The sequence below is a fragment of the Lemur catta genome, chromosome 18, assembly GCF_020740605.2.
Source record: "Lemur catta isolate mLemCat1 chromosome 18, mLemCat1.pri, whole genome shotgun sequence".
In the NCBI taxonomy this organism is placed as follows: Eukaryota; Metazoa; Chordata; class Mammalia; order Primates; family Lemuridae; genus Lemur; species Lemur catta.
In genome coordinates this window covers 24,074,701-24,617,448 of record NC_059145.1, presented here as the reverse complement: position 1 = coordinate 24,617,448, position 542,748 = coordinate 24,074,701, and the positions used below count along the sequence as shown (strand labels likewise).

Here is a 542,748-nt window from a genome sequence, read left to right as displayed (position 1 = left end):
TCCTCCCTCCCTCTCTCACCCTTCCTGCCTCCCATTCCTGCCCTCTTAGGTACTCCACTACCACCACCAATTGAAGGACAGGTATTTTACTCAAAACTAATGAGGTAGAGAGAAAAATTGTTAAAATGTGTCTCCTGTCAACCAAGGTGGAGACATATTCTTCACCGTGCTAGGTAAGTCACCAAACATTCTAGTCCTTACCTCCAAATACTTCCATCCTCTGCTCATTGTTACCAACATGTATCTTATCATAAATACTGCTTTGAAACAGATTAATTGATCTAGCATGCTCTGCTCTCTGAGTCAACCCCATTAGAAACACACACACACACACACACACGCACACACACACACACACAAATGTTATCTCTCTTGTCTTTGAATTCAGGTAGTGCTGTGTTTATTTTAATGCGTGGGGCTTTCATTACTATAGTCCTTTGTGTACATGTCTTTTATCCTTTGCCAGACTGGTAGTTTCTCCAGGCAAGTTCCATGTTTTGGTCATCTCTTGTTATCAACTTTAGTGTTTGCATAGAGTAAATGCTTGGTAAATCATTTATTTATTTTATTTTAATTAATTAATTTATTTTTGGAGACAGGGTCTTGCTCTGTCACCCAGTCTGGAGTAAAGTGGTGTCATCATAGCTCACTGCCACCTCAAACCCCTAGGTTCAAGCAATCCTCCTGCCTCAGCCTCCTAAATAGCTGGGAGTACAGGTGCACACCACCACGCCCAGCTAATTTTTCTAGAGACAGGGTCTTGCTATGTTGCTCAGGCTTGTCTCAAACTCCTGGCCTCAACTGATCCCTCCTGCCTTGGCCTCCCAAAGTGCTATGATTACAGATGTGAGCCATTGCGCCCGGCCTCAGTAAATCATTTTGACAGATTACTTTGCTTTGCATTATATTGAAAAGTCCTTGGTTGGTCTAAGTGCAGTCGTGTTTACAACTAATAGATCACAGCCAGTTACAGATTCCTTTGTTCCTTCTTCACTTCCACTGTTTCACTTGACCACCCTTTAAGTAAAAAAAGAAAAGGTAAAAAAAAAAAAAAAAGAAAGAAAAGTCCTTGGGATGAAAACCAGTGCCTAGATAATTATTGTGAATATTGCCTTAGGTTGTACACAACACTATCAAGAATGGACTATAGTTTGTATCCAATTGAGTACATATCAAATAATTATCTCTCTAACATATAAGTATTGTTAGAAATTAATTTCTTTTATAATTAGAAAAAAAATTAGTGATAAGAACCAAAGAAAAACACATGGCCCAGGGTGTCTATACACTTAAGTAGCTCTTATTTCAAAGATTTTTAAATCCTTTTGTCAGCCAAGATATTTAAACACTTTCTAATATTTAATTGTGTAAAATAATCATGGTTTTAGATTTGGACTTCTAAGTAATTTTTCTCTTTTATGAACTTTCTAGAGTTCATTTTTGACATAAAATTCAATTTTGAATAATAACATTTAAAATCGACCCCAAGGTAAAAGTTGCAGGACAACATAAAAAATGAAGTCACTTTTAGTGTGTTTCCCATTGGCAAATTACTGTGTTTTTTCTGCCACCAGGCTTCATCTAATGATGTGACCTTTACCATGCTAATAGACAGCAAACAAAAATCTGCCAAATTGTGATAAAATATAGGTATTAAGTAAAAAATAAATTAAGCCACAAAGACTTATAAAGGTCAAATGCATGGAAAGAATTAAGTTGAAACAGTGATTTGTGTTTGACACATGTTGTACCAGGTTTTTCCCAAGGTTATTTTTAACTCTTAATGCATAATAACTGTATTAGAACATGTAATTTTTTAAAAAAAGTAACAGTATAGTAGTGTTGACCAATGTTTGTTTGGGCTCAAATGTTGGTTTATTCAACAGCTCTTTATTGTGCACCTAATATGTGCCAGGCAATGGAGATATATGAGTGAAGACCTCAGTAATGGCCACTGATCTCTTACAACTTAGCATTTAATAGGAGATACAGATAAACCTTCAAGTACTTCACACACCAACATCAGGCTGTGAAAGGGGAAATGCAGACGGAAGTTGTACTAACCACCCAGACCACTAAGTTGAGCCCTGAAGATAAGATGGAGCTCACTAGGCATAAGCGTGGGGAGAGTGTTGCATATGTAAAGTACATAGAAGGTACTTAGGTACAGAGGAGAAAGAACTGTGTGTGTTCTGAAATGGAAGAAAGTTCGTTATGGTGGGAAAGTTAAGTTAGAGAGAGTAGAGGACTATAAATTGGTGGTTCTTAATCAGGGGAGATTTTGGCCTTCCGGGGGCATTTGTCAATGCCTGGAGACATTTTTGGTTGTTACAGCTGGTGGAGGGGCATGCTACTGGCCTCTAGTGGATAAAGGCCACTGTAGCCGCCAAATATCCTACAATGCACAGGACAACACCCACAACAAAGAATTATCCAGTTCCCAATGTCAACAGTGCTTAGGCTGAGAAACCCTGTTATAGATAAACCTGTAGACTTAAACTGAGGTTAGAGCACAAAGCTCATGAAGAAATTTAGGATTTATTCTGGGAGTTCTGGGGCACCGCTGAAGGATTTTAAGCACATGTTTGTCACTCTGAGAACCACTCTATTATTATGGCTGAAACTAGGTATTTAAAAATCTATACTAAGTCTCACTTACATGATCTGATAATTGTGCTTACTATGAATTACATCTCTCTGTCTTACAAAGGTGAAAGAGGATCATTGTGGAACGCTTGCTAAAAGTTTAAAAACAAAAAGAAAAGATGACTTAATTCTTTGGTCCTTGGCAGTCACAATATAATTTTTAAAAATTTTACTAGACTCTCTCCTGCCACACAGAGTCAAGCATGAGGGTCTAAGTCATGAGTTTCAAGCACTTCTGGAGATCAATAGAAAATATACTGGGCCAAGATACAGTTTCAACTGGAAATAAAAAAGCTTGTACATGCAGAGCAAAGAGTTTCTTAATTTTTTAAAAAAATTTTTGAGTTTAATGTAGACTCTTTTGAATATCTGATGACATTTATGGCCTCTTTTATTTTAGAACTAGACACTTATACCTTCAAATGTTTAATTTCAAGGGTCAGACCCAATGGAGATGTAGTGGTTTCTCACTTGATACTGATGTTCCCAGAAATATCTAATGGTTGGATTTATAGCAACAAATATTTGCCAAAGAAAATATACCATAATTTAGAATCATCCAGAGAAGGTCTAGCATTTTTAATCAATGAGGAACTCTTTCCAAAAATGCTCACTATCATTTGTGTCTTCTTGTAAAATGTAAGTAATATTGCATCACAGTAAAAAAGGTCTACGGAAATGAGCAATTTTTTATGATCCATAATGAAGACAATATGTTGCTCTGGTTACAATAACCTTTGTGATAAACAATTCTGTAAACCATGTGCTTTCTGCTGATTGCTTTCCATTTAATCATTACTTTCCTCTAAAAATAGTGATTGAGTATAGGCTCAGTGTCTTGTAAATAGGAAGCTTGAATTTCTTTGTGCCTTAATTCATCATAGTTTTATTTCTTCTACCATCAAGTACCAAGCTTTCAATTCCTTTCACCCTCTTTCACTACAGATGTTCCAATTATCTTAGTCATGACAGAACTGCCCCCAAACAACCACACTATCTTACACACACACACACACACACACACACACACACACACACACACACACACCTCTCTTCAGTTCTTTGGAGAAAATAATGCATGCGTATTTAAAGGTTCCTATCTCTTTTGGTGACATCACCATAAACCAAAGCACTTTCTACTTCTTGATTGGCAAATGTGCTCCATCATTTTTCTCACGTTCTAGTTTTGTTCAGAGAATCTGCGTGTTGGCTTTATCGCCAGTTCTTGCTGTGATGTCTAGTAATCTGAACCAATTCAACCAGATTCCATTATAACAATTTAAGTGTCCCATGATATTCTTTATATTGGGATTTTATGTACTCTATAAATATTAGGCAGATGTTAACATCTAGTCAGAATCAAAATATCAGCTGGGGCTGCAGTTCTTACCTGGGCCTCAGGGTCCTCTTACCAGCTCAGTGGTTGTCTGCAGAACTCATTTCTCTCAAGCTTTTCATATGACCACTCCACCTTCGGGCCAGAAACGGAAGGTTAGAGCCCTCCCATGCTTCCTGTCTCTCTGACTTGACATTCTGCCACATTTCTCGGACTCCAACTGGAGAGTTTGCTCTCTGCTTTTAAGGGCTCATGTGACTAGATTAAGTCCACCTGCATAACCCAGGATCTTCTATTTTAGGTCTGCAACCTTAATTACTTCTGTAAATTCCCTTTGCCTTGTAACAATATACTCACAGGTTCCAAGGATTAGAGTGTGGGCATCTTTGGGGGGCGGCAGGCATTCTTCCCACCACAGAGACCTACAGGTAAAGTGGCATGGACGTTCAGAGAGAGAGAGAGAGAAAGAGAGAGAGAGAAAGAGAAGGATCAGGTATAATTAGAACTATCTGGAAGAACTATCTAATTAGAACTATTAGAGGTGGGACCATTTTAGCTGGGCCTTGAGGTATAGACAGAATTTTGATTGGTGTAGATGGATATTTTGGATGAAGAGAATGAAGTGTTTCGAGTTTAGAAGAAATGGTGAGTTGTCAGATTTGCGGTAGGAAGGATGAAAAAGTAGGTTGGAGACAAGGAGTAGAGGAATTTCAATTATCAGTCAACAGTTCACTCTTACTAACCTATGCCTTAAAGACATTAAATAAAAATAAATATTAGAATTAAAAATTAAACAGAAACATTCTTTAACTGCTACAAGTGAATTCTGAGACAAGTCAGTTTGCAATAGTTGGATAAATTTGTCAGCAGGAAGTATAATGTTACTGGTTTGCTGTGGGTTGTAGGAAAGGTATGAAAATTGATGAAGCCAAATACAGAACTGGTACCCCTGAGCAATTCCTGCATAAGGACTTCCCACTAATATTTGGCATTTTCTATGATGTGAGGCCTCAGATTTTATAGATGTTTACGATTAGACATCATTACAAAATCCTGTTTCTACCACAAATGTGAATGACTTGCAAGTTATCCCTTTTCCCCCTTCATTCATGAAAATGATCAAGTATATTATGATTTGAAAATCTAGAGATTAAAAAATACAAAAGGTATTATAGAATAAAAAATCCTGTTTGCAGTAGCAAATGAAAAGATAAAAGGAAATAAACCTAAGAAATAGGCAACACTTACATGAAAAAAACCTTTAAAAACTATCAATGAATATAAAAAAGATTTGAACTAATGGAAAAATATCAATTCTTCCTATATTATTTTAAAATTTAATATGATATCAATAAAATACCAAGTTTTCTTTTTTAAAATTGGACAAACTAAATATAAAATCCATGTGGAAAAATAAACAAGAATATCCAAAAACTAAAAATTCTAAAAAAGAAAAGCTAAGCAGGGGGACTAGCCCTATCACATAGTAAATTATACCCTAATGTTTCAATATTTTAAACACTCTGACAGCAGCTCAAGGCTAGCCAGAGAAACCAATGGAGCAGGACAATTCAAAAAGAGACCCAAATGCATGCCAAATTATAATAAAGCCATGTTAGGTCCGTGGAAAAAAATACATGTTAGTGAATAAATGTTACTGGGACTACTGGTTGGCTACCTAGAAAAAAACTGTATCTATACCTCATACTGATCTACAGGATAAGCTCCAAGTAGATAAAAAATATCAACGTATTAATAAAAATTGAACTCATGAAAGCACTAGAATGAATAAGAAAATTCCTTTATGATCCTGGAATATCAGAAACTGTAAGAGAAAAGGTATATTTGATAACATTAAAAATGTATTCATGGAGAAAAGCAACATAAACAAAGTCAAAATATGCTATTAATAATAATTGAAAAAAGACTTGCAGCAATATGTGAAATAGCAAAAAGATTGGAAATAATTTAAATGCCATCTGTAGGGACCAGTTAATAAATCATGTTTGAGCCATACAATGGAAGACTATGCTGCTTTAAAAAAGAATAAGGAAGATCTGCATGCATTTATACAGAAAGAACACAAGTTATATTATGAAGTGAAAAAAAGCAAAGTGCAAAACATTGCTTTAGTATGTTAACTTACATATAAAAGGAGGAAATTAAGGACATATATTTAATATTTGCTTGTATATGGATGAGGAAACTTTGGTACATAAGAATCCAATAATAGTGCTTATCTGGAGGTTGGGAAAGTGGTTGGAGATGGTCACAGGTGAGAGTAAGATTTTTCTCTCAATCCCTTTTTATAGTATTTTATATTACTGATTTGCAAATTTAAATTAAAAAAATCTAGTAATATCTTGCTTTTTCTAGGCAGCCCTAATTCATTCTATTAATTCTTGTTTTAAGTTATCATAAGGGAGTGAGAAAGGATGGCCTTGTTAAAAAATCAGCTAACAGAGAAAGATAAATTATCAAACAGAAAGTAAGAGGAATAAACTCATAGCACAACTGCCCTTTTGTTTTGTTTGGTTAAACACCTGGGACTCAACTCATTGTCTTTATGTTAACCACCTGCCGTATCTCTAAGAGAGCCCTCAGCAAACAGCAGGGGTGTGAGCTCCCTGCTCCAGCTCTCACCAGACCACACTGAAAGGACCCTGATAAGCCGGCCTCCCAGAGAAGAGAAAAACAAACAAACAAAAAACAAAAAAGCAGATGCAGCAGCTTCACAGTCATTTTTTTCTATCAATTGGCAGCAATCACTTTTTTAATTTCTTTCTGCATCCCTAATAAAAACCCTCAATTCCCTACCCTCACTGCTAACACTCTTTCTTTTAGTGTCATGCCCTTCTCACGCTTTGAGAAGTAAAATAAACTTTCTTTCTTTAAAACTATTCTAATCTTTGTGTCAAGAAATCTCTCTCTATCTACATATGAATTTACATCCTAACAGAGTGTGTACCATCCACAGAGAATTTCACGGCTCTCATAGCCACTTCTGAATAGTCAGTCACATCCTCGTAGTTCTCTGAATCCATCCACTGGGGGTTAAAATAAAACTCCAGGGATCTGGTGAGCCAGGGTATGGGTTTTGGGGCCAGGAACGGAGCAAGTCAATCCGTGACTAGGATGCAGAGTTAGCAAATATAAGGCACATACTGCCCAAACATTGGCCAGGAACCCCACTCTGAATTTCTTTCCCTCTTTCTCTGGCCTCAGTGACTCTACCCTGACTCCTTGCCTCTCCAAAGCCCTATGAGCTCCAACATGTGTAGAGTCAAAGGAGAGAAGTATGGAGAAAACTGGACAGAGAGGTAGAAAATTGCCATTTTCAGGTGCTACGTACATGAGTGGTATTTTTGGTTAACGAGATGTTTTGGAAAAACTGCCTAATATTTCTGTTTAAACCCATTGTTATCTTATGTTTAGGTGTGTCTTTCTTTCAGAAGTTAAATTCTGGGAAAAGAGACCTGGATCCTTTCAAATAGGGCAAGTTTTGACTCTGAACACCAATTATGTGCATACAGAGGGCAGATGACAGAAGGAGCAGGCAGGCTTAGAATAAACAAAATTCCATTCCAATTAAACAAGAAAACTTGGATGTACCTCAAGCAAGCTAAAATTACTGTGATGCCTGTTGATGTTTTAACTTCTCTTCTTCTATTGGATAGGAAGCATATAAAAAAGCAGAAGAATAAGGCCAGTAACTTGAGAAACCAAATAAAATATTTCTTTTTTTGAAAAAATAATTTTTAATATAAAGAGGCTGGCTGAAATGGAGATGAGATTACAATATGAATGGCCTAGGAAGAACAAAGTCTACAGTGATTTTGATAACTGACCATAGTGGATAACATTTTAATTCCTTAAATAAACCTAGAAAAACTGGGGAAAAAATCAGATTGAAAGAGACTCACTCAAGCTTTGAAAGGAAACCCAAAGTTAAAATAAACAAGGAACATTAAGTGCTGAAGATGAGTTTTAAAGAACACTCAGTTTTACCTAGTATCTGCTCTAAGTTTTTCTCAAAAATTGTGCATCTTAAGGAGAGTATTTCTTCATATTTCTGCTTTTTTGTTTAATAGAGAATACCACTTTAGAGAAAGACTGAGAAAATTTTGCTAAATACTGTGACTGACTTAATCATGACTGTAGGAAGGCTAGCTATTCAGATCTTGAAGTAATAATTTAGATATCACTATGAATAGGATGATAGCATCTGCTCCAAAATAGGGTATTCAAATCATGGTCAGAGTATCAGGAGAAATTTAGAGGCCACTGAAGTGCTAGCATAAACGTGCAAATCTGCAAAATAACCTTGGTCAATATCATACTGTTTTACATATGTTGCTTAGAGGACAACACGGAAATTGGCTCTTCAGACAGGTGCAATTTTCAAAACTAGAATTGGATCTTAGGTCTTCAGAGCCTAAAAAAACAAGAAAAGCAAACAGAACTTAAGGATAATGGTGAAGTATATTTAATGCTTACTTGTGCAACTTAAAAGCTGGTGATTTTTTCTTTGTATAATATCATATTAGCACAGTAATTTTCAAAAGTTTTAAAAAATGGTGGAATTCACTTTTCCAATATTATCTTCTACAGAATGTACATACATACAGCACACAAAAATAGAATTTTATTGGTTTTAAGCTATTTTATACGTTCACATTTATAATAGTTTTCACTTATTTATAAAACCAGAGAAAATGGACTGTTGTGACAAATTGATAATTTGAAAGCAAGAGTTACTATCACAGTAGTTATGACAGTTGCAGTCTTTTGTCAGTTTCAACACTCAACTAATTTTTGTATTTTTGTTTTGTTTGCAAAACAGGGAGAAAATCTTAATTCATTAAGTAGGCATAAATAGCAGCTTTCTAACCTACTCAATTTGCATTCTTAGGGTACTGGACAATTAAAAATTGATCCTGAAATACTACAAAGGACGATAGATTGCTTTTCTACATTTACTCATCATCGTTTCCAACTATTGTCCACATAATTGAGCAGTGTTCAAAGTTCAGAGAAGTTGATGAAAAGATATAATCAAGTTTTTGGTAGAAAATACTTTTAAAATTTATCTTGTAACATAATGTGATATTTTGGTGGCCTTGTTTTAAAAAATCTTTTGTATACCTCAATGCTTGTCTCTATCATATACTCACTTAAAGTTTCAAAATAGTAAAATGGATTTTGTTTTGCATGTTAAGTCCAAAAATTGGTTTCATTACTTAGGATAGTATGATTGAAACCTGAATAGACTAATGAATCTTATTCACGTTGTAAAAATTATTGGCAAGATACAAAAGCTGATGAAAAATGTATAATCTAATATAATGGAAGTCTGTACTCCTCAATAATAAAAAAGTGTGCATATATATTTTAAGAAATTAATATTTTATTTATAAGAGATTCAACTATATGGAAAGAGATGTTAAAGCAAACATTATCTTGAAATTTGTACCTAAATGATGTCATCTGACAGCACAAGATCAGGCATTAATATGCTCTCTAATGTGTTAAGATTTGACAGTTAACATTTTTGAGCAAGTGGTTTTGTGTGTGTTACAATTTAAATCATATCTAAAAATGTGTGAAGTAATGTTTGAATTAAACAAATGTGGGACTCCTGAAGCACATTTTGAAATATCTTTTAAGATATCTCAATAGTAGAGTCAGAGTTTTGGGACTTAGGGTTGCAAACAATTAGTACAAGCCTAAAATCCTGAGCTTTCATGTTGATGTATAAATCCCATAAAGCTCTTAATCACTCCTAGAGCAAGCTTTCATCTAATTCTCCCGAGAGAGTTATCAAAGCAATTCTTGGAGTTGAATTAGGGCATGTGGGAGCTCTTCAGAGGATAGGTTCCATATACTTCTAATAAATCAATATGAATCCCAAGCTTGTCTAACTAGAGTTTATCACTTTTCTAAAGTAGAATAACAGGAAGGAGAATAAACTAAGATACGAATACCATCATGATTGTATTAAGTTTATTTCTTCAGAATGCTGTGCCATGACATTATGTCTTCATACTATGATTAAAAAGAGGCTGAATTTCTTTTCTACAAAATGTAAAGTTAAACTTTCTATAAGTTAATAACAGAACATTTTATAAGACTGTCTCACAGTAAATTTTTCTGGTTTGGCCTTTCAATAATTTTACCCTTTGTCTATATTGACTAAAGGTTTTTTATTTAAGATATCATGAACAGTAATAACTATTGATGAAGATACAATACCTTAACTTTTCTCAGTAGGCTGGTAGCCTAGGCAGAAGCATAAAAAATATTAACACATGTATTCTTTACATTACTGACGACTTAGGCAAATTACCAGGCTCTATATTTATACCCTAATTACAACTTTCACTTTCTGTGTCAATTTCATGAAATGAAATCTATTAAAAATACATGGTCTTCATATCTTAGTTTATTCTCCTTCCTGTTATTCTACTTTAGAAAAGTGAGAAACTCTAGTTAGTTAGCAACTCTTTTCCAAAAGTAGGCAATGTAAAACTAGTCAGTTTCTTCTAAAGCATTCATGTTATTTTCTCACATTTTCATCATTATGATAATTTTCCAAGCAATCTGTGAAAGCTAATATCACAACTCTGACTTCCCTTAATTATGGGCTTGTTGTGAGAGCTGTATTTGCATTCTCCCATCTTCTTCCTGTTTTGACCTCCCCTTACTATGTTAATCTGTGAAAGTACTGAGTGGCATAAATCATTTTCAAAAAAAATTTTACTTCATTGTGGTAAAAATACTTAATATGAGATCTATCATTTTAACAAAATTTTAAGTGTACAATAGTGGTTGACCATAGGTACAATGTTGTATTCTTTTTGCCTCTGTGTTGTAATGGGCAAGCGGGGGGGGGGGGGGGGTGGGGCCTGGTGGGTAGTGTTGTGGGAAGGGAAAAAGGATGTCAGAAGAGGGTGGTTCACAGGACTCACTAGCTGAGGTGCAAGGGTAATATACTGCAGTATTAGAGTTGAACACATTTAAAGATTTTGCTGGACTGCCAGATTTGGTCAGTCAACCTTAGCCTTCTTGCTTAGATAAATTTTAGCTGGATTGAAAAAGCTTATGAAATATTTATTAAGTAAACCCATCCACATACCCAGGACATGGGCAAAAGCCATGTTAGCAGATTCCTGGTACTGTAAAAACCCCATTTTTCACCAATACTCAATTAAAAGTCTCTGCCATATAACTAATTCTTGCTTAGTGCTTTCCTAGTAAAGGATTAGAAGAGGGTCCATTAATCCAAATGGGAAAAATTGAAATAATTATTCTTGTTTTTGGAATGTATATATATACAGATACTTGAATGTGACCTTCATTCTAGAAATTCACACCGCTTAAAAAATAATAAAGCCATATTAAACTGAATTAAATAGTAGTCAAATTATGATTATCTGATTGACGAGACAACAAATGTATCTGTTTCCCATTGTTTCTTTGCTGGCCAGTTCTTCCAGCTCCCCATTGATTGACACAAAGCAACAGCCTTGAAAGAATTGATTTCTTTCTTCCTGTTTACTAATTCCCATATTGTCCATCCTATAGGAGAAATAAAGTACTTTGCCATATCTTCCAGCTTCCAGGAAAAAAAAAAAAACTCTATCTGGATTAGAAAGCCCTAAGATAAGTGGGGCAGGTGATATTGTCAAAAAAATTAGGAAGGCATGACTCAGGATGGTTAATCTATCCAGACATAAGGTGCATGGGTGGTGCCTCATTTATTGCATCTTTGACTGGAAATATAGAGATCTGATGATTTTATCCATTCTTTCCCCCTCATTTTGCTGCACACAACATACAAAAAATTATTCAGGTGGATCAAAGACCTAAATGTGAAAAGCAAAAGCTTATAAACATTTTTTTTAGAAGTTAGGGGAATATTCTTATGGTATGAAAGCAAAAATGAACAGATTATAAAAGATTGATAAATTTGACACAAAGTTAAAAACTTGTATATAAAAAAGACACTATAAACCAAGTTAAAAGACAATGACACAAGAGGGAGAAGATATTTGCAAGATTTTAACAGAAAAAAACATTGCTCCAGAACCTATAAATAACTCCTACAAATCAAACAGAACAACTAAAAAAGAGAAAAGGATATGAATAGTTAATTCATAGATGAGAAACCCCAAATAAACATATTCAAAGATGCTCAACCTCATTAGAAGTTTGGGGAATGCAAAGTAAAACAACAATGACATTTCATACTCCAAAATTTTAAAGTCTATTAATACCAGGTGTGATCGTGTGGAGAAAGAGGGAATTTTTATAAACTTCTGATAGAAGTATGAACTGGTACAACCATTTGGGAAAGCAATTTAGTGATACTTAGTAAAGCTGAAGAGAAATCTATCCATTTTCATGTGTATACCTTAACTTTTGTACATACACATAAGGAGACACTATAAAGATATTCATTACAGCAATGGCAACAACTAGGAAAATGGACACATAAGTGATAAAATTCTATATGGCAGCTACAATGAATAAATATATGCCTGATACATATCAAAATATTATGCTGGGTGAAGAGCAAGTTTCAAAATGTCTATAATACAACTTACATAAAAATATTTAAATACAGGCCGGTGACAGTGGCTTATACTTGTAATCCTAGCACTTTGGGAGGCCGAGGCAGGAGGATCACTTGAGGCCAGGAAATCAAGTTTAGCCTGGGCAAACATAGCAAGACCTTGTTTCTAAAAAAATACAAACATTAGCCAGGCATGGTGGAGCACACCTGTAGTCCTAGCTACTTGGAAGGCTGAGACAGGTGGATTGCTTGAGCCCAGGAGTTTGACGTTGCAGTGAACTATGATGATACCACTCACTGCACTGTAGCCTGGGAAACAGAATAAGACCCTGTCTCCCCCCTAAAAAAAATAAATACGGTTAATGTAGTAAATATACACAAATATGAACAGAAAAGATAGAAACTATAATCAGGATAGAGGCTGCCTTTGGTGAGAGCAGCATGGAGGGGACTAGGAAAAGGGGAAATAAAATAGGGGCTTTCACATGTCTGTAATATTTTATTTCTTTAAAAACAGTTGCTGAAGCAAGCATGACAAAACTTAACATCTATCAATACTGAGCGATGAATATATATTATTCTCTACACTTTTCTGCTTGTTTAAATCATTTCCTAACTACACAATAAAATGATAGTTGTATATCTTAAAAATAAATCAATAATAGAAGTTCAAAACTAAAAATTCAGGCTACTTAAAATTTTTTAAATTATTTCCCAAAATAACAATGATAAAACAAGATATTTTAAAAAATTTTAAAGCTGATTTTTAAAATAAAAAAATCCCTAAGCATTAAATAGCAGGACTTATGGAATGTGGCCAGTATGTTCTTTAGATAAAAACTGAAGGTCTTTAATGCATTTATTTCAAGAGTTAATTCAGAACAACTACTATAAACCCTGCGGCAAGTAGCTGAAGGAAATAATGAGGATGATTATAGAAATTAGTGATTTCAAAACCAGGTCTTTATAAAAAAAAAGAAAAGACAAATTTCTGGAAAATTTAAGAAAATAAGGAAAAAACCAAATAAGTGATATTAGAAAGAAAAAATACATAATTACAGAGCAATAACAGAGAAGTAAAAATGAAAAGAGAATACTATGCATGCTGGAGATGTGGTGTGTGAACAAATTGGAAAACATATTAAAAGAAATAAAATATATATACTAATAAAATCTTGACTCCAGAGGAAATAGGAAACCCAAGTAAAAGATAACCAACGGAAAAATTAAGAAAGTTATCAAAGGCTCTTTCCACAAACAGCAGCTAACAATAGAATTAACCAATATATTAAAATAATTCATCATATGGTATCAGTATGTGTAACTTATCCTATCAGTAGAGCAAAGGAGAAAAGTCATAATACTTCCCGATAGTTCTTTAATTAGCATTTTGATGTGATTTAATGCTCATTACCTATTTAAATAACTCTTTAAGACTAATACTGAAACAAGTTATCCTTAATAAAACAACAAATTTCTATCTCAAGCTAATATCCAATATCATACATAAGGATGAAATACTAGAAGCACTCATGTTAAACTAGAAATAAAATCAGAATTCCATATCTAGCATTGTTCTTGAAATTCTGGAAAGGACAAAAAGCAGAAAAAAGTTGTATATATGTAGTAAAATAAAACAAATATTTATTTGCAGGTAGTATATTATTATTATTTATTATTTTATTATCATTTATTTTATTATTATTTACTATTCACAGGTGTTTTTTTATTTAAAAAACCAATAGAGTCAATTGAAAGTCTATTTGAATTAATAAGAGTATAATAGAGATTGGATATATACACATACACATGTATATATTCTAGTAGCTTTTCAACACATCAGAAAATATAATTTAAAAAGCAAAAAGGGAAATCTCACACACACATGCATCTATTCTCTGTCTATCCCATAAACAATAAGAACAAAAATACTACCTTGGGATAAACCTCAATGACAATATTAATAAAATATATGGGAAAAATACCCTGCTTATTTAAAAAAATCAACATGTATACACTAAAAGAAAGTGCACATCACTTATCATTTTATATAAGAGAAATAAATATTAGAAAGGTATTCACCATTCTCAAATTAATATATTAATCCAATAATTTTTTTCCATTGACAAAGTGATTCTAAAATTAGTCAGAAGATTAAACAGATGAGCATCCAGCACAATATCTAGCTCATGGTACACACTCAGTGTCTGTTAAATAGAAGCATTTACAGAGAAAAAACTAAACTAGAAAAGGGAGTCATCAACAAAACTGAAAGATCAAGAAAAAGAGTGAATAACTTGGTAATTATGATCTCAATATTGGGTTTCAGAGGGGGGACTCCATATATGATTTATTTCTTCCCCACAATATTGAAACAATTGAGAAATCTGTCAAATGAGTGAGGCAAATGGGTAATGGCCAAGATATTGCCATCATCACTGATAAAACTGATGTTGAGGAATGTGAGTGCCAAGATGCAGGCTACTGGCTTTCCTAACCTGGTAGCCCAGTATCAGCAAAGTTGTCCACCTAGCCTCAGTCACAGCTGGATCTGGCTGAGAACAATTGAGAACACATTCTCTCTGGTCACATTTGCTCTGAAGAAGAGAGAGAAAGGGATTGGGCTTAATATCCATCAGCCACAGAACAGAACAGAAAATTCACTTGTGGTTGTTTCATAGTTAGAATACTATTTATCATTGAAAAACAATGAATCACAGCCACACTCATCAAAGATAAACCTCAAAGACAGAATAGTAGCAAAGAAGTAACTCACAGAAGATGCCACCCTTCAATTTATATAAAGCTCAAAATAGACAAAGCTACATGATACACACTCTCTCTCTCTATATATATATATAGAAAGGAAACCTTTTAAGCAAGGGAATGATTATCACAAATGGCAGGAGAGTGGTCATCTCTGGGGGCCGGGTGGGATGGTAACAACAGTCACATACAGGGTCCTTCTAAGGCACTTATTTATGTTAAACTTCTTGCGTGAACAGTAGATATGTATTTTATATATTCTTTTGTATGAATGATATATTTCAAAATTGAAAAAAACAGAAATAGTATGTCAAATAAGAACTAGAAAACCATTCCCCCTACAATACCTACATCTTCATTTTCCTGAACATAGCACCATAATTCAACCTTTAGCTGCCTTGCTTGTAAAGCATCAGTTAACCTCTCTCCACTTTTTGCCACATATTTAAAAAAATTTATTTTAAAATAACTTTAGATTCACAGGAAGTTGCAAAGATAGTACAAAGGAGTTTGTGTATCCTTCACCCAGTTTCCCCCAGTGGTTATATCTTATACAATTACTGTACACTATCAAACCAGTAATTTGACATTGGTGCAATGCGTGTATAGTTTTATGTCATTTTATCACAGGGGTACATTTGAATGACCATACTGTAATCAATGTTCAGAACAATCTCATCACTGCAAAGATATCCCTCATGCTACCCTTGTAAGGTCATGCCCAGCCCCTGCTGCCCATCATCCCTAACACCTGGCAATCATAAGTCTGTTTTCCACATCTATTAATATAATTGTCATTTTGAGAAAGTTATGTAAAGAGAATCATACAGTATGAGTTTAGCTTTAGTTATTCAGCATAATGTCTTTGAGATTCATGTACATTGTTGAATGTCTCAATAACTCATTCCTTCTTATTACTGAGTGGTATTCCATGGTATAGACGTACCGTAGTTTAACTGTTCACCTATTAAAGGACATTTTGGTGGCTCCCAGTTTGGGGCTTTTACAAATAAAGTTGCTATGAACAATCAGATACAGGTTTTTGGGTAGACATAAGTTTTTATTTTTCTAGGATAAATGCCCAGGAGGGCAATTGCTGAATCATATGGTAAATGTATGTTTAGTTTTTAAAGAAATACCAGTTTTCCAGAGTGACTGTACCATTTTACATTTCCATCAGCAATACATGAGATACATTTTCTCTGCATCCTCATCGGTGTTTGTATTGTTAACTGTTTTTAAAATTTTAACTGTTTAGTATGTAGTGAGCTCTCATTATGGTCTTAATTTGCATTTTTCAATTGGCTAGTTGTATTCATTTCCTGTCATTGTTATAACAAATTACCACAAATGTAGTGGCTTAAAACAATACAAGTTCATTCTCTTACAGTTCTGAAGATCAGAAGTCTAAAATGAGTCTGCAAAGCTGTGTTCCTTCTAGAGGCTCTAGTGGAGAAGGTTTCCTTGCTTTTTCCAACTTCTAGAGGCTGCCTGCATTTCCTGACTCATGGCCCCTTCTTCCATCTCAAAGCTATCGTCATAGCTTCTCCTCTCTTCTCTAGCCTCCTGCCTCTCTGCTAAAAGGAACCTTGTGATTATGTTGGGTCCGCCTGGATAATCTAGGGCAATCCTCTTATCTCAAGATCCTTAACAACTTAATCACATCTGCAAAGTTCCTTTTGAATGTAAGGTAACATATTCATAGCTTCTGGGGACTAGGAAGGTAGACATTTTTTAGGGGACCACTATTCTGTCAACCACAGCTAATGATGTTGAGCATCCTCTCATGGGTTTATCTGCCATCCTGATATCCTCTTCAGTGATGTCTTTTGTTGTTTTCTAATTGGACTGTTTATTTGCTAGTTTGTTTCTACTGTTGAGTTACGAGAGTTCTTTATATATTCCAGATATAAGGCCTAGTCAGATATGTGATTTGCAAATATTTTGTGAGTCTGTAGCTTGTCTTTCCATTTTCTTCACAGAGTCTTTCAGAGAACAAATGTTTTAAACAATTTTGATGAAGTCCAATTTATTGATTGTTTTCCTTTATGAATTTCATTTTTACTATTGGGTCCAAGAAGTCTTTGTCCAGCCCTAGATTATGAAGATTTTCTCCTAATTTTAAAAACTTTTATAGTTTACATTTTAGTCCTTAGTCCATGATCCATCTAGATTTATTTTTTGTGTAGGGTGTAAAGTCTAGATTATAGTTCATTTGCTTAGATTTTCTATTTCTTTGATGACACTTTCTATTATTTCATCTGTTTCAAATGTATTTGTAATTGCTGAAGAACATTTTTATGATGGCTGCATTAATATCCTTGTCTGGTAATTCTAACATCTGTGTCATCTTGGTGTTGGCATATGTTGACTGTCTTTTCCAGTTCAAGTTGGGGTCTGTTTGGACCTTTGTGTAATGAGTGACTTTTGATTGAAGCCAGTGTGTCATTCCTTAGGTCCAAGGTCTCTAGCCATCTGCCTTTTCCTCTCCATTTTTCAGACTCTTCCTATCTGTTTTATACATAAGTGTCCAGAATGTTAGATGTGCTGAGCAGGAGGAATAGGGAAAAATATGTCTACTCTACCTGTCTGGGAGTGAAAGTCTGCATAAATTACTTGTAATGGCATTTTGGTTATTGAGCACAATTACACCACAATATTTGAATGTAAAAATTTTTTCTTTTTTTTCATTAGGTCTTATTGCCAGTGTTTTGGTGAATATACTTTGTTTCATGCCAGTAGTTATTGCAGGTGTCTGCATCAGTGGACTGAGATTTATAATTTCAATATTTACCTCCAAAATCATGGGATGCATATCTGCATTGAAGGAGTTTTAAATATTAATTAGATTTTTAAATACACAACTTCTAATATCTTCCCTAGACAGTCCTAAGAGTTTTAAAAGGCAATTGACTTAGTAAAAGCTAATTATTTCTGCACTTTGTATGAATGTCATATAATTCTACATCTCTAACCAGAGCCATCACATCTGGTTGTGCAGATTGTACATTGCACAACTCCTGGGTGTGAGGTGCTATTCACATGTTTTCTATTATACATGGGATACAGGAAAGGAGAAATTATGATACTACTTGGCTTCTAATCCACTGTCATCCTTTATGATCTTTATAAATCTTTAGTGTTCTTACTTGCTTTAGTAGAGCAGAGTAACTTGTTCAAAGTTATCCAGCACTCCTTAGGTGCAAAGTTAATTGGATTCTAAATCTTCTAACGTCTCTCCTCCTTCCATATATAAACACATTACTTAAAAAGTACCACTGGGAGCACAGGACTCTGAAATGCTGCAGGGATATAGATAAAAAGTCGAGGGAGGGGATTTATAGCTGAGAGCAAGGTGATGTTTCTATCTAGGGTTAACTTCCATTTCATGTTCTAGATTTGAGACTTATGTGCTTTTGGCCTTGGTAAGGAGCAAATAGTTCCTGGACTTATTTCTAGACTCTCCATGCAGCCCATGGGCTGTAGATTCACTGTGGGAAGTGATAGCTCTGTACTCTGTGCTCCTGCCCTGGGTAAGGGGGAATGGGGGTCTGCAGAGGACCCACTGAGGAGAAGAGAATGGAACAGGAGCTAGTAGTACCAGGGAGGGCTGGATGTTTTTCCCAGAGAAGGGGACATAGGTGGACAGTATGAAACTATGGGAAATATGTAAGTAAATATAGCACCTTGATTTTTAAGAATTAACATTCATTGAAAACTCAGAAACAACAGTGAACGGTCAACTAGAAAAAAATCAGTGTCAACAAATTCTTAAATAACTAATTTTATAATGTAAAATATCAATTTGGGGGTACTATCTCTAAATAGTCTTACAAGAATTAAGTATTTACCAGAAGTTAAGAAACATTCATTTATACAAAGTATAACACATTAGTTTTAATTACTCATTAAAACAAGGAGGCCCCAAAGTTTACAAACAACATCCATTTGTAAATAATTAAAAATAAAGAGACTATTTCTTAAGTAGTTTTCATAAATCATATCTTCCTGCCACTTGCTTGACTTATGAAATTTTACATGATCTCAAACTCAAATTCTACACTGACTCGGGATTGTAAAATGTGTCCTCAACTGCTTTAGCCCTTTAATAAGGATGTTGTCAGCGTAAAATAAGGTAGGCATTTGGAAATTGCTTTGGAAAAAAATACGTAAGTTCTTAACATGGTTAGCAGTTTATGTTGTTAATTTTAAATATTCTTAAGACTGAACCTTTAACATGCACTGTGAAGCCCTGCAGAACATGGACCCCCTTATCCACCCTGCCAGCATCAACTCCAGGGCTCTCTCGGACCTTGCTCCACTACCCTGGCAGGGGGCCTGCCTGGCTGGAGCTTGTTATGGCCATTTATATGCGAACTCATTTCTCTCTTAGAGAGGCAACAGTTATGTGCAGAAGGTATGAACAATTCCAAGAATTCAAGAATTAGCCTCAGTGATGTTCTTTTTTGAGAATGATTTCAAAATACTTAAACAAGAAGGTCATCTGTTAATGGCAATGCAATGATAGGAAGTCACTGGTGACTCTGGCCTTTTTTGCTTCCCTTTAACTGGTTGATATAATAGCTATGGCTGGAAGGGGAGCTTTATTATCTTTGGCAGGTTTCTCTTTCTTTGTTGGCTAGCAGGGATTCTTTAAGTCTTCCACAACCTAAAGGCAAAGATGGTAAGGTTAATCCTGTGCACAATAGAGTACGTGAAGCCAAACAGTACTAGCTGAACACATGGCTTCTTTAGTACTAGTATTAATAATTGCTTAGACTTTTTAAGCATAGGACTTTACTAAATTTCCTGATTGGAGATACAAAGACCACTCTGAGTTTGCTCATTCTGTATTATTATGCTACAATTGCCACAACAAATACTACACACTAGGTGGCTTAAAAAACAGAAATTTATTTTTTCACAATTCTGGAAGCTAGAAGTCCAATACCAAGGTGTTGGCGTCATTGGTTTCTTCTGAACCTCTCTTCTTGGCTTGAAGATGGCCATCTTCTTCTTATGTCTCTTATGTCTTCACATTCATTCTTCACATTCATTCACACACATGTCATTCTTCTGTGTGTGTCTGTGTCCTAATCTTTTATTATAAGGACCAGTCATGTTGAATTAGGGCCCACTCTAATGACCTCATTTAACTTATTAATAGTTACCTCTTTAAAGAGGCTGTCTCCATTAACAGTCACATTCTGAAGTACTGGGGGTTAGCACTTCAAACTATGAATTTTAAGGAGACACAATTTGCCACACAACACCTTCCAATTCTATTTCTGATAGGTTGGTTAGTCCATTGGAATGGACCATTCCTAGCAACTTCTCATAGCACTGGTGCCTTTGTGGATACAGCTTCCAGACTTTGCACTGGAATACTGGCAAAGGCTAAAGCAGATTCAGTCTTTAATTCCATATGATAACAGTGTGGTAATTCTGTATATAGGAGCCACATAGATAAGACTGAATTTTTTAGAACCTATACTTATTCAGTAAAGTATTGTGTTTTTGTTGCAATAGCTTTATTAAGATATGATTCATATACCATATAAAATTCACCAGTTAAAGTGTGTAATTCAGTGCTTTTTAGTATATTCACAGAGTTGTACAACAACAAATCTAATTCCAGGACATTTTTATCACCCCCCCAAACCCACATCCATTAGCAGTCACTCCCCTTTTCCCCTCTCCCCTGCCCCTGTAACCACTAATCTACTTTCTGTCCCTCTTGGCTTGCCTATACTGGACATTTCATATAAATGGGATCATACAATATTTGTCCTTTTGTGACTGCCTTCTTTCACTTAGCATAATGTTTTCAAGGTTCATCCATGTTGTAGCATGTCATCAGTGCTTTATGTCTTTTTATTGCCAAATAAGATTCTATTGCCTGGACACATGACATTTTGTTTGGATATATCATATTTTGTTTATCCATTCATCAGATGGAGGATGTTTGCATTGTTTCCACTTTTTGGCTATTATCGATACTGCTGCTATGAATATTTATATACAAGTTTTTGTGTAGACATGTGTTTTCAATTATGTTGAGCATAAACTGAAGAGTTGAATTACAGGTTTTAATGTAACTCTATGTTTAACATTTTAAGAAACTGTAAAACTGTTTTTCAGAGTGACTGAATTTTACAATCCCTCTAGCAATGTGTGAGGGTCCCAATTTCTCCAAATTCTTGTCAACACTTGTTATAGTCCATCTTCTTTTTATTTTAGACATCCTAGTGAGTCTGAGAGCATACATTGTATTATTTCTATTCTCTTAAAATCGTTAAGGTATGATTTTATGGCAGAGAATGTGGTCTATCTTGGTGAATGTGCCATGTAAGCTTGAGAAGAATGTGTAATCTGCTGTTATTGAATGAAGTAGTCTACAGATGTCAATTGTATCCAGTCTATTGATGGTGTTTTTGAGTTCAACTATGTCCTTACAGATTTTCTGCCTGCTGAATGTGTCCATTTCTGACAGACAGGTGTTGAAGTCTCCAAGTATGATAGTGGATTCCTCTGTATCTCCTTACAGTTCTATCAGTTTTTATCATATTAATGACACTCTGTTGTTAGGCCTTGATAACTTTTCTTGCTTTGAAATCTTGCCTGAAATTAGTTTAGCTACTTTCTTTTCACTAATGTTAGCATGGCATATCTTTTTCCATCCCTTTAGTTTTAATCTATTTGTGTCTTTATATAAAGTGGGTTTCCTATAGACAACATATAATTGGATCTTGTTTTTTGATCCACTCTGACAATATGTCTTAACTGGTATATTTGTACCATTGATGTCTAAAGTAATTATTGATTTAATTGGATTAATATCTACCATATTTTTTATTGTTTTTTATTCATTGCCCTTGTCCTTTGTTTTTATTTTTGTCTTCTACTCTGTTTTCTTCCTTTTGTGGTTTTAATTGAGCATTTTGTATGATTTCATATTTTCTCTTTTCTTAATATATCAATTACACTTCTTTTTTTTTTTTAGTCTTTCTGGTGGTTGCCTTAGAGTTGCAATATACATTTATAACTAATCCAAGTCCATTTTCAGGTCACACTATACCACTTCATGGGGAGTACAAGTACTTTATAATAAAAAAGTATGCCTAATTCCTCCCTCTCATCCGTTGTATCACTGCTGTCATTCATTTTGCTTACACATAAACTATAATAATTGACTTCATTGTTGCTATCATTATTTTGGACAAATTGTTATCTGTTAGATCCATCGAGAATAAGAAAAATAAAAGCTTTATTTAACTTTCACTTGTTTCTTCTCTAATGTTCTTCATTTCTTTATGACCTGTATCATTTTCCTCTTTGCTGAAGAACTTCTTTTAACATTTCTCGCAAGGCAGGTCCACTGGCCTATTGTTTTTCAAGACTACAGCAGAACTGGAGAGATAGGAATGGGAATAGGGAGAGATAAAAGCCATGAAGTTTGCAGTTCTTACTGAGATTTAGCCATTTTTCTTGCATAAATGCACACATGGCTGAAGAATTATTGTAAGCCTTTGATTAATATCCAGAGTTCTGAAAAAGTTGATTGTCATGATTTTTTTTTTTGCCAGTGTTCTCATCATTTTTATGGAGAAATAGATTTTTGGAAGTCCTTACTCTACCATTCCAGAAGTGCTTTTTCTGTATTGTGTTAATAGTATCTGTTTTGGTGTGACTGATTCACTACCATTTGAAACTCTCCCAGTCATGGTGAGAACTACTTGCTATATAAGCACTGATAAGAATGATCTTGCTGGGAATGTTTTGCTATCCTTACTTGATACTCTGTTTCTCCTCATGTCTCTTTTCTTAAATATAGCTACAGGTAGAGAATAAATAAAAGATGTGTCAGGATACAAGAGCATGAATGCTAAATCAGTTAACCAGAAACTTCCAAGGATGAAACTGATCAGCCCTTTGGGTCTAAAAAATAGAAAAGATTCAATTGTTATCACTTTCAGGTGGATATAGATTTTTTTTTTTCAAAAAAAAAACCATTTAAAGTAAAAATACTATGTTACTTTTGAAAATAGAAGTCATTGCAAAATCACATGTGCTAGAGTGAAGGTAAAGCAATTGTTTTTGCTTCTTTCTTATTTTAAAACAATCCATAGTTATGCATATTGTTTCTTAAAATAAGATGTAAACATAAGATTTTGACATTAGGTTGATGCTCGCTTAATAATATAATTAAAACAAAAATTTTTTAGGACCAGGCTAGACTTACAGTAATTAATTATATTAAAAGTAGAAATAATAATTTAGCAATGTTTTAATAGAAAGATGATTATTGGATAGTTATTTCTTGTGATTTGAGATAGCCAATTTTGCCATAAAGCTTGCAGATTATGGATGTTTTATATCAGATTAGGCACCATGGTTCTATTACATAAGATACTTCCTATTTATAAGTTAGGAGCAAAGGGAGGTGATATAATTAAGTGTCTAAATTAATTCTATACAACAACTAAATTCAAATCATAGCAATTTAAAATGCCATTATCCTGACAAGGATGAGCCAAAGTTTATCATTACTCTCTTTATATTTAAAAATAAAAGTATTTGCAGAGCAAATTAATTGAATAAGTAAATTCTCAGGAATAAACAATAAAAGGTAAGCGCTTAGACATTATTAACATATTAAATTATTATTAATTATCCATTAAAGCATATCAGAAAGATTCCTCATTTAGAAATACTTTAATAATGTGTATCTAGATATGCATTTTTGGTCATTTATCTATTCATTAATATTTATTTCATGTCAAACTGTGTGCTAGATGCTGACAAATGTAACAATGAAAAGACAAACATGGCCCTCATGGAACATGGTAGAAGATCCAGCTCTAACCATGAATCCATCCTTCCAGAAGTTGACAGAAATGAAGTGGATGCAAGTTGACATGAGTGATATAAAGGAACCAAAGGGGCTGAGATATAAGAAAAGAACAGGGGAGAAGCTCCTACTACAAATAGTGCAGTCACAGGGGACCCCTCTGACAGGGAGTCCTAAAGGATGAGACATTCTAGGTGACTTCAGGGAACCACGTTAAGCAAGGGAACAGCATGAACAAAAGTCCTGAAGCTAGAAAGAACTTTGAGTATTCATGAGTGAAAAAAGTCAATGATACATAGTAAGAAATTGGGGGTAGAAGGGAGTAGAAGGGTGGGTGTCATGAAATGAAGTTGGGGAAAAAGGCAGGGTCCAGATCAAGCAAGGACTCCATAGGTCATACTAGGTATGAAGTTCAGCGGTTTCCCCTCAAGGATACAGTGCCTATATCTATTCAACAAATAAAGCAGGAATATTTGGGGTTAGATGGTGGAGTAGAAAATCATTAGAAGCTGGTTCCTTTGAAAATAAAACAAATACATTGCTTCAAAAAATTATCTCTGTCAAGGAAGCAAACAAATTTACAACCTTTCTTTCTGTTCTGTGATACTGTAAATTAATTTAGGAAACTGCCAGAGCTTTAACTATACCAGAAACATTTACAGGTATCTATGATAGCTCGAAGGACTTCCAAGTTGTACCCTCATGCCCTGAAACATAATGGATTGTTTTAAGTAAAACTATCAAAACAATGAGGTAAGACAGTTTTAGGATGAAAATCAAGGAAGATTTCAATAATGACAGCTAATATTTATTGAGTACTTACTATATGTCAAGCACTATTATCAGTGCTTTATATGAACTAATTTATTTAATCTCCATAAGTATTATTATCTTTTCAACATGTGGAAACTAAGGCAGAAAGAACTTAAGTAACTTGCTGGTGGCCATGTAGCTGGAAAGTTGTAGAACTGGGATCTGAAGCCAGATAATCTGACCTCAGAAGCATGTTGTGTCCACTACACCTTACTACCTAATCTTGGGGTAATTCTCTATACTCTAAGGTTTGGTTTAGCCATGATATGTGCCTGGAAGCTCAATCATCAGCTTATGAAGAGGAGGCTCAGCTGCCTATATGATAAAAGGCTGATTTTATTTTTTCAGTTAGGTAGAGTCACTCTTATGAAGAGGATAAAAATAAAGACTTTGGTTGGAAAACCAAGTTAACATTAAATGACTGCCTGATACATATACAGAATCTGAGCCAGAAATGTGTCTGTGAGGGAGGGGGTTGCTTAGGTCATCCAATCTCAGAACACAGTCTGTCCCCCATTCCACATCCCGAAATAATTTGAGATGACTCATAAAGGAGGTGGCCATGGAATTATAAGCTTGGAAACCAGGACCTTACTAAGTGTGCTAAGGAAAAGATGGAATGGTATTTGACATGAGCACATTTTTTATCATATTTCTAAAATTTTGATTTTTTTAATTGTGTTGATTAAAAACATATTCCTGCATTTGCAGTCTAAAACTAATCCAGAAATATGTGAATTTTAAAGGAATGCTTTCTTTGCAGAATAATATTTCTGGATATTCCCAGTACATATCAAAACTTTATATCTTAGAAATTTCATAACGTTATTTTCACATATCTTTTAAAAATTAAATGTTAATTTGTAGAGCAGTATATCCTATCAATGAATTTTATAATTCAATGTACATATTTAAAATATAATCCTCTAAAAGAAAATATTCATTTCCCATAACTTTTTTGCATGATATGCCAGTGATCTTCCACTAGAAAGAACATGAAATCACAATATGTGAAGAACCAAAAGAAGTCTTTTTAAAAAAGATATGTAGAAATCTCACGTTTTTGCTTGAAATAACATTTTCTACTTGCTAAACTTAAACTTTGTTTTGTAACTTATGGGAGTGAATATAGATTGATATGGATCTCACAGCTATGTGTATATTTGTCCCAGCATAGTTGAATTATATTCTGGAATTTTCTTCTGTTTATGATGGCCTATAATAACAGAGTGATTAAAAAAGAGAGAAAAGAAGGAGAACTTGAAATGAATGCTGAAAGAACACAAAAAGACACAACCAGAAATCCAAAGCATAAATCTAAATGGTTAAGAAAGATGGTAAAAGCAAGCTATTATTGAAAAAAACTTGAATGTATTTTAATTACTTCATTTTATGCATATAATGATGTTAACAGAAAATTAAAATTAATTAGCTTCTGAACACTTTAAAAGCTGAGAAATCTTCAGAATACTCCAAAATTTTGCCACAGTTATTTCATAGTTAAATATGACTATCCTATTAATTATTCCTACAAATGTATTTACATATTCAAAGTATTGATATTTGCATGAGAATGATGACATTTTAGAAGTACTTGAGATATAATGATACAGGAAAGGCACCATGGATTAAGTATTTCATAGCTTTCCATTTTTAGGTATCAAAGTATCACATCATAAATATGATATTATCAGAACTATATTGAATTGAGAAATATGATAAAAGCACATTATCTGTGTTCGGAGTAATAGTAAAACTACATGAAGCAAAAAAAAATTCACTGGATCTTTATGTGAGCCAACAGGTAGCCCTGACACATCAGAGTTGCCTTGGAATTGAAACCATATTATTATAGCTGAATTATAGTCCCAACGGGTAAGCCTAATGCTCTAAAACATTCACTGTGAAATATTTTAGATTCTAGACATTTTCAGTTAGTAGAAAATCCTTGAATCTGTGCTAATTTTGACTTTGTTTTCCAATGTTCTACATGATCTATAATTTTAAGTAGACTTTATTTTCCATTCCAAGTTATAGCATAGTCTGATACCTTTTCAAATACATAGTTGGTTAGAAATGTTTATTATATGAAATACATGGATACTTTCTTATTAGATATGCTATTTTATACATAATCAATATTAATAAAATAATGCTTTTAAAAACTTGTGTATTGTTCCACAAATATCTAATTTATTCTATGACATGTGAACACAACTTTTCAACCTAAAACCAACTTAAAGTTGTTCTTTCGAACATAAACTTCCAGAGACAATTTTGTTAATTTTATACTGTCAGCTAAATGTCAAGCATATTTGTGGCTAGACATACAAAGGTTCTAGTTAACTTTATTCCTTATAACCATTATCTTCATTGTTTTTCAAACTTACATCACATAATCGATTTTCCAAAAGAAGTCTAGTTTTTTGGTAGTACTTTGCATTTTGTTCCTCCATTTGTTACTTCAAAGAGAGTTAAGAATCTGTTATAATGATATTAGGCCTTAAAACATCAGCATATACTGATTTCAGTAAATACTGTGAGGTCTGTCATTTTAAGAGCTTGATTTGTAAGTAAACACAGTAAATATTTCTGTATGCACAAAGCATAAAACTCCATAAAAATTTCAAATTTAAGTCCTTTGTTGCATCACACATGATTCACTCATTCCCACAGAAATGCTTCAATTACAAGTAAGTAAAAAGTGTTCAATTAATAAAGGGTGCTCAAAGGATACTCAAAGTATTAAAGAAATAAGGATATGAAAATATGTTGGGGACCCTCCACTGGAGAGAACACAAAACCACAAATACATGAAAAAAGATCAAAAGTAGTCTTTTAGGAAATGTTAATAAGAGTTGATGGAAGATAAAAGTAATATATTTGGAACACTCTAGGCTAAACAGCATTAACATGGCCCTTCACTGCAGGACTAACCAGAACCTGCAATACGTACACTGTTAATTATCAGGAAGATACATAGGCAGAGTTTCTGAAACAGCTTTGACAATGAAAATTTTTTGTTTGATTTTGGTGGTGCACCTCACAGAGGACCTATGGTAAATGCTTTGGGAAATGCTGTAGTAAATGTTTATGTCACCAACTCATTATAGAATACATTTATTGAGGTTTCATTTAAATCTAGAGTCAAGTGACAGTATATGATTTTCCACTCTCCATTAATAGTCATTTATCTTTGCAGTTTACTTTGGATGAAAGAAATTTCACCTATTTTCAAAAATATAAGACCCTGAGCTAATAAACAAAAGATACTAATTTCAACTTTTAAAGTCTAATTAAAAGCTCCAAGAACATATATCAGGGCAGCAGAGAGTCCAGAAATAAACCTATGCAGTTACGTTCCATTACTTTTTGACCAAATTACAAAAACATTTCAATGGATTTCACCAAAATAAAAACTTCTACCCTGGGAGAGATGATAAAAAAGTGCAAAGGCAAGCCACAGACTGAGACGGAATATTTGCAAATCATGTATCTAATAAAGGATTTACATCTAGAATATAGAAAGAACTTTCAAAACTCAACAATAGGAAAGAAAACAAACAACCCAATTAAAAAAATGAGCAAAATATTTAATGATTCAATGATTGCCATATCATTGAAGATATGGCAAAGAAGCACATAAAAAGCTGCTTAATATCATTAAGTATTAGGGCAATGCAAATTAAAACTGCAATGAGATACCACTACATGTCTATTGGAATGGCTAAAATAATAAACAAAGAACAGCACCAAAAGCAACAACAACAAAACTGGCACCACCAAGTGCTGGCCAGGATGCAGGGCAATTAGAACTCTCATATGCCGCTGGGAATGTAAAATAGTACAGTCACTTTGCAAAACAGGTTGAGAGTTTCTTAAAAAGCTAAAGGTCCACTTATAGAACTAGTAAGTTCACTTCTAGCTATTTACTTGGGAGAAATAAAAACATGTTTATGCAAAAAACCTATTTATAAAAGCTTATAGCAGTTCCATTCATAATCATAAAAAATCAGAAACAACCCAAATGTCTTCCACAGGTGAATGAATAATCTGAGGTACATTCATATAGCGGAATACTACTCAGCAATGAAAAAGAGAAATATTGATACAAATAATTTGGATACATCTCAAATGCATTAGACTATGTGGAAGAAACCAGACTCAAAGAGTACATGATTTCATTTATATGACATTCTGAAAAAGGCAAAACTATAAGGATGGAATGGTTACTAGGGGTTAAGGATCAGGAAGCTTGACTGTGGCAGTCGTTATATGAATTGATGCATTTGTCAAAACTCAAAGAACCAGACTCCAAAAGGAGTGAATTTTACTGTGTGTCAATTTAACAGTAAGTTTTAAAAACCCACCAACAATAAAAGGGTGGAGTGGAAGGAGGCCATTTAACCACCTGTACAGAAAACTGTTTGGCACAAAGGACAAGGAGTAAATCTTAGCTGCAGTGACATCACTCAGCAATGAAAAAGAGAAATATTGATACAAATAATTTGGATACATCTCAAATGCATTAGACTATGTGGAAGAAACCAGACTCAAAGAGTACATGATTTCATTTATATGACATTCTAAAAAAGGCAAAACTATAAGGATGGAATGGTTACTAGGGGTTAAGGATCAGGAAGCTTGACTGTGGCAGTCGTTATATGAATTGATGCATTTGTCAAAACTCAAAGAACCAGACTCCAAAAGGAGTGAATTTTACTGTGTGTCAATTTAACAGTAAGTTTTAAAAACCCACCAACAATAAAAGGGTGGAGTGGAAGGAGGCCATTTAACCACCTGTACAGAAAACTGTTTGGCACAAAGGACAAGGAGTAAATCTTAGCTGCAGTGACATCACAAGTAGGGTGACCATATAATTTATCATCCAAACTGAATACTTCATAATGAAAGAAAAATCTATGATTATTTAGAATGAGACAACAACCTAGGACTGTCCCAGGCACAGTGGGATGTATGGTCACCTTAATCTTAAGTTGATTAAGTTAGAAAGTTAGAAGTTAGAAAAAAACATCAAGCAAAGAAACCACTCACTTCAGTAGAAAAGTACTTTATGTGACGACATTCAAGAGTGGTTGTGACAATCTACAATGGATTTGGAACATCATGCACAATAAAGATTTTGGAGTCTGGAGTCATACAGAGAGATTGAATTGTGGAAACTTCTCCAATATTTTAATGCAGCAAACATGCTAAAACTGTATCACCTTTGGTCACTTCCTTATATTGATTAATATAATCCTTATAAAGAGATTGGATTTGGACAATATTGAGGAAGAAGTGGAGACAGCTTGGGTAATCCTGCATCCAAAGCTAGTCTGTACTAGAAAGAAGCCCCAGGAAGGAGTTTAGAGGAGCAGCAATTGGCAAAGAAAATTGATGACCAACTGCTTGGAATTGGTATAAAGTCAACAGTGCATAGTCTGTGCTCAGGACAGGGGAGTGAGCCAGTTACTAACTGACAGGACACGTCTTGTTTTCCTGAAGCTGTAAAATGAGATGTGTTGAGATACAGAATTAGTCAAATGGACATCTAATATAAAACAGGAGTGAACTCAGGAAGAATAGAAAATTTCAGTTGGTTTTGTCATTCAACATATCACTCAAAGAATCATTACATTATGTGTAAGGCATTCTAGATACTGAAGACACAGTAGTGAACAGAACAGATAAAAGCCCCAGCCCATGCAGGTTTCTTCAAGTAGGGAAAAGAAACAATGAAGAAGAAGGAGAGTGTGTGTCTGTGTGTGTTCAGTAAGTTAGATTGTGATAAAAGCTAAAAATGAAGCAAGAAAGTGGATAAGAAACATTGCATGTAGCTCAAATTTTAGGTAGAGAAACCTAGAAATGCTTCCCCAAGGAAATGAGAGTGGGGTGAAGACTGGAGGAGGGAGGGAGCTAGCTGCATGACTGGCTAGAGGAAGGACCTTCCTGGCTGAGGGCACCACAAGTGCAAAGGCCCTGAAATGGGACCATGGCTGACAAGTTCCATGACTGGCAATGAGGCCCGTGGTGCTGGAGCAGTTAACAAAGGGGAGAGCAGTGGGCAATTTGGTCAAAGAGATAACAGAGTGTAGATCATGTAGGGTGCCTGGATCATGGACATCTTTGGAGGGTTCAGAGCAGAAGAGTGACATGATCATGGTGTCTTAAAGGATCACGGTGGCTGCCTTGTTGAACATATTTTGTAGCTGGACAGTAGAGAAGCAGATGGATGAATTAGGAGATGGTCGCACCAATCCAGGTGAGTGCCAAAGAGGGTTCAGATGAGGGGGGTAGCAGTAGAAGTGATGGGAACTGGTATGACTCTGGGTATATTTTGAAGGCATAGCTGATGGGATTTGCTATGAACTTGATGTGGGGTGCAAGAAAAAGAAGCCAAGTATCACACCATTGTTTTGGACCTAAGCAAATAGAAGAAAGGAATTTCCATTAATTGAATAGAGGTAAGATACAGGAGGAGTGGGCTTTGGGAAGAAAGTAAGAAGCATGGTTTTGGACCATTAGCCACCCACGTGGTGATGTCAGGAGGCAGAATATACATGGCTCTAAGGCAGAGAACCCGAGATTGAGATGTGAGAGTCGTCAGAATACAGGTGGCATTTAAAGTCATGAAAATGGGTGCAGTCACAAAGAAAGAGAGTGTAGATGGAAAGGAAGAGATCCAAGGTTTAGGTTCTGGAAGACTCCCCCTTTACAGGTCTGGGAGATGAAGAGGGACCAGTGAGCCCCTAAGAAAAGAGCAAACAGATTGAGAGCCAAGGGCGTTTGCCACACATTGTTCATGCCTCTGTGCACTGGTAAGGAGCGGGGTCCCTATGATCTCACCCCTGCAAAAAATATCCCCACTCTGGAAGAGCAGGTAAGGGTGGCTGCTAATGAATAAAATGATGACAGTAGCTCACCTTTCTGGGGTGCTTACATGTGCCAGGAACTCAGCTAAGAAAACACAGGAAGTTAGAACTATTTTATCTTCATATTACACATGAGAAATGTATAGATCCAAGGGACTAAATAAACTGCTTGGGGTCACACTGCTAGCATGTGGTGGAACTTGGGTTAAAATGCAGGCAATTTGCTTTCTGAGCCAGAGGAAGCCGACAATTAATTGATACCCAAAATAACACTGATAAAGATCATGTCTTTAGTGTCAGTATGACTTGGATTCTGCCATTCACTCATTAATTCTTTGGACTTTGTGCATGTTGCTCACCCTTTAGAACTTTAACCTCCTCATCTGTAAAAGACATCGACTCTCTCTTGCATTGCTATGCATCATCTAACAAATAGAATCTCATTATTCCTGAGTGTGATCCTTGATTTCTCCGTCCCTCACAACACAGCCCATCCAATTGATCCAACCTTCTGATTGTGGCTTGAATACGTCTCTTTCTTTCTATCCCCACACCGGTTCAGGCCAGTATAATCTCTTATCTGAATTTCTTTCCTGCTAACTGATTTCTCTCTTTCTCTCTCTCCCTCTCTCATAGGTCTGTACACCAGCCAGAGTGATCTTTCCAAAATGCAAACCAGATCGGGTTACCTACAGTAGTTGAAACTGTTCAGTGACTCCCTGTCACCCTCAGGATAAAGCAGTTTGGAGGTCGCTTCTTTAAGCTTTTCTGACCCAGGCTATGTTAGGCTCCTCTTCCACAGGCTCCCTCTGTACTTCCGGCAAGATAGCACACTGGGAGAGGGATTGATGCTGTTTACAAGCCTGGGCCCCTTTGCTTCCTTAGCATACCCTCCAGAAGAATGTAAATCTCTGTGAAGGCAGGACCACACTCCAATGAATCCTCAGTGTCTAGGACAGAGCATGACACAGAGCAAATGTTTCTGTAAGAATGATGCATAGCGTTGCTGATCAAATGACACACGGCATTGCTGGATGAAGGACAGTATTGCTGAAAGCATAAATAAATGAATGAGAAGGAGTACGCGAAGGCAGAAAGTATTCACTCGAATTTAATCTACAAAAGGCAGAAGTCTCATTGTTTTAGGATGAAAAACTAGAGATGCTTCTAAACCAATGTCAAAATTGCAACTGGTGAAGCGTAAGACAGAATAAAGGCAGAAGGGGCTGTAGTATTGAATCAGTAAATATTACATGAAAGACTTTTGGTTCTAAGCCTAGGCCAGAAACTGGAGATATGTAGGCATCATATACCTGGATTGCTTGCTTGTTTTGTTATGGATTGCTAAGCTTAAAAGGTAGTATAATGAGGTAGGTGTGATCCTTGGTCAAAAGATAGGCAGTAAAGTACCGGGTCAAGATACAAGCAGCTTAGCATCTCCTACCACTCTCTCTTCACACAAGCATATGGGCTACATGTCCTTGAGAGACATCTAAAATTACTCCCATAGTTGAATGCAAGGAGAAAGAGTAAGAAAGACACCAAACCAGTGAACCTTAGAGATCTTTTGGAAGTATCAATTGTGATGACATACAACTGGAAATGAATGACATGCTCTGCTTCCTAAAGCTGACAGAGATTGCTCTGTGTGTGTATCCAAGCACATCCTCTTGGATGCTGTATTTAAGAAATTCTATAATTTTCTGGCCCAAACTGTATGTTTCTAATTTTTCTTCCTGAGGTTTACTTTATGGCCGGGTAACTTTTGGAGGTTTCCTCAAAGCCTGGTCCAAGTACCAGCAGCACTGGCATTATCCAGGAATCCACTAGACATACAGAATCTGCGTTGTAACAAGACCCTTAAGTGATTCATATGCATGCAACAATCTGGAAAGCTTGATTTTAGGGGACTGTCAGGGAAGAGCAAGACATCAGTGGTTCTCAAAGTATAGTCTCTGGACCAGAACCATCAGGATCACCTGGGATCCTTCCTATAAGCACCAATGCAATAACTACATAAATGCTATTTCGTAAATCTCATTACAATTTTGTAGCCATATCTCAGAACAACTGAGTCAGAAGCTCTGGGGTGGAGTACTGTGTGTTTTAACAAGTGGTGCTGATGCTCACTAACGTTTGAAAACCACTGATTTAGGTAGATTGTAAGATTCCACCAAGGGGCTTTGGGCTTGGAGTGTAATGACCATCACAGCAGTCAGGAGATGAGGATGCTGGATCTATTGCCAGCTGCAATTAATTAGCTGTGTTACTAATTAACTGGATTTAGTTTCCTTAGCTTCACAAAGAAAAGGATATAAGTTCCTTGGAGTAAAAGTTCTCCAAGTGTGATCTGTGGGGGTCCAAATGGTATATTGAGGGCCCTGTAAACAGTTTAGTTATTTAAGAAATAAAAATAAAAGCACAAATCATAAAAATAATAAGCAAAAATATATCGTGCTTAAATATAGTTGGTGATTTTGAAATATAGGATATGATTATTACACAATTATTATTAAACTTCATTGCACATGTGTTACAAAGTCTGGACTACAGAAGGCCAATCAGTTCATCTCAGCTAACTTTTAGTTAACAGGGTGCAGATCATTTCATTAATGTGTTTTCACATCATTTACTTGTTACCATTAACATTTGTTAATTTCCCATTTTTATTTGTTGCAATTATACTATGTTATACTCACAATATATAAAAATGGTTCAATGGCTCATGAGTGGTTTATTGATGCTTTAAAGCACCAATGCAATGATTACATAAATGCTATGTTAGAATTACCTTGTGGATGTAATAAATAGTGCTTTGAGGTGAATGTAGGATTTGAACCTAATTATGTAGGGACAAGCAAATCTTCAATAAGAGGATTTTGCTCAGGCATTTGAAAGAGTGTAATATGAAGTAAAGAGATAATCTAAGTATTTTCTCTTAGCCTTCACTATGTTGTCTGTTACAAAACTTTGAGAGTACACCTTCATATTTATTTGTTGCTTCCCTCATTGACAAAACACGGTAAACACCATACTCTATCCAGAAGCTTGCAAATACAACATTAATGACATATATCTGAGTAGAAACGAGAAAAAACTCTGGGCAGATTCCTTGGTAACAGCATTGGACAATCGCATAATCCCAGTAATGTGCAATATGGAAGAGCAGCTACTCATACTTGTGCATAGCCAAGCTGGATAAACCTTTGTGCACACATACCTTGTGCATATATGATGGAGGAATGCTCAATGACTTTTATTCCGCTTTCCACCTGTCACCCACGCCACATAAACAGATACTTTTCATTTAACCAGTGCTTACTTTGTTTGCCAGAGGTAGACTGGAAAAGGCACCCTGTGGTCAGTGCTGATGGCACAGCAGCAATGTAAGAGCCAGAAGAAGCATTGCTCTGGGAACAAAGGACTTATCTCCAGCGTGCCAGCTATTCACTGCATCATTCACGGGGAAGAGGTGACATTCACCCATGTGCTTCCAGATATTGATTCTGCATTGATGGCTATGGTGACAATTGTGAATGTGATAAAATCATGGCTACTGAGTGAATGCATGTTCAGTGGGGGAAGAGATGCACAAGTTGAAGACTATTTTCCACATTATATCATTCTGGTTATCCATGGCAAAAAGCTTATGTGAATTTTTTAAAGCTAGATTTATTGAAGTATAATTTACCTAATATCACATAACTGCCACTGCAAGCATGAGACAGAAAATTGTATCACCCACAAAACTTCCTTGTGTCCTTTCAAATTCAACTCCTTCTCTTCCTCCCTGACAGTCACTGATCTCTTTTCAATCCTAATTTTACTTTTTCCATAATGTCATAAAGTATGGACTTTTGGGGTTTGGCTTCTTTGCAATTATTTATGAATTTTGGGATGAGGAATGAGATAAAACAATATTTTTAAAAGGCAGTAGATTTTTATTTCTTTGATGTCGTGTGGCACACTCAAGAGGAGAATATCAGAAATATATTTATATTTTCAAAATCTAAATTTATCATTGCACAGCCAACACACTACGATTTATGGAGATCAAACTGGGGAGCAGATACTTTGATTGACAAGAGTCTGACTCGCTCTCCCAAATTAGTTGTTTTTTCAGTTTTCTGAGAAAATAAATCAATGATCTTATTGGTCATTAAACAGACACACACACAAATGCCACAACAGAGTATGATGAATGTTTTCCAGTGCTCCAAACAACCAAAGAGTGCATTAATAATCTGTTAGCTATCATCTTTCACATTACTTATTCGATCTTACAGCTTTTGAATGTGTTACAGTACAGCTGATAATACACTGTAAATGTTCTTCAGTGAAATCTTGTACATAATTTTTTGGTCCATCCATGTTCAATTAGAATATCTAAAGCTGTTGGAGCCCAGAATCACTTGCCACAAATTTTACTGCAAGTTTCAGATTCATATTTTATCCATAGTTTATATAACTCATCAGTTTTCCTTTCATTTATATTCATAGCATCATGATCACTTTTATTGTGCTGTGTGGCACAAACATTTTTGAAGAATTAAGGCCCACAGAGTCTTTCAAAGAAACCAAGGATTGCTTTATTGTTGGAAGCTGCTTTCCTCTTTTTGTGTTTTCTATGGACCTAAAGAAAAGGAAAATCTCAGTTGAGATTTTCTAGAAAGTGCATGACTACCGGCGGATTCAGTGAGTTGCTATGAGAAATTGAATATGCAAATCACTTTACATGCACATTTATGTAGGAAAAAACACCTGCACATCTGGATCCCCAGCCGTCCCTGTTTACTAATATGCGTGTAACCCAGAACTGCCCATAGCCGGGTAATAAGAATTTTAAATGTACTTGGCTTATTTTCAAGTAAATCTCTAGGTCTTCAGTACAGCAATTAAATGTGCCAGGTTAGATGCTCATTTCATGTTAAATCAACTTCCCACTCTGTGAATGAAGTTCCACTTTTATATTCAATAGGTAATTTTGTCTTTACTTTGGGAAACAAAACGACTCCAGTTAACAGCAAACAATGGGTTTTACAATGTAAAGAAAACCATCTGGTAAACTAGAGTGTTTTACAGAATGATTTAAAAAAAATGGTAGGGAAAGATGGCTCCTGCCAAGCAACAGCTGAAAGACCAAATGTAACTGAAAAATATCAGTGCCAGGTGGCCCCTGATGAATATCTCCTTTTTGATCGGGTACTTACAAAACTCAGACTGTACATATATCATTTCACTTGGGCATCTACAAAGCCCTGGAGGTAAGTAGCCAAACTAGGTTATTTATTTATTTATTTTTTGAAGGGGAGAACTGAGACTCAGAACCCCAGTGACCTATTCAAGACCCTCCAAACAGATGGAAATACAGGTGAGCAGTAGAATTCAGCATAATTCCCTTCCCTTGCTCAGGCCTCGACCACCATGCCATTGCCATTCTTTCCGCTTTGGTAGTGGTCATTCTTGGGTCTGTGGATCATTTATTCTATCCTCACTAGAAACAAACGCTTTATACCCTATGGCCTTTTAATTTAAATAACATCATTTATGTTTCAGTTTTTTTTTCCAAACAGGTATCCGGGGAGAGAATCTCTAGGAATTAATTATCTACCACACCAGACTCTGAAAAGTATGAAGTTCAAACTGGTTGATGTTACTTGCAGAAAAGAGTTGCCAAATAAAAGTCTAAAAAATATTTAACAGCTAATTCTGATACATCTTATTCCAAACTAAGTCTGACATGTCTTATGACAGTTCACCTAAAAGCACAGTTATTGTGGGTATTTTGTTTTAAAAATTATTCTTTTTTGCAACCCAGTGATAAAAATAACAGCTTCTGACCCTTTATAATCTATCATGAAAAACTTGTGTTAATTATAAGATATTACCAATGGAACTTGGTTTAAATGCATGTGCATTTGTGGGTTTATGTAAGTTCTTTTCATATGTGAAGCATTATGTAATTTCATTTGCTTAATTTATAATCTTCACAACAATTTAATGAGATAAGTAGTATTATTTTTATTTTACATATAAGGGAAGTGGAACCTTTAAAAAGTTAAAGAAGGTGAACGATTCATTGAACTTTACACAGATTTTACCTGCTTTTTCCAACCTTGCCAATGAAAATGTGCCTTCCCTTGGCCCCTCTTCCATACATTTCACCTTCTATTTACTTAAATATACTTTTTGTTTTTCTGAACTCAAGCTAGTATTTATGATATGGGGAAGGCAAATTAGTGAAGAAAGACAGTCGATATTTAACCCAAAAAATAAGCAACCTAGTTAAAGAATATGAAAGAGACGACAAGATCAATAAAATGTTCTAATGGGTTGGCTCTAATTTGCCAGTCTTTACTTTCCTAATTTTGTTTTACATTACCTATGACTTTTGGAGTCATTGTCTTTGCACCACTTCAGCCATCCATTTATAACCACACCGTTATCTTTGTCAGTGAAATTTTTCTTCTTCTGACACTACATATAGACATTCTGCTCTCAGATCACCACCTTCTTTTCTTTCAGTTCTCTCTGTTCATCCCCAAAAGTCAGCTCTTTGCCCAATCCGAGACCTACAATCCTTTCTGGTTCTCCTCCAAGGTTCCTCTATCTTAATTTCTTTCACTTTTTGCTGTTCAGCTTAGAATTTCTCTCTCTTCAATCACTGTCTTGCAAGTATTCTGAACTCCCTTGATCTCTCAATCTTCTCATACACTTGACTGGTCAAAACTCCATCTACATTTGGACAAGTTGCAGAGTTCCCCTTTTCCCTACCCAGACTCCTGAGAAGGGCTCAGTACAACTGTGCAAACTGAGAATAATATACATTTGTGGTCACTGACCTCAAGTGTCTTGTTCATTTTTCTCTAATAATACTATTTTCAGTCGTATTCAGTTTCATGCTTATTTTCCACAGCACTTGAGTCAAACATTCTCCACTTTTGTGAAGCCCTCACTTCCTTATCTCATCATCATCTTCACAGAAAAAACAGAAGCAATGAGAGGAAAATTGCCTCAACTTCCTTCCACCAAATTCAAGTACTTTTCCTTCCTGCATTATACTGTGTTGGCTGGGGTTCCCTTAATACCAAAGCCTGAGACAATACTGAGATGCTAATGCGTTATAGGAAGGTACAATCCCAAGGCAGTGTGAGTCAGAGCAGGGTGGTGTGATGGTTTGAATGGTGGTGTCCCCTCCAAAATTCATGCTGAAACTTAATCCCCAATGCAACATTATTAACCCTCATGAAATCAAGGGGCCAACCTCGTAAGCAGATCTTTGTCAAGATAGGCAGTGTCAGTGCTGCTATGGTAATTCTTCTGCACTGTGCTGGTCCCTTAAGTTTGCATAGCACCTTATACTTCTCCTACAAACCCACTGTGCAACTGCCTGTCTCCCCCAGGCTATAAGCTATGTGAGAAAAGAAGAAACTATTTATGTTTTGTTCAATATTGTGTCTCCTGTCCCTGGCATACAGCTTGGCATAAAGGAGATGCTTAATAAGTATTTGTTACATGAAGACAAAGGGTTAATATTGTGAGACTATATACAACTCCTAAAATGATAAAGATAAATGGGCAATGACATAAAGAAATTAATATTCACTAATAAACAACTATATCTAATTTTGAAAACTGAGAGTTTTTTTTCATGTATCAAAGTGACAAAAGTTTAAAAAAAGTTAATACACAAAGATTGTGGATAAATGGTAACTGTTAAACATTACTGACAAGAATATGTAAGCTATATAAATGAGCAATTAGTAATGTGCATCACGAGTTTTAAAATCTTCATAACCATGTCTCAGAAAATTCTACTTATAGGAATTTATCATATGAAACCAATTAAGAGATTAAAAAGGCAATATACAAAGATCTTAATTGCAGCATTATTTATAATGGCAAATACTTGCAAACACTATAAATGTCCAATGATAGGGAAAGGTGAAATAAATTATGGGATAAAAAGACAATGAGATATTAAGAAGTCAACTAGAGATTGCTTTCAATAAATACTTTATGACATGGAAAAACAGTATAATAAGTGAAAAACTTAGGATATTAAATAGCATATTTTAATCCAAATTCTGTTTACATATGTGCATTTACATATACAAATATGTATTCTTTAAAAATACAATGAAGTTGGGAAATATATATGCTATAATATTAATATTAATTACTTTTGAAGAGTTTTATCATGAAGGTCAGTGTTCTTTTTCTCTTTTTATGTGCTTTCTAAAATGGGTGTATTCTGTAATTAGGATACACATTCATATAAATGAACACATATTTCCTAATTTGTTTCATTATTTGATCATTGAACAATGACTGCGGCTGGGAGAAGGACCTCAAATTAGACATATATGAAGCACAGGAATGAAAATAAATTTTACTTGTCATCATAAGAGTATTAATTCTCACCAGAGACATTTGAGGAACTCATTAAGTCTTAGCTAGTCCTTATTCAGTAGTACTCACCATTATCAATATTTTATTTAAAGATATTCTTCTGCAAGTGTAATTGTCTCATCTTAGTAATTAAATACTTTTACCATCTCTGTTTTTTGCTTCCTTTCCTTATGATCTTAGAACCCAACGATTTATGTCTATTTCTGAAGCCTAGTAAATCAAAGCATTCCCAAAATATTTTATATTGCCTTTGAAATTTTGATTTTACTACCTTTTGTATGATAAGTTTTAAAGTATTTGCTTTCAAAATGTGAGTGAAACGTGCAATTATCAAAGGTTAATTAAATTTCTTCAATCTGGAAATATTAATATTCTGAATATTTACATAGGATTAAAGGATTTGGACACAGACACACACACACACACAGACACACACACACACACACACACACACACACACACACACGACAGAGACAAAGACAGATTCGTAACTTCTAGTTCCAAAACCCTAATTAATAAGGCTATGTAATTTGATGACAAATGATTTATTAAACAGAATCTTTCCTGACAAGTTGTATGCTCTGCAACATCTGTCATTTTCCTATCTGATTATGTTTGCATCTCATTCAAACCATTATAGACAATGGAAGTTTTGATTAGTCATGTTGGGATGCTAATTATCTCTAAAACCAAGCTTCCTCTCTACCTTGGTTTGGGTTTCTCCTAAAGTAAACCCCGAGCCAAAGACTTGGGTGTAAGTAACTTATTTGGGAGGTAATCTCAGGAGACATGTTGAGGGAAGGGGAGTGAGACAGGGAAAGGGGGAATGTCTGAGACAGGTAGGTGTTCACGATCAGGCTGCTTCTAGAGCTCGTTCTTGCTGCAGACCATCTGAAATGTTCCACTAAGGACAAGGAAGCTGGGGTATGAATCCCATTTACCCACTAACACTGCTCTGTCATTGTTTGAAGGTCATCCCAGGGACATGAACTTTCAGGCATTTCCACCTATGCCCACGAGCAGGCCACATGTGCCACCAGGTGGAGAGAGGCAGATGATGTCCTGTGGGTGGGAGCTGCCTGCAGGAGACCTTTGGGTGTGGAGGAAGGCCCTGACTACCCCGTCTGTGTGGAATGCCATGTGCTCAGGGAAAAGAAGGAATGCTTTGGCTTGTTTTCTTTTGCAGAGTCTCTAGTTCTCACTCCAGCCTTAGCACTTAGGAGCCCGGTGACGTTGAGCTGTTAAAAAACCTCCCTGAATGTGTTTTCTCATCTGGACTAGGGTTTTGTCAGAACAAGTATCTGAAACTTAGAAACAGGCAAAAGAATTACTAGATGTTCCTTCAGTGCAGCACGGGGCCTGATTTTCTATTGAAAAGGCTATTTTACAACTCATTAGGGGCAGAGGTTAATTTGTAGATTTTGTCCTATAGAGATGCAAATAATTTCTGTCTGGGAAGACAGAGTACCCCAAAGGTGACAGTTATGGCTCTCTTGGATATTATCCCATTTTGTATCCAACCCAGAAATCTTATTCTATCATTGCCTATAAACTTTTGGCTTTTAAATGTTCTTTGGACTAGTTTTAATATCTCAGTGGCTCTTTCATTAATGAATGAATTGAATAAAATATGTGGCATGTATTCATTTTATATTTACCTGAGAGTCATGATTTTTGTCTTTTTGAACATTATACTTTCACAGTTTTATAATCTTGTTTTACCTGTGAAACTGTCCCGTCTAGGCTTCCACAGACCCACCATATGTAAAATGGATGAGTGCTTAGGGGGTGGCCCACAGATGTGCCCACCTCCAAGCCTCTTGGGCGGTGCCGAGGAAACTCTTTGGCTCTTTGGAATTGAGCACTGAAACTGCTCTTCTAAAAATACAATCCTTAAATCTCTTCTGGCTCTTTCTTTGCTTCCAAACCTCTTCTTTTGCAGAAGAGACAATTATGGAAACAGACCAAGACCACAGAAGTGAGACTTAAACAGAGATTCTTAGTTGGAGCTTGCTATACAAGGGAGTCAGCCACCATCACCTGTGTTGCACAGAGACTCGGGTAGGCAGGGGAGGGCAAAGCTGTACAGTGAAGAAAGCTTGTGTGTGCCCATATTGGAGCCTGTCGGCACAGGGAAGGTGAAGGTGGGCTGGCTAGTGGCTGGGCATCCTATGTGATTGGGTTGCGAAGCATGTTTTGCTTTCTCTGTGTGGCTTTACGTTGGAAGTGGGGAAGGGGGACAAAGTTAGAGAATCTGTCAGTTGTCAAATAATGAGTGTTTGGGGCCAATGGCTGTAGAAATTGTGCTTTGGCTTCCTGGACCGGTTGCAGCAAACAGTGGATCAGAGTTCTCTTTGTATATATAGTCTGGCCATTGTCCATTTTTATATTTGGTCTCCCCTAATGAAGGTTTCAATCTGTTGAGTTCCACATTCAGTGGCTAAGGTAAGACTCCATATCACCTGTGAATTCTAGCCTTAGCTTAACTGCAAAGAGCTCAAGTTCCTTTGGTTAGGAAATGAAACAAGTCCCTGAGGCCTAGACCAGTATGACCTGCAAAGAGCAAAAACTAGGAGGCCAGAGCAAAAGAAATGGACAGGGCAGCTTGTGAGTGCATGTGAGAGATCCTAGGGCCTCCACAGGTTAACTGAGACTTCAAAAGGGGCAGCGAGGGCTGAGGACTGAAAGGTGGCTTGAAGGTGACAAAAGTCTTAGTGTTTATGGGACATCTGAAACCGCAGGTATGATGGTTATCATCTTGACTCGATCAAGGAATAACTAGAGAGCTACTAAAGCATTATTTCTGAGTATGTCTGAGGATGTTTGCTGAGGAGATTGACATGTGAGTGGTGGACTGAGTGGGGAAGATCTTCTCTCAATGTGGGTGGGCACCACCCAATCAGCTGGGGGCCTGGATAGAACAACAAAAGGCAGAGGAAAGATATTCCCTTTCTCTCAGTGGACTCTCTTTGCCCTTCTGCCTTCTGCCATGGGATGACGCAGCAAGAAGGCCCTAGCCAAGTGAAGATTCCTCGACCTTGGACTTCTCAGCCTCCAGGACTACAAGAAATAAATCTCTGATCTTTATAAATTACCCAGTCTCAGGTATTCTGTTATAGTAGCACAAAATGGACTAAGGCACCAGGCTAATGAAACCCATGGGAATGAAAGTTCATCTACATTTATACATGGATACCTCACATTAGGGCTGCCATACGTTCTTTTCTCAGGAACCTGCAAACAGCCCTGCAGATCAGGGCTGAGTTTCCTCCCTTATCTGAGAGCAGCATTACAAAGAGAATAAAAGTAACTTATCGCCACGTGGATGGATCGAAAGACTCTTTGATCAGTCATTCCACTCATGTAAGCCTATCCCTAAACCAGGGATTGTAATGAAAGTAATTTAACATACATCTATAATTAATTTGTTACACTTTTCTTGCTGCTAGCAAATCATACTATTTTAGAAAAGTTCATGGAATTAATCTCCCAGAAGAGAGATGAAATGGAAAGACTTCAGAAATAAATGGTTTTGTTTACTCCCAAACATGTGAGTTTTAAGAGTCAATTTTAGCTATAGGTCAGGGTTAATTTAGTGTTTCAAATTTGTCTTTTAGCAAGCTGTATAAAGTCGAAGATCTCCTTCTTCCCATCAGATACACAAGATATCTGCAGCATAAAAATCATTTTCCGTCTCAAGTGGTTCCTATATCTGTTAAAGGCAGTAGATAAGTTTTTTAAGTGGGAAGATAATATAAAGGTAAGTGATGTTAGAAAAAAAAGACTTTACATTTATTCACTCAACTTTACCTCGAGAACAAAGATAATATTGTGTATTCCCAGTATAGGTTATCACTTAATGTTTTGTAAGTGGTTTAGATGACAAAAGCAGAGGCTCCTTAAGTTAAGAAGTGACTAAAATCTGGCCAGACTGCTAAGTAAGGTGACTAGTTAATCCTGGTTTGCCCCAGACTTTCCGAGTTTTAACACTGAAAATTCTGTGTTCCTAGAAACTCTCGCAGTCCTAGACAAACTGGGACCATTGGTTAGCCTACCTAAGATTTCAGAAGATTTGAGTTTAAACGGATTCAATTTTGAGAAGTGATGAATGGAATTAAGTAAGGACAAGTCCTAGGCTGTGTCCTGAAGAGTGGAAAATAGTTATCCAAAATACAACAAGAAAAAATGGACTGGAGAGACATAGGAATCAGAGATCACAAAAAGTGAGTGTCTGATTCCCAGAGTTGGAGATTTGAAGAAATCAGCTCAATAGGACTGTCAATTTCTTGTTATACAAATCTCACCTTCAGAGAGGAATGAATTGTTTGCAAACATTTCGAATTTGTAATTCAGGATGGGTGATGTCAATATATTAACCAATACGTGGGGAGTTGTGTCAGAAAATATTTAGCCTTAAACTGAACATTTAGATATTATCACATTGAAAAGTATCCAGAAATGCATTGTAAATTTCAATAACCACAGCAGACTCTTTCCAGAGAGGCTTGAGTTTATTTTGCACATGGTTTTGTGACAATTTATGTATCTCGGCTCCAGAACGGAGTCTTTCTCCAATTTGAAGAAGCATTTAGGGCCATTTAAAATCATTCAGCTATGAACTAAATTGGACCAAGAATGTCTGTCCAATTAGGAACAACTTCCAACACATTCTTTTCCTTTCCAGTCATCAAAACAATATTTTTAAAGTCTCAATAGATCATGTGCATGTCCTAGTGTACTCATTGTTTCATCATCCAAATTAATTCAATTGTGAGATACCTCTATTTCCGTAACTTTGGCTTTTTCAAATTAGGTTGGCATGATAGCTGCCTTTGAATGGCCCTAACATTGATGAGTTTATATAAGGTCAAAGAGGTACACAGGTGCAAAAATAGGACAATTTCCACAAAAGAGCCAGATTCCAAAGCTGTGCTTCTACTTAATATTCGATCTTTAGCCAACATTTTTTTTTCTAACATGCAGGCATTATTTTTATGGGCATAGTGTTGATAATGAACATTTTTAGTAAGAATGTAGTTTTATTTAAATATACATCAAGGATATAGAAATTAATGAACCCATGGTACTCAACAAAATTTTAACTTCAAATTTCTCTCCTAGAAATAAGCCACAGTCAGCAAATGTTATACTACACAGAATTAATCCTAAAGGTGTATGCCATTTGTATGTGTCTGCATGCTGTTATTTGGGGGACTCTGAGAACACTTTCCTCCTTTTTGCTGATAACTATGTCTGCATCTGAACTTCCACTGTGTGCTTTGGGGGACAGGAGGAGAGACTCTTAAAATCCACTCTTTCTTTCCAAATGTAAATAGATGTGGGAGGATTTTTACTTGAAGCAATTTTCAATAAGGTATGGACAACTTATTAGTGTTGTTCTTCTCTCCGAGAGAGACTGAGGGGAAAAGGGAAAAACCCCCATTAAAGGAGGGAGGAAAGGTGATCAAAGTGCCAACTTCACAATTCTGTTCAGGGTCTGAACTAACCAGGCAAACCCAAACTAGCATAGGCATTAGATATTTTCATGAGGCAAGTCATCCAAGTAAGATGACAACAATGCTATTGCTGGAACTATAATAGCAGTAAATATTTACTGAGCACTAATTATGTACTAGAAAATACACTGCTTCATTTATGAAATCTTACAACTCTCCACAATAAATTTTACTATTATCCCATTCAAAAGGTGAGGAAACAGAGGTTTAGAGCAATAAATAACTTACTCTATCACATATAAGAAAAACGTGGCAAAACTAGGGAATGATTTGGTGCTCCCAATGAACAATTCTATGACTCCGGGGAAAGCCAAGGCCTCCCCTCCCCAGGGGCTGTGTATCCTTTCTGGGAGCACAAGTTGACCAGCTGGGGTGTTCAGCTCAAAGGCTCCCATTTCAAAGGCTCACATGTAACAGGAGTTAATTTGTCTTTGAATCAGAACACAGCTCACCTGGGGGCTGAGGGAGGGGGGAGCTCCTGGGATGGACAGCTCTCTGCTCCTCTAAAACATTCCAAACTACTCATACAGCCCGTGATTCAATCCAGAGCTCATAGGATCTGCTCTGCCTCTGGCCCTCTTCCAAGAAGCTGTTATTTCCTGGTTCTGCAGATCTGGCCTCATTTGGAAACAGGCAGCAGAGTTCCCTGGAATGGCCACTTTTGGGCAGAGCCTTCAGAACAGAGCGTTGGCGCCTCTCACAGACACTCACACACGTGAGCCCCCTGTTTTCATTTGGATGGTGCTTTCCCAGGAAGAGTAAAATGAAGTTGAAGCAATTTTTTAAAACAGCTTAGACAAAAACTTCAGATGAACGACCCTGATGTCTTACAGTGTTCTCATTAGCCAAGAACTGTAATTGTCCAACTCTTGACTCTTCCTTACCTCGACAAAAATTTTTTAATTGTGTCCACAGAGAGACAGTTTATACCATTGGGAACAACTGTAAACAACTCAGCAGCAATATGGCTCTGAAAAGAAATGTCAGTGCCCAAATCCGGAAGCAAAACTGTTGGAGGACGGAACAGAAACATCCTGGGTTTCAAGGGGCCCTAGTCATATGTGCATACTTGATTTCTCTGAAGGAGAATTTCTATTACCAGATGCAAGCTGTAAGCAGAAAATTCCTACCTTTCTTTTAATCTAAGCACTCCATCATTTGCGAGCAATATCCATCCAGAGATTCTTGCAGGGTCGGATGGAAAAGGAGTGAAGAGCTACAAGGCTTAATTCAAGGTCTACACTCCTCCTTCTGAATGAACCCAATACTTTTTCTCACAAGTGTGCTGTGAAGACTAACTAATGAATGATCATAAACCACCCAGACGACTTGGAGTGCAGCACAAGTGATGGATCCTACTTTTTCCTCTGTGGCTTTCCTTTCATTTTATACAGAGCACAGAGAGTCTGGGTGTTATGTCTGTGCTCTGTTATGTGATCCCTGCGGCTTTTTTCCAGTAACAAATGCCCCTCTTCTGCTAATACTCACATTGAGCCGCACATGGTCGTGTTCTGTAGAGACAGCTTTTATAGATGAGGTTACTGCGTGTGATTCTACCTTCTGTGGTAATGACCTTGTAGCTTTTGAATATGTGAAGAACAATCTAATGAGAAGTGGGCCTCCCAAATGTATTTCCATTCCATAGAAACAGCCGTTAAGCACAAGGAAAATCCATAACAGTTTTGAATGAGGTGTCTGTCACCATCAGAATCAAGGCTGAGGTTTCTCCAGAATCCATTTGGAGGGAAAGAGAATACTGCTTGGGGCTAACTATCTTGTTAAACAAGAGTCTCAAAACATCATATAAACATAAATTTACTTTTGTGTAGGGAAGTACAGAGATCAAAAAATGAGTCACAGAAGCCATTTTCTGGGGACCCAGGTAAAAACCATCTGTGCAACCTCAGGGTTACAACCTTCATGGTGGAAGAGAAGGTGATAGGATCCTTTTCCTGAAAGGCTTATTATTAACAGGAGTCCCAAAGAATGGAGAAAGCAGTTGTTTGTTTCAGCTTTCAGATGGTCATTTTAAATTGTATAGAGACCACAGATGAAATGATGACCCTGGAGTATTTCCTTTTGGGTCACCTCCTCTATGCTATGAAACTCACCCTGGTTCTCTAATAGCTATGGGGATTTCATTTAAATCTATACCATCACTTCCAGTTTCAGCTTGGGAGTCAATACTCTTCTTCTTACAACAAGTAAAATATGGACAAACTGAAAAGCAACAAATTTTCTTGGATGCATTGGAGTTACCAAAGTTGCAAAACAACCCATCACCTTATAATCTGGAGAGACAGGGCTGTCCAGAGAGTCATAGCTGGGATTTGCTTATCTGGAACAGAAGCTGCTGTAGCCATAAACAGGTAGGAACATTTAAATGGAAAGTCTGATAAATTGCTGAAGGCTGGGTGTTTACTGGTGTACAAGTGAGAAACTCCTGGGAGCTGCCTCTTAGTGGAGGCCCTCCATACCTTCATATGTTCATGGCTTTTATATCTAGGAACCTCTGCCAGGTTCTCAAGTTCCAAGAAAGATATCCTTGTGACTCTGGAAGGAGTAGGAGAAGGGTAATCATTGTGAAACATGCCCAGAGGCTTCTATATAATAGTCTACTCACCAGAGGAGAAGAAGGAGAAACATTTGTGAAAGTCAAGGGCCCACCAAAACACTGAGATTTAACTGGAAGATTACAGAATACGCTCCCTTACCCATACCATATTACCACACTAACAGGGCTCTGGTATAGTAACAGTGGATTATGGTTAAGTAGCAAGACACAGACTCTCTCTGAGAAGGAGTACTTGGGCAAGCCCAAAGTCATGAAGAGAGACCCAGACAAAAACATTAGAGGAATTTGAAGCCTCTGTCTTCTATAGATACAGCACAGTTTAATTCCTGGTCAGATTAACATAAATCTTCACACTACAGGACTATTTAATTCAGTTCCTATTACCCAATGCATGTTCAGCTCTCAACAAAAAATTACAAGGCATTCCAAAATGCAAAACAAATAAAAAACAAACCAAAAAACTGTGAAGTCTGGAGAGACAAAGGGAGTATCAGAACTAGACTTAGATGTTGAAATTATCAAACAGGAAACTGAAAATAACTAAGATAAAAATGTTAAGGGCTCTAATGGAAAAGCAGACAACATGCATGCAAAAGCATATGGGAAATATAAGAAGAGAGATGGAAACTCTAAGAAAGAATGAAGAATGCCAAACACGGGGTGAAGAAAGAATCAGTTGGCATTAAAGATATTTCAGTAGAAACTTCCCAAACTGCAAATGCAAAGAGGGAAAAAAATTTTTTTTGAAAAAACAAGCAAAATAGACGATCCAAGAACTGTGGGGCAATTGCAGAAGGTATAACATATGTATCATTAGAAAACCAGGAGGAAAATAAAGAGACAATGGAGATGAGGAAATATTTGAAGTAATAATGGCTGAGAACTTTTCAAAATTAATGACAAATACAAAACTAAATATCCAGGAAGCTTGGAGGACACCAGGCAGTATAAAGACAAAAAACAAACAAACAACCCCCTAACAAGACCACAATTTGACATATTATATTCAAACTAAAGAAAGTTAAAGAAAAAATCTTGAAAGAAGCCAAAGGGGAACAAAAACCTTGCCTACGAGGAACAAGGATAAAAATTACAGTGGACTGCTTATCAGAAACCATGAAAACAAGAGGAGAGTGAAGTAAAATACTTAGAATATATTAAGTATGTTAATACTTCACAGAATATTGGTGTCTCCCCCAAATTCATATTTTGGAGCCCTAACCCCTAGTTATGGCTGTATTTGGAGATAGGGCCCCTAAGGGAGCAATTAAAGTTAAATGAGGTCATAAGGGTGGGACCCTGATCTGGTAGGATTGGTGTCCTTGTAGAGACACCAGAGAGCTCACACCGTCTCTCCATGTGAGGACATAGTGCGGTCGTCATCTGCAATCCAGGAAGAAGACCCTCAGCAGAAACCAAGTCAGCTGGGACCTTGATCATGGACTTCCAGCCTCCACAACTATGAGAAAATAAATTTCGGTTGTTGAAGCCACCAAGCCTACGGTATTTTGTTATGGCAGCCGGAGCAGACTAATACAGCATTGAAAGAAAAAACACCAAGCTGGGCTCAGTCCCAGCGACTAGGGAGGCTGAGGCAGGAGGATGGCTTGAGCCCAGGAGTGTGAATCCAGCCTGGGCAATATAAAGAAACCTCATCTCTTAAAAAAAAAAAAAAATCTAGAACCCAATGAAACTATGCATCAAAAATGAAGGAGATCTCATCAGATGAATAAAAACTGAGGGAATTCACCAGCAGTCCTGCCCTGCAAGCAATGTTAAGAGAAGTTCTTCAGAGAAAAGAAAAATGATGTATGTCAGAAACTTGGAACTACATAAAGAAAAGCACTGAAGAAGAAATTAATGAAGGCAAAATATTATTTTAAATCAATCTAAAAGATAACTGTGTTTAAGGTAATACTAGTAATAAGGTAGCTGGGCCCCTTGAGATTTTAATACCCTGGGATCTTTTAATGACTGAAATAATATAAAAGTTGACTAGGTCCTTGTTTGCTTGCACATGTTAACCACTCGCTTCCTGCCCAGCACCCCTTGTTCTCACAGTAATTATTCACTGCTGAGGTACTGTTTCTTTGTCAAGCAGGAGAAGACAACTCCATGGTCACGAGGAAGATCTATGAGTTTGTTGTGCAGTAGGAACGAATGCCCTTGAGAAAGTTGCAACTAGCTGCTGATGTCCAGAAGTCTGGTTACAGCAGATCCTTCTCAAGCCCACATGGAGCATTTACCAAGATAACCCACATTCTGGAGCATAAAACATCCCTTAACAAATTGAAAAGAATAGAATTCATACAAAATATGTCCCCAGACCATAGAGAATTAAACTAGAAATCAGTAACAGAAAGATATCTGAAAAATCTTCAAATCTCTGAAAATTAAACAACACACTTTTAAATAAACCATAGGTCAAAGAAGAGGTCCCAGGAGAAATTTAAAAAATACTTTGAACTAAATCAAACTGAAAATGCAACTTATGAAAATGTGTGGGATACAGAGAAAGCAGTTCTTAAAGGGAAATGTATGCCATTAAATGTATATATTAGAAAATAAGGAGACTCAAAATTCTATAACCTAAAGTTCTGCTATCAAAAACTAGACAAAGAAGTGCAATTTGAACCTAAGGCAAGCAGAAGAAATAATAAAAATTGGAGCAAAAATCAATGAAAGTGAAAACACCAAACAATAGAGAAATCAATGAAATAAAAAACCAGTTCTTTGCAAAGTTCAATAAAATTGATAAACTTTCAGCCAAGCTAACCACGAAAAGAGAGAGAGAGAGAGAGAGAGAGAGAGAGAGAAAAGACACAAATTACAACATCAGAGATGAAAGAAAGTTCATCACTATTGATCCATTGGACGTTTATAGTACAATAAAAGAATACTATGAATAGATAGCTTTATGCCCACAAATGTGGTAACTTAGATTAAACAGGCCATTTTCTTGAAAGACACAAACTTTCAAAATGCACATGGATAAAAAGATAACCAGCATAGCCCAATGTCTATTAAGTAACTTGAATCAATAATTAATAGTCTTTTTAAAAAAAGCCTTCTAAAAAAAGATGGGTTCATGGTGATTTTTACTAAACATTTAAGGTAGAAATTATACCAATTCTCCACAGTCTCCTAGAAAACAGAAGTAGAGCAAACACTTCTGAAATATTCTATGAGTCTAGTATTACCCTAATACCAAAACATTATAAGAAAAGAAAACTACAGATGAATATCTCTCATGAATAAAAATGCAAAAATCCTCAAGAAAATTCTACCAAATTAAATACAATGCAATAAAATTATAATTACCATCAAGTTGGATTTATTCCCAGTATGCAAAGCTAGTTCAACATTTAAAAATTACTGTAACCCACTATACCAACAGGTTAAAGAAGAAAGATCATATGGTCATATCACTGGACACTGAAAAAGTATTTGACAACATCAAACACTGACCCATAAAAAAACTACCAGCAAACTAGGAATGGAGAGGAAGTTCCTCAATTTAATCAAGAACAAAAAAGCTACAGTGAACATAATACCTAATGGTGAGAGATGGGACACTTTTCCCTTAAGATTGACAACAAGGCAAGGATGTCCTCTCAAACCTATTCAGCATCATACTGGAAGTCCTAGATAGTTCAATGACACACGAAAAAGAAGTAAAATGTACACCGATTGGAAAAGAAGAAATAAAATTATCTTTATTTATATGTGATATGATGATCTATGTAGAAAAACTGAAAGAATCAACAAAAAACTAACATATCTAATAAGTAAGTATAGCAAAGTTACAGGATAGAAGGTCAAGATGCAAAGTCAATTGTTATTTTATATGCCAGCAATGAATAACTGAAATTTTTAAAAAATTAAATTTGAAATAAAAAAATACTATTTACAGTTCACACACACACAAAAGACATATGTATAAATTTAACCACATATGTATAGGATATGTATGCAAAATACTATAAAATTCTGGTGAAAGAAATCAAAGAAGATATAAATAAATAAATGTTCCATGTTCCTGGATTGGAAGACTCAATATTATTAAGACGGCAATTCTTCCCAATTTGATCTATAGATTCAACATAATTTTAATCAAAATTCCAGAAGGAAATTTTATAGATATTAACAAAATGATTATAAAATTTACATACGAAAAAAAGACCTAGAATAGCCATAACAATAGTGAAGAAGAAGAAGATCATTGGAGGAATCACAATACCTGACTTCAAGACTTACTATAAAGCTACAGAAATCAAGGTAACATACTATTGGCAAAAGAACAGACACATAAATCAATGAAACAGAAAAAGACTTACACAAATATAGTCTACTGCTCTTTGACAAAGGTAATTCAATGCAGAAAATAGTCTTTTCAACAATTGGTGTGGGAACAACTGGATGTCTCTATATAAAAAAATGAACACAGACATAGACACAGATCTTACACATTTCCCAAAAGTTATCTCAAAATGTATCATAGACATAAATGTAAAAGGCAAAACTATAAATCTTCTAGAAGAAAACATGAAAGAAAATCTACATGTCCTTGGGTTCAGTAGTCAGTCTTTAGATACAACACCAAAAGAATAATATGTGGGGAAAAAAATTATTGGTGGATTTTATTAAAATTAAAAACCTCTGCTATGCAGGAGACACCATTAAGAGAATGTAAAGACAAACTACAGACTTGACAATATTTACAAAATACTTATTTAACAAAGAACTTGTCTCTACAATGTACAAGAACTCTTAAAACTCAGCAATAACAAAACCAACAAGCCAATGAAATAATGGACAAAAGATCTAAACAGACTCCTCACCAAGAAAGATATAAAGATGGCAAATAAATCTCTGAAAAGATTCTAAACGTTATTTGTCATTAGGGAAGTGCAACCTGAAACAACAATGACAAACCACTATGTGCCTATTAGGACAACTAAAATACAAAAAACTGACATCAACTGCCGGCAAGGATGCAGACCAAGAGGAGTCTCGTTCATTGCTGCAGTGATTGCAAAATGGTATAGTCACTTTGCAAGGGTTTTACAGTTCCTTACAAAGCGAAAATAGGCTTACTATATGTTCCAAGACTTATGCTCCTAGGTATTTACCGAACTAATATGAAAACACTTGTCTACACAAAAACCAGCATGTGAATGTTTATAGCGGCTTTATTTAAAACCCCCATAAAATGAATGCAACCAAGGTGTCCTCCAGTAGGTGAATATATAAACAAACTATGAAACATCCAGGCAATGGAATACTATTCAGTAAAAATGAATGAGCTATCAAGCCACTAGACATAGGCTTGAAGAGAATTGTGCATGGAATGAAATTTGGGCTATCCACTACGGCAGCTACTAACCACGTGTGGTCATTTGAACGCCTGAAATATGGCTCCTGTGATTGCGGAACTGAGTTTCTAATTTATTTAATTTACAATAATTTAAATTTAAATATCAACGTATGTCTAGTGGCTGCTACATCAGGCATTCCAGCTTTAAAACATTAAATTCCACTCCTCACCCCCTGCAATTCTCTATACCCCCAGGTGTAGTGGCCTTTTCTTTCTCTCTGTTCTTTATTATAAGGATGAATTTAGCCTTTCCATCTTAGTTTTCATTTGATGGTAAAGGAGCTCAGGAAATTTCACCCCAAAATATGATTCCTTGGTATAAAGAGTATTTTGAATTAAAGGCCCTTAGAGATCAACAGGCCTTGGAAGGGGCTTTTCCTCTTTCTTCATAAAAAATTAGACCCATCAAAAAGAACAATTGACTTCCCTTTCCCTCCTTGTTATCTCAATATATATAGGAAAGTAGATCACAAATGTAACCAGACCTGGCTCAAATCATTTTAAATATAAATACCTGTCTCTCAGGTTAATTTAATTTCCAAAGAGAATCATTTACAAATCAACCTGTTTCCCCCATCCATTCATTCTCCCAAGTATCTATTCATCCTCACTAGTAACCACTTATTGCCCCTAAACAGAATTACCTATGTTCCTCATCCCTGCCTCCCCTCTAAAATGAGGGTATATAAATTTCTGGACTCTACTGGAATATTGAGTAATCCCCGTGCACATGGAATCAATATTTCTCTTATTAATCTGCCTTATTGTGAGTTGATCTTTCAGTGAACCTTCTGGGGCAAAGGGAAAGTTTCCCCTCACCTCCACAATGGTCTGTCATGGTTGAAGGTGATGATTTGGGAATATGGAAAATGGGTCTAAGTAGAGAAGTCTACTGAACAAAGACAGTACCCTCTCTTTTACAGAGTGCCAGACACTGTTCTAAGCATTCTGCGTGGATTCCTTCATTTAATTCTCATAAAAATTCTTGATCTAAGGATCATTATTATGATTTCTACTTATAGATGTGGCACCTGATGCACTGAGTGGCTGGCAAGGTTCACACAGCTAGAAAATGATGGAACCAGGCCAGGTGACATTGTAAACCACTGTGCTATAGTGCCTCCTACGATTACCCAAATTTGTATGGCCAAAGGGCTTGAAATGGCCTTAATTACTTCCATCCAATGCTTGAGAGTTGGAAGCAGCAGCTTCTGGAATTTAGGCATCATGAATGATTAGTGGCTTTGTTCAAATAAGCTCATCAGTCCCCTGCTTTACCTCAGGGTTCCCAGAGGTAAGGTGCAGCAAAGAGCTGATATGGGCTGAGAAAGAGATGACACTTCAGCTGCCTCAAACATTTGCATTAATCACCTCATTCTCTAGGTCAAATATCATCAGTGGTTTCCCAGTAGTCTCTGCATCAAATGCAAACACTTCAGCCTAGAATCTGTATCTAATGTACCTTAGTGACCTAATCATTAACTCCTTGATGTTTATACCCTTTGCTTTATGCGGTCTCTACTGCCCATTGGTCTCTGAGCTCTTCTTGCATCAGTCTTGACTTCCTAATTTGTGACTGAGGCATCTTTCCCAGTGTAGTAGGCTGTCTAGCTCTTCATTCATCCTTCCCAATCGTTCCTCTCCTGTGAAGCCTGCGTAGAATACACCAATCCAGCAACAGGAGGCCAAGTGATCGTCTCTTTTTCATTCCACTGCCACTGCCCTGGCTTATGTCCTCATTACCTAAACCACTGTGGTCTCCTAACTGCTCCTTCCTGACACTCTACCTCCAAATGCTTCCTATAGCTGCTGGCTTGGTCTTCCTAGCACAGCTCAGCAGCCCAGACTCTTAATCATTTACTTATAACTTTCAGCCTTCCCCTACTACACGGTAATAATAAATGTTTTCTACCGCTCTAAGTCCCTGGCCTTCTTGTATTTCCCCAAGCATTCTTGGTGCATTTCCACCGATGACCTTTGCACACACTGGCCCCTCTGCCTGGGATGCTCACGTGGCTGGCTTCACACAGCAGTCAGGACTGTGCTCAAGTTTCACTGTCTCAGAGACACCTTCCATGACCAGCCTAGCTAACCTAGCTCCACCTTTATTCTCTTTTCCTTCACTCTGCTTTATTTTTCTTTGAAGGATTATCATTATTTAATATTATACAGCAGGTCCCAAAATAATGTCATTTTGTTCAATGTTTCGTTATAATGTCGATGAGAAAACAAAATTGATTCTTGGCTGGGTCCCCTGTCTGGTAGAGTTGGCACATTCTCCCCATGTCTGTGGGGGTTTTCTCTGGGTATTCCGGTTTCTTCCCACATCCCAGAGCTGTGCAGCTGTGTGTGTTAGGTGACCTAGCATGTCCTCATGGTCTCACTGTGAGGGACAGTGTGTTGTGTGTGTGTGTGTGTGTGTGTGTGTGTGTGTGTGAGTGTGCCCTGTGACTGGCTGGCATCCTGTCTTGGGGGAGGGGGTTCCCGCTACGCACTCTGAGCTGCCAGGATAGGTTCTGGCCACCCGTGACCCTGAACTGGAAGAACTGGGTAAATCATTATCTTACTTGTTTTGACTGATCTTTCTTAAATGTAAGTATAGCTCACATTTATTTCAATGTTTAATATTATAAGTGTTTTGGGTCTTTATTTCAAAGTTTGGTGATGTTTTTATGACCAGAAATATGCCATAAGAGCTTAACTCTTGTTTATATCAATTAGCATGAGCTAAAAGTAGTTTTGTTATATATATGTATTTTTTTGTTATATATTGTTTTACTTAAAATCGTCATTTCCAAGAACCAATCAATGACATTAAGTGAGGAATTACTGTATATCTATTTTTTGTTTGGAGTTTTTGTTTGGCTCCTTACCAGAATGTATTAATAAATCTGTGAGGGCCCATATGTTGTCTGTTTTATTCACTGCTGTCCTCAGCATCTAGAACCATGCCTAGGCACTCATAGGCACCCAATAGATAGTTGTTAAATGAATGAGAAAATGTAAAACAAAGACAAAACATCATGTGGACAAAGAAGATTGATAAAAATGCTGTATTCTATATCCATTTCTCAAAGATTCATAACACTGAGTAGCATTTTAAAGGTTCTGAGCAGTGATGTAGTAAACAAATTGGATTTTAAAATTTCTTAAATTTATATCAGCACAGAATCCCTTCTCAAAAGGGCCCCTTTGAGTAGATTTATATTGGGATGGTCACCTGACCTGCAATAATTCTACCCCACCTTCTTCTGATGCAGACACTGTATATCCCGGCCCAGGGCTAGGCCCACGCTGAACCAGTCACAGTGGCACATGATTTGTCTAACTGGTGGGCACATGAACCCTGCCAGGCCAACAGGGGACATCCTTGAAAATTAAATGATGAAACTGGAAGACAGACTTCGCTTGCCTCTCAGGCTGTGGATCTAAGGTGGTAACTTTTAAGGGACTGATCTATACTCTTTACCACATGGAGAAAGTCTGTTGATGGCATAAGAGAAGCCAACATTCAGGGAGAGACTTAAGATGAGAGATGGAGAGAAAGAAAGGAAGAAAAAGCAAATAATTGAGAATAATAGGGAGAAATACTAATCATATGGCATTTAATTCTCTAAATCCAGTCATTCTTGAAGCCATATCCACCCCTGACCTGACCCTTGGTTACATAAGAACCAACCACGAACCAACCAAGAGCAAATGGTGCCCTTGTCTCTGAATGATATACATGTTTTATAAACATAGATCTACTCCTTCTACTCCTAGATGAAATCTACATAGATTCTTAGCTTCCAACAAGAGCAAGGTACTCAGACACAGTGTGATATTGTGCAAAAGACAAGACAAGCACGTACGAGTTTTGTAGTACCCAATTCCAAGGGATGAGGTAGGTGCTGTTCACAGAGGTCTTTGGAGGCTTTTTAGTCTGGCAAACCTGATTGCCTGAGTTCTACACACCTCTGTTTCTGCATCAAGGGGAAATTATGTTCCACCCAGGAAAGCAAGACACTTGCCTAATACTTCTGTATGTCCTCCCACAGTGTCTCAACGAGAGAAGGGGCTCCCTTCATGTTTGTGGAATGAATGAAACTTAGGCTAGTCCTGTTCCTTATGAACGTGGTTATAGTCAAGGTTGACTTAAGGAATTCTTAATAAAATTTATTTTCAGCCCATTACTTCATGAATGCTGTCCTTGTAGATTCATATATATTCAGTGGTTGCTTTTGAGAAATCTAAAAATACCATCCCTTGGCATTTGCCCTAGAACAGTGTGCTGCCTTGACGCAGCCGTAACAGTCACACCATATGGGAGGAAGCCTGGGTACTTTCAAACAGACTCCTCTTTTAGGATCAAGTCTGCTGCTGTCGCTGGGGCTTGCAGCCTCCTGAACCTCTTTATTTTGGTACGGCATTCCAGGGTTATTATCTCATTTGCAGAGAGATTTTTAAATAGCGTGTAGTTTGGGCTTTTCACCACTAGAGTTCAACCTTGCCCTTACCTAGATGATTTCATAAACGGAAAAATAAATAAATAAAATAAAACCGCATCCCCTCAAACAAAACACAAAGAAAATTCCCAGAGTACTTTCTCTAATTCAAATCCTGACCTTTCGCTACCAAGAGCTGACTTTATTCATGTGCCTTTTCTTTCTGACATCCTTAAGATTTCCTGGTTGATACTGTCATCAAGTATAACATTCTTGAATGCCCTTGCTTAGTTACAAGTAATTTGTCAGTGCTTGATGAATAATTTCCTCTTAGATTCAATGTGTTTATTTCTAAGTACAATCTTTAGCTGAAATTACCTGGCTGATTTATGGGAGAGCCACGCTGCTGGTCGGTGGAAATTGGGGACTCGCAGCAGGGCAGTCAGAGCTACAATAAACATAACTGCTGCTCTGGGTCTCAAAAGTTGATCATTCATTTTTTAAGAAGTTTTTTATAATGTAGATTTCTTCATGAGCCAATGATTTCCAAATTCAAAAATTTGGAGCTACTCCTTCTTTCCCTTCTTTTATATCCATTGTTTTCAGATATATTTCTCACGAGACCAAGATCAAGACAAGGGCATATATCCCAAACCTTGCTCCCTGTAGAAGTAGTGCCTCCGAAACTTCTCACACATGCCTGGAATATCTCAACCGAATGATTTTAGAAAGTGCGGTACTATGGGATATAGGTGTGCATATGTCATCATTTAGCCTCTTAAGACCTTGGCTTTTTGAAGTATCTCTTACATGTTGCAGACAACACGTGAAGGATATGTTGGAATGAATTCATCTTTGCCATAGGTAGAGGTCTTCTCAGAGGTTTGACCCAGGTAGAAAAGAGAGAAAACCACACTGAGTTACATAATATTGATTGTCGGACAAAATGCTAAGACAAAAATCTGAAAACCCCAGATCATAATTCAGATTTTGTTTTACTAATAACCCAGCTTCATTTTACAAATTAAGATATACGTAAGTATGAAGTATGTTTTTTCATTATTTATTTTTTAGGATTGGGAAATAGCTTCAGTGGAAAGAAAAAGAACATTGACTAGAGAGGTACCAAAGACACAATTTTGTCACAATTTTGCTACTGGTCAAGCTATAACTCTGAGGACCACTAAAAATGATGCTGTGTCAAATTAGGAATTCACAATAATTAGGGATACATAATACTAGCTAGTATTTACTGAGTATTTACTATGTGCTTGGCACTTTAGGTGGTTTATTTCATGTCATCTTCCTAAGAGCCTCGAGTCAGAGATGCCCCTTAGTCCAATTTTACAGATAAATAAACTTTAATAGATATAAGCAATTTGACTAAGGCCATCAGCTAGTAAGTAGTTGGAGCTAGGAGTCAAATGCAAGTACCCACTTAAACACTGTATTCAATAAGGGTTCCACATTCATATGATTTGAACCCTTTGAAGGCACAGATAAAAAGTACAGTAACAACTCTGACAGAAGGAGTGGTCATCTCTAGGTAGAACAGCAAGAGACTTGAAAGAGAAGATCAGCAGGAATTAGGTGATGAAACAAGTAACAATAACATTATTTTCAACTGGGGTTTTGCAAGAGACACAGATATTTTGTTTAAATGGCTGAAGTATATAGGCTCCACCATCTCTAATAGCAGAAAGCATGGAATTAACCTGTGATGTGGTAAGAACTTCTCTCAATCACATTGGCTAAAATTTCACCAATTATTTTAAAAACAGAATCTTAAAATTGATCTTCAAGGCTTGCTATGTAGAATTTTGCAGTTCTGACAAATAATTATGCTCAGGGTGGATTTATGATGAATTATCTAGGGTTTAGGTAGTATCACCTAAGCTTTTTGTTATCATTTTTATATTCTGGGTTAATGAATCCTGCCTCTCACCAAATACTATTGCAAGTACTTACCACGATCAGTCATGCATTCATTCACTCACTTGCCAAATATTTATTAAGCATCTACTACATTCCAGGCACTGTACTAGGAAGAAAACAAAACAAAAAACACATAAATATTTTTTTTTACATTCTATATTCCAGTAGAGGAGATAGAAAATCAACAGACAAATGAATAAAACATATAGTATGTGGAATGGTGATATGTGTTATATGGACAAAAGTACAGCTGGGTAGAGAGATAATCAATGCCGTCTGTTTTGTTTGCTTGTCTTACAATTTTAAACATATGGTCATGGAAGGATACCAGCGGTGATATTAATAGTAATAGTAGTTCTTATTATTGAGTCTTGGTAAGCTTAGTAGCAGCTGACATTTATTGAGTGCTTACTATGTACCAGGCCTCTTTAATTTGTTTGTCATTTAATCCTCATAAGCACTCTACTTCATAGGTAAGAGAGAAAAAAACCAGAAAAATCATAAACTTGTCCAAATCACATAAATAATAAAATAAAGATGTAGACACTCTGAGTCAGAGCCCAGGCTCTTAACCCCACTAACATGCTTCTCTTTTGGTATCCCTGCTATGTACTGTAATTGTCTACATAAGAGACAACAGTGAGTGAACCATGCTAACCTAATTTTCTAGTCCTGGTTTACTTCATCCATGGTAATGTAAAGATTAGCTGCTTATTTTCCATAATAACTTCTCAAATACACTTGTTACACGGAATAGATTAAGTTAGTTGGAATTGTGGTTTATTTATATGTTTAGAATATGTACCTCCTCTATATTAAAGTATCTATAGCACCTGACAAAATTTAGTGCAAAATAGACTGGTTATCTATAAAAAGTATAAATTATAAATAGAGGAATTTTGGAAGGATGTGCATGGAAAGACAAAATAAATCAATTAGTGGTAAAAACAGAATAAAGATAATATAAACTTATTACTACTATCAGAAACTGAGTTCGCCTATACATTTCTTAACAGCTAAGACAGAGCAAAAACCATGCTTAGTTACATACTATTCATTCATATTTTGGACCGAAGAAGGCAGAAAAGTTTCCTTGAGAGAAACTTTGTTACAACTGAATCCTTTCAAAAGGTTCATTGGCTAACAGTGAAGAATATTTTCAACCTTGCAGGAAGCACAGATTCCTGCAAGAATAATTTTTCCCAATCTTCTATAATAAATGGAAGCATGAATGAAGTTGACATTTCTGAGGAAAGAGCTGAAATGATATAATCCAGGTATTCTGTGCTCTGCATAACTCATTTAACAGTGGGGCAAAGAATGGGAAAATGGATAGTAAACATTTCCATAGATTCATCCTCAAAATATTCATCATAGCAAGCAAACCTTTGGCAGATGCTATATCAAAATCAATTCCACGACTGGTAAAAATCAAAGTAAGACTAATGAAAATAACAACAGCTGCTACAAAATGACAGCAGCAGCTAATGACTGTTGCATGCTTTTCAGGAGCCAAGATCTGTGTCGAAAATTTTACAAGCATTATTTCATTTACGGTTTTTAAGGTTATCCATGACATTCTAAGTTTAGCACTGTTATATTTCCATTTTAAGGATGAGAAAGCTGAGGCTCAGAGAAGTTAGAAAAGTTTACCAAAGTTGCCCAGCTTGTAAATGGCAGAGCCTAGATTCAAACATGGTCCGACTTGTTTCAAAGCTTGTGTTTTTATCTACTACGTTTTGATTATTGTAATGCCTTTAGTATATTTATTTCACATTTTTATTGGGACAATTGCAACAAGCTATAGCCACAAGACCCAAGGAGACATAAACATTAGGATCAGAATGCACAGGGAGAAAAAGATGTGTTCTCAGCTTCCTAGACAAAAATAATAAGAGTAAGAAGAAGAACTATAAAAATTACATGAAGTCAGCTCTATTGTTTATCACGATAGACAAAAGAAATGAGGAACAACTGTGGGCACTGTCATAGGCCAGATCAGGATCCTCCTTCAAATCCCAAGATAATGAGAAACAGCTGTGACTCATTGCTTAGTGACGTTTCAGAACCAAGGACAGCGGCACACATCCCTCCCACTAGAGGGCAGGGTGGTCATTTCATTGCGATCATTTACAAGCTGAGCCTGATCCTCCCATGGGCAGAAAGCCAGCTCAATTTCCGTAGCTTCAGAATGGGCAGCCAGGGGGCCAAGAGTCCATATTTGCCCTAGTTAAGAACTTTGGACCTCTTTAAGGATTTGTATAAGTACACAGTAGACACCTCAGGTTTTGCACTTGTTAACCACAGTGTTAAGAGCTAGAAAAAGTGCAAAATATCAAGTTTAGAAGAGCTTTTGGAAAATGCCAGCTTGAAACTGCTTCTCCTAGACCCTGTACTAATGTTGGTTGATTTCACATTTACCTATGTACTGACAGCAATAAAAGGCATTGCTAGGGCATTTTTGGAACTACCTTATTTAGGCTATTGAAAGTGAAGTTCTGGGAGGACAGGATAACAAAAATGGTTAAAAACATGGGCTTTGGAAACAGACAGACCTGGATTTAAACTTGATTCCACCATTTTTTCACAATGTGATTTTGAGTAGATGATAACTTCTCTGCACCTCAATTTTGTCAACTATAAAAGAGGAATAATAACAATATGTATCTCACAGGATTGTTATGATGACTAAATGAATCTCTGAAGCACTTGGCTTGAAGCCTAGCACACAATGTTCAATGACTACTATGATTGATGATGATGATTCTGCTATGTGAAGAAAAGGAGAGAAATAACTCAATGTATGTCAATTTATGCTACTCCAAATAGTTTATGCATCTCAAACAAACACAAGAAGTATATATTAAATAGCCATTTGCTGGTTCATTTGTTCACTCATTCATCCATTGAACATTTATTAAGCATCTATAATGTGCCAGGCAAAGGGAATTCAAAGGTAGTCATTAGGACAGCTCACAAATATTCTGGCACATGGTAAGGATTGCTTTAGCCAATGAAACAGAGTGGTGGAATGCATCATTGCCACATAGGGGGTTCACAAGCTGCTTTGCCATACTTTCCTTCTCTCCCCCAAAACAAAGCACAATGTTTCAGATAGCATCTGCTCTGCCAGTCCAGGTTTCTGAATAAGAATGATGACAATGTGCAGGAAAGACCCCAGCTGACTCTTGGTGAACACAATGTGTACAAGAAATCAACCCTTTTATTTATTTTTTTAAAAACTCATTTAGATGTAGGGTTATTTACTACCTCAGGACAACTTGGCCTATTGTAAATAATATAAGGCTCTCAAAGCAACTTAAAATGGTGGGATCCAGGCAGGGAAGCAAGCAGGTAAACAACCATTGAAACTGGAGTGCCAATGCCACAGGAAATATAAGAGTGAAGTGTTGTGGGGCAGAAGCTGAAGCAATAACTTCGCAACATAGTGTAAGGGTGAGTTTCACAAAGAAAGAGACATTTTACTGAACTTGAAAGGGTACATATGAACCCATCTGGTAGAGAAATACCTGAGGAGAGTGTCATGTGGAACTCCACTCCAAGCAGAGGAAGGCACCATACGAGGGAGACTCAGCAAAGCCACAGAATCCAGGAAATGTATAAGGCTTGGAGGCAGCAGATGTTTTATGACAGTAGTCCCCAACATTTCTGGCACTAGGGACCAGTTTCATGGAAGACAATTTTTCTGCTGTGGAGGGAATGGAGGTGCAGTGCTCAGGCAGTGATGTGTGGTCTGGTTCCTCACAGGCTACAGACCGGTCAGGGGCTTGGAGATGCAGGTTTATAATCCTAGGCTGTAATGAACACTGAGAAATTGGCAAGGTGGGTGAGATTACATTCTATTAACCCAGTGACAGTATCAGTCTTACTAGCATGCCAACTTAGATGATATATTGGGTACCATTTTGCCTGAACTCTACTTTTGACCAATAGCTACAGATAAGAGACAGTAAAAGCGCACATAATTTGATCAAAACAATGTTGGACTGGAAATCAGAACCTCTGGCTGCTAATACTGGCTTTACCAACCATGAGAGGAGTCCTGGACACATCATTTGTTTTCTGTAGGCTTTTATTACCTCATTGATAAAATGAGTTGAAAAGGCCTAGATCATTTTTGGTTTCTTCCAACTCTAAGACTGTGTTTCTAAAGCACATTTGAAAACTTCAGTTTCCATCTCTGAGAAAAATCAAGCTATTAGCATGATTATAAATGGACTGCATCATAATCTGTAGCAGATCCTGTTGGGGGTGGGGACCAATGTCTCCTTGGGCATTACCCCTTTATGCACTCTTAAATTCCAGTGGTCTGAGGGATTGCTCTGGTGGCCAGAGCCTTCTCTGCCCCACTGGATAGTTTGGGAATCCAGGGAATTACTGTCTCTTGGAAGCAGCCATCAACAGTGACAGTTGCCCAAGTTCACCTCTGTATAGGTAGGATAATTCTGAAGCTGGAGACCCTCAGAACTCCCCAACAGGGTTAAGTTTCCATTACTCACAGCGATAACTGGTTTGATAATGTACATTTTATTGGCTGCCTCCCCTTTCCTGGGGCACTCCCTCACTCATCTACTGGGGTTTTCTGGATTCATTTTCCAAATAAATCATCTACATTTGAATCCTTGTCTCAAAACCTACTTGAAGGGAACCCCAAGACATATGCTAACACGTAGGTGAATGCACACCTACATATTTCTGTCAATTATTTTTGTAATTTGTATAAATTTATACCTCACACTTGGGTGCAAGTAAAAACACATTTTCAATTAATTAAATCTGGCTCAATTAATTAAACCTTCATCAATATTCAGGTGTCTTGTTCCTTCTATTAGCTCAGGTTATTGATACAACTTAGAAACTTGGAGAAGGGCCTCTGGAGGTGGGCTCAGTCCACCATGGTGGTCACCTAAATGCTCATTGTCCAGACCCTCATAATGATTCAAAGGCAAGCAACTCCACTCCCTCCATGCCAAACTGAGGCACAGAGATTTCTGCAGTTGCTCACAAATGTGAAATTTGTTGGGCAGCCTCTGCCATGGATGTGCACCCACACTGAGGCCTGCGTTAGTGCGTTTTGTGTTGCTATAAAGGGAAGACCTGAGGCTGGGTAATTTATAAAGAAAAGAGGTTGATTTGGCTCACAGTTCTGCAGGCTGTACAAGCATGGCACCAGTATCTGCTTCTGGTGAGGGCTTTAGGGAGCTTCCAGTCAAGGTGAAAGGCAAAGGGGAAGCAGGTGTGTCACTCATGTGAACTAATAGAGCAGCTATTCATGTGAACTAATAGAGCAAGAACCCACTAATTACCATGGGAAGGGCGCCAGGCCATTCATGAAGGATCTGCCCCCATGACCCAAACACCTACCACTAGGGCCCACCTCCAACACTGGGGATCAGATTTCAACATGAGATTTGGAGGGGTCAAACATCCAAACCTTATCAAGACCCCACTGCCTCCTGGGCACTTTGGAAACCCATTATTTCTTTCTTCTATGGGAAGCCTGTTTTGGTTCAGGACAGTCAACCTTATTCCCTTCAAATTCTAGTGTTGGTATCTATCTTCTCTGACTTTGAAGGAATTCAGCCTACTCTGAAACACCAAAACTAAATCCTTCATGCCTGAATGTGTGAGTTTGTGGTGTGTGTGTGTGTGTGTTTGTGTGTGTGTGTGTGTGAGAGAGAGAGAGAGAGAGAGTCAGAGAGAAACAGGACAGAGAGAGACAACGAGAAAGGATAACTTAATTCCCTGAAAACCCAACAATGGCCTCTCTTTCCTGAAGAAGGGAAATACAATAGTATTTCCCTGATAGTCTGTAGTCCCCCAAAAGACAAGAAACTGATTAGCGTTGGGATGTGTGTGGCTGTTATAGCTGTTAAAATAACTCATTCTGTTACCTTGTAAAAGTCTGAAGAATTTCATATATCTAGGAGCCGGTAGGAACAGAGAAAAAGGAAAAGAAGCATTATTCCCTCTTAGGATAGAAAAGGAGCCTTTTAAATATTACTTTTGCATAACACGAGCTCAAATCTTCAAGAAGTTGCACTCCCTTAGGTGTTTAAATTGCTAGTAGGTTGTCTTTTTCTTTGCATAATAATCTTGGCAGAGGTAACCACTGATACAGAGAGAGGTAAAATTGGTCAGGTGCGTTTAGGAGCTAGGCCATTCTCTACTTTAGCAGATAGAAGTAGGATTTGGGGCTAACCCTAGTAACCCTAATATGGCCATTTTAATAAACACACTGGATACCAATTCTCTTCAGATGGATGAAAAGAAGTTCTTTTAGGGGGGAAAAAGAGTTCTAATACAGGAATATTTCATTTTCAACCAGGCAACCTTTTTCTCCATGTGCTGTAATACATAGCTTCCATGCAAACTCAAATGTTAAATATCTGGAAAAGGGTGAATTTGTACTCCTGAACAAGGAGAGTCAGTTCTGTCAGTGACAGCAGGCTGCTACTAACATCAATCACAAATTTGATCTCTACTCTATTTATTAATTTCTAGCTGATCTGTACCCACATTCTCTCCTATCTACCCCTGGCCCACCACCTCCCTAATGCTTTCCAACAAGTAACTAGTGACATCACCAGCGCTCAACTCCAATATTACCACCAAATAAAAAATAAAAACAAAACCCTTAAGCAACATATTCAGCTAAGGATGGAACAGGAAATAAGTGCGTAACCAAAATAGTTTTCATTGAAAGGATAAGGTCATAAGTGATTTACTTACTGGTAAGGTGATTCATGCAAGGCTGTTGAGTTACTTACGAACACAATCTGATCCTAGTTGTTATGGCAACATAGAAGAAAAAAAGTGGAAAGAGTTCACAATTACATTTTTCTTGAAATGATCCAAAATATTAACTGTAAGTATGTGAATTCTGTAGGAAACCTTACTTAAACTTTTTTTTTTTTTTTCTCAGAGCTGCTGCTGGGTTGCAAGAGATGTCTGCCTGCAGCTGTTTGGGCATTATAATCCCCTCTGAGAGGAGAGCAGAAAAGCGAGGAAGATTTGAAGAAAAATAGAAGTCTTGCTTTGCCCTCCGGACATCTCCTTTTCACTCCCCCTCTATTAATATGCAAGGCGTGAAACATTAAATGTCACATCCATGTCAGACTCTAATGCCACTGCACTGTGGAATCAAAGTGTAGAATTCTTTTGCCAATGTGACTGGGGCTAAAAAAAAAATCCCATTAACCAGAATAAAAGGTCAAAAACATAATTCTTAGTTTTCCTTCAAATTTTCTATCAAAATGAGGACAAATTGGGGAAAAAAATCCCAGGCTTTTTGAGACATCGTTTTCTCAGTTTTCTAGTAGAAAACAGTGCCCTGAATAAAAAGGTCATGAAAAACCACCAAACACTCCTTTATCATATGTGAATAAAAACCTATAGCTTCATTGAAGAAAGGTAACCCATAAAACCTTTTGGGAAAAGAGGCCCCTGTTTCATCTTCCTTTAAAATGGTTTTTTATTGCTCTTATTTTTCAGAGAGATCTGACATTTTTCTCACAATCATGCACTTAAATATGGTACTAAGAGCATAATAAAGTGAGTCATTAATTATTATTTCCATCCCCAGGAAACCAGAACTTACTCTCTCTATGATGGGCCATCAGTGTCGATAATTCTGGAACTCTCCTGCCCATCACTCTCAAATCTCTATCTCTTGTATTGGTGAGAATTTGATTGACTTCAGTGACTGAGAGTTTATGTGAGAATTTGAACAAGGAGAATTTTCCCAGTGGCTTGCCAAAAACTGTCTTGAACAGCCAGCACTTCTGTGTGCACGCTGCTAAGGTGGGATTAGTATATATATGTCCAACTACTTCTCAGCAGATACAACTTCTCAGAATCACCCAAGTAACATTTCTATCCCAACATGATGACTATACAGGCTTTGGGGGAAGTATGTAAGTAGCACCAGAGTTATAGGATGCTGCTCTGTGCTAGTGGGATATGTAAACACAGTTGTTCCTGATTTTTTTGTAGGAGACGGGTATTTGGGATTAGCTTTTCTCAGTCTGCTACTCCATAATTCATCCAGTTCACCCTCTTTTCCCTTCTAATGTGGAAAAAAATTACTATTCAAATTTTATACCAGTGGTTTCCATCTTTCTGTGTGTGCAGTACATTTTCAAACACAAACATTTGAGCAGCACCCCTGAAGTCAGCAATAATTGTAACCTAAAGCTCATTACAGTAGGACAATATTTTGTGGCTTCTGTAAATGTACCTACAATGTTTCCTTGTTCTGTTGGTCAGCCTCAGTCTTTGTCTTTTTAAGTAAAACTGTTTATTGCTCTGATTGATTCAAGAATTAGGTGCTGGGAGTGCAGGAATGAATAAACAGACATGGTTGCCGTCCTCATGAAATTTATGTCATGGAGATGGAGACAGAAGCGAAGCAGATAATTACAAAAACTCTTTGGCTGCATTGTGATCAGTTTAAAGGGGAGGCAGACAAAACAAGTGACAAACAAATTTAAATACTATTACAAATCAACATTTTCTCTTGCTTCTTCTCTTTCTCCTCTAAAAAGCTTGGGGAAAAGTGATCAGTATATTCTGTTCACATTACCAATCAACAACTGTTAAGTACCCTGACAGCACCAGATGTCGACTCTAAAATGAACGGCATCTGGTCTCGTACATGAGAAACAGCACATGCAAGTGCAGGCCTGAGCTCTTAAACGTGCCCTGAGACATCTTGGAGGATCTCAGGGAATTTTTGGACAGTACTAGCAACTGGTGCTCCACCAGCCTGAGCCTTCTGGGAATCTCCTGTGGCTTCAAAATGCTCCCAGAGATACTGTTTTCTCTCATAGCCTTTGTCAAGAGCAGGTTATTCACCAAAGCCAGCCCTGTGCCCTTGTGACAACTGCACGCTGCTAATTTTCTTGGTAAGGGAAAAAGCAGAGATAACATTTGAAGCCCCTATGATTCCAAGATTTGTGGACTTCAGGGGGAAGAAAAAGCAGCTTTTAAGAGCCAGGATAAAAGCAATGGACTGAGATTCAGGAGATGCATGTTCTTGTCCTGGCTCCATCACTAAAAGTTTGCTCTGAAATGGTGGGCAGCCCATTTTACCTCTCCGGCCCTCACACAGGTGAATCAGCCGGTTAGGTCACCTCTAAGAAAGACAGGTTAATGAAGTGACTAACAAAACACTCTCAAGAGGCAGATTTGGATTTGCATCATTTCTCTCCCAGTTTTCTAGATGAGTAACTTAGGAGGGTTACTTGGCCCCTCTAAACCTCGGTTTCCTCATCTGTAAAATGCAGATGATGACAGTACTTACTTCACAGGGTTGTTTTAAGGATTAAAAATTAAATAAGGCAAATAAAGTGCTTATCACAGTGCCTAGCTAAGTGCATAGTGTTAGCTATTATTTTTGGTTTTTTTTTTTTTAGAAAATTTATATAATTGCTTTGCTTAGTACATAAATTAAGGTAAACGAGTTTCATATAACTTTTCATGAAATAGGTAACCATATAATGACACTGTAAAATTCCACTTGCCATTTCTTTTTATCAGTTTATACTCTTGAGATGTGTGAATAAATATATGCATGGGTGGATAAGGACATTTATTTATTCAAAAGTATTTATAAAGTACTTGATATGGAAATAATACTCTGCTAGTGCTATTGATGTGGAGACACAAGTCCAATATAATTTTCACTCCTTGTAACATAATTGGGAGTGGGTAAGATAAACACAAAATAAGAATCTAAAGAAATAATCAAATGCCAAGTTAGAGAAAAATGGCAAGGACTACTGGATACATACAAAAACACATCTCACAATTAATTTTCTGGCTTTGGAAGAGAATAAATCAGATTAAATTTGGACTTTGTCTAAAAAGATTAACCACAGAAGTATTGAAAGGGGCCTCTATTAGATAGCCTGGCTCATGAAATAGTCCTCTGATCTATAATTAAAGAAAAACTCCTGTGTGTATAAAAAGTGTAAGCCTTTCTTTGTTCAGGATATTGAAGCATGAAATGATAGAAAATGAAATATTATAACTCATTATAAATTACAATATATGTCACCATTTATAAAATCTATAGTTTAGGGATTCTGTCAAATAAGATTAATCTGTTTGTAGTATCATCACTTAATTAGTAAAAACAAACGTTTCCAAGATGTGTATTGGTCTTTTTTATGCAGCAGAGATGTTTGCTATTGTTTGAAAATGTTAAAATGGTGTTATGTCCTCCTCAATCAGTGGCCTTGGCTATGAAATTCAATTGATTTTATGACTTTTGTCTAGCCTCTTTGTAATTTTAATGATAAAAAGGATTCATTTCTACCATTAATTGCAGCTAGGTTTGGAGAATGTGGTGATTACATTCTCCTCAAACATGGCTCAGGGATGTCAATCAATCAAGCCAATGGATATTAAAAAAGGCTAGTGTCAGCCTGTGCATCACCCCATTCTCCAAACCTAATGGGCATCTTAATTCTGATACACCTTCCCACAGGCTCCCAGTGGGCAATTCCCTGGACCACAGCCTCAGTGGATCGTCAGCTCTGATAAGCCTGATTTTTCCAGGAAGTGTGGTGGTCATATTTGTTTCAGATTCCATCTTATTACAAAATTTCCTCTGCCATCCCGTGAAGGTGTGACTGTATCACTTGAAGGAGTAAACCTGTTAATAACCCCCACCTCACCCCCCTAAAAAAACCCCACAAATAATTTTCTTTAAAATATCACAACTACAAATTATTGTTCAGAACAGAGTTTCTCTTTTAATTTATTCACATCATCTTTCAGTTTAGCCTTCTCTACGATAACTACATAGTTGATACCCATGTACAGTGGAAAAGGCAGGAGCTGAGCTTTGGCTGCTGCTGTTCTTAAAGAGCGACTACTGACCAAAGCCTAATTAATTGTCAGTTGTTCACTAATCACTACAACTTGTTTTCACTTAGTACGTTCCAGGCACTGTTCTATGTCCTTTACGTGGATTATGTTATTTAAACCTCCCAGGGATCCATGAGGCTCAAAGAGGTAAGGACTTGCCCACGGGAACCCAGTTAGGAACTGAAAGAAGTGGGATAAAAAGCCCAGAAATTCTGGCACTGAGGCCCATGCTCTTAATCACCATGGTGCAAGTTTGCTAACTTACAGTTCTACAAATAGACAAACACTGCATGGTCATCTTACATTGAAATAATTTTCCTAACTATTGCATAGTTTATGGAACAGTGAAGCAGTGGTTAAGGGAACAGACTCTAGGGTCAGACTGCCCAGCTTTTAATTATTACTCTACTACTCTGAGCTGTATGGCCTTGGGCAAGTTACTTAACCTCTCTGAACTCAGTTTGCTCCTGTTCCAAAATGGGAAAAATAATAGAATCTTCTTCCAAGTGTGTTTGTGAAGATTAACCCAATAAAGCAGGCCCACTTAGTACAATGCCATGTGCTTAAAACTTAGTACATATCACTATTATTATTATAGAATAATTATTAAATATTATTATTTAATAAAATAAGGATGCAACACTCAGTTGTCTAAGGAGACATCAAGACATCTAATAATTAAGAACTTGCTGGATGAACGGAGCGAAGAAGAAACAGGAGAGAGGGCAGTTTGCTGCACAGAAAAAAAGAAAAAGGCAAAGTGCTTAGAAACAGGTGCTAGAGGCAGCAGTTTCAGCCAAACCCATCACACAGCTTCCAGCCCCATGGAATTATGATGTTTTCCCTTTCCTATTCAGGATTCACATCTGGATATAAAGTTCAAATGCAGACTTTGTCAGAATGAGGGTGCACACGAGTGGCTCCCACGGATATCTTGGCTGCTGTTCATCGTGCTTGGGTTTATGTCTCTTGTTTTCTCCTGAATTATTTATCCTGAGCATCTGTGTTACATTATCTTTACGTAATGTCACAACGGAAATGGGAGAACGGATGCTCCTTTCTCGTTTGCCCACTGACAGCGAATGTGCCCTGCAGCTTCCAGGTGTCTTTCCTGCCTTTCCTCACTCACTTATCCAGCTACCTCCCTGCCAAGTGAGGCACACCCTTTCTCCCTGGGGGCTGAGTGAAGCCAGCCTCCAGTCTGCTTGGAGATGACAGATGGCCCCGACTCCACTTAAAGATAAGACCAATTGATCTTTTCCAAGATCTCCACAGCTCAGCAACCCTGATTGCCTAAGCAACCTCTGCAGCTGACTGAATTTTGTTTTTCAGTCATCAAAATAAGAATGTCCTCTGCACATGGACTGGAATCCCATGGCCCAGACCAAACTGGAAACTTCCCAGACACCATGACTATTTGGCAAACTATTTCAGAGGGTCCCATCTAAAGTTTCTACAATGAATCTAAAAGCAGTAATAATAACAATTCAACAACACTGGTATTTATTAGGCATTTAATATGTGCTAGGAACTAAGTCATATACTTTATGTTAACTCATTCAAATCTTACCACAACCCTACGAGATAAATATCCCCAGTTTAAACAGATGGAAGAAAATTAAATTCATAGAAACTAAATGACTTGTCCAAGTTCAACATTGATTAGGCACCAGAGCTAAGATTCAACCTTGACTCTCAGTCCACGCTCTTTGCTACTACTTTTTGATTAGTGTTTGTATGAGATGTCTTTTGTCATCCTTTTAGTTCCAACCCATCTATGTCTTTATATTCAATATGGTTTTTTGTAAGCATCATATAGTAGTCTCACATTTTATCCAGTTGACAATCTCTCAATTTTAATTAGAATGATTAGACCATTTACATTTAATGTGATTATCAATAAGTTTGAGTTTAAATCTACCATCTATTTATTTCCTAATTGTCTGATCTGTTCTTTGTTCATATTTTATTATTTTCTTGCCTTTTCTTGGATTGACTATTATTTATTAGTTTATTTTATCTTAACTATTGGTTCATTAGCTCTTTCTCTTTATTTTTTTAGTGGTTGCTCTGGAATTCATAATACTTATCACAGTTTATCTTCAAATGATATTGTATCACCTCATGTATTAGAGCAGAAAACTTTCATCCCTCCCCCTTGTTGAACTGTTATTATTATATATTTTACGCCTATGTAGTCTATAAACCCATAATATGCTATTAGTTTTGCCTTGAATAGTCAAATATCATGTGAAGACTGTTAAAATGAGAAAAGTATCTTTTATGTTTACCAACATATTTACCATTTTTGATGCCTTTCATTTATTTGTGCAGTACACATTCCACCTGGTATCATTTTCTTTCTGCTTGATGAAAGACTTAAATGTTGTCATAAAAGTCATGGGGTTCCATGGTCTGCCTGTGGCTGCTGCTATGAAGAAATTGAGTCCCAGTGTCAGCATCAGGGGTCATCGTTGTGTTGTCCACCACAAGTGAGGTGGAGCATGTTGCAGTAGGCAGCTGAGCCACAGATGGAGAGATGCTCATGCACATCCATAAGCTGGGAACCTTGGCCAAAACCTGGATTGGGTGCCAACTAGGAGGTCCCTGTAGGAAGCCCAAGCATGCACTTCTTGAGTCTCTTCACCCTTGAGCAGTCCCTGGCTGAGAATGAGCTCAGACTGCAGTAACATTTCCAGAGTCTCTTCCTACTCTACCTACATCTTAATGCCTTTTAGAAGCAGGTGACTATAAAGTGGAGGACTCCATTGTCCACGTGGGTCTTTTCATCAGTGAGGGACCCAAAAAATGGGGATGTGACTTCTATGCAGGGGCTGCTTATCAGTCCTCCAAGGACAAGGAACGAGTTCAGCCTTAGCAAATAGGTTCAGTGGTGATCATTTTGCATGGAAGGCAGAGTCTGTAGGCAGGCACTGCCATGGCCCAGCTCTAAGAGCCAGTGATGATTATAACGGCTAATGATAATGATAAATAACACTAATTGAGGATTTCGTAAGGGCCGAGGATTATTCTAAAATATTTATAGGCACTGATTCATTTAATCCTGATAAAAACCCTGAAAGAAGCTACTATTATTTATCATTATTTCCATTTCTGGGGCACAGAGTATTTAAATACCTTGCACAAGGTCAAATGATTACTAAGTGGCAAAATGGGAATTTTAACCATAGAAGTTTGGCTTTAGAATCCACAAATCTTAAACACTATGCTGGAATGCTTCTAAGCAAAATGGAGCTTCCCACTTTGCCCAAAGCTGCCCCACTTTCTTCTTCACAGTCTCTAATATCTTAGGTTTCTTTGCTTATTGACTTCAAAGAAGCAATAGTTCGCTTGGTTCCACAGATCTGAATCGATCTCATTCATTCAGAAGAGGAAGCCCACTAAGTCTCAATGCTTCATGGTCTCAGTTTTGGGTTCTCCATGTTGGCCAAGACTTTTCAGACCTCTCATTCCCTGAGGGTATGTAGAGGTGTATAGGGGGTACATATGGGGTTCATGTTTCTTGTGTTTCCCCTGCAGGTAGGTCACAGGTCTGCAGAGTGAAAATTCTGGCCTTGCTAGGCCTCCAGAGCTGCAGCAGCTGAGCCCTATAGGGGACTTAGCTCTCAAAATAAGTGATACTTTCACCATAAGACTCATTACAACACGCACAATTTATATACTTGAGTTTCTGTAGAAAATATTAATATAAGCCATAAAAAACATGGCCCTTATGAAGTCAGGGGCCCAGTGATTTTCATTGGCATGGCATTGTTTTGGAGGAGAGGCCTGGGGTATCATTTGTAAAGAGGAGGTATTTCTGCCATAGTAGCTTGGTGGTCCTGGAGGTTCTGGAACCATGAAGTGCAGAAGCATAAACTGAAGTGTCTGGGATGCTGGTACTTTCAGGAAAATAGGATACAGATCCCATTCCTAAAGATATGAAGCTTGCAGCTGAAAATCATCTGGAGCTGCCTTTGGAGAAGTCTTAGGAGTTGGATCATGAAGACTAGGGCCAGGACTCACTTCTGGACAGAGCATGGAATGTCCTACATGAAAAGAATAAAGGGATTGGGGATCCCATTTACTTTTAATTGCTGAAGGTCTTGTCTCTTCTTAGGGACTGCCTGAAACTTAACTCAGTGGTATCCCAATTCAAATCTTACCAGTCAGCATTCTGCCTGTAATGTCAGATGCCAAAGTGATCCTCAAGGTGGCTGGGCTGGCTCATGGGCAAGGAGAAAGGGGATGCCATTGGAAGGCTGTTAGTCTGGGCAATTTTGCTCCTTGACAGATAGTATCTTTGTCCCAGAATCTCTGTCTTAGGAACTAGAGCAAATCCTGGAAATACCCAACCACTCAGTGTTACCATATACTGTATTAGGATTCTATCAAATTTTCCAGCAAAGAGAAGAAATAGCACCTACAAATAACTAGCTATCTGAATCAGGGTATGAGTGTCAACACTTATCAATAACAAACTACCCTGCTATCTTTGATTCTTACACCTTTCTGAGGTGGTGGGAAAGGAGGAGAAATATATGTAATGATATTTATTCTGCCATGCTTAGCTCCACATGACTATTTGCAGACCTCACTTTTGTCTATTGAGGTGCTGTGATTCTGATATAATCCCTCCTGTTATGACAATGAGATTTTTTATGATACATGATGCAGGATTTGAATAATCACAATTGGCAACCAAGATCATTAAGAGAAACCAGGAGGGTTGCTGGTCTTGCACAAAGAGGCCCTCAGCCCTGGGACTCTTTCTTTAGAGGCCTCATATATAAAAATACTGAAAAAATAAACTTATTGAAGAATATGTAGACCTTCTGTCACTTGGGATCCAGCCACACCATTGCAGCATGATCCATAACTTTATAATCATTCCCTCTTGGGGCTGATCTCATTCAGGCACAGGAAAAGGCATTTTCACATCTCCTATGTACTCAAACAAAAGGTGATTGCTACTAAATATCATAAAGACGTGTGGGTTGTGCTGCTCCTGACATAGGTGATAGACGCTGCTATAGAATGTAGGGAGTTTTTGAGAGCTGGAAGAGCTTAGTGAGGTAATAATACAGATTAACTTGTACAAACCCTTCTTTTAGATTATAAGAATGCATAAAGAAATATCATTTTCCACATATGCTCAATATCCATTTTCTTGATACTCTTGGTTTTCCAATTTATGCTTCTGGAGATATCTGCAAATTAGCATGGCGTTTGCAGCAACTGCATGCATATGGCAGCTGAGGAATATTTTGCAATATTAAATTGTCCATATTACTCCTGAATGTGTATGTCAGTCTACTCTAGACGTATCATGCATGAACTGTGTCACTGACGCTTTATATTGGCAACTAGGAGGACACTGGAAGCCTGGCATTGCAAATAGTATTATTTCTGTGAAAGTATACAAGATCACTTAATTATAAAAAATAAGACTTTAGTTTATCAAAATAATGTTTTGAGTTATAATTCATTTTAATAAATTTAAAATTTTAATAAATATTTCTAGATAATTAAGAAACATACCTTTTTTGAAGACACTTAACAATGACTTTAAGTTTAATTTTTACTATTTAATTTGCATTTCTGATGACATATTGAGTACTATTAATTTCATTTTTTAGTCCTTTGGATTAGTTTTATCAATAGGATACAAAATAAGTGAAAATTATGATTATAGCAATTAATTAGTAATTTTTCTAAAATGAAGGCCAAAAAAGAATATTTGTAATAAATATGTAATCATAAGAATTATGTCCTTATTTTATTTCTCATCCACACATCACTATCTTAATAACAGAACACACAGAATAGGACTTGATAATAAATTCAGTTCTCTTAGGTGTTTGTCAAACCATCAGTCATATGAGAAAGATATCTTTACACATATTTTTGATTTTGTATAATGAAGATATGTTTGCTAAGGTAGGAGGATGATAGAATTAGTTTTATTTAATAGTTTGCTAGATTAATTTATAACTTTTAAATATTTAGAGCTATTGTATGTGGTCTTCAATTTATGCTCTTGCCCCAAGCCCCACAAATATCAGGGTCATAACTGAGGGAAACAAGAAGTCTTTCCAAAGTCACAAATTGTGACATGTGTCTCTTGAGAAGTGACCGTAACCACCCTCCAAAGGGACTATTTACAGTACTGCCTCCTATTAATAGACCCACACTTAGCAAAAACTTTTACTGAACATCAACAGTTCCATTTTTATAGCTAAAAAGTTGTGGACATTGATTTACTCTTTAATTAACCTTGACAAACTTAAAGAATTTGGGGGTTTGGTGAACTTAGAACTCATTTCTGCACATACCACCAATGAATCCAGTTCACACATCTGTCACTGATCTTGCAAGGCCTTGGGAGCTTGCTATGTTGCTGTCTTTCCCAGACCAAACTGGGTCTCTGTCCCTTTTCAGAACACACTTCCTTCCTAATTTTCTACCATAGACCTTTCTCTACCCTTAGCCTCCTCTATAACATCAAAATTCTCTTGTTCTGTTTTCCATTTCTCCTGGGCTTGCTCTCTGCCTGGCATTAAGGTTTCCTCATGTCATGAGTGAGCTCATTAAAACTCTTGCCCTGGAGAGGAGCAAGGTCAGAGCAGCAGGGAGGGATAGAAGCTCCTCTTAGAGCAGAAATATGGTAGTTAACTCCAGATTCAGGGAAGTAAGTACCCTGAGGCAAGAAGAGAATGTTCCATGTATCAACTTCTTTTGCTGCAAGATGAGGATTGAGGGGAGAGGTGTGGAGAATCCCATAGGTGTACTTCCTTAAGATAAGTTACTGGAGTTGCTGTAATAAAGCAGTTTGTAATTACATAAGTGGCAGGATTATATATTGATTTGTGTCTCTTTTTGCTGGGGTTTTCCCTCCACCTAGCCCAAGTAAGTAGCCAGAACCTATATTCCTTGCATTGGACAATTTTGCATGGCCCAGTCCTGCAAGAAGATGATTCTTTCTTTTATGAAAACTTGAGCTCATGGAAAATACGACATTAGGTATTTCTAGGAAGGTATCTATATTTGAGGATGGCAAGAAAAGAAAGAGAAGGATTTCTATTATTGCTGTTGTTGTTGTTGTTTTACTCCTAGACTAGGAAGTAGATGGAAGTAAGGAGACTTCATGAGCACCGGGGACTCTGCCCTGCCCTATGACTGTTTCTTACAGAAAGACCCAAAGCATTAAGGCCATGACTATCACATATATTTAAGAAAACGGGGATTCTCTAGCTCTGGGATTTTTATTCTTGTCTGTGTCCCCAAAACATAACAACATAGTTGTTGATTTTCAGCAACCTTGTGGGTGTAGACGACGAGCACATCTGGGCAAAAAAAACCTGATGCCTTGGCACAAGATGAAGGTGCAGGCAGGTCTAGTAATGACTGGGACTGAATTTCCTGCTAGTCCAGTAGAATGAGAGCTCATGGTTGGATGTAAGTTTTTTTCTAAACTCTTTAACTTTGGAATAAGTTTAGATTTACAGAAAAATTGCCACAATAGTACAGACGGTCTCAATTTCCCTATTGCTACCATCTTCCATTACCATGGGACATTTGTCACAACTAAGTAACTGACACTGGTATATTACCATTAACTAAATTCCAGACTTTATTTGGAATTCACCCACTTTTTTCACTGATGTCCTCTTTCCATTCCAGGATCCAATCCAGGGCACAACGGTGCATTCAGTTGTCATGTCTCCCCAACTTTTTGGGTCTGTGGTGGCTTCTCAGGCTTTCCTTGTTTTTCATGACCTTGACAGCTTTGATGAGTAGTGACCAGGTATTTGTAAAAAGTTCCCCAATGTAGGTTTGTCTGATGTTTTTCTTATGATTAGACTAGGAACATGGATTTTTGATATGAATACTATAATAGAGGTAAAAGTCTGAAAAAGGGCAATGAAATGTTTTATGAATTGTCTTTATAAAAACCTCCACCCTTTTTGGGAATTAAACCTGCATTCCTGCCCAAAGCCAGTAGTCAAAGGGGCAGAAAAACAGAATTGTCCAGACAAGGGTCATGAGATTGTCATCACCAGATAAGGTTGACCAAAATCACTAGTTATATTTAAACAACAACAGCCTGAAGCCATGACATATGACACTTGTCATGCAGACCCAAGCCCAACCACAGAAAACCTCCCTTTTAAAAACCCCTGTATTTCTGCTTAAAGACAGGATGATGGTCTTTTAAGATGCTAGACTACTACCTTCCTCATTTGCCAGCAAATTAGTAAACTTCTCTTTCCTGTTCCTTAAACCACTTGTCCTCATTCTTCATTCTCACTGATTTGGCCTTGGGGACAAGTACTGAATTTTTGGTAACAATATCACAGAAGTGCAGTGCTATTCTCATTTGCATCATATCAGGGGGTAAAATTCTTTTTTTTAATAAAGAAAATGTACAATTCTAACACATTAGAATTTGTAGATTAAGATTCACAGTTGCTATGTATATATTCATATACAAAAGGAGTTTAGATTGCTGCCACCTAAGAGAATCACTAATCATTACAACAGAAGAAGAATTTAACAGCTCTTGCATTTCTTCTAGATTGGTAAACATTTCCATCAAGTCTCCTGAAGGAGCTTGGGTTTTGAATTAAAGGCCCCTAGGGATCAATAGGCCTTTGGAAGGAGCTTTCCCTCTGCATAACCAGACGGGACCTACCAAAAGAACAATGGACTTCCCATCCTTTCCTTGTTGTCTCAGTATAAGAAGGTCAAGAATGCAACCAGATCTGGCTCAATCATTTTAAACATAATACCTGTCTCTCAGGTTAATTTATAAGTCAATCTGTTTACCCCATGCATTCATCTTCCCTAGCAACCATTTCGTGCCCCTAAACAGAATTACCTATATTCCTCATCTCCCCTTCCTCTCTAAAAGGAGTGTATATGAATTTCTGGACCCCCTGGGGATATTGGGCAATTACTCTGTGATTCTCCCCATGCACATAGTAAATAAACCTCTTTCTCTTATTAATCTATTTTATTGTGAGTTGATCTTTCAGTGAACTTTTGGGGAAAAAGGGAAGTTCCCCCTTATCCCCACACTCCTAATAGACCTTATGTCTTCCTTCTCACTGTGATCCTGGGACCATTTAGATAAGGATTTCTTAAGTATTTGAGGAATCTTGTTGAAATCTGGTCAAAATCAACTTCCATTCTTTCTATACTTTTCATGGTTCTTTTGGTCAAATAAAATCAGTTCTGTTTGAATCTTCAAGAATTTTTTTTTTTTTTTTTTTTTTTTTTTTGAGACAGAGTCTCACTCTGTTGCCCAGGCTAGAGTGCCGTGGCGTCAGCCTAGCTCACAGCAACCTCACACTCCTGGGCTCAAGCAATCCTCCTGCCTCAGCCTCCCAAGTAGCTGGGACTACAGGCATGTGCCACCATGCCCGGCTCATTTTTTCTCTATATATTTTTAGCTGTCCATATAATTTCTTTCTATTTTTAGTAGAGACGGGGTCTCACTCTTGCTCAGGCTGGTCTTGAACTCTGACCTCGAGCGATCCGCCCTCCTCGGCCTCCCAGAGTGCTAGGATTACAGGCATGAGCCACCTTGCCTGGCCAGAAAAATTTTTTTTTAAGTACATAAACCTGGAACATAACTACGTACCAGGGGCTCAAACCAGCATTCTCTCATTGTGGTTTCTAGGATACAGAAAATCGTTTATAACATATCTAGACTAGGTTTTAATAGTGTAGAATAAATTTAGAATTCATAAGAGGCACAAGAAGGACAATTACCAAGGTTATTAAAAAACAATTATTCCTTACCTCATTTTCACCACAACTTTCAGCCCTCAGCATCATCCAGGTCACCATGTAGGCATTAATCAAAATGTTTCCTCTAGCCTTGCTGGAAATTCTGACCCATGGATAATGATTGGTGGTCCCATCCCAGGGACTGGATGACTGTCCCCTGGAGAAGCTGAACATCTGACCGGGCCAGAGTGCATTCGCAAGGCTGAGCAACGCTCCAGCACCAGGTGCACATCTGTTCCATCAGGATGACCCCTCCTTTCTTTGTCATAGTCACTCAGTCTTATAAAAGAGTCCCTGGATATTGACATACTTCTCCTTTTTTGGCTGTATAGAAATCTAGAGACTTTACATAACAGGTGTTGTCTTTATTATTATTATCTTAAACAGAAATTTTCTGCTGGCCAGCAAATGCTAAGACTAATGGATTTTCAACAGATGTGCTTTGGTGTGTAATGATGGAGTTATTAGAGTAAAAGAGAAAATTCAAGAGGTTGCAGGTCTGCATAGCTCAGTGCTGTCCCGCAGAGCAATGATCCAGTACTCTACTGGTCAGTTTGGGAGCAAGGGTATCATCTTTTATTTTTCTCAACCAAATAAGAACTCAAACACCAACCTACCCTTTCCTCCATTGGAGGTAGGGGGAATCTCTGTTTACTTCCCAGTGGAGTCTCTGCTGTAAATATCTTTTCCATTGGTTATGTTTTCATGCACAACGAATAGTTTGATAATATTTTAAAGGAGAAAAAAATAAGTCATGTGTGCAATGGTTAAAACATGCAATGGATGTCAAAATTCCAGTTTTATTGCAGTCAGGTCCATGTGAGTCAGGCCCTGGGCAGAGCTATGGAGAGAACAAATCTTTAGAATAGGAAGGAGATAGCTATACCAGTGAATCAACCCTTAACTGTAGGCTGATTATAGATAATGAATCAGCCCCTCATTTCCACAAATGCAAACCCTATGCTAAATAAGTTTGACTTATACTAATTGGCCTGCCAAGTACAATTTAGGTTGAACTATTAACACAAAGATAAAATAAAAATGCATGTTTTGGGGCTGGGCACGGTGTCTCATACCTGTAACCCTAGCACTTTGGGAGGCAGAGGCGGTAGGATCACTTTAGCCCAGGAGTTTGAGGTTGCAGTAAGCTCTGATGACACCACTGTACTCTAGCCTGGGTGAAAGAGCAAGATTGTGTCTCAAAAAAACAAAAACAAAAACAAAAACGAAAACAAAAACAAAAACGCATGCTTTGTTTTCTAAAGAAGTGAAGTAACTGTCTGGTCCATGCTCAGGCACAAGTTATAGTTGTCCATGACAGCACTTTCATTAACATGGATCAATGGAACTAGAATGTGACACCGATGCAGCATCAGCAGTGCAGTAAAAATATCCCCTGAAAGACAAAATCCCAATCTGGTAGGATCATTGTTTTTCTTCTCACTAACTTTGCCACTGAGAAGGTTTTCAGGACTATTCCCTGCAAGCTAAGGAAATAGGAAGGTTATCAAGATCAAAGTCAGTTCTCCCAAATTTCTCTTTTTTGTTAAGTATTACTGATATGTTTAAGAAAAGCAAAATGGCAAGCTGATCAGAGAAATACTATAAAGTGGACTGATTATGGAAGTAAAATGTCTGCTTTTAATTGAAAGGATGTAGGTAATTTTTACAAAATACTCATGAGGGGCCAATTTCTATGCTGAAGTGCTTTACATGCATTAGATTTTAATCCTTTCAGCAATCAATAAGGGACACACTATGTTACCCTCATTTGAGAGACAAAGAAACCAAGGTGTAGAAAAATAGAATCATTTGCCCAAAGTCACAGTTAGTAAGTGGTGTAGTCAGAATTCAAACTACTGGCGCTAGCACGGAAGTGCTTTTAGGTAAACTTAGATTGAAATAATTGGTAGAAAAGCAAATCAATCATGAAATAATTAGGTGTTACAAAGTTGGGTCATAATATATCCTGCCAGCACTGGGTAGTAATAGAATTGTCTTGGTTTATTTGACTTTAGCTATGTGTTGAAACCAATCATTCTGCTTAATGCTACTTGTAAATTTGGTCCTTCTTGCAATAAGAAGTTAACTTTCAGATCAACTGTTCTAGGCACACAGGCCCAACTTTGGTTATAGAAATACCAGGCCAACAACTTTAGGAGCCATTGGAACTACAGTGAAGATTGGACAAAAAGAGAAATGATCTGTGTGAGAAGGATTTGGGGAAATTTGTATTGTTCTTCCTTTCACTATCTTCTTTGGAATCTATTAATTCTTCCCTCCTCCCTAGAATCATGCTTTCTTTGCCTCTTCTCAGGCTGGTCCAGGTACAACACTTTCGACTTCTACCTGCAGGGCACAAGGCTTTTCTGAAATGCCTCAATTGCCACCCATTTCTCCCTCTCTCCCCTGCTGCTTCCACTGTTCAACGAGAACATATTAATAATATCAGTCTTATTCAATCTCTTTACACCATAGAGCATTCAATTAGAAAATCCCCAAACCAAATATAGAGCTTTAATTGTTACCAATTTAAGTGGGAGCAAATAGAGCAGTTTGCTTGGGACCAAAAGATTGTGTACAGTGACAAAGGACACTTTGAATACTGCCGTAGCCATGGAGTTCACCACTCAGATATCCTTTCTCTTGGAGAAGAGCTAAGAAGAGTGTAGCTGGCTGAAAGCCTCTAGGTGCTACACCTTCAGACCCACCATGACATTCATACCAAGATCATATCTCCCCAGAGCTACTCTAGAACACGGCAGGGGTTCTAGATCTGGGCCATTTCTGCCTGCTGCAGAACATGGGCATGCCTGGTGTTCTAATGGCCAATATTTGCCCAGGGACCAACAATCATGTAGCTGAGACTTTGTCAGAGCTGTACTGTAGTTGAAGGCTTTTCCTACCCAATACCCCTTCCTCTCCTACCTCTTTTCAAAGGGGTCAGACCTGCATTGCAGTCTGAAGTTTCCCTTTCCCAACTCCTATTCTTTTTCTCCTTCATCCTTCACAGGCATTTCCCCAATAAACCTCTTGCATGTCTACTTCTTCTTGGCACCTGCCTCTAAGAGGAACTGAACAGAAAGAAACAAACACCAACTCCTCATATTTATGCACATCACATATATTTGGCCCATTTACAAGCTGTACTCTGCAATAATTTTGAGTGTCGTACATCTATACGTGTATGATTCCCCAATTTAATATCTCATGTTTCAATCTCACATTGAAATCTGAATGCCTATATCCAACTAACTGACATCTTCATTTGATATATCCAAATTTAATATCCTGTGTCCAAACACAATTTTCCTTACTTGCTCTGCTTCAGCCATACTGGCCTCCCTGATGTTTCACAAAATACCAGAAACGTTTCTAACCTGGGGGTTTTGCATTTGCTCTTCTCACTGCCTGGAGCACACTCTCCCCAGATATTCACATGGCTTGCTTCTTCCCTTTAATCAAATCTCTGCTCCAGTGCCACCTCCTCCAAGAAGCCCTCCCTAACTTTAGTTTGCCCCCAAGAAACTACACCTACAAGAGCACCTCTCATTACACAGCTCTCCCTTTGCCTACCCTGTTCTGTTTACTTCATAGTACTTACCATTAACTGAGATTTTGTTTAAAAAGAAAGGGCAAAAATTTAAAAATACAAAAAGGAACAGAAAAGAAAAACTAAACTGTGTTCTTAATTTATCATACTGACTTGCCTAATTCATTTAATTTAGAGTATTAGCAGATTGTTTGAATACATGATCTGTTTGCACCAACTAAAAGTTAAGTACTTAGGAAAGTTAGGAAATATTGCTTGTGTACATGTTGTCACAAAAAAGGTGAGAACAGCGATGCTGCCAGGTTGGATATCTTAAGTGTACCTGACTATTTTCTGAAATTACATGATGGGCATCGCTGATAAAATCCAAAAATGCTGGACCAAAATCAAAGCAAATTCTTATTTAAAAATCCTCAGTACAAACAAGATTGGAATTTATTTTTCAAAGTATCATAAATCACATCAGTAAGCCTTTGGAGAGAGAAATGGACTTTCTCATGCCCCTGACATTGTACTCACAACCCACACAATAGAAATATTGTATAAGGCCTAAAAATGTGCACATGCTTTAATCCATTAATTCTACTTGTGGGTCTCTATTCCACTGAAATATCTGCTTAAGTAGGCAAAGATAGAAGCACATGAATATTCACTTCATCATTGCTTTCAAACATCAAAAAAATTGGAAACAAATGTCCACCAATAGAAAACTGGCTAAATATATTATGGTACATAAATTGAATTCTCTCCAGTTTAAAATTATGTAGATCTACACTTCCTAACATGGAAAGATGTTTGTGATTTACTACATGAAAAAATGGATATTAAAAATTTGTGTGCAGTAAATCCTTCTATTGAAAACATGTATATGTGTGTGCATACATATGTGCTTACAGACACATAATTAACTACATACAAACACAGAAAAAAGTTTGAAAAGACATTGCTTTGAATGTTAATAGATGTCTGAATGTGTACATTGTGGGTGTTTTAAATTTTTTTCTTTGCATTTTCCTGTAACTTATAGATAATTTAAAATAAGAAACACACATCAATTTTGGGAACAAAAAAAAGATGAAAATATACATAAAGTTCATGGTACAGAATTACAGATTACAGGAGCTGATGGGAGTTTAGAATTCATTAAATGTTATCTAGTTCAAGAGACGCTTCCATTTTACCGAAGAGGAAACTAAGACCCAGAAGGGAAATTAAATTATCCAGGACTCAGATTTATGTCTCTCTCTCCAGTCATTCTCCCACTTTCACACCCCAGCAGGTGCTCAATTAATGCAGAGATTGATGTAATTGGTTGGTATTGATGTGGAGGAGTCTGGGGGTGATCTCATTCCACTGTTGAACTGTGATAGAAAATTTCACAGTGGGAACAGACATAGTTCAATTTTTCCCTCTGCACCAATTATGCAAGTCTCTGATTTACATCGATCAGGACATCTCCTTGGATAGCAAAGGAGCTTTTAGAAGTAGCTCATGTAAGATTTCCTCTAACTGGGAATGTATGTAATTACCTCTACACTGATTGGCCAACTTTTAATGTTCATTGACAGAAACATTTGCCCCACAAAACACATTTCATTTAGATTCCCTGAATTATTTTACATAAAGTCCACCCTGATAGAGAGACCAGAGCTGAAGTTGATAATAAAAATGTTCTCAATCTTATTGTTGCTATTCTCCCCCATAAGTTTGCAGTGTAAAATAATTTACTGTTGAGAAATAATGTTGATAATGAGAAATATGAAAATTATTTTCTAATGGGGCAAAAATTCACAGATTCCAGTTGCATGTTTAACATTGGGCTTTTGAAACTGATTTTGTGATATCTTGATGATGGAGTAGCCAAAAAAAGGGAGTAAAACAGTCTGTGGGAGTTTCAGGATTGTCAAAAGAAGATTAAATTTTTCAGTCTGAGATGGAGCAGAATTCTTGCACTTTTGCCCAATTTCTCAGCTCAGTGATTCACCCAGAAATGACCATAAGCTATGGTAACCATCAGTAGAATCTTCTGGTATCTTGCCTTGATCAAGAGCTGAAAGTCATACAACCTTGTGCATCTTTATCAAAGAATCAGTAAAAACACAAAAATACCTGCCATTTGCCACAACTTCAGTGGTGCTGGACATCAACAGAGTTGTTTGCACATAATAGGGAAAAAATAATGACTGTGGGAGAGAAATAACTCTCTACCATCATCTTTCTTGTCAACAGCTTACTGCCTGTAAAACTATTATTCAGAGAGAGAAAGTTTTGTATTTATTAGGTAAATCAGAGCCAACCCAGGAGGCATTGGACAGGAGACATTTAATTTCCTCCTCAGTAGGACATCTTATTCAATAGATGGTGGCTTAGCTGATCCTTTATCCACTGCCTTCTGCAGAGAAGTGGTGTGAACTGTAAATTGATTGCACTAAGTAACCAGAGCACTGAACTTTGTTGTCCTAGGTTTGTTTTTCTTTTCCTTTTCCTTTTGTCAAGCTTCTATAGAATGAGTTATCTCCTCAGCAGTGTGACTCACATGTTCTGTCCTTTGCCTTTCAGGACATTATCCACTTTGCACAACATATTCCAGTGCAAGAATTTTGGACTAAAACTATGGTTCAAATGTCTTTGCTCGGTGAGGATAATTTAAAAATTTTCAGTACATTTAATTCTCTTGAAAATAGGTGGCAATGATCAATGTAAGTACACTGACACACATGCATGACAAAGCTGCATGTGAAGTACAGCTTACTTGTTATATGCCAATCTAATCTTTTATATCAGTATCATTATGTAATATGGCATAAAGAGTCCTGGGATGGAATATAAAAGACCTGGGCTGTATTTTTGGCTTTGACTCTGGATAGTTCTGTGAGTTTGACAAGTCATTGTATTAATTTTTTTAAACTTAATTTTATTTTCAGAGAATGGTGTGACTGTTGTTGGGGCTTAGAAAATTATACCCCAAAGTAGGGTGATTTGGTATGCTGATCACTTTGTTTTTTATAATTTTTATTTTATTTTTAATTATTATGGGTACATGACAGTGTATATATTTATAGGGTACATGTGATGTTTTGATACAGGCATACAATGTGAATTAATCAAATCAGGGTAATTGGGGTATCCATCACCTCAGGCATTTATTGTTTGTGTTAGGGACATTCCATTCCACTCTTTTAGTTATTTTAAAGTACACCCTGACTTATTGTTGATTATAGTCACTTTGTTGTGCTATCAAATATTGTTCATTCTTTCCAACTAACTATATTTTTACACCCATTACTCCACTTTATTCCTCCTTCCTGACTACCCTTCCCAGCTTCTGGTAACAATCATTCTACTCTCTGTCTCCATGTTATAAATTGTTTTTAATATTTAGCTCCCATATATAAATGAGAAGATGTGATATTTGTCTTTCTGTGGTTGGCTTATTTCACTTAACATAATGTTCTTCAGTTGTATCCATGTTGTTGCAAAGGATTTCATTCTTTTTGTGGCTTTATAATACTCTACTGTGTATATGCACCGTGATTTCTTTATCCATTCATCCATTGATGGACATCTAGGTTGATTCCAAATCTTGGCTATTGTGAATATGCTGCAATAAACATGGCAATACAGATACCTTTTCAATATATTGAATTCCCCTCCTTTGGATGTATACCGAGCAGTGGGATTGTTGGGTCATGTGGTAGTTCTATCTTTAGTTTTTTGAGAAATCTCCATACTGTTCTCCATACTGGTTGCACAAATTTACATTCCCACCAATGGTGTATGAGGGTTCCCCTTTCTCCACATCCTCACCAGCATTCATTATTGTCTATATTTTTGATAAGAGCCATTTTAACTGGGGTGAGATAATATGTCATTGTAGTTTTGATTTGCATTTCTCTGATGACCAATGATGTGGAGCATTTTTTTATATACCTATTGGCCATTTATATGTCTTCTTTTGTGAAATGTCCATTCAGATCTTTTGCCCATTTTTTAACTGGATTATGTGACTTTTTTCTATTCAGTTGTTGGAGCTCCTTATATATTCTATAATAGTTATTAACCACTTGTCAGATGGGTAGTTTGCAAATATTTTCTCCCATTCTGTGGGCTGTCTCTTCACTTTGTTGACTGTGTTCTTTGCTGTGCAGAAGCTTTTTAGCTTGACGTGATCTCATTTGTTCGATTTTGCTTTGGTTGGCTGTGCTTTGGGGGTATTACTCATGAAGTTCTTGCCCAGATCAATGTCCAGAAACATTTCCCCAATGTTTTCTTTTAGTAGTTTCATAGTTTCAGGTCTTATATTTAAGTCTTTAATCCATTTTGATTTGATTTTTATATACAGCAAGGGATAAGGGTTTAGTTTCATTCTTCTGCATATGGATATCCAATTTTCCCTGCCAAACACTTTGAACAAAGAAAATTAAAAGACCGTAGAAATTGCCTCAGAATCAAGGTTTCTATGACTTTTCCTTGTTTTTCCCCCTAAGTGTAGGGAGAGGCTCTCTCTGAAGTTCTATTATCTGACTGAGGGAAGTTTTTTCAAAAGAAATGCTATGGTCTTGGATCCCCTCCCTGGAATCTACATTAACTAGAGAAGATTAACTCATAGCAGAAGAGGAAACTAAAAGTCTTCATATCCAGGACACCATGTTTGGATAGACTTTTCACTTGTTCTTTCAACTATTCTAAGGGCTGTTAATAAGAGACTATCTGCATAAGACAACCTGTGTTCACAGTACAGTTCCAACCCTCACCTTCCCGTAACTTGTTGCCACCTCCCCCAGAGCCCAGAGGAACTTTGTTTCAGACTATTGTCTGCTCTTTGTGCCCATCCATTTCCCCTATAAATCATTTACTCTTTCTCTAATCCCTTTCCCCTTTGAAAAAGGTATCTAAACTTCAATCATATGGCCCTTCCTTGAGTCTCATATTTTGTATGGCTCCCGCATACATGTGCATGTTAATAAATTTGTATGATTTTTCTCCCATTAATCTGTTTGCTGTCAGTTTATTTCAACAAACTAAATTATCCAGAGGAAAAGTTTAAACTTCCCTTCACTATTAAGGCAAATTATAATAAATATGACTAAGGTAGATTGTCTGCCTGCCTTCCCTCCCTCCTGCCCCCTCCTTCCTTCTTTCCATACAAAAGACTATACATTTTTATTTTATACAACTTACACAAACTTGATGACTTTGGAGAATCAAACCATAATCAATGCCATAAACATATCTATCACATTCAAAAGTCTCCTCCTACCTTCTTTATTTAAAAAATTCTTTTTTTGTGATGAAAATATAACATAGATCTATCTACCCTCTTACCAAATTTTTAAGTATGTAGTAAAGCATTGTAACCATATTCACTGTGCTGTGCGATTGATCTCCAGGACTTATTCATCTTGCATAACTAAAACTTTGTACCCTTTGACCATCATCTCCCTATTTCTCCCACCTGCTAATCCCTGGCAACCATTATTCTACCTTATGCTTTTATGAGTTTGACAATTTTATATTCCTCATATAAGTGGGATCACATAGTATTTGTCCTTCTGTGACTGGCTTATTTCACTTAGCATGATGTCCTCCAGGTTCATCTATGTTGTCACAAATGACAGGATTTCCTTCTTTTTTGAAGGCTGAGTACTTGTATTAGTTTTCTATTGATCATAAAAAATTACTACAAACCTAAGTGCTTAACAACACAAATTTTGGTCATAACTCCAGTAGGCTCAACTAGTTTCTCTGCTCCAGATTCCACAAGGCTGAAATCCAGGTATTAGCCATCCAGGGATCATATCTGAAATCCTTAGGGGAAGATCTGTTTCCAACCTCATTCATTGCTTGCAGGTGAGTACAGAATTTGGTTCTAGGCAGTGGTAGGACTGGGATCCTCATTTCCTTCCTGGCAGCTAGGCATGGGTTGGTTATTTTTAGCTTCTAGAGGCAACCTACATTCTTTTGAATTGTGGTTCCCTTCATCTCAAAGCCACCAACAGTGGGCCAGTCTCTTTCAGGCTTCAGATCTCCCCTGCCTGTTCTGCTGCTACATCTCTCTGCCTCTAGCCATAGACATTTTTCTGATTTTAAGCATTCAAGTGATTAGATTGGGCCCACCCAGACAATACAGGATAATCTCCCCATATCAATGTCTAACTTTAATCATATCTGTAAAGTCCATTTTACCATATAAGGCAACCTATTTGCAGGTTCTGGGGATTAGAGGGTGACATCTTTGGGGACCATTAGTGTGTCTATCACACTTACCTTCTCTGGGCTGCCTCAGTTTTTTCACCTCTACAAGAGGCAGGTTGGATGAAATCAATGTTTCTCGAGGTGTGTGAAAGCATCCCTCCAGAGGACCACAACCTAAGTTTAGGTGAATTCTATATCTGGACCTGACACTAAATAACACTGAGTTACATGTTGAGATTGTTATTCCCATGTCAGTTGCTTTCAAGTCTTCATATTAAGGCAGAGAAAAAGTCTGTTTGGTGATAGTATTTCTTTTACTCTGCTCTTTTTGCTTATTTCCTTTCTCATTGGAGTGAGGGTTGGGAAGAGAAAGAGAAAAAGGAGAGAGAATGGGGCACAGGCCCTAAGTTTGGGAGCCAGCCAGTTAAATTTAATAATGTAATTTTGTTTTTATTGTATTTGTTTAAATTGCTATCTTCTGTTTACCACAAATTGATATTACTTTTCCATTTATGTCATTCATATAAATTTTAATTTTAAAATTAATAATGTAAAAAATAAAATGAGTCAGTTTGAAGAAAAATATCAAGAAAGTAACAATTCAGCAGATATATAAACCCAATACTATAAAGGTGGTACAAAAATGATGAAAAATTGGGACATTCTGCACTAGACAACCTCTTACTTCTCTCTGAACTCCAAAAAAGTTAATTTAACCAATAGGGAAATTGTCCAAAGCTTGGAAAAGTACTTCAAAAAGGAGCTTATCCAAATGGCCAATGAACATATGAAAAGATGCTTACTTTTATTAATAATCAGGAAAATGTAAATTAAAGCCATAATGAAATATCATTACACACTCACCAGGCTGACAAAAAATTAAAAGGTATGACAGCACCAAATGTGGCAAGAATGTAATTCAATGGGAATTCCCATTTACTGCTGTGGGAGTATAAAGTGGTCCTCTGGGGAAGAAATGTGAATGACTCTGAAAAGGACCAAAAAGATTACCATGTGCCCTGTCTAGTGCACTCTTCCAGGTTGTCACTGCCTTTCATTGTCTTTGAGCTATTTTGCAGCTCTGTAAATTTTAGAAAACTGATAGTAATGTAAATTACTCTTGCCCATGGAAATGCAAATTGTATCCAGTGGAATGGAATTATTGCCCAACATATATTGACCAGTTTTGCATCTATTTGTAAATTCTTTTCACCATTTTTTCAGCCTATATATTTGTCTTTGGATTCTTTACCTCCCCCAAAGCCTCCTATGCTAATATCATCACTTGAGGGTTAGGATTTCAACATATGAATTGGGGTGGGGGCACAAACATTCAGAACATAGCACTTAGAAATTCCATTCATATATACATATCCCATAAAACTCTTTGACACATGTATCAATAACAGAAGACATATATAAGAATATGCAAAGAAATATTATTTGCAAAAGCCAAAAATAACTAGAAAAACCCAAATGTTTTTCAACAGAATAAATTAATAAATTATGATATATTCATATGATGGAATACTATGCAATAAAAATGAATGAACTATGTACAACATGGATGGGTAAAAAGATGATATTTAATGATAAACCAATTCAGACACAAAATAATATGTATTTATAATTCTATTTATATAAGCTTCAAAAAAAGAGGTAAAGCTAAACTGTAGTGTTAGGGATGCATGCTTATGTGGTAAAACTATAAAAAAAGGCAAGGTAATGAGTGCCACAAAAGTTAGGATAGTAGATACTTCTGGTAGTGGGGTCTGGCAGATGTTGGGTACCAGCTACATTCTATTTTGTAAGCTAGATAATAGAAACATGGGTGTTTCCTTTATTATTACTCTTTTAAATGTACATGTATGTTTCATATTTTCACATATATAAACATATTTTACCCTCCCCCCAAAAATTTATGTCAATGAATCTATTATTCTGGGACCTTAGGATAAGTAAACTGTTAACTGATATGTTAGAACAAGTAACGTCAGAGACTATCCTTTGAACCCCAAAGTTGATATTGATAATTATTCCTTCATGGATGATGCACAGGGTCTAAACACAAGTTCTGCCCCCAAATGGCCAGCAGTACAGAAGGTCTCATAAACACCATTATTCCTATCTTCTCTTTTATATTAAATTGTTGGAAGAACGACAGAGTCAGAGTCACAGGAAGCCCCAGGGGCAAGTGCCAATTCTGGAGAAGGATGAAAGCCCCTCTGCAAGTTCTTGTACCAATAAAGAAGGGGAAAAAATCAAGGACATGATAAAGAAAAAGTGAAGAGAAACTTTGGGCTTAAATTTGTTTTGTGGCCCAGATTTTGAACATATTCTACTGTTTCAGATAATTAACTTATTCTATGGCAGTAAATGATATACTATTATACATTGAATTTTCCTTAACAATGTATTCTCTTCACTCTACCTTTTTACTTTTCAATTCCCATTGGTTTTGGATATTGTTTATTGGAATATCAATAGATTGAGATCTTAGATATGAATACATTTTGCAACCTGTAAATTATGATACAAGGGTTACAACATAGTGGTACCATGAATGTACCTGTTTAAATTTATCAACCCTCCTTTGGGTAGTTGCATGAAGGAATGGTTGTGGCTAGCGAAATTCAGGCAAACTTAGATTTAAAAAAAATCAAAATTACAAAATATCCTGAGATATACCTGTAGGGAAAAGATAAAGGGGGACATTTTTGCCACTAACACCCAAAAGCTAATTACATTGTTCTGGATGTTAACATTAAATCATGTAGAGCAAATCTCTAGATCTGTTTCAGCCCAACAGTGGACAGAAACTACAAATTTCCTATAATCTAGAATTTCCATTATTTCTTTAGCTTAAACTGTGCTAGGAAAATTAATAATTCAACAATCCACAGGATAAATGAATAGCTCCACTTAAAAAACCACAAAGTGGGATGTCAGTGTAATGAGATTATATCCGGAACAAAGAACTATCTCTCTGTAAATGACCGTTTATCATCCCTATAAAATTAGTCTCCTATAGGAATGAACACCAAATTCTAAAACAGATTGTTCAGGATAATTTCTTAATTAGGGTGCCTAGAAATCTTAAACCACCATGACAATAAGCTTCACTTTGCCTTAGAGAACTGCTAATATTTATTCAAAGAGATCTTTGTTTAGCTGTGTCACCTCCTACTACGATTACTATACTGAACCCATGACTGATAGGGCTGCTGCTATGAAATGTCACAGTTCTTGTTTATTGGCCACTTACAATATTCCAAGCTTTATATGTGTAGGCTTGAACCAAGCAGATGAGACATTTACAGCTACATCACCTCTTAGAGTTAGTTGCTAACAGTTGCATGTGAGTTGAAAATTCAATACATGCAACATTATCCTTGAAATATTCTTTAAATAACCCATTTAATATAGGTAGTATTTTTTTCCACTGAACCATCTTTTAATAAGTCAACAAAGCCAGTTTTTCCCTGCAGCTTTAGAACTGGTCACTCTTTGGTTATATGAGGTAGTAAGATAATTTTATGCACCATATACACAAGTTGAATGTAAATATGATGTGGTCTCTATTTTTTAAAACATACAGTACTGTTTTATATGTAGTGAAATAAGTCCAACCCTTTCTCTTTACACTACATTCTCTCTGTAAAATATAATTCTTATTAGGCATCAATTAATTTATGTTTTAGGGAATTTGTTAAGCTTACATGTATGTATTTAAAAGTGAAGAGCACTCACACCCCTATCATGCAAGGGCTGGAGTGGCTGACTTGATAGCTTACTTGATGACTCCAGTCAAGATCTCAGGCATTAATTTAGATGGCTGGAGACTTGGGGATTTAAACTAGTGATTAATGAGTCTTTAAACGACTGGCTGCTTATGTGTAACTCCCAAGCTCAGTATTATCTTATTTATTTTTAAACACACCTCAACCGAACAGTAAATCTTGCACAGAAGGCTTTGTAAAGAGAGAAATCACACTCATGGAACACTTAGGATATTGATTACCCATTTCTATCCCAATGTTCTCATAATAATTATTTAGTGATGTTTTAAAAGGTACAAGATCGTGCATGCTTTGCAGACAATGACTGGATACATTTCAGTCCACGAAAAAACCTCCAAGTTTTGTTTTCCTCAAGACTAACAGGAAAGAAAAGGCTTAAATTCTGGCTATAAAATAAATACAAAGTAATGTTCTCTGTTCTTGCCATATTGTTAGTCTTGCTTGTGCTTCTTTGTCTTAGTCTTAGTTTTGACCAAAGGCTTTCTTTGAACCACCACATCTTTGAAGTATTCTCCTATTTAGTAATACTTAGAGCAACTAAGATTTATGGCATAATTTTAACTTTTCAAACACTTCTACAAGAGTACCCATTTTACCCTCTCTGCAGTCAGATATGATTTTCCTTATTTTATTGATGTAAAACATGATTAGACAGAGATCTCATGGCATATTTAAGGTTCTACAGCTGTCCAGCACCTGTCAAGAACCAGGACCCAAATCCAGCTCCTAATTCTGTGCTCCTTCAGCCATGCTAAGCCCTGGTACTAACTGGTTGAAAAGTTCATCTCTGAGTTTCTAGAGTTGTCAAAAAAAATCTCAAAAGATATTCCATACTCATCCAATAGCCTACTGGACATCTCTATTTGGTGAATAAACATCTTACTTTTTTATTATTGTTCATTATAGCTTCTAAAATACAGGCTTACTGAGGTATAACTGACTTACTGCACACCTTTAAAGTGTTCAAGGTGATGAATCTTAGCCTGTGTAAACATTCATGAAACCAACAGCATAATTAAGATAATGAACATATCCATAACTCCACAAAGTTTCCTTGTGGACTGTTGCAATTCATCTTACATACCCTGAACAGAAATTTTTATTTTAAACTCTAAACATGTTCCTGGCTTAGGAATCCCTATTGTAACAGATAGGACTGCCATCCCTCCTGTTACTAAACCTAGTGCTCTGCTCCTCCATACATGCTGTCTATCAGCAAGATCCAGATACTCTGAATCCACACACTTCTCTTCACCTCTCTGGCCACCTCCCTAGTTCAGGTCACCTGGTCTCTGATGTAGCTGCATAACCAGTCTGCATGTAGCCCCTCTTGCTGGACATAAAACACAGTCTTGATGTAGTAGCTAAATTGATCTGTTAAATATGCAAATCCAGTGAAGTCACTCCCTTGCCTTAAAGCCTCCCAATGGCTTTCCACTGCCCTTAGAGTACAACGCACACTCCTCACCATGCCTTACAGGGTCAGCTGTAATCAGCGGCTACCAACCTCTTTGATGCCATCCCCTTCCATTCTACTACTTCCTCCACTCTTCCACTCGCTACACTCCAACATCTCTGGCTTTCTTTCACTTTCCAGAACAAGAAAAGCATATTCCTGCCATCATGGCTTTGCATCTGCACTTGTCTCTGCCTGGAACACTCATTCTCCAGTTCAACGTGGCTGGCTCCTTGTCATTCTCCTCTCAGCTCAAATGTCATCTCTTTGGAAAGAGCTTCTAAGACCTCACCATCTCTACTCCCCCTCTCCAAGTTATTCCACTGTTCTACTTTTTCATGGCACTTCTAGTGTTTGAAATTATTTATTTATATTTCTAGAGGGTTATTATCTGGTTTCTTCCACTGGAATGTAATCTTGAGAACTTTTGTTCACTCTATTCTTCCATACCAGCTTTCCATGTATCATCTCATTTCATCTTCGTAACACCTCTATAAGAAGGGACCATTATCACATCACTGTTCTGTTTTTGTTTTTTTTTTTTTTCAGACAGAGTCTCGCCTGTTGCCTGGCTAGAGTGAGTGCCGTGGCGTCAGCCTAGCTCACAGCAACCTCAAACTCCTGGGCTTAAGCGATCCTACTGCCTCAGCCTCCCAAGTAGCTGGGACTACAGGCATGCGTCACTATGCCCAGCTAATTTTTTTCTATATATATTTTTAGTTGGCCAGAGAATTTCTATTTTTTAGTAGAGACAGGGTCTCACTATTGCTCAGGCTGGTCTTGAACTCCTGACCTGGAGCTATCCACCCGCCTTGGCCTCCCAGAGGGCTAGGATTACAGGCATGAGCCACCGCGCCTGGCGCACATCACTGTTTTAAGTCAAGGAAACTCAGGCTCAGAGAGTGTAATTAATTTGCTCAAGATCATATGGCTAAGAAATAGTGAATCCAAGTAGCCTTACTTTAACCTCTCTGCATGCTGCCCAAACAAATGAATTTATCTACTCACTCTTGTATTAAAGAATACTCATGACACCTGGGTTAAAATCCTAACTGGGTAGCTCTAAATAAGTGATGAACTTAACCTCTCTAATTTGGCTTCCTCATCTGAAAAATAGAGGTAATACAGAACATAACTCAGGCAATAATCATGAAGTTAAATTAATGCAAGTCAGTGCTTCTCAAAGGGTGGTCTCTGGACCAGCAGTATCAGCATCACCTGGGAAGTTGTAAAATAAATAAATGCAAAGTTTTAGCCCTACTGTATAGCCACTGAATCAGAAACTCTAGGGGTGGGGCCCAGAAACCTGTATTTTAATCCATCCTCTGTACGCTAAACTTGGAGAATCACTGGTAGGTAAACCTTTCAGTGTCTGGCATAGAATAAGTGAAAAAAACAAAGGCTACACAGCCAGGTAAATAGTCCAACAATGTTCTCCCTGGGGACATTACTGACATGTTAACAGGACATTTTATTATCATATAGGACTATTCCTCACATTTCAACATGTTTAGCATTCTTGGGCCCTATATACTAAGTACCAGTTGCAACTCCTCCAAATTTTGTGACAGAAAAAACATACCTTCCATGCATATCCAAAAACCACCTGTTGGGGGCAGGAGACTTAGTACTGTTCCCAGTTAAGAACCATAGTTCACTAATAAGAATGTTCTCCAGCAGGTTTTCTTGTTCAGGTTACAAATGGACTTCCGTAAAAAGGAGATGTGGGTATGAACTGGAAGAAATCTGAGTGGAAATGTAACACTAATATCTTGGATCTCCTGAATTTACCTATAAGAAGGGTCATTTTAACAGGCTCTGTAGGGAATGCAGAGATGAGTCAGAAATGGTTTTGCAGTAGAATTGGAGGAATTGAAGTAACTGGAAAAACAATTATATCGTATGGAATAGTGAATGTCTCTAAGAGATACCAACTAATATTGGAGTTCTGAAAGAGTGATGCTGAACAGTATTGAACAGGGAAGTAGGACAGACTGCTTGATGAAGGCAGTATTTGAGATCATACATAAATGCCTTTGGCTAAAATAATTGGTATTTCCTCAGTTTGAGTGGAAGTGAGTAATGATACTGTGTCCATTTTATGGATAAGAGTAGCACATATGTATGTGGATGAAGTGAGGGATACAAAGAGATGAAATAATTATGAGCAAAAGAAACCCTTACGGAACAGTCCAGTATTGCCCAATACAAACCAATGGACAAAGGTTCTGAAAATGCTAGCAGCATCCTAACATTCCTGTTGTTTTGAGCAAATCCTTATTGACAGAGATCTCCAGGACTGCTTAACAATCAGTGAGAAGTTCCTATAGCTGATAAACGAATGCTGCCTCTCTCATCAGGGATGGCGACATTCTCATAGAATTTTAGAAGTGCTGATAGACAAGTCAAATTATTTTCAACTTTGAAAATTCTCATGCTTCCCCTGGTTCTGGTATCACTGCAGAAATCCTGGAGAAAGAGGTGGGGATGTGAGGAATGAACTTACTCTGCCATGATCTTTGGGATGCATTGGGATCTACTTCAGGCTGGCTTGGCAAACATCTTGAATGCCAACTATAACCGATTTTTAATGGCTGTAGAGCATAGTGAGTCCACAGTTAACAAGAGAGAATGCCATAATTAATTAGTAATATCTACCTTGAAAAGTGTTAACTTATGATAGGTAATAGTTTCTATGTAGTGGTAAAATGTTTCTTATACTGTTCTGGAGGGGATATAATTTGGTCAACAGTATAACTGAATCTGTAGTATATTGGGGGCACTTGATATTGGAATTTTGCTGAAATAGTTACTTCTATTTAGATTCACAGATCTCCAAAACAGTCTTGATTACCCCTTTTCACGTCATTCTGAATCAGGCTGGAAGTAATAAGTTATACCTTACTTATTAGTTCATTCATTTGTTCATTCATTCAGCCAGTCAGCCGCTGTCCTGGTTATCTATTGCTGTGTAACCATCACTCCAAAACTTGGTGGATTGAAACAACAATTATTTCATGATCTCTTCTAGTTTCTGTGGGTCAGGAATTTTGGAAGGGCTCAGCTGGGTGGTGCCAGCTCAGGGGCTCTCATGTGGCTTCAAGTCAGATGGGGGCTGACAGAGTGTGGGGCTAAAACAGCGGGGGCTGGGTGGGCATCTCACCCTCTTCATGTAGTTCCAGGGCTTCTCTACATGGGTTCATTTGGACTCCAAAGGCAAGATGTACCACCTTTTATGACCCAGCCTCTGAAGTTACACAGTGTAGGTTGAGCATTCCTAATCTGGAAATATGAAATTTAAAATGCTCCAAAATCTGAAACTTTTTGAGAGCCATCCTGCCACCACAAGTGGAAAATTCCACACCTGACCTCTTGTGACAAGTCACAGTCAAAACACAAAAGCACAACATGCCGTCTTCCCAAGCAAAGAAAGACCCTCCAAACGTCCTTCATCTACAATATACCTTTTCTGCACACACCCAGATTCCTCCATGCAAGCAGCCACAGATTGTCTACATGGGTGGCTTAGATAGTGACACTTTTGCTTTCTGATGGTTCAATATACACAAACTTTGTTTCATACACAGAAGTACTAAAAATAGTGTATAAACATACCTTTAGGCTATATGTATAAGGAGCATATGGAACATAAGTCAATTTCATGTTTAGACTCAGGCCTCATCCCTAAGATATCTCATTATGTATACGAAAATATTCCAAAATTGACAAAAATATGAAATCTGAAACACTCTAGTCCCAAGCCTTTTGGATAAGAAATACTCAGCCTGTATCACTTCTACCACGTACTACTGGTTACAAGCTAGTCAAAAGTCCACCGACCCAGTTTAAAGGGGTAAGAATTGGTCTCCACCTCTTTATGGGGATGTAACCAGGTTTTAGAAAAACATATGGGATCAGAGATATTGCTGCTATCTTGGAAAATGTGATCATCCACAGTCACAAATACAGGGTGTCCCAAAAGTCACCATACATAGGGAAAACTTTTGGGACACCCTGTATTTATTGAGAACCTACTACTTGCCAGGCTACATACACACTGGGAATACAGTGAAGAGGAGAAACAAAGTCCTTGCTTCTATGGGACGTATATTCTACTAGGATGAATGAAGAGGCAAACAATAAGTAAATAAGTAAGATAATGTTGGGTTGTGATTTTATGAAGAATATTAAACAAAGTAGATTAACTGGGGTTTGGGGAGCTTCTTTAGATAAAGGTAAGCAGAGAACTTAATAATGAGAAGAAAACAGCCACTTGGAGATCAGTGGGGAACAGAGTTCTAGGTGGATGGAAAAGCAAATGCATAGCATACCAGGTAAGAATGAGGTTGGCATGTTTGAGAAACAGCAAAAGGCCTGGTAGCAGAAGCACAATGAGCAAGGAGGAAGGTGGCATGAGAGGTAGTCTGAGGAGCAGGCTGGGGACAGACTATGGAGAGTTTTGGGGCTAAGATAAGAAGCATGGATTTTGCTTCAGCCCTCCTGAAAGTTCCACAAGGGGAGGCACTTACTCTGTTCATTCACTATTAGAACTCTGCCTGACACATACCTGGCACTCATCTGAGCTCTGATGAATACAGGATGAATGAATGAACACTAAACCTTATGTCACTGCCTGTCCACATCCCAAGGTAAGCTCCACATGGTGAGGACATGTTCCACGGTGACACAGTGGCTGAGATCTTACTGTAAATCTTTAGCTTAAGACCGGCTGGGCTACTAAACTGCATCTATTATCACCTAAATGAAGACACATAATAGGGAGCTAATTATAATGTGTCTTGCCCTGCTCTTGAATAATTAAATGTTTTATTGTGATGTTACAATTTGAATTTATTATCCTTTGCTGGGGAACAAAATTAAACATAATGAGGGCTGTTAGTTTCCTCTCAGTTCTGCCTGTATCCTGTACCTTATATCATTTTTACCACTTTGATTAATGGGTTTAATTTACTTTGACTAGGATACGTAGGAATCAGTAGAGGGGGGAAGGTGAGACTGTTAAAATCCTTTTAATTAGACTAATAATGCCAAATCTGCATGTGTTAACAAGGGTACACTATTAATTAGCTTTTGTAGGTGGTTTCTGGAAAGGTAGCAGAGTAGCTTTGAAATATCCTTTGTGATACCAAGAGATCTATTAAGTTGACAGGCAGAGCATGACATTACATATTCCCTCAAATGAAGAGACTTTAATCTCTCAAAGTGTAAAGAATCTCACCGGATAGATGGACATGTCCCCAACTTTTGTGGGACATCTTTTGTTTTCCTCTCCAGGTTCACTCTTGCCTCTGCCTAGCCCTGCTGTCTGCCCTGGTCCTGACGTTCAGGAACCGCATGGACAGGGCTTCCCTGCGATCTGCCTGCTGGTTGGATATGGCCAAGGAAAGCCCCAGCAGGAGATGGGGGTATCTACTCTTTGGTTTTCCCCCTTTGAGATCACCAGATATATCTCTGAAGCTGGCTATGTCCCTTGACCCAAGGCCATTGCTCCTCAAGACAAGTTTCTCTACAAAACTCTTTCCCTCTGAGTCCTGCTAACACCTCCCTATCTTTGTCCCCTTCAGGCCAAGGGGACAAAGCTCCCTCTCCATGACTTGGCTCATGTCCTTGCACACCCTCCTGTGGCTCTCCCACTCTCTGTCTGCACTTTTGTAATAGTTTCTTTGAAAACAAACCTTTCTTGAAACAGCCTTCTTTGAGTTTGCTGTTTCCTGTTGGGACCCTGATGGATCACCCCTTGCTAATGCCAACATTTGAGTTAGTTTATTACATTTTAATTCTGTATGAGTTTCATTAAGATTAACTGCATAATTTGAATAGGTTTCCATGTTCTGTTTCTGAGATGAGACTGGATTGTATTTAAAGAGATGCATTTTCATATGTAAGCTGTCTCTACCACCAATATTTGTTTTAATAAGAAATCAAGAATATTTTTGGCAAAAGCTAAAACACAGCCAGGCACAGTGGCTCATGCCTATAATCCCAGCACTTTGGGGGGCTGCGGTGGGAAAATCACTTGAGGCCAGGAGTTTGAGATCAGCCTGGGCAACACAGCAATACCCTGTCTCTAAAAATTTTTTAAAAATTAGCTGGGTATGGTGTGGTGGCTCACACCTGTGGTCCCAGCTACTTGGGAGGCTGAGGTGGGAGGCTCCCTTGAGCCCAGGAGTTTGAAGCTACGGTGAGCTATAACCATACCACTGCACTCCAGCCTGGGTTTCTTTATTTTTGTTTTTTACAATTTCAGTAGGTTTAGGGATACAAGTGTTTTTTGGGTACATGGATGAATTGTGTAGTCGTGATGTCTGGGCTTTTAGTGTACCCATCACCTGAATAGTGTACATTGTACCCAATAGGTAACTTTTCTTCCCTCATCCCCTTTCCACCCTCTCCTTCTGAGTCTCCAATGTCCATTGTACCACTCTGTGTACCCCTGCGTACCGGTAGCTTAGCTCCTCTTATAACTGAGAACATGTGGTATTTGTTTTTCCACTCCTGAGATACGTTACTTAGGATAATGGACTCGAGTCCCATCCAAGTTACTGCAAAAGACATTATTAATATTTCATTCCTCTTTATGGATGAGTAGTACTCCATAGTGTATATATACCACATTTTCTTTATTCACTGATTAGTTGATGGACACTTAGGTTGACTTCATATCTTTGCAATTGTGAATTGTGCTGTGATAAACATAAAAATGCAAGTATCTTTTTGATATTATGACTTCCTTCCTCTTGGGTAGATACCCAATAATGGGATTGCTGGATCGAATGGTAGATCTATTTTTAGTTCTTTGAGAAATCTCCATACTGGTTTCCATAAAGGTTGTACTAATTTATATTGCCATCAACAGCATATAAGTGTTTCCTTTTCACTGCATCTAGACCAACATCTATTGTTTTTTTACTTTTGATATGACTGTTCTGACAGGGGTAAGGTGGTATTCCACTGCGGTTTTAATTTGCATTTCCTTGATGATTAGTGATGTTGAGAATTTTCGATGTGTTTGTTGGCCATTTGTCTATCTTCTTTTGAAAAATGTCTCATCATGTCTTTCGCCCATTTTAATGGGATTATTTGTGTTTTCTTCTTGCATATTAGTTTGAGTTTCTTGTAGATTCTGGATATTAGTCTTTTGTCAAATGTATTGTTTGTGAATAATTTTTCCCATTCTGTAGGTTGTCTATTTACTCTGTTGCTTATTTCTTTTGCTGTGCAAAAGGTTTTTAGATTAAAACACATTTATTTTTGTCAAAAAATCATTTTTTTTTTAAATAAAAATTTTCTAAATTATATTAAATAAATATCTCATTCAATCAACAAATTTACTCTCGGGTCATTTTTAAAATACCACATCAGGAATTCACTACAGAGGAGTGAATAGGCTTGAATGTTTATGTGAAGGAGACATTAGAAATTTATATTAATATAAAAATACATGTGCTCTATGTATATGTACATAAAAAGTACTTCATCATCTTCAAAGCTCCAATTATTTGAGTATAATCATGTGCTGAAGCTTCTCAGCAGTAATTTCTGAAAGTTAGTCACTATTTTCTTTTTCAGTTTGCCAGAGTGAGGCTGGCACCTGGATCTCTATGGGGAGAGTCACTGGGCCTTAGTCTCCTTCTCCTGCCTCCCACTTCCATTCCCACACACCTTCTCCTACCCCTAGGAGGTTTCAATATGTCCTGAGTATCTCAGCTGGGGGGAGATGGAGCCTGCTAGCCTACCCTGTATCCACTCTGCAATGGGACTGGCTGCATAATTAGTTTCGGCCACTGAGATATGAGCAGTTGCTGCAGAGGGTTCCTGGAAAATGTGCTTTTGAAATGTACCCTTTCCCCTTGCCTCCCTACTTTCCACCTGGAAATTGGATGCAATAATTGGAGCTCCAGGAAGCATTTCACAATCATGGCCTTGAGAATGGATGTTATATCCTAAAATAGATGGGGCAGAAAAAATAGCTGGATGCTAATGGTGTCATGAACCTACAGCAGTGGCCCCAGATAACCTACCACTGGTCTTTATGCATGGGAGGGAAAAATAAACATCTTTTCTATTTAACCCACTGTGACCTGTCACTTAATGAAATCTCTAAATGATGCCCAGAGTAAACTACTGTGGGTACCATTTGTGCCACCCTCATGAGGACATTGGTTTATTTTATGATTAAGGAAAATTTCTGAAATGTAGGCTTAGGACAGGTTCCACACCTAAAATCTGAAATGGGATTAGGATGTAGACACAACCTTGGTTTTCTACCTTAGCTTTTGTCCAACCAGACTTGAAATTCATCAGTTCCCAGCAGAATCCCCTAAGAATTTCTGTGCCAAACCCCTTCTCCAGATTCTTGATGAAATTCTTTACCCTAATGGTTCTTTCACACAATTTTTCATTTTTTCAGTAGTCTTATTAAATATGACATCATATGTTAAATTATTTATAGATATTATTTTTAATGACTTGATGAGATTTACATTCTTCCCTGTTAGATTGTGAATCCAGGAGGCCAGGGACTGTGTGCTTTGTTTCCCATGTACCTAGTACAGTGGCCTCAACAGATGTACATTGAGACAGTAAATGAATAAAGAGGAGATAAATTAACAAATAAACCAAAATTAGTTGGAACATAAAGACTTTAAAAATGTTGAAGTAATAATAGAATTTAATTTTGACTAAGAAGGGAAGTGATGAAAACGGAGTGTGCAGAACAGGCTACTAACTGGACCCTGTGTGTGTGTGTGTGTGTGTGTGTGTGTGTGTGTCTGTGTGTGTGAAGCAGAGGGGGCAGGAGTTTTTAGACCAAGAGACAAAGTCTGTGAGCTCTATTCTCTCTTGTTCCTGAAGCCAAACTGTGACAAAGACTCCAAGCCAGGAGGAATGGCCTCAACCACCCAAGACAATCTCGAAATTCGGTCAAGAGTAGTTAGGCACATCAATAATGAAAATACACACAAAAATTCCTTTAATCAACAAATAATTCTAGTCAGCATGCAATGAAAGTGGGGAAAACTGGGGAACAATAAATCATTTCACTACTATTCCCTCTACCGTGGACCCTCATCTCCCCTCTGCTGGGATTTTCAAGCTCCCTTCCTCAAGCATTTCCCAAAGCAAGGGCCAAAACACATCTGGAGAGTGTCTCCTAGGTTTGACAGTTGTGCTTTTAAGCATTTTTGCCCTTCCGGTTTCTTGCTCCACTAGCTCTCTTATGAGAAGCATTGTGTAATCCATCTGACCCCGAGCCAAGGACACAGGTCCGCAGAGGCCTTGGCTAATGTGGGAACAAAGCTTTCAGCTTTGTGGGGCTCAGTCTGCTGAGCTAAGCAGCTTCCTAGGTCTGTTAGAGGGTTGGCGTTACTTGTGTGCAGTTGTTCTATTATATTCTTTTCCTACGAGTCGGATGAGCCTTTGTAGGTTAAGCAGTTATTTGTACTTCCCCAGTTCCACATGGACTTTTATAACTTATCACCAAAATGTGTTTCACATTGAACAGAGATTTACAAGGCTCTATATAGTGATGATTGGTTTCCTCTTGCCTGGAAGTCTGAACCACTCTGATTCATGTGAATCTGCTTTGCTATCAGGTAATGAAATAAAACGTACAACTGATCAGATTTTTTTCTTGAAGGAGCAACTTTGCCCATATCCATTCTTTTGGAGGGTGCCAGGCAGTGAGCAGGTCGGCTACTGACACCGTCAGGTAGACGGCAACGTGTGGAGGGCACTGAGTTAAAATCAAGAACAACGGTGTTCCGGGGCTTACTCTCATCACCCACTTTCACGAAGATGAGCTAGTGCTCAAGCAACTCCTCTTTGGAGAAACGTTTCCTGAGCTCTCTCCTCCCTGCCCTCCCCCTAGTCTGGGTTTGATACATTTCCCCTCTGTTCCTGTAGTACCCTGAACTTTATCAAGTACTTGGAACAAGGTCAAAGAGCACCCACACAAGAAAGTAAAGATGTAAAGCACCTAGATGTACTAAAAAATGTATTTCTCATCATTTCCAGCTTCAAGTATCATGTTTCATGTCAATACAATCCCACTGAGGTAGCTATCTTTTTGGTATTTAAGCCTCTCTGGATTCTCCTCTCTAGGCTCTTGCAGGTCAGGCAAGGCACCATCCCAACATGGAGGGAAGGCTGTCCAAATGCTTCCGGTTCCTGTGCTATCCTTGTTTCTCACTAGCCTCTAGGGAGATAGCCCTTGCTCCACGGGTCCCTGGCCATCCTATACTGGCATCTGGGGAGGTATGGCTGGCCCTGCCTGTTCTTTGGGATGGGGTGCTGGCTCTCACTGCTGAAGTCCATGGTCTCCCTCCCCCAGTCTTCACCTGATGTTATTAAACTCAGCAAAGGTGACTGGAATTTTATGTGACACCTGTGAACATGGTAATGAATTTAAATACTCTTTTCTTCTGATACAGAAATGCTTTTAACATTCAAAAGAAGATGGTTCCTTATATGCTTTGCCTTTTCAATAACCGTCAAGATTTCACAGCTGCAGATTCTGTGTCTGCATAGCAACAGATTCAATCTGCTTATACCCTGTGAATTATGAATTTACTCATGACCAACTAAGTGGTGTTGTCTCAAAAGTTTGACCATTTAGATTCATTAAATGCTGTACTTGGAAGGAACAAGACTGGTAACTGCGTTTCAATGAGGTGTTTAAAATACTTAAACGTATTATAATAATATTTATTAGTAAACATAAGACTATATTCTGCTCTAGGTATAGGTAGGTATTATTGTTGTTGTTTTTAAATAGGTTAGGACTTCAAAAGAAAAGCATGAAGAACTTTAAGGACTGTTTTTAATCAACTTATTTTACAAAGAAAAATAGATTTCATTTACATAATCAACCATTCATATTTAATTATATATTTCTACATTATGAAGAAAATATTTACCCTGAGGCAGGGGAAATATTAATAGAATCCCAACTTAGTACATATTGAATGCTGCATCCTGGACTACTGCACAAAGATTGACATATGCATTGGAATTATTCATGTCGCTTGTATACTTTGGGGGATGAACACCTTGAAGACAAACTTGGAATTTCAGTAAGTCAAATCCTGATTATTATTTTTTGCAGTAATTGAAGGCAGAGGGGTGAATAATCTAAACCAGCAGATAATCTAAAATAACTTAAATTTAACTGTAGAATATGTTATATATCTACCCCCTTCAGGTTTATATAATTATGTTTTACCTAATTCATATTTAAATTGACTTGAATACTTATTAGTGAGGGGCAAGCTAAATTATCAGGCAAAAATGAGTTTGGAACAAAATACAACAGGCAAAGTAGATTCAAAATCAAGACATAATTTCCTTTTCTGTTACTTTTTAACTTCTAGGCAGCCTAATAAAGAACCACATTTGTCACATTGCTCTCAGAGAATGTCTTTTTCTTTTTTCAGATGAAAGCAACTCATAGATGTTAAAAAATTCACAAAATGCAGCCAAATATGAGCTTTTACTTCACCAGTCCATATCCACAATTAGTCCATCAATTTGTCCCATATTCTAATCAGACTTGGTAATTTGAACTTGCCCCAAATGACCTATAGCTTCCCAACTTTGTGTTATATGGTTTTCTTTGCCAGACACACTTTCTCTGTCTTTGCCGCATGATCCGAGTCAGGAGGGTGTGGTAGAAATGGCTTCTGGGGTTTGGAGCTCAATAAGGATGATGACAGATGAATAAATAAGTAATTCACAAAAAATATAACCCTTCAATAATTGCCAATAATAACTGTACCCCGCTCTGGGACAGTCATTGTGTGCATGCTTTACACGCGTTACAGCCTAACCCATGCATTACTTTGCATTGTGTTGAGGTTTGGAAACTGTCAGAAATATTTAAGGCCCTGCAGAGGAAACACAAACTGAGCTCATGTCTCAAATACCAGAAAGTACTCTACAGTCTTATGTTTTGGGAAATCAAAGACTCAGAGCAAGGCAGGAAAAAAGAGAAATAATAATTTTAAGAAAAAGAACTAGGCAAATCATTTACCTTAAGTGAATAAATAAGGTGCAATTTATAAGCTATCACTATCTCCTACTTTAGCCTTGTTTTATGACTTCACGAGAGCACTAAAGCATCTTACACAAACCTTGGAGTCAACACAAGCCTTGAGATTAAGGGTTGCACACTTCAGATGAATTAAGCCCAGCTCTGTGGTACAATTGACAATCAAGTCCTTATTTCTATATTTTAAATATCGGAAAACACAACAGATAGGATCTGGAACTTATAGGAAAAGACAGCACATAGTCACACTGAATTTTACTAGAGATCACTGCAACTTGTTCTAACTTTGAACCACCACAGTGTTCTGATAAATCTTCTACCATGAAATTTCTTTCTGCTTTATAGGGTATACTTTGTGTGCTTGTTTTAATCTCTCTGCTAAACCCTAAGCAATCTAAAGTAAGGGATGTGGGGTTTTTCCCCCTTGAAAAAAATAATGCCACAGCATTTAGCCCAGTACCCCCCACATGACTGAATTTCAGAACTATTTCTTGAATTGATTTTACCTGCAGATTATACAGACCTGAACACCCTTAACAGTCATTGAAAAAGTTTCTTTCCCCTCCCATTTAAGAAATGGTATAACCTAATGCTCAACAGCAAACTGCCTGGATTCAAATCCTGGCTCTGTCACATTCTAGCTATTTAACCTTAGATGAGTCTTTCTGTGTCTCTGTTCCCTTGTTAGTAAAATAGCAGTAATAATAGACTTCTTAAGTACACTGACATATGTAAAAGGCCTCAAAAAGTACATTATATACATATATATAGCAAACACTTTAGAAATAGTCATTATTATTATCCTGATTTAAATGTCTACAAAAATTACTTTGATTTGAGGTTCCAAAGGAACACAAGATAATTAAAAAATATGCATGCCTCACAAAGGATATTTGTTTGCAAGAGACAACAAATTTATACATTTTCCTCTTCCCTTTCCCAATGGTAAAATATATGGACCCATCATGGAAATGTAATTCTCCTACTCTCTTTGAAGAGAGTACTAGAATACTCCTGCCTGTTCTCCCAAAATACTCATGCAAATTAAATGAAAAGGACTTATGGAAAAAGAGACAGAGTATATAGTGCCTCTCAAGATGGCTATCTGATTTTTTGTTGGCCTTCTGTTCTGATTTCACTTCAGTTTTACGAGCTCCAGGTTGGTATATAGTCAGGGATAGAAAACAAATCTAGTGGGTAATGTTACTTCATCAGAGAGCAGAAAATCATAACAATTTAATACAGCATCAGCCTGGCTGATTAACAGTCTAGAAACAAATATTTTTCTTTTAGTGCTGATTAGGCATAAGATATTAGCTTTACTTTGAAAAGCCCAAGAATAGCAGGTATTCCACAAACCAGTCAATACTGACTTTCTTCATCAGAGATTTCTCCCTTCCCTATCCTTCTCTCTCCTCTTCCATCATCTTACCAGACACCTTAACACCTGTGAGGAGATTATGTGTGAGCAGAAAAGGGAGCCAGTCTTTCTGTGTTGTAGGATTAATGAGGTATCCAAAGGGGCCCATCCCATCCTTTTCTCTCATTCCTTCTCAAATAAAGGCCATATCTAGTTTAAATACTTCATTTACCATAAAAGTTACTTACTGGAGCTTTTTAACACACTTTGTTCAATCTTTAGCAGATCAAGCAGAACAAAAAAGTAAGGATATAGAAGAGTTGAGAAATATAGATAATTTTGGTTTCATAGCTATGCATTAAAATTTATTCCCTAGAGAGAGACTCTACTTTTTACTAAGTCACAAGGAGCATACCAACGACATTGTCAAATCAGAAATTGTACAGGTTTGTCAGATCAGCAGAGAGGAAAGTAGGTATTAATAATAGGGTCAGGCAGGCTAACTTTTGGGAGGGTCTACTCATGTAGGGATGGGGAGAAGTCCCTCAAAACAGCCAGGAGAAGTGCGAGTGGGCATGCGGTGGGACATGCCAATTGTCCACTTTGTGCAGGAGGACACCTCTGAAACGGCACCATCATTTGATTACCTTTGTCTTATAGACAAAAACTAATGTTTCGATTGCATAGTTCCTGTTGTTTTCTCTAGCAACTTTTCATTGTAGTCTTTACAAATGTTGTATCAATACACTACTTTAAAATTATTAAAATGTGACAGAGGCATAAATGGAGTTCTTGGCCCACCACACTTCCATTCCCAGCCATGCATCTGGATCACGACTAAGAACTCTGACTGAGGAGGAAGAGGGTGTGACATAGCTAAGAACTGAGCTAGAAGGCCAATGGAAATCAAATTTTCCTGACCCGAGCTACTTGGCTATAAAGGCAACACAAACATTCTAAGCATTGGAAATATGACTTAAACCTCATCTTGCTTTCAATGCAGTAGGGAAAAGAGAAAGAGAGAAAGAGAGAGAGAGAGAGAGAGAAAATAGTCCAACTCAACAACAGTTATAGAAACGGTATTGGTCCAGGGAGGGAGCACTGATTAGTGGGACATGGGAGTAGGGGAAAAGGTTATGGGTGATACAGGGAAGAGGCAACTGATTAGCTGGTCCAAGATGACAGTGGCGAGCAAGACCATCCTGACCGAGGGAATAGCCTTAGCTAAGTCTTGAAAAGAAAAAAGAACAGGGTCTGTAGACGATCTCAGGAACCCCAAAGACCTTCAAAGTAAGTACTCCAATGACTAGTAACAGTATATGCTTATTCTAGCTTCCTTGACACTCAGAAGGAAACAACTAGAACCTCTTCTCTTAACACATCTAGTTAAGCCAATCTACTTCTAAAATGATTTCCAAGCCCAAGGGTAGAAACACCACAAATTTACTAAAACTCTTCAAATTCACTTAGGAGAGAGAACATCTCATTTCCCTTCTGCTTACCCACAGCATTCCTAGTCATATCCTTTTTATTTCATAAAAAGAAACATCTTATGATTATTAAAGTAATACATATTTATTGGAAAAATACAGAAAAACATAAAAAACCCAATAAAGTCAGTCATAACCCCAGTACCCAAAGGTAACCACAGTGAATACTGTATTAATATTACAGGTGGAATTATAGGTATATCTATTGACAATACATTGGTATGTATTGTCCAGTGTTTTTTCCCATACATAGTTCATGTATATATTAAAATTTAAATTATTAACAAAGTTAGACATACACACTTAAGAACCTGCTATGTTTCCCTATCATGAATTTTCTTCTGCAGTATCACTGATACTGCATAGTATTCTGTAGTATGGATATTCTATTTTTAATTTCCTGTTCTTGAACATTTTAGATTGTTTCCAACTTTCACTGCCTTGAATCCTTTTTTGACTAATTAGAATTTCTCTGGCCTTTGTCTCAGACACAAACCGCTCAGGGTCTATTCATGGAGGGCTGATTGGGTCCCTTCTTTTGGAGAATAAATTAGTCTACACAACTGAACTTACTGAAGGTAAATATGGAGCTGGGCAATTTTTGCTGTGTTGCAAGCAGGGACTGTGAACAAAGAGTGTCTATGTGGCATCATACTATCCATTGGCTAACATGTTTTAGGGCGGCAATACCTCTCTCTACCCCATTGCTCTCCCTTTTCCCTACATACAAGAAAGTACAGGATCTCTGACTGGGCAAGGTGCCCCTTTCATCTGGTTTTTATTATGTCATAGCAGTGGACTTTCCAAATTGCAAATGCCTGTGACTCTTTCCCCAGGAGTCAGACAACCAATGTTCTGTGGGAAAATTAAAGGGAAAAAATTCAGGTAATGAGAGGAGCAAGATAAAGTAATACTTTGCTATAATAATCCTTTAGTAGCTGAGGTCCAAAATGCTGTATTGAATGAAATAACATGATTAGAGTTAAATAAATAATGACAGCTAAGAGAGAAATTGGCCACAGAGATATTATTTCAGCCTATTAAGAAAAGAGATGAGATGCTGCTCAATGGAAAAAGGCCCTTATATTAAGAGTGTCAAAATAAAGGAAGGAGAAAAGAAATAGATGAAATCTGAAGAGCATGCTAGAAAAGGGGGATGGATAATTTTAAACAAAACATGGGATTAGAAATGAATGAGAGGAGGTACAATTGTGTAAGCAGTTCTGGGTTTCTTGATTTACACCAGGGGTCTGCAACCTTTTCTCTGAAGGTAAGTATTTTAAGTTCTGCAGCTCAGGGTGTCTCTCACTGTACTACTCAACCCTGCCATTGCAATGTGAAAGCAGCCATAGGCACCTAACAAATGTGTGTGACTGTGTTCCAATAAAACTTTATTTATAAAATCCAGTGGCAAGTGGGATATGCCCCACCGGTTGTATTTTTCTGATCCTTGGTTTAGGTTATCAAAATGGTGTGGCAGTTTGGTAACCATCAGTTCATTTCTCTCCCTTTTTTTTTTTTTCTTCAAGACAGAGTCACTCTGTTGCCCGGGCTAGAGTGCCATGGCGTCAGCCTAGCTCACAGCAACCTCAAACTCCTGGGCTCAAGTGATCCTCCTGCCTCAGCCTCCCGGGTAGCTGGGACTACAAGCATGTGCCACTATGCCCGGCTAATTTTTTCTGTATATATTTTTAGTTGTCCAGCTAATTTCTTCCTATTTTTAGTAGCGACGGGGTCTCGCTCTTGCTCAGGCTGGTCTCGAACTCCTGAGCTCAAAAGATCCACCTGCCTCGGCCTCCCAGAGTGCTAGGATTACAGGCGTGAGCCACCTCGCCTGGCCCAGTTCATTTCTCTATAAGATGGAACTCATACTTTGCTGGTTTGAGTTGTTGTCAAGATTTAATAACAAGTGTGAAAGGTCCCAACACAGTGCTTAGCATAAGGTCCGCACTCAAATGTTAACTTACCCACCATCCTTCAAGTAAGTGATCACACTCCACGAGCAAGCACTTCTTGCCTCAGTTAATTATGCGTACCAATCAAAGAGAGAAAAACAGGTAGTAAAGAAAGACAGAATTAGATGGAAGATTGTTATTGATTTTGGTTTTGGTTTTGTGATATACACAATGTAGGACAAATTGTTAAAAAGCATTATCTTGCATACTGAAGAAACAGAGCAAAGTACAACTGCAAAAACAAATTAACTCAAGCTGCCATAAAGTAATTTCCATGACAATAAGCTCATTGTCCTTCTTGTCTTCCATCGAGCTTTTTAAACTTTAAAAAATATCCTTACTTTAAAGAAATAAAAAAAAATTTTTAGGCCCAGGCACGGTGGCTCATCCCTATAATCCCAGTGCTTTGGGAGGCCAAGGTGGGAGGGTCACTTGAGGCCAGGAGTTCAAGACCAGCCTGGGCAGCATAGTGAGACTCCATCTCTACAAAAAAATTAAAAATCAGCCAGGCATGTTGGCATGCACCTATAGTCCTAGCTACCTGGGAGGCTGAGGCAGGAGGATCACTTGAGCCCAGGAGTTTGAGGCTGCAGTGAGCTATGATGGAGCCACTGCACTCCAGTCTGGGCAACAGAGTGAGATTCTGTCTCTTAAAAAAAAAAAATCATTTTAAGTAGAAGCAAAAGTTTCCTAGTATAGGTGAAATGTACTTCACCAAACTTGTAAAATAGGCTATTTAACATTATTAATTTCAATCAAATGGCATCTCAATTTTGACTGGAAGTAGAATCACTCTGGTTTTCATTCTCAACAGCCTCAGAGTAGTACCACTGCAGGTTCTCTGAAGCACTTCTAAATGAGGTAATTTTATTTTATACAGGGTTTCTTGTAAAAATTATTGTCTTTCTGTACATCTAATTAAAATAAAGATGTAATAAAGAATTTACTTTTTTAATTAGGTTATAGATCTTAAAGCAATTATTATGTCATTAATAATTCCTTAACAGACTTTCTTGCACAAGATGAATAAAAAGATTTTTAAGCTGTGAAAAATCAATACACATTACTCATTTACATTAACGAAGCTACACAAAGTAATCTGAGTCTTCATTAAATTATTTCTCCTGTGAACCAGCAGAGTTTGGAGAGTCATTAGCTATTTATAACGTAGTAGAACTTCACTTACAAGGGAGAAATCTTATCCATGACTAGGCACTTAGATTAGTGTCATTTACAAGAAGAGCCAAATAATATCAATATGTTAGTGAGTGAAAATAGACTGATATAATCCATAAGAACTAAATGATGAAAGACATCATTGTGGTGTTGTAATATGAATGGTTCAGCATTCTGCCTGAAAATTAAATGTCTTAACATTTTTTTTCTAAAGTTGTAATGAAGGTCCCTGTTCCCCATACACATGTGGGCTTTCATGCAATCTAGCATCTAGGAGACACCAAGATCAGTGAGCTTAAAATGCAATCATGAGGGCATCTCAAATAGTGTTTTCAGAGTTTGGTATTTTTTATACTTTCATCTAATGTTATTACAGGATGATCTGCAAAAGCAAACCAAACCAAAACTCAAGATGATTTTTTTTTCCATTTCGTCAGAAGAGGAAAGGCTATGTTGGTAGAAAAAGCCATTAAGAGGAAAAAAATATTTTACAATATAAATTTTAGTCACATTGTCCCTAATTAATAATTTGGAGGCCGATTTGGACCCCTACACATGAAAGCAAAAGGCCTAAGGCCACACATTATTCATTTCCCCTGGGGAAGAATTGTATAAGGGATTGAATGAACCAATCCATAACTTCAACAGTGGCTTTGGGTCCTTGTTAGCACACGAATTGTTTCTTAAGCCCATCAAGGTGACAAATCATGGGAAGAAGTATGATCACAAGTTCGTTTTGGGTCAACTGGTAAAGCCCTCAGTTAGCATGGCTGTGTTTTGATGAATGGTAAGTAACAATAATGAAATTAAGACCATTAGGAATGACAGCAATAACCAAACCAGTTTCTGAACATAGGGTGAAAAAGCTGTTCCTAGGGCCTTGTGAGAAATTTGCTCCAGGAGCCTTATAAGAATTTGGAGAGAATTGCTCACCAATTTTTTCAGGAAAAAAAATTACTGAATTGCAGTGATTGTTTTTGTAGTTCCTTATCTTACTCACAACTTGGTCAGGAAGAACTCTATTTGGGTGGAAGGGAGTGAATGGCTTTGCATCAGGACCCCCTGGAAGACTGTGCATGTGTTTGGAGGACACGTTGGTATCACACATAGTGCTGTAGGGAAGCAAATGTGGACATGGGACACCCAGAGGTATCTTCCTCAATTATCAGTAGTTTTCTGCTTGAAAACTGGAAACAGAAGAAATGCAAGAAGCAAAGTTCATGACATTTTTAATTTTCTTCTATTATCTCTAAAATATCAGATGAAATAAATTCTAATTTATAATCCTGTTTGTCATAGGTAGAATGGGCTATAATACTGGTGAAATTTAGAGATCATAAAATACCTTAGTCCTACCTACCAGGAAATACAAAGGCATAGATATCAACAAAAGCATTGCTTATTACACATAGGGAGGGTGACAGAGACTGCTAATTATCTTCCTACTACCCACATTATTGTTCTTCCAAGGGAAAAGATCCATGTATTCTAGATGAGTTCATAGCTGGGTGTGGCCTGGTGTGTAACTTCTGTCCAATAATATGCATAGGGAAATTTCATGGGGCATCACTCTGGAATCTTCCATAAAAGCAGCCAGAGCATGACCTTTTCCCCCTTCTTGCCTGTTGCCCTTACTTCTTGCTTCTGGAATATGGATGAGGTGGCTTGGCTGAAGCCACCATCTTGAGCCATGCATTGGTTGACCTTGATAATGGAAGCTTAGTCTGCTCAGGCTGCTACAACAAAATGCCATAGACTGGGTGGCTTATAAACAACAAACATTTATTTCTTACAGTTCTGGAGGCCAAGAAGTTCAAGATTAAGATGCTAGCAAATCTGGTATCTGGTGGGGGCCTCTTCCTCATTGATGGTGCCTTCTTGCTGCATCCTCACCTGCTGGAAGGAGCAAATGACCTCCTTTGGGCCTAATTTATAAGGGCACTAATCCCATTCCTGAGGGCTCCACTCTCATGACATAATCGCCTCATGAAAGACCCTATCTCCCAACATCATCACCCCTAGAGTTAGGATTTCAACATATTAATTTGGGGTGACACCAGACCATAGCAGAGGCCATGCATGCAGAGCGTCAAGATAAAAAGAGCTTGGCCCATGAGAACTTCACAGAGCAAGCGCAGAGGTTCTAGGGAGTGCTCACTACATGTTCACAGTAGGCTGTGGCAAGAAAACATTTGCATTTGGATTCTGTAAAAATCATGATAACATGGTCTGTACAATCAGGGATATATTTTCACTTGTGATACAATCTTGAATCTGTAGCCAAATTTCCCCACTTCTTTCTTTACAGCTTCTGAGTTTTGATCACTAAGGTGTTCTTTTCAAGTTTTATTGAAAAAATTATCCATATTTTCCCTCAGAACTGTTTGGTTTTCTTTTTTAATATTTAGATTTTTTTTATCCATCTGGAATGAATAGTATTAGAGTTGTTCATGTAATAGAGTATGTGCATAATTTACGCTAAAGTTAATTTCAAAGATCCTCAAGTAAGCATTTTTTCAGTACTCTCCCCTCCCCTGTGACTATTACAGCCAATTTTCCTCTTCTCAGAAGCACATATTTCACAGAGGAAACACAAATAATCAATAAACCTATGGAACTCCTCATTAGCAATGCTAATGAAACTGTTTTGCTTATTTAATTAGTCAAAATTTTAAAAAAACCAAGTTGACATGAGTATGGTGAGTCAGAAACTCTTTTATCCTAGTGATGTCAGCGTGAATTACTTCTTTCTGGAAAGCAATTTGGCTATATCTTACAAGAACCTAATAAAAGTTCATGTTCCCTGATCCAGTAATTTCACTTTAGGAAATCTACCCTATGAAATTAGTTCAGTATTTTAACAAAGAAGTTCAATGATGTTCATTTCAGAATTATTTTTGGTAGTGACATACTATTTTTAAAAAGTCTAAACATCTTTCAATAGAAAAATTGATTAAATTTTGGCATATTTATCACTGGGATATTACACAGCTATTATAATGAAGTTTTTGAACAATTTTTAATGAAACGGAGCAGTGGTTACAATATAATGACAAGCAAAGCAGCACATATGCTTTAAGTAGACACAGAAGAATGACTTCAAGGAAATCTCCTGTATTATCATTACCTCCCTGGGACGTGGGATTGTGGTTCATTTTTATTTTCTGCCTTATATTTTTCCTGCATTTTCAATTTTTCCACAGTTGCAATGGATTTTTATTATAGTTATAAAGAAAAATTAGAAACATAAATATGATTTTGAGTTCTAGACTGAACAAAACCAGAAGTAGTATTATTTACAAAAATTGACTTAACTAAGATTTTAACTCTTTGGATTTGTTACACGTAACATTATCACTGTTTTGCTGCCAAATCCAGCATTTTCACTCTCATTAATAACTTGATGGATATGAAATGAGTTATAAACCAATGACAAAAAACCCATTACTGCCTAATAGACATAAAACAACATTAACAAAGAAATGCTTCTATTCATACACTGATAATCTTGATGGTCAAACTGCCTGGAAAATGAAGTTCCTATAATTTAAATGTACCAAATCAGGAAACCTTAACAGAAACCTAGCCACTTTGTCATCTGGCAACATGGACTCTCGGTTGGTGACATGCTAAGTGATTACTAAAGCTTATTGAACAAAGACTGGTTTTACCTAAAGGGATTTGAAAGTTCAGAAACTCAAGAACACAGCAATATTGACATCTGGAATAAACTGGATTGATGGTCTCAGTAAACAGTGGCACAACCTTGGATAGAATAACATTTACTTGATAGGGGAGTGAAGTACAGAATAAAATGCTTTATTCTGATTCATTCCAGATTTCTCTTTGCTACAGAAGCCTAGAAAATTTATTTAAAATGACTCTAAAACTGCCTAAAGATTTATCTACAAAAGTGTTTCCTGTAGCAATATTTATGTTGACGAAAAGAGGAGAAAATTTAAGGTCTAACAATTGAGTTTTTTACAAAAATTATGTTTCTATATAACAAAATCTACGCCATCATTGAAAAAGGTGTTGTCACAGAATATTTAATGAAATAGGAAAATGTCAGCAACAATTGAATAAAAATGTGGTTATCAAATTGAAATCCATATACATACACACATTCATATGTGTGTATATATATATGTATATATATATATATATGCAAAAACCACAATTTTGTAACCAAACATTATTTCTAGGTAATACTGCCATAATTAATTTTTGTTTTCTTCCTTATTTTCTTTAGTTTCTAGATTTTTGTGACAAAAAAGAGGACCTAAAAGTCTTCCCAACCTCCTCACCTGTGACCTCATTAAATAAATTATATTAAAAATAAAGACATATTTGTTTAAATATGTATTTAAGGCATTGTAACTGAAGTTAAATCTCAATAATTCTGAAATACTTATTTACACAAGTGGGAAAAAAATGCTATTTTAAAACTACCAGTATTTTTTCTGTTAGTGGTAGTATGTTGCTCTTCCATAGAAGGCCAGAGAAAATCAGCCCTTCTTCAGTGGGACTTTTTATTATGCAAAGGCAAAACCTTGCTGAAGTGGCCAGGAGTTGAACTGAGATTAGAAGGAGTTAAATTGTATGATATTGAAAATGTTTGTCTGCGTTCTGTGCTGAATTGTCCTTTTGTGGTCTTGTTTAGCTGAGAGGTGAGCTTGGAACGTAGGGGAGTGGGAGGAGGAGTGACAGTTTGTCCCTCTTCCTACTGGACTAGACCAGGGGTGATAGGGTAGTGATCTCAGAGGCTTCAGGACACCCAGATTCCACATATGCTGAACATAGTCAAGGACATTATCAGTGGGAGAGATGATCAGAAACTGTATGTATATCCTCTGCTTTTCAGTTTCCAAGAACTTCCAATCTACTTTGAAATATGAGACACATAATGGCTACAAACAAGATGGGATATGTTCCTTGTCAGAGATTATTAATGAGCTAAGGTTGCAGAGGCCAATGTTATAGAAATCACCTGGAGGATTAATGCTCGCTTAGATATACAAGGCAGAACAAAAACATGTTGGCATCTCTCTTTCCTTATCTGCTGACAATATCTCCCATATCAGTTAGGAATGCATTTATTTAATAGCTTCCAGTAATAGCAAACTCAACTAAGAGGGGCTCAAGCAGTACAGACATGTATTATGCCATGGAACAGCTAGGCAGCCCCTGGCACTGGTTCAGCTATTCAATGATGTCTTCGCAGACTCGCTCTGCAACCTAGAGCATGCTGGGTTTTGGGTTTGCTGCCTCATGTTTGCAAAGTGGCTGCCAGATCCTGGCATTTGCATTCAAAAGCAGAATGAAAAGGAAGAGAGACAAGTGCAGTTGCCTTTTTTAGTAAGAAAGCTAACACTTTCCCAGAACTACCATCCTTTACCATCAGCAATTTGCACATGGCCACCCCTGATTGAAATAGTGGCTGGGAAAGTATTTCGTCTTTTCCAGTCTTTAAGGGAGGTGGGTCAGGAATAGTGGGGGAAAGATCGACTCTTGGTAGCCAAATAGGGTCTCTCCCTCTTCTCCTTATGGCTTAGACATTTACACGACAACGTTTCTATTATTTCTAGTTATTCCTTCAGTTACTCCCCATAATTGTTATGGAACATTTCTATTTTTTTTATTACATCTGATAGTTCCAGGTGTATAAACACATAAAATTTTGTAACTTGGAATATTTAAACACAATGACAAACTGACTGATGGTTTTGTAAACCAGAAAAGTACAAAAGGGCAGACAAAGCCCCTGGATAAGAAAACATCAAAAACACTTCTTTCTGCCATGATGGGGAGATTGTGGGACAGGGTATTGCCTGATTGTCACAGTGTGGCCAGTATTATCTTTTTTCTGCTTCTCTTGTTTTATTTACCTCAGGACACTGAGCTTCTAGAGAGATGAGTCCTTTTGCTGGAAACAAAGAATACCCAAGAAGTAGTCTATATCAGCGTTTCTCAATAATGTTTTCTAATAATTGTTCACCTCAGGGAGCCTTTTTAGATATTTTTTTACTAATTGCCTCCCATATAAAATTTTAATGGACAGATACACAGTCAGCCCTCCAGATCCATGGGTTCTGCAACCATGGATTCGATCAATCATGGATCAAAAATATTTGAATACAAAAATTGTGCCTGTACTGAACATGTTTAGACTTTTTTTCTTATCATCATCCCCTATACAGTACAGGAACTATTTATGTAGCATTTACATTGTGTTAAGTATTATAAGTAATCTAGAGATGATTTAAAGTATATGGGAGGATGTGCATAGGTTATATGCAACTACTATACCATTTTATATCAGAGATTTGAGTATCCACAAATTTAGGTATCTGCAGGGGGCCTAGAACCAATCCCCCATGGACACCAAGGGACGACTCTACTGTATCTATGTTTATGCATTGAATGTATAACTTGTCCTTTACATGTAAAATGAGTATGATTCCCCTGCCCCCACACCCAAACCAAATTTTGCTCCCTTGGGAATAATATTGGCCCCATTGAGAATGCCTGGTCTGTATCCTGAATACTTCTTCTTAAGGATGGATGAATGGAGGGTGTTAAGGAAAACATCTGGAGCAACCCTTGAAGAATGAAAAGAACTTTATATACAGAGATAGAAGGAAAAGCATTAGATGTTTTGGGAATGCAGGAATAAAATAGAGGTAGGAGATTGTTAGGAATGTATCATGGGATGAAGAAGGGAGCAATTTAGGTGCAGGTTTAGCTGAGTAATAAAGAGAAACAGTCCTCAAACGTGGTATTTCTCAGATTGTACACTCAGGGATCTCAATGCTGGGCTCAAGAGTATGAACTGTAATAAATGGGAAATTAATCAAAGGGAAGTAAAATCACCAGATAATTGTGGTTTGGTTGATAATTTCAAATTTCACTGGTTCCCTCACCTTCATTTTTACTTCTCAAAACAGCTGCTTTCAAGTTATAATAAAAGAGTCTACCTAAATGATATTTACCTGTTCAGATAAGAATCCTTCTAAATTCCCATTGCACAAGAACAGTCCAACTCTCACAGGTAAACAATAACTAGATAGCTACAGAAGCAGCACTTGAAGACCTAATAGCATAGTAAAAAATGACTGAGTCAGGGAAAAACTGTATGAATTATCAAATGGTAACCTCTCCCCTGAGCTTCTTACTGCAAGGAAAACATCTAGAAGCTTAGGCACGAATAAAAGTTGCTTTATGTTTTACTTTTTCTTCCAAAGTGGTCATAATTAATTTTGTTGACACAAATACACAAGATGTTAAAGGCGAATGGCACCATGTTGGTGAGGAGACAAACCTGTTCTTACCTGATACACAGGAGAAATCACACAGATCATTCACCCGTGTGAAAGCAATCTCTCTAATGCCGCCAAGGTCAGGTAGACCTCTGGTTAGAAACAAACTGAAAAACTACTGCATGAATGCAGATACACACATTAGGGTCCCATTATGTATCTAATTTAACCAACATTTCTGATAAAATTAATAAAAATGAATGTGAAACTCATAAAGACCTCTTTCATTTGCCCTCTCCTGCATTACTTAACCATCCTTAGAACAACTCCCACTTTGAGACACACACACACACATACAGAGGACAGAATAGTTTTAAGAGGAGTACATTTAAAATGAAAGTTAGATCTGTCAATGAATTAATACAGATACATAAATTCCTTTTGTCTTTGCCGTATGAAGTCAATAAAGAAAAGCAGATTTTTCCTACCAAATTTATTGACTCTTTTACTGTGATGAAAAAATTTAGAGATTATACCATGGAATTAGTTGATCTTTCTTCTTAAGTCTGAGAAAGAAATCTAAGGACTGTGCCCTGCAAAGCTCAGAAGCACCCAGCTTCTCCTTTCTGAATAGACAGGGAGGAATCATTAAATGAGATATAGTGTCTTTTTACCCCATGATCAGAACATAAGACTTGCAAATAGGGACATAGGTCAGAATTTCTTAAGTTTAAAAGGGGATTCCCTAAATTCAGTTTAGTACCTTGCTTATCTAAGATGTTACCATTATAGAGGAAATGATGAAAGGTGTAGGGGAGCCTCTGTAATATCCTCACAACTTTTTCTGTAGACCTAAAATTATTCCAAAATAAAAAATGTATTTAAAGAAAGATTTCTCTCTGGTTTGCCAGTCTTAGAGAATACCTTTAGTATTTCCTGGACAGAAACATGTTTTCTGATCACCCTAACACATCAGGGATTATTTTGCTCTTTTTGTATAGAGAAGGATTTGGACTTAGAATTGGAGTCTTTGAATTTGGATTCATTGTAAGCTATGAAATCTTGTGCAAGCCATTTAACCTTTTAGTAGCTCTGCTTCTCCACTTTATACCCTCCAGGACAGGGACCCTATCTCGCTCATCTCTGTAGTCTTCAGTAACATTTTTGTGGGGGGAATATGGAACGAGTGAAAGCTTCAGGGTCAAACTTAGTTTAAGATTCCAGTTCTTCTACTGACCATGTATGTTATTATGGGGCAAAATGTTTAACATTTTTGAGTTTCAGTTTCTTCATCTATAAAATAAACTTTTGAGATGATTAAATGAGATGATACAGGTAGAGCACCCAACAGTGCCTGACATAAGCTGGAAGATTAGCATACTTCCTCTATAGAACAGTACCTTTCACAGGGAATTTCATTTATTTTTAATCTGGGAACACTTTTTTAGTGCTCATTGTGTGCAAGATCTTGTTCTAAATGTTTGTTCAAGTAGTAACTCATTTTATTACCTTAACACGCTTATGATGTTGGTATTATCTCATTTTGCAGATGGGGAAATGGAAGGTATAAAGAAGTTAAATTTGCCAAGATCAAACAGCTGCTAAGCAGAAAGTCTAGGGATTGGCACCCACACAGTACTGACCCAGGGTTTGTAGTCCCAAAATGCTAAGCTATAATAGGTCATAGTCTACCAAAGAGTTGCACAGGATCAGACATCACACTGTGCCTGCCTTGTTTACCATAGGCTGCCAAGTGCCCAGCACACAGTAGGTACTCTCATACATGCATAGTAGCCCTTCTATAGACATGTGTTTATTCAAGTATCTGCCAACCTATTTCCCTGTATCTTCAGCATTGCAGAAGGGAACTAGCATTTGCCACGGGCCTCCTATGTTTAAGTTTTTGAAATGTTAAACTTTCATTCAAGTCTGAAAAACATCGTATAAGGGGCATGAGAATACAGTCATGTGCTTCACAACAGTATTTTGGTCAACTACAGACCAAGTATATGACTGTGGTCCCATGAGATTATAATGGAGCTGAAATATTCCTATCACCTAGTGACATCATAGCTGCCATAAAGTTGTAGCACAATGCATTACTCACTTGTTTGTGATGATGCTGGCATAAACAAACCTACTGTGCTGCAGTTGTATCAAAGTCTAGCACATACAACTATGTACAGTACATAATACTTGATAATGATAATAAATTATTATGCTACTAGTTTATGTATTTACTATACTATATTTTTATCATGATTTTAGTGTGTGCTCCTTCTACTTATTAAAAAAAATGTTAACTATAAAACAGCCTCAGGCAGGTCCTTCAGGAGGTTTTCCAGAAGAAGGTGGTGTTATCACAGGAGATGACAGCTCGACGCATGCTATTGCCCCTGAAGACTTTCCAGTGGGACAAGATGTGGAGATGGAAGACAGTGATATTGATGATCTTGACCCTGTGTAGGCCTAGGCTAATGTGTTTGTTTCTTAGTTTTTAACAAAAAAGTTTAAAAAGTAAAAAAGAAAATTTGAATAGAAAAATCTTATAAAATAAGGATATAAAGAAAGAAAATAGTTTTGTACAGTTATACAATGTGTTTGTGCTTTAAGCTAAATGCTTTTGTAAGGGTCAAAAGTTTAAAAAGATTAAAAAGTTTATAAAGTAAAAAAGTTATAGTAAGCTAAGGTTAATTTATTATTGAAGAAAGAAAAATTTTTAAAGAAATTTAGTGTAGCCTAAGTGTCCAGTGTTTATAAAACCTACAGGAGTGCACAGTAATGTCCTAGGTCTTCACATTCACTCACCACTCACTCACTGACTCACCCAGAGCAACTTCCAGTCCTGCAAGCTCCACTCATGCTAAGTGTCCATTTTTTATCTTTTATATCATATTTTTACTGTACCTTTTCTATGTTTAGATATATTTAGATACACAAATACCAGTGAATTACAATTGCTATAGTGTTTAGTAACATGCTATGCAGGTGTGTAGCCTAGGAGCAACAGGCTATACCACACAGTCTAGCTGAGCAGGAGATTATGCCACCTAGGTTTACATAAGCACACTCTATTATGTTTGTACTATGACAAAAATCATCTAACAACACATTTCTCAGAACATATTCCTGTCGTTAAGTGACACATGACTGTATTTCCTTTGCCCTCCTGGAGAAATAGGATTACACAAAGAGAGTAAATAGCTTCCCCAAGTCATGTAACTAATCAGAAGTGCAGCCAGGATCAGATCCCCAGCATTCCTGCTCCTAAAGCCCAGGTTTTTTCCAGAATGCCTGGCAGCCTCCCAAATGAGATCATTACTGGGAATGTCATAAAAACCTTCTGTCATAGAAGTGGCTCTTCCCTTCACTTGATCCAGATCTCTGCCTAAAAGTCATCTCAGAGACTTTCTTGGACCTCCAGCATAAACTGCTACATTTGCTTGCTGTCCCTTTACTCTGATTTATTCTTTTCTTCACGGCATTCATCATTATTTGATGTCACATTATATGTGTTTATTTACTGTCTGTTCTCCACCTAATTGGTAAGTTCTATGAAGACAGAAAATGTGTCTGTCTTGGAGGCCATTTTATCCCAGAGTCTATAAAAGTACCACATACAAGGTAGGTATTAAAAAAAATATATTGCCAAATAAATAAGTAGACATGGAGGAGATTCCAGTAATAATCTAGTATTATTATCTTTATTATGATTAGCAGTATCTCCCTTCATTAGTTAGGTCAGGGACAGAGCTTTATTTGATAAGATAAAACTGATACTAAAATTGAGTAGACAATGTTGGTTTCAAGCAGATCAAAGCACAAAGTCTAAGCAACACCATTAACGACTAAGAAATTAAACACCTGGGATAAGGATGTCCTCCAAGCAAAGTGAACAGACAGCACCATTGAGTTACCAAACAGAGGCCCAGTTTTCAATCCTTCTAAATCTTCATGAGCTTAGAAAGACCCCTCTGCTGCCGGTCACAAAGTGCCTTAATTTGCCTCTCATTTTTCCATCAGGAAACAATTGGCCTTGATTTATTTTTTACCACTTTATTTATATATCTCCTGCAAGACTGAAGCATTGATTTTCCTAAGAGATAATGTTAATAGGATCAATAAACCACCATGAACATGTATCAAAGCATCATTTCTTCACCCTAACCTGGTTGAAGGCAGGAGGCACTGCCTGCAGACAGCCTCTGCTGAAATCCGCCCAGCTCTGGTGATTTGGAAGGCGGTATGAAGGCACCTTTGCTTATAAATTATGAATGAGCTCAAGCACTCTGATGAGCCAGATAATGTGCCAAATACAGCACCACTGAGGACTCTGGGGAGTCTGGAAACCTGAAGTCATATTTGAAAGCTACCTTTAAATACAGTCTACACTAGGGCCAGAATATCTGAGAGCAGCAGTGGGGGCAAAGGCCATGCAAAAGATTAGATCCTTTGTTGGAATTCTATTATAAGGAATCGGGGATAAGTTGCAATAAGCCAGGTGGTCTCATCTTTCATCTACTCTTGGAAGCTTCAAGTTACAGTGTACCGGACACAGGCAACGAAAGGGAGCCTGGGATCCTACTGCTTAATGGCAAGGCTAAGTGAGTTTTGCAGACAGGTTTTGCGAGCCACACAAATGTGGTCTCATTTCCTCCTGCCTCTAACCTCCAATGCCACCCAGGCAAGCAGGCCTGCCTGCTGGAAACATCCTTCCCACGTCTAATACCTATGGGGTCTCTCTACAGCTATAACAAAGCACCGAGGCTTTAACTCTCCAGGGGAAGGTGCTTAGCAGAATCACGTTAGAATTCTCCTTGAAAGCACATGTGCTAGAAAAATGATTTTCCTCCCACCTAAGCTGGTAATCACTCAGACTCTCACCTCTGGTTCCAACTCTAGAAGCTCAGCAGAATCAGCTGAAGAAATTTTGAACACTAGAGTCCTCCTGTCCCATTTCAGACTTACTGATAAAGAGGTTGGGGATAGTGGGTGGTAATTAGGGAATAAGAATCTATATTTTTTAAATACTCCCAAGGAATTTTGATAGGATCCTTTAGCTAACATACATTTGAGAACCATTTCTCCAAAATGCCAGTGGTTCTCAATCATGACCACACATTATCTGAATTATCTGCAAAGACTTTAAACGATACTGATGCCTGTGTCCCACTGTAGACCAGGGTCTCTGAGTTGTGGGGGTCTATCTCTGGTCTCTGTCAATAGATGGCCTCACACCCTCCCCTCCCCATAAGAATGTCTTTGGACATTGCCAAATGGACCCTGGGAAACAAACTTGCCTGCCCTTCCTCCCCCTGGTGGTGGTATCTAGTCATTTTATTATATGTCTTCAAGCTCATTTTAATGTTCAGTCCTTACTTCATCTCCATTACACCCATCCATGCCCTTCTTTTCTCTGGTCACTTTGGATAAGATGGGTAACTTCAATATACACAGGTATAGTATGTTCAGGAAGATTCCAAGTCCACATGTCAAGGTAGAGTCCAGCCAGCTGGCCTGTTCATATTATATTACTTGTTCATGGCCCAAACTTGCCCTTGCACTGACTTAAAGAAATAGATCACAAAACAGAATGGACAACTAACAATAAATTACTAATTAAGGTAATAATTTTTTTAAAAGCAAAGTACAAGAAGCAAGCACATATTTTTTTCTCTAAGACACAGGCAGACTGGATTCACTCATTCACTATCCCATCCATGAGTGTCTACAACGTGCCAGGCAGTAAGCAATACAGACAGGATGGTTGCCAGTATACACTGTATATTCTAGAAGGGGAGGGACAAATGCCATGCAAGCTTACACATCAAATAAGATAATTTCAGATGGTCATAACTGCCATTAAAGGGACAAAAGAAGTGATGTCAGGTAGAGAATATGGGGCATCAGTGGGCTACTACTGGTACTGTCACTCACTGCTGCTAACATGAAAATTGGTTCAGTCTTCTAGGAAAGTAATCTGTTTATTTTATCTGACCATTTAACAAATGTGGGACATCTCTAAAAATACACCCCATCAATACCACTTGCTGGGACAGTACACCATGGAAATCACCAAAACACAGTAAAATATCCCAATACAGTAAAAACTTTACAATATTTTACAAAACTATGCCCAAGGCTGACTGAATTGTCAACAAAAGGAGACAGATAAATTGTGATATATCAACTAAAATGTGAAGAATGTCTAAGATATAATGTTTAAAAGTTACATAATGTGTAGAATGCTTAAGATATAATCTAAAGAAAAATAAACAGGTTACAAATTTCTCTACACACGGATATGTAGGACTTGATATGTAAGAAAACTGAGAGAAAATTCAATAAAACAATAACAATGATTGTGCAGCAGATGCCTTTTAATGAAGATTTTTTTTCTTTTTTCTTTTCCAAGTTCTCTGATTAACTTTTTAGACAAATTATTAAAATAATGCTTCAGACTTTTGATCATGCCATTTGCTTGAATTTTCACCTATGCAATCCAAATCACTGCCTATTTTGAGGCTCAGCTCAAATGCTACATCCCAGCAGCCTTACTTGACTGCCCTGGCCCCAGTCGTCATTTATCGCTTTCTGCCCACTGCTCCCAAAACATTTTGTCCTCTGATATGGATTGAATTGTGTCCCCCAAAATTCATATGTTGAAGCCCTAACTCCCAGTGCCTCAGAAAGTCACCGTATTTGGAAACAGGGCCTTTAAAGAGGTGATTAAGTTAAAATGAGGCCCTTCAGATGGGGCCTAATCCAGTCTGATTGGTGTCCTCATAAGAGGAGGAAATTTGGACACATGCAGAGACACCAGGGATGTGCACAAACACAGAGGAAGGACCATGTGAAGACACAGGGAGACGTGGCTGTCTGAGAGCCAAGGAGAGAGGCCTCAGGAGAAACCAAACCTGCCAACACCTTGACGTTGAACTTCCAGCCTTCAAAACTGTGAGAAAATACATTTCTGTTGTTTAAGCCACCCAGTCTATGGTATTTTGTTATGGCAGCCTTAATAAACTAGTACACTCTCTTTTTGTTGGTCTCATAGAATTACAGTTAGCAGTATACTTATTCTTCTGTCCCAGTAGCTAATTTGCCTATCGAGCATGGGGCCCTGCTCTAGTTACCTTTGTGTCTAACTCCAGTGTCTATTACAGTTCCCTACACATAGTAGCCATTCGATAAATGTTGGCCAAGGTGAATTTTCTGATTTTTTTCCCCCTTAACCAATCGACGGACATGGTATCTACAGAATTTTAAACAAGCTGAAAAACAAATTGAGAGAAAAGTCAGTTCAAAGGCAGAATTGATACCTTTAAAAAATAAAAAAACAAGAAAAAATCAGTTGGTAGAGATTTTTCTATAAATATTTGCATAATCAGAAGTTATTTTTACTCCAAAAATAAGTACATGATATGCTTCAAAAACTGCAGAGCTGATTATAATCTTTGTATTGCATTTCAGCAGTATCAATCTCTTTCTAATGTCTATATAAACACCATAGATGCACTGCATTTTCAAAGGAATAATTTGACAAAAAATCTGCTATAATTTCCACACATTGAAAACTTGCTTTTGAATATGTTCTAACTTCTGACATAAACCTTTGTATATTATGTACACTGTCATATATTCCAAGTGTGTATGTAACTCAATTCAAATAATGATGTCTTTCATCTTAAAATTTCAAAACATTCTAGAACCTTGCATTTCAGACTTTAGTCTATGAATCAGAAGCTTTGGCGTCACCTGAGAGTTTGTTAAAAATGCAGAATTCCAGGCCCCACCCTTACCTACTGAATCATAATTTGCTTTTTAATGAGATCTCCAGATGATTGTTATGATTCTTAAAATTTGAGGAACACAGCGCTAGAATATGGGTTCTCAGGATTAAATGACTTACATCTTTCAATTATTTCTATTTGTCTCAAGAGAGGAAAAGATTGGAATTTTCCAAAGTTTGAACCAGTGCTATTGTAAAATTCTTTATGGTCTTTGTTTTTAGGCAAATGAAGAATAATGACAACCAGCTAAGATCATTTTGAATTTAGAAGTGTCTCTATTTTAGTTTTTCTGAACCCATCTTTAACTTGGAGACAGTGTCCTAGATAGGGGGATGGATGATGTAAAGAAATCTAGTGTCTGTTAAATAAATCACAAAATCAATAAAGAAATAGGTGAAGGTACAAATAAAGAACTCTTCAGAATCTTTCTGAAATGACTTAAAGCCAACCTAAAATATTACAGTTCAATTTTAGAACAAAAAGAAAATTTTAGAGTCAGGGGTAAAAATGAAGGTGATTGCTAGATCTACTTTTCTTTAACCTAAGATTAGTCAGATGCCTTTAAAAAAAGGTTTTGTACTCTATTAGTACTTGTAAATAAATATTCAAATGGATATGAACAAACAACTCCATGATACATAAAGACAAAATACTGACTCTTCCTTTTTCCCCACCTCCAGGCACTGACTTTACAGAAGAATTCAGTTGTATTTATGGCTCATGAACAAACATAATGGTAAAAATCCTTTGTGATATAAAAACATTTCTTCCCAGGGGCTCAAACTGCATTCTAGACATTATCTCATTAATTGCTTCCTTAAATCTTTCTCATTGATTTTTATATTTTTTGAGCCAGTAAGTTCACTATTTTTTGCATATGAAGGAAAGAGTTCACTTCAATTAGAATTTGAGATCTTAAGCATCTTTTAAAATGGTGATGTTATATCTCAACCGACAAGGAGTTACTGGAGTGGCTTCAAAAAAAACAAAGTGACCGAACAGTTATTTATTTATGTATGAACTAACCAAAAGTTCTGAGGATGTCTTGGGAAGATTGTATCAGGAATGTAAATATACTTGACTAATGTACCTTGGCTGTATCAACCAGCAAAGATATGTCTGGAGATTAGAGATGTGCAAATGTCTCATTTTTGAAAGGCAAAACAAAATGCTAGCATACATTATTAAATAAGCCTTCTGACAAATAATGCAGTGATCACTAGGGACCAGTAGGTATTTGCCAAGAATAAGGTCATTCCAAACCAACCACATTCCTGATTTTGACAGAACTACTAAACTGATCAAAGAAGGGGAATGCATAGATTCCATTACATTCAACTAATAATGATAGCTGTTCTGCTTTGAGCACTTCCCCCGTGTGCCAGAAACTGTGGGGAGTGCTTTACAGACATCCAATTTAATCCTTTAAAACTGCGATCCCCAACCCCCTGGCCTGTTAGGAACCGGGCTGCGCATCACTGCCTGGGCTCCACTTCTCCCCCACAACTCCCCTAGTCGGTGAAAAAATTGTCTTCCGTGAAACTTAGGAACCTGGGGACACACAGCAGGAGGTGAGTGGCAGAGAAGCAAGCAAAGCTTCATTTGCATTTACAGCTGCTTCCCATGGCTCACATCACCCTCAAGCTATATGCCCCAGCCCCCTTCCATGGAAAAATTGTCTTCCATAAAACCAGACCTTGGTGCCAAAAAGGTTGGGGACCGCTGCTTATGAGGAAGTATTATTACTGCTAATACGAGGAAAAGCAACTAGTCCAAGATCACGAGGCTGTTCCCAAAGATAACCTTTCTACAGGGTGCTCTTTTCAACAACCATGATTTGCTTGTGAAACTGTACGGTCACTCGATCACTCCTTCTGAGCAATCTAAACTTTGTCCATAATTACTCTGATAGTATTTCTGTATCATAACACCTACTTATTTGTCTAGCTCCCTCTCCATACTGGGAGCCTTTCTTCCACTTGATTTCCTTTGCCTAGCCTAGGGCTTGCCCCCAGAAAGTGTTCAAACTGTGGTTGTTAAGCGACCTCCTGAGGCAGGCCACCCGAGGCCAACATCTGGGCAGGAACAGGGGAGTAGGACAAGGCTCACTAGATTCTAGGGCTCTCAACTCCCCATTTAGGAGGCACATTATATACAGTCCTTGAGCTATCTGGCTCTGTGAGTCTACACATGTTATTCTTTTTTTTTGTCTTTCTCTATTTTCCCCAGACTTCCATGATGATAATCTGTGTTACTTGTTAAAAATGAGTATTCTTGGGCGCCACTTCAGACCCAATACATTTCAAACTGCATTAGAAGGGCCTGGGAAGTTGTTTTTGGTAAGAGGAAGCAAAAATGGGGGGGGGGGGTTTACCTTCTTTTCATATTTTTGACTATCTTTTAAAGTAGTATGTTTCATATGTTACAATTTGATTATATAGTCGTTGAAAGAAGAAGGTGGTTGGAGAGATGGTCCAGTAGGTGATTAAGGGTGTGATGTTTGAAATTCCCTAGGTGAATTCCACTGTAAGTGATGCCCCTTCATAGCTTTTGATCTTGGGCAAGTTTCTAAATTTTGTGGGGCCTGTTTCTTTAATTTACAACCCTACTTCATAGGGTTATTTTGAGCATTAAATAAGTTAGATCATGTAAAACACATTGAACGTTCCTGTGTATAAGGAGTGTTATGTGTCAGCTGTTATTAGTATCTTTAGATACAGATATGGAGAGATTTCCAAAAAAATTGTTAACTGCAAAGAAGTAAATTGAAGAATAATATGTATGTATGGTCATTTTTATGAAATAAAACTATATGGGGGAGGAGGCTGTGGGGAGTCAGAAATGGGTGAAGGAAGGTTTCATGTTTTTTTCTATATGCTTCTTTCTACATTATTTCAACTTTTACAATGATTATATATTCTCTCTCTCTCTCTCTCTCTAGATATATATATATATATATATATATATATACACACACATAATTAAAACATCAAATTAATGTTGAGGGAAAAGCAGACAGGTAGCTCTGATAATATGCCACCTCCCCACCCCACAACTAAAAACCAATGAGATAATATATGCAAAGGGCCCAGAGCACCATCTGCCAGGCTAGCGTTACCCAACAAATATATGTGCCCTGGCCTTCTCCTGATCTTCAAAGGCACAACACACACAAACACCAAACTTGGTCCCATTTCTCAGCTTGGTCACTGGGTAGTTCTGATTTTAGTCTTTTGATAGGAGAACATCAAATCTATGTGTTTTTTCATATTCTGATGACTGACACTTATCAATGCTAGGAAGGAGGAACTTTCGCTCCTGAATTTTCTCACTGACTCAGGCAAGAAGGATCCAATGCTATTTCTTCATTTACTAATGGAAACTAAAAAGATTGTCAACATGTATTGGCCATTTTTGAGCAGCTGTTCTCCTGGGAGTTCACGGCAATCATACAAGTCATGTTCTCCTGCAGGCAGTATACAGTCAAGATTTGTAGAAGCCATATAATAAAAATAAATGAGTAATCATAGCGAGCATTCAAGTACTCAGTATGTGCCATGCATATAGGACATGGCGGGCCCTATTATCAATCACCTCCATTTTGTAGACTGAGTCTGAGACATTAAGTAACCACCCTTGGTTATGCAGCTTGGACTGCAAGGCAGTCTGAGTCTAGGACTTAAGCTCATGTCCATTATAGTACAATGCTTCTATAAGCACGAGGCATTTACTGTTGTTGCTAATTAATATAAACAATGGCTCTCATTTACAAAGCACTGCAATTTACAAAGTGTTTTCACACACCTGTATTAGTTCTTTTAATTCAACAGCCTCCTAAAGTGACTAGGCGATTACTGTTGCATCCTTTTCTTTTTTCAGATGAGGAAATGAAGACTGAAAGGTTGTTTGAGGTCACACAGTTAAGTGACAGGGCCATGACTTGGACCCTTCTTTTTTTTTTTATTTAGTCATTTGAATCCAGTGATAATTTTTTTGACCATCAAGTTATGGCTCTGGTTTTGGGAAGGGTCGACATATAATTTTTTTAAATGAGGAGGTTTTCAAAAATGAGAATGCTGCTGAATATTTTAATGGCCAAATAAATAGCATAAAAATTCTAAAAACATTCTGTTTGCAAGAAAAGATATTAAGAGATTTAGACAAAGCAAGAAGATAATCAAAATGAGCAGCCACAATGAGATACCACCTTACATCCATTAGGATGGCTACTATAAAAAAATAAAAACACAGAAAATAAGTATTCACAAGGATGTGGAGAAATTGGAACCCTTGTGCACTGTTGATAGGAATGTAAAATGGCTCAGCTGCTATGAAAAACAATATGGTGGTTCCTCAAAAAATGAAAAATAGAATTACCATATAAGTCAGCAAGTCCACTTCTGGGTATATATCCAAAAGAATTGAAAACAGTATCTCTAAGAGATATTTGTACATCCATGTTCATAGCAACATTTTTCGGAATAACCTCAAAATGGGAAGTAACCCATATGCCCTTAGATGGATGAATAGATACAGAAAATGTTTTACACACAAACAATGGAATATTACTCGGCCTTAACAAGAAAGGATTCTGACATGTGCTACAACATGAATGAACCTTGAGGATATTATGCTAAGTGAAATAATCTAGTCACAAAAGGACAAGTACCATGTGCTTCCACTTATATGAGGTACCCGGAGTAGTCAAATTCACAGAGACAGAAAGTAGAATGGTGGTTACCAGGGGCTGGGGCAGGGAGGAGGAGGTAAATATTTAATGGGTACAGAGTTTCTGTTTTTCAAGATGAAATGGTTCTGGAGATGGGTTGCACAAAAGTGTGACTATACTTAATATTACTAAACTGTATACTTAAAAGTAGTTAATATGATAAATTTCATATTGTATGTATTTTTGCCACAATTAAGAAAAAAAGAGTAAAGGGCACACAAATGAAAACCACAGGCTAGAAAAATCTAAAAAGTAGTTCTCATTGGTCTCTATGGAGGTTAATGTAATATAATGGAAGAATAAACAGACAAAGGGTAATAGTTCAGTTTTCTCTATCACTTACTTGCTATGAGAACATCTTTTTTGATATTACTGAGGTTCAACTTTCTCATCTATAAAAGAAATTAATAATATTTATGTTTGTCCACCTCATAGGCTGTCATGAGATGCAAACAGCTGGAAGTGCGTGTAAATTTTTAAATTTCCTCTGAGTTGGCTTTAATCACTTTCATTACTTTTATTACAATCTGTGTACAAGTTCCTTAGAAATAGATTTTAGCTCACGTGGCTCTCTCAGATCCATGCATTCAGCTGCCTCTACTTGGATGTCTAAGGGGATCACAGTCATATTAAAATATGAAATGTTTAGAACTGAACTCATTATTTTCCCCTCACCACCCTTTCTCTTCGGAGGATCCTTATTTTGTTGAATGGCACTATCCCCTACAGAGTTGAATTTCTTCTTTCACTCCCGCATGATGTCCATGTCTAAGGAAAGGCAAAATCTTGCTATTTTCTCACTCACCTATTTCCTCTGTTTGAAACACTCTTTTTGGGAGTCTTTTCCTAGCCAACTCCTATTCACCCTGCAGGGCTCAGCTTATACTCCACCTCCACCCTCTCCAGGAAGCCTTCTTCCATATCCCCAAACCCTTACCAGGTATGCCTCCAACATACCCCTGTTTATCACTCCAGACCTCCCCCATCACAGCACTTACCACAATGTGGGGTAATTTCATATTTGTCAGAATTCCTCATTAGCCTAACAGCCCAGGGGGAAGATATAAACTATGCCCATTTCACCACTCTGTCACCTAAGCCTTCTCTGTTGGCCTATGATGGACCAGGCATTGGAGAATGAGCTGTGAACACAATGGACACGATCCCTTTCCTCATGAAGCCTGCTGTCGAGATGGGGAGACAGAAAATAAAGAGTTCAGCAAAAATTTTTGAGATAGTTAAATGCAATGGTGATCACCAGCAGGGTCTAGATTCAATATTGGTGGGAGGAGATCTACTTTGGCTGGACACTCAGCAAGGATCTCTCTGTAAAGATGTCATTTAAAGCACAACCTGGTAGCTGAGACGGGACTGGCCATGCCTTGGGCAGACAGAAGAGTGTCCAGACAGAAGGAAGAGTTTATGTGAAGATCTCAGGAAAGAACTTGAGGAGTTTAGAGAACTGAAGGGAACCCAGTGTGACTACTGTGCAGGAGGAGAACATGAGCCTGATAAGGCAGGATAATTAGGCATGGGCCATGCACCTTGAACTTGAGCTACAGAACAATGGAAATATTTGAAGGGTTTTAAGCAAGGAACCGAAATGATTTTTAACTTTTTATTATAAAAAGATCACTCTCACCAAAACCATACTCCGAAAAATTAGCAATTAGAGGAAATATCCAAGCATTTATCTTGCTTTTCCAGAATGAACTTTATTTCAGAGTAACCAAATAGCTCAGCTTGATGAAAAAAAGTTGTTTACAGAAGAATTTCAATTATGAAATATAGATGAAGTGGTGGAATGGTAAAAACACCATTTTATAACCCCCAAATGAAATAACTCATTCAGATAACAAACATCAATGGACAAAACTACTAGATGAAAGGTTGAATGGGACTTTTCCCATGCAGGGACAGTAAGGAAGCCACTTCCTCAACTCACCAATCAACCTCAGTAACAGGGATTTTGAGGTAGTATGAAGTATGCAGACTACCTATGAAGTATTTTTGCGAAAAAACTGAATTTTAAATTATTCAAATCTTGAGAGTTAAATTCCAGTTTACAGGGACTATAGAAGGTAGAGGAAGAAGTCACACACCACTATGTGAAAGCAAATAGACAAATTCAGAAAACCACATTGCTTCTAGAACATTCTATAGTACAACTGACCCAGCTTCTTCAATAAGTCAATAATATAGGAAAATAAAAAAGAGACTACTTAACATTTAGAGACCTAAGAAATGCAACAACACAAAGTAATTTTCAGACCTTGTTTGGCTCTTGATTCAAACAAACCAACAGTAAAAAGACATTTCTAAAATAAGTGGGAAAATATCAATGGGGACCACAGAATTGTTAATTATGTAGGAGGGATAATGACATCATAATTATGTGAAAAAAATCTACATTTTTTAGATATGCATAATGAAATATGTAAATGTGAAATGATGATGTCTGGGGTTTGCATTAAAATACTCCAAAGGTTGGAGGCAGGTACATGAAGCAAGGATGTCAAAATCTTGATAATATCGGAATTTAAAAAGATCACCTAGCATGTCTGAGGAGAATGAGTTAGAAGGGTACCAGAATATAGGTAGATAAACCCCAGTGGTTTACATGTGGCCCAGACTGAGAGGAACAGCACGCAGTAGGTACTTAGTGAAGATTTTGTAAAATAAAGGAATGACAGTGATACAAGTTTTATACACACACATCTTTTTAAAACAAATGTAAGAAAGTGGAATGTGTTCTTTGTAAAAACTACAGTAACTTCAAAATGATGGTTAACAGGAAAGGGCTACTAGACTCAAGAAAGGATGTACAGTAGTCCCCCCTTATCCTTGGGAGATATGTCCCAAGATCCCCAATGGATGACTGAATCTGCTGACAGAACTGAACCCTATATGTACAGCCATGCACAGCAATGACTCCAGGTCAAGGACAGACTACATAAATGACTGTGGTCCCATAGGATAATGGAACTGGGAAATTGCTATGGCTTACTGATGCCCTAGTCATTGCAAAGTTGTAGCACAATTTTTTAAATAAATTTATCATAGCCCAAGTGTACAGTGTTTATACAGTCTACAGTAGTGCACAGTAATGTCCTAGGCCTTCACATTCACTCACTACTCACCGACTCACCCAGAGCAACTTCCAGTCCTGCAAGCTCCATTCATAGTAAGTGTCCTATACAAGTGTATCACTTTTTATCTTTTATGCTGTATTTTTACTGTACCGTTCTATGTTTAGATATGTTTGGATGCACAAATACTTACTATTGTGTTACAGTTGCCTACAGGGTTCAGTACAGTAACATGCTGTACGGGTTTGTAGCCTAGGATCAATAGGCTATACTACAGCCTATGTGTGTAGTGGGCTATACCACCTGGGGTGTGTGGGTACACTCTGTGATATACACACAATAACAAAATTGCCCAATGATGCGTTTCTCAGAACGTAGCCTGCCGTTAGGTGATGCATGGACTATGTTTTTTCTATCTGACTCATGGGCCAGTAGCATCTATAGCATGGATCTGCTGGACAAAGGGATGATTCACATCCTGGTGGAACAGAGCACTTGGCACAAGATTTCATCATGCTACTCAGAATGGCACCCAGTTTAAAACTTATAAATTATTTGTTTCTGGAATTTCCCATTTAATATTTTTGGATGGAAGATGACCACAGGTAACAAAACTGCAGAAAGTAAAACCACAGATAAGGGAGGACTATTGTTGTCCAGAACTCTTCAGGTCATACTTTGCCAAAAGAATTCTTCCCTTATTAGCTTGCCAAAGTACCTATAATTCAAACATTAAGGGAAGTTGGATCTTTTGATAACATTGCTATTGCTGAGAGTCCTTGGTTTACAATGACTGCAGTGACTGCTGTCTCAAATTATTAAACATGGGAAAAGCCTGCCATTTAAGTAAGTATGTCAGCCCTTCTTTTGCACAATTTCCCAAGCGAGGCATTGTCACTGGGATTCACAAGAGTAAAGCCGTTTCAGTGCACGTGGATGTGGATGTGTATCTAAGGCTCTTACCCAAAGCTTCAACATGATTTTCTTAAGAATCTATTATTTGGCTAGAATTAAGATTTATCATTCTGGGTTTGTCCTTTGTCCTCTTCACTCAGGGAAGAATTCAACTGAGTATTTTCAGCCTCCTTTGGTCAAATCCTTGTTTAATAGTAACCACATTTTGAACTAAACCCAACCACCATGGCTAGACTGGAGGCCTGGAAAGCCACTGCCTCCCCTTCCCGGCAGGACTCATTGACATGAAAACAAACTTGGGCACTCTCCCAGATGTTGGGTTTGAAATTTTTACTTTATCGAATTGTTCATTCTGGGAAAGATCTCCCTCCTTGAAGCTAGCTATATTAAAAAGCCAGATAGAGAGCAAGTGGTAGAATTAGAAAAATATCCTTTTACAACCCCCAAATGAGGAAACAAATTCAATAACAATCATCATTGGACAAAACTACCAGATGACAGATACTGGATAACAGTACTAGATAACCAAGGGTTAGGTTGCAAAACTCTTTGAGGGTAAGGTGATCTGAGGCCTGGAGAAAAGCAGGTATACAAGTGGTGGGAGGCAATTGTTCAGGGGGCAATGAGGCCCCAGGAAGTGAGTGGGGGCAGAATGGCCATCTGAGTCTTACAGATTTTGAAGATGAAAGATGAATATTTATGTTCAATGACGTTGGCTATGAACACTCTGTCCTGGCAATGCCACACCTCAGAAATTCATTCCCACCAAATAAGGGTGGAGACAGCCCAAATATCCAACAACAGGGAATGTTCCTTAAAAAGACATTAGACCCATACGATGGATCACATCGCAACAATTAAAAATAAGATATGTGACTATATTTACTGACTTTAAATGGTTTCCGGTATATATTTAAGTGAAAAAAGTAGGTTAAACAGCAGTGTGCATACTAAAATTCTATTTTTGTAAAAAAGGCCTACTTTCATAGGGAAAATTCTGAAAAAAATTACATTAAAAGGCAATAGATATTATCAGGGGGTGGTATTTTTTGTGTTCTCTATTCTCCTTTGCCTATTCAATTTTCTAATTTTCTAAAATGTACTTATATACTTTAGAAAAGGAACACACGTGCATGTTGTGGCAAATCTACATATTTTAATAAAAAATAGTACATTGGAGGGGACAACAGAAAAGCCATGCTTTGGGGAAATAAAGGAAAAAGTCAGTTCCATATGTCAACTCTTTTTCTGAGGCATTGGGGCATACAGAGCAAGGTTTCCCAAACTGGTGCCCTATGAGACACTGTTCCATGGATGTTAAGACATGGATTTGGCACGGGAGGTGGAAAAGGAGTTTGTCTATGCTAAAATAATATTGGCAAAAGCGGAGGAAAATAGTCAAAATGGGTTTCTTTTTTTTTTTTGAGACAGAGTCTTGCTTTGTTGCCCGGGCTAGAGTGAGTGCCGTGGCATCAGCCTAGCTCACAGCAACCTCAAACTCCTGGGCTTAAGCAATCCTACTGCCTCAGCCTCCCGAGTAGTTGGGACTACAGGCATGTGCCACCATGCCCGGCTAATTTTTTCTATATATATATTTTAGTTGGCCAGCTAATTTCTTTCTATTTTTAGTAGAGACGGGGTCTTGCCCTTGCTCAGGCTGGTCTCGAACTCCTGAGCTCAAGCAATCCACCCGTCTCGGCCTCCCAGAGTGCTAGGATTGCAGGCGTGAGCCACTGCGCCCGGCCAAAATGGGTTTCTTCATTGCGGAATTTCTGTTACCCTCAATCTATTAATATTTACAGTAAGTTTCAAGGGGAAAAATACTTTTTGATTATGGAAGCCTTCTCTCTCCTTTTCTTACAACCATTAATGGCTCATTGGGACATAGTTTGGGAATCCTGACACAATGAAACGATGGCTGGGGCAGAAATAATGAGACTTGAGCTCTACTTTGGTGTTACCTAGTCATGTGAAGCAGCAATTTCAGCTTCAGCTTCTTCATTTGTAACTTTATATAATAATGGAAAGCAGATAACGTCAAGCACATAACAATGTCTGTTTGCATAAAACCTGTCCATTTCTGAAGCAACTTTTCTGCAGATACTATCTTAACAGATGGTTCAAATGAAATGTTCTTGAAGGTGCTTTGGAAATCTGAAGTGTACAATATAAGGTAAAAATAATGTTTAATAACAGTGACAACACTAGTGATATATTATCATCTCATCCAGAGTCAGAAAAATTTTTCTGTAAAAAGCAGGGTAATGAATAGTTCAGGATTCATGACCATGCCGTCTCTGTCACAGCTATTCAACTCTGTCATAGTGGCACAAAAACCCTGTGCACAATACACAAAGCAATCGGTGTGGCTGTGTTCCGCACAGGCTATTTTATTTATGAAAACAGTGGGTGTGATCTGGCCCAGGGATTATGGTTTGTCAAACCCAGATAATCCACCGAGGGGAGACAACAAGAACTTGTTTTTGACATGGGATTTATGGGATCTGCATACTTTTTATATTGAGAGCGAAAGAGAGAGATTTCTTAATCAAGTCTACTTCATTAACTGTGGAATAATAGTGCATCTGTTCTGCCATTCCCTTCAAAATAAGAAGAAAACAGGGAAGAAAAACACCCCAAATGGTGATGAGGAACAAGGGGACACATACACTAATTTAGGCCAAACAAAATCAAATTAAGGTTGTTTTTCTGATTAAAATTAGGAACATTTGAAAATTCATGCTAGTAATTTGGAGGAGGACAGCTCTAAATATGTTTATTTTTAACATCATTACTTATCATTTGTGAAGAGAAAGATACATAAAACTTGTTGTCTCAATTAATTAAAAGAAATAATCTCCTAGAAAGAAAAACATGTAGCATTTTAGTGAAGCTCTTTAGTCTGTGTTGACATACACTAATATTTTAACTGTTGGACTGAATTAACTGAATATTGGCTATTGAGCCAAATTAGTCAAAAAAGTGAAATCACTTAAACTTTTTTTAGTCTCAATATGTTACAGATTTTAACCATATAAAAACTTCAGTGCAGATTTATAGCTTTTAAACATATTATCTTCAAGTTCAAATTCTCTCTATCTCTACCATTGTTCTTCCTTAGGTTGTACTTAACTTTTGTGTTTGTGTGATAAAACCAATTGATACACTTGGTTGAAATTCCAAATTTTTATTGAGAGAAATGACATAACCATTTCATATTCATAATGTGTAAGTTTAAACATATGTGACAAAAGAACTGAGCTGCAGTACTCATTCTATTTCATTAATATGGATTGACTACCTCGTATCACTTAATTTTAAGGAGTTCACCATTCCTTTGGCTGTAGTTTAAAGCCTGACTAATTTCCAACTCAAATTCTCCTCCTAAGAGATCTTCATAAATGACCCCATCCCAAAGTGATTATTCCCTCTGATAAATTCCTAAAGCATTTACTCTTATCATGAGTCACTTATCACTTAACAAATATCACTGTAGGTTGTTAATGACAATGTCTCATCTCTAAACTCTTAGATGACAGGGACAATTCTTTAAAGTTGTATCCTCACAATCCAGCAAATTGCCTTCATTGTATAGCCATTCTCTCAATAATTATTTGATGGAAGGTACAGGCGGATGGATAAATGGACCATCTACCCTAACTAGACTGTAAGAGGCTTGCAGGGAAGGGAAGTCATGTGCATGACTGACAAACAAATACATAATGATTTATTTGAGTTTTACACTGTTAAAGGATAGTTCCATCTCATGATTTTAAATTCTAAAAATGAGTTTAAGACATTTACACAGAATCTCAATGAAATGAGAATTCCAAATGAACAGTCCAAGATTTAGAAAATCTATATGAAAAAAATCCCTCATATTATAGAACAAGAGTTTCTAAAATGATATTTAACCCAACACTCTTAGGTTATAGAGCACTAGCACATTTCCAATTGAAAATCATTAAAGATAAAGAAATCATACAAAGTTTTGTGAGTATATTTATTATACTTTTTTAAAAAGAAAGAATTCAAGTCTACAAATGAAACAAACTGGAAGAGGTAAGCACCTGTCCAGATAATTTAGGCAGGGAAAGTTGTTATTAAGGAGAAATTATGAGCAGTGATGGGAAATGGCACAGCAACATGAGCAAAGTGTGCCATGACCAACGGTTCATGCCAAACAATCATCACACTGTTCTCTACTTTGTTTTTCACCCTCATGAATGGCCCAAAAATTTACTTGTTGCCTGGATAAATCTGGTAGGAAAAAACAGTATTGGTAAACATAACATCATGGTATATGATTTTTCTTTTCCATCAGGAGTTGTTTTCTCAACCAGAAGAAATTAATTGAATTCCTAGGTTTTCATCTAATTTTACAACCGATCAGATAATTTTTAGCATTTTTCCAATTTCTTATTCCTTATCAAAAATGGGTTAAAGAATTAGAAAACAAGAAGTTTCACCCCCGTGCTGATATAACCGCCATTTACTGATTTTACATTTGGATGAACCTTTCAAAGAACCACACAATCACATCATGGTCTCCTATATGCCTCAGATGTTCCATATGACTATAAACCACCACATTCATTCAACTTTGCATCTTAGAGCATTCTCCTGTGCTGCACAAACTCATACATAAAGACAGTTCATTAAAACATTAGCACAAACGCAAGGTTTGCAATCTGATAGATAAGGTAGTCAAGATTAGCTTAAATCAGAGACACCTGTTTTGCTGTTCCGAAGCTGTATGATAAATAACCAAAACACATGCCCTGGTTTCTGGAAAAAAGTCAAAATTACAACATCCTGCAGAGATAATATAATCTAGGGTGGGAAGTTTATACGTGAGTCCACTGCCATTCTCTGTCAAGACAGAAAGGCAGTTTCTTAACAATTTTATCTTCCTTACACTAACTGAAATGCAGGGTGGCCCAGAAACAACTAGAAGTCATTTAATTTGTAAGCAGTTGGCAGCCTCTGCTTTGGTACATCTTTTGCCAACTTACTGTCCTTTCCCCCAAAGAATAAAAAGAAGAGAAAGATATAGCCCTAAGGAGAAAAACGCAGAGTTGGGGAAGGGCAGGCTGGCACAGTAATCATTAATAATTAAATAATTTAAGCACGCTCTCCAAAGCTGAGCATCTGACAGGCTGCCGTGCACCATCAGCACAGAAGCAGGTACGAGCCAAAGAAGACATTCCGGGAAGTTGACAGAGTCCCTCTGGGAAAATTCTGATCAAAGGAATGATTAAGGGGGACTTGCAAGGGTCAAACTGAAGTCCTTTGTTCTTTTTACTTTAAAAAACCACCCAATTCGGACATTTTTGTTGGAGTATACGTTAGCAATTAAATATGTATTTGCCTAACTGAGCAGAAATGGTAATTCTCTCTTAACCTTCTAAACTCAGCTTTCGGGTAGATTTAAATCATAGGATGTCAGTAAATACAAGTGTAAGTTCCACATACGTGTTATGAATGAGTGTGCCCACATTGCATGCCCTCCCCACCAGCTGGAACAGGCTTGGTATAGAGTATGTGCTCACATTGAGTAAATACGTTCATATGTGCACATGTAAATTCATACAGTACATTAATAAAGAAGCTGAAAGGAATATTGAATAAAAATAATTTGGTCTAATTCCCCACATTTTGCAGAATAGAAAATTAAATTGAGGGCCAGAGAAGCTAAATAATATGCACACACACATTTGTGCAACATCAAACACATGGATAGAAAAAAAGCAAAATTTGAAGTCAAGTTTTCTAACACCAAGCTTAGTGCTCTTTCACTGTTTTATACTTCACAGTGACAAGGATTTGAAAATGTCACCAAATGCTTAAATTCTCAAATTCTTTCCTCCACTGTGGTCAGCAGATTTTGGTTTCCTATCACATCCTAACTCTCAAAAATCAAGGTCAGATGATGAGGTCCTAAAGCTCTGAGGATTCAGAGCATAGATTCTTGAATCCCAAGTCCCAGCTCTTCCACTTTAACTGCCTGACCTTGTCTGAATCACTTAAACATCAGCACACTTCATGTCCTGGAAAAGTATTAGATTCTGTCATCATTAGCATCACTATCAGAGCACGCACGACAGCCATTCATTTGTGGATTTAGATTATGAGTTTTGTATTTTATTTGCTTCATTCATTCATTAAGCTTTTACTGTTTACCTAGCATGGGATGCAGTAGGAAAGGCACATGTGTATGCAAATACGGAATCAAAAATGATCATCAAAGGAGAGAAGACATTACAGACCAGGGAGGAGGGTTCAAGGAGGGAGTGTCCCTAATGGCCAGGGCTTGTAGCATGGAGGATTCATGGGAAGGCAACCAGATAGTAGAAATGGACGATGATTCAGGGCAGACAGGCACATTAAGGGTATAGAGCCTAAGAGCACCCCTATCCGGTGGTCATGGCGAATATAACAGACATATCCTGTCTTGTTGGGGAACTGTACCCTGTTCATACTGACCATGAGAGGTTTCAGGGGAGGATGCGATAAGGATTAAGGCTTGTAAAGTAGGAGGGGTCAGATGGTGCAGGATCTCATGTAGCATACCACTAAATTAGACTTTTTCTCTTTTTTAGTAGTCAATAAGAAGCCATTGGATGGATTCATCAGGAAGTAGCATGATTCCAGAAAGCTCATATGGCAGCTGCTTGGAAGTTCCAGTCTAGGAAGGAGTTAAGACAGGGACACATAGACAAATAAAAAAAAACAAAACCTCAGGCCAAGTATCTTGAGGCCAGGGCCCATGTCACATTCCACATACCAAATATCTGGCATAGAGTAGGTGCTCACTATGCAGTTTATTGAATAAATGAGCAGAACCCTATATTTGGAGTGACTCTCTAGAAGGAAGAGATTCCTTAATTATGTCACAGAGGCTGAAAACCTCAGTATCTCTTTTTAACCATAAATTAGATTTTTAATCACAAGGACCCCCATAACATTCGGAAATAATAAATTTTAAAAAAGAATAAATAAGTAAACATAAAAAAGAGGGTAAAACTGTGTTGACAGTTTAGGCGCATACTTTGATTAATTGTACTGCTTCTTGTTTGAGACAATTAACTTCACTTTTGATTTGAATAAAAAAATCATAAGGGAAAAAACAAGGGGCAACACAAAAACCAAAGGTATTTTTTTCTAATAAAGCATATAAACAATACTTCCTTACATATAGTGCATGGGAGGAGATAAAAAATTTCTTCCAGCAAGAAAGGAGGGAACTAATTTTACTTAGAAAAAAAAAAGACAGTCCTACAGCTAGCTCATGGACCGGTGGGTGATTTGGATGAATTTGAAGCTTAGCGCTCATGCTGATCAGAAGCTGAACAATCATCGCTCCTGTCAGTCTAGCCATCAAGATGGTCTAGGAGGTCTCACGCACCTGGCAGGCTGTCCCCACTGCTCCAGATCTGTCATCAGAGTGACCATGACCATGGCTCATTCGTCGCGCAGGGAATGGCGTGGGAACCTCTGGCTACTGGTTTTTAAGCCAAAGCCTAGCCAGTACCTGGAGGGAACTAAGTTCTCTAGTACCAATACAAATTACTCTTTCCTGAATGCTTACCATGTCCAAACACTGTGCTTAACATTTCACAGGCATTATCTCACTTAAGTCTCATACAAATGAGGCAACTGTGGCTCAGAGAAGTTAAGTAATTTGCTCAAGGTCACATAGCTCAGAAGTAGCAAAAAACTTGAATCCATGCCCAGCTATCCATCCTCTGAAGCCTATCCTCTTTAATTAGAATTATAGACTGGCCTTAGCAGATAATAATAACGTTCTTCATTTTGACAGCACTTAGAGAACCCTGAAGTAACCATGTGAGGTGGGCAAAGCATGGATTATGGTTACTCTTTGACAAGTTAGGGGACTTGCGCTAGACAATGTGGCATAGTTTTTACCAAAAGAAGGTCTAACAAAATAAATCATTTGTTTGGGTTCAACCTATAGTTATATTACATCCTGGCTATATGACCCTAACAAAATTGCTTAGCCTCTTCTGAGCCTCTCAGTTTCCTCACTTACAAAATGGAAATACTATAGTGCTTCCCTCATAGTGTGGCTGAGGGGGTTAAATGTGACAATGCTGAAAACCCCTATCACATGCTACTTACTCAGTACACATTAGATATTAGTAGAATTGTCCCCAATTAGCTGATACTAAGTACAGGGTGAAATAAATTATTTCACTTCAATTCTATGCAATCCGATTTATTTAAGCTACTGACTTTGGAGTACCCAGTGAGTAACAGTGTCCTGGGTACACATAGCCTGATTGCTAGTCCTGTGTGTTTCTCATTGCACTCTAATTTATCTATCACTAAAATCCAAAGTCTTGCACTGTGGTGAGCAGCTCATGACATTAACACATTAGGTATCTCCGAGTGGCATTTACTGCTTCCCAAATACACTTCTTCCTTTTTGCTGTTTCTCCCCACCACTGTCCTCTCTTTGAACAATGTTGGACTTTGCATCCTTTCACTTCTCTCATTTTTGGAATCTGTGCCTTAGGGAACCACTGGCATTCAGGAGTCCACAGGGCATTATATAGCTCTGCTCAAAGTCCCTAAAACAAGAAATTAGTGATCCTTCAAATTCTCATTTCAAGGAGTGTAGCATTTTGAAAGCTCCAAGATGAAAAAAAAAACTGTAAGATGGACATCCATGTGGGAACGGGAGTGGATGGCAAGTAATAAATGAATCAGGGCTGGAGAGTCTCCGGCCTGATAGCTAGGGATGGATCGCAACATTAAAAACCATCGTGGAGCTCCTCAGTGACCTGCCTCTAGCTAAAAGGCTTCCACTTGGGTGCTCTGGTTTGTGAAATTTTGTTTAAGACGCATAATTCATAAAGGTCACATGGCACCACCCTTGAATAACTTTTCACTCCCTACCTGCTCAGAGGATTAGCTGGACTGACTGAATGTCACATGATTACTCTTGAAATCTGGCAGTATCACCCTTTATGGCCTGGGAAGGATGACCAGCTACTCATCTCCTCACTCCTTGGCTGTCTCCATCACCTACCTGTAAAAGTATGCATTGCCTGGCAGATAAAGTTCTTTCCTCCCGGCACGTAGTTCCAAATAGAGTCTGAAACAATGACATCATCTCAGAATCAACCACCTTTTCATCCATCACTGTTATGTCAGGAAGCAGGAACTAACTTCCTCTGACTCCCTGTTTATGGCATAAAAAAGTGTAGGTGGGATTAAAAAGGTAGGGCATAAATTCCCAGCACTGCTCCGAAGTACTTCGGTTTGAGTTGACACAAGCAAGAAAACTATCTCCTTAGAATCCATGAGATTGCCCCAGATTATTTGTCATTCCAATGCCCGATGATGACATAATAGTCAATTTGGAGGTGATTTATGCTGCTCCTGGCAGGACTGATAAGGAGTGGTTGCACAATAGGAGTTCTTTCAGGGAGACATTGTTAGTGCTCTAACCTGCCCCAAATAGCCTTTTCTCAGCACACTTCAATGATTTTTTTTCTCTCAGCGTGACAATAACAGCCCCTTTAAAACAATCCATCAAACTAAGCTAGAAGACAACATAACTTTATGCCCTGACAAACTTTATGTTCTGGTTCAGCCAACAGCCTTTACTACTAACTGGCACCCTGACTGTGAGAGCTTTCCATCTGATTATTGTATTTCAAACTAGGAACAGACCCAGTCCTCACTTCCTGGTGAAACGTAAAAAGGAAGTGGTAACAATAAAAGCTAGTATTAGCTATGGTTTATAACCACTTACTACGACGTGTCTGTTCATTTAAGGACCTCAACACAGTGCCCATCTAGATTATTTCTTACAATAACCCTAAATGATAGATTCTCTTATCCCTGATTTACCTCATCTGTATGAGAAACAGAAATTATAATACAGTACCAGTGGCAGAAATAATAATACCAATTAAAATAATAACAATGGTTACCTTTTACTAAGTGTTTACTATGAGTGAGGCACTGTGAGAAGTCTCTGATTTTCACTATTTCTTTACCCCAACAACTCTATGACACAGGCATCGTTACTATCATCTTCATTTTTCAGAAAATGAATAGTTGGAGAGGTTAAGTGATTTGCTAAAGAGCACACAGCTAGTATGTTGCAGAAAGGACTTTCACGCAAGTCAGAGAGACCCCATCTATGAAAACTAGACATTTGCTTGCCTAGGGTGGCTCTCAGGAAAAACTCCTTACCAAACTGTGAGGGGCAGAACCCACACCACAGACTTCACACCACATGCAGATTTTAGTTACTCAAAAAGATGAAAGGTGCTGATATGCTTGCAATCCTTGGGCTACTTGTTTTGTTTAATTAAATCCATTAATATCCACCGAAATCTGAGAAATCCCACCATCAATGGGAGTGGGCTGGCAGTTTTAACACCTCCATGCACCTGAGTTAACAGTAGCTGACCTTTGCCAAAATGGCCCAGTTAGACAGGGTGGGGGTGGGTTCCCTGGCTGATCTGAACTGCGCTTCTCTATGCATAGTTGCCACTTATTGATGACGTACTAATTGGCAGCCAGGGAACTTAGGAACACTCTGTATACATTGTCTTATTTAATTCTTGGGACAGTCGTATGAAACAGATTACCTTTTTCCTTCCACCTTTACCTGTCTTTGGGGCACTTTACCTGTTTTTTTTAGGATTTTTTCACAGGCTATAGAGAAAACTCTGAAAATTACATTGCTTGTATGAGCTGAGCACATGGACCCTGTACTGCGCTCAGCCTGCCACATGGTCTGTGACTCTTGAAAGGAATTTACTAAGCATAGGCTGATACGGAGAGTAATCACATAAGAACCAACGTTTTCAGCAAGACACATCTTTTGGCGGGTGCTCAAACCAGCAGTTGTTTTTATTGAGTTAAATCACTTACAAAACAACTTAAAAACTGAATTTAGTCAGTTGTATTTGGGGGTATGTCCCCATTCTCAACCCTCCCAGAGATAGCCTGACCCATTTGCAGAATGCTGTGGGGACTTTGGGGTCCTTACTTCAGTCAGTAGAGCCTTCATACCATACTCATCCTCTTTTCTTTGATTTTTTTCACCTGTGCAGTGGGATTATTGTTATAGTCATTAGGTCAGATACTTTTTGAGTGCTTTCTCTGTGCCTCTTCTAAGTGCTTTACTTGCATTGCCTTTTATACTGTTCTAAGGGCTTTGCATTTACTGCCTTATTTAAATGCCACAACAATCTTATGAAGGATAATCTAAACCAGGATGGAATCCAACGTTTAGCCTGTTACCGCTGGGGTTCTCCAGCCACAGTGTGTATCAGAACCACCTGGAGGGCTGATGTCTCAGTCACTGTGCATTGACCCGACCCAAGGTCATGGCTGCGTATGTAATGATGGCAATAAACGTTAACAGTTTGCAACTAAAAACAACAGTTTATCAGAATCACAAAAATAAACATGAATTCAATTCAAAAGGCAGACAAGCTAGTATTTAAAGTTGTGGTTACCTAATGCACAAAAAATAGACCTAAATGAGTGCTTTTCTTACTCCATCTTACCAGTAAACTTTGGATGAAATACATATTCATGAATCTGTTGGTCTGGAATATTTCATACTGAACTAGCAAATCTGGCCTATGTCCAGTGGCCTCATATTCAGAGCAGGTTTATTTTTGCCTTGAGGAAGAAATATGATTTTTGACACTAAGCTTCACCACTAATAACTGGGATATTAACCTCATTCTACCGGGATATCTTTTCAACTGAGACAGGGCTAGTGACATAGCATGTGTGAATCATGGGCATTTATATGCATTTCTGTAAAGACCACCCTCTCACCTCATCTCACCTGCAGCCTCCAGAGCAGATTTCCAACCAGAATACTTCCCACTGCTGTGAATACTAATCACACTAACACGAGTCCCAACTCTCACGTATTGAGTGCTCACTCTGTGCCAGGCACTGTCTTGAGCTCTTTACGTCTCATCTATTCCTAACCATAACCATAACAAGGTAGTTATTGTGATGATCTATCCCCATTTCACAGATCATGAAATTGAGGCAGAGAGTTGACACACAGCTAATAAATATTGGAAACAGAATTTGATTCAGAGGCTGAAAGACTCTAAAACTCATGATTTTAACAACTTCACTGGCTCCTATCTGTGTTTTTACTGCCCTCTTGGTTACATCTTAATGAGAAATGGCACATAGTGGACTAACAACAACAACAATAGTTAACATTTATTGCACTCTTATTATATATGCCTCCTACCAATGTGCCAGGGAGTTTCTCAATTAATATTTCATCAATATTAATATCCCCATTTTATAGAGGGGGAATCTATGGTTTTCAGAGGTTAAACAGAAAGGGGTAGAGCTGTCACTCTAACCCAGATCTGCTTGAAGTAAAAAATAATCCATACTGGAAGTTTAACTCCCCAGGTCACCCAAAGTGGGGCAGCGTTCCTGCCCTCTCTATAGGAGAATTATTTTTGGAAATGGAACAGTGTTGGAGGTCTGATGTCAGGAAAAGGATAAAACGCACATTTTTGCCCTTTCCCTAGGTTAAAGCCTTTTAGAAATCCACCCCCCCGCCAGCTTTATGGCTCTAAAGAACATTGGTTAGTTGAGTGGCTTTGGTATGGTATTAATGAGTAGGGGCATTTTTGCATTGTAAATTACATGCAGAAACTTGCCCTTTTAGAATTAGGCAGTATTTTTCAAATGTCCAAATAGGCTATGCCCAAATGGGGTGACCCCAGGCCTCAGCCCTTTTCTTTGAGCTCCCCAAAGGCAGACACGTCAGTCAGTCGGTATTACCCAGCCCCCACCCACTGACACTGCTGATTACAGATGACATCTGACTCAAGGTGGACCAATCAAAACTCTCTTCCTGAAATTCTGAATTCACTGACAGAATAAAAAATAGAAAAATTTGAAGGTTATTATGTAACTATGTTTGTCTGTTTGAACAAACAGGTGGGGAAAACCAATTTACAGGAAGAGAAGAAGCAAATGTACAAAATGAAGTATTAATAAGAGAACGTGTAGTCCCAGGAAAGAAAGATGGCTATCCACTTCCTAGTTCCAATACCTCATTCTGCCTAAGGTGCATTTCTGGCCTTGAAAGACACCTCAGTGTACTTATGGTAAAGCCCCTCACCCCTCTTTTCAAAGACTTAATCTACTTTAAGTAGGTTTGTATTACTTAAAACTAAAAGAGCCTTGTCCAGGACACAATCTAAACAAATTCATGGGCAATTAGTTAGGATTTAAAGCAAGCAGAATTCCCCAAAATTTGCTCAAGAGAAAACAGTTTCATTGTTTTGTCTTCCATTTAAGGTGTTAAAACAATCTTTTTGAAATTGGATGTTGTTCTTTAAAGTAAAAAGGCGAATAAAGGTCCTGGGTTTGGGATCTTCAGAACTAGACCCTGAACAAAGGTTTGAGTGTAAATAATTTGCTTGGAAGGTGATTTCAGGGAGCACCAGTAAGGGAGGGAGAAAAGTGAAACATAGAAGAGAAGGAAGCCAATAAAGGATGTGTTACTGAACCAGTTCCCATCAACTGGGAACTTAATCCCTCTGGGGAACTCTGGGAGTCAGTGTAGACCACATGTCTCAAAGTCAGCCCACCCAAGGGGCTCAGAAGCTGGGGTATTTATATACCAACTCCCTTTAGAAACTGGCTGAGGGCCAGCAGGAGGGCAAATGCATTTACAACGTACTTCTTTGGTGGCCAGCTATGCTCTGACAGCCAGAGAAAACCCTCAGGGAAAGGAATGCAGGTACAGGGGATCGGAAGTCCTGGAGGTATGCAGTGAGGTGATAAAAGCAAAGTACATGAGTGGATCATGGAGAAAAATAATACAGATGGGAAAACCTTTAAAGTATATATCCAATAAGAAGTTTATTCTAGTCCACTTACTAGAAGTGAGTGATTAAGGATGACTGAAATTTGGTACAGTTTTCAGTATTTTGTTTCCCACCAATTCTTTGTTCTCAGGGAGTTCTTTTTCCATTAAGAAGCAGGACTGAATTGGTTTCCCTGATCATCACCTAAGTGCACATTTGGGAATAACACCAATTGGGTGTCGGACAGATGTGGGGGGTGGGGGGAGGGGATGGGTGTATACTTACATAATGAGTGCGATGTGCACTGTCTGGGGGATGGACACGCTTGAAGCTCTGACTCAGGGGTATGGGGGGGCATGGGCAATATACATAACCTGAACTTTTGCACCCCCATAATAAGCTGAAATAAAAAAAAAAGAAGCAGGACTGGACAAGAAATGTGGACTGTGGGGTCTTCTGGCCCATTTAAATGGGCCCTGATAAATACATTTTTGACTCACAGCTAGAGCTGGAGGAAATAACTCCTAGTATGCCCCCATGTTCACCAACTCTTTCAAGCATCATAGCTGGAGGAAAGGTGACCAACTGAAGAATCGCCCCCCACAGAGTGGTGAAGTATTTATTCAAAGGGGCCACAGACAAGGCTGCAAATCTTGATACGCTTTGTGCATGCACTGAGTAGTAGAGAGTTTATGAGGCTCATGGTAGGAGCTAGAGGTTGCCTAAGGAACAGCAATATTTCTTTCTAACTACCCCTTAAGGGAACATTGGAAGCAATCCTTTACTTGGAACTTCCAGAGGCTAAACAAGAAGAGGAGAAGTGGGCAGGGAAGGCTCTGAAATTATACTTGAGAAAGGAAGTATAGGGTGATGTGGATTTTGTCTGCTGTGCTGAGCTTAGGTCAGACTTAGGAAGGGCCATCAGTCAATGGGGATTGGGCCAACTGCAGGCAGTGATGCCACTATCTGTCAAATTCACTCCTGCTTTTCTCTGCTGGTCCCTGTCACTAACTTCTTTCAAACTCCAGTAAAGTCCCATCCCTTCAGCTCCCCTAGGCCTCCCCTCACCCCCTGACACCCCTCACTGACTTCTGGTCTCTGGTGGTTCTTTCTGTGTGTGTGCTCACCTAGTATCTGACCTGTGTGTATGTCTATTTGCTCTACTAGTTAACAGTTAGTTTGGGGTAGGAATGGAAGTAAGCATATGTGGAAGTATAGAGAATAAAACAATGCATTATTTTTCCCATATTTTTCACCATCTGTGGTTCAGTATTCCGCCATATAGCATGGTGGTCAATCATGGATCTGAAGTCAGAGCATCTGGATTTGAATCTCAGCTGTCTGCAATGCTTTAGAGCTTCATGGTCATCATCCATTGCATAACGTATTAATATCTAGGTCCCAGAGTCTGGCACACATAATGTTAAATATTTACTGAATGAATGAAGGAAGGAAGTGTAATACGATATCCTCTAAATGTTCAGAGTTCAAGGAGCAGGCCTAGCTCTCACATTTGGGGGGTTTGGGACAGAAGTGCAGATGTGGCTGCATCCTACATGGTGGGGGGTCTTGCATAAATATGCATGGATACTCCAGCCTATGAGTCCAAGCTCTGTTCTCATGCCCACAGAAGAGCAACCCTGCCCACCAGCTAGGCCTAGGGTTACGTGGTCTTGAAAAACAGACCCGGAGGAGAGGACCAAGCAGGGCCTGGCAGTGGGCTTATGGCTATTTGGGCAGAAAACCTGTAAATCCAGGTACCTAGAGGCAGCATGAGCACTGGATATGCACATACCTCTGCCCTGCAGATTCCTGTCCTAAGCAGAGGGTACAGCCAGAGGAGGGCCAAATAATGCCATCTAAACAGGTGCATTCACTTTATGAACAGTCATCAGGCTATACACTGATAATTTGTGCATGTTTCTGTACAGTGTTATAGTTTGGTAAAATTTAGATGAAAAGTAAATAGGTACAGAGATATAAAGCAAATTGTAAATGCTAATAATTGTTCAATCTAGGTAGTAAATGTAAGTGTATACCTGGTATTAGTCTCTCAATTTTTCTATGTGTTTAAAAATTGTAGTAATAAAAAGTTGGAAAAATTACAACAGTGCTAAATGCTCCAAAGGCAAGGTCTATGATGCAGTGAGGCCTTATAACAGGGGAATATGACTTAGGCAAAGAGGTAGAGTTGCTGCCAGGGCATTTGGAACCTTAGCGGTGAATAAGTAAAAAACTCTGACTCCAGGGTCTAAAGTCCTGTGGACTCACAGCTTCCCAAGTCAACTTATAGGATTTAGAAAAAGACATGGCTTCTGCCAAGTGGACCCATCTCCATGTCAGGGCACCTGGATTGGGAAGAAGACCTACTTTGAGGACTACCTACATCATCTTAAACAGAAGCCTTGCTGGGAAATAATTTGATAAGACATTAATTAAGTAAAGAGATGGGGAAGAAACTTTCCAGGCATCAGCATGTATCAAGGTCCTGTGGTGGGAATGAGCATGGTGAGCACAGGAAACTGAAAGAGGGTCACTGTAGCTTAGACACAGAGAACTTGGAAGGTCCTGGTGTGAGCTAAGGCTGGAGATGTAAGCAGGGATGAGAAGAGGATTTGTGGAATGGAAACACTTAAACTACCTGGTACTAGACAGACATGCTAAAAATGCTGGGCTCTGCCACTGGCTAACAATGGTCTGGGGCTTAACCTGTCTAAACTTCAGCATCCTCATCTGTAAAATAGAAATAATACTTACAGTAGAGGACTGAATGAGATTTGGCATGTAAATACATGGAGAATAATATTTAATAAGTTTACATTGCATGTATTATTATTCTGCTTGTGTATATGTGTGTGTGTGTGTGTATTTCTCTTTATCCGCTGCAGCATTTACCCATTCATCACGATCACTATTGTCACAGCAGTTAACACTTACAGGCCATAATATGAACCAGGCACTCATCTAAGTATTTTATATATATTAACTCATTTAATCCTCATAACCTTATAACATAGGTAGTATTAGTATGCCTATTTTACAGATGAAGAAACTGAGGCACGTTAAGTGATTTGGTCAGGATCATGCAGTCAGAAAGTGCCTATGCCAGGATTTGAACCTGGCAGTGGGCTCTAGATTCTGTGTGCTTAACCACTGTTCAGTGTTGCGTCCTTTACAGACAGGCAGGAGGGGACAATGTGTACCTTTAAAAGGCCAGGTACCCCACATTGTTCCTTCTGCATCACACCAGCTCAAAGATAGATGCCAGAGACAGGAAGCACCACCTTATTAACTTTATTGTGAACACTTTTTTCTATCTGCAGATCCCAAGGGCTAAGATCCTGCTTTGGATCTGTTTCTATCCATCCCAACAATTTACTGAACCTTGAAGCAAACCTGAGCTGGAAGAAAAATGATATCAGCTCTTTGGGATGGCAGCATCAATATTTAACTACAACTGTCACTGAGCATTAGAGTTGCAAAGCCTTGGGAAATGTTGATCAGTCACAGGCTCCTTGTATGACACAGGGCTGTGAAATTAGTCCAGAGTTTCAGAATGCGAAACAATCTTTCTTCGTTTTTATTTCTTTCCACCATGTTGAAGGAGCCATCCAATGACCGTGGCTGCTTGAACCCAGATGAAACAGAGCTGTTTTCATAATTCTGGACTATAGTCAAGGTCTGGTCAGAAGACAGAAACCTCACTGGCTAATTGAACAGGAAAACTGTAATATAGAGAATTGTAAACCAGTGGAAGGTGGCTAACTAATAAAAATGGTAAATGAGAATTCTAAGGGACCCAGACACTGCAGGAGCAAGAGCAACTACTCCCTGTACGCTGAGGAAGAGTGGGCAATCAGTAACAAGGGACAAAAGAGCCCCTTTCCCACAAGGCAAGGTTCAGACCTCCTTGAACAGGGTGTGGCTATCACAGAACATGCAGCTGCCAAAGAAACTTGCCAGAGAGCACAAACCTGCACTGATCTCTAGAAGTGGCCTGTGTTGTCAGCCTCAGGCAGGTGGAAGTTGCTTAAAAGCAGCCACATTGTTGAGACTGTGGCCTGTGGACTCCACTGGAGCTGGGCTCTGCAGGTCATTCGGCTCACACATTGGATAATAAATAATAAAAGACAGTTAGGTAGAACATGTGTACCAATTGCTTCATCTGGCACCATCGCATTTAAATCTTACAATTGTGTATGTGTGTGAGTGTGTATACAAATGATATTCTAGGAAGGTTCCCTGTAAATTCCATGAAACAAAGACTTTGTTTCATTCATTATTGTAACTCTAATGCTTAGGACAGTGCTCTGCACCCAAGACACACCCTGTAAATATTTATTGAATGAATGAATGAGTGAGTGAATGAGTCAGTAAACCCTGCTTGGCTTATCCTGTGGCATAGCCTGTACTCTATCACTGAGTAACTCAGGAGGCTACATCTATCCCAGTTTAAAAATCAATGGATGAAGTGCTGCTGATGGTGTAGAGCTGGGAACTTACAGCTTCAGAGGTCAGCCTGGCCCCTGATTTCCTTTGGTCAGATTTCAGTCCTCTCTAGCCTGGCCAGCAAAGTGCCTCCTAGAGCATGGCTCATGGACGCTCTTTCCCCAGCTACTTTCATGGCTGGCCCAAACTGAAACATCCCCAGAAAAGCCTCCCCTGACCACCTTACCTAAAGTGGCCTCCCAACTCCCCAAGTTATGGTGACTCTCAAACTTTGCTGCCCCTTACAGTCACTGTAGGCCTTTAAAAAATCTCAGTTAATCAGGACTGTAACACTAGTATAAGGCTACATATCCAGATATCTGAGACAGAACTGAGAGTCCAGAAATAAACTGTTACATTTAAAATCAGTTGATTTTAGGCAAAGATAGCAATGGAAGTCAATAGGGGAAAGGATATTCTTTTCAACAAACAGGGCTGGGACAATTGGATATTCACATGCAAAGTGATGAATGTAGATCACACCATACACAAACATTAGCTCAAATGGATCACAAACCTAAACATGAAAGTGCAACTACAGAACTTTTAGAAGAAAACATAGAAGCAAATCTTTGTGACCTTGGGATAAGCAGAGAGTTTTTATATATGATATCAAAAGCACAAACTATAAAAAATGAAGTTGACAAACTGAACCTAATTAAAATTAAGAGATTTTGTGCTTCAAAAGATATTGTTAAGAAAATGAAAAGACAAGCTACAAACTGTAAGGAAATATTTCAAAAGTATATATCTGATAAAAGACATATCCAGAACATATAAAGAATTCTTACAATTCAAAAAACAACTCAGTGGGTGAAAGATATGAATGGATGTTTCACTCAATAAAATATATGAATAGCTAGTAAGCACATGAAAAGATGCTCAACTCATTAGGCATTAGGGAAGTGCCAATAAAAACGAGACAACACTTCACACCCACAAGGATGGTGACAGTCATAGAGACAGACAATAATGAGTGTTGGTGGGACTGTGGAGAAACTCTTCATACATTGCTGATGGGAAGGTAAAAGAGCCACTTTGGAAAACAGTTTGGTAATTTCTTAAAAAGCTAAACAAGGAGCTATCATATGACCCAGAAAATCCACTCTTAAGTCTCTAACCAAAATATATAAAAATATATGCCCATGTAAAGACTTGTACATGAACAGTCAAAGCAACATCATTTACCAAAAGTGGAGACAATTCTGATGTCAGTCAACTGGTGACTGGATAGACAAAATATAGTATATCCATACAATAGAACCAATGAAGCAATACAGAAGAATGAAGCACTAATACATGCTACAACATGGGTAAGCCTCAAAAACATTATGCTAAGTGAAAAAAGCCAGGCAAGCAGACCACATATTGGATAATTTCATTTATATTAAATGTCTAGGAAAGACAAATCTATAGAGAAATAAAGCAGATTAGTGGTTGCCTAGGGCTGAAGGTGGGAATGGAGATTATTTGCAAATGAGTACAATACATGTTTTGCGGATAATGGAAAAAGTGTTTTAAAAACTAGATTGTGGTGATGTTAGCAAAACTATAGCTATACTAAAGATCATTTAATTATGCATATAAAAATATAGAAAATGGATTTTAAGATATATAAATTACACTAAATAAAGCAGTTTTAAAAAATTCCCAATACTCCGGCTCCTCCCACTTGAATTAAATTAAAATTGCTGGAGTGAGATCAGGCATCAGTCATTTTTAAAGTTCCTCAGGTTTTCCAATGTGCAGACCAAGTTGAGAACCAATGGTCTACTGACCAGCAGCTCAGCATCACCCCTGGGAGCTGGTTAGAAATGCAGAATCCCAGGTCCCAGCCCAGGCCTACTGAATCAGAATATGCATTTAAATAAGATACCCCTGCCAATTAAAGTTTGAGAATCACTGCACTGTTACATCATATTTATCACAATCTGTAATTATTCGTTTTTATGTATTTCTTTACTCCTTTGTTGTCTACCTCCAGGAGAGTGTGATACAACTGCACATAACACACAATGTGAATAGTGCTTCAATCAAAATTCTGAGAAGGCATGGTCCCTGAACACTGCTACTTCTTTATGCCTAGCAGAATTCCTGCCACAGAGCTGGTACTAAAGTGCACATTTATTGAATAAATAACTAATCATCAATCTCCACCCCATTCCCCTTTTCTAACTGTTGAACTTCTATAAATATTCAAGACCTAGGTAAAAACTACCCTTCACTGGGGACAGACACGGTGGATCATGCCTATAATCCTAGCACTCTGGGAGGCAAAGGAGGGCAGATCGTTTGAGCTCAGGAGTTCATGACCAGCCTGAGCAAGAGCGAGACCCCATCTCTACTAAAAACAAAAAATAGAAAGAAATTAGCTGGACAACTAAAAATATATAGAAGAAATTAGTCAGGCATTGTGGCACATGCCTGTAGCCCCAGCTACTCGGGAGGCTGAGGCAGTAGGATTGCTTGAGCCCAGGAGTTTGAGGTTGCTGTGAGATAGGCTGACCCCATGGCACTCTAGCCTGGGTGACAGAGGGAGACTCTGTCTCAAAAACAAAAAAAAATAGAAAGTCCCCTTCACTGGTTCCCAGGGCAGAGGCAGTTTCCTCGTCTGTGAACCCGCCAGTTCTCTGTTCACCCACCAGAACAGCACTGAGAGCACCAGGCCTCCTCCTGCTAACATTGAAAGGGCACCATTAACCAATGGAGCTCTGCCATCCAAAGGGCTAGAGGTTTTCTGCACAAATTAACCAGTTAGTGCACAGAAAGCATTCAACTAGGGATAACACTATCATAAGAGACCTGCTTAATATTATGGTGTGTCTACCTTATGGGGACACACAGGTAAACAAAAACCATCATGACCCCTGTCCTGTTTGGGCCTTATAATTCTCTGTGGGAATAGATATTAGCATATCTATTTCCCATAACAAAAATGTTGGACATCTTTGCATTTTCACAAATGTCAACCTTCTCCATTCTAATGTTCATCCACCAAGTTTTTCTGTAGTTTTCTTTGCTTTTTGTACTCTTCCTGGGGAGAACCAATGCTTCCTGATACTGCAAGGCCTGGGTGCAGGCCCCTAGACACACAATCTCACCATCTAATTTGCACAGCCTCCCTACTGCATGGAGGCTGACTCTTTTAGTTTGGATTCTCCCAAAGCAGACGCTGAGAGGGGAAATTCTAGTGTAAATAGTTTATTTGCAAAGTCCCAGAAAACACTCAGAGGGTCATAGGTAAGTGAGCCAGAAAAGAAACCATGCAAATAAAAAGCGTGTTGTCAAGTCAGATCCCACTGTGGAGCTCAACCTCAATGGAAAACTATAGGGAGACTGTGTAGAACAAGCTTCAACTAGTTGTCCCAATTGAGAGGCAAAGAAACCGGAGGATTTTCTGCTGGCTTCCTATCTGTTATCGGCTGAAGCCTGCTTCTTGAACCATTAACTCTCCAGCACTTTAGATTTGCTGAGTGATCCCTTAGCTGGGGAGGGGGGGTTAGGTGAGGAACAGAGAATTGCAGGTGTTTAAAATAAGTGGCCGCCCATAGGCTGCAAGCCAAAGGAACATTCTCTGAGAAGTTCAGGGAATATGGTGTGTGTGTGTGTGTGTGTGTGTGTGTGTATGTGTGTGCAGAAATGACAGATATTTTATCTGAATGGACAGGGGATAACACTTAGTGGCTCAGTGAGGCTGACCTAGGAGGACTGACGTATTCTAGTCCAGAAAGTTTCTGGTGAATCACAGAAAAACTGCTTTGCTTCCAAGAGGCCAAATCAGTAGCTGGCAGCATGGAGAAAAAGCAAATTGAATTAAATGGAAATGACATTTCATTTACCTTGCCATCCATGCTGATAGCCACCTACAGTCCCTCTGAAAAAACATCCAGTGACCACCGGCCCAGACCTTTGCGCTTAGGCTAATGTTGCAACTTTGTAGATATAACCCCAGACCTTTTTGGGGGTATATGCTTGTAGATGCATAGTGTTTGGGGAAGGGAGAGGTAAAAAGGCACTTTGGGGACCCACTGGGAGTCCAGGACCCAGCCCACAGATAGGCAGTTACTAAGCAGAGCCAAAAGACTGAAGTCAGCCAAGCTGTCCGCTCATTTCAATGTGGCAGCCTTCCCAGTTAAGGTCTTTGGTGGCAAATCAAATATTCTATTACATTATTTTCCAATTTCAGGCATTTCCCTGGCTGGGCTCTCAAGTGGTATATTTTCCAAAGTTCCAAAACATTGTCCTGCTCACCATCTGCCTTGATGGGCTGACATATTGGACACTGACTCTGGGACCAAAACGTGTGGCCCAAGGACACCATCCTGCCACTGGCTTATGGGGCCTGAGGGATGACGGAAACACAGGGGTCTCAACCCAGCTGAACCACACACATGGATCCATGCAAATGGCTTCTCCAGCATCGCTGGTATTTATTCAGCATTTGCTAGGTGAATGTAGATTAGATTCACCTAAAAAAAAATTTCACTGTCTCCCATTCTCTGATGAGTAATATGACAATTTGGCCTTTTCCAATATGGTTATGCAGCATCTGTAAGATAGCAAAGGCACTTACGCGCAGCATTTTAGTACCAATTCGACCTGATTAGGTGTGTTGTCAATGATTGGACCTCAAATCCTAAGCAGGTGGCTTGTGTTTTGCTGTCTCTGCCTCCCCAGCTCTCTTGTGAATCGTCTAAATTTTAGGGACCTGCATGTGAGAATAATTCATGTTCTTTAAAGGGAGCAAAGAGGAAGGGGCACAGCTGGAGCCAGAACTCTGCAGCTCTCTCAGGAGCTAGCCTGGAATAGCTAAAAAGGATTTGAGCCAAATATTCCACACCCATTAGGCAATGTCATGAAAAGTGATTAGCGTTTAGCACAACCATGGCAACCTTTACATTTGAACAAGCCCCTGATCCCAGCTCCCTGTAAACTTGCTCAATTCCAGCTCTTCTCCACACTGATGTCACTAATTGGTGACAACTCGTTTCCATGAGTTCCCCATCCCCCATTTCCTGCAACCCCTTGATTTGATCCTGGAGGGATGCATCTGTGTATGCAGCTGGAGGGAGCCTACGTAATCGGGAAGGGAGCGGGCAATGAGTGGAATGAAGATGTTGCCTTGACTATTCATCTTGGGGAGATAGAACTCTGAGGACACTTAGTGCCCTATGGACCCGGGAATGTTGTGATTGAGGCAGGCTCCTTCTGCTGGATTGACTGGGTTGAAGGAAGTGCTTGTGAGTTGGATGACATCAGGGACTAGTGCTGTTTTTACTCTGGAGAACAAGGCATGGTTATTCATGAATCAAGACATCTCAGAGTGATAAGCCTAGAAAGCTCATCTGGTCCACTCTCCTCGACATAGAGCCACTTCTGCCACTCCCATGACAGGTGGTTGGCTACTGCCTCTGCCTAAGCCAAGGGTGGACGCTCAGCTGCCTTCAGGGGCAAGGAAGGCAAGATCAACGAGTGGAATGGAGCTCAGTTTAAAACAACAGTGAGCAGGGGGGTCTGATGGAAACCAGAAAGCAAATGCTCTAGCCGTGCAGCTCCAGTCAATTGCTGAAATGCAGAATAGGGCTGTGTGTGTGTGTGTGTGTGTGTGTGTGTGTGTGTGAGAGAGAGAGAGAGAGAGAGAGAGAGAAAGAGAGAGCAATCATCCCAATTAAAAATTTTTTTAAACACCAAAATTTAAGAAAACACTGAATGGGCAAACAATACCCACCCATATGTAAGTGACGGTTACAGGCTACCAGTTTGCAGCCCTGGCTCATGCAGATAACAGGGAGCATACCTCACAAAGCCACTCCTTGCAGGTAGCAGCTTTTTTCATACATTCATCTCTTCTCAAGTGTCTTGCAACTATTGCTCCCATTCTTTTTTTTTTCACTCATTCGATACATTTTTATTAAGCACCTACTGTGCTCTAGGCCTTCTTCTCAACCAAGGGTTACAAGGAATCCCAGAGAATAAGACAAACTTTCTCATGGAGAGTTCATTTTACCTATTATAGGATAACTCCTCTGTCCTTACCCCAAAGTCTAATCTTTCTAGATTAAACAGACCCATTCTTTCCAACCTTTCCTAAAAAGTCAGGGTTTCTCTTTTTATTTCCAGTTTGTTGATATCCTTCTTAAAATGTTGTAAAACAAGTATAAACTACTAGTTATGGGGCCCCATTCTGACTGTGCTTCAATTCGTAAATTTTGTTAAATAATTTGCTGAACATATGTAAGTGCATTGCCGTTGGATATATTTACCATAATTCTGTGGTTTATCTGGGATTGGTGTGGACACATATCTTCATTTCTAAGAATCCCAAGATACAAAGTACTCCACGGACATCTCCGCACCCAGCAACTACAATTTGTTTTCATATTCTTTGAAACTTAATGGCACACAGTACATGCATAGCCAAGCTTATTTGCTCTTCTTGTGCCCGTATTTCCAAAGGTCACAGATTTCATGCTGAAGTGCTACGTGATATAAGCAGTTCCAGGAGCACTTGAGGAAAATAACATTAATTGCCTGCAACTCTAATTGGCTTTATGACAGTACCCAGGCCAGTGGCTGGGAAAAGACACCCCAGAACAGCTGTCAAATACACAACCTGGCAGAAAGGCATCAAATGCCAAGAGCCCTTCCTGCACAGAACTGACATCCGAGAGGCCCACACAGACCCAGCGATCAGAAAAATCTCCCTCCATGTAATGATTTTTCAAATCCACTTAATTTAAAATGGCTTCCATGGAGCCTGCAAAACATGCCATGTTTCAGCTCTGGCTGGCAGTAAGCCGCACTTGGAATACCAAACCCCAAAACTACTAGTCATCAGGTGAGTGTTTAGGAATGTATACCATGATTAGGCCACAATTACATTATTTATTCAGCCTTTGCTAGCCGTGTATTTTTGTAATTAGAGATGATTTGGGGAGGACCAAATGGAAATCAACAACCTGAATCTGCCAAGAATAACAAGCTCTAGCAATTACACGTGTATCTTCAAATGATTGTCCTGGTTCTCTCCTACCTGAACAGTCATAAGTAATTGGGCATGAGCTCTGTCTCTTATCCTAGTATTTTACCTCTTGATTATATGTGATAAAAAAAAAAGCATAGGCCTGTAAGAATTATAAATATTGATGGTCACTTATTACTGCTCAGGGTTTGTGCAGCTCAAAGAAAACCAGGTTGAGAACTGGGAGATTAGGGTCTGTTCCTGAATTCTACTGCTTAATATTGACCAAGTAATTGAACCATCAAAATGATTTGCAGGAAGATTCAAATGCTTATACAGAAGTGAGTTGAAAAATATGAACCACTATGCAAAAGTATTGAAATACTATCATTATGGTAGTTCTATTTCCCAAAAACCCCTACTCTAAGATCTTAACAAATAGTTACAACCTGTCTCCCATCATGTTCTTTTCTTTATTTTTTCTTTCTTTCTTTCTTCTTCTTCTTCTTCTTTTTTTTTTTTTTGCTGGAACTACAGATTCAGTTATCCAAAGCCACTTCTACTTCTGTTTCAATTTTTACCCTCTGTCCTATAGGTTGCTAACTATAGACCAATGGGCTAGACTGAGCACACAGAGATGTTTTATTTGACTTGCAATGTTTTGTTTTTGTTTTTTAAATCGCCTTCCTTGCCCACATTTTATATATATTTCATGCTGATATTTCCATGTGATATTTTCATATCAAAATCTAGCTTTCCTAGTTCTCTTTAAAAAAAACAGCATGAACTGGCAGTACTGGTTTGCATTCTCCATGGCTGCAATTGCTGCTGGAGCTGAGAGCAGCTGCCCAAAGGGTATGTCCTCGGCAACCGCCCCACCCCAGCTGGAAGGATGGAAGCAGGAGTACTAAAAAGAAGCCAGGAGACTGAATAACCTACATACTGGACATTAAGAAATAAGAAGAGAGATATCAAACAGTTGCTATGAGAAACAGTAAAGTGGTTAAAAGTATAAGCAAAATACTAAAGCAGTATCAAACCATAGCTCCAGCCCTTACTAGCTTAGGAGAGTCATATAAGCTCTCTGGGCCTCAGTTTCCTCATCTGGAATATGGGAACAATAATAGTTATTTTTAGAATTCATTTAGGTAACTGATTTTTAAGCACCCACTATGTACCACAGATTCTTCTAGGCACTAGTGATGCAGCAATAATCCAAACAAAGTCTGCACTCATGTGGTTTACATAAAATGAGTGAATCTATATTAAGCACGTAGAACAATGTCTGACACATAATAAACACTCAGTACATGTTAGCTATTATGTTGTTATCATTCCTAATATACTGTCTACTCAAAAGTGATTACTTAAATCAGGAATGGGAAATCTATTTAAACTTGCATTTTATTTCCTAATAGTAGCTACCAGAAAAACAGTGTTAAGAATGATTCTGAGGTTTGTCCAGGCTTAGCAGAAAAGAGCACAGTGACTGATTATTATTGTCTACCTGGGCTTAAATTATGTGCATCAAAATTTCCCTGAAGGTTTTGCCATTGTGGTTTAAAGGTTTCTATAATTCTGTAAAGTAATCATTATTTCTGCCTTTCTTGTCCATGTTCTCAGTCTTTTTAAGTCTTCTTGTTCGGGGACAGACAAAATCGTCATATTGAGATGTTTTTCCTGTTAGCATATAGTTCAGGAAGGCAAAGTCAAGTTCTGCTGTTGCAGATGTGCTGAGGACACACAAAGCTCCAAGGGCTACTAGCCTGTGATTAGGGAGGGTTTCAGGATATCTGTTCCAATAACCAGCTGTAAAGATGACCCTCTCAGAGCTACAAACCCAACTTAAGGGGACTGAAATGCCTGACCAATGAGGATACGTTTGTCCTCAATAAAATATCTGAAACAAAGAATGAAAGAAAAGAAAAACATTCCAACAAATCACACCACGAAACCCAAGAGTTGGCCCCTGGCAGGCCTGGAGGCTGGAGCTCTTTGTGGCAGTATCTCTGCCCGCATCACTTCCCCACCTTCATTCCCCCACATGTCTTCTGTTCTCAGCACTTCAGGACCAGGCAAGGGTAGAAAGACAATGCAAATTTCCTCCTTCACAGACAAACCCAAATGTTCGCCCTCAGGGGCAAAAATGAAATGAAACCTTTCCCGACAATATTAAATGTAAACCTACTGTACTCCCTTGAAGCTTGCACCTGCCGGTTGAGCCCAAGGCTTCATTCCATCTTCCATCAGAATCACATGTGGCAGCAAGGCTCACAGGATAAAGAATTCACAGCCACAGGCTGCTAATAGGAGAGGTTGCTGGGTAATGAAAGGCAGGAAGCAAGTTCTGGCCTCCAGTTTAAAGGTGAACAGGCACGGTGACATCTTGTTATTACGCAGACACCGACAATAATGTTGGAGGGCAGCTCTGCACAGTGCCGCTACTGTGGTCTTCTGTGCCGGCACACCTCCCCCCGGGGATGCTGGGTGTTTGCAGAATGATTCTTGCCTGCCTGCTCATCTACACATTCTATTATATTTCCAGAAGATCCATACAGTTCCTGTCCAGATAAAGCAAAACCTGTGTTATCCCATGGTAGGTGGACTTTCTGAGAAAGCAGGGCATCACTGCCTGCTAGATTTGAGCCTCTTAACGATAGCTAATGACAACAAAAAGTACCTTCCCCAGTTGTCAGTACAGACCTAGAGGATCAGCTATATCACCTACTGGCAAACTTAAGTGGAAATGTGGCTTTTTGGTCTGTTAATTCCATAGACAACGTTGGTGTCCTGATTATGGAATGACCTTTGAACCCAAAAGATCTGGATTCTTTAACCTCTCTGTGCCTTCCTTTTCTCATCCTTGAAATAATTGTGTCTATCCCACAATTCTGTTGTGAGGGTTAAATTAGATAATATATATAAACATATATATATTAAGATATATAAATACATAAATAGTGCCTGGCATTATTTAATGCCCATGATTAGTACCCAAGCAATGTCAGCTAATATGAAAGAAGCCCATGGTGGCCCCACTCCACCCTTCTCTATTCTGTTCCTCGCCCTGAGGTTAGCCAGCATGGACAACGTCAATGTGCTTCCTTGCCTCTTCTGACTTCCGGTATGAGATCAGGGACATTATTTCCTTTGAGCAGCATCCCTCAACAACATGGACATGGAGCGGCCCTTTTCACCTAGCCTCTGTGTCTTCAAGTCCCCATAAATGCTCCTTCCCTTTGCTCCTCCAGGTCAATGGATGTTAACTGCTCCCCCCTGTTAATAACCTTGGGGAACCGGAATATTCCTTTGGTTTTCCGACACTGTGCCCACACCTTTGTCCTCTGTTTCTGGGACTCTGACTAATGCACCAAACAAACATCAGGAAAGTGAATTCAACTACAAGCAAGGCAGGAAAGTTTCTGAAAATATACATTATGCTCTGTTTTGGCTCACATACGGGACTTGAAAAAACAAGGGATATTTTTCTGTAGGCCCAGTGCACAAAGGTTATAAGGCTTTGTGTGCTAAATCTGGGCTTTCTTGCTTTAGGAGTTCATTCAGCCTGAGTTTTGTATTTCAGGAATGAAAGCAGCTGTTACCAGCAGACTTAGAAATACCGGCTTTATTTGGGAGTAGATGCTCAGGGAGGTAGGCTGGGTGCTGGAAGTCATCTGGTTTTGAGAAGTCACCTCCCTACAATATTAAATGAGAAGAAGACTTCATGTAAAGTAGCTTTGGATGTCAAAGGGCTAAAATATCAGGCCCTAGGGATTTCTGAACCTTGTCAGAATTCGTACTCCAAGCCTATTGCAGAAGGATCTGAGCCACCCTCTTTGAATGCACACATGGGCTTGGACAATGAATCCTACAGCAGTGACCATGATATGCTGACAACTAGAGGCCTTTCTAGTTAATATTGTAGGGACCTTGTAAGCCCCCCAGGATTTCTCTGTAATCCCAAGGGAGAGTAGCAGCACCCCGTGCCCCTGCCAAGCCATGAATGGCCTCCTTCACCCCAGTGATTCTGATTTGGTGTGACTCAAGTTGGACCCCTAAATTGCATTTTTAGTATGCACTCCAGCAATGCTGATGTGAGTCGTCCTTTGATCACAGTGAGGCAGATACTATAATTACTCCCATTTTACAAAGGAGAAACTAGAGCCTCTGAGAGCCTAAGTTCCTCCAGCTCAAGGTTTTGGGGGTGGGAGGCAGGCCAGTATTGGTTGATTAGAGTAAAACTGAACAAATTTATCATTTTTGTGTGTAAAGCACAATTTATACCTCATTAAAAACACAATTCTTTTTGTATTGTAGGGAATCCTGCCAAAATTCAAATGTTTGCAAAATTTCAAGAACCTAGTAGTCGTCTTCTACTTCTTCCTTTGCAATCAAATATGCTAGAACACTGTAGCTACTGAAAACCTTGTCCTAAATGTTTATTAGGTAAGACTGGTCTGGGGCACTTAATCTATGAAGGTGCAGGGCAAAACCAAGAAATGTTTCCCATCATACTATTAGGCACCAAGCTTGGAAAATCAAGTAAAACAATCAACTCGGCTGCTTACAAAGTCAGCAAAAAATGTTTACATAATTAATCTTCATCATGGCAGTTCAGTCACAACATTAGTGTCAAATATACCCAAGAAAATAAATGTAAATTGTAGGTGCAAATCAATTTACTTTATGCATTCAGCAGCAATTCCACTTGCCTCCACATACACCCTTAATGGCTATTTGAGGCTTATAAATAGTTACTGGTCTTCAGAAAGATGCAAGTTTGCAAACTGTGATGTGATCTGAGATAAAAACGAGGACGACAAAATAGCAATATGGAAATACCCATAGGCATTAGGAGATGCCTGAAGAAGTACCAGGAGCAAATGTTTCAGCATTTCCTGGGAAGAGCGGAAGTGCCAGCTTCATGGCTCCTTTTCTCTTTTTACTCTTTCTGTTGCTAACAGTCTCCTAGCCATTAACCCCTAGAATTGTTGGAAGGGAGAATTTTGGAGGGACTCCCAGGCCAGACTTGCTTCCATTCCAAACTGCTTGGAAATGGATTCCCTTTCTCCTCTGAAATGTGTCCCCAAGTATCCCAGGGATTTCCTTTCTGGTACCCAGGAGAAAAAAAGAAACATTTAAACAGTGAATGGAAATGCAAAGACCTGAGAGTCAGGCGAAATGTCTCAGAATGTTGTAAGTAGGAAAGTGCCCTCTGCAACAACCTACATAATGTAGATATCTTTTCCCCTGAACTCACTCTTCAATTCTCTTTGTCTTTTTGACTGCTCTCCAAATAGATGAAAGTATCAGGGTCTCTCTACTCTGCAAAATGGTTATCTAAATTTTGGTCACTGTTTCCTTTGAATCTTTCGTAAAAGTCACAGGTACTGATTGGGTTCAGTCTTCCCATCCTCCCTTGTTCACATCTGAACATAATTTTCATTTTCATCACAATGCCAATATTTAAGTGTAATTATTATAGCAACAGTCCCACTAAATAAAATATTTGGGGGAGGAGGGACCTCATTAACTGAGTGCTAAAGAAGAGAAGAAAATCTTTAATATTTCAATACTCGTTGAAAATTTTTCTCTAAATGTCTTTCGTCTTTCCTTCCCTCCTTCTTTTCACTCTCATTTCTACTATTTCTAGAGACAACAAAAAGCATGTAAGTATCAGTACACAAATATCCAAATTTATATAAAGAGAAATTAATATAAAGGCATTCATGGCTGCAAAGATGATGAGAACTGCATCAAGTTTCAGATATGTGCAATTATGATGATGATGTGGCACCAAGTTTAGCTCTGAGAGCCCTTGCAGGCAAAGAAAAAGGAGAAATAGATCCTATTTTTAATCAAAAGAAGCAAAGTAGTTCACAAGGAAAGACAAACGTTTTTGGTGGGGAGAGGGGGTAAAGGGAGAGGAACACTGAATTCTAGGAAGTGATCTAAAGGAAAGGAAGATGTGACTTCATTTATCGAGTTGGACCAATCTGGTGTCACATAATTGGACCACTGTGATATGGGCAGAAGGAAGTATTCTCTTCTCTCTTCCTGCCCACACCTCCATACGGGCATTTTACTTGATTTTGCCAACTTTTTTTTGGGGGGGGGAGCGCGGGGGACAGAGTCTCACTCTGTTGCCTGGGCTAGAGTGCCGTGGCATCAGCCTAGCTCACAGCAACCTCAAACTCCTGGGCTCAAGCAATCCTCCTGCCTCAGCTTTCCGAGTAGCTGGGACTACAGGCATGTACCACCATGCCCAGCTAATTTTTTCTATACATATTTTCAGTTGTCCATATAATTTCTTTCTATTTTTAGTAGAGACGAGGGTCTCAGTCTTGCTTAGGCTGGTCACAAACTCCTGAGCTCAAATGATCCACCCGCCTCGGCCTCCCAGAGTGCTAGGATTACAGGTGTGAGCCACCGCACCCAGCCTGATTTTGCCAATTTTTTTGAACAGAAATCTAACCTTTGACAGATTGTCTTATGTTATAAAAATGGTCAAAGGCAAATTGGTAGAATTATGGCCCTACTCTCACCCTCCATCATTTCCACCTTTAAACAAAAAGTGTTATACAAACATCTTGGCTGGTTTGACATAGTACCCCTAAAACCACCCCCTAAAAAATGATCCCAAGATCACCTAGCTATTCCAACATTAATCAGAGACCCAAAGATGAGTCAACAATGATAGCACCATACCAGTCTAAGGAGCTACAGGACCAAAGTTTGAATTTTCTAGGTAACTTTAAGTGCCTGAAGCTTGATTTTTCTGAATGTCAGATTCTGCATGGCTAAAGGAGATCATAAATTATGCTAAAATAAGAACCAATCAGTGCTTTTTAACTCAAATCTAAATTTCAATATTCATATTCATTCTCATAACTATCAAACTGTCATAGAAATTCAGTATTTCAACATCTAGAATGATCTCTTGCATGTGAAAGAAGTATAATGATCCTTGGTCAGATTACATGTGCTGATTTTTAGTTTATGACCTGGTAAATGTATTTATATCCCATGTAAGTGTCCTTCATTCTTCTGCAATACTAGCCAGGAGCTTTATAACTCAGAAGGTCCCTGTTTCATTTGCTTTTCTCACACTTCATCCACTCTAATGCCTTTAATTTCCAATGTTTGTATACAATCCAGTTTATTTACAGTAGGTTTAGCTATACATCTTGCGAAAGGCAGACCTTCTCAGCTATTCTAAATGGACAGTTTTCACATTTTAACTTGTAATCACAAGAAAACCATATATATTAAATAGAAAAGGTACAATAGCTGATGTCAAAAGATCCATGTTTGATTCCTGGCTCTCTCCTTCACTGTGCATGTGAAACCACTCCAAATTTCTTAGTCTTTCTTCCTAATCTGTAATATGGGCATGACAACAATAACACATACCTCTTAAGATCCACTTGCAGATTAAGTATGAGTATATGAGAAAATTTGTCAACTGTAAAATTATATTCACTATTTATTATTATTAGGCCAAAGTTGTTCTCTGAAGATGAACACAGAAAGCCACAATAATAATAGGAAACATTATGGAATGCTTACTACGTAATAGGTATTTTAAGCACTTTAAATATTTGAACTTATTTGAACCTCACAGCAACCCTAAGGCAATATTATTGTTATTATTCTCATTTTTCAGATGAGAAGCCTGCAGCATGGAAAGGAAAATAAACTTGTCCAAGGTCACACAGCCAGTTAATGGCAAAACTAAGATTTAATCCCAAGTGTTAGTGCACAGGCTCTTATCACTATATTGAATGTCCTCAGCACACAGCTACAGTAAGTATTAGGGTTATCAATAAATGTGACACACCCACAAAAAGGATTCCATCATCAGGTAAGTGTAAGAGACACTAAATTCAACAAAGCTAAATAGGGTTCTTGACTGCAGGACTTCTCAGATCCTTTAGCAAATGAGCCATGGTGGGATGCAAATCCCAAGAGCAAATGAACCAAACCTGTTTCCTCATGAGCCTTTCAAGGGACTAGTGTTTCATGGAACACATTCTGGCAATAAGGTATGACAAATAAATAGCAATGACATATCATTTGAGAGCTTGCAAAATAATCCTTTGAGGTATGGAGACAAATATAAAAGTATACACTAACTCTGTTTACATATGATCTCCATTTGAGACACTACCTACTGCATTAGATGGGTTACTCAAAGTAAAAAAGTTGTAAGCCTTGCACTTCTCTTTTTAAAATACATGTATAAAGAATGCTTTTGTCTTAAAGAAACTCTAAGAAACATATTTTTTTTTCCTAGGATGATTCTCTGAGGCTGACATTTGGAGAAGAAATATGTACAAGGAGAAACTGAGCCTTCGCACACCTTGCTGCTGTGAGGTACTATAGATCATGCTAGGGCAGGACTGAGAGAGCCCCAGGGAACCAGTCGTCTACAAGTGATTAACGACAGCAAGATGACCCATTGACTCTTCCCAGGCAATTTTCTACCTGGGCATCTGGACTTGCCTCCAGGACATACAGAGAGAGGGGAAGGAGTCTGGTTCCAAATCACTCAATGTCTATGATTACCTTAATAGAGACCTCAAGGTAAATGAATCCCTGCTTACTGAATGCCTTACTTTCTTTTCCTAATGCCGATGTGGCATCACTCTCACTCCTCCTCCTAAAACACACACTCTTCTCCCAGTCCGGGAGGAATCACAGTCCAGCTGTTACTAGCTTGACACAGAGACTAAAGTAGCTTAAAGATATGAATCTGGGCAGCATCACTGGGCATTACCAAAGGAAAAGGTTGTGGTGAATAACATATCTGATCCGCTTTTTAGAAACTGTCTGAGGCCTTATAGACCACATTGGATGTGGCCCACTGAACCATCAGTACCAGTCTGGTACCATCACCCAACTCCATCTCATAATATGTGTCTACCCTTTGTAACCAGGGGATATTCACTACTAACTTAGGATATTACTACTGGAGTGAGCCCAGAGTTCTGAAGGTCTTCAGTTCATATGAAATGGATGGTGAGAACATCCCTATATGCATTTGGCCACATGATATCATTCCCCTGAATGATGCAAGTCATGTAAAAGCAGATTTTGCTCTTGTTATCCTTATTTCTTCCTTCAAGCTTCTCAGCAATCCACGTGTTTCTTGCCTTGGAATTAACCTCACTCCACTCTACTGCTCATTGCCTCTCATAATCATAATAATTATAATTAACAGTAAAGGTATAGATGGAGTCCAAACTTTCAAAAAAAAACCTAAAAACAAAAACTTCCTATTTGGAATCAAAACTGATTAGAAACCTGTTTCTCCCTGCATGGTCTCTCCTCATATGAATGCAGATTGGCACCCCTGGGTGGAATCAATGAATCATTTCCTTCCAGTACCTTATAAGAGATAAATGGCATCTGTAATATAATGCTTGTGCCTCAATGCTATTGGTTTATAGTGTTTCTACAACCTTTACTCAGTCTCATGGTACTTTGCCTGAGTAAACCCAATGGTTTCTTGCCCCTGTTGATAAATCTGTTGGGCACATCACTTCACAGGTTGAAATAAAAACTGATTCCAATGTTGAAACAAAATCTTTAATCTTATCGAAGGATTACAAATGCAGCATGGAGAGGAAGAGAATTAGATTGGAACTGACATTTTTGGTTAACTCCAGTCAGTTGGTCCTCTGGGGAGTAGATGCTAAGACTGAGTTAGCAGTGCAGAAGGTTTATTGGAAAGTAACATTTGTGAAAGGAAAAGGGAGCAAGTAGAATTGGGTAAGGAGAGCCTTCAGACCATACACAGATCTGGTGGCCCCATAGGGTGCTCCAGAGCACAGACTGCCCTTTAGGGGAGTCCTTCAGTGGGCAGAAAATGTTAAGCCCTTGTATCATTGTGTTCTTCAGTTACTGACCAGTGCTACCGCAGAAAGAGCATGACCTTGACTCAAAAGCTAGGGTTGCCTAGAAGGAGATAATAGCTGAAGGCTCTCAGTTAACCACACATCTTGCAGCTGACCAAGGACACTTTTCTTAAAAGGAGATCTGAATGCACATTTGCCAGGATTCCCAGCCTGCCTTTTGTTCCTTCCTCATGGAGCAGATATGCAATTTGAGTTATACCAAAATATCCTCTAATTACACACTCAACATTGGAACCCTCATCAATGTAAACTGCTATAAATACGAGCAAAGATACACACTAGACCAAGAGCACATTAAATATGGCCACAAAAGGCATTAGTGGTCTCTTACACTTACGAATAGAATCTTTCAGAACTGAAATTAGAGGGGCTTTCTGGATATAGCCTGTGGATTCAGACAACATATTAATTCATTTTCAATCAATAATGCCTTAGGGTAAATTAACTGAGAAGATAACTGTCACCTTGCAAAACCAAGATCAGGAAATGGGATACATGGCAGATAAGTTATATTGATGAAGAAAAGAGGTACCAGACAGAAATTGACAAACACAGTCAGAATGAGAAATTTTTATCACATCTCTTTTAGTCACTCATAAATCAAGCAGATAAAATGATTAAAAATATATAAAATATTTGAACATAATTAAAAGTTTCATCTATCTTGATTCTTTAGTTAGATACTAGCCTTACAGAAACAACCTTCAAATGTGAAGACTTATAAAGAACTAGAAATGTAGACATCTGGGAGTTTACCTTTCTCTACTCTCTCTGGTTTATAGAAACACATCTGTTTTGTCCTCACAGGCCTGCTGCAGCCACAGCACACATGTACCTTGTGGTCCACACACCAGACCCTCTTGTTATCTCCATGCCCCATACATGTGCATCCACACCAGTGCTACCCGTCCTTGGACAGCTGTGCCTGCATCATGGCTGTCATGTGCCTAGGCCAGTGCTACAGCCAACTAGACTCACAAGACACAGCTCACTTGGTATTTGTGGAATGGACACTTGCATGTCTGATTACTCATGAAGTGTGCCAAGCATCTATGGCATGTCTACGTGTGATTTTCCTGAAGCCTGGAGTTACTAGGGTCTGACCCAAGTGAACTAATCACTGAGCTTGTAAACAAACTTTAAGGACTTTCCAGCACCCATCTGTCCACTGGCCTAATTTTCTACTCATCAGAACTTATAATCTCTCTCTCCTTAGGGGCCTAAGGGGCTGACTTACATTTTTCAGTCACACATTACTACATTTCATGACAGAAATTTTATATTCTAAGAGTGCTTCAAATTTGGACATTTTCAAAGATGTCTCCTAGGAATGTTGGTGAGTTTCATTTTTTAAAAAGTTTAATATTATGAATCTACATAGAATGTTGCATCTCATATGAAGAATATAACTTTTTAAATGTCCATGAATCATTTATAAAAATGGAGCACATACTAGGTTACAAAGCATAAAAAAATAAAAATTTTAAAAACCACAAAGAATTCATATTCCGCAGACCACATGCTCTTAACAGTTAAAGTAGATATCAATGAAAAATATTTAACTAAAAAATTCCCCAAAACATTTAGTCAGTGTCCCAACAGGAAACAGATGGTTTATTCAAATCAGCATAATCCAAGGAGGGTTAAATGAATGGGCTACTTAAAAAATGTGTGCAGACTTCAAGGAATGGTGCAGTTCTCCAGGGTGAATAAGAGCAGAGCGGTGACTACTCCTAGCCCTGAAGAGGCAAGATGCAGAAAAAATAACCAGAGCTTAGAAGAAAGAAGAGATGTAAGAAGCCCACCCTGAAAAGAGAAGTGATCTTAGGTGGGTACAGCCATCTTGAGGCCCCAAAGAGGCAGCAATGTTCACTCTATTCCTAGTACATTTGCAGCCACTTCAACAACTAAGCCATAATACACTGTGAAAACACCAGCTTTTCAGCAGTCTGGAAAGCATTACATCTCTTCATTGTCTTTTCAACAATGCAAAGGTGACCTTAACTATTCTCTCTCTGTCTTTTCAGCAGAGAGGTCCTGCCTTTGGGGAAGGGAGTTTGCCTCGAGGTTGAGGGGAAACGCTTGGCTTTGGATTCTTCCCACTGGGATTGGCCAATCCAAACTATGGGATGAATAATTTGCATTTTTACCTTAGAAAAAATCTCTTCCAGGCCTTTACTATAGTACTGCTAAAACTCAAGCTACACTATCAAACTATCACCATCATTTTCAAACCTTAGAATACACCCAGGTTTGATTGAACCCTAACTTTTATGCCAATAGTTACCTATATATGCCACTTAGATGCCTATATTAGCCTTCCACCAGGAACACAGACGTGGCTTTAAAATCACAGTAAACTTCTGTAACCAGTCATCTCCAAACATTCTTACACCACTGCTTCCATTCCATGTGGACATCAATTACACCCAGCAACTACAGAGGCAGCCCCCCATAATTCCTGGAGTGTGGCGGCTTGGAACTCTCAGTGCTAATTCATTTTGCATTAGTGTTTAGCAGCAAAAAAATCTTGACTCCTGGCACTGAGAAGTAAATTATTCTTGGAGTACTATACTTAGAGGCTTTGAGTTTAATTACCTTATAATTTCCAGGTCATGTTATTACCATGAAGTTACATGATTTTGCAAATTTATTTACAGCCTATAAAAAGAAAATGACTTTGGAAATGAATGTTGCTAAATTGGTCCCTTGTAAATAGTTATTTTGTTGTTTAAGAAAGAATAAAAAAAGCTTTCCTGCCAGAAAACGTGGGCTGCTGCAATGCCTATTCTCTTAAAAGTCAAGAATCAGAATCTTGAGTTAAAGATGCGAGGCCCCTTCTAGAGGAGCGAGGGGTGGGTTTTCAGATAGTCAGGCAAGCGAGCAGCATTTAGAAAGAAAAGCATTAAGACAAAGGGATCATATGCAAGAAGAGTGGCCATATCAAGGCCAAGAGTTCTGTAAAAGTCTGAAATACTGGTAATATTTAGGATCCAAGGGCAGGAGTTTATAAATAATTGTTAAGTTTTGTTCAATGGAAATTTACAAAAGTATGGGATGACCTGAATATTGCACTTGGTACACATATTTTTTGTCCACAGTATATTTATATAACATAAGGAAATAAAGTAAGGTGCTATTGGTCTCTAGGGGGAGTCAAGACTGTTTCCTTCTTTTCTCACCCCTAACCTGATTCTTAATTTTCTAGGATAAGTGGCAAGTAATGTAGCCTCCATGAAGAGTAAAGTTGCTGAAATTTAAGGATGTTGATGGGCAGGACTTTCAGAGGGGATAAAGGTCATGTCACATGTGAGCATGGCCTCTCTTCTATTTCTTTCTTGCTCCTCCAAGAGATGGTAAGAGCCTAGGGCTGTTCCAGCAGGACCTGACATCTCTCTGTCTCTCCTGAGATGCTCTTTTTCCTTCCTGCAGGGTAGCTTGGGAAGGGAACCCAGGCCAGCTTGTTTTAGTTCCATCAGCCCTTTGTTGGTAAACATTGCACATCCCTTAGATTGAACCAGTTTTATATTTGGGCATTGTGGGAGGTAAATGGACAGTCAGAGTCACCTACCCAATCTACTTTACCTGAGGCTGATTTGCCCTAACTGGCTTTGGAGAAAAGAAACTTCAATTGGGTCAAGCTATCTTACAAGAACCCTGCGTTGACATTTAGGTTCAATCACAGCACCACCTAGGCACCCTGTCACCCATTACTATTCCCAGACACATATTTCTCACAAGGACCTCGTGCGGAAAACAGGTGACTGGGCCAGCAGGATCCGTATGTTCCTTGGCCATGGGAACAATACCTAACACCTCAAACTTATCCTGAAGTCCAGCAGCCACTCAGTGAGGGGCCAGTGTATAGGTGGAAGGTCAATTCCTATGAAAATATGGGTTAGTTTTCTTTTAACCTGTATTCTCTCTCTGGGGACCACTTCCCTCTTCCTTTGCCTCCAAACACTGGCCCTTCCCTTCTCTCCAGCGACTCCTCCAGCAGCAGGTACACTACTCCTTACTCCACCTACCAGCCACTCCACCTATTTCCTCCTTATAACTCCCACCTTCCAGCCTCTGCACCACAGCTAACCATCCTACAAATGTCCCTCCTCCCAAGCAACAGCAGTGGAGAATTCAAATAGAACATGTTACTGCCCATCTGAGAGCTAAAAAAAGAAGGATGTGTTAATCTACAAATAAAATGAGTTCACCATCAACCAACAATCAACCATTCTCTGATGGAAATGACTCAAAGGGATTTCCAGGTCACAAACCCTGGCATTTTCAATGACCTTTTAAGAAGGAAAACCCTACTTTTAAAATGACATGATGTGTTTTTAAAAAAAAAAGTTTGTAAATGTTTTTCTTCAAATGACATGAAGGGATCCAAATGTTGCCAAATAATAATTCAAAATAAATAAGTATTTTGTACATATTGCTCTATTTACTTTTTGTCTGCATCCTAGAAACTGTAAGTAATCAGTACACATATTAAATGCTGGAACCAAAAAGGCATGATAAATTTAGCAGCTTCATGTTTTATTAAAGTTAAACCAGCTGGTGGAGATTTGGTAACTGAAGCTATATCCCAACTCACTAAAAAGTCTGTACCAATGCAGAGCACTGCAAACAAAAGCTATCATGTGAAATTTAGGCTATGGACAACAAACAGTTCTCTACCTTGTGCTACCCTTTGGGCTAGAATTTTATTTCAGGGGCTAAGTTTTACATGTGGTTGCCTACAGATTTTGTAATCTCTGCACTTGCAAAAACAAATTTCTAATAAAAATAACATGATGTTCTGCTAAAGAAAAATGTAAATTCACTGAATCTCTAATTTTGTAGTAGCTGTTGTCACTAAGGACCTCAGCTCTGGAGGCCAAAGACTAATCTGGATATAGAGTGATGGGAATGGTGATGAGACAGTGTCCCTCAGGGACTGAGGAGGTAGCACCCCCACAAGCAAGAAAAGCTGTCATGATAGTGAATATGGTCTCTTACCTCAAGGTGAGCCCCTTTTAAGAGAGTATAATATTATTATTATTACATTATATAAATTTATTATGTTCGTATAAGGTACTATGGCACTACAGAGAAGCAACTAACTTAGTTGGATGGCAGACATGGGATGACGTTTATGGTTAACAAAAGCCCTCACAGAGGAGGCTGAGTCTTGAAATATGGATTGAAGATTTCCAGATGAAGAGCAGGGACATGTACATCATGTACAGTGGTCCCCAACCTTTATGGCACCAGGGACCGGTTTCATGAAAGACGATTTTTCCACAGACCAGGGGCCGGGTACAGAACGGTGGTGGAGAGGAAGGCGGGTGGGGAGGCAGCGCTCAGGCTGTGATACATGGCCCTGTTTTCCTAAACAGGGGGATGGGGACCACAGAAAACAAGATTGGAGAGGGTATATACAGATGTTAGGGTGCTCTATTCGAAGTCTATAAGCTGTCCCTGTTCATGATCCCTTCTGGAGAGGTTGTCCTACTCTCAGCCTCTGGAAGGGTCAACATTTTCACTTTGTACTCACTATCTGCTAAGCTATTACTGATTGGATCAAGAATTAATAACTGGCCCAGGAGTTTTATGGCTTCATGTCTTATGTTTTAGTCTTTAATCCATTTTGAATTGATTTTCATCTTTGGCATAAGAGAGGAGTCCAAGTTCTTTCTTTTCTTTTCTTTTCTTTTCTTTTCTTTTCTTTTCTTTTCTTTTCTTTTCTTTTCTTTTCTTTTCTTTCTCTCTCTCTCCCTTCCTTCCTTCCTTCCTTACTTCCTTCCTTCCCCTCCCTTCCTTCCTTTTCTTTCTTCTTTCCTTCCTTCCCTCCTTCCCTCCTTCCTTCCTTCCTTCCTTCCCCTCCCTTCCTTCCTTTTCTTTCTTCTTTCCTTCCTTCCCTCCTTCCTTCCTTCCTTCCTTCCTTCCTTCCTTCCTTCCTTCCTTCCTTCCTTCCTTCCTTCCTTTCTTCCTTCCTTCCTCCCTTCCTTTGAATATACAGTTTTCCCAACACCCTTTATTGAGGAGTCTATCCTTTTCTCATTGTATATTTTTGGCACCTTTGTTGAAAATTAGTTGACTGTAAATACATGTGGGCTTTCTATTCTTGTTTATTGGTCTATGTGCCTCTGTTTTCATGCCAATACCATACTGTTTTAATTACTTAACTTTATATTAATAGTATAGTTTGAAATCAGGAAGTGTGATGCCTCCAGCTTTGTTCTTCTTGCTCAAGATTGCTTTAGCTATTGGAGTCGTTTATATAGCTTCTTATGAATTTTAGGATTGTTTCTCTATTTCTGTGAAAAATGCCATTGGAATTTGACACCAAAAGCACAGGTAACAGAAGCAAAAATAAACAAGTGGAACTACATCAAACTAAAAAGTTTCTGCGCAGCCAAGGAAACAATCAAGAAAATGAAAAGGCAGCCTATGAAATGGGAGAAATAATTTGTAAACCACATGTCTGATGAGGGGTTAATATCCAGAACACATAAGGAACTAATACAACTCAACAGAAAATAATAATAATCTGATTGAAAAATGGAAAAAGGACCTGAATAGACATTTTTCCAAAGAAGACGCACAAATGGCCAACAGGTATAGGAAAAGATACTCAACATCACTAATCATAAAGTAAATGCAAGTCAAAACTACAGGGAGATATCACCTCATACCTGTTATGATGGCTACTACCAAAGAGTCAAAAGATAACAAGTGTCGGTGAGGGTGTGGAGAAAAGGGAACCCATGTACACTGTTAGTGGGAATGTAAATTGATATAGTCAATTTACCTCAGGCCGGTGTGGTGGCTTGTCGAGGTGCAGTGGCTCACACCTGTAATCCTAGCATTCTGGGAGGCCGAGGTGGAAGGATCACTTGAGGTCAGGAGTTTGAGACCAGCCTGAGCAAGAGCGAGATCCCATCTCTACAAAAAATAGAAAAAATTATTTGAGAATGGTGGCGCATGACTGTAGTCCCAGCTACTGGGGAGGCTGAGGCAGGAGAATCACTTGAGCTGGGGAGTTTCAGGTTGCTGTCAGCTATGATGACACCACTGCACTCTAGCCCAGAGTGAGATTCTGTCTCAAAAAAAAAATTTACCTTGAAAAATTAAAAATAAAACTACCACGTGATCTAGCAATCTCAGTTCTAGGTATGATATATATGCAAAGGAAACAGAATCACTATTTCAAAGAGATATCTGCACTTTCAGGTTCATTGCAGCATTATTCACTGTAGCCAGGATATGGGATCAACCTAAGTGTTGGCAGGTGATTGGTTAAAGAAAATGTGAGATACACATGTATGTACGTGTGTGTATTATTATTAGCAATAACATAGATGAAGCGGTAGAGCATTATGTTAAATGAAATAAGCCAGACACAGAAAGACAAATACTGCATGATCTCACTTATATGTGGAACCTAAAACAAAGCTGAACTCATAGTAACAGAGAGTAGAGTGGTTACCAGGGGCTGAGAGGTGGGGGAAAGGGGAGATATTGGTCAAAGGGTACAAACATCCAATGTAGAGAATGGTGACTACACTTAATAATAATTGTATACCTGGAATTTGCTAAGAGAGTAGATCTCAAGTGTTTTCACCCTCCCCTCCACACACAAACAAAGTAACTGTGAGGTGATGCATACATTAATTAACTTAATTGTAGTAATCATTTCACAATGTAGACATATATCAAAACATCACATTTTATACTCTAAATAGACAAAATTCTTTTTAATTGTCAATTATACCTCAATAAAGCTGGGGCGGGGTGGGGGGGGCGGGGAACTACCACCAAATCTAAGAAGCATGTAGCTTGTAAGAAGAAAGGTTCATTTTTCACACATGCCGCCTATCACCTTGGGACTTTGCTCCAAGTCTTCTTACTCTAGGAAAGAGGCTGATAGAGGAGCCACCATGCTGAACACTGTCCCAGACTGTGGCAGAGGAAAGAGCTCCAGAAAGTCTTGCACTAGCAATTTGATGCTCCAGTCCGGAAGCCACCACTCAAAACTCATTGGCCAGAAATAGTCACACAGCCCTACCTGACCAACACAAAGGAGAGCACACCAGAAATATCTGACAAACAGCACTAAAGACTGAAACAGATTTCTGAGAATATTTTGTTGTATCCACACTGGAACCATTTGGAATAAAGTTCTATTACTAAGAATTTAAAAAAGCCTGGCTGGGCGCAGTGGCTCACACCTATAATCCTAGCACTCTGGGAGGCCGAGGCAGGAGGATTGCTTGAGCTCAGGAGTTCAAGACCAGCCTGAGCAAGAGCGAGACCCCGTCTCTACTAAAAATAGAAAAATTGGCCAGACATCGTGGCTCATACCTTTAGTCCCAGCTACTCAGGAGGCTGAGGCAGGAGGATCACTTGAGCCCAAAAGTTTGAGGTTGCAGTGAGCTATGATAATGCCACTGCACTTTACCCAGGGCGACAGAGCAAGACTCTGTCTAAAAAAAAAAAAAAAAGAATTTTTAAAAAGCCTGAAATGTAGGGAGATTGTAGGAGAGGGGCTATAAAAATTAGTCTGGAGTCAGATGATGAAGGATCTTGTCTCTGTTGCTAAAAAATTTTGTAGTTTTTTCTATGTTCAATGGAAAGTCTTAACAAACTCTAGTCAATAGGAAAAAGGACCACTATAGGTTTTAACTGAGGAGTTACATGATTAGATCAGTACTTTAAAAATAACACTCTAGCTACCACATGGAAATATAGATTGGAAGATTTATTGGATGAATGTGTCAAAATGGGAGGCCAATTAGGAAGCTATTGCAGTGGACAAGGCATGAGTATATGTGGATTTGAAATAAAACAGTGTCTGTGGAAATAAGCAAGACAAGAGAGATTAGGGAAAAAAGGCATAAGAAGTAGAATTTATAGGACTTGTTGCCAAGGAAAGTGGGAGGCAATAAGGAGTGAGGAAGCCTGAGATTTACAGCTTGGACAACTAAGTGGGTGTTAACACTAATAATTTCATTAAGAAGGTAGAAGAGAAAATAGTTCATAGGCCCCATCCATTGTGGATAGTCTCTGAAAATTCTGAGATTAACTTTTGATCTAATAACCTGCCTACATTCCTCTTTCCTTGAGCTTTTCTTTTTGGACCAGTAAGGAATAAACTTCAAATCCTCTTTTCTGTTCAAATTGTGATCCTCCAGGAATTTAAGTGCCAAGTAGATACCATTTCTAGATTTCCATACTACAAGCTACCATTCTGAAATGCATTGTGGCACATGGCACAGTCTATATCTGATTTATTTCTTCAACCCATACTGACCACTAGGCCCTCAGTGGTTTGTAATGAAATTGGGCATGTGAAAATGGAAGTTTAGTTTGCTACAGTTTAGCTCAGATTTTCACTCTGTAAGAAACTGGAGATGGAATTTACTGTTCAATAGTCATTAATTAAGTTAATACATATGGAAATGTAGATTTTTTTTCTTTAACAGATTGTACATGGTTCTTTTGGTATATGCTAAAAATGCAGGTTATACAATGAAAATCAGAGTCACAAATTATGAGAGACAACAGATCTCAGGCGCCTGTGCAGAGATTGATGGAAATCCATTCGTGTCCCATTATTGAGGCAATTTTCACAGTGCACTGAACTATGTACAACTACTGAGGGTCAAAACATAGAACCTATCCTTTAATGTCATTGAACATACAGGTATTATGATTTAATATCAATAAACCATATATTGTATACATTCTTCTGTGTTTTCAGACTCTGTGGCCCTTGTTTGAAACCTACAATAATTGAGCTGTCACTCAGATGTCATTTCCCTTTAATGTTTGTGCTGATCTCTTGCCTGATGGTTCTCAGATCCATTGCAATGCTCTGGTCACAGGAAGTGAAATGCTGAAAACTACAACTCCCATGCTCCTTTGTGAACTGGCTTCTAACTAGGTTCAGCCAATGGAAGGTGATTTTGAAAGAGTGGTGGGCAGGAAAAAAGGAACAGGCAGGATATCTCTGCTCCTCTCTTTCTCTTTCTGGCAGCATCATGTCAGTGACTGCATCTCTTGCGTGTTTTTGGTTCCTGCTGGATACAAACTTCCTCTGGGCTCCTCACTCCCTCTGGGCAACTTCTCCTTTAGTCCCAGCTCCCATTGTGTAGCTGGGCCTCCAGGATTCCAGCTTTCACCTGGCGGCCCAAGCCACATGGCCCCTGGGCCAGCTCCTCCTCCCAGGCTCTAGCTCCCTCCAGGCATCCCTGACTTCTGGGCTCTGATAATGTGTCTCCTTTTTTGGTCCCTCCAGTCCTAGCAGTAACACCACCTTCTCACAGTTGTTAAATTCTGAGTTGGCTTCCCTTTCCCTGTTTACTCTCAGCTCTTCCAATGCTCTGCAACTAGAGCCCTGTATTAAACTCTCTCTGCCGTACTACCTGGAAAAGGTTCTCTATATAGTCCAGAAAGACGGACCATAGCACACAATATGGCTTCAAGGGGACACCTAGATTTATGAGGTTCAGTCAGTGGCACAGGCACAAAGGGACAAGATTCTAAAGTCAGAAGTGTGACTTTAGAGGGGAAGAAAGTGTGACTCTAAGAGGATCTTAGGCTAAATGGATATCTCAGGAGAAAGATGAGGCACGGCATTGAATGGGCTCTTTTATCTCTTCCTGCCCTATCCCTTCCTCCAGATTTTGATATTCTCAGCATGCACAGTCTCAAGCAAAAATGGACAACGCATTAACAATCCTATTCTCCATGTCCTCACATTAAACATGCCCTAAGAGAAAACTTGGCTGCTTCCTCTGAAAATAAGATTGAAAAAAGAGAGAGACTTTAATAGATTGATAAATTATTGAGAGCTAAATCAGTGTGTAAACAGCATCTTTTAAAAGCAATCTTTTGATGCTTTTCATAGGACTGAAAAATGAGCTTATCTAACCTCAGTTAAGTTGCCTGATTCCAGCATATGTTGGATTTTTTTTCAGACAGAAGAGAACGCCTTTTGCTAAATTCAAAGGACTTGGAAAACCCAGGCAACGAGAAGGCAGAACATGAACAGAAGCAATAGAGTCTAGAAGTTAACCTTGTAGGCTCATGAGTCCAACAGGGCTGGGTTTGAATCCCAGCTCTTCCACCTACTAGCTTTGTGACTTTGCTATGTGACTTTACCTAAATCTCTGTGCCTCAGTTTTCTGACCTGTAAAATAGGGCTAATAGCACCTACTTCTGTGGAGAGTTGTGAGGACTGAAAGAGACCTTTTGTAAAGTGTTAGAGTACTGGGCCCTGTTCTCAGCAAGCTCTAACAAAGTAAATAGCTAAAGCAATTTTGTTTTGTTTCAGTGACTCTTAACAACTAGAATGAGTAAGAATCACTGGAGGAGTTCGTTAAAAATGTAGGATGTTGGGTTCCACCCCCTGAAATTCTGATTCAAAAGGTCTTGCGAAGGGATACCAAATGAGTCCCAGCCCACCCTCACTCCCAAAGAGAAGAGGGTGGACAGTCATGTGCAGTTCCATTAAACTGGTATTTCTCAGCAAACCCCATAATAACTGTCATTTGGCTGAATGTGAGGGTAACAGGGTGTGTTTTGACATCAGATAAGGGTTATTACCAATTTCTCAAAAACTGGAAAGACCCACTCAGGACCCCATAATACCTGTTAGATGTCTCAACATGTCTCAGGATGTGAGGTTGTGGCAGTCATTAAGGCTGTTCACTGATATGTCTGGCCTCTTCCTTTAGGTACATGATAGGATTGTACTTCTTTGCCAGTTTCAAGTTTGATATGGTCTTGTGACTTGATATGGCCCATAAACAAGTATCATTTCTGGACCAAAAATTTAGTAGCCCGTAGGCCACCCTCACATTCCCATTTACCTTGCCATAGCAACCAGCAATGTTCCAGATGGTCCAGCCTCTATCAGCCTGCGTCACTGAGGATACCCTTGATGGACATGAAGTGTCATGGAGGTTTTGAAACTCTGAGGCTTTTGGATTGCCACTGCAGCATAATCTAGTCTAGGCTGACAAATACAAAGGGGTGGGTGGAAGCCACCGCACCTAAAAAGAAATTCCCAAACATAACCCAGCCAGTTCAGTAGAGTGAATACACAATAAACAAGAAGATTATCACAAACCTGCCTCATCTTAGACGACCTGAGAATAACTGAGAACAGGGAATACATCACATTTGGCTAGAGAAGATAAGGAAAAATCTCAATGACTACTTTTATTAGCAGTGGTCCAGTTTTCCATCTACTTGCAGAAGAACGGTGCCATGTGGTACCATACTGTGGATACTCTAGTGGTCATGGAGTGCAGCCAGTGGTAGAGGTACTCCCATGTTTGGAAACTCATTATCATTACGTAAATATGAATAATAAAAACTATTTACTTTCCTTGTTGAAGGGTTTGGTGTTTTGTTTTGTTTGCTTCAGCTGGCAATATTTGGTAAAGTTGTAGAATCTGGAGATTTCTAAATTTTAGTAATTTGGAAAGGCCCTCTTAGTAAAGCAACAACACCTAAGAGAATGAAAATACAAGCCACAGACTGGAAGAAAATATTTTCAGAACATGTATCTGATTAAAGGACTTGTATCTATAACATACAAAGAACCCATAAAACTCAACAATAAGAAAACAAACAACTAAATTAAAAAATGGGCAAAAGATCTGAACAGATACCTCACCAAATAAGATATACAGACGGCAAATAAGCATAGGAAAGATGATCAACGTTACATGTCATTAGGGAACCGCAAGTGCACAATTAAAGCAGCTCTATTCATAATTGCCAAGAACTGGAGATAACCAGGATGTTCATCACAAGTGAACAGATAAACAAACTGTGGTACATGCATGCAGTGGAATAGCATCCAGTGGCAAAAAGATATGAGCTTTCAAGTCACAGAAAGACATAGAGGGACCTTAAATTCATGTTGCTAAGTATCATGGTTAATTTTATGTGTCAATGTGGCTAGATCATATTTGGTCAAGCATTATTCTAGATGTTTCTGTAAGGATATTTTTTAGATGAGATTATCACTTACATCAGCAGACTTTGAGTAATGTGGATTACCCTTTACAATGTGAGTGGGTTTTATCCAATTAGTTGAAGGGCTTAATAGAAGAAGACTGAGGTCCCCTGGAAGAAGAGGAAATCTTCCAGAAGACTGCCTTTGAACTTGAACTGCAGCATCTACTCTTCCCTGGATCTCCAGCCTGCCAACTTACCCTGCAGATTATACTGTATGGTTTCAACCATATGACATTCTGGAAAAGGCAAAAGTATAGGGACAGTGAAAATATAAACGGTTGCCAGGGGCTCAGGCAGTTGGATGGGGGCAGTAATGAACAGGTAAAACACAGGAGAGTTCTAGGACAGTGAAACTGTTCTATATGATACTGTAATGGTGGATACATGACACTATGCATTTGTTAAAATCCACAGAATGTACAACACAGAACGTTAATACAAACTATGGATCATATTTAATAATAATTTATCAATATTGGTTCATATTTTCCCACATCTAAGCTGGAGATAATAAAATGAGAATCAGAGAATTACCATGAAAATTAAAGGAGAAAATGTGTGAAAAGTTCTAGGTATCGTGACTGGCTCAAAAAATGTCATAGAGGGATCACATAGATGCCTAGAGAAAGAGGAGGAGGAGGAAGAGAAAAAAGATAAGGAAGAAATAAATGACTGATTTGAAGGTATATGAGGGCTTCAGAATATTACAGATTTTTCATATTCAATTACTATCATTATTACCTTCAGCAACCTAAGACTCCAGATTCAAGTACAATCCTACAGGTTAGGAAAAAATGATAGAAAAAAAGTAGAATCTTTAAATAATAATTTCAAATTATGTATGAATCATATTGAAACTCTTTCTTTAAATAGCAGAGAGGGAAAAATCCATTTAAGCCTCTGGTAAAAAGAAAAAAAAAAGAAATCTCCGAACATTTTCCAGAATAAAACTATAATTTCGAAGGAAAAGTTGATATTTTGTCTCAGTTTTCACTTTCACCTTCATTTTAAATAGCTTGGAAGAAGAGTTAAAATCTAATCAGGACATCAGAGTTTGGGTGTTTTTAAAAGAATTAAGATTTTGGCACAATTTTTCTTGATTCTTTTATAACTTATTTTCCTCCCTGATGTGAAAGATATGCCAAATAGAAGCTGAGGAGCCAGATAGCACGCCCCAGTTTCCACAGCAAAGGCTGAAAAACTTTAATTGTCTTAAATGAAGAGGCCTTTGCCCTGGATTTGCAGGAGAACCTCTATTTTAAGCGGCTTCCCTTATTATTCTGTTTTAGGGACTCTATTTTTCAAAGTCCTGATTTTGCCTGGATGCCAAACTGTAGGAAGTCATATGATGTGGGGCTGAATCTACTGCATCAGGTCTAGAATTTAAAATGCTGGAGAAGACTTAGCATTTTAATAGAGAAGACTTAGAGACACATTACCTCATTTGACTGGGGATAGAACTGTGGATAATTTGCCTCAAGCTTCAAAGCGAGTGCACGATAAACCAGGATTTGTACCCAGCTCTGTGTGACTTCAGAGATTACACTTTCAGCTACACTTTTCATCTCCGGGCTCTTGAGCCCCAACACCCAAGTGGTTCTGTCTTTGGGATGAATCCCATTCTAAAAGTACAGTTCAGTGGGCAAAGTTAACCTAAAGGAATCCCATCCTTTGCCCAAATCTACCAAGAATACTAAAGAATACCAAACACACTGTCCAATGCATGAAATCCTCATTCCTCACCTACCCTCACAGCCAACAACTGCCCAACTGTACTCCCAACACAACCTTCACCCCAGGCCAAAGTGCTTTCCCTTCTTCTTCCCAGTCACCATGGTCAAGTGGATCAGTTTACTACCTCAGGCCTAAATCCTTTACCCTTCTCTCCCTTCTTTACTCTTCACTTTCCACTCTCACCCTACCCTCCCAGCCCCATTCTCCTATCTCTGCAACCCCAAAGCCCAAAGAATCTGTTTTAGGAAATCAGAGCTTACCTAGGCAAAAACTATCTCAGAACTTTTTATTTTGAGCAAATGTGGGGAGGAGAGAAGAGTTAACTTCCTCAAATTATAAATGCTAATATTTTGCCTTTCTTCACACTTGTGAGATCTCCCAAGTCAGGTCCTAAATCTCACTTATTTCTGAATCTCTCATATATGGTTTCTGGTTACTATCCTAGATTACATTGCAAGGGGCAACTCTATTTCTAACATGATGTATTCAGGCTCTGTGGTGAGGCTTTGTACCCTCAGAAGTCTAAGTTTCTAACATTACACATTGGGGCACTCATTAAATTTTTACCAGCCATTAGGGTATATTATATTTTCCAAAAATGGCTGCAATAATATATATATATGTATATATACCACCCCACATGCTCTTCTTACAGTGTGACATTAACACTCCTCCATCAGGTAGTAGGGTTGGTGCTCTCTCCCCTTGAACCTGGGCATACTTTGGCTGTACCAATAGAATACAGTGGACATGGCAGCGATTTCCAAGGCTAAGACATAAAAGGAATCACAACTTCCACCCTTCTTTTGGATGGCTTACACTGGGGAAGCCAGCTGCCACGCACTGAGAACACTGAAGCAGTCCAGCGGAGAAGAACTGGAGCCCCCAACCAACAGCCAGCATCATATTGCCAGGCATGTAAGTGAGCCATCCAAAAAGTGGATCCTTTTGCCCCAGTCAAGGCTTCAGATGACCAGGCGACTGTAGCCCTGGCCAACATGGGACTGCAGCTGCACAGGAGACTCAGGCAAGAACTGACCAATAGAAACTGGAAATGATAATATGTCGATCTTGCTGCTTTAAGTCACTCAACTGTGGGCTGATTACATGCAGCAATAAGTAAATAAAGCAGCCATTACAACCTAATCTTAAATTTATCCCAGTGTTATATTAAGTTAATCCAGGCTAATTTTAATGTATCTTTTGGGGAAAGAAAAGTTTCAAAAAGGTCAAGGCCAGAAGGACAGGGGGGTGAGGCAGGCGGTGAGGTTCTCTTATTGACCCAAAGAAACAGGGGGCACTAGGACCAGAGAAAAAATGACCCCAAAAGATGAGTGAATTCAGAAAATATACTGCTTTTACTTCACAGCCTTCTCTAAGAGGCCTTAAATTGATATAGTTGCTGTGACCAAATCCTAATTCTCTGGCAAGGAAGAACATTTGATCACATAGCGAGAATTTAAATCTTTCTCTGTAGAGCTTGAGACACTCTCTGACTTTTCTTCTGTGTTGAAAGAAAAATTCATCCACCAGGTATGAGCAAATGGGGGCTTCTGGAAGCCTCCTGTTAAAGAATTCTGAGAGCCCAACAATAAAATCTGATGGTGACTTCAAGGTCAGGGAGGCACTTACATTTATTTTGGGGGAGGACACAGGCTGGGCTGGGAACCATCAAGAGATGTAACAGTCACTGAAAAAGGACCATACATACTGCCCAGAAGGATCAGACAGGCTATGAGAGAATGTACGACTTTCCAAATAAGTTATTTGTTCAGCAGGAAGAATAAAAGATGCCCTATATTTGTGGAGACTCAACCTTCCTCCCTTTTCCTGAGGACTCATCTGTCCTTTCATTGGCTCAGGTTTTTACTCAGTACTGCTGAGAATGTCTCATTGAACAGGAAAGGGGGCCTGCTAGCCTGCTAGATACCACTGGAAGGAAAGAATTGGCACTGGAAATTAATTTTCTGACACTCTTTCATGTGAAACTAGGTAACTCCCCACCTTTGACCAGAAAACTGCAAACGGGAGAAGACTCATTTTGACATAATGTTTCTGAACCAGTTTGGCTCCTTTTATCTGCAAGGAATAAAGGATCACCCAGTTTCCCTCAAGCCACAGGGGTTATTATAAGAATAAATAGGGAAATAAGAAAGACAGAATAATAGCTATAACTTTGCTTCTTGACACACAGATAACAATACACATCATACTCCTTAGTTCTTCTAAATCAAATCAAATCTAGTATTACCATCCCCCACTACCACATTGGTAGGAAATCTAATCTGAGTCATTTTGGAGAAAAGGATGAATAAGAGCCCTGGAACCTGTGAGCTTGAGAAAGAGATCCAGATGTTCATGGTCCATTGTGGGTAGCAGCTTGGATGTTCATCAACTAAATTCCCCAAGTTCATTCATAGATGCTCATGGCATCTACTCCCTTTAGGATTTGGCACCCAGGGCCCAGCATATAGTCCTCACACTCTAGACGTGCACAGGCCATGGCCATAATAAGTCTGCTTCTCCTAGGAGCTACACGAAGGGATATACTCCTTCCCTTCTAATCCCCGTGAAGAGGAGCCTCACTTTTGCTCATCCCTGCTCCTGCTCTCAACCCTAGTGGCATACCAAGGACGTCTGATGAGAGAACTCAGTTCCAGAAACAGGTGCCTTTTCTATAGAAAATGTGAAAACAATGATAAAACCCTCAAGCCTGTTTTCTATTATCACCCTGCAGGCAATTTAAAAATATTCATCCCTGCCCGAGGGCAGACCGTTTCACTTCTCATCCTTGGTAGGGCCACTGCCTTTTGAACAATCAAGGCTTATGTCTTTATGAGCCTAGGGTTGTTTAAAAAAATAAATAAAAGAAAGAAACTCTCTTAACTCTCTCCTGCCACAATAAAATTTTCAAACTTTTGTATTAATACATGAAGAGTCTTATAACCTTCATGTCATGGGAAGCCCAGGAACTATAACACATCTGGCTTCATGAGAATAACAAGATGAGTGGTCCCAGTTAATCCTCCTTACTCTTGTTGCATGGAGCTTTCCCCCTGGGCTGCCCACCTCAGACCCCGTAAGTGGCGAGGTAGGATCATAAAAGGCACTAGCGTCGACACATGTGGAAGGAACCTTATTTAAGTGGGCTGTGGGTATGGCAGATACAGTGAGATTTAGCCTATCCAACAGAACTTTAATTTGTTTGATGCCTTTCCAGGTGGGCAGGGCAGGGGAAAGGGATGGGGCATGCTGAGGTGGCACACTGCACGGGCTTTCTGAAATGCCCACACGTGGCTCAGGCAGTTGAATAGCACCATGTGAAGTCAGGATCCAGGGCCAAATACCTGCTACTGCCTCAGTAGGAAACTTCTTTCTGCCTCAAATTCCCTCCCTGGAAAGGAGGATTAATACCATTAAGACAAGCCCTCAGAGGATGTCTGAAGAGGTAACAAAAAGAAATAAGTGACTTTTGGGATAGAGAATAGTTATCTATTTCATAGCTTAAGGTACATTAGAGTTTATTTCATAGCTATTATTGGATTAAGGTGCCATTTAGTAAGGAGGAAAAAATGAATTTAAAGCAGTGAACCAGCATCATCAGTACCAACTGGGAACTTGTTAGAAACAACCTTTGTTGCTGTAACCAAACGAGAATTTAGAGCTGTTTATCACTGCAGCACATGCAGACTATGCTAACTGATACAACTCTTGATACAAATTAAGACTTGTGACATGGATCAAAACTAGTGTTTCAATGAAGAACAGTTATAGCTCTAGATGTATACATAAGAAAAGAAGAAAGTCTGAAAAATTAATGAGCTAAGCAACTAGTTAAAAAATTAGAAAAAGAACAACCACATAAACTCAAGGGAAGTAGAAGGAATTTTTTTAAAAAAGTGAAATAATAAAAAACAAAGGTAGAGCAGAGATGATTCAGGAAGCCAAAAATCAGTTCTTTGAAAAGACTAGTAAAGTCAACAAATCTCTAGTGAGGTTGAGCCACAGACAAACAGAGAAGGCACAAATCTGGGGGGAAAAGGTCACTTGAGATAGAAAAGAGCTATATTGATTAGGATAATGAAAACCAGGTGCTTTAAAAACAACCCAAATCTCAGTGGCCTAAAAACGTTCCTGTCACAACCCAGTGGAGGTCAGTTAGCTCTACTTGTTGATATTCCTCCAAATGTTGACACAGATTGCAGGACTGTCCCCAGTGTTAAGAGTAGACAACTGCCACAAGCAGCAGTCAGGACCAGGATTTGAACTGGACTTTCAGAATTCTAGCCAACTAGCTTTTCAGGCTTGTTCTTATCATTTAATTACTCTGGAAATAAGGTGACCCCACATTTTATGTGCTTGAAATTTTTGGACCACATGTATTAGTTATGATGGGCCTGTGTTATATTAGTGAAAAAAAGTAAGTCACAGAACTAGTTACAATATGCTACCATTTTAGAGAGTTTAAAAACAAAATGAAATCACATATTGTTTAGAAATGTATACAAATGGGGTAATGCTATTTTGTAAAAAGTAGGAAAATAATAAGCACAAAATTTAAGAGTAGTTAACTGGGGATATATACAGGTGAATTCAATGGTATTAATACTGTTCTCGTTCTGGAGTTGGGTAGTGCATTTTCGGTATTCATTTTGTTATTGTATTTTATGCCTCACTTGTGATACATATTCTGCATATACTAAGTATTCCCTCAAAGTATTCCAGTTTCCACTTGAATTTTTGATCTTAGCTTTTCAAGTTTTCAGCTTTTCCACCTATGAAGTGGGGATCGTAGTAGTAGGAGAGTGTAATAGTAAATATAGTCCCCCCTTATCCACAGTTTCACCTTCCATCGTTTCAGTTACTGATGGCCAACTGCAATCTGGAAATATTAACTGGAAAATTTCAGAAATAAACAAATCATAAGTTTGGAATTGCACACTGTTCCAAGTATTGTCATAGTTGTTCAATTTTATTGTTAGTTATGCTGTTAGTTTCTTACTGTGCCTAATTTATAAATTAAACTTTATCGTAGGTATGTACGTGTAGAAAAATATATAGTATATACAGGCTTTGGTACTGTCCATGGTTTCAGGCATCCACTGGGGGTCTTGGGATGCATCCTCTACAGGTAAGGGGGACGACTGCATTTTGAGACCTCAGTGCAAAAGGTTTCCATCCATTTCCAGTTCCTCAGCTTCTCCAAAAAGAGGCAGGCTGGGAACAGAGGAGAAAGGGCATGATGTTATTGTGTTCCTGCTGTAATACGGCTGTCTACTTAATGATCTTATGATCGTCACACAGAATAGGCTTTCCACCCTTTGGGACCATTTGGTAGAAGTCTGACACCCTGGGCTTTGTCACATGTGACAGTTTATTAAATGAGTTTCTCATATTAACATAGAGCTCTGAGACAAGAGGGTAAAAAGGAAAGAAACAGAAAGAAGACAGAAGAGAGTTAGGAACTACGCTGAGGAGAGTGAGACTAACTGACTGGCTTTAATGACTCTATTTCTCTCCTATGAGCTCCAGGGGCCTGGTAAGTAGCTGAAGCACTGTTCACTGTCTAATTCTCCTTGCCCACCCAAGCACTGGTACTTCTCCTAAGTGACAAGACAGGCCCTCCATAGTAATGACCTCCAGTCATTAACTTGTGCCCAAAGACCTGTCTTGCCACTCCCCAAAATACACTTCTGGGGCCCCAGAGAAAGAAATCATTTTTTTAATATTAATATACAAAAACAGGAAAACAACCCCAGTGCATATTTTCTGGCTAATTCTAGCCAAGAGAGTTAATGAGCAATAGTAGTTTTAAGCTAGAGCAGTTGGGGCAATATTTATTTTTCTGAATCAGCCTAAGAAATGTAAAAGATAAAACAAAAGGCACTGCAGATTGGGGAAAATCAACAAGCAGCCAGAGAGGCTGAGTGGAGCTTTTCAAAGAAGCTGTAAAATGTACTCAAACACATAAGAGGAAAATTAAAGATCAAAAGGAAATTATCATATTCAAGCAGTTCCGCAGTACACTGCCTCACCTCTCCTGGACTTTGAGGGGAAAGCAGTCAGTGGTAAGAATTAAGGAAGGCTGCACTTGTTTTTTTAATAAATATTGCATGATATGTCATCTGCTTCCGAGAGGAGCCATAACACGCCACAGCCACTGCATACTTAGCAGTTGTGGAATGACAAAAACTGGGCTAATTATGCTAAGATCATACAAATTTAGAAGCGAAGGCAGTGGAAGCTGACAGGCTATGTCAAGGGCTATGAATTTGGGTTATACACAGAACTCCAGGAGTTAGCACTGTCAGCTTGTTATGCACCAGGCACACCGGCAGGCCTTACTCACAGGGGCACCCTTGCTGAGAGTTCTAAAAATCACTTTTTGGCAAGAACATCACTTCAGAGGCTTTCAGAAACGAGTGGACCAAAGCCAGAAGAGACTGAATCTCGCCTATCTCCATCTCAGAGAGACCTTAAGGCTCAGGCTGCAAATAACACTGCCTGTTTCGACCTCTTTGAGTGAGAGCAATTTCTTAATCTCTCTGAGGTTCTGTTTCCTTATTCATTAATTCCCAAAATATTTACTGAGCACTTCCTAAGTGTCAGGCACTGGCATTAGGCCCTGGGGACATAGCTATGAACAAAACAGACATGTGTGCCATCAAGGACTTCTCATTCTAGAGGGAAAGGCAGACAACAAACAAGTGAAATATGTAATACTGTGAGCAATGATGCATGCTAAGGAGAAGGGCAAGTGAGGGAAGACGGATTGGAAGTGCTGGAGCTGGGTGTTTGGGGGCTGGTGTTTTTTAGGAAGGGTGGCCAGGAAAGACCTCACTGAGAACATCTAAGACAAGACCAAAGGCAGTGAGGGGAGGGGCTCTGAGGATACCTGGGGGCCGAGAATCTCAGGCAGGCGAGCAGCAAGCACCAAGGCTCTGTGCCTGGTGTGTTAGAGAAGCAGCCAGGCTGCAAGAAGCGTGGAGAAGAGTCAAGGGGGGTGAGGTCAACAGGAGATGACAGCAGGGGGGCCGAGAGGAGGCAGCAGATCATGTCCATCCTTGTAGGTCACTCTAAGGATGTAACTTACTGTGTTAAGACAGGCAACCATCAGAGAGCAATAGAGCAGAGGGGACCCATCACCCGACAATCTTCCAACAGCATTACGCTGGTTGCTATTTTGAGAATCGGCCATAATAGTTCAAAGTCAGAAGCCCGGAGACCTGTTAGGAGGTTCCTACAATAATCCAAATGAGAGATGATGGTGGCTTGAACTAGCGGCTAGCAGTAGGAGCTCAGATGGGAGAGGTCTCAGATGGCAGAGGCAGGGCTGGCAGGATTTTTTTCATGGATGTTGAAAGTCAGACTAAGAGAGGATTCAAGGGTGATTCCAAGATTTTTGGTTTGAGGAGTTGAAAGAACAGAGTTAATACTTTCTGAGAAGGGTTGTCTTAGTCTGTTTTGTGAGGCTACAACAAGATATCTGAGACTGGGTCATGTATGAAGAACAGAAATTTATTTCTCACAGTTCTGGAGACTGGGAAGTTCAAGGTCAAGGAGTCCACATCTGGCAAGGGCCTTTTTGCTGTGTCTTCTTATGGCAGAAGGTGGAAGAGAGAGAGAGAGAGAGAGAGAGAGAGAGAGAGAGAGAGAGAGAGAGAGAGAGAGAGAGAGAGAGAGAGAAAGGGGGCTGGAATAGTCTCCTCACTCCTGTTAAGCCACTCCAAGATAACAGCATTAATCTTTTCATGAGGGCTCTAATCACCTCTTAAAAGCCTCACCTCTCGGCTGGGTGCGGTGGCTCACGCCTGTAATCCTACCACTCTGGGAGGCCGAGGTGGGTGGATCGCTCGAGGTCAGGGGTTCGAGACCAGCCTGAGCAATAGTGAGACCCCCATCTCTACTAAAAAATAGAAATTATCTGGCCAACTAAAAATATATATAGAAAAAAATTAGCCGGGCATGGTGGTGCATGCCTGTAGTCCCAGCTACTCGAGAGACTGAGGCAGTAGGATTGCTTAAGCTCAGGAGTTTGAGGTTGTTGTGAGCTAGGCTGACACCACAGCACTCACTCTAGCCCGGGCAACAGAGCGAGACTAAAAACAGTCTCACCTCTCAACACAGTTGCTTTGGGAATTAAGTTTCCAGCACCAAGAACTTTGGGAACATATTCAAGCCATAGCAAGGGTATAACTAGAAAAGGAACACGTTTAAGGAGGAAAATATGAGGAGCTTGGCTTAGACCAAGGTCTGATGCCTGAACATGCTCAGATGTTGAGTGGGCAGTGGGTATGTGGGCACAAATTTCAGGGAGTGGTCTGGGCTCAATATGTTAAGTTGGAAGTCACTGGCATCCAGCTGGCATCTAAAGTCATGATGCCCGATGATATCTACATGGAAAAGAGTAGAGAACAACCCAAAACTGAGACCCAGTGCATTTCAATGCTTCTTCAAAATGGCAAATGATTCTGCAAAACAGAAATAATAATATTATTACCTAATTGAGTTGTGAGGCTTCAGGAGCAAATACATGTAAAAAGCACTAAGTTCACACATCCTAGCAAATAGTATAAATACTAAGGAAATTTAATCTAAACCAAACTATCCTGTTGGAGACTATAATAATTCCATCAACCAGAAACAGAAAATAAGGCTCAGAGGGGTTTAGGAGCTTCCTGCCTAATGTTACGCAGCTGAGGAATTTGGGAGATGATATTTGAACCTGGTTTTTCTAACTCAAAATCAAATATTTTGTCTTCATTTGCCACATGTTTTCTTGCTGATGAACAAGTCACATGCCTGTGTTCAAGGAGCTTACACGTTAATAGTGGGAGAGACAGGCAAGGGTGTATGAATTTAAAAAGATTGAAGGGACAGTCCAAAATGGGAGGGATTCCTAGACCCTATGTCCTGGGAGCCCTGGCTGTGGGGACCTTTGGTCTCCTCTTCATGTCAAGGCTGTGGGAAGTGGCCCGGTCAATGCTGCCTTCTTGGTGAGGACCTCATGGTCATTCACGGAGAAAGAGTTAAGAGGAAGAGATTTCTTCCCTAGCACTTAGGCCAACTGGAATACTGGCTTTGGCATTATTCATAGTAGGAGCTTGGAATTCGAGATCTGCTTGATGTGACCACAAACAGCTTCTTCTTAAACAACGTGCCTGGCCTGTCAAGCCTCCTTCACTGGAAAGCCTTCCCCTTTTTGAACAGAGTTTCTTGGCACCCTGGTGGAGAAATGCCTGCAGACAAAAGCTTTTCCTTTTGCTCTAGGGACAGTGTTAGTCTGGCTTTGTGTGAGCAAAGTTGGTGAAAGCAAATCATGATTAAATGACACATTTCCAAGGTCTTAAAGCTTCCTTGGTCAAAACTAGAACCACACAGCAATGCTAATTTTGGGTCTGTGCCAGTATTTCATATGGTATTGATGTCATCTACAGAAGGCTTTCACATCCTCCTCCTTTCATTTGTAAGACAGTGCAGTATGGTAGAGGTTGTAGGGCTAGTATTCATTATTAGTATCCTCATTTTATTGTAGAGAAAACTGAAGCTCAAAAAGGTTCTGTGACTTGCTTATGGCCTCATAGTTAGGAGATGATTGAGCAAGAATTTCAGATTCCACATCACGAGCACTTACTCTAGTGACAAGCAATTGCCTACGGTTTGGCATTTGCTGTCATTGCATTGCAAGGCAGTAATCAAATCTCTGATTCCACTCTCCCAGGACACAGTCTGCATATTACAGTGACCTGCAATCTCTCATGGTTAAGACAACTTTTAAGAAGGGCTTTAAATTATTTCTCCAATAACCTTCCTGGGTGGGATTTATAAGGGACTCATATGATCCTGATATTTTCTCCACAGAAAAAATAATAATAACAATAATTTTAAAATTCTACTATTTCAGAAATGCTGGTTTTCAGTGACCACAGACATTCTCCAACACCCAGAAACATTTATCTACATGATCTTACAGTATCTTTCTCAAAAGGATTGATCAACTCATGGATTTTTTTTTCCCACCAGATTGAATCAGCTGTTGCTTTGGCATTATTAAACGCCTACACATTTAGTTTCTACATCTGTAAGCCACCCCAGATAAAAGCTGTCAAATGCCAGCAGTCACCCACATGCTATTCAAAACCCCGAATCCACACTGGTCCCACACTTTCGTGACTGCCTCCCTCACTCCCCATGTAAACATTCATTGTTTTCTAAATGTCCTTGTTATACCAGCCAAAAATAAGTATCCATTCATAGCAACCCACTCAGATAAAGTTTTCCCTTCAATTTTGCTTCCAAATGTTCAAAGGGGGGAATGGATATCACAGAATTGGGGCCCAGAGACTGGTTTTTATAAGACCTATTGGATTCCTTTTTCTGCATCCAGATAATTGGCTAAAGAAGAAATATAAACATTGCCTTAACTAAAAACCAAGGCAGGAATACTGAAGATATCCCAAGTACAATTTGTTCTTTGGACAAAAAACCTGTCTGGGCTCTGTGGAAGTTGATTTTTTTTTGGTAGAACTTGATGGAGGATTTGCATTATGGAGTTAATTCCCGTATCCTGCTGGTTACTCTGTGCTTTACTATACTTTAAGGACAGGAGGGAAAACCAGCACTCCCTCAATTAGTTCTTTCCTGGCAATACTCTACCACAGTACGAATGGGCCAAAGAGTGGCTTTGAGTTGAAAAAGTTGGAGCTCTACAAAGACACAACAGAGTTATTTGGCATCTGCCAACTAACCTCCAAGCCTTGGAAACATCCATCTAATGAGACATGGAAATAACATGGCACTTGGGATGCTCTTGGACTTGCTGGTGAATACTCTTCCTGTCTGTTTGCCGCGGAAAAGGGAAGACATTAAAATTACCTCCATGGGCCCTTTTGTCTACAGAAAAGTGGATTTAGGGGAGCAAGGAAGACTAGTGTTCCCTCTGCCTGCCTAACTCCCACCACACCAGCAAGTCAAGCACTCCTGATGCCCAGCACCCAGACACTACAGTCACCTACCACTGTTCCTATTTGTCCCTGTTCTTTAGCCTGCCTCTCCCCTTCCTTTCCTATGGTCTTGGGCAAACTTAGCAGCTTAACATTATCCATTAACATTATCACTTTATGTTTAAGAAGATTATTTATGGAATGGGAAAACCTTCATAACAAACCATGAGTGAAAATAGGTTTTAAAAGAGTAGATAATGCATGATCCCAATTTTATATTGGAAAAGACAAAGTATCTAGAAGAATATCAAAACATTAACAGTGGTCTTCTTAGACATCAAGTTATCAGGAGTGATTTTAATATGCTTCTTTTTTGCTTAACTCTCTAAATTTTATAAAAGAAACATTTGCTACTTAAAAGTTACACATTATCAAGTCATTGCAATACATTTAAAAAACATTGGTTGCCTACCTATTGTGTGGGGGACCTTGCAGTACATGCTAAAATAATATGAAAGGAAAGAGGGTTCCTTGTCAGCAAAGAACTTACAGTCTAGTTAGTTGTCCAGAAGACAAACAGTATAGAGGTAACCAAAATATTATGAAAGATGTTTTATTTTTTAAAATATTTAACTTAGAGAGCTTTTGGACACACAGAAAAATAGAGTAGACAGTACAGAGATTTCCTCATATATTCTACACCCAGTTTCATCTATGAACATCTTATATTAATATAGTGCATTTGCCACATTTAATGAACTAATATCGATATGCTACTCTTAACTAAATCCCATACTTAACTCAGGTTTTCTTAGGTTTTCCCCAGTGTGCTCTTTCTGTTCCAGTTCCCACCCAGCACACCACATTACATTTCATTGTCATGTCTCCTAAGGCTCCTCTACGTTATGACAGTTTCTCAGAATTCCCTTGTATTTGATAACCTTGATAGTTTTAAGGAGTATTGGTGAGGTATTTTGCAGAGTGTCCCTCCACTGGGATTTGTCTGATGTTTTTCTCATGATTAGACTGGAGTTAAGGTTTTTTAAGAGGGAGACCACAGAGGTAAAGTGCCCCTTTCATCATATCATATCAAGGGTACAAGCTATCAACATGACTTACCACTGATGTTAACCTGGGTCACCTGGCTGAGTCATTGTTTGTCAGTTTTCTCCAATGTAAACTTTCTATGTCCCTCCTGTCCACACTCTAAATGCTTTTTGGAAGAAAATCACTATGTGTAGCTCACACTTAAGAGTAGTACTACTTGAGGGCAAAGTATGTACATAAATTATTAAGTATCAGGGGAGATTTCTCTTCTCCCCATTTATTTCTCTATTCAATTATTTATGTAATCTAGTATGGACTCATGGATATTTATTTTATGCTGTGGGTTATCATACAATGACATTTTATTTATTTTCTTGTCCAAATTTTCACTGGGAGCCTTTTCAGTGTGCCTTTGTCATGACCCCAATGTTGTGGTGGGTGTTTTGTTTGTTCCTTTGTTTTTTAAGCACTTCCTTACTTTCTGGCAGTAACAAGATGCTCTCTAGGCTTATTCTGTATATCTCCTGACCCAGTTCTAAAATTAGTCATTTCTCCATGGATCTCTGGTTCCTGCTGTTGGAGAATGATATTAGAAACCAAAATTTGGACTCTAGGTGTGCTCATTGTTACTGAAGTATCCTTGCTTCTAGGCTGTCCCAGCTAACAAAACAAGGAGGTATATTAATATGTGAATATACTAACCCATGTATACACATGCATTTATAAGTATTTCTGCATGTAACTCTCTGTATCTATACTAGGCTAAACATGGGTTCATACTGCTGCCTCTGAGTCTAACTGATGACCACATGGATCAGTCTAGCCTCTTTCCCTGGCTTATTTGTAACTCCCTACTCCAATAGTGAGAAACCAACAAAACCAGAATCTGTGGAAATAGGGTCAAGGCATCACCATGCTTCAAAAGCTCGCAGCTATTCTAATATGCTGCTGGAATTGAGAGCCACTGACCTGTTCAAATTATGCTAGCCCTCATTCCCAATTCCACAGATGCTAGTGCCTGGTCTGTAAAAGGTGTTCAAAAATATTTGTTGCTTGAATGTAGTTAAGATTGAGGTTTGAGGATGATGCGGACATGCTATGGGTGTGGAAGGAAAGGAAGAAGTGAATTTGAGGGTTAGGGGCAAGTGATGCTGCCAGAAAAATAAGAAAGAATAAAAAAATGGACAAAAGAGGATGGATGAAGCCTCTGTCTTCATGCACATGAACAAAATGTATGTAAAGGCCTCTGCTCAATGTTTTCCCATCTATACAGAAGCAAGAAGAGAAAATACAGGCTAAAATGCTAGCAAGTATGCTTAGCTATAAGCAATAATTTCTTCACTGTAAAGATGTAAAAATAGAGAGCAGGCTGTGAAACACTAGCCCCTGTGAATCTATTAAAAACTCCTGCAGACATTGCTGCTGAATTAGGTCAGCTAAGAAATGCAATTCAGAAAGGGAGTTAGAACTTTTAAGAGAATGTTTTTCAGTCTTTCTTCTGCCAGGAAATAATTACTTCCCCACTGGATCAAGCCCCCTGCTATGGTTTGAATGTGTCTCCAAAGTTCATGTGTTGGAAACTTAATCCCCAGTGCAATAGTTTGGGGAGGTGGGGCCTAATAGAGGTGACTAGGTCATGAAGGACTCTGTCCTTATGAATGGACTAATGCTGTTATAGTGGGAGTGGGTTAGTTATTGTGGCAAAGGGTTCCTGATAAAAGGAACCTTTCTGTGTTGCTCCTTTGTGCTCTCTTGCCCATCCACCTTCTGCCATGGGATAATGCAGCAAGGCCTTCCCCAGATTCAGCCCTCTCAACCTTGGACTTCCCACCCTCTAGAATTGTAAGAAACAAATCTCTGTTCTTTCAAATTACCTAGTCTGTGGTATTCTGTTGTAGCAACACAAAACAAACTAATCCAGCAGTGTGATCACTCACTATGGGTTGCATTTGGAGAGAAGATGGGCAGGTGACACCAAATCCCCACCAAGCCTCACCCTTTTCTCTCCCAGTCATCATGCACATGCCTGTGAGCCTCACAGTCTCACCTATTCTCCCAGGAGAACTCATTAGTGCACTGCCTAATGCGGGACGGGCTCATTGGGACATCTGCCTCGATGGCAGTGTCCAGTATCACTCTTCCTTCTCCTCTCCAGCCACACTGATCTTCTATCACTTCTCCAAATACTTTATGCTCTTGTTCACCATCAGGCTTTGGCACAAGCAAAGCCCCTCCTTCACCTAGTTAACTTCTTTCCAATCTTTCCATCTCAGCCCAAACATCACTTCCTTAGGGAAGCCCTCCTTGACTGCATTGCCTAAGTCAGGCTCCTTTGTCAAATGGCCTCACAGAACCATGTTCCTATCCTGCAGAGCATGTATCTTGGCCTATAGATATACAATTGCTAGTTTTAGTCTTTGATTAGTATCTGTCTTCTCTCCCAGACTGTAACAGTTTCTCTACCAGGCTGTAAGGGGATTGTTACAGTTATTTATTGCTATGTAACAAATCACCCCAAAATTTAATGGCTAAAAACAACCACCATAATTTTGCTCATGGATCTAAAATTTGGCCAGGAGTTGGTGGGGAAAGCTCATCTCTGTTCCACATGGCATCAGTTTTGCTGGAGCGGGAGGATGCGCTCTGAGATGGCTGACCCACACGGCTGCTGGGTGGCCCTGGCTATCATTTCATTGGCACGTGGTGGCCTCTCCACTGGATTTTAATAGCAGCTGCCATGAGTCCCACAGCCACAAGGAAATCTAAGAGACAGGAAGTAGAGGTTGCAATGCAAGTTTCTTAAGGCTAGAAACTTAAGACTAGAAACTGACACAGCACCATTTCTGCCATATTCTATTGGTCTACAGCCACAAAGCTCAGACTCAAGAAGAGGAGACATAGATTACCCTCCCCCTCAATGGGAGGAGTGTAAAAGGATTTGGGGGCTATAGTTTAAAGATCCACAAGCATGATTTTTGTCTAAGTTCCTTTCTCACTGTTCCCTGAGTATCTAGCATAAAGTCTGGAACAGAAGAAATATCAGGTTGAATGAGGAAATACATGAGCGCTGCTCTTTGTCTGTGTACCAGGCAGCCTGTGCTTGGCCGCAGTATTTCTGAGCTGATCCCAGCTGACTGTCTGAACTTTGCCTATAAGCCAACCAGTTATGCCAAACCTATACTCGGATTCCTCATACCAGAGGAAGTGAATTTATTCGAGCCCACTCCTCGATTCCTGACTCTCTCTGTTACAGTTGGGAGGGAGGATGGCAAACAAGTCCCTCTCACAATTAACAAAAATGGCAATTACAGACACTTGCCTGAAAACACAGTGTACACTTTAAATTAGTTACACATGACTAAGGCAAGTAATACCCACCTACGGTTGACATTCAACACTACCCACGGCAGAGCTTGCAGCCGCTGATCTAAAACCACTGGGGAAATTTGCTCTGCATAGAGCTTGCTTGGGAAGAATCTATTCAGTTATGAATCCTGAAAGCACCTCATTCATTCATTCTTTCCAACCCAGGCTTCTCCTTCACTCATGGGCCTGACTATAAGTGGAAACCCTTACTAAGCACCTACTATGTGTCAGGCAGAATTTAAAATGCTTTCTATGTGTTGATTCATTTAATCCTCACAATAAACCATGAGACGGTCTCTGTTATTATCATATCCATGTGGCTTGTGGCACATAGACAGGACGACCCCATTATTCCCACCCCTGGTATTCATGCCTTTGTGCGATCCCCTCCCCTCCAGTGTGGGTAAAATTGTGACTGCCTCTAACCAATGTTGTACAATGAAGGGGACAAGATGTGTGTGATTGCACTGTGGGTGCTTGTATGCTAAAGTCTCTCTCTCCATGGTTGGCTTTGAAGAAATGACCTGCCATGAGTCCCACAGCCACAAGGAAATAAATTCTGCCAACAACCTGACTGACCTTGGAAGTGGACTCTGCACAGTCGAGCCTCCAGGTGACAACCCAGCCATGGCTCACACCTTGACTGCAGACTTGCAGAGGCCCCTGCTAGGCTGCACCCAGACTCCTGGCCCACAGAAACTGTTATAGCATAAATGTGGGTTGTTCTAGGCCACTAAGTTTCTGGTACTTTGTTATGCAGTGGTAACTAACACCCATTTTATAGGGGAGGATGCGTGAGGATATTAAGCCTATTGCCCATGGGGCTTCCTGGGATTTAAAGTGGTCCTTCCACTAATAATAAAAGCTACCACCCTTTGAGTCCTAACAACACTCCAGGTGTGCCAGGTGATGCACCCACATCATTTCCTTGAAGTCTCACAAAAACTTTGTGCAATAGGCACTACTGTAATATGATCTTATGTTATAGCTGAGTAAACTGTGGTCACAAATGTTAGTTTGCCCAAACTTACAGCTATTTAGTGCTAAAACTGGGATGTTGACTCCAGAGTTCATATTTACTCTTAACTTTGTGTTTTGTTGCTTCCTGCCACAATGCAAAGTAACCAGGGGTGTGTCCTGATAAAATGGGGAGGCTCAGGTGTCCAACCTATGCTGGGGTTCCCAGAAATGAAGGTGGGCAAAGAAACTGAACATGCAGCTGAAAATTGTCTCTGTCTCTCAAATTGCAGAACCTAGAGCTATGATAGTCCTTAATGATGAAGCCGCAGCGATCTGAGCCAAGTGTCCTCCTGAGAGCTCTGGGAGGGGGCTTCAAAGACTGTGAGTGAGGCAAGAACATGGAGATAGCATCCTCATCAGGATGAGCACGTGTGTGGCTGCTAGGTCTGAGAAAGAGGGAGTACATTAGGCCTTTTGTAAGCTCAGCTGCCTCCCCCCAGCCCACAGGTACAGCCTTATGGTGTAACTCTAGAGAAATTCTGCAGGTAAACTAGACATGCCTGGGGAACCTAATCTCTCATCCCGAAGCACCCTGTCAATCGCAGAGCTATGAAATAGACAGTGTAACATTGGAACACAGTCCAGTACACTCAGGCTTGCTAGGATGACCGTAGGCTAGCTCTAGGGCAGAACATGCCAGCATCCTATGGGCTAGCCACACCAAAAATGTTGCAGGAAAGCTGTGGGGAGAGTGCCAGGTCGAAATGGGGACCAGGGGCTGCCATGGCTCAATTTAGCCTGACCTAGATTCTGTCTGTTCTAACATTGTCACAAGCTCTGTGCCCAAAGATGATCAAGACACAGTCTCTGCCCTCAAGAAACTCACATTCAAACAGAACACATGGAGGTCATCAAACCACCAGAAAATTGGTTGATAAAAGCTAGAGCAGAGGTCACACAAAATGGGACAGGAGAGACTGAGTCCCAACAGCAAGGCTGGGGAAGGCTTCATGGAAGGTGGCATTCAGCATGATTCTGGAAAAAACAGTTAAGTACCAAATAGGCAGAAGTAAAGGGAAAGCTTATTCTAGAAAGAAGCAGTATTGTATTCAAGGCTATAGAGGTGAGAGACACAAAGAGTATGCATAGAGCAGCAGGAAATAAGTTTGACTAACTGTGAGAGGCCAGGTAAACTAACTAATGGGTCATAAAAGAAGAAAATAGGCTAGGCCCAGATTCTCTAGAATTTTAAATGCAAAAAAAAAAAAAAAGACATTTGATCATTATTTTATAGTATAGGGAGCTCTTTTAAAAATCTTGAAAAGGAAAGAATTTAAATTTGCCTGACATTTAGAGAAACATTGTCTCCCTTGTATAATTCACTCCTAGATGAAAAAGACCATTGTTTCTTGGAGAATTCTAAGGCACAATGATCACACGCGAGTTCACATAAGATAAAGACTCCTGTGGTAAAATAAGCAGCATCAGGAATGTGTATATTCCGCGAAGATCTGCAAGGCGAGTGAGGATACCAAAGGAGCTGGGAAAAAACCTATTTAACTCTCTCATCCAGTGTTTTTCCAACTATTTAATTACAGATTTTTTGCTATGAATAAACACATCTTGATATCTCTTGAAACTTTAGGACATATCATTACAGGGGATACATGCTCTATGTTCTCCAATTACCACGCTAAAGAGCTTTCTTAAAGGCACTACCCAAGTTCTTACTACTTCTTGCAAAAGAGAACAGGAAATGATTTCTCTTCTGTGTTCCATGAGTGTGTTTGGCTAAAAGAGATGAACTGAGGATGACTCTACCAAAGTGCACTTTTATCTAAGAAAATACTTTACTGAGTCAGTCTTTTCTGCCACAAAGAACAGAAAACTTGCAGGTTTCACTGCTGTCCCAGCTATTTGAAGGTTCCCAAATGGACTTGTCACAAAACAAGGATCAGAGCATTCCACATTAATTACCAGTGTCCACTAGAAGGCCTGGGAGAGGCTGTGCAGGCAAATAGCTGGGGCCAGAACAGACCGGCAAAAACACAGGGCTTAATATAAATCAGACCCAAACTGCCAAGGGGTCTTCACTGTGATCAGGAGCATGATTTACCCATAAAATGATTCATAGCTGCTTCTTCCATATAAACATTTTTGTGCCTCATGGAATGATTCTTTACCATCTATTCTGGGCAACAGATCCAAAGATATAGCACAGAAAGGGAGCATAATTTGGCTATAAAAATGTTGTAATAAGTGATTTTATATAACTGAAATGCCAGTTCCTTTACTACATCCTCCCACTCATTTTACAACCAGTTAATATTTTTCTGAACTTTTGTGTTGTATTCCACTCATCCGCCTCTGCAATCTTTTTTGCCTATTTTTCTGCCAGAGCCACAAGAATAAAGCTGTCAGATGGTCTGTGAAGCCATTTTTCTTGTCTGGTAAATTGTCTACAGGCAACCATAGCCTCCTACCTGCTCCACTATATAAGAAAAGAAGCCTATCTTAACAAAACAGAATTTAAATATTCTTTCAATGCATGTTACCTATAGGAATCTAGGATGATATAAGTGAAAATATATTGCACTGACATTTTTTTTACCTCGTTCCAATGGGATGGGGGTGGATGTTTCTATTAAGCAGCCTTCGCATTGACATGCTTAGAGAGATGTTATATAGCTCTCCAACAGGAATATCTCAAGGTATTTGAACTGCAATAATAAATGTAGCTACTCCTAGGGGAAGAAGGATACAGCAAGAAAGTGCCCCAGAAGAAGAACATTAAGAATTGAAGTGAGCTAATGGTATACGGTGGTTAGGCTTTGAATGTGATGAGGATTTATGGTTTCAATTAGTGCTGGAGAGCAATTTTAGAAAGTTATTAGCAAGCGACTGGCATTCTCAAAGATGGCTCATTTGTGTATTGCTCAAGATTAGCTGGGTCTTTTAGTTGTTTACAAACACACATGGTGGCTCGTACTGAATGTGCAGAAGTGACTGCAATATTATATATTCAGAGCTCTTTAGCAGAGATGAAGGCTGGTGATTTGGTTTCTTAGTACTCCGGTGTGGGCAAAGCAAAACTCAATTTTGCAACATTTTCTCCAGTTAAAAAGAAAAGGTAAGTTTCCCCACCTGTTCTAAACTCCGATACACTATTTCAAGCGAAAAGCTTCCACATTCAGCACGTTCTCTCATATTTAAAATTCTTAAATGCCTCAAATACTCCATCTTGTGCTACCTAGAATACAAATTAATTTTAAAAATCTCCCCATTGTACTGTTTTGCACCGAAACCCATAAGTCTTTGTGTTGGATTGTGCATATTTTTTCTCTTTTAAAGCCTTTGGGGCGTTATTCATACAATGCAAAAATTCTCAAATAGATTAGAATCCAGGTTGAGACATCTGCAAACCAAACAAAAAGTGCCCAGTCCCAGTCATGGGAAGCTGTGCCTGGTTTTCTTCACATCAAAAGCCATGGACGATATTAGATCACCACGAGCCAGCAGACCTTGACCTCAGCCTCCCACTGAGCACTGAGACAGTTTCCCCAATACCTCCATATGGGAAATACAAGGAAACACTTCCCACACACAGTGACATTAGGATTCCTCACAGGATAACAAGCCCTTGGTCTAGGCTCCATGAGCTCACAATAGGAGAATAGCTACTGTTTTTCATGAGCCTGGTCTATGTGGCTATTGAAGGTATGGTTCTTCGATCTCAAAATTCAAGTGCTTAAGAAATATCCATTTCTTTATTTTCTCCATTTATTTTTATCCTAACGACGAATATTTCCTTATTTGAAAAACACACATTTTAGGAAATCAGGGCGGAGCAAGATGGCCAAATAGAAACCCCCAGCCATCATCTCTCCACACAAACACCTAATTCAACAACTATCCACGAAATCAAACACTCTCAGGAGAGACCAAAAATCAGGTGAGCGATCATTCTACCTGTTTTTAATATTATGTCAAGCAAAGAGGCACTGAAGAGAGCAGAAAGCCAGTTTTCATGGCTTACACCACCCCTCCCCCAGCCCCCAGCAGCACCCCACCAGCAGGAAGAGTGAAGCGATTGTGGGACTTTGCATTGAAACCAGGGCAGCCCTGGCACAGGGGAACATGGCTCAGGGCAGAACTCTGCCAGTGCCCATGGAGGGAGCATTGTGACCAGCTCGGCCAGAGGCAAATCCTCTGTCCTGAAGCCCCAGTTCCCGCTAGCCCCACCACGGGCTGACAAAAAGCAGCCTGGGGCCCGGACTAAATTCATACTGCAGTTGGGCCACAGGCTGCAGTCCTTGGGCAATTCCTGTGGCTGTGCTGGCTCCTGGACTTGGGGTGCACATGATCCACCAGTGGGACACCAGCCACTGCGGCCAAGCCAATGCTTGTGTCACTCCTCCCCCAACTACAGGCAGTGAGGCTCAGGCAGAGTCTTCTTCCACTTGAGGAAACGAAAGGGAAGAGCTCAGAGGACTGTTTTGCAACATGGGCACAAGCTCAGCCACAGTAAAATAAGTACCAAGCAGATGTCTGAGGCCCCTGAGTCCAGATCTTAGTTCCTGGACCACATTTCTGGACTCACCCTGGGCCAGAAGAAAACAATGCTGCCCTGAAGGGAAGGACTCAGTCCTGGCAGGATTCACCAGGTGCTGAGTAAGTAGCCCTTGGGCTTTGAATAAACATCAGAGGTAGCCAGGCAGCAGTCACCACTGGCTTTGGGTGAGACTGGGCTGGCTTCAATGTGTCCTGGCACTGGTGGCCACAAGGGAGAGCCCACGTCATTCCTCCTCTAACTACAGCAGCCAAGCACAGAGAGCGAGGGAATAGAGTGAGAGACGTTGCCTGGTCATCTAGGGAATTCTCTTGTATCTTACCCAAGGTCACCATGGTGGTACCACCAGGAGTCTGCAAGAGTCACAGCATCAATGGGTTTGGGGCATCTCCAGTGCTGATATGGCTGCAGTGACCAAAGACTTTGACCACAACACTCAATTCCCTTTGAGTATCTAGAAAACCTTCTCAAGAAGGGCAGGTTCAAATAAACCCAGACGGTGAAGATTTAAATAACTCTTCAATGCCTAGACATCGACAAATATCCATAAGTATCAAGAACATCCAGGAAGACATGACCTTGTAACAGATTATGGACTGAAAGAAAAATGGCAAAGAGATTTTCTGTCTCCTTAAAACTTTCCCCACTCTTTTGGGAACCACAGCCTGTCCTGCATCCCTGAGGCAGGTTAAGTCTTTCATAAGAACTCCCAGGTGGCTCCAGCCCCCAAGGTGGGCCTCTGGTGGGAGTTCACAGCCTTTGTTTGTGGCTGAAATGGGAGGATTAAATTAGTTAACCACAGTAATTGCCTAAAGCTGAGAACCCTCCCTTTAAAAGCTCTGTATTTCTGCCTACGTTTGGGAAATTTGGGATTTTGAGATGAGAAGGTCTACCATATTTCCTCCTTTGCTGGCAAAATAGACTCACTCTTGCCTTCCTCCCCAAACCGCTTGTCTTTGTTATTCAGCCTTGTGGACAAGTAGTCAAGCTTTCAGTAACAACCTCACCAAACAAACTAAGTAAGGCACCAGTGACCAATCCCAGAGCGATGGAGATAGATAACCTTTCAGACAAAGAATTCAGAATAGCCATCCTGAAGCTCAATGAACTTCAAGACAACACAGAGAAGGAATTCAGAAGCCTACTGAGAAATTTAACAAAGAGATTGAAATAATAATAAAAAAATCAAGCAGAAGTTCTAGAGCTAGCATTCTATGATTGAGCTAGGGAAGATACTAAAAAAATACCACTCCCAAGTCAGAGGTGTTAACAATAGAAAATATGAATCGTATATGCATTTGTATGACTACTATATATATGCCCATACATGTATATACATATACTCATACAAACACAGATATATATGTATATCTAAGTGTGTGTGTATACATATATACATGTATGGACATATACATATTAGTCATACAAACACAAATAAATATATGTACACACACAAAAAATATCCATCCAAAGGTAAATAACAAATAATAGCTTGACATGGTTAATTCAATTCCACACTTCAGAGATCTGTTAACCAAGGGGAAAGGGATCTGGGGTTTTGATCCACCAACTCCAGTCAGCCACTGATAGAAAGCTACCCTTGGAGCATTAATTCTCTGGCACTTGTAGCCTGTCCCATGATTATGCCAGCTGAATGCGCCACCAGGCCAGAGAAAGCCCTTAGGCAGAGAGACACAGTAACTGACAGATGAAAACCTTTGCATCTACTAGCATGGAAATGGGGAGTGCTTAGGGGCTGTGAGCAGGCCAACACTGTCAGTGTCTACAGCAGGAGCCAGCTGCTCAGGCTGTCTGCCCAGATTCAAGTCCAGTGGATGAAAGAAGACCCTCCCTTTCTAATAATTCTAATAGGTCTGACCAAAGTTCTGCAATGTAAATCTTATAGCTTCTGGTAGGCTCAAGTGCAATCCTGTGGTTGATCAAGCCCAGGCCATGGGGCACCAGCCAAACAACATGAATAATTTATTGTATATTTCAAAATAGCTAGAAGAGAAGAACTGTACTGTTCCCAACACAAAGAAAAGTTAAAAGTTGAGGTGATGGACATCCTAATTACCCCGATTTGATCATTGTGGATTGTACACATGTATCAAAATATAACCTATACCCTAAAAATATGTACAACTATGACATATCAACAAAAAATACAAAAAAGAGAAGAAATTTAACCAGAGGGAAGGGTGATTCCTCTTAGAAACTCACATATTGGTATGTCAGGAGTAGGGAAGAACAAATACAAGGCAGAAAAGATAAACCCAAGAAAATGTGACTCACTGATGTTACAAATACTGAAATACAAATACAGGCTTCTCCTTGCCACTCAGCCATGAGTGTGAAGTCTCCTGGAACACATGACTGTCCCTGAATCTCCCAAATGCCAGTGATGGGGATCACAATTTTATCCAGCCCTCTGCCTGACACAGCTTCTTTTTGTTTTCACTGTAGTGGTTGGGAAACCTTAGAGAAAAGAAATTCAGGTAAAAGGGGTCAAGAAATAAACCACAGAGGCAAACATCAGCCTAGTTATTCCTTTATACCACAGAAGAGTGGAGGGGTTATAGGAAATAATCGAGTTAGTGAATGGGCAGCTTAGGACAGTCTGTACAGAAGACCATCTACTCTATATCTTGTAATATAAAGGCCAAAGCAATTACAGTCTTGATCTCCCTAAGGAAATAAAGATAGGACTTAGCGAGAGACTTAGAACCAATGACTGTCAGCATTGAAGATCTTGGTTATATTAATTATATGTTAACCAATATAATAATATAATATTTTATCAGTTCCATGTCTGATCAATCACAGAATGGACTATTTTATCTCATTTAAAGCAGTGGTCCCCAACCTTTTTGGCACCAGAGACTGGTTTCATGGAAGATAATTTTTCCAAGGATGTGGGGGTGGGGTGGAGGCGGAGCTCAGGTGGTGCAAGCGATCAGAGCGGCTATAAATACAGATGAAGCTTCATTCACTTGTCCCCCACTCACCTCCTGCTGTGCAGCCCCCTGGTTCCTAAGTTTCATGGAAGACAAGGGGCTAGGGACAGAGCTCTGCAGCCTGGTCCCTAACAGGCCATGGACCAATACCAGTAGGTGGCCCAGGGGTTGGGGACCACAGATTTAAAGTTCTTTGTAAGAAATATATAACTGTACAATCCAAACTGTATGCTTGCATCTTAAAGAAAAATTATATTCTTGTCCACACCCCGAAAGAATCTCCCTTCCTAAGAGTTCTGACAAAAGTATTGACCCTCAGAGGCTCTGATTGGAACAAATGTCTACTTCAGAGCCAACCACAGTGGCCAGGGTCTAGTGCTCCGGTGCAAGTGAAGAGCTGTAACCACCAGGTCACTTAGAGAAACTTCTTTCAGGTCAGAAATGTTAGTAAGAACTTTTACTAGTATTTCTAGGCTTCCTTTGGTCTATGCTTGCCTAGTTTTTCTTATATATGGGGTGTAAGGTAAGAATGCTACTGGACCTAAAAAAAAAACAAACTTGCATTTGTCATTACACATATCAGTGTTTGATAAATGATAATTTCTGATGGAGGTAGCACTGCTAATTTATGAGGTCCTGTGTTGCCCTGTGATACATGTAGAGGAATACCACTCACATGCAGTTGCTAAGGATTTTTCATACGAGCACACTGCATTCAAGGGTGCTATAATATGTGGGATCTGCAAAGAAGCTCAACAAAGCTGAAATCGACTTTGTGTATTTTGAATTTTAATACGCAGGAACAGCAGGCTGTCTACCCATACAAATTGGCTTTAAAAACCAAGCAGTTAATCTTAAGGCAAATAATCTGTTATTTTAATAATTAATTCAACCCTTAAAAAAAGATGGTTAGAAGCCAGTTACCAAGAGGTTTAAAAAATAGTTATTTTATTGGATTTAACTTTAAATGGAAGTTTAATGTTTAGAAGTAGACAAGTGAGGATATAAATGTTTTAATAATAGATTTAGATTATTTTGATAATGAATTCAAAAGACCATTAATGATAAGTTTAGAGCAATTGGTGAAATAATCAAGGTCAAAAGAAGATTCACAACAGTAGATATAGAGGAGTTTTAGAGAAAATGAGGAAAGAATAGCATGAAAAGGAAAGGTGGTCAAGATACAACAATTAAGGCCAGGTCAAGATACAACAATTAAGGTCACACCGGTAATCCCAACACTTTGGGAGGCTGAGGCAGGAGGATCCCTTGTGGCCAGGAGTTTAAGACCAGCCTGGGCAACAACAAAGTGAGACCCTGTCTCTAAAAAAAGAGAAAAAAGATACAATTATTTTCCTTGGTTTTGTGTCAAAGTTAAGTTTTTTTCTATTTTTATTATGATTAGAGTGTTATAAAGCATGTCAAAAAGATTTAACAAAATTTCACAATGAACTTTTAATGAGAGAAACATTTTTTTTTAAAGTTTAAAATAGCATAGGTAGAGAATATCAGTACCCGAGGGAAGGAATTAGATAGAGATTCACAAAGTCTGAGTTCTAGATTCAGTTCAGCCATTATCTTGACAACTATGGACACAAGTACTACCTCAACCTATCCCAGTTTGTTTTGAAAATGAAGGTGATGAACTTGATAATGCTAAATATCCCTTTGAGCCTTAAATTCTGTGATTCTATACAATACTGTTTTTTAAAAGTTAGTGTGTTGGAATTTCAACAGAAATCCTAAATCAGAGATCAGTGGCAATTGTGAATATTGAAATGTATTCATATGAGAAATAACATCAAGTTGGAAACATAATTGAACATTCTCTCAAGCTCATTTTATATTCTCCAACAGCCTGCATAGTGAGTGAAGTTATTGAATAAAAATTAAAAGGCAATGACAAACATTTTTAAGAGTCACATTTATTTCCTTTAACAAATGTGTGTTTGAAGGCAAGAAAATAGCATTTCAACTCTGCTTTCTTTCATCCTTTTTCATTCGTCTAAAATCTATTGAATTTTCCTTTGCCTTTTTAGCGAAGCTAAAACAAACAAAATCACGTCTAATTTACATACAAGCATCTTTTCATAAGACTCTTTGCCTATGCAAAAGGTTTCTTCCCTGTTGGTTAGCAGTTCAGGGATTAGTATTTATGTATTTGTCAACTCCAGGTGCTAAACAGATTCAGGCACAAAGTGCTTTATCAAAGGACCTGAATTCCATAAAAATAATCTCTGCCTTTCTTTTATATTCCCATTTTCCTAGATGTAAAGAAATCTGGGACTAAATTCAAAATGTTTCAACTCAATATTATATTAAGTAGAAGGAAGTTATTAAAGATTAGAAATTGATGTTTAAATTTCTGGTTTGTTCAAATAAATAGAGGTGCTATTCATGAGCTGGAGAATGTTAGAAAAGGATCAGATCTGGGAGCAAAGATAATAAGTTCAGCACTGGAGTTGCCTTGGAGAAGGCAAAATGGAGATGTCCCAGGAGGCATAAAATGTACAAGTCTAGAGCTCAGTCAAGAGGTCTGGGCTGGAGTCATCAATTTGGGAGCCATTGGCATGTCCTTCTAGTTAATTAAAACAATGGGCCTGTGGAAAAGAGTCTCTGAGAAGAAAGTACCATGAGACAGACACCTCTCAGCCTTCACCTCAGTATACCCTGCAACAATCTTATGGGTGAATATCATTAACTTCATTTTACAAATGAAGAAATTAAGGCTCAGAGAGAAGAAGGCAAGAGCTTTTTCCATGGTGAAATATTCCTTTTTTCCTCCATCCTCTACTTTATCTTAGGTCAAAATAATGAAATGTGGCTCTTCCCATCCCAGTTCCATTCCCATCAGAACAAACAGTCACTGGTGGAAATCAGTGGAGGAGATGTTGACTGTGGTTTCTCACAGAAGACCTGTGTGATTTCTAGCATGGAGGATGCATGCTTACAGATAATGAGAAGAGATCAAATTGAAGACAAGAAAAGCTACAAGCCATCTTCCTTGAGCCATCAGCTAGCTGCACAGTGAGAAAAGTGATATTTGTATTATTATTTCTCATCCTTATTTGAGTCTTGCCAGCCCAAGAGTTTAATTTTCTTGCAATCCCTTTTCTATTATTATCTTTCCATTTTCATTAGGTGTCTGTCGCTGGACTTCTCTGTGGTCAGAATTCCAATATCTCATGTAATTTTCATTGCCCGCTTGGACTTCGGCATTACCCCACCATCCTGGGCTTCTCCTTATTGACCTGTCCAGCTCTTTTCTTCCTGTCATGTCAACCTTGACACTGGAAGGCTAGAAGGCTGGAAGGCTGGAAGCCAGTCACAGACACACACACAGCTCTTCCTGGAAACACAGGGCTGAGGTTGGAGTCTGCTGGGGCTGGGGAGGGAGGAGCTATGCAAGTCAGATAACTGCACAGCAAACACCGTAATAACTTTCAGTTTGTGCTAACAAATGCTTCCACACTTCCAAGACCTAGGCAGTCCCCATGGAAACGGAGCTTTGCTGTTGCAGTTATATCAGAATTCTCTTCAGTAAATAATCAGTGATAACATATACTTTCCTTCCTCATTGTCTTTGTCACAATGGAGACTCCTCAACTGATAAGAGAGAACAAAAGAAGAGGGTTGCTATTGACTCCTGGATGATAGGTGATCTAAAAGCCCCCACCAAGGGAGAGAAGCAGCAATGGGAGTTTAAGCAATGAAAGTTTTTTTAAAAAAACAGATAACAATGAATAAGCACATTTCTCTGCAGGCTGGTTAATAACTTGCTGAAGAGGCTACAGTCCTGGTTAGCTCATTGGCATCAATGAATACTTACTATGCTCCAAATATCAAGGCTTTATACTAGGCCCTGGCGAGGCTGGTCTAAGTTCTATAGGTCCTGGAGCTTATGCAATGGGGAGAGGGAAAGGGAGAATCTTTCAGACAATAATACAAAATCTTGAATACAGAATTAGGTATAGGGCTTTAGAAGGGTCCCAAGCAAAATGAGGGGTCCTCAAGTTTCAGCCTCATTGGCTTCTTGGTAAACACACCTCTGATCCTAGAGTAATGAATCATGATACACACAATAACAATGATAACAGTGGCAGTAGCAGCTACGGTATGCTGGATACCTAGTCCTGTGCTAAACACTTTACATGCATTATTTCATTAAATCCTCATAACAACCCCATGAATTAGATACCAATTTTGCAGATAAGGAAATCAAGGCTCAGTAAGCTTGCCAAAGGACACAGAATGGTGGAAGTGGATTCCAAATCAGAGATTCTTGCTTCAAGAACCAAGCTCTTAACCACCAAGGTACAAAGTTCTCAAGAAGTTCTCAACAGTATTGTGGCAACATTAAGGGAAATACCTGAGCCAGTCTTGGAAAGTGCAGGAAAAAATTTCTTTCTGGAAGAGACAATACTTAAAGCAGCATTTTTAAATCTCAGCAAAATCCCCCAGCTGAGAATTAATGACTTAAAGAACAAGTAAGGAAGTGGCAGGGGTAGGAGGGGGAGTCCCTCTAGAAAGAGGTCACAGCAAGAACAAAGGCAGAGTAGTGGGAAACAGCCTGACAGATGCGGTCGGTACCTATCAGGTAGGGAAGGGCAGGAATTTGATGCTGCTTGAGGCTACAGGGCAAGTCCAGGGATATGTTGGTGGAGGGAAGGGGCCATAATACAGAGGTCATCATATGCCATGCTAAACAGAGTTTTAGCCTATCAGAGGGGATGGCATGTATAAAACTATCATGACACCTGGTACTGACATAATCAGAGGTACATTTTTCAATAGTCACTCTGATTCCTTTGTGAATAATGTATATGATGAGGACAAGTCCAGTTAACTTTGCCCTTTTCTATTTCAGACATAGGTTATGCCTTCTGTGATCTCTAGATATGACCCAAAAGTCCCAGAGAAATGATTGTATGGATGGTTTAGTGACAACTTACTTTTGTCTCTGGAAGACAGAAATCTCAGTACAACTCCACCAGGAGATGGGATGGCAATGCCATCTTCAGACATATGTGTTGGGGAGGCCTTTCCTGCTAATCAACTGCATTGGTTTACAAGGGAAACAGAGTCCAGAGCAGAAAAAGGCAGCCACTCTCTTCAGCTATACTTAAAATAGAGAAGAGAAAATAAAAAATAAAAAATGTGTCCATGAGCATCAACCACTTGGCTTATTTCTAGATCAAACAATATGAATGATAAGGGGAGCATTTTGATAGCATGGCAGACATTGCTCATTGCCTACCTAGCATCTATTCTCCCCTTTTTCCTTACTAACAGCATCCTGATTTTGTGCAGGCAATGTTCCCAGCTAAAATTACTTATTCTCCAGAGTCCTAGGCAGTTAGAGGTGGCCCAGTAACCCAGGAAAATAAGATGTATGCAGTTGTTATTGGGTGGGGCTTTTAAGAAGGTTTCCAAAAAAGGAACACAGGGAGCAGGCTCAATTTGCACGACCATTTGGGCTTTTGAACCTCCTGCCTACATAAAAGATCTGAAGCTAAAAATGAAACAACTGTCTTGTTACCATGAAGTGACTATCATGAAGATGAAGGTCTTCACTCCAAAAGGTGGAGAGAAAAGGTGGAAAGAAGTGGAGAGAAGAATTGGATCCTTGATGCATCAGTGATGGCCTCTCTCCAGATGTCTCAATTGTTTTATGCAGTTGAGTTGCTGCATAAAGTTGATGCAGCTCAAGCAATTCCAGGAAGGAATCCTGGATAACCAGGAGAATCCTGGTGATATTTCTGGTGCTACAAGAAAAAAAAATAATAATCCTAAAATAATCCTAACACCAAAGAAGAAATCATCAGAACCTTATTTTTCATGCCAATATCTACTCTGGTTGGTTCAACCATTGAAACTGGTCAGGCAGGGTTTTTTGAGTGGTGCAGATAAAAGTGTATTATTATCCATCTAGAATTCATTGGAAATAAAGCAGCATAAAGATAAAAACATTTTTTTTTAAAACCTTGGTCCAATGTTTACCAGAAGGAGCAGTAAAAATAAACAAAAGCAGAGACTTCAGAATTAAAACATAAACAACCCAACTCTGATTCCTGAAACATACATCAGAGGATGTCTATAAAACCATTTACCCTCATCCGACTCAAATGGCTACTGAACTCTAAAATTTGCAGCATATGTTGGGAAGATATCATACTTCTAAACACTGATCTGTTGACATATCAGTAGCATTTTCCTTTGTAAGTTATATTATTTTCTATCCCAATTCTAAAGTAGGCACTTCCTCCCCAACCCCTGCCCTCTAAAGGCTCTTTTGTCACAAACTGCCATAATTCACCAATCAGGCAAGCAAATTTCAATTCATAAAAGAAAACCATGGGTGACCTACTCAGTCCCATGGTTTCATTTCCATAACAAAGACCAATATGCAAGCCATTTTCAAAGTCTGGAGCAGCTATGAAAAACTGTGGCTGAATAGTCTATTTTCTGGTTAGGATTCATATCAAACATCACCCCTTCCACAAGGAGTTTTCACTAGGGAACAGAATGTTCTGGAAAGAACTGAACTCTATGTTTGAAGTGGGGGTGCAAGAACTTTTTTTATTATAAAACATAAAACCTAAGTAGTGACTTTGAATCATTTGTATTTATTCTCCATGGGTAATAGAAACCTCATTGTTTCCCAATGTTTGTGTAACTAAACTTTATCAGCTGGAGCTTATCTTTAATTCAGAAGTCTGAGCTGTCCATCAAGCAATACCTGGTGAAAAGAAATCTGGAAGGTTATTGACATGTCCTCCTGAATATGTGAATTGAATGAATTATTCTTAGTTGGTGAGAAACACTAAAGCAGCATGTGTATGTGTGCATGTGTATGGGCACATGTGGAAAACGGTATAAGGAAGTAAAATAATTTTCCTAGTATGGATGTTCAAAATATTGTTAATATGAAGAAGTATTAATTACCATTCTTTACTAAATAGCACAGAGAATCCATAATTGGAGGGATAGTTGTAAGTAGAATGTAATCAAAATATTGGGGGTGTATGCATAATGGGCTAGGGTAGTACAAGTTAACTGGATATGAATGTATTAAAAATGCTAAGACTCTCAAGGGAATACACGTTTTAAATGCATACAGTTTTTCTGTTTTTTTTTTTCTTCTTTTACTTTGGTGAGATATTTACAATATTTACATGAAATAGAATTGTGGCATATATTTCATAAAATATTCAGTTTTTAAAATTTCTTTTTAAAAAGATTTTCCATCACTTTCCTTATAGTTACACATTGTCCCTCTCCAAAATTCTCTTTTCACTGTCTCCCACTGGGAAATTCTACAATTTCTCTAATACTTCATAGATGACCATTGGTCTTATAATACAAAAATTATACTGCTCTTGATTTGATCCTAAGCCAGGTAAAATGTTGTTTTGAATTCAAACCTTTGCTAAACCTCAGAGTACAAAAAAGTCTCAATTCATAAAGGTTTATGATACTCCATGTCAATAAACCTAAGTCAAACGGAAACAAACAGTAAGAAATACTTTCATAGCCAGCAATCTAGATACTATAATGTGGGCTGCAGGTATAGTATGATCATGGCTCTGGCTCTTTTATAGGGGCAAGAGTGTGGTTCTTGCCTTAGCTTTTGTCTAGAAAAGATTTGTTCTTAGGTAAATTCCCTTTTGTCTGCAATTTGGCTATCGGTATCAACTGGAGCAAGCCAAGAGAGTGAAATTAACCCCAAGCCTAAAGGCCTTCCTGTTGTTGGATTGGTTGGGAGACATGTCTGTGCTTGGGTTTCTGGACCGATCATAGGAGAAAGGATGGACTGACATGACTGGACTTGGTACTGGGGATAGAAATGGCTTCTGGGGCATCACATGATGTTTTAGGGAGATGTGTTGGACTGAGCCCTAAATAAAGGAGGAAGGAAGAAAAGGCTGCAAAGAGGTAATCAACAAAGTCTACTGCAGTCCACCTCATGGAGATCATAGAACCAGCCCAAATGTGAAACAGATGAAAGACAGGGATTTACTTGGTGGAGTGTTGCTAAGAGAGGCCCAAATTTGTAAATTGTAACAGACGATTGGACAGGAAACTACAGTAAAAGAAGAATCATACAATATTTAGCTCTATGAGAAGTCATTACTGATTGGGAAAGAAACTCGAATGTGAGTAGGATGGTGATTTCTTGTGTCAAGTAGAACTCAGGATGTTCAAATTTCTTCAGGAAACCATAAATTCCTGTAGCTGAGAATGTGCTTGAAACTTATTAGATTCAGCCTCTACCTAAGGTAGGCAGAGAGGAAAATGTTTAAATTTGTGATTTCCAGTCTCCTATATAGATCTTGCCATACTTTCATGGGGTATTTCATGAATTTAATTCTTAGCAGCAAAATTCCCAAGTCAAAGAATGAATGTTTCCATTTAAACATTTGATAACTTGCCAAAATATGCTTTGAAATGTCATACCAACATACCCTATTCCCAACAGTATTTGAATGCACATTCTTCACATTTTTGCCAGCATTAGAGAATATCAAATCTTAAATTCCTACTAATCTGATAGGTAAAAATAAAAATAATAAAGTAATATTTTGAGAAAAGTTTCTTTTATATGAACAAGGATGAATATCTTTTTATATTTTGTTAACTCTTTTGATTTGCATTTTTTTAATTATTGTTACAGTGGTGATTTATCATATGCTTACTGGCCATTTGCACTGGAATTCGGTATGTTTTAGAATACTCATTTGTAAGAATTCAGAAATTAATATTATGGGACATCTTAATGAAGGATCATTTTCAGGGTGCCAAATAGTTTTGTGACCTAGTTTGTAATTTATCAGTTTTACTTGATCCAAGGATACTGAAGATGCCAAGCATGTATCTTAGATGATTTGCCCTAAATACCAGCCTTTTGGTAAGCAGAGTGATTAGACAAATTGGGATGCTTTTTATAGGATGAGATCTTTATTTGCTGATAGTCTATATCAATGGTGGTGGGACTACTCATATGTTAGGGATGACAGTCTTTGAGTGTTAAGAAACTTTTTTTTTTTGGTCTGGAAGACCTCTTGCATCTCTCTTTGAAAGCGGCAACAGGAGCAGTGTTGGATTAGACAGCCATCAGGCTAACATCATAAATTTTATACATAAGATCAGCTAATAGAGGGGGCTTTTCTATTTCCCTTTCTCCTGCCTTTCTGCACGACCCCATATCCAAAGGGTCCGTTCATCCTGTTCTCCCCCTCACTCACTAAGCCCCAGGCTCACAGTCTGCTGGGAATACCTTTAACAGCCAAACTCTCTCCTGCCCCAGAGCCTTTGCATTTGCTATTTCACCTTCAAGTCTTCTTTTAGGGCTTTGAGCAAGGCTGGCTCTTATTTTCCGTCAAGTCTGTTGGAAGGTCATCTCCTCAGAGGTGGCCCCAGCTATCTTTTATCACAAGATTCTGTTTGTTTCTTCCTTGGTACTTATAATTATTTAAATGTACACTTTTATAAAATGTAAAATGGAATATTAAAAAAGTAATTATTTTGCTTATTTGTTTATGTATGTATTTTATAATTTATCCTACTAGAAAATAAGCTCCATGAGAAGTAGGATCTTGATTATTTAGCTTGCATTAAATTTACAAAATATCTCTGTTTTGTGCTTGGGCAATGGAAACAATTCCAGGCCTCTGTAGGAATCAAGTGATGAAAATACACTTCCCTGGGCTCTTGTCGGATGGATTACAAAGTTAAGGCTTCTTTCCATGATGTTATTGAACAAAAAAATATCTGCAATTTTTCAAACCCCCACACCTCCTCTCCTCAAAAAAAAAAAAAAAAATCCTGTAATTATATGCACTATTGAGACTATGTTTCAGGTTAAAAGTATATTTGCTATCAATTTAGCTTGTGTTGCAGTAACACTTTTAACCAGAGCTATAATTATGCTCAGGGTATGAAAAGTTTCATCAGTTTATACTGACACTTGATTGCTCAGTTCATCATTACTAAATGTCTATAAAAATGAACTTGAAGCTGGAAGCATATCTTCCACACACTCTCCTGTTTAATTACATTTACGGAGAGAGGCAATTGGTCACATATATTATCCATGGCTTGGAAGTTGCCATTTAACGATATTTGTCCAAGAAATAGCACTAGCAAAAGGAAAGAAAAATCTACCACTTTGCTCTCATTAAGTATGGATATATATGAATATAAGTGAATACTTACATATAAAAGATATATTTATTTACATTTGTTTTATATACATACAAATGTATATATTCATACCAAATTAATGTGTAATATATATTTATATCATTTATATTTATATAAAATACATACCTTTATACATTAAACAATTTGCCTGATTCACTAAAAGCAAGAAGTCCAAAGTAGCAACAGTGCAGGTATAATATAACAAGACATCATTCTTCACAAATTACACAGTCACTACATTATAAATACTCCTTTTTATTTGTTATCTCACAGGTGCTTGCCATGTTTATGTTGAATGGATTTTTTATAATTCACAAGAAAAGGAAGTGTGCATCCTTCAAGAGACAATTCTAATTGGAATCTTAATCTATTTTTGTATTCCCTCTTCTTGTGTGGCCAATTTCTTAACATCCTCAGATATTACACTTAATAAAGTAAACCACATTTCTCCTCTAAGGTTGAAAAGGTGCTTGCCATTTAGAAAAGGTCAAGAAATATCCTTTCCTGAAAAGTATTCTTACTGTCTAATAATTATTCAATCATGACTCATTTGCTTTATGCCTGCCATCTGAGGAGCTCTTATGACAGAACATTTTAGTTTCTATAATAGCCCTATTCTATAATAGCCCTACTGACTAATACCAGAGTCGGAGAGAAGTGATGAAAGTGTCCATGGTTTAACACATTTCTGCCCAGAGCAAGTCTTTGGAATTCTAACAAAGGTTTCTAAAAGTTAGACTTCAAGATCATTTCATATATCAGTAATAACCAGACACAACCCACAGAGCTTCCTCCAAAGTGCCTCTATTAGATTGGATTAGATATGTAGGCTTATCCGTGTTGGAGTGGAGGAAGGCTGAGGAAACTAACAGTGAACATCCTTAATAATCTCTTGGCCACACATCCTAGAAGCATGTGGAGGCTAAGGGTAACAAAATAGCAAATAGAAGAAAACGTTTAAAAATCACCCCAAGATATGCAACCATACCCAGCAGCCGAATTTGATCAACTCCACTGACAAGGGCTAGGGCGTTTGTCCACGGCCGTCAGTTACTCAGGATTACCTGCCCTGCGCAGAGAGAACTGGAGGACCAGCCTTTCCATTGCCTGACCCCATAATCTCATCATTTGCCTCTAAGCCTTTTGGGTGGAAAAATTTGGGGCTCCAAGAAAACCTTCCAGGGATCCCATGTTTTTCAAAGGGACTGTTGCAATGTTGATAAGCACAAAGAAGCAATACTGCCCACTCTTATCTCAGGGGAAACAAGGTGAGCGGGAAGCACCTATCGGACAACAGGGAACCTGTCTGCTGTTTCTTGCCAAGTACAAAACACACTCTCCCAAATGTTCAAAAATAACTCTTCAAAATTCTCGTTTCTTTTAAACCCATTTTATTCATTTTTACTGAGTGCCAAAACATGTCCTCATTTGCACAGTACTAAGTACTTAGCTCAGTTGTGAAATAACACCCAATGACATGGACCAGAAGTTAAACTAGAAATTTCACAGGACTATAAAGTATTGAAAACTGCATCCTCTTCCCAACATCCCACTCTGCAGCTATTCTAAAGTGTGGTGTTTCAGTATATTCTGATGGAATGTGCTGAATTTCATTCATATTAATTTGACCCCTAACATGAATATGAGCATAGGTGAAATATGTGAATGTATTGAAAGAGAGGAATAAGACATAGAAATTCCCCAACATTCCCTCCAATCTATGTGATTATTTTCTTGCAGCTGGCACTGCAGTCAAGAAAGTCCTTTTGTTTGTTTACTGAAACATAAATCTGCCAGAAGAACCTAACTCTAAATTACTGTTGCATTTCTGATGGAAAGCTGCCACATAATTTAAATTCTAACAGCTCAACAGCTTCTCATATTTCTTATTTGTAACTTGCCGCCACACAGACGAAGTGCATTGTACTATCATTTTAATAAATAGTTTTTCAGTGAAGGCCATTTTTCTTTGTGTACAAATTCCATCTGTTTATTTTTTCTTTCCCTTTACTGACATACCCTGAGATTCAATAAAGGGCTTTGAAAAGTCATTTTATTTCAAAGGTAGCCATCATGTTTCAACAGCCAATAAACCAAATGACCAAATAAAATGATGTGCTCAAACCGCCAAAGAGGAGGTGAGTGAGTGACAATTCTGGTTTGTCACTTTGTCTGAAGGGAAAGGATATTGTTGATTTCTCTTGTTCAGCCACTTACTTGTGAGTAAACATTATTTTTTAGAAAATCAGTTTTCTTGGGTTTTCTCATCAACGAAGTATTTTCCCCATAACAGCAGATAATTACCTAGTATATTTGGGAAAATGGAGTCCATCTTCACAATAGAGATGGTACTTAGATACAGACTGAGTACAATTGGATTCACCGTCCAGGCTGTGAAGAAATGGATATCATGCGACTTTTAATCTTGTATGAAACAAAAAGATTAAACTGTCAATATTACGATGAACTGCCGTGACGAGCCCTATGATAGAACTGTACTCTCAGAGCTGCTTCTAATAATATGTATGCAAGGAATAGATTTTTCCTGATAATGCATGTAATTAGAGTACAGAACAAAATGTTCTGTTCAAATTCATGACATGCCCAACTAATAAAGGAAGAGAGGATAAGGCCCTTGCTATTTATTTGCATGAAAAAGCTTCAATATAGGATATACTTTAGAGAAATTAGTTTTTAATCTAGGTGACTAGATGAGACTTTGACCCTGAACTGTTTTTTGAGTTAACCTGTGAGAATTTATGCAGAAATAAGACTGTGATGCTTACAAACCAGACAGGCATTGCTTTTTTCATTAATTCCTGAATGTCTTATACAGTCAAGAGAAGCAGAAAATTGGTCCTTTTAAAAGCCCACCTTATGAGAATTTGCTTTTATGAAACATAATCAGCAAAAGCAGATAGGAATCTTAGCAGTAATGTATTCTTTTTAAATGTAGACATTCAAGAAGTTAGATACATTGATTCAGCAGTGATGGTTCTCCACCGACCTGTACCAAACAGAAATCTATGGTTGTACATTGTTATGAATATATCCGGGAGGCCTCTTGCTACCATCGTACGTGCTCTTCAGGTGAATTGTGGACTACACAATGGGCACTTGAAAGAAAGCTTTACATCAACTTTCATGTTTATGATAAAGCTCAGTGTCACATTCACTGGATTTATGTAAGAAATTGCTGTTAAGAGATTGTCTCCTCATTTTTAAAAACAATGGCTGATATCAACATTATCATGTAATAACAGTAATCCATGCTTATGATGCAAAAGAAAATAGCTGAAAGCATGAGATAAAAGGCAAAGGTCTCATGTATGTTTCATCACCACTTGCCACACTAATAATTAAGGTAGCTGTCACACTCCTCATGCAGATATGAAATATAAAGGTAGTCTGGGACACGTCAGTAAAAGGCACCAAGATCCACTTGGATGCTTAAACCAGAAAGAGAGGAGTGATCTCTGCTTCTTCCTTTTACCTTTCCTCCCACTTCCAAGCCATCAACAACTTCTGTCAATTTTTCTTTCCAATGTATATCACAAATTTGTCACTTTTTTGTTAGCTCCAGCTTGGTTTAGACTATCATCTCTGATTGCCTAGTCTCCTAAAAAGTTTTTTTTATTTTTAATCTCTCCATTCTTGGCCTCCTCTAATCCATCTTCCACCAAGCACAAGAATAATCAGATTATATTGATCTAGCTTAAAATCTTCAATGGCTTCCCCTTGCATTTAGAATAAATCCACAGACTCAAACCCTCCAAGATCTGGCATTTGCTTCTCTGCCTAATGACTTCCCAAGGAGCCAACACCACCATACCCATATTCCTTGGCCATCCTCAATTTCTGTCCTACTTGCAGGCCTGCTGTTCCATCTACCTGAACCACTCTTCATCCTCTTCTTTCCTCATCTCTCAGCTAAAATAGCCTCTCTTCTTGATCGCAGCAACTAGAGTAGATACTCATGAGTTTCCTTTGTTGTACTTACCAAAATCTGCAATTATTTTTTGTACTGACCCTTTTCTTTGTCCTTCTCCCTATGGCAAGGTCAGCATTCCAAAGCCAGGGATGATGTCTGTCTTGATTGCTATCAAATCCACTTAACTAAATGTCTTCCATCAATGTTTGCTGAATTAATATATGAACATACTCCAACACCATTTTCGTAGATAGAGACAGCAAAAATGCAGAGATGAAGATAAATTCCAGGCGGAGAAACTGCCTGTCCTTGATTTCCTTTCATGTTCCAGAAACACAGGTTTTCTTTCCTCCCCATCCTAACATAAATGTGCAATTATATCTAATTTTCACAAGCGGAAAGTGAAGGGAATATATACTCTCACATACTGCAATCATAAAGCTTGCTCAAAGTGTCTATATTTTTTTATTTGTGAGTTAGCAAGTGAGCCAGATTTTTCTTTAGAAGTAAGATAAACCCTTTTGGAAGCTTTGCTATCTCTTTTGGGCCACTTAAGTAACAGAGATATTAGAGCTGTTAATGTATCCCCGAGTGTCGCATTTATTGCTAAAGAACATGACTCTGGTTATATCCACTTGTGTGCATTCACTGTACCAAACAAGTATAGCAGGCTTATAAAAAGTTAAAAAGTTCTTGGCTGATGTTAGTGAAATCTCTTATAAATCAAAGTACAGTGAGAGAGCTAAAGCAACTATTTTATAATAATATATAAGGAAAAAAATTTCATGGACATATGTATGTTTTAAGCAGACAAAATATTTTCCAATGTTTTTCTATTTTAAGCTTAAGTACTATTTTCTCATTATTATTCATTGCCCAAAGAAAATTCAGAAAGTAAAATATAGTTAACAGAAAACTATTGTACTTATTAAATTGACATAATTGCCAAAGGTATAAATTTTATTCCATACAATTTAAAACTTAAAAACTTAGTAAACATGAACTAATAAGGGATACAGTGAAATTTCATATAAATTTTATGTAAAAATAGTTTATTTTAAAGAAACATATTTAACTCCAATGGTTATGAGTACAGTCTTTTCTGTAATTAGGAATAACTTAATGACAGTTTTTATAAACATAGCTGGACTATATATGATAATATTCATTCCCATAAACCAGGGACAGGCACTTTCAAACGTAATTCATCCAGTCAAATACATCATCTATCCAGTTAAGGTTAGGCACTGGGGAGATTCTGACCTCACCAAGCAGAAGAGATCATCCCTCCCTTAACAAACATTGCTCATTCCACACTGAAGGGATTCTGATCACCCAGATGCACAATAGTCCAACCAGTTGAGTATAGACGCATTAATAGGGCTTCTATGGTTTACCCACTGGTGTGAGTCCCTGGCTCAGTGGTCATGATTATGCAGCACACATGTGAGGTCCATGAACTTGTGAGTCCATATATGTATCTGTAGATGCACACATTTTACTATGACTAATGTGCCGGGCGTAACGTAGTAATCCTGAGAAATTTTGGGCTCTTATAGCAAAAGTGGGGAGGGAATCAGTAAGTCTATGTTTCCAGAATCAGAAAGATCCTTACAGGTTGCGCCTCCAAAGGAAAGAGGCATGAAAGTCATGCAGCACAGGCAGAAAAAAACACCACAGATACAAACAGGTGAGGGAGAGAGACAGAAAGCCACAGGACTATACAATCAGGAGAAGCCCTTCTGCAGAGGAGTTAGAAAGGCACCGTCCTTTAAATGTTAGAGGGAAAAAAACTCTCTACTTAAAAAAGCTAATCTACATTTGATGCTAGAGTTCTTCTGGGGAAGTAGCAAATCTATGTCATGAGGAATTGACTCCCCTAGCACATCCCAGAGTAAGACAAGCATGGCAGATACTTAAAGGAGAAGATTAAAACTTCCAGTCAAAGGTTTTCAGCAGCTTCTAAGAAAAGAGGAAAAGTGAAATATAAGAGCCTCATTGTAAGTACATATATACACATACATATACACAAACACACACACCCATGCAAACACATGCCTACTGTCTTGGTCTGTTCAGGCTGCTAGAAGAAAATATCGCAGACTGGGTGGCCCATAAACAACAGAAATTTATTTCTTACACTTCTGGAGGCTGGGAAGTCCAAGATTAAGGCATTGACAGATTCAGTGTCTGGTGAGGTCCCCCTTCCTAGATAGCTGTTTTTTTGCTGTAACCTCACATGGCAAAAAGAGGTGAGAGGTCTCTCTGAGGTCTCTTTTATACGGGCACTAATGCCATTCATGATCGTAATCCAAAAGGACCCACCTTCTAACACCATACCTCGGGAATTAGAATTTCAACATACAAATTGGAGCAGGGACATGAACATTCAGACCACAGCGCACCCACACACTCCCACATACCCACAAACATGCAAATATACACACAAATACGCACACATATATGCATATACATGTGCATAAAAATTCACATGAATGCACATACAAAAATCTGCACACTTGCATACCTCCACACATTCACAAGACACATGTACACATACCTGGACATATGCACGCATGCAACAATGCTCATTCACACTTTATTTACTTTTTACTAAACTGCAGATACTCATTATTGGAGTGAGAGTTCAGTCATTTTTATTCAGTCATTTTATTACTTTTATAGAAGTCTGCATTCAAGAACCTCTGTAGGAATTGTTTCAGATCAGTGGTAACAAAATAGATGTCCCACAAGTTGGGTGCAGTCCATAGACTCATTTATTTGGCTCGCAAACTATTTAAGACACTTTGAATTGGTTGCCAACATTTATACATTGGGAAGTTTTAAATAAAAATGCAGACTTCCATCTTCTTTTGAAAAAGTAAAAGATATGACAACACTGGACTCACAGTCCTGTAATGCTAACAACTGACTGGAGCTGGGGGTTGTCAAGATCCCCCAGTGTTCAACTCCTTTAGTCTATGGTTTCTTAAATATTAATGTGCATGTGTATCATCTGGGGAATGTTGTTAAAATGCAGGTCCTAATTCAGCAGGTCCAAGATGAGGCCTGAGAGGCTGCATTTCTAACAACTCTCAAATGCTGCCCTGCTTCCACTTTACGGACGGCACTTTGAGGTTCTAGTCAACCACAATCCCACTTTATATAGAATTGCCGGATTTTGCCAAGATAAATACTAATGCCCAGTTAAATTTGAATTTCAAGAATACTGAATTTTTAAAAAAATTTAGTATGTTTCATGCAGTATTTAAGATATATTTATATTAAAAAATTTGTTGTTCCTCTGAAATTCAAATTTGACAGGGCATCCTGTATTTTATCTGGAAACCCTATCTCTATACCTAATCTGTCCTCAAATCTCAATCCACTTCACTGGCCCCTGTGGGGATTTGAATTTTGCAGATGCTCAGACAGGGATCCAGGCACATGTGATTGATGGGGGGGGGGGGGCTCTCAGGATAAAGGGAGCCAGGGAGTGGGGCAGAACAGGGCAGGGAACAGGAGCCAAACAAGGATGTGAGCTCAGCTGGAACTTAACTTCAGCTGGATCCCAAAATGAGCTCTAAAGCACAAACTGCATCACATAGTTGGTCCCACTTTGAAGCAAAAGGGTTGGCCTTTTGTTCTCTGTGTTAGGCATTGGCTGTGGGCAGCCCCAGGGCTGGCAATAACCTTCTAGGTGGGAATAACCTTCTTTGGTGAGAATTCTCTGACGAAAAAGGTAAATGTCAGCTACTAGCAACAACACTCATAGCAGCTGGGAGATGAGTGAACCTCCCTAGAAAAGGAGATCTTGGCATCAAAAACATCCACTGTGGATATTCTGGTTATAGGGAACCATTTGGACTACATACTCCATCCCCTCATATGCAAAATTCATTCATTGTTTTGATGGCTCCCAAAGGCAGCATTGTTTATTGAACTCGGTCTTTGAAAGACTTTTTTTCTGTCTAGAGGCATTACACACCACAAGCAGCCACAGTACTACCCTATATTGTACATCTCTTAATAATTTACACATGACCTTTATCTATGATTCAATCCAATTAAATCCAGCAAGTAGTTACTGAGCACTTACGATGTGCAAATCATGATAACATATCGCTTGATCTTTTCAAGCACTTTGTGGGCATAAGCAGGCGAGGTATCCTCAGCTTCATGCTTAACAGATTATGGAACACAAGGTATACCAAATGCAACTCCTTTAAATAGAGTTGAGAGCTGCAGAGAGGTTAATTTACTTTCCCAAAGTCACAAAGGTGAAATGCAAATAAAGCAGAACTGAAAAACAGGTTTTCTCATGCTTTCTCTGTTTTTGAGTAAGTATTCAAACCAAAGTATTCCTAAATGGGCATTTATAAATAATAAACATGCCTAGTCCTACAAGGATAAAGAAGAAATTCATCCAGCAAACTTTCTTTAAAACTTTCTATTTTGAAATAATTATAGAGTCACAGGAATTTGCGAAGATAGTATAGGGAGGCCTCATCACCCGGTTTCCTCGATGGTTACATCTTACATAATTATATTAATAGTGTAACATCAAAACAAGGATATGGACACTGGTAAAATGTGTGTGTATAGTTCTATGCCATTTTATCACATGTAGATTTGTGTAACCACTGTTACAATCAAGATTCAGAGCTATTCCATCACCACAAAGAGCTCCCTTATGCCACCCCCTTATTCACATTTAGTCACATCTCACACCATCCCTAACATCTGGCAAATGCTAATCTGCTTTCTGTCTTTATAATTTTGTCATTTCCTTAATCTTTATAAATGGAATCATACAATACGTGGACTATCAAGAAGAGCCTTTATCACTCAGTGTAATGTCCTTGAGTTCTATCCAAGGTGTTACATGTATCATAAGATAAATAATAATATATAATAAATAAAATAATAACATAATAAATAATAAATAAAAGAATAATAATTAATTCTTTTTTATTGCTGAGTAGCATACTATGATATGGATGTACAACACTTTATTTAAACAGTCACCTACTGGTGGCTATCTTGCTTGTTTCATGGATTTTATCTATTGTTTTCAATTTTATTAATTTCTGGCTTATATTTATTATTTTCTTTCTTCTGCTTGCTTTGATTTTAATTTACCCTTATTTTTTCTACTTTCCTAAGATGGGAGAATATTGATTTTAGGCTTTTCATCTTTTCTAATTCCATGAATTCATTAGAAATATGTTGTTTAGTTTCCAAGTGTTTGGAGATTTTCCCATTTTTCTATTATTCACTTCTAGTTTGAGAACACACTTGTATGATTTCAATTATTTTAAATGTGTTGAGGGAAGTTTTAAGGCCCAAATAATGGACAACATTGGTATATATTCTGTGAGTCTTTAACAGAATGTGTATTCTGCTATAGTTGAGTGCAGTGTTCCATATGTATTGATTAGGTCCTGTTGGTCGATGGTATTGATGATATATCCTTGCTGATTTTCTGTACAGTTGTTCAATCAGTTGTTGAGATATGAGTGTTGAAGTCTCCAAATATAATTATGGGTTTAGTTATTTCTTCTTTGAGTTCTATCAGTTTTTGCTTCACATATTTTGTGGCTATGTTATTTGGTGCATACACATTTAGGAGCCCTATGTCTTCTTGGTGGACTAACATTTTTATTATAAATAATGTCCTTCTCAGTCCCTGGTCATTTTCTTTGGTTCAAAGTTTATTTTATCTGATAGTAATATAATCACTCCTGGTTTATTCTTTTTTCTTTCTTTCTAAAAAATAACAGCTTCACTGGTATATAATTCACATGCCATAAAATTCATCCTGTTAAGCTGTACAATTAAGTGGTTTTTAGTGTAATCATGGAGTTATACAACGGTCATCACTAATTTTAGGATATTGTCATTATCAGAAAGAAACCCCATAACCATCCGGTCACTCCCCATTCCTCCCTCTACCTAGCCTCTGGCAATTACTAACCTACCTTTGGTCTCTATGGATTTAGCTATTCTGGGCATTTCATATAAATGGAATTATATACAACACATGGCCTTTAATGACTGACTTCTTTCACTTAGCATAATGTGTTCAAGCTTCACCATGTTGTAGCATATGTCAATACATCATTGACATATGGCTGAATAATATTCCATCGTATGTATATACCACATTTTACTTATCTATGCATCAGTTGTTGGATATTTGGGTTGTTTGTATCTTTTGGCTATTATGAATAATACTACTATGAACATTAATGTACAAGTTTTTGTTTACATATGTTTTCATTTCTCTTGGGTCTATACCTAGAATTGTAACTGCTGAATCATATGGTAACTATATTTGTCTTTTTGAAGAAATGCCAAACTGTTTCCTAAAGTGGCTTCACCATTTTACAATGTCACTAACAATGTATGAAACTTCTCATTTTCCACATCCTCATCAATGCTAGTTATTGTCTGTCTTTTTGATTTAGCTATCTTAGTAGATGGCTAAATGGTATCTCATTGTGGATTTGCTTTACATTTTTGAATGACTAATGATAGTGAATATCTTTTAATGTGTTTATTGGCCAATGGAATATTTTCTTTGAAAAAATGTTTATTAAACCCTTTTGCTCATTTTTTAAGTTGGATTATTTGTTGAGTTGTGAGAGTACTTTATGTATTCTGAATAAAATCCCTTACACATACAGGATTTGTGAGTATTTCTCCCGTTCTGTGGACCTTGTTTTCACTTTCTCAATAGTGTCCTTGGAAGCACAAAAGTTTTAAATTCTGATGAAGTCCAATATATCTATTTTTTGTTGTTGTTGCTTTTATATTTGCATTGGTATCATACTTAAACAACCACTGCCCAACTCAAGGTCATAAAAATTTACTCCTATGTTGTCTTCTAAGAGTTTCATAGTTTTAGCTCTTTCATTTAGGACGATAATCCATTATGAGCTAATATTGTATATGGTGTAACTAATGTTTGCATGGAAATCTCCTCTCATTCTTTTACTTTCAGCCTATCTATATCATAACTTCAGTGAGTTTCTTGGAGACAGAATATAGTTAGATCATGTTTTGAATCCATTCTACCACTTTCTGTCTTTTAATGGGTATACTTATACCATTTATATTTAATGTAATTATTGGCACATTAGGGCATAAGTCTACCATTTTATGTTTTGTTTTCTGTTTTTTTCCTGTCTTTTTTCTCTGTTTTCTTTTGTCCTGCATTTCTATAGGTTACTTGAATATCTTTTAGAATTCCGTTTTGATTTATCTATAATGTTTTTTGAGTATATATCTTTATATGTATAACTCTTTTAGTGGTTTCTCTAGGTATATACATGTAACTTATCACAGTCTACTGGTGTCATTATTTTACTAGTTTGAATGAAGTACAAAAATCTTACCTCCTTTATATCTCATTATCTTTCCCCACTTAGAGTATAATTGCCTTAAATATGTCTATTCTCCATATACACTGAGATCCACATTATGTATTATTATAATTTTTGGTTCAATTGTCAAACACAATTTAAAAAATGCAAGAAGAGAAGGAAAGCCAATAATATTTTACTCTTTCCATTTTTCTCTCTTCCTTTCTTATGTACCAAGATTTCTTCTTTTATACTTTCCTTATTATTCAGAGAATTTCCTTTAGCCATTCTTTTATATTAGGTCTACTGGTAACAAATTCTCTTAGTTTGCCTTTAACTGAGAATCTCTTGATTTCTTATTCACATTTTTAAAGGATATTTTCACTGGTTATAGGATTCTGGGTTGACATTTCTTTCAGTACTTGAAAAACTGTTGTGTCATTTCCTCCTGGCATCTGTGATTTCTAATGAGAAATCTGCTGTCATTTGAATTTTTTTTCCTCCTATAGTTAACACATCATTTCTTTCTGACTGCTTTTAAGATTTTTTTCTTTGTCCTTTGCTTCCAGAAGTATGACTGTGATTGATGTGCTCTGGCAATGATTTCTTTGGGTTCAGCCTGTTCGGGACTTGCTCAGTTTCTTAAATCTGTATGTGTATATTTTTTGCCAAATTTGGGAAATTTTCAGCTATTATTTCTTTGAGTACTTTTCCCCATCATGTTTCACCTTTCATCCTGGACTCTAAGACTATAAATATTATCTTTTTTATTTTATTTTATTGTATTGTATTTTTTTGAGACAGGGTCTCTGTTACCTGGGCTACAGTGCAGTGGCGTCATCATAGCTCACTGCAACCTCAAACTCCTGGTCTCAGGTGATCCCCAGGCCTCAGCCTCACAAGTAGCTGGGACTACAGGCATGCGCCATCATGCCTGGATAAGTTTTCTACTTTTTGTAGAGATGGGGTCTCACTCTTGCTCAGGCTAAATCTTTTCTTAAGAAAAAAAAAGTTCCTATGTCTTTAAGTATTACTTTTTATATATATAGCTCTATCATATATGTATGTGTGTGTGTATATATATATATAATGCATGTATATATATAACATACATAATACATAATTTATTCATATAATATGTATACATGGTATATTAATTAAAATTTAAAAAATATAATCTAATATATGCATAGGACTTATTTTATATTTAAGTATATGTATAGTCTACTTTCTCTGTTGTTCAGACAAGGTATTCAACGTGATGAACAAAACAGATTCCCACATATCAACAGTAACACTGAACATTAACAGTCTTAATGCTCCACTTAAAAGATACAGAATGGATGAAAAATCAAAACCCAAGTATATACTATCTCCAAGAAACACACGTAACTCACAGGGACTCATATAGACTCAAGTTAAAGGAGTCAAAAATAATATTCCATGCAAATGGAATTCAAAAGCAAGCAGGTGTAGCCATTCTCTTACCAGATAAAATCAACTTTAAATCAACAGTGATAAAAAAGACAAAGATGTTCATTATATAATGATAAAGGAATCAATATAGCAAGAAGACATAATAATCCCAAATATATATGCCCCTAACACAAGAGCTCCCAGATTCATAAAGCAAATTCTACTAGATCTAAACAAAGAAATAAACAGCATCATAATCACCATGGACTTAACAACCCACTGACAAATCTGGACAGATCATTGAAGAAGAAAATCAACAAAGAAATATTTGACTTAAATGGGACTTTCGAAAAAATGGATCTAACACACATTCACAGAACATTCTACCCATAAACTACAGAATATACATTCTTCTCATCAACACGTGGGATGTTTTCCAGGATTGATCATATCTTAGGCCACAAAACAAGTCTCAGCAAATTCAGAAAAACTGAAATCATACTATGTATCTCCTCATACCACAGTGGAATAAAACTAGAAATCAATTCCAAGAGAAACTCTCAAATCCACACAAAGTCATGGAAATTCAATAACCTGCTGTTGAACAATCCTTGGGTCAATGATGAAATTAAAATGGAAATAAAACAATTCTTCAAAGTGAATGAGAAAGGGAACACAAGCTTTCAAAACCTATGGGATACAGAAAAAGCCATGCTAAGGTGAAAGTTCATTGCCTTAAATGCTTATATCTGTAAGACAGAAAGATCACAAATTAACACCCTAATGTCACATCTCAAGGAACTAGAAAATGAAGAACAAATAAAACCCAAAGCTAGCAGAAGAAAACAAATAACAAAACTCAGAGAAGAACTAAATGCAATGGAAACCCAAAAAACAATACAAAGGATCAATGAAACAAAAAGTTGGTTATTTGAAAAGATAAACAAAATCAATAGACCACTAGCAAGATTAACCAAAAATAGAAAAGACTCAAATAACCTCAATCAGAAATGAAAAAGGACACTTTACAACTGATACCACAGAAACACAAAGTATCATCCATGACTACTACAAAAACCTCTATACACACAAACTAGAAAATCTAGAGGAAATGGATAAATTCCTGGAAACACACAACCTCTCAAGGCTGAATTAGGAAGAAATAGAAATCATGAACAGACCAATGACAAGCAGTAAGATTGAGGCAATAATGAGAAACCTCCCCCCGAAAAATGATCTCAGACCAGATGGATTCACGTCCAAATCCTACCAGACCTGCAAAGAACTGGCATTCATCCTGTAGAAATTATTCCATAACATTGAGAAGGAAGGCATCCTCCCTAACTCATTCTATGAAGCCAATATCACTTTAATAACCAAAGTCAGGAAAGGACACAACAAACTACAGACCAATATCCCTTATCAACATAGATGCAAAATTCATCAACAAAATACTAGCAAACTGAATTCAACAGCACATCAAAAAGATCATTCACTATAATCTGGTGGGTTTCATCCCAAGGATGTAAAGATGGTTCAATATACACAAATCAACAAATACAATTCACCACATAAACAGAAGCAAAAACAAAGATCATATGATCATCTCAATAGATGGAAAAAAGCATTCAATAAAATCCAGCACCCTTTCATAATAAAAACCCTTAACAAACCAGGCATAGAAAGAAGATAATGCAAAATTATAAAATCTATAACATGACAAACCCACAGCCAATATCATATTGAATGGTGAAAAGTCAAAAGCCTTCCCTCTAAAAATTAGAACAAGACAAGGATACACACTGTCACTACTTCTATTATAGTAGTGGAAGTCCTAGCCAGAGAAATAAGTCAAGAGAAACAAATAAAGAGCATTCAATTAGGAAAGATGAAAATAAACTATCCTTGTTTGCCAACAATATGATCTTGAATCTAGAAAACCCTAAAGACTCCACAAAAAGTCTCCTAGAATTGAAATAAATTCAGCAAAGTCTCAGGTTACAAAATCAATATACACAAATATATATACTAATATCAATCAAGCTGAGAGTTAGATCAAGGACTCGATATCATTTACAATAGCTACAAAGAAAATAAAATACCTAGGAATATACTTAATGAAAGAGGTGAAAGATCTCCACAAGGAGAACTGATGAAAGAAGTCATAGATGATACAAGCAAATGGAAAAACATCCCACGCTCATGGTTGGTAGAATCAACTCCATAAAATGTGCAGACTATCCAAAGTGATTTATAGAGTCAATGCAATTCTCATCAAAATACCAATGTCTTATTTCACAGACTTAGAAAAAATAATCCTAAACTTCATTTGGTACCCAAAAAGAGCCCAGATAGCCACAGCAATCTTAAGCAAAAAGAACAAATCTGGAGGCATCATGTTACCTGACTTCAAGTTATACTACAAGACTATTGTAACCATAACAGCTGGATAAAAATAGAGATATAAACCAATGGAAAAGAATAGGAAACCCAGAAATAAAACCACATAGCTATGACCAGCTGATCTTCAACAAAGCAGACAAAAACATACACTGGGGAAAGGAAGCCCTATCCAATAAACGGTGCTGGGAAAATTGGATAGCCACATGCAGAAGAATGAAGCAGGACCGCTATCTCTTGGCATATATAAAAATTACTTCAAGATGGATTAGAGACTTAAACGTAGGGCATGAAATCATCAAAATTCTAGAAGAAAATGTAGGAAAAACTCTTCTAGACATAAGCCTAGGAAAAGAATTTATGACTAAAACCCTAAAGGCAAATATAGCAACAACAAACATAAATAAATGGGACTCAACTAAATTAAAAAGCTCTGCACAGCAAAGAAAACAATCAACAGAGTAAACAGGCAACCTAGGGTATGGGAGAAAATATTCACAATCTATATATCTGACAAAGGACTAATATCCAGAATCTATACAGAACTCAAACAAATCAGCAAGAAAAAAACGAACAACCCCATCAAAAAAATAGACGAAACACATAAACAGAATTGTTTCGAAAGAAGATAGACAAATGGACAACACATATATGAAAAAATGTTCAACATCACTAATCATCAAAGAAATGCAAATTAAAACCATAATGATATACTGTGTTACCCCTCTCAGAATGGCCATTATTAAAAAGTCAAAAAACAACAGATGCTGGCATGGATGCAGAGAAAAAGAAATGCTAATACACTGTTAGTGGAACTGTAAACTAGTACAACCTCTATGGAAAGAGTATGGAGATTCCTCAAAGAACTAAAAGTGGACCTACATTAGATCGAATAATCCCACTACTGGGTATCTACCCCAAGGAAAAGAAATTATTTTATCAGAAAGACACCTGAACTCAAATGTTTATCAGAGCACAATTCAAAATTGCAAAGATGTGGAATCAACCTAAATGCCTATCAATTCATGAATGGATAAAGAAAATGTGGTGTATATACATGCCACAGAGTATTACACAGCCATAAAAAGGAATGAAATAATGTCTTTTGCAGCAACTTGGATAGAACTGGATTCCATTATTGTAAGTGAAGTTCTGCAGGAATAGACAAATAAACACCACGTGTTCTCACTTATTAGAGCTAAACGATGGGTACACACAGGCACAGAGAGATATAAATGACATTGTAAACTAAGAAGTGGGGAGAATTGAAAGGGGGTGATGTGTAAAAACTTACCGATTGGGTACAATGAACACTGTTCTAGTGATGGACACACTGAAAGCCATGATTTCAGCATTATACAGTGTATTCATGTATAAACATTTGTACCCCTTTAATATTTTGAAATAAATAAAATTAATTAATTAATTAATGTGTTGTGGTTTTCTTTCTTTAAGTCTTGCATGACTTCCCCTTTCCTGGTCCTCTGGCCAGAGAGAGCAGACAATTTGCTCAGGAATGTTCTTATATCACCCGTTGGCATTTCTGGGTTGCTGACTTCTTTGTCTCCAGATATTGGATATCATATGAGGCAAACAGAAAACTCTGGGAACTCACCACCATGTCATTCCTGGTTCCAAGGTCCCTATCTGGCTTCTCTTCTTTTTTCCATCTTTTAGAGTCTTCCTATCTTCGTTTAACATATAATGTTCAGGGTTTTTAGCTGTACTTACTGGGAGAAATAGGCAAAAGTACATTTATTTTATCTTTCTAGAAGCAAAAGTTCCTGTCCAGCAAATTAAAAAAAAAAACAAACTGCTATTCAAATCCACATTGGCCAGATTTGAATATGATGTATAATTTTTGTATGATGTTAGTCGAATGTCCATTTCCCTTACTCTAAGTTTCTCTTTTGCCAGTGGTCAAAGTCATTTCACTAGTACAATGTAACAAGAAATGCTAATCTTCTTTGTGGAGATTCAAACCAAGCCCTTGCCTTGAGATTTCTGCCAAAATCAGAAGCCAATTAGAAACTTTTTAAAAGCCTTGTTTCTTGTTCTCAAACTCCTTCAAGCTTTTGCTTCATCTCTCAGTTTAGTCTTGAGTATTTTATTTGCCTATCTGTTATTTAGTGATTCTCAGACTGACAAAATTATGCTAATCTTTCACAAAATCTGCATGGCCAATATGACCGTATCCAATGATATTAAATATAAGCCACATACAACACAACACCCAATAAGAAGCACCACAAGTCTATGATTGGTGAGATGGTTTATCAATAGGTTCCAACAGGAAACAGAGTGCTTACTCAAGTTAGAATAAATAGAAGAGGGTTTATTTTACAGAAATTATTTATAAAAAATCTACAGACAACTACTTACAAAAGTGATATTGCAAGGAAGAGAGAGTACTTACAACACCTGGAAGGAGACAGTTACACAGAGAAGTCTGTTTAGAGAGCAGTTTTGAAAAGTTGGTGAAGAAGGTAGTATATGGCTGCTTTTGTATCCCTATTTTCTCACAATTTCAGCTGAGTAATTTGAGTGTATGCATTCCCCACCATTAGCACATTAATAATATTGTATCCCCCTAAAATAATGTGCAATTAGAAGATCCATTTTTATTTTCAGCTTCTTTTGGGCTCAAAAAAGTATGGAATCAACTTTGGAATCAGCATGGCTACATCTTTAGTATTCAAATGGTATTTTGTCTGCAATTACTATAAGACTTGAGATAAAGGAAGCATCTGAAACCTGGTGACCCATGACTGATATTAATGCCAATACTTTCCCATGGAATCCTATAGAGGTGGACACAGAGCAAAGAGAAAATAGGAAAAGAAGATGGACTCGTGATTACAAAGAAAGGCAACAGACTATAGAAACTCTGTCTTCTTAGAGGATGAACCAAAGCCAACATATTTCATGAGATAATGTGCTGCAAAGTGGAAAGCTGGGAGGGTGATGGGGAGAAACAACAGCCTGGAGCACTGATATTAAAGCAAATGAAACCTCTAGAAGGAGGATGAGAGTTGGGGGATGTCATTCAATCCCATCTGTCACCACTCTGACAATGGAGATGGAGCAGAGAAAAGAAGCAACCATTTAGAAGAGTTCTGAGCAATCTATTGAGAAAATGCACTTAACTACAGTCACGCTCCTCATAAAGATGGTCTGGTCAACGACAGACCTCCTATGCAATGGTGGTCTTATAAGAGTATGATACTGTATTTTTACTGTACCTTTTCTATGATCAGTTATGTTTAGGTATACAAATACTTACCATTGTGTTGCAATTGCCTACAGCATTCAGTCTAGTAACAAACCCATTGTACAGGTTTGTAGCCTCAGAACTGTAGGCCACACCATACGGCCTAGGTGTGTAGTAGGCTATACCATCTAGGTTTGTGTAAGAACACTCTATGTGTGCATACAATAATAAAATCACTGAATGATGCATTTCTCAGAAAATATCCCCATTTTTAAGCAATGCATTAGAATACTCAAAAGCACAGATGTTCCTCGACTTATGATGGAGTTATGTTTCAACAAACCCACCTTAAGTTGAAAATATCATAAGTTGAAAATGCTTTTAAATAAAGTTAACCTACTAAACATCATAGCTTAGCCTAGCCTACCTTAAATGAGCTCAGAACACTTCCTTTAGCCCACAGGTGGACAAAAGCATCTGGCAACACTCCACTGTAGAGTATTGGTCATATAAATAGCCCTCATATTCACATGGCTGACTGGGAGCTGTGCAAGAGAGTATTTTACTGCTTTCTACCGAATGCATATTGCTTTTGCACTATCATAAAGTCAAAAAATCATAAGTTGAGCCATAGTAAGTTGGGGACCATCTGTACTGATTTTGAGACAATCTTCTACTTTATTGAGGAGGATATAGAAACTATTAACATCTTTTAATAGATATGACACCATACGGTGGCATACCAAATTAGCTGTGCCAGTAATTAACTCAGGTTAAATTATTTCATTTCTAGCGCTAGATTTTCTCATTATAGTAATTGTTTTAAGTAAGGAAAGACAGATGGTACTTCACTCTTATTTTCATTTATTCTAGTTTTTGGTATTGTTTAATTTGCCACTTTATTATTGGATAAAGTATGCTGTTATATGTTTTTATGTTGAAAAATATACATATTTTTAATGAGACATGGCAGTGGAAACTTCTGAAAGTTTTATGAATTGCCATGAGTTTTTGTGATTCAACTGGTGGTAGAAGAGTCAGGAAAAAATGTTACACAAACCATTCTGGAGCTTTCCCTAACATTAAAACATAAAGAGAGTCCATGAGAGAGTTTTGATGCTAGGAGTTCTTTTTTTTCCTTTTCATCTTCCTCACTCATCTTCAGTGAGTACTTTATGGATTATTAAATTCAAATCAAAAGAACTAACTCACGAGCACTTCTTATTTATCTTATCCAAAATGTCATAGAACTCCTTATCTAAAAAGAGAAAACCTATCCACTTACCAAATGGGAATTTACATCAAGTGACAAACACCAAATGGTTTGGTGTTATACTTTCCTTCTTGAAGGGGTCCCAGATACTGCTATACTCAACATGAAGAATATTTGCTTAGAAAGATTTCTACTCACATAGACAATATCTGTCTCAGGGATAATAATAAAAATAATCTTTTGACATAGCAAGTTACGTTTGGTAAATGAATGAAAATGATACTTATTGGAAATAATTAAAATATTTAAAATATTTTCATCATTGCTCTTTGTCATATGAAATTGATCTATAACCCCAATGTTAATACAGATAGGTGATCCTAATCAGGGCTTCCCAACCAGTGTGCCCTGAATGGATTTAAAAGTATGCAGGGATGGTAATCTCTACATACTTTGGGGCTGCCTTTTGGGAGCCCTGAGACCACAAGGAGCCTCTGGTATCTTGTGCATATATTTTATGTATGTTTTGATGTGAAAATATCTGGAAAGCACTGGCCCTAGTTATTGACTATTACATAAAAAAATGAACTGTTATTATATATTGAAGTTTTGCCAGGATATTATAAAATCAAATCTCTTTATAAAAGTCCTCTTCATAATGACATCTTTCATTTGAAAGGAAAAATGTATCTACTGCTCAAAATTTGCTCCCAAGTTTGAAAATACACAGTCCATCTTCAGCTTAAGGGTGAAACTTCCTACTTGGGAGAATGGAATGAGGGTTTATAAATGATTCCTTAATATGACCAGGGTGGTCAGGATGTCTTCAATTTGGTGATACTCTAATTATTATGCAGACTAAGTCTACAGCCTACATACTAGGGAGGCTAGTTGGAAAAAATATGCCTGTGTTATATGGTGTTGTTATGCCATATGCTTTTTCACTTGAAAAATATTACCCATGACAAGCCATCTTCCAAGGGGAGAAGCTCTAAAGACAGCAGGAAACCCAGCCCGATGTCCACAGCATTTGACATTAGTACTTTTGATATGTTTTCTCATTCTCAGCAATGGCAAAATGGGGGGATATAAAAAAACAGCTTGTGAGGCTGGGCGCCGTGGCTCATGCCTGTAATTCTAGCACTCTGGGAGGCTGAAGCGGGAGGATCACTCAGGGTCAGGAGTTTGATACCAGCCTGAGCAAGAGCAAGATCCTGTCTCTACTAAAAAATAGAAAGAAATTAACCGGACAACTAAAAATATATAGAAAAAATGAGCCGGGTGTGGTGGTACATGCCTGTAGTCCCAGCTACTCAGGAGGCTGAGGCAGGAGGATTGCTTGAGCCCAGGAATTTGAGGTTGCTGTGAGCTAGGCTGACGCCACGGCACTCTAGCCCGGGCAACAAAGTGAGACTCTGTCTCAAAAAAAAAAAAAAAAAAAAACAGCTTGTGAAAACAGAAAACCAAAAGAGGTCTGAGATCTAAACCCCTCTTCAGAAAACTGTGATTTGGAGTGGTGAGCAAATTATAATTCCTAACAGAGTACTTGCTTGGATTGAGCTCTTTACTCAACGCTCCAGTTCCTCCTCAGGAGGGTGTTCAAAACTCTGTGCAATGTTTCTGAAAGACAGTGTGCTATACACCGTTCAGTTAGTCTCCCAGGTGGCCCTGTTTGCTCCACAGCGTAATCGTCCCCTGGTTTCCCTCCCATTTCATGTCTTTGGCACTTACTCTACATAGCTTTTCGCTAACTGCACTCTAAGAAGTCCTTATAGAAACAGGGGTTGAAGTGACTGATGAATTCATGTTTTCTTGTGGTACAACCTGTATTCCAGCAAAGTTTCATGTCCATGAAAAAAAATCACGTGCCATTAAGAAAACAATACTATCCATTTTAATTAATGAACTTTCTGTGAGTAATCAATAAGAAAGCCAGATGAGCCAGTGTTTACAAATTCATATTTTTAGCAGGGGTACTTGACTACTCCACAGATCTTGTCCTCTGCTGAAATGTTCCTTTAAAATATTTTGATTTATTATGGTTAAGTGTAAGCTGAGGTGGACTATTAATTGATTACAAATAAATTTGAATTAAACCCAGACATCAATAACAGTATTAGAAAAAAATGCATTGGATCGACACACTAGATAGAGAGTACCTCAGTTGTGAAATTTACCTTCTCTGAAAGCTGACACCAGGAATTAAAATAGGCAGTCCCTGGGTTGAATTTAGCCTACAAAACATTTTCTTTGGGTTGCATAGTATTTTAAAACAACTTAGCATTAGTGACCAACATTTGAAAAATCAGAATATTTTTGCACAAGATCAAGAATTTCCTTGGCTTCAATTTTTCAAAAAGTCACCTTTTGGCTTCCCTGAACCTGCAATCTTCAGGGATTCTCTATAGCTGCCCCTTTAAGCAGGTGTGAGCAATGTAGTGTGTCACATTTCCCACCCAGTCCAATTCACTCATTTATCCATTCATTCCATAAATATTTCCTGAGTAGCTACCATGTGCCAGAAAACATTGTGCTAGATTCTGCCCTTCTCAAACTTACAGGTTAAGGGGAAATGGACAGTCAACAATTCTACACAATTGCTAATTTAGAAGAGTGCTATAAAGCAGTAAAGGGTGCTAAGAAACCAGTTGATATGTGTCCTGAACTATTCAGGGAGTGGAGAAGGAAGGGTCAGAGAAAGTTTTCCTGCAGAAGCAGATCTCTGAGCTGGGATATTAAAGACTAGAAGTTAACTCTAAGAGAGTTAAGACCAGGAGAGGCACAGTGAGTTCTAGGACGAGGGAAGAGTAGAATGGGACTTGAAGGGACTATATAGATTGATTATTCAGTGACCTCAAAGAAATGCAGCATGTCCAGGCAAAGAACAAGGGGATGCCTGGCATGAATGAGGCCAGGGGTAGGTGTACGCAGGATCAGACCAGGAGTCCTGGGGGTCATGTTCAAATGATTGGTCTTTGTCTGTAAGAGCAGTGAGTAGACATTGAGGATTTTTTTCAGCAAGTTAAGTTATCAGGAGACAAACTGCACTTTAAAAATAGCATTCTGATTACTGGGTGAAAAAATATTTTTGGAGGCAGGAATGGAAGCAGTTGAGGATGATATGAACCAGAGTTGACCGTATATAAAATGGCTTAAAACACTGAAATGAATGTTACAAACTTTAAAGACACTGGACATTGCATAAGGCCATAAAGGGAGACCTTCCATTTGCTGCCTCGGACCTATTCTACCCTGCTGTGTGCCCAGAAGGCTGGCCCACAGGACTGCCTCCACAGGTTCACCTACCTGCTGCCTTCTGGTATGTTCAGCCAATTGGTGGCACCAACAGATCAGAGGGAGGCAGGAGTGAGGTCAGGGCATTTACTGAGCCAGTTCCCTCCCTGCTGAATCGCTAGATCATTAGTGGTTGCTTTCCTCTTCCAAAGAGCACAGCTCTTGTCAGACTACAGCACTCTCCAGTATCTGTAATCTTTACCACTCCTTGCTAAGGGCAGCAATGGTTTCTCTCTGTTGCTCACACAGGGTTTCATCACTCATTGTACATACCTAAGTAGTCCCTTCATTGAGCTCTCCTTGGTTACCCCCATTTGAGTGTACCATTTGTTTCCTGCCGAGATCCTTGCCCTTAGTCCGAATTATGACCATTAGTTGGAAACAAGTTCAGTTAGGTGCTTTTAAAAACTCCTAACCCTACTATTTTTAAAGGTAAAGAGGCAACATCAATGATAATAAAATCACACCGACAAACCCAAAAGAGAAGCATTAGAAGTATCATTCTACCCGCCATCTCTCTTAGAATGAGGTCAAGAAAACATCGAGAATAAATAAGCACATGGGAGAGACGCAGGAAGGAACGATGGAATAGATGCTATTTTGTCGTGGTCCCCTCATCAGGCCAGTTGCTGAGAGTACTGATGGCTTGAGTCCCAGCCGAGGTGCTCTCTAGGCCAAACCTTTAGTCAAAGAGAGTCAGCATGAAATGACTGTTGGATGAGGGTGTTTAAAGACCCACACAGGTCATCTCTGATTGAGGCCCTGGTGTGGGTGCAACATCCTCTCTCTGCCAGGCCTGCTGCTCTCACCCTTCACAGATGTTGATCCCAGGGACATTCCTCAATAAACTTCCCACATGCTAACCCCTATTTCAGAGTCTGCTTCCTAAGGAACTTAACTGAAGACAGGTATTATGATCTATTTTATTATAAAAATGTAAAAACATCAAAGGTCAGAATTTCAAATAGAGATATGATAATACCAGTCAGTGAGTTTTATAAAAGTCCATGCAGTGTTCATTCTCTTAATACAGATTTCCACATTAGAAACTTGATATGGCCAACTTGTCTTTTTTTAGGTAGGTGACTGACACACAAATCTGTGTTAAAAGTACAAGATTCTTGTGGTTTTGGAAAGTGGCACTATTTTAAGGCTGATTAAGAGGAACGACCTTTAGAGAAATGTGTCCCATGAAGATGTATCTATCACAGTAGGCTGTGAAAGGGGACAGACAAAGGTTTTGGTATGATATATATTTCCCCTAGGACATTCGTAAATTTAGCTACTGTTTACTCAGCCCTTAATATATGCCAGACCATGTGGTAAGTGCTCTCTGTGTATTATTTGGTGTAATCCACACAATAACCACTTAAGGGAGATGACTGTATCGTTCTACCACAAGTACACTAGAAAAGCATCAAGCCAATAGTAGAACAATGTAGGTTCAAATTGCTGAATCTCCCTGGGCATCAACTTCCTCAGCTGAAATGGGTATGAGAGCTACCTATCCATGTGTGGCAGGGACTAAATGAGATGCAAGAGGGTTGTGGGGATGCTTTGTAACCTAAGTTGTTATGCCAGTGTTGGGAACGATAATAAATGTAGTTTGTGTGTGAGTGAGTGAGTGAATGGGTACGTGTATTAGAGAGAGTGAGAGAGAGAGAGCTGGTATTCAACAGACTATCAAATTGGCACCCCCTTTTCTTCATTTTATCCATGAGCAACAGTGATATACAAATTAAATTTTCTCTTTCAAACTATTTAATTGACACAGACAAGATGGTCATACACCAAAAGGATGAAAACAGTGGAATATGGAGTCAGAAAAATGACAAAGTTGAAAGGCATTTTATCATACAAAACATGCCTTCTGCTGCCCCCTTTTCCTTTTTAAAACAGGATTGCCAATTACTATTATTCAAGTTAGGAGCTGATCACTTCTATGGAGTGAACTGGTCCCTCTGCTTTCTCACACTCAAGAATATGTTTGCTTGACAATACTCCACTCATCCTCTTTAAGAAGTTACCTGATCAGAAGTCTTTTAAGTCTCACCTGTTCACTTTAGAATGATAAAACACCAGTCCAAAGCCAAATGGAGTTGCTCAGCTGCATGTCATTATGATTGGTGGGGTTTGTGTCAGAATTTTGTAAGAACTACTATAAGTTTCATTTCTATCATCTGGAGTGCTGGTTCATTGGGAGACATTTATAACTAACGCTGTTGTTCATATACAAGCTATATAAGAAGAATGCAGCTCCGAAAGGGAAATATGCTGAAAGCCTACCCACATAAATTTGACTTAATATTACTAACTTGGGTGGATAGATCATCGTTCATAGGCCTGAGTGAGTAAAACCAGTGTCATGGAGCTTGAATTATAGGGAGAGGAGCACTGGTTTATCAGGCAGGCTTCAAATGCAAATGCAACTCAGAAATTTCCATAGGTTCTGTTCTGATATAAAAAGAGATGTTTTTGAGAGCCTTGGAGAAGGCACTGCAAGGAGTGGTGACCTGGTTGTAAAGTCTGCACTTCATATAATAGCAAGAATGACAAATTTTTAAGAACAATGTTTCAGGAACCTTGGGGAGCGTTTACAAGATTTGGCATAGTTAGTGCCATAGTTTTGTCTTTATCTAGACAGAAAAAAGGGAAAAACCTTCTAGTGATCTGGGAATGGCCTAAATCCTCACTCACCCATTCATTCACTTATTCAAAATATAGTCTTTGAGCAACCACTATATTCCAGCTTCTGTGCATAGACTGAATATGGAGAAAGAATAAAGCATTTTTTTTTTCTCAAAGTGCTCACAGACTTAGGAATCATGATGTTAAGAGAAGTGGGCTCTTTTTCTCTTTTCTGGACAATAAGGTAATTCTTCACTGTTTGTTGTACCTTTCTCCTGACAGTTACGATGGGAAAAAGGAAAGGAAATTAGAAAGGATAGAGAAAAGAGAGGGTGGGGAGAAGAAAGAGAAGGAAGAAAATAAAACAAGAAGGAAATCAAAGGCAATGTCATCATAGTTGCTTCAGGGGAGCCAAGGCTTGATCTTAAATTGAGGTACAGCTGCCCCAGAAGTAATCAGCTCAAAAAGACTCTTAAATTTTTGTTTCATCTACCCAAACTTCTAATCCTATCCCTTAGGACAAATTTAAAAAATGAATGACTACATGCAAGCCCTTCTGAAGCACTATTTTTTGAGGAAATCTATCTTAAGACAAGTGCCATTCAAAGTGTACCTAACGCTGGGTCAACACCCACTGGCCGCTGGCTAATTTATACAAACAGATATGGAACTGGTACCATGGCCCTCATACATGTGTCTATGTGACCAGGTCCAGCCTTCTCTAAAAATAGTTATAATTTTATTTTACTTTATTTCATTTATTATTCCACAGGATGCAGTGGACCAAGTCCTGAGCTGGCAAATAAAAAGAAAAAAAAAATGTCCCGTATCACAGCTCATTAGGGAAATTCAAATTAAAACCCCACTGAGATACCACACACATCTATTACAATTATTACAATTAAATTAAAAATTCTGAGAATACCAAGTGCTTTTGAGAATGCAGAGCAGCTGCAGCTCTCACATATTGTTAGTGGAAATGCAAAATGGTACAGCTACTTTGAAAATCAGACGGGGCAGTTTTTTATAAAGTTAAGCAGATATTTACCATATAACTCAACAATCCACTCAATTCAAATATCCTTCAGTTGATAAGTTGATAAAAAAAGAACTGTGGCACATCCATGCAATGAAATACCATCCAGCAATAAAAAGGAATGAACTTACATGCAACAATGTGGACTATCAAATGAATTATGCTAAGTGAAAGAAGACAGACTTAAGGGCTGTGTACTGTATGATTCCAATTATATGGTATTATCACAAAAGGCAAACAATAGGACAGAAAACAGATCAGTAGTTTTCTGTGGCTGGAGGTAGAAGGGAAGGGTTGATTACAAGGGGCAATGGGAAAACTTTTTGAATGTTGTAACTATTCTATTAATAACTGTTTTCTTAATAACTTAGGTTATTAAGTAGGGAATGTCCCAATTTCCTTAAGTACTAAGTTTGACAGTTGATACCTCTGACATTTCACTTTGACACTTCTTATTTTATTTTAATTGTGAAGGTAAATCCTCCATTTTTCAAATGCATGATTTGGCTTGTGATTATCTTTCAAATTTTTTTACAGTAATTTTTGTGAAACCACTGATAAGTCAAAAAGTCAAGTTATTTTCAAATATGCGTTCCATTGTGGAACCAATACAGCACAGACAGCTCAAAATATCAATGAAGTGTTTGAGAAGGATGTGGTTCCAATGATACTGTTAATTCTTTACTGCATTTATGTTTTAATTGAAAAATAAGAATTATATATATTTATCATATACAACATGATGTTCTGAAATATGAATACATTGTGAAATGGCTAAATTGTGCTAATTAACATGCAATTATCTCACATATAATTTTTTATTGAGTTGATTCTTTTTAGATAAATGTAGTATAGAAATTTAGTTTCTTCTAGAATTCTAATATAAAGTTCATTGTTAATCACAGCCAAAAAGCACACTCAGTGGGAGAGCAATAAATATCATTCTCATTGAATGGAAAGGAAAAAAAGAAATGAATATGTGAATATATTTTATTAAGTATCCAGTTGAGAAATTTAATAACAAATTGCCTTGATTTTCTTACCAGAGGTAATATTATAAAGAAAAAGTAAATTTAAAAGTAGGAAAAAATGTTCAGAACAACTGGTAAGGAAAGGGGAAATGGCATTAATTAGGAGTGAACAAAGATCTAAGCATGAAGAGTTTTTCAGAGATGCAGTACTAAAATCCTCTCTATAGAGTGGAAAGCCCAAAAGATGAAAAACCCTACATCTTATTCTTCCAGAAAGAATGGAATGAGTGTAATTGATATAACAATCCTCAAGATAGTGCACAGAAGTATTTTAGCAGGATTTGATATATAAATTAAAAGAAGACTTCAACCATATAGCCACGCTCATTCCAATTAAAGTGAACAAATTTCCTAAATTAGCTGAATAGAAAATTAAACTATATTACAAATCATTGAAAACTGGAACTCACATTTCTGTAATAGGTAATCTATACAGTTATAGGAATAATCACTCACATATAAAGGTTGATTTAAAATAGCATTCCTAGAAGAAAAAGTGAGTCTTTACGCTTGTAGAGAGTGAAAAGTGTAAAGTAGGAAGTAATGTCTTATAATCTCTTGATATTCAAATGTAGTAATTAAACTCACTTTAAAAACAAAGCAAATGCTGTTTTATTTGGGGAAAATATCCATCTTTTTCTTTCAGTATTATAAAAGCAGTATTTTTATTTTCAATTTCAAAACAAAAAAAAATAATAAATTTGTAGCTAAAAACTTTCCCATAATGAAAACTACAGTCTTAACTAGCAGTGACATTCTACTATTTAAAGAAAAAATAATACCAATTCCACTTAAGCTCTGCCAAGAAATACAGGAAAAGGAAATCTCTTTCAATTCATTTTATAACACCATTATTTCTTTGATACCAAATCAAAGACATTACAAAAAACAGATAATTCGAGATCAACATTCATCATGATCATAGATGTAAAAGTCCTTAACAAACATTCAGGAATTGAATCTAGAAATTTATAAAATGGATAATACATTATGCCCAGTAAGATTCATCATAGGAGGTAAGGTTGGCTTAATATTGAAAAATTATATTATAGACTAAAAAACAAAAATTATATAGTCATCTCAATGGGTGCAGAAAAAGCATTTGACAAAATTCAATATCTAGTTATGACAAAAATTCTCAGTAAATTAGAAACTGAAAAAAGCAGCTTTCTCAACTTGGTAAGTTTGATATCTACAAAATAAGCTACAGTTAATAATTATGCATATTGTATTTCCCTTAACAATTTATGGATGTCCTCTCTTACCACTTTTGTCTAATTTTGTATTGTATTTCATTGTCACTCACACAATAAGGCAAGAAAAGACTGGAAAAGAAAGTAAAATGTCCTTATTAATAGGTGATATAACTGTGGAAAACTCAAAGGAACCTATAAAAATGCTATAAGAACAAATAAATGAGAAACTTCTAGAAGAAAACATAAGAGGGAATCTTTGTAACTTTGGGTTAGGCAAAGATTTCCTAGGACACAAAAAGCATAAACCATAAAAAAATTTTTTGATAAGTTGGACATCACCAACATTTAAATATTAAAGGATAGTGTTATGAAAATGAAAGGAAAGTCACAGACTGGAAAAGATATTTGCAATAAATATATCTGATAAAATACCTTTATCTAGGGTATGTGAAAACTTTTATAATGCATTACTAAGAATAAGAAAAATACAGTTTAAAACATGTATAAAAGATTTAAACACTTGACCAAAGAAGATACATTAAGGTGAACAAAAAACATGAAATGATAGTCAACATCATTACTCATTAGGGAAACGCAAGGTAAAACTATAACTGGATACCATTACATCCACTAGGATGGTTAAATTAAAATAAATAACAATACCAAGTGTTGGCAAGGATATGGAACAACTGGAATCTTGTGTATTTACTAGTGGGAATGCAAAATGGTCCAGATACTTTGTAAAAACTGGCAGTGTCTCCTGAAGTTAAATATATACTTATCCTAGATCCCCTTGTGGGTACTTTCCTAAGAGAAATAAAAAAAAAATTTTTACACAAAGTCTTGCATGTGAATGGCCATATCAGATTTATTTATAATAGTAAAAAACTGATTGATCTCATGGAGACCTCAGGGAGACAGAGAGTACAATGACAGTTAACAAAGGCTGGGAAGGGTGAGGTGGCGGGAAATAAAGTGGGGATGGTTATTAGGTGCAAAAATATAGTTAGATATATAGTTAGAATGAACCATATGTGATAGCACAACAAAGTGACTATAATCAACAATAGGTTAGGGTATAATTTAAAATAACTAAAAGAGTAGAATCGAAATGTTCCTAACACAAAGAAATGATAAATGTCTGAGATGGTGGATACCCCAATTACCCTGATTTGATTAATTCACATTGTATGCCTGTATCAAAACATCACATGTACCCTATAAATATATACAACTATTATATACCCATAATAATTAAAAACAAAAAAGTTAAAATCAAGCAACTACAAAAATAAATAAATAAAAATTTTAAAAAGATTTCGAATCAACGACCTAACTTTCCCTTTTACAATGCTTGAAAAAGAGCAAATTAAATCTAAAGGAAGCAACAGGAAAGAAATAATAAAGATTAGAGTAGATATATAGAATAGAAAAGTAATAGAGAATATCAGTAAAATCAAAAGCTGGTTCTTTGAAAAGATGAACCAAATTAACAAATTTTTAGCTAGAGTGACCAAGGAAAAAAAGAGAGAAGATTCAAATTACTAGAATCAGAAATAAAAAAAGAAGATATTACCAACAAACTTATGGAAATAAAAATGATTATAAAGGAATTCTCATTTGTTGAAATTAGACAATTTTAGGTGAAATGGACAAATTTATACAAAGACACAAACTACCAAAACTGATTCAAGGAGGAATAGACCATTTTACTAGACCTGTAACAAGTGATGAGATTGAATTATTGATCAAAAGACTGCCCACAAAGAAAAGACTGGACCCAGATGATTTCTCTGCTGACTTCTACCAAACATTTAAAGAAGAATATCAATTCTTCACAAACTTTTCCAAAAAAATTGAAGAGGAAGGGACACATCCCAAATCACTTTATGAGACCAATATTATCACAGTACCAAAATCAGACCAAGACATCACAAGAAAACTATAGACCAATATCTGTTATAAATATGGAAGCAAAAATCTTTAAAAAATTACTAGTGAACTGTATTCAGCAACATATAAAAAGAATTATACACCACAACTAAATGGATTTATCCCAAAAATGAAAGGTTGGCTTAATACTGAAAATCAATTAATGTAATACCTCAGATCAGCAAATTTTTAAAAATTACATGATCATCTCAACAGTGCAGAAAAAGCATTTGACAAAACCCAACACTCTTTCATGATCAAAAAATAAACAAAGTCAATTAGGCAAGGAGGCACCTGGATTGGAAAGGAAGAAGTAAAACTAGCTCCATTTGCAGAAGACATAATCTTTTATGTAGAAAATCCTAAGGAATCCATTAAAAAACTATTAGAACTAATACATGAGTTCAGCAAGGTTGCAGGATACAAGATCAATATGTAAATATCAGTATATTTCTATTCAGTTGCAATGAACTAACTGAAAATAAAATTAAAAAAACAATTGGATTTACAATAGCATCAAAAAACCCATAGGTATAAAGTTAACAAAATCAGTGCAAAACTTATACTCTGAAAGATACAAAAAATTGTTGAAAGAAATTAAATAACATCAAAATAATTGGAAAAAAACATGTTCTCAGATGGGAAGACTTAACATTGTTAAGATCGCGATACTTCCCAAACTGATCAATAGATTTAACTCACTCCTCACAGAATTTCAGCTGATTCCTTTGTAGAAATTGCTTATTCTAAATTCATATGGAATTGAATGGAAAACAGAAAGGCAAAACAATCTTAAAAAAGAACAAAGTTGGAGGACTGAAATTTGCTGATTTCAATACTTTCTACAAAGCAACCATCATAAGGATACTGAGGCACTGGCACATATAGATGGGTGCAATAGAATTGAGAGTCCAGAAACAAAGCCTACATCTCTGGTCAACTGATTTTACTTAATACATAAGGAGGCCAGATCATTCAGTGTGGAAAGAATAGTATTTATAACAAAGAATGCCGAGACAACTGCGTAGTCTCACGCAAAAGAACAAAATTGGACCCTTACCTCAAACCTTGCTTACACAAAAAGTAACTCAAAATAGATCAAAGTCCTTAATGTAAGAGCTAAAACTAGAAATTTTTCAGAAGAAAACATCGGTAAAAATATTTATCACCTTGGATTCAGAAAACGATTTTTACAAGTGACACTAAAAGCATGAGCAAAAAAAAAAAAAAAAGATAAATTTACTTCATCAAAATTTAAAATGTGTGCTTCAAAGGACACCATCAAAAAAGTAAAAAAAACAAAACAAAACAAAACAAAAAAACCATAGAATGGGAGAAAAAAAATGAAAATTCTATATCTCATTTGTATCCAGGAACTTATATCTAATCTAATACAAGGGACTTGTATCTAGTATACATAAGAAACTCTTACTACTCAATATAAAAAGACAAATAACTCAATTTAAAAATGGGCAAAAATCTGAATGGACATTTCTGTAAGGAAGATAGGAATGGTTGAAAAGCACATGATAAATTGCTCAACATTGTTAGTCATCAGAAAAATGCAAATTGAAACCACAATGAGATAACAATTCACACTCACTAAAATGACTAAAAACAAAAAGTCAGATAAAAACTAGTGTTAGTGAGAATGTGGTGAAATCAGAACCCTCATACCTTGGAATGTAAAATGGTTTAGATGCTTTGGGAAACTGGCAGTTTCTCAAATAATTAAACATAGAGTTACCATATGACCCAGAAATTCCACTTCACCCAGGAGAAATAAAAACATATGTCCACACAAAAACTTGTACATAAATGTTCATGGTAATATATTCATAATAGTCCAAAGGTGGAAACAACCCAAATGTCCATAAACTGATAAAAGTATAAACCAATTATGATATATCCATATAATGAAATAATTCGGCCATATTAAATAGAAAGGAATGAACTGACACATGCTACAACATGAATGAACCTTGAAAACGTTATGTTAAGTGAAAGAAGCCAGGCACAAAAGACAACATATTATAGGCTTCTGTTCATATGAAATGTCTAGAACAGGGAAATCGATATAGACAGAAAGTACATTAGTGGTTGGTTAGGACTGTGGGGATGGTAAGGTAAGGGAGTGACATCTAAAGGGTATGAGGTTTATTTCTGAGGTGATGAAATATTCTAAAATTGACTGTGGTGATTGTTGCACATATCACTGAATACACTAAAAACCACTGAATTGTACACTTTATTTATCTATTTATCTATCTGCAGAGAGGAGGGTCTTGCTCTGTTGCCCAGGCTTGTCTCAATCTCCTGGCCTCAAGCAATCTTCCTGTATCGACCTCCCAAAGCACTGTGATTACAGACATGAGCCACTGCGCCTGGCCTGAATTGTATACTTTAAATGGTGAATTGTTTGGTATGTGAATTATAAAGCTGTTAAAATCTTATTAAAAGAGTACCTACTATATGTTTCCATTTATTTGAAATTCTAGAAAAGGCAATACTGTAGTGACAATAAGTAGATCAATCATCGCCAGGGCCCAGGAATGGGGACAGGACTGATTGCAAAGAGATCCAATGGAATTTTTGAGGTCATGGAATTATTCTATATCATGACTGTGACCGTGGTCCTGTTATTGTATATATTTGTCAAAATTCATCATTTGAACATTTAAAATTAAAGACTTTCAATGTATGTAAATTACATCTTAAGGCTAATTTTTAAAAGGTAATTTTTTTAAATACCACGTGATTTCAGATTTTGCTAGGTCATAAATCCTCTAGATGGAATACTAATGCCAAGTGATGGCACAAACATTTTGATAGCCTTGGTAAACACTAAATACTCTAGCTACTATAGCCAGTTTCTTTTAAAAAGCAATTTTACACACCATTGCAAAGTATTCCTTCATTAAGTGGTCAGAGATTGACACATTTAGTCATAAATGTGCCAAAAAATGCATATCTATTTTTGGGATAAAGACTCTTAGTTATATGATAGAATCTATGAAGTGGAAATTGTATCTGGATACAAGGCAGTTTTCTTCCCTAAATAATTCTTCAGCAAACACAGAGTTTTCTTGTATTCAAGTCTTTATATATTCTCTCATTACAGAGTGCTTTCTCAAACACTTTGTTCTGAACCTGACAAAACTGGTTCTTTTGAAAAAATAAAATAAAAAGAAATTTAACACAGATTTGGAGTTTTTCCTAGAGGAATGACTTCATTACAGTAAGATTGGATGTCACTGGAAACAAGCCTTTTAAACAGCAACTCAGAAAGTGATTACATTGTGGAGATCAGGAATATAAACCTACAGGACAAACGATGGACCTCATTTACTTGTATGCTCTAGCATAAGTAATATACCAAAAGCTGAATGTGATTGAATTTTAATAAGCTAACATTTAGGGTCCGTGTGTGACAATCCCAGCTGTTTATTGTTATTAGGTAAATGCAGAGTCATGCTTTCTGAGCCTAACTTACTGGTTCTCAATCTGCCCCAGGACAGAGACTCAACCGACCAGGGGATATGCCAGAACTAAACAGGAAGCTGCATCTGCTTTGGGTCTCTGACTTGGGACCAAGACATCTGCCTATCAGAATTGTGCCCAATCTCACTCTTAATGAATGTGTAATTTTCACCAGGGACACACTGAAAAGTCAAAAATAGCCCATTAGGCCAGGCACGGTGGCTCATGCCTGTAATCCTAGCACTCTGGGAGGTTGAGGGAGGCAGATTGAGCTCAGGAATTCATGACCAGCTTGAGTAAGAGCAAGAATCCATCTCTACTAAAAAGATAGAAAGAAATTAGCTGGACAACTAAAAATATATAGAAAAAATTAGCCAGGCATGGTGGTGCATGCCTGTAGTCCCAGCTACTCAGGAGGTTGAGGCAGTAGGATCACTTGAGCCCAGGAGTTTGGGGTTGCTGTGAGCTAGGCTGATGCCATGGCACTCTAGCCTGGGCAACAGAGTGGGACTCTGTCTCAAAAGGAAAGCAAAATAAAAATAAAAATAAACCAAGCCCATTAGCTTCCCAGAGAATGAATAACAAGAATAACAATGCACAATTTTAAAGGTGGTAGTTTCACACACTTAAAATGTTTCCACAATAGAGGCCAAACAGCATAATGTTTGATTGTGAAGCCAGACTGCATGCATTTGCATTTTGGATCTACCACTTCTAAATCATTAACCTTTCTGTGCCTCAGTTTCTTTTTTTGCAAAACAAGGATAATAACACTACCTAATATCTAGAGGGCTGGTGTATGGGTTAAACAAATTAGTAAATGTAAAGTGCTCAGAATAGTACCAGGCAGCATTTAAGTTTAATTTATCACTCAAGGTAGGATAGGCAGCTATCATTATTCCCATTTCACAGATGGGGAAACTGAGGCTTAGAAAGGGTGCATGAGTTACACAGCCAGTCAATGGCTAAGCCAGAACCAAACTCTCCATCTTCCGACTCTACTGTTCTACTCTATGTATCATGTATCCTTAAATTCATAATCAAGAAAGGGCTTGTCGCATTGAACTGTAAGAAAACCTACTATCAAAGACCCATTCACTTTCTCATTGTGACACCCCAGAAACTGCAAGAACTTGCTTAGGCCAATAGAGCAGTGCTTTTCAAAATGCTGGTACTAACCTATTAGTGGGCCAAATATTCAATTTATTAGGTTGCAACCAGCATTAGAAAAAAACTAAAACACAGAATAGGAAATACCAGAATGCATCAAACATTGTAAGGATAATTATTATTTTGTGAAATTTGCATTCAATCATTTATGTACTGTCCTAATATACACATATGCGTGAGGTGGACAGTATTACTTTCCACAGTTATTCCCGCCCCCACCACCTACCCTTCTTTGTTGAAGGGTTGGTCATCCTCCCTTGCTCGCTGACTTGCAGGCTCCTGTGACCGGGGTGTGCTTCCCCCACTGTACTGATGTTTGCCAGTGGCTGTGGGACTCACTAGAATCAATGGAACATAAGCACGAGCTATGCACCAAGCCAGAGCATTAGTTTTCAGAGTGACTCTATAGGGTGGCTCAGTGTTTTATTCTTTCCCTTTGCCACGAGCACATCTTCTGGTAGGGCTGCTGCCTTAGGCTGAATCCGGGAATGACAAGCTACTGGAGCAGAGTTGTAGCCTTTCTACAAACAGGAAGAGGGAGCTACAGCCCACCACAGAGCCACCCCTGATGCACAGCGTACATGGAATATACTGGGTACTTCTTTGTTTTGAAGCTGAGATTTTGAGTTGTTTGTTACTATCACATAACCTGGCCAAAGGCAACTAACAGATATGTATATATGTATTGGGTTAATGAGATAAATGTATTTCTTACAGAGGATGGTGGTCAAAAAAATTGAAAATCACTTGATGGAATGACTGTCTTAGGTCAGGCTGCTATAACAGAATACCATAGATTGAGTGACTTAAACAATAAACACTTATTTCTTAGAGTTGTGGAGACTGGAAGTCTGAGATCAGGGTGCCAGCATAGTTGGGTTCTTGGTGAAGGCCCTTTTCCTGGTTTACTGATGGTCATCTTCTCGTTGTAGCCTCACATGGTGAAGAGAGTAAGAGCTCCAGTCTCTTCACCCCTTATGAGGGCACTAATCCCATTTGTGAGGGCTTCACCCTCATGACCTAAATACCTCCTAAAGGTTCCCACTTCAAAAACCATCAGATTGGGAATATAACCTTCAACATTTAATTTTGGGGAGACATAAGCATTCAGTCCATAGAAATGACCATTTGGAAACTTGATTCTTTAAAATATTAGTTTAGCTCACTTGGCACCTTAGGTGTTTCTCCAGATTTACCATTGATTTATATTAGTCTGAAAATGCTTCACTTTATTTTTATATTTGTTTGTTTTTCATTGGGCAGACTTTGATTCATTCTACTCCTTAAGACTTAGACCAGTGTTTTTCACATTATGACATCTATAGATCAATTAACAGATTTTTCAGACATGCACATTGCCATACATAGTATTAATATATTAACATATAGTAAGAATGCAACATTTACTATTTAATGATAATAAAAATTACATGTCAATGAGAGAGATGGTTTTGTAATATGCTAATAACATAAGCTAATATCATAAACTAAGTAAGATACATACAGCCACTTGCATAGGTAACATTACCAGTAGAATAGGTGCCTTACTCACTCAGTTTATTATTTTTATATCCTTTATTTCCATAAACTGACATCTGGGCAAAATGTAGACCCAGATGCTGGAGAATTCCTCATTGAAGACCATGTCAGTTCATTATCTGGTAGTGAAGATATAATCATACCACATATCACACTCAAATGTTGGAACTTGAAAGATCACCGTAAATGGAATCCTAATCAGCTCTGGTTGTCTTCAGCTCTACAAAGTTGTTTTCCTTTTGCTATTGCAGATTTTGTAGGGGTGTTTAATCATTCCCAATACATTTCAATGATTTCCTTCATAGCTCAGTGGGAGGGGTTGGGGGAAACACACTAAGCATTTGAAATGAATTCAGATTTGCAAGGACTGAGGTGTCTGTACCACAATTTGTTCTTCTTAAGAAATCCTGATGTCTTATCTCCAACAATAAAAAAAAATAATGACAATGTTTCCTTGCAGTGATGGGTGCATGCATTCAAGACTCTGAATAAATCACTAAAATCTGCCACTTAAGCAAACCATCTAAAGTAATAGAAATAGTCTCTACTGGCGTCATCAGTGTAATAAAGAAAGGTGATTTTTAAATCCCGTCTCTCATCTTTACAGGTCATTTAAGCATCTTTTCCCTCAATAGCACTGTGGAGAAGTAGAATTTTGAAATTGCTACATATTCCTTTGCACAGTACTCTGTAAAGAGTTAAAATCAATAGCCATGACTTAATAATATTCATACCTTCTACTTTTCTTCAATACTAAATCAAGATCCGGAGACATACTGACTACTTTATTCTCTGCAAATAACAGTGTTGGATTGATAATCAGGCTGAAGCCCTCTAATTCAAAGTCCTTCATTGCAACATATGTAGCTGGTGTTCCTTTGCCACTGATTGCAACATACATTTCCTATTCCACCTGATAGCCTTCTAATGACCATCAAACAAAATATCTTTTCTGTAGAGTGGATGCTCAATGGTAAGCAAAATAAAGAGTCATTAAGCATTTCTCTGTTTTAGATACACCACACACGTTATCCAGTTGTGATGCAGGGCACCTGCCAACTCACACAATATGCTTTCTACTCCCCAGTGTCATGCCACTTGCATTATATAATGACCATCAGTGGTCACGTGATGAAGGAATTGTGTGGGAAGTTCACTCAGCTTCCTCTCCGAGTAAGTATCTCACTAACTCTGCCACTTTTGCCATGAGGATGGAACTCTGCACAATGCCTCTGTAGTTCTGTTCCCTTCTCTGCCCTTATCAACACAATTCAACTTTTTACTGGAAACTTTATTTTGCATGTCTTATTCTGAGAAAGCACAATTAGCTTACAAGTTAAAATTTGGAAAAGATAAAAATCATAAAATATCTTATGACATTATTTTATTAAGGAATTGATGATGCATTGAGTGTTGGGCTATCCATGGGTCCTATAAAACCCAACTTTCCAGTGTTCATCATTGTACTTTTTAGACATGTTTTGCTGTTTTGATGACTTGATCAGTCTCCTCGTATCTGTAACTTTGCTTGTCCCAGCAAACACAGATTCAGATTCTATGTTTACTCTTTATGCTTACAGTTTCATCTCAGGTTATGGTAAATAATAAAAAGTAAATAATTTTACTTTTTTCATCACTAATTTTAAACTTGAACCATTTCCAGCTATTTATTCATCTCAGTGAATTAGTGGAATAATACCACAGAATAACAGCAAAAAATGCACATTTAATAAACATAAACAGTAGCACAATGTCATAAAATTACTTTAGCTAAGATGAACCGTACTTAGCTATCTAGTTCAAAAAGTGTTAAAAATGGTTTTATGAGCATTTTGTGAGCACTATGAAACTCCACTACTGGTTGATTCCTGAATAACAGGGTCATTGACTAATGTTCTCATTTACCTTTCCAATTTCCTAATTCAGGCCTCCCTTAGAAAATCATCTTTCTTAGAAAGGGATGTTCATACAGCCCAATATTGTTATTAACACCACCATGTTATCATCATTATGCTGATTTGAAAAATTAATAAATACTAAGAAATACATTTTCCTCTATCAAAGGGCCAGTTTTACTCTTCTTTTTAATGTTTTCTGTGTTCAATCCAATCAATAACATTTTAAGGTTGTTCATGGTGGGAGGATCACTTGAGGTCAGGAGTTTGAGACCAGCCTGCACAAGAGTGAGTCCCTATCTCTACAAAAAATAGAAAAATTAGCTGGGCATGGTGCCACACACCTGTAGTCCCAGCTACTCGGGAGGCTGAGGCAGGAGGATCGTTTGAGCCCAGGAGTTTGAGGTTGCAGTGAGCTGTGATGATGATGCCACTGCACTCTACCAGGGTCACATAGTGAGACTGTCTCAGAAAAAAAAAATTACACAGGGACAAAAGATGTAAACTAAGATCACCCTAGTCACACTGAGTTACGTAGTCACCCCAACTCTTGCTGTCATTATTAGGCAGTAAGGGAAACGAAGAATAGAGGGAAATATGTATGTAATTTAGGTCTTCTTTGAAAATAGTTGCAATGTAGACAAATGTGGCCATAGCCATGTCTAATCTGGCAAAAATTCTCCCCATCTACTTGCCTGAAGCATTAAAGAGAAGGAACACTTGAGAAATAACTTTTCCTGGATCCAGGTTTCCACAATGTTGTTTTGGGTTCATTTAATTTACAAAGTTGAATTAGATTAATAATTCTCTTTCAAGATTCCTTATCAAATCTCTCACAGTGATTGTTCTACACTTTCACCTTTCATATTCCTAACCCTGCCCTTTCTAAGTGGAAAACTTCAATGTCTAATTGAATAACAACTTACATATCAATCTAAGCTTCTCGAGCTAACATTTTCTCTTCCTTAGGATCTCTCTAAAATATCACCTTCTCTCTCTTCATTTCTTCTGTCTCCAAAAAAAGACACATCTTTCCTTTAGGCCATGGCCCATCTCCCGCAGTGCCTTCTTATCATAGCCTCTAAAGTGTTCCTCTATCAGTTATTCACTCCCTTCTTACCTGCATCTTCAATATCTTCTTCCTGCTAAGATTCAGAAGTTCCGATCTGATGTTCTGGAATCATAAAAATTTAGTTTCTAATTCTGGGTTTTCAACTTACTCTCTCTGTGACCTTGGGAAAGCTGTTTAACATCTTTGAGCCTCTGTTTCTTCATGGGTAAAATGGTAATAGCAATACCTACCTCAAAGTGTAGCAGTGAGGATGAAATGAGATAATGCACATAAAATATCCTCAGGACTTCTGGGCAAGATGGCAGCACCCCAGATTTAAACATTGGTACATTTGCTCTAAGCAAATAACAAGGACAGGCAGAGTGTGAAAAGAGAAAAGCAATAATATATGTTGAGGCTCAAAAATAAGATCAATGTATCTTGAATCAAAAATGGAAGAGAAATAAAAAGTCAGGAAAGGAGCTTGAAGGGCAGGCCTGTTGGACTCTTTCTAAAATAGGTAGTGGCTACAAAGAGCTAGGCTTTTATGTGTTAATTAAGACCAAAGGAGGTGCACACAAGAGAGAGAGGCAGTTGGAGTCAGACTCACTCCTAGAAGACAGGAATAGGGTAGCTGGGGAAAAACATTCCCAGCCCATCAGTAGAATCATTCTTCTTTTTCACTGCAGATTGAAATACTCCCGTCTTAAGACATCTGTAAGTGCTGTGTTCATGATCCACAGTTTCTATTTCCTTTTCTGTACAGCTGCACTTTGTATTTAATGCACATTTTGCATTCCTGTGAAAAACTCAAAGTGATTTATACGATGATATCCCAGTGGAGAGGAAACTCAAAGTGGTATTATAAGGACTCAGTGTTTAGTTGCTGAATGTAGGCAACTGAAAGAGGGAGGAAGAGGAGAAAAACGGGAGGGTGGGGGGCGACAAGAAAAACAAAAAATTAAACTACTGAATTTTTGGGGGTGCTGCAAAATTCAACCCTGAAGAAATTTATTTTACAGAGGAGACTGATATTTAAACTAAATGTTTAGGATATTCAAAGACAAAAATAAAAGAATAAAATCCATTAACATAATAGATTATGACACATAGACTTGGGAGAGAAGAAATAATGATGAGTAAAAAAATTGATGAAATATGTCAGCAAACTTAATGAAGTACTATTTTAGGTATGTGTTAAACGATATTTGGTTTAGACAAAAACAACAAGATGGGGAAAGGAAGCAGTTTGGTTAATTAAATTGTGATAAGAGGGAGGATAGAAATGGTTGAAAATGTTAGATTTGTTTAAAACATTTATAGTTAAATAGGTATATGAAAAAAATTAAGGGTTGCCACTAAAAGTAAAGAGTACAACATATGCCTTCTGTATCTGTTTTCTACTGCTGTATAACAAATTATCATAAATTTAACTTCTTAAAAAAATGCATTATCTCAGCATTTCTGTGGGTCAAGAGTCTGGGCACAGGCTATCTGGGTCCTCTCTGTTCAGGGTCTCATAAGGCTACAAAGTGTCATCCAATGTGTGTTTTTCTCTACAGGCTCAACTAAGGAAAGATCCACTTCCAGTCTCCCTCAGGTTGCCGGCCAAACGCATGACCAGTGTCCCAGAATTCTTGCTGGTATTGGCAAGACACTGCTCTCAGCTCCTAGAGGGTTATTCTCAAGTTTTGCAGCATGGCTCCCTCCACAGGCAATTCACAAAATGACTGCTCCTGTAAGGCCAGCAGGAGAACCTCTCAGACTTCTTCTGATCACCAGAACTTCATTTCAAAGGCTCCCATAATTACATCAGGCCCAACCAGGATAACTTCCCCCATAATTAGTTTTACATCAATTGATTAGAGATCTTAATTGCATATTCAAAATTCCTGCACCTTGGCTACGTAGTGTAACCTAATCACCAGAGTGTCGTCACATCAGATTCACCAGTCTTGCCTATACTCCAGGAGAGAAGATTACACTAGAAGGTGGGAAATTATAGGGGCTACCTTAGAATTTTTCCTACCACAGTCTGCCCTCTGACCTCCAGTGAGTCACATCCTTTCCAATGCATCATCCATTGACCTCTCCCAGAGTTCCCACAAGTCTTACCCCATTATAGCATCAGCTTATGTGTCTATATAAATCTCGCTCTCTCTCTCTCTCTCTCTCTCTCTCTCAATATATATATATATATACACACACATATCTTTATCAACTAGAAAGGAGAAGCAAAAAAACAAAAAAGGAATGATAAACAGAAAACGCAAAATAAAATTGTAGAAATAATTACAAATAAACCAATGATCACAATAAATATAAAGAAATATTTACTTTTTAAAAGATACAGTTTTTTTAAATGGATAAAGCACACAGAAACCAGCTATATGTTTCTTAAAAAGGACAAACTAAAACAAAATGAAGAAAGATTAAGAAAGAAAATGAAAAAGTATGCCAGCAAAATGGTAATCCACAAATATCTAGGGTTCTAATATAACATCAGATAAAATAGAACCCAAGTCCAAACTATTACTGGAGTTGAACAAGAATACTAATAATGACAACACAAAGAATAACTTCCTAAAAAATATAATAATCATTAATTTATACACATCTAACAACATTACTTAATATATATGTCAAGACAAATTGAAACTGGGAACTTTTACCAGAACTGTATTAAAAATGGATGACCAAGCTAACAAAAACTTAATGAGGATAGATAAGATTTGAAAACAGAATGAATATGTTTGATTTAATAGCAACATATTGAAATTGGTATCTATCCATTGTTTTTAAATACAAAGGTGCCATTTACATTAATTAACTACATCACAAAGAAATGCCAACAAATTTCAAAGTTTCAATACCATAGTGACTATATTATTTGACTATAATAAAATTAAACTAGAAATCAAACATTAAAAAATAGCTAGAAGACCACATGTTCAGAACTTTAGAAAACTCACTCCTAAATAATTCATGAGCCAAAAGGAAAACTACCTTGAGAGAATTATAAAATATTTAGAACAAAACACCAAAGAAAAGACACCTTAATAAAACTAGTGAGATGTAGATAAAAAATATTTAGAGATAAGTTTACATGTATATATTCAATATCAGGAAAGAGTAAATATAAATTAGTTAAGTATTTAGATGAGAATCTAAACAAAGATTTTAGAAAAATAAACCCCCAAAAAATCAGAAGAAAAAATAATAAACATTATGAAGAAATAAAAATTGAAAACAAAAATACAAGAGAGGTCACAAACTGATTCTCAAGAAAACAGGCAAATTAGCAAGACTAATTTTTAAAAAAAGAAGGGATAAATAGCCAATAACAGTGACAAAAAGAAGACAGATACACCATAGATATTAAAAGTAATTAATCTGAGAATCAGGGTAATTCTATTCCTTCTTTTAGTGATTGAGGTAGGAACAGACCTATAACAATTCTTATGGATAGGACAATGAGACAAAAAGAGAAATTTTCTTCACTCGCAGAAAGAGTGACAAAACAAGGGACTGACTATTCCTGGTTTTGGATGCTGTTGCCTGAAGATGTGATGGTTGGTGCAATGGCAGCCATTTTGGATCACGAGGGCAAAAAACCAAGGGATCAGAGCAGTTAACAAGGACATTGCTGAGTCCCTGAAGAACCAACACAAGAACTGACCTATTTTCAGATTTCCTGTTATGTGGGATAATACATTCTTTATATTTAATCATCTCTTATAAGCATATTATACAACTGGAAGCCAAAAGCATTCTAGTGGACACAACGTTCTCTAACCAGTTTCTTATTTTAAAAATATGGATGCAACACAAAATTCACAGTGTTTCCTCCCAACTAGAATAGAATAATCTGAGTATCCTTCTCTTCTGGATGGCAAATGTGGTAAACGAGTCAGGAATGGAAAGAGGCTTTTATGGGATGACAACTATAGGACCTTCTGAACTGTTTGCCTCCTCTGATCAAGGTAATGAACAATGAGCAGGGTTTACAAGTGATATCACACAAGACATCCAAAGAGAAGGGACCAATGGTGCATTCCCCGCCCATTTAAGGAGCCAAGATTCTTGACAATCTGAACACGTTCCTTGATTATGCATTCCCTTCTTCCCCATGGCTCCTTAATGCCTTTATTAAACAAGTACATTTTTTTTTTCTTTTTTTGAGACAAAGTCTCATTCTGTTGCCCAGGCTAGAATGCCATGGCATCAGCCTAGTTCACAGTAACCTCAAACTCCTGGGCTCAAGCAATCCTACTGCCTCAGCTTCCCAAGTAGCTGGGACTATAGGCATGAGCCACCATGCCCAGCTAATTTTTTCTATATATATTTTTGTTGTCCAGCTAATTTCTTTCTATTTTTTAGTAGAGACAGGGTCTTGCTCTTGCTCAGGCTGGTTATGAACTCCTAAGTTCAAACAATCTGCCCACCTCGGCCTCCCAGAGTGCTAGGATTACAGATGTGAGCCACCACACCTGGCCTAAACAAGTACATTTCTTGCACACATTACCTACCTAGACAAAATCCTAAAATAGTATTAGGGCTTGAACAGGTATAAGCCATGCTCTTCCATTTTCCAATTACATTAGCAGGCAGCTGAACTCAAGTGTAAAAAATAATTTTGTGAGAATATTCATTAATTTTTAAAAGCAATTTTAGCAAAAGTATCCTAGCAAAATTAATCTTGAACATAAAAAAAAACACCAGTGGCATACTTATTCACATTTTGGTCAGTGACATGCTCTTAGAAACCAGTTAAATTCCCATTTGAGTTTTCTGTTTCTTGCCTTAAGTCCATACACCTTTCTTGTTCTCCATAACAGTAACTGAAATTGGAGTCAGATTCTTGTAAAGATTTTTTTCTTGCAATGTATGTATACACACAAGATTCTGGGATCCTTAAGGGCCTGTTACTCCTATTCATTGATGAAACACATTGTATTGCAGGTTCTTCTCCCACTGGAGGAGACTGCTTTGAAGACTGCACCTTTTTTTTTTTTTTCTGTCTCTCCCTCATTTGTTAGGAAAACAACTTCATGGTCCCCTCAGATTGCTGACATTTGTATAAGGCAGAGTGAAACAGGTGGGTTTTCTTATTTCCAGATAGAAACAGCAACTGCACACAAGATTTTGTTATAAAACAGAGAACAGAGTGAGTATAATAGAGCCTAGACCAGAAGTCAGGACTCTTGGGTCCGATTGTTCAGTCTTAGACTTGTTCTGAGATGCTGGGGGAAAAAAAATCATTCAAGTGTCTTTTGGCACCTTTCTGGGCTGCACCTATAAATGGTAATTATACTTTTCTATTATAGTGCTCTCTACCATCTATTGTGATATGTAACTATCTCAAAGGAGTAGTTGACAGCTTAGTTAATGCATGGAGTATAAATCACTTTGAGTTCCTCCCAGGAATGCAAAATGTACATTAAATACAGAGTCTAGTGGTATGGGAAGGGAAATAGAAACTGTGAATCATGAACAGAGCACTTAGAGATGTCTTAAGACGGGGGTGATGCGGAATACAACTGCAGCCAGTAGTTAAAAGAGGAAAATGATGCTACTGGTGGGATGGGTGGTTTTCTAAGGCAGGGCTCAGGAGATAGATGAGGCAGATTTCTACCCTAGACTTGAAAAGGGGCCATTGTGTGGGCCTTGGCAACTTTGGTACAGCCCACAGGGTCTAAAATGGTCTGGCCCCTGCCCACCTTTCTGTCAGTAGATGGATTAAATTAATGGCCATATCGTCATCCTTTCCTGTTGCCTTTTACCAACTCCTACCAAGCAACTCCTATCAAGACGTAGAATATATCTGGGGTATCTTGATTCTGAGTGTGGCCATGTGACTTGCTTTGGCCAATAGGATGTTAGTGGTTGTAATTGTAACACATGTCTAACAAGTGTTTGCATCTTTTTGGTTTTGCCTTTGCTCCTCTGTGACTGTGAGGAGAAAAAGCCCTGGCTAGGCTGCTGAAAGATGAGGTACGTAGTAGAACACAGCTACGTTGCCCAGGTGTCCCGGCCAAACCCAACCATCAGCCAGCTGGTTCACAGACATGTTCACCAACCAGACATGCTCACCACCAGCTGAACCAACAGGAAAAACTGTCCAGTTGAGCCCATTATAAATCACTGACTCTCAGACTCATGACCAAAATGAACGTTTGTTGTTTTAAGCCACTAAGTTTTGAGATGATTTGTTATACGGTACTCTTGTGGCAATCAATCCGATATACTCTCCAACACTTTCCCCCTGTTCTCTACACTCATGCCAGCAACATTAGACTTATCTACTTAGAGAATGTGCCATGTGTCCCAGGACAGGACCCCTGCATATGCTATTTTCTCTCTGCCTGGAACTGTCTCTCATGCTTTGTCCCTGACCCCCTCACCTTGGTCAGTTCCTTAGTTCAAATATGTTTATTTATCAGTTCTTAGCTCAAGAGTAGCTTCCTTAGGCAAGCCTTTCCTTCCGTTCCAGAGTAAATCCATTTTCTTTAAATATATTTTCATATATTCATGTTACTTTATATCCAAGCACTTTTTACTGATGTCTTTTAACTAATTATACTCTAATTTTTTTGTGATAGGTAAGTCTGTCTCCTCCCTTGAAGAGCAAGTTCCAAGAATTTAGAGGATGCAACTGTTATCTGGTTCTCCGTTGTTTCCTAATACAGTGAATTAGATGCACAGTACCTAATGCAGCGACTGGCACTCATTTTTATTGAATAAACATAGAAGTTGTAGCAGATGCATCTATCCTCCACCTTCTTTGTGTGATGACTTAACAATTTACACTTGTATCTTCTCTGGGGGCGTGCCCTTGAATGGCAGGAGCTGCCTTGTTCAGAAATACCTGGGAAATTACACAAGCTAACCCTTTCCTCTAGAGGAAGCCCACAGCCAATGACTGACTACCCAGCCTGCTTGCCTCTGAGAGAGATAACCTCTGTGGTATAATTTATGCTCTTGAGCTCCTCATGAGATCAGGTCTAGGCTAGACTTCTAAAACTCCCTTTCCCTGCATTAATCTATCACCTCATTCCCCTTTCGGTTCTCCTGAGAACTTGACCTCAGTAAATCACTTACATAAGAATACCAATTTCAGGTTCTACTCACAGCCAAATTCAACCAAAGACATGAGTTAAATTTGAGCATTTCTTGCTCAACCAAAAAAGAAAATAAGTAAGTTAGAACACTGTAATATTATGCATTGGGATAAATCTCTGGATAGAGGAAAATAAGGGCTCACTTTTCTCAAAGGGTCTAGAAATTCATAGATGTTTAATAATTTGGGGTTGGTTAAAGCCCCCATGGCTATTAATGCTAACTCTTTCAAATATAATGTTTTTATTGAGTGAATAAAATGTAGAAGCATATAGCAAAGTTTTATTCTTTCCTGGAAATGTTTGTTCCCATCATTGTACCACTATACAATAATACATTTCTCAAAAGCACTGTCCAAGTAGAGAGCACATTTGATATCTCACTATCAGGATTTTCATCTCACTTCTATTTGTGGGTTGCTGCTTTCAGAAGATAATTAAAGAAGAGGCCAGCCTCGGTGGCTCACACCTGTAATCCCAGCACGTTGGTAGGATAAGGCAAGAGGATCACTTGAGTCTAGGAGTTTGAGACCAGCTGGGGTGACATAGTGAGACCCCATCTCTACAAAAAAATAAGAAAAAATTAGCCAGGCATGGTGGTGCATACCTGCAGTCCCAGCTACTAGGGAGGCTGAGGTAAGGATTGCTTGGGCCCAGGAGTTCCAAGCTGCAATGAGCTATGATTGTGCCACTGTACTCCAGCCTGGGAGACAGAACAAGACCCCATCTCAAAATAAATAAGTAATTTTTTTTTTTAAAAAAAGAAGAGATGATGATGGCTAGAAAATTCCCATAATATAATGTTAAGAGAAAAATGATACAAAGCTACATATAGTGCAATCCAAACAGTAAAACGAATCTATCCATCTCTCTCTCTCTCTCTACTTACGACGCATTGAAAAATCAATGAAAGGACGCATACCAAGATGTGAACAGTAGTAGTAAAATTGTGAAAGATTTTTTTCCACATTTTTATAATTTCAAATTTTTAACAAAAAGCATGACTATAGTTTTTGAAAAAATGATTAAAAATGGGTAACTTGTAAAAAGATCATAGAGAACAATGGCCTTTTCTTCCCCTTAAATGAGCTCAGTTCAAAAGCCTGAGAAGGGAGACTTCTACTTATGGGAACATGGAGTAGATGATTTTCCTCTTTTCCCAATAAGTAAGCTAAAACTCCTAGATAATATATATCAAAGAAACATAAGATGATTCTGAAAGGAGAAGAAAAGAAGATCTAGGAACCTCAGGAAATAAAGAACCACACAGTAGTGAGTTCCATGAGTTTTCTTCTGCTTCATGTATCCCAGACTTGGAGCTGAAGAAACTGGCATCCCAGAAATGCCAGTAGACACAGACAAAGAAAACCTCAACAAATCCTCTCCTCTCCTTCTCTCCCCTCTTCCTCTCCTCCCCTCCCTCTCGCCAAAAGACCAGGAAGGGGCAACCTAGCAAGGCAGAAAACTTTTATACCATAACTGCTCTACTTCAACGAAACACAGGAGAAATAACCTATGACCCCACCTGTACCTAAGCCCACAAAGGCCACGTGGGGAACCCAGACTTCTACCCTCCCCTGCCTGTAAGGAGGCACCCAGCTCCTGTGCCTGGTATCAGAGGAGGCTGAGTAGGGAGCTGGGACTTCCAGTCCTGCTAGGCAGTAATAAAACCCCCCCCCCAACATGGCATCAGAGAACACTTGGGGAGCCTGGACTTCCACCTCCACTCAGCACTACGGAGGCATCCCTCCTACTGCTTCTGTCATGGTGTCAAAGGAGGCCTAGTGGAGAGTCAGGTTGTCCACCACCACCCAGTGGTAAAGAGGCCATAGCCCACTTGCCTGGTGCTAGTGGAGCCTATAAGGAGAGCAGGACCTGGGCATTCTTAACCCTCCCTGCTAGGTGGGATCCGTCAGTAGAGGTATAATGGGAAGTCAGAATGCCCACCCCACCCAGGAGCAATGAATAGTCTCCTCTCAGGTGTGAACGAAGGCCAAGTAAGGAAACCCGTCATCCACCCCACTTGGCAGCAGTGAGGTAGCACCTTCCTTCCTTCCTTCCCTGCTGGAGCAGTGTCAGAGGAAGGCAGCTCAAACAAGGTTTAAAATAAGACCCAGAGTCTCACAACATAGTATCCACAATGTCCAAGTTTCAGTGGAAAAACACTATTCCATCCAAGAACTGGGAAGTTCTCAAACTGAATAACAACAAAAAAGACAATCCATAGATGCCAACATGGAGATGCCAGAAACGGTGGAGTTATGGAGCAGATATTTTAAAGCGACCATCATAAAAATGCTGTCACTGAGCAATTATGAACACACTTGAAACGTAGGAAAAAAAATAGAAAATCTCAGCTAAGAAACAGAAGATGCAAAGAAGAACCAACTGGAAATTTTAGAATTGAAAAATACAGCAACTGAAATTTTATAAAAAAGTATCAGCTGAACAGCAAAATAAAGGGCAAAGAGAAAAGAATCTGTGAATGGAAGATAGAATAGTAGAAATGACCCAACCTAAACAACAGAGAAAATAGGCAAAAAAAAAACAAAAACAAAAAACGAACAGAACCTCAGGGAACTGTAGCATTTGTGTCACTGAACTCGTGGAGAGAGAGGAGAAAGAAGGTAGGGCTGAAAAAGTCCTTGCAGATATAATGGTTGAAAACTTACCAAATTTTGCAAAAGACATAAACCTACAGAATGAAGAAGCTGAACAGAACTCAAACTTTCCAAGAATAGATCTGAGAATGACTATGTGGGCTATGAGAGCCACCAGATCATAGCTGTGTTCAGGTTATAAAGTCGTTGTTTTCACCTATAAAAAGGACTCAGTGACTCCCATCTGTGTTGCTAACAAGAATAGCGTCAGGACGTAGTCAGTATCCGGGCCAAAGCAACTAGCTGTTACAACTTCAGCTAGCCCGGCAAGATTCACAATTAAGTATAGAAATGTTTAAGGTCCTCCATTGTTCAATATTTTTTGTATTTGGTATTTTATGCATTAGTCATATGTAAGAAATGTTTAGATTAATAGGTCAGTGTCTTGTTGCCAATCTAACATATATGACTGAACACTTGATATTAAGTTGAAATCTTACTCAGTATACAAACAATATCAGCATACTTAAGAGAATTTAAGAATGACTACTTTTAAGTTAAATTTATTAAATATATGAGAATTACTTAAGTGCTTGGCATGGCTTAGCAGAAAATTAAAAACACTTAAAAAGAAAATGGAATATATTAAATTTGTACAGGCAATTTGAATGTTTAAAGGAGTTTCGCTGAAAACATGAATCAAAGGCCCCTTAAAGGTGATTTGTCAAGATTGGATGACTGAGAATAAGAAGATCTATAAGTTTGGAAATTTGGCTTTAAAATTTACAACTTATTCACTTTGAACCCAATTTAAACCTCTGAAAAACCTTTTCAATACCTAAAATCTACCCTCAAAGAAACAAAATCCCTCACATTGACATACACATTCCATGAACACCTGGTATGGTCATCACCTATGGGAAATTCCTGTCAGGTTTTCCTAGTGTTTCATTTTCCATCCCTTCTCCAAGTCCTGTCAAGTTCTGATGCGTACTTGTAAGCACATCTGGGTTACTCATTCCTTAAGTAGAGGGTCTGTCTTTATCTGTTTTCTCCCTGCAGCTGCCATGTTGCCAGGGAAGAACAGATGTTTAGTAAACATTTGTTTGAATTAAGCTTAATTAGCTATGTTTTCCAAGCCCTACTTTAAAATGGTGTATCCTGGGACAGTGATCCTAAAGAGGTTCGGTTTTAAAGGGTGAAAATGACTCACGAGAACCTGAAACTCACCAGCTGTATTTATTTGCAACTTGAGCACTCTTAGGAAGACAATGTTGAGTAGAATTTGGTGCCTTCCAGCACTGTCACAGTTTGGGAAGAACTGTTGACTGCCTTGAACACACTTTTTTGTATACTCGGGAAGCAAAATTCTGCCACATTGCCTTGAACTAGGGATGTTTCCGAGGTGTCAGTTGTCCTTACATAAAGCCTCTTCCTAAACAGCAAACTTCACCCCCACTAAACACCTCCACACAGATCAACATACTGTTGGGCATTCATCACAGGAACACAATGTGGCCTACTTTTAAATACTAGAATTTTAGACACTGCACTTCAAAGTTTTAAGAGACTCAACATGAAAAGAATGATCAATAATTACAACTTATAGAGAAAGTAAGTTCTGTATATTGAACAAAATTGGGTGGTATATCCATGAAATACATACCCATTGAGAACCAGTAACTAATTATTCCAATTAAAGATCTAAAACTAAAATGAGCATCTATTGTGAGACACTAAAATGTAAAGTAAATGATATTTTTAAATGTTATTTAAGTAGACCAGCTTAAAAGCAAACTTACTTGGGTTTGCATACACCATATTTTTTTCTTAGAATTTATCATTTATCCTCCAAAATAGAATATTGAAAGAACAGTAAAACTTACATAAGTTTTCCCTATAATAGAACATTTTCAAATTAATTCAAGATCTTAAACAGAGGAATGTATAAATGAATTTATATCTTTTTAAGTTTAATACATTTATCTAATAAGCAAACTCTTCTCTAATAGCTTCACTTTATGTGGTGTTTTTTCTTTTGGTAATTTTCATTTTTGTTATACCAGTAACTCATATTTACCATAGGAAATTAGTAAACACAATTAAATCAAGGTTTCTCAGCCTGGGCACTATTGACATTTTGGGCAGAATCATTCTGTGTTGTGGAGGGCAATCTTTGTACTGCAGGATGTTTAGCAGCATCCTTAGCCTCTGACCTACAAGGAGTGATGAGCATTCCCCAGTTTTGACAAACAGAAATGTCTCTAGACATTACAAAATATCCCCAGGGGTAGTAAAATTGCATCCAATTGATAGCCAGTAAGTTAGATTATTTTCCTATCACATTTTTTATTTATATTCTTATTTTCAATTATATATGTATATATGTGTGTGTATATATAGATCTCTCACATGGATAAATTTTTTAAAATGATCATATTTATTGTTTTGTTACTGCTCTTTTGCAGCATATATTATGAACATTTTCACGTGTATGTTTACTTCTTCATTTTTAATGCCTACATAATATTCTGCCATTTGTATAGAATATAATTTATTCCATTCACTACTTTTAGATATTGAAGTTCCAAATTTTTGTGATAAAAGTGCACATTTGGTGGCATATGATATTCTTGGGAAATACTTTCTTTCCCTAAGAATTCTGCAGATTTGTTTCATTGTTTTTGGTATTAAAAGTGGCTGAGGAGAAGTATCAATCCAGTGTAATTGCTTCTCCCCTGCATTTTCTCATTTACATGTTCAGCCAGGACACCCAAAGGACTCTCTCTTTGTCCTTAAAAATTGAGAACCTCTGTTCTTTATATATCAATTTGTTGATATTTCCTGGAATGCAATGTTCCTTTTCAATCTTTAGGCACAATTCCACATTCATTTCAATAAATTTTTATTCTGCTGTATCTTTAAAATAACTTTCATTTCCGGTTGTTAGTTTTTTCTACTTCAAGAACACCAATTATTCTTATGTTGGATTGCCCTTGTTCTACATATTATTTCTCCTAATTCGTTTAATTTTATTTCTTCCTCTGCATTCATTATGAATCAATCATGCAATCCTTTATTTTATGTGTTTCCGTTTTTTTTTTCTTTCGGTATCTACATTTGAATAAACCCGTAACCCACATTTACTATGGTAAATTAGCAAATGCAGTTAAATTAGGGTTTCTCAACCTTGACACTACTGACGTTTTGGCTGGCACATTCTTCACTGGGTGTGGAGGCTCCCCTGTGATTGCAATATATATAGGATCCATTGCTCTTTGTGATTTATCACTTAGTTCTTGAATATTGTTTTTCTGGTTCTCAGTTGGTTTCCTTAGCTCCCTTTTCTCCTTCTTCTGGTTTTATGTCACTGTTTGATCACTTTTGTTTAGTGAATGAATTAATGGTCTTCACTAGCAGCAGTGGGGAACCTGTGGCCTCCTGATTTCAAGGTTGTTCTTTTTTAAACACCAATGGAGGCAAGAAAAGCTTAATCTTTCTCTGCTGCACCCCTTTTAATAAAAAGATTTGTTCTGTAAAATTTGGATTCAGTCAAAAGGTCACACTTAAGGACCTAGAAGGCCACATGTGGCCTTAAGGCTGCAGGTTACCCACCCCTGTGGATATTTAAATTTTTTTTTCCTTGAGTTATACGTTTTTTCCAAAAGGGATTATTTGTCTGTAGTGCGCTTTTCTTTTCTTTTCTTTTATCTTTAAGCCCATACCTCCTTTCCTTTACTATATAACCCAGACACTATGCTGTTCCTTTTTTTCTCACTCATTATGAACAAAAGCAGCTATCTACCTTCTCTTTGTTATGATATAATGTGTACAAATTCTCTGTGATCTCCTTATCTGAGATCAGTTGTCTACCTCTCTGAGGCCAGGGAAGTGCATATTCCAATCCTTTCCTGAGGCTGGCTGCCATTGATGGGGATGTGTGTGTGTGTGTGTGTGTGTGTGTGTGTGTGTGTGTGTGTGTGTGTGTGTGTGTGTGGGCAGGCGGACAGGGGTGGTGAGGAGAGAGTGTTGGATGGAAAGTGTTCAGCTGAGCCTGCCTGCAGTCTTGTTTCGAAGAGCTGCACATCCTCTCTCCTCTGTGATTTTGCTAAGCATTCTGGGCCGGAGTTGCCTCCACCTAGATGGAGGTGTATGTTGTCACCACCCATTAGCCCTGGATGGCAGTAAGGAGGGACACCCTCTGGCTTTCGGCAGAGCTTCCAGCCTTTGCTTCTGTCAAACATATCGGCCCAGGCATTGTCCTCTTGTTTCACCTGTCACTACCCAAAAGACATTTTCAAACCCCAAAGAATTGGTACTACGAACATTTTTAAGACTATTATTCTGTACCAAAAAACTGACCTCCAGAAAGGTTGTGCCAATTACATAGCAACTGCCAGATTAATGAAGAGCATCTGTCCTTGTATTCTGTCAACCTTGCTTATTAGTATTCTTAATTTTAATATAACTGGGTTTTTATAGAAAACAAAAGTATGAGAAAACATACTTTTTAAATGAATTTCAATGTATTCGAAATATTACAATTTGTTTTTGAAATTCAGGTACAATATTCCAAAAGCTTACAAATGGCAATGTGCCCACACAAACTGTGTAACATTTTAAACAATTAACGGAATTCAAAGGGTTCTCATTTAACTGAATGTTTAAGTTCCCTTGAAAGGAAGCAATTTTTAAAGAAACTATAAAAAATATACAATCATTTAAAAATACATTTAACAAAGAACAATTAACTTAAATGTTTCAAGATAGAGTCTTATAGTTAAAAAACAATAACTTTTTAAATAGAGGTCCACAATGCCTTTCAAAAATTGATAGATTTTTCATCAGAATCCAGGGAACAAAGCTATTATTCTTTCTATGAACATATAAAAAATTAGCACTAATTGGTAAGATTACCTACTTGTATCCATGAGATCATATAAATGAAGAGCTGGAAATAAAACCCAACCTATGCATTTATTAACACAATAATTCCCCCTTATCTGTGGGGGATATAAGACACCCAGTGAATGCTTGAAACTGCAGATAGTACCAAACCCTCTATATACTATGTTTTTTCCTATAAAGTAAGGGGGAGGGGGGAAATTTCTCCTTTATCCCAGAAGGTTCACTGAAAGAACAATTCACAAAAAGGCAGATAAATAAGAGAAAGAAGTTTATTTAGACGGAGAGAATCACAAAGTCATTACCCAATATCCCAATGGGGTCCAGAAATTTATATACCTTCCTTTTAGAGGGGACGGGGAGATGAGGAATATAGGTAATTCTGTTTAGGAGCAATAAATGGTTACTAGGGAGGATGAATAGATACTTGGGAGAATGAATGGATGGGGGAAAACAGATTGACTTGTAGATGACTCTCTTTGGAAATTAAATTAACCTGAGAGACAGGTATTACATTTAAAATGATTTGGGGCAGGTATGGTTGCATTTTTGATCTTATTTCCTGCAATACAGTGAGATAACAGGGAAGAGAAGGGAAGGCAATTGCTCTTTTTGATGGGTCTGTCTGGTTTTATGCAGATAGAAAGAAAGCCCCTTCCAAAGCCTGTTGAGCTTTAAGGGCCTTTAATTCAAAATACTCTCTATCCCAGGGAGTCATATTCTGGGGTGAAATTTCCTGAGTTCCTTCATTCCCCCTGTCTGGAACTTCCCTAGGAGTTTCACACATTAAAAGCTGAGTCAGCAGTCTTTAGTCAGCTTCCAATGTGTAATCCTTGAAGGCAGAGGCTTAAAAGAAGAAGTGTTTAAAAAGCACCCCTTTTCTGAGTGGGGGGCGGGGGGAGGAAAACAGGAAAAAAAGAGTTTTTAGATGAAAAGTGGGGTTTCTTGATCTGAGATCTTGGGAAAAAGTTGTTTACTTTCTGAAGACGTTTGCTTCAGGGGCCTGGAAACTGGTCCTGGAAATCCTTACTTTCAGGTCACCTGTAGGGGTGGTCCTCCAATTGTCTCGGTGTAGTGTGGCATGACTCATATGAATCCAAGAGTATTTTTCTTATATTTTGATGATGGTGTAGGTGGTTAACAGTACTTCATAAGAGCCTTCCCAGCGAAGTGATAGCACATGTCTTCTTCCAAAAACTTTTATGTACACACGATCTCTTGGTCAAAAAGGATGGCAAGGCTAGTCAGTTGGTGGAGGCCATGCTCTTTTAACCTGCTAATGATATGCTCCAAGCATAGCACCTGTATGTAGCTAGTAACGGTATCCAATGGTTCATTTAAATCTCCATAGTTTTCAGTCAGCCCAGGAATAGGAGGTTTAGAAGTGCCAGTAGGCATGGAATGACTGAACACTATTTCAAAATCGGTTACTCCATATCTCTTATTTGGAGTATTCTGGATTTTTATAAGGGCTAAAGGTAATGCTTCTGGCCATTTAAGTGCAGTGTCTTGACAGACTTGTCCCAAAGTCCTTTTTATGTCTGGATTATCATGTTCCACTTGCCCTGAGGATTGAGGATGATATGGTACATGCAATTTTAATAAGTACCCCAGAGCCTTTGCAAGCAAGGGATTGATTTCTGCTGTAAAATGAGTCCCTTGATCTGACTCAATCCATAAAGGAATACAAAATGAGGAACAATCTCACTTGCTGATTTCTTTACTACTGTTGTACTATCAGCACGCCTAGTTGGACAGCATTCAGTCCATCCACTAATCATGCAAACTGTAGCCCAACAGTGAGAAAAGCCTACAGCTGGAGCTAAATCTGTAAGATCAGCAAGGAGTGCCACAAGGGGCAGACTGGGCCTTTGGGGCTTCCTGAAGAGTGTTGGTTTCCTCCAGAGATTTGGTGAGATTTACAAATGCACTAGGAAATAATGTGGTCAGAGATTTTGTAGATCCCAGGACAGTTACCAACTATTTTTTTTTTTAGTTCCTTAATTATCCCCTGTTTGTGCATATGTCCCATCTGATGGGCGATAAGTGCAACCAAAAAGTTAAAAGAAAAGGGATCACAGGGAGTCCATCTGGCCCAATATATAATCTGTCTGATAATTGTTTAGCACACTTTAATATCCACTTATCTTTTTTGGATCGTGGGTCATTAGCCTGATGATTAATATCAGATAGGGATAAAGGCAGGGCAATAAATTGAGTGGAAAAAGGATAGGGAGGGCCATTTTGGGCACATATTTAGCAGTCCTGTCTGTTCTATCATTTTCTAGGGATACAATATCCATTTCCTTAGTGTGGGTTGGGCAATGAACAATAGCAATCTTAGAAGGAAGGTGAATAGCTTATAATAGGGCAGCAATTATAGGCCCATTGGCAATATGAATGTCAGCAGAAGTTAAGAAACCATGAGATTTCCAGACTGTGCCAACGGCATGGCAGACTCCAAAGGCATATTTGGAGTCTGTGTAAAGAGTGGCAGCTTTTCCTTTTGCCAATGTGCAAACTCTAGTGAGGGCTATGATGAAATTGACTCAAGGCATTTTAGGGTGAGTGTTTGATTGCCCTGAGATATTTTATGTCCAGTTGTCTGCACCCACTGGTGTTTAGACTTAGAGGCTTTATGGCCTCATTCAGCCAGAGTCTTTAAAAGAATGAGGGAGTCTAAGAGGGCCCCCTGTTTACAGAGCAAAACATCACCAATGCATTGAACAAGAGTGGATCCCTGGGTAAAAGTTATGGAGTCTGAATCAGCTTAGACACTTTGAGAGAATATTAAAAGAGACACAATACTGGAGATATTTCGGTCCATGTTAATTGTCTCCCCCCGAAGGTGAATGTAAAGAGAGATTGTGAATCAGAGTGCAGCAGAATCAAAAAGAAAGTTGAGCAGAGGTCAATTACTGTATTCTTAAAGTCACATGTACTAAGAGCCATTTGAGTTAGTTTCTTTCTATTTCTTGATAAAATATTTGATTTAAGCACTTATTTTTTAAGCTAATTAATTAGAGCTCTTTTATATATTTTGGTAGTGAAATATCACATATACATGATATATATAAACACACAGACATATAGACATACAAAGAGAAGCAGATCTTACAGCTCTTATAAAGAATTTTTATTTGCTGGCTCTTAAGTAGTATTATTTTATTCAGACTATTAATTATTTAATTATCTATTTTATTGTTTTAAACAATTATTAGCTAGGCAAAAATTTGCCTTTAGTTAAGATTTTGCCATTTTTGTAAGCATTTGCTACTTCCAGGGCCTAATACGTGTATAGGTAGGCATAGTAGAGCACTCAGTTCTTCAGAAATTAAGGATCCAATTTTCACCTTCAGTCTTGGCTTTGGCTCTCAGATCTCCATGATCAACTTAGGCAATGATTTTTCCTTACCCAAGCACACAAGAAAAAGGAAAAAAGGGATAGAACATGGAAATCACAGCAAATTCCCCAAAAGCTGGAGTTCACACCCCCTGTAGTATTGCCATTTACTGTTAGTTTCTGCCTGACCCAGTCAGACATCCGAGGCCTCTAACTGGATCTAAGCCTAATTAATTATCAGATCCAATCTGATCCTGGACCTTGTTTAGTTTCTGTCACAACTTCTGAACCCAGTTATCATAAAAAATTTTGCTCCAACAAACTCAGAGAGCTCAAAACATGAATCCATGGAACTCTGAAATATGAGCGAGAACTACAAGCCCCTGTTGTGGTGAGAGACCAATGGACACAATGGGTCCAGTGAGTCCAGTGGGTCACAGTGGGACCAATGGGTCCTCTCTTGGACTCTCCGTGCTCCTGGGGGTCTCTGGGAGCTCCACTTCAGACAAATTTAATTTAACAGAGTTTAATTGAGCAAAGAGTGATTCCCAAATTAGGCAGCTGAACCAGAACAGGTTCAAAGAGACTCCAAAGCTGTAGCGTAGTTGAAGAAGGCTCATGAACAGAAAAGAGAAAGTGACGTACGGAAAATGGAAGTGAGGTATAGAAACAGCCGGATTGGTTACGGCTCAGTGTTTGCCTTACTTACACACAATTGAACTGTTGGCCGCCTTTGATTGGCCAAAACTCTATGATCAGCAAAGAGGAAGGAGTAGGGAGGAAAGAAGATAAATGGAGCGGACTTTAGTGGGGACAAACAGCTGACATTTTTGCTCTTGAACTTTTTAACTAAAGTACTCTTTTAAGTGAAACCAACAAGCCTTAACCAAGGCTATAACTTAATCAAGGACACAAGAGGTGTCTCCAAAGAGGTGGAGAACAGTTTTTACGAGATCCGCAAAAGCCACAAAAACAGCTCAAAGAAAGGAAAGTCTCGATAAATGAGGTATAACCCCTATTTTTTTGTCCAACCATATTTTCTAAGGTCTCAGCTTTTCAGCTGACCATTTACACATAAATGTCTAAAAGCCCCATATGCCCCCACAGAATATAGGAAATCAAAGGCTGTGCGTGGAAGGGGAAAGAAGCAAATGGTAAAAGTTACACAAACATCAAACCAGAAGGGCTTTATTTCCTGCCCAGGAATCAACCCCAGGCCATGGAGGTGAAAGCCCAGAACTTTAACCATTAGGCCCCACGGAGAACAGCTCTTGCTGTTGTTCCTGCCGGGAAAATATACAGTGTCCCCCCCCCCCCCATTAGGTCAGATTTTGCTCTTTAACTTTGTCAAGAGAATTTTTAAGGCTAGCCACAACCGTATGTGTCTTTCTTTAAATCTAATTTTTCTGTCAATACAAATTAAGGCAATTGTTTAGACTAAGAGATCTGTAAACTTTATTTTTAATTTAAAGGATCCATCTTTTGGCCATCAATAATTGGAATTCTCAAATGGTATATTTATTCCAAAAGCCACTCAATCTAAGAAGCCCCTTCCCAGAAAGCCGGGGTGGTCATTTTCCGGGTTCAGAGTGTCCCTGGAGACGACGTGGAGACGGCTGTTCCCCTGAGTCTCCAACATCTACTCTCTGAGTGAGACCTGAGATAGGACGGGACCTTTTACGACAAAGAGTCCCCTAGAGCGTGACACACTGGGTACAAACAGTGCGCTGCCACGTCTGAGCCCCGACTTTGGTTCCGCCTGGCACGTTCCAAACAAACAAGGCCCCCCCCCCCCCCACGGCGGAGCCTGAGGAGAAAGTGCCGGCTCAGTCGCAAGACAAGCTCAGGGACTTGCAGCACGATGAGGGGGCGACCTCATACTTTTGTGGGGGCGGGGGTGGGGGTGGGGGCGGGGGGGCTGCGGCAAAGTTTGGCAGAGTTTGTCTGTAACCGACGCCGGCCGGGTCAGCGCCGCGCAATGGCCGGCGGGCCGGGCGGCTCCAACGGCAGAGGCCTGCGGGGCTCTAGGCCCCTGCTCCGGCCCGTGGTCACCCCCTTTATGACAAAACGACACCGAAAGACTGTGGCAGTAGAGACAACCACCACCAAAAAGGGTATTTCTGACAGAAGGATGGGACAATAGGAATATTTACACCACAAAGTATCAAAACATATACCAGAGTGGCCGAGAAGGGTCGCTTACAAGAACCTTTTCTCTCATTCCTCTCGAATTTGGAAAGGTCAGTGATCTTACCGTCCGCCGGAGTCCCCAGAGAGACCGGAAAGCGCCCTTCAGACTGGAGTCTGAAGTTAAGGCCTCTCGCCGCGTCGCCGGCCGCGCGTCCCGACTCTCCTCACGGGCGGAGCCGGCGCTAGGCCCGACGGCGACGGCCGGAGAGCGCGGGCGGCTCCCCCCGCCCCGACGGCTCGCTGAGAGGTCGACTCACGAAAAGGCAGATACATGAGAGTAACGGGTTTATTCACTGTGAGCACAAGGAGAATCACAGGGTGATTACCCAACGTCCCAGTGGGATCCAGATACTTTTATACAGGCTTTTTAGACGGGAGGGGCTGATATGAATATAGGGAACTCTGCTTAGGGGCGATAAATGGTTCCTAGGGAGGATGAACTGATACTTGGGAGAATGAATGGATGGGGGGAAACAGATTGACCTGTAGACGACTCTCTTTGGAAATTAAATTAAACTGAGAGATAGGTGTTATATTTAAAATGATTTGGGCCAGGTCTGGGTGCATCCTTGATTTTCTTTCCTGCAATATAGTGACATAACAGGGAAGAGAAGGGAAGGCAATCGTTATTTTTGATGGATCTGTCTGGTTTTGTGCAGATAGAGCCTCTTTCAAACCCTCTTGATCTTTAAGGGCCTTTAATTCAAGATAGTCTTTATACCAAGGAGTCACATTCTGGGGTGAAATTTCCTGAGCTCCTTCAAAAGTTTAATTTATAAACTAAGCAAGTAAGAGGTTAACAACATTAATACAATTGAACAATTATAACAATAAACTATAATAAAGGTTATGTGAACGTAGTCTCTCTCTTTCTCTCAACATGTTTTATCATACCATACTTACCTATTTCCTGACTGCAGTTGACCATGGGTGACTGAAACCACAGAAAGTGAAACAGCAAGTAAGGGGGAATCACTGTATATAATCCTTAATACAAGGCTATGGATTTAAAAACAGCTTTATTGAGACAGAATTCATATACCATAAAATTCACCTATTTAAAATGTATAATCCTGTGTTTTTTCGTATATTCACAGATGTGTGCAACTATCACCACTATCTAATTTCTAAACATTTTCATTATTCCAAAACGAAACCCCACATGCATTGGCAGTCACTTCCCATTCTCCCCTCCCCTCCTGTCCTAGTTTACTATATTCTGTCTCTACAGATTTGCTTGATGTAGACATTTCATATAATGGAATCGTACAGTGTGTGGCCTTTTGGACTGGATTCTTTTCATTTTGCATAATGCTTTCAAGGTTCATTCATGTTGTAGCATGTATCAGTACTGCCTTCCTTTTTATGGATGAACGCTATTTCATTGCATGGATAGACCATATTTTGTGTATCCATTCATCAGTTGATGGATAGTTGAGTTGTTCCCATCTTTTGGAAAAATTCCCTGCAAAAAGTATTTGATTTCAATCAAGTCTCATTTATCTAGTTTTTGTTTATTGCTTGTGGGATTTTTTTTTCCTGGTTATGATGTTGCTTTTTTTTTTTTTTTTTGCTCAGGACAAATAATTATGAGGATTTAGAGCATATGAATGCTCAATATTAAAGATGATTTAAAAAATAAAAACCTCCAAAAAAGAACCTTCAAATTTTCTAGTCTCTCCAAGTCATTGTCTGATCTCTGGGAACGGATGTCAAAATGACTACTATTCAAATATCAAAAAACAAAATATATCTAAAAAGACACTTGCTGTTTTTCATTCATTGTGTAGCCATTATTAAAGCATATAAGACAGATCTATCAACTAGTTTATTTCTCCACGGCAAATGTGGATCCATACAATAATAACTTTTAAAAATTTTGCCTGTAAGTGAAACTTACAAGAACAATGTATCCTGGTAAAAAATAAATAAAATAGTTTGGTCTGCTACACATTTGTATGTTGACAAGAAATTTAATGGTGGCAACTGAGCCTTGCTAAATGAGAAGAGTTTACACCAGTGTGTTTCCTTTAGCATTACACAGACACCACACTTTAACCTGTCAGACACCTGAGACACTTTTCTGGGCTTCTGGTTTGTATATAATTTTTATGCATTGAATACTGTCCTAACACAGAAATGGGTATCTGATGAAGTTGAATGGAACTGGAATACCCCTGGGACAACCCAGATTTTCTAATTTTAGAGATATGCCTAAGACACTAAGGTTGATGTCTTAGTAAAAGATGTCAATGGAAAAGAACCCAAACTCTGTAAAATAATCGAAAGAAGTTTATTCTGAGCCAAATCTGTGTGACCATGGCTCGGAGAGCCACTCCCATGAAGCCTTGAGCAAGTGGTCTTATTGTGTTCGGGTTACAGCTTGGTTTTATACATTTTAGGGAGACAGGAATTAACCGTAAAGTCATATGGAGGGTGTACATTGGTCTGGCCTGAAAAGGTAGGACTTCTCGAAGCAAGGTATTACAGGTTTTGGTGGTTTAAAGATTCTTTGATTTGTAATTGGTTAAGGAAATGAAGATTTGTCTAAAGGCTTGGAATAGTTTAAGACAATGAGGTCTGTTAATCAGAGACAAGCCACCAGACATATAAAAGACTCCAGGGATCTGTTAAGTAAACTGATGACCTGCAGGTGTGGTTTAACCTTTGTCTTACATGGCCTCGGGCCTATTAATGATTTTGTTATCTTTTTGCTACAGAAAATAACTCCAAAAGGGACAGGGCATAACTAGGCATGTCTTACCTCGCTTCTCCTCATGGCCACCAACTCAGCTTTAAGGTTTTTTTTTTGCTGGGGGGTTGAGAGGGTCCCCTTGGCCAAGAGAGGGTCCACTCAGTTGGCTGGGGCAAAGAGCTTAAGATTTTATTTTAGTTCACAAAGAAACATTGTTTGAGGAATAAAATTGACTAAAATGGGAAATATACACACAGACCTTAGAGATTACGAAACAGGATTTTATTTAAATTTGTATACAGATAAAAATGTACCAAAATTTAAACAAAAATCTAATTCAAAATTTTTCCCACCACAAAAATGGACACCATGATAAAAAGCCACATTCCACTTAAATACATTTTTCATTTTTTTACCACAAACTGGTAAATTCCAGGGAGTGGGGAGTGGGGCATACGGGAGAGGAGAGAAGATACTGATAGTCAATATAATTTGATCTTCAGTGTTGTCTCACCTTGAAATGACTTAATTACAGAGATTTCTATAAGAATCAGCATTCTTCACTTGTAACATTAAAATGGAAACTTCTATTCCAAAATCACAAATAAGGCTTCTGGCTTTTAGTGTGAGGTAAACAGCATATCTGATATTAAGGCAAATGGTAAAATACATATATGATATATTAATGCAGACCTTCCATTGTAAAACATATGCTGGAATTAGAAACTTGTAAAAACTGCTGCAGTGTGTAATAGCTATTTGCTTGACTGTCTTAGCTGTGCCTTTTTGGTAGTTAATATGTTAAATGTCATCTTATCTGAATTTTTTGTAGCCTGTGATTTGTTCTATTATATAGGATTAGATGTTCACCAAAATCTTTGTAAGTGAACCAGGGCCTGATTTCAAATTCTGTATATACACACATTATTTAGCCACATTGACTACTCCGAGGTCAGTAAAACACTGCATACTGAGCAGGCTTGCCATGATAGAAAAGTATGAGAACACAGGACATTATTTTTATATTTTTACTATAAGTAAAATCAGATTTAAGCTGTCTAGATATCTTATTCAAGAAAATACAGATTTAGGATTTTTCATACGGTGATTCTTGTTCTTGCCTTCCCCTTATTTTCCCCCCAATGAGATAACCATTTCTTTCAAAGTGATGAGAGAACCATCCCTTCTTATGGAGAAATGGACTTCTTTCCCCAACGGATCAGAATGAAGATGTCACTTCTTGGACACACTGGCCACAGCCTTCTTGGCTGCATCCTCCAGGTCGACAGCGGAAGTGATGGGCAGTCCGCTGTTGTTGAGTATGTTCTGAGCCTCTTGGACATTGGTTCCTAGAAAGGGGAATGATGAACAATCACTGAGTGTAACTGGAGGTAGTGACCTGTGATGGTTTTTTTTTTTTTTGTACAACCTGAAATCATGGGATGCCTTGGTCTCATCTGACACTAACACTATTTCATTATGACGTAGTTTCAGCCTTTTATGATCCAAATCTGGCTAGACAGATATACCCAGAAGACAAATTTATTTGCTTTCTTTTTACTTCAGTTATCTGCCATTATAAAGACACTGCCTATATTTTCTCTGGCAGTTAAAAAAAGTGGAAATGAGCTTCCTTTAAGATTATGCTCAAAGAAAGATTAACAAGCACCTGTTCGACTAGTTTGAAGGAGGAAAATCTTCTGGAGTTTTCCCTTCATGGAATAGTCTGAGTATAAAATGGAAAGAAAATGTCTTGTGGAAAAAATGAGCAAGAGAAAGGCATAGCAGGGCGTTGGGAAGGTATGGAGCACAGATGCTCCTCAATTTACCATGAGATTATGTCCTGACAAACCAACTCCAAGTTGAAAATATCCTAAGTCGAAAATCCATTTCGTATACCTAACCTGCTGAACCTACTGAACATGGCAGCTTAGCCTAGCCTACCTTAAATGTGCCCAGAACACTTACTTTAGCCTACAGCTGGGCCAAACCATCTAACACAAAGCTGATTTTATAATGAAGTGTTGACTATCTTGTGTAATTTACTGATGTTTTACTGAATTTGTATCAGCTTTCACAACATTGTAGAGTCGAAAAACCGTTAAGTTGAACCATTATAAACTGGGGACTGCCTGGACTGGAGTAATACATGAGGACACACAAGACTCAGTCTATAGCTTTTCACCAGGAAATGAATCAAATATAGGTGCTAATCAATGTTACTGACAGGAAAGATTATGGGATATTTCTCAAGCTGTAGTCCAACTAGAAAATATGAAAGCAAGGATGTGCAAGAGGGAAATAAACATTTTTTACTGATAGAAACTGACATGACTGCTGATAATCCACAGGTAAGTGGATTTAATGTGGTTTTGGCCCATACCAGAAGTCACCTGTCTTAAAGACCTCTTGGAAGGCAGGGTCTGAGCTGTGAGCTAATCTGAAGTTCTGAGGCTGTGCCCACCTATGCCCACAAATCCCCTGCTTTGGAGACTCTTGCAGCATCCAACATGTCCATTTCTCTTCCTCCTCGCTCTATATAATGAAAAGAGATGGGCCTTGAAAATGAGCAATGGAATCTCTGATGACAGCTCTTGGTTGTGCCTGGTGGACTTGGGAGTATTTGCCAGCCAAGTCACCTCATCCAAAAGTGTGCTTCAGTGACTATTTAACATATGAACTGTTTTTCTGCTTTTTAATAGTGAACAACCCTCTAGGAGACATGTGATAGAGTTTAAGCATCTAATCAACTATCTTATCTTGCATTATTTCCTGTGCTTTTAACTAGTTAGCAAGACAGAGCCTATTTATAAACAAAGACTTTGAAATATAGGCCTTGGAGAACCTGGCTTACCACAAAGAGCGCAAATAAAAAGAGGTGCTTGATCAGCATGGTTCCTATCAAAAGGCAACGGCTAGGTTGAATGGGAACAGTTGGATGGAAAAGAAGTTGTGGCATGGATTCTCCTGGGACTCTGGGTGCCCCAAGGCAGGGGTGGAGGGGACCCTTGGCACTGTGCCTCCGGCTCACTTCCTGCTGCTTTGCACAGGAAGCTGATGAAAGGCCTCTCCAGAAAGTGACAGTCTGAAAGGTCAGGAAGTTGCTACCTAAAATCCCCACTCTTGCATCCTGGCTCTGCCATATATTCCTTATATAGTTTTGAATAAATCATTGGACTCCTTTGTGCCTTAACTTCTTCTTCTTTTTTTACATTTACCATTTTCTCTGGGTACCCAGAGCTTCAACTTCTTTATGCCCATATATAACATCATCCTCATCTTTCCCAGAACTAAGACCCATTAAGTGCCTATGTACACCATATAAGTAACTTACATGGAGCATATGAAATCTTTACAAAAACCAGGTAACTTGGTCCTACTATCCCTAATTACAAATAAGCAACTGAGGCACAGAGGGGTTAAATAACTTTTCCAGGGTCACAGAGGTGATAAAACACACAGATAGGACTTGAACTATTTTCTGTAATTGCAATCTAAAGATATGTTCTAGGATATGCTGGTCTGCTTCCCTATTTGTAAAACGAGGATAGTGCAGCTGATGGCACAGGTTGCAATGAGAAGCAAATGAAGTGAGACGTGTAAACGCATTTTGTAAATGGCAAAGTGTCTGTGGCACACCAGGCTGGCTGTGCACCAGAGGTTCCTGCCCCTCGTCTTCAGGGGAGCGCTGCTGCTGGGAAATAGCAGCCCAGCCAGAAACCGCGTTTCCCAGGCCTCTTGCATCTATGGAATGTGAGAGGATGTGAATCATGGGCCCTAAGAATCTCCAACGTGACCCCTTTGCATTCTGCCTGTTTTTCCTGTCTGTCGTCTGGAATGTTGCCCGGCAGGGCAGACCTGGAAGGCACCCTTTGAAGATGGCAATGTCTCCTTCAGCCTGGACACCTGAGTAACTGTGTGGAGCAGAACATCCCACCCACTCCCACTCTCAGATCTGATGTGAATGAGAAAGAACTTTCTATACTGTTAAGTCCCTTACGTTTCAGCATTTCTGTTGTTTCAGGACCCACAATTATAATACTTTGAATAAGACATGACTTTGTAAATACTATGGAAGGCAGTTTCCTTCTAAAATGGCTCTCAAAGATCAATCGATCAATGCCACCTGCTGGTGTTCACAACTTACATAATCCTCCCCCCTTGAGTGTGGGCTGGACTCAGTGCCTTGCTTCCAATGAATAAGAACATGGCAAAAGTGATGGAATGTCACTTCTGATACTAGCTTACAAAAGCCTGTAGCTTCTGTCTGGCTACGATTCTTCCTTTGTTCACTCTGATGAGGCAAACTGCCATGCCACGAGCTGCCCAATGGAGAAACACACTTGGCAAGGAATTGAGGGCAGCCTCTGGCCAATAGCCAATGAGGAGCTGAGGCCATCAGTCTAACAACCCATGAGGAGCCACATCCTGCCAACATCCACGGGCGTGAGCTTGGAAGTGAACTCTTCCCCAGTCCCAGGCTGAGATATCTACAGCGCTGGCAGACATCTTCACTGGAGCCTTGTGGGATCCTGAGAGAGAGGACTGAGCTCTGCCACAGCCGGATTCCTGGCCACAGAAACTGTGAGATAATAAATGGTCCTTTGGTTAAGCTGCTAAATTTGGGGGTAGCTTGTTACACACTGTTAGATAACTAACACAGCCATAAAGATTTATCATTTTACTAATACAACCTTGGTGTGCATTTTGATTCATTTGGTAAGGTTTTAGCCAAGGTCCCAGAGGTTGAGAAGTAGGACAGGCGATCAGGCAGTGGCAGGTGTTAGTTACCAGGCTAAGGGATTCAGGCATTAATCTGCAGGCATGGCTTTCGTGGAGTAACGACAGAGCAGGAAGCAAAAGCTCTGACTAAAACAGAAGCAAATCAGTCTTTGGACCAGAAGGTGAATGAAAGTTAAAGTGTGTAAATTTTTATCCCCCTCAACCGAGACATGGATAAGTCTCTTTTCCCTCTTCCCTTTCTCTTTTGAGCACCTTCCAATCTCAACACACAGCTCCCAAGACCTCCAGACAGGTGTCAGAGTGGTGGCCTTGAGGTCTTCCTCCACCCCAGATCTGCTCTTTCTGGGGTCCAGTTTTATCATGGTTCCCACCTACTGGAGAACTGTTTATTCCATCTCACTTGAATTCCCTTCCATGCGTTTGGATGAAATGAACTCTTGATCTTTTTTTTGTATTCAGGTAACCTTTGCATTTCCTTGCAACCAAGTAGTCTAAATAATTCAGTTCCTTAATTAATATCCTCTTCGGCACCCAACTTAGTGCCAGTTTTCCCAAGAGGGGAAAAAGCTGGTGTGGAAATTCTTGAATGTCCAGATGTGCTGGGCCCTCCATGCAGAGCTCTGTTGGGCTGACCTCCCTCTCTGCTGGGCTGAAATCCATGTGTTCATGAGGCATCTTGTTTAAATGACGTTTCTTTGGGGATGCCTTCCACGTCACCACCTCCCAATGTCCCAAAGCGCTTGCAAAATGCGCTTTCAGAGTACTTGTACTTCCAGTATCTTAACACAGATTGTGCCCCATCGGGATGGCTTACTGACACTTCCCTCGTCCCCACTAAACACGCGCGTCACTTTGTCAGGCTTGCTCGCCAGGATATCTTACAATATCCCCGTCACTTAGCCATGTACTTGCTGACAGGCTGAGTGACTATGGACGCGTTCCCACACAGAAAGCGTGCTGGGTGAGGGGAAGTGTGGGTGGGTACTTTTTGAGTCACCTTGGTGTTCTTACACCCACAAGGTGTTTTTGTAGGGTTGCAATAGAAACTCCAGACTGCCCGTGGCACCGTAAGGAGTGACTTTTCTGAACCTTTCCCGAGCCCTCCAGGGGCGCTGGCAGTGGCCCCTTTCTCTAGGAGGGGCCTGGAACAGCGGGCTGTGCTCACTGCCCCTGGGTGAGCCCGCAGCTCCGGGTGTCCCAGCCAGTGAGGCCCCGCTGGAGGCTGACACCAGAGGGCAAGGCTGACACCGGAGGGCAAGGGCGGGAGAAAAAGAGGGAGGGGGGCAGTGCCCCAGAAAAACACGATCCTTCTCTCCGCCCACTGATCCTTCGGTGTTGTGTCAAAATGCCTAATTGCTTCATAATTCTAGGATCCACTAAAGTGAATTTTAATTATACTTGCAGTTACATTTTAATTACAGCCTTAATTATTAAGCATCTTCCAGGCATGCTCAGAATCAAGCAGTTTTTGAAGAGGATTCTCATATTCAAATATAAACTCAGGCATAGGACTGTGATGAGAAATGGGGTCACATGTAGAGGCACTGTGACCAGATGGAAACCTGTCACACTGGGGGTGAGGGGAGGAGAGAGAGGGAGAGGAGAGGAGAAGAGAGAGAGGGAGAGAGATCAGAGACACATGGAGAGTCATGGGGAATGACCCAGAGAGGGACAGACATATGAAAAGATACAGACAGGGCAAACAGAGACAGTAAAGGAAAGTGAGCTTGCCAAGCAATTGCCTACGCACCAGCCCCGGCTCTGACCCTGGCTCCGTCTCCTCTGAGCATTCTACCTGGCTTCCCTTGGATGACACAGCTCTCCTGCCCATGGACCCCGCCCTGGCTGTTCCTTACGGCCTGCTGCTTCCTCCTTCCTGTCGAGGGAGCAGCTGGAAAGGGAAGTGAGGACACACAGAGATGGGGGTTATAAAGGAAGCCGGGCAACTAGCCAGGCGTAGTGGTGCACGCCTGTAGTCCCAGCTACTCAGGAGGCTGAGGCAGGAGGATCGCTTGAGACCAGGAGTTCAAGAACAGCCTGAGCAACACAGTGAGACCCCATTTCACACACATACACACACAAAAGGAAAACAGCAGCCACCAAGCCTTGGTCATTAGAAAAGAAAAGGGAAATAGAGGAAGCCTTGGAAATGACTGCTAGTTGGTCGGCTCCTTTTCTTAATGATATTATTTGAGTACTTAAGGTTAGTTTCTTCTTGATTCACCAAGTGTCTGAAATCTATTCCCCATCCCTCTCCCTGCCTGTACGTCTAAATAGAAACCATCATAGCTGCTTTAAACTCTGACACGAATTAAGTGTTCTAAAGAGAGTGTTTATGCCTGTGCACAGAATTAGCAAAGGAAATTGATCTCTTTCCCACATTTAAATGGTGCTACTGACATGTTCTAATATTTATTAAATGCTGCATTGCTTTTTAATGAGGCTGCAGGGCAACACTTTTAATAACCACCTGTACAGATAACTGATCAACTCACGCTGGTGGAACTTCAGGCACTTCCTAATATCTGCTTGTTGAGAGCCAGTCAGCTAAGTGGTTATCTACTCACCACAGGCCTTAAAATGGCAAAACAAAGAGGAGTAAAGGGGAACGAGTTTAAAATGAAATCTCGCTCTACTGCTAGAGGATATTACAAAAAAAATAATTATTAAAATATTAAAAATTCTTGACCTCTTCAGCACGTTACCAGTGACATCCTGCCACTGGGTGGGGTAAGAGAGCTGTAAACAGAGATGCAAGGTTAATTCATCAAAATTTGTTCTTTGCTTTCATTATGCATGAGAGAAGACAGCGTGGCCACATACACAGGGTGTTGTTCAAAAGGGGAAGCCCTTCCCCCGACTCTGGCCAGTTTTTTATCACAGGGCTGTGGAGGAAACCGGTTTCTAATCTGGAAGTGTGTAGAAACTGACTTTTTAACACACCGACTGCCACATCATAAAAAAAAAAAAAAATTTCCCTTGGGCCATGGCATTTTATTAAGAAAATAGAATAAAAACTTCAAAAACAAAACGATCCTTGCTAATTCAATGAAAAAATTGTTATTTTTTATTGTTTTCTATGCAACTTGAGAAATAGTTCATGTGGCTCAAGAGACATATGAGTTACACATGCTTCATGACACGAGGCCCTGGGCTCAAAACCAGGATGAGTTAAATACAACTCACATGGCAGTTCATGTGTTAAAATTATTATTTCAATAGAAATTCAGGTTTTTTAATAAAGAACATAACAGCACTTACTGAGTAAATATCAGGTACAACATATGTTTGTTAGATACATGACTTCAGGGGTTCACAAGTATTATGAAACTTAATCCTTAGAGCAACTCTAAAGTCAACATCATTTTTATCCTGATTTTACAGATGAGGCAACTGAGGCACTGGAGGCTTAAGACCTTGGCCCAACATTCCCCAGCAAGCCAGGGGCTGAGCCAGGATTAGAACCCAGGATCCTCTGACTGCAAAGCCACATAACCATGCAGCCCAGGCTTTAACTGCTAGAAAGAATCCTAGGCATCCTATAGGATATGTCTCTTGATTTTGCTAGAGGAAACTGTGGCCCAGAGATGTTACATCATTTGCTTGGGTCAAATGACCAATTAACTCTGCAGGTCTCATTCTCAGTCTAGTGTCCTAGGTCAGGGCTGGCAAACCGTGGCTTTTGGGCCAAATCCAGTCCGCTGCCTCTTTATGTACCACCTGGGAATTAAGAAGAGTGTTTACATTTTTAAATAGCTGGAAAAAAAAATCAGAAGGCTATTTTGTGATACATGAAAATTACATGAAATTCAAATTCCAGCATCCATAAATAACGTTCTCGTGGAACACAGCCAAAATGATTTGCTTACAGATCGTCGACGGTGGCTTGTGCTCCACAATGGCAGAGCTGAGTTGCTGAGACACAGACAGCGTGGCCTAGAAAGTCTAAAACATTTCAACCACTGCTCTAAGTAAGGGAGTCTCCCCACCCCCGAGGAGAGGGGAGATCAGTGGAAATAAGCCAAATCCTATAAAGCAGCAGATGCCTCCTAAAATGTTCTCTGACCCTGTGCTCTTGCTCCTCCTTCCTTATTCTCCTGTCAAGTGACAATCAGAGAAGGCCCATTTTCTTGGTGATGTGTAAAGTTAGATTATTTATCATTCTTCTCTGTCTTGTTACTGTACGTTAGAAATGGAATAATTTGTTGAGCATCAGAGGCCAAACCCCTGCTGTGTCAGCAGCCCTCCTTGTATGTGATGATGTGGCCCAAACACCCAGCACCTGGCCTGGCCGCCAGCAGAGTCCACCCACGCGGTCTCCATCGAGTCACCGACAGGAGTTCAGGTGATAATAAGGAGAGCTGGCATTTATTGAGCCAGGGACTGTTCCAAGATTTAAAAACTCAACTGCTCCTTACAACAGTCCTGTGATGTTGCCATATATTTTTATTCCCATTTTACAAATAAGGAAGCTGAGATTTTCAACCTGTTCTGTTCTCAAGAAGGTGAAAAACCTGGCAAAGGTATTGCAGTTTTGAGGCTTTAGATGTCTCCTCAGATGAGTACCTTATTTAAATGCCTTGGATCTCTCACCTTTTATAAAAATTAAAGATGACATAAGATATGCTGTGTGCCTGTATCATATCCACACCTAATTTCCTCAATGATTTCTTCTCTCAGGGTAACGAAGAAATCAGCAGCCGGGGTGTGAATGTGATAGTTACTCGGACGATCACAGCAAGAGACCCCAGCTTGAAGACAGGAACCAGTGGGCAGGTTCTTCTCTATGGTGTTTCAGAGAACAGTGTGTATGTGGTTTGATCACACAAGCAAGGTTTAGGATCAAGTCTAACATATTTTTATTGAGGGCTTAAGGTAGGTGCTTATGATTTTGCTTTCACTTTGAACTATGTTGACTCTCAAAAAAAACCACATATATGTATTAATGTAAACCAAAGTTAATGGAGCCTTAATATTAAACTGTAATGGAATAAACTCCCTGGCAAGCAAGAACATCTTACAATTCGGTACTCACCCCCATCACCTGCTAGGGATAAAACAGTTCTTTTAAAGGAGGAATGTTTTATACACTTAAAACATCTGCACATAGACTTTCCTTTCATGCCTTCCTTGAGTCTTCCTCCTTTCCTTCAATCCACATATATTGTAATTTATGGGTGATTTAAGGAATCTTCAAAGGTAATTTTGACGGTATGAAACTGAGTAGACCCCATTGCTAATATTTTCCTTGAGAGGAAGTTAGAATCTAGGAGCTTAATATTACCTGCCAAATTCTTACTCTCCTGAGATATCACAGAACTGAGGACAGAGGGAAATTGAGATACAGATAATGTGAAGATTTTCTAGAATTCTAGGTCTTGCTGCTGGCCTCTTCTCCACACCAGGGATCTGCAAACTATGGCCCGTGGGTCAAATCTGTTCCACTGCCTGTTTTTGTTAAAAAAAAGATTAATGTGGCACAGCCATGTCTATTCCTTTCCCTAGTGTCTATGGATGCTTCAGCACAATGGCAGAGCTGAGTGTTCACTACAGGGAACATGTGGCCCACAGAGCCTAAAATCTTACCCTTTACAGAAAAAGCTGGCAGACCTTTGCTCTATACAATCCAATTTCTGGCCCTGTGGCCAAAGGGTCAGGCTGAAGATAAGAACCTGCCTCCTCTGGTCTTTCCAGTTTGCAGCCTCTGCTTCCTAGTCCTGATGCAGCAGGCAGCTGTATTTCTAGGGGAGAGGATTTCACCTCTGGTCTCTTTCAACCAACAATGGCAAATCCTCGGCTCAGATGCCCCCCTCTCCTTTCCCACACTGTGGTGGGCAAAGATCACAGAACTCTTCTCCACTGGGCTGAGACACAGCCTTGGGATCTTTCTTGGCATAGAACTTTGGGCAGCCACTGTCAATAACTAGAAGGTGGCATGAGATGAAAGTTACTTGTCTTCCCTGTTCTAAAACATTCTCATGGAGTCTTTCCGCTTAGGTAGCTCTGCCACTGGACAGCCTCCAGGTGGTGCTCTCTGGAAGAGTCTTATTAGCAGGACACACCTGTCCCCTGTAAAATAGTACAGACCCACTCTACCTGTATGTCTCCTCCCTGATAGTAATGTTCTCTCTCTCTCCATCTCTCTGGTGGATGATCAAATGCAAATTTCAAATGTTACCTGAGGAAACCGAGGCAGGAAGAAATGAATGACTGGTCATTCAGAAAATACCCAGAGAATAGACAGTGAGTATCCCATTGTTACAAGGCAAGACTCAGGATATGCCAGTCCTAGTACCCGCCATGGTTTAAAATCTCTCCTTATTAAAATGCCACACCCACAGCTGCTGCTCAAGGAAAGAAGTTCAGGCTCTTGCTCTTGAAGGAATGACCACTGCCTAGAGACTGGGGCAGGCATCTGACCAAAGACAGCCCACTCCTAGGGCAGACTATGACCTGTGATGTGCACTGGGGATGTCTCCCTCCACACAGAGGGACGGTCATTAGCATAACACTTCTTCAGTGGCTTTGCAGGGTGGGGTGGGATGGAGGGAATGGACTGGAGTGTTTGAATGGAGAAAGCATGGATAGCCCAGCCCCTTCCTCTGCCCTTCCTTTTAGGGATATGATGCTCAGAGTAAGCCCAGGTCATCTTCGCCTCCTTGGGGTTCTGCCCTGGGGGTGGGAGGCTCACCCAGGTCCAGCGGTGCCTGTGACTGGGCGTGTGAAGCTGCCTAACGCTGGGGCTCAGGGTAAGGAAGCTGACAGTCAGTACACAATAAGGTGCATCCTTCAACTTCTTTTTTTATCAGTAATGAAGGTGATACTTTGGTCTCAGTTTTTTATATTTCTCACCAGGATCAGAACCCAGATGGGGAAGAATCTGCTAGGTGCCTGGTTGGATGGGCTGTGGACCACAGGCGCGAGGGCTATTAGGTAAGCGGACTAGACGGCCACCTGCGGGGACACAGGGGGACCAGACTGGCCTTTGTGGGAGGCCAGAAGGCAGAGGCACCAAAAAAGAACATGAAGGAGTGACAAAGTCCTGCAGCACTAGAGGGTGAGCTAGAGGGAAGAGTTGGGAGGCTTTGCAGGTTCGATTCTGTTGAAGCCTTAAAATAAACCTCCTTTTTATCAAGGTGGTGGAGAGTTTTGGCTCATTACATCTCCCCCACCACACCCCCCAGAAAACCCAACACATAAAAACACAAAAAACTCTGAATAATGCAGAGACCACCTTCCTTCAAGGAGCCCTAGTCCTGCAATCACAGTGCTAACTCTCCCAAGGGGTGCTAGGAGGTTTGCTCTTGGGTAAGGCAGTAGACGTCCCATATAAATTTCAATGCCATTACCTAGGGGAGAAATGAAAACTCCAAGTGCCAAACAGAGGAGATTATTTTGCCTGGAAATTTAAATATGAGATCTAAAAAAGCTTTAACTAGCCTAACTAATACTATAGAGGTCAAGTCCTATGAGGCTTGGTCTCACGTTTTCACTGTGGCCACATTTAAGCATCAGGAAGTACTTACTAGACAACAGAGAGGAAGTGAGGCTGGATGGCTGATTTGGCTTGAGCTGGTGACGATGAGGTGAACGCCAAGAGGAAGGAGGAAAGGAGAGAGGATGCTAGTGACTGAAGGCAGGAGAGGTGACACATGACACATGCTACCATGAAGTGAAACCGGGCCAGTAAAGACATGCCCACAGGGGACAGTGAAGGAGGGAGATGAGTGGCACGACTGAGGCAGAGAGCAAGGTGATGAACAGGGCACGCAGAAAATGGGGACCTGGAAGAGAAAAAACAACGAGAACCAGACATATGGAGGAACACAGGCGTGTGCTGATGGAGAACATCAGACCCTTCTCCAGGAGCCTCGTTTCCAATGGCAGCAGAAAGAGAACCGAAAAGCGGAGAGAAGGGAAAGACCCTCGGGCCAGCTGCGGTGCAGGCAGGGAACAGGTCCTCTCGCCTTGCAAGGAGGCAGGGCTTGAGAAAGGAAGAGATGAAAACTCAACTCCGTAGAGAGAACACATTGGAAACAAGCACCCGAGAGAAAGCTTAATTCTGGAAAAGCGCAAGGAGGCCAGGGAGGGTCATCAGAGACAGAGGTGGACCCTGGCACCCGCATTCGCTTTGCCCAGGACCATGCCACCACTCAGCCAGGGGGCCCTATGCGCCGTTTATTCTGGGTGTCAGCAGCAGACCTAGGGCTCGTCACTCTGAATGAAAACTTTTTCAGAGCTAGTCAGCCACGGTCAATCTACTGAGGCTGCTTTTTTGATGGAGACAGAGGCATCTCATCTCGGTCTTGCGCCCTAGCATAACTGAAGATTTGCACGACGGACGGCCGCCAAGCTTAGGGACACAGCTGAAAGCTGTGTGGCTGCTTCTAAACACTTTAATATTCGCAGGTTTCTTCTTCCCCTTAAGTGGACCAAAGCGTCATGTAGCAATGTTACTGTGTCTGTGCTAAGTAGGAAACTTGACTTGCATTCCTTTAGCTGTGGCTCCAATTTTGTCAGTTTTCCAGGAGCAAGGATAAGGAGGAATCAAGAGGAGGTGCTGGTGCCTTGTCAACAAAGTGAAAGACACACACTACGTTTATATTACCAACAACTTTAGAGAGAGTTTAGAGAACATTAGAGGGATCAGTAAGGAAAAGAACAAAAGGGACAGGACTCACGTTTTTAAAGATATTTGGCAAAAATGAAAAAAAAGTTTACATTGCAGAAACAAACCTTTTGGTATTGGGTGGAAAAATCAATTGAGAAGATTTGGCTAAGAGAAATGGGATCCAAACTACAAATTATCTAGGCTTATTATTATTTCTTTTTTTATGAGCTCAACTTGGAACCATAATGAACACCTAAGAGAAAAGCAAATTCCTCTTCAGGCATATTGGAGACATAGACGTCTGCTGCACATGTAAATGGGACAGTAATAAGAAAAAATGAATTCTAAAATACAAATAATTCTCTTAAGATATTGGTGGGTTCTGATACAGAACTGTAAAACTGCCTGCAAGAAATTCAACTCTTTGGCTGAAACACTATGTATGCTGAATATACAAAGCTGTCAATAAACGTATGTTTCTCCACAGTATCATGGGTTGGGCTGAATTAACCATCTAGGTAATTTTTGTGCCAAGTTTTGTATATATTCCAGAAGGGAGGAAAAAAAAAAAAAAAACCAACAAAAAAAACCTCATTCCAGACAATTTGTTCTTTATCCACGCCAGAAACAATTGTCTACAAAGGCTAAATTTCCCCCAAATATGTGGCTGTTCAATTCACCCAAGAGTCTTTTAAATAAAAATAATCCTTCGTCTCAGCTGGTGAGTTCTATTCTGATAAGGCAAGTAAATACATGCAATTATAAAGTTACCATTTTCAAAGAGGAGAATAATCCTTTCCTTATCCACTGGTAAAACAGCTTGTAATTATTATACGGCTGAGAACAAAGATTTGTCCACAAAATCCCACTAAATCAAGACTGATTTGATTGATTAGAACTTTTCTCATCAGGACATTTCTAATACATTGTGTGTGGGCAACAGAGTCTTTTAAAATGTGGGCTGCAAATTAGTAAGATGTACGGCAAGGATCTCAGACCTTTTAAATGGTCATAGAACAAACAAGAGGGGCCACTTAACTTTATTCATGGAAGATAGATAACTAGTAACAAAACATGCCATTGAGCTTTTGAAAAGTCTGTTATCTTGGTCATTAAAAATCTTGCAGTTGTCCCAACTGTTATAAGCATGTGGCAGAGTGCCTGAAACTTAGAAAGTGCTTAATAAATATTAGCCATAATAGTTATTTACTATTGTAATTCAGACTGTGGTAAAATTTTTCTACCATATCTCATTTTTAGTGTCACTTGGCTTTGTCATCTGTGCTGGGATGATAGAAAATCTTTTCTCATCTTACTCTCCCTAGCTAGACAATGGTGTGTGTTCTGGGAATGTCAACCAGTTTTAATACTAATTATGAATAAAGATCATTGAGAAGTTCACCAGTTAAAACAGGGAGCACACTGCTATGCCAGGTCAAATAGAAACTGCCACTAAAATTGTCCAAAACGTTCTTGCCCCATTGTCTTTCTTTGTCATCACAGACAATAATGACAATGAAGACTTGCTCTGTTTAGAAAAAAACAGAAGGAACCAAGTCATACTCTAAGGTTGTGTAAACTATAACTAAATGTGGAAAGATGCGTGGGAGAGGAAGAATTTATGTTTTGACACAGACAAAAGCAAATTAAAAATTTAGATGGAATATGAAAGAAATTTCCCAAAAGCCCCTGTAGTTGGTAACTTTTCCCCCATTGGAAGCACTGAGAACCACACTTCCTATGACAGGATGTTTTGGTTTTGGTTGGTTTCTCATTTTAACTAAACTGTCCGGCAGAGGAACAACTTCCAGTGCAGCTAGTCCTCATGTAGTTTACTAAGGGCTTTTAAAGTGGGGGTGACTTATCCATTTGTTGATTACACCTCTCCTTGGGTCATCCCCTGTAATCCCACATCTCTCCCCACATGCATTCTATCTGATATCGCAGCTTCATCTCAAACTTGGGATGACTATACTCTAATGTCATCCTCTCCCGTGCTCTCTAATGAGTTCCGACTCTGACTTTCCCAAGTCCATCAACTACGCCATTGTTTCCTTGGTCCATAGATTTAAATCCCTGAGCTCCCCTTGTTCTCTCACCTCCTTTTCTCTCTGCTACTGCTTCCACCCCACCGTACCTCTGTATGGCAATTCTGCCTGGGTTTTCGATTCTACCTAATGTCGTTGACTCTGGCTACTAACTTTATTTTCCCACTCTGTTCTTTCAGCCATAACATATTGTTGGAAAGCCACTATTCTCTCTAGGACAGCCTTCTGATCTACCCAGGTCCTGGGTTTCAGATTTTACGTGTGTTACGATCCCAGTACCAACTATTAAGAATGGAAGATGACTTACTTGATAACCGACTTCTGATCCTCTGCTCCCTCCTCCTTCCTTTCTAATGATTCGAATCTTACATATCCTTCCAGGCTCAACTTGGAAATTCTCCTTTTATACTATTTCTTTGCTAACTCATATCTCTAAATCTACTATAACAGTCAATACTGAGTAAGTTTAAAAAATGGGGCATGCCAATGAAAGTAAGCAGAGCTACGACAGGCACTGAGCTTAAGGGACACGTACTTTTAGGAGTCTGTGCTTCCTTAGAGTAACGAGGACAGGCGTGGTTTGCACTTATTTCCCTTCATGCGGCCTTTATGGATAATACCTTTTCCAAATTTCTGCCTTTTGTTACCTATGATCACTGCCAATGGTACATTTAGAACAGAATGCTTCACCTTTCCCTTGCTTATTACAGAGGGCCAATACAATCTTGGGGTAGGTCTTGCCTTGGTGTGGGGCTAATATCCCAGAAATCACACATATGGATATTGGTGAGTATCCTTCATATTATCATGCTGAGTGTGACAGCCTGTATCTATCTAAGGACATTTGTCACACATGATGCCAATTCCCACAAGAGGAAGAAAAGAACGCCAGCTAGGACTCCAGAAATGTCAAAAGCTCTCCTGCTTTTTCTCTCTTGATAAAGATCCCAGGTGCTTATTACAGGACTGGGCTGTAATGGTGAAAGGAGGATAGTGTCAAAGAAAGGCCACCATGGCGATTTTTAGCCTACATAAATTTGGGGGACAATGTCCTCTTTGAGCTCGCCTTGAGCCATCAAATTCAATTCCCCATGATATAGCAGACGTTGTGAGGTCATGAATGTTTCCAAAGATTCAGCAAACCAGGCTGGTGGCTGTCTGGGATCCCCAGTTGGCTACCACCATGAAGACAGAAACAAGTCCTATTATGGCAAACACTTGGTACCATTTTATAGATTTGTCTTATATTGTTAATTTTTTCTTTTTTGTTTTATTTTCCTAATTATCTGGGATATTTTTTACATTTCTGTTTATCCTTCTTAATGTCTAAAGCTCAAGGACCTCCATATAGTATTTATTACTACATTAATTAACTAATTAAAACACCAGAGGCACATACCTTGGAAATACATTTATTTAAGAGATGCAAATCTGATCATTTAACAAACTTAGAACTTTCAAAGCTTCTTCCTAGTATCTCAGACACACCTCTGATACAATCAACAGAGATTATAAGGGAGATAATGTTGGATGTGGTATCTTACATATTTCAACATGTATCATCTGGGTATTACAGGGATCATTTAATTCTTCTGGAATAGCAAGCATAGTGTGAAAATAAAAGAAGAGCTTCTTTTATTTGGAAAAAATTATATGTGGGGTAACTGTCTTTTCTATGTACAAATAACTAATAATTATGGTTCTCTGCACAGGGAAGATCACTAGAGAGAATGAGTCCACTATAGCACACACTCATTTCTAGTTACTTCTGAGTGACAGACAATAGTACGATTTGCTGATAGAGACCTGCTCCCACTTTAGAACAGGAGATCTGACTTTTATTATACAATCTGAGGGTCTCTGGACACTTTGACCCTATAAACAGTCTGATATCAACGTTTTAATCAGAAATATACCCATCCTGATGCACTCATTAACTCTTTGATCAATTTTTTCATTATAGCTTTGCCAATTATAATATTTTGCTTTTATTATTTTTATTGGGATCAGTTATGTTGCATTTACACTTCTAAGAAGATTTAATTCATTGATATGTCTTAATGTCCACATTAAGCTTTGCCAACTGGAGCATCTGCTGTTTTCATTTTTCCTTTGTGATCATTATTTCTATCTAATCCATGTTGTGCAGATCTAAGCTTGTGAGGCAGACCACCTCAGGAAGGAGAGAGAAAGAGAGGGGCAGAGATTGAGAGAAGAAAAAGATATAAAGAAAGAAGCAAATATAGACAAAAATAGGCTGCAGCTGTTCTGGACTCTTGACTCTAAAGGACAGGGACACACAGCAGGGTCAAAATATCCTTGGACTTTATCTCGAGGAGAAGCAGGTTTCCAGGGAAGTACAGCTCCAGCCTAGAGCTTGGGGAAACTGAGCTGTCCCCCAAATGATACTGTAGACATCGACTCCAGGGGGCTGCTTGGTTATTGTAATCTGAACCTGTGAATGAAGTGGGCAGGACTTCTGGATAGTTCTCACAGTACGGTGTCTGTTTTTGCTCCTCTACTACAGTGGTTCTCAAAGTGTGGCCTGCAGAACCGGCGGGGGATGGGAGGGAGGTGCTTAAGGTAAAAACTATTTTCATAGTAACAGCAGTGGTAATCATGGCAGTAATAGTAATGCTGTGTTGTGTCTGCACTGACAGGGCGGAAGTAATGGCGGGCAAAACTGCTGGCATGTTAGCATGGAATCAAGGCCGTGGCACTAAACTGTACCAGTAATCTTTTTACTTTTAGAACCACACACTCACAGTAAAAAATTGCTAGTTTCAAATGTCTTTGATGAATGGTAAGATATATATATTTATTTACATATATAAATATATATATTTTAATTTTATTATATATATTTCAATTTTATTAAATCTCAAACCCTGAGTGCATGTGTTTTTAATACTTTTTGTGACCATATGGGAAGTACACAAAAAGCACTTCTGCTGCATCCTTAACTGTGATGGTTGCTCTGAGGAAAAACCATTCGCACAATTGTCTGAGTATCAAGCTAAACTACTCACTTCTCCATGGAACACTAGTTCTTCCTGGAATAAACACTACCATACTAGGATTGTTCAGACTTGGTTATCGGGCAGACATTGTCTCAAAAATGAGTGAAGTAGATCTGTCACATCAAGGAAAACTGACTGGTGGTTGACAATAACATGTGTACTATAAAGTGAAATTCAAATTCTGGAAAACTTACACCCATCCTGTGAACTTGACAGCTTCCTAATACAAAGCTTTTCTGATGAGAATGGTGGTGATATTAACAAATGTGAATTTTTTCATATTGTATATCGAAATGGGCCAACCTTTGGAAGATTTGCATAACCGAAAATTTTCCAAATGATCAGTGCATGATATTATGAATCATGCATGGGTAAAACCCATTTAATGTTCAAGACAGATGAATGGATTTTAATATAAAAGAGTATGAAAAGTTCATCACGATAGTTTCAGATTCTACCTGAAAACTAATCTTTAATAAAGAAATCATTACCTATATAGACTTTTAGTGTAGTACCAAAGAATATTCAGAACTATATCCTCCCATTTCCAAATACATATCTCTGTGAGGCCAGATTTTCTTCATATACTTCAATCAAAACAACATATTTTAACAGATTATATGCAGAAATAGATATTGAGCTAGTTAAGAAAGGGATTTGCAAAACTGTAAAACAATGCCACTGTTCTTACTAAAATTTAAAAAAAGTTACTTTCCATAAAATCTATAATGCATATATGTAAAATATATAGTATAAAAATGTAAAATATATTAGCCAGGCCTGGTAACATGCACCTGTAGTCCCAGCTACTCAAGAGGCTGAGGTGGTAGGACTGCTTGAGCCCAGGAATTTGCGGTTGCAGTGGCAGTGAGCTATGACCATGCCACTGTACTGTAGCCTGGGCAACAGAGCAAGACTGTGTATCTTTAAAAAAAAAAAAAAAAAAATACACACACACACACACACACACACACACACACGTAGATAACATAAAAATAAAAATTGATGATTTTAAAAAATGAATTATGTAAATACTTTTTAAAATCCCAAGTAATTTCTGTTATCAATTTATCAATTAAATCAATTAATAAATATTGACAGATATAATCCCAAATAAACAAAAGCTCTTTGGGGTCCTCAGATCAAAAAGTTTGAGAACAGTTGCTCTCCCATGATGAGTAATTCTTAGAGCAGCATTTCTCAGAATGTTTCTCCCTGAACACTAATCTCATGAAAAAATTCATAACAAAAGGACTTCCGTTCTAGAATACATTTGGAAAAATCTGGAGAATCATAACACCTGCCATCTTTGGATGGCTGCAATCTGTATTAGCCTGTTAGAGGCCCAGAGAAGTCTTGTTGTACTGCGTTTGTTTCATCTTGTTCAATCCAGTGTTTCCTTATATTATCTCAGGAAGTTTGTGAATCCAGAGCATGCTGGTCACCTGACCTTAGAGAAGGTATACTGGCGCAGTGGAAATTTACCGTGACTCACGACTCACCTTCAAGCCGGACCACCAGGGGCACCTTGAGTTCTAGCTCCCGGCAGGCTTTGGTGATCCCATTGGCGATGATGGCACAGTTGACGATACCACCAAAAATATTGACAAGGATCGCTTCAACCTGAAATCAAAAATAGAGAGTTACCCATCAAAATGCTGATAGCCAACAGTCTCAAAAATAACTGGCTGGCCAGCTGCAGTAGCTCACACCTGGAATCCTAGCACTTTGGGAGGCTGAGTTGGGAGGATCACTTGAGCCCAGGAGTCAGCCTAGGCAATAGCGAGACCCTGTTTCTACAAAAAATAAAAATAGCTCGGTGTGGTGGCAAACGCCTGTAATCCCAGCTATTGGGGTGGCTGGGGCAGGAGGATCACTTGAGCCCAGGAGTTTGAGGTTGCAGTGAACTATGATGATGCCACTGTACTCTAGCCTGGGTGACAGAGTGAGACCCTGTCAAAAAAAAAAAAAAAAGAAAGAAAGAAAGAAAGAAAGAAAGAAGGAAGGAAGGAAGGAAGGAAGGAAGGAAGGAAGGAAGGAAGGAAGGAAGGAAGGAAGGAAGGAAGGAAGGAAGGAAGGAAGGAAGGAAGGAAGGAAGGAAGGAAAGAAGAAAGAAAGAAAGAAAGAAAGAAAGAAAGAAAGAAAGAAAGAAAGAAAGAAAGAAAGAAAGAAAGAAAGAAAGAAAGAAAGAAAGAAAGAAAGAAAGAAAGAAAGAAAGAAAGAAAGAAAGAAAGAAAGAAAGAAAAAAAACTGGTTAAATAAGAGACAATAAAATAAGACTCCTTGGGGTTTTTTGTTTTTGTTTTTTTTACACAGAGCATAAAATACAAAAAAGGCCCAGAACAAATTAAGAAAGTTAATATTTAATAATGAATATATAGACTTTTAGTGTAGTACTAAAGAATAATATTCAGAACTATATGAAAAGTCAATTAAAGGTAAAACTATTTTCATAGTAACAGTATAGTAATAATAACAGTAATAATAACACTGTGTTGGCATCTGCACTATATATATCACTATATAACATTACCATATTAATCACATTGTATCATCCATCACTCTTCTGAACTGAAAATGAATTTGGTTAGCATTCCTTTGTCTATTTATTATATACTGTCTTCTGTTTTTTAAAAATATTGTTGTCCTTTTTATGAGTAGTGTCACTTAAAATTTCATGTACTTATGTTTTTTTCTCCATGATTTACAATTAAATTTGTATGTGTCATTGTGCCTCATGCAATATTTCAAGGCTAGGAACTTACTATTTATTGTCTAATATTAATAGGTAAAGATTCAAACTTTTCTGTGCTTGCTTAATACTTCTTTGATATGCTAGGGGTATAGTCTTAAAATTCAGAGTTAGTTTAATAATCTTAGGTAACAATCTTTTTTATTTTTAAAAAAAAAGTCTCCTAACATAAAGAGATGCAAGCTCATAACACAAGTGGCAACGTAAGGAAAAGTCAAACCACTGACTGGAATATTTCAGAAATGCTAATTTAAACCCATCATTTTAACTTGTTTGTACATATTCCATATTCAAAGGCATGTGGGCCAAAAAAGTTGTACTTGTCCTGACTTGATAAATAGGCATAAGAAAATCCTGTATAATTAACATGAAGAACGAGATAATGAAGAGAATTCATTACCTAGATTAATTGATAACACCCACAGAAAATGGCTATTCATCAAGCTGGAGGCATCAAAATTCTAACAATAGAATCACAATTAAATTATGCTACACTAATTGCTAAGCATATATGTATATGCTGCATGCCATTTTTAAATCCCGTTATTTCAATATGCTAAATTAACTACACAAAACATATGAGAAAAGAATAGCTTACATTTGTATAGCATTTAACTGTTTAGAAAGTGCCATTTACATGAATCCTCATTTTTCATTTTGATTCTTCCCAGAATCCTATTCATTAAGTAAGGTGAGGGTTGGCTGTAGCTGACAAAGCCATTGGGAGCATTTAGGTGATGTGTCCCAAGGTCACATAGCTGACATGTAGCAGTGATCAGGCTCCAGGTCAGCTCCCTAGGTTGCCTGCTGACTTTGTTCATTCATGCCAGTTGCTAGAGCTGGGACCCTGGGCAGGGTACATAACCTCTCTTGAACATGGTTTCCTCATCTGCAGAATGGGAATAATAGTAGCACCTAGTCCATAAGGTTGTTGAAAGGCCTAAATGAGATAATACACGTGACATGTTTAACACATGGCTTTAAATGTACTTAATGAATATTTACACATGTATTTATTCAGCAAGTAATGATGAAAGTGGGCAGGTTACCTAGGCAGCAAGCAAGAAAACCTTTTTCAGTAGACTGCAGCTATGTCAAATTCAAACATAACGGGAACGTGAACTTATTGAAGTTCAATAGTATCTTAAGAATAAAATAAATGAGCAATATTTTTCAAACCAATTAGAGACTAGGGCTACTCCCAAAAAAGAAATCTCCCATTACCATTCACAGCAGGCTGACTGGTAAGCAGAAGCTTGCTTTCTAATGACAGCCATTAAATGCTGTTAGCATTGAGGCTTGGTACAGCAGCAGTTTCCAAATAACTGTGGGACGGAGAGGAACTTGCCAGAACAATGGAAGAAAAACATTCAAGGGCAATAATGACTCCACAGGGTCCTGTACAGAAACTCAGGAACTACTGGGGCTCTCAGTAAGGTTTGTGTAGAAGAACCAGGCTTTCAAGTAAAGCACACATTGGCACCCGCACACCTCTGCCAATCTGGTCCCAACCTGCATATTCTTTAAGGATAAATTCAGATGTCAGCTTCTCGGAGAAGCTTTCCTGTCTCTCACCAAGTTTGAGTGAATCACTCTGTTTGATTCATCTAAAACTGTCTGATCGTTCTATAGAGTATTATAGTACATATGATAAACTTCTGTGAACTCATCTAAGCAGGTAGAGGGGCGATGAGAAGGAAGGAAGATGCTTGTGACCTAGTGATTCGATTCTACTCAGTGGATGAGCGTGTCGGAGTCAAACAGGCTCTGAAGCCGGTCGGTGCTGCCTTGGTGGGCATCAGTTCCCATGAGTCTCTCACTGTATTTAATTAGAGAGCAACAATGAAAATAGATATTCTTTACACATCAACTTATACCTGAAAGTAAGCCACGTACTTCAGCTGGTGCTGAACCCAAGGAAAAGCCCTCTTTTTCAACTGCAGAGGAATAACTGGCTTTGTCAGACTTACTAAGAAATGGACCGTTTTGGTCTCCAGTGTGGTTTATTCTCCTCTCTCCCTCCTCCCTTGTGTGGGTCATCTTTGTGCTCCTCTAAAACAAAGATTATGTATTTTTTCCCATCTTTTTATCATCAGCCGCTAGCATAATCCATGACATGGCAATAATCATCTAAGAAATAATAGTTTAAAGAATGAATGAACTAAATTAATTTCAATAGCTACTTGATCATTTCCCTTGTACCGGGTACAGAGTAAAGTGCTTGCAATAGGGAGAAGAATAAGACATCATTACTCCCCTCAAAGAATTCAAAGAATAGTCGGAGAGCCAGACCAGTAAAACGACAATTACAATACAGGGTGTACAGATGCTTCATGCGGTCAAGGCCAGGACAGGGGCAGTGATGCAGGCTGCTGCGATGAGAGAGGCTTTCTAGTAGACAAACAGCAGGATCTGAGACAGATAAAGGAAGCAGCCAGGAGAAAGGCAGAAATGTCACCCAACTTAGTTCGTGGAGGAACGAGTGGCTGAATGGGGAAGTAACTCAGGAATACACAGGTGAGGCTGAGAGTGGCTGGTTCTAGAGGCCAGGGATGGGAACTTGGTGCCTTTTACTCCTCCTTTTTTCACAATGGAGTGATGGCAAGTCTTGGAAGCAGCCTCCCTGAGAAATAGAGGGGAAGTCACAGGAGAGGGACAAAGAGAAAAGCAAGTGCATGGGAGAGAATGAGAAATATAAAGCAACTATGTGAGAATGTGAGAGAGAGAGAGAGAGAGAAACATGACAAGCAAGCAAGAGGCAGTGACAGAGGGAGTATGAGAGAGTGCAGGGGAAGGAGAAAGAGAGAGAGAGAGAGAGGGAGGGAGGGAGAAAGAGAGAGAGAGAGAGAGAGGGAGGGAGAGAGGGAGGGAGAGGGAACACAAAAAGGAGAGCAAGAAAATCAAGCCACAAGAAAGGGAAAGGGGAGGAGAAAGAGAGTTTGACCAAAGCATTTAGGATTTCTGTAAGAGCAACAGAAGCACACAGGCTGCTTAGCTCAGGGAAGTGGGATTGTTTAGGCCACACGATATACCACAGAGCAACAAGAGGAAAATCACCACCGGGGGTGGTGAAGACCCCACTCAATCAGAGATTATGCCGTTCTTGCCTTCTCTCTGACTATAAAGCAATTTGCTGCAGTGATGCACTTTAATGGAAAATCTGATTTAAGGTTTCACTCTGGGCCAATTTCTATAATTAACTACTGTAATCTGCAATCTCAAACTGAGAATGAAATTAAGACAGTTTAAAAATGAAAGCCTCGTGACAGCATTATTATTATTTAGTGTTTACAAAGCATGTCAAATTTTCAATGTGTGCCTCACATGTTCATTCATTTTATAACCACTAACTGTTGTTCCATGACAACACCAATAGCAACTTTTAATTGTCTTTTTTTTTTTCCTAGCAAAGAAAATTAAAAAAAAAAAAAAAAAAAAGTCAGCTCCAGGTCTATTTAAGTACCCAGATGCTCTCCCAGAAGATCCCTAAGTACTTTTGGGAACACAGACTTTTTTCAAATTCTCGGGTGTGAATCATGACAGTTGCTATTTACTGTTTCACAAAAGTAAAGATCATCTAATGAGGCAGTCGAGGTGCCAGATACAGAGCCCAGGACCCCAGACAGCTGCCCCCAAGGTGCGTGTGGGCAGCCTCTGGGGCAGCCTCTGGCAGCTGTGCAGGTGGTCCAGCAGAACAAATGCAGGGTTTTCAAATGTCTCTGTGTGTTTGGCTTTGCAAAACACACTCTGGCTGCAGATTTTAATCCACAATTAAAACTGAAAACTAAAATTCAAAAGAAGAAAAGCCATAGCCTTTGTTATTTATCAAGCTCGTTTTCACCCCCACCCCCCAAATAAACAAACCAACAAAAATCAGTACTAAAAAAACCTTTTTTGGAAGATAGATCCTTTTGAGTATCTGATGAACACAAGGAAACCCTAGTCAGATGAATTCATACACAGAACATTTTTTTGGGATAATTTTAGATAATTCCTATGACTCTACTACTCCCATAGGACATGGCCTCAAAGGCAGACAGTGGTAACACAGAGCATACGCATACAGATGGGAGCACCAGTTTCAGGTGAATTGTGACTTCTGTGCAACTATCTATAATATTTTGTCTAAATGTACACCTTTCCGGTAAAAGTGTCCATAATCTTTAAGACCTGATATATCAATAATAACTACAAATATAACTAACATTTCTAAGCATTTAGCAGGTGGTATTCAGTATTGTAATTATTTCACATGTATTAACACTTTTAACACATGAGTATTGTATGAGGTGGGTATAATTATTATCCTCATTTAAAAGGTAAGAAAACTGAGGTGAGGATCTGTCAAATGTCCTTCAGAGTCAGCAAATCTATTGAAGGCCCTAAAATACATATGGTGCTTAGTATTTTCTCATTTATTAGCACAGATGATTCTACCATAAACTTGTGAGAGAGGCATTACCTACCCTATTTTATTTATTTATTTATTTTACTTTTTTAAATGCCCCTGTACCTTGAGGACAATAACCTACCCCATTTTACAGATAAGAAAACTAAGACTCAGAGAGGTAAAAACAACTTATGCCAAACTATGCAGCCAGTATGTGTCAAACTCAAAAATTCAGTTCTTTTTCTTCAACATTATCCTGACACCCTTTAACAAAATGCAAACAATGCCAGACTGCTCAATAAAAGATGAGTTGTTTATTCACTATATTAAAGATATTCTTGAGAGCCTACTCTTTACTAGCTACGCTTTTAACCACTGAGTGTGGTCAGTAGTTAAGCTGGCGAGAAAAATTTTAAAATCAGACAAAAATGTTCTACATCTAAAATTACTAAACCATGATAATAGCTAGGAAGGGGAGATAAAACACTGGATATGATCGGAATAGCGGCACAGGACCTACTACCTTTGACTGGGTGCTTAGGGAGGTCCTGCGTAGGCAGAGCCACTTAAGCTAGAGTCTGAAGAACACTCAGGAAGAAGCCACGTAGATTAAGGGAATCTCACAGAGCAAACACCATGAGAATGAGTGTGAGAAGGCTTTGGTTTCAAGATACCTACACAGACTTCAGAGTGGTCAGGAAGGGAGCTATCGTTTATTTAGCAACCACAATGCATTTACATTAAACTTATAAGATACACTTTTTTTTACCTTCATTTTATGGATAAACTGAGGCTCAGAGTTTAAGGTCTCCTAGCTATTAAGCAGTCACAGTTCAAACCATCGTCTGTTTCACCACAGCACACGCAGGTCGGTCTGGAATCGCTAGGCAATCTTAGGGGAGCCAATGACATACGCCAGCAGCAGGCAAACTATTCCATTAACAGTTAGTTAGTATGTATTTTAGGTTTTTGTGGGCTAGTCTCTGTCACAAGCACTCAACCCTGTTGCTTTGGCATGAAAGCAGTGATAGACAAACAATATGCTAATGAATGAGCATGGCAGTATTCCAGTAAAACCTTACGAAAACAAGTGGTGGGTCAAATTTGGCGCATAAGCCATAGTTTGCTAACCACTGACATAGAGGTGATTTGGTTCATTTCTCTCCAAATTTACTCAAGCACACTACTACCCCCTCCTTCTTTCTGTCATCTGATATATTTTTGATAGCACTTTTCAGATTTTAAGTTTTCTTTCTTTGTGGCACGATTTTCTTGGCCATTGCTGACAACATAAGGTACCCAGGCTGTAATGGTGGCCAATTACATAAATGTGTCCATTCCAACTTTAATATCACTCCTTTAAAACAAAACCTGTACCTTTCACAAGTTCATAAAATGAATGCCTTTGCTTTATTCTTTTTCTCTCCCTGACATTGTTTGGAAGTGAACAAACAGACTTCTGCAATAAGCCAGCCATTTTTCAGGGGTTATTGCAAACGGTTAAGCACTGTACTGCATTTAGAATATACTGTAGCATATATATGAAGCACAATAAGTGTGAATACTGGGTTTTGTCTCTGCCTATTTCAATTTCAAATGCTAATTTAGTCCCACTGCAGTGGGCATTAGGTTGATAAAAATCAAGCAAGCATGTTTACATTAGTCAAGATAAGGACTTTTTTAAAAATCACAAGTTATTTTAATTCTGAATGCTGTTGCTCTTGTTTAAGCATCTGTTTTTGCGGAACTGTTTTTCTCTTCTCTGCTGTTGTTTTTATTTTCCTGATGAATTCTAATCATGTCTTCTAATCCATTGGCAGCCAACGAAGGAAAATAAATGGTGAAGGAAATTAGATGCAGCTTGGATAATTGATGTTTGTATGCCTGGCTTTAATAAAAATACTCCGCTAAATTAGAGGGGAGTCTAAACGGATTCAGTCAATAAGGAAGTGATTCAGGTGAGGAATTCAATCTTGGACTTTGTTGTAATCTTACAAATAAACCAACAGATCAGTTCAACTGGGACTAGATTTGCCTTTCGCTGAAATTCCCAGGAGCGGCTCAGGCTTACTTTTCTACCTGTAGTCTGTTCTTGAAGTTTGAAATTATTTTCTTTTGCATAATTTCAAATGCTAGCCTCCTTGGGTTAAGGCAACTCATATACCACCAAAATAGCTACAAATGACATGTGAAAAAGAGAATGCCCTGAAAAACACCCTCTCACTCTGCCCTTCTAATTTCTCCCAAGTAAAAAAAAAATAAATTTAGTAAGTTCATGATCTAGCCTAAAAATCTCAGAATCAAAAAGAAATATCTTAAACATCACCCTTAATACTAAACAACATGTCAGCATTTTTAAGTCATCAATCAAGATAAACCAAACATTTGATTCTAACTTTTCTAAACTGAGAGCATGGAAATGATATCTGATGGATGAATGCTCTGGGAACCAAGTTTCCACTCAGCCCAACCTATGAGAACAGCCGGGGTGAGCCTGGGGAAATGGGTCTGTCCTTTATCTGTCTACTCTCTTCTTCCTAAATTCTTCACCCTACTTCCATCCTGTAATTTTTTCCTCACTTGAGTAAGTAAGATTGTATGGAGGATTAAGATTTACTGAGCGTTAATGTTCCTAGGTGCTAGGAGTGATGTACTACAACCTTCCCTGGTAAATAAACTGAGACTGAAAGAGCTTAAGTAGCTTGCTCAAGGTCACACAGCTACCAAGTAACAGAGTCAGGATGTGAACCAGGTCAGTCTTACTTCAGAGGCCATGCTCCTTGTACTCCCTCCAGCAGTCCTCTCTACAACCAGTGACTGCCAAGATTAGTCAAGAGTCCCACCTCTATTCTGGTCCTATTTCTAAACTTCAAGGATATGCTCCTGAGTCCTATATTCTGGTGCCTGAGGATGTCTTGCTTTCAAATCTCATTGCTCAATGAAAATTGATCAGAGGTAAGATATATTCTGTAGTTTTATGGATCAATGGCTTTTGGTTCTTTATAACCCAAGATATTTCCTGCTTACTGGTAAAATTGTTGTCCAGAGCTTATAGTTTGCAATCTCTACGTAGATGGGGCGGGGGACTAATAATGATGGCAAAATAGTGGGTCTTAACCTTCAAACCCCAGACTTTGTCCTGAACTGAAACAGATGTCCCTAACAAGACCCCCTCTCTGCAGACGGACAAGCCCCCTTCTCCTTTCCGACACACTGAAATTTACCCCTTTGCTACTCTTACTATTTGTATTGGTGCTCATGAAAATTCCAACAGAGAGACATCATCATCAATACAGACTTTAGATATCAGGTGGTAGAATGGTCAATGGAAGGAACGGTAACTCTGCTCTTTGTACATGGCTATTTGCAGTGCCATGTTGAGAATGATGATGAGGACACGCCTTGGTTCTGTCAGGGAAATCTTTGACCTGTTAACAACGCCTGCTGTGCATGTAGAGGAAAGAGTAGGAGTCGAAGCAAGCACATTATATATTTGTTTACCTAACTTTGGAGTTACATAATACATAGTTTGATAACTGCAACTTAAGGTGTAGTCTATCAGCTCTGTCCCTCCTTTAATGACTTTCACAGAGAATATGTGAGGCAGTAAGGAAATACAATTCACACCCAGCATAATTACCAATGATCTCATCAATTATGTATATTTAGGTGTATTTAAACCATAAAAGTTAAATATAGACTTTCAGCTCTAGAGAGGATCCAGGCACCATCTTCTATTATGAATACTGGTTTATTTTAACAGCTTAAAAAACACTGTGAATACCGTACCAAATAAATCATAAAGCCGTATTTCCTCCCCAAACGAGGATCTGTGTCCTTAAGTCAAAGTTTTCCAAAGGTATATTCTATGAAGCAGTAGACCTAAGTAATGCTCCCTGAAAAAAATCATCTTCTGGTCAAGTAATTTGGATTCTAGCTTAAGTGAGCTTTAGCAGACCATGTGTGTTCTAACTTATAACGCCCTAATTTAGTCATTTTCTGCAAGAGTCAATGGGTTGGAAATTTGATCTGCAGAGAGCTGTCAAGAAAGGTGTCCAGGAGCTGTGCCATTTGTGGTTAGTTGGCACAAGGATCCAGGGTCCTTCTCCACAGAGATGCTAATCATTTCACTATGTAAGTCAAATTTATAGATTTGCAAAAGTAGGCAACTTTCACAATCAAAAACAGCAACCACAAATGTCCTGGGCAGGCTGAGGGTGGCATACAAATGCTTCCCCAGTTGCCAGCAAACACAGTCATAGTGGTTAAGTCAGATATTAACAAGTTTTCTAGGAGAAGGGAAAATCTGAAGATGGAAATATTAATTGGCATTATAAGCAGGTACAGAAGACAAGGAGTTAGAAGGACTAAAGAGTACAGAGGTATGGGGAAACAGCACAAACATGTTTTTTATCTTTTATAGAGACATTTCCCGTATTCTTTTGAACTGAGAATCAGAACCATTACCATGATTACAAAAGCCACTTGGACATTTAGAATGGCAAATGCAAGGTTCTTTTTTGAGTGCTGTGTATTTAAAATAGCTCCTGCAAAAGCTACTGTAATGTATAATTTGGCCAAGGAGACATCTGAAGCTAAAAAAAAAACAATAGAGCAAAGAGATTTTGGTCTTACCATTTCACCAAGAGGCATCAAAAGGCTTAAAAAAAAGAGGTATACAATTCTTACTCAAAAAATTAGCTATTAGAATTGACTGTTAAGAAATATTTTGGTTACAAAACTGCCTTCACAGCTTAACAGATAATTGCTTTCAAGGCAGGATACTCATCGCTCATAATATAGTATCTATATTTTATTTGTGATGGGAGCCACATTGGTGCAGATTAAGCATATTTATTGGCACCTTCTTTCTGAGCAGTATTTCGTCAAATCGTCTCAGACTTATGTCAACATGATAAATGTAAATATGTATATTCCATCATCATTAGCTGGAGAATTAATATAGAGAACACCCATAAAACTGGCAACTTGGTGAAGGACCCATTTGTTAATCTATAAACAGGATGTCTATCCATCTATTGTTGCAACATAATGGTCTCTGTAGGATAACTGTCTCTACAGGAAAGAAAAAAAAATGTTTCTATAGGTGGTTTCTTCTTTTTCACGAATCACATCAATTAAAAATTAGCTAAGCAGACAGAGCCAAAACTTAGGACCACACAGATTCACACTTCACACCAGAGAGAAAGAAAGACAAATTTAGTTAATGGCAAAACCCACTGTTTCTGTAAATAACAAGTCTAATGCAAAATGAAGGTGGAATATAATGATTCTGTGACACTATGCATCTGCTCAAATAAACCTGTTTGATCATTTGGTTTTCTGGAAAAATAAAGGGTTGACAAAGATTCATATCAAAACCACAGTGGATAAATATCTGACTGGGAAAAGTAAAAATATAAGCTTCCAGCTGAGATCTCAGTAAGATACAAGCTATTTCTTTTTTTTCCCCTCCTACAAAGCCTAGATCTAAGCTGTTTCTTATGGACTAAAATTTACATTAAAATTGTTTTAGGTACAATAATTTAAAAAACACATATGTATGTTTTACTCATTACAAATCTCACTAGAATATTTGTAAAAATCAATGCACTGCCAAATTTCTTTGAAAAAACAAGTTCTCAATTCATTTACCCAATTGTTCATCCCAATAAAATGACTTCGATGCCAAACCCCATACGTAAATTCTTAAACTCCAAAATTGTAACTGCTGATAATATTCATTAGCATTAAAAATTTAAATTAAGTTAAATGAAGAGAAAAAAAAATAACGCTCTAGGAAAGTTACCCATTCCAACATTTGCAATTATAAAAAATCAACATCCTATTTGAATTAGGGCTCCTCTGAAATGCCTGGGCAGGCAGGACTGGTGCCAGGTAATATTTAATATCAGGAGGAGAGGCATCTTATAGAATTCATTCTATGTCAACCAGCAGCAACAGCTAACACTGTCACCAAAAAACACCCTCAACTATAGACAATATTCTAAAATTACTGATATCACTGTCTAACCTTGCTGTAATCGTTTGTGTGGAAGTCTGATCTATTTATTTAGCTGTTCAGTAAATGTCAGTATAGCATGTCTGGAGCAAATTACAAACTACATTGGCAACACAGCCAGCTAAGAATGAAATTTAACAAAACTCTTTCCACTTCAAAGTGTCTAAATTATTGATTGGCCACACCTTTTCCCATCCATGGTGAAACTTTTGTGGACCTCAAAGAGTTTTCCAGCTGCCAGACTCCTTTTACAAAAGGATTCCAGAATATTCTATTCTCTAAGGCACATGTTCAGTAGACCTTCAAAACATCATTATCTGGGACCTATCTGTGCCGTAGATCTCTTAGGTTCCTTTCCAGGTCTTCTCCACTCTTACCCGACCTCTGGGCCCTGGGAGTCTGACTACAGAGACCAGATCAATGGGCTCATTTCCTACCTGGCATCTGGGGAGACCTGGCAGGAAGTGAGGGAATTTGTGGGTGTTTATTCCCCCAAGTCCCTCCCAGCAAGGTCATCTTGGGTGGGTATTTCTTTCACAGAACGTACCCTGAGCATTTCAAGAAAGTTTTCATTCCAGGACTTTGTCTTCTGGTCAAGTAACTACCTCCTCCTCTCTTTCCTTCAGCTTAGGAACACAAGAGACCCCAGGCAGCTACCCTGAGGTTCCTGTACTCCCCACATGCACCCTCCTTTCAGTCTTTTACAAAATTAACTCTCCTTCATATACCATGAGTTGAGTGAGTCACTGTTTCCTTTAAGACTGATAACATTCTATTGTGACCAGTGTGGCTTGAACTTGGGAAAATCCATTCAACCTTCTAGAACTGGAAGGTTAGTTTTTTGTTCCATTTTCCCCTCGCTACAACCTATCTGCGGTCATGAGTTACACAATAAAATAGAAGTAAAATAAATCTGAACATTCTCCGCATAAACCCTTAAATGAGTGTTATCAAATCCTTCTTTCCCTGGTTCTTTTTGGGAGATGGCTAACACCTAAGAATCTGAAATGATTGCTCATTAACTGTCCGGATCTACACTCAAATTAAAGGCTGAAAAAGGAAAACAAGCGGAATGCTTTATTATCTTGGGTCTCGTCCATTATAAATGACAGATGATAGCCTGTCAGGTGGAAACAAGCTTCTCAGCACTGAAATGGCTTCATTTAGTTTATTAGCCAGAAACAAAACTAAGGAAGGCCCATCTAGGAGGTGACTTGCAATCCTCACTTTCAGCATAATGAAAGATGGGCTCAGTACGGCTGAACCCCCAGGTGGCCTCCCAGTCTGTGGAAAGGCGGAACACAGGTAACATGGAGACAAACCCAAGAAGAGGGTTAATGAGTAAAAACACAGGTCTATTAATACAACCTCTAACAAAAGATGATGTTTAACTCCTACGAACCGCCAGTGACCTGGCTGCAAGTAGTCACCTCACAGTTATGGCAAAAGCCACATTCTTCTGTTTTGCTAAGCAAATAAACTTTGTCATTGAGCTGTTAACAGTCAATCACAAAATATATTCACAGGGAGTATGAATAGGATGGCTTAACAACCAAGAAAAACCAAGGGGAAGGGGAAGGAAACAGAAGCTCTTGGATTCTACACGGCTTTTCCAGGAAGCCGGGAGCACCTGGTAAGGACAGACACGCACACACAGTACCTGAATCCACAACCTAGACAAGCTTTTACCTTCCCAATGTGCTAGAGCTTCCTTTGCTCTTCTCTACTCTGTCACTGCCCTTTATTCTGTGAAACGTGTAGACAAGAGTCCCTGTTTGCAGAGCCTTCCTCATCTACCTCCTCACGCTGTCCCTTAGCACAGTTTATTTATTTCCCTATATGCTAGATACAAAAAGTAGTATTGAATCTATTTAATGCCTGTTTTGTGTCCTACCAAATAGAAGCTTCTTGGGTTAACAGAAATATATTTATAAAGGTCTTGAAAAGCTTCCTTTTTATTTTTAAGATTACCCTGAATACTATGGTCTGTAATTCTCAGTCCAGAAACCTTGGGATAGTCTTCTGGGTTGTGCAAGACCAGCTGAGTTTGTCGCCCATTTCTTGTTTGCCTTGACGAGGTGATGTTTCCTGTAACACCCATATCTGCTACACAGTGTGATCTGCCAATGTCATCTAGCTACACAAATGTACCCAAGAGCCACATCTGTCCTCAGTGCTTAACCTTTGCAGCTGCCACACTAGCCAGACACACCAAAATCCTGGAGGGTGTTTTCCAAACCAGGACACATCTTTCCTGATGCTGTCACCACCTTCTCCAGTTTTCTGATTTTCCCTCTCCCTCAAGGGATTTGAAAATTTCTGCACGTAGTGAAATATTCTGGTGGAAAACGGCTGCATGTGTGAATGAAGGAATGCAGAAAAAAGTGATAAAGACAGAAGACAAACAAGCAAGTTTGGAGAGGCGATCCAAGCAGGATTTCTTAGGCTAGAGAAGAAAGGACTGAAGAATTATAAAACATGGATCCACATATGGTAACAATACTATTAAGGCCAAAACCATTGGCTAACACTTACGAAACACCAGATGCTTTTCTAAGTATTATATGTGCTAACTTACTGATATCTCACCACAACCCTATGAGGAAAGTGATTGCTTTTCGTATTTTATAGAGACACAGCTGACTCCCAAAGTCACACATTTGGTAAGTGTAGACCCTCACCTGACTCCAGATCTACCGTATCATACGGTTTGCCTTACACTCGTTCACTATAACACCTTCAGTCACCTATTGGTGTGCTTGGCTCAAGTTCTTGGCACAGCGTGAAATGTCCTTTCTATACATCCAAATCTAATACATTCTTTAAACTTCGGACAAATTCTCCCGTGAAGATCTCCTTTGGTGGTGGTTTTAAAATATCTCCACAAAATCCTCAATGTTCCTATCAAGAAGTAGAGCTTACTTTTCCTCCTCTGGAGCACGGGCTGGACTTAGTGATTCATTTCTAATGAACAGAATATGGTAAAAGTGATGGTGTGTAACTTCTGAGACCAGGTTTCTAAAGGTTCTTCCTTTCTGCTCTCTCTCAGATCACCCACGCTGGGGAACCCAAGTGCCATGACATTGGGACCCTCAAGAGAGTCCATCTAGCAAGGAACTGAGGCCTCCTGCCAACTGCCATGAGAGTGAGTCATCTTGGAGGTGGGTCCTCCAGCGCTAGTCAATCAAATCTCGAAAAGACAGTAAACCTGGCTTAGTTTTTAGCTGCAAATTCGTGAAAGACCCTGAGGCAGAACCAACCCGTAAACAAAAACCAGAGGTCATTCAAGGTTAAATTGCTGGTTCATTGGTGGGCAGAGTTCTTTTCAATAAGGGTGAAGTAGCTTGTTCAGTAGAATATATTTAGCAACCGAATTTATGGCAGATCACTGAATAAACACAAATATACTTTTACTATTTACTGATCGCATATTAGAATTGAAACTAATCCTTTGTAGTATTGAGACAAAATGCAATGACTAGAGAGTGACACCGATTTACATTTTTTAATAGGATGATTTTCTTAAATTTTGTATGTAGAAAAATGATACTATAATGATACTGCTTTGGAATGTGCTAGCTTTCTTCTTCTTTTTTAATGAAGACCTTGTACAGGGAATATGAGAGATTTGATATCACATTAGTATACTATTTCCCTGAAAAGAGTAAATTGGGTTGATTTCTAAAATGGTCTGTTAGATATGCCTTAAGTCTCTAACTACAGCGTATATTTAATGGGAAGAACTGAGGATTAACATCACAATTCCATCTTAAGAAATTACAGGAAATAATTTAAATTTGTTAAGCACATTGCTAAGTATAGGACTATCTGCATAAAGTTTAATCAATTTCATGATGAAACCTACTTCACACCCCTGAGAATTCTGATTGTACTGCTTAATATATTAATGGATTACTAAAAATTATTAAAATATGTGGTTTACTGTTACAATAAGTGAGTTAAGGCAAGATCAATATGAAATATAACTGTGACAGGTATCCACTAGAGGCCAGTGTAATTCAGCATGGAGAAGGAATTTATAATCAGTCCCTATGGAAAAACCAACATTATTTCTTCCACTTAAAAGTGGAGCTCATGTGAATTGGAGAAAAAAGATGATGAAGAAAGCATTTTTGATTCTCTGAAGAGGAAGTTTCAAAGGATAAGAAAGATGAGTTAAGAAAGGATGAGTCATGAAAAATAGGAGCAAGGAGAATTCTTGTCTATAGAAAAAAAATAGTATTACCATATACTATACTGCTTGATGCCTCACCAATGCAAGCGCAAATTTTCAGGATACTTGGTATAATTGTAAACTTTCCCATAAATGTTTCATTTAACAACCCATTAGAAATAATTAAAGATCTAGAATACCTAGGAAGTGCCACAGTAATCTCATTTTCAGGGCAGTCATCACTGTTAGCTGCCTAGACAAGGCCAAGGGTTTTGAGAAGGGATGGAAAAAGTACACATTTGTATTTCCCTTCCCTTAAACAATTTTATGCAGAACAAGTACCAAATGTTTCCTGCTCAAACATGGAATAATTCATATAAATTCATCTAGCACTACATGCATATTATAAAATACATTTCTTAATAATGGTACAACATGATGTTTCCAAAACTTTTTAACAAGGAACTGAACCAGTTTCTCAAAACTAAAAATAGGAGTTGAAATGAAAGTCTGATTCTTTAGTAAAACTAAGACAATAGTAGTCGGTAGGATTCTGACGACATTTTACCTTGTAAGAGTGAAGGTTGAACAATTTAACTCATAATCCACAGATGTGTACTCTTTCCTCCCTCCTCCAGCAGAGAAAGGCACCTTATGTAACATGGGCATGCTTCGGAGATTAATGAACTAGAAAATCTTAGAGGTAGGCAGGACCTTAGGGGTCAGCCAGCCACAGTTTGAACCTTTTCAAAGACAGAGAGCTCCTTCCTTTGCAAAGAGGCCCATACCATTGTTGGGGCTTTAATTGCTTAAAAGCTATTCTTTGATCTTTATGTTGGGGGACCTCATCCAACACAACAACAAAATACTGTTCTGATTCCTGAGGCCAAAAAGAGGAGGCAAGATACAAAGATAAGTAACACATGATCCTGCCTCTGAGTTCTGATTTTGACCTCTGAACCAAAAGCACTGACTCTATCACTTACTAGCTGTGTGAATCAGTTAACTTCTTTAGGCCTCAGTTTCTTTATCCTTAAAATGGGGATAACAATAGCATCTACCTTGCAGGGCTGAGGCCAGGATTAAATGAGATAACTATAGTAAAGCACTAAGCCCAGTACCTGGCAAATGGTAAGTACTCACTAACTGTTAGTAATTATTGCTACACACTGTTTACTTGATAAATAAGTCATTCAACCCTTAGTAAACTCCTGTGAGCTATGATTTATTACCCCTAGCTTTAGAAACAGGAATACTAGGGCTCAGAGAGGTGACGCAGCTTGCAAGGATCACCAGCTATTTAGTGGAAAGACAAGGATGTGAACATATGTTTCTCTAACTACAAGAGCTTCAACCGTTATACAAGCTGTTCTGATGAACAGCAAGGTGACTTCCTATTCACGAGACAGTGCTGGCATTCACTGATGACAGCTACCACGTATCACCATTCCTTTCTCTGACACAAATATAGTTAGTTCCTAAAGCTAAACATAAGATCCCTCCCTTCCTAGCCAGGGGAGGACAGGTGAGGACCAGGAGGTGGGGGTAGACTTCCTTAAAGCCCCTGAGCCCTGCCTGCTGCTCTGACCTCTTTTCCTGGAGCCCACATCATCCTGGTTAATCGCTGCGTCCATAGAGGTGGGGCATCCACTCACTGCCTTTACCTGCTCCTCACTGGACAGGCACAATGACCTGGACCCACCCTAGAACTCAGGGACAATAAAACACATTGAGAGAGAACTACCTCCTGGGGAATAAAGATAAATAAATGAATATTGTAAGAAATGTTTTCAGTGTAACCTTTGAACTAGTTGTGTGTTTTCTATGGCAATTCATGGGTAAAGAAAAAAAAAAGGTCTGCACACGACCTCAGAGACAAGGTACTATGGCTTGTCACTTAAGAGTGCCTTCCAGGTTGTTTGCCTCCTGATATTGCAAAAGCATAATCACTCAGTATCCGTCCCCCAGCATTAAGCACTATGTGTCAGGCATTGTGCTGGGCCCAGGGACCAAGGAGCTGCTGACCTCAGCACTGTCATGAGATGAAGCTGGCATGCTACTTAAACCAGTTAAGTTTACAAAGGAATTGATTTTATACTGATAGCCTCTTTAGAAGAACAAATCAAATTAAAATAACTCTAAATCACATCTTTAATTTCCTGAAGAGATATCCTACCACATCCCACTGAGAACACTAGGTCAGGGGTTATCTTAGTTTCTTCTGATAGAGATTTTCTACTCCTTTCAATTTACCTTTGAGAAGACACATTTCTCCTTATTAGGAAGGTGTGTAAGAACTTAGCCTACAAACTACATGTGAATGACTCTGTCCAACCGTCTGACTCTGGCTCTGAGAAATGCAGCTGACACCATGAATCACAATATTAATAAAAAAATATGGTCCTTTTTCTGGGAAGGTTTTCTTACAACTATGCTTAAATATAGCTGGTAAGGCCAGAGGAAACAATAAGTTTAACTCAAATCAAACCAGAGAAAATAATTTTAACTCAAATCTTAGTGACTGTCTTTTTAAAGTCTCCTATTAGGAGTATTTTGTCTCAAATGTTAATTAGAAGAGGAATTTATCTTGAGTTGATCTCCAATTTATGACAGTATGATATGCAATTTCCTGTTCCTTGTCAAAAATAAGTCTTCTCCAGAGAAGTGTTGAACTAATTTATGATTTAAAAACTGTTAGTGATATGCTCCACAGAGTGGATAAGAGTCAAGCATGAGAAGAAAATAGGATAACTGATGAGGTGGAAAAAAATTTGGAATGCCACATTGCATGATCAGATGAGACGATTAAAAGCTGCTGAACCATGCAATATTCCACAGAGGCACTTTCTCTTTAATATGCTTAGGAAGAGGTGGAGGGAGACATCACCAAAACTGTGGAGAAGGCAAGGATGGTTTGATTGCTTCATGAAGAGAACCGACTGGCATGTATTAGGATTCATGGGGAAGCTGTAGACACTGACAAGGGCAGCTACAGCCAATTAGCTTGATTTACTATTATTACTGCCCAGACACCAGTTCATTTGCAAGGCATAAAATACATGCTTGCCATCCTAAAATCAGATGAAAAAATGAGAAAAATGCTGTGGAGTAGAAAAAAGAAAATGGAATTGAATTTAATGGGAGGTGACTTGCAATCCAGTATAAGACCAGGCATTTGTCACAACTGGGGTACCTCTTCTAGAAAACATGTAAGGTAATGGACTGACCTTACCAAAATGTTCTGACTTGGAAACTGCTTGTGATTGTCTTTTGTAACAGTGCAGTGTACCACACTAGTAGTAAATGAGAAAGATAATAGTCTAGAACAATGTTTCCTAAAAACAAATGTGACTGTATATTGGCAAATTAAAATTTTCATCTCTGGCTTCAGGGGAGGTGAGAGAAAGAGTAAAAAAGGAAGTATGAGGGAGGGAGGAATATTATTAAGCACAAATGCAGGATAGGGTGGGAAACAAAACAAATAAGCAAGCAAAGAAACAAGGACATAAAACATTTCACTAGCTGTAGGTGGGAGACTTGGGTTCCAGTCTTTACTCTCCTCTGAATTAGGCATTGGACCTTGGCAACATCTCTTCATCTCTCATGGCCTCAATTGCATCACCTGTTCAGGAAATCCTGGCCAAACACCCCTGCACAAACGTATTGAATGTATAATCAAGTGACACGTGTCAATCATGGTGAGGACCATTAGTAGCACCAGGCTGCTGCTTTTATTGTACCATATGTTTATGTAAACTGTTTGCTACTGCAACAAGGAAAGATGAAAACGTAGTATTCATTGGGAGAATTGGGTGTAGAAACTCATGTTTGTCACTTACCACTACATATCTAGGTTGAACTTGGCTTTTATGAATAAAGGAAGATTGAGAAGAGTTTAGACTATAAATACACTGTCAGGAGAACAGAATTGTATCTTTTGGCATAAAATGGGCTGGAAAAATAATTAAAATTGACTTTTTAAAATTTTATTTATGATTTTATTTTTTTATTTCAGCATATTATGGGGGTACAAAAGTTTAGGTTACATATATTGAAATTGACTTTTCAAAAGTCTATTTCAGATTATGTTGAGTTGACTATTTCAATGAGAAGGCTTTCCACTTCTTAGAATAAAAGCAAAGAAGATTTGCGCATTAATCAGTCTAAAAGTGTGTAGTACATTTCTTCAAGGTAGGGAGAAGTTTGCTCAAATGAAGAAAGTAAATGCAAAAAGCAGAAGTGAGCGGCTGTCAGCTCTATCTGACTCTCAGAGACTAAGCTTCAAAACTTGGGTGTTTTTTTAATACCCTGAACAGCTTTGAGGAAGCAATAAAGTATAACAAATATTAAAGGAAAGAACATTCAACAGAAGTTTACTAAGATCCTACAATACGTGTATCACTGTGTTGAGATGTAGGGAGAGAGGAAGTTGGTGACCAGAAAGCCATAATCTCTGCCTTTACTAATTTTATAATCCAGTAGTGAACTTGATCTAGAGTGAGCGATTTCAAAGGCATAGCTCAACTAAGAATATCTCCTTGTAAATCATAAAGCTCCAATTTAATAGGTACTTAACCATTTTCTTATGACAATGACTACAGGGAGATGACCATGGACTTTTTATTGTCTGTGCACCTTATTAAAGGGTGTGCAGCTGAGAGACAGAGCATTTATACTACATACGCTTCTTCAGCTATACCAAGAGCCATGGTCAATAATCATAAGGCTAGGACACCCATCACATGAGGCTGAAGCTTCCAGATCTGAGAATGGAAGGTAGAACAATGTGGCCAGTGCCTCTGGAAACACATTAGGTTGAAGAGGATAGGTTTCCTTGGACTGAGCTGCCAAGGTTGATTTGGTCTTATCTGCGGATGGGTAACAGGTGTACCCTAAGGCTGCAGTCCCCAACCCCCAGGCTGTGGACACCAAACACTGGAATTTCCTTCTCCTAACATCCACTAACTTCATTTTGGCCCTTTCTATGCCTAGCCTGATATTCCATCTTCCTCATCCCTCCCTTGCCTCTTACAGCCCAGATACCCACAGATCATGTTGTCTTTGCCAGTGTTTGCCTGGTAGTTTCTTATCCCTTCCCTCTGAGGTTTTGTAAAGACAGGGGCAGAACTTCCTTCTCATTTCCTCTATTCTAAGATAAAAGCCTTTTAGACATTTTAACATTTCTTATATCAGAAGCCATCTTAGAATGGATGTCTTCTTTTAGTGAAGTGTGTCTTGTTCCTGAAACACCGTTATTAAAATGGTGGCATACCTTCCGATAGCCAGGGTTCTAGAACAAAAGAAATGCTGCATTTCTGTTGTTTAGGCCCTGACCAATAACAGGACTAACACTAACACTAATCAAGCACCACTTCTCTTGTTCCTCTACTTCATGAAGTCTCTAAAGGACCACATGTGTTTGGTGGAAAATCAAAACTGCGGAAATGGATAGGTACCATGATTTTGTATTCTGGGTACTCAAACTTCAAGGGTTGCTACAGTGGAATATAAAAGCAAATGATGCCTTGTTCAGAAAAGACCAGTGAATGTCATCTTTTAGGAACTCTTTTGTCACTGGTAAAAATAGTTCCATGTACCTGGAATATTTCTGTAATTCACTTAAACATTTCAAGGTAATTCCTCAATCTCTATAATATACAGTGGTTCGAGAATTCAGCCTATTGTGCCTGGTGAAGGGAAGGAAAGGGGAGGATCTGAAGCCCAATTTATCAGTTTCTCTCACAAACCTGATTATCTTCCTGACATCTCTATTTCTGTTCACAGGGACTCAGGGCTCTTTATCATCCCAATTATCCTCCTTTGGATGGACCCCAGTTATCAATGTCCCTCCTAAAATGTAGGATGATGCTGCTCAGAACTGCTGCTCTCTGCAGCTACTTCCTGCTCTGAGGTAATACAGGGAAGTGTTTAAGTATGTGGAATATGGGGTAAAACTGCCTGGGATCAACGTATCAGCTTTACACGTACTAGCTCTGTGGCCTTGGGTAAGTTATGAACCTCTTATATGCCTCCTTTCCTTGGCTGCAAAATAATAATAATGCCTTAAAGTATGATAATCCACAAAAAAGTACAAGAGCTTGAAACAAAGAAGTTCAATAACTGCTGGCCACTGCTAATGCCACCACTGCCACTACTGTCCTCACTACTGCTGCTTGATGGATGGCTCTAAATGAACTGCTTCAGGACAACCATGGTCACAGAAGAGACATAGTTTTTTTTTCGTCTCCACGATTTGGCCCCTTCTTATGTGGCTGACGGTCTTGCTTACCATTCTACTTTTTTCCACTCTGAACAATTTCTTTACTGTCTTCTGCTTGACCATCCAGCCTAGAAGGCCTTATTCCTTCTCTTCCACCCTTCCAACACTTCTCCTGCCTTCCAAGACTGCTCACTGTGCCTGCCCAAGGTCTTCCACCCACAATCGCCTCTCCTTCCCTCCTCGCTTTTAGCCAGAGAATTATTTTGCATGTGATTAAGTGTTCTTCTAGTTTAAAATTCAATGTCATATCAGATTGCAAAGATTTATGGCTTCCTAATTAACTCATGAATTGACTTTGTCTTTTTAATTATAGGGCAAAGAGTTTCCTATTTTTATTTGGTATTGCATTCTTGCACTTAGCATCAGTCTGGTAATACAGAATAAGATTTTGTTAGTATCAATGGACTGATGCATACCTCTGTTTTAAGTATGTTAATTATCCCTAGAATATTGGGACCCTTTGAAAGTGCGATAGTTATTAATAATTTTATGTGTTAACTTGACTGGGATGCCCAGATATCTGGTAAAACATTATTTCTGGGGGTGTCTGTGAGGGTGTTTCCAGAATAGATTAGCATTCAAATCAGTGGACCAATGTAGGTGGGCATCACCCAATCTGTTAGAGGCCTGAGCAGAACAAAAAGGTGGAAGGGAAGATTCTTCTCTGTGCGTCTGATTGTTTAGCTGGGACATCTGTCTTCTGCCTTTGGCACTCCTGGTTCTCAGGCCTTCAGATTTGAACTGGAAGCTAAGCCACTGGCTCTCTGGCTCTTGGGCCTTCAATCTACACGACCAGTTTTCCTGGGTCTCTAGCTTGCATATAGCTGATTGTGGGACTTCTTGGCCTCCATAATCATATGAGCCAACCCCTTATAATAGGTCTATTAATATTTGTGTCTCCTATGGGTTCTGTTTCTCTGGAGAGCCCTAACACAGAAGATGAAGTAAATCTTCACTGGATACCATGGCACCACTTAATGTTAGGGCTATTGAGGTTTCCAGCAACCTAAAATAAAAGAAAATTTAGTCTCAAATCGAGACCTGTAAAATGTTACTGCAAGCCCCAAAGGAGTTTAACATACTGTCAGAGAGGAATTCCAGCCCAGGAAGACTCTGCTGTACTGTAATAAAGAATGTAGCCCATTTATCAGTTGTCTCACTTGAAATAAGTAAGACACAACTCCTACTGATAAAGATTCCGCATCTGTGATTACTGGAGAATGTTAAGGAGTTCTACTCTAAGAGGTCAGACAGGAACAGAGAATTGCGAAGTTTCAGTATTCTAAAGTGCTTACTTTCTGCTGAGCTAAAAAATACAACAAACAAAATAAGTGAGCAAACAATAAAACCCCATAAGCACTATTATTTCACTACTTATAAAACTCTGTCATAATGACACAGAGTCATTAAAGTTGGTTTGTACAATTATCAAAAGTTATTTGACAGCAAATAAAATAGACATAGCAGAAAGAACATGCTGGCTTCAAGAATGCTCTGATTGTCACTCCAAATGATAATAATGTCTCTGTGCAAACAACTAAAACTCCTTATTTCAAACTCCATTTGTTCAGAATGTGAATATGGACTTACTTGAAATGTATTTTTGCATTATTTAAGAAAAAAAACTTGCCGAATAAAAAAAATATTAAAATAAGATAGTAAAGAATACATTTAACATGTTTAAGAAAACAAAATTTTCTCCAGCATTGGAATGTCTCATTTATAAGTACTTGATTCCTTAATAATAAGACATTCCTTTCTGTTAATTAAGCTCTTGCTAAGTGCCTGACACATAATAAGAGTTGGTAAAAAATATCTACTTGACCTAGCATCCTTTGCCTGCTTTAAACACATAAAATAATAAATGACATTAAGAATATGATTCACAATAGGATTTCTTTCTGCTCACTGGCCTTATTATAAGATTGATCAAAAGGTTTTATATATTATCAGAAAGACAAGATATTTTTTCTTTAAATAATACTCTGACTTTTAGTAATGGTTTTAGTCATCTAAAATAATCACAGATGTATGTTTTATTTTATCACTCTTTTCAGCGAAAATTATTTTCCCCTAAAAGTAGCCCACCAATTCACATGTGCAACTGAATCTATTGTTGTAAGATCAGGTTTTAAAATAACTTCAAGGAGGAGAGGCTCTTGACAAGAGAGTTAACAATAGAAACCAGGTCACCAACTCAAGACCCAGACTTACTTTATTGTTCATAGACTCAAATCCGTGGTTTCAGAAGTACATTATATCAAGGAAGCTACTGGCCAATGCTATTTCCATGGGTAAATTAAATCCCAGGATTAATGTGGTCAACTGACTACCTAGTTGGTAGAAGAAGTCAATTCAACCTTCAAACCTATATTAAACATAAAGAAGAAATAATCACTTAGGGGTCAGCAACTCGTGGCGTGGTTAGACATTGAAGACCAAGTCTGCTCTCCCTGGGTGGTACATTGAGGGTGACTGATCTTAAGAATCACAGGAAGGGAATGAAGGATGGTCTGCTCAGATTCTCTTTGTTCCAAGTGCATTTTTTTAGCTGTCAAGAGGTGCTGTAGCAGGGGCCAGATTCAACAACGAGAGGCCATCTGGGGGGCTAACTACCTATTCAAGTAACCCTTGGTAAATCACAACAAGCATCTTTGCTTTTAAATCCAGCCACAGTGGGTTGCTAGGCATTGTGTAGCTGGTTTATTAAACTTGTTTCAGTAAACAAACAGCAAGTAACTGGCTGTATTTTATACTAGACTGAGAGTTACTTATGGACAGTTTCTGTAACCCTTTTACCTAGAATGTCCTTCCCGCAACACCTAAGCTGGAGTTTTAAAAAGAATAGAGCTTCATATACATTTATTGAATTCAATTAAATTGAAGGAATGACTATGTTTCCTGAGCTTTCTTATCTTCTTAAGATCCCTTGAATAGGTAAGAAATAAAACTGAAATGGTATAATATCTTATCATGCTGTGCTGTTCTACCCCAAGTTAGGGGATAGACTGCCCTTTTCACTGTACTTTTGGCGGGGGGGAATTGCTGCTAGCCATTTCCCCTAGTAAAAGTTCAAAATAGCACTTCTATAAGAGCTACCCACATAAAACAGTACTTTATAATGCTATTAAAAATCCTAAAGTTGACCTCCAAGAGAAACCACTTCATATGGCTTCCCCAAAGCCTGTTTAGTAAGGTTTAAAATATTTAGCTGGAATGTTACTTGAAGTTTATTTCCCATTCCATTTACCAGTTGTGACCTAATCTGTGGTTGAAATGGCTGAAAAGAAGCAATTTTATTCAGGTAAACTTTCAGATGTGAGGCATGATGCTCGCTCAACAATAAAGAGATGGTAAGGTGGAGGGTAGGTGTGGAGGACAGAAGACTCTATTTAGCTGAAGATGAGAGAGGCGAGGGGCCCAGGTTCCAGTTACTGAACGATCGTTCTCTTTTTTAACTGCTATGTGGGGAAGAAAGGCTACTTCTTCCTAAAGAGAACTGAGAAATGAGTTATAAACTGAGTAGTGAGGTAGAGTGAGCCTACCACATTAGCTGATTAAGCTAACTGCTCAAATACCCAGAGGGAGAGAGAGCTCCTGAGGGAATTAATAATAAATCCAGAAACCTGGATGAATTAAATTTAAGGTCTAAAGACTAAACCAAGGTCATATTAGCCAGGGAATATGAGGTGCAGGATTTATTAAAAAGGGAATTTATTTGCACAAGAGATGTTTAGTTAAGTCTAGCTCTATAAAAAATCTATAAAACACAGCTTTCTGTCTACTTGGTGGTTTAATAATTAGCTTAATTTCTGTTCATAAAAAATTATAATAAAAAAAGGCTTCCTAGACCTATGGGAAGTCTGTCTAATTGAGCCACGAGGGTGAATCCAAGATGCCACCACACAGATCTAGGGTTTGACATGGGAAGAAACAGGTCTCAGGAGTACCGATCTTGCAACCCAAAATCATTAAAGTGCAAGTAACTGCTACATATGCAAGTTAAGCAAATGAAATAATCAGTTAGAAATATCTTTGAAAAGCAAAAAATTACACATACGACATCTATATGCAAAGCGTGAGGATCATTACTGTTGTCTTACAGACTCGTGAAATGAGATGCAGCTAAAATAAGTTCAATTTTAAATTGCATATAGGGTACCTAACAGAAAGAAGTGTTAAAACTATTTTTCAACACTTGGGATGGGAGAAAGGGAAGGCCAGCAGTAATATCGTATACGAGTGGGGAAGAGGGGTGGATGGTAGTCAAATCTGAATACAAAGCAAATGCTTTATTTTTAAAATTTGTTTCCTTCTTTATTATTAATGATCTTTTGTATCTATGTGGGCATGCATGCCACATGGCAGTGTGCGATGCAAAGCATTCATTTCTTTCCTCTTTTCATTTGAAATAAATGGGCAAGAGAACCATATCCACAAAGGGCTGGGTCAAGGCCAGTCTCTTGTGCTATACTAATTATCAAATGTGCATTCTTCAGTTGTTAGGCGGGTCCTTCACAAGGAACTGATGATAGTTCAGTATAGAAATCTGTAAATAATTCACTTGTGTTTCTAAATGAAGTTGAAAAGATTCAAGGTCAACCCTATAATAGCTTTGCTCCTACTGAAGTTTATTTGTGGGAGTGGGTAAACTACAGTAGTATCTCTCCTCCCCTGGGTGGTGTACCTATGGCTGACAAAGGTTTGAGGGCCATTTGTAATTCACAGCAAATCACAAAGTATGCTAGTACTAGAGCAGTTTGCTAGCTTGTAATGTTGATTTAGACCCAAACTATATGCTTCCAGGATCTTTTAACAATTATTTCTCTTTTGAACAAAACAGAAGAGAAGAAGCTTAAAAGGTTATATTATAATACTTCAACCCTTTGCTTCAAATGCAGGTTGTTCTGGATGGAGTGGAAAATATGTATTATTAACGCCAGCAGTTGTTAATGGTGATAATGATAATACGTTATCTCTACCACAAGGCGATAATGGGTTTTTTTGTTATTAAAGTAAGTTGCAGCCTTTATTTATAGACATCAGTTAAGTCAGAGAAAATGAAAATGTAAAATTACTGCACAGTTGAAATCGCAGCAACTCTTAAGACTCTGTGGGGAGAATGAACATGCATCATCTTATAGATTAAAGAGAATACACGCTATTTTAGCCCAATACGTCCACACATATGTGGCTCGAAAGTTGCAGAAATAGGAAAGCTAGTTAAAGTAAAGAAAACATTTGTTTAGATGTAATTTTTTAAAAAGGAAACTGGTTACTAAGAGTAATCAGTTTTTCTTTAAACCAATCAAGTACAGGTAACAGAACATTATATGCTCTTCTCAATTTTGACTTTTTTCCCCTTAAATAACTTCACTTAGGAACAAACATGCACACAGCCAAATGGAATTCGCAGTAAATATTTAATATAGTGGACTGTTCTTTTCTTAAATTTTAGACTGAAGCTCTATTAATAGAGCTTTCAACTGTGTGAAATATAGTATCTCCTAAAAGTGGCCCCTGAAGTTGTATTTGCCGTTTGAAGAGATGTATATGTTCCAGTAGTAAATTTGGTACTTGGGAGACTATTCTATTTGGTTTGACCAATGCCAAAAAAATAAAAACATAAAATATAAAGGACAAAAATTAGTTGTAAGCATCTTAGAAAGATATATAGTGAACTCAAGTCTTAACAAAGTGCTTCAGGTAATTTTAAGAACAAAAGGCTGGCTCAAAGAGGGGGAATAACCCTATTTTTTGTAAACAAAATGCTACTGCTAATAACAAATGAACAGGAAAAGAAATAAAACCTTGTTTTGTTTCAGTTTCTGTAGGAGGAAAAGTTTCTGGTCTCAAAAAACCTGAAGCAATTGAATGTTCCTGCTCACCAGCCCTGTGCTAGACACCCTTCTCATAGTGATTCCACAGCGGACCCCCAACTGGAGTCCCATGAGGAGATGGAATCAGTCATCATGGAATCACCATGTTATAGAATGGACTGGAAGAGGGGTGGCAAACCAACATCAAGAAGGCCAGAGAACAAAGTTCACTGAACGCCATTTATAAAACTCCTACTGCCAAACAAGACCAACAAATCCAAAAATCACTGGTTGAAGGATTCAGATTTGGGGAGAATAACCTAGCAATGATGTACCAGTAAAGTCTGTTGCCTAAATTACTACAGAAAGGACTCCTACTATGATAAATTACTGTGGATAATATTATTATGCATGTACATGGTACTTTTCCTCTGCAACTGCTAGGACAAAATTTACCAGTATTTTTTAATAAACACCTCATTTAGTACTTTTTAAAAAAATTATAAGTGATGTGTGACTACTGTACAAATTTGTAATATTACATAATCTTGAATCCAAATCATATAGTTTCTTTTTAGGTATTTAATTATAAATGCACACATTACAACTTTTTTCTCACTAAACAATCAAACATTTCTCCAATGCTACAAGTGTTTAAACACTTATATGTCCTTTGTCCTTTGGATTTTCTTATCCTTTATTTATTTTTCTTTTTAAGCATTTCTCTATTGTAAAATAATATATGATCACAATAGGGTGATCGTATAGAAAAATATGGAAAAGTAGAACAAATCACATAGAATCCCAACTCTGAAAGATGCTGAGTGTCATTCCTTAGTATATTCTCTTTGAGAATGTTTTTGGGGGCGTGGAGAGATGGTTTATACCAGGTGTAATGTTAAAAAAAATACTATGTATAAAAAGAGAGAGCAAGCAGCAGCCCCCAATAGAGAAGCTACAGTCTTTTCACAACCTAATCTTCCATTTCTATGTGTTAGAAGTGAATCACGAGGCCCAGCCCACATGTAAGGGCAGGGATTACACAAGAGCGTGAACGTCGGGAGATGGGAATAAGTCATTAAGGGCCAATGTGGAGGCTGCCTGCAAATTCTATCCTATGTTAAACATCATCTTACATTAAATATGTTGGTGCTATTTTCTTAAGACACAATAACCAGAGATGGACTATAGAGCTAAATGGCATGATACTTTTTAAGGTACCTGGTGGAATCGCTGTCCTTGTGTGTTAGAAGGATATGGTATACTTGGTAATACAGTGTATTCTTTTAATCATTGATGAATCTTAAATTATTACATATCTTCTCATTCACAACCATAATGATATCAGTCTTTAACTGTTTTGGTTGTATAGAGTCTGGTTTTATTATCAGGGTATATTTCCTTCATTAAAAAACTAAGGGGCTTTTATGATATATGACAGTTTGTAAAATATGGATTTAGGTGGGGAGGGTTTCATGCATCAGAAAATTTGGTTAAGTGTAAAGTTCTTAAGGGATGATGATGAAAGATTATGATCATCACCATAATTACTTAATAACTACCATTACTGAGCCCCTATCAAATATCACTTTCCCATTTCATGGATAAGGAAACTGATGCTAATACAGTGTGATGGTTTTAAAGATATGTCCAAAAATTCTCTGATACTCCCTTCAAGAGATGGAACTTCCTTCTGCCTTTGAGTATGGGCTAGGCTTAGTGACCCACTTCTAGTGAACAGAACATGCATGAGTGATGCACTGTCATTTCTGATATTAGGTTTAAGTAATAAAAAGACTGTGGCTTCTGTCTTGTGTGTAGTCTCTTGTCATGTCATAAGTAGCCCTACTGAGAAGCCCACAAGGCAAGGAATTGAAGCCTCCTGAAATATACATGTGTGTGAACTTGAAAACATATATTTCAAATACTTCAAGGACTGCAGCCCTAACCAACAGCTTGACTGAAACCTCATGGGAGATCCTGAGCCAGAACAACCCAACAAGCTGCCTCTAGATTCCCAACTTGCAAAAACTGGAAGTAATAATAAAAGATTTTTTTTTTTTTTTTTGAGACAGACTCTCACTCTGCTGCCTGGGCTAGAGTGCCATGGTGTCAGCCTAGCTCACAGCAACCTCAAACTCCTGGGCTCAAGCAATCCTACTGCCTCAGCCTCCCTAGTAGCTGGGACTACAGGCATGCGCCACCATGCCCAGGTAATTTTTTTTTTTTAATGTATTTTTAGTTGTCCAGCTAATTTCTTTCTATTTTTAGTAGAGACAGGGTCTTGCTCTTGCTCAGGCTGGTCTCGAACTCCTGACTTTGAGCGATCCTCCCATCTCGGCCTTCCAGCGTGTAAGGATTACAGGCATGAGCCAATTCACCCGGACTACATGATGTTTTAAGTTGCTAAATTTTAGCTCTTTTGTTACAAAGCAGTAGATTACTAACATATCAAGTAATCTGCCCAATATGACACACCCAAAAGTGACAAGAGTTCAAGCTCTCAACCACTTCAACACACTTGCTGTTAGGAAAGACAGAGAGGCCAGGTGCGGTGGCTCACACCTGTAATCCTAGCACTCTGGGATGTAGAGGAAGGAGGATTGCTTGAGCTCAGGAGCTGGAGGTTGTAGTGAGCTATGATCATGCCACTGCAATCTACCCAGAGCCATGGAGTGAGACTCTGTCTCAAAAAAACCCCCAAACCAAAAACCAAACCAAATAAAAAAAAAAAAAAAAAAAAAAAAAGGAAAGATGCAGAGGGCAAGAAAGGACTCAAGAAAAATAACTTTCAGAATGGAATCTTTCCCCCTGCTCTCAATGTAAAGAGAAATAAAGGGGCAAACGTGCTGGCTTTCCACCTGCTCCTCCTTCCAAATCTTACATAAAAACACTCTGGCCATTTTTCCCCCAAGAGTATCCTGTTCTGAAATATCTAAAATACCTGCCAAATGGGAGCCTTTTAAAAAAAGGTTTGCTTTAAGCAATCAGGTTGTCTATTTCCAGATCACAACTGAATTCCCTAGTTTAGTAGTTCTTGAAGTATGGTACCTACACCAGCAGCATCAGAATCTGCCTGGAGCTAGTTAGAACTGTTAGGTAGATAGAGAGGCACTCTAGGTCTCCTATGGACAAAAGTGGGTGCCTGGCCTTGGTGCTGCCTCCAGCAATTGTCCCACCAGGGAATAAGGACAACGTGGGCCCCAGGCACCCCCTCCGGCCCCCCGGCCCCCTCCTTGGTGCTGCCCCACCTTAATCCTGTGACTGCCATACCTGGGGGAGGAGAGAACACCCTACCAATCTACCAATCAGAACTTAGCATGCCAACTGCAAAAGAATGCAGAGGACTCTCCAGCCCACAGACCAGGTAGCATAGGTATAATAGAGTCTAGAAGGTGACTTAGGATAATCTAAGGCTAATTATCATGTCTTTAGTTTAATTCTACATTACAGTCCACCCCCCACTGGGCTTGCAGAGAGGCTCATGGGAGATCCACATGCATAGTAAGACTCAGGTCAAATAACTCCCAACTGTCCATTGGAAGTGGTTCCATGATGACTTCTGAAGCACGGGGAGGTCCCTATCCGGACGCTATAAAACAAGACCCAGAAGATAACCAAGGTCTCTTTTGATACTACAAGGGGTCCAGTAGTCATTTGTATCGTATGTATTTTGCTCTGTAAACCTGTATCTTGCTCTTGCTCTATAATCCTATCTTGCTCCCCCTGAATAAATTTCACCTCGTCCTTGCCTTACTTTGGTGTGTTTGCTCATTCTTTGGCCAAGAGCACACCAAGAACTGAGAACACAGAGCAAGATTGCCAAACCTCACAGAACTACATATTTTGAGTCCCCACCCCAGGCTACTGAAATGAAAATCTCTGAAGGTGAGGCTCAAGAATCTCTATTTTAACAGGCTTTCCAGGTGATTTTTATGCACAACTGCTCTAGATTTAAGACTCCAGGCCAGGCGCGGTGGCTCACGCCTGTAATCCTAGCTCTCTGGGAGGCCGAGGCGGGTGGATCGCTCGAGGTCAGGAGTTCGAGACCAGCCTGAGCAAGAGTGAGACTCCGTCTCTACTAAAAATAGAAAGAAATTATCTGGCCAACTAAAAATATATATAGAAAAAATTAGCCGGGCATGGTGGCGCATGCCTGTAGTCCCAGCTACTCGGGAGGCTGAGGCAGTAGGATCGCTTAAGCCCAGGAGTCTGAGGTTGCTGTGAGCTAGGCTGACGCCATGGCACTCACTCTAGCCCGGGCAACAGAGCAAGACTCTGTCTCAAAAAAAAAAAAAAAAAAAAAGACTCCAGTGAAAATGACAGTGGCTGCCCTATAGCTTTGTGCCTACTGATAGCTGGAAGTGTCTTCCAGATGAGAGCAAAGGCTTTGGGTGGCCTTCAGCCTAATTAAAATGTTTAAAGAAATTTAATTACTAAATGCCAACCCATACAAATGTAAAGATCTTCCCTACAGAGACTTTGTGATGTATTGAATGCATTTTTTAATCAACTGCTTGGCAAGCAGTATGGGTTTTCTTGTTTGTAAACAGCTATACTGATGCTAAACATATTTATTCACAACTTGACAGGAAATATTGCCCGGTAATTAATCATTTCTCAGTCCTAATTCAGATAAAATAAAAATATACACCCAAAATGTGCATCCCCTTCTCAATTATATGTCACACACATAAATAATGTAGTCAGCCCTCCACATCCATAGGTTCTATATCCGTGGACTCAACCAATCACAGATAGAAAATATTCAGAGGGTAGGGAGGAGGATGATTGTGCCTGTACTAAGAATGTATAGACTTTTCCCCCATTATTTCCTAAACAATACAGTATAACAACTATTTACAAAGTATTTACCATTGTATTAGGTATAACAAATAATCTAGAGATGATTTAAAGTATATGGGAGGATGGAGATACGTTATACCATTTTATACCAGGAACTTGAGCATCTGGTGATTTTGGTATTTGTGAGGGAGTCCAGGAACCAAACCCCCTCGGATACCAAGAGATGACTGTAATTAGATCTATCTGGTATCTACATATGTGCAGGTCTTTTTAGGCAAAACAACGCCAGATACTCAAAGCATGCTGGTCATCCAAGGGGCATTTCACTTTTAAAAGATATATAACTGAAAAAAATCACTATTCATTTGAACTATTTTCAATTGTGAGTTATTAAAACCAGGTTATCTATTAACTGCATACTTCCACTAATGGATTTCTTAATGAGATGCAAATTCTTAAATCATCTATGTTTGAGGAAAATACTGATTAAAATCAAAGGATCAACAGTAGTTTTTGAAACAGGATAAAAAACAATCATCATTAGCAATTAGCTCATGAAAATTCATTGTTCTCTGGTTCACTAGTTTTATATAATGTGTGTTCTCAAGATGCAGATGTTAACAGGAATCGCTCTCAACTGGATAACATGCGAAAATTCAAGGCCAATAAAACTGAGTTAATTTTTAAAAAATCATTTTACTTACTCACCTCTAGGATTTCTACCTCATTTCCCCAAAGTAATAATATTAGAAGAACCATAAAATATTGCAATTAAATACAAAATTCACTACAAAGTTGAACCCCAATAATGAAAGGAAATGTTATCAAGTCATTACAAAAAAGCAACTGTTTGACTATAACAAATATGATTTTATAATTGTGTAGGGGTGAGTTTTTTTCCATGATCTTTTCAATATTCATTGAGCAATTATTATATGGCAGGCATTGGGACAGATGGAGTTAGCTACAAAAATCAGTGAAACTCTGGTTTAAGTACGCCCACAATCTGGCGGTGGAGAAGTATAAAGAATCTATGTTGGGGGTGGAGAAACAAACTATAATGTGCTTATAGAGCAAATATGAGCAAGATGCTTTAGGAGGAAAATTTGACTCCCATCATAGGAATATTAGGTCATTAATGAACCATATTCCAAATCAACATATTTGCCAATGGAGAAGTTCATAAAAACTTGAGACGTTTTAAAAAGTAGATAATGAAATAGTCATACATTGTTTTGGCAGTTTTACTTCTAACAATTTATCAGAAATACAAAAGTTCATAAAGACACACAGCTGATGTTCACCGAAAGAAAAAAAAAAACCCACAAAACTATGAACGACCTAATATTCATCAAGATGGGACTTGGTAACAAACTATCATTCATTTTATGGAATACTATGCAATCACGAAAAAGAATAAAGTAGTTTTCATTTATTTTAACATGAAAATATCTCTAAGACTTATTATTAGGGTGAAAATGTAAGTCACAGAAAAATGCATATACGATGGGTACATTTATTTAAAGAACAAACTAAGAGACACATGTGCATGCATATATATGTACAGGAATGTAAATACATCAAAAGGTGAACTGAGAAGACTCACATCTAAATTCTGACTCTAACTGGTACTAGGAAATAACATACTCCTAAAATGCTTAAACTACATGAAAAAATAGGATTCCTGCATCATGCATAAATGAGAGTTTTTTTTCTTTTAGTGAGTAAACTCTAGTTATTCTGACTGATTGCTTTGTTACTGATGATTCTGGTCGTAGGAAAAAAAAACCTTTTAAATTCCATTGAGATAGTAATGAACATAGAATCCTACCAATAGACAGATGGAAGTAATATAAAAACACTAACTTGTTGAATATTGATTGCTTTTTTGTTTTTATAGAAACACATTACTGTACATTTACTTTGTAGAAGTGAGGTGGTTTATAGTGTTTCCTAAATTCTGTTAAGAACATTTTATAAAGAAAAAAGTGACTGTGACAGATTAAAATCCAACTCACAGGCAGGCCTGGCTTGGCAAACCACTCCCATTAAGTGGCTCTTTTTTATCTCAGGGAAAAAAAAAATACACTATATCTTCAACCCCTTGGGAAATATGTCAGTGTTTTCCAAAAGCAAATAAAGAATGCCACATCTTAAGCACTAGAAAACCTATAAGCTTTATCTTGGATCTTTGCTTTCATAGGATCTGAAGAATATCTGAACATGCAGACAGGCAGTCACTGTCACATACGAAGTTTAACAGTGGCCAGAGGAAGTTTAAAAGTGAAAATCTTTAGATTCATTCTGCAGTCATACAAACAGCAGAGGGTAAATAACTTAATTTCTGGATATAACAGTCAGTAATTCCCTTTTCCAATAGCAGTAAAGTGTATACCACCTCTGTTTTTTTTTTTTTTTGGCCACACCAATGTACCATTTGTTTATTATTTACTGAATGGTATCACTATCAATAATAAAAAAGTTGTATTAATTCCCATAAATTGATGATAACAGTAAATACAAGTACCAAAAATTAAACTATTTTTATTAAATTCTAACTAGATACATCCTACGAGAAGCTTTGAGCCAAAGCAAAGTGTTAAAGCCAGATTAGTACCAAGAGACTTTCCTGAGGTTTTCAAGAATTGAAAAAAAATTGAAGACGGAATAAGCTTTCTCATTTTTTCTCCAATTTGTATAGTGAAGTTTTTCAAGCATACAGAGAAGCTGAAAAAAAATGAATAGAAAACACCCATGTACTCATCATCTACATACTACCTACCAGTTGGCATTTGCTATATTCCCTTTATCACATATCTATCCTTCCATCCAACCCTCTATGCAGGAGTCAGGACTATTTAATAATATTATTTAACCACCCAGAGACAGTTCTCTCAAGAATCACCAGGCCTTAATCCACTATTTTGGCAATGCTATTCTAAAAGATAACATGATCATCTTCTAAGTCCTTTTGCCCATCCCAGAAGGCTTGTTAATGTATCTGGCTCATGACTATCTTTTCTCCTTATCTCTAACTAGTCCCTAACACAAAAGTGCTGAACTAATCTAAACAAACTATTTACAATCTCCACTTGATATAAAATGCCATTCCCAGCCCGGCCCCAATTCACTGCTTTGGCCTCACGGTAACTCCAGCAGCTAGTGCTTACTGAGACTTTCACTTGCTCATCTCATATAACCCTCAAAACAGTTCTATGAGGAAGGTCTTCCTATTATATGCAGTTTATAGGTGAGCAAATGATAGCAGAGAAAACTTTAAAACCTGGCCCACGTCTGTCTGATTCAAGCTATTATAACCAAACAACTCAATACACTGTCCAATTTTTGTAGTGTCCTTCACGTAGCCCATGTATGTTTCTTCTACCACCTTTCACGGTTCCATTCTTTTCAATGTGTGGTTTTGGCTGCTTGATTACATTTCCTACACTTCCTTCATCCAAACTTTACTCATTTGTTTACAGCCAACTCAAATGTCACCTCCTGCATGAGAAGTGCTCAACTATTTTAAGTGAGAGTTAAATGGATCAATTTTTACAAGGTTCATCATTATTTTCATTCGATAAACTAACCGAAATATCAAATCTTTTGTAAGCAAGTCTTCAGACAACCAAGATGAGAATGTCTCATGTCCATCATCAGAAAGGAATGACAAAACAAAAATCCACCAGATACTAAATAATCTACAAGGGGTGTACACCAACATGTTTAGGTTAGACATTAGCAAATTCACATTTTGTTTTTCTAGCTGGTATCTCCTTTTGGTGTCCTTGAATCCTTCAGCCCAATCATCAACAGAAGGGTATTCTACTAAATGACTATTTTAACAGGTACAAATTTTCATCTACTTCCTTATACTTTTTATTTTGGGGGGGGCATTTATAGTTGGAGTTAACTTAAAATGATGGCCAAATCTCTCAGAATGTCTGTAATGTAAGATTACTTCTGAAGTAACAGATCATATACTCATAGAGCCTTAAAGTTTGAAAGGACTTTACAGATAGTATAGTCTGTGATGTAGTGGTAAACCGCCTAGGGGTAGTGGTGGCTAATTTATAGTGTTTGCCAATTTCCATGGTGTAAATATTCTATGACCAATGTCAAGTTACCAATTATTCAACAACCTGCTCACAAAATTCCTAAATATTTAACGCCACTGTTATAGCCCAGCCTCCACAATGAAAGGATAAGGATTTTGAGAACTAGCATAACGAAATTATTCAAAGTCACAGGAAAAAAAAATGTCAGTATCTGTGCTAGAAACAAGATTAACTGACTCTTGGTCTAGCCTACTTACTCTCAACTCCCTACAGTCACCTACTAATTGTGGAAAGATACTTTGCTCAGTCTCACAACAGAGCACTAAAAAAAATAATCTCTAGGGATTACCCATAGAGAAAAAAATAAAAACAAAAAACTTTCCAGGTGCTTCTAGTACAACCAAGGTCAAAAACTCCTGTAATTTTCTTCCCCCATTTTATGCTGCCTATTTAGAGAATCTTACCCTTTTATATTAACTTGGGGGAATGAATAAAACATACATTAATAAAAAGCACAAATTATCATAATATTTTAAAAGGCTGTAAGATTCAAGTATATTCTCCATGTATGGCCATGAATTACACCTACTGAAATATTTTCTGAACTTTTGGGCCTGCTTTTACAAAGACGAGACTGATTTGTAATTAGTATATTGATTTTATGTGAATGAGTGCTTCTGTGTTGCTGGTAATGACTGGTTCTCTTAATAGATTAAAAACACTTTTTCATCTATTAAGTTTCTTTATCAAACCTTCTTTGATATGTAGAAAAGAGATAACTTCCAGTTAGTTATCACAAGTTCCTTATCGAGCTTACTAAAAAATCTACATTCAGTTTTACTCTCCTTTCCCTCTGTCTTTCTTTCTTTCCTTCCCTCCCTTCATTCAAATATTTTTGAGCATCTACAAAGTACAGACCACTAAATCCAACCCAAGACACTCCTCTGCAACAGAGATGACATCTAATAAATTCTTCTAATTGTCATTCTGCAACTGAAATTCTATTCAGGACTGCATTTCTAAATTATAGTTCAATTAGTAGCTTTGTTTATAAGTCATGAATATCATTTTAATTTGCAGATCTTGTGGATACATACAAGAGTCTTCTAGTCAAATCAGTTGCACTTTGCAACTGCATAATCTAGCATGTTTTAAAGGAACCCTCAGGTATTATTTCCTTTTCAACTAGAATCACAGATTAAGGTCTAGGGTAGACTTTCCTGTTCCCTTTCTGAACTCTTCTTAAACTTATTATAACCCTGAAATCTATCATTTCTCCTGCATTGCACTTCATCCTCAGCATGTTTCTCTTCTTCACCTTGTAGCTGATTAGCAAGGACTGCAACGCTGAATTGCAAATACTATGATGTTTGAGTTATGTGAGCATTTTCTTTTTCAAAGGAATAATGTGAAGAAAATTATCTCAGTATGTTCAGACTGCTATAACAAAACACCACACCCTGGGTAGCAGAGAAACAACAGAAATTTATTTCCCACCATTTGGAGGTTGGGAAGACCACAATCAAGACACTGGCAGATTTGGTGTCTGGGAAGGGGCCCGTTTCTGGATCACGGGTGGCACCTTTTGGCTTCATCCTCACATGGGGGCAAAAAAGGTCCCTCAGGCTATTTCGTAAGGGCACTAATCCCATTCATGAGGGCTCAGACTTCATGACCTTATCACCTCCCAATACCATCACCTTGAGGAAAGTTAGGATTTCTACCTGGGAATGGTGGAAGTGGTGGTGATGGTGGGGATTCAGATCAAAACAAAATTATTTAGTGTGACTTTTTTGTTTTTTCTTTCTGGTTACCTGGCTACAAAATAGAATGTAGGAAAACAATCTTTCAATGCACTTATTTTCCAGTTGTGGAAAACTCTTGATACTTCTTGATGGAAGACCCACATCAACCCTCAGGCTCCTAAGAAAACACTGCCTCTTGAAAACTTGTGTGTTCACTTGCCACGTGTATATTGGTTACAGATGTGACCATCCAGTTCAAACACAGCTCTACCTGTGTATGTCAGGAATATATCTAGGTATATCTAGAATGCCATCATATACTTACACAAATCCCCAAGGTTGTCATTGTCATGTTTTTTGTGTCCAAATGGCTTAAACTTATCCATTACTGCTTATTGTTCTTACATAAAGCTTATCAAGAAAACTAGATGCTAATTGGCTGGCTTATGACAGTCTTAGATCAATATACACTTGCTTAAAAAATTCGTAGGCCTAAGCAAGTGTAAATTTTATTTTCATTCCCAAGATTTTATAAGAAGTTGATTTAGAACTGCACAAGAATAGCAAAAGAAACATACTAAATCATGAGCTCTTTTAAGTACAGGGACAGTATTTTACTCATTTATATAGATCTAGCACTTAGAACCTAGTATATACAGTAGATGTTTAATAAATAATAATAAAACCTCAGCTTTGAGATTAGGGAACAGGATGATCAACAGGCTTGTCGTTGTACTGGTGGTTACAAAGCAATACTTTTGCACTTTTTGAACTATGAAAAACCTCAAATATATAGAAAAATATAGAGAAGGTGAAATAATTATATAGACTACCTATATATACACTCTACCTATATTTAACAGTATTTCACATTTTGCCATATTTGCTGTTTTGGTGTGACTGATATATATATATATATTTGTTGTTGAACCATTTCACACAGTAAGTTGCCTATATCATGACACTATGCTCCCATATACTTTGGCATGCCTCTCCTATGAATGGGGACATTTTCCTACATAATCACAATATTATTGTAACACCTAAGATATTGAACACTTCCCTATTATCCTCTAATATGCAGCCTGTAGTGAAACTGCCCCAATTATCCCAAGAATGTCTTCTAGACATTCCCCAAAAAGCAGTATCCATTCAAAGTTCATATCTTGCATATGGTTCTTTGGGTCTATATCATCATATTTGATCTTTAAAGTTTACTTACTTCAAGTTTTCCATTTCCCCCATGTGTATTTAGTCCATATGCCCCTGAATTGCAGCAAGTATTTTAAAACTGTAACTTGAAACTGAGCTTTGTGGATTAGGTAAGAAGGATATTGTAGATGCTTCTGGTTCATTCTCCCCACCCTTTGAGTAAATAAAGGCCATTTGGTCCATCCTCCTGCAGGTTAGGCATTATTTCAAGCCTGGAATATATTAATACTTGTGACTTGGGGCGTAAATCACTATAAGCATCTTTTCATGCTTAACCAACTCAGTTTAAATCCCCTGACTAAAAAGGGAGCCTGCTTTCCAGAATCAGATTGGAGGAAAAGAGGAGATTTTAAATTTCTTCCTGATCCTAAAAATGGAATGCTTGAAAGTGATATATATTGGCAATGTAAAATACTTAGGATGGGGGGGAGAATGCAGAAATTAACTTTCTAACTTAAACAACTTTAATTTTATAATTCTCCATTTTAGGATAATCACTATAATCAAAATGCATTATACTGTGCTCCAGGTACTGGGTGGAGGAGAAAACACCGATGGGACAGAGCTTTGTTAGGGAATGTGGCAGAGAAAGTAAAAAAAAAAAAAAAAAAAATGAGAAATAAAGATGTTCAAATACCAGCACCTGAAAGGGCAGCCCTTTTCATTTTTGTTCTACCACCCACTGTTCTAGTCCCACTGAGAACACCACTGCATTCCAGGCCTTTACCAAGCTTCTCTTACCCTGCCATGGGGATAGGTGGGGTGGGGGGCACTGCTGGGCCCAGTGCTCTTCAGATTTAAAGTACTATTGCCACTGTTACAATATTTAGCTATCCTTCTACCACTGTAAGGAATAAAACCTCAATCAGGGGTCATTCACTTCCAAGACATTAACTGGTGTAAGGCAGAGGCTATGGGGATACCACATGCTAATTCATTTCTTCCTTAGTAGCAGAGTCTCAACAGAATGCCATTTCTATGACATTAATCAGCAGCCCTTTAAACCTGCAATCATGTGATTGCCATTTGGGTAGTGAGATGTAAACAAAACTATGGTGTGGGACTTCTGGTATCCAACCTGGCCTCCCTCCTCCTTGGCACCTGAATATTTAAATTAAACTGCATAGAACTCCTTTCCTTTATGACTAATCAAATATGAAATTAATTGGGTCAAAAATATATGGCCCATTATATTCAAGGGCTGTAACACAGGAAGGTCTTAGGAACGCCAAGGGAAAAATAGGTTCCTCTATGGAAGAAATCAGTGTTTCCCAAATGTGACTGAAAAAGATGTTTGTCTACTCAGTCCCAGTCTAAAGCCTCATTCAAAGGCTTATTGGAACGCTGAATTGAATATACATAGCAGAGGAAGACGTAGCTGATAATAGGAACAGAGTTGCTGTGCTATCTATCCATGGTATGCGAGGGCACAGGAGAAAACACACTCCACTCAAACAAGGGTATGGTAATTTCAGGCCTCATTAGAAACACAGGAAGGTGAAATCAATTGTAAGCCAGACAGGAAAGAATCAAAATCAGTAAGAAAAGAAATTTTAATTTCAAGCTTCTAAGGAGAAACTATAAATAATGCAAAGTCTAAAACATATCAGCAAAAATACATCATGGTATCTATCTCAAGCAAAACCACTAAACTTGAAAGTTTCTTGAAGACATTCAGTTCTGAATATTTAAAAGCAAATGCACATATTTGCCAGAGAGGAAAATAGGTTTGGGGGCAAAATATTAAAATGAAGTCTGGGATGATACACATCAAAATATTAACGTGGACATAAATGACTCTGGGTTATTTTCCCTTTCTTCCTTTTACCTTTATGTAGTCTTTGAAATTTTTAAATTGTGAATGTATAATTTTTGTAATTAGAAAGACAAAGAGCTTTTGCAAAAAGGAAAATGTTCAAGTAGACATACAATAACACTGTATGAACATTAGACATGGAAGGCTCATCAAATCCAACTACTTCCCAAATATCCTCCACAAAACAATCTAGTGATTTGCTCTTAATGCAAGAATGGTGCCTCCTAATAATCCCCATATTTGGATGCTGCTGATGGTTGAGCCCAGCACCTGTGAGCTGTAGACTGGCGCCTTGCTTCTCAAAGTGTCGGTCTCCAAATCAGCAGCATTAAAATGACCTGGAAACAGGTGAGGCATCAGATTGGAGAAAAACAGATTTTTAATTTCCTTCTCCTAAAAATGTCATGCTCTAAAGTGATATATGGAAATGTAAAACAATTTTGATGGGGAGAATATGCAAGAATTAGCTAACTTGAATAATTTCAATGTTATGATTCTCAGTGTTATACTTACTAGAAATGTAGAATCTCTGGCCTGAACTCAGACCTGCTTGAATTGGGGAATTGAGGAATTACTGAGTTAGGGAAATTATTCTACCCCTCTATTTATAACAGATGTCCCCAGAAAACTGTTGAGAGTGGTGTTATTTAAACCAAGAGGTATAGAAATAAAATTTAATCATTCAAAATTTCTATATAAGCCGTTTTCCATCTATAGCTACTTATAACAACAACAAAACAATAAAAAGAGCTATTAGTACTACTACTACATCAAAAGAGAGAAATTAACATTTATTGGGCCTTTACCATGCATGAGACACAGTGGGGCACATGCTTGCGGTAGTCTGACAGACTGGTGCCCTGTAACGAACCACGCCAACATTTATGAATGCCCTTGTAGTCTCTTTTCCTTAAATCTCGGCTGAATCTGTGACTTTCTTTAGCCCCTAGGAGTCCGCACCAGTTCCAGGCCAACACTTTGAGAAGGGCTGGCAGTCTCTGCCTTTGTTCTCTTGGAAACTTTAGGTGCCATGTAGAAAATCTGGTTACTTTGCCGGAAAGGCCACATGCAGGGACCATTGTGCCAAGATCATGCTATAGCTTCCCTCAGACAACATGTGGATGAGGGAAGAGTCCAGTCTGCAGCCAGCCTGCCAGCTGAATGTAGTCACATGAGTGAACAGTAGAACTGCCCATCTGATCGCATCTCAGACTGCTGAATTATAAGATAATAAAATGGTTATTGTTTTAATCCACCAAGTTTTGGCATAGTTTGCTATGCAGAAATAATAACCAAAATAATGCTTTATAGACCTTTGTCTCATTTCAAGTTCACAACAAACAGACATTAATGACATACTCCTTCCTACAGAAGGGTTTAGCTAATTTGAATAAGGCCGCACATCAGTAAGTGCAGGAGCTAGGGCTTCGCTATAAGAGAACGATTCTGTATTTTATTCAACACACATCAGCTCAGTTTCTGATTTGAGGGCAGGACATTTCCTATTACTGGCCTGTGTCTTCTCATCGCTAAAGTAAAGAGAGTGAACTAATGCACTGAATGTCTAAGATTCTTTTCAGCTCTGAAATTCCATGACTCTGCTTAAATGAGCAGTCCATGCTTAGTGCTCATACAGGAGGCCTCCTGCACACACACGTGCACGCTGACGAGCACAGGTGAGAAGGGCACAAAGCACCCTGCGCACATCCTATCCCAACGGCACGGACGATCGGAAGCACAGGACCACACCACTGGCCAGGAAGGGAAGGCCCAATGCGCATGAGCACATTCTAAGCACGCTGCCCTTCTAGAATGTCCTCAAACAACTCAGTCTGTCATATGGTCCTTTGAGTTTTTCAATTAAAAAAGAAATGGCACATGTAAATATTACCATCTCCTTTTCAGTCTGCTAATTTGTGTTTAGGAAAGTCTTCCAACAAGAAAAACACACGGTTAATCACCTTTGAGACCCAATATGACAAAGTAGTCTAGAAAGTGAAAAAGGGGCTTTTTAAAAATTGTTATGTGGGCAATCAAACCTATTCTAATTTATTCACACGAAGGTCAATTATCCAAATGCTCTTCATTCAGCCTGCACCTGATCTTCGTGACCAGTGAACCATTCAAAGGGCAGCTGTTTCGTGTGTGCATGTTTTAATATGAATCAGTTATCACATTTTTATATTTTCTTCTTTTTCGACTAGTTAAGCTAACATGGCCTGCTTGATGAAGTACATTTAAGTGGAGTGAAAAACACTCGGCATTCTTTGTATTCTGGGATGAAAACATATTCGCTGTGGCCTCTCTCTAGTCAATGTACATGAAAACCCCACCAGATTCGCACTATCACCATCTGTTTGAAGGAAAACACCACAACAGCTTTAAGGAATACTGATACCACCTTTAGAAAACCCCCACACGGCACAGCAGCCCACGTGCCATGCACTTCTGCTGGCACTAAACTAGCATCGACCGTGAGATGAGCAACTGGACTGGAGGCCCATATGCTGGTGGGATGCAGACAGCGAAGCTACTTCACAGGCCCATCGCTCCTTCCTCTAAAGCTATTTCATCTTCGAAATGAGCCTAAAATGCATGTCGAGGAACAACGTACATTTGTCTTTACACTCCTCATGAAGCCTTTTGCTTGTTGATTTGCTCAAGGGTGAAGTTTAAATGTGAGTCAACTTGTTTATTTGTGTTACAATGGAAGAGAAATTTACCAGGGAAGAACAAAAATATTGGAAGTACTCCATGGTAAATGAGAGAAACGATGCCAAAGCTCTTAGCAGCAAGATTGGATCAGTCGAGAATTGTATCTGGATGCTAGGAACAAAGAAATAAATATAAGGAATTAAACGCACACAGATCTATTTTCTCACATCAAAGAAGACTGGTGGTAGACAGGCCCAGGGTGGTATGATGCTACCTAGAACCAATCAGGATCTCAGATCCTTTGACTTGTTGCCTCTCTCGTGCAAGGCCAGCGTCCCAAGCTTACAGGGCTGCTTGGGGCTGCTCGAGCTCCAGCCACTCTAAAGGCATTCATGCAGCAGGGGACAGAGGGGAGAAGGGGAAAGGGCTCCTTTCCCAGCTGCTTTAGCATTTCAAAAGCAGCCCTCCCAGAAGTCCCAAACCATGCTTTTGTTTACATATCACTGGCCAGAAAGCGGTCACGTGATTCCACCCTGCAGAAAGGGAGGTTGAAAAAAATCATAGAATAGATATTTTGTTGAAATTCTGCTACTAAGGAAGAAGTAAAAAATTGATATTGGATGTTCAATAGTCTCCACCATATACCAATTAATGTCTTGGTAGTAAATCACCCCTGACTGGGGTTCTATTATTTCCAGTGGTAAAAGTATAGCTAAAAATAATAACAGTGGTAATAATCCCTTAAATTTGAAGAAATTCCATGTAAAAGTTACAACTTGGTTCACATAATAATCACATGGTGGAAACAATAAAAATGACAATAATTATTGATATTGACAGTAGAAATCAGTAGCAGTATTTGTTATTTGTTAAACAGCAGATTCTGCATCCAGTGCTGTAATATCTTATTTTAACCACTCTTCATATCAACTTTGTGAGGTTTTTATGAAGTCCATTTTACAGAGAAGACATTGACTTTAGAGATGAGAAGTGACTTTCCTAAGCCAATGTCTTTTGCTAGAAGACAGAATGATTCCATCATAGCCCTCCTGCTCACCCTGGGGTTATCACCCTGATGAAGTCATTAATATTCTCATTTTACAGTTAAGGAAACTAAGGTTCAAATAACTGGAGTGATTTAATTTCCTATAATTTCCAACCAATGGTAGAATTTTGATTGTAAAAATGATTTTTTACCCACTAGTCCTTAATGGGTCCAGAGAAGGAGTTAGGACATCTGGCTTTCCACCCTGGCTCTATACTTTAACAGATATTTTGACTGGATTATAAAAATAATACATACTCACTGGGAAGGAGAAATTAATATAATACAGAAACAAATAAAGTAAAAAATCATCCCGAACACCACCAACTGGAGAGGATACAGCCATGAGAACATTTTGTGAGCATTCTCTGGGGTTTTTCTAATCAAGATATAAAGATGGGAGGGGAACGTGGAGGGAGAAAGGTTAGGTAATTTGTGTAATGTCTCTGAGCTACAGAGCCAGGACTCAGGTTCACTCTGCCCAAGTCCCCAGTGTTCTCTGACCCAGGACATTCATGAGTCTTACCTTTCCTGCTGCAAGACATTCCATATACATGCAGGATTTAAAATTCCATGACAAAAGACTGCCTTTTCTTTTAATGGGTTTTAAAGAAAATGCCTTTTTGAATTTCTCTTTTAAACACCCACATGAAGAAATGTGAAATATGACCATTAACAAATTACCCACACTGTACATGAGTTTTAACACTCTAAACAAGACTTGGGGTTTTGAACATTAAAAATGCATTGAAGCCAACTCGTTTCTCATTTTCTTTTGCCAACTCCATAAATCTGCTTGAAATCTTAAGTATAGATTATGTATTTAAGTGATTCTGGCATTCTGGCAAGTAAAAACATAAAATGTAATTAGAATTCCATATAACTACAACGGAAGAAGCACAAAGTAAGATGGCATTCTGAGAAGGAAGGGGTTTGCGCATTCATTTCAGTATTCTTTGCATCATATATTATGTATCAGGCACTGGGAAGACAGATCAATCTGAAAAAAGGACCTTCCATCTAGTACTAGTACTAATACTTCCCTCTAGTGTCTAAGGCTCCTTAACTTGGGCACGCGTATCATTTTAGGCTGGATAATTCCTTGTTACAGCGAGCTGTCCTGTGTGCTGTTTAGCAGCATCCTGGCCTCTTCCCACTAGATGCCAATAGCACACCCGCCCCAAAGTGACCATCAAAAATATCTCCAAATACTGCCAAATGTCCCCCCAGGGTTGGGGGGTAACACAGCCCTCGGCTGAGAATCACTGATCTGATAGATCCCTTCCAGTTCACAAAACCTGGGAAGATTTCCAAGGAGACAGTGATAACTGAGGCAGGCCATATGAAGAGAGGGAGGGAGAACATTCTGAGATGAGGGTCTCTGGGATAAATGGTAGAGTCCACACCAGCCACGGAAGGTGAGGTGGTTTATGAGCTTCTGGATCGTTGACTCAAGAGTTCAGAATTTAGTCTGCAGGAAATGGGGATTGTGATACCATAATGCATGCACACACATACATAGGTTTTTGTCCATGGTTCCTGGCTGATAACTCCCACAGACCTTGTAACAGTCTTGTTATTTAACACTGAGGTGCTGTAGGCCTCAGAAGCAGGCCTGAGGAAACAGAATCTCTCTCTGACCTCCCCTGCCCTTCTTTCACCTGCTCCTTTTTCTCCCTAAGGTAGGCCTTAGAAACTAAAAATACACTCTAACCCTCCCCTACCTTTCTGATTGTGGGGTCCCCTCATTTCAGAAGGGGTCCTGCCCCAGGCCCTGGGAGGAAGGAATGCTACACAGAGAAGCCAATTTGAACAGATAAGCCTTGCTGGGTTTCCCCACGTGGCCTATTAGTATTAGATCATACCCTTTTTGTCCAATCACATTTCTACATGGTTGTCAATCACACTAATCCAATGAAGTCTCCATAAAAGGCCCAAGAGGACAAGGTTCAGGGAGCCTCCAGATAGCTAAACACACGGAAGTTCCTGGAGGGTGATGTGCCAGGCAGGGCATGGAAGCTCTGTTCCTCTTCCCATTCCTTGCCCTACACATCTCTTTATTTGTATCTTCTGTAATACCCTTTATTAATAAGGTGTTCCCCTGTGTTCTGTGAGGCACTCTAGCAAACAAATCAAACCCAAGGAGGGGGTCATGTGAACCCTGATTTATAGCCAGCTGGTCAGAAGCACAGGTAAAACACCCTGGGGCTTGAGATTGACATCAGAAGTGAGGAGGGACAGTCTTGTGGGACTGATCTCTCAACCTGTGGCATCTGATGCTACTTCCAGGTAAGGAGTGTCAGAACTGAACTGAGTTAGAGGACACCCAGATGACTGCTTGCTTGTTGGTGGGGAACGCCCCACCCCACACACACTTGATCACAGAAGTCTTCTGTGTTGACTGTTACGCTGTGAGAGCAGAGAATATACAGTTTGTGTTTTTCTACTCAGGGATCAGCTCAAGTTTGTGAGTAGTAACTAAGGTAAAATGCACAAAAAGCAAGTCCTCCAAGGTGAGCGTGAAGGTACAGTGCTAGCCTGCTGCCCTTAGAACTGCTTTAATTAAAGACAAGTAGGGGATGGAATAACGACAGCCCTTCTCTGAAAATGTCTTCTCAACAACGTGGCTGAACACCACTGAAAGTTTTCCCGATTTTTAAAATAGAAATATTTTAACACAAAGTATTTTGTACATTGCCCACCACTGAGTGCACCCCCATCAATGCTAATTCCTCACTGTTAACATTCTTGTTGCTCTGCTTATTAAAGGGGGACAGGGCACTGAAGGCCAACGCCAGCATTTCTCAGACATGGCCCAAGAAACTCTGGTGTCTGGGGAGTGTTAATAATATCTGTACACACATACAGATGTGCACAAAGAGAGAATTATTTTCTTTCCAAAACTTATCTTTTAAAAAGGAAACCATTTATGACAAAGGATATGGAATAGGAAAAACATTTTTTTAATCTTCATATGTTGTGTTATAAATGCTTACATTCCCAAATTTATATTTCCCTACCAAATAAGAAGACCATATAAACTAAATATTTTCTTGAAGCAATTAATTTGTCTGTGGGGCCACATTTTTCCTGTCCTCTCTCAAGAGTTCATGTTGGTGTCCCATTTATACCTAACTGATATATTATTGTAAGTCTGGAAAACATTGTCCTGATCAAGTTGACTGGAACTACATGGAAAAAACCTTGGCTTTGGTACTCAGAGCTTACGCCAGGGCCAGGGGCCATCTTGAAATAAAGACAAAGAAAGTGTGAGCCCCTGAAAAGGTCACAGAAGAAGCTGTCTCACCAGCTGTCCGCAAACATCACTCCAAGGTGACCAACTGACAGTGAAATACTCTCAAGGAAGTATTAAAACAGCAGCAGGGCCAGGGCAACACATCTGTGACCACCCAGACAACTGGGCATCAGTGTTTAGGAGTGGGAGGGCCCTCTCTTCCTGTGCACTTGAGGCAATTTTCTCCCAAGACACACTATGTTTTTTCTTCCTGAACATTTAACCTCTGGATTTGGACAGCAGAGACCTGGCCCAGGCCCATTCCTTTAGAGAGTACTCGAACGGTTACTGAAAGTAACACTTTTCTAATTATTCTGTCAAGCATCAATCTCGGAAGTTCCCAGTTCCTCTGCGCTCTGACCGACAGGGCAATCAGCGCTTTACTTAAAGCATAAGCACCAACTTATCCTGGACAGCGAGAACTCCCCACGTGCCCATAGGAAAAAAAATATTCACAGCTAGAAGAAGGTGAGATGTCCTCGTGGGCATGGAATTTTAAAAGTGTGTCACCCATCCTTCTTGGGTATAGTGATTTTCCATCTGGCATCCCTTTGAAATGGGGACATCCCCAATTCCAAGGGGTATATTTCTAATTCCCAACCACCATGCTAGGATTTACTACATATGCACCGTGGCTGCTGAAAATGCAATCAAAAGGCGCAGCAAGAAAGCCGATCTCAAAGATCTCTCTAGGCGAGGCAGACAGAGTGCTCAGGGATGGAGCAGGAGTCTGGACCCACCCCCCCAACTCCAAATCAAAACTCGTATTTCTGCTTTCTGACATGCTGGGCTTTCTGAGAGAAAAAAGGGGGCAAAGGGTGGCAAGGGAACCCTCACACAAACAGTAAGTATTCGTATTACTCAAACTTAGGCAAATTCCACTCATTTGTTTTTTTCTAACAGTGACCCCTGCGTATTAGCAGATGTTCTGCTTTAGTTTTGCCCTTAGAGATCACGATGTGTATAATCTCTGAGACGACATACAGAAAGAGAGATGCGATTGGTGGATCAGTCTTTCAACTGGTTTGAAAGCTGCCAGCCTGGTGCTAAAAATCAAAGAGGGCACAGCATAGGGGCTCGGGTTACATGATGAGAGAGGGCCACCAGGATGAATCAAAGAGGGACTCACGCAAGCGTCTGAAATACATCATGGGGGAAAGAAAGCAGCACACCTGTGGTTCTTCCCCTGAATATAAGTAGAAAACCTACCATATCCTCAAGATCCCAGAGGCAGAGAGAAAAAGCAGGTAATTCCAAAGCAGATAATTTTGGGATGCCTGGATTAATACTAACTAGTCTCCTAACGATTCTCTTTGTTTTGTCTTCCCTTTCCACAAGGCACACTCCTATCTTTGTCTCAGGTTTCATCGTTCTGGTGCTTAAAGCCTTTCAGAGGCTTCTCGTTTTATCTAGAATAAAATTCAGACTTCCTAATTGGGCCTGCAAATGCCTCCCGAGCTGGGTCCAGCTTCACTCTCACCCCTGCCGCCCGGTTCTCCTCATTCACTCTGCTCTGAAACACTCTGGCCTGTTTCCTGTCGCCCAGCCCTCGCACTCGCCTTTTCCCTGCTCTTTCACTTAGTCCCTGATCACCAAGGTTCATTTTTGCACATCATCAGGCCTCAGCTCAAGTGTTGCCTGCTCAGAGAAGCCCTCCCTGGCCACTCCGTCTGCAGCAACTGCCGCCTCAGTGGTGAGGCCACGAGAATGTACCTCAGACTCTGAACTAGAGGCAGCAGGATGGGCCACGCTCCCCCAAGGCTGCCCCAGCCAATGACTAGGCAAGAGGGACACTAAGGCAGGTCCTTTCCTGGGAGACACGGGGCTTCTCTACTGGCTCCAGGACTCCCCAACATCCGTGCCAGACCTGTCTCCGTCTGCACACCGGTTTAGGATGCTTCCCCACCCAACCTTCCTTTCCCTGGGGTCAGATCTGCATCACTGTCTGATGGCCGGGCCAGCCTCTCCTGGCTCCATTCCTATTTTCTCCAAGGCATTTCTCCTAATAAAATCCTTGCACATTTAATCCTGCCCAGGTGGTATTTGGGACCCTGATTAACATGCTATCATCCTGTTTTACTGTCTTCTTAGCATTAAAGAAAATTATCTAGCGTGGCACTCAGCAATCCGTATTTTACTGAGCCCTCCAGGTATGTTCTAAGGTGTGCCCAAGTTTGGGAAACAATGAGCTGATATTACATGGTTAATTATAAGCAGAGTAAGAATCAGGCCCTAGCTCTATGAATTCCCATTCATTTCTCAGCCACCAGTAGTCTTTTAACGATGCATATAGTTCTGAGGTTGTATCTTTGCTCAAATACCCTGCTTTAAAAAATGAATTTGTGCTGGCCAGATTTTGACATCCACTTAAAAAAATGTATTTAATCAAATAGGCATTAACACATTAGGTAAACTGACGGAATTTCTAGAACATTGATTAGATCATAGCTGCCTCCATGTTTCTAACTGGCTTTGTAGCTGTTAAGGCAGCAAAAATAAACTTTGCAATTTATACCCCTCTCTTGTGAGTGAAGCTTAATCTGATGTTCTGCCATTACTAACATGGAAAGGCAGTTGTGTTGTCGAGATGGCATCTGGCAAGATGAAATGGCACTGCAGTTTGTCACCATCGATTTTTATGTGGCAAAACCTGGGTCTCGTTCTCCTTTTTTCCTCTTTAGATTGAGCACTCTCATCTCCAGGAAGAAATGCTATCGTGTTGGTGAATAGTGACTGCCCAGCCACAGGGCAGGCAAGCCTGATAACGACAAAATGGACTGATTACCATCAGGAAACTTACGGACAGTGAAGTATGAAATATTATCCAGCTGAACATCCCAGATAAAAAGACATGCCATGTTTCACTGCTTACAAAGGGAGGCAGCAGGAAGTTTCCTTTCTAACATAAATCCTTAACTATCTTTCCCTGGGGCGGGGGAAGTATTTTAAATCTAGTCCATTACAACATTTCAATATAAGTCAGGATTCTGACAAGTAGGAATACTTAATTTATTTTGAAGAATTGAGAAAGAAAACTTCCCCAATGATATGAATACAGAAACCAAGACCTTCCTCACTAATTAACGACCTCTGGCCTACAAAGTCATGTGTAGAATTTCTAAATATTCTCTACAACTTTGTGTTTTCTCTTCCTTCTTGAGGTTGATAGTATAAGTATACTTAATTATAATAATTACCCTCTGAAATCTAAGTTTTCACTATACTAGCCAGAATCTATTATACCTCAGAATAATAGTGCTAATATATTTTTCTCATCTCAAAAATTGAGGAATAAGAAGTTTTTCAGTTTTTCACAATTATCTTACCAAGCTCAAAGGCTTTGGTCAAAGCGCACATCACACCTGCTCAATCTCTAGAGGGAAAAACTTTGACAGGTGAAGTGAGAAAAAAAGCCTCTCTACTGCCTTCCTATAACACTGAAAGAGATGAAATGAAGGCCTGGGATGACAGGTTTTTTCCCTCCCCCCCCCCCCAAATAGGGTTTTAGTAAAAGGATGTCTTTGGAAACTTAAACTGCAATTTTACCTTCAACAAGTATAAGGTAGAATATCCTGTAAAGACAGTATTTGAAAATTATAAAATGTTTATTCACTCAACAAATATCTATTAAGTGACTACTACATCAGTATAACATCATTACTAAGAATTACTAGAAATGAACAACAATTAAAAGTATAACGTGCTAAGAGATTCCTATGTCTTATTATGTCATTTAATAGTCCTAACAACCTTGCTGAGTTGTTTCTATTAACACACCCATTTTACAGGCAGGAAAAAAACGAGTCTTAGAGGAATTAACTCCCTTGAGAAAATCACAGGAGATAAGAGTAGAATTCCAACCTGGAATTCCAACATAGGCTGACCTGGAAGCTGACTTGGGTTTTGACTATGTGGTTAGTCTAACATTGCACTAAGTACCCTGAAGAATATAATGCCTGCCTTCAAGAAACTTCACTGTGAAAACAGATAGCAGAGAAAATAACTACAGTACAGCCGTTGCACTGAATGCTACAAAAGGGGAAAAAGTGTGAAATAAAAGCATGCCAGGTGGTGACAAATTCTTGAAGATACGGGGATGGGACAGGTGGAGGATGGAGTTTAACCTGGAAGGAGCCAAGAGATCGAACTCACTGGCATTTGTTTCCTGACCTAATCTTGCATCTGCCTAAGACTTTTCCCTGGAGTTACATATTTACTCAAAAATACATTATCAGCAACTACTATGTGCCAACATAATGTAGGCATGGACCTGCCTTCATGAAGGGCACAGTCTAGCAGGAGAAGTGAGGCAGTTTTCAAAGAGGGTCATGCAGTATCTCCCACCACACACACTCTTGTGCAAGGTGACTTTGCCATTCCCATATTAAGAAATGGGGGCTATTATACCACGCCCTCCCACCCCCACATCCCCCTGCACCCCTTGAACCTGGGCAGGACCTGTGATTGCTCTAATACAATACGGCAGAAGTGACACACTGTCAGTCCTGGCCTGGAGGCTTCCATGTCCTGCCTCTTGGTACCCAGTCACTATAAATGATCACTTTGAGACCACCATGCTTTGAAAAGGCCAAACCACACACAAGGATGAGGGGGGATGTGGAGAGAAAGAAAGAAAGAGGCAGAAGAGCAAGAAGGTGCCAGACACATGACAAAGCCATCTGGAGCGTCCAGCACAGTTGAGCCTTCAGGTGGCTTCACTTCATCCACCAATGACGGCAGCTGATGGCAGACTCCAGGCAAAGATCACTCGTCTTAGCCCTGTGGGCCCACAGAAGCACGAGAGATGATGACACGCTGCTGTTTCAAGCCACTAACTTTGGGGTGGTTTGTTAAGGAAGCAATGGATAATAGAAACAGAATTGAATGCCAAAGCACCTGTATGACCATATCATTAAACAAGGAGTATAATTTGAGAAATCATAACAAGGAACATACCCTTGCCTTCAACCAGGTCTGAGGGTTCATGGAAGACTCTCTGCATAATTACATTCAGGCTGAGACGTGAAGGCTAAGTAGAAGAAAGAAAAACATGAGGGGAAAGTTTGGGGCACAAAGAGCAGCCCAGGCAAGGCTTCGATGATGGGGATGTGCTTATAAGGGAGAGATTAGCAACCAAATTCAACCAAGCAGATAAAAACAGGCATGGGTGGGCTGGAGAGCTAGCAGGGGCTAGGTCCCACACAGCGGCGGAGAACCTGTGGCCTTGGGGCCACATGTGGCCTTGTGGGTCCTTGAGTGCGGCCTTTCAACTGAATCCAAATTTTACAGAACAAATCCTTTTAATCCCTTTTGGACAAGGGGCACTTGGGGATCTGGGAACCCTGAAACCCCAAGAACCCTCTGAGAACCTTCCATGAACCCATCAAAAAAAATTTTTTTTTCGTCCAATGGGGACTTTATTCATGGTCCTCTTTGTCCTCCTTGACTCTGACCCACCCAGAGTGTCCCTGATGACATGACAAAAGAACTCAGAACTGCAGCGGGATGTGGAGGTGTGTGCATGGCTGGCAGGAGCCGGCTGCAGCGAGCACAGGCTGCTTCCACCCTGCTCCTCACAGCAGGGTCCTGGGAGCCGCATGGAGGGCTCTGGGCTGGGGGAGGCCTGAACACGGAGCAGGAGCTGGACTCCCACCCAGACTCCATGTGAGCCTGGGACTGCTGCAGCCTCTTTGGTTATCAGCTGTGTGTGCGTCTACAGAGGGGTGTGCAGTGTTTGCGTGCTCAGAGGGAGGAGGTCTCTCCCCTTGTCACCTGACATAACCTCCAGGGCTGATCAGACCAACACGAAAGCCCCCAACCATGGTAAGCATCTTGAACTGTATCCCAAGAGCAAGGGGAGCTAAGCAAGATGAAGGACAGACCATTTGTGGCCACTGTGATTGTCATGAGAAGGGTTTCAGGGTAAGTCACTAGGGAACCTGACTAGACACGTTCCTGGAGAGCGAGTGCAGGGTGCCCTAAAGTGAAGCCCAGCCTTCACCCTTGGTCTCACATGACTAGAAGGTTCTTAGCTTTAAAAAAAGAAGGCAGGGAGGGCTTCAGTGTTCAGGGAATTAACTTTCTGAATTCAAACTTAACGACTCACCCAAAGAGTTTAAGCGTGCAGTCTATACATAAATCTGACCTACTTTAGGAAGTGGATGTGACTAAATTTAATAAGCTAAAGAAAATAAAAGAAAAAGAATGACATGGTTTGAATAAGAAATTTAAATGAATTTTTCAATTTTCTTTTGGCTTTCTCAGGCCCAAGTTAACCAAAGATGTGCACACAGTGAGCTTCTTAGGCTTCAGCCTCTGCTTTAGCTGGCTGTCCCTGCTGAGTCCGGAACTGCATTTTCTTATTTACATGCTCTTCTCTACAATGCTGTTATGGTTTGAATGTCCCCTCCAAAACTCAAGCTGAAATTTGATTGCCATTGTGGCAGTATGAAAAGGTGAGGCCTTTAAGAACTGCTTAGGTCATGAGGGTTCTGACCTCATGAATGGATTAATGCTGTTATCGCAAGTCAGTCAGCTATGGCTGGAGGGGGCTCCTGATAAAAGGATACATTCAGCCCCCATTTCCTCTCATTTCCCACATTTGCTTATCTTTCTGCTTTCTGCCATGGATGACACAACAAGTAGGCCCTCAACAGATGGCGGAGCAGATGCAGCACCATGCCCTTGGACTTCCCAGCCTCCAGAACTGTGAGCCAAATAAGTCCCCTTATAAATTACGCAACCTGTGGGATTCTGGTAAAGCAGCAGAAAACGAACTAAGACAAATGCCCAAGTGTTTTCACGCCACTTAGAAGAAGAGATACCTACTGCCATCCTCATCCGTCCTTGCCCTACACATCAAACACATAAGGGGAGCTGGTGCTCTCCAAGCACAGATGTTGCAGACCTGAAATTCTCCATTCCTCTGTCATGAAGAGGCCTGATGGCTGGGATGCTATGCAAAAAGGGACACTGGACACTCTGCTGCCTGAGGCAAGAACCCATAGGAACACCACAAAGAGAAAAACTTGGAGAAGATAGAACACGTTGCTAACAGGGTTGGGATCAGAGTGGTTTTCATTTCAGTTTTGTTTGCTTTCATGTATTTTCTAAGACAAATAAGAATTATCTGAGCAATAATTATTTAAATCACAATACTGGCGTATTATTAAGAGATACTCAAATGGCATTTGGCCAGAGTACCCAGGGAGGTCTGAAGCCTTCAGTCATAACCATGAGGCCACTGCACAAGGTTGCTGAGAGAAATAAATGTGCCAGCAAAGTAAGGCAAGGCAATGTGACCACTGTTATTAGCTGAGGTGAGAGTCCCAAAATCTTAGCAAGACAGAAAGACCGTGTTGAGGGCTTCTTTATCCAAGTTAAGTTAAAGATATTAGGACATCATAACTGCTCTTTCAACTCCTGTGTCTCAACTCTACCCCTCTAAATCAAAGTTTCTTGACTAACCACTCCATTGAAACTGGAAAACTTCACTCTTCTAGAGGTTACAGGAAAAGTAGCCAGAAAGACAGAGAACATACAGTATTCACTCCATAAATGGCTACAGTGGGTCTGGTCTAGGCTGGCCCAGCCTTCTCTGGGGCAGGATACACGAAAGGTGTGGGTGAGAAATGATGAGGAGGAGGAAGGGGAGGAAGAAAGCAAATTGATTTGGCCAGCATTAGGAGACAACCTTGGTCTGTGTTACCCTTGGCCAGGACCTGAGGATAACACAGAAAGGGACCACAACATACCTGGGCTCTGGATCTTTTAACAGAACATGGTGACTCCACTCACCAAGACCAACTAAATGTGCTTTAATGGAACAAACCACATGCATGCTTCTCCTCCTCCTCATAGCAATTGAGTAAGAGGTGAAGAAACAAGTAGACACAAAAAAACTTGTTCCCCTAGATGCCATGATGTGATTAAAGACGACGTATTAAAGACACACACACACACACACACACACACACACACACACACACAGATACTTACAAAATCATCCTAATTGTTACGAATTAAAAAATACTCAAAAACCTTCCATATGTTCAAACTGCCTGATGGCCTTGTTTTAACACAGTAATTTTCACAAAATTAGTAAAAGTAATTTGATGTTACATTATAAATTGATAAAATCACTAAAAAAAAATCAAGTCTAGTTTCATCTCAATTACCTACTTTGTCCATCCATGAAAAAATAGAAAATGAATCCAGCAAGAAGCAGCAAACAACTTCTTTCTTGCACTCTAAAATGAGACAATGTTAATGTAATATTCACCTCTTCAAGATACAGAAAAAGTGAAGTCTAAAAAATTCACATGCCCATAATTTACTATTGACTTATACATTTAAAAAGATTTGTTTAAAAACAAGGTCATGTTTCTTTTCTTGCTGATGCAACTTTTGTAGCAATGACAAAACGTTATGTTTTAGCACCAGAATCAAAATCTGATAATCATGGATTTATTACAGAATATACTGGATTTTACACTTCATCACAAATTCTGTTTACTGGGTTGTCTTACAGTGAAATATCCTTGATGAGAATAATTTCTTCTTATCCAACTGTCACTATTACACTTAGATTTATTTAGTTTAATTATATATATTTTTGAAGACATCTGTTGATATCTAAGTATCTATTTGTTAAGGGGTTTTTATTTAACATTTGGGATCATTTAGCAAAATTGTAAATGATTGTTCAGGGAATGATAGAACCTTGATTAACTAAATGGTCACCAGAGGACTATTTTGGGGAGGGACGGCAAAAAATAAAAATTTTCCAACTTATAGGTATAGGATTAAAAAAGGGAATGTTTAATGTAGCCTCCGGTCTCCAAGGGAGGGGGAATAAAAATATCATACTTCAAATCCCATTTATAAACACACACACAAATACATGCACACCCCATTCTGCCTATCTGCTTAATAAAATTTCAAGGGGATTCAATTTAGGTGTAACTTATAAACATAATTTTAACCCTTAATGTTTTATATGTTGATGCTGAGAAACCACGGGCTCACATTCACGCAAGATAGGGACTAGATTTGCCTCATAATATCCTCACAAAAAGTATCAAAGATGAGCATATTCTGGTGACAGCACAAAGAAAGGAAGTCAGCGAAATGTCTTAACCATAGAGAAACGGCTAAAAATATAATGGTATAATTATATAATGGAACATGAAACTGCCACTAAAAATCTTGTTGCAGGAAAACAGTTAATGTAATAAAATGACTTCCGTATATGGTTAAGTGGAAAAACCAGTATGATCTAAATTTTAATTTTAAAAAATGCATATTTATACAGAAATAGAAAGAAAACACTGGAAGCAGACAGGCCAAATTTTAATAATTACTATCGCTGTGCTAAGAAAGTATGGGTGATTTTATTTTATTTGTGTGTTTTTCTGTATTCTAAATCCTTTATGATGACCATGTATTAAATTATGGAACTGATTTAAAAAATGAAAAAAATCCCATAGATACTTAAGTTCAAAATGTGTGATTTTTTTTTTTAATCTTTTTAACACTCTTTTTAAAAAAAGAGTTAGTGATGAAGAGTAGAATTTAGAATTCCAAAAAGAATAAGTATTAAAAGACACGCTTTAGAGACCATTAAAAAAAATGCCTTGGCCGGGCACGGTGGCTCACGCCTGTAATCCTAGCACTCTGGGAGGCCGAGGCGGGCGGATCATTTGAGCTCAGCAGTTCCAGACCAGCCTGAGCAAGAGCAAGATCCTGTCTCTATTAAACATAGAAAGAAATTATACGGACAGCTAAAAATATATAGAGAAAAATTAGCCGGGCATGGTGGCGCATGCCTGTAGTCCCAACTACTCGGGAGGCTGAGGCAGGAGGATTGCCTGAGCCCAGGAGTCTGAGGTTGCTGTGAGCAAGGCTGACGCCACAGGACTCTAGCCCGGGCAACAGAGTAAGACTCTGTCTCCAAAAAAAAAAAAAAAATGCCTTCTGCACCAGGCTCCTAGGCAATCATTAAGATTCTTTTGACTGTAAGATACAATGCATATTAAGAGTAGACATTGCACACTTTATTTTAGGGTGAGTTTTATTTGCATTTTGACCCAACTTCATTTGAATGTGAGATTTCATTTAGGAAAGACAAAAGGCTGTTTTCTACAGATAATTCCTGAGTGTCTGCACCACCAGTCCTGAACTTCCCAAGGCTTGCCAAGTGCAGTGATAAAGGTGTGAACTGTGTTTAATTAAAGCCACTTGCTTTAAGTAAATGGCACAAGAGTTTATCATTCACCATCACCTCTTGACTTCTCTTATCAAGCCTGCCTTGTTCCCCTGTGAAGGGGGCTATGCTGGTGTCCTCAGTGATGGAAAATGGGTAGAAAGTCAGCATTATCTTCCTGTGGTCCCTGAGTTTTAAGAGTGCACTGCCCATCATACATTATGACAGATTCAGGGAAAGTACTAACAGACCAAAATTTTCTAGAACTTATATTTCTGTATATTGAAGAGATGAATTATTACTCTGTTAAAATGTCTCAAAATAACACCCCCAAATGAAGCTCCTTTGCTACTTTCTTGCTGGTCTCATTCTATAGATTTCCGTGGCTATACCAAGTAGCTGACAGAGATGAGACAAGACTTGATTTGGTTGGTGATTATAAAGGACTTGGCCCCCTTTCAGAAGAACATGCCAAGTCTTCCTATATTTATTCAAATTTAACTTGCATTATGATATTGCTTTCCTTCACATTTAGAAGGTCTCATGCAATTCTAAAATACTGTTACATATAAAGTTTTAAAATAGTTTTATAAGAAGCTTCACTTAAAATTAGATTTAAACACATACTTTACCAGCTGAATGTAGCTTTCCCTTAATTTATCTTTACTGAATTTTGTTGCATTTTTTTTTAATGTGGTTTTTTTTTTTCTTTAATGTCCATACACATGTCCGGGTCACTTGCAATTCTTACAAGTCTTTTCCACTCCAGAGATTTCTCCCTCAGGAAAACCCTATTCTCAGCCTAAAAATGAGGAAGACACAGGGGTGTATGTTGTGACTTCATCTCTTTCTAGCTATTGACAGTGGTCCCTACAACTCCAACATAACCAGACTCCACCTTCCCCACCCTCAGTAACTTGCCAGCCCACTGTAATTTGTCCTATTATATGTTTTCCATGAAAAGACATGTCATATAGTCTGTCCCAAACCTTTAAATCAAATGATTTGCTGAGCATGAAGCACTCAGGTTCCATCACCAACGGTGACATACTGACTTTACACATGCATTTCCTTCATGTGCCCACCCCCCTACCTCTGCCCTATAATGAATTTTCCTTTTCCCTGTTGAAGATCTGTACAGTTATAAAACCAAAATACCACCTGGAAGATGACACCATTGGGGTATGATCTAGAAAAGACCCTTTAGAAGCACAGAATTTGAGTATTACTTCCCTTTCCTTCTTTCTCTCCACAGACACACACATGCCCCATTCTACCTATCTGCTTAACAAAATTTCAAGGGGATTCAATTTATGTGTAAACTACAAATATAATTTTAACCCCTAATGTTTTGTATGTTGATTCTGAGAAACCACAGTCCCACATTCATGCAACATAGGGACTAGATCTGCCCCATAGTATTCTCTTACCAAGCTAGGCTATTCATTAAGCCTGATAATGTTGGGGGTGAGAGTCAACAATTGCAGAGACTGTAGCCATGAAAGCTGAGAGTAAAGATTGAAACTGACAGATATTTTTAATCAGAGGGATCTACGTGATTCCATACACAGCAAAACCAGGGATAGCTGATTCCAGCTCTGGATTCTGTCTGGTCTTGTAGAGAAGACATGAACATTTTCTTGTGATTATCTTGAAGAGGTATCTAAAACCAGAATAACTCGATGTAATGTCCCCTGAACAACTGTCAGGATTCCTGAATCTACAAATACTTGTAAACCCTCCTCGTATCTGCCCGTTACCTGCAGGCCCACATTCCCAGGGAAGCACCTTCTGCGCCATTCATTCTCAAACTGGCTGCCACTGTGGAATACCCTGAGAGCTTCAAAAGTTCTGATGCTTCAGCATCTCCCCATCCCAAGAAACTGATTTAACTGGACTGGAGTAAGGCCTGGGGATGTGGCGTGTTGAAAGTCTCCAGGTGCTTCTAATGTGTAGCCAACGCATGAGAATCCACGGCCCTTCATTTGGCCGACTTATTTTTCCCCCTGAAGGCCAAGTCCAGTTCTCATTTATCTCTTTATCCCCAGTGTCCTCTTCACAGCACTTCTCACAAGCACAGTCTGTAGTGAGAAAACTGGTGAGAGATTTTACTAAATCCTGTCTGGCTCACGACACGGTAAGCTCCATGCAGGTAGGGATGGTCTCTCTTTTGTTGACTACATCCCCACGCCTCAAAGAGTGGCAGAAATATTGTGCGGAATGAAACATTATTTGTTCAATAAAAGAAATTAACTGTACTAGACTAAAACAATACAATGAAAATAACAGTAGCTAACACTTACATAGGCACTATGTGCCGGAAACTGTTTTAAGGGTTTTACAAATATTAATTCATTTATTAGTTACCACAAACCTATAAATAATAGGTACTATTATTATGTCCATTTTATAGATGAGGAAACTGAGACATGCAGATTAAGTAAGTTGCCCAAGGCCAAGCAGTCAGTGGTAGAGGCAGGTTTCAAACCTAGGCAGCCTGGCTCTAGAGTTCCTTTTTGTAGCAACAGGTGGGAGAGGCCACCTAATTGCCCCCTTTATATAAATGACCCTAACTACCATCCCCCGAAGATGGCCACCATTCCCACTGCTTTTGTAGAATGACTACAAAGTACCAGACATGGTGCTGAGCTCTCCATATTTCCTTTAACACCTTAAGTTATTAACTCTACCTTACAGAGGCAATAAATGAGGTGCAGAGAGGCTAACTGACTTGCCCAAGTTCACACAGCCAGGAACTGGCTGAGCAGGAACTCAACTGAACTCTGCCTGTCACTGAAGTACAAGCTCTCAACCACCAGATAATGACCTAATTGGAGAGTTGCATGTTAAAAAGGAAAAAAAAAATCAAACAAACAAAACCCAAAAACTAACAGGCATGACAAATGAAGAGGATGCCCTGCAACAATTTCTTGGCCCCTGGTTTTCACCACTCTCTCCATACCATCACTAACATGTTACTTCGTCTCATCTCATACATGACAGTTGCATCATACAAACATTTAATTTATATGAATCCAACTATGCAGGCCCAGAGACAAAACCAAAATTAATGAGTAAAGAGGGAATGGGCTCTATAGACCCTTCCTGAGATCTGCATTTCGTCACACTACTGGGACTTTGTGCTTAAGGGCACTAAAACATATGGGTAAAGACTTTTCAGAGATAATTTTGGTTATAAAAGGTTTTGCCTTATGGACTGTCTTTAGAGCTTCACTCTCATATGGGTGTGATGCCACTGTGCAGTGGTTACAGGAGCTAGAGACAGACAAGATCTACAAACTAGAATGAAAACTAGCTCACATCCTGTTTCTTCTCTGGCCTACTGTCTAAGAGAGATGTGAAGACCCAAAAACATGGTACAATCCCAGAGGTGGAAGATACAGCAATGAGGTCCTATCTTGATATGGAACATATGAAATAAAAGCATGCAAATCTCAACTAATAGCTACAGAAAGTCATGTGCTGATTCTAGTAATGTGTAAAAGGAGCTTGTACATTTATCAAGGTAAAAAAATTAAATTGTATTTTTAAAAAAAACAGTGATTTTTCATTCCTCGTACATATCAAAGAAAAACTCAGCAAAGACCTTATGTCACAAATCATTATGAATCAATTTTCTTGACCAAACATAAAAGTTGATTCAACATCTCCATCTTGAAACACTCTATTATCATGACATTTGTCAAATACTGAAAGATCTGACCACTGCTCTGTTCCCCACATAGCACAAGGAACCCAGATAACAAATGAAGACTGCACTTTGTAACAAGAGTAGACAGGAGACTGAATCACAGCAAAACACTTACAAATCAAGAGAGGGGAAGAAAGGCACTGAGGGTGATTAAATGCACAAAGAGCAATAATAGGAAAGAAGTCTCTTGTGAAAAGCAGCAATTGATGGTAACTTAATGGGGACAAAAATGAATTAGATCTACTTCAGGGACTGAGCTCAAGGTGAGGTAATTTCATAAAGTTTATAGAAAGTCACTTGTTGTAGTCTACTTTTAGAGAGAAGGAAAATAAAAGTTCTCCGTGAGGTAGTCGATCTTCAGAAAAATACATTTTACAAACCAAATTGATGAACTTTACCTATTAACTAGAAGATTGTCCTTAATCCTCATTGGGGTAGAAAAGTCACTTTAGAACTGATAAAGTCCTCTGGGTTTCAAGGAGAGATTTTGAAATAGAAAGACAATAAAAATCTTAAAACACAAGTGGGTATACAGCATAAGGTGAAAGAAATAAAAATAAACGTTAACAGAGTTGAGCTTGGGACTACTATTTGGCACAAGAATACTATGCTGGGGCAAATTCTCAGTTTGCTAAGATTAGTACTCATGGTATATTAAGCAGGGCTTGCTGGGTTGTCAGTAACAGAAAATGAACTCTAACTTAGGGAGGGAAAAAGCAATGAGTTGGCTTCCACCTGGGAAGGATCCTAAAGTAACCACAGAAGAGGAGTTACAGAGCTACAACACTCATTCTCAAATTTCAGAAACATGGGATCATCTGGAAGGCTTGTTGAAATATAGATTGTGGGGCTTACCCCAGAGTTTTTGATTCTGTAGGTCTGGGCGGGGGCCGACAATGTATTTCCAACAAGTTACCTGGTGACTCGGATGCTGCTGGTCCAACCACACTTTTGAGAAGCCCTGATTCACAGAAACCTAGGCTGCAGGGACTAAGCCCTGTGACTAAGGGAGTCTCCATCATACAGTTTTGCTCCTGGATCCTACACAGGCCTTCACTAGGTGGTAGGGAATACAGCCTGCTGATTTCAGTTCATGATCTCAAAGGCAGGTGGCCTCTTTCAAAAGCTTTAGGAGAAAAGCCCTGGGAGGTATCTGACTGGCTGAGGGGCCTGTGGCTGGAGAACATCCCTGAAAGCAACCTACTAAATCAGGTATACAGTAAGGCAGCTGGCCTAAGATTACTGTGTAAACAACAGAGGCAGGAAGAGAGGATTAAAGTGAGAACAGAGAGAGAGGAAGAAGGCATCAAAGCTGACGGCATCACCAAAATCACAGGGAATAGGAGGAAGTATCCCCAAAGAAACAAGAGTATGATTCATGGAAAAGTGGGATGAACAAAGAATAATAGGACAATATAATCATCTCAGCCCATAATAAAGTTCACTGTGGCATCCAGCTGTACAATCAAATTCACTTATGACACTTTTTTTTTTTTAACAAACATACCATCTACACTCACAGAGCAGTGCTTCTCACATCATCCATGGTAAAAGAACTTTAAAAAAAAAAATTCCCTTAACAGTCACTGACTGATATTCTTGTAAAATACAATAGTATGAATTGCTAAAAAAAAAAACCTGGTCTTCCACTTGCATGTCATGATAATGGCAATTTGCAATAAAAGTTTCTAAATGCTTATTGTCAGTATTGTACTTATCACAAACTTAAAACAAGCCACTCCCACACTGGCACTGGTCCAACAACACACTTTTGAGCATTTCTAGTATAGACCATGGTGGGCCAGGACATCTCTGTCATGACTACTCAACTCATTAAGAAAATGAAGGCCGGGCGCGGTGGCTCACGCCTGTAATCCTAGCTCTGGGAGGCCGAGGCGGGTGGATTGCTCGAGGTCAGGAGTTCGAGACCAGCCTGAGCAAGAGTGAGACCCCGTCTCTACTAAAAAATAGAAAGAAATTATCTGGCCAACTAAAAATATATACAAAAAAAAAAAATTAGCCGGGCATGGTGGCTCATGCCTGTAGTCCCAGCTACTCGGGAGGCTGAGGCAGTAGGATCGCTTAAGCCCGGGAGTCTGAGGTTGCTGTGAGCTAGGCTGATGCCACGGCACTCACTCTAGCCCGGGCAACAAAGTGAGACTCTGTCTCAACAACAACAAAAAAAAAAAAAAAAAAAAGAAAATGAATGAGCAAAACTGTGTTTCAAAACAACTTTATTTGCAAAAATAAGGCATTGGGCAGGATTTGACCACAGACTGTAGTTAACCTCTACCTGCTCTAGACTGGGGCTTCTCAAATTCTAATATGTACACAAATTACCCAGGGATCCTATGAAAACACAGATTGTACATTTCTAACAGCTTCAAATTTACTGTCGATATGATAGTCCATGGCCCACATTTTGATTAGCAAGGCTCCACAGACAACTGTCTGTGAACCCAGAGACCAGGATGTGACCTCAAGCGTAATAGGTGCTTTATACCAGTTCTTTATTCAGTCATAAAAAGACTACAGAAAAGACTGCATCTGTCAGTCAAGTATACGCCTTCCTGTGCTTTAAAAAGATAATTGTAATCAGAAGAAATTGGTAAGGACAGCACCATTGGAACCAACAGCATCAAACATTGGATGGTTTCCCACTTTCTCTATTAGCTCTGAATATGACATACAGTGGGTGATCAAAAAATATTTGTTGGCCGGGCACGGTGGCTCACGCCTGTAATCCTAGCACTCTGGGAGGCCAAGGTGGGAGGATTACTCGAGGTCAGGAGTTCGAGACCAGCCTGAGCAAGAGCAAGACCCTGTCTCTACTAAAAATAGAAATTATCTGGGCAACTAAAAATATATATAGAAAAAATTAGCCAGGCATGGTGGCGCAAGCCTGTAGTCCCAGCTACTCGGGAGGCAGAGGCAGGAGGATTGCTTGAGCCCAGGAGTTTGAGGTTGCTGTGAGCTAGGCTGACGCCACGGCACTCTAGCCCGGGCAACAGAATGAGACTCTGTCTCAAAAAACAAAAGAAAAGAAAACAAAACAAAACAAACAAACAAACAAATATATATATATAAATATATATATTTGTTGACTACTGGCTGGATGCAGAAATACCAAGCTGTAACCAATAGGGGGAGGAACCTAGGATGGTGGTGGGGCTTTACTTTCTGTCCAGTTATCTTGCCTAGCTAAGGTATTTTGCACTGTATGATAAATGGATGCAGCTTTCAATTGATAGTCATTTTAAGGTTGTATCTGTATAGAAAAATTGAATCACAGAATTTATTCTTTCATTAAAAGTTCTCATTTCATGTTTAAAGAAACATGGGCATTTTTATTTGCTTCTTTCACACTTCTCATATAAATGTCAAATACATTTTCTTTGGGATTTGGTCAGCACTGTCAGCATTTGGATTAACTATTTGGTGGTTCAGCTTAATGAAGAAGCTCCACTTGTAAAATGCAACCACTGATCACAGGTTTTAATCACAGATACATACCAGAAATCATCATCTAAGTATAGTATGCATTCTGCATTTCCCCTCACACCTGCTATCCCAATGCCAGCATTCTTGGATCATAATGGCACAGTGAACGTTCTAAGTCACTTTTGTCTCTGTCTCAGACAAATGTCCTGCTTGGGATTAACGAGCAAGTTCAATATAGAAGATCAAGGGTTAAAGCTCCAAATGGATTTTCTGTTCTCTGTTTACGATCTTAAAGCCACTGAGTATTAGAGCAGACACCTAAATGTTTGCTCAAAAATATTCTACTGAGTTCTAATTGACAAAAAGGGATGTGTCCAGAATTCTTACAGATAATGATTAATGAAAGAAGTCAAAGATAAGCTGGAAGAAAAATAATTAACTCGGATTTGTACCAGCTGGCCCTTGGGAATGCTAACTAATGTGTGTGCTCACGGTGCTCCATGCAGAAGGCCCCAGTGGTGGTGATAGAGCATCCTCAAGAGAGAGCCCTGGGTATGCAGATAAAGTATCCATGGATGCTCAGAAAGAACCTCGAATTGCAAGAGAGTTGCCACCCGAAGTAGGGTAAAGTTGCGGCGTAAACTATTCCAGTGGACAAAATATTTTCTTTTAAAGGTCTGTAATACAGCAAGCAACAGCAAATAGACCATTTTGGTAAAGAAGTAGTGAAGTAAAGACAAGGGAAATGAGGGCAGATCCACTGCACAGATTCCCCCAATGGCAGCACTCATGGCATTGCCCACAAACCCCAACTCCAAACCATGCAACAGATATGACATTTCTTTCTCCAGGGTAAACTACCAAAGAGGTCTGCTTGCACAAACCTATCAGAAATAGCAAACCCCTGGCGTTCTCAGGCCCCCTTTCATTTTTATTTTTCAACCTATCAAGTATCACCATCAGATATATTATATAGTTGGCTCATATTATATATTTATTTACTCGCTGGCTTTACTATTTACCTGCCTCCCTTTACCATGGCAACTCCAGGACAGCAAGATTCTATTTCACTCACTGCTCTATCCTCAGTGCCTAGAAGAGTGTGTGACATCAATAGAGTTTTAATATATTCTTGTTTGACTGATGTTTCTGAATAGCTTTCCATCCAGTCTAGTCGTTCTGTGGGTTAAAGAACCAGTCTTGATCTCACAAAGGGGTCTTTGAGGAGCTGTCCCTCAACATGCTGAGGATGCCCTCACCCCAATAAAGCCACTCTTGCTGTGGGATAAACTTGACACCCTGGATGTGTACCTATGGCTGAATTTCTGTCTTAAATACCTGTCTGGCACTCCAGTCTCCCGAGAACCAAGCTTCAGCTGACAGGATGCTTGCCAAGAATGGAGTTGGGCCCCTGAACTGCAGCCTGGCATAGGCTATCTGTTAAGAGAATTCCCTATATGTTGTTGGGGATGGCCTCCCTATGTTTGGTGCTCTTGCTATCTTTTAACATGCTATTTCAGGTGAGGCCCCCTCCCTACTGCCACAATTCTCCCTGTATAACCATGACCTGCACCCTCTGCCTCTGGCTGCTGGTGGGACCTCAACCCACCCTCTGCAAAGAGGTCCTTCCCTCCACTGCTTGCTTTACCCTGGTGGACAAGTCTAGTTCTAGACTATGGTCCCCATCAGGCTGCCCCATCATAGTACCGTCTGGCCGGACACATGGCATTGGCATCTAGCCTGGAAATTAAATTGTTTCAGAAGGACAACTCATTAACTTCTTATGCTTTTCTTCCTGGCTGAGAACATTCAGCTGGATGACTTATACAGAAATACAGAAATATGAACTGACAATAAGAATTTATTCTGAAAAGACATTTTTGGAGAATCGACCGTGTTCTATGTATCATTATAGGTGCCAGAGATAATGAAATAAGACAATAAGAATTGAACAAAACCATGGATGGGAGAAAAAATTCAAAGAAGGTCTATACTTAGTTATTTTTTAAGAATATGGAGCAAATGGAAAGTTTACTGGAAAAGCAGCAAGAAGTAGGGGGAAGGGGCAAAGAAAGAATAATATTTCTGGGCAATTATTACAAAATTTGAGAAGAGAAGTAAATGAAGAAAGAGATGATGAAGTGGTGAGGACTGTAAATTGGAAATACCACACAGAAAAACCAAATGGGCATAAATTATCACCAAGATGACATCTAATGAGGATTACAGAGATTAAACAGACACTTATTTTAGAAGGTTACCTGGAGAGTCTTGCTTCTTTACAAAGACGGACAGTTTGGTGGGAATGCATAGAGGATCAGTTGAATGTTGTAAGATTCTTTAGTAAAATAATTCATTTGAGGATTCCAGCAAGAAAGAGCACGGAAAAATAAAGGTGAGTTTATTTTCCTACCTATAGCAAGTCTCATTTTTGATTCCTCCTTGCCTCATTGACCTGAGTCTGTTAGAAAAACATCAGGAAGATATTGAAGTCAACAATCAGGAAGAGGCATTAGGCCACCTCTGGAATTCCTTTTTTTTTTTTTGACACATAGTCTTGTTCTGTTAGCCAGGCTAGAGTGCCCTGGTGCAGCCTACCTCACAGCAACCTCAAACTCCTAGGCTCAAGAGGGGCAACCTCCTCAGCCTCTGGAGTAGCTAGGACTACAGGTGTATGCCACCACGACTGGCTAATTCTTCTATGTTTAGTAGAGACAGGGTCTCGCTCTTGCTCAGGCTGGTCTCGAACTTCTGACCTCAAGCGATCCTCCCACCTAGGCCTCCCAGAGGGCTAAGATTATAGGCGTGAGCCACCACGCCCAGCCTGGAATTCTTAGGTAGTTCAGCATCTAGGCAATTCTGAGTAGGACTATATCAAATATTAATAAATGACTCACCATTAATCCTGAGAGAATTTAAACAAATTCAAATCAGCAGTCCATTGAGGTAGTAAACGTATAAGATACTCAAGAAATATCTAGCTTGGTCCTAGATTATGTTGATTGTTTTTCGTTATTGTTACAAAAAAGTCTGTTAGGTACCACAAAGCTTTTCATACTTGATACTATTACATTTGGTTGTTTACTATACCCTCCTTTATGCAAACCTGGTTTACAAAGTTCACACACTTTTAAAAAGAGATTTTAGACATTAAGGCTTTTTCTAAATAGCAAGGTGCTTTTAAAACCAGCCATTATTTAATACTGCTAGTATGATGATGGTCATGGAAGCCAGCTAACAACACAGAAAGATGTTTATCATGTAACAATAGATGATGCTGGAAGAAAATTTAACAAACTTATAACAGTGGTTGTATTATGGCGGTAAAGTTAGGGACTTTTTAAAATCTCATACTTTAAGTAGGAAGTGTAAATTTGTAAAGGTGATATAATAACCACTTTTTTTAAATATAAAAAATTTTCAAAAAGCATATAGTGAAAGACCTAAATGTGTAAGGAAATCAGGCCAGGCGTGGTAGCTCACATCTGTAATCCCAGTACTAAATTTGTAAGGAAATCATTCTTAAGTGAAAAGTGAAAAATTAATTACAATCTTCCCAAACCTAACCCATAAAGGCAGTATGTCTACTAAGCCATTACTAGCATATTTTAAAGTTTCTCATGATTGAATCCTTCCTTTTGGGAAACAAATAACTGCAAACTATATAAGGAAAAGATATTTTACCTTACATTATTCAGGCTAGGGGTCTCTGGTTGTCCTTTCTTAAAAAAATAAAACGGAGTGTCTGTATCATATAGTCTCTGAAGAGCTGCTCATAATTATTCAAAACACCATACAGGGACTTCTCATTATCCCCCTACAGTCACTGCAAACAATGCATTAGCAAACACTCCACTATTGTTCTTAGGGGAAACATAGGGTTAGGTCCTTGTGAGCCCCTGGTCAACTGATAAATTCAAAACTTCGATTTGTGTGTGTTTCTGTTTAAAGACACCTTATTTAACATATATATTGTTGATTCATTAACATTGAACTCATGGCCAACAGCACTGTAACTCATGCCTGAACCAATCTTATCTAACACCTTTATTTTTCTCTCTAAGGCACATCACAGATTTCTTATGCTTAGGAACATTAGATAATACTTCAACATTATGCCTGGGAGCCAACAGTGAAATCACATACATAGAAAGGACAAAAATGCTAAAAATGTGGCGCTAAATAGACTGCAAAAAGGACATTTGTTTATAGTCCGAAAGCAGAAACAAGAAGGCAGAAGATTGCCTTGTTTGATCTCGCCTGAGAACTAAAATTTTTCACTGCTCTGTGCACTTCCTTGAATGACCCTCAAAGTGCTGTGGAATTACATATGCCTTTTGGATTTACAAATAAATTTTAGCACATAGGTGAATTTCCAAATATAAAATCAGTCAATAAGGATGATCAACTGTACTAAGAATACTAGGAGAAAAAAATGCATATTAGGTCACAGTGAAATTTCTTCAACACATCTAAAAACATTCCTTAGAAATATCTAAGAATCTTGTTAATAACTGGAGGAACATGCCACATCTAATCATAATATTCATCTTGCTTTATTTAAATCAGACTGGGAGAATGGTCTCTTTGAGAGATGGGTGGGTGAGAGTGTCACATTTTTGACTGGAAACTGTACCACAGTCATTTCCTTCATGCAACAACAAATCTTAACACATTGACTGGCACACTAGAAAAAATTTTTTTTCCTTGGGGCCATGGTGTTTTATACAAAAATAGAATAAAAACTTCAAAACAAAACAATCCTTTCTAGTTTAATGAAAAATTTGTTATTGACTTCTATTCATTTAATCTACATTTTTAGAATTAAATTGTCAACATTAATTTGTAATAAGAGCATCAAGAAGTAAGATTTTCACAAACCAACTGTAGAGTCTTGCCCATGTTTTGCTTCACAAGACCCCGGGCTCAAAACTAGTATGAGTTAAATATAACTCACACGGCAGTTAATGTGTTAAAAGTCTTAATAAATGTTTCTTGAGAAACTAAGTAAAATAACAGTGAAAAATAACAACATGCATGAAGTGGTCTCAGAACACGTTACATAAGAGTATTTCAAGTATACAACCTCTGTTATAATGAGACAACAAAATTTACATAAACCAATTCAAAGACAAGAGACAGGATGGAAAAAAAATGAGTTAGAACATGCATAAAAGGGCCCATTCCCTTGATCGCAAATACATAGACCCACACAATACACTCCCGTATTCTAAATCACTGGCAGGAAGAGTGACAAAACAATGGAAAACTAAACAAAAGACATGAGTAGGCAGGTCATAAAAGAAGCAATAAAAAATGCCAAATAAAATAAAAAATAAAAAATGCTACCTCTCATGTGTTGGTAAAGAACAATAGTAACCGTTGCCAGGACATGGGAAAATAAACGAGCCCTCTTCTCTTCCTGACAGCTTTCTACAGTCCTTCAACTAGGAGTGAGATAATTCGGCAATACATGCAAAAACCTTAAGATCTCCACACCTTTGACCCTCGAGATTCTAGGAACTCGTCTTGTATAAGTAATCTCAGCTGTATGGAAAGTTGTGAATACAAGGAGGTTCACAGCAGCATAATTTTAAGTTAATATTGCCAATTACTTGATACAAGTACTAGTTTTATCCAAACTAGTATATATGTTATATATTCTTTTTTAAAAGATATATAGGTGTACATATACAAAAACTTCTATTTTGTCCTTTTTATGTTTTATTTAATAATTAGGGAAAAGAAGATACTGTTTATAAAATGCCCTAACACAAACACAAAAGACTACTTAGCAAACAACTGAGTCAAGCCAATTTCTTAGGCAAGCCCGTATGGACATACTGCTCATTTAGGAATGAGGTAATCTTTCCTAATTCCTAATTCTCTGGCAGGGAGTGGGGGTGGCAGGAAGAGGATTCATAGTATCCTCCAGCTCCTGAATCCACGGGGGCTCATTCGACCAGACTATAGCTCACCTCAACTGTATAGTAAAGGAATCAGAGACCTTCACGGTTCAAGGGCCTTTAAGCCCTGCTCTTCTAAATAATTTTCCTAAGTTCCATGTTCCCATCTAGTGATGCCTCTATCAGGCTTTATTTGAATTCTAAAGTAACATCTCAAAAATAAAAACAACTTTCAGATGCCCTGCCATAGTAAGATTATCCTTAACATTCACGGATTCCTGACATTATTCCTGGCCATGATTGACTGTCTTGCTAGAAAATGCACTGTTTTCTAATTGTTCCATTCAACCACTTCTATTCCCAATGCAATAACATTAAGAAAAAAAAAATCCTGACTCTTCTAATAATTAGATATTATTTCCAACATATATGACATTATAATGTGATTCATGGTCCACTTCTCTTTAACAGTCTAGCAAGGCTTCTACGTACAGGACTCATAATCAATTGCTGATCATGCTGGGAATAATGACAAAACTTACTAAGATATCCCAAAGTCTGTTAAATTCTTTAAGTCACTTACCATATGACCAAATGACACACATTAAAATCTGAATTTTGAGAAGCAGAGTGAGGAGTAAAAACCTTATTTTTTATTTGTTTCTGAGAGCGTGTCAGCGAGGAGCATGAAAATAGATTTTGAGTGTACCATTAGGGATGTTTTGAAAAATGTGGCAGCTATCGGACACACCAACAGTGTGTAAACATGGAACCAAATGCAGTCGCCCAGGACCTTGCTATTCCTGAGAAGTACTGGCAGGTAAAGTGGAACCAGTGTGAGGTGGCTGTGGACGGCCAGACGTTCTTGGAAATTTTAATCAACTGGACATCAGGAAAGAAAATGCAAAATCAACATTTACGAATTTATTACAGTGGGGAAAACTACGCCAGGGAAGGAAGAGAAAAGAGCCTGGGGCGGATGGTTTTCCATGCTCCAGCTGAGGCAGAGAGGTTACCTTAAATAAGGGACTATTCTAAGTGGAAGTGGAGACTAAATGACAGGCTGCAAATTCATAAGCACAAAACCATTTTTATTCTTAGACTAGACTATCAGGTAGAATACCAGCAGAAATAACGGCTGCCTAGACCTTTAATCTTTTCAATTCTATGTGAAAGAAAAATCTTGCTTTCAAGCAGGCCTGTATCTTACAGAAATACAGGGTAGTCATTTCAAAAATAATGTACGTGTTGTGTAACGTGTTGGGTATTATATTTGAAAATAAATTTCTACAAGAGTTCTATTACTCTAGAAAGAAAAGATTCACTTGTAGATAAGGTATTTCAGCAAATAGATGTGGTATGTAACGAAATGGGTTTTGCTTTGTTAAAATACATTAAAACGGGGACCAGGCCTGAAGAATCTAGGCAAACAAAGCCAGTTAGGCCTCATAAGTGACCCTAACCTTGCTTGGTTTGCAGACATAAATAAAATTTAATGAGCTAGTTTTTGTAAATGCTTATGTTAATGAAAAGTAAAACTTAAGGCTGACCAATCAGAAGCAACCAACTAACATAGTTATTTAACTAGAACTTTCCAGCAAGATAAATGAAATAAGGAAACAGTATAAGCATAACTAATCAAATATTTTTTTTGCTTTACTTCCATGTTTGTCCTATAAAAGTCTTCCCCTATGTTCCCTCCAAGGAGCCCTGGAATCACTTCCAGTTTGGAGCTGTCCAATTCACAAATCACTGATTGTTCAGATAAATGTTTTAAAATTTTATGGTGCCTCAGTTTATGTTTTAACAGCTCCATGTCTCTGACATAAGCATGTATATGAGAGAAAAAGAGGATATTCTGCTTTGTATTTAAATACACTCTAAAGGTACAATAAATTAAAAATGTGAGATAGCACATATTAATCCCAAAACATATTTATTAAAACTTAAAACACTTGCACAATCCTGATACTGAAAATATGACATGTGGTTTTACCTCTCTGGCTTCAAATTCTAAAGATTTGTGAAGCACACACCAAAGAGCTAAAAGAGCTGGCCTCTTCTCAAATTTATACCAAATGACATTTTATTCTTTCAAACCTGAATTTAATCCTCCCTTATCAAACTGCATTTTCTTGGTTGTTTGAGCAATCATTGCAAGCTACTGAATCACACCTCCCATCAATTTCAAAACAACACATGCAGTAACACTGTCAATAAACCTACTTCAGATACCTCCCATTTCTGTAGATGTGCATTTACTCTAAGTTTTAGAAATCATAATGGAATGAAACACTAAAAGTAAAACAAGCAAACTTTTCATTATGCTTTAGAAAGGTTTGCCTAAAACAATGCTTTGGAGTATTATTTTCATGTCAACATTTCAGATGAGGAAATACAAGTTTAAGGAGTATATCCAGATGACTAATGAGGATATGAAAAGGTGCTCATACGTCACAAGAGAAAGGCCACCATAAGATACCACCACACACCTACCTGAATAACTGAAATTGAAAAGACTGACTAGTACCAAAGGTGAAGTTAAGTGAAAGATGGCAAACATAAAAGAGTGATAAATGACAATATACGATTCCATTTGTATTAAGTTTTCCTTTGGGGAGAAAGCAGAGTGGGAGAAGGACTGGGGGGTACAATAGGAGGCTTCTAGGGTGCTGGTCATGTTCTATTTCTTGATCTGGCTGGAGGTTACATGGGCGTGTTCACTTTGTTAATAATTCATCAAGCTGTACACTTAAAATTTGTATACTATTCTGTATGTAGGTTATAAAATAAAAATTTAATAAATAAGTTTATTAAATTTTCAAAAATGATACTGTCACATGAAATTATCGCCCCTCTGAATGGGAAGTGTGTGTGTGTGTATGTCTCAATTCATGTGCTACTCTGAAGTAAGTACTGTATTATCACCACTTACAAATGAGGAAACTGAGGTACCCAGAAGTTAAATAACATGCCCAAGATCCCACATCTAGTAAGTAGTAAAGACAGGATTGAGACCCAGGCAGTCTGGCACCAGAGCTCTGCTAAGAATCCTTTCCATTCTTAAACTATTCTGTGGCACTTCGGTAGCACATTTCTTTGTGGCTATTTGAAGGGCTTTGAAAATATGACTCTAACTTGGATCTAAACCAAGAAGCAAAGTCCAATCAAGTGAGGTACCTTCACTAATGCCAATCATTTACTATTGCTTTTCAAAATCAGGCCTCCAGGGACTGGGTGTGGTGGCTCATGCCTGTAATACCAGCATTTTGGGAAGGCAAAGGTGAGAGGATTGCTTGAGGGCAGTAGTTCAAGACCAGCCTAGGCAACATAGCTAGATGCCATCTCTACAAAAAAAAAAAAAGAAAGAAATTAGCCAGGCGTGGTGGCACATGTCTGTAATCCCAGCTACTCGGGAGGCTGAGGCAGGAGGATCCCTTGAGCCCAGGAGTTCAAGGCTGCAGTAAACTATGATCATGCCACTGTACTCCAGTCTCGGTGACACACGGAGACCCTGTCTCTAAATGAATGAATGAATCAATCAATAAATAAAATTAAAAAGTAGGCCTCCAGAGAGCAACAGATTGGCTTAACTTTGACGGAGTCGGGGTTATTGTGCAGACTCATGCCAACTGTCCTTTGCTTGTTACTCACTTACACAAGATGTTTTACATATTCCACATGTTGTTCTACTCATTTGCTACACCTTTGGAATTCTAAGTTCAAAATTAAAAATAGAAGCCAAAGCATAATTTAGGAAAACAAAAACCCAAAGATAAAATTCTACATAGTGCTCTTCTTTTACATGTGTTCAAATTCTTAACAGACAACTACAAAACCCTAGTTTTGTTTTCTGTTTTATAGCATTTTTATTCCCTATGATATAAAGAATACTACTGTCCAGAATTCTTTAAATCAAAATGATGAAGACCACCAGCAGGACAAGCTCTATTGCTTTCCTCTCATCTCAAGCTCAGCTGGAAAATAAGAGAATTATAAAATATTTAGTGATACACTTCATATGAATCCAGTTTAGTAAGTGAGTTATCTTGAAAAGACTCTTGTTTTAGACAGTTTGGTAGAGGAACTTAATTTCATATATATTGCAAACAAATATCAAACAAAATAGTTATAAAGATACTTGCATTAGCTCCAAGTAGAAACTCAGCATTTGTACTAATAGTTAAGCAAAATAAATATAAGTTTCAGCTCCAGTGCTGATGTTATGAGTGGAAATATATTTTAATTGATAATATTTTTCCTGAATAATGTGTTTGTTACCTGATCAAGAGAATTATCTTATACACTGACAAACAACAATAACAGGTCTTTTGTAACTTTGAGTTTCAGTGTATTCAACTGACTAATCCTTATAGGTAACAAGAAAAATCAATAGCTTTGAAATAATTAGCTTTGGGTTCTCGGGAACCTCTACCTCCAGGCAGGTGGACAGAGTTCTACTTGAAATAATTACTGCCAGAACTACAACCAGTTTCCTTGCAAAATCAAATGAACTCATTTATACTATTTTTTAGACTCTGTTCTCTGAATTTTGTGAAATGATGCCAGGATTGAAAATACCCATTACATTTCTATGCTTTTAAGCCAGTTTTGAAATTTCAAGATTTGGAAAATGTACTGTGAGATGAGCTGTGCATTCATTTTCCTGATATAGCTTGAGAAAAATAAAATAACTCCCACATACCTTTATCTACACAAGATGACAGCTAATCTCAAAAGAGTTGAAATAATCCAAGCATTTGAAAATATTCCATAGGGTAAAGTAAAAATTTTTAAAGGAATCTTTTTTTAAAAAAATGGTTCTGCCAGTGATTTTTCCTCCCCCCTCCCCACCCTGTACTTTTACAAAATTAAAATTCAAGATCAATCACTAAGAAAAGATGTTTCAAAGAACCCAATGACTGACTGTCCTGGTAGATTCAATCCCTCAATGGCTCTCTATTATTCTTAGCACTGAATTTCAGAAGACACTGAAAGTTCAGTATTTTATTACAGTCATCTGTCCTCTGGGTACTTTGTGGTTCAAGCAGCTTAAAGAGCTGTGTGTTATGTCCATGGTATTTACAGATTTCAACTGGCTTGGGAATCTCTGGGAGGAAAATGGTTCATCCCTTAGAAAAGAATAGGAAGAAGTAATAAGTGAATTAATAAATGATTAGAGATCCACTGATAATGTTTCTATCTAACCAATAAAAACAAAGTGCTTATATAAACAGAAAAAATTTTCATTTTGCAAACACTTTCTGCATTGCTGGGTGCCTTTGAACTCAATAAGTTTGCTATTCCTGAACAGCACTGGAGAACTGAAGATAAGTGCTGACAATATCTTACCATTTATTTTGTGAATCAGAAGGAAACAGTTAGCAAAAACATAAAGTCATCAATTCATAAATAAAACAGACAAGCATACTACTAATCTAAGGTAAAATATTATGCATGAAAAACAAAATAGGCTATTGCCAGTATACTTTATGGGAAGCATACATATTAAGTTCAGACTACATTTCTTAAAAAAAAAGTGGTATTTTTTTCATTCATGATGTTCTTAGTTGATAATTTAGATTTCCCATGTGTTCAGATATTTTTTTAACCAAAACAATTTAATAGATACTCTAACAATATTTAGATAATGATTTTCAAATAAAGTTTAATATCAAATGGTTGCAGCATATACCTACCTCACAGGCCTGTTAAGGGAATTATATGAAAACCATGTACATAAGACATTCAAAAAATTTTAGTCTTTCCATGTAATAAGCACCCACCTAAAACCATGTTTTCATAGACAATTGAGTATCTACAGTTGAAACAAAGCACATTTGTATTTAACATGGCTACTAAATGAACTGATTAACTATTTATTGAATGCTTACAATGTGCCTAGCATGGTATGGTAGCTCCATTCTAGTTAGCTACACTGAAGTTGAAAAGACACACAGGAAGCAACAATAGAAACTATGAAACCATACACAGTTATTCGCTACTCACTGTATATGTTACAAACTATAACAGTCCAAGATGAAAATTAAAAAGCATACAGAAGGAGGTGGGGCCATTATTTCCCAGTGATATATGATCCAATAATCCTATAAATCTCCAATATTATAACACCTTCAGCATCTTTAAGGAAGGAATCTGAGGCTGACTCCTCTCTAAGTCATGTAAGTGTAGGACTAATCACTTCAGTGTAAATTACCCAAATACCATTTCATGCCAACCGATGTTTCACTGTTTGGCATATCGTATCCTTTCTATTCCCTTCCACCTCCCAGAACTTTATGTATACACAGTCTCCAAAATAAGATCCTGGGGGCTGTCTATAAGCTTTTCATACAAGATGAGAGTTAAATCATCATATATTCCAATGGAATATAAAGCAGAATTTGCATCTGGGCCTGCAAAGGACGTGTGTTGACTTATTAGCACTCTCAGCAGCAGGAACATCAGCTCGTGACGGTGAGAAATCAAAGCATTATGTAATCTCAATACAAACAGAGAGGTTACCTTAGGATCAGCTGTGAGCAATTTGAATGCTTGATATACTTGAGCTTCCTTTACACCGCCACCAAGATCCAGGAAGTTGGCTGGCTTCCCACCATTAAGGAAAATGATGTCACAAGTAGCCATGGCGAGCCCAGCACCATTCACTGTGAAATGCAATTGGCACATAAGACAGGATAAATTTAGCAACACGAAGGGTCCATAAACTTTTTCCCTCACCCATGTTGCCAAAAGAGAACCTGTCATTACAAGGCCAATTTTTGCCCTGTTTGGAATTCCATTCAACCAGATCCATTCGTAGTCTTTTAGGATAACGAACCAGGACAAGTACATACAGAGAATAAATAAAAAGACCTGGGAATGAGAAAATGGATTTATTGAGAAGTTAAGTCAATCAGGAAAACAGAAAGAAGGAAAGAGTTTAAGCAATTAATTTGGGCCAGTGGTAAAGGAGAGAGTATAGTTAGGTTCTGGAAAGGGTTAAGTTTCAGAGAATTTGGAAGCAGGGAAAAAAGCTATGAGAAGATGCCTGGGCCTATAAATTATATTCTTTTTAATATCCTTTAAGAGACTGGAGTAAATAATGGAATTCTCTTAAATTTTTGCTTGCTGTGAATATGCTCCTTTCAATGTGGCATCTCTCTGGGATTGAACCACAGGGAGCTCACTTTTAATAGGATTTCGTACTTTTCTACACTTAGTGCAGTCATCATGTTTATATAATGTTACCTGGATGAACTTAGAAAACAAATGAACAAAGGACAGCACCAAAAACAACACTCTTACCTCCTTCTTCCTCTTTCAAATTAATATAAGAAATGTTCACTAGCAACACAATCATTGAAACTAGAACCATAGGCCATAGGGCTGGGTGTGGTAGCTCAGGCCTGTACTCCCAGCAATTTGGGAGGCCAAGGCAGGAGAATCGCTTGAAGCCAGGAGTTTGAGACTAGCCTGGGCAATATAGCAAGATCCTAGTTCTTAAAAAACAAAACAAAAACCTAGAACCAAAATATGCCAACATCTTACGAGCCTTTCTTAAGAAATCAAGTAGAGTTTTGATAAGGAAATTCTTGTTTTCCAGAGCTAATTTTATTGCTCAATTGTACTTCTTGTGTTTCTTAAGCTTAATTACATGAAATTACTTTCCTCGGCTTAGAAAGGAAAAAGAATCCCCTGAACACAGCAGAAACTTTCCAGGTAAAGTGCCCCTCACTGTTTCTGACCCTTGAATTCCCCAGACAAACCTACGAACCCTGACTAATTTAATTAAGTTTGGGGCAACTAAAATTAAAATGGTTTATACAGGATCTTAAAACAGTATGAAACGTGTTCATTATAGCTTTTGAGGCTGCTACTTGGTCAAATCAGGCACGTTCCTGCAGTGGCTACAAAGAATCTGTATTTAATTTGTTCTAAACACACCACTGTATCTTTGTCCTTTCGAAATGGCTACAAATATTGACAGTGTATTACCTTATCAGGATCAGAACAATGTGAGTGATCTGGTACATTATAGTTATTGCTCCAATACAAAGAAAGAGATTTTGGTATTACTTGTAATTGGATGTCATTTTCTCTTGTATTGAACAGCAAACTATTGGACAAGGTCTCTTCAATTCTGAATATAATGATACTGTTGGTTTAATGAACTACAAATCTTTTTTATTTTAATTCCATTAAGATTAAGACCTCAGTTTCCAGTGCAATGAATTGGTTCTACCAGAAACAGTCTTCTGCAATTAAGTCCAAAGCATATAAATCTTAGCACTATAAGCTGTGAACAATAACAGAAATTGTATTGCCTCTAATGGTCTCATTCTTATCTCAGCTGAATAAGCCATTTTAACAAATTTAGATAACTATGATGAGGTCAATTGTTTTATTAATAAACTGGCATAATGGATTAAACATTTTAACATTTGGTTATCACTGAATCTGAAACTTTAGTAATATGATTAAATTAGATGTCCTCTTCTACTTCCTCTGCAAAAGCAATTTTGTTTTATACCCAAATTTCAGAATAGTTCCTAACATATTAACACTGATGTTGAGTAGTAAAAGTTCTGATTTTTTTACTAAGTGAAGTTTAAATTAAAGAGATGCTTTCAATCAGTAGTTCTCAACTGGGGTGATTTTGCCTACCTCAGACATCTGAAATGTCTGGAGACTTACTTTTTGTTAATAACTTATTAAGGTTCTGACAACCAGGGGCTGCTAGTAGCATCCAGAGGCCAGGATGCTGCTAAACATCTTCAAATGCACAGGACAGCCCCCTTATAGCAAAGAATTATCCCACCCAAAATCTCAATAATGCCAGTTGAGACACTCTGATTTGAACCAATGACCATTGATCAAAATGAACTGTGAGAAAAAATTTTGGAAAGTTTCCTAAGAATTTTTGGCTACAAAAAACTTGCATGTTTACTTCCTATTGGTAAATAACATTTTAGAAATCAGGGGTTGTGAAATTCTGTAAAAACCCACAAAGCATTCTTTTGATATAACTGCTTCTTACCAAAGCAGGCAATGTTCCCATCCAGTCCTATGTATTTTAGATCGTATCTGGCAGCTTCATTTTCAATGGGCTCATTCTCTGACTTGTCGTCCATAGCGAATATATCCTTTTGTCGGAATTCTGCGTTGTCATCAAAGTTTATCTTGGCATCAAAACAGACAACTAAATAAAGAAGAAAAGGAACATACCTGAATATCTCTTGAGATCTATAAATTAAGTTCTCCAGGCTAGTAGGCACAGGAGAAAGAAAAATAAGATATTGTCTTTTTTTTTTTTTTTCTCATGCTACAGGCAGGAGAAGCTGTTATGGCTTCCTTAACCTTTAAACTTTAGGGCTACAAAGACAAATATGACTTGGCCCCTATTCTCAACGGATTTACGTTCCAGTAAACAGCTTATTAATTTGTATCTGTTGGTCTCTGTTCAATAAAATAACAACAAAAATTGCCATTACCCATTAAAAGCTACAGACTGGCACAGCTACATACAGCTCTGATTCACCATTTTTATTATATTTGTTATTTTTAGTGTATAACCACTGATAATCACCTTTCTCTTCTGTACAAAGAGAGACTACACAATAAACTAATCCTTTTGTCCTCCTTTGTCCTTCTCCTGACATTGCAAAGTGAAATTTTTATTAAATCACTATCCTCTCAAATATTTCCAAAAGATTTAGCGGCAAGAATGTTGGGCCAGAATCAATTACTTTTTATTTGATCCTTAACTAACTCTATAACTTTTTTTTAATTTTTAAAATTAAAAAAAAATAAAATTATGTATAGCTGACCCTTGAACAACATAGGTTTGAACTGTGTGAGTCTACTTAGATGCGGATATTTATTTGAGGTATTCAAAACTCACAGCTATGGAGGGTTGACTTTTCGTATACGGGGTTCTGACTATATGTTTAAAGTGTACAATGTGATGTTGACATACACACACACAGCAAAGTGATTACTACAGTGAAGCAAATTAACATACTCATCTCCTCACATAGTTTTTGTTTTTTTTGTATGTGTGAAAGCACTTGAAATATACTCTTCAGAAATTTCTAGTACACCTTACAAACTCTGTAACCTTGATAAAATAACCTAGTTCCTCTCTGGGCCTTGGTTTTCTTATTGAAAAAAATGGGAATAACAATCCCTGGGGGGAAAAATGAGAATAACAATAAATGATTTTCTTACTGGAAAAAATGGGAATAACAACCCCTGGGGGAAAAAATGGGAATAACAATAAATGATTTTCTTATTGGAAAAAATGGGAATAACAATCCCTGGGGAAAAAATGGGAATAACAACAAATAATTTTCTTACTGGAAAAAATGGGAATAACAATTACAGAACCTAAAATCCAGGCCACTAGTTTTCCTATTTTCCAAAGTTCTTATTAATATCTGTCAGTCAATGGAGATATTTTCAAGAGGAAGCTGATCTCCCTAATATTTAAGCTCCCTAGACCTGTGACTGATTCATTCTGGGTCAAAAACAGAAATATTAATACGTGAACATTTAGAGGGAGACTCTGGACACTTAGTTTTCAGTTTCTGTAAGGAAAACAGAACTGAAATTCAAAGACCCCCTTGCTTTGGGGGCGGCTAAAACTAGGGCGGTGCCCTGGATTCATGCAGGACCATCTATGACTCTTCTGATTCGAGTCACAAAACCCTAGGAGACCACGACTGGTCAGCTGCAACGCCAGGAGCCAGGCACTATCAACACTACTGTCTCCACACTCTGGTGCAGGTAGAAATCTCCATGTTGGTCAAGAGACCTGGACACAGCAAAATTCATTCCACAATAGGGAGAGACCACAGAGCACTCTCCTTGATTTACAGATCTACTACATGTACAGTCAGGGAGGGATTGCAGTGGGGAGGGAGGCATTATTGATATCTGGGTTCTGACCCTTTTTATTATCTCTCTTGGAAATAGAAATTGGTTGTCTGTGATGTCACACCATCATAACATTCTTTTACCTAACTTGGAATACTGGTAGGCAGGAATCTTTGACCAAGAATTTACAGATACTACTCATTCTCCTCCAGCACTGATGACAGGTACCTGCCTCCTGAAAGGGAAACAGCCACTGAACATATCTGACTGAAAAGCAATGGCCATAGTCTGCTAATTCTACCTGTTTCCTAAGAAAAGAAAACATGGTTGCGTATGGCTTCCTTCGGTTATAGGCTCTGGGTAGAGGGTTTTTTTCCCAGGATCTCTCTACCACAATACTCAAGCACTTTGACACAAATCGGTGAGAACTGACATATTATCATGTAAGAATACTTGGCATACACATAAATCCAGACCACAAATTACTTAAAGTAGCACTGAGTGACAAGAGAGAATCTTATATGGAAGTTAATGGAAGTTAATGTCTGCTTGAGTCCTTAATCTTGCCACAAAATGCCCAACCACTTTGCCTACATACTGTGAATACATGGAGTGAATGAGTAATTACTTTCAGAATATTGAAATCTTAATGATGGAATCCTTCAATTACCAAAGGAATTGGCCAATGTTCTCTGCTTGCTACAGTGGCATTTTCTCAGCAGTTAATGACCAGTATAATAATCAATAGAAAAGCAACTCCATTCTTGGCTTTCCACTGGGTTTATAAATACATTCTAATTAATTTATTAGTAATTTTAGTTCTTCCATTACTCATTGGCAAGACTACTTGTAACTGACACCTTCAAAATAAATGGGCAAAGGCTATCAAATTGACTTTCTAAGTGAAGAGTTTCAAATAAAAGAATTCTTGGTTGAGATCGATAAACCAGTAAATCAAAATAGCTCCAACCTGACTTTTGCCCCTTACAAAGACTACTGTTACTAGCTGCTTGAGAGAGAGTATAATTAATGGATATGTACGCAAAGTTCAGAAGGCAGTCGCAACTAAATGGCTGCAAAACGAGATTTTCAAAAGATGCTTTCCTGTGGTAGGCTATTCTCTCCAGGAGAACACGTTGACAGAAATGTACAGTTAACCCAGAGCTTCAAGGTGACTGAGGGATAAAAGGAATATGTATCACAATGGCCCCTTGCCAACTGTCCCCACTCTGTAGAGAAAACTAAACGACTTAATTGGGTCGATGTACGCATGTTCAAGTGCTTTGTAAGTTAGGGGAGTTGCAAGTTAAGAAGGGGGAGGAGGTCCAAAATCGAATTGCCACCCTCAAGGCTTCTGACTATGGTCAGAAGCTTAGAATTTTCATCCCTACCACCAGCCTCTAGGGAGGGGAAAGGGACTGGTGACTGATCATGCCTATGTGATGAAGCTTCCATAAAAATCCCTCAACTATGAGGTTCGAAGAGCTTCCAAGTTGCTGAACACGTGGGGGTGCTGGGAGGTGGATCGCCTGCAGAGGGCATGGATGCTCCTCTCCCCTTCTCACATATCTTGCTCTATGTAGCTCTTCGTCTGGCTGTTCATTTGTATCCTTTAAAATGTCCTTTGTAATAAATCAGCAATAGTAAGTAAAGTGTTTCCCTGAGTTCTGTGAGCCATTCCAGCAAATGATTGAACCCAAGGAGGGAGTTATGGGAATCCCAAATTTATAGCCAGCCAGTCAGAGAGACCAGAGGCCCACGTTTGCACTTGGCATCTAAAGTGGAGGCAATCTTGTGGGACTGAGCTCTTGACCTGTGGCATCTGACTCTAACTCCACGCAGATAGTGTAAGAATTAAACTGAATCATGGGCCATCTAGCGGGTGTTACAGATCAGTCAGTGTGGGGAAAACACATACATGTGGTCCCAGAAGTGTTCTGTATTGAGAGTACAGAAGGAGAAAACAGTTTGTTTTTTTCCTATTACACACAGTTCCAAGCACACAAAGTGCTTTCCTGCCTTACTGTCTCAGTCTACAATATTGTAGTACATAAATGTTTTCCCTTGAACTTGACAAATTAATGTAGACTCTGGCATCAAAAACACCTGGGTATGAATTACAACCCTGGCACTTCCTAGCCAGCTAGCCCTGGAAACATAATCTCTCTTAAGCCCAGTGGCCTTGTCTACACAATGGTGATCACAGTGTTTTCTACTATATGCTATTGGTAGAAGGAGAAACCGCATGCGAAGCACTCAGCCTCCCAGACAACCGCCCCTTGCTGGCTGCTACATTGCCACCACTATCCTCCTATGTGCACAGAGCCTTTTCACACTTAAAGCTTTTCATTATTGGAGCCCAGGCTACAGAACTCTCCTCTCTTCCTATCACTAAACATTACCTGTATTTTGTCCCATTCCTTTTATAATCCCAGATTTCCATTTAGAGGAAATCTACGTTACCTGTGGTTTTTAATAAAATGCCATCTTCTGAATACATAAGAATTTTCCCAAAGGAAGGATTTCAATGATCAGTATTTTAGGCATCCTAATTGACAGATGAAGAGATTTCTGGCTAAAGGATGAGGATAAAACAGAGGCCTTTAGTGACCCTCAAATCATATCACACCTTTGTGTAAGGCCAAGGTGGCTAAAGATTGGTATGAAACAGTCCCAAATGAGGATCTAAGCCAAGGTTGGCAAACTGTGAGCCTCAGGCCAGCCCACAATGTGTTTCTGTAGATACAGCTGGATTGGAATGCACCCACACTCATGTGTTTACATATTTTCTATGGCTGTCTTCCCAAGAAACAGCAGAGGTGACTAGTTGGAATAGAGACCGTGTGGCCTGCAAACCCCCAAATATTTACTAACTGGTGCTCTACAGAGAGAACTTGCCAATCCCTGCTAAATCACAATTCTCACTGTAACTGCATCCTGCCTTAACCAACTGATAGATGTAACAGCCACAGATATCATATTTCTATAGCGAAACATAGAAAAAGTACACTCTACTAACATGAAAACAAAAGAGTGTAACAAACAAAATAAACAAAAATCTGTAGCTACACAAAAGGATTAGATTAATCCTTGAATATTGACTGACTCTTACATGTTTATTTCGCCCTATAAGACCCTTCCAAATGCACCTCTGGAACTGATGTGTGAAAAATGAATTGATGTCTATGTCAACAGCAGGGCAACAAAATAAACCTGCTTGTTTAAACCTTAGCTTTCTCATTTAATAAAATAACAAAGTATAGTAAAATGGATTTTTGGAAGTGATGATCTTGCTTTAGACATTAAGATTTTCAATGTCACATTAATGAAACCTCATTTCTATAGAAAATTCGTCTTGAACAAAGGCCACTCTGTGTACAAAGTGGGTGAAAAAACATACCTATTAATATTTATAAAACAATTTTCACCATCAAAAGCACATTGTTACATGCTTGATAGATTATACAAATGAATTTTCCTTCTGAACAAATATCAAAGAAAGCTGCGGTACTTATATGCACAGGGTGTTTTTGTTGTTTTGTTTAGTGGTGTGAGATTCTGTGAGCTGCTAATTCAACAATCTCGATGGAGAACATGACTGACAGAGGCCTCTGACCCTAGAGTTTTAACAGAAGAATGTGCCACAGAATTAAACAAAAGAAAAATACATTTCAGAGGGGAGACTTACACATAAAAGAAACATAAAAACAGCAGGAAATAAGACTGTCATAATTAGTTTGAAAAATAATCTGTCTTCAAGCAATGTATTACATTTGATTTGTGATAAATAACTATAATGTGCTATTGAAACGTGCCTTGCCGAGATGGCCTTAAAATGCTGATACTTTCAAATTATTCCCACTTTCCATTAAATATTGATGTTCCAAGAGTGGTATACTTTTTAGAACTTTTCTCTAGTTGCTGCGAAAAGAGAAAATAGATACAGGGCAGGCAAGGGGTTGGGGGAGGTAGAGAACTGAAAATGTTCTTGAAAATAGAGTCTTGTGTATAAAGAGAGAAACAGAGAAACACCCACCAACAACATGGGCACTTGCTAACAAGAAGCAACAGGGTGGTTATTTAGGGAAAAGAATCATTAGAAAAAAAGGGAATTTGATGTGCCAGTTAACTTTGGATCACCCAGGCTTAATTCTTAAGGAATCTTGACCAGATAGTCACTGCTTCAAATTGGGTCCCATACCTTTAGCTCAATGAATGGATTTGGGCTCCAACTAATGAAGATGGCATCATGCAGGAATTCTTAATCTCTGGACTATGGATATGTTGGGAGAGATCATTCTTTGTTGTCAGGGACTATCCTGTACGATGTAGTTTGTTTAGCATCATCCCTATCCTCTACCCACTAGATGGCAAGTAGCACAGCCCCCAAGTTGTGACGACTAGAAATGTCCCCAGACATTGCCAAATGTCCCCTGGGGAACAAAATACATGCCCTCACCATTGAGTACCACATGCCTTAAAGACACCAGAGAAAGAAGTCGGTGTGCAGGCAGAGCTGGCTGAAGGTGGGAAGAAATTAAATGTGACATATAACCTCACAATGGCTAGCAAAATGTATGAACAGGTAGATAGCTAAATAAATAATGATAAAACATTGCTTCTTACTTGGCCACAGGATAAATGAACAGATTTAGCATTGTAGTTGGATAAGCAAGGAACATATAGTCAATTTCTCTTTGACTATTTAAATAGTAGTTTACTTTGGTGTCAATATGGTTGGGTCATTCTGATCGGCATGTTTTGACTCAGGGCCCCCTCTTCCATTGGGAAACAGCATAATTCCCATAGCACGTGATTCCTGCTCAGTGACTGGCCACAGGCATGCACATGTGACCCAAGCGGGGCCAATTAGAATCATTTAAAGGAACTTCTGCGGTTGCCGGCAGAGAGCAATGAGCACTGGAAGCCATCTTTGCTGCCAGCTGTAGGGAGCTTGGTGAGGAAGAGGCAGGCAGGGCTTGAGGACCAGAGAATTCCTGTTTCTCTGCAGGCCTTAAAGCCAGTCCATACCTTAGACTTCCCTGTTACAGGAGTAGAATACCCTCCCCACCCTGCCAGGGGTTTTTAACAAAAGCTAAGCTCAGGTAGGTTTCTGTCACTAGCAACCATGATAACCCTAGCTGAGCCACTACACTATATCACAGTTAGTGGTGTCCACCTGGATTCTTTGAATCAGATGACTAATACATTGGGAAAAAAACAGTTCCTGGACTGCAGTTGTTTCACCATGTCCAAAATTCCCCATGAGTGACTTAGCAGCATGATGTTCCCAAAGCCCTCGCTCTTCCTTCAATCAGGCATCATCTGTTGTATATATGTACAAACATACAACAAATAACCCGAATTTTAAAAATAATGTTCCCCACTGAGCAATGGAAAGCTGAAGCCATTCTGCTACAGAGAGGCAGTGCAGTGAATAGGTAAAAATGTTTGATTTGATGTCAGGCTCCTTAAACTTCTAAATTTAAAGAATAATTATAGAGCCAAAATTTCAATGTGAAAGTTTTAATGTGAAATGTTCTGCTATTACTGATCTAAACAGAAATAACTTAAATATTCAGATTATAAATATTAAGACTATCAATACTGCTAAGATATAAATGACTGCTTTTATTGCTCCTACATAAAGGATTGCTTTAGGGGATTGTGATAATGATGAAGATCAATTTGTACATTTGGCCATTAATCACCATTTCCTAATTGGGTTTAATTTGACTACTGCTCATTAGAGTTATAAACCAACACACTCATTTAATTGCGATTCTAATTCAATAGCTGAACTTTTATGGTACAATGAACAAATTAATAACTAAAGATAATTTTGCTCTTAAAAATATCACATAAGACTTATGTTTTAATGAACTGTATAGAAAGAATGTGTTTTACGATGATTCCTTCAAAAAAATTCAAGAATTTTCCATTCTCTTAATAATCAAAAAGCAAACTTCAGACTTCATGAGGCTTTGTAAACATCCTCTAAGAAAAGGCCCCCACACCCCTGCTCCCTGCTGGCAGACCACGGTGTGTGAATGACCTCTTCCCAAAGGACTGAATAAAGATAGTACTATAGCCTGTGTAATTACTATGGCGTGGGATAAAAATGAATTTCCTTTTTTAAAAAATATAAAATAACTAGGCTTCTTATACATGCTAGTTTGAAAAGCAATATACGACCTATAAGAACTTTTATGTTGAACTTCTTTTCTTTCATTTCTTAGACTTAATTATCAGCCACTTAATGCAGCATGGATTTTGACTAGTATTCCCAAACTGGAGACTACTTCTAAGTCACTCTGATGAAAGCAAGTGAATAGTTTAAAAGGGAAAAAGTGGAAAAGGCAGGTGGCTTTGAGTCTGGGATATCGGAATCAACATGCATGCCGGACTCAGGGGGACATGGGTTCAAATCCCAGCTCCTGTAACTAGCTGCCCATGGAGGAGTCACACTGATTTTTCAATCTTCTATAAAATGGGGGTAACAACTCCTAACTCTGCATGGTTGTGGTAAGAGTGAAAAAGAATGTACATAAATGTTTAGCAAAAAGTTCCTGGCATATGAGCTCAAGAAAAAGTTTCTTCCCCTTCCCTTCCTCTCTTTATGAAATTCTGTACTGATCATTTTACAGCCATACCAAATGTTTAAAATATTTATGAATATTTTGCTTGTAAATAACCTAGCACAGATTTTTATGCTCAACTGTGTTTTGTGATCAACTGTGTAAACCATGAAATATGTATTTTCAATGGCTTCCTAAACATGCATTCTTTTCTTATCCTCATCTGAAATCTGCAAAATTCCTGGGCTACTCTTATGCTACTCCTGAGAAGAAGAATTTTATTTTATGAAAGTTAGGGACTGGCCTATTTTTGTGTCTGACATTGAAAGCTTAAACATGTACCAGCTTACCTTATTTTCACAACCACTCTATGAGACAGGTAACACTTTTACCACTTTATTTGATTTACAACAGCAACAACAACAATAAAAAAGACCTGAGGGGCTGGGCAGGCTAAGCAACTTGCCCAAGTCTGTAGCCAGAACATGGCAGATCCAGAATTTGTACCTACGCCTCTGTGGGTTCCAAGGAAATAATATTGTAGCCTGAGTCTGACTACAGAATCTCTGAAATATGCTCAAGAGAAAATATTGTACCATCCACATTGGTCCACAACTTGGTGGGCTCACACATAATGATTCACGCCATTTCCCAGTTCAATGGCAAATTTCTATTTCCCAACTGTCCCACAACATGGTACCCAAAATGCAAGACGGAAGGAAACATCCTAAAAAAGACAAAGTTCATGGAGTTTACGTTCTGGCATCACTATCCTATCCATCTGATATCCCACCCTGTGCCCCATCATATCCTGCTGACCACCACATTCACTAGCTTTTGCTGTGAAATTAATAAGAACTTACTGAAATACTTGCTGTATGCAAGACAGTGCAATGGTGGTAGGTACTGAGATATAAAGCAGTTATTTATACTCTACAAGTACCTCATGGATAGGAGAAACCTTTCCTCACCAAAATGCTACCTCCTCCTACCCGAAGCAGAAGCTGCTGACCACGTAAGGTAAAAAGAGTTCAACTGACGGTATCTGAGGCTTCATGAAGGTGACGTAAGTCCAGCACGGGACACAGGGTGAAATTATATACAGACTTAGGAAAACTGAAAAGTTTCACAAAGTTCCAGGTCCATAACAGCAGGTACATTCATTATACTTAAATGCAGTGGCTCCCATTTCCACCCAAATCTTTACCAACAGCATAATAGGCCTGAAAAAGCAAGCGTGTGTTGTGCGTGTGTGCGCATGTGTGATGGGGGGGGGGCGGAAGAGAAGGAGTGGATGCATGTCTCTAAGTAAAATAAGAAGTAGCTTCCTCTGAGGCTTGGCATTTGGCTACAAACAAACCTAAGTGCTACAATGTTCAACCGCATCATGGGAGTACTTGAAACTACAGCAGGAATTAAATTACTCAAAGAAATTAATGCAAAGCTGCTGCTACAGTCTTTTGTGCAGTTCAATTTATAGTTTGCATAAATAATTATAATATATTCGTTTGTTTTCTCTTTCTCTTTTTTTTACCTTGTCCTTCTGGAGTTTCACCAAAGGGATTCACTTCCACCTGAGTAGCATCAACTTTCAAGAAGAGATTATACAGCTTCTTAATTTGATCTGCAGCCTAAATGTGATCAAGTGAAATGGAATTACACCAAGGCAGTAAAAGAAAATTTATTTTGCTGGATTAATGAAATTTTAAAAATAGCAAGTTATGTCTTTATTTTCAGTTAGGTTTTTCTGAAAGGGAAAACAGAAAAACATAATTATTTAAATTTCCACTGCTATTCATTAGAGGGAATTACTCAACTCTCCTCCAGACACCAGAAAAGAACATTATCAAGAAAACAAAATATTTTCAGTACAGCCTAAAATGCTGTTAATCTTTTTGTAAATTATCATGTCCCTATTAGCAGAGTTATGCTGCAATATAAGCTGCAATCATTAATACAAACAAGCTCCATTTAAGTAAAAGGTAAACATGATTTTGAGAGTTTATAATGACTAGGTTTTCCTTATTATGCTGGAATAAAACGGTTATTATATTCATCAATCCACCCCATAATCTGTGAAACAATTACCAAGCGTCTAATGGAAACTGTTACACGACAGGAAGATGAAAGTTTTTAACAGTATAGCTACTGAACAGCACAATTCAAACTGAAAATGGTTTGTCCCAAAGGCATTAACCAGAACAGGCAACATCTCCAAGGTTCCCCTCATGTTTTATGCCTCTGACTTCATTTTTCTCACTCTGCTTGAAATTCACTCATTCATCCAATCTTTGCAACCAACACTTATTCGTTGCCTATGACACAGCAGGCTGGTACCTTGTGAGCTGGGGCTTGAGATGAGAACATGAATGTGGCGTGACCCTGCCCTGGAAAGCTCACATGGACAATGAACAGAGCACGTGATGGACAGAGCAGGACGGTACAGTCAGGGCTGAACACAGGGCCTCGGTCTCATTCCTACCTCCATTTCATTTCCCAGCCATAGTTTTCCCATTGCCACGTTTCGCTCAGGGTGCCAGCCCTGCACTGTCTGCCATCAGATCCGCTTTCAGCCATTCCTTATCTCTACTCTGTATCTCAGAGGAGCTGACTCTGACACGCTGAGATTTCGAGGTTCCTGGATCAGCTGGCTTTCAGCGGGGCTCAGCCGATGAGGAGCGGTGGTGGGAGGCAGAGGTGGGAGGAAGGGAAAAGCCAGGGTACTTCTACTCCTCTCTTTCTGTCTCAGGCTGTGCCTCCTCCTCAGCCTCTAGCTCCTGCTAGGGAAGCTCACCAGGTTTTAGGTTTGGTATCCAAGGTCCAATAACTCCACTACCTCATTTTGTTCATCTGATGGATATGCTTAGGTTGCCTTTCTGTCCACTCAAAATTCTCAGCTCGTACAGCACCCATATAACAAATTCCATAAAGTAAATCCCCACTGGGGTAATACTGAAAGTGGCTCCAGATTTGACTGAAGAACTCCTAAAGACCTAATTCATTCTATCTTAATGTATTTCGTGTCTACTTAGAAACTTCCTTATGCCTAATTTGAAGCCCAGTGGATACATTAATAAATAAACATACATAATGAGCATGACTAAATATTTTCATTATTAAATATTTTTATAGGTAGATAATACATGTTACATGGTACAAAATTCCCAAAGAATGCAAGAGTTTCCCTGATCCTACTCCTTGGCCACACAGCTTCTCAGCAAAAACTGTCTGATCAGTTTGTGCTCCATATGAGAGATATTCTCTGCATAAGCAAGTATACATATTCTTCATCTTTTTTTAAAAAAAAAAAAACACAAACTGGATTCCATACCTTGTTTTCGGGTTTTTTTTCTTTTTTGGAGACAGTGTCTTGCTCTGCCTCCAGGGCTAGAGAGCAGTCATAATAGCTCACTGCAACCTCAAACTCCTGGGCTCAAGCAATCCCTCAGCCTCCCAAGTAGTTGGGACCCGTCTGGCTAATTTTTCTATTTTTTGGTTGAGTCAGGGTCTCTCTCTTGCTCAGGCTGGTCTCAAACTCCTGACCTCAAGTGATCCTCCTGCCTCGGCCTCTCAGAGTGCTAGGATTATAGGCATGAGCCCCCTCACTGGCCCTATACCTTGTTTCTTGATAGATTTCAGAGACCTTTTCATCAGCAACACAAATAGATCAATCCTATTCTTTTAACTGATTGCATAATATCTTATTTCATGAATGCACCAGAAATCATTTAACCTTTCACTTAAATAATGGCTATTTGGATTACTGCTAACATTTCATATTACCACGCTGCCTTACCTATCTCTGTATGTTTATCATACATGTGATTAAATATTTGTAGGATAAATTCCCTAGAGAAGAACAAAAAGGGGTTATAGGCATTTTAAATATCAAAAGATTCGATGAAATTGCTCTGGGTAGAAGCTATCTCTAATTTCCATTCCTCCAATACAGGATCAGAGAGATTGTTTTTCCACTCTCAACCATCAGCTATCTTGATCTGTGCATGTGTCTTAGGTAAAAAAGAGTTTCTCATGTATAGTTTTAATTTGAATCTCCTTTATTATGAATGAGTTTCAGCATTATTCTAAAAGCTTAAGAGATATCTATTTCATTTTCTGTGAATGTTGCTTTGCCCATTTTCCTGTTGAGATTTTGATCTTTTTCTTATTTATAGAATTATGTGTTTTTACATGAAAAAATTAGCCCTTCACTTCATGTAAATTGCAAATATTTTTCCCCTTTCACATTTATCTTTTGACCTTTTTTTTTTTTTCACACTTTTGGCACATGGAAATTTCATAATAATGTCACTGTTTTCTTTTATGGCTTCTGGCTTTGTGTCAAACTTTTAAAGGCCAGTCCCATTCTGAGAATATTTTGTAAAATTCCCCCATTATTGTTCCTAGCATGATTTCCTTTATTTAATGTTTAGTTTTTTTTTTAATCCAAACAAAATCTGAGTTAAAGTGCAAAGCCAACAAATACCTCACTGCTGAATATTGTTTGTATTTTGGGGGGTTTCCTAGAGCATCAGTCTGAACTTGCAGTAGGAGCTTCGTGAGGGAGGCAGCCTGTTATTCTGGGCACCGTGACAGCCCCTGCACAGAGTCAACACTTAATACATGTTGGGTAAATTAATGATTAATTTAATAATAAGGGTCAACTATGTAGTAGAAATAACTTCTGGGTACACATATATGTAAGATCTTATCCTAGCCACTTCAAAACATTCTTTTTAAAAAATTGTGGTAAAGTATATATAACATAAAATTACCCATATCTCAACCATTTTTAATTGTACATACAGTTCAGCAGTGTCAAGTATACTCATGTTGTTATGTGACCAATCTCCAAACTTCTTCATCTTCCCCTAAACCGAAACTCTACATTCATTCAACAACTCCCGTTCTCCCTTCCCCCGCTGCCCCTGGCAACCACCATTCTACTTTCTGTCTCTGTGAATTTAACCGTTCTAGGTATCTCATTCATACATATAACACATATTACGTATACCAGGTAACTGTGGAATCATATGATATTTTTCTTTTTGTGACTGGCTTATGTCACAACGTCCTCAAGGCTCATTCATGCGTCAGCATGTGTCAAGATCTTCCTTTCCAAGGCTAAACAAGTTTCCATTGTAGTATATACCACATTAGGTTTAGTCATTCATCCATAGATATACACCCGGGTTACTTCAGAACTTCTTAAGCCTATATCAAATTAGCTTAGTATGAAGTCTGAATTTTCTGTACATCAATGCCATTATAATTAATAATTATAAATTAGCATAGTATTTTGGGAATGCTTGCTATTTTAATTTTTACTGTTGGGCAAAGGCAGACTATAAACATTTTTTGAGCAGGGCTGATTGGATCTTACAGACACCCCCAAACAAGGCTGGTTCTCCCTTGCAGATTTTACAAGGGCAAATACTTGCAAGATGTCTCATTCCAGAGGCTGCACACTAAATGGCTATACGGACTAGGCAGATAAGATGTGTCAGTCTGACCAGGTGTAATCACAGGGAATGGCAGGGACTGGGGAAGTTGAGATTAGCTGCCCTGCTTTGTAAATGGTTTCAAATGTTAAAAATAAACACAAGTCAAAGAGAGCACACTCCTGGTCACCTTGCCGTCAGTCATTACTACTGCCATCTACATTCTCAGTTTGTAACGCTCTGTCCAAAAAATTTTTCTCTCATTTTACTACCAACTAATGTTATTTTAAGGTTAAGCAATTAAAAAAAATTTAAAATTCCTAAAATCAGACATATACACAAGAAAAATTGACAAGTTTATAAGTGCCTTTAAAAATGTTTCAATAGGCTAAAAATTTTAAAACACTTTTCTTGCATCCCAGAAAATTATCACCAATATTCACACATGGTTCTCAAATCTAGCCAAAGTATAAGGCACTTCCAGAGGTGTTAACGGTCTTGTGCTAACTTGGCCCATCAGACGTTTTCATCAGCCTAAGTCCTAGAAGCACATGTTGACAATTCATGGCACCTGTGTTTTCAGAAATTAATAGTATAGATGATAATTAAGACATACTTGAGAAACTTGTATTTTAATCATGCAGTAATCCTCCCTTATCCTCAGTTTTGCTTGCTGTGGCTTCAGTTACCCGTGGTCAACCCATGGCCCAAAAATATTAAATGGAAAGGACAAAATTATGGAATATGATCCTTGGATGGAACATAGCATTAAAGTTAGCCATATACAGCCAGGCACACAGGCTCACACCTGTTATATCTCAGCCCTTTGGGAGGCCGAGGCAGGAGGATTGCTTGAGGCCAGGAGTTTGAGACTAGTCTGGGCAACATAGCAAGTCTCTATCTCTACAAAATATAAAACAAAAAAAATTAGCTAGGCATAATGGCATGTGACTGTAGTCCCAGCTAGTCAGGAGGCTGAGGCAAGAGGATCCCTTGAGCCCAGGAGTTCAAGGTTACAGTGAGCTATGATAGTGCCACTGTACTCTAGCCTGGGTGACAGAGCAAGACCCTGTCTCTACAAATAAAATAAAATAAAATAAAATCACTTGCATGATCACTGAAGGATCACAACCTCTGCAGCAACACTTTGAAAAGTTATAAAGAAAGAGACAATAACTTCTGATTACAATGTTCTTCTGGAAGGTTTCTGCAAAAAGCCTTTAATTATTGAGAATCCCCAGCCATCAACATTATCTGCTCCTGACATCCAGCCACTGACAGTGACATGGCTTGATGATCCAGGATTACCCAAGGTGGACGATCCTCCTCTGGAAGTATCATCAGAAGGTCAAGAGTAGCCTAATGCTACGTCACAGTGCCCACGTCATTCACCTCATATCATCTCACCATGTAGGTAATGTATCACCTCACATCATCATAAGAAGAAGGATGAATACAGTACAATGAAATATTTTGAAAGACACCACATTCACTAAATTTTATTACATTATATTGTTATTGTTCTATTTTATTATTATTGTTAATCTCTTACCGTGTCTAATTTATATTAATAAATTAAACTATCATAGGTATGTATGTACAGAAAAAAAAACAGGATACATAGGGTTCAGTACTATCTGAGGTTCTGGGCATCCACTGGGGTCTTGGAACATATCCCCTGTGGATAAGGGGAACGACTATATTAAGCTTTGTCACGGTTTTAGCTTTTTCAAGAAATTTTTCACTGAAATAGGTTTTAGTCATAAACACATATTGGTAGTTTTTATGTAAGATAAAATATTACCTTTATTTTTATGTCTAATATTAATAAATCACATTTTAGAGACAATAGGCAGGAGTCACAGGGAAGACATTAATAATTTTATAAGATAATCCTGAGTAAGGTGCCTCCAAATGCCTAAGCCACATCCTAGGTGAAAATTAAGTAACTTTCAGAGTCACACTGAACACCATTTCCTTATGAACTTCCGAGACACCATTTCTTTATGAGCAGGTCAGCGACACATGACTGTTAAAACGTTTTCCCTTCTCAGGCGCCTCCTCTGTCCACTGGCCACTGGGTCTCTACAGCATTTCCTAGATCCCCACGGCTTACGCAAGCGTCACAAAGCAGATGTCCCCAAACCTACAACCCCAGCACACAGCTTTCCCTGGGCTCCCGTGCCATATATACCCCTTCCACTATCCAAGTACACCTGGGTAGCCCAACATGAGCAAATTCTGACATGTCTACAACTGAGATCAACCTCGCTCTCCTTTGCATTCCCCGTGAGCCCCTCTTCCCGCACTCTGCCGGCCGCACGCTGACCTCTACGGCTCCGTGCGCCCCGGAGAACAAAGGCTATTTTTCACTGTCTCTGTTCCCCAGGGCCCAGCACCCTGAGCAGCACCCAATCAGTGCTCCCTCCAAGCCGCTGAGCAAATGAAGATTTAAAGCCTTTCACAGAGTTGGCAATGAAAAAAGAAAAAAAAATGAATTAAAAATTTTCCTTCCTTTCCTCAATAAATTAAGTTAAAAATATACTGACAATATAGCTATTTAATGACCCCTGGGTACTTACATGTTCATCTTCCCTTCATAAGTAACTCATTTAAAACCTACGGTGTTTCGGGCACTGGGAAAACACAATTAAGGCATTTAAGAGCTATAAATAACTCTTAATTTGCTCTTACCCTATGTAGCGGTGGGGGGAGTGTCTTACTATGTACATAATACTATTATTGCCTTCTCTAGAACTCTCCACCGTGTTCACCTCCTGAGCTTTCAAAGCATGTGTTCAGCGGATTTTGTCTACGTTAGATTTATTCCTCTGCCACGTAAAGCACCTATTGGTGACTCCCTAGGAAACTCTTCAAAGTGGACAGCCCAGATGTGTTGTTTCACTTATTCATGCACATGACAAATGTTTCCTGGGCAACTAATATAATATGTAGATCAAGCACTTTGTAGGCTGCTGGCAACACAGCAGTGAGCAAGATGGACAAAGAACCACCCACAGTGAATCCAGCAAAGGTGACTACAAATAAAGAAGAGAAATGCAGATGTGTAGAGTGACAGGGAGGAGGTAAACAGGGTCACTGAGCACACTCTGGAGCTGACTGTAGGACACTGTGGCTAGAACACAGCAGTGTATGGGAGAGCGGTTCTTAGGGACTAACACCCCTACACAAGAAGCCCCTTAATAAATGCCACAAGAACAGCTAATGCAGTCAGTAGCCTCATTCTCAGGAGCTGAAACCAACCACTACAGCACATATCCAGGAATCTTCCAGTGTCTTCCTTTTGACAGATCACTTCCCTGGGATTAACAGTTTCTAACTGTCTGCTAAATCATGGCCCTTTCTATCTCATCCTGAGGTATAGTCCCAGATGATCCGGGCCCCCTCTACCATCTTGAATCTTTTGCTTTCCAAGGGAGCCTTTACTCCCATTTCCAAATAAGCACTGTCCTTCCTTCATTTAAATGTATGTATTTTTTAAAGTCTTATTCAGCTTTACCCTTCTGTGACTGGCCTACTGTCACTATCAAACATCTAGAGACAGAGTCAATCAAAAGAAAAAATAAAGTCAGAAAGAAAAGAGTATAAAATCAGCCGGGCGAGGTGGCTCATGCTTGTAATCCTAGCACTCTGGGAGGCCGAGGCAGGAGGATCACTTGAGGTCAGGAGTTCGAGAACAGCCTGAGCAAGAGCGAGACCCCGTCTCTACTAAAAATAGAAAGAAAGTATCTGGCCAACTAAAAATATATAGAAAAAATTAGCTGGGCATGGTGGCGCATGCCTGTATTACCAGCTACTCGGGAGGCTGAGGCAGTAGGATCGCTTAAGCCCAGGAGTTTGAGGTTGCTGTGAGCTAGACTGACGCCACGGCACTCTAGCCACGGCACTCTAGCCCCGGCAGAGGAAGATTCTGTCTCAAAAAAAAAAAAAAAAAAAAAGAGTGTAAAATCTACTGTTTAATGGGAATCCTGCTGCCCAACTATATTAAAGGACATACTCTGTAAGCACCATGGAGCCCCAGGCCAAGGAACACACCCACATGCAAGCACACGCATGCGTGCAATCTAGGGTTAGTAACGTGGCCTCTCTGAGTAGTGAAGGAAGGAAAAAGGAGCCAGTAAGTTCTTCTCACGTAGCTGTGGGACAAGGAAGCATAGCTAAGCAGACACAGAATCACATGCCGTGAGTTGGACCAGGGGCAGAGCAGTGCTCAGATGCTCAAACAGACCTGGTCCCTCTACAGCTCTGAGGACAATTTTCTGTCTTTGAAGCCAGGGGATATCATTACTGAATAGGCACATTTTGAGCTGTTCTCAGTGAAATATCACCTTCTGTGCCATCAATATTCATCTCAAATGCCCATTAGTCACGAAAGAATAGCAATTAGTTAAGCAATGCGTATTATTAATAACAATGAGAAGTGACCTTTAGGGAGCACTGCAAAAAGCACTTTCACACATCATTGCACTCAACACCTACAATAAGCCTCCCAGGAGTGGACGTCATCCCCATTTTACAGATATAACACTGAGGTTCAGATGGGCTGAATGACACACACACCAGGTGGCAGTAGCAGCAATGCTACAGAACAAATAGAGAGATTACCATACGCTGTACCGTGTACCTGCATGCAACACTTAGGTGCACACACGCCAAAATACATATAAAGACACATATCATAAACATTCTCTTTTAAAACAACAGGGAAATATTTTTCTTCATCATAAACAACTGGAGGAAAAAATTACAAAACAAAAAAATAATCCTGTTTCTTGATCATCATAAACATTAGAGGCAATTAAGCAAGTTCCCAAAACAATTCAGACACATCGTCCTCCCATTGCTCATGTACCTGGTTTTTCAAAGGCCCAAGGAAGCCTAGATTCTCTGCCATCCGCTGAGCTTGGCTGTCCTTTATCCCTTCAAAAATGTCAATTTGCTCCTAGTAAAAATGAATCAAATGAACACAGTTCAGACAGTCAAGTGAGAAGATTCACAACCTCAAAAGAAAATGCTTAGTATTTATTTGCAAATGAGTAATTAAAGTATGGCACCTTTCCAGAGATCTCTGAGCGGGGCTACCGCAGATGCCTATAGGGTATGTTTTAATTAGCAGACCATCTATGAAACAGCCCTTCCAAAAACTATATAATTCTTCAAGGTGGCATGCTGACAAGACAATCTGATGCCAGTTTTCACTTTTAATTACTATACAGATGGCACTGACGAAAATTTAGTCAGTTAATGTTTATGACATCTTTTGGAAGGCCTCCAAAGTAAGGTTTTCCTGCCTAATATTGTTGTTAAGTTTAGAGCTTGTCATACATAGGTTAAATATTACCTTATGATTTAAACACTCTATTGACGATGATAATTCTTAATGATACCATAGCTCTACAAAATGCCATTCTCTCAAAGACACTGAGCACTCTTCATATACATTATTTCATGCGTTCTTTTAACAAATGGAATGGCTTATTTTAAATAATGTTAATTTTGAAAATGGCTAGGTATTAGTGGTAAGTCTGTGTGTGCAGCCTCAATTTAACTTCCAAGGCAGTTAACTTAAGGTAACATTGGTTAAAATATTTTAAAACCAATAGAGCAGATCCTGAAAAAACATTGTTTCATTCAATGTCATTTGGTTAAAAGATTGATGATAAAAAAAAAAAAACCCAATTCCTGGCTGGGGCTCACGAAGTTTGCACATTCTCTCTAAATCTGCATAGGTTTTCTCCAGCCATTTTGGTTTCCTCCCACATCCCAAAGCCTTTCCTGTTAGGTAAATTGGTGCATCTACGTGGTCCCAGTGTGAGTGAGTGTGGGGGAGTGTGAGTGTGCCTGATATGGGATGATAGCCTGCTCAGGGCTGCTTCACACCTTGTGCCCTGAGCTGCTGAGATAGGCTCCAGCTACCTGAGACCCTGAGCTGGAATAATTGCATAAATCATTAATCTTACTTATTTTTACAAATCTTCCTGAAATTTATGTACAGCTTGCGTTTATTTCAACGTGTAATATTAGAACTGTTTTGGTCTTTATTTAGAAGTTGGGTGATGTTTTTGTGACCAGAAATATGCCACAGGAACTTGACTGTTGTTTATATCAATTAGCCTGTAGTAAAATCGGTTTTGTTATACATCGCTTTTATTCAAATCACAGTTTCCAAGAACCTGTCAAAAGACGTTAAGTGAATGCTTACTATACATTATCTAGACACAGACATTTCAGAAATAAAATCTCCCTTTCAAAGGGAAACAAGATCATTTTCTAAAATAAATAATGAGTGTTCCTGTTAGAAATTTTTCATGTGATTTTGATACTAAGAACCCAGTTTAAAATCTGGAATTACAGTTCTCAAGACCTTACGTCTTTGGCTGATAGCTGAGATAGGGTAAGAAACACTTTATACATATCACCTCATTTAATACTCACAATTCCATGGGGTACAAATCACCCTATTTTCATCTCACTGATTTAAAAAATGAGGCTTAAAGATTTTGACAAACTTGCTAACTAATTAAATTTGATCTCAGATCTCTCTGACTTGAAACTAATCTTAGTATCAGTAAAAGGGACATCAATAAAAAGATTCCAAGGACTGAAACAAACTGACAGAATCTAGACCTAAGGAAGATACTATTTTACATCAATAGTGTCGAGAGACCTCAAAGCAGTCTCTAGCTCACATCCAGTCTCCTATGGGAGACAATTTCCCCTAGGGGAGAATTTCTGGTTCATATATAATGTTAAACGGGGCAGAGTTAACCAAGAGAAAATGGAAATGTCACCGTCTTCTCACACTGGTTGATTCTTGGGGCAGGCTGGATGGAAAGAAGCAACAGGGGAACAAAAGGCTGGAGGAGGAAAGAAGGAAGGGAGGGAAAAGGCAAAGAAAAAAGCCCTAGAATACTGAATACCTTGATTGCATCCAACTTTCAACTGGATACTCAGTAAGAAAAAGGACTCGATATCGTCACACCTTAAGTCACTGAAACAGATTGACTGCTCCCAGCCTTAGACCCCACACTAAATATTTAACTGCAGTAACAATCAGTTAAGCCAGGGTGGCCAAAAGATTGAACATACCTTAAAAATAAGTTCTGGATTCGAAGCGGCCACCTCTTCAATGTCAACGCCCCCCTGGGGGCTGCCCACCAGTACGGGGCCATTGCAGGACCGGTCCATCAGAATCGCCAGGTAGGTTTCTCTGGAAATGTCCAAGGCTTCAGCAACCATCACCTACCACATTAGTGGGAAAGTCAAATTAATTCAGCATTGAGCAGATTTCCACTTGGAAATCTATACAAACTTGCTATACAAATCAAAGGGCTTCATTTTCAGCCTCTTCAAACCCAGTGAGTTAGTTTCCAGAGATTTGAGAGTTCTGCTCTCATGGTGCACAATGCCCATTTTCATCTCCTTAACTGATCCTGTTAACTTGTTCAAGTGACAGGTATTTGCTTTGTCTCAAGGAACCTTCCCACTTTAATCTTCTCCGCCCCCCCACCTTGGGAAACCCTGCTGCTTAAGAAAAACTCCAGGGAAGCAGCTGTTATTTTACTTTGAGACATTAACAGTACATATATATTACTACACTGCTGTCAGATTTCACTGGTGGAAAATCAAACTTGATTGCCAAAGAAGGATTCCTTTACACTGTTTACAGTATGCCTGACGCTTCATATATTTGTATACTTCTGTCTCTGGGATCACTGTATTTTTATTTCCTTTCATACTTTCTTTAATTGACAAACATACTATTTGCTTTTTCAAAAATTATGCAAAGGATATAAATGAGAGTGTGAAAGCAGCCCCCTGCTCCTCACCCACCGCCACATACTTAGCCCTTAGGCCTTAGCGGTCAGGGTGGTCAGGAGCCCACCTTGAAACTGTGATAATTAGAGGAAGGCACCCTTTCCTCTGGCTGGATGTGGTCACTTGCCAGGACCATGACTGGGCAAGAGGCAAGTGAGAGGGAAGGATTTCACCCCCTTCCACGAGTGAGTGGGGACTCAGCCTCAGCCTGGTGTCCTTTCATCCTGCACAACTTTACCTGCAAGAAGCAGCCCCATCAGGAAAAACCACTACTGCGTTTCTAGTCTCTTCTCTATGTATCTGCATGCATTACAGTCATGGAATCATCCTACACGTGGAAGCATATTATACAGACTTGAATATCTTTCTTCTTTCCTTAACCTCAACACTAAAGCTTCGACATCTTTTTACTGTCCTCTCTTGTCACTGTGACTACACAGTACTTATATGTAAACATTTATTCAACCATGTTCCTACTGACAGACATTTATGTAGACATCAATTTTTCTAAAATGTTACTTTAGTGATTGCATATATATGTCCTTGTTTATTTGTTTTGGTATCCCTGTAGATAAAGAACCTAGAAGTAAAAAGTCTAGGTTTTAGGCTATGAATATTTAAAATTTTGGTAAGTCCTGTCAAACTGCCCTTTAGAGAGAGGTTGTACCAACTTACACACCGAATAAGAATGGTGAAAGATGTCAGATTATTTTTACAAGAAAATAAGAATACTCCAATAAATAATCAGTAATAGATGTGAAAATAATAAAAGCACTTAGATTGCTTTTCCTAAAAGTAGTTTGGTAATGGGTTACATAAAAAAAAAAAGTTAGGAATTAAATAGTATTAGATTTTAGCTACTCAGATGCCACAAAAACACTTAAGTTTTAGGTCACATGAAATAAGATAAATATATTATGGTCTAAAACACTATAATGTAATGAATACAGAACTCCTTCTTTTCAAATCTTTATTGAATTTATCACCAGTTAAAAATAATATATCTTGCCAGCACTTTGGGAAGCCAAGGCGGGAGGATTGCTTGAGGCCAGAAGTTCGAGACCAGCCTGGGGAACATAGAGAGATCCTGTCTCTACAAAAATTACAAAAAATTAGCCCGGCGTGGTGGTGAGTGCCTGTAGTCCCAGCTATTCAGGAGGCTGAGGCAGGAGGATCACTTAAGCCCAGGAGTCTAAGGTTGCAGTGAGCTATGATGATGCCACTATATTCTAGCCAAAGCAACAGAGCAAGACCCTATCTAAAAAAAAAAAAAAAGAAGAAGAAAAAAAAAAATCTTGTAAGAGCATTCATATTGATTCTCTTATCATAAATGGAAGCTCATGAGTATATAAAAACTATTTCTTAGGACACAGTGTTGGAATTAATCATAGAACCATTCTAATTTCAAGTTGGTTGTTGTTTCCAGCAATGCAGGTCAATGAAGGTCAAACCATCAGCCAGTACCTGATTCCCTTTCTCAGCCTTCAGGTTGCCTGCAACACAGTCAACTTTCAGAGTATCTGAGTGAGCAGTGGGAGAATATTTGAGGCAAAAATATTTAGCCCTATTCTTTCCTTGTCAAATACAATAATAACTTGTACTTTATAGAAATAACGTGAAGTTCACCTTTATAAGCATCAACATTAATACAAACATTTTAAGAAATTAAGAAAATCCCTTCTAAAAGTTGTGCTAGGAGAGAGAGCTGCTTTAAGAAATTTGGTGGGCAGAAAATACAAAATGAGGAATGTGTTTTGTTTGTGCTTTCAGGTCTATAAGCATAACTACCTTTCACTTTCTAATACAGAGTTGGTCTAGTGAATGATACTTCTTAATAACTCCCAGCAGTTATTCTTAGAAGCAACACAACATTATAACTTTTCAGGATAAGTGTTATTCAAGAGTCCTATTCTTAATCTTCCAAAATGTTGACAGATGTGTTCTGCATTCCATCAAATTTATATTTGTCAAGCCCAGCTGCTGTCTCAAATAGCTCTTGCTTGGTAGGAATAATGTACCACTCTTTAAGAAAATGTCTCCAGGAAAATGATGCTTATCAAGAGATATTTTGAGAAATTTTATACAACAAATACCAGTTTTTTTGACATCGTCATGCCATCCATATGACCCAAAATGTCTAGAGAGATCTAAATGGATTCCACAAACATTCATCCCATGAGAAGCTCCATTAGATACATTTCAAAAGAGCTACATCTGTGAGTTACACAAAGAACATTACTGACACCTCCTTTTTGTGGAGTCCTACAGTATAGAAGCTTTTTAACTTTCTTTACCCTAATTGACCACTAAATCTGTTTTCTTTAAGAAAATACCACGCTGCTCAAATCATGGTCTGTAGATGTGTGCTAGTGCATAAACTATTTGCAACAGGACCATGAAGAAATACGATTAAAAGCGTACTCTCAATTTTTTAATTCATTTCTTTGCACAAGTCCTCATATTATTGAAACTCTGAATTTCAATAATCATATGGCATTATTTTTCCCTATTCCTCCTGCTGAGTACAAATAAAAACCATGGACATTACATACACGCAAAACTTAGGATGACTCTGAAAGTTACAGAGAAGGCAGCAGACCAGTTAGGGAGCATGAGATCCGGGGAAGGACAGGCAAGGACCCCATGTTTTCTTTTTGCCTCATATATCTTAGAAAATCTCAGATGTGTGGTTTGCTTTGTAAATATTTTTTCCTACTATATAACTTGTATATTTACCTTCTTAACAGGGTCTTTTGCTGGGCAAAAATGTTTAATTTTAATAAAGCAAAGTATATCAGTATTTCCTTTATGCATTGTACTTTTTTGGTATCAGGTCTAAGAACTCTTTCCCTAGCACTAGATGACAAAATTTTTCTCCATTTTTTTCCTTAGATGATTTATAGTTTTATACAAACTGTAAGAAATCACCAGGCCTACGTGGTTTCACTAGAGAAGTCTACTAAACATTTAAAAAAGGAATTAACATCAACTAGCAATGAACATGTTGGACACTGAAATTAAGAATCCAATGCCACTTATAATTACTAAAAAATAGGCCGGGTGGGGTGGCTCATGTCTGTAATCCTAGCATTCTGGAAGGCCAAGGCGGGTGGATTGCTTGAGCTCAGGAGTTCGAGACCAGCCTGAGCAAAAGCGAGACCCTGTCTCTACTAAAAATAGGAAGAAATTATCTGGCCAACTAAAATATATATAGAAAAAAAAAATTAGCCAGGCATGGTGGTGCATGCCTGTAGTCCCAGCTACTTGGGAGGCTGAAGCAGTAGGATTGCTTAAGCCCAGGAGCGTGAGGTTGCTGTGAGCTAGGCTGATGCCACGGCACTCACTCTAGCCAGGGCAATACAGGGGTACTCTGTCTCAAATAAATAAATAAATAATAAATAAATAAATAAATAAATAAATAAATAAATATAAAGAACTATTTAGCTGTAAATTTAACAAAACCTATACCAAACTTATATACTGAAAACTATACAAAGCTGACAAAATGAATCAAAGTAGAGCTAAGAAAAAAAAAAAAAAAGCAGAGACATATCACATTGATATCCATGGATTGTAAGAATTAACAAAGCAAAGATGTCAATTCTCTCTAAGTTGATATACAGGTTTAATAAGGTTCCTATCAAAATCTCAGTAAGTTTTTTTGTAGACAAAAACAAAGTTATTCTAAACTGTTAAGTAATTAAAAGAGGTAAAACTGTTTTGAAAAAGAATAATAAAATGAAAAGATTCAGTCCATCCAATTTCAGAACTTATTATATAGCTGCAGTAATTAACACTGTGTCATACTGGTGGAGAAACACACACAGATCAATTGAAGAGAAGAGAGAACCCAAAAACAGCCCTACAAATGTGCCCAGCAGATTTTTGACAAAGGTGCATAAGCAATTCAATGGAGAAAAGATAAGCCTTTTCAAAAAATGGTGCAGGAGCAAGTGACTATCATAGCCACCTCCCCTCCCAAAAAAAAGCTTCAATCTAAGTCTCTCACCTTATTCAAAGTTAACTCAACATGGACCATAGACCCAAATATAAATCATGAAACTATAAAACATCTAGGAAAAAAAATGAGAAAAACTTTGTTATGTAGTGCTAGGTAAAGAGTTCTTAACCCTGACAGCAAAAAAGACAATCCATAAAGGAAATATTGATATATTGTACTTTATCAAAATTAAACACTTTTGCACTGCAAAAGACCCTATTAAGAAGATAGATATACAAATTATATAGTGGGAAAAATATTTACAAAGCACACATCTGGCAGTAGACTAGTATTTAGAATTAACTCTCAAAACTCAACAGTAAAATAATCTAATTCAAACATGGGCAACAACAAAAAATAACCACTGCTTTTGTCTATTTGTGCTACTATAACCAAATATCTGAGACTGGGTAACTTATAAAGAATAAAAAATGATTTTCTCACAGTTCTGGAGTCTGGGAAGTCCAAGACCAAAAGTGCTGGCATTCAGTGTCTGGTGAGGAGGGCCTTCTTGCTGCATTCTCACGTGGCAGAAGGCAAAAGGACAAAAAAGCCCTAAACTAGTTCCCTCCAGCCCTTTCATAAGGTTAATCCATTCATGAGGGTGGAGACTTCATGACTTAATCATTTCTCCAAAACTTTTACCTCTCAATGCCATCACTATAGGGATTAAGTTTCAACACAAATTTTGCAGAGGACATTCAGACCACAGCATCCATGAACAGAGAATTCACCAAAGACAATGCACAGATGGCAAATATGCACATGAGAAGATGCTCAGCATCGTCAGTCACTAGGGAAATGCAAATCAAAACCACAGTGAAATATCACTACACATCTATCAGAATGGCTAAAAGTAAAAATACCACCATCACCAAATGCTGGCTAGGATGTGGAAAACCTCAGTCACTCATACATTGCTGATACTCTGACAAATATTTGGCAGTTTCTTAAAAAACTAATCATACAACCTCCATATAACACAATAGTTATCACCCAAAATGGAAATTTATATTCACACCAAAACCTTTTCATGAATGCTTAGAGTAGCTTTATAGTCAAAACGAAACAACCCACTTACCTTTCAGTGAACGATGGTTAAACAAACTGTGGTACATCCATATCTCAGAGTGCAAGAAAAAGGAACAAACTACTGATAAACAACAGCAACCTCAATGAATCTCTAGAAAATTTCGATGAATAAAAAAAAGCCCATCCCCAAAAGTTATATGCTATATGACTTCATTTATATAACATTCTAGAAATGTGTGTGCCCCCCTCGAAATTCAAATGTTGTAACCCAATCCTCAATGTGACGATATTTGGAGGTCGGGTGGTATTTGTGGAAAGTGATTAGATCATGAGGGTGAATCCATGAATGGAATTAGTGCCCTTATAAAGGGGAGCCCAGAGAGCTCCCTCATCCTTTCCACCATGTGGGAACACAGCAAAAACTTGGCCCTCTATGAACCAGAAAGCGGGTGCTCACCAGACACGGAATCTGCGGGTGTTTTGATCTTAGACTTTTTAGCTTCCAGAAGTGTAAGAAATAAATTTTAGTTTTTATAAGCTACCCAAACTATGGTATTCTGTTATAGCAGCCTGAATGGACTAAGACACAGGCATCAATGTTTACTATGTTAGGTACTCAGGCATGTATTGATTTATTTGATCTATCTTGCAGGTTATTATTATTATTCCCATTTGAAAGTGAAGCATAAGCTATTAAACGTTGGAATACCATCAAATATAATATTAAAAGGAAAAAAAATTAACCTGAAAACTTCATTGCTATATCCCAGAACCCAGCACCATGCTTGGCACATAAAGGAAGCCCAACACATACTTCTTAAACACATAAATCTATGCAGGTTCCCACACTTCTGAGCCTTGTATATCATTAAAAGTTTATCCTTGCTCTACCAAGCTGCATGGTAAATACTAAATGATAACTTTAATCCCTGACTCCAGCTTAGTTCCTGATCTTCTGCAACCCCTGATGATTCAATGAAGATTCACTAAGCACGAAATATCCTGGAAAACAGAAAACCTGCATCAAGCTGTTATTTTTTGCTGAGACCCTCTGAAACACTCTCTGCTTGCCCATCTTGAAAAGGAAAGACACGGCCATGATGACACCTGAAGCCTTTCCCATGTATCAGAGTATTCAGAATATTCACTGCCACATTGTCTTGAAAACACTCAAGACTAATGTCCATTAATGGAGGATTTGTTAAATACTAATCATGATATATTGATTCAATGGAAAATTATGCCACCATCAAAAAAGAAGAGAGATAAAACCATATGTACTGACATGTAAAGGTGTCTAATATTTCATAAGTTAAAAAAATGCATGGTCCTTAAAGAACCATGAATATAATATGTCCACATAAAACAATGAATTCCTACAAGTAAAAATACGAATCATGTCCTATGTGGGCAAATTTTGAGTAAATTACACAGGCAAAGGCTCATAGCCAGATTTAAAAGGGAAATAAAAGTAGTGTTCTATGCCAAACAGGAACAAATTAAGAAAATGAAACACTTCTGAGTTTTAAACAGTTCTTGCATCTACCTGAGAGGCAGCAGAAAAGGGAAATAATAACCTGTTTGCTCCCTTAACATTTAGAAAGCCTTTGTGTTCTTAGCCTGATGGAGCCAATGACCCATCAGTATTTCAATCTCCCTCCACCTCAATGTCCTTTTCTGGGCTAGGACAGACCCTCTAACGATACACTAAGAACTAGCTGGTGGGTTTTTAGGTCACGGCAAGAATTTTTCACAAAACTCTCTCTGAAAAGTACAAAGAATATATTACCTTAATGTCCCCTAGCACGGTCCACTGGTAGACACCATCAATCTGTGATTCCATGCCTACGGGGCAGATAGTTGCCTCCCAAAAATACTGGGCCCTAATTCACTGTTAGGACAGGGCCTTCTAACCATGGGTACTTCCCAGGGCTGGTGCTGTGATCTGTGTAGTCACACAGGGCCACATGCCCAGATGGGTCCTGCACTTGATTTAATGTTCTGCTATAGCTGTCTTGAAATTTGAACAAGGGTCCCTTCCTCTTTATTTTGCACTGGGTCCTGCAAATCAGGTAGCTGGTTTTGGTGCCTTGATACATGAGGGGGCTATAGCGAAAGGAGAACAGACTGGCAGAGGGGAGAGTTCGTTTCTGGCCTCAGCTCTACCACTCACAATTTCATGACTGAGGTGGGCCACTTTCCTCTGGGCTTTATTTTGTGTGTGTGTGTGTGTGTGCATGTGTGTGCGTGCATGTGAGCATGTGTGCTATGCATACTTGAGTGCCCCAGGTGACCTCACTAATGCAAGACACCTCCCAGCAATAAGAGTGGCTCAAAATGATAGTAACCTCAAAATAAGGAATAGGGGGGCACTTAGAAAAACAACCACAACAGCTAATTCTGATAGACAGGCCTGGGGGTAGGAGGGAGATGTGTGGGATCGGGGAATGTCCCTCCTGAGTATAAGGCTGTCATTGCAAGCCCTTTCAGCTTTAAACAGGATGTACCTATGTTCTAAAAGGGAAAGCCATTGCTTTGGTCACTCACCCCCACCCACTTTTACTAAATACTAATGATAATAAATAATATTCCTATTACAGAACCCTTATTTCTCCTCAAAGACATACAACTTACTAAACAGATTATATGAAGCTTAAAAAAAAAAAAAAACCATGGCACACTGCCAAAGATCAGTGCTTCATTAGAGTCTGTCAAAACTGAAGGATGGTTTTCTTTTCTTTCTCTTTCTTTTTTTTAACACATACATAGAAAATGACCAAAAGCATCTATATTACCTTGTTAACTTTCACACCTTCTTTTGGAGTTTGTTTGGTTGCTAGATTATATCCAATCATCTGTTTAGCCAGCTGTCCCACAACATTAGGACTAAGAGGGAGAAGAAAAACAAAAGAGAAAAAAAGAAAAGAAAATCAATGCCTGTTGAAAATCATCTTAAAGCAGAGTCAATATATCGTCGTGTTCACACTACACAGGGTCCATCCACCTCCACCCTCAGGAATCCAGGGGTCTTTCTGCTCATATGTGCCTAGCACCGTGCTAGGGGCTCACCAAGAACAAAAGAAAATGAGTGAAACGAATGAGTGAAAGAAAGGGTGCTTGCTGATCCTTGCTACCCTGTCCCCCCAATTAAGTTACAGTCATAGTAAAGAGATAAGGCTGAAATGCATATGAGCTTTAGACAAAGGGTTGAATAAAGGCTTGAGAGTGGACAATTTGGGAAGTATTGAACAATGAGAGGGATAAGGAAGAGGGTAAAGATCAATGTAAATAGTGAAAGGCTATTTGACAGGAACAGGAAGGAAAGTGCTCAGTGCTGGGAGACCAGACAGTGGGAGATGAAGTTGAAAAGACAGGCTCGGATAAAGGAAGCCTTGTACTATCAGACAGGAGGTACAACTGATGATGCCACCGGGAATGGGGAGCCCTTGCAGGTTCTTGAATAGGGGAGTGACATTACAGAAGTAGCATTTCACTTGCAAGTGGTATCATTACCAGCATTTATGAGGAATCATTGATTGGCTACGAGAGAAAGACTGTCAAGTTTCCACCAATTAGTGAAGAAAAATCCTTCTGTGGGAACAGAAGGAAGACGGGGGCATCGCCAGAGCCCTCTGCCTGTAATTTCATTTTCCTCTAGTTTCTGACTTGCTCCTGGCCCCATCCAACCATTCTTCTCAACGTGCCTTTCAATCATGAGCAAGATCTTCCTAACTGCTCAGTCCAAAGACAAAGAATTAAAACCTCCAGACTTACTCTTTTGTTAAATGAACACCTCCTTTCAAACCGCTATTGAAGACACCTTTTCCTCTTCCTCCAGCTAAGATCTGGGCTTTTAAAACAATTTCTTTTGCATCTGAAAAAGAAAAATCCAGAGTTGGTAGCTGATTTTAAATTCATTCTTTCTTTCTCTCCCTCCCTCCCTTCCTTCCTTTCCTTCCTTCCTTTGCAACAAGGAAAGCAATAATGACATATAACTTCCAAGTGACTGGTAAAAACTCTATCTTTGAAAATAAGAGCAATACAGAACTTCAAAAAAACATCAAATGCCTACATACAAAGCTTGTTTCCCCAGCACATTCAAATGTTTCCTACCAGTTTAATCAGCTAATACTCAACCATCCAGAGGGAATGGAAGGCATGTGTTTTCTTGCTCTTTTCAGTGTGCCAGAAGACACTAAATAAATATTGGATGGAGGTATTAATTTTACTGTGTAATGACACAATGTACTAGTCTGTCAGTCAGAGAAGCTAACTACGTGTCAGCCACAGGAGATGTCAAAGGGAAGACTGGATTATGTGGGGAAAAGGTTTAAAAAGCAAAATACAAAAGTCTGATTTAATAACTGTGTTCTTAAAAACCAACAGTTTTCTGAGCACTTGTTCTACATATTGATAGGGCTGGGCAAGGGAGGACGAAATGGATTAAAACTAAGAGCAGGCAATATTTTAAAATATTGGCAAGGTAACAAAATATTCTGGGGGGAGGGGGTTGTGGAATCTCTGTTTCTCAGCACACTCAAGGAAAGTAGGAAAATCCTGACCTTTTAGACTACAGTTATAAGGTCAAATATCTCTATGGGCCTTGCAGGAAAAGTTGGGTGTGTAAAATAGCCCAGAGATAAACAGCACCTTTAGCAAACAGGAGAGCTCCCCTCTCCAACCACACACACACACACACACACACACACACACACACACACAAAAGCAGCCTCCAAATCTAATATGTTTAATAAACTAAACAGCACACATCTGCAAGCCACAGCTGGCATCCTCTGTTTGTGAGTCATCTTTGTTTAAAATCAGAGAACGGAATCAGACAGTCTTCTTCTATAAGGCTATGATGGTTTTCTGATTCAGCATACTAGGTTTAGAATCCACACACCCAGGTTTCAATCCAGCCTTCATTCCTCACCCAGCTGTATGACATTAGGCAAATTACTTAATGTCTCTGAGACTCCGTTTACTCAATTGTGAAATGATGATAAGGGCTCTTTTTAAAATTAAATAAGATAATATAGATGAATGTTTTATCTCAGAGCCAGAAAACTCATATGATTAAAAAATTATTGTCTCAATCAAATAGGTAATTTATTACTTTGTATATAACCAAAATATATAAAATATATATTTTGCAAATATAGAATCAAAAGGATCATTTCAGAGATGGTAAAAAAAAAAAAAGCTAATTGGCATCTGCCACCACTCATGTAAAGCAAAAACACCTCAGTGTTGGCTATTTTACTAAATAGTTATTACTGTCATCGTTGTTACTTATAGGTAAATAGGTGAAGGTTCAAATAAAGAGTTTTATCATGAAGAGGGAGCTGCAGAAGGATTTTAACTATGAAGGCATTGGGCCAGACAGTCACCGAGCTGATGCTGTTAAACCATTAAGGCTCATTCACTGTCATCATTGGCTGGTCTTCCTTTCTCCTGTATTTGCTTACACTCAGAAAGCTGGGGCTCACCTTCCCCTCAGAAGCAAACACAGTTCCTCCTTAGAAGTTTATACCCTGTGACAATATTTTCTGCCCTAGACACGAACCATCCTAACATCAGTCAAACCCTGTCTTACACTAGTAAGCCAGTTCCCATCAAGCTGAGTAGAAAACAAGCTAATTACCAGAAACTGATCATTAAAGGAACCAAGTAAAACGAATTTATTGCATATTTAGGCATGTAACAATAGCAGTAAGAGGAAGGATATTGGAGTTAAACAGACCTGGTCAAAATCTCCAACCCCACTTACTACTTTCTTTGTAGAAAAGAGACTGAGATTCAAAAAGGTAAAAATAACACGTCCCTCTGTCACATGTTCATAGTAAAGGAATCTACAGTGTTATGATGAAGAATAAATGAAATATAGTAGGTAAGGCACCTGACATCATTTTTTAAAAAGGCAAAAGATGATAGCTATCATCACTTTAATGATTTTTAGAAATTATTTTTTAAAAGTGATATATAGGAAGACATTTCCTATTTGTCTTTTGAAGACATCAAGTGGAAAGGAAAAAATACTTTTTGCTGTCTACTCAGATTTTTAATTGTGATCACTTCAAATTATTTTTAAAAACATAACCAGCATTCCATGGCCACCACTATTTTTCATATCCCTGTCATCCAGAAGAAAGAGATGCTTCCCTCTCTGAGCTTTCTAGCAGCAAAACTTGAAAGCCAGACAGAATACCTAATTGTGCATTGTTAATTGGCACTACGGCGGCTTGATTAGATCAGCTGTAGTCAGTAACCGCCAAGACACAGAAACAGTTGTATCCTCAATCAAGTGTTGTCAATTACACATGTCACTATTTGACCTTCCCTCAAAAGAACTCCCTGCCACTCAGTTGGTGGGCCAAGGCACTACTTAGGAAACTGTGAAGCCATATATCGGCACAAATTGGAAAAGATTATCCAATCTATGAACAACATCTGCAATTTATACCCCAGGCCACAAATGAGTTCACTAAAATCATCTTTTCTGATTAGATCTCAAGTACTAAATCAATATAGCAGGTCAGCAGTCCAAAGTAAAGCAAGTTTTCCTCATCTTGAGGGAAATTCTCACAAAGTAATTTAATTCAGTGATTATTTACTCAAGGTGCTGAAAATTAACTAAAGGGCCAAATCCTACTCAACAGTAGCTAGTCTCTTCATTCCATATTTACCAAGTGGATTCACACTTACTTAATGTCATTCTTTCTATTTTATTTAAAGATCTGATTTCTACAAAAACTCACATAAATTTGTTTAGATTTTTTTTTCTCACATTACCTCCTACCCCTGTTCCCAAACAGAATTACAAAAGAATATCCTATACATGAAATCCAATTAAAAAGAGAGAGAATTAAAAAAACCTATTCTAACAGATTTTATATAGAAATAGATTGCAACCTAGACATTGAACCATATTACTGGACTCTGAGTTGGCATAACTCAGGTCTGTATAACTCCAAACTCCTTGCTCTTAACTGCAGTAGCCTAAAAAACAATATTTACAGCCATTTAGAAAGCCTAAACAAAACCCCACTCCAGGGTCTTGTTTTACTCTATTAGCTGAATTAAAACAATGCTTTTGTAAATGTTTTCCTCTCATTCTTCACCAAAAGCATGATTCTAATTGTAATAAAGTTTTATGCCAATTGATATAGTCACCCAATTGTCACATGCTGGATAATAAATGTTCTTGGAAGCATTGTTAAATCTAAAGGAAAAAAATCAATTCATTAAGGAAAGCACAACCTAAATATTCAGAATAAATAAAAAAAATTTTAATTAGGCAAGCTTTGTAAAAGTGGTTCACTTCATTTTGTAGGAGATGGCATTCTATAAATATAGTAAATACAAAATAATGTTCATGAGATATAGTTCAGAACCATAATGGGGACCACAGTAAATGTCTGAAAATGTTCATCTAGTGATATGAATGAGTCATTTTCAACTGTCTTTTTAAAACAGTTAAGTGATGCATCAAATATTTGTATTACCAATCTGGTTTTTATTCTGGATTCCTCTTTTCCAAAATATAATACTTTCCTAAATGCAAAATGTAGCACTCTGTACACTGCTATGGCAGTGAGATGACTACCACCATCATCATCTATTCGAGTCAATAATATTGGACTTGTTGCAGAAACTATGATTTCTGATTTCTAGGGTTCACTGACTGGTGCAAAATTGGAATATCTACTTTTCAGCACAATTACATTGGGTAGTTTCTAGCATGGTGATCACATTTCATGAGTTTTGATAAAATTCCTCATTGGGACAGCTAAAATGTAGTTCAGTATTTCAGATTTATTTTTTACCAGAAGGGAAGAAGGAGAGGAGAAGGCAAGCCAAGAGTCCAGAGATAGGGAAAGATGGAATTTTATAAATAACACAATTATGGGAGATAACTTAGAGACCTAAGTGCCAATTTCCCAGAGGAAATGAGCTCAGTTCTGTGTTTCCATTATAACTCCAGAACCCAAACGTAACAACAGAATTACCAATCTTCAATCTTTCATATATCCAGTAGACTGACACATATTTCTTCAAGTTGTAACTAGGTCACTGGGAACAAGATGATATTCTGAGGACTCTTTCCACATGCCCAATGGCATTTTTGAGACTGAAACAATTATTTCTACTTCCAACATGTTTGACATGGGCTCATCAACTCTGAGAAGGAGAATTTCAAACACATAAGACATCAGAATAAACCATTTCACCACTGGTCACGTCACTTGACTGAATTAGATTGGAGATACTTGGCTCCCCACCAGACATTTAAATTGCACATATCTAAAAGAATGATTTTCAGAAAAAAACCTAGGAACATATTTAACTATGGAGGTAAAAGACCTCTACAGGGAGAACTACGAAACACTGAGGAAGGAAATAGTAGAGGACGTAAACAGGTGGAAAACCATACCATGCTCGTGGGTCAGCATAATCAACATTGTTAAAATGTCTATACTACCCAAAGTGATCTACAATTCAGTGCACTCACTATGAAAATACAAACATCATTTTTCACAGATACAGAAAAAATAATTCTATGCTTCATATGGAACCAGAGAAGATCCTGTATAGCAAAAGCAATCTTAAGCAAAAAGAACAAATTGGAAGGTATCAATTTATCAGACTTCAAGCTACACTACAAGGCTATAGTAACTAAAACAGCATGGTACTGGCACAAGACCAGAGACATAGACCAATGGAACAGAACTCAGAACCCAGATTAAAAAACATCCTCGTATAGCCATCTATCTTTGACAAAGCAGACAAAAGCATACACTGGGGAAAAGAATCCTTATTCAATAAATGGTGCTGGGGAAACTGGATAGCCACATGTAGAAGACTGAAACAGGATCTGCACCTTTCACCTCTCACAAAAATCAACTCACAGTGGGTAACAGATTTAAACCTAAGGCATGAAACTATAAGAATTCTAGAAGAAAATTTTGGAAAAACTCTTATAGACATTGGCCTAAGCAAAGAATTTATGAAGAAGACCCCAAAGACAATCACAGCAACAACAAGATAAATAAATGGAACCTGATCAAATTAAAAACCTTCTGCACAGCCAAGGAAACTATCACGAGAGCAAACAGACAACTTATAGAATGGAAGAAAATATTGGCATGCTGCACATCTGATAAAGGGCTGATAACAAGAATTTATACAGAACTCAGGAAAATCGGCAAGAAAAAAAATCAAACAATCCTATCAAAAAGTGGGCAAAGGACACGAACAGAAACCTTTCAAAAGAATAAAGACTAATGACCAACAAACATATGAAAAAATGCTCAACATCTCTGATTACCAGGGAAATGCAAATCAGAGTGGCCTTTATCAAAAAGTCCCAAAACAATAAATGGTGGTGTGGATGCAGAGAGATAGGAACACTCATGTACTGCTGGTGAGACTGCAAACTAGTATAATCTTTGTGGAAAGTAAGATGGAGATAACTCAAAGAGCTAAAAGCAGAACTACCATTTGATCTAGCAGTCCCATTACTGGGCATCTACCCAAAAGAACAAAAGACATTCTATAAAAAAGACATCTGCACTCAAATGTTTATAGCAGCACAATTCACAATTGCAAAGATGTGGAAACAACCTAAGTGCCCATCAATACATGAGTGGATTAATAAAATGTGGTATATCTGTACCATGGAGTTCTACTCAGCCACAAAAAACAATGGTGATATAGCACCTCTCGTATTATGCTGGATAGAGCTGGAAGCCATTCTACTAACTGAAGTATCACAAAAATGGAAAAACAAGCACCACATGTACTCACCATCAAATTGGTTTTAACTGATCAACACTTAAATGCACATATAGCAATAACATTCATCGGGTGTTGGGCAGATGGAAGAGGGGTTAGAGGGGATAGGTATATACACACCTAATGTGTGCAGTGTGCACCATCTGGGGGATGGATACTCTTGAAGCTCTGACTCGAATGGGGCAAAGGCAATATACTTAACCTAACCATTTGTATCCCCATAATATGCTGAAATAAAAAAAATTAAAAAATAAATAAATAAAAGACTGATTTTCAAATATAAATAAAAAATGGAAATAGGACAATCTTTAGGACAGGGATTTTGTGATACAAATAGGAAGTTGTCCAGGGACACATTATTTCACATTAAGAAATCCTTTACTGATAAGGCTTTTATGTAAGTTGTAAATCTAAAATTTCCTACTGAATATGATATCCAATTAGTTCCACATTATCCACAATAATTCCTTTATTCAGATACTCTGGGGATATGATAATACCACTTTGAACAGTTTATTGATTATAAAAAAGATAATATCTCCACACAAAATGTTTATGTTTTGAAGGGAAAAATTTGAATTTTAGTCTCTATAACAATTCTTAAAGTCACTGTTTTTTCACATTGCCATGCTCCTTAAAAATATCGTATATTTATTACTACATTATAGGCCTCATTAAAGTCCATAATGATAAATTAGCCTACTCTTCCAATTTTGTCACTAATCTTACTTATTGCTTTCATAACCATTAATACACACTTTGTTGGTAATAAAATTTTTAAAGCTAGATAAAAATTACCTCCAGAAAGGCCCAATTCAGTTGTCATATCTTACTCTTACTTCTCATAAAAGATACAATCTTGCTCTTTTCATGTAGTTTAATATCAGCAAGCCAATCTTACACTGTGTCAACTGGATTAAAAGATATAATTCTACAAGAAAGCTTAAGGACAGAGTCTCCTAATACTGATGACAAAAAATACCCATGTGACTATTGAAGCACCTGTAGCTAATTAAAGAATTTCTAACACTAAGACTGCAAGTATAGAGCATGAAACAAATCTTTTGCAAGTGAAGCCACTTTAAGAAATGACAACTCTTTAGAAGAAAACAAGTTTCTTCAGAAGAAACGTCCAGAAGAAATCTCTTCTGTGTTTTATACAGATTACAGGATGGATTGATGACATGCATTGGTAATAAAAATGCCTGTGTAACATTTGTAACTTCAACAGATCTTGGAAACAGTCATGGCAGATGAAAAGCATTTATGAACATCAAAAGCATTTCTGCAGTTGTTGTGGCCTGTTTGAAAGGCAGGAAGGAGAAAGGAAAACTAGCTATAAAAAATCAGTTTTCCCCCTGATTTCCAAACCAAAGATGTGAGTCGGTCAGGGTTCAATGAGAGAAGCAGAACCATTATGAGTTATGGATAAGGGAATTATTATAGGAATCAAAGCTTACAAAATTGCAGGAGGAGCTGAGAAAAGGAAGGTCTGAAAGTGAGGGTTGAAGGATCATAGGAGTCTTCAACCAGCCAAGCAGAGGAACTAGCCCCTTCAGATGTAGAAGTGGGATGGCAAAGCAGGAGTTGTGGAGGACATGCGACTTGTCACCAAGTGCTATAGTTTGAATGTTTGTCCCCCATCTTATGCTGAAATCTGATCCCCAATGTTAGAGGTGGGGCCTACTGGAAGGTGTTTTGGGGTCATTGGGGTGGATCCCTCATGAATAGATCAACACCCTCCCTGAGGAGGGGGAAGTGAGCTCTCACTCTTATTAGCTCCCATGAGAGAGCTGGTTGTTGACAAGAGCCTGGTACCTGCCCCCACCTGCTCTGCCACGTGATCTCTGCACACACCGGCTCCCCCTTGCCTCCCACCATGAGAGGAGCAGCCTGAATCCCCCACCACATGCCCTACCTTGAACCTGCCAGCCAGCAGAGCCATGAGCTAAACATAAATAAAGTTCTTTTCTTTATAAACTATGCAGCTTCAGGTATTCCTTTATATCCACACTAAATGGACTGAGACACCAAGCATCTCACGAGGGGCCTGGGTCCACACTGATCAGCAGGGTCAGCATTTGGGGAAAAAATCGCTGGACATAGAACACAGGAGAGAAAGGACAAGGTGGAGCTTCTTGCCAGCACCTCTACATCCACCCATCACCACCTAGTCACAATGAACTGCATAGAGTAAGGGCAAATTCCTCTTTTGGTCAACTCGAATCCAACATTATACAGGGAAAAAAATCCTGAGAAATGCAGTTCCAGCTTAACCAAGGTGACGCGGTATATAAATCACATGTCATGGTAAAGAGATCTGATGGCTGAGCCCACAACTGGTGCAGATTCAGAACGAACAGCTCTGAAATTTTTCTGAGTGGCTTGAGAACCCACTTTGGGCAAAAGAATATGGATCCTTTGGCTGCAGATTATTGGATGCCACCTGATAATAGAAACATAAAAGGAGATTCTCTTGTTGATCTTACCCAGTGATGAACAAGGGAGGAACAAAAGGCACCAACAGCCAGTACTACTATGGGTATGCATGCAGTTTTCTATACTATTGGTGGGAAATTCATGAAATCTGTATTTTCAGAGCCAACTAGAATGACTATGAAATTTAAAATGTATGTAATATATACATTGCCTGGCTGCACCCACATTTAAAGATGTTTCTTCCACTTTTATAGCAGTATTACTAATATTCTGAGATCTTGTATCTTCTTGATTAGAAATCTTATCTTTCCCCTATTTTTTCTTATTTAAATCAATTCCTCTATCTGACCCTCCACTAGTGAAAGGTGTTCTCATATGCACTCACAACTACTGTGTGGAATCTTTGCTCTACTGTCCTTGACTGCCAACATTCACCGCCCCTGGGTTCTTGACCACACTAATGTCAGTTTCCTGTCGGCTTCTCCCTGTCCATAATGGAAGAGATTCTTCAGCTTCTCATGAGTGGGTCCTTTCAGAGGGGATCTTAAAGCAGAGTAGCTGAGTCCCTAGTGACCCAGCTTTTTCCCTTACAGCACAGACTGTATGTGCAGAGGACACATGTTCTCCACGGAATACTCTGGCTTAATCGGGCACCGCCTCACACTACACCTGAGACCTTGGTGCCCACAGAGCTCCAGCCCCTGCTGCCCAGCTGTCTCCTCGTTCTCACTCAGAGAGATCATCTCTCAGAAACCCTTCACCTCTCTAACCAGTTCTGCTCTTTACAAGGACTTGTTCTCCAGATAGGCCCAATGGGAAATCAGAATTTCCCAGTCGTAATTCCCAATGCATAATTTCCCAGTGCAGACTGATTTCAGACTCTCTCTCACAGATGTCTAAGCCCAGTGCAAATCAAAGAATAGGGCTGGGCACCTGTTCCATGCTGCTGAAAAATTCATGACAGTAAAAAGTACCTGGAATGTTCTAAGACAATTAGGAGATCCATCTGCTCAATGTTCGCAGAAAACCCTTTGATAGAACAATCTCGCTTCTATGAAAATCGACTACAGAAATAAAAGACTTTTCACTGCAATGTAATTAAAATGGTGAAACACTAGAAACAATCTAAGCATCCATCAATATCTGGGGATTATTGGAAAAATAAATTTTGTATATCCACATAGTAAAATAATATACTAAAATGCTATATAGTCATTGACAATGATTAAATATATCTTTAAGAACAAACATGGGAAAATGTCCATGGACAAAGTAAACTTTAAGTGGACCTTAATGACTACTATTTTAAAAAATAAAATACTGACATTTTAAATAGTTACATAGTCATAATGAAATCTAAATGAATAATAACCAAACAATTAATCGGGGTTATCTTGAGGGTGTAGGGCTTGGCATTATGGGTGTAGCATACCTTTTCAGTACTGATTTAATATTTTTGAATCATCATGGGTTGTCAAAAAATAAATTTAAAAAAGAATTTTAAAAATGTCAGATAAATTTGGGCAGTTGTCCATATTAATTGTTCTTGAATATTTAAATATTTCTTTCTGTTATCAGCCTTTACCATTTCAGTATATGGGGCAGGGGATACCTGTATTTGAGGAGGCCTCTAAAAGACATCTTCAGGACATACGGCCCACTATCCTGTAACCTGACCTCCTAAAGTGGCAGGAAAATGTTCTGCCCTTTTAAAACATCTGTTGGGCCCCTAACTCTGTGGGAATTCAAAGATCTTTTTTTTTTTTTTAAAGTTATGGTCATTGCCTTTCAGAAACTTAAAATATACTGGAGGAAATATATACAAATAATTACCAAAAAATATTAATCTGTAATAAATGCTAAGAACAAAGTAAGGCAGGAGTGGGAAGTGGTGTCAAGTCAAGCTGGGCAGGAGAGCGGATAGAAGAGCCATAAAGAGAATAAGAGGGCCGGGCGTGGTGGCTCACGCCTGTAATCCTAGCACTCTGGGAGGCCGAGGCGGGAGGATCCTTTGAGCTCAGGAGTTCGAGAACAGCCTGAGCAAGAGCGAGACCCCGTTTCTACTAAAAAAAAAATAGAAAGAAATGATCTGGACAACTAAAAATATATAGAAAAAATTAGCCGGGCATGGTGGCGCGTGCCTGTAGTCCCAGCTACTCGGGAGGCTGAGGCAGGAGGATCTCTTGAGCCCAGAAGTCTGAGGTTGCTGTGAGCAAGGCTGACGCCACAGTACTCTAGCCTGGGCAACAGAGCAAGACTCTGTCTTAAAAAAAAAAAAAAAAAAGAGAGAGAGAGAGAAGAAGAGTATTTGATCCATGTCATAAAGAAGAGTTTTCCAAGCAGACAGGGCTGGGGAACAAAGACAGGGATGGATAACAACCAAGAAAGGCTACTGTTCTTTTCTATTTATATTTGTTTGGCTTCTTAGTTACCTATTTAAATTAGAATTCACTATAGCACCACTTCAAATAAGCCAGTAAAGCACACCACGATCCAGTACTACAAATCACTCAAATTTGTTACCTCATATCTTCAGAAAACCTCCACATATTAAGGTTTTATTTCCCTATATTCAAGAATAGCATATAAATAAATGCACTGATCATCTTTGATATTTGAAATATTTTCAATATTTTACTCTAAATGCTTTTAAGATCCCCAATAATTTTATCATGGTGCCTTTAAAACAGCCCCCCATCAGGTGAGCTAACTCTCCAACAGGGCTCCGATGAAAGTGCCACAGAGGGTCAGTGAGATTCACACTAACCACAGCTTAGAGCAGCAATAATAAAGTACATATCCACCCTCCCAACCTGCAAATAAACACGTATCTCAGACTTTAAATCTGCTATAATTCCAAATGTCGGTGATATAACAATAGCTTGGTGATGTTGCCATAAAAAGGAACCCAGGAGGTTTTTATTTTCAATTCTAAAGTTTGTAAAGTGGTTGATGACATGCTAGAGTTAAGTAAAAGCCAGGAGTGACCCACCCCGAGAGATGAAAGATCTCGGAACCACTTTCCCATGATACACACATTTTCTGAGGTCTAGCATAATTTGTTATGTTGCTTTCAAATTGCACTGAGTTTTAAATTGCAATGTCTTGCTCTTTTATTGCCTGTCCTGATCCATTCATTGTGTCTGAAATCTAAGTCTATTGCTTGAATGTTAAACATAGAGGGGACTTTAGGTTATATCCTGGAGGAAGAAACTGTGTAGTTATCAGTATCAGTGAACTGGGAAGAGTTTGTATTTGGCTTAGAAGGGTTGTGAAAGCCTAGGAAATAGTTACTATTTCCTTTTCTCTTTATGCTACTTTCTTTGGTTTCCTCCGTCCGTCCCTCCCTCCTTCCATCTGTCCCTTTCCTCCCCTTCTTCCTTGCTACTTTTTCAACTCCCTTTCCTATAATACTTCCAAGTTACTTAATTTGCACATTCAACTATTAATATATCTGAGATAACTAATTTCAGTTTTAACAGCCACAGAGATCAGCATTGACTTCAAATTCCACCGTCCATCATACTCTCCCTCAGAACCCCAAATAAGGACTTATACCGTTAAATCCCTGTGAATTAGAGCACTCATTATCAACCTGCTGTACCTAAACTCAGAAGCCACAAAACCTACTTTCTTGAATTGTCTTCAAAACGACTTTTTTGATTATATCTGAGCATTCAAGGCTCTTCTGGGACTTTGTGTATCTTATTTTTTAGTGCCTGGCTTGAGTTAGAATTCATACTGGGGGAAGCTAGGCCAAGTGTTACAAATGGGAGATGAGGGAATTAACAAGCTGGCATAAATTTTACTTCTTAGAGTAAAAGAATACTGAATTTTTTTTTTTTTTTTTTTTTTTTTTTAGAATTTTAACACCCAAGACGGCACAAGAAAATACTCAAGAGCTACCATCCATATCTGGTAAAATGAAGAGAAAAATCCTGGCAGCCTTTAAGTAGTTCTCCAATGGTATTAGTGTGGCAGAGAAATCAAGTCCTGTTTCATACTTGATGAGCCAGGCAGTCCTATGTGAGGATATCCTTTGAAATTCCAATCAGTACAAGAAATTTATAGTCAAGACTCGTATTTCATGATCACAGTTGGAAAGCTAGCATATAAGTCTACTCCTCCTCCTATCCACAGACAGCTCGCTAATGTGGCTAATATTTGTTCTATACCACCTTATTCTGTTACGGTCTGAATGTCTGTGTCCCCCTCAAAAGCCATACACAGAAATCCTAATCGCCAAGGCGATGGTATTAGTAGGTGGTGCCTTTGGGAGGTGCTTAGGTCATGGGGGCAGCGTGGGATTAGTGGGTTATAAAAGAGGCCTGAGAAAGACCCCTCACCCGTTCCAATACGTGAGAACACTGCTGGAAGGCTCCATCTATGAATCAGGAAGGGAGCCCTCACCATACCCCGAATCTGCCTTGATCTTGCACTTCCCAGCCTCCAAAACTATGAGAAATAAATTTCTGTTGTTTATTATCTACCCAGTCTATGGTATTTTATTATAGCAGCCGAAACAAACTGAGACACTCAACACTCTGTTTTCCACCTTGGTTGCCAGCAGCATTGACATCCTGCAATAAATAGCACATCCATAGAATTACCTGAAATATTCTCCTTCGTCCCCCAGTGCTGGTGCCCTTAACCTAGCCACAGACTCTTCCACGTTCCTGACCCTTTCTCTTTGCCTCCCAGCATGAGGTGGAACCGCCTGTCATGATGCATAAACATAATTCGACTGTGGGGAGGGGGCTGATCTCGCTACCCTAGATGAATTTCCCAGGACACCTGTCCAAAGTGCTAAAAACAGAATAACTCCAGAAAAGATGTCCCAGCCTTATGCAAAAGAAGCAATTTTTACAAATCAACTAAATTAACATTGACTTGGGAATGCTACCAAGTCTAACAAAGCAGATGCCATCTCTCCTCTGAAGGCCCTTCGAGTTCAAAGGAGATGCCACACAAAGGGGATCCACGAAGCCAGGGAGGGGCCCTGTCAAACTTAATGAAGCCAGAGTTCTGCTAATCACGCCCCTCACACCTCCTCTCCTGTGGAAGTTTCTACTGAAGGGCATACACAGCATGATATAGAATGGGATTGCCTCAATCTCCTAAAAATGACCAAATGAGAGTACCAGGCACATTGGGGGCCCCTCAGCACATCGTCATTTATTATGATTATGAAATCATGATCACAGTGTGTTAGGAGCTTACTAGGAAATAAGATTTGTGCTAAGTGTATTCATTATCTCTATTTTAAAATAACCCAAGTGAAGTAAAGTGAGTTTCCTGAAGTAAGAAGCAGACTTGGGATTTTTAAACCAGAGAGATCATTCTAGAGGCTGTGCTTTAACCCCCTTAGCATAGAGCCTCATAACTGGTTTTTCCCCTCAACTTTTTATTATCAAAATTTCCTATCACATAGAAAAGCTGAATGACTACTATAGTAAACATCCACATACTCATAACCTAGATTCTGCAACTGTTCACATTTTGCTACATTTGTTTTATCATGTATCTCCCCATCCATCACAGCCCATCTTTTTTCATGCATTTCAAAGTAAGTTGCACACATCAGTACAGTTACCCTTAAATTCTTCAGTATGTAACTCAGTAACTACAGTTTAATATTTGTTTACAGTTCCTTTTTGGGGAGAGGTAAAATTTAAATATAGCAAAATACACAAATCTGACGGTGATGTGTACCATTCAATAAGTTGTGACTAATGCATATACCTATTATGACTCAAATCCCAATCAAGAAATACATCATTGTTTCTGAGAACATATTACAAGAGTATCCTTAGGACAAAATATGTAAAATATTTTGACAGTAGGGATCTTCAGTTACTTCCCAAATTTTTGCTGAAACTAAACATAACAAAACATTAAATTCATACACCTAAGGACAAAGTTCAATGTCCACCTAAGGACACCTGGCCTATAAATAGGCACCCAACGGGTATGCAACTATTCAAGGCCATGCAAAAAAGGAATCAGTTTCTCCCACCATCACCTCCAAATCAGAATCCTACCTGAAACATTCCTAAATCAGTCAAAGTAAATGACTGGCAAAATACTCAGTTCAAAAGAGATTTTTTTTAAAACCATGAACATATGCAACATTTTGAAAATGGAAACAACTAATTATTTTAAACATAAATTTTTATAACAGTGATGTTTTATAAACTCAGTGGAAGCTGCCAATAATAGCTACACCCAAGTGCTCCCTTACACCACACCTGCCCAAGTATTTTTGTGTGGCTATTTCATTTTGAACAAGGGACTGAATTTTCCTAGAAATACTTGCAACCTCCAGAAAAGCCCAGATGATGCTTGGAGCTTAAGTCTGATGCTTAAGTGACAGAGTGATGAAAATGACTATCTTTAACCAAAAGCTTTTATATGCTGTCAATGTCACTGTCACCTGCCTGAAGTTTAACATCATGGGACTCCAGACTTTTGATAAGCCTGCAGGGTTTTTGAAAGGAAACCACCAGAAAATATTTAGAAGATAAAAAGCCAAAACATATCTGTGTTACAAACTAGAGGACATTATTTTTTTTTGCAAACTTTAGAAAATACAGATAGAAATGCCTCAAAATAGTCTGAAATGATATAAAGCCTACATCAACAGTGGTTATCTACAGGGAGTAGGGGTTTGAGTGATTTTTACCTCCTTCTTCATCGTTTTGATATAAGCCACATTCTTTACAATGACTATAATCAGAGAAAAACTGTTTTCAGATTTAAATGAAAGATGTTTCTTTGACCTGGTAAGAACAGTACTAATTAATAGCATATTGCTAAGAGATGGGAAAAGCTTGCTATAGTCCAAAATATATACCATTAAGTATATTAATAAATACATATACACACACATATCATATGTATACTGAGGACAAATCAGGCATGAAATATCCTAAAGTATCAACTATGATTAGTGATGGAAGAGGGCTGTTATGGATAATTTTTTCTTCTTTTTGCAAATTTGCCACAAGGAACATGTATTATGACTATAAATAGGGGAGAAATGACAATTATTTTCTAAATGAGCTTATTACACATTAGATTAAATCAGCTGCCTGAGATGTACATAGAGGATACCATTCAGCTATACTGGGCTTAACACCCTTTTTTATTTCAAGGGAGGTATGACTCCAAATGGAGGAACAGAGACAAAAGGCTGCCAATTCTCCTGCCACTTCTCCATTCAGCAGCTAAGTCCCTGGTTCAAAGCCAGCTGTAGAGTCCCCTGGGCCTGGGAACATCTACATACATGTAAATACATCTGTGCTTGCCAGAATTAGCTGATCTGGACCATGTGGCCGCCACGCAGATTCATCCCTGTGAGACTCAGGCCAAGTCACCAGGTCCCTATGTGCAACATAAAGGGGTGACATGCCCTCTTGAGATGCCCCCAACACCAACATTCTAAAATGTACATGTGGAATTGTTAAAACATCTCCTCTCTGTGTATACACACTTGCCAACCCTCTTAAGTCCCTCCTAAAGAAGAAAATGTACTAGAGGTGCTTAAAGTGCAGTGGATAAAATCATGGGTCAGACAGCCTTGGATGAGAACTCAGGCTTTGTGCCTTACTAGCCAGTGGAGTGACTTCAGCCAAAGAAACAGAACCTCAATTTTCTCATGGGCAAATAGAAGCTGATGAAAATAATGCTTACCTTTCAGAGTTGCTATGAGTAGTTAATGAGGAGAGAAAATGCATGAAAAGTACTTAATACAATGCTTGGTTTATACTTACTTATACTGGCTTACACTTCTATCATAAATATCAAGTAAAGGGGAGATGATGATAATGACAAGTATGCTGTCCATCGGGTAATAGAATTTTATAATAAATAATCTACTACTGACTTTTGCAAGTGTTAAGACATCTATGTCTTGTATTTTTTTCAATTATTCAGAAATGATAAATAAAATGTGCTCATGGTTGATGAGAACATACAAGGTTCACATCAAGTTTAAAAGAGTTAGATGCCTTCAAGAGCAGCCCAAATTCTATGGACATTTAGCACTGCCCATCCACCTCAAAGATGGACTAATGCTTTTACATGTAAAATGAGTATCTCTGGATCCCAGGTAGGATTCTCCCACCACCAATGCACACCAACGTTTTATTTATATTTAGATGGTTTGTTTAGTTCCAAGGCTTGTGTCTTTCCTTGTTTTTTGCTAGTCTCTGTTTTGATAACCATGGCTGTCACTTAGCGTCAATGGCCTTGGAAATCTCCCACATTTTCTGGCAGAGAATACATCACTTGACTCCATCTGGAGCTGCTCAACTTTGGCCTCATTAGCAGGCAGGGGCTTGTACCAGCACAGGACATCCCTCCCCCAACACTGATACTGGGACCCCTCCAGCCCCGGGAAGCAAGCTAGACACTAAAGCTTGGTGGGTTAGCACGCGCGGCTATCTGTCCTGTAGTGTCACTGCTACTGTTGCTGTTGCTATGGTGGTTGGGGTCGTGGTTCTATGTCTTGAAGACACAACATATTCAGCACTAATGACGCACTGAGAACTAATCAAAAGGACTTTATAAACCTCACCCATTTATCTTCACATCAGTCCTCTGTGGGAGATATTATTCCTAGAGGTCAGGACACTGAAATTCAGAGAAATAAAGTCACTTGCCCAAGTTCACATGGCTGTAAACTCCAAAGCACAGGATCCAGCCAGAGTTAAAATGATGCCCACACCACCTGAGCATGACTGCCCATTACTGTCATCTATTTAGGTTTGGTGGGATGTGAGCTGACAGTGGTCAGGGAGAAGGCAAGCCACCTGGTTTCAAATCTGACCAGTAATGGCTTCTGGGGTACCCGGCTGCCAACTAAAATGAAAAAACACGATGACCCAATAATAGCAACAACAAAAACCTCCTGTTTTGAGCTATATAAAAGGCTACTAGGTAGCTCACAAGCTCACAGCCTCAAGAACAATTCCTTTTATTGTCTATGTAACCAAACATTTTTGTGATTTGATATACCCAATCAACTTCCATTAGTGCATTTGCCCAGTACTTTTATTATGCATGTAAAAAAAGACACTAGTGTGAATCGATGGGGTACAAAACTCAGGGAGCAATTCTGTAAAGCAAAGGCAATGCTGGCCAGCCTACCTTTTCTGCAGACATGGATGTCTACGACACAGCAATATCAGAATGTGGACCTGAGTCCAACAGTCTAGCATTAGATTTTGTGGGTCACATTCTAGTTCAACCCTTTCTACTTAGCTGTGTAAAACTGGAAAAGTCATTTAACCTCTCTGAACCACAGATATTTACTCTGTAAAATGGAGAGAATAACAGTAAACATCCCACAGGTTATTGGGAAAATTCAGAGATACAATCTATGTAAAGTCTTTGTACAATGCCTAGCAACATAACAGATGACTGATGTATGTGAACTACTATGGGTTTTATGAGTAAAAACCCTCTGCTTGGGCCCCAAACAGTTTCTAAGCTAATAATAATTCATCAGCCTCATCATCTTCTTCTAACAAAGGTCATTGTTATCTGAGCCCCTGCTAGGTGACAAGCAATATACTGAGTGCTTTATGTCTGTTATTTCTAATCCTCCCAATAATCACTTATTTTAGAAATTACTGTCCCCAGTTTATTGCTGAAAACACTACAGTTCAAAAGACAATAAATGACTTGTTGAGGGCTATGGCCACTAGCCCAGGCTTTTCCTATGACACTTCCCATCCCAATCCAGAGGCAGATGGGAATGCTATCTTGCTGCCCAGCACAGCGGCTCATGTACTGAAGGCTGACAATCCGTAACCTTGCCATGTTAGCCCAAGCAATGACGCTAGAAATTAGTTTTGGCGTCCAGCCTGGCACCAAGGCCCTGCCAGGACAACAAACATATCCACCACATATTTTCCATTATGGCCACTGTAGCAGGGAACTGTTCCCTGCGTTTATGTGTTTGGAAATCTCTGGTGGCCTTTCTGCAAAGAAGAGCCCACTTGTGGTTTTAAATTAAATATTTGCTTTAGTAAAGGGACAAATGTTTAAAAATCTATTTTTTTATAAGCCTTTTAAATTCAACTTGCAAATCTTATCATTCTACTTGTAAGTTTAAAATCTGAATTCACTTTCAAGGGGGCTTTTGATTAAAGTTCACACAACTCAAGTTGGACATACTAAACTTCCCTCAGCAATCAGTATCACTGTTTACAAATTTAATTTTTCTTAAACATTTTAAACTGCATTTATAAATTCACTAAACCCATTTTCTTTTCTGAAGCACTTAAATTGTCTGCCCTGGCAAGCAAAATCTTCTAAGTGCTAAATTGTGCCAGTAATTCCCTAACAAATTAAAATAAAAGATTCAGTGAACTTTAAAAGCATTGCAATGCTGTTTATAATCTTTGACAAAAACTTTATCTTTCAACATAAAAATTACAAGAGTAATATCAATTACTCAACTAAACATAGAAAGTAGAATCGATGTCCACTTTGTTAGTTACATTAAAATTCCAAATTCTCTTAAACAGTACAAAACACATCAACTAAAAAATGTATGCAGATCATTAATAATTGATAAGGATTCATTATCATGGGTTTCAGAAATTTCATCATCTGTTTACCTAAACTCTAAACCTTCCTGGGGTTAAAAGTGATATAGCCATGCCATAGGGTCATTTACTCTCCACGGTAATTCTTTTAAACTTCAAGAGATACTTTGAAATCCCATGTCATACACAAGGTCAAAACTGTAAGGAGCTGGGGTAGCCCTCTCAGCCAGGAGAGGAGTGATTTTTGTGTGCTCCTGATACAGACTGGTACTATTTCCAACAGTTGCCAAGACAAATGGGAACCTCCACACAGAGTGATCTTGAAGACTACATCCCTGGGTTCACTCAAGATATACTACCAACCTAGTTCTGCCAAATTCCATCTAATTTTAGCAGACAGAAGTCAGCCACCCTCTGTAAGACTACAGCTATTACCTTCATTTACTAGATGCATGTTGTTTTGTTGTTTTTTTAATTTTAATTTCTTTTTTTTTTTTTAGGAATTTCAATTGCTTTCCTATTGCTTGAGAAGCGTAATGCCATGCCATAGGGTCATTTACTCTCCACGGTAATTCTTTTAAACTTCAATAAATTTTGTCACTTGATTTAGGGAGATTAAATTCAGTACCTTCACTGTAATCTCAATAAATTTGGTGCTAGCCTCCTTTATGAATTTCTTTACTGCCTGACTGAATTCAGAATTGTTTTCATTTCCTTCTTGTCTAGCAGGGGTAGTGTTAGAATTGGGTTCAGTTGTTAAGGGACCAAACATTTAAAATAATAATTTGGAAACTTTAAATAAGAGAGAAGCTTATTTTTCTCTCACATAAAGTCCCAAGGTGAGTTATTTAGGGCTGGTGTCACAATTCCACAATCATCACAGTCACTCAACATACCGCTTCCACTTCATGGTCAAACTGGCTACCATTGGCCATAATTAAACCACAAGCCCATAACTAGCTACAGGGGGAGTTGGGAAATATAATCGTTATTCTAGACAGCCACACACTCAATGAAATGGTACCTAAGGACAAGGAGTGCTGAGGGCAAGAAGGGAAAGTGTCATGGTGAAGACACTGGCAGACGCCTGCTGGAGCTCAAGTTCACAGGCACTAAGGATGTGGGGGGCTGCCTCATGGAAACAAATCATGGGTGTATCTGGCACCACCCCAAAACTGAAGATGTTGGAGAGCATCTTGTGGGCAGAAGAAACAGCACAGCTGGGAGATGGGTCACATTGATTGGTTATGATAAATTCAGAAAATAAGTATACATAGAGGGTGAAAACCAAGTTTCTTGTTGTTGGAGAAAGTATTTCCAAACATGGAAAGGTAGTAGGCTAGAGGGAACACTGACATTTAGGAATGGAAATGGAGGTATTAATATAAACACGATATTATGGTAACATATATAGACAAAGAAATGGTTATAGATGTACGGATGTGTATGTAAATGTATATAGAGAGTAGAATAAATGTATATATTTTATATTTGCATATATTTCTATGTGTGTCTACTTATAGATACATATATGTGTGTGTGTTTGTATGTATACATATACGCTAACTGTCTCCTAATACGGCCTCAAAGCAATGACAACTCAATGATAATGAGAACAAGTGCCCAGATCTTAGTTTTGAAATACCACATGTACCAAAAACAACCAGAGCTTCTTAGAGAAATGGCTAATACCACGGCTGGGACAAGAAAAGTGCAAGCTGAAACTGGGATATCTTATGCCAGAAAATAAGGAAGTGCTCAAAGAAATAATGAAGCCATATCAAAAAGACTTAGGAATGGAAGGCAATCCACTGACTAAAACAAGAATTCATAGGTCCTTGCTGATATAAATAAAAAACATAGAAGGAAAAGTTCTTCCTTTTAGTAGAACACGAACCAATCAATGTAGAACAAATGATGGGAGGGAGAATCACCAGCTGACAACCATCACTGAGGTATCAGATTCAGGCAGGCGTTGCCCATGAAGGCTGGTAGGTGAAGATTAGATAAGGAACATGATACTGGCATAATCTCAGAACATCTCCCCACAAAATTCTAATCAATTACAAAGAGAAAATATCAAATCTAAGGTGCAGAAACCTGGCATACCCCAACTTGACCAGTGGTGGGATAGGTACCTTCTGATGGGACCATCTATAAACAGTTGACCATTATTTCTATGTCATTTTTAGCAAGAATGTGGGAACTGAATGTGGTCATACAGAAACACTGGATGGATACAGGTTGAGACAGAGTCTACAAAAGAAAGACCTGGACTTTAAAAAAAAAAAAACAAACTGACAAGCACTAGAAAGACAGGGAATGACCAACGAAATGTCCCAGAGTAGAGGAGACTCAATAACCATGATAACTAAATGTAATGTGTTCCTCACTTGGATCCTGGTTCAGAAAAGAAGAACACTGACGGGACACCTGATGACATTTTAGTGGGCTTTGTGGACTACAGGGTAGTGGTGCATCAAGACGGTACCCTGATTTGAAGGGGTAAATGCTGATGATGTAAGAGAGCATCCTTATCGAGGGGGAAACACACACCATAATGTTTAGGAGTGATGAGGCATACATGTTTGTAGCTTGCTCTCAAATGTTAACAGTTGGGGAATCAGGATGAAAATGATATGGGAGTTTTTTGTATTATACTTATGTACTTTTCCCTAAATTTGAAATTATTTCAAAATAGACTACCAAATTTAAAAAAATCAGCAAAAAGGGGAGCCCTGATATTGAGAGACAGCTTGTGGTCTCTCCTGGTCGGGCCATAGATCATCCCCCTATGTTTGCATTTCTTTCTTGGCTTTACTCAGCTCTATGAACACAATCCTTTTTCCCATTGTCTCTGCTTTAGTTGTTTGCTATAATACCATTATCTCCTTCCCACTGGTCCATCAATGAGATCCCTGCCTTATGTACAAACCAGTCAGAGCCAAGGGCAACATGTTTTGAGGCTACATAACAAGATGTTTTCAACATCACAGTATCTGTGTAGCAGTGAAGAGCTTCTCAACCCAATTCTGCCCTGAGGCAGAAATTGAGCAGAAACAGAAGAATGGAAGTTAAGTAACACACTCAAGAATATTGGAAAACAAATGCAATACCCAGACAATGTGGAGAGCATGAAATAGCATAAAATGTAAAGGAGGAAATAAAAATGAGAGCAGGTTTCAGAGACACAGCCTTAGGACACCTTTTTACCATGTGCAAAAATCATCCACTACTAGCACAATGACCTCCCTGGACTGGTGTTTATCCCAAAAGTCTGGTCAATGAGAACACTAACTAGAATTCCAGACACGGTTCTCACAGGTATAATTTACATGTACAGGCCTCGTCCCCACTGGAAGAGAAATAAAGGCTGTGAAAAGTCTCCTTCCTAGTATTGAAGCCATGCAGTTCGGTCCTCAGTGGCCTAATAATGGGTTGCAAACTTTACGAAATACTAATATCACAAATTGTATAACCATTTATAGCACATCAATTTATGATAGAGATTGTACCCTGATGTTTCTAATGAAGAGAATGCCTAGGAGTTAATTTTGTTCCTTTTCACATTCAAATTTATATTCCATAAACATTTATTGAATTCCTACCATGTCCTAACCACCAAGATGAACAAAATGGCCAATGCCCTCATTAAGTTTAAGGAGACAGACCCATAAACTAAGAAACTTCATAAAAAGCACAGATGACATCAAATTATTTGTTCACTATACCTGGGCTTACCAAATATAAACAAAGACTTTGTGTTATGTTTTAACTTATTTTATTGTATTATAAGGTTAGGAACCAATATCATCCAAATACATAGAGTCGCATGTGATATGTCACTTACATCCATGGTTTCCATGGCCCATGGCTGAGCAATATCAGAATCACTTGTAGTGCATCTTAATAATTGAGAAGTCCAGAACTAATGTATTAAAATCCTAGGAATTAGATGCAGAGTTCAGTGTTTTTAAGAGTTCTACAGTGGATTCTGATGCACAGCTAAGTTTGGGCACCTCTGACAAATAGCTGTCACTAATTCTACCAAGAGTGACCTTGGTTTGCACAACACTAGTTTGCAAAATAAAAATCAGTCCCTTGGCTGTGAAATTCACACGACTGCTGATTAATTCATCTGAATATGATTAAACTGCTTTCCTCTACCCTGGGTTTGTGGACTGTAAGGAACAGAAACGTTTGCTGCGACATCCATTATTAATGCTCTTGCTTTCCAAAGCCTGTCCCTTTGACCTCTGTTTATTCTGGCTTGTCTGCTATATGAGTTTATAGTTACTTATTATTATGTGCAATTACATCATGCTGAGTGTGAGGACACCCCACAAGCTGTTAGCTATATTAACTTAATAATAGATTTCAGGGTGTGATTTCCAATTAATTTCATTTTCCATATGCACATGCAGCTCCATGGGAAGCCAAAATTATAGAGTAGCCATATGGTGCCTCATAAGTAACAATTAAAACTAATTTTCTATTCTTTGACACTTAAAAAAAAAATCATACGGTTTAAATGCCACAGAGAAAATTGAAACTTCCACAGCATCTGTAGCTCTCTAGAAAGAAGATGCCTCACTCTCCACATTTGTGGATATTCTGGCTTCTTGCTTGGCTACGGACTGTGGCCCCACCTGGCTTTTAGCACATTCGATTCCTCATTGTCACTACCCCGGTGCGATGTCTTAGAGTAGCTATGAAAAAGTGCTGGGGGCTTCTATATCAGTGCGTTGAGTTGAAAAGAATAGTTTGTTTCCTTCAGAAACAGATGATTTCTTGTAATAGAACTTTTCTTCTGACCCATTTCTAAAAGCAATGGCTGAAACACTCGGGTAATCTGTGCAACCCAAGAAGAAAAATAAGTGGTCCCACTAAAAGCAAGTGATGTTTTTTTTCAAGGAATAGATGTAGCTGCTCTAGGCTGGGGAGGGCTGGGGGAAGGATCACTCCCCCTGGAAACTCAGGCCAGTGTGTTAACCAGATGTGTGATCCTTTCCCACTCTTCACAGGGTATAATCTTGTCAATTCCCAAGGGTCCGAATTTGGCAGATTCATCAGCTGGAGGGTTAAAAAGCAAAACAAAACATATCAAGATGCTGTTCAAGATAAGCAGTGTGACAGAAAATAAAAATCCTTAATTTTATTTGCCTTCCACAATTCTCAAGTCTAAACCTGTCAGGTTTTTATGCAGGAGCAAATAATATCACAACGTAGGTTTACTCTAGAGAATACCTTAACTGCTTTGCTGAAAACATGACTAACTCTCATTAGTTCATATTTTGGGAGGAATCTCTTCTACAGCCAATATACGTGGGCAAGGATGGCAGAAGAAACTGAGAAGGGAGGAGCAAGAGGCCAGAGATCTCTTCAGATTCCAGTATGAATGGAATGTTCTTTTTGTTATGAAAAAAAAAAATGATCAGAGATAAAACTTTGTGACGTTGACATCAAAAACTTCAATGATAAAAACTAATGGTACAGAGGATTTTTACAGCATTGAACCTACTGTGTATAATGCTGTAATATATTATATAAATATATACATGTGATTATACATTTGTCCAAGCCCACATAATGTACAGCACCAAGAGTAAAACCTAAAGTACACTATGTACTTAGCATGATTATTGTGTGTCAATGTAAACTCATGGATTGAAACAAATGAACCACTCTTGCCCAGCATGTTGACAATGGGGGGAGGCCGTGCATGTGTGGGGGCAGGAGATATATGGGAACTCTGTACCTTCCTCTCATTTGCCTGTGAACCTAAAACTGCTCTAAAAAAATTAAATCTTTTAAAAAAAGTATGTGTGTGTGTCTGTGTGTGTGTGTGTGTGTGTGTGTGTGTCACAAGAAAAATTCTGAGTCTGTGTTATGAGTTGAAATGTGTCCTCTCAAAATTCAACTGTTGACATTTTAACTCACAGTAACTCAGAATGGGATTTGATTTGGAGATAGGGTCACTGAAGATGTCGTTAGTTAAAGTGAGGTCATTAGGGTGGGCCTAATCCAATACGACAGTGGCTTTATGAAAAGGAGAAATCTGGACACAGACACACCTCCAGGGAGGTCATGTGAAGATGAAGACACAGATCAGGGTGATGCTTCCACACGCCAAGGAAGGCCAAAGATTGCCAGAAAACCACCAGAAGTTTGGAGAGAGGCATGGAACTGATTCTTCCTTATGACCCTCAGGACGGACCAGCCCTACCAACACCTTAATCTTGGACTTCTGCCTCCAGAACCAGCAGACAATAAATGTCTGCTGTTGAAGCCCCCACTGTCTGGTACTTGGTCTTGGCAGCTCTAGGAAACTAACACAGTCTATGTCATCCACGTCATACAAGCAAAGCATATGAGATCTGGGTTCAAGCCATGACTCCGCCACCCATTAGCTATGTGAGGAGACTTCTCTGAGCTGGATTTTCTCTCCCAAATCAAGAGGGTAACAGCTCTCCTGACAGCATCATGGTAAGGGTTAAATTAGATAAAGCAGGTAAGGCCCAATGCACAAGTCCTGGCGTGCAAGAAGTGTGCAATATCTGCATGGCTGTGCTCACCACGCCATAACCCCAAGAGAAAACTCAGCCTTTGGGAGCACCAGACAACTTCGGGTGATTTTCTAGTGCCTCCTCCTAGGAACGCCTACATACAAGGATCATCACACAAGGTCTCCCTTTTCCCATCCCTGAGATGACAAACTCTCCTCATCCTTCAAGCTATCAAGCAGCAAAACATGCGAATTTTAGCCCAGCCTCAAGATGTCTTAGGTGCAGAGATCAATTAAAACAAATAAGCTCCTCTCCCTGCCCCATTTTTTTCCTTACCTCCTAATTCACCCTCACAAAGTGAATATAAAAACAGCACGACAAACACAAACTCAGCAAGTTGTGTACTTCGCTCATCTACAATGGTAGGCCTGTGACCCTGCCAGATGCTCAGACAACATAAAAAAATCCTCTTTGATAGCTAACTTTTTCTTCTAAAGGGAACAATACAACCTTCGCAGTCAGTTAGTATTATATCAGGTTTGCCTTATTCCCACGGGCTACTTGCATCTTGTTTTAGCAACTTCCAAAAACCTCACTGAGCAAAAGTGCTACTATCATTTTGTAGTAAACGGTTAATGACCACTAAACACTTCAGTTAGTTACACCCATGCTGGTGGGCACTGATGACCACTAAGAAAATGAACTGGGTTTTTTCATATCTTTTCCTTTCTTGCATTCCATTTTCAATTAAATGTTACCAACATTAATTGTGGCATTTCCTGCTAAGAAAATATTAAAAGTCCTCAACAACTATAGAAAAAACATCCTTTTGTCTGGCAAAACAATAACACAAAGCTTAGCAACTGCAGCAACCTATCTGCTTGGCTACAGAACCATTCAAACAAAAATATGCTGGAAGAATAAAAATGTATCTTCATATTGCAGTGCAAATAAATATTTGGAAAAACAAATGTTTGGTCAATCAAGTCCCCCCTCAATATCCAATTAATCATTCCCTCTTGGCTTCTCCTTCTTTCCCCACTCTACGCCCATCCCCTCCATGAAAATGACTAAAGAAATTCATGGAGAGTTTCACTTTTCAGTGGTACCTATTCAAAATTCAGGTGACATTAAATAGCTCTGGTTATCACGAGCATCCTAGGTCTCTGTATGCCTGTCTTTATCAGTTTACAATACAGACAGGCATACATGTGACACACACGTATATGAAGAGCCCTTACAAATAAATCTAGTGGTTGCTAGTTTGCATTACATTATAGAGCTTTTAAAATATATTATTTGAAAGTATTGCTCCCCTACTCATCAGTCAGTCATCCACGAGGGCTTCAGATCACAGAGCCAGGCCCACAGGTTGGCCAGACCAACAGCGGGTTTCCACCAAGGTTTCGGCCCACCTTGCCACCCTGGCCCCCACTCTCTTTTGCATTTTTGATGGGGGAGAAGGGAACAGGTCAGTGAGAAGACGAAGAGTGACTGTGGACATTTAAAGCCATCAACTGACTCCTCATCCCCTCTCCCACAGGGTAGACCAGTAGAGCAGAAGAATTTTCACTATAAACTCTTCCTTGCATAATCTTCAGTCATGGTGGCATTTCGTCACACTCGCCCTTTAAATGCACCTTAAGAGCTCCAGTTCCCAAATTACACTGTTTGGCAAAACATTCCCCAAACTTTATGTAATAAAGATGCATTATGGTGGCTAACGGTCTAGAGCTCGGCAAGTTACATAAACTTTTTCAACACCAATTTCCTCATCCATAAGAAGGAGGCAACTTCTGTCACCTCATAGGCTGCTGGAGAACTAAAATGACTTGATTTTTATAAACTGCCTTAATACAACACCTGGTATATATTATAGTTCAGTGCTCAGCAGGTGGTGGCTCCTATTACTGCCATTAATATTATCTTTATTAAGACTGAAATGTCTTATAAACCTTAGTGAGTTATACGTGTATACACAAATATCAAAAGTTTGTATATTAATACTATAAACTCTAAAATATATAACTACATAAGTTATACTTTATTTTAATGATTAAGTAAATTAATAGTGATTCCATGTCTACTATAGCTTCGGAATTACTATTTATTTATCTATTTATTTATGAATGAGGCAGGGTCTGGTCTCGTTCTGTTGCCCAGGCTAGAGTGCAGTGGCATCGCTATAGCTCACTGCAACTGCAAACTCCTGGTTCAAGTGATCCTCCAGCCTCAGCCTCTTGAGTATCCAGAACTATAGGCGTGTGCCTCCATGCCTGGCTAATTTTTTTATTTTTTTGTAGAAAAAATATGTCTTGTTATGTTGCTCAGGTTGGTCTCAAACTCCTAGCCTCAGGCCATCCCTGCCACCTTGGCCTCCCAAAGTGCTAGGATTCAGGCATGAGCCACCACACCAGCCTTATTATTTTTAATTGATTTTTTTATTATAGTTTATAATCGTAATATATACTGAATTTGTTAAACGTATTCTCTGAAAATTTCCCAATGCCACAAAAAATGACTAGAAATAGCCTGGGTGCTCCTAAAGCCAGGGTGAGAAATCACTGGCTTTAGAGAATCATATTTTAGAACTCTAATTGCTAGGAACAATGAGGGACAGTGTGGTGTCCTAAGGAGATCCAAGCTTCTTGTTCTAACTTGGAACAAGGCCCCACATCTGTAAAATGCTCTAGTGCTCCTCATTTCCTGGGTGTCAAGTCCTCAGCCACCTCAGAATCACACTTTTAGCCTTTAACAAGAACGGTGGGTAAATGAGAACAGCGAGGATGTTTAATACAATAGTCATAAACTGGAATGCTATGAACTGTATGAAAAGAATGAAGACATTCCCTATATACTGATCTCTAAGATATTGTGCTATGAAAAATGGCAAGGAACAAGACACAATGTACAGTGTGCCACCTTTTAAGCTGACCGGGACTGATCAAAGTTCTTAAAGGGCCTGCGTTTGAACCATTAGTACATGCTAGAAAAGAAGAAAAGTATTAGTTGTCCCTAAATTACCCTCCTTAGGTAATAAAGGGGGGAGGGGGATAAAAAGAGAAAAACTTCAAGATTATTATAATTTTTCCTTCAAGAAAAATCAAGTGTATCTGCAATAGCAATGTAATTTGACCAATCTAATATACTTGTTCCTTTTGTAAACAGAGTAGGCTGCCAGTTGCAGAAGTAAACAGTCTCTGAGTTTTAGATAGCTTTCCCCTTGGAACGGTGTCTCCAAAGTGTTGGATCCCAGCACATACACCCTGTCGAGCTGAGCTGACTTAACAGGGCTCGCTAGCTTTTTTTGTTTTGTTTTTTTTTGCTAGTACTCACTCCAATCTTTATTTCGTATTTTAATTTGATTTAGACTTTCAGCAACCTGCAAAGTAGTCCAAAAATAAGGAGGAAATATGTCAGCATGGCACACTACATTTGTGAAACTGAGTAGAAACCAAATGCTACAATTATAATCTCTGGATTCACCATAATGGACAAAAGTTACTAAATGAAGTCCTCTCCTATGGGTACTTTCCTTCCCTGTCTTAATCATCTGTACCTTAGAATCTACCCGGAACACTCAGAGCTTGAAATCATGGCACTGCAGTAGAAAGGTAGCATAATTTTTTTTAAAGTAATCGACATGGATATCCTGCTATTTGTAATCTTAGAGCAACATTCTTCCTTTTCAGTAAAAATAAAATATACCTTGTAGTCTATTATTACTTCTATTCTTCCCACTGGTTTTTTTTTCCCCTTTTTTTTAAACAATGAAATATACATTAAGTTTTCAAACTATGGCAAGGAACTCTGTTACCTAATGGAATCAATCAAATCTTACCTTAAGTAGAATTCTGGCATAAATACACTTATTAAATATGTGTTATGTGCCAGGCACTGTGCTAGGTGCTGGGGATATGAAAGTAAATAAAATCAACAGGGTCCTTGCTTTCACTGGGCTTATGTTTAGTGGGGAAAAGTCACCCCACAAATAATTCTGTAAACTATTTGATTTAGTCATAGATACTTTAGATGGTTCCTGATTTATGAAGTTAGTAATAAAAATTCTACTGAATACAATGTAGTTTTCTTTTTAAGAGTAGACTATAGGATGCCTTGAGGCCATCTGTGGGAAAACCAGTTATTTTGTGATTTCAGTCTTATCCCAACTGTGTAATCCAATAATAGCATTAAAATACAAATGTGCCATACTTTAAAAAAAAGGAACACATTTCACCAGTCACTGACTCAAGTGCAAACCACTTAACACCAGCATACAAACACACGCCCTTCATAATCCATCAGCATGAGAAATGCCACTGCCCTTGAGAAGCCTTCCTGACTTTCTAGGTAAAGTTTGTAACTTCTCTTTTTCCCACAATAATCCAAATTTCCACTATTGCATTTAGCACATTGTACTAGTTATTTGTCACCCTATGTAACCTGTGAATACCTCAAGTACAGGAACCATGTCACATTCACGACGTGCCACCAGCACCTTCCCCAGTGCCTGACACCCTGCAGCCTCTCAACACGGGCCTGCTGAATGCATTTGTGACAAAGGGTGGACTGAACAATACACGGCAGCTGTCCCTCAAAATACTCCAAGTTTCCGCAAAGCATACTCACTGCTTAAATTGGAAATGTTCTAAAATTCTGGTTCATATCAACTGCCTACCCTATCTGAAAATCATTCCTTCCTCTTTTTATCTTTGATTGACTGAGGCACACTCTACTCCAGGGGCTACAGTAATAACCCTGAATCAATCAGATAGAGAGATATAGCATAGTGAAAGGAATCACACACCTGTCCACTTAAGGCGAGATTTTGCACTCAAGGACAAGCATTTGCAGTAAGATACTCAAGCATCAGGCAGCTGATGAGCCTTTTTATGAACTTTTTGGTTCTCTGAACATGGTGAACATTCTAGTGTGTCTCTGACCTTACAAAATTATATCTTTACTTCTCAGGTTGCACATTTAGAGTGATGAAATCAACTTAAAAATACTACAGGAGGAAAATGGTTAAATCAGTTTTAATTTAACAAATGATCGACTTCAATATAATCATTACAATTAAATTTGGGGGAATATTTAATATGAGAAAATTCTCATATACCATATTAATGTAAAAAGGCAGAATGCAACTGTATGTAAAGTGTAATCTCAATTCTATGAAATATATATATATGAAAATAGTCACATATATATATTTGCACATAGAAAAAGAGTTTCAACTTATTCTACTATGATCATTATTATTTATAGAAATTCTCAAAATGCATGCTTTTTTTTCTAAAGTAAAAAATATATTTTCTTAACAGATTTTATGGTAGATTTTGCAAAGCAGTAACTCCTCTACTATCTTCCACTGATACACTTTTCTTTATTTTTTAAATTACATCTTATTCATTAAAAAATACATATACCAGAAGTAAAGATGAGCCATTATGTTTCTCTCCATCATGAATAAAATGAATTTTAAAAAAATTTAAAAGATATAATTAGCTAGGATATTAAAGACTAATAGTTACCTTCATAATTGTGGATTTCTGCTACGTTTTTATGCCTCATAACTGCAGTATGTTTAACCTCCTTTGGAAGGGAAGAAAAATAGCAATGGAAATTTAAAAATACTTTTAAATATAAGGCAACACTGCATTTTAATATGGCAAAACTATACTTCCCATGTCAGAAGTTTAAAGGCTAAAAGAAAATAGCAATTTGAAAACATGTTGGCTACCTCTGTATTTAAGTAGTTTTTTATTCCTACTTCCACAGAAGAAAACTTAGTTACTTTTTAAAAAATTTATTTCATTTGGAAAAAGACTATTAAAGTCCATCAGAGAAATGGAGCCCAAGTCAAATGTCATACTTTGCCTTGTTTAAACTATCAGTTTTGCCTTTTGATCTTTTTTTTGTACCTAAGGATCCTACAATTGATTTTTCCCAGTTGCACCAAAGTAGAAGAGGGACAATTTTTTACTAAAAGACTCTTCATTTCCCAGAATAAACTGTCTTCTTTATTTATATACAAAGAAAATCTGTCTTTTTGTTCTTGTGAAAACGTTTTCAGAAAACGATTGCTCTGGAAAGTTAATTCCATTGTACTTAACTCTGAAAAGAGAAAGAGAGAAAAGAAAAGATGACGATAACAACCCTATTAGCCGGTTCAGCAAAGGAGAAAGACATGCGTTCATCAGCTCTCTCAAGAACAGTTGCACAAACTGAACTCCACCAAAACGTAAAGGCAAGGGCACCGTGGAGACCAGTCTTCGGTGACTTTTGTTGTGTGTGAGAGACCAGGACAGCAAAAGAACTGTGGCGTTAAATGTACGAAAAATTCATTCTTGGGCTTCAATGTGCTAAAGAAAAGGATATTCGTATTACACAAAAGGCAAAAGAATAAGGGGAATCCAAAATGATCCTGCAAATGAAACACAGTGAGGGGCATGGTTTAGAGCCACATGGCAAGACCCTGCTGGCTACAGCTCTGAAGGGAAAGCATCAAATAGATTTTAAAGTAGCAAGGTAAGGAAAGGATGAAAAATAAATAAAAGACTAAAAAGTAATATGATTCTTTGATCCTATGTAAGCCTGAGATTCCCCACAGTAACACAGGAAAAGATAAATGAGAGAAAAAATATACGAGAAAATGAATGCTTTCCATCCTGGTCTTAAAGGAAACTTAAGTGACTTCTTTTTAAAAGAAAACTCCAAGTATTTTCTGAACACAAACTTTGAATCATTAAAATCAATCTTGCCTCATTCTTCCTAGAACAGCAAGCTTTTAAAAAATAAATACTGAAAGCAGTAAGAACAAATTTAGAGCTATATGGGAAATAATTCCTAAATCAGAGCTAAGATTATTATAGTTAAAACCATATTAGAAACATATTTAGGAAAGACGATCAGACTGCTGAGCTTTTTTCAATTATGATCCCTAGTCCCGCCCTCTCTGGAATCCTGAAATTCTCAAGCTTACCAAAGCAAATGCATTAACGCTCTTATTTCATGATTCATTAACTCAATAATTTCTTACAAGATACAAGGCCAGCAAAAAAATCTCAAAATATCCCTAAGGATATTCCAGACTAAAATTGCTAAACGCTTTTTAGCAGTCATGGAATTCTGCTTAAGGCGAGTAGCCTGTTATAGCTTTGTGTAGATTCCTGTCTCCCCATCTAGACTGGAACCTCTACGCATATGAAGGTCTATCAAGCAGAACTCAGTATTTCCCTTTCATATGTACAGATCTAATCACATCTATCTGGCCAGGGGTCTCAGGGCTGGGGTTGCCACTCAGAGCCACAGGGCCGCAACTGCTGTCCAAGCGGGCCCAGAAGGCTGGACTTCGGCCTCAGTAGGCCTAGAGGACAGAATATCATGGAAACAGAATTCTTTTTGAGCCTTAAAAGCTAATGGAATTTGCCCTACTAGGCTTTGGATTTGCTTAGAACCCATGATCCCTTTCTTCCTTCTGATTTCTCCCTTTCCACTTATATTGGAAGCAGATGAGTTGTGTGGTTCTACAGGTTCACAACTAGGGAGGAATTCTGCCTCAGGATGTTGTTATGCCTAGAGTCTCACCCATGGCTGATTTACATGAGATTTTAGACCACCGTTGGCACTGGAATGGGTTAAGATTTTGGAAGCCATTGGGATACAGTGAATGTATTTTGCATGCCAGAAGGATATGAATTTGGGGGAGCCAGGTGGCAGAATGCTATGGGTTGAATTGTGCACCCACTCCCCAAAATTCATATATTGAATTCTCAACCCCCAGTACCTCAGAATCCAACCATATTTAGGGATTAATTGTTTAAAGAGGTAACTGAGTTAAAATGAGGCCACTAGGGAAGGGACCTAACCCAGAATGACTGATGTCCTTATAAGAAGAGGGAGTGACACCAGGGACTGGTGTGCAAAGAAAGGCCATCAGAGGACACAGTGCAAGGGTAATCACAGAGCAAAGTCAAGGAGAAAGGCCTCAGAATGAAATCAACACCTTGATCTTGGACTTCTAGCTTTCAGAAATGTGAGGAATATATTTCTGTTATTTAAGCCACCCCGGCTGTGGCATTTTGTTACAGCAGCCCTAGCTGACTAATACCCCTGCCATTTGCACTATCCCTGAACTGCCACTGGCAGAGGGAACATGCCACATACTACTTCAACTTACAAACACACAATTCCTCCTTTCCTCCAGGACTGTGTAGTGAGGAATCTGGCCTTGCCCAGAGTGGTCTGGCTTTTGCTCTCAACTTCTGGGAGGTAACCTGCTATAACCTGATGAAAATGGCTTAATTTAGGGCAAAAACTATAAAGGTGGAGTCAGTCATGTCCAACAGTCTTAGGTTAGGGGCTGGGCATACCAGAATCACCAACCATGCGATGTAAGGTAAGGGCTATGGATAACAGAGGCTGAGATCAACCACACACACAGGCAACCCATCACTCCACCATGCCTGTGGAGTGGAGCTCCAAGAAAAACTCCAACTCTGAGACTTGGGCAAGCTTCCCTGCTTGGCAATACTCTGTATGTATCGTCACACATCGATGCCTGGAGAGTAATGCATCCTGACTCTATAGGGAAAGGACAAAGGAACTTCGTGTATGGCACCCTCCCAAACTCTGCCTCAGGTGTCTCCTCTTCCTTTGGCTGATCTTAATATCTTTTCCTGTAATAAATCATAACCATGGGTATAATAGCATTCGGAGACGTTTGTGAGCCCTTCTAGCAAATTATCAAAGCTGAGGGTGGTTTTAAGAACCCCAGACTTGATGTCAGAACTGAAGATAGTCTTGGAGACTGGGACCTCTCACTTTGTAGTTCAGCCAACTCCTGGTAGCAATGAAACCCCAGACATCATCATCTCAGTAACATTTCTTCCACCTACCCCAAACAGAGTTAACCATGATTTCCTTCCTTCTTGGTATACCATAGGACATAATCCTAATATGCCTGGTAATTACAGTGAGTCTGAACACACAGCACTTTTGCCCCCCTCCCTCCAACAGAATATTTGGCAATGTCTAGTCACCATTCCGGTGGTTAAAACTAGAGGTTGATACTAGCATCTAATGGGTAGATGCTAGGAATGCTGCTAAACATCTTGCAATGCACACAACAGCCCCCATAACAAAGAAATATCTGATCCAAAGTGTTAATAGTGTCAAGTTTGATAAACCCTGTATTAGACCCTTGACACTTATTGGATGAGCCCCCAGACCTGAGACAACTGTTTAAGTCATGTGGCAACAGCACCCTGAATTTCAAGGGCCAGTGTCCAAATGCTGACTCCACAAAAATCACTTGAGTTTAATGTTTGCCAAAGTTCCAAGGCTTTGGCCCTCGATTTTCTCATTTGTAAATGAAACTAATACTAAGATTTATTCCACAGGATTGTTTACAGAAGCAATAAGATCACATGTTAAAACAAGTTAGCAAACTACTAACACCAGAGTAAGCATTGGCTAAATGCCTATGTCTATGTCATTTAATTTTCCTTTTATAAAGTAAACATTTTTAAAAAAAAGATTTATACTGACTGGAACACTGGTAAAAGCAGGTCACAAGTCACTTTTTCTTAACTTGGTATAGAACAGATATATGCCTCCTTGATGTCATAAATCTGAGCTACCAACAAATTAAATATTTCTTTCTACGCAAAATTTGTCTTCTCTGCCCAAGACCATTTCTTTTTTCTCTTTCTTTCAATAATCAGCATTCATGGTTGGCTTTTTTGTGTGTCCATTTTCTTCAAAGAAACAAAGTTTGCAGCACATATGAGAGTTACTATAGAGACAGTGACAAAGGAAACAACCAAGCAATGCAGAGAGGAGCCTGCTGGGCAGTCAGCTCAATACGACCACCTGCTGCACACAAGCAACTCCCTCCTAAATGACCATCTTCCAGAAAATTACAACTGGCCCCAGATTGGAGATTATTCAGGTCAAAGGCCTATGCATATTATATCTGAGGACTAAAGAGGCCTAATTTACTTCTTCTGTGTCTGTGTCTTCCACCACCCTCCATCTAAAGTGAATTCCCAAGGCAACAGGCATAACTGTTCCCTCTCAGGCCCCAAGATCTATCATGACACCTGGCACACTGTATGTGCTAATTCATCCTGTGAACAGATATACAGTCGGCTAAATGGATGAAAAAATATAAGAGCAAACGGAGGAACAAATAAAAGAATGATTACATGAATAATTAAGATGGTTCTTTCTTTAGCCTGTAAATAGCGGTACTACTCATTTCTGCTTGAGCTTGAACAAAATTAAACTATCAGTGTTCTGTATGCACACAGAATGTAACTGCTGAACCAAAGAACTTGGGAAAAGAATGAAATCCTGTCATTTGTAGCAACATGAATGGAACTAGAGGTCATTATGTTAAGTGAAATAACCCAGGCACAGAAAGAAAAATAGCATATGTTCTCATATTCTCACTCATATATGGGAGTGAAAAAAGCTGACCTCATAGAGATAAAGAATAGAATGACAGCAGAGGCTGGGAAGGGTGCAAGGGTGGGAGGCGGAAATGAAGAGAGGTTGGTGAATGGGTACAAACATAAAGTTAGATAGAACAAATAAGTTCTATTATTCCACAGCCAACTAGGGTAAATATATTAATAGTAGTTATTAACAATGCATTGTATATTTCAAAGTAGCTAAAAAAGAGGACTTGAAATGTTATCAACACACAGAAATGATATATATTCAAGGTGATGGATACCCCAAATACCCTGGGACTTGATCATTACACATTTTCTGCATATAAAAAACACCCACATGTACCCCATAAATATATAAAATATTATGTATCAATGAAAGAAAGAAAAGAATTTGGTTTACAGCCATACTTTGAACAAAGAAAAATGTACTCTCCCACTGTTAATGAATGATGCAACACAGAGCAGTAAGACCAGGTTAGATTCTCACTGGGGGGAAGCTGCCCTTTATCTTGCACACCACAGACTCCAGGTTAAAACAGCCAGGAATGCAACAAATATCATACTTAAGGGGAAGGAATTAATGCTTCACCCCTAAGATAGAAGAGAGAAAAGGAAGTCTGTCTGCGCTCATCAATTTTGCTTAACATAGTACTAGAGGTTTGAGACAGCACAAGCAGGCAAGGTAGAGAAATAAAAGGCATTCAGACTGGAGAAAAAAAAAGTAAATTTGTCTATTCAGAGAAGACATAATTCAGTACGCAGAAAATCTTAAGGAATCAATTTTAAAAACTATTAGCATGAATAAATAAGTAAGGCAAGGTCGCAGGATACAAGGTCAAAGATACAAATATCAATCGTAGTTTTTTATACAAGCAATGAATAATCTGAAAATGAAATTATGAAAGCAATTCCACTCAAAATGGCATCAAAAAGAATAAAATACTTAGAAATAAATTTAACAAAAAAAATGAAAGGCTTATACACTTGAAAACAATATATTGCTGAAAGAAACTAAAGAAGATCTAGGTAAATGGAGAGACATTCCGTGTTCATAGACTGCAAAAGCAGTCCCCAACCTTTTTGACACCAAGGACCAGTTTCGTGAAAGATAATTTTTCCACGAATTGGGAGGGGAGTGTGGGGGGATGGCTTTGGGATGATTCAAGTCCGTTACATTTATTGTGCACTTTATTTCTATTATTATTACACTGTAATATATAATGAAATAATTATATAACTCACCATAATGCAGAATCGGTGGGAGCCCTGAGCTTGTTTTCCTGCAACTAGACAGGGTCCCATCTGGAGGTGATGGGAGACAGTGACACCTGAATTGTGTTTCTTATGTCCAGTCTCCTCTGTAATCTTGTTTTGGTCGCTGTCACAAAGCAGAAAACCCTGCTTCACAAAGATAGGATATTGGAAGTGAAAGTAGGCTTTCAGTGCTTTTGTGGCAATCTCAGGATATTCTGCCTGACTTTAATCCAGAAAGTATGGAGATCTGAGGTTGTATCAAATATACTTTTAAGGCCACTGTCATTTGCGATCTCAAGCTGTTGATCATCTTCTGGCACACACAAAGTTGATTCACGTGGTTTATTCACAAATGCATCCCAGATCCATTCCTTCCCAGTTTGGGGGTCTTTTTATGGTTGGAAAGTGGTGCTCAAATGCTTTCGAAAGCTGAGATAGGTGATCATGCACCAGCTGGGAGAAAGTGGGCGCTGGCTCAGTCTCTTTCAAGATCTCTGCTAATGTTTGATACATGTCAAAAATCCCAATGATCGCTTGTCACCCCCATAATTCCAGTTTGTCTTTGAATGCAGCCACTTTATCTGCCGACTTGAACACAGTTGTCATTCTCCCCTGAAGTGACAGGTTGAGTTTGTTGAGCCGGTTGAATATGTCACACAAGTAAGCAAGTTTTGCGACCCATTCTGTGTCACTGAAATGTGCTGCCCGTGGTGACTGTTTTTCTAAAAGAAATCTCTGGAATGGCTTTCATATCTCAAAAACTGGCCAGTGATCTACCTTTAGAAGCCATCTCACTTCTGTGTATAAGAGAAGATGTGTGCTCTGCATCCATCTCCTCACAGAGCTGCATGAACAGACATGAGTTAAGGGCATTTACTTTAATGTGGATGATAATTTTAATCACATCCTATAAAACGTTGTTTAGTTCAGGTGACATTTTTTGGCTAGCCAGCATTTCTGTATGAATGACACAGTGTGTAGACACACATTAAGAAGCGACCTCCTTGACTCCAGTAGTGAAACCAGAAAGCCATCCTGTCATGGCAGCCACTCTGTCCATGCAGGTACTGACATAAAATGACCAATTCTGTTTTCCTGATGTGTAATCATTCAAAGACTTGAATAGTTCTGCTGCTGTGACACTGGTTGGCAACAAAAGTGCACATAATATATCCTCATGCACATCCTCCTGAGAAATACACTGCACAGAAACAAGCATTGTTGCCTTGTTGGCAACATTGGTAGACTTGTCAACCTGGACTGCATACCACAGTGACTCATTAATCCTCTCTAACAATTGTGCCTCAATATCCTCTGTTATTTCATCAATTTGTGTCTAGTTATGGGGCTAGCCAAAAGAGGAACATATGCCACCTTTTGAACTGTAGCCTCTCCTAAAAGTTCACAGCAAATGTCCTTAGTAGCAGGCAGGATCAACTCTTCACCAACAGTAATGCAGTTAGTCACTAAGAATGATGCTCCCAGTGCAGACACATTTGATGAAGTGGTGGCCTTCAATAATTGCTTCTGTTCTTCATGTTCACATTTTTTTTCTTTTGAAAAACTCCAAAAGCTTGTTTTTTAATGCAAGAGTGCTTGGTCTCCATGTGGCAAAGTAGTTTTGAAGGTTTCATGGCTTCTTTGGATAGCCAGTCGCCACATATTATACAAAGCAGGCTCTGGGAATGTGAATCACCTGTTACAATGAACCCATAATTTAAGTAGGACTCTTGGTATTTTCATTGAAATGCAGCTTTCATTCTTTTGGCAGTCTAAGACTTCTGCTGTCTCATCATTGGGTTTTTCCCCCTTTACAAAGAAGCTCTCCAGTGACATTTGTTTTTTACTCAGTTTTGCTAGGGTTAGCTTGTGGGCTTACCAACACCATGACTGAGACAAGTGCCCAAGGCGGGAAAGAGGTGCAGAAGGAAGTAGTAAATAAAATAATGGGCAGGCTGTGTGTGGGCTAAATCAAGTATAGGATTCTGACTTAAAGCCTACCACCACATGCAGCTGCACAATTGAAGTACATCAACCCTCTTGACACTATAAAGGCTGCCACAAGATGCAGCTTAATTGTCACTTCACACTCACTGACAGGGTTTTGATGTAAGTCTACAAGCAATTGGTTTATTATGGTCTTTGTAAAGTCAAACCTCTCTGCTAATGATAATCTGTATTTACAGCCACTCCCCAGCACTAGCATCACCACCTCAGATCACCAGGCATTAAATTCTCACAAGGACTGCGCAACCTAGATCCCTTGCGCGTGCAGTTTACAGTAGGGTTCGAGATTCTATGAGAATCTAATGCTGCTGCTGATCTGACAGAAGCTCAGGCGGTGATGCAAGCAATGAGGAGCAGCTGCAAATACAGATGAAGCTTTGCTTGCTCACCTGCCACTCACCTCCTGCTGTGTGGCCCGGTTCCTAACAGGCCACAGACTGGTACCAGTCTGCAGCCCAGGGGGTGGTGACCGCAGGACTGGGAGACTCACTATTGTTAAGATGGCAATACTTCCCAAAATTCATCTTTAGGAGGAACACCAACTTTAATCAAAATTCCAGTGGATTTATTTGCAGAAATTGACAAGCAGATCCTAAAATGTTTATGGAAATACAAAACACCTAGAATTGCCAAAGCAATTTTGAAAAAGGAGAAGAAAGTTGGAGGGCTTCCACTTTCCAATTTCAAAACCTATTATAAAGTTAACAGTTATTAGGTTGGCGTGGTACTGATTTATATTAGATTTAATTGCTGCCATAATAAATTTCCACAATTTAGCAGCTTAACCCAAATGTATTATCTTATATTTCTTGTAGGTCAGAAGTTCAGTATAGGTCTTACCAGGCTAAAAATCAAGGTGTTGGCAGGGCTGTGTTCCTTTCTGGATGCTCTAGGGAGAATTTGAGTCCTAGCTCACGTAGGTGACCAACAGAGTTCAGTTCCTGGAGTTGTAGTACTGAGATCCCTGTTTCCTCGCTGACTTGGCTGAGGGTTGTTCCCAGCTACTAGAGGCCACCTACATTCCTGGACCAGTAGCCCCTTCTTCCACCCTCAAAGCCAGTAACCACAGGTAAAGCCCCTTTTACGCTCTAATATCTCCTCCTTCTTCATCTCTTACCTCTGATCTAGTATGAAAAGGTTCTCCACTTTTAAGGATTCATGTGATTAGATCTGGTCTATGTGGAATAATCCAGAATAATCTACCATCTCAACATTTGTACTTATAATCACATCTACAAAGTCCCTTTTGCCCTATAAAGTACATGCTCACATGTTTTGGGGCTTAGGACACAGATGTCTTTGGGAGACTGCTTTTCTACTGACCACACTGTGTCGTGTTTGTGTGTGTGTGTGTGTGTGTGTGTGTGTGTGTGTGTGTGTGTGTGTGTGTGTGTGTGTGTGTGTGACATATATATCAATGGAACAGAATTGAGAGTCCAGAAATAAATCCTTATACTTATAGTCAATTGCTCTTTGACAAAGGTGCCAAGGCAATTTATTGGGGAAGTCTGTTAAAAAAACGGTGCTGGTTCATAATTGCAAAGATGTGGAATCAACCCAAATGCCCACCAGTTCGCGAGTGGATTAACAAAAATGTGTTATATGTATACCACAGAGTACTACTCAGCCATGAAGGATGACTTAATGCCTTTTGTAACAATCTGGAAGGAAGTAGAGATCATTATCTTACGTGAAGTATCTAAAGAATGGAAAAACAAACACTACATGTACTCACTATTAAACTGGAACTAAATGATGAGCACACATGTGCATAGAGGGAAGTAAAACTCAACGGAAATCAAGCAGTGGGAAGGGGGAGGACGGGATGGGCAAAAACCTACCTAACAGGTACAATGAACACTATCTGGGTGACGGACACACTTATAGCCATGATTCAAGCATTATAAAAGTGATCCATGTAACCAAAAAGATTTGTATCCCTGTAATATTTTGAAATAAAAAAATATATAAAAATTAAAAAAAAACTTAAATAGGGTGGGAAAGAAAGCAGGGGGGAAATCAGAGATTTAAGAGTTCAGAAAATTTTGGAAGAAGGAATTTCAGTGGAAGAACAGTCAGTCACTTAAATGGAGGGGAAAAAATGGAGAATTGCAAAAAGTTTAACTTAGACTCTCACCTCACACCATACACAAAAACGGACTCCAAATGGATCACAGACTTAAGAGCTAAAATAACAAACTTTTAAAAGAAAATAGAGGAGAAAATCTTTAAGACCCGAGTTAGGTAAAAAAAAAAAAAAAAAAAAAAATCTTAGTTGTAACTCCAAAAGCCTAGTTCAAGAAGGAAAAAATTGCTAAGCTGGACTTCAATAAAATTCAAAACCTTCATACTTCAAATGGCACCATTAGAAAAATGAAATGACAGGCAATAGACTGAGAGAAAATATTTGCAAAATGCATATCCAATAAAAGACTTGACTCCAGAATTCATGAGTAACTCTTACAACGCAATAATGAGATAAAACCCATTCAAAAAATGTGCAAAAGATATGACCGGACAATTCACCAAAGAACTTAGATAAACAGCTAATAAGTAGATGAAAAGATATTCAACACCATTTGTTAGTTGGAAAAGACAAATTAAAACCCCAATGAAGTATTATCCCATACCTACTAGAATAGCTGTAATTAAAGAGACAGAAAACAACTGTTGGTGAGGAGGTAAGGAAATAGGAACCCTCCCATATTGCTAATGGGAATGTAAAATGGTACAGCTACTTTAGAACACAGTTTGGCAGTTTCTCAAAAAGTTAAACATAGAGTTAAAATACAATCCAGCAATTCCAATCCTAGGTATCTACCCAAGAGAACTGAAAGCATATGTCCACAAAAAGACTTATATGGATATTTGGATATACAGTGTTATTAATAATAGCCCCAAAGTAGAAACAATCTAAATGCCCACCAACTGGTGAACAGATAGACCAGATGTGGCATGTCCACACAATGGAATAGTATTCAGCCACACAAAGGAAATCACTATTGACATATGCTAAGTCACAGAGGAACCTCAAAAACACCATGCTAAGAAGCCAGACACCAAAAAAAAAAAATCCATATCACATGATTCCATTTATATGAAATGTCCAGAAAGGGCAAACTTAGAGACAGAAGTAAAATTAGGGGTTGCCTGGGGCTGTGAGTGAGAATGGGAATTAATGTCAAATGGGCATTAGGGATCTTATCAGGGTGAGGGTGAAAATGTTCTAAAACTAATTTATGTTGATAGTTGTGCAATCAAATAAAGTTATTAAAAACCATCAAATTGTACATGTGAAATGGGTAAATGTAATGATATGTAAACTACATCTCCATAGTGTTATTTAAAAAATAATTTGAAAGAAAGAAAAAGAAAGAGAAAGAGAAGGAAGGAAGGAAGGGAGGGAGGGAGGGAGGGAGGGAGGAAGAAAGGGAGGGAGGGAGGGAAAGAGAGAAAAAGAAAGAAAGAGAAAGAAAAGGAAGGAAGGAAGGAAGAGGGAGGAAAGGGAAACGGAGAAGGAAGAGAGGGAGGGAGGGAGGGAGGGAAGGAAGGAAGGAAGGAAGGAAAGAAAAAGAAAGAAAAGAAAAGAAAAGAAAAAAGCAAAGCAAAGCAGTCAGGAAATCCATGAGAAGCATCTCAGTATGAAACATGTGTTCTTGGGAAATTATCAAAATAAAGCTACTAACATTGAACTCAAGAATTAAAAACTCAATTTCATCTAGACAAATTTGAAGAAAATGAATGACATAAGGCAAACCATCTAGTGGATTCTGGGCAGCTGTTCTCTGGATCCCTGAAGCACTGAGCTGCAGGAACCGGGCATTTACTGTCAGGCCACGCTCAGCACTTGAACAACAGGTACATCCCCCAAGGGGGCTTGGCTGGGATTCTACCTCCACTGACAGCTGAGTCTTTTTTACCCTGGCTTTCCATAGAACTGCAGCTGACTGAATATGTTGAAAAAGATATGTTTCCTTGCTATTTCAACAGCAAAGTTTGTGTGGACATCACTACTGCTATAAGCATAAGTCAGAACTATTCACCCATCAGCAGAGTAGCAAACAGTGGACACCGGTAAACACAGGTCTACTCAGGAAATCGCAGATCAAGTCCTATCTTCGATGAGTTTGCAGGGATATTGTTCCTTTATAACCCAGGGACTCTCTGATGGAAAAGACAAAGTATGCCATGATATAGTTTGTATAAAGCAAAACACAACAATATTAATATTTCATGTGGGCCAAAAAATGATCTGTACAGTTTTTAATAGGAAAAAAAAAAGGTAGACTTGGAAAATTTTCCTGATTCAGAATTGAACAGAGTTTTCAGAAGTATTTCCCATTCACAAATGTGTTGAAACATTCTCCTCTTTAAATAGCAAATAGATGAATTTAGATAAACATATTTAAATCCCAGAGCAATCTTGAGGATCTACAACAGTTTGGGGAAATGTCAAGAACACCCTCTGCTTGAGAAAACTGCTCTGCTATGTAAGATGGAGATTATCTTAAAGAAAATAGAAACCTTCGCAAAGAGCCGTACTGAGTGCCACATTTTTCCCAACTGTTGATTTTAGAGAATTTCAGCTGAGAGTTACTTCCACTTTGCCAACTAAATAAAAATATCTCAGACCAAATGGGTTGGAGGGGAAAAAGCACATAGGAAGACAGAAAATACTACAGGTTCACTTGATTCACAGCCTGAACGCTTCTAATTCTTCCTGAGAATTGATAACCAAATTGTTCAAATAAACTTTCACCATCAATAACAAAACAGTGATTTAAAATTTTCTAAAAAGTCAAAATGGATTAACCACCTGGGTATAAACAATTCTACAGGTTGACCTGACCCAACTAGATGACATAAGTAAAGAACTGAGTTCACCTAGGATAGGTAAGAGTAAAGTTGATTTTGTGATTTAAAAAAAAAAAAAGCTATTGAGAAAAGAATCACAAATTCATATCGGAGAAAATTAAAGATGAGTCATAAAAGACTTGCTGTTGAGCATTAAATAAATAAATAGTACTTCTCTGAGATGTTAAGAGTTATGCTAAGTTATATACGTATATGAATATATATATACACACACAAACATACATATATATATATATATATATATCTTATATATCTCTCTCCAGGTGGCCAGGTAGATTTACAATGAAAAGGCATCCACATTATTATCTAGCCAGTCATTATACTAGATATTTTATACGTACCTTCTCATTCAATTTCATCTTACAATGGAGTCAAATTTCCATTTGCCCAAAGACCTAAAGACCAAGATCCGGGAAGGGTACCTTCTTTAGCTGTTTATCTTAAGGCCAATAAGAGGAAAGGAAAGTGCCAAATCTGCATGTCAAAAAACATCATTAGCCAGTTGAAGAAAGCATGTTCAGAGAAGATGGGGTAAGGCGGGAAGACCAGGGTTTATTTTGTCTCCTCCTTTCTCTCTGATTTGGTGAAAAGATAACATTAATTCCTACTACTTCAAAATCCCATGTCTACTTTTGCTTAAGATGAGCGGTTATAAGCTGCACATATGAATAAACAGCATAAATTTAATAATATAAAAAACACACAGGAATGTATACTGTATTATAATATATACAATTTAAGAGGTTCTTTCTGTATCCAAGAGGTAAAGAAATTGTGGTGCCTAATCAAGAGTGCCTGCTGAAATGATCTATTTATCTAATAAGTATCTGGACAAAATAAAGATGAGAATTTATATTTTCAAAATGTCTTAAGATGGACTTACTTAAAAAACCAAAGCACATAAAAAGTGCATATGGCAATTCTTTACACAAGGGAGGAATCTCAGGGAATGCAGGATGACAGAGGACAGGGGATTGAGGACAGGGAGGGAGGAAAGGGATGCAAAGTGGAATGTTGCCTAGGTGACCATGGCATCATCAGAGATCACAGCTGGCTGCTTGGTTATAGGAGATGGGATGTCTCCAGAGAGGCCATATGAACCACTGTGTCTGGGAACTATCCCTGATGGAGGAAGAGGGGAGAAAATGGGGAAGAAAGGCAGGGCAAGGAGTTTATCTGCAGGCTGTTCGGTCTCCTTTCTCTCACTGGTCAAAACATCGGCGGGAACAGCCTGAGACTCAGAGAGTCCAGTGGGGCTAAGCTTGGGCCTCAGAGGAAACAAAGGATGCCCAGCCAGGCCAGCAATGGGCGGGGGGGGGGGCGCCTAGGGAGGCTGGGGCAACCTGACACCAAGTGGTACAGCTCTCTGAGAAGGTCCAGGAGCACCTGGCCTGGCATCAACTGGATTATATACAAAATATTTTCTAGGATTTTATATTTTGCCAAAGGCTAAAATTTCTATTATGAAATCCTAAAATTTCCTCAGAAAGGGATTAGAAATTTCAATATGTTATAAGCAACACCAGAAATTATAATTAAGATAAAGCTGAAAATAAAATTGTTTCACTCTCAGATGAAAATTTTCCTTCCTTACTAATACATCCTTTTACAATTGAGTTTTCAGTAAGTTAAAGGGTCCAAGTTCACAATTTCTAAATCATGGCAAAATGAGGCAATTATAAGATTAAGAGTAGAAGAATTTAGAATGTCAAGTGGCATTAATTTAAGTGAGACATAAGTTCTCTACACCTAATTTAATTAATGCCAAGTGCTCATAGAGCTTTGTTTTTTCCTGAGATGAAACTTGAAATTGGATGACACTAACAGAGTAACCATAGTCTAATACCCTACCCTTTAGAACCACAGATTTTATTGTGCATCATTTTTTAAAAAACCTTATCACTCATACTACATGCAATATAAAATCATGGGGGGGAAATTCCAAACAGGTTTAATAAGCTTATTGCCACTAAACCACAAACCCAGAAACTCCCAAAGGGGACTCTCTGGTCTGGCTTCTCTTCCTACCTGACAGCAAGGACTGTTCTGGGAGGACAGTGATACTCCAAGTGAGACACTAACTCCCTTCAGTATAGCACCAAGTCTTTCAAACAAATCAGGGTGGTGTTAGAAAAATAAAATTTAAACTGGGTAATGGGAAATAGAGTCCATGTCAATTGTCAAATAGATTACAATGTTATCCTCTGAAATGACATTAGTGTTAAAAAAAAAAAAAACCTGTTTACAGGAGAACACATGATATTGAATTGCAAGGTAAAATGGTGCCTACTATTAAGAGATAAATAAACACAAAGGCATAGTATAAAATATTTAAGTCTCAGGTGTCAGCCAGTACAATGCCACAAGACTTAAAAATCAGAGGTGAAAGAGCCAACAAAAAGAATAAAATAAAATTTTAAAAATGAGAAACCATCAAATTAGAATATACTCTAGCGAATCTCAATAGATTGATGTTTTATAATTTTGTCCATCTTTATTTTTTTAATTCCATTACTACTATATAAATATAATACTTTTTTTAAAAAATCAAACTTCATAGAATAAAGAATACAAAGTAAAAATCCCTACATCCAGCATATTCAGAATCCAGCATATTTAGAATAAGCAACACAGAAAAAGCACACACTGATACCTATTGCCTTGATACCCACATTTCATTCATATCACAGGCAGATCCAGTAAGTAAACCTAAACCTGAACTATACACCAGGCTTTTCTAATGGGACCACCGTGTTCACATTCTGTAAGTGCACCAGTTAAGACCATGGGCTTTGCAGTCAAACAGAACTATATTTTATTATCAGTTATTAGGTGTGTGGACTTGGCGAAGCTCTTTGTTTCCTCATCTGTATAAAATGGGTGCTGTAAAAATCTGTTTAAAAATCCCACCTCATGGGGCTGGGATAAGAGTTAAACGAAATAATGAATGGAAAAACAGTACAGGGTTTGGCACATGGGCAGAACTGTAGCTGCTGCGTTCCTCCTTTTACTAGGACGTGGCCAAGTCCAGCACAGAAGCTTTCCCCCCAGGGAGCCAGGAGAGAGCACTGTTTTTATAATCTAAAAACCAAGATTTAAATGCCAAATCTGTAAATGATCAATTTACTTGCAGCCACTGTGTGGGTTGAACGGTGGCTCCCCAAAGTATATATCAACCTAGAATCTGTGAATGTGACGTTTTTTGGAAAAAGGGTCTTTGCACTAAATTAGGAATCTCCAGACGAAGCCAACCCTAGATTATGCAAGTGGGCCCTTACTCCAACAACATGTGTTCTTATCAGAGAAAAGCACAAGAAGATGTAAGACACAGAGAAACATAGGAGAAAACAGCATGAAGACAGACGCAGAGACTGGAGTGACACATCTGCAAATCAGGGAACACCATGGATCGCCAGCAGCCATCAGAAGCTAGGAACACATTTTCTCTCTGAGCCTCCAGAAGGAACCACCCTGCCCAGACCTTGACTTCAGAACTGTGAGGAAGACCATTTCAGTTGCTTAAAACCACTCGTTTTATAGTAATGTGCTATGCCAGACCTCGGAAACCAATAAGGTACACCAACGTACTTATCTCTAAGACATGTATGCATCAGAGTGTATAAACTCAAAATGATGTTTCTGAAGGTGTTTAATTAATATGACATCTGAAAGACCCCCAATAAAAGTAAGCTTTCCTTCTCCTTCCATCTGCCCTTGTCCCAGCCACGTACTTCAACTCAGGGCTCCCAAACCATCAGCTGCACAGTGACAACCATTTCCCAAGAGGTAGATATATAAAATATCCCTAGTCCAGGGCAATACAGATTGAGCCCCTTCCCTAACGGTGAGGCCCGTTTGCATCTTTTCCTTCTCATTCTTAGTCCTACGAAGCTTCTCCATTAGCCCCTGCCTGAACCTGAGTCTCCGGCTTGACTCACCCTCTGTACTTTCAGCCTCTTGGCTGTCTGCATTCCTAGATTTGGCCCACAGCTGGACTGGATCCTGTTTTTTTTTCCCCTTATAAGATAATAAGACCTTTTATTTTTCTATTACTTTATACTTTATACCTTTTTAAAATAATTTTTATATTCATGAAATCTGATTTTGTCTTCACCACATGCTATGAAGGAGCCAAGTTATTTTACTAATTTTACTCATGAGTAAAGCGCTTTAAGAGTCAACATGACTTTCCCAAGTCACAAAGACACAAAAAGAAGCAGAGGTGGAACAGAAACAGTAGTTGTCCCTCCTGAATCCATGTTTAATTTTATTTTGAGCTATATTATACAGACATGCCCATTGCTCAAATAAATGTCCAGTGCTAATGAATTACCTATGGATCTTTCAGATGAAAAACCTTAGAAAGAGTGAATTCTCCAGAACAGTATAAAATAGGCTGGTTAAAGACAAGAGATGACAGGAAGACAGGAAGACTTCAAAAACATAAAAGGATTTTGGAGGACAGGCACAGCGGCTCAGGCCTGTAATTCTAGCATTTCGAGAGGATGAGGCAGGAGGATGGCTTGTGGCCAGGAGTTAAAGACTAGCCTGGGCAAAATAGCAAGACCCCATCTCTACAAATAATACAAAAATTAGCTAGGCATGGTGGCGTGTGTCTATAGTTCTGGCCACTTGGGAGGCTGATACGGGAGGATTGGTTAGGGCCAGGAGTTGGAGGTTGCAGTGAGCTGTGATCACACCACTGCACCCAGCCTGGGTGACAGAGCAAAATGATGTCTCAGAAAAAAGTGGGGGCGGGGGAGAGCAGGAATTTCAGTTAAAAAAAAAAAAAAGTCTAGCAGAATAGCATGAGAAAGCAATCAGAATAATGTGGAGGAATAACTCCTGATTTTTTAAAAAGTCATCAGAAAACATGCCCATACATGGGGCTTGGGGACATTCATAAGGAAAATAAATTGTGAAATTTTTTCACTGAAGAAGAAGCCATTGAAGATTTGTCTGTGTACATCTTTATACCTATTGCAGATAAAGGAAGCTATCCGCATCCTCAAAAAGCTTACAGGTACAATACAGAGTTACAGTATACCACATAGGGCTAGGTCTTAATGTAATATAAACTCTATAACATGATACTGCTTGCTATACTATGTCTCTATCAGATTTAGCAGTTGTCTCCAAAAGATAGTGTATGTATGATAAAAACTCAATACAAATGACAATAAACAACCTCAGAGAGGATATGGGGAAACAAGTCTACACACATTCACTTTGACTAAGAGCAATTCAATCATTGACTTTGATTAAGAGTGTGCACTGGTACAACCTTTAATGGGCAGTAAGTATCAGAAGACTTGCAAAAGTCATACACTCAGCAACCAGCAATTCCACTCCTATAGCACTAATCACCTAAGTGAACAAAGATATATTGACTAAGGATGTTCACAGCAGGGTTCTTTATAATACAGGAAAGATGCAATCATCCTAAATGTCAAAGAAAACAGGATTGGTTAAACAAGGTAAAGTGTACCTAATAATGATTTTGTGTATATTCATAATGTAGTGTTCTACTCTCTGAAAAGTAAAGATGGCCCTGTGTCTTAAGTGAAATGGGTAGGTGGATGCATTCTGAGCCACACTTTGTGGCTGTGTATATGCACTTACACATCCATAGGTAAGTCTGGAAGACCATAAATCAAAGTGACAACAATGGTTATCTCTGGGGGGATAATTCCAGTTGATCCTTTTCATAATGTATTTTTTGAAAAATTTTGCAATAAGCTTTTTTTTTTAATTGAGGAAAATGGTACCAAAAAGATAAAAATAATGAAAGACATCTTCAAAGTGGCTACATATAGTCTTTCACCCAATGTTTGCTGAGTGCCTCTCAGGGCACCCTGAGGAACATACACAGGCTGGCCAAAGCCAAATCCAGAAATGAAGCCTGAGATCCCAGACCAACAGCAGAGATTATCTCTTGATTAACTATTATCTCCATCTCCAGGGTGACTATGTTATCCATGGGTCACAAAATTTGGAGCTTGTTCATCATCTAAAATCACTGGTCAGTTCTAAACACAGTTGAACTGAACATTATAGAGTGTCAATCATAATTTCACAACTCAGTTGTCAGGAAGAAAAAAATACCTACTGCACTTGGAAATGTCAAGTGTAACCCAATAAATGTCAAATAAAATTGGATTGTTTGCTGGAACTTATGTGGGTGTGAACGGGAAGCCTGGGCAAGACCCTCTGAAAATATGACCCCCTATATTTAGTTGAGTTTGTGTTCCTGAAATCAAAGTTTTTCCCCCCTCCATGGTACCTTGCACAGTAAACCATGCTAACTTCCTCTGAAGAGTACTTAAACCATTAAATACTTGGATGTGCAGTCACTTTTCTAGCAAACACATTTCTCACACATGTATCTCTGTGTGCTGATGCAGGGTGGGTTATTAAGGCATGTAACCAATGCTAGTTAACACTTTCTCTAGACTTTCCCATGATAGTCTCTTCTCAAGAGCAAACTCCAAAAACACAGCCAAATTAAGGCACAAGAACAAAAGTGCACAGTACATGACTATTTTGTTTTTTTACATTGAGACAGTCTCGGTGACCAGATGTGTCATATACATGTCTGTAGTCAACATAACATGTTCTCTTCTGCCACACTGTTTGTCAAAAGGATTAGAAGGGCTGTCAAGGGCAATTGACTTTCTCTGGAGACTTGTTCTTTCTCTACGAGATCAAACATTCCCTATTTTTTTAAAAGAGGAGGGAATGCAATAAAATGCTGGCTGTGATTCTTTGTTTTAACTCAATGGATGTTCAATGAGCATTTTCCTGTTACAAATTCTTTGTACCAGGGATGCAACGGTGAACAGTGAGCCTTGAACTTTTTGAGCTCAAAATCAAGTCAGGGAGACAGAGGAGAAGCAGACAATGACAAAACAATGTATGATGTATAAATTGATTATGGCAGCAGCATCTCAAAGGGACACCTAACTAGAACATAGAAGGTCAGAGAACTTTCTTGTCCTATTAGCCTAATGAGGAGAGGTGAGCAGTAAAGTACCAAAGGGAGGGAAGAATAACTGTATACAAAGCCTTTGTATACAGTACTAGAGAAATTGTGCGGTGTGCATGACACAGCAATACATCACATTTCTAAACTATACATTTCTATGGAATGACACTTCCCTCCCCACAAAGCTTCCTTTTATTATATCACACACTATGATTCTCCAATAAGACAACTCTCAGTCTATTCATTTTGATGTTTGTTTTCCTCTGTCAAACTTCCATCACTTCCCACCAGTAACTAGACTGTCCCAGAGTGGTGAATGGGAGTTATTTATATGCAATGATAAAAGGGAAACTACCTCACCTTGTCTTTCTTTTACCACTGAATCCCTTATACACCTCCCTCTTCCCCTGATGACTCAGCCTCCACGTGGGACTCACCAGTGGTCTTGGGAGGTTCAATCACCAAGGCTCTTGGACACTACTATCACCTCCCACCATATCACCTCCCGCCATGCCGCCTCTACCAGAGGGCCAAACCTGCTCCAGATACCTGATTCCAACTCGGGCAGAAGTGAGAGCCACCATCCTCACTTCCCCTGCCCTCCTCACTGATCTCCTGCTTCTGCCCTTAGCTCCTCTACAGGTTAATTTCAGCTCAGCCAGAGGATCATTTTGAAATATCATGTCACCCTGTGCTCAAAAGCACTGCAAAGTTTCTTAAAGTAGAAATTTACCATATGACCCAGCAATTCCACTCCTAGGGATCTACCTGTTTCATTTTCTTTCACTGTTGTAACAGATTAACACAAACTTAACAGCTTAAAACAGAACTCATTTATCATGTCACAATGTTTGTAGGTCCGAAGTCTGGCACGATGTGACTGGATTCTCTGCTCAGAGTCTCACCAGGCTAAAATCAAGCTGTTGGCCAGGATTATGACTCTCACTTGGGGGCAGAGTCCTCTTCCCACTTCACTAGTTACTGGCAGAATTCAGTTCCTCACAGCTGTAGGACTGAGGTTTCCAGTCCATGACACATGGCCCCTCATCTTGATGCCAATACTGGCACATTGAATCCTTCTCATGCTTTAAATGCCTCTGACTTCTGCGACACCTCTCGGAATTCCTCTTCTGCCTTCCTCTGGTGCTTTTAAGGGCTCATGTGATCCTATTGGGTCCACCCAGTTAATCCAGGATAATCTCCCTATCTTAAGGTCAGTTGAACAGTAACCTTAATCACATCTGCAAAGTTTCTTTTGCCATGTGATATCACACATTCATGGGCACAAAACCAGGGGTGAAAGTCTCAGATGAGCATTCTGCTTACCACGGGACCCAAGAGAAATAGAAACACGTTCCACACAGACTTACACATAAATGTTCACAGCAGCATAAATCACAACAGCCAAAAATTCAAAACAAAATAATGTCCACCAGTTGGTGAATTAAAAAAAATGCACTGTATCCATACAACGGAACCCTGTTCAGCAACACAAATGAAACGCAAAAACATAATATTAAATGAAAGAAGCTAGACAAAGGTAGACCACAAGTTGTATGATTCCATTTAAAGAAATGACAAATCTACTGGGACAGAAAGCAGATTAATGATTGCTAGGGCTGGGGGTGTGAATAGGATAAAGAGTAAATGGGCATGAGGAATGTTACCGGAGGAAGAAAATGTTCTAAAACTAGACTATGGTGATGGTTACATAACTTGGTAGATTTACTAAAAATCATCAAACTATACCTTTGAAATGGGTAAATTTATGATATGTAAAATATAACTCAATATGCTTGTTGGAAAATAAAAAAATATAATATAAATACCACCACTTTCACGCAAATCTAAAGTCAGCATCCCTCCAACTGTATAAAAGCCCTACACAATTTGTATTCCCCACACCCCAATTTAACCTTCATGTCCTACAGCTTACTAGCTGTCTTCTTCTTTAGCTGTTTCAGCCACACAGATTTCCTTATTATCACTTGGTAACCTCCTGGCACATTCCTGCCTCAAGCCTTTCCAATTTATCCTACCAACCCAACCCTTTGAATTAGGTTAATAGTGCTTTGGCTCCAGCTCTCTCTAAAGTTAGTTCTGAATCAAGATGGTCTTGACCATGGAAGTAACATGAAGAGAACACTCAACACTCCCCTCTGCTCCCTTTGCTCTCTGATGGAGTAAGGGAATGTATAATGAAAAATAATCACACTGTAAAAACTGGTACAAGTTGAGCATTGTGATGCTTAGAGAGCAGGCAAAGGACATTCTTCAGAACAGGGACACTCCATCATCTGTCTCCAACTGCCACTGGATACCAATAAGCTGCTGGAATATAATAGGTGACTACACCAGGAATGCACAAATCACTGCCATGCTGAAATGCTTTCTCCCTGCTGCCACTTTTGCTCCCCTGTCCATTAAGAGTTCTGCTTTGTTTCAATTTTTCCATAATAGATTTTTCTCAACATTTGTAAAATAATGCTGACACCAACCAATTAGTATATCCTAAACTGGCCAAAAATTCAAAACCATGCATGCAGTTAAATAAATGGCAATGTACCCCCAAAGGAAACAAATATTTCTATTTTTTAAACCAGGGTTTTCTTTTTGTAATGAGGATGGAGCATTCTAAGTCTCACTCATTTCCACAGAGGCTACAGGTATTGCTGATCCAATGAGGTTCTTTCTGTACACACTATAGCCAAATCTCCCACCATGAGATTCGCAAGGCAGAAACTTGAGAGTTCAAAGAACAGTACCACTTAACCTCAGAAAGCTACTGGACAGTTTCTTAATAAGCCCCTAAAACAATCTAGACTTCATGGGACAAAATTCTTTTTCTACAAATGATGTGCTTTATTAAAGAAAAAAAAAAAGACCTTGGAATAATAATGAAATTCATTGATTTCCAGAGATCAGGAACAAGCAAGTTTTGTAGCACAGTCCAATATGCCAATTTCAGTCCTCAGGCAGCCAATTAGTCCACCCTTCCCAATTGGTCTCATGTTCATGATTCTATGGGCTATTTCCTTTTTAATAAGTACTTTAAGTAAAGAAGATAGGATGTCTCTGACTTCTCCTATTTTTTGTATGTTCTGTTACATGACCTTTTCAAATGCTCTAGAGTATGTTCTAGGGTTTATTGCTTTTGTTTTGAAAGCAGCACAGTATGGTAGTTAGGAACACATGCTCAAAAGGGCGTGGGTTCCAATTCCAAATCTGACATTTACTAGGCTCAGAGATTTAAGTACTTTGTTCAAGGTCACACAAGTAATAAGTGACATAAAAGGGATTTGAACCAAGACAGTCTGGCTCCAGGATCTGTGGGGCTGGTCACTACCCTAAACTGCCTCATTTTACCATTATTAGTACTGCTCTTCCATCACCCCCTTTAGCCGCCGCCGCGGCCTCCTCCTCCTCCTCCTCCTCATCATCATCATCATAATCACTATCTGAGAGCCATGTTATGGACAATAATTAAAACCATTATTAATTTATCAAGTCTTGAACTCTGAAAAGCCACACTCAGCATGTGTCATCCAATCAACAGTCACCACCACATTCACTCATTTTTCTAATGCAATTCCAGCGGACTAGGGAAGAAAATGTCATAAAGCTCATTTTGCAGATTGGGGAACTGAGCTAAAAATGATTAAGTCTCCTAACATCACTTGGTGAATGAAAGGCAGAGACAGAACTGATGACATGCGACTTTATTCACCCAGCATTATCACTCATCTTAAGAATATTTAAGCTTCCCAAATGAAAACAGGTAGGATCTACCTGGAGATAAACAAGGCCAAGCTGGCTTGCTAAGCACATTGGAACAAATAAAGTATTAAGACATGAGTAAGGGCCTATCATAAAGAATTCCCACGTCGCGGCTGCAGTCAGCATAATAACCGTGGCGTTTCTTTTCGTTCTGCATTCAGCCTGGGTAATTCAGTGAAACCTTAAAAGTGACAAATGAATGTGAAAAAGAGCTGACATTTCTTCCAAGATTTGAGAAGATGTCGGAAGGACCCTAGGAAAGTGCAGTGACAGCTAGAATGGAGGAGGACAGAGTTTAAAAAGCAACTTACCACTTATATTTTATGTTCAATTTTTATAGTAAGTCAACAGAAACCACCAGAGATGGTACTGAAAGAAAAAAATTTAAATAAACTCTTTCTTAATTGTACAGTTAATATTCCTACATCTGGCCAAAACCAAAATGAATGGCTGTCAAATGTGTCACTGATGCCTATAGACCAGGTCCTACTGTATCACTCATGGGCAAATATTTTTATCCATTTCAGAACACAAAATAAAAAAATATTTTTAAAGATTTTACTAGACCTTCAGAAAGGCCCTAAAAAATTGCAGAGCTTTATCGTATTTTCCTAAAATCTGCTACATGCACATTTGCCAACATTTCACTAAAACAAACCTCTTAAAATTAATAAATTACCTGTCAAATACCATAAAAACAGATGGTCACTTGGAGACAGGAGAAGATGCTATCATTCTGTTTTACACAGCTGTTCGGACTAGAAAAAGATCATTTCATTTTCCGTAACATACAATAAACCTCGTCTAAGATTTCTAATATTATGCATAAAAATGAACATGCTGTGCAGCTGCTTTTATGTTACACATCTGGTTATTGTTGAGGAAACATTTTTAATAGTAAAAAAAAATCATTATAATAAATAACGACTAAAGTTGGTCGGTCTTTGTTTTCTCTTAACAAGTATTGTGCTAATTATAATTCCTTTCCTATCAAAAAATTTTATTAATAAATTGCTGAATGTTCCTAAATTGAGGTACTCTAATATGTTACTAAACACAATTAAGAATTTATTAGTAATCTCCTATTACTAAGAAAGTACAGACAGCTGAATATCTGATGCCCCACAACTGTTTCTTCCTGTTACTCCTCTCAAGAAGGTGTTTTAGTAATTTTATCAGAAATCTAACACATGAAACAATAAGTCAACACAACATTAGTGTCACATATCTGAAATGAGATTTTGATTTGTTAGTCTCCAACACATTACTTACATTACTATAAATCGTGTAAAGATGAAGACATTTGGCACCTAAGAATAGTTATGAAATAACCAACAGCAAGAGCATGCCTGTATTTATGCTCAGAACTCTCTTGGTTCTATATTTTTAGCAAAAGACATGAAACTTGATAGCTAAATATATGACCACTTTTTCCTCATTACTTGCCAGGAGCACCAATGTTTAAGTTTTTGAAATGTCCACAAAATATATCTGTGGCATTCAACTACTGTAAGAGATGTGGGATCTGAATGGCAGGGAGATTCATTTACTACTGGCAAAATGATTAAAATTTGGACAGTCCACTTCAAGTTAACTGTTAAGGAGTGAACTTCATCAGGAAGCTTTACCATCACTCCCTAATTCAAAATTTCCAATGGATCCTATGGGAACAAAATCCAAACCTCTTATAGGACCTACAAGACTCCAGTGACTCCCAAGACCTTCCCCATCTCTCTAACCCCACCTCCTTCCACTCCCTGACCAACTACACCCTACCCTCCATGGTCACCTCTCAGTCCCCTGACACCACCAATCTCGTGGCCACTACCTGTGTAATCCGTCCGCTTGGAATGCTCTTCCTTGGATCCCCAGAGAGCTGTTCAGCATGCACATCTTACATCACAATGTAATATCCACAGAGAATCCTTCCCTGACCATCGGTCCCACCCCTACTCTTCCATCGCTCTCTCACTACCCTCTTGTATCTTCTTACAGCACCAATAACCTTAGGACAAAATTTTGTAATTATTTACATGCTCATTTTGTCTCCTCTCACTAGAATTCAAAGCCCTTCCCAAGAGAAGCCTTATTCCATTTATATCTCCAGCACCAAGTACCTGTACATAATACATACTGAATGAAGGAATGAACTGTGATTTTCATCATGCTGACTAATAATGTGATTGAAGTGACCAAACAATCCAGTTGAATCCAACCTGTGTCTTGGATACTCCACTACCTGGCCGAATAATCAGACTTAATCATGGGATGGGGTAAGGAGTCGTCAAGGTCAAGGGGATTGTTCAGAGCCTATATATCCCCTGCCACACACATTCCCCCGGAAGGCTACCCAAATGGTCGAGTGTGGGCCTCTTCTCAAGATCTGACCTTTCAAGAGAAGAACATGGCACCCGCTAAGTATACTCCTAGACTCAAGGGGTGGCTATTTGCAGAAAAAGTAGATGGATCTGAACACACATATGCATGGGGCACTTTACAATGCAAAATGGAGCTAGGAGTGAAAAGAGGAACTACAGGACAGGGGTTGGTAATCCCTATGCTTCCTGTTCTTGCACTGAACTACAAAAGTCCAGGAATATGAAATTCAAATCAGGCCTTACAGGTCATTATGAAGGTGTGTTTGTCAGAATTTTATTCCATTTGGGATATATTTTAGTCTATCTGATAGACTATTAGCTTGACTTACATATGCATTTACAAAAATTTATATTTTGAACATATGGTATGTGGGCCTCTATTTGTCCTCCTGCCCTAGTCCTACAAATGTTAGGGATGGGACTATCTCCTACTGTGAGACCTTGACCAAGTCCCTTAAGCACACAGAGTCTCTTTCCTCATTTAAGAAAGAGAATAGTTCCTGTCCTATCAACACCTGTGTATTACATGAAGACCAAATGAGATAATACATAAAAATTCAACAAAAAGCATAATTAAAAAATATTTCTATTATGTTCTTTCCCACATACCTCCCTATCTATTCCAGCAAGTAAGGACCATGACAATTTCTATTGCCAATCTCAAAGCTACTGTGACTTTTGAGAAACTTCTGAGCTGGTTAGCAATTGGTTTTTCACTGCATTTTTTTTTTTTAGGTTTAAGTACTCCTTAAATTACTTTTCCATCCTACAAAGTTTCACATCCTTCCAGAAGGAAAAGATACCAGGCTGTCCCAAGATTTTAGACATTAGGTGAGAAAGAGAAAATTTTAAAAAAAGAAACCTTCTAGAATTATTTATGGTTATAGAGATATGCCAACTGAAAAATGCCTCTTCTCCTATTTAGTCCATTGACTACAGACCTGTTTTCCAGGAAAAGAAGTGCGTAATATACACCAGTGCTATGCATTTATTGATCTCTAATCAGTTGCTGGAAAGAAGTGAACAAGAAGTATACCCCTGGGGCTGTTTTAGATCTCCCAGGCTGTCTGTCCAAAAGCCTTTCCTCCCATCCCAGAGAAAGGATGATCTCAGAGATTTAATAAATCAAGAGCACAAACAGAGCACACAAGGAAGCTAGGACAAATAAAGAGAAATGTAAAAACTTAAGAAGAGCAGAGAAGTCAGCTGGCCAGGGTGCCTTAGCAGATAAAATGGACTCTGTGGGACAAGGGAAAACAAAATAAGAAATCTATATCAAATTACCCTTTAGCGTTCACCATGACATAAACTTTCCAATTTTCTACATAAATAAATAGTTCTGCCATGTTTCTTAGGTGTATAAATCAAGTAAATGCAACAGGAAACCTACCTGTTAGTAATAATAATAATAATAATAATAATAATAATGATAACAGCTAACATTCACTAAATCTTTATTTTTTGTTGATTGATTTCCATGCACTGATCCAATTGAGTTACTACAATTAATATAATGAGGGCATTATATCACAGCGACTGTCTCATCAAAAAATATTATTAGTTCCTTTTGTATATGAGGAAACTAAGGCACAAAAAAGTTAAGTAGCTTGCCCAAGATCTCATGCTAGAAAATCAGAAGAAAAGTGTTTAGAACCCAGGAGGTCTGGCTTTATAACAGTCCAGAGGTAAGAGGCAGAATAAAGAACTTTTAGAAACCTGATATCGTATCAGGTTTCTAACACATGTCTTCTACAAACATGTGTTCATCACTACCACATACAAGGACACAAGGCACAACGGATGACAAAAATGAAGCCAATATGAATCTGAGCCAAGAAACTCATAGTCCTGGTGAAGGAAGAGGATCTCATGCATAAGACCTTACAGTGCACCTTTATACACAATCTCTTATATAATGTCTCCTCCCAATATTCCTAAATAGTTATTCCCAGTTCATAAAGAAAGAAATTGAGCCCAAATACATTTAGCAAGTTATTCAAGGTTGTCAAAGTATTCAGTGGCATTGCCCACACGTGAATGGATATTAATTCAGTATTAATTCATTCAACCAGCATCCCAAAATGGTCTAGGGAACTGGTCCTCCTTATTGTTCAAGATATCAACTAGATGAGTGGGAAAAGGAATTGGAATAGCTAATCATAATCAACATAGCCCTCATCCCCCAGAAAAATACTGAATATCAAAGCCACAGCTCAAATTCAGACCTTCTGAATCCTATTCAAATATTCTTTCCACCACACCAGGTATACTGTCACCCCAAGATTCTGTATAGGAAACTCATTATGTAAAGGTAAAATGTAAATCCTGATGGGTTAGGCTTTGGCAAATCAAAATGAAGAAAATATACCCATTTTCCAATATCCATGGCTTCCTTGCTCACCATAGTAGATGGTGAGTTGGGATGGCCAAGGAAGGCTATCAGGAAAATTCCCTTTGTTAGTGACAATCATTTTTGTGATACAATTTGTTTATATTACTATAGGTCTGGGTCTATGCATAACACAACAACCTCCACATTTATTCCACCAATTTCTTGGGCATGGTTTTGAAGAAATACCACATTGTATGTCTATAATATATAATGTATTTGCAAGTAATAGTTTATTATCATGCACTTGCAATAATTATTAAAAGTTGCTCTTCTACTCTACAAGTTATTCAGATCATCATACTCCAGCAAACAGCATATTCAATTAGTCTAACACATCCTCAATGCCTTTCTTCATCTACCACATCCCAAACATCAGCAAGTCTCCTGAGTTCTACCTCCAAAGTACATCCTAAAGACATCCACTCCTCTTTCCCTCCTGTGCAATCTCATCATTCAAATCACCACCTTCTCTCACTTGGATGACCACAACAACAACCTACCTCTTGCCCACCTCTCCTGCAGCCCCATGAATCCATTCACCATTGGACAGTCCATAATAGGGTAATCAACTCACCCTGGTTTGCCTGGGACCTCCTCAGTTTTAGCATTGCAAGTCCCACGTCCCAGGAAATTCCTCATTCTTGAGCAATCCAGGACAGTTGGTCACTCTAGTCTATCCAGGGCAGTTGGTCACTCTAGTCTACAGTGAACTTTTCGTAAGATAGAGAGGTCAGGTCATTGCTTGTGGTCAAATAAATCACTGTTCCGCAATTCATCATCTCTCACTGGATCCATAGCCTTTGCCATGTGACCTTGCAGTTCCTCCCAGTAGAGGCCCTGGTCCCTCGACTTTGGGCTCCAGCCACGGGAAATTTGCAGATATGATGCAAGAAGAGCCTTGAAACATGCCTGCCATTGGGCTTGCTCTCTTGTACTCTGGCTGTTTCCTTGTTAGGAATGTACCCCACTTAGTTTGCTATTCCAAGGATGATGAGAGAGCCACATGGAGTAGACTGGGACCCAACCTGCAGCTTGCGGCCACGCCTAGCAAGGCCCACCTCAATCCGCCAACATGCAGACATTTGAGCAAGAATAAATGACTTCCTGAGTTTGGTGATAGTAGCTACCTAGCATTGTTGAGGCAATATCTAACTAACATGGGTTTATCAAAACCTTCTGGTAGCTTCCCAACTCACTTAGAATAAAACCTAAAATACTTACCTGAGCACAAAGCCTTACATGATCTGGGCTCTGGCCCATCCGTCAGACCTTGCCACACTACCCTTTTAAAAGTTTAAAAACTTCAATCCCACTGGTCTCCTTTGTTTCTCAAATTGATAAAGCTGTTTCCAGTTCAGGATCTCGGTCTCTCCTGTCACCTCTGCCTGGAACATATTTATCCAGGTTCTTGTCACAACTGGCTCCTTCTCATCCTCACGTCAGCTTAAAATCATCTCCTCAGAGAAGCCTTCCTTGACTATCCTAAGTCCTCCATGATTTTATCATGAAACTTGTTTATTTCTGTTACAGTATGTCTCACAATCGTATCAATTATTTGCTAATTTGTTTATACTGAGCATCCTCACCAAGCTCAAATATTCAAAATATTTTCTGAATAAGTTATTTGGATATCAACTGAATGGTACCCAATGGTTCAGAAAAATCTCTTAACTTGGTACCCTCCTGGTCTGAAGGGTAAAAGATTTTTATTACTGAAAACAGAAAGTGAAAATAGATAAGATAGTAAAGCTACAGATCACTTTTATCAATCATTGATAACAGTTTTAAATTAAAAGTTCAAAGGGATTTAATTTTTTACAAAGTTAGCTAGACATGATTTTATAAAAACCAGAGAGAATTGTAGCAGATTTTTAGTTGTATCTGTCTTTCCAGCTGAAACAATATGTCAATCAGACTCCAACACGACCCCCGTCATTCCCCCAAAAAAACTACATTGCTCAAGTCAAAGGAAGCTAAACAAAAATTTGTATGGCTTGGTATGAAAGCCTTTAGCTACAAAAGTTAAAACAGAAGCAATGAAAGTATCATTCTCTGTCATTAGTTATAGTTCCATACGATCGGTCACATGGAAAATTTTAGCTATTCACCTTCTTCAGGGACTTAAATGTTCACAAAAGACCCCTTTAAACTCGAACCACTGTGAAGTTAAAAGGCACTGAATTGTGAAAGCAGATGTGTTTCTGTATTGAGAAGACCTTTATAATGTGAAACACAACAGACCAGTTCCTTGTTCAGCTAATGGGTGCTGCTTGCAGTGTTCAAGGTAGGGCTGGGGAGGGCCCAGGACTCCTAAGAGTTTTGACTGATAAAATCAACCCAAGATAGGAAGATGCAGGATGTCAGCCAGCCCTCAAGCAGAAGGGAGGGGCTCGGTGGTTGGTAGTCTGCCCAGTCTAGGGGGTTCTGAACTGAGTTTCTGGGAGAAAGAGGGTGTGAATGGGCAAGAGTCCTGGATGAAGGTAAGCAACCTCGTGGACAAGGCTCTGGATGCTAGAGTCCCTTGTCCCTTGACTTTGGGCTCAGAAGCAAAGCACCCTTGACTTTGTTTTTGTTAGTCTGAGAGGCTCCATTGTGCCTGGGCCTCTTAGGGCCTTGTAGAGCACTCTTTCATAAACTAGGGGTAAGGATGACGGCGTATCTCACAAAGGTCCTCTTAAGTATTCAGTGAGACAGAGCAGGCAAAACACCTAACAGCATTTATTACACATATGCTGAGTTTTCAAAACATCTTAGCCATTGTAGTTTTCACCACCTAGAACATGCACCTGGTAAATATTTGATGAGTGCGTGAGTAAATACAAGCCCAAGATTCTGTTGAAATGTGTTCTTTTGCTTCAAAGGGGAAAAGATTGTGTAAAGATAAAACAAGATGGATTTATCTTCTAAGACATCAGGATGGCAGATAAGAACATTCCAGTCATGAGAGAACCATGTCATTCTGTAAATGTGCCCATTAGCATGCTGCTGTATACATCATTCTCACAACGTTTGGTTGGTGAATATCCAACCTCCCTAGTCTGATGAACCCTGGGTGGGACCCGCAAGCTTCCTAACCTAAAAGGCAAGGAGAGGTTTTGGACACAGCCCCCACCTGAAGGACTGTCCACAGGATCTATCTCAGAAGACAGCCGTCTACACTTCTGTCTCTTACCTTTTACACAAGTAACTGGCTTTATACACAAATAGTAAAAGGATCAAAGTTATCACTTCTCTGTTCAAAGCTAGAATTGCCAATTTCTTGCCAATCATTTTCAGAGATTACTTTCATAGAGAGAGAAAGAAAACCGAGGCCACAGTTTCTATTCCCGGGGTCAGAACAAACTGTTCATTAAATGCATTAGGTTTAAGGATTGGTCAGAAACAATGTGGTGTTCACCTCTTCCAGGAAGCCTTCCCTGACCACTCAGCATCCACAATGGAGCAGGCATGTCTTTACCATTCCGGTATTCCTGTGGGTTTATATGTCAGCCTCTCTACTAGGCAGTAAACATCTTAGAAGCAACCAACCATTCTTAGTCATCCTTGTGCCCAAACAACCTCAGTACTTGACTCACTTCAGGTACTCAGTAACTGTTAAACGAATTAATATCCCCTAGAACAGAGGTTACTTGAACCACAGGTGGTTTTGAGCCCTCCCTTGGTTTCCTTAAAGTCCCCTCTCTTATAACAAACACAACACTCTAGCAAGGATGGAGAGCTACTGTCTACTAGTGTAGAACATTAATTTTTTCCAGAAGTAGGGGAAGCAGTGATAAAAATGGCACCAAAGTGAGAATATTTGGGGCACCTTTCAACTGAAATGAGCACGTATCCATGGTCCTATAACTGAAAGTTGAGCTCATCAAGGTAAATAGAACAGAAAGCTACTACAGACTAGGGACCTTTGTTAATATGACCTTGTAGAGATCAGAAAGAATCTGACAGAAGGTGAAGCTGTTTTTATCTAAGCAGATTCATCCTGACAATAGCAGACCTGACCACCCCCACATTGTCACCAAGGATGTTTGGTGGCACCAGGCAGCAAAACCAGCCTGAAGAGAACCCTGGACTAAATCCAGCCACAAGGCTGGCAACAGGCAACACCACCAAGCTGAAGTCTCCCTTCACGATTTCCCAACTTCCCACCATTGCCCGCAGGGCTGCTGCTTCCTTGGTTTTACCTTCTCCCCTAAACCAAGCTTAAGGACATGCATGACCCAATGGCATTACAGAAAGACCATTGGGTATGTACATCAGAGAGGTTCTGCTTGGCAACTTCTAACTTAGATGCAGCTTCCTTGGTCTGCTTGTTCTCTTATTAACTTTTCCATTCAGTGACCACTTATGGAATCCGTAAATTCAAGGTACAAGGATTCCAAAGACGAATGGCAAACAGTCTTGGCCCTGGCACAAGCTGAGTGCTGTCCTGCCCATTTCTTTCTGTACCCTACTCCCAGCAATCATCCCTAACTGTCAAGAAGGCCCTTTCTTCTCCTGTTCATCCTTCATTTAAAAGCTGCATGAATAAATACAGTAATATTTAAATCTATCATATTCTTTCTTACAAAACAGGCTTCCTATTAAAAACAGTTGCTATCAAGGAATCATCCTTCATGTTTTTCATTGAGTAAGGTGACCACATGCTTTATTGTTTAAGTGGAGACAAGTTTGAGGGTAAAAAAGGCTTAAAATTTATAATGGTTTTGGAATAATAGATGTATCTAAGTCTATCCCAGGCAAACCAAAAGGCTTGGTCACCTAGGGCTACAGACTCTTATGAAAGCTTTAAATGCCAAATGAGTCTTGAAACCTCCTGTCCAGTTATACGGAAACACATATACTTTATTTCTTATATGAAAAGTATCAGCCCACAACTACATCATAAGGAATGTGCTTCCTCTTTCCGAATACAGATATCACAGGCTAAATTACAGCCGCTGGCCCATCCTGTGCAGACCGAGATATGGAAAATACCACTACCGTAACAGCAGAAATCAGCACTATAATGACATCACCTACTGATGTTTGCTATGAGCCAGGAACTGTGTTAAGACCTAGGTCATGCCTCCCACCAAACCCACGGGTAGACACTACTGACATGCCATATTTTACAGATGAGGAAATGGAGCCCAAGAGAAGTTAGAACACAGCTAAAAAGGGGTAGAGTTAAGCTTCAAACCAAGGCAGTTTCCTCCAGAGCCCATCTGCTTAACCACCACCACGGAGCCTCCCAGAAAACATCACCAAAGAAGTGATGGCTAAGCTGGGCCGTGATAAATGCAGGATAGTAATATTGATAATGATCCTAGTTACCCATTAAGACTTTAGAGTATGTGACTTTGCTAAACTTTATACACGTATGACCTCATTTCATTCTCCTGGCTCCTCTAGGAAGTGAGTATTATTATTAAGCCCATTTTACAGATGGGAAAACTGAGGATTCTAGAGGTTAAGTGACTTGCCTAGGGTGACACAGCTAGCATGTGGCAGACGCAGGATTTGAATTCAAGGCCAACTGCAGAGTCATCTTCACTGTGTTAGAAGTCAGGCTGTGGAAGAAAGAACATGGACAAAGATAGAAAGGGCAACGATATAGCCACACATTGGGAAACAGGCACTAGGGGAAACTGTGTGGGAAAGGCAGACTGTGGCCGTGTTGTGCACAACTGGCTGTGTGTGCCACAGTGAGTTAAAACTGAATCCGCTAAACAAGGAAGAGCAGCAAGGAATTCTGAGCAACTGTATCTCAAAGGGATCTAGATTTTCTCATGTTTATGATGCTAATGGACAGGTTATTTATAAAGAAAATACACATTTATATGAAGCTGTTTTTCAGTGCTACACCTGAAGACTCTGGGAACAGTTTGATTTTTGCATATCAAATACTTCTAGCACTGTTATTTTCCCCCTGTTATACAAATCCCATCTGTTTTCTTTTCCCCATACTAAAATGACTGGTCTATTCGTTCAAATAAAAGCCTGAAGACAAAAAAAATTTTAATACTTGGCTCACATTTAATTTGAGAGAAATAACAGACTTTCCAATCTCTTAGCTTGTTCCATGTTGAATGGAAGAAAAAAAAATTACATAATTGAGGTAGCTTGTTTACTCATCTAATTTTCATTGTAAGGTACATTAAGCAATATAATTCTTTTAAACCTTCTCAATTAATTTTCTGACTTTTCTGTAAAGTAACCTAGAAAACTCAAGTGGAGCCTTAGTACTATTTATGAACATCTGTTAAACATTGTCAATGTCTGTTAACAACCACCTTGGGGAATAGCGTAGCATCTTAAAAGCATAATTCCGTAGGTAATATTTATTCTGTTGCAATGTAAAGAAAGTATGGTTCTCATTTTCTTTCAAAATTATGCAACTTACAACTTCTTGTATCTCCATCTTTCTAAAAAACCAACAGGATAAAAATAATAATATATTTATTATCAAGTCATCTGACAAGCTGTACAATAGAGCTTAACACTCAGGTGTTACTGCAAAAGCACTGAAAATTTTTATTTTTTATCAGTTACTATTTTTAATAGCTGTTATTATATTCCTTTTATGATGGCTCAAAACACTGGTTCAGTTCAGTCCAAAAAAGAAGGAAGGAAAAAAAGGAAGGAAGACTTGGCGAGTACCTCATTTGTATGAGACATGTGCTATGTTTATATTTTTTATCTGAATCACTGCTTGAAATATATATTATTATATTATCCCCAACTTAATAGCCAAGTAAATTGTGGTTTAAGCACTGAAGGAAAGAGACAGATTTTCTCAAGATTCTAAACACTACCTTTGGAAGAGACTGCTACGTGATCACCAAACCCATTTCTTCTTCCTAAGCATGGACTGAAACCTTATTTCCCAGTCTCCCTTGCAGTTAATTGAGATCATGTGCTGAATTTTAGCCAATAGAATCTTGTAAGCTGAAGTGATGTGGTCCATGCAAATCTCCATGTGTAATCCTCCATGGTTTTTTTTCCCTTTGCGTATCTGGAATGGGCACACTTTCCAGGTTATCTTTGGGAGTCATGTGTTGAAGATAGCAGAGTGGAACAAGGAGCCTGGGTCCCTGAGGCAGACTGAGAACACCACAATAGACTTTTCTGTGAATAAGACATAACTCCTTATTGTATTAGGCTACTGAGAATGAGGAAGTTTATGTGTTACCTAAGCACCATTACCTAATATGACAATACAGAAAAAAAAAACCCAAACATCATAATTAGGAAATAACACTGTCAATCTAGAGATTATAAAACCTTAAAATAATGTTTAAGAAAAATATTTGATATTTGGATAATGCTCATGTTATGATGTAGAATTTTAAAACAAAAATTTTTAAGACAAAACTGTATGCATAATATTTTCCCAAATTTATAAATAAACTCATTCTCTTAATTATATTATTTAAATATGCACACAGAAATTAATATTACTGAATGAATGAATGAATGAATGCATAAGAAAAATGGAGAAAAATATGTTAATATTAACACAGGTTCCCTCTGACTAATTGGATAAGAGATTTTTTTTACCTCTTTGTACTTTTCTATATTTTCCAAAATCAAAATAATGAGCATATTCCTTTGATAATCAGAAGAGATTTGTCTGTGTTTAGGGTTTCTTTAAAAGGGCCAATATACCCAGAGAGAGGGATGGTAGGAAGCTAGCTCCTGTGTCATTTACCGCAGGTAAAGATTTTCTGCATTTACAACCAGAGGGTACCCTCTGGACATTCAGAACTACCTATCAAACCATACTCAGGGTGAATCAAAGACCTGGGGGGAAAAATTCACAGGAAAGTCCTGGGAAACGAGACCACGTGACAATCTAACTTCCTTGTTCATTTGCAATGAGGTAGCTTTAAAAAAACAAGTTAACACCTAACGCCCTTAATGACACACTGAAAAGACAGAAAGTGAAATTATGTTAGTTACCGTGGATACACAATCATGGGCACGTAGAAATCTGGCGATATTTGGAACCAGCCCTTACAGGAAAGGCTTTCCCCTTGGTTTAAATGAAGATTACATGAGGTGATACTCAGGAAATGCCTGGCATGATGCCAGGCACATGGTAAAGGCCCAAAAGTTAAATGTCACCGCTAATTCTATTACTGGTTAAAATGTAAGAAAAGGAATTAATCCTTGCTTTATTATGCTGCCAAAATTGAAGTTAAAGGAATAACTTTCAAAGCACTGCTCTCATTTGTTTCTAAGGAAACTGAAAGGAAGCTACATCTCCACTCCCAGAAAGCCTGCCTGCCCACAATCTGCCTTGATGTCACCCTTCACTCTGCAGGTCTCCTGCTGCTTCTATTTAGTGAATACCACAAGACAAGTAGTGAAAAGATATTCTAGCACAGAGAAGTTCTAAAGAGATTACCAGAAAAGCCTATTTATATTTGCAGCCTCAGGAGGAAGAGAAAAGAACATTCTATAAAAGAGGAATCTCCTTGCAAAAATACATACAATACATTAAATACAATGTTATTAAAGGCTACAACTTGTTGAATGGGATCTTTTTAATACATACAGTTAGGGAAAACCATTAATTTCAATTCAGGTGCTCTTTTAAGGAGCATCTGCAAGTGAACATGAACAAGTGAAAATTTTCTGAGTAACAATAAATATGTACTGAATAACTACCACATCTGTTGCAGCAAACAACAGAAATTAACACTAGCTGAAATAAGCATGAACTAAATTACAGAAAAGATATGGAGAAGTGCAAATAATTACCAAGAACACAAGGGAATCGGGCTTAGAAAATGGGGAAAAAAACTACAGAGGCCAACAGTAATCAGACACACAATCAAATCACACCACAGGAATTAACCATCTGGTGAGGACACCACTGTTATTCCTAGAAAGCAGACACCGCTTCAACCTCTGATGGACCGCATATGCCATTACCCTAGTAGCATCTTTGCATTATTGACTCCAGATTCGAAATAATGAGCAGCTGATACATGGAAAAATGAAGATTTACTTCACAAAAATCTATGTTATCCTCGTCTGTCATTATAAGACAAAAATGACCATCATCTCAACACAAAAGATCTAAACATCTTTTTGCAAGACCCTAACCACATCATGCAATGTGACAAAGCCACAACAATCAAGGAGGCTTGCAATGTATTTAATTGCCTGTAGGATTAATAGTACATGTCAATCAGTAGTCAATGGGCTGCAGTTCCCTTTTTACATACAATTCCTTAATGATGTCAGTAATTCACCAGGCTTTAGGACGTGATTATATAAAACAAAAAGAATAAGTTATCATATTGATGAATAGAAATGTGTTATAGCTGAAAGCAATCCAAAGCTAGCCAAGTTCAATAAAAGCTCCTTATCTCCATTTTAGGATGCATGTCATTAGCTCAGAGAAGATTAATTTATCCATTCATATTTCAATTTTCTTTCCTGGCAAAAAATAAAACTGTTGAGTTTTTGAAATATAATTTTCTTGCTTAATCAAATGTTGAGAGTCTCATGTCAACATGAATGGAATAATTAATAAGTTGTTGAGGTTTCAAAAACTGAAAGGTAATAATGGTCCTAGATAAGTTTCATCTAGGTTTATATACAAATATTCTTTTAAGACGGGTCTTTTCAATTATATGAGAAACACATTCTTTCATTCATCTTTAAAGGGAAATGAAAAGGTAACAAAAAGATTAGTCATTCACACAGTAGGTATTCTGTAATTATCTACTGATGATATTCATTAATTTTAATCCATAAGAGGAGAAAAGTATGTACTTAATAAACCTCCTACAAGTGTATGCAAGGGAAACGATTCCTTCCTTAAAACATCATTACAAGAGGTATCTCTGATAAACTGCTATAGAAATGAATATCATCCACATATTAAAAACTTAATTCAAACCAAATTTAATCTCTCAATCAGAAATAAGTCCATTTTCTATGCAAGAAAATGAGAATCACCCTCAGTATCTCATCACTATGAATTGTGTTTCAGAAACAAAAGGTTTGTATCACCCATTTTAAACAAATGTTACAATTAACAAGCTTTCCGTAACTACACAGCCAAAGTTTCTACTGCCCAAAGATGAAACAAAATGAATCATTAACAAAATATCTGCAGATTACACAATTTCTATAAATTACACCTTAGAACCTGCCACAACTAGTTGTAATCCAATTTTCTAATTTTATTAATATGCATTTCTATCTTAAAAATGCTGACCCACACATAAAAATCTCCCAAGAATATCAAGTTAGCAAAGAGGAAAATGCTTAGGGAGGAAATTAAATCTAATCTGGCTGGATTCAAATCCCACCTTTATTTATTATTAGCTCTACAATGCTTGCAAATTTTTTAACCTTATCTTGCCTGTTTCCTTGCTTATAAAATGACAACGCTACACAAAAAATGACAGAATTTGGTAACTGATTGAATGTGACAGACATGAGAAGTATTAAAGATGATCTAAAGCCATCTCTGCTGAGTAAGCAGGTGGAGAGAAGAGGAAGGGAAGGTTTGGAGCAACCATGAGATGACAAGTTCCATCTTGGCCAGGAGTGCTAGAGACACCCAAGAATAGAGAGCAAACAGACAACTAGAATTTGGGTTTAGACACATAAAAAGAGATATGTGAGATAATCCCCACCAGCACCCTGGAAATCACAGTCATGGATAATATCGACATTTATTCTCAAATATTTTATAAAATGTCATTTTATTTCAAAACATATCCATATACGAATAAACTATAAAGGTAAGCAAATACATTTCAATCATTTATAAACCTTTCAAATTAAAATATGAACTCTCCTAACATAATTGACAGGATACTGATCACCCTATGTCTCTGTTCTGTGAATTTGAGTCATGACAGTAGTGAACCACTGGAATTAGATGCCACTGATTATGATGATGATAGTGATAAAATCTTATATGGCACTTACGTGTTAGACACGTTATCATTCTATATGATTTTTCCCCATTATAATATCATAATTATAAGGTAGAGGTCAAATTTTCAGGACAATCAGGAAGACGAATGTGTAATCCAATTTTAATCTTAACCTCAAATCTACTTGGTAAAACTGCAACTCTACTCTTGGTTTTTGTCAGTCTTGTAGCGACAAGAATGTAAATACTGTGACATTTTGCCAGATTCTTCTCGCTTTGCTTTCTCCGGGCAATTTCAGTGACATGCACTTTTTTTATATTTGTTATCCTCTCATTTCACATTTAACCAACTAGAATTGGTACCATCTCCTCTTCCAAACCTGTAAGTTTCCCCTCAGATCAAAACTATTCAACAGAAACCAGAAGAGACCTCCCTTCTACAAAAACTACCAAGTAAGGGGAGAATTATCAAATGAGATGCTCGGATTAATTCTCTAAATTCCCATTTAGCTCTAGGCAGGATCACAGAGAGGCCCTCTGTTGGACACACCACCTAAAGGAATCATCACAGGTATGCACAGGTGAAAGCATGTACACACACACACAGCTGCATCACTCTCAATTCCTTTAACCACTTTGATTTTTCTCAGTCCCTTTATATCCTTCTCAATTCCTTTATCATCCCCAATCCCTTTTACCCAGTTTGAATTTCTTGAAACCACGCCTCAAGAACCAAAAAAATTAGCTTTTAAAAAAGTTTATTTTCATTGTTTAATTGTATTTTATTTAAACATGCTTTATTGTCTGTTTCTTTCTCTCCCTCACCACAGCCCCAGCATGTAAACTCCACACTGCTTAATTCCTCCAGAGCAAAAACTGTCTTAACAGCATGGTAGATAATCCCCAACCACAAAATGATAGCTAAATAAATGCTCATAAAGCAAACCCATAACTAAGAAGCCCACTACTTCAGTAAGTCCATATCTCTAGGAAACTCTGGAAGAAAACTCCTCTCAGTTGTGCTGTGTCCACACGGGATGGGGAGAATAATCAGCTGGCTCCCAGAATACTCTGAAAAAGAAACTTAGACTGGGAATGCTAGTGCTTCCCTGCATTTAATAAAATAATGGGGAAAGAGAAGATCAAAGACCAACTCGAACTTTACATTTCTTTACTCTCATTTCCCAATCCCCAAACTACAGGAGTATAAAACAAAAATGATCCTTTCTTGCAAAAAGATTGGAATACAGCACTAACCTTTACTGAGTCTATTATCACAGTTCACCGAGGAGCTCTCCTACAAGTTTAGGTCTAATTTTATTGAGTTTATTTTCTCACCATAATAACCAATTGTGACAGTTTTTTGAAATGAAACCAATTTTTAATTCTTAAAATATAAGTTGCTCTCAATTTCTAGGAAACACTTTTCCTAGAATGTAAGTTCTATGGAGAAAAAGGACTCAATTCTCTTCCCCAGCTGCATCCACAGTGCCTAATACATGGTTGACACAATAAATATTCGTTCAAGAACAAATAAATATACATCTTAACTCACATAACATAGAACGGATCTGTTGTATAAACATCTGGGAGAACTTTAAAAAGGAGATAAAACAACAACAATTACGAGCTGAAGTACCTTAGTGCTTGTTCTTGAAAGAGCATAGAAAATTGGAAAATTGATATAAGGAGACTGCCTCTCTCTTGTACTCTCAAACTCTGCTACAGCTACCTGGGCAAGGCTGAGTAGCAGATGATCTATTTTTTATTTTTGGTGAGAAACAACTGTTCTCCAAGATTACAGGCAAAGAATGCACATGCATGTCCTTTTAGTGTTCAAATCTACATTGTCCAATACAGTAGCCACTAGCCCCATGTGTCATTTGAGGATCTAAAATGTGACTAGTCTGAAATGAGATGTGCCGGAGGTGTACAATTACAAACCAGATTTGTGAAGATTAGGACCAAAAAAACAACATAAAATATTCCATTGATAATTTTTTATATTGATTACATGTTGAAATGATGTTTTAGATACATTGCGGTACATAAAATGTATTATTAAAGTTAATTAATTTCACCCATTTCTTTCCACTTTTCTTAATGTGACTATTAGGAAATTTTAAAACACTATTTGGCTCACATGACATTTCTGGTGGACAATGGCAAGCCAGACCGACACTGAAAGAGTCTGTCTGTATGCCACCAGAAGCGGTGTTCACTGAAAGGCAGACACCAGGACCTGACCCCTAATTTCTCAATCCACAAGTAGAGAAATTGGTTAAATTCTCTACCACGTAACAATGTACAATCTCCCTCAAAGACTCACAACAGTACTGGGAGATAAATACGATTAGGTTTGATCTGTAGATAAGGAAACTGAGGCACAGGAAGGAGAAGTCACCTCTGCAAAGTTGAAAAGCCAGTAAGTGGGAGGGCAAAACAGTGAAGCAAAGTCAACTTGAAAAAGTCATGCACTTCCCCTTGCTGTCCCCCAGGCACCACAAGGGAGCTCTTCCCATCTTCCGGGGGCCTTAAAGAAGGATGCTGCCCATCTTGCCTGACTCACTCTGCAATGGCTACAGCTCAGAGAACTAGGTGAAATGGTCACTAAAAACTCAGAAGCATTACCATGGAGTGACGTTCCATATGCCGCCATCTCATTTAAAAAAATAAAGTTTTCCTAATTGGACGTTTTTGCTTTTGTAGTTATCATCTCCTTTGTTAGTTAACATGGATCATGACTTCCTTTTTGTATCATCAAATGTGCACTCATGGTGTCACTGTTAAAGGCCTCCATCCATGTCCATCACAAATTATTGCACCATGCTTCACTGCTACACATTTCTTTATTTTCAAACAAAGCCATCATGAAAACCCCTACACATTCATCCTATGAGAATTCCTGATGATATGCCTTGAGAGATGCCAAAAAAAGGAAGGAGTTGTTTGCTGTTCTAAGGTTTCTGACACTTAGGCCAAGTACCTCCAGTGAGTGACCCTGGCGGAGCTGAGGACACAGGGCTGCCTGTGAATCCCACCCAGGAATGGTCAGGCAAGGCCTCCAGTGTGTCAAGAAAGGGAGGCTTTCCCCCACCCACAGGCAATCACACTGAGGACTGTCCTGTGATTCCGTACCTCCTCCGGGGTCAGCAGGACTGAAGACTCATAGGTAGCAAGTCCTGAGGGCAGACACCCTCACCTGACCCTACTGCCACTCCTGCACATGTGCCCCAGGCCATTTGAACTTCTTTTCTTTTGCAATTCAAAGTTCTCCTGTGCATCTGTCCCTGTCACTATAACCCGTAACAGAAAAATGTAACTGGTGGGAAACTGCTACCTGTGAATTCACTGATTCGGGCAAGCACATTTCACCCACAATGAATTAGCTTACTTAGTTTCTTAGCAGCCTCAAGAGCTTCATCTGCAGTGTCTGCTACAAAGAATCTCTGAACTCTCACTCCATTGTCAGACATCAGTTTTTTGCTCTGGTATTCCTGTAGGTTCAGCCATCTTCTGGAGGTTAATTGAACTGCCTAGAGAAATGGAGGGAGAGAGGTAAGAACACTGACTAAGAACAAGAAAAATAACAGTCAATCAACATGGCCAGTCCTACAGGTACTGCCAACTGACAATCAGCAACACAAAGATTACAGAAGCAAAAGAAAAAGAAATCTATGTAAATTCTTCAGACTTAATTATTTTTTAATCACAAATGTTAAATTAAATGACAACTACAGACACTCACAAATAAATGCATGTTTATAAAACCAGTGAAAACTGAATAAGGTCTATATAGTCTAGTTAATAGCGATATACCAACGTCAATTTCATGGTTTTGCTATTGTGCCACAACTATTAATGCCTGAGATGTCAACATTAGGGGAAGCTCGATAAAGGTACATGGGAATGTTACACTATTTTTGCAACTTCCTGTGAGTCTATAATATTTCAAAATAAAAAGTGATTTTAAAAACTGTTAAGGACTCCATTATACAGCATATGCCTTCCTCACTCCCACCCCAAATAAATAAAGAGCATAACATTATTTTAATAACTTATACACACCATTAATCATTGTAAAGTTTTCAGGAACAATTTTTTTAACTCTCTGAAGTCACTGGGCCACAGACTAATTCATTTCTTTATTGTAGTTTTTAATGGAGTCTAGGTACAGTCATTATGTGTTTAATGAGATTATCTTTTTCATGCACCAAGGTTGAGTGCAGTAACCTGAAAGATTTACCATTATTAAAGTAGTTTCTAAGCTGAAATGTGTGTATTAAAGTAACCTTGCTTCAGTTTCAAGTAGAAGTAGTTTTCCAATATGCACTATCAACTAGTTTTCAACTCTGTTGAAAGGAAATAGTCAAAGAGCACAATGACATGAACAAATACATTGCTTCTTTTCATGTCATCCAATAATATCCATATCATTCTCTACCAAACCCATAAGCCCCGTTTTTAAAAGAAAAAAAAAAAAAACTGGGAAATAATGAATACATTTAGTATAAGCTCCTTTGCATCCATGAGTCATAATGGATAGGAACTACTACTTGCAAGACATGGGACGACGCTATCATTATGCACACAAACCAAAAAATCACACAGCTGGGTCACAAGACAGGTGGAATGTAGAAGATCACCTGATACAACCCCGAGAGGCTTCTGTCAATGGCTTTGATGGCTGTCCAAGGGTTACAGAGACCATAAAAGTGAGTTCCACAAGTCTTCATCACATGGAGCCATCAGCTTTCAGGGCCTCTAATGTGTCCTTAAAATGTCATTTCTGGAATCTCCAAGCTATGATGCACTTAGGGAGCTCTTTTGAACAGGGGAGATTCCAAAGAAGCTCCAGAACCTCACAACTAGACTGGGTTCTACTCAAGGGCAGAGAGTGTGTCTTAAACTTTGTATCTTTATAAAGCATGTGACAGTGCTTGGCAAATGGAAAACATACAAAAAAAATCAGTTAGATGACCAAATGAATAAATCTTGCCTTTTCTCTCCTGATAGAGACAATTTTTCATTCCCAGAAACTGACCACCTCTAAAAATAGAAAAGTACAAGCTAGTCCTTAAGATCTGAAATAAACATAATTTATACACACTTGTAAAAAATTTACATTTCCACATAATCAAGCCTAAAGATAGCTCTCTGTACCATCCCAATAAGTGCTGGTAATGATGTTTTTAATATTGAAATTGCCTATATTTCTTCTTTAGAAATAAATAATTCTGGGGTAAAAATAAATTGCCAGACAAGCAATGCTCATAGCACTTACAGTGCATTGTTTGTTAATCTTACTTCTGACATTTTAAGTCTTGATGAAACTTTAGTAATTTGAAAAACACAAAATTTCATAGATGAACATACTTGTAGGTTTAATAGTTTTAATAATGTATCATACAACATACAAAGAAAATACAAGTTTAAGGCATTTAGTAAAAGCCCCCTAATGAAAGAAAACATTAAATGTTAGCTATGTGCTATTATCTAGGACTACTTTTAAAAGGCAAATGGGAAGGATCAATAGATTACGTCTGTGTTGACATAACCAATTTAAAGCCATTAACCAAAGAAGAAAAAGCATAGTTTGAAAAAGAACATTTAAGAGAGACTAAAAACAGCCACAGCGTGGTTGTGGTCAATTCCTTTTCATCAGAACACTCGTATTAATTTTAGATATGTTAATGCAATCTGCTGCAAACTAATTGCAATTGATCCAGAGACCAGCTTCATAGACATATAATATATATTGACTGTTTCTACATTGACTCAAATGAAAGCCAGCTTAAAGTCTGCTGCTCCTAAATTGAAAACCAAGGCAGTGAGCACAGTTCCAAAACCACTGCTGATACCAAAGCTATCACTCCACAAAGTGATCATCTTACAGTCATCTCTTTTTGTCAATCCCAAACTCAGAAGAGTAGGGTCCCTGACTGAGTCTAAAACTTCAAGACAACTCCACTTATTAAGAAATTGTAATAAGTTTAGAGAAGAACAACTAAGTTCACTTTTGCATTTTCAGAGGGGATAAAAAAGGTGAGGAGAAATTTGCTATGCAAATGGACGTTATACAATATGCTGGAAATGCAATATAAACTGATGAATAATAACAACAACAATAATAGTTTAATCTACTATTAATTGAGTATTTGCCACGTGCTAGACATTATAGTAATATTAAATATTTATATTATCTAACAGTTAAAACAGTCATGAAAAATCAAGTATTAATATCTCTTTCTATAGCAGTCATTAGTGCAAATCAACAAATATTCCCAGTCTTCCTCCTTCCAGGCACTGCTTTACCTTAGCGAAAGGTAGATGATGACCTGTCTGTAGGAGATAGAGGAAAAACCAATGTTTTTTTCTCAGCCAACACAGAACACTTCACCTTTGGGTACCAAAACATGTGTGAGGGTTTTTCCCCAATCGCTAACCAAGCAATTCTCCAGTAGACACCAACTGGGTGTCATAATTCAATTCAATTCTCATAGTATCTACTACCTGAAGTTAGTGTCAGATCTCACAGATGACAGGCTCAGCCCCATGTGACTACACCCACCTCGATCCCAGTCGCAAGCCCCAGGTTATTTTACCTATGCTATGACCAGCCAGCTATAAATGGAGGGTTCCCAAGATCCCCTCTTCAGGTTTAACTTTATAAGATGGCTAACAGAGTTCAGGAAAACACTTACATTTATCAGTTCTTCGTAAGATATTACAAAAGACACAGACAAATAGCCAGATAGAAAAGATGTGTACAGCAGGGTGTATAGGCAGGGGCGTGGAGCTTCCATGGCCTCTCTGGGTCTGTCACCCTCCAGATACCTCCATCTACACAGCAATCCAGAAGCTCTCCAAACACTGTCTTTTTGGGGTTTCATGGAGGCTTCTTTACATAGGCAGGACTGATTATCCCATTAGCCACTGGAGATCAGCTCAACTTTCAGCCCCTCTCTTCTCCTCAGAGATTGGGAGGGTGGAGCTGAAAGTTCCAATCCCCTAATCACACCTTGGTCTTTCTTGTGATCAGCCGCTCCATCCTGAAGCTACCTAGGAGACCCCAACCACTAGTCATCTCATTAGCATACAAAAGCCACTCTTATCACTCCAGAGACTCCAAGGGTCTTAGGAGCTGTGTGCCAGGAAATCTGGGGCAGAGATCAAATACATATTTTTTTATTATATCACAGTAACATACCATGTACCTGATTTTGGTCAATAAGTTGTGGGTACATATGGTAGTGACACATTCAGGCCAACATTGAATTGCCATTCCCCCCACCCCATCCAAGTTCTCTCTCTCCTGACGTAGGGAATGAAAACATTTAAGATGGCAGCCGATCTATCAGCCAGGGACCAGGGTAATGACAGACATATCCCAGGTGACTCACAATAAATGTGCAGTAAAAAATAAACCTTTGTGGATTTTTGGCCACTGAGATTCTGGGAATTATTTGTTACTGTTGTACAACCTAGCCTATTGTCATAAAATCATCTTACGAATTAGGAAACTCTGGCTGAAGGTTAAATCACTTGCCCAAGATCACAGGCTACTGTAAAACAGCAAAGCTCCTCTGATCAACAGTGCTGATCGACTGGCTAATGCTGTTGGTTCCCTATGTCTGTATTCTGGCCCCACACGATCAGAGGCCACGTGGTGACACAGACTGAGACAGAGATGAGTAAAATCGTGTCCCTGTCTATAAAAGGCCAAAAGTCTACCAGGAACAGGACTTTTGTGAAATATTGGCACGGCGCACATAAGGTAAAATGTAACTACTCCAGGCTTTGGGAGGGAGAGAGGTGGAGATGTGAGTAGGTGTTATTCTAAGATACTAGAATGACAGTTTATTTCAATCACCAGGAAGAGCTACCTGTTAAGACCCTAAAATAATATCTTCCCCGCAGAAGTCAGGAACCTCTCAGGGAATCTATGAACTCTGGAATGTAAGTAATGGAACAGAGTTTAAGGATCATCTAGCCCAGTGCCTTTCTATTGTTTCTGCCACTTACTTGCCCTCAGATCCATTCCCCATGCTCCTTTGCCCACTGGCTTCTGCCTAAAACTGAGACTCTCTCCAGAGACTGGACAGCGGGGTGGGGGGATACCAGGCTTCGTTGTCCTCTTCTTGAGTGGGGCAGCCTCTCCTCTGAAGCTCAGGTCCCTCCAGAGAGCCCTTTCTTCCACAATTCCAGCCCCCACTGTCTCCCCCACCATGACACTGCTCCCATCAGCTGGCCCTGAACTCTGATCAAACCACCACTTTCCTCTCCTACGACTCACAGAAGAGTCTGCTGTTGTCAGTCTCCGTGTGGGCTCCCCAGCCTGTGTGTCTTCCATTCATTCCAACAACCTGTGTAAGTAATTTTCTTCCCCGTGTTAAATTCTATTATATGACCTTGTGGACTCTCCATCTTCCTGACTGGACCTGACTGACACAGTGCTTTGCAGTCTGAAGGTGAAGGGAGTGACAATGATCCACCTATAACAGGGACCTTGGGACCCTATGCTGGAGAAGTGTCCCACTCACATCGTTCACATATTGGGATTCTGAGATATAGACAGACCACTGGGGTCCAGCCTCCTCGTTTTATAGTCAGGAACCTTAAAGCCTAAAGAGAAGAAGTGATTTGCCCAGAGATCATATAGACAGCCAGAGGCATGATGAAAACTGGCCTAATTCCTATTTTCTTTCCTTCCTTCATATGGACTTTGGCAAAGGGACCATCTTCGGAACAGCATCCTGCTCTCGAACTAGCTGGGTAGGTGGGCACCCAGCTTTTGTTCCTTTCGGACAGTATCCTTACCATCGTTCCCTTCCCTTCCGCGTTTCTGTGACAGAGTAAACATTTTGAAGCTTGGAGGGGAGGGGGAAAAAACACAACTTAGAAGCAAAGCAGCACATAAAGATTTAAGGGCCTGTGGGAAAAAGGAAGCAGAGGCAGAAGAAAAAGAATAAAAAATGAGGGGAAGGACAAAGGGAACCCAGAGCTAACAAGACAATGATGACTAAGCGGGCAAAAACTTACAAGAAAACTCAAAGCACAAAATTAGACAGCTACACAGAAAAAAATGACACAACTGAGAAATCATCCTCCGCCCCATGGTTTTAAAATTAGAGGTGTAGAGACTACAAAAATAGCACCACAGGGGGTAGAAATCAATAAAGAGAGAGTCAAAAGAAATGTCACTGAGCTGGGCGCCCCCGAAAGGGAAAACCTGTGAGCCATATCTGCCCACTGGCTCTGCCCGTGCTCCACCTTTCCTCAGCCTGACTTTGCACGGAACTGCCTCACCCGGGGAAGCAGGATAAAGGAGCATTAGAAAGAGCCGGAGACTTACTACTACTAATTAGGAAAACAGAAATTCAAACAAACATACGTCATTCTGCCAGCAGGAATGAAGATGTCATTGGATGGAGGGAAAAAAAAATTGAAGTTTGATACTGTCATTGCTGAAGGTATGGTGACAAACATGTTCTCATATGCTACCTATGGAAATAAAACACCAGTGCAAACACCTGCAGGAACAATCTGACAGTGTTTATGAAACTAAAGGAGCCACATCCTCTGACCTGGAAAGTCCACTTCTTGGGTATCTATCTTAGCAAAACCTGTACCAGAGACATACAAGGATCTTCTGGTAGCTGGAAATGATACAAATGCCCATCAAACAGAAGACTGGCTAAATAAACAAGCCATATGAAGCATCTAAAATATCTGTGGCAATACAATATTACGCAGTATGCTTGTGGTCCCCTACAATTCTCAATTCTTTCATAGCTAGTGTGCCAAAAATACAAAGCCTTGGAAGCCACAGGGGGAGATGGTGGAGTCACAGGGTGGAAGTAGCCCAGATTACTGAGTTACTAGTAAGGACAGCTGCCCTGGAGTAACCTGGCCCACATGTGCATGAATGAGAAATAAACCTTTAATGTGTTAATCACTGAGATCTTGGGAACAACTCGTCATACCGGTATTGACTAGTCTAAACATCCTAGCACCAATTATTCTACAAGGCACATTACCAACAAATTGCAGAATATATAAAGTAGAATAACATTTATATTTTAGACACACATGTCCATACATGAAGCAACATTCTATATCTTTTAAGGATATACATATATGTAAGTAAATGTACAGAAGAGGGTCCAGATGATGTTCACCAAGTTACTGCCGGTAAGCTTGGGGAGGGCTGACCAAGAATCTTTCAGCTAATCTACAGGGTGGTTTTTTTTTTATTTTAAAGAATAAATTCGCTTATTATTTGTGCAATGAAAATCAATCTACTAAAAACCAACTTTTATGGGAAGTAATCAAATCTAGGTTTTAACACAATTGTGTAGCCTTAAGTCCCTAGTAACTTGTCTGAAAAAAAGGGCTTGAACCCTTACTTAAATGTGGCAGGGTTCTTCAAATGCAGTATGAAATCGAGATGGGGAACAAAAGCTGTGTTTTCTGTTACATAGAACTACCACCTCTAATATAAACTCCTGCTGTTAGATATGAAGAGGCTCTTAAACCTCATTTCGAGCTCTCAACAGCAATGACGACAGTGGAATACAAACAAGGAATTAGCTGTAAACTCAGAGGAAAATATATTTCCCTCTCATTACAGGCATGGAACGAAGGCAGATGCTCAGTGGGTTGTGGCAAGCCAAAAGTTAGTATGTGTTTGTTATATTTTAGTTTTGCCAATGTTGTTCTGTATGCAAATTAGCACCCATAAATCTACCTTAGTCACGTTACCTAGGAAATACGAGGCTTCAAATAAACGTGTTGGTGCAGATGAAAAGACAGATATAACTCAATGTGTCTCAATATGAATGTCATAAAATAAAAGGCCTGCTTGCTTAAAAAGGCTCTGATGAGGAAGCCACTTTAACTGGGCTGTCCTATAAAAGACATTAAGTGGAACCCTGTGTGTAAGAGGAAATAATAATAATAATTTTCTGTTTAGGTTTTAATGTGATGATGCCAGCATGTCAACTTCTCTTTCAACAGGAAAATATGCTAAAGCTACCTGCTGCTTTTCTCAGAAAAAAAGAAAAGAAAATATGCCAAAGAAATAGATAAGAAAAGCAACCATTATGATTAGAAGACTAAGCCTATGGAAACGAAAAAATAATAATGCAGATGTAGAAGGAAGAGCAGGAATGTGGGTAATGACACGTATTTTACTCTGTATTCAAGCTAAAGTGCAAGGTCTTCATTTGGAGTCACCTTTGAAAATGCAACATTCCTTTTGTAGAGAACTATAACACTCCTGACCACTCTCCATTTAGGTCATCCCTGCTTTGTACACTGTACGGAAATTAATTAACCAGTTAATTAGCCCCCAGTGGCTGAGTTCTCAAACTCTAGTAGGGGTACAATGGGATACTACCAACCCTATGGATGGCAGAAGTGACGGCTGAAATGAGTTTCCTCATTTATAAAATAGAGGCTACTAACAGGCCCATCCTCACAGGTTGTTGTGAGGATTAAATGAGTTAATACTGCAAATCAGTTGGAACAGTGCAGATGATAAGTACTCAAAAAATGTTAGCTATTATTATTTAATGCAGAAATATAAAGGGGTAGGAACATTGTAACAAGTAGACACTCAGCAATCATTAGGATAAAAATAGTAGGTGATTGCATAAATGATTTTTTTAAAACAGGGTCCAAGGTGCCCCGCTTGTCGTTTTAAAGCATTTAGGGATGTATTTTTAAACTCTAATCACGGAATCTCTATACTTGAATCACTCAAGAATCAGAGAAAGAGATAGAATAGTAATTTCCAGTAGGAAGAATCAGAAAAATCTCACATTCAGTAAGCATCTAAAAATGTACTTCTTGTGCTAAGTAAATTTACTTTTCATCTCATTTGAGCTAGACTATCCCCATCCCACAGGTAAAGAAGTTTCCAGGTAAGGGAGCTTAAGTAACTTGTCTAAGGCCACTCCGCTGACTGAGAGTCCGAATTTGAACCCAAGTCCCCTGCTTAAAAAACCCATGGGCTTTCTATTATTACAAGTGACATTTTTTTTCTTTTTAGTCAGTAAATCCTGTGTCAATTAAAAAAAAAACAAAAAACTTGGAACCACCACATACAAAAATTATATTACCATTCCTGACTTTAAAATACTGTTTTCCACTTTAAAGTTTGAAAAATAAGGCAGCTGACAAATTTGGAACAATAATAATGATGATAGGTACCTGAAAAGATAATGTTGATGGGATGTGGAATGTAATTAGAGTCCATGGCTAGAGAAGAAAAGTACTTTACAGTTTCCCGATCAAGAGAAACAATACTTGAGCTCTTCTTCACAAGAAACCAGACTAGGATCAGACCAGCAGCCCGAGGCCATTTCTGCTCCATTCATAATGCATCTCTGATGGCACTACAGCTCCTGTGTAAGGCCCACAGCAGTAAGCCAAACAGCTTCTGTTTAAAAAATAACAATAAAATCATCTATCCTACCAGAAAAGAATTGAAAGTTGAGCTGTCAGACTGCTCAGAAACTGGACCAAAGCAAGTTCCTATTTTAGAATTCATTCTCCTTGGAGTGCCTTGACAAAGTCTTACATTTTCAAACCAAATCAAATACCAGTGAACATTTCTGAGTGCCATGAAGTTCCAGAGAGTGTGCTATCCACTTAATGAGCATTACCTCATTTAATTCGCCCAATAAAGGAAGACATCAGCAGAAGCCCATTGTACAGATGAGCAAAATTGAGGCCCAGAGTAGCTAAGTGCCTGCTCAGAATGACAGAACTGGTTAGAGGCAAAGCCATGTTTCAAATCCAGATATGTCTGATTGCAGACCCTGTGCCCTTTAATGAGACAGTGATAGTGAATCTTTTCCCAGTGGGCAAAAGTGGGTCCTGAGCTGTGAAGTCAGCCAGGGCAGGAAGAGAAGCAGGAGGCAGTGGTGTACGGATTTCACTGCGGGAAGGCACAGAGCTATACTGAACATGAGTTTCAGGGGGAAGATGGGAATCTCTGAATGAAAGAAAAGGTGCTGGATGGGTTTCACTAAGTCAAAGGAATTAAGATTCTCAAAGATATTGCCTTGTTCTTTTTATCCCAGGTTTAGGAGAAAAGCAGCATATTTTTTAAGGAGCAAAGAAATGTAAAACTCTTTGTAGTAAGGACAAATGCCCAAAGGAGAGTTCGCTCCATAACTTCCTAATGCTGCTCTGCCAGTAGCAAGAAAGGAAGGGAAGGAAACCTTGATAAACATTAGCATATTAGCACAATAGTAGAAACAAATGTATAAAAGGCTCTAAAAATACTGAGCACCATCATTTCGGAATGCCTGTCCATCCCCTGCTGGAGAGTTTGCCAGCTCCATCATGCTGCGGAAGAAAATCACCTTAATTACACATTGTGAACAGAAGCGGGCAAGATTTTCTTATAGATAAAGCAAACAAATTAAGGTAGCATAAAAATACACTGGCATTTAACTCCTACCGAGGAAACTGGCAGAATCTATATTTTGTTCATTCATTGTTTTCCACTGCATCTACAATGTCATCCACGATCTATCAGTCAACTGCACAGGCAAGTTCTTTGTGGTCACCAAGCTTTTGGCCTAGGGGGGAAGGCAGGGAAGAAAGACATGAACACGTAACTGAAGAGTGTAATGACAGAGAGTAGGAAGTGCTATGAAGGAAATAAAAGATACATAATGAATTATGCAGGTCAACTTTAGACTGAATGGTCACCTCTGGGGAAATGACATCTGTGCAGAGACCTGAAGACAGAAAGGAGATACACCTGTGAGGAATCGGGTCAAAGCACAGCAGGCTGAGAGGCCAGCATGTTCCAAGGTTCGGAGGCAGGAAAGGGTTGGTTTGTGCAGGAAGTAGGCAAGTATGGTGAGAGATGAGCGTGGAAAGGGGCACAGTGACCAGATCATGCAGGTGCTTGTAAGCTACGGTCTGGAGTTTAGACTTTATTCACTCCAAGTTTTAAGCAGGAGAATGAGAAAATCAAATTCAGATTTTAGAAAAGTCACTCTGTCTTCTCTTTAGAGAATGAAACCAGTTAGGAGAGAGCTGTGCTAAGCCAGATTAGGGTCAGCAAACCCTTTTTCATAAAGGGCCAGAGTAACTATTTTAGGCTTTGAGGGCCAGGTAGTCTCGTTGCAACTATTTAAACTCTGCCTTTGTAGCACAAAGTAGCCACAGATAATATATAAATGAGTGGGTATGGCTGTGTTCCAATAAGGCTTTATTTACAAAAACAGGATTTGGTCAGCAGGCCAGTGTGCTGATTCCTCAACTAGACTACAGAGAAGGGCAGTGGAGGTGGAGCAGGGAGAAATGAAGGGATTCTGCACATAGTTTGGTGATGAAGCAAAGTTTAATTATGGATTAGATGTGGGTTTAAGGGAAAAAGAAATCTAGTAGTATAATAGACACACACTTTACAATGATAATTCATATGAATGTGGTGACCTTTATGTATTCGCTAGTCATAAGAAAAAGCGTTTTTTGAAGTTTGTTTAAATCTTTTTAAAAGAAAGACACAGCCTCTGCACTTCTGAGCTCCTCCTCCAAAAAAAAAAAAAAAAATAGCATTTCTGTAAAAACAACCTTGTCCTTGGAATTTTTTTGTCCAAACTGGCTTGCTATGGTTTGAATGCCTCCTCCAAAACTCGTGTTGCAACTTAACCCCTAATATGGCAGTACTGAGAGGTAGGATCCTTAAGAGGTGATTGGATCATGAGGGCTCTGCCCTCCTGAGTGGATTAATGTGCTATCATGGGAGGGGAACAGGTGGCTTTAAAAGAAAAAGAAGAGAGACTGGAGCTAGCATACTCAGACCCCTCACCATGTGATGCCCTGCATCAACTTAGGACTCTGCAGGGAGTCTCCACTGCAAGAAGGCCCTCACAAGATGCAGCCCCTTGACTGTGGACTTCCCAGCCACCATAACTGTAAGAAATAAATTCCTTTTCTTTATAAATTACCCAGTTTCAGGTATTCTATTATGAGCAAAAGGGAACAGACTAAGACATGGCCTTTGTGTTACATTTAATTATTGACATTCCCATACATCATCCCACCACATCAGAGCTGCTGGATCTTTGATCCTATAACCTTCCTCCATTATTTAATATTAATCCCAGCAGGCAACAGACAAACTACCCTGCAGTAACCCCATCCTGCTGCCGTGGCCGGTCTGAGCTTTTCTTCAGGAAGAAAATACATGGCCTCCCTTGATTAAAGAGACACTAGGTAGAAATAACAAAAAAGACACTAGGTAGAAATAAAAACTAAGGATTAATAAGATATGGCATATCCAGTGCAATACTGTGAAATGGTTCAAATGAATGAACCAGTTCTGAAATATATCAAGGCAGATATAATTCCAAAGCAAAACACCAAGAGAGAAAAACAAGCAAAAAACAAACAAATGGCAGAACAAGAGGCATACATAAGAGTATTTATATACACTTAAATGGAAAAAAAATATTAAACAATCTTATGGACACACATACATTGATACATTAAAACAGTCTGGAAGGTGGCATGCCAAGTTTAGGACAATGACTATGTTAGAGGGTCAGAGAGGGCTGTAGGTTTTGGGATGAGGCACCAAGAGACTTCAGTTTCATCATTTATACATTCTGTCTTTTATTTGAAAACAATCTGAGCAAATATGAGAAAATAGAAACATCTGAAACTCCTTCATACTGGACCCACAGGTGACTGTGATATTACTCTCCACGTTTTCCACTTTTCTAAATAAAAATAGTTACATATTTAATGTAATTAATTTAATAACTACATTTAATTTCATGAAGATGGATTTATTATTAATCAATAAAACGAAAGAGGGCAAGCTCTTAGTATTTTTTTAATTACTTTGAATAAGAGTAATAATTTGTCTAATTACTTTTAAAAGATTAATAAGATCTGGAAGAAATCTGAGATCATGCCATGCCAACAGTTCATGTTATATTTGAGTAACTGAGGCCTGGAGGTACCAATAGTCCCTCAACAAGCCAGCCTCATGTGTACATCCACCGGCTTAGGCACTGCCCTCGTGGCCTGCCAAGACCACCTCTCTGTAGAGCAGGTGAGCTCATGCAGGAAGAGGAGGATGATATTTTTCATCCATGGACTGTCTAAAGGTTTGTGCCCAGTAGCTTGGTCTTATATCAGTTCATATTCATAAAAACTGACTTTATACTCAGTTCTGCCATAAATAACTCCAGAAGTTATTTCCTGAAAATTAGGTCACTGTTCTATCTCATGCAAAAAATATATATAGAATATGTGTGTGTGTATATATATATATATATATATATATATATATATATATATATATATATATGTCATTTCCTCCACTCACTCAAGTGAGTCCCTGTGGGGGCAAAAGGAGGTTTGGGTTGCAAGAATCACCTCCCTATGAGGTACTCATTTTAAAAGAAATCCAGAAGTGTACAGTAATACAATGGCCATGCGCTCACTCCTTAAATCTTCAACAAGGGGGAAAAAAATCTTGTTCTGGGGCCATTAATTGTTCAGTAAAACCCCAGCCAATCATTCTACACACTTACACATGCCATCAGAACAGATCATTAATAATACTCGGAGAAGGGAAAATACTAGATATTTTTCTTCAACCACATTGCCCAAACACATCAGCAGTATGAGAAGACCAACAGCATTGTTTTTCAGGATGGCCACCTCAAATGAGATTGTCACACTGAGCAAGTAAAGCAGAGATATTAGTAAAGTACAACATCTAACCTTCCAGGGTGGCTGGAAGGGTACAGTCAGACAATGGACGTGAAGGTGCTTTGAAAACCCTAAAGAACCTACATGCACACTCAGCATCACCACTACCATGGGTCAAGTGTGTCACCTCAGTGCATCAGATGTGGCTCCTTCACAGGGCCCTGCTACCATCCTCCATCCCCTGCAATTCCCCATTTGTTAGCTCGCCTTAAATTATTCCCCAGAGTCCTTTCCAATAAATTCAGTTGAAAGCTTGCAAAGGGGCAGACTTTATTTCAATCAACCCACTTCTGCTCCTTCTAACAATCTAATAGTGCTTAATAGTTTAGGATACATTTGAGTTTAATGGGATTTACCTGATAGCAATAGACTTCTCATCACTTCTTTATAGCGGCAGTTTTGAGCGACCTAGCTAACTCAATCTCACAGGTTCGCCTGTCACACTGGCATGCCAAAGAAATGACTTGGAGAGTCATAAATGAGCAACCTTTGCTGGGGAAATTCCCGAGATCATCTCTCTGACATTTGGAACATTCTGTGTGCAGAATAATGATTGGTGTCTGCAAGATCTGAAGTCCACTGTGTGTGTTTAGAAAGAGATTTCATTTTTGTTGATGAATAAAATATTACTGCTATGGAAAACCAGATCTTAGATTTTTTTTTTTTAAGAAAAATGACAACATTGTAGAGAATGCCCCCTTTCCCACAATTCCACTGTCAAAAATCTCCATTTATAGGAGAAATTACAATCTTGAGCATTAAATTCCATTGCCTTCCCCAATACTCCATATAAATGTCCCAATTACGAAAGAAAAACATACATGCCAAATCTTTCAATCTGTGTTAGACTTCTCTTCTCTTGGAGTAGTTTGAGTTTTTTTAGCCAGGGTAGGAGAGGGGGAGAATCACCTAAATCTTATCTTTATCTGTAAGAATAACTCACAGAAGTTAAATTCAAGGCAAGCTTTCAGAAAACCAGATAACACGAAAAGGAAACTTCAAAATAATACCTGAAAAAAAATTTACACAGTGCAGAATGCATGACATTCACTTTCCTCCAGGAAACTTTTGAAATAAATACTGTCACTCATTTGAAAAGTCCACTGTGATGACAGAGAATTCAGAAAAGCACACACAGACAAAAGTACCCTTGCAAAATAGACAATATCTAAGCAGCCAAGAAAGCAATATCCTAATTATTCTTGACCCTCTTAAAATTAGGTGATTCAAAGAATCTAAAAAATATCAATCCTAATGATTCTTCTTTCAGGAACCTATAGTGAAATGCTCTATGACTCACTACATTTTAATAACTGGTGCAAACTAAAAGCAAATAGAGAATCTGAGGCAGAAAAGAGCAGAATATGCTGTATTGCTTGGTAATATCATGAGCACAATTCCAGGCGTTGATAACTGAGAAATGAGCTTAAGTGGGTAAAGCTGAAGACAGCGGGTCATCTTTGCCCCATCATTTATTAACAGGTGACCTTTTACCTTATTTACTCAGGTTAAATGAGAACATCAACCACCATAGCCTTACAAGGTTGCTGGGAAAGTAAAACAAAAGATGTCTGTGAAATCTCTTTTCTACCTGGTCTGGGATCAAAAGGCAACCCCAGGGAGGCAAGAAATGCCACCACAGTGGGAATTTGGTTCCATTACCTTCCACCTGGCCAGATCCAGCCAGCATCCAAATGGCCATCCAATCCAAGGAGAAATGTCCTAAACAACTATCCCCTGTTGGTCCTCACTCTCTTCTCTTGGTGACCTCCTCCTTCATCTCTAAAGGGAGATAGTCACCTCAAAATAGACCTCTGCAGATCCTGCCACCTTTGAGACACCAGACTTGAAAGCTACTCACCTTTCCAGGGCAGAGGAAACATCCCAAGGAAGTACTGCCACACTGATGGCTGGAAAAATGACCTGGACCTTGAGACAACCCCCCGCCCCCTGCCCTACTCTACAGGGTAAGACAGTGCCAAGCACAGCAGGGATAAGAAAGAAAGAATGGGTCAGGCACAGTGGCTCACGCCTATAATCCTAGCACTCTGGGAGGCCGAGGCGGGTGGATCCTTTGAGCTCAGGAGTTTGAGATCAGCCTGAGCAAGAGCGAGACCCCATCGCTACTGAAAAATAGAAAGAAATTATATGGACATCTAAAAATATATACAAAAAAAAATTAGCCAGGCATGGTGGCACATGCCTGTAGTCCCAGCTACTCGGGAGGCTGAGGCAGGAGGACTGCTTGAGCCCAGGAGTTTGAGGTCGCTGTGAGCAAGGCTGATGCCATGGCACTCTTGCCTGGGCAACAGAGTGAAACTCTGTCTCTAAAAAAAAAAAAAAAAAAAGAAAAGAAAAGCAAGCAAGCAAGCAAGCAAGCAAGCTTGGACCAAGATATCTAAACCAAATATCAATAGCAGCACTGGGGAAAAAATAAATGGAGTGCCCCAGTAGACCAGAAATTTAGAGAAAAATCCCTGAAGAATGGTAGGCAAATAAGAACTAGATCACAGCCAAAAGAACACAGGACAGGACTGTACTGTCCTCAAGGCTGGGCACCCAAGGAGCAGACGAAGGGCCAAGGCAATCACCAAAATGGCCAGTATTAGGTGGCAAAGGGTATGTGAGACAACAACAGTAATTGTGAGGTATGTGGGCCCAAGGCGAAACAGTGCCCCAGGGGACTACTGATACCTAGGGAAAAGACCAGGTACTGGCACACAACATGTGGCCACACACTGCCACTCTCCCAGTCACTGATGGCAAGATGCTATCGAAGGCCTTTGCCCCAACAGTGTAAGGCACAATAGCACAATGGAGGCCCACCAACATCATGAAAGAGAAAAAAATAGAACTAATACCTCAGGGCAAAAAGTTCAAGGAGGACATAGTACAAAACTGTTTTTTAAAAGTACAATACATCAGAGAGATGTGAGAGGATATTGTATCTATCAAAAAAATTTAACTAGAAATTTTAAATTTGTTTTTTTTTCTTTTTTAAAAAAGGACTAGAAGAGATGGATTGAAAGTAGAGAGAATATAGTCAGAAAACAAATTAGTGAGCTTGAAATTGGAGATGGTCAAATATTTGGGAAATATATAGTTTTCTTTACATACAGATTCTCGATATATGCCATCTTATTAAAGGTTCCCACGTTATCCAACCATTTAAAAAAATCTATTTAACTATATTTACACAGTTATACTCAAACCGATTTTTACTTGGCATCTGCTTTAAATCCCATGGAATTAGTTGCTCCTTTGGGAAATGCCACAGACTGCAAAATAAGACAAGCACACAACTAATCGTTAACAACTATAGAGAAGGAAACAGGAGCTGTTTCATGTTTGTGTGAAAGAACTTTTGTTTATCCAGGTATTTCACATGTATCCTCTCATTTGATCTGTACCTCTTTAGGATTCAGCGCAGTACATCAAAAGAAAGACGAAGAGGACCCCAACTCAGGCCCTATCGGTGATGTGCAGGTTAGCAGTTGGCTCCCAGAGCAGTTCCAGTTCCAGGTTCTGCCAACACTCCCAGGCCAGCCTCAGAGCCAACAAAACCAGCCAGGCAGCACCCCCCGGCCCCCTTCCTTAATGCTTGGGTCCCAGCTCTGCAGGACCCCTTCTCCAAGTTCCTGGGGAGCTTCAACTGTCTCCCTTTTATCCCAAGAGTGGTAACTGCTTCCTGCAAGTTAAAATCTGTTTTAGTTAAGAGTTGTTTGTTTTGTTTTGTTTTTCACCCTTCCTGTCCTCCAGTACTTCTTCAATCACTTCTCTATCTTAAATTTCCTCTGTTAAAATAATTAGGGTGGTTTCTACACTTCTGACTGGACCCCAAATGATAAAAGCAGGAACAGAAAGGAAAGTATAAACACAGAGAAATTTAGTAAATGCTTCCCTTGGTTTCACACTTTCTTACCTATAATTCCTGTCACATATGTGCAGAGCTAGAACACCGGTTCCATAGAGAAAACACTTATTTTGTTCACTGATGAGTGTCCAGTGGCCAGAACACTGCACGAGACATGGTTTTTTATTGAATGAAGGCATGTATGAATGCATGAGATGGACAAAGGTAGATTTACCCTCAAATTCTCTCAGGAATACTTTTATATGCAGCTGGAAGGAATATTTTGATAAGCTATTTGGAATGAGTGGATGAGCACCCACAGGGCATGTTTAAGTAACCACCAAACTTCCATCTAAGAGGAGGGAGTCTAGTTGACTACAGGGCTTTCTGCTGAGTGGATATACAAGTCTGGAGACAGAGTTAAACATATAACCCCAAAGGTTCTCCTGGGGGCAAGGCAGAGACAGAGGGAGAGAGAACAAGGCAGACGAGGCACATCTGATGTGAATGTGTGAGAAATGCAGCTGAGAGTTGGACAGGCGTCCACATTTCCCCTCTGAAACCTGCAGCACAATCTGCTCCCTGATGCTTTGGTATGAAAGCGTTCTTTCTGCTGAAGACGGAGAGATGCTGAGGCCCATGCTGAGTTAAGCATTGGCAAGGACAGACATCCTGTGTGGTGTTTTCTGACACCAAATACATGTTGTTTTTCCACAATTCTGCAACACCAAACTGGTGGTCCAATAATTCCATTTAATTCTGACACTAATTCCCAGAGTTAACACAAACACCACAGGTTAAGGGCCCAGGCCCACAAGACTGCCCCCACTTCAGACACCAGCTGCACACGGGGTGCCCAGGCTACTAGCACTTCTGCCTGGCCAACTACATATTTGGGGGTAACCACAACTCCCTCCTCAGGTTTAAGAGATCACTAGAATGACTCACAGAACTCAGGAAAGCACTTTACTTAGGATTATGGTTTATTTTATTACAAAGGATAAAACTCAAGGACAGTCACACGGAAGAGATATACAGGACATGGTATGGCAGCTGGCACAGCCACCCTCCCAGGCAGCACCTCAATGTGTCACCAGCCTGGAAGCTCCCCTAATCTCACTGTTTCATAGTTTTAACTGACGTTTCATGACTTAGGCATGATTGATGAAGAGACTGGCCATTCATTGGTGATTAAACTCAATCTCCACCTCTTTCCCATACCCAGAGGTAGGGGGTGGGGGTGGGGAACGAAAACTGAAAGTTCCAACAAACCTTTTCAGCATGGCTAGCCCCTCCCTTAAAACTATCTAAGGGCCCACCAAGAGTCACCCTGTTCCCATGAACAGGGTTGAAAGGTATGGTTGAAAGGGGCTCATTATAAATAACAATATAAATAACAAAAGGAGCCCCAAGAAATACCAAGGGTTTTAGGAGGTCTCTGCCAAGAACCCGGGACAAAGACCAAGTATATATGTATTTTCATTATACCACACATTATGTGCTACGAAAATCAACTTTAATTACAGCATACTCTTATCCTGCTCTGTGCTCCCTTCTCATCCTGCAAAAATACAAAAGAAAAGGCTGGCCATAGTGACTCATACCTGTGATCCTAGCACTCTGGGAGACCGAGGCCCGAGGATTGCTTGAGGCCAAGAGTTTGAGATCAGCCTGGGCAAGAGCAAGACCCATTTCTACAAAACACAGAAAATTAGCCAGACATGTAGCCACGCCTGTAGTCCCAGCTACTCAGGAAGCTGAGGCAGGAAGAACACCTGAGCACAGGATTTAAGGTTACAGTGAGATATAATGACACCACTGCACTGTAGTCCAAGCTACAGAGCAAGACCCTGTCTCAAAAAACAAAGAAACAAACACAAAAGATAAACTATGTGACACAGCATATCATGCTTATAAAAAAAGATTTAGAGGTATGTATTATAAGGTACTACAATCTATTTACTATAAAGGAATGAAAACTATTTTATACAGCAAACATGAAAAAAATAACTCCTTAATTAACCATTCTACATATTTCAAAAGAAATGTTAAAACAAATGCTAATTAGACTATGTTGTTTATATTATTTGTAAGAAATATGAATGTCTTAAGCACAAACACATTAAGAATAGAAGAAAAGAAAATCATTTAAACTGTAGACTTTGGTGATTCTACTATATTGAAAGACAAAATACTAAGGGCCAAGGACATTAAACATAGAATGCAATGACTTTCCTTTCTTTGGAAAACCACTGGAATAAGAAAATATTTACATTAATGCTACAAGCATATAGTAAGCAATTATTGCATAGTATGAAGTGTTTACCTGTGGTTTTGTAGGAAGGCATCATGCTAAACGTCCATTCACTTGATAAGCCTTTCTTGAGTTAACTATTGTGCCAAGTACTGGATATATAAAGAGAAATGGCAAAGTTCTTGCTTACAAGGCACTCCTAGCTGCAAAGATGAAAGGTGCACAGCACTGGTACCAATGCTCCCCCTAGCTGAACCTATGACAGACATCACTAATCAAGGGCCTCCTTTTCCCCAAAGAATGGCCTCGACCTCACAATCCTCGTTACGCAATGTTCGGCAAGGATGCCATCAACAAGAGTTGGAATACAAAGGGAAACATAGTGGCCTAGAATACTGTTTTAATCAGCTCTTTTGAACCAACATATGACACAAAGTGCTAAATCAACAAGTTTTATTATAACACAGCCATTCATGCCAATTTACGTACTTACTGTCTGTGGCTGCTTTTGCTTTTGAGCAGTCCCAACAGAGATGTATGGTCTGCAGAGCCTAAAACATCTATTCCCTGGTCTTTTAAGAAAAAGTTTGCAGACCCTTGCTCTATATATGAAAGAGATGGGGATAAACACCTTGAGAGCCCAGAGGAGGAAGCTCCACCCTGCTGCTCTCCCACACCAGCACTGAGTGTCCCCCAGGAGAGCTCACAAGCTCAGTGAAAGCACCCAAGTAGCCTCCCAAAGCAGACATACGAAGACATCTGCTTTATTAAGTAAAAGCCACCAATGCATTTTGATCAGCCTCTCCGATGCTATCAAACATGCTGCTAGTTGGCCTAGACCATGGGACCAAAGGAAAATGAGTTGCTCTACTGCCACAGGCATGGTCGAAAAGGGAAAGGAAGTTATGCTATTTTATTTCCTAAGAAAATGCAGAGCAGCCCATGGATTAAATCATCACGTGATTCCATGACAAAAACTAAAGAAAGACTAAAGATTTCACCTGGGGAGAATCAAGAAACTTTCCTATTGTTCCTTCCCTAAAATTACAAAGTAAAAGCAGCACAAGGGGCCCCAGATTGTAAACTTCATTTTTTAAACCATTCTATGGCAAATCCAGAGGTGTTCCTTCTCACACCAGTAACACTTTTATTATAAGAATGTCTCGAGAGCAGACACTAATTTTCACAGAACCTCATCTGTACTGAAAGACTGCGTCTCACTTATTGATGGAGAAAGACTAAATATGAATAGATTCGCTAGCCTCATCCCATCATTGAATAACACTAGATCCAGAAGTAGCAGCAGCAGCTTTTTCTTTTCTTTTCTTTCTTTCTTTTTTTTAGAGACAGAGTCTCATTAGGTCACTCAGGGTGGAGTGCAGTGGTGTCATTATAGCTCACTGTAACCTTGAATTCCTAAGCTCAAGTGATCCTCCTGCCTTAGTTTCCCGAGTAGATGGGAATAAAGACACATGCCACACCTGGCTAGTTTGTTTTTTTTTTTTTTTTTCTGTAGAGACGGGTCTTGCTATGTCACCCAGGCTGGTCTTGAACTCATGGCCTCAAGCAATCCTCCCATCCTATCCTCCCAAAGTGCTGGGATTACAAGTGTGAGCCACTATGCCCAGCCCAGCACCAGCTTTTTCTCATAAAAACTTGGCTAACTCAGCTAGCTTACTGGATAAAATGGCCTTTAAAAAAGTTTATTCAAATGTATAGGCGTGGTTTATAAAATAAACATAAACTATATACACAGAACATTACACCCAAAACTGGCAAGAGTGCTCCCCTCTGTGGAAGGGAATGGGAGGTGTGAGATATTTCATTTTTTACTATAATACCCCATGTATCTTTTGAATTCTGCATCAAGGACCTAAATCACCTTTTCAAATAAATAATTTTCTCCAGAAAACTTTCCCTCACTCCCTAAATCAGGGTCTGCAAACTATAGACCTTTAGTCATATTCACCCGCAGGCCTGTTTTTATAAATAAAGGTTTATTGGCACACAGCCATAGCCTTTTGTTTATATATCATGAACGGTTGTTTTCATGTTGAAGTGACAGAATTGAGTGGTCACAGCAGGAAATGTAAGGCCCAGAAGTGTGAGGTATTTAGTATATGGTCCTCTACAGAAGGTTGCTGACCCATTGTTTCTCGTCATAACACCTCTCAATGTGTGATCTCTCAATGTTGGGCTTGTCCCATGAGATCATGATAGTCTCAAAGGCACAAACCATGTCTGACATGTTCACTGATGTGTCCCCCATGCCTGGGACAGTCTTGTCATGTGCAAGGTGCTTCATCAGTACTTGTTGAATGATAATTATTAATAAATAACCAGATACAAAGAACACTGATTAAATGACCCTCAATCTACAATGAACTGCCTTCATGGCAGACAAATAACAATGGTTCCTATGACAATAAACTGTATTAGACAAGGCTAGGCACTTCCCAGGGCTAATAATCCAATAGTCATGTTTCTAGAATAATCCAAATTTCAGCCCATATGACGATCATTTATCTCTCAGACTCCAAAGCTAAGAAGTTTCTCTCTGCATCCAGCCATAAATGATGTATAAATGGCTAAACAAGCCAGTTCAAACCCAAAGTCTACAGAGATACCTCAGAGCTCATTTACTGAACACCTACCATGCACTAGAAAACATGCTCAGACATACGGTGAGGTGGCTAAGATCATGGACACTGGAGACAGAGACCTGCTTGAGCCCTGGTCCCACTATGCTAATGACCATAACCATTTAATGTGAGGTGACCAGGGAACACAGCACTGTTTCAGAGCATTATTTTGAAGTAGTAAGGTAAGAGGAGGAGGATCTCCAATTACAGATGGAAAACTGAGGCACTGAGCAATTAAGACAGTCTTCCAAGGTCACAAAGATTCAAATCTAACTTCTAGAGCCTATGACTTTAATCACTCTCCTGGCAGGTTATCATTTGTAATCAATGGGGTCCTGCCTTTGAAGCATGTATCACAGTGCCTAACACAAAGCAGACACACACAAAATGCTTTCATTATCATAACTATTACATCACCAAAATAGACTGTCAAGCAAAGAACCCATTTGATCTTTCACAGATTTAACTAACGTGTACAAAGATATTTCATAATCCATATTGAAATATAAATCTGACCTTGTTCAATTTTGCTTTTCACCATCCTCATGGCTAGAATCCACAACCGTAGGAGGATGAATGTACAGGTGGTGCATTTTTTAATTAACGTGCTTCAGCCAGAAACCAAAAGCAAGAACAAATTAATAATGAAAAGTAAAATGTTTTTAAAGTTATTCAAAAGGACATGATCATTTTTTCTGGCTGTTTCACAGACTGACTCAAGTAAAATTTCTATAATTTTATGCTAGATGAAGTACTTACTAGCAAAATGTATCCATTAAATATTTATTCTATCAATATTCACAAACAATGTAGTATACTGCAATCAGTTTCTATAGTAATGTCATTTACATGGAGGTCAAACCTTTCAAACACAGAAAAAGGAATCCAAATTTTGCATGTTTCTAAAAACCAAGTCCTAAACCAAAAGCCATATAGTTAATATACCCTGACTCCTTCATTCTATATTTGATCTCCTCATGTGCTATAACATATAAAATAATGTTATATGTAATACAGTAATAGGCATAATTCTAATGACTTACTCCCCAAGACTACATGAAATTAAATAAATACCCCATAATGAAATGCCAGGAAAATACCTAGTTATATTAAATACAAATTAAAGAACAATGCTTCCTATCAATGTCTATGTTCAATAAGCTTACCTGGCAATAACAGAGCCAAAAGTTCATTATGCAAAAAAAAGGGAAAAATTACATTTTAATGGACAGTTGTTTAACGCACACTGTGGTCTGGGAAGGATCCTCAAGGAAAAGCCACATAAATGTGGGTCTCAGTGTGGTTCCCTTACTTCAAGGATAGAATCTCTTCCATTTTCTGCCTAATTTGAACAATTCTCCAAGACCTTCAAACATTTTAATATTTTTGAAATATTTTGTGTATTTTATATATTTGTCCAGAAGTTATCACTGTTTTATCTGTTATCTGCTGGTCCAATACAAGCTACTTCATTATTGGAATAAAGTGTCCATTTTATAGCCATGGTGTTAAGAAGAGGAAAATTTCCAGGTGTGGTTAAACAACACAGCACAGAGCTGAAACATGTCTCCATTCTGGACACCCTCCATCTACTACCTAAGCCCAACGCTACAACTTTCTTTTGTATCCACATGGATCCTGCACAGTCTAACTTCTTCACAACCAGTACCCTGCAGTGCTCAGTGTATTGTAAAATGATCTTTGGTGCCACAACAGGCAGGGACTTCTCTTTCCTGAGCCTACTCTTGATTAGGACCACTACCATCACCAAGGTTACCATGAAGGGTCTGTAGGACTCTCTGAGAAGATTTCAAGAATTCCTGTCCAAACAAAGTAAACTATTAATTCTCTCATAAAGTATATTTTCATCCTTTCATTCTAATTAACTACACTCAATAATTTGCTCTGATATGAACAAAAATTTCAGCAGTATTTTAGCCCCATCTGTCAACAAACAATTGCCTAGGCAGACTCTAACTCATCTGAGATAAGCAAACTACTCACTCAAAATTGATCCCTTTGACTGAAGGATTCATTCAATCTCTGGGCCCTTACTATTATAGTATTTCTTAATCTTTTCCCTGCCAAGTTCATGTCAGTAAACTTGATAGCACACAGTACCAAGAAAATGGTATTTTTCGTAACTATCTTCCTTAGGAATCTGCTGGAACTCAGTCCAGACGATACCTACCTCCCAATTCCATGTTTATGTTAGAGAGCATGTACATGTACATATATCATACTAACTTATCTTCCTCTACCTGTTGGCTCTTGGCTTCACCACGTAGTAGCTACGCATTCAACACCCCTGTGCTGTAAAACAGGAATAAATTGTAAAATAGGAATAATAAACAGGGTTACTATGAGACGAGAATGAGGTACTATATGTGAAGTGCTTACAAAGTTGTCTGTCATGTAACAAGAGCTCAGAAAATATTAGCTATTATCATTTATTATTACTGTGATTTTTACAATCTTCAACACTACTTCCAACACTATTTTAAAGAGCCAGTAAAGCAACATGATGTAACCCATGACATTTGAATGCATGAGAGAATCTACATAACACTCCAATAACTGTACAAAAGAAGTGGGAACTGGGCAGAACCATCATCCCTCAAATTTCATATCAAACTCCTGCCTTGGCTGAGACTTTGCACTAGTGATAAATCTTTCAGATTTTTTGCCTCCCTAAGCCCAACAACTGTGAAGTAGCATATGAAACTCAGACAGGCAACTGAACAGTGGGAAAGCATATATTTACATTGTGTGTATCAGACATAAGTGAAAATAGCTGAGATCTCAGTGAAGAGTGATTCACGGGTGACACATATTCAGACTCGTACTGCAAACTCTGTCTCGGGCAGCAGCTCAATTCTTAGTTTAGTTCTTTTTTACCTTAGCTGGGCCACTTACAGTCAGCCTCATGCATGTGTTCTTCAGGGGATACTTTCTGATTTGGGCAGAGTTCATACATAGAATTTAGGAAACCCCCTCTCTCTTTTTCCCAAGATAACCACCCCCACCCCCATCACTTTCTAGCCACTGGGTGGTCCCAAACTCTGTCCTCCAGGTCTCCAGGGCTGAAAGACTACAAGTTCACCATTGGAGTTTAGCCACCACTGAAGACTGCCCTCAAGACCAAAGCTGGAAGTAAAAACTGGACACTCAGAACATGCCTGTCCTTTCCAATTTCAACTCCCCCCAAGAATCTCCCTGCTTTTGTTTGCTTTACAGAGGCTTCAAGAACTTGCCTTTTTGTATTTTTTTTCAGAGAAGACAGTTACTAGCTCTGGAAAGTCCAACATGTTAAGAGCTTGCATGGCCGTGCTATTATAGAAACAGTCTTTCGCTGATACGTATTCCAGAGGCATTCAAGCAGAGGTGTTCTCTTCTATTCCAAACAGCCAGGGAACACTAACTCGTGAGCAGAGACAGTACTTTGAGAGTCCACCTTACTGAATGAAGAAAGAGTCCTCACCTTGGGAGAAGAGGTCACTTCCAAGTAGAAACTCCAAAGGAATGGGCAAAGATTGGCCAAGGTGTTAAGTCTGGTAGTTTGTTCTGAGATGCACAAACTATGTAGGCAGCCTGAGAGATTTGAGAACACACAGGAAGTATGGTACAGAAAAGTATAGAAAACAGGCAGATCTTCATTCAAATAGGTAGGAAAATGGAGTCTAAGGCAGAAATTTAAGAAAAAAAAATCAGGTGATAATGCAACATACTCAGAGATCCTGGAGGAGGATTTAAAAGATCAGACCCAAGACAGCCGACATCAGGACCAGGGAGGGCAAAGAGCCTGCTAACTCTGACCAACTGGGACTGGCTGGTTAGAAGGTTGCAGGAAGTAGGACCCCGAGGCTTTGTCCAGGCTCACCAGAACAGGTGTGGTTACTGATGGCTGCTGCAGGGAGAGAGAGGGGCAGCACTGTCCCATGTTTTCACAGCCAGAATCAAGAATAAGGTTATGGGACTTGAGAATAAGAAGATGGGACAGATTCGTCAACATCATCATTATTAATATTACTGAGTATCCTCAATATGCCCAGATGATTTTTAGAGTAATTCAAATTTAAGTGAAATTAAAAAGGGATATCAGACAGGCTAAAATAAAAAGGTGCCTTGAATCTTAATAAGCCCACAGTATATGAACTGCTTCTAATTAGATTCAGGAATATGACTCCTTTTGAAACCAACCAACAGAAAACACTTATTCAGAAGATCTCAATAAAAAATTAATAACCACTTGCTTCCACTTTATCATGCACAGGCCTCAACGGTGGATTTTAAAACACAAAAGTACAGTCTGTCTCGGAGAAATTATACTTGTGAGTCCTTCAAGAGCTAGGACATTTTAATCAATAGGTGTAAGGGTAATTTACTGACTTACATAAACGAACAAAATACTTGCTATTCACAATGACTGAAATAGTTAAGGGTTTATATAACCATACTACTAAATTAACAAAGAGAAAAACAAGAAAAGACTGTGCTCCAACCTGATCTTCATGTTCCAGGTAACCACCTCTTTATCTAGATAATAATGGATAAGATTTACAGAAGTTATTTGGCCCTGTGCCCTTCCTTTTTGGCAAGACACGACTTGCCCACGGTAAATACAGTTCAGAAAGGAAGCATCTATGTCTCTGCTGATCCACATAGCTTTCCCCTGTACCATATTATGACTTGTTAAGGAGGACAATTAAACAGGATAATTAAGAGTGTAAGCTTCATATCTAAATGGCTACCATAAAAATTAGAGGTATGGATACAAATCAGCAAAATGAATAGCAAAGGGAGATTTTCTTGGGTGCTGGTAAATTTCTACTTAGGTCCTGGGGAGTGATGTTCACTTTATAATTACATGTTAAACTACACGTATGTTGTATGAATTCTTATCAGTATTTTATGCTACATTTCACAATTTTAAAAAGATTTAAATGAAAGCTTCAAAGTCCCATAGCCCTGAATTCAAATCTAGACTCTATCATTTACAAGTTGGGTGAGTTTAGACAAACTACTTAACCTCTTTAAGCTTCCTCTTTTGTAAAATAAGGATAATGATAGATAATGATAATGCTAGTACATACTTCACAAGATTGCTGTTGAGTGTCAAAGAGAAAATGCAATTGCAGTACCTGGCATTTAGTGGCCCTATTTGGGCTGGGCCCCCCCCCTTGCAAAGGCTCAGAAATTGCCCCCTGCATTGTTTCCAAGCTGATGTACATAAACACATTTCCAGCTTGTAGTTACACTTGGCATTTCATCTCTTAGATGACAGTGTGCAGCTGTTTAAACTGCTGTAGGGCAGCACACAGCTGAATGCAAATGAAGTCCTTCTGCCTTAGCTAGGAGCTCTGTGGGTCAGGAGATGCCCTCAGAGCTGAGGGATAGACAAGCTTTGTCAATAAAGCCAGCCAACAAGTGGATACCTGAACATAATTTGGGGATCACTGGCCATCGAAGTCTAACTCTGTCAAAAAATCAATACAATTGGAAGGCTTTATAGCAAGCAGACAGATATTTGGGGAAGCTGTATGTCTTAGGATAAATTTCATGGACAGATGAAGGGTTCAAATCCTAGCTTGGCCACTCATCAGGAACACAGTCATAATGGACACTGTAAGTGATTCCCCAGTATCTTTTTCTAAACCATTCATCAGCTCAGCCAATGATGGAGACTTCCACATCTTTGCCAGTGACTGGTTCAGCAATGAGCATATGACCTAATCTTCACCACTGACAACTGAGGGGAAGCCTGATGGAAGGGTTGTGGGAGGAACTTCCTCTCCCCTATGAGAGGTTTAAGAAACAAAAAAGAGAGGGAGGGAAGGAAGGAAGGAGGGAAAGAAGGAAGGGAGAGAGAGACGGAGGGAGGGAGGGAGGGAGGAAGGAAGGAAGGAAGAACTAAAGCAATTAGTACTATGCCTAATACCTATTCAGTGTCCAAGAAATGGTCCCTATTTCTTCAAAACACACTTTGAAACGAGTTCTCATGGAAATATATTCAAGTATCTTTTTCTTTATTGAAAAACTCACACAACAGACCCAAGTGTTTTGGAGTTTTTTTTTTTTTCCTATGCCAGAGCTAAAATGGACCGCAGAGATTGCTGGTGCAATGGTTCTCAAACATTAATGTGGGAGGTTTTTGTGAGCAACTCCTTAGAATGCAGATTCCTGGGCTTTACCCACAGATGATATCTAAGGGAGCCCAGGAATCTGCATTTTAACAGGTATCTCATGTTATCCTGATCCAGGTGGTCTCAGGCTCCCATTTGGGTCTTTCCACCTGACTCTCCAAACAGCATCCTAACTCCGGTTTCACCAACTCTACTTTTGCCAGTTATAGTCTACTCTGCATACAATGGCCAAAGTGCTCTTCAGAAAAATTGCAATCTAATCACTTGGTCTCTTTGCTCCAAACCCTCCCTTGGCAAAACTCAATTAAAATGTTTAACTGAGCAACAGGGCATGAAATCAACTTCAGTTCCTCTACCCAATCCCATTATTTATAACACTGTAAGACCCTCAGATACATCCAACAGGTTACTAGAATTTGACTTAATCAGGAATTTCATTTAACAAACCTTGTTCGACTTACATGGCATTTATTTGCATTTACAAGGATCATTTTAGAACCCTCATGCCTTGTGAGCAGCTGAAAGCTGGGAAATGCAAACAGCCTTATCCTTGTACGTTTGATTTAAGTGTGCCGGTCGTCTGCTAGTTTGCAATACTGATTATCTCATGTATCGCTTCCAGTGGTTTCATTGATTTTTTCTGTATGGTTTATGGTTTTCTTGAATGAGGCTTGCATTAAAGTTTCAATTACATAAACATTGAGTATTAAATGAATACTTGGCAAATAGAATATTAAGTGCATTGTATGTAAAGCTAGAAAAAAGCTGAAGAAACATACATAGCAGGCCCATTACAGGGTAAATAATGCAAGGATACTGTCACATTATGTTATGTTATGTTATGATGACTAACTCCTAAAGAAAATGTGTCTTTTAAGAGAATTTAATGTCATTTAACATAAATTGGTACTAACTTTGGCATTTAGCCATGCATTCAAAAGTTTCCTACTGAAATTAACAGTTAACTATATTTTTGACTGATGAGAATTTAGAATTTGTCCTAGAAGATTTTCAGGAACAAATTTCTTCGTAAGGCTGAGGAAGATAGTAATATTTGGGTTTTGGTAGATGAAAAAAATTATATAGTCTAAGTAGTAGTACAGCAATGTAAGGTGAAACGGTGAGAGATTTTATTCACATCTAATAAACTGGAGAACTTTTTCCTAAATATCATATTTGATGTTGGTCAAGGTACTACAAAACATATATTCTCATAAACTGCAAGTTGATTTCCTTATCTCTAAAAGGAGGCTAGTGTTTTGTAAAAAATAAATGAGTTAATCCACACAAAGTGCTTGAGATAGGAAGTGGCTGGTATATAATAAACTGTCAATAAACAGCCATTATCACTGTTGTTGTTATTATTAACCACCACAGGTAGAAATATAAATTTGTACAGATTTTCTAGAGGGCAATCAGAAAGAATATCTCAAGAATTTATTTGATTAGTAAACAGAAATTTATGTTCAAGAATATTCATCACAGCACTAAACAGTGGAACATTAGGAACAACACAAATGCCCACTAATAAGGAAATGACAAAATAAACAATGACATCTACGTGAGTACAGCCTCCTATTCCCCTAAATTCTTTGGCATCATAAATATTTGTAAAAAACTTTAATGCACAGGTAAGTACTCCTGATTTAATGTCAAGTGGGAAGAAAATAACAAACAGAATTATCTAATTAGTATGATCTTATTTTTGTTTAAAAGAAACTGCATACATACATAATGCACATGTGCAAAATAATGAAAATTCCATGCTATTATTCACAACAGCTTTCTCTAGAGCACAAGTGATAATAGGTTATCATCATGGCCTTTTAATATTCTTCTGTATTTTTCTAAGTTTTTTGTAGTAAGTGCAAGCTAAATTTTCTAAATCAAAAATAAAATTAGAAAAGATATAATATCATCTGTTTTAGATCAGATATCTCAAATACTTGATATACACAGATTTTTCCCCAATACTACCTATGTTTTTATACCAGTCACCTTACGTCAGCAACCTGGTACCCTCAAAATATTAGTATTCAAAAACAGTTTTTTAAAAAATCTCGAATTCCTATCAGAACTGAAGTTTCCATATACATAAAGCCAAATGCTACCTGTCAAGCTAGACGACATCCTATTTTGAGCTGGCTGATAAAACCTTAATAGACTAGTAATAGAAAAAGCCAGAATCGTAGGGCAAAAGGGCATAAAATATCCAGATAACTACAAAACAAGAAGGTTTTTTTTTTTTAAATCAAAAGGGTTTCCCTGAAATAATTAGGTTTTACATACAAACAAATGAAATATTTTGGAAAAGACTAGATTTGGACTCTGTTGTCCTCTCCTCTCAAATATTTTTTTTTTTTTTAGGTGGGGTCTCACTGTCATCCAAGGCTGGAGTGCAGTGACATTGTCATAGCTCACTACAGCCTCAAACTCTGGGGCCCAAGAGATCTTCCTGCCTCAGCCTCCTGAGTAGCTGGAACTCCAGGTGCACCCACCACACCCAGCTAGTTTCTTATCTCATTGAGTCATTCATTCCGTTATTTCATGCCATGAAATTAATTAAAACATCAGTAGACACTGATTACTGGAAACTGAAAACAAAGCTATGATTAGAACAGCAAAAACAAAAACAAGTTCAAATATTCTATGTCCTCTATGTAGCTGACCTCACATTAGGACAAAAAGCTTCTCCAACTAAGCTCATGTTTATTTGCAATATTGCCATTTAGTACAATAAACTCTACCACAATGAAAAGCATTCTAATAAATGTAAATAATATAGAAAAAAGTGCCAAGTAGAGATTTAGCATGAAGCTCCCAGCCCTGAAAATTAAAAACAGGTACTAAACTATCAAATCTTAAATTCTCCATCCTAGTCCAAATCACACTGATTAAAGAGCTCCTCAGGTAAAAGGGTGAAGTAATTGGTTTTTCACATAGGGTAGAGGGAGAGATGGCTGGAGGCAATATCTGATTATTCTCTCAATTAAATTTTTATCAGTTATTCATGGGCACTTTTTCATTAAATAAGAAATAAAATTATTCTCTCAACTTTTCAAGTTCTGATGATGCCATCCAGATGTCCAAACTTTGTCCCTGAAGAATTTAAAGAATTTACTAATCATTCATCAAAAAAAGAAAACTCCTTGCCTTCAATAAAATATAAGCCTTTTCTAACCAGCAACTGGACATATTCATTCTACAGAGCCACCATGGGCTAGATGCTGGAGATAAAAAAAAAAAAAAAAAAGATCAAAGAAACTCAGCCACTGCTGGGAGGGGTTGGGGGGTTATACCAGTGGGAAATAAGGACACACATCATGAGAAGTACTATTTGGACTGAATCTTGAACATGACATGGAGAGATGTTAGCAAAAGGCATTTATTTCCAGTAGAGAAAACACAATGTGCAAACAGAAGGACATCCAATCCAGTGTTTGAAGGGACCTCATAGTTCAGTGTGGTCAGAACATGGGGGTTTGTGTTTGCATGTGAGTCCACATGCAGGAAGAAAGGGGAGAATAATGTCCATAATGTGTAGATTGTACATTTACAATGTGGTACCACTATTTCTCTCTAAAACACCCTTCTGATGATCCAGAGAGAATATCATCAAAGGGAGACTATCACAGACAGTAAGAATGGATTCTTACTTTCCAAACTGGTAAATTCTGTGTGATATTTATCTGATTATTTAGCTTGCGATTTTAAGAAATCGTACCATGTAATGCAACCTTACAAGAAACCACTTGTAAAATGATATAAAGAAAATCTATACATTCAACTTATTAATAAAAAAGACAAAATGTATTATTTATATTACTATCATTACTAACCAAACTAGTACTATTAATACCATCACCACCATCACCATTTGTTGAACACTTACTATATACCCAACATGGTCTTTAGCTCTTTAAGTCTTTACAATACCCCTGTTGTGTTTCCTTAATTCACACATGAAGAAAAGAAAGCTCTGAGCATTTAAGTAACCTGCCTGAGAACATAGAGCTAGCAAGGTCAGGACCATGATTAGAACTCAGGAGTCTGCCTTGAGAGCCAGTGGTTTGAACCCACCAAACTACGTAGTTATAGTATTCGCTATAAAAGCTGAATGAAAACAAAGTCTTTAAAGCAACGACTTGATTCTGTATAACTGCCATACTCTAGTGTAAAAAAGAAAAAAAGAAAAAAACTCAGCATGGATTTGTATTCTCAATGACCATATACAAGTTTTCATTGCTCATGTAAAAATGGCCTTAGCTTCTGTGTTGATTGAATCATTTCCAGAGTTCATTACATTCCTAAGATTCTATAAACCACTGTTGAAGCAGAATTACAATCTATGTGTGGGATTCTTGAGAAAGTCAAGGAAAACTTCAATTTCTGTCAGTTTTTTTTTCCTAAGGGACCCAGAGAAACGAGGCTGAGAGAAACAAATCCATTATCAACCCCCCAAACCCACTTCAGCATTTTTTTATTTGATCAACATGCTGTAAATGTTACCAAAATTATCACTTACAGTTACATTCTCTGGGTTCCTGTGGTCCATTACACTTCAAATTGTAGGGAAAAGGCTTTTAACTAGAAACTATATAAACTGATTTCACCAAAATACCAAGTTTTGAGAGTAATATCTCTTTTAATGCACGAGGATAGAAGAGCTCAGCCTGGCTTTATCAGCTCAGAGTCCATGGCAATATTAAGCCAAATTCAATTTCTCTTTCCAGAATCTCAAATAGTCCTTGACTCGAAAAAAACCTTAAAAATCCAGCAATACTACATAGAGACACCAAACCACCGAGTTTATATCCAAAACAAAATATCTGAAGACCCAAATACATTTACCCCACTGGAATTAGAAGTGAGAGTGCCCAGAATAGAAGTCCAAAGCTTTGTTAAAGGCAGCAAAGCTTGTCTCCCACAATTAACTTCTCCGCAATTCAGTTGCTTTATCATGTAAGAAATGATGTCAAAGACATCTAACAGTTCTAAAATTCCATCAGAGGAATTAAAAGTGTTCTAAGCAAAATCAATTCAATGGAGGAAGGATAGCTTGCCAACAAATGATGCAAAAGCAATTGGATATGTATAGGAAAAAAAACTAACCTGAACCTAATCCTCACACCTTATATAAAAATTAACTCAAAATGGATAGATTTAAATGTAAAACTATAAAAACTTTTAGAAGATAACATGGGGGAAAATTTTGTGGATCTAGGGCTTAGTGAAGAGTTCCTAGATATGACATCAAAGTCTTGATCCATCAACGAAAAAAATGGATAAATTGGACTTCATCAAAATTTAAAACTTTTGCTGTGTGAAACATTCTGTTAAGAGGATGAAAAGACAAGAAACAGACTGAAAATATCTGCAAACCATATATCTGGCAAAGGACTAGTATCTTGAACATATAAAGAACTTTCGAAACTCAACATAATAAAAAACCAATCCAATTAGAAAATAGGCAAAAGACATGAAGAGACATTTCAATGAAGAAGATACATGAATAGCAAATAAGCACATAAAAAGATGTTCGACTTCTCTAGGTTTTAGTGCAAATTAAGACTGCAATGAGATATCACTATATACCAACTAGGACAACTAAAATTAAAAATAAGAAAAGTAACAATATCAAATGCTGGCAAGAATGCAGAGAAAGTGGATCTCTCATACATTGCTGACAGGAATGAAAATGGAACAGCTACTCCGAAAAATAGTTTGGCAATTTCTTAAAAAAATGAAACATATACTTAAAATATGACCCAGTAAATGGCACTCCTGGGCCTTTACCCCAAAGAAATGAAAATTTATGTCCACACAAAATCCTCTACATGACTGTTTATAGTAGTTTTATTTGTAATAGCCCAAAACTGGAAAAAACCATAATGTCCTTTAGTAGGTGGAAGATGAAACAACCTGGGGTATATACATACCACAGAATACTACTCAGCAATGAAAAGGAACTGTTGATAAATGCAACTTGGATGGATCTCAACTACCCATCTCTCCAAACTCCTCCTCTCTCTTCCCCCCTACTCATTCCCTCCCAGATAGACAGGCTGCTTGTTACTTGAACATGCCAGGCACATGCCCCCATCTCAGGGCCTCTACACTTGCTGCTCCCTCTGCCTGGTACACCCTCTCCCCACATTCCCCCATGGCTCACTCTTTCATCTCCTTCAGGTCTTTGCTCAACTATCACCTTATGGACAACTACTTCCCTGACAACCTAATTCAAGGTACAGCCCATTACCCACACCTCCTTCCTTTCATGCCTGCCTTATTTTTCTTAATAGTATAATAAGTATGTCATCTCCACAAGGCAAAAATCTCTACCTTCTTCCTAGTGGAGAAAAGAGAGACAATAAACAAAGAGTTATGTTTTGTTCTGTTGTATCCTGGTACCTAAAAATGTCACTAGGTCATAGTAAATATTCAAATTTATTTGCTGCATGAACAAACTAAAGACATATGAACTAAAGGTGGCATATACTAGATTCTATCTATTTTAGTGCTTCCCAAACTTCAGGTCACCCACATACCAACTTCCATAATTTTCACTACAGGTGCTTACTGCCGGTATAATTCCTTACTTAAATTGTTTAAGTCTACTGTGTACATTTTCCTTAAATATCTATGTTATAGCCTCATCCTAAGGAATAAGTATTTGTGAAAATACAGGTTTAGAATGCTACTTATATATTTTTTCATAATATACAATGCATTACTCTTAACATTTAAATGTTTACCTGAGTATCCTTAAAATCATTCTTAGTGCCCTCAGTAGTCTGTGTATCACACCGAGGCAAATGTTGGCCACCTCCTGCCCCTCCAGTTTGCCACACTTAGTGTATGTAATGAGGAGAAGGAAGCAGGAAGCCTGTACACATGGTTACATTTTAGAGGAACCTCAGAGGTGAGAATGGCAGCCAAGTAGCACTGCCCCTCCAACACCAGCTGCAAAGACACAGTAGCCCCAATCCTTACGCTTTACAGCCACAAACGGAAGACCAGAAAAACCTCTTGTCTGTGTGAAGCTCTTCTCATTTCACTAACAACTCCTCATCTCTATTTTTGACGCTCACATCTACCCTTGAAGTCACACTAATTATTCACATTCTACAAATTAGGAAACTGAGGTTCAGAAAGGTAAACCAATTGGCTCAAGGCCACACAATGTGTGATTTTAGCCAACGTTTTTTGAGCTCTGCATCAGTTCATGTACAATAGGCTATGGTAACAAATAAGCCCAAACACAAAGTGGGTCAACACAACACAACTGTCCTTCTTGCTAAAGTCACAGTCCTGAGAAGGTGGACATGCAGGTAGGGTGGCTCTCCTCCATGGGGGCTGTTAAGGAACCCAGGTAACAGAAGCTCTGCCATCTTGACCACATGACTTCCAAATTCAGTTGGTCATTACCATCTCAGCCAACAGGAAGGGAAAGGAACATAAAGGAACCATATAGGAGTTCTTTATAAGCTGAACTGGCCCTCAGCACTTCTACCCACGTTCCATTGCTCTAGTGCTGCCACATGGCCATGCCCAGCTGTGAGGCAGGCTGGGAAATCCAGGACAGTCACAGAGAAAAGGAGAGATGGCTTTAGTTAACAGATCACAGTTTCTGGCATGAGTGCTTTCTAAAGAAAGCTCTATCTGGGCTCTCTTCTGTGTATTTTATAGTCATGTACCTTAGGAAAAATATACATATATCAATAATTTATCAAGCCCATAATTGCATAGATACTATTACTTAAGGAGGCTCAAATGTGGATTTAAATTTTTCAAAATAGTAGACTTAAAAGAGAAATGTTAAATCAATAATATTGATATTTAAATATCAGAAAACCCCAAGGCAGTACTAGTATTATTTTACCCTAAATGAAGAAATCAAGACACAGAAGGGTTAACCCAGTTGTCCAAGGCACAAAGCTAATAAGTGGCTTACATGTCACCTTACACATGGAAGAGACTTGCAGCAGACGTCCTCAGTGCTCCCAGCCACATGGCCTCAGATCCCTTCATCATTTCTACACACAGACTCACTGTGTGCTCTCACTCCGACACCAGCCCGGTGCCTCTCTGTCCCAGGGTGCTGAAGCCAACATGCCCTTGCACATAAAGAACCAGAAGTGCTGGGAATTTACATCCCTGTGGGAAGGATGAGGGTGTATAAATACCTCAACTCCCTTGCCCCTAACTACAACTCTGAGGTATAACCTACACTGTCTCCATGGCTTCCCTGTGGAATTAAGCAAAGTCACCCTTACCTTGATAACACACCCTTCTCAGCCTCCTTCCCCTGCTATTTCAAATTCTTTCAACCCTCTTCCAGCATTTTCTGGGAAAACCTCCCCAAAAACTCACTTTCACATGAATCCTTTTCTCAGGATGCTGCCAGGGAACACAAACTAGGAGAAGTCATAGAGTTCTCTGGTCTAAGGTTCCCCAAACAACGTTCACTCACATACAATTCTTGCTACGTCCACAGAATGCTAACACCAGTATTAATTTCTTTATGATGCTTGACTTAACTTAAAGACACTTATTTTAAAAGGATACTTTAGATCACTACCTGTACTGTTCCTGTAAATGGAAGGTAATATCAATATAATAAAAAAATGAAAGGGACTCAATTCTGGCTATTTGAGGTACAAAGTCCTAAGCTGAAGGTCGTAAAAGCATACTGGCACAGAACTGAAAAATTCTGCTTGACAAAATCCTAAGGTTTCAAAGACATTTAAAAGAGAATGCCAATGAATACAGTACCTTGTGATTCATTGGTATCTGACGCTGTATCCCTGCATTATCTAAATTAGTCTCGTATCCTGCCAGTGGACACACCTCACACTCTGGAAAGCACTGTTTTAGCAGCCATTTTGCAAAGTTATGTACGTATCTAGCACATAGCACAAGATCTGATACACAACAGAGGTACAATCAATGTTAAACAGAGTTTAATAAAGGAACTAAGCCTCAGAGAACTTGAATGTCTCACCTCCAGCCACACGGTCAATCAGTGTCGGCCAGAAACTGACACAACTGAACCTTTTCTCTCCATACTATCTGCTAACAACTAGACCAGAGATGTGATTCATTCCTAAAAACCCAAAATGATTTTTTTCCTAGATGACTTCATCTGTCATCTAGGAAATTATGCAGTAAATCTATATAATTATATGGATTTTTATGGTCTTACAAGGTCTGTTTCCCCCATTCTCCCCAAAACTGGTTGAGAATTCCATGGAACATCATTGCTGGCTGATTTTCACCCACTATTTGCCTATTGACATAACCATACCCTCTTTTTATCACTCTCCTCTTTCAACTACAGCTATTATTCCTTTTTTTCCCTTTCATTATAACCCTTGGAAGTGATTTCACTTTTATGTTCATTATTGTTCCTTTATAATCAGCTTTTGATTGCATGCTGATTATTCTTAAATTTCAACTTTACACTGCTGAAGAAAAACAGTACTTGGTGTTACCCTTCTGATTACAAAATCAGCTGGATTAAGTTATGTAACTGTTTTTCAAAAAGCCTGTAACAAAAGTATTAAAATGTAGCTTTTTTTTTTTTTGCTTAACTTTGCATGAGCTATCTGAATAATTGGGTTAAAAACTAAGTGAAATTTAAAATATAATAATAATGGGGTTTGTTGGGATTTTTGTTTAAAAGCAAAATTAAAAATAACAGAATTGACATATTTGAATGAATAGTCCTCACATTTATTCTAATTTCTTGCTGCCGTTTAAAATATTTCTAGAACTTCTTTTTGGGAAAGGCATCAATGCCTGGGCCCCAATCCTTCGAATATTCTTCCCAATTGCAACTCTTCTGTCTTAAGGTGATTTCACATTCACAAATGGTCAGAGCTTCTCACATCCAACACTGGTGAATAATGTAGTAGCAAACAATGTTTTAGTTCAAACACAAGTATAAGCAGCAATAAAGCAAGACAACTCATGGCCAGGGTTCACGAGCTAGCTCTCCACACAGCTAGACAAGCATGCATCTCCAGGCAAAGTTCACAGAAAGTCTAAGAAAGGCAAAGGATCATATGGTCAAATAATTTCAGATATGTTTGATCAACACCTTCATTGTTTCAATGCAGGTTAGTTCTGGAGTTCTGTGAGATCAAAACTATTTTCATATAATTCCTTTATAATCATAAATGTCCTATAAACGTCCTATATAGGACATTTGTCACTCTCATTCTTCACAGATGTACAGAGTACACGAAGTTCATTGACATGTGTATAGTATCCCAGGACTGCCATAACAAAGTACCACAGACTGGGTGGCTTAAACAACAGAAACTTATTGTCTCATAGTCCAGGAGTCGGAACTGTTGGTTTCTTCTGAGGGCTGTGAAGGAGAATCTGTTCCGTGCCTCTCTCCTAGATTCCGGTGGTTTGCAGGCAACTGTTGGTGCTCCTGGCTTGTAGAAGCATCGCCCAATCACTACCTGCATCTTCACATAGCTTTCGCCCTTCATCTTCACGTGTGCCTGAGTCTAAATTTTCCCTTTATATAAGGACACCAGTCATATTGGATTAAGGCCCAAAGTGATGACCTCAATTTAACTTGCTTCCCTCTATAAAGACTCTATCTCTAGGTGAGGTCACATTCCGAGGTTCTGAGATCAGATTTCAACATAGGAATTTTGTGGGGGACACAATTCCTAACAGGCACAATGCAATGAACCCTGTGCAGTTGTGCAGGGCAACAGTTGTGACAACATGAAGTTGTTTCAAATCTCAGCCACAATTTGCTCCACTTTAAGATGAGCTTAGCAACGGCAATAATAATACCTACCTCCTAGGGTTGTCACGAGGACGCAATGCGATTGTCCTCTTCAAGGGCACAGCACCAGGCCTGGCCCACAGAATGTGCTTAGTAAATGCCAGGTGTCTATTTTTACACATGCCCTACTTGAGGTTATCCAGACACTATTTATATCCATTGTGCAGGTGAGTCCATGAGAAACAATATAGGTGTACAGTAGATCCTCGAATAACATCATTTTGTTCCACGTTATTTTGTTATAACATTGAGGAAAAAAAAAAAAAAACACTTCCCAGCCAGGACCCCACATCTGTGTAGGTTCTCCTGGGGTCCTCTCCGGTTTTTTTCCACAACCAAAAGCTGTACCTGTAAGGCTAACTGGCATGTCTACATGGTCCCCATCTGAGTGAGGGTTGGTGTGGGTCGGCAGCCTGTCCAGGGTGGGTTCCACCCTGGCCCCTGAGCCACTGGGACGGACTCCTGCCACTGGAGACCCCGAGCTGGAATAAGTGGGTTGGAAAATGAATGCATGAATGAATATGAATGATTGACACACGTCCAGTCTACAACAATCATACAAATGCAGGACAGTAAACGATGCAGTCCAAAAGCGCTAGCGAGGCACTATTTGTTACTGCTTGTTTTTGAACTGCACGGTGGCAGGAGGTGCTCGTTACAATTTTCACTTGGCAAACAGTTACTCCTTGATTTGACCCCCGACCACCACAACCACCACCACTCACTGAGTCACCAAAAGTCGGACAAATCATTATCTTGTTCTTATCAATCTTCCTGAAATTATCTATAGCTCACATTTACTTCCATATTTAATATTAGAAGAGTTTTGGTCTTTATTTGTAAGTCTGATAATGTTTTTGTGACCAGAAATATGTTGTAGGAATTTAACTCTTGTTTATATCAACTAGCCTATGGAAAAATTGGTTTTGTTATATGTTGTTTCACTTCAAGTCACAGTTTCCAGAACCTACTGGTGATGTTAAGTGAGGACTCACTGTATCCTCAGAGGGCTGGGGACCCCTCTCACAGCACCAGACACTCTCGCTATAATTGCTCATTTCACATCAGTCTCCAACAAACTGGACTATAAGTTCCCTAAAGGTAGCAACTGTCTCAGATCCCCAAGCTTCCTACCAACCCACCATCCACTGGGCCCAGTAGTGCATCTATGTTGCATTTAACAAATACCCATTGGAAGAATAAATGCATATGAATATTTAACAGAATATTATCAAGAAAGACGTTCCTTAATAGACATTTTAACTGAACATGGGAAACTGAACATGTAGCCCAAACTATACAACAGACAACATTTCTACTTAGGTGAACATTAACATAAAATATGTATTTATTGTACACCCATGTTCATAGCATTATTCACAATAGCCAATAGGTGAAAGCAACCCAAGTGTTCTCTGATGAATGAATAAACAAAATGGTATGGATACCATGGAATATTATTCAGCCTTAAAAAAGGAGATTTTGACACCTGTTACAACATGGATGAACTTTAAAGACATAATGCTAAATAAAATCAGCCAGTCACAAAAGGACAGATCTAGTTTGACTCCTCTTAGATGAGGTTCCTAGAGGAGTCAAATTCATAGAGACCAAAAGTAGTATGGTGGTTGCCTTGCTGGGGGGGGGGGGGCGTTGTTGGAGAGTTTGTGTTTAATAGGTACAGAATTTTAGTTGGGGAAGATGAATAAAGTTCAGGAACTGGATGTTGGTGATGGCTGCACAATAATATGAACATACTTAATGCCAGAGAATGGTTAAAATGGTAAAATGGTTAAAACGGCCAATTTTATGTCATATCTATTTTACTACAATAAAAAATAAATAATAAAAAAATTTAAATTAAAAAATATGCACATTCCTATTTTTAGTACCTTTAGAAGCTTTGAAAAGCAAGGTCTCAGAGACATAAAAGGCATTTGCTGATCCAGATTTGGAATCAGAAAAGCAGTTGCTTTGCTACCTCCCTCAACACTCCAAAATTCGATCATGAAAACACTCCTTTGCCTTAATAATTAATTTTACTTCAATTATGACTATTGCTTATTTCAAACTTCAAAGTTCCAAGAAAGGGATTCTTCTCTGACCTAAAAAGACAGACTCTGAAGTATGCAGGAGGAAAAGGATTCATCCTGTAGCACAAGACAGTATATTTCCAAGACAAGAACACCGTGACTCATGGACTACCGTAAGGATAACATTATTGATATATTGCCAATATTAAGAAAAATGCAATACCATTACTAACTATTCTCACCTGGGGCCCTTTAATGAAAAAGGAAATTTAGTATTTTTCTCTTGTCTCTATATAAAGTTTAACTCTGTAAGTTTCCCCATATTAAAATTATATTTTATATAAAATATAGTCATAAAATCTATTTTATAGCACTCGTAAAAGTCTCACCATAAACTCACATCAAACAAAAATGAAAGGATGCATTACACTCACCAGGAGCAGTCACAAGCCTGCTACCTCCATTTCCAACTCAACACTCGGCCAGTCAGTCCTTCTGCAGCATTTGTAAATTAGTGAGGATGATCCTTTTCCAACTTTACCAGCTCAAAATTTACCTCGTTTTTCTAATGTGCCAAATAGCCCATTTATTTTTTCATGTTAATTATAAAAAAGTTAAAAACTGAAAAATTCATTTTTCTTTTCCCTGCATTGTTGGTTTTCAATTTTAATAATACATCACTTTAAAAGAGCTCTGAATCTTAACAAAGAAACACTCCTCATTAATAGTTTATTCTCTTAATCAAAAATAATTAATAACTCTCTGCTTTCTTTGTACAATTTATTAAAAGACCTACGTAAGCCCTCAGGCTGGAATGAGAATGCATATTAAATGTGGTTTCCACCCTTCCTTTCAATGGTAAGTTAACCCAAATAAGTCCTGCCAAGTCCAGGTGGTGTGAGGTAGCATCTCAACAGCAGGTAGGAGGGCACAAGCAGAAGCAAAGGATAAAGACAGCTCCTTGTAAAAATGTGAAAAGAAGAAAACCTTAACACTTTCTAGTAAAGCTAAAATGTGGATCTCTACTTCCAATCAATGCTGTGCGTGCAAGAAAGTCCTTTTCCCGATAGATGTTAATTGATTCCTCCACTTCTGAGCACACTCAAGGCATGACGGGGGAGCCACTCTCTTTTTCCAAGTCATTTTCCCATTCTGACTCTTCTAATTCCCTACTCTGGACTTACGTCACTGCTTTTGGGGTTTTTTTTTTGTTGTTGTTTCTTTTTGTTTGTTTGTTTGTTTTGGAAGACAGGGTCCCACTCTGTTGCCCAGCCTAGAGTGCAGTGGCATCAGCACAACTCACTGCAACATCAAACTCCTGTGCTCAAGCGATCCTCCTGCCTCGGCCTCCCAAAGTGCTGAGATTATAGGCATGAGCCACCACACCTGACCTTACTTTGCTCTTAATTTCCGTTGTGAGTCGTAAGGTCGAGGGGATTTAGAGGCAAGGCAGGGAAAACATCAAAGGAGGCTTTTTATGAAAATAAAACTTCCATGACATTTAATTTAGTGATAGTAATACCAAAACCAATAACTGGCATGTATTGATCATTTAGGGCACAGTTCTAAGACTACATGCATGAGCTCATTTAATTCTCAATACAACTCTGAGAGTTGTATAACAATATAACTCTTCTCATTTTGCAGATGAGGAAGTTGAGGCACAGAGAAATTACCAAGTTTTATCAAATTTAAGTCAGCAATAATTGTAAGATGTACCACTTTTACATACCAATGGGGGAAAAAACCTGCCAAACAATCTATGACACAAGTGTAAAGACAACTGCATTTCAGAGATGTTGAAATGTGAAATTGTTTCTTACGATAAAGCATGAAAGTAATTTTCATAAAATAACAAATCATTAAAAGCAAGATTTGAACCCAGACAGTCTGACTCCAGTTCTGGTTTATGCCTATGATACTGGCAAGAGTATTAACTGTGTTCCCTTTTACTCTCAAACGTATATCCCAGTTTTAAAGATAAAATATATGATCTCCCTACTAATGGTGTGAGTGAAATGAACGCTTCCACCTCAGTCCCAGCTAACTGCCACCAAGGCAACCCGAGGGGGCCAGCAGCCTCTGCGGGAGATGTGAAGGAAGCCCTACCCAGCAAGGGGAGCTCCTCACTGAGTAGTGGTAAATGGACCCCAACAAATCCTCCTCCTTGGGAAGCATAAAGAGGAGAACCAAGGGACCCTGAGTTATCCAAGCAAAGCTGAGGAAGTACTTCAGGCCTGTATGAAGCCTGTTGTCTACACTGGTCTTGGAAATACTCACTTAACTATGTGGACGGATGAGATGTATTCCTATGATACCCCATTTTCCCACTTCATAATTCTCTCCTCAGAGTTCTGTTTTACTGGGATCATAAGAAAACAGTCTACAATGAGGCACATCACCATCATCTTGAACTCTGTGGTGAATAGGAAGAGAATCTTCAGACATTTTAGGACAGGGAAAAGGAAACAAAGCAACCATGAACATGTAAATGTGGAGAAAAGAAGACAGGTAAGTTGGCAGCAGCTTGTGAAGGGCAGAAAATGAAATGGTGCCTGAATGGATCAGGCCACTCTGTCGACACTGCACCCAGAGCCCTGCCGCAGGGGTGGGGTGGGAGGGGGGCACGGCGCTGCTCCTGTCCACAGAGCTCCCCACCTCACCCCACTCATCACAAGATGCAGGTGGATAACTTAACCTAAAACCGACAATCTTTCCCCTGGCACATGACCCAAAACTGTGTGCACGAGGATGAGATATACCTGTGAGATTTTCTTGTTATTAGAACTATAAAATTCTGGGTGATAATAGAAGCTGTATGATGTATTGGGGGAAAGGAGGCTGGAGTGGGTATGGGAATAGACAGCCTAACTCAGGTGCAAGCAAAAGTCATAAAGAGATGTTACCGTAAATAAGTAACCCGTTAACAGCAAAAAAAAAGAAAAAAGCATGGAGAGCCAACACAGAGGAAGATTAGTTTTGAGTTCTAGAACATTTCCCTTCCAATAAATCTTTTTTTCCCTTGAGATAAGTCCAAGTAGGTCTCTTTCTTTCAACCGAAGACCTCAGTAGGCAACTGCACCCTCCACAGAAGACTGAGAGCAGAGAAGGAAATAACTAAGCCAGAGTGCCTCACTCCAATATGGCCTAGAATGTCATTAAAGTCAGGCGAGGTAGGCTGGGGGCCTGGGGAAGCTCTTCACTGTGCTTTGTAACAATGTGCCTGGCACATTTATGGGTCTTTCTATTTCTCTTCTTTTATATGCCTGTTCTTTTTCTGAGGCCCTAAAGACATGTGCAGAGAACACCTGGGCACAGGGACAGAGGACATGGTTCCATGAGCAAAAAATAAGCGGAGGTATTTTACAACTAGAGGGGTCCTCACACCCTCTCTGCTCAGGAACAGTAAACAGCCTTTTATCACTCTTTTGCTATACGGCAGAGGACGGAAGAGGCCAGAAATGGGAACCCAGCGGGAAAATCATGGCAACTATCTGGTCTATTTTTTTAATAATGTCAACCTTTCTCTCCCACCCCCACTGCCACCAGTTGATCCATGTTAGTTAACATAACTACACAACTAGTTTTCCGGGGACAGTCCTATTGTCCCAGTGTAATTATTCAGTGCTCACATTCACTCTCAAAAGTGTCCCAGTTTGGACCATAAACTATGCAACCACCCTAATTTTGGTCCAAGCCCTCTTCTTCTTCCATTTTATGTATTTTATGTCTGGGGTGGGTGGGGGGAACCAGCCAACCAATCAATCTATGACACAAGAATAAAAACACATTCACCTTTCAGAGATGTTGAAATGTGAAAAAGAAAAAAAAAATGCATCTTATAATGAAATATGCGATTGTCACAAAACCACCAAGCTACGGAGTGTTGAAGACAACCTTTAAACCCAGGCAATCCGATTCAGTCCTGGTGTATACCTATTATCCTGGCATAATTACTCACAGCACTCAATCAGTGAAAAACTCCCTCAAATAATCTGCATCCTTGCATTCCTCCAGCCCTTTCCACACTATACCAAGGAAGAGTATTCCAAGACATCAAACTGCCCTTGCCACCTCACTGTCCAAAACCCTTCCATGGCTCCCCATCACCCTCAAGAACAAGCTGAACTGCATACCAGGCTCAGAAGGATTAGCAGAATTTCGCCCCTGCTGATGTCTAAACCTCATCTCTCACCTCAAACTCTACAAGGCAGCCCTCCTGAACATCCTCAGTGCCCTCAAGTCACATCCCTGGAACTAAGACAGCCCAGAAATGGAAATGGAGCCAGGGAGGGGAGAAAAGGACAGGGGTAGAACAGGGGACGCCAGACCCCCAACTCCCACCACAGAACCCAAACTTACATAGACCTGGTCCTTGTGCATTGCCAGGTCTCCAATATAAATTCATATGTTATGCCCAATCCCTCCAACTTTAAAATACATTTTAGAGTAAATGCTAGAAATCTGTGCTTTCATGGCTAGTGTTTAAGTGCTATTCTTTTGGAATCATTTCCAGAAAGGGTGAAAGCGGATCACATTCTCAGCACACTGATCAAAGTCCTCCATTACCATCGCCCCAAACCCACTCACTCTACAAAGGCAATGAAATTTCACAATTTCTCCAGCATTCCTAAAACCTTGAGGGCAGTGCTTTGTGCTAGGCAAACAGAGAAGGGCAAGTCCCTGTTGGCCTTTGGTACATGTTGTGGCTACGGTCTATTCTTCAGGTGTTCCCGTGCCTCAAATCTGACGCACATGAGGTCCAGAAGCCATCGCTACTAAGTCTACACAGATGTGCCAAACTTCTGGAATGAGCAACAACAAGGATGGCGCGATTCAGCTCCCCATGTGACCCTCCTCACTGCCACCTTGGGCTCCACCAGACCTTCCTCCCAACTGTGGGATCCTGAAGATAATCCAGCCCAGAAGGCACACCTTCAGCTCACTCAGCCTCAAGTTCCCCAGATGTGACCTGGAGATCAACACTCCTGTCTCACATGGCTGCTGCAAGGATTAAGTGAAATAAAATGTGTGGACACACCAAGCCAGCAACTCACCCTGAGATGGCAGCACACGATAAATGCTTATTAAATCTGGGAAAAGAAAATCATTCTAGCTCAATAAAGCCTTAAAAAAAAAGGCAAGTAAATTTAGCTTCAAATTCACTGCAAGACAAATAATCATTGTAAGCCCACCATCTAGTCAGAATGCCAAATGTCTCACGAAGCATCTTATTTAATCTTTCTAACTGTCTGTGAGAACCATCCCCTTTTCAAAGAACAGTACAATGAGGTTCAGGCGGGTTCAATAATTTGTTCCAGGTTGCAGAGCAAGAACATGAAGGATCCAGAATTTGAATTCTGTTCAGTTTGAACCCAGAACTCATGTCCTAAGCCCCCTGCTACTCTGTTTTCCAGACCCCATAGTCAAAGAAAGGGGGAGTTGGAGAAAAGCCCAGAGAGGGCAACTGTGCCCACTGACTAGTACACCAGGTCAGCAGGAGCCCAAATGACCACAGGTGGCTGTCACTCAAGGGCAAAGAGATGGGGGAAGGTAAGCGATCAGTTTAACCGGATGGTTCAGCTTAAATGGGAGCCTTCGGCAATAAAGCTTAATGATTTAACAGCATAAGTGGTTTGTATTGCCATGAGGCAGGTGACTCTGGACCTGTGATTTTAAGCAAGTGACTATGCAGCCTCTCTGACTGCTTATGAAACATGGAGACAGTGCAATCTCCCTTGCAGTAATGTAAGGGTTAAAGAAATAATATGCAGAGATTCCTTGGTACAGAGTCCATCACATAATATATGCTCAAAGAACAACCCATTATTCTGAAAGCCCTTTCACTACACTTTCTACAGACCCTCCTTACTCTCTCACTTGCCTAAATTAGCCACATCACCCCTCAAATTCTCCTCTCCCTTACCTGCCTCTCCCTTCTCTGTGCACCCCACTCATTCATTTATACTGCAAATGCTTATTGAACACCGAGTCAGGCCAGCTGGGGAAACAGCAGCACACAAGCAAAAATCCTTGCCCTCATGGAGCTGATATCCTCACATTTGTGGCAGAGAGAGGCAGACACAATAAACAAACGCCCTCGGGTAGAGTCCAGTGTTACAAAGCACAATAGAACAGAAAAGGGGCAGTGATGAATCCCTGGACAGAGGGGGAGATCAGTAAAACAGTTAGGGAAAGGCCAGTCTGAAGAAATTAACACTGAGTAAGAAAGCTGAATGAAGGGAGAGATCAGGCAGAGATGGGGGAATAGTGCTTCAGAAGCAGGGAACAGCAAGCAGCCAAGGTAGGAGCAAGCATGGTGTCTGGAAGAATAAGAACACAGCTCAACTGCAGCACCCGCTATGTTGTAGTGTATTATTGCTTCACAGGCCAATTTTTGCCACTAGACTGTAAGTCCCTTGCAGGGTAGGGACTATGGATCTTCTTTCTCTCTGCATTTACTCCACCATGTTGACCAAGTGCATCTATCCGCCCTACATTCTCTTAAGTACTGGCTCTACAGCGAAGAATTAAATCAACATGTTCTGTGCCTTTGGGGAACTGAGCATTGGGTATACAACAAGCATTCAGAAAATATTTGTTAAATAAATGATATTTGCTTCATTTTCAGTTATGGAGTTATATTATTTCCTGCCATGTTCTTGCCTGCCTAAAAGAGTGCCGTCATCGCTCAACTTCTGTTACCCACTGCCTCTCTGTCCTCCACTGCTCCCAACAACTAACCTCCCCCTGGTCTCTCTCCTCGGCTTCTGCATGCAGTCCATTCACCTGGAATGCCTCCTCCATCACCCCCACCTTCTCCACCAGCCGAACTCCCAGTATTAATTTCCAAATTTCATTAATATATTGATTTTATCATTTGTTCAAACAGGTACAAATATCTCAAGTTCTTCAGGCGTAACTTTTCCATCAAGTAACAGAAAGCGATGCATCAAATGACAATTTCAGATTGTGCAGTACAGACAGTTGAAGGACAAATGATCTGAGGTTACTTACATAATTTCTTTTCCTCCCCCAATACACCATATTTCAGTGACTTTCTGGGTTTCGTGCCTGCAGAACTGGGCCAGGGTGCAAGGGCAGCAAAATTCTCACTACTGTGGGTCTGTGGACTCAATCACTTACCCATAAAAGAAAAGCTTCATTTACAGTAAACAAAACCAATTTCGGATACAAGCTATCACTTAAAGGTCTTTCCCACACAGAAGGTCAATAGTTTAACATCTAAATTATTTGAGAGGGACTCCCTTTTCTAACAGCAGGAATTGTAGCTGTACTTCATTTAAAAAGAAAAGAAAAAAGTCAGATATTTATTCTCCTAGACAAAAAGGCAGATATAGGTAAGTCACAACTTCCAATGCAGCCTCCATAGCCTCATTTAGCTGATAAGAACTTGCACATAACCTTGAGTCCTTTACTTCTAAAAGCCACACATCCATCTTTCTCTTCCCAGTCCAGAAAAAGCAGAAAATTAAGCTAGAGCCATTCTTTTTGAAGTATACAACAGCAGGGGCAAGGGTATAAGCAGTTTCCTTTAACAATACACATTCCTCTCTAAGTTCCTGGACAGCAGCTCTGAGCTTCATAGAAAACCACACAATGATTCGAAAGTTGGGGGCCTGAGAGCCAATGCTCCTCTTACAACAGGACAGCTCCATGAATTTCATCCAGACATGAAAGTGGAAATATCCTAAAAAGCAACAATACTGTGCATAGAATTACTAATAACCATTTCAAACTCAGTGCTCTCAGCCAAGATTTTCTCTTGGACTGACAGCACATGCTCATGTCTGTGCCAAACATGGCAGTAGCCTTGTTGTATTATGTCACCAAGTGCCACAGCACCCTGCTCACTTGGCTATTTGGACATAGCAATATGGCCCCTGTCTGCCAGGATATGGGTCTTTGGAAAGAATTTAACCAATGGCTAGGCTTTTCCTGGAAGGCTAAGTTCACTGAACACCACTCCCTTAAAAGTTTCAAAGCCAGTAGCATCTAGATTTACAACAGGGAGTACATTCAGTACAGTGATTACCTGCCTGGGCTTAGGCAGCCACGACTGGGATTCAGATCTAGCTGTTTTTTACTAGCTGTATAATTTAGGGCAAGTCACTTAACCACTCTGAGCCCTTAAAAACTACTTACCAGCCCCTGCAGGTCAAGGCCTCCACATGATTTGGCCCGTTTACCTCTCAGACCTTGTCTACTACCACTTTCTCCCTCTTTAACTGCCTAGACATGCCCAGCTCATTCCCACCTCAGGGCCTTTGCACTTGCTGTCCGATCTGCCTAATATACTTTTTCCTCAAGTCTCACTTCACTGTCTGCTTTTCATCACTCACATCTCAGCCCCCACGTCAAAGTCACCTTCAGGATCTCATAAACATACTGTTGAGTATGTGTGTGCATATTGTACAACCATTTACATAAAGGGACAAAAGGAAGAAAACCAGTGTGTGGTATTATAAGTTAAGGGACTGGCTCCCCTTTGCAGGGTGGAAGTAGTGATGGGAAAGAACACCAGAGAGCCTCTGGGTGGCTGTGAGATGATTAGTTTCTTGATCTGTATCTGGTTACCTCAGTGCATGTTCAGTTTATGATAATCCATCAAGCTGCTCATTTATAATTGCACACTTTTCCGTGTGTTATATTTCAATTAAAAAAATTAAACCAAACCAAACCAAAAAAAAAAAAATGTCAAATAGTTTTTCTCTGATCATCCCACCTTTCTGCTAAGATTTTCATTCTCTATCCCACCCACGACCCTGTTTGATTTTCTTCATAGCATTTGTCACTGGCTGAAAACATCATTATTGCCTATATATAGTCTCACCCTTGCCCACTCAATTAAAATAAAGTATCACATGACCAAGGACTGTGCCTGCCTCATTCACTATCTCAAATCCCAGGGCCTGGAACAGTCCTGCCAGATGGCATGGGCTGAATAAAAAAATATATATGTAAAAATAAGAAATGACTTAAGGGGACCCTTTAAGGATGTAACATCAATCAAAAGTCAAAAGAGTGAAGCTAAGAGCGGAGGTAATAAAAAAAAAAACTTCAGTAACATTAAGCATCAGTAATATGTGTCAAATGTTAAATTTAACCACAGGGAGGGGGTAGATACAGTGTCGTTCCATGGGCACTTCTGTGAGACCAAAGTTACTTCTCAAAGCAGAAACTGGGTCTTTTATTTCTGTACACCCAACAGTTTTTCACAAGGCCTGGTATAAAGTAGGTCTGGGCCAAGAGTGGCAACAGATTTCTGAGATACTTGGTGAGGTTTCTTAAGTTTGGTGGAAAAAGTGGGCTATGTTCAATTGTAGTGTCTACCATGGGCCAGGTAGACACAGTATCAATTCAGACTCAACATGAAGCAGATACTAAGAAGCACCCAAGAACTTGAAAATAGAGTTTCCTACAAGTCATGAGCAATACTCACCTATTTTCATTGCCAATTCTAAGATGTTTATAAACAAAACAAAAATGTATCCATAGTGCAAGTGACTTGGATGGTATACAGTTACTACTGGTATGCAGATTAATTGGCATGCTGACATAATATATTTTCAGACAGGAACCTACACTCACCACGTCTGGTGTAATGGAAACTTAAACCTTTACTCTGGAATCTGCTCTGTCACAAACTCCCACCGTGACCTTGAATAAGTCATTGAACTTCTTTAGGCCTCGATTTCTCTACCTGTGAAATGAGCTGGTTGGACTAGATCTTGCTAATGTCCATTTCCAGTTCTTGGACACTGTCTATGATTCCTGTCTTTTAAAAAATTATTCTCATCTTCTAAGCCTTGTACTCACATACCAAATCATACACAAGTATGTAAATCACAGCAACCAGATGGAGTAAGGTCCAGCACATATTTTTACCTAGTCTTATTGCCAAACCATGGGTATCTACCACAAACCAGATTTTCTTGGTGTTATGTTCAAGCTCGTATTTCTTGATTAGACAAGAAGCCTTAACATACTTCAGATAAGCACTCTGCATTTTAGGTTTCTCTGTACAACTATTTTCTTTTCTTGAGTTTTCACTGCCATGGGCCCCATGTTTCTCATCAATTCAAGTATACACTCCGAGTTAGCACTCTAGTTCTTGTTTTTTTGTGGCACTTAAATAATGAATAGGACTTGATCACCTGGAGGTATTCTCCTTACTCTATTACAACAGTTATTAGCGATCTTTAACTAGACAAAGCTGCCATTCCTTTTGCTACCTCACCATACTGTCAAGTGCCTACTAAGGATATTACAGTAATAAGTATTAACACCTTTTAAATTTACATTAACAGAGAAATGGGAAGTCAGGAAATGAAAGCAGAGGAAAAAAAACTCTCACAGATGCCATAATTAACCAAAACTTAGAGTAACTCAAAAAATCATTAGTAACTATTTTTTTTTAATTTTCTGAAAAACTATAGTATGGATATCCTAGTTAAAATTGCATGAGTGATAATTTGCCTCTCATCAATTAAAAATGGGGAAATAGGCAAGGTCATCACTCTGCAGTGGCTGAGCCCCAGACTGTCCTTTCTTTAAAACGAGAGAGATCATCTATGAGGACTAAGAAGTCCAGTTGGGGGGACAAGAGATCATCTATGGGGACAAGAAGTCCAAGTCATTACCAAATTCAACACTTCCCCAAATGCCTTCTAACTACTGTGAAGCTTGCCATCTGCAGAAGGTCAAATCTACTGGAGGCCAAGTTCCCGAAGCTATTCAGCGTCCACCACTGGCCCTCTTCGGTTTTATTCTCCATGAACAAGGAGGGCATGGACAGGGCCAACGGTCTGAGGCGTTTTAGAGAGAGGACCGATTTTTCCTTGAAAGGAGGAGGAAGAGCGTTTCCCATCTGTCTCCCTGCTCCTTGCATTTCACCCACCCAGGCCCCCTAAAGGCTGCAAAAACAGGTAGCCTGCAGAAAGTTCACGCACTAATACTCCCTGGGCTGGACTGGGTTTCTGGGCATGTTTATCACGTGGCCAAAAAAACATGTGCTCAGGGTTAGAGTCGTTTCCAAGGCAGAACTAGCAAAACTGACAATACCACCTCAGGACGCCAAAACCCAGTAGGAGAAACTTTTCTTGAACTTGCATCCAGTGCCTGGTACACTGCCTGGCGCCTGCACCGTGAGCGGGGGCACCGACGCCGGCGACTCCCGGGAGCTGAGTCGTTCACACGCGGAGCGCCCGGGCTGCCGTCCCCGCGCGGCCCCCGGCCCCACGCCCGAGAAGGGGGCTCGGGGGTCCCTCTTGCGCCTCAGGCGCGGTCCCCGCCGGCGGTGGGGCGCCCGAGCGGCCGCGCGCGGGGGCCAGGAGGAGAGCGGGAGGCGGGGGGAGCCCGGCAGGCGGGCGCCGCGCTCACCTGGGACCGGGCTGACAGGAACGCCGGCCGGAGCGCCAGGTCTCGCAGAAGTTTCCCGGCGTGCGCTGCCACGGGGGACGCCATCTTAACCAGGAAACCCGCGCGGGGAGTCGGAGCCAGCGGATGGGGGGGGGCGGAGGAGGAGGGGCGGGAGCGGCAGAAGGAGGAGGAAGAGGAGGAGGAGGGGGAGGAAGAAGAGGAGGAGGAGGGGGCGGGCCCAGACGTGCCCGTGCGCCCCGCCCGCGCTGGTCCCCGGGCGCTTCCTGGGCCCTGAGGCGCGGGGAGCTAGGCCGGCCCCGGCGTCCTTGTCGCCGTGCGGTGCCCGGGCGCGAGTGTGAGCGAAGGCTGAGCCGGAGCCCCGCGGACTTGGGGCTTAAACTGCCCCGGGGGACGGACAGCAAAGCGAATATTCGCCGCTCTAGCGTGCTGGAAGGACTGGCTCGCGGAGCTGACGCCACACGACAGCAACCGAGGCCGCTGGTCTGACCCTGGAGTCGCCGAGGCCTGTCTAGGGACGTGGTGTTGGGGCTGAGAGTTGAAGGAACAACTAGAGCCACTAGAGTCCTGGGGCCAGGTGGTCTGGCGAGCTCGGGAAAGGCTCTCCACGTAGCCTTTAGTGAGTTGTTTGTTTGTTTGTTTTATCCTTAACCTAAGGTCAGTGCAAAACTGTTGACAGTGTAAGCCCAGTAACCATAATAAGAGCTGTGAACTAAAATAAAA

At 38.7% G+C, this 542,748-nt stretch overlaps 1 protein-coding gene across 1 annotated transcript; it reads right to left on the bottom strand.

Annotated features, from left to right (window-relative positions):
• Positions 1–284,558: 284,558 nt before the first annotated feature.
• Positions 284,559–542,169, bottom strand: SUCLG2 (succinate-CoA ligase GDP-forming subunit beta). The gene is made up of 11 exons (XM_045530945.1): positions 542,029–542,169; positions 489,527–489,668; positions 415,595–415,694; positions 414,616–414,706; positions 406,060–406,212; positions 403,823–403,912; positions 395,043–395,139; positions 385,093–385,254; positions 382,578–382,720; positions 304,223–304,343; positions 284,559–285,647 (listed from the first exon to the last, which is right to left on the bottom strand). The coding sequence occupies exons 1-11, from the start codon at positions 542,110–542,112 to the stop codon at positions 285,532–285,534; spliced, it is 1,299 nt and encodes a 432-aa protein (XP_045386901.1). The 5' UTR covers positions 542,113–542,169; the 3' UTR covers positions 284,559–285,531.
• Between the last annotated feature and the right edge of the window lie 579 nt (positions 542,170–542,748).

Coding starts and splice junctions, on each gene's coding strand:
- SUCLG2 (XM_045530945.1), bottom strand. CDS start 542,112: ATGGCGTCCCCCGTGGCAGCGCACGCCGGGAAACTTCTGCGAGACCTG. Junction 403,913..406,059: donor ATCCAGAACTTATTTTTAAG/GTATGTTCAATC, acceptor CATTTTTACTAG/GAGCAAATTGACATTTTTGA. Junction 304,344..382,577: donor TGCTCACAGCTGATCCTAAG/GTAACCTCTCTG, acceptor TTTTGATTTCAG/GTTGAAGCGATCCTTGTCAA.